The sequence below is a fragment of the Leptinotarsa decemlineata genome, unplaced genomic scaffold (assembly GCF_025532065.1).
Source record: "Leptinotarsa decemlineata unplaced genomic scaffold, Ldec_3_MD MMD2_tig00000026_RagTag_RagTag, whole genome shotgun sequence".
NCBI classification, from domain to species: domain Eukaryota; kingdom Metazoa; phylum Arthropoda; class Insecta; order Coleoptera; family Chrysomelidae; genus Leptinotarsa; species Leptinotarsa decemlineata.
Window position 1 is genome coordinate 9,457,452 of NW_027412539.1, and position 508,466 is coordinate 9,965,917.

Genomic DNA, 508,466 nt, shown 5'->3' on the forward strand with positions numbered 1-508,466 from the left:
GTGAGTGCTAGAGCTGCTGCCCGTATGTTCAATGGACATCATCCAGGAAGAAATGCACGACACAAATTTGTTTCGAAATTATTGAACAAATTTATGGTAACTGGATAAGTTAACAATAAAAAGCATAACTGTACAGGAGGTGTCAACGATGAAGCTATTTGTACTGCAGTTTTAGGGCACGTTGAACTAATGGAAAATTCGCAATATCTTACTAAGTTATCTCGAAAATCAGGAATCAGTCGTACAAATGTTTTCAGGATCCTTCATAAGGTGCGAATTAAAAAAAAATAATTAGAAAAGAAGAGAGGATTTATTATAAAAAAATCGAAGATGGTATACATACTGAAGTGAATGAATTTTGGAGTTTTGTAAATAAAAAAAAGTCAAATAATACAAATCTAGGAAGTTTTGTCTATAATAATGAGTTTGTGGGCGAAGATAAAACTGCCGACGTATTTGCAAAACTCTTTTTGTCAGTCTTTTGCTCCGAACCTGCAACTTATAACATGCATTTCAAAGATACACATGGTATAGGAATTTGTAATGAATCATTTAACATAGACTCTATTTGCGTGACTGACTTTAATGCAGCTATGAAAAAACTGAAGCCCAAGACAGAAGGTACAGATGGTATTCCTCCTTATATTTTGAAAGGCTGAAGTGAATGACTGAAAGTTCAATTTACAACTTGATCATTAAAACTGGTTCATTCCCAACTGCTTGGAAATCTTCTATAACAATACCAATACACAAGTCGGGAATCAAATGGATGTGGAAAATTATAGGGCAATTTCCATAATGTGTGCTCCAGCGAAACTATTTGAGCAAATCATTTTTATCAAACTCAGCAATTACACTCATAAATATATAGTACCACAACAACACGGATTCATGATACAAAAAACAATCAGCACTAATCTATTGATATTAAGCAATAAGGTTTTTGACACGTTAGAGAATAAATCAAGGTTGGATATTGTTTTCATGGACTTCAGAAAGGCATTCGATCAGGTGCATCATGACTTACTCCTAGAAAAGCTTAGTGGCTATGGATTGTCCAGAAATTTGCTTGAATTGATGAAGAATTATCTTCAAAAACGATATTTCACGGTCAAACATAATGAAAATACTTCAGGAAAATTTCTGGCTAATTCTGGAGTTCCACAAGGCTCGAACCTAGGACCTCTTCCGTTTTTACTTTTTATTAATGATTTGTCTTCAACTCTTGAATTTTCGGAGTGCTTACTTTTTGCAGATGACTTAAAACTCTATAAACATATTCAAACTGTTCGAGACTGTATAGGACTGTATAGGTCTGCAGAGAGATATTGATAAAACCATGGATTGGAGTCTAAGAAATAAATTATATTTCAATTTGAAAAAATGTTCTGTACTCTCAATCACCCGTATTAAAGAGCCAATTCTGTTTGAATACAAAATGAAGGGAGAGATCCTATAGAGAAAAACTGAAATAAAGGATCTTGGTGTTACCTATAATTCACAATTCAATTTTTCCACTCACATTAATAACTTGATTAGGTCCGCTAATCGTATTTTAGGTTTTGTTATCAGACAAACATCGAATTTTGCCAATATTAACACCATTATAACATTATATTATTCCCTGGTCAGGCCTAAACTAGAATTTGCCTCAATTATTCGGTCCGGGGAATATCAAACATACCTAAATAATTTGGAAAAAGTACAAAACAAACTGTTGAGATATTTGTATTTTAAAAAGTACCAAGTGTGGTCTAATTATAATACCGTCAGGACATATCAATTAAGATCGGAATTCAAGATACTATCCTTAGACCAGAGACGAACTTCAACATCAGTGATATTCCTGTATAAATCAATAAACAATTCAACAAATTCCCCAGAAATCCTCAATATGCTTCCATTTAATGTACCTCCACGATGTATACGTTCCGCACCAATGTTTAATATCTCTGCAATATGTACATCATCGAGAGCACCTCTTTTAGCTATGATTAAATTAGAAAACAATTTCAATCTACTTATGGATTTAAATTGGACCTTACCTCTATCAGTTTTTTGTAAAACAATTGTAGAACAAATATTGAATTCAACTCTGTCAAACTGAAAATTTATTTGACGAATCCACTCAGTGCAGTTATGGACGAGTCCCTACAAATCTGGTATCAGTAAGTAATAGTTTAGTAATCTAGATCTATATTTAATAGCTATCATTGTAAGGTATTTGCCAACAGTTTATCCATGTAATTAGTATATAATGGACTGTATGGGTAATAAATACAGATAAATAAATAAATAAATAAGTACTCTCCGCTTCTCAACCATGTGAGGGCGGCAATAGAAGCTCGTTTGTACCATTGTATGGAATTGGTGGAAACGTTTTTGAACATTTACTATAGAAAATTTTTTTCTTCTCATCGTCCAGTCATCAGATTTCGATTCATGAATTAATAAAAAATCTCTTTTTCTGATTTATTGCTAACATATTTGTCTCTAGAACGAAAATTTCAAAATGTGGCCTCCTGTATAATTGTTGACCTTTTCTTTTATTTCTCCTGCAAATCATTGTTTCAAAAGTTATTCAGGGTGGCTCGTCTTCAACTCAAATAATTTGTAACTTCCGAACCATAAGCGTCAGACCATATGTTTTGCTGAAATCTGCTCATCATGGAGCATCTGATAATGCGAAACAATATAGGGTGATCCATTTAAAAAAAATTGGTGACATGCTCTGGGGGTGCGATATAGGAAGTAACATCAAATGTGAATATGTCAAAATGTGTCGCCCTCTATACTATTGTTGACGTGTTTTTTATTTTTCCCGAAAATCATTGCACCATTAGTTCAGGGTGGCTCGTTTTAAATAGAATGCACTGTATATAGATGTACTACTGTAGTCTCTCTCATTTCTGGACAGACTATAGCAAATATCAAATTGATATGATTAATGTTCAATTCTATCAACATAACCTTCGGCACGTTGATAACTCAGGACCGAACTAATATTGTATTCCCAGGCCGCCCCAACAGGCTTGACTTCTTTTCTCGAAATAAACTCACCCTCAACTCTTCTCCATAAATAATCTTCGAGTCCCAATAATCTCGAATACGGCTCGACAGAGGATATCGGAAATATTTCCACAAAAAACTCTTTACGACGTTATCAATGTCATCCTTCAGTGTATGAATAACATTCGAGAGCATCATGTTTTCAATAACGAGGCTAAATATTCAATGGGCCACTCGGAGAGCGCTACTTGCGAGAAGATGGCCCATTCACTGCGGTATTGCCCATTCCGGTCTCTGTAGGGCCCATTTTCGCCGTTACATTGCTCGTTGTGTTCGACTCGATGGGGCTCCATGAGCGTCGGAACAAGGCCGGGGACGGAATTATGCCGATTTCATTCAAATTCGATTTCTTTTCTGGAAAGCGTTCGGCGACTGTCGACTGTTTTTCCGGTACTTCGACTTTCTTATTCTTGGGCTACGAATCATTACACATACGTCATCAAATATCTACCGCGATAAAATACATGCTTTCATTTAGCATCATTTTCTTCTAGGTGAAAAACGAAGACGAAAGTTAACGTTTGCAACTGATAAGGGAGAGTAAGGTAATTGATATTTCGTTGTGTGAAGTTCTACGCATTGAAATTTCTCTGTACAAATAAACTACTCAACATGAATATAGAGAATATTTCATGATAAAAACTTCTGGTGTGTACTCCATACTGATTTTTATCATGTTCCTTTCGGTTGTTATTTACTTTTTTTACTTCTTTTTATACTTTTAGCTACATAACCATTAATATGAAACATTCTGTATTTAGTGTCACTCTACTTTAGCTCGTATTAGGTATTAAATTTTAAAATTTAAACAATGAATGTTGATGTATTGGGTAAAAACAAAATACTTAGGGTGTACCTTAATGAATTTCAAGTTGCTAGAGCAATGGCATTGATCGAAGTAAGGTATTCAAGGCGTCGTGGAGCCCAAATGCTTAATGTGAGTCATTCTGCGGTTTCCAGAGCTTGGAATCGCTACCAAATTCACGCCATAGTAAAAAGAGCCCCTTTTCCCAACGACAAAGGCAACAACCCGTCGCTTAATTGCCCAAAGTCGTTTGTTACGACTTTGGGCAGTTAGGGGTCGCACCGGTTCTGCTAGAACACTGCAAAATCGTCTTATAGAAGCTACGGAACGCGAATTTCGAACCAAACGATATGAAACCGACTTCACGAAGTACAACTCCATGCAAGACAACCTACTGAAGCCCCTAGATTAACTCTAGCTCATCGATGAAATCGTAGAAACTTTTGTCAAGAGCATCGTGATTGGAATTCAGAGCAGTGGGCCAATGTAAATTTACAGATGAAAAAAATTCATGTTATTCAACAGTGACGGACGTGTTCGGGTATGGAGATGTTCCTGTGAACGCTATTTGGATGATTGTGTGCAAGAAATTGTTCCATTAATGGTATGGGCTGGTATAACTTTGACAGGACACATGTACCTTGTGGTATTTCGGAAAGGGACTTTAACGGCTGTCCGTTACAAAGAGGAGATATTGGAACCTCCTGTCGTCCCATTTGCCCAAAAATATGGGCGCTGGGTTCATTTTACAATAAGATAATGCCAGGCCACACGTAGCCAGGGTCGTGAGAAATTTCCTACAGGAGCACAATATTGATGTCATGAGATGGCCAGCTAATAATCCGGATTTAAATCCTATTGAGCAGCTCTGGGATGAACTGGAAAGACGTTTGAAGGATCATCAACCCTTCCAAAATCTGAACCAAGTTGCAAATGCTCTTTTGACGATTTACGAGCAGTTACCACAACAAATAATTGGAAATTTGGTGAAAAGCATGCCTAGTCGTTGTGCCGAACTTCTTTGAGCCAGGGGTGGACGTACTGACTATTAATGTACATTTTTCTTAATTTTTTCTGAAATAAATTTAATTTGCTTTTGACACTCATTTGTATTTCTTTTTATTCGTATTACCAAACAAACAAAATGTTTGACACGTCTCAATATTCATTTTGAGTAGTTTAGTTGTTGCCATAACTAATGAATTGCCAAGTGAATTTCATATCACAACCTCAAATTGGAAATAAATCAATCTAATTTTTTTAAAGGAAATTTTTGTGAAAGAGTAAATGCTTCTTTTGATCTTTTGGGTGTGCAACTTTCAGCAATCTGAAAAATGAAGAAATCTAACTCAATAGAGAATCTACGGAGGTGCAACAAAGGGCAACCTGAAAAGTTCATTCCGATAACTAACTGGGTAATATCGTTAATTCAGTTCGGTTTTGTTTCTCATTAGAGAGTAGCACGCCACTGGAAGTTGCATGATTACATTATGAGCGGCTCATAAAAGCTTGATGACTGCGTGATAGTGTTTGACGTAATTACGTCAGATTTTTATTTCTTGGCTTGTTGCTTCCGAAATTATTTCATAAATTATCTTGAAATTGGTTCAATATAGTTAAAGTAATTTTATTACCGAATGGAGAAAGACTGCGATAATTAGCGCATACTTCAATGTTGTACCAACACCAATAGTATTTTCAGAAATGATATTAATTTCAGATCTACGGTTGAATGTTTTTATGTAGCATCCGTGACAAAAGTCATAATATCATGAAATTATTGTTTCGTCTTGAAATATTCTCCAGAACAGTAAAAAGACAAGGAGTTCATTCCGAAACTTCGAAGTACGTTATTGAGGATGATAGGTCAAAGTGAAATTTAAGTTTAAGTAACTTTTTCATGTATAATTTCGTGTAGCTCTAGTGCTTTCGATTCAAATAGTTATTTGAGGAATGAAGTGTAAAAATTTCAATAAAAAATCGTTTAATTTTTATGATTTACTTTGGAGTCTTTCAACCAACTATGCTAATATTTCGTAAGTTTGTCTGCAGCCAAATTCGTTTCTTTTTTCTCAGTTGGATTACAATAAAACGAATTACTGGAATTAATGTCGCCACTCACGATACACATTGTATATGGACCCTAAGTACAACCAAGTTTTCTTCTTTGAAATTAGTCTCAACCAAACGTATTATTAAACTAAATTACTGGGAAAAGTGTATAGAGCTGCAAGGAGATTATGTTAAAAAATAAATAAATTTTTTTTCGTGTTTTCTTTGTTTGGCTGAGTAGTTCTGAGACCATCCTCGTATAGCAATTTTCATATACTACATATCACGATTTCTGAATTCGTTGAGGCGTTCTTCTGAAAATATTTTTTTTTTTAAGGAAAGTATACAAAATGTCTTCAGATTTCTTGAATAAGCATATCATATAAAATATCTATCTATGATATAAGTGTTGAAAATATGGTTTTATTTTGTGAGTGAACTTTTAACACAAATATACAAATGTCCTGTTCTCATAATGAAATAGATAAGTTTAATAATTCTATAAACACACATTTCGACATCTCTTGTCAGTTTACTGTTTTCATGTATTTGGTACCACCTGGTACCAACAAACACTATTGTTTACAGCTCACGCGTTTTATTTGAAATCACATTTGAAGTTCTTGCTGGTCTTTAATGTCTTGCATAATGAAAAACAATAGTAAGGAATTTTGTGTTCCTGACGATATTGAAGAGGTTGCAAAAAGAGCTTTAATAGAATTGTTACCAAAAAAATCGGCTCAGCAGTACGACATCACATATTCTAATTTTCTTATCTGGTGTAGACTTAAAAACGTCGAAGGAAATTTCAGCGAAACCATTTTCTTAGCCTATCTAGAAGAGAAATCAAAAATATGGAACTCGTCAACTTTGTGGAGCAAGTTTTCAATGATAAAGTCGAGTGCGCTCGTTGAAAGTGATGTTGATACAAGCAAATATTTTAAGGTACTAGCATTCTAGTACCTTAAAATATGAAAATATGAAAGTTGCTACTATTTTCGGAATATATAGAGCCTATCGGCGTGAAGAGCTGTGCCATTCATTAATAGAATTAATTAAATTAATGGATAAATCATTGATTGTTCAAATTTCAAATACAATAATGAAAATAGGTCGTTCTGTTTGCATAGTTGGAAAAACATTGACTATTTTAATAAATACGTTGCATTACGACCTTCTGTTATCAATCATCAACGTTTTTTTTCTGAAATACTGAAATTGTAAATGCAATGCCAACCCAGTTGGTATAAACAGGTTTGGAAAAATGCCCTCTTCCATTGCTGAGTTTCTGAACCTCCCGGAACCAAAGGAATATACAGGTCACTATTTCAGAAAGTCTTCTGCTTCTTTGCTAGCAGAATCAGGAGCAAATATAACGGATATTAAGAAGCACGGAGGATGGAAGTCTACAGCAGTAACTGAGGGTTACATCGATCAATCTATTTCTTATGAAAAGGCTATTTCTGAAAGAATAATCCTAACAGCTAGCACCAGCATTACAGCATGGTCCTCTTCACTTCAAGAAATAAATGTTAATGCCTATGAAATTGTCAACTCAGATAGTTCAAATATATTACAAGGCTCTGCAATATCGCAAGGTATTGATATCAGCAATTGTTCCAATTGTACTTTTCATATTTTCATAAATAATAATAATGTTATTAATGTATATGATACATTTGTAACATAATTTAATTGTCTCTACAGCTACTGTTCATATTAAAACTTCTTTGAAAATTGAATTGTTTTGTTTATTGCTATTTGGTCGAAAAAAATCGAGTTGAAAGTACTTTCAACACTAGTTTTGAAATTATTCTCAACACGCTACTTTGTAAACATTATCTTACAATACCCTTGACATCCATAAATAATGTCACTTTCAATGACAGTTGTACAAAAGAGGCGTTTTGACTTGTTCATTCCCACTCATATTTTATTGGAAACAAACTTAGATGTTTGTGCTCGCTAACACAGTTGGCAAAAAAATAATTCAAATGTTTTCAGTACAACCTTGATAGCATCCAGTGATGAATATTTCAGATATCACCCCACAGAGAAGTAAACAAGTTATAAGTCACGTTCATTTTAACAAATATTAATTTCCAGAATATTGCAGCCAAATATATGCACGGAATAATTTGCTCTAAATTAATAAACACATTAATATTAAAACTAATAAACACTCAGTGTATCATTATTATTTATTTTGTAATAATTCAATGAAGAAAAGAAATACACAGAAAGTGCACTGATTTTACCAATGGCAAACGCTAATACATAAAGATTTCTTTTTCTTCTACAGAAATTGTTTATTCTGTGTAATTGAAAAATAAAACCATTGCAATTTGTTCTCCATGAAATACTTTTCATAGGCAGTTCTTATTTTATAGCTCCTTTTCCTTTAGCATTCATTTTTCAACAATAATAGTTTGAGTAACACTCTACTCACAAATTAAGAAAACATAGTCTTATATACTTTCAGAATACATCAAATTTACAGATGACAAGCTGATCGAACGAAAATAGACGTAAACATCTCACTGAATTATTTAATATAATCTCTAAAAGTCCGATATTTTTATTCACTTTATTAATGAACCTTGCAAAATTCTACTCTGGATATTTAGATTTCATTGTTCGTGATATATTTTTTGAAATAGTATATGAACGGTAGTAATTTTATTATCTGTCCTTCTCTGCCTGAGTATTCGATTTTCCATTCCGGGTGACCTAAATACCTCACAAAGAAAGCTCAGGTGATATTTCAGAGAAATGTTATATGCCATTAGCAAAAAATCCGTATCCCCTTCGTGAGAGCTTCATGAGAACCTCTAGAAATGTCTTACAAGATCATCAATCAGGCCGGTCCCTCCCTTAACATCTCAATGTGCTCTTTCTTACAATATACCGCAGCCATTAGCCATTAATCTTGGGGAGTCTTTGTAGAAGTTCCGTGAACCGTGAGCTGTTCCCGAGGAACTTTTAAATTGTAATTATGGCTGTGCTTTTGGAAATGTTACCCTCGAGTTTGAGTTTCATTAATTTTTGGTTTCGCATCTTCGGGATATTTGATACATTATATATTTGGAAGATTCCCTCATCCTTTTTTTGTATCAAGGTGGAGTAGTAGAAAGCCAAAAACTTTCTTTCCCATTATATATCAATTTTGCAAAACAAACAATGGTTGTATTAAGCTACCATTTTTTGAAAAAAATCCCTCAAGATATAAAAAATGATGCATTTATATTTGATGAATTGATAAATAATTGATTTTGAATAAATAATGTGGTCCAATGGTCCAATAATATGACTTAATCAATAAAATAGAGAATCTATTTCCTAGCATACCTCCTGATGAAACTATTACTTTAGTAATAAAATTATTACATTAAAATAGAGTGAACCCAGTTATAAAACGAGAAATCATTGACCTTCTGCCGTTATGTCTCGAACAAAATTATTTTCAATTTAACAACAATATTTATTCCTCCTCAAAAGGTTTAATTATGGGAAATCCTTACTTGCAGAAATTTTCATGGATAATCTAGAGAAGTCGATCTTCAAACATCCTTTGATTAAGAATTTCTTGTATTGGCATGGATATGTGGATGACGTTTTGGTATGTTTTACAGGTACTAAGAGGCAATTAGATACTTTTCATAGAGATATTAACAAAATTCATGAAAACTTTAAATTCACTATTGAAATAGAAGCAGATAACTCAATCAATTTCTTGGACTTAACAATTAGTAGAATGAACAACAAATATGATTTTTCAATGTATCACAAACCGTCCTATATACGGACATTACAATACATTACGATTCTACCCATCCTTATCAACACAAAGTAGCAGCTTATAATAGCATGATTCACAGATTAGTCAATTTCCTCTAATTTCCTCTTTCAATAGATATTTTCAATTAAGAACTCAATATCATCAAACAAATTGCGGTGAACAATGGGTTTAAACCCGAATTAGTAAACAAAATACTTGCCAAGAAAGTCTACGCAAAAGCGATTCGAGACGATTTTTCTATTGATAAGGTAGATTATAGAGCTTTAACGTATTTTGGACAACCAACGGAAAAAGTGGCTTCATTTTTGAGGAAACGAGATAATAAAATTGCATATAGAACAAGTAATACGTTGGGAAAGTTAGTTTGAAATAATAAAGACAAAACATCCAAATTCGAGAAATAAGGAGTATATAAATTAAAGTTTGGAATGTGTCCTAAAGTATATATTGGTCTAACTGGCGGAACATTTAGGAATCGAATCCAGGAACATCATACGAGCTATGTAAATAAGAAAACAAACTCAACATTTGAATTGAAGGGGTTATATTTTTAGGAGTGATTAATTTTTGGGAAAAAAAGTTTGTGACTTTCTACTACTCCATCTTGATACAAAAAAGGGGTGAGGGAATCTTCCAAAGAAAGGAAGGATATAATCAATTTGAAAATAAGTAACTCTTTACATGGATGTAAAGGAGGACTTTCTTTCAGTTTGTGTCTGAAAGTTACTTCTTTGCATGATCTACACATCCATGTAAAGAGTTACTTGTTTTCGAATTGATTATATCTTTCCTTTCTTTGGAAGATTTCCTCACCCCCTTTTTTGTATCAAGATGGAGTAGTAGAAAGCCAAAAACTTTTTTTCCCAAACTCAACATATTCAAATCATCTTCTAGAAGAAAATCATTTTTTAACGAAGAGTTTGAAATTCCACAAAGAAAATAAAGGTTTGAAACTGAATCATTTGGTAGCAATGGAAATTAATAAACTTAAAAATTCAAACATACTAATGAATGACCAACTGGATTTGAAAAGATCACCATTATTGAACTTGTTTTCTTGAAAACCGAGAATGAATTATTAATGATGTAGATGTGAAGTAATATGCTTCAGGTGATCATAACTGAATAGGTACCTTAGCTAGACGTTTAGGTAATTTTTCGGAGGTAGTCTCAATTATTGTTACTTGTAGTATATAAATATTAGTGTAAGAAATAACTTGAAGTATTAAAATCACTTGATAAAGCTACTGTGCTAGCGAAACATGTTGTGATTATATTTTTCAAATAAAGTTTGTGGAGATCAAATCGTGAGGTGTAGTTTTTGAAATTACTATGGATCTTCATCAAGTAACGGACAAATCAATCAGAAAAAAGGTCCAATAATATTTATTGAACATAGAGATGAACTGCATAGAGTTTTCTCAAAAAATAGCGATGTCATACAAAATTATAATAACAGCAAGTCACTGAATGAAATAATGAAAGTACCGAAAGAAATATTTTATGAAACTGAAGTAAATGATACTAATGGTGACAGGAAAAAGTTGTGATGTAATAAGTTCTAGGTGCTAGTTATTATACCTACCCAATGTTAGTGGTTCCAGACGATTTTCTAGAAAAGTACAGACCATTACGAAGTGTGGTATAAGCTCATATTTAATTTTTTGGAGAACCAAGACTTTTTGATCGTAAAATTAAAAGTTTGAACGAAAGTACATTTTTTGTGGAGGAAAATCAGTTTTTATCGACTCAAATTCAACAACATCCAACTCAACAATTACCGACTCTATATACATCCACCGACACCTTTTACAACTGATATTATATTTTACATTCCAGGACAGTCTGAAAAGGTAAGACGAATTGGAAATTGTTTTGACGAAGCTCTAACATCATATCTATCACACTTAGATACTTATACATACAAAACCCAACAACACAGAAGAAATTAAAAAAAATGGCACTTATAAGATAACTTGTTCTTGTGGTAAAAGTTATATTGGTGAAATTTAGAGACCTTTGAAAGGTTGTGAGAAAGAACATCGAGATGACATCAGAAATAGACAAATAACATAAAGAAAATTATCGTAAGGCATTTGAAAATCAGACGGTGAACATCGAGTTGAATGGAACAAGATGAGAAAGACTGCCAATGAACCTCACTCTAAGTGACATAAACTGAAAAAATCAGCGTATATTCTCATAGAATGGAAAAAGTGGCAAAATAACAACAGACTGATATTGAGGAACACTTTGTACTACATCGAATGTTTTAGGAGTCAATCAACAACATTGACATAATACACATTTCAAAACTACTTTGACATATGTCGAAAAAATTGAGAAATAAAAATCAGCAATCAGCAAAGGAATAACTGCATATATTTTTTAATTGTTCATTTCTGAAGACGAAGGCAAATTTTGTCCTCCGAAACATTAACATAAGTATTGTATTAGTTCTTAGCTATTTTTTTGATAGGCAAAATTATTGAATACGACATATTACTGATAAATAAAACATTTATCTTTGCCGGTGGCTGTTAAATTGAAATCAATTTGGGAATGATCAGAAAGTACTTATTTATTTATTTTTTGATTGTTTTGATTTTCATTGAATTTATTTCCAGCAGCTCGACTGCTGATTAGTTGGAAACAAAACCTAGGAACTTTCTTTGGGTGATCAGCAGAACGGCAGTGTACTCTTTTATAACACAAGTTATTCCAATCTGTTTAAAAATCTGTTTAAAATCTGTTTTTCCGTTAATCAGCTGTTGCCCCCATACGAACGACAACTCTCAGAAGTTGAGCAATTTGTGCGAGCTAAGGACTAACGAGGTCTTACCTTTTAACGTGTGATTCCTAACACGGAATCACGGAGTATTTCCACAAAGTTCATTATCATAATCAAGGAAGGGATACAAAAAGTGATACAATAATATAAATTTGTTACAAAAAGGCTCAACTGTTAGTGAGGATGGCCATATCGAAAAGAATGTTACATTTTCAAGTTAAGTTTATTGACATGTTTCAACTATTTAAATGTAACATTCTTTTCGACACGGCCATCCTCACTAATAGTAAGTTGAGCCTTTTTGTAACAAATTTATATTATTGTATCACTTTTTGTGGCTCTTCCTTGATAATGACAATAAACTTATCGAAATTTTGGAATAACTTGTAAGATTATATATATAATGTATTTTGAACCAATATGAATGACAAAATGAAATAGAAACGAGGAAAAACTGAAAGAAAGAAAAAGATAAAAAACCAAAGTATGTAAAGAAGTTGTGAGACCATCTATGATATTGAATCATGGACACTAAGAATAGAGTAGAGCGCCAAGAAAGAGATAGTTTGTAATCCGGTGAACAGCTAATAAAAAAGCGCAGAATGGAAGGAAACCAGGAAAGCAGTACAGGACAGAAAACTGTGGAAAGGACACTAAGAGCAGGAGCAAGTCTGAATTATATATTCATATTCACATTGTAACCCTGCTACTTTATTTCTATTGATGTGTCGTATCATAATGTATGTATCGTTGTGGAATTGGCCGCGGTGGTGTGCGCCCGATTCACGATCGGACCGTGGGTTCGATTCCTGCCTCGACCAGATACTTTTCTAGAGAGAAGTCATCTGGTTGAAGCTGGGATGATTCTGCAACCGTGTTAGGAATCACACGTTAAAAGGTAAGACCTCTTTAGTCCTTAGCTCGCACAAGTTTCTCAACTTCTGAGAGTTGTCGTTCGTATGGGGGTGACAGCTGATTAACGGAAAAACAGATTTTAAACAGATTTAAACAGATAACGCTGTACCCTTCGACGCCCTAACAGGTAAAAGGACGAAAGAATAGAAGACGGGGAAATTAAAGGAAAATTTCAATGTTTCCCTGCAAACATTCTACTTTTCTTTCCTTAAAAATGTGTCAAACTCAATACAAATGTATATTGAACTCAATGTTTTATTCCCAGTCAAGAGATCGAAATGCAAATCGAACACCTCCCAAATTGAGACACAAAAAGGTCCCCGCCGATCCGACCTAATAGAAATACATCTCATCAAGCAATCCACGACGCGTTACCGTCGTGCCACCTGAGCCCCCAATCAATTCTGCCTCGACTAAATCTTGTCTCGCCCCCATTGGCTGGCGCTGTTCTTCTTCTTCTTCGGTAATTTAGTTAATGGTTCCCTGCAGCGCGTTCCACGGCCATAAGTCTTCTCTTACAAGAAATAATGGCCGACTGTCACGCTCTCCACCCCTTCGTCGGATGCCTGCTGTTGCACCCCCCGCGGGGTTGGAGCGACTCCCTCCGCTTTCTGTTTGCGTTCCTTTCGTCCGACCGTCGGATGTTTCTGAAGGAAACCCGTTTCGTCGTCGTTGGCTTTTGTTTTTTCGACCGAAGAGTATTGAGATGTTGCGGGGTAACGAGAAAATTAGAGGGCTTTGACCGACTGCATGTTGTTTTATAGATGACGTTTCGGAATTTGTCGCCTCGTTTGGATCAAGGAATCGTCGGTTAGGTTGAAAGGCAATGCTCGTTTCGTGAAATAATAATTCACTGTAGTTGTAATTTATAACTTGAACCTTTCATTAACTGTGATTTTTTAAATAGTTTAGGTACATATTCTGCCAACTACTTCAGGTGAAATATCTTTTTCCATCAGCTTTGATGTTTTGAAAATTACACCTATCAAGTAAAGGATATAGTGCAACCTACCTTTCAACAGTTTCTCTTTAATAATACTTATAGTAAGGTAGCTAACTAATTTCGTAATTCAATAATAATTTCTGAATATGTGAATATATAAGAATCACAATAACTATATATAATAAAAATATAATGATAATATAAATAAATATATATATATATATATATATATATATATATATATATATATATATATATATATATATATATTATTATATGATGAAGATGTTGATAAATGATTTTTAATTGATTTGGGTTTTGTAAAATATAATTTTTTTTTCCTTAGGAAATATAGAACAGTTTTAATTGTAAAAGTAAAAATATGTTTGATTCAGAAATATATAAATTTTTCAATTGCCAAAAGAGAAAATTCCTTAATTCTAAGAAAGTCCGAAATCTACACCGAACAACGAACTATTCAATATAGAAACACCGAACAAATGTGGTAATTGTCAGTTTATGAATTGCAGGTCACTGTAATTCGGCAGAGTCCAATTTCTGGTTCGGATTTCAAGTACTTTTTATTGTCTTATTCAGTTCGTAGGTCTTTTCATTAATATATGCATATATTGTTTATAAATGGTTTAAGTAAATACCTTACTTTCCTCCAACGCTGGTGTGTGTGTGTGGTGTGATATCTCTGTCAAGCTGGAACTCATGGATTTCTTACTCGATTTGGCTGGACAGATAGGTTTTTTCACTGAATTTATTATTACTAATCAGTATTCACTACTATTCTGTCTAATTCTTAATTCATATACTATATAATTCAAATTTTACGGAGAGAAAAATTTAGCGTGACATCTCTTTCGTTGCCTCAAGAATAATCCCGTTGTTGATAAAAAATTTGAAGATCTATCTCGTTCCTCTAGTTACCATCTATCAATTTTCACATATACAAATTTTCAAATTCTTTTTCAGGAAAATTTTCTATTCTAATAATTTAACATTGGCTCTTAAATTTAGACACATTTTCTTTTTATAGTTTCGTACAACAATAGTTGTACGTAAATATAAATATTTTTCGAAAGCATCACTTCATGTCAGTTTCTAAGGAAGTGATTCACAATAATAAATTTTGAATTTTACATCATTCCTAAATAATAACAATTAGTTTATCATGCCTTTTTCGTTTTTTCATCACAGATGTTAATTTAATTTTATCTGACATTTCTTTCTAACCTATATCGGTTATCAGTTTTTCGTATTTCGATGCGTATCAATGTAAGAAGGTTAATATTTGAATTTCCCACTCTTATTTGCTTGTTTCCGGCCAAAGCTGTGGGTTTCAATATATGTACAGGGTGTCCATGCTGTATTTTTGGATCTGAATTCCTTCGTGATGTATTCTTAAAATTCCCATACATTGTTGTATTTCGAGTCTTTTCATAACAATATATAGATATATAAAAAAATTATGAACTTGAGTATCAATGAATAATATAAAATACTAAAAAATCTACATGTTTTAATTCAAAGTCAAAAAAGTATACAAATTTCAAAGGTAATGAACTTAGGTTAATTATCACAAAAAGAATCCATGAAGAAACGAAAACTAGAAAAAAAACTTTTCAAACACATATCTAGAAGTTTCAGCGAATGCCAAACTTATTGATTATTTGTGCAACTCTTACATTTTGGCTTGGAACACTGTATAATAGACATACTGGCTTTCTACAGTCCATATTTTGTCATTCGATGGGTAGTTTTGTGACATAAAAAACAAACTTTTCGCTTCTCCAAAGCAAAATTTTCATTTCCCTCAAGTAAATTTTCAACAGGTCTTCCGAGGATACGGCACACAACAAAACGTAACTCACGAGATGAACGGGGATGTTGCAGACGCCTTTCCATATTTTCCTGAACAAGCTTTGCAGCCAATGTTTGGCACGAACAGACTTTTTTTATTTGTTCGTTTTGATTAAAACACTGGTGTGAGATATAAGTATTCACCACAGAAATATCCAGTATAGGAAAGAAAATAGTTAATGGCCACCTCCGTGTACGCCGACTACAAGAACTCTTAGCATCGAGAGAATCAACTCATCCTTTATTAGCATTGTAATATTTTATTATTTCAGGTATTTTTGTTTCTGAATCGGTAAATATTCTATCATGTATTGTGGATAAAAGTATGGTTGCCTTGTTTTTTCGTCCAACATGTCAAATAATTATAGATTCTTCACGAAATCCGTACAAATTTGATCTAACTTCTCAGAATACAAGGTAGAACTTCTCTTTTAAATTTTTCTCAATGTACTCATCTAGGTAAGCTTATTTTTCAACAACATGCTTGCTAATTCTACAGACGAAAATCAGTTGTCTGCATTAATGTTGCGGCCATGCCGCCATGCCTGCACTTGTTGAAAAATTGTCACATTAACCGTACCGAGCCGTCTGAGAGACTGATTGAAAAGAACTATCGTTGATAGCTCATTTGTACGTTGCCGTCAGGGGGGGCAAATAACACAATACATACAATTTTACTAGCTCAAGGATTAGATAAATTCATTGGTTCTAGAAATTTACCATTTTGCAATAAGCCTAAAAATAAATTTGAGCGCAGTCCCACAGACGGCACGTTACCAGTTAAGGGTTAAACATATAAAATTGTTAAGTAATTATAACTGCACCAATATTGAGTTTCAACACTCAAATTGCGATCAGTTCCTGAACTGAACACGACGGCGATAACCATCCCCGCATTCCCCGATTCACATTCGTTACCGTAACATGACTTCAAATTTAATTTCATGACTCTTCAGCCAATCATAAAACTCGGTTAGTAAAAATTATCCAATACGAACCGCCAATTCTACAGTATTGTATTTCTCAGCCGGTTCATTTCTATGTATTGGTTTTTTTACCTTTGAGAGTGCCGCCAATTTTGAGAGTGCACAATATCGTTTACTTCGACTATATCACCCAATCTGATGTACGAAAAGAGATATATGATCTCTGAATTTTAAACCAAAAAACAATTATGTACATACATTCTGAACTTTATGTATTATTGATGACGTGATTGGATCAAGATAAGGGTCATAGACATATCGCGGTAGTTGAATATGGATGAAATTAAAGTATCGCATAAAATGACTTTCATGTTTCGACTGACAGAATATCTGTTCGAATAAAGTTTTTTAACAATCCAGAAGCTTTACGTATTTGTGAGTTGACACGTGATTGGAAGCGTAATTTGTAGTCAACATTGAGTCAACATTTAATTTCATCGTTATATTCAATCTCATGATTATCGATTCTGATTTTGATACTATCTATCTGTCTGTCGTTAGAATTTCTGAATATAATACAAGATTATTTATTGGGATTTATGTTCAAACAGTGATTTCTAGAAATTTTCACCACATTTTTCATATCGTTATTCAAAGAATGCTCTTGTGCCTACACATTTTCTAATTTACCTAAGATATATGAACTTGGCAACACCGTAAAACTCATTCATATTGCATAATTTATTTTTTCATTTCTATATTCTGACTCTGTGTGACTTTATATTTGAAATTTTCAATAATAATAGAAATAATTAATCGACTTTATTCATCTAAAAAAAATGTGGATACCAGTGATAAAAGTAAATTAGATGAACAGGCCGATTATCAGCATAAGCTGTTTTTTAAATCAACTTCACGAAAATATACACACGAATAGACGCACACACTTTGGACCTAACAAATAGAACTAAAGAATAACATCGATTTTGTCAATTTTTTTTCGAAGTGTCCATTTTCCATACCAGGAGTTAGAAAATTCTGAAATTGGCAATAAACATTTCCGCACAGAACAACATTAGGCCTTTGGAATTTCGTAATAATTGGATAGCGGGACGAAAGAGAGAATGGGTCCCACAGCCCGGCTATATTGCCATTCCACTCACGGCTTCTACACATTCCTGAAGGAGTTATGACGCAATAATGAAGAACACAGGTCTTTCTACAGATCGGGGGTGAGATATTTACTATGTTTACGGTTTATTCTCGACCACCTACCTTGTTTCACGACATAAAACAGTCGACAGTCGCGTTCCTAAGAACTTATTATAACGTGAAAATCGTGAGAGCGAGGAAGGATTTTTCTATCACATTTATTTCTGGATTCCGGCGTCTGGATGAGGCCGGAAATTTTTGTTGTTTCTCCTTTCGGATGCAGAAGTAAAAATATTGTTTTTCAGCACAATGAATGTGGAAGTGTAACTCTTTTATTGATGCTGATAGACTTTTTCCGTTGGAGGTGAAAGAAGCAGGAATTATCAAACATGCTGAGTAAAGAATGAAAGGAAAAAAGAAAATAACTACATTTGTTGTTCTGAGTGTTTTCATTCGATGTATAATGATTACATTAGTTATATTTGGAATTTTTCTTTCTGATAAAATTATTGGTAATAGTCACCACTTCTACCAAATCAAACAAATGTTTTTCTCTTCTAAAGACAATATATTAGGTATATATTGACAAATGATCACTGGTTTCTTGGCAGATTAAAGTTTTGTTCTTCAACTAATCATTGATTGGAGAACAAGGACACTGAGGCACCAGTCAATCTAATAATAACACTGATGATCTTCAAACAAGACTCAACCTCTGACGGAAGCAAGAAACTCTTTCGAAGGTTCGAAATAGATCAACATTTCAATCTAGCAGAAACTATTATAATATTCATGCAGTTATTGTTCACTGTGGTTCTGACGTTGAATTTGGTCATTATTACGCCTTGGTCAAAGACGAAACGGACTGGTTTAAGTTTGACGATAGTCGTGTCACGAAGTGTTCTGGCGATGTATTGAAGCTATTGGAGCCTCTGGAGACACCCTACATTTTTTTTTCATGAGAGAGAGAACATTGGCAGATCAAGATCTTCAGATGATGTGGTGCTGCAGGTTTTTCCGGGTTTTCCTGCAGCTGAAAAAGTAAATGCGCCACTGGAATCAGGAAAGTCACCCCGGAGCGCCAATTAATTTTTATTGTTGTTTTCATTTTTATCTTCGAAGGTAAAGTTCACATATTGTAAAGGAAACTGTTAAAAGTTTTATAATTATATCACTATTTCATTATATGATACTGAATGTGTTTAGATACATGTATATGCTTATACAGAAAAATTTATTTTTTATGAGTACGTATGTTACATAACTCGCTTATTACGGATTAATAAATGAAAATTTTCATTCCAGACAATGTCATTCCAAAATGTATTTTCGACACACAGAAATTTTTTCGGCTTGTACTATTTATAAATTAAATAACATAGTTATTGTCGAAATATATGTATATTTATCATTCTCAGCAAATATACATTATACATTTTCAAATGTCAAAAACTGTCAAAGGGATCATGATGAACTTTAAACGGATCTGTAAATATACAGGTAGTTTCGAAGTACCCCAATAATTTTAATTTGGATATTTTGTAGCTGAAATTTTAGATGAACAAAAAAAAATAATTCGATTATCTGAATATTTGCAACGAATTGTAAAATTCAACTAACAATTGATAAACGTAAATATCCCTCGAAAATCAATTAAGTAACAATTTTGCATATTTTTCATTGGAAAGTATTACATTGGAATATTATTTGAGAATCACTGAAATAAAAAATTACTGTTCTGTTATACACTTTTCTACAAGGTGATTTAATCACCTAGTGTCAGTCATGAGAAAAAATATTTGAATCAAGTATATTGATAAAAAAGATAAGTGGAAAAGTATTGGTGTGTGGGGAGTTGAATATTATGAAAAATAACACCGTGTTTATGTTGATACACTAATAGTAGAAACTGTCTTCTTTATTTTTATTGAAAGTATATATTAACTCCAAGATTCGACAGAATTACCATAAAAATTGTTAAAAAGTTAAATCAGAATTAGCACCTCTGATAAGTAAATTGATGAACCTTTTTTTATCAACAGGATTGGTACCTAATAATGCTAAAACTGACAAAGTAAAACTATTATTTAAAGCAGATAGGAAATATCAAATGATGAATTATAGACCAATTTCAGTTTTACCAGCTTTATCTAAAATTATTGAGCACATTCTAGATTGTTTGAATATTTTGAAGAGACAAAATTATTGTATGACGGGCAATACGGATTTTTAAAAAATAATGACAGATTTGGCAGTATTAGATGTCAATACTCAAATACAGCTAGGTTTAGTTTCGAACAGAAAATGTGGAGTTCTTTCATTAGATCTGAAGAAAGCATACCTTGAAATTCTTCTGAAAATAATGCAGAATTCAGGTATCCTATGTTTAGTTTATAATTGGTTTCAAAATTATTTATTGTACCTATAGGAAGCAATATTTCTATGTGGGCGACATAATTGGTTCCAGAAAAAAATAATATGCGGATCAATACTTGGACTTTTTGTTTTTTATATGTTTCAATTCTTTGATCACTGTGAATTTATTTAATAAATTACAAATATTTGCTGCTTTAATTTACAATGGAAATGGTGTTCAAAAAATTAAAATCAATATTTCAAAAGGCATTGATCCTTGATATAAAAAGGTCTATATCAATTGATTCAAAAGAGTAAATGAAATTCCGTATTTGGATTTTTATCCAAAATAAGAAATGTTTCACTACCAAAATAACTTAAATTTATTCATTTTCCATTAGTATAATCCAAAATTCATTATCAATATCAGTATGGGGAATGGCAATAAATCCCTTATTGAAACCAATTAAAAAACTTTAGAACAAAATTATAAGGTATATATTCAAGTTAAACTACAAGGAGCCTATAGTCAACTTGTATAAACCAAAAATCTATTAGATTTGCCATCCTTACATAAATTCAAATTATGTACCTTCATTCATTTCGTCAAAAATAAGTTCAAACATTCAAATCTGACATTCAAAATCAATGGCGACCAACACAATCATTCGACAAGATATTCAAACAATCTAATATGAATTAAAATGAAAACAAATAATGGGCAAAATTAGATTTATTAAAAAGGTATCAAATTTTATGATGGGCTACGGAATGCTTTAAAAAATGTTAATAAACAAAAACTCCGAATTATTAAAACAAAAATTGTTTGTATAAATTTATTCACTGAAGAGTACATTTAGCATTTATGTGTATGTTGATGATTATAATATTCAATTGTATATAATTTTTGGTAAGTTTCAGTTCCGATTCATCTTTTTTTTTGGTGGTCTGTGCCTACTTAGAAATGTTATAGAGAGTTTTTATATTATTGTTTTTTTCCTCCCTTCTATAAACATTGCATGTTTCTTGAAAAAACAAATCGTTATTATCCAAATATCGTTGGAAAGTTACTATTCAGAAAAACGGGTCAAAATTAAAATATTGTTTCTGTGCAATACAAAAAGTTGTGCGGGAATTACAAAATTCATAAAATTTCAATTTAAGTATACATGTATACAATATTACTAACATTGTAAGAAATCACTGAAAATCACAATCAGAAAAGAAGTTGTTTCACACATTTTCCGCACGAAATTAAGAATGGTACTGAATATCTGGGTACCCACATTTATTGTGTACATTGATTCTTTCAATTGTCCATTTAATTATGCGAAAGTTGACTGAATAACCATGGTGATTAGATTTAAATGATTGAAGAATATTTTACTACAATCACATATTTGCGTCTTGATATAAAAAAAAAAATCATTTCTTTGAGGCTTTTATTGTAATTCCAACCACTGTAAGGTAACCCGTGATTTACAACCTACCGGAAGTTTTGGAATGATAGACAATATTATAAATAAAACATATCCTATGGTTGACCAAAATTCCTTAAAAAGATCACGGGTCTGTGAGTATACCCGAATGGAATAACAATAGACTTACGTATTGAAAGATTGATGTGTAAAATGATATTCTCATAATGAATTATTTATCGTATTTATTAAAAATTATATTTTGAAGGGTGCACATGACAAGAGGTTGAAAAACAACATTACTTTTGTCGAGCTGGGGAAAATTGTGTTTTATCAACTCCTAACCCACAGCGAAGGGAAAGGAGGCGTCCAAGGAACAATTTCATCGTCTAGTTCTGATAAAAGTATTTCCTATGAAAACAACAACAATATTTTTATATATGAAATCACTTTGATGAGTCTCAAAACACTGAAACTATCTCTAATGAGTTAGCAAAATCGCTATGTCTAGTCGGGCGGTATTCTTTACAATATTATGAATCTGATTATCAACATTATGGGAATGATGATGAATTTTATTCACTTGTAATAGTTGATAAACCTCTTAAATATACGATATATCGATAAAATATTCAATTTGAATTATTTTTGACCAAGTTGTTGTTTGAATGTGACATTTTTATTTGTTGAATAATGAAATGAAGTTGATTAATTGCAAGAATCATTTCGAGAAACAAACTAAATTGAACAATATTATATTACATTAAACATTTGCAGGTTCCGTTAAGTTCTGTGAAATAAAAAGCATTTCAAACTCTTTATGATTTCGTTTTGCAGCTCTTGTCGGAATTAGCTGAAAACTTTGGTCAAACTGAAACCCATATTTTGAATTCCTCTACAAAGAATTCAACATAGCCGTTCGAAAAAATCCAAGGTTTTAAAACGGAAAGAGGTTGCCTTCTAAAACGTCAGTCATTGTAAAAAATACCGAATATATAAATGAGTTTTTCCATTAATTATCTCATTTGTAAAGAAACAACTGCAACAAGTTACTAACTGATCAGACTTACAGGCGTTCATATAACCCATATAATTTTCATGGTGAAGTTTTCATTTTGCTTTCGTCATTGCGCAGATCTAGATCTATTCATTTTTCAGATTTTGGAAATTGAAAACCCAAAGAATATGAAGAAACATGTAAGGTATTATCTTTGGTACAGCTTTGGAACCGACTTATTTATAACAAAACAACCCAATATATTTGAAACGGCTCGTCAACATTATTGTTTTTGTATTTTGAAAGATACCAAACCATTATACAACAGTGAGAAACACAAGCATTGTTGGGAGAAAAAGAGTTTTTAAATTTGAAATTTCAAAACTGTTTGTGATACACTCACATGAATACATAGTTTTGGAAAATACTTTTTGTAACAATTGTTAATATATAGAGAAATGTATGATATGTCTTCAAAAAACATCAACTTACCACTTCAGCTTTCTACACCGTGTATTTCTACTAGAACTTATCACTGCTGGAGAAACCTCGTTCTTCTATCTGTCTCATATTGTATATCTCTCACATTATATATCTTTTCACCTTCAAACAAATTTTATTTATATCAAATGTTTTCAATTTTTCTTTATTCCATAAATTTGCAATAAAGCTTTTTAGAATATTTATATCTAAGATTTTTATTAATCATGATACTCCTAATGGAAAAAAATTCAAAAAATACATAATGACAAATTAATTGATATGTTTTTCATTAACTGGTTTCGAAATATAAGGAACATATTACCGAAGATCTAAGCAGGAAATATCTAAATATGAAACACAAAAAGTTTGCATCAAAAGTTTTGTATTCAAAAATTTCAAGAAATGGGATCTATTTTGCACCAACATTCTCCTTTCTCCGAGGTACGAAATTTTTAATCTAATTTAACCCTTTGTATTTTCTATTAGTGGAGATCTCAATACTATTTCTTTAAAATAGAGCTTTAGGCTACATTTTCAATCGTATATGATTGATTAGCATAAAGTTAAAATACTCAAAAGGTTTGGGAAAACAAATAATATTAATAACTTCGGGTTATACAGTGTCATCCCTAAAGTATGCATCGTAGGGGACACTTATTTATTAAGGGTTTTTCGACAAAAAGTTTTTCCTGATAAAAGTTTGTGCATTCCCTAAAACTGAACATGCACCATCAAAATACAGTAAAACACACATAATATACGAGGAGCCTTCAAATATTTGATATTGAGGCAAGAGTAAAATACCCTTATTTTGGAACATCTTGGAAAATGGTATTCAGTAAAGTTGTTCAGCATTAACAGAAACATCAAGATTTGAAGTCATGACCATCTAAGTGACGCTTTGTTTTTTTACCAAATATTTTAAATGGGGACTACAAAAAAATTGCTAAAACAATAAATAGACAGCATCTTGTATACGACGTTTTATTTCAAAAGCCTGTAATATTACGAATTACACAACTATGGTATTAACCACGGTCAATTTTGTTGAAGAGTAAAATAATTTTCAAAGTTTTTGGTGCAAAGTTATTTTTATTTTTTGTAAACACCGAACATTACTCAAAATTACACAGTATTGTAACAAGAACTCAATATTCAATGATATCTAATCACAAAACAACAAAATAAAATAGGTATTTTGGACAAAACTCATTGACTTTCTGTAGATTTTTTGTAAAATTATTTAAGGGGCTGTATCTTAACAGGGGATGCTTCAAGAAATTTCTTTATATAAAAGATCCTATCTTTTTTTCGATGAGGAATGAATGTTTTATACTTATTTAGTTACCTGTAGAGTATTGTAACGAGAACTTGATATTCAATAATATCAAATCACAAAACATCATAATAAAATAGGTATTTCGGAACAAAGTCATTGATTTTCTGGAGATTTTTTTGTCCAAAATAATTTTCCAAAAAATCTACAGAAAGTCAATGAGTTTTTTCCAAAATACCTATTTTATTTTGTTGTTTTGTGATTACATATCATTGAATATTGAGTTCTTGTTACAATACTGTGTAATTTTGAATAATTTTCGGTGTTAACAAAAAATAAAAATAACTTTGCACCAAAAACTTTGAAAATTATTTCACTCTTCAAAAAAATTGACCGTGGTTAACACCATAGTTGTGTAATTCATAATATTACATGCATTTAAAATAAACCGTCGTATAGAGGATGCTATCTATTTATCGTTTTAGCATTTTTTTTTTCGTAGTTCCCATTAAAAAGAATGGGTAAAGAATAAAACTTTACTATGATGGCTGTAGCTTCAAATCTAGATGTAGTTTTCAATGCTGTACAATTTTTCCAAATAACATTTTCACAGATTTTTCAAAATCAGAATACTTTACTATTGTCTCAAAATGAAATATTCGAAGGCTCCCCGGATATTACAGGTGTTTTACTATATTTTGTTGGTGCATGTTTAGTTTTAGGGGATGCACAAATTTTTATTGGGAATAACTTTTTGTCGAAAAACCCTTAATAAATAAGTTTCCCATATGGTGTATACATTAAAGATGACACTGTATATTTTGTTTTTGTTCTCGTTAAAATATATCTTGAAGAAACTCAAATTCAACTTTCAATTCATAATTGTGAGTTAGTAGTCCAGATTATGGGAAATATTTTATAAATTGAAAGGGGTATACTTTTAGGACAGATTAATTTTTGAGAAAGAAACGTTTTGGCTTTCTACTTCTCGATCTTGATACAAAAAAATATGGGAATCTTCCAAAGAAAGTAAGGAAGCAACGAATTTCAAATTGAAGATCCCACATTTTTTTGTAGGAAGCCAATTCCTCTAACCTCATGTGCATGGGAAAAGTTTGTGAACTCATGGTAGATTATTTTTGTTCCTTCTGTATTTCTTACCTTCAACTTTAATTTCAAATTTCACCTGTTTGAAGCACCCAAAACTGAGAACTGTATGCAACATTTGAACTCTAGCACTTCACAAATCAGTGTTGAATAAAAGAGAATAAACATTCTCAGGTCACTTTTGTTGTCACACAAATCATCAAACAGATTCTTGTTTTGATTTTTCGAAACTTGTACACTGCATCACATGTTTACTCTAAGGATATGAACCAACAACTTAAAACGTGCATTTTTCTGAAAAAATCTGAACCACACTGACAATTCATGTTTTTAAAAATTTTACTGGAATATAAAGTGTAATAAACCCTTTGTGAAAGAGTAAGGACAAATTGTAGGTAGGTAGGGTTGTAAAAAACAGCAATACAATAAAATTCGTCCTAACCTAAAAAACGACTAAGGTCAGGGAATGCTGTACCCATTAAAAGAGTAATAAATAATAGTCACCCCAAATATTCAACCTTTCCTATGTTTATCCTTTAATAATTTTCCGGAACAACCGCACAAGGATAGAGTAACAATACTAAAAAATATTGCGGATGGATTTGGGTTGGGGTAATAAAAGTACCAGAAACTATGTGAGGAACAACAGTTATTTGATTCGAGTGTTGATGGATTCGAAAGACGACCGTAGCAATTTACCTTGAATTTATCAGAGTACAATTTTCAGTTTATGGTGGGTATTTATGATTTATTTCTTTAGAATTTGGAAGAACTGTTTTATGACTATCATTTGTATATTCAACTAAGGGCCATGCAGTGTCAGAGTCGGCAGCATATACTTATCTGGCTCACTTGAAATTGCTTATGAAATTTATATTTGTTTCGGAAAAAAACAGAAATAACGCTTCTTGACCGGATTTCGAAAATACTGATTCACGTAACATGTCCCGAAAATACTGTTTTTTGGACGTGTAACATACACTAATTTTCAGCAAAGAAGGTAACTGTCTGGAACAATACAATGGTCGAAGAAAGTTCACGGGGACTCTCGCCCTTCTCGAGTTATACGGGGAAAACAAAAAATGCTGTTTTTCGTTTTTTTCGAATGGAATTGTTTTTTCGGAGAAAATCAGAAAATGGAAAAGGAAAATGTTATTATTCAAAGTGTATTATGACGATGTAATAATGAATGTTTGATAAAACGTTTCGTGTCAACTTGGCCACCATCAACTTTTTTTAAATACGGACCTGTCTTATTTATTACATATATTGATAAAGCTATAAATTCACAATCCAAGGGTATAATATAATATAATAATAATAATACGTCTTTATTATTTTCCACATACAGTAGGTACATCTATAATAAAGAATGTTTTTCAAAGAAAGTTGAAAAATAAAGAGCGAAGTTCATTTTCTCCAATGAAGCAATCACTTACTTCATCAGGAATATGTTCTTCCACTTAACTCTATATAGAATATTTTTCCTCAATAATAATGAGGTAGTGAGTATAGACAATATAGAATACATAAATTACATTAATAGCTATAGTAAGGTTGCAGGAGAACACAGGGGAGCAAGTTATGATAAAACTGACTTTTATTTTTTAAATAGGAAATTTTTATAATTTGACCTAAAACTTGTAATACTGAGATTTTGCATGGATTTAAGAACGGAGTTGCAAAGGAACGTCTGAATGTTTCCGTTTTAAATGCCGGTGGAGATAACAAACCTCCGAATCTCGAATTCAATTTGTGCACATCCGTTCTAAATGTTATTTTTCAATAGAGATATATAGGAATTTTTGTTAGGATAATTTGATGATATAATGAATTTGCATGGTGAATTCTTCTAAGTCCCATATCCAACCATTCGATTTCAAGCAATTTGTCTGATATTCTTTGAAACTTTATGCCATATATCATTATTAAACAAGGGTTTTGTATATTCTGGATTTTTTTACTGAAAACAGTAGTCAGATTTGAACCATATATAACGAATCCGCATAATTAAAGTTTGACAAAACTAATGTTTCACATAATTTTATTTTAACACTTCTTGGAAAAAATTGCTGATTCCCATAAATCAATTTTAATGAGCTATATGCACGTTGAATTAACTTATTGATACGTTTTTCGAATCTGAGATCTGAGTCTAATATGACTCCTAAATTTTTGGCTTCATTTACTACAGTTAACAAATTATCTTTGATTTTAACGTTTATTTGCTGTGTTTTAGCACGATTATATGCAGATCCAAACAACAATAATTTTGATTTAGTAGAGTTGAATAATAAGCAGTGATCAGAAGCTGAATCAATGAAGGTCGCTAATTTCTGATTTATAATTTCACAAGCATTATCTACTAGTGGGTGAAGAAAACTGTAATAGATTTGGGTGTCATCTGCATAGACGTGAATATTGCATAACTTCAGAGATTTGATCAAATTGATAGTGTATATGGGAAAAAGCAACGGGCCCAGGATAGAGTTCTGAGGTACCTCTGATTTCAGTGTCTAATATTCAGATTGGACCACTTCAATTTCTACACACTGCTCCCTCTTACTTTAATAATTTTGTTATAGAAAAGTTGCCATATCAGAAAAACCTATATAGCCCAAAATGTTAAGTAGCAAGTCTGTATTTACATCACATTTGATATTTCTATAGCGTTTCATTTGAAATAACCACCACTATCAGTGACAACGATCAAACAGAAAAACAATTGATTTTATCATGAACCAATACGAAAACCAAAGCTACATGGCAATCTACATTAAATGTTCGAATTGACGACCTCTTTGTTGAATGCGCATAAGTTGTCGGTCCAGACAATTCCTGTGGCAATTTTCTAGCATAATAGGTGTAATACTAATACATGCATCTGTTATTTTGGTTTGAGATGGTCGATATCTGTACTTGGTACTGAAAAAAACTTCATCCTTTATGTATCCCCAGAGAAAAATTCTAAAAGAGTAAGATCTGGGGATCGAGCTGGCCAGTGAATTGGTCCATTGTTGTTGTGGAATTGGCCGCGGTAGTAGTGCGTCCGACTCACGATCGGAAGGTCGTGTGTTCGATTCCCGCCTCGACCAGATATTTTTCTCGAGAGAATTTATCTGGTTGAAGCTGGAATGATTCTGCAACCGTGTTAAGAATCACACGTTAAAAGGTAAGACCTCGTTAGTCCTTAGCTTGCACAAGTTTCTCAACTTCTGAGAGTTGTCGTTCGTATGGGGGCGGCAGCTGATTAACGGAAAAATAGAACAGACAGATTGTTTCCCATCCATTTTCTTGGGAATATTGCATCTGAATGTTCCCTTACTATTGCTGCATTATGAGAAGGAGTGCCGTCCTGTTGAAAATATTGTATTTCATGGCGTATATTCAGTGGCAGATATTAGGTGAATCTAAGTAACCATGGAATTTATTGAACAGAAAAAGAAGAAACATTCCAATATTCAAATGATCATCGTAAAAGAAAGAGCCAAGGATGTTTGTTCCCACAATTCCCAACCAAACATTTATTCCGAACCTTTCTTGGAAATTAGTTTTCCTATGTAGATGTTCATTTGTAATATTCCATCTATGATAGATATTTCTGGTAAACCAACCATTATTGGTGAATTTTGATTCGTCCGTCCTTATTATTTTTTTACAAATATTTCCAACTTTCCTATTTCTAACGTCTTGACCACTTCGCAAATCGTACTCTCCTTCCGTAATTCCTTTCATTGAGGTGATAAATTTTGTGTATCCTGTAGCATTTATATTTGTTCTTTTGCAAACTAGTTTTCGTAAAGAACAATCTTGATAAGCATAATTTATAAACTAGCCAATCCCAAATAAAAAAAAAAAATATTTTTACTATGTAAATTTTAATGTGGTAATATTTGCTTACACCTAACATTCATTTGATTCCTCACACTTCCAGTAACCACACATTTTCTTGTTTTTTTTCTGACAAATGCACCATAGTCCCTCAAATTTCTTTTTAATCGTCTAAGCAAAAGCTTACGCGTTTGAGATGGTACATGAATTGAGATGCTATATGATCATTCCAAATTATACAACAATCGAATTTTGACCAAAAACTGATATTTTCGGTACTTTCAGAATTGAGAATTATAAAAATATTACGAATCATAATTGATTAGGGAGAAATAAGACTTGAAAGAAGGATTACGGCAATACAAAATTTCCAAAACGAAAAAGTGCGAATTTTCATTGTGTTAGGATACCTATCTGTCGAATTTATTGGGTTTTCTGAATCATATTTTGAAGAAACCGAAACAATTTACAAAAGAATTGACGACAGAACCGTAATTCAAAGTTGTTGTCACTGGTGATGGTAGTTATTTCAAATGAAACGCTATACAAATATCAAATGTATTATCATCAATATCTGTAATAAAAAAGACAGGTTCGTATTTAAAAAAGAAGTTGATGGTGGTCATGTTGACACGAAACGTTTTATCGAATATTTATTATTACATCGTCATATTACACTTCAAATACATTTTTGTTCCATTTTTGATATTCTCCTAAATAACAATTCCATTCGACAAAAAACGTGAAACAGCATTTTCGGTTTTCCCCAATATTATCAATTATTCTCAGTTTCTTGTATTTGTTTGAGAATGTTCTTATAGGACGAAACTACAGTAAAAACATAGAAACTTTTTCAAAACATTATGATTTTTGAGTATCACTTTTTCTTCCTCTACCTAATTCATGAGAAAAATGTTGATACTTATATTACTTGCTTGTGCAGAAATAATGAAAAACTCATTTCCAAGTTTCACTGTCCACCTTTGAGGATTTTTTTTGTTATAAAACCTTCCATAATCTGTTCAATCTTTAGGTATCAATGAATAATCTTCAAGTACAACCCCTAACTTTTAAATTTTGAAGTTGACTTCTCACTTCCTTCAATTCAGTTTACGAACCCCCATAAATGCATTAATGCAACGGAACCGGGAATCCTCGCTAGGCCTTCTATCGTGACAGTTCTATCAAAACAGTACATAAAAGCCCCATAAAGCTTGTAAATGATTCACCGCAAACGGCTCAGAACTATTCGCTTAATGAAGTGTTAATAGCAAAACGACATTAACAAACGATAATGGCGCAAAACGGCACTAGACGTCTGAAAATCCAAACGAATAGTCAAAAATCTTTGAAATAGTAAACGCAGACGAGTTATATTAATGCTTGTGAATGGGATTTATTTTATGTGATCGTAAAAGAAAATGTCTTGCCAACCAGCAGCAACTGAGATAACAAGTAATGATGCCGAATGACGGATACTGAGTGCTGTTTTATCCCTGTTGTGCATTTAGTATTATTGTTTCCATTGCAGAAAATCCACTGCAATTTTCGTCTTGCGGTTATTGCTAGAAGGTACGGAGGGATTACGATGAATTATGACTTATCCTATAGGAAGAAGTGAAATCGGTCAGGCACTTGCAGAGACTTCTAAACTTCGCGAAGATTTATTTTTATAGAAAGTGGCTTCCTCGAAATTGAAAAGTTGACCTGATAAACATTTTTGAAGCTAACGACGTGCATAATTACCGTCCAATTTCTATTCTTAGCGCAATCCTTAACGTTTTTTAGAGCATCATTTTTGATTATCTTACTTATGACTGCTCCACAATTATAGGGACCCAACAATTCGGATTTACATTCAAAAAGTCAGCCGAACTGGCTCTGATTACCTACGTTGATTTTCTGTCTTATGCTCTGTCTAAGGGTTTGCAAGTAGTACTCTGTTGACTCTTGCAGTGGCTCAAGAGCTATCCTACGAAAAGAACACAAATTGTTAGAGTTAATCATTACTATTCTCATACCATCGCAGTTACATCGGGTGTTCCACCAGGTTCAAATTTGGGCCACTGTTGTGTAACCTTTTTATCAACGATCTATTCAGCTGTTTCCATGAAAGCGAAGCTTTGCTATTTGCCGATGATTTGAAATGTTTTAAAATAATTAAAAGTGAAGCTGATACATTGTGTCTACATAACGATATAGATTGCCTATCTAACTAGTGTTCGCAAAATGGTATATGTTTGAATGCATCCAAATGCCAAATTCTTCGCTTTCATCAAACACATCTCCCAATCATTTTCGAATATGGTATAAATAATCGGAACATACATTCTGCTACTGAAAACAGATATCTAGGTGTGATCTTAGACTCCACAGTTAGCTATAAATCACAAATTTCCGCTGTAATTCAAAAATCTATGAAGATGCTTGGCTTTATAAAGAGAACCACTCGTGATTTCACCAACATCACTGCTTTTAAATCTATTTATTTTTCCCTGGTTAGATCTCATCTCGATTATTGTTCCACAGTTTGATCCCCTCATTACGATACACATAAAGTGAAACTCGAGGCCGTACAGCACAATTTCCTGCGATATATTGCTTTCAAAATGCGTGTATACTATGACTATACTGCATTGGCATGCATTTTGAACATACCTTCTCTTGAGGCTCGCAGAAAACATAGAGATTTAATACTTCTATTCAAAATTATCAATGGACTGAGTATCAGTCCCCAGTCGTCTTGCCACCATACTCCCCCCCACCATACTCCCAAGACCTCTCGCCAACCGACTACCATCTTTTCGATCACTTCGATATATACAGTTTGATATATTACAGTTTGAAAATACACATAAAAACGAACTAAACTTTTGAAACAACCTAATATTTCTTGACAAAGATATGGGAGTAAATTTTGTCTCATTAAAAATATCAGTTCGATTTGAACATATATTTGAAACAATATTTTTCATGAAAACCGTGCCTTTCATATACAAGTGCCACAAAAGTCATGAATTTTTTTGTCGAAATCATTTAATGCTCGACCACTTTAATCTTGTAGTGTTTCCCACTTGCTATAAAACGTGTTCAACTCCCACTTTCCCTACCATTTCAATGCGCTAATAATAAAAAGAAGGGAAGTCGCTTCAAACGTCATATAGAGATTTTTAGAGGCATGTTGGGGAAGAAATAACCATCATCTGTATTACCTAAGAGCAGATTCTCCCTCTCATCATAGAAATATATGTTGTTCGTGTCTTTTGGAAGGATCCGTTTCTACAGAAACACCTATTACCATTACTGTAGATATATCGGTAATAATTTTATGAAAGTGAGTCGATTTGTTCGAATAGAATGGCAATAGTGTGAGGCAGATTTTTTATGGAAACATTTTAAAAAGATGGTTGTGAATTCTAATTTTTTCATTTATTGACGAGCACATTGACAATTCATATTATTTATCTATAAAATTCTCACAATTTATTTATTTAACTTAGCCCATCCGATTCAACTTATTGAAACGGAATAAAGCATGATTGATTGATTGATTGACTTGTGTCTGACTCTCAAGTGCGACAGCTGGTTAACGGAAAAACAATTTTTTCAACAGGACCGCCATACTTGTGATACCTTATTTAGAAGGGAATTCAGTGTTTGAAGTTCAATAAAAAATAAGTGTGAGTCAAAATACATTTTTTTATTATCACCTGGATTGTGATCACATGAGAGGTTCGAAATGTGATCCACTATGTTTCGTACAACAGTGATTTTTAAAATAACTTCGCATATTTTCCAACATACACATCTGCAACATTTCAGACTTTTTTTATTTTTTTCGATTATTTGAGAAACCCACATTTGGATTTTTTTTTTGTAGATCGAAGCAGGAGTTTTTGCCAAATTCATAAATTTTCAATGGAGCTATTAATAAAAAAATACCATACAATGAGGACTATACTTGTCACACCAGTATATGGGCAAAAGAGATAAACAAGGTATCTGACAAACTGAACATACTAAACAACTGAAATTGTGTGAACATATACCCCATATTTAAATCCAAGTATGGGATTTTCGATTTTCGGATTGTCGACATTGAAAGGCGAGACCTCATTAAATCTCTGAGGGTTGTCGTTCGTAACAAATGTTAACATATTTTAATCAAATTGAAATCAAATGTATGTTATGGGCATTTGAAATGTATAATTATATTATCCTCAAGATATTTATGATGCATTATTTTGCAAATTTTCATTCCTCTACAAAGAGGACCAGTTTTTGTTCATTTGTGGGACAATGTCGAGCTACATCGTCAACTGCAATTAAACTGTTATCCTCGAAAACAACGGAAAGTGACCGGGGGACCGAAAGGGTATATTTTCATTAGTCCCATTAGAATTACACGTAAATGTGCTCAGCTAGGGCTTTCACATTGCAATGCTTTCAAATGGATTAACCATGACTTATGAATCCTGGAAAACAAAAGTTGCTTTCATGATGCACTACCTACCGTATCAGGAGAGCATATAAAAAATGGCGGTACAAAAATGTGAACATTTTGCTGAGTTCAGAAAATACAACTGGAATTTTGGTTTTTTGAAAAAAAAATCATTCATTCGTCTACATTAATGTTGTCACCTTCAAAATAGTCCCCATTAGATATTATGTAGGTACTTGGGCCACTGTTGCGCTTACAGTATCAATTTTTTTTAAACAACCGCCTTTAACGGTTCTCCTTTCTTGAAAATAGAAGAAAGTCACACGAAGGCATGTCGGCAAATATGGCGGTTGAGGCATCGTTAAGGCATTGTTTTTGGCCAAAAAATCGCGAACAAGCAAGGAAGTGTGAGCAGGCGTTTCTTTCGGATTGCTTCACGCAAACGGCGTTAACCGTTTGAACTTCTACCAAGAATATATCATGCACCAAGCTATTGAAATCGAAGAACGTATTGAACATAACCTTCACATTTGATCGCACTTCTAGAGCCTTTTTGGCGAGTCAGAATTCCCCCACTGGGTCGGTTGAGACCTATTTTAAAGTAAAATCGGTAAACGCATGTTTCGTCACGTGTTATAACACGTTTCGGTATTCTTTAAATTACTTTTTTTTTGAGGAATCACTATGTCATTGAGATATCTTTTGACACAAACTTAACCCGATAATACGGTTGAAAGAACGAAATATTGTATATACAATATAAATTGATGGATGTAGCCGTTACTACGTGGTAGGAAATCGTAACGAAAAAAAGAGAATTAAAACTTTGTATGTTTTTTACCACTTTTATTTGTAACTAACGTTACTGCAGTTTCTTCTTATACGGACATTTTCAAACTTATACATTAAACTGTTTGAAAATATCCTTATAGAACGAAACTGCAGTAACGTTAGTTACTGGAAAGTTTCAATTCTCTTTTCTTCATATTCAATATACCTTGTTTCTGTGGAAAAAGTTATATAGGTGAAACCTCCAGACTCATAGATGTGAGAAAAAATGAACATCGTGAATATATAAGGAGAAGACAGATGGCAGGATCGGGGTTAGCGGAACATATTCTAAAATCGTCTGGTGATCATGCTACAGAATGGAGTGGAACACAAACCATCACCAAAGAAACTCATGGAGAAATTCGAAAACTCAAAGAATCCGCATATAATTTTTTAGCAGGAAACAAGTGTATTTCGAATAGTTCTGTAGAAATGGATCGTACCTGGTTGCCATTACTAAGAAGAGCGGTTGAAAACGGAAATATGAACCTAAATTGAATTGAATTCTCAAAAAACTGTGTTCATGTAGACTGCGAGATTTTTATAGTGAATTTTAGGTTTCGAAAACGGAAAAGGTTTGTTTTCCGAAACGTTAACTACTCAAGAAAGCTAAGTATCAATATTTAATGTTCCGAATTGATTTTTTCAATTTGTAGGCAAAAAATACAATACAAAATTAAACGTTTCAGTAATTCTGCATAGTCATTCACTCTATTTAATGACCCTTGAGCATTCCATTCGCCGCTGTTTTTTTTTCAAAACCTAACAGTTCTGGAACAAGTTTTGTTGCCCCACGTTTCATACCCAAATTATTCGAAAAACTCTATGGTATGAGTATGATGGTATGACTTCTGTGATTTTGATTCGGCGCACAAAAAAAATTATCAAACACAATAAATATACAATTTTAGTGTCGGATAGGTCGGATGTATTTAAATTCACCACCTTAGAATTTAGATGAAAAATTGCTTTTCTATTATTTTTCTATGGGATATTGCATAATAAAGTAGATAATAATTGATCTACAAAAATTTAACTGAACTGCAGTACATACTTACTTCAATATAATAGAAGGAAAATATATTTGTTTTGCCTAAAGGTTTAAATTCCCCACTATAAAATATGTGTTCTTTTGCAAATTGTTTGAGGAATATAGACTTGATCCTTAGAAATTAATACTAATTGTAACTGAGAGTCAATTTAAATGAAAAAGGTCCATTTGTCATTTTCAGCCAAATGTGTCTTTGAATTCGATTCAGGTGATTTGGAGTAATTTTAGTTTTAGTCATTGTATTATAGTGAGAATGGTTATTTAATTAGTTTTTGATATTGTAATCGATTATTGGAGTTGCTTGTTACTCAATGAATAAAGTAAAAGTATAAAAGTTAACTTGTGGTTCTTGTCCCAAACTTTATATTGGTCAAACGGGAAGAATTTTTTCGCAAAAAATAAAAGAGGATATAAGAAGTTTTTGAATGTGTTGAGCAGTTCCAGTTTTGCATTCTATTTTTCTGCAGGAGAGCATTTATTCAACTGCAACCATGATGTGTTACATTTGTTAGAGAAAGGTTTTGAACTCAATCTTATGGTATGCTTGAAAATAAATTGAATAATTCGCAACATTTAATCAATGACCAAATAGAACTGGATAATTCTCTTGAAGATCATTTCAAGAGGAAGATCAAACTGTTTGATCTTCCTTTCGATCACTTGGTGATCGAAACAAGTGTCAAGGTGTTAAAATTACGGTTTGGTGTTGGGAAAAAACTCCAGTAATATTCATTTGGTAACTAGTTGAATATTGCAGTATCGATACATTCGTAAACTCAAACAATTTTATATCATTACATCTTCAAATTAATGAGTTAAAATTAGGTGAGTATCTCGGACTTGCCCATTACACTGGCCACAAGCTTAAGAGCACTGCATCCACATCGCGATCGACAACCACTCTTGCAGTTGCAGAATATTGTGTTGAGATATTCCTCTGGAGCAGGTGCTAAAATTGTCATAATAGGTTTCAGGAATTCGTTAAACATTGTCCACCCGCATTCCTGAGGTTCCAAATCATACCCTAACCAAGTTTGAACTTGATAATAAACACGATTAAAATGTTGGTGGGCTGCTGCACCTGTTGGCGTAGTATTTGATAACTGCACAGTTTTATTCAGTTTTGTAGACTTAACGTATTGTGCATAACGAAGATGATCGATACTGTCCACAGATTTCGGAGCACATAGACTGCCAATAGATTTGAGTTTCATTCTCAAATAATCTTTGAACCGGACAGTTTTTGTCTTCAAATGCTGCTGCAAGTCTTATCATAAGTATACTTATCAAAGCTTTTGGAAGAGTATATTTTTGTTTTTACATTTTCTTTGACGACTTTTTTGAAGAAAATATTTTGTAGATGATGTGAATAGTTGATGAGAAATGAAAATTAATAATAATTACATATTTATTAATAATTACTATAGTTGAATCGAAAACTATTCAACGTAAAACAAAATGAGTTAGAAGTTGTAAGGAATCAAATCTTCTACAATATCGATAATAAATACAGATAACGAAAACCCCACAGGAAAAAAAAATTTGGAAAAAATTTGCAAAACCTCGATTTTTGTGACTTTAGACCTTAGATCTTAATATTCGCGTATACCCTACCATAGGTAGGTTTTGAAACAATTTCAGGATATCAGAATACAAGTTTATACGAGTTTACAACTGAGTACCTCAAATTCCGACGTGAATTTACTGAGATGACTGGACTATTAAAATGTATATCAGTAATGAGGAGCACAAAGTAGTTAGAATTTGTATTCAACACGACTGAAAAAGCTAGTATACAGTGAAACATATCTTGGGGGTATGGAAATCGTTTATTATTTACAAATATATAAATAAGTATATATTGATGGATGTAGGTAGCCGTTACTACGTGGTAGGAGATGATCATGAATAATGAGAAATATATTTTACCACTTTTATTTGCAACTACCGTTACTGTATTTTTGACTTATAAAGACATTTTCAAACTAATGCAATAAAATGTCCTTATAAGACGAAACTGCAGTAACGTTAGTTACACATATAAGTGGGAAAAAAACATAGAAAGTTTCATTTCTCATATTTCAAAATAAGATTTTCTTTTAGTTATGCTAATAGTTATGCTGATCATAGAAATATGAAACATCAACAAAAACAATTGGCGTTCCGAAGCGACTTCATTGATTCCAGTGGCGCATTTGCTTTTTCAGCTGCTGAAAAACATGCAGCACCACATCATCTGAAGATCTTGATCTGCCAATGTCCTCTCTTTTCATGAAACAAAATGTAAGGTGTCTTCAGAGGCTCAAATAAACTCAAAACATACCCAGAACACTTAGTAACACGACCATCGTCAAACTTAAATTAGTCCGTTTTGTCTTTGACCAATGGGTAATAATGACCAGGTTTAACGTCAGAACCACAGTGAACAATGACTGCATCAAGATTATAACAGTGGTCTGCTAGGAAATGTTCATCTATTTCGAACCTTCGTAAGAGTTTTGTCACAGTATACTTATATACCGTATCCTCACTTAGCGTCGGTCCCTTTGATGTTGGTGTCCAGGAGTTTCAGTTTTTACAGTGCTGACGTATTTGACACTTATGACATTTCTCCCAAAAACAATCTCAACCAAAGCGTCTAAACACTGCTCAACATAACAACTATTCATATAAACTGCTCAAAAAAACACAGTCGATGAAAACCATGTTGGGCACCTGAGAAAATTGTACAAATGATAATTTTGAATTTGTGTAATATTCAAGTAACCCAGATCATTTGGACAACGATGAACTATGTTTCAAGTGGATATTGAAAATTCATGGGATTGGTAGATGTTCATATTCAGATGTGACAAAACATATTTTCATTTCAGCAAGGAAAAAGACAAGATAGAGAACGAGTTTTGTTATTCACGAACCATGGTACGAATCCATGCGAAATTTCTTTGTAGTGATTTTTGGGGCCAAATATAGCATATTAATTTATTGATTTCAGAATTCAAGATGGCGGACGAGTTTACCGATTCGATTATATCAAGGGCCAATTATTAAAAATATTCCTAATCGAATTCATCACTCAAGATTTAAGAATCTGTAGAGCCTATTCTTTTTGAATTATGTAGTACTATTTAGGGCTTGAAAAATTAATAAAGTAATTGTTTAGTGTTCAATCATACAAAAATAATTTTTTTGCATGTATGTTCTAACTATAAATGTATGTGAGAGTTTTTGGAGTCGGAAGATATGAATTATTTACACCGTATGATGATTAATAGATTATTTTGCTGTTTTCAGCTTTTACCCAAGTGAAAATTAACAATAAAATCACTGACAAGCCTAAATGCATTTTGACTATACCTTTATATATGTTCTCTGACAGATAACAACTACTTTTTTATATAATAACTCGAAATATATTGAAAATTGTACAATTATTATTGGAATCTATACAAGTGTAGATGTCTAATCAACCCCGAAATTTTGCTGCGTTGATTAAAAATAGTTATTCTAAATGAAACAAGTCCTACATGTCCTATTAGTCAGCAACTTCTTATATAGTGTAAATTTAACTATCAAAAATACCTTACGACTGTTAACGTTCCTAAATCCAAGTCTCCTCAGACATAAGTGCAAAGATTCTCACTTTGGAGAAACAACTTGGCAAGAGCTCTCTAGGACAAATAGTGGGACTTCGCCTGATTCGAACAAGGAATCACAAGAACAAAAAATCACCTCAGGCTTTGAATACACTTTATTCAAAAAACAAACAAATTTTTCAGTAGGTTGGGTGAAACCCATGAAATTCGACAACTATGGAAGGTTTATGCGCCTGTCTTGAACTCGTCGTTCGCGCAGACCTGAGACTGCTACTCCTGGGTCTGCGTGTAGAAAATTCAAACCAAAAATCACCCGAAGTGAGATTACTGTATAAGTATACTGCGGTTTGGTGCTTCCGTTAGAGGTTGAGTCATGTTTGAAGATCATCAGTGTTATTATTAGATTGACTGGTGCCTTAGCTATACTTGTTTTCTTATAATAGTCAGTTAGTTTGGCGCATGTTTGGCAATGCAGTTGATTGTCACCCGTTGAAAGTTCCATTTTCAGATGATTTAACAATAATCTGTATATTAACATATATTTGAAAAATTTTGATTTGCTGTTCAATAATCCATATTGAACAAAAAAAAATAACGAAATATGATTTCAAAATATTACACTTCAAGATCTTTTCTAAATTTAAATTTTGACACCTTAAAACCGAGGTAATCGATCAAATATAGTTGTGAAATGAAACAATTCAAACATATGTGGAACGGTCGAAAATGAAGCTGTGTCAAAAAACATCTAAAATCAAATGATAATAATTCTTTTCATAATTTTTATGGGTGAGAAAGTCATCCTCTGCCTCCACACGAAACACGATAGGAGTAATTTCTGCCACGTAAAATCCTCATAACAAAGTTATCCTTTTTTGTACATGGAAATAAACACAGTTTTCATGTTATCTTCAAGACAAGTATAATTCAGTTTACGACCCTTCAGAGCGCCATATACGAAACTGTCTGGGGAAACTCCGAATCCACATCGGAATATAGAATGTGACCTATCGTATCTCGTTTTTTGGGGCTGAACACATTCTGGTATAGTTTCAGTCTGAGGGGTTGGAGGCTTCAACTATGAATGGGTTCAACTTTATTGGACGAGTTCATATGAACGCACAGTCTAAGCGTAGCGCCAAGTAGATCGAGAAATGAACCGTATCAGTTTACTATGCTGGTTTGTTTCGAGTTATAAAGAAATTTCAATGATTGATGTCATAATCGTGTTTGTATAGTCTATTTTCGGGATTTGCGGGTTGTGTCAAACATGAGAAGAACATGTTTATTTTTATGTATGGTTGAAATATTTTTCATTGGGCATGGTCTTCAATATACTATTCTAGATTTTACTATAAAAATATGAACTTAAATCAAGGTAAAGTATGTGGTCTTTTAATAATAATGAACATCGAAGAATGAAACTTTGACTTCCCCAAAACTTCCAACATTGAACTAAGAAAAATCAAAACTTTTAACAAAAACCTATCATAACAATATATACATACATATATATATATATATATATATATATATATATATATATATTATTTTATTATTAAAACAACGATAAAAATAAAATAAAAACAACAATAAAAATTAATTGGCGCTCCGGGGCGACTTCATTGATTCCAGTGGCGCATGATCTAACAATGTCCTCTCTCTTATAAAACAAAATGTAGGGTGTCTCCAGAGGCTCCAATAAATTCAATGCATATATATTATATAATGTTATTGTTATTCTTATATAATCAGAAATAATTATTGAATAACGATATTAGTTAGCTCCCTAACTATATTATTAAAGGGGAGCTGTTGGAAGGTAGGTTGCACTATATCGTTTACTTGAACTATACTTTCCAGTACTTTTCAGAAATTGACAGATCTTCCTCCAGGTTTAGAACTGATTCGGCGGAAGATTTATATTGTATTTCTAATTGTAATTAATTATACATATCATTGTACTATAGAGTTCCTGAAGGAGACCCAATTGAAAGTTTTCACAGAAAAGAGTTCTGCAGTATGTACTGTTTAGGGTATAATAGTTATTGCTTGTATTTAACTGGACTATCGAAACGAATCCAATAAAAACAAAAACCAATTCCACTCGCGGTTCCCGCGAGCTCGTCTAGATGGCCTTAGACTTTTGAAAACGGAATTAAAAGTGAGATACCTGCTCAATCGAAGCCGCGGTTGATTGGCGCCCCCGCCAATAGAGAGTGCGACGATGATCTTGCTTCGTTCATTTGTTTTGAGAAGGAACGGAAAAATTCCATTAGATATAAAGGCCTGTTTTCGGCGTTTTGTTGATCTCCCGAAATTCGGCGTACTTCTTACTCAGCAAATATTTGTTTGTTTTCGTGTGGTTTCTCGAGAGGGATACTTGGAGTTGACAAACAAAAAGTTTAAGGAAAACAGAAGAATTGGTGAGGAAATATTGTAATTGTTGGAGGCTTCAACTTGCTGAGATATTGAGGTTGGAGACGCCTTAGACAGTTCCTATCGCTCAAATATAAATAACAGAAATGTTTGGAAGGAAAACATGTTATTCTACTCCATCTATTTAAACAATAACAATTAAGATGATGACAAAAAGACTTTCATGTTAAATTCAAACAATCCTTGAAATCATTGCGTTTCGTGTCTTGAGCAAAAGAACGAAAATTATTTATTAAAACTTTCATTGAGATATTCATCGATATTGGTTGTGTGAAGTTTCCAACCAAAATAATTTGAGAAACTGTAACAAGAATTCACATACACATAAATTCAAATTGGTTATGTTATGGTAGCAACGAAATTGCTTGAAGAATGATCGTATATTTTTTATTGGAATCCTGCAAAAGAAACATTTTCTTAGACAACAACTGAAGAAACAAAACAAGTGAACAGTTCAACAATTAAACTTCCAGATGTTATATATACCGAACAATTTTTCACAGAAACATCACCTCTCAAAACAATTAAAGGATCAGTACTTTATGATGATCGTGTACAAGAATGAGTTTTTTGATAAGTACAATAATGTAACTTCTGGAATTCAGTCTTTTTGGTAATGGGGGTGGGCCAGAGTTTACAGAAGAAGAAATGAACGTTTTATTTCCTGCTGCTCATCTTCAAAGGCCCCATTTGGTGGAGGATCAATAACGGTGTGGGGTGGAATAAACTCATTGATCGTACAGACCTTGTAGTCATCCGCAACGGAGCCCTGACCGCCCAAAGATACGTTAATGAGCTTTGGATGTCCAGATACGTCACAGAGCAGAAGCAGAAAGGCACTTTTTCATTTTTATGCACAAGACCGTCCTTATGCTGCATGGATCGTACTTCAGTACCTACAAGTACAACAATATCACCACTTTGGGGCGGCCCGCTTGCAGCTCAGACCTGGATCCCATTGACCATGTATGAGATCAATTGGGAAGAAGCATCCGTAGCCGTCAAAACGAACCCACAACTTTGGATGAGCTGGAAATCACTCTTCGAGGGGTTTTGGAGCGTTTGTCTCAAGAAAATCTCAGAAAGCTCATAAGAACCATGCCATGGCAAATCCGTGCTGTGATTTCTGTTCGAGGAGGAAACTCAAGATACTGAGTCGTAAATTGTAACACATTTTGATATTGGTAATATTTTACTTTTCTCACGTAAACCCAATGCACAATAATCAAGCATGGATTTGGTAGCCATTTAAATTGCTTTTGAAAATAATATAACATATTATAAGTTTTTTTACTGTTAAAAAAATCACAAACTCATAAAGAAGTGATCCTTAAATTATTTTGAAGTGTTTATTTGAACAGATCATTCATTGAAATATTTTCATCACCATAAAATGACTAAAGAAACTACCTGAAGAATCATCAATCATTTTGTATTATATACGAGAAACATGTTCACATATCAACTTACGAAACAAAAGAAGTGAAGAGTGCAGAGAGTAACCGTCTTCTACAGGAAATAATTTATACTTAGAATTCTAAATGGCCGAACAATTTGTCATAGAAAAATTTTAATAATTCTTCTAGAGAAATATTTTCATCTTTTGATATAGCATTTTCATCACCAAATAATATTGTCTTAATGTTATTCAGGGGCGTACACGAATCATTTCTGGTATTTTACTTCTCTTTAATAAAAAAAATTAAAAAAAAAATTTGAAAACTTTGTCTGGAAATGGAAACAGTTTCATGAAGAATACTTTTAATTTCACTGAAAAATTTAATGAATTAAAAATCCAAAACGGATACCCCTTGGTGAGTGTTGATGTTGTGAGTATGTTCATCAATGTTCTGGTTGATGAAGCCTCAAGAATTGTATAAACTAAATAAGAAACTGATAGTATCTTAAAATGGAGCAAAACTAAATGAAATTAGGTACCGATTGAACTTTCCCCAGTTCAAAGATGACTTTTATCAATATTACCACCAAGAGGAAAATTAATCTTCCTCATGAAGATGATCACTTGGTGATCGAAACACGTGTCGGGTGTTAAAATAATGGTTTGATGTTGAGAAAAAACTCCAGTAATATTCATTACCACACCAAAGGTTCCAAACAGTGCATTACAAGTATATGATTTTTATCAACAAGAATTTGAAATGGCGATGGGCTTTTTCTTGTCACCGATTCAGAGTAACAACATTTTCATGGAGCATTTTGAGGAAACATACTTCGAAACTCACCAGAATGGCTATCTGGGTCCATAACCCAGATGATATCAACGTTTTCTTGAGAATTCTGTTATTATTTTTCATTTACCTCGTCTATACACGCCACTGTATCCAGTATGAAGGAAGTATAAAGTAAAAATATAAATCATATTCTAAATGCCAAATTGGTGTGGAGAATTGTATTAGCAGGTCATTGCCACAGATCTATATCAATCGTGCGTTCACATTTTTGTGGAGAATAAAAAGTATACCTGCTTCAAGAGGCAGTGATTTCGTGACGGACGTCATTATTTTTTGTATTAAACCAGTTTCTTTATTTATCACGAATAATTCGCTATAATTACTATCACAATATATTAACTTTTGGATGTTTTTCCGAATTGTAGAGTGCCAACGAGCAACAAATAGTTTCAAATCACGAAGGTGAAAGTACACCTTCCAACTTGTGCTGTGACTTGATTTTTTGAAGCCCGACAGAGGACCATCATCAATCCAATACCATGAAAATATGTGGGAGAGAACGTATTATCCTGTGTTTAACTGACTCGTTTCATATCGAAATATTACTTTCTGGCTTGGTTTTTCCCAGTAAGTCACAAGCCCAGTGGTATACAATAAAGAGAGGGTTGGAGACAATGAAAGGTTTTTTGCCTTTTTTGGAAAAGGCTGAACGCGAGCAATCTTCCAACAAGAAGGAAAACCCCTTTCATGTAAGACAGGTTCAAAAGACTGCAAAATACGGGTGCGAGTTCATTTGCGCACTTTTTTCAAGTACGATGACGGCCACTTCATCAGGGCCAGACGCCTTGTTAATATTGAGCTGTTTCAAAATTCGACTGACTAGACTTTCTCGAAAAGTAATTTCTAGTGTGGGAATAGTGGGTGGTGCCTTTCCCAGAAATTCGTCTGTGGAGTATGACTCAAATTGATCAGCAAGTAGATTTGCTTTTTTTATTGCTGTTGTTGCAGTTGAACTATCCGCTTGTGTTAATGGTGGAATTGTGGATTTTGTAAAGTTCTGATTAACAGCTTTAGTTACCGACCAAAAGGATCTAGACCCGTTGGAATTGGCAATCAGTTCATCCCTAACTCTCTGATTGTGAAGTTCTTTGCTTTCATTTATCCTAAATTTACTGCTGTTGCGAGCATTAATACCTAGTTTGGTTTTCGGCACTGGGAATTTTGCGCTACTGCCGGTAGGCGAGATTTTTGGAGACAACAGTTTGCTCGCAATTTTTATTGAACCAAGGTTTGCCGTTAGAAAGTCGTTTCATTGAGAAAGGAATATATGCATCCATGGATGATAGAATAACTTCGTGACTTCTGAAGCACAAGTTGATATATCTTTAGAGCTGAAACAAGTATCTAGCCAGGGGAAATTTCGGAAATGGTCTTGAAGATCCTCTTATTCAGTTCATCTGTAATGCCGACATTGCAGACTTCTTTACTTTATAACTGACATTCTTCCTATTGAAAAATGCGATAACCTTTAGAAAAGTGGCTATGTTTTCATGTTTCTTCACTGAAATGGTACTTTTCAACATAGAGTACATGCTCTACAAGGTAGAGGATTTTACAGTTTCAGATTTTTGCGCCAAAAAAGCCCTAAATTCCATCCATTATAATAGTTTTCCATTTCTTTATATCAATCCATTTCGAAAAAAAACATAAACGTTTTAGAACACGGACTGATTTTTCAGGTAATAATTATGCAGTAGCAGCAGCTGTCAGAGGTGTACAAACAGTTCAACACAAGTGAATTAGTATTCAAACTAGTTTGTTTCATGTCGTTTTGTGTTGGTGTTGTCTCGGAAATTTTGGTTGTTTGAAATGTTTTTTATGTTTTCCAAATATGTATCTAATATGTCTGATGATTTTTAAAATAGTAATATTATCAACACGAAAAAACTTCTTTTCGAAACCTGAAGAAGAATTTAATTAAATTCGAAACGTCGGCAAGAAAACAATTTTTTTTTAAAGAAAAAATTGATTCTGTTACCCAACCAACCTTTTACCAGATAAATTAGTATTGTTGGATTCGATGAAAAAGCAGTTAGTTATCTCTACGTCTTCATAGCTTTTGTTTCCATGTAGGCGAATTTGGCAAACAGCAGTTAGTAACAAACTCAACACTGGTTGTGTAACGTATAAAAAGTATGAAAAACTTGTGCGAACTATCACCGGTAACTTTTCATAGTTTAATTTCGAATTTACATCAGGAGTATAATAACGAAGATATCCATCGTAATTTTCACCTTCCATCAACTAAGCGGAAGAAGCATGAAATTTTTAGTAAGTAGCGATAAAATCGACTGTTGGGGAGAACAATGGTCGGATCAAATCCTGATATTCTGATTTCATGAGCCTTTCACGTTAGATCATCAAATGGGAGACGACTAATGCTGTTTCTTTCTCAAGAATAATTGGTATGTTACGTAAAAATTTGTTTGATTTTTTTTTCAGTTTTATCTAGTATTCAAAAAGCATACTTCGATGTGAGATTTCCACTTGGAAATTTACAAAACCGCGACACGTGTTTCGCTATATAATTGCCTAAAGATTGTCTAAAAATTACTGAAGTCATCCCATTGTTGAAAGGAGGCGATTTCAACATACCCGCGAACTTCAGGCCTATTTCTTTACTGCCAAGAACTATCCAAAATCTTGAAAAAATCAATGAGAAAACGAATACTTGATTTTCTTGACAAAAATCATATTCTTCACTTCAATCAATATGGCTTTTAAGCCTCTGAGAGCACAAATGATGCAATGTTTGCTTTTCTAGAAGATCTTTACCTTCGACTGAATGTTGGTAAGGCTGCAGTAGCAGTATTTTCTGATTTGACAAAACATTCGACTGTGCCGGAATCTGGAATCTACGGGTTCAGAGGTAACAACTTGTTATGTGATTCATATCTGTCAGATCGTGTTCAAGAAGTGAATTGTAAAAGTTTATCTTTAGATATAATGAGCATTAAATGCGGAGTACCTCAGGGAGCTGTCCTTGGCTCTTTGATATTTTTATTATAGATATATAAATGGTCTGGCAAGGTGTTTTTTAAACATGCGGTAAAAATTCAAGGGACTATTCCTTGGACTATTCTAAGTATATTTTGTCCTTGGATGAATTTTGATAGGACGCTTTGTTTCGAAGATGCGAAGCAAAAAATAATTTCGATAATAACAATTCATTACCAAAAATTACATGTAATGTTTCTTAATCTACAAGAACTGTTGAAAATGACTACCCGCCCGCTCTGATGCAAAAATCCAATCTTCTCCTCATCGACTCCCGAACTCTTTCAAAAACACCAGGATCGTTTCTGATTGCGTTACTCCCTGCAAATTAAATGTTTGCAGCCGTTTGTAGTAATCGGAAGTTGTTGATAGGTACCATCGGAATTGTTAGATTTTGGAAGTTTTCCTTGAAAAATGATATTTGAACAGGAAAATGTCATTTTCTTACATCACGAGAAGTCCTAACATAAGTTATCGTCCGATTATGGGCACCTAAAACAATATAAAACATACTTTGAAAAGTGAAAAACATCACTTTCGGATTCAAAATTGTCTCAGAAATCCAAATGTGTTGAGATATACAGGGTGTCAGTACCAAATCTAATCCGGAAACTGCTTATCCTCTGTGGGTTTTCAATTTTATTCAAATAATTTGTTCTGTCCCTAATCATTTTCCGTGTATGTATATTTCTTTATATTTATGATTGTTGGTGTTTTAGTAGGTGTAAGATGCTTTGTAAAAGGCTTGCACAGTCTTTCATGTTTCTGGGACTCTAATGCGACATGCATTAAATAATCACTCGTCAGATAGTATCGCCCCCGCGCCGTCCCCTAAAGATGATAAACCAACACCGATTCGATAACGGCGCATCGGCGGGTAGTAATAACAATGGCGGGGTCCCCATCATCAGCATCAGATGCGGGTACCGGCTTCCAGACGATAAATATGGATTTGCCAGGAGCGAAATCCCGTGCGCTCGGTAGTAACCATACGCGTAATTAGAAGATAGTGAGATTACGTGTTCATTAGGATAGTGGATATTTATGGGAATTTCAACGGGATTAGGGTGTCGACATGTGTGCGTTAGCCCCCGAATATATGTCTAAGATAATTGCGTTAGCGATGAGACGAAATCGGTAGATTGGATGTGCATATTACACGTTCAATGTCATTGTTTGTATGACCAGATTACATGTCTAGGGTCTTTCAATAAGCGCTTCCTATCTTTAAATTCAAATAAAACAGAGTGATGTGTGTTAGATATCGTAAAAAATTTTTATTCATTTGGAAGACCTATTAATGCCGTATAAATATCCACCACGGTTTCTCTGGGTAGAGCGCAGCCGGAACGTCCAATTTTCCATGAATCTGAGACATAAATCAGGCTGAATTTGACGGATTACATGAGTTATGTTGGCTTTAAGGGACCGCTGTGGTTTGTGGCTCATTCGCATACACCTGTGTTTCAAAAAAACCCCAGAAGAGAAAGTTCAACGGGGTCAAATCGTACGATCCCTATGGCCGGTTCACATCACCTCCACGGGGGATGACCATGCCCTCAAATTGCTCTTGCAGCATATCCAATGTGGCATGAGGTGTGTGGCACGTAGCACTGTCCTGTTAAAACCACATGTCGTTAGTGTTCAGATCATCTACTTCCGGCGAAATGAAACTGGTAATCATCTATCTATAGTGCTCTGCGTTGACATTGATGGCCTGACCAACGTCGTTCTCAAAGAAATATGGACCGATGACGCCGCCAGCCCAAAATCCACACCAAACGTCAAAGTATACGTCGAATGAGTCGTGTGAACATGTACTCCATTTCAACTACATATTTCCATGTCTTTTACAACACGGACTGGAAATAATTTTACCTATTCTCACAAAATTATAGAGGATAGAGCTAGTCACTTTTATTCACTTTTTTGGGTTAGTAGTTTACAATTTGTTTGAATATTTGTTAAGACCCTGCTATAGGCTCGTGCCTCTTCAGGGTGTTGGCAGCAATATACCTAAAGTGGGCCGGAGAGATCCACACCCCAAATCGGTACGACCAATCAGCCTTACATCCTTTCTGCTGAAAGGACTTGAGAGGATACTGGATATCAGGAGGGTAGCATTATACGCATCCCCCCTGAATAACCACCAGTATTCTTATCAAACCGGCAAATCGACAAATTCAGCATTGAACAACTTCGTTGAGAAAATCTCCCAATCCCTTGACAAGGAGATTGCGGTTGCTGTATTTCTTGATATTGGAGGGGCATTTGACAATGCACTACCTAAATCTATAGGATTGCCTCTGCCTAGGAAAGGTATAGAATCGATCAAAACTGGCTGGATCTATGCCATGGTAGTAAACAGAACTGCAACTACGACTCTTCAAGGCGAGGCTATCAGGTCCCCTTCTGTGGTCGCTCCTGGTGGATAGTCTGCTTGATGCCCTCGACAGAAGAAAAGTTGATCCGCAAACTTATGCAGATTACTTTGTCATCCTGGCAAGGTCCACGTCGGGAAGGGTAGCTTGTAATATCCTCCAAAGCGCGTTGAACGTTGTTCACAGTTGGTGCCTGAAGGAGCAGATGTCTGTCAATCCCAGCCAGACTGTGTTAATCCCCTTCACCAAGAGAAGAAAATTGGACGATCTAACGCCACTTTTCCTCAATGGTGTGGTCATTACATTCAGAACGGAGGTGAAATATCTTGGCATTGTCCTTGATAAAATACTCACCTGGAAGGCTCACTTGGAAAAAGTTTTACACAAAGCCAGACTGTCTCTATGGACATGTCGAAGGATTTGTGGTAAAACTTAGGGTTTAGGTCCCAAACGAATCCATTTGATTTATGTGATGATTGTCCGACCAATGATCACTTATGGTGCAATTGCTTGGTGGCCGAAGGCTTTACAGAAAACGACCCAAGCGAAGCTCTCTGGTTTACAGAGACAGGCTTGTCTGGCTATCAGTGGTGCCATCAGTTCCACACCGTCAGCGGCCATGGAGATTCCTCTAGAGATCTAACTCCTCTCCACATTTTTCTTGACTGCATACAGGCTTGTGAACATTGCCAATTGTACAAATCAATTCAATGCAGAGTGCAACAGACTGTTGGTTGACATTGGAAGTCACAGAATTCTGGAAATGACCTCTGACTTTATGCCTCCAACTGTCAACTACGAACTGCCTTATAAAGTTCTATTCCTGAGTAGAGAGAACTGGATCCTCCCGGAGAGGGAAATATTAAGAGCAGATAGTTGTTGGATCGAAAACACCTTCCAACCTCACTCACAAGTCAATAAAAATATTCTCGGATAGTCAAGCGGCGTTGGAAGTTCTTGGCTCCTGCCGAGCAACGTTTAAATTGGTAGCAAATTGCCAAAAACGACTCTCTTCGATAGGAAGACTTAACAGATTGTTTCTGGTCTGGATTCCCGGCAATACTGGCCTGGAAGGCAATGAAGCTGCGGACTTTCTTGCAAAAGAGGGTGCTGCAAACGGCTTCATTGGACCCGAACCTGTCATTGGCATCGCTTTAGGCTTTGCCAAACAAACACTGAACACCTGGATGGCAAGAAGATTTATGGACTTTTGGCAGAATCTTCCAGGATTGGCTCACTCCAAGGCGTTTATTCACCCTTCGAAGCTTGATTCCAAACAGTTGTTGAACTACAGTAGGGATGAACTACGATGTCTAACAGGCCTTCTTACATGTCACTGTCATTTGAATCATCATATGCAGAGACTTGGACTGTCGGAAAACAGTGTGTGTCGCCTCTGTCTGGAAAATGATGAAACAGCAGAGCATATACATTGTGCCTGCCCCGCTGGGGACCAAATCAGGTTCTTTGAGTTCAGCAGATCCGTACTCTCACCATCTGACCTGAAAGACTACTCACCATACAAACTAATCGCCTTCGTTAAGAAACTGGTTTATTTAGCCGAATGTGAATAGACGTGAGCCATAATAAAACCTTGCGGGTTACGGTGGAGGGTAGAATAGACCCACTCACTTTAGCCCTACCTATACTTGCTACATATTTCAAGTGGTATAGAGTGCAGCAAAATTTTGAATTTCACTTACAGTTGAAATTGTTTCTATGCTTCCGAATTTCGCCTCCCTATATGGTCTTGGTTAGTAGCTATGAGTTTCCATCGAGTACTACGGTCTCTTCAAACGTAATTATGAAGGTGCCGTAGCCCGCTAAATTTGAACACTCTCCTCAGTTTTGGCCTCTTATATGTTCAATACATACTATTTTTTTAGGTGCAAGTAAATACAGAAAGATACGGCCTAAACATCTATCGCGAAGTAGCTGTGTTTAAATTATACTAAAAGTTATACTCGTTAATAATGAATATATGAAGTTAAATTTGAGAATGGTATTTGGTTTGTAACCTAGACTGGACTAGTTTTTGAGATTGAGATTATAATATTTGACATGTTTAGTTGAATGTTTCCAAATCATTTAGTCGTTGGTAATGAATTTATATTATTTAGACTATATCAAAACCAGGTATTTGTTGAATAATAATGAGATTTCTTGAATGGAAATGAAATGTTTCACCATTTCAGTTTGAATTTGTTCAGGATCAATTGAGGTAATCCGTTGACACGTGGTATATGTAAAAAGATGTGAATCTCAAACTATTTAAACTGAAATTTTCTTCGAAGTTTTTTATATTGTCATGTTTCTCATGACTGCACTTCATTTGTCTGTAATATCTCATTTTTCCTATTCATAACCGTTGAAATAAAATTTTATCATTATAGCCGATGTACTAAAATATCTATTTCAATTGTCAATCAATCCAAGTTCGAATCACTGTGTCGTCATAAATAAACCATCTCATCATTGTCATCTCCTATTTGAGACGAGCCGAAACGAGCCGACTTCCACTTTTTCTATGTAAACCAGTTCGGGTTTTTATGCAATACATCCTTCGACCGATCTTCTGAATAAATATTTGTTTATGTTTTATTTAAGTTGGGAAAGACATCATTAGAAAGTCAAATGCCAACGAGATGGTCAGACTAATACGGTAGTATTTGCCGGATGAAACATGTTGATGTAAATCCTTGGTACGTTTTGTTTTTTATTAATAATAATAACAATAATAATAATATACGAAGCATTCAAGCAAGGGTTGAGCAAGAGTCCAAACAGGGTGTGTCACTTTCAGAAGGGGTGTATTTCAGGGTGATTCCGTCAGTCCCCTGCTCTTCTGCATCTCACTATTGCCATTATCCGTTGCGCTCAGAAATACTCGAGGGTATAACTGTGGCACCCCGGAAACCGGAAACACAAGGTCACCCATTTGTTTTATATGGATGATCTTAAACGTTATGCCTCTGGAGAGAAGGATCTCCATCAGTCCTTGAGGGTGGTGGAATAGTACACACATGCTATCGGTATGAAATTCGGGATAGACAAATGTACAATGGTCCATCTCGAAAGAGGACGATGCGGGGACTACGGAAAGGATGTGCAGCTCGTAGATGGAAGCATCCTACACCATCTTGATGCCGGAGAGGCGTATACTTACCTCGGGGTGGAACAACGCCACTCACAAGAGGTAACTGCAGTAAAGAACTCTCTCCGCGGCAAGTATCAGCACAAACTTCGACAGATCTGGTCATCGGAACTGTCGAGGAAGAACAAAGTTGCTGCAACAAATATGCTTGCCGTTCCAATCTTACTGTACTCGTTTGGAGTAGTGAAGTGGACTGGGGAGCAGCTGTATCAACTAGACGTAAAAATCCGAAAAATGATGCATCTGTTCCACGGTTGTACTTCCCCCGACAACAGGGAGGCCGTGGACTTTTGAGTTTGGAGTGTCTACATGACAGAATGGTACTAGATACAGCCTGTAAAGTCATCAGGAGTTCGAATCCTCTTCTCTGCATGGTCCGTGACCGTGAGAGAGCAGGAATTGGAGCATTTCTCCTTAGGGCAGCTGCTCGAGCAGCTGATGAACTCGGTATAGTTTTCGACACTGAACGAGGTGACCACAACTCTGTCACCGAGTTGGAACCTGTTCAGCAAAAAGCTCAGATAAAAACCGCAGAGATCACCTTACTTCTGCGGAAACAAAAGGATAAGCCAATGCGTGGGGTCTTCTTCAATAACATTGGAGACCTTGGCTTATCAAAGCGCCTGACGTTAGCTTTTCTCAGGTCGAGGGGGCTGAACTCGGAAACTGAGGGGTTCATCATGGCTTGCCAGGATGGTGTCTTCAACACCTTAGTCTACCGCAGTCGCGTGATAGGTATAGAGGTTCCTGACACAAGGTGCAGGGCCTGCCGCGAGGCGCCCGAGACCCTAATGCACTTGCTATCAGCATGTCCAGCATATGCGGTCTCGCCTATATCCATCGACATAACACGGCCCTAAGTGTGCTATATTTATATCTAGCCATCTACGGCACTCTTACGCTATTGACGAGACACCGGTGTTACCCTACGCTCCGGGGGATATTGAATCCGCTGTGGGGAACGAGAAGTGCAGAATTTATTGGAACTATTCTTTCCCCACCCACAGACTCATACAAGCTTATAAGCCTGATGTAGTCCTTCTCGACCACCAGAGCAAAACGATATTTGTCGTGGAGTTTTCAGCTCCTGGCGAGACGAATATCGTCAGAAAAGAGGAGGAAAAACGGATGAAATATCGAGATTTTTCTCTTTGAACTCCGCAGACTCTATCCAGATCACTCTGTCAAGATGGTTGTTCTGATTATTGGAGTTCTTGGTGGAATGATGTCCTTTCTACTCTCGAAACTTAAAATCATACCGGCTTGCCGCACTAAGGCAGAAATCTTAGCCGCACAGATGCAGAAGGCTGTCATTCTTGGCTCACTGCGCTTACTCAGGGCACATGATTCTCGGACCCAAAGATAACTTACCCCACGGTGTGGGGAGTGGTCATTGGTTGATAATACTGGCGCGCCCTCCCGAATGTATCGGGGCTTCGGGGCCTGACCAGCGCACACTACGGTGAAATAATAATAATAATAATATACGTCTTCATTGACCATAACGAACCTAAATAAATACATCAAACAGACATCCGGGTGTATAGGTGAAAAGACGGGGTATATCAGCCAAGGCAGTTTTTCAACTCAAACTAAATTGAATCGTATTGAATTGTTTGTTTTGTATCTGAGAACCCAGAAAGACTTAGGAAGGGTTTTATTAAAAATACTTTTCCAACACCAGAACAAAATTTCTGATTAAATGTTAATGCCCATGAAATTTTCAACTCAGCTGGTACAAATATATTACAAGGTTCTTCAACATGACAAGGCATTAATATCAGCAGTTGTTTTACTGTTCATAGTAATGTTCATAAATAATAATAATAATGTAATTAATATATGTAATACATTTGTAACAGAATTTGATTGTATCTATATCTATTTTTCATAATTAAACTTTCTTGAAAATTGAATAATTATGTTTGTTTATTGCTATTTGGTCGAAAAAAATCGCTACTCTGTAAACGTCATCTTTTAATACTTATGACTATATTCACTCGTGAATATAGTCATAAGTTAGGCAGCAATGAAGAAACATTCTGAAAGAAAATCGGTCGTATCGAACTACTTTCTCTGAGTTGAATAAATAGCTTAATTTCATAAACTATACCATACAATTTGTAGATAACATACTACGTACGTTGTTGGCTACGAAAAAGCTATTATGTTAGCGAAACATGTGATTTTTTTTCAAATTAAGTTTGTGGAGATCAAATAATAAGGTGTAGTTTATGACATTCCAATGGTTCTTCATCAAATAACGGTCGAATCAATCAGAAAAAATTAGCTTCACGAAAAAGTAGATAAATTTTCTGGTGGTCACCTTGTTACAGCGTTTGTCCACTTGATCTCTTTTCATTGAGTTATCATTATAGACATTCTCTGCCATGTATTATTTCTAACGGTACCAAGCGGAGCAATCAAATGTTCATCAACCATTTTATCTTGGTGAAAATCTTAGAATGGGGAATCTAGGACCAAAATCTAGAAAGTATCAGTCACGTCATCCAAAAATGGGCCTCTTCGCTGAAGAGATGGCCCTTATCAATTGTCAAAGTTCAGAAGTTCCTGTTGGAAGACTTGATAGATTTATACTGTATGTGCCAGGTTTACAAGAAATGAAAGAGCTAGTGATCGTTTTTCATTTAAGATACAGTTGACATGTAGAATAGTAGGAAAATGTATCTGTGAATATACCAAAGAAAAATCTTCATAAAGCAACCTTCTGACATAAGAAACAGAAAACTGCTTGATCAGAGCAAGAATTGGTTGAGAATTTTAACCGGGCTACTGAGTGGATACTGTCCACTAAGAAGGCGCTTCAACAACTCTCCACTTCCAAATATCATTGCTAAATTTATTTCACTCCGCCGATTCTGATGACCTGTGAGACCTGTTAAAGAAGTATATGTACTCAAACAGATTTTCCACTCTATAGAAAGTAGAGCAACTTCTCTCATCGGTGACTTCAATGATCAACTTGCCCTCTGGCGTGGAGATCTGCGAAACATATGTAAAAGGTTGTTGTGCATTCGATTTATGAAACTTATTGACAAGAGGTTTTTTCTCACGCCATACAACTGAAATATAAGCTCATTCAGTTCTCCCGATGTTCAATAAACAATATAGGCTATGATGTCTCTCGGGTACTAGCCAGTAATAAAATTAAGAGGTTAACTTGTAGGGGCCTCTGATTTCTATATCTCAGTCAATGCGGATCAAAATTATTTTTTTTGCTTTATAAAAAAATATATTTTGATCTTTGTTAATATTGTTTTTCTTGGGGAACGTTTCAATCTTCTCATACGTAATGAAAGGGAAAAAACAAATCGTTACAGATAGCCAACATTTTTAGTACATTCTCTCCACTGAGAATATTCACCAAAAAAATTCTGACCGTATCCAACTCGATTACATCATCTAGATTCTTGATAAAAGCACATCGATCGTGGTCCGTAAGATTCCGCATCGAGTTTGTTGCCATTCGACGTTTCCTGGGGCTTTATTCAAATCCATATAGAAGATTTACGCGGGCATTATGACAATGGACTTTCACAAAGATAGAGCAATATGGCTGATGCTTCGGTGACAATACAGTGTGGTTGGTCTCTCCGTCTCTCGTTATCGTTAATCTCTTTCACAGCAGGACTACAGGCTATATAGGGGAGCAGTGCCAGGGCCGTACTGGCCGGTACTCTGTTGTGAATAATATAGTGCGTCCGCAAAGTAACGCATAAATTCTTCATGAGCTGAATGAATTATATTACTAAAGATTTCCGAAATAATCCAAAGACTGTCTGTATTTCGCCACCTAAGACACTCTTCAACTTTTTAGAAAAATATAAACTGCTGACACCTTGCCAACATGGAACAATTTATATACGATAACATTGAACGGAATAATTATGTGATAATAATATTTTTCGACTTACAGACCAATTTCCTTAATAAGCCATGTCGGAAAAGTTTTTGAAAATATTCTAAAAATAAGAAAAGAGACATATATAAAAAAATATCAAATAATTAGTTATGCTCCACGAATAAACCCGGTACTGCATCCAGCATGAGGTACAATGTATCTTGGCTAGTTTATTTTGTTTTCATTTTATGGTTGTATTTACCTTGCACCACCAACCTTAGTCTTTTTGACACTTTTTACGTTGAAATCTTGCCAGGATCGCTCAAATGGTACCATCTTTGAATACCCAAGATTCATCCAAGAATACAAACTGGCGTAAACCCTCTGTTTTAAGTTTCATATAATCATGTAAAAAGTGTATACGTTTCATTGCAATACTAGGCAGTTCCATAAAACTACGACGTGGATCATCTTTTTTGTATGTAAAACCAATTTTCTTCTGAATTTTCCATAAAGATGTCTTACAACATTTGAAAAGATCAAGTTTTTCCAGTTCATTTTTTAAATTAATATGTTTTTCTGAAATTATTTTTGTCGTCAAATATTGTCTATTGAATAAATTAATACAAAACACTTATGGGTTTTGTACATCAAAGATCTCATTTCGAATGGCAGTTTGTTCGAAATCAATATCTACCACCGGTTTCACCCGTTTTCTCTGTTTAGATGGATTTCTGAATACTTCACCTCTATCAGATTTAGTCGCAATACGGTTACACTATAGTAATACTCAACTTCAAGGCATCTGCAACTCTCTGAAATCAACAATCGACAAATATTTAATCTTCAAACAAGACTTAACCTCTGACGGAGGCACCAAACTCTTTCGAAGGTTAGAAATAGATAGCACTTCAATCTAACAGACCACTATTATAATATTCATGCAGTCATTGTTCACTGTGGTTCTGGCGTTGAATTTGGTCATTATTACGCCTTGGTCAAAGACGAAACGGACTGGTTTAAGTTTGACGATAGTCGTGTCGACGAAGTGTTCTGGCGATGTATCTAATTTATTGGAGCCTCTGGAGTGCTGCAGGTTTTTCAGGATTTTCCTGCAGCTGAAAAAGCAAATGCACCACCGGAATCAATGAAGTTGCCCCGGAGCGCCAATTAATTTTTATTGTTGTTTTATAATTTCACAAATAAAAATAATAACGATATTAAAAATCTAACCCAACATTTATATATTCACTGTATTATTTTTGTTTCGTTCTTATAGATGTAGGATAGGTAATTAATACAATTAATACATATATCTTACGTCTCTAACAGTAGTTAGTGGAAGTAAAGGTCCTCCATTCTCACATTCTCACGTCTTTAAAGACGCTACTATTTGTTGATACTGTTTCGACAATGCTTTAGGCATATTAAATATACGCAGTTATTATCAAAAGAAATGATTAGTTTTGAAAAGAAAACAAAGACAGACAGGTTTGGAATTTTTTTTTGGATTCGGCAACGTCTGAAATTTTACTATCAGTTGAGCAACTTACAAAATGACATTTTACTAGTTTCATTGCTATTGAACGAATTTCATTGGGAATTTTAACGTTGTTATGTCAGATATACAAATTACCAAAAATGACGTCATTCTCTTCCTATAGGTATATTAAAATTGGGACATACATTTTCAAGGGCAAAAAATGATTTAGGAACCCCACAAGGAAGTTTACTCGAACAACTTTTTTTCTGTTGTACATGAATGACTTGCCTAAACTTATTGAAGTGGTTATTTTTGAAATATTCGGCAAAAACTAGAATTATCGAACGTTTTTTGGTTCTACCGCCTCCAACGTGATATAAAACATAGCTGAATTTGTTATTACAGTGGCTACAAGATCGATGAAAAAAACCGAAGGTCTGTATTTGAAAAAACAAAGTTGATGATGAAATCTGAAGAACGAAATGTCGCATTGCTAAATGGCTCATATCATATAATAACAAATAACACACCAAAACTTAATTATCAAATTGAGAGAATTTTGTTCTCTGGTAGTTTTGTTGAGGTTAGAAAAACGGTCAATCAGATTTATTGAAACTTATAGGTATAGTTTTTTGAATATTACTGGAGTTTTTTTCCAAACACCAAACCGTTACTTTAACACCTCGACATGTGTTTCGATAACCAAGTGATCATCTTCAAGAGGAAGTTAAAAAAAGTGTACTGAGGTAGACACGAATTGTGGCAAGATTACCGTTCAACTGGCACATTGTTAGATATATCATATTGAACCGGTCCTGGAACGAATCGGCCCCTAAAATCTTGCTTTTCTCTGAATAAACAACCCGTCGGAAGCGGAAAGAAGAACCATAGCCAATGAAAAGACAACCGGATGTCAAAGAGGTCATTCCACTGGAAGATATTTATATGTTTTCGCCGGTTCCGTTCTCTTAGAAAGGGTGATTTTTTCCCAGATATAGTGGGGGTGGCAAAGTTTACTTATTCATACGCGGCGATCTTTTCTAAATTTGACGTGATTACTGGTCCAGAAAGGAAAAATGGATCTGCGTCCGGAGAAACGGTCGTGATTTGCCACTCCCATAACAATAATTTGTAGATGAGCGCCGCTTTGAACAGAAATAGAAATTGTCAACGGTAATAAATTTCTTGGGGAATTATTATAGCGGGGTGAGCCTCGCGTGTCCTTTATTGGGTTCGATATGCATTTATTGGACAAACCCACGACTCAAAAATCAATGAAGCAGTTCCTAATTTGGCGACAAATGAAACATTTACCGACATTCAGCTCGTAAGAGCTTTTATAAATTTTTAACAGCAAAAAATTATTTAACAAATATCATTTTTTGTGGAAAAATTCAGTGTTTTCAGTGTTTTTTTTGAGAATTTCCACGTATCACAGTTAGAAAAAAAGATGTAATGGAGAACTTTATATGGATATATGATATATAAATATATATATATAAGATATAAAAAATGGGCAAATTACTATTCCACCATGATAAGCATATATATACTGCGTTGAATCGATATATTTTTCTTGAAACTAATAAAATGGTAAAAAAATAGAAGGCTGGGTCACTAAAACTGAGTTTTACAGCCAATAAACATTGTTACGGTTTTATTTTACCTTTTTAGATATTAGGAGTTTTTTATTTAAAAAGGAAGGGAACAAAGAGAAAATAAATAGAGGAATCGAATTGTCAAAAAATCTATATTATATGTGGTCATGCCCTTACAAATAATCAATATTATTAAATTTTTTTTTCATTTCAATTTTTCTCAAACTTTCCTATTCTCACTATCTCTGGCAGTAGACTTTGTCTCTTCAGTCACTTGGATCATTAGAAATATAGCATTTATTACTAAATAAATAAATTTTCAAAATATACTGCACTGATTGTGCATGAATTACTACACATATTGTTTTGTTTTCTTTCTTCATAGTTGTACAGTCATCTAGTTGTACCATTAGTTCAGTCACATCCTCATTTCCTAAAAAGAAAAATCACATAAATAACAACTTTCAACAAACCTAAAAATTGGTATTAATCCAGCTCCGGTTCCACAACACTGTCACCCTGTCAATTGTCATCGACAAGCAATTAAGATTTCTTTGATTTTATTGAAGATTATAAAACTTCAAAGGGTAACTTAATGATATAGTTGGTATGACGATTCGGGTTTTATTTATTTATTTTTGTTCAATAAAGATCCCCACCCGTCTCCAATGAGCAAGGGTATGTTCAGAAAGGATTAATTAGTTTGTTGCTAACGGACAACCAAGTATTACAAAGCGTTGTATTCCTTGTATTGGTTCCGAAGCTCGGGAGTTGCAACACTTCTTTCCAACTGCGATGAAACTGACAGCCAAGGAATTTACGTCAAGGTGTCAAGGCGGTTTGAGAAGTTTCCGACCTGAGAAAGATACAAGACAGTTTTTCAGAATTGTTTTTCAACATAGTCTGCTTTTAACCCTACACACACCTTTCCCAGCGATGTTCCCATCTCTGTAACCCGTACAAATATTACTTGGCGTTTTTCTGTGCAAAATAATTGTTGACGAAAATATCTGTTTTCCGAACGAAATTTTTGAATAAGGTAACAGAAAGAAGAGCTGTTGCGCTCGATATTTCTAAGGCCTTTGATCATGTGTGCGGCATGAGGGTTTGCTGGCCAAACTTCTATGATATAGCTTGTCGGATCATTTCTGTGTATGGCCCTTCAGCTTCCTGAAAGAATGTACCCTGCAAGTGGCCGTCGATGGATATCTCCCGAATACTTTCACCATCAACACTGGTATTCCCCAGGGATCCATATTATCTCCAACTTTTTTTTAATTGTATATCAACGACTTATTGGAAAAAAACAAGAATCCAATATATTGCTTTGCTGACGATAGCACAATTGTCTCGTCTTTCCATTTGGATTCCAAGACATCGGCTTCGGAGGCACATCTTCATCGGCAGCAGGAGGTTGCATATCTTAATGAGGATCTAGAAGTGATTTCGAATTGGGGTGAAAGTAACCAGGTTCAATTCAATACCACAAAAACCCAAGCGTTGGTTTTCTCCAAGAAAATAAATGTCTCCTAACCGGATATAACAATGTCAGGCCAGACAATTCCACTTTCTGCTTCGATAAGTTTGTTGGAAGTTAAAATGGATATCAATATGTCTTGGCACAATAATGTCGCTTGGAACACTGTTCCGAACCAGAAAACTGTACACACCTCAGCAACTTTTGATGCTTTATAAAGTTCACATCAGACCTTCTTTGGAGTATTGTTCTCATGCATGGAGCTCTGTCCCCAAACATACCCTGAAGTTGCTAAGTTGCTGGATTCCATCCAGAAAAGAGCCATCCGCCTGATTGGAGACGCGAACTTCACGTGCAATCTTGATAGCCCGGAACATCGAAGAAAAGTTGGAGATTTGTCTCTCTTCTATAAATACTTATAATAGTAATAATTTATTTCCCAAGAGACAAAATATTGAATTGGAATAGTCAAGTAAAAAGTAAAAAGAAACATATAATATCACATTCAGAGCTTTGGAATACAAAGACTCGCCGTTAAAAATATATAAAAACATATAAAAAAGTAAAATATAACAGAAACATTTATGACAATATTCTTATGAGACATCTTCTGAAAATAATTCATCTGTTGAATAAAAACATCTTGTAACAACTCATTTTTTGAGTTGTTTCTTGAAAGTCAATGAAGAAGAACAGTTCTTCAATTCATTTGGTAATTTATTAAATGCACGTAAGCCATAATCAGCAGGAGAGCAGAAAGGTACTCTATTTTTACAAACTGGTATATGGAAGTGATTTTGAGAACGAGTATTTACTTGATGTATATCAGAATTCTTCACAAAACTATCTCTATTCTTGAAAATATAGAGACATAATTCAAAAATATATAACGATGGAAGTGTAAAGATTTCATACTTGCTGAAAAAACTTTTATAGCTCTCGGTACTAGGCACATTCATGATGCACCTGATGATTGTTTTTGTGCAATGAAAACTTCTTGCGACGTAGTTGACCATCCCCATAAACAAACACCATAGCGCATACGACTCTCCACTAGCCCGTAATATACCATCAGCAATTGAGAATGTGTGAGCACCGTTCTCAAATTTTTCAGAAGATAGCACTGTGAATGAAGCGCTGATATCAGACTCGAAGATTGTAGTTTCCAATCGAGATGTTCATCAATGCACATTCGTAAAAACTTGACATGGGTGGCAGATTTGGAAACTGGGAGGTGAGGCACATTTGATTCCACCAAGAGCAGTACATATCAGAAATACGCGACAGACTGTGGCTGCTCGTCGTTTTCAGGTTCAACTCAGTACACCTCGAACTTCATTGTTTAGGAATTTTTACAATTGGAGAACTGCGTTTATGTGGAATAAACTTCCTGCGCCGCTCTGAGAGTGCCTTAAGGATTTTTCTGTGGTGCTTTAGTTTTTTCCTAAAAAAATGACTTGATGTAAGTAATGACTTTCAATAAGTCTGAAATCAGAATGAATCTATTTAGAAAAAATTTAATTTTGTTGTAAAAAAGCGTGAGGTGCTGAATATCCATTGTTATAAATACTTGGTTAGGAGCTTTGCCAGATTAGAGCCATAATAAAAATATAATTTAAAGCATCCCACGCTTTTTCACAACAAAATCAATTTTTTTGTAAATGAGTTATTCTGATGTCAGACTTATTAAAAGTCATTAGTTACATCAAACCATAGGACGAAATAATTTTTTTTGTAGTTTGTATTGCTATTAAAGCGTGTTTTTTTAGTTTTTTTAACCTATTATTTTTTTCAAATAATGTTTTCTTCATTTTGTCCGAAAGTTTGTTGGTAGAAAACAGGATAAAGAGTCTGCACACAATGGAGCTAACTGTGCAGATTGATTATTGCAAAAGCACACATCAGGTATGACACAAAACTTGAAAAATTGTGGCACAAATTCGAATCAAAAACACATCTTCTCAAGTTTTAATGTTCTATAAATCGATATTACTGTAGACCAAAACTTTTGTTTTATAAAAGAAAAAGAATTATAATTTTTTGTTTATAAAAACAAAAGTATTCAGGTTAGTCATTACCAAACCAGGTCATCAAGAAAAACAAAGATTTGACTACCTCATAACACAACACAATCAAAAAAGTTGTAGCAGATTAAATGGATGCAAACGTGATAATTATTTCATTCATACTTATAATTGATAGACATTCCTTGGAAGATTTGGTCTAGGTCTAATTTTAAGTCATTACAACCCAAATCTCTCGACTACCAATTAAAAGAAAAGGTCGGGAAAGCATAGTATTATTTTAATCGCTACCCAAGAAAATAAGTTTTCTGCCACTCACTATCGACGACTTCTTCAATTCACAAACTTGCATGAAATTTGATTGTGGCATTGGTTTTTGTTTTCGATTCGACCAATTATGAGATGAAAACTTCCTTTACAAAAAAAGAAATTCCATTTTTGACCGAATTTCGAAAAAGGTTATTCGAAAAATGTTTTCTATGTTGATTATATATTTTTTTTACTATACGTCAAATTTTATCGAACTAGGATTCAGTTGATTTTTTGCTATTGCTATTTTTATTGAAAAAAATATTCAATAAAATTTTACTGTACCTAAGTAAAAATTGCTATTTTTGATATTTTTATAAAAAATTACTCAATGATGAACATTGCCTTTTCAGGAGTAATATGTTATGCTGTTTAGTTTTTATGTTATTATTCATTATTTTAAAAGTCATCTGGATACAAATTTAAATTGACGTAAATTGAAAACTCAAACATGAGTGCTGTAAAATTTAAATAGTTTCAAGATATTTCAAAAAAAAATTATGAAAGCTTGCATTGATGAATGAACATCATAACTATAATCTGCGTATCATAGACATTTTTTGCGTTATTTTGGAAAAAAATGTGATTTTTTGCAAAATTCCAAAAATGCTCTTTCCACTTCAAAAATAAGCACTTGAAATTGGTATATCACAAGTAAATGAATATAGTGAAATGTAAAGTGGTAACGACTATTTTCAATTGGGTTAATAATTACGGAGCGTTTTTCACATTTTTTGTCGCCGGAAAACATAATGACCAACATTATTTTCGACATACCTCGCTCAGGAACTTGCAAAATTAAAAATTAAAATGTTATCATTATATTCTGAGGCAAGAAGTGAATACATAGACCACAATTATATAGGAAACAATCAAAAAAATGCCTTGAATTACCGATTTCAATTAGGTCAGAGTATAACAGAAAATTGAATTTTCTTGGTTGAAAGTTCAAAACTTTCCATTTTCTTATTGTAAAATATTATATATAATGTAGAAAGTTCTCTAATATCACGTAACCTTTTTTTTCAGAATTTTCGGATTCCTTTTAATTTACCTAAAGGCAATAAAATATCTTGAAACTATATACCTGTATCTGCTTTACAGATACAGGTATTTCTAAGAAAATATAGATTACCGGTAAATTGAGATTTAATTTTGATGCAAATCTGCCTTTCATACATCCCATACTTTACTTCCACATCCCAGGTAAATTATTCAAATACCGGAGTGCAAGTATAGTATTAATCAGTATTTCAAGTTCAGTGTTCATCAGTAGTACAGTAGACGATGAGTTCTAGAAGAGAAAAAGCGAAAGCTCTTTTGAAAGACATTAAATTCCGCATGAAAAAAAGGTTTCTCAAACACGAGGACGGGGAAAAGTCTTTAAAAACTCCACCACCTACCGAGATGATTTTTGTTGATGGCGATGTCTTTACACCAGGTAACACTTCAACAATAAACACTAGTCGTAGTTCAAGAGCTACTTCATCTAAGAAGTCTGATATCATTTTATTATACGAAGATGTTGAAATCAAATTGGATATGAACCCTAAGAAGATGTGTGGCAGTGTTTTGTTTAGATTGTCACGGTTTCCTTTCCGTAATAAAGGCAGATATAGTAACTGTGCGCGTGGATATAAAAATTGCATGTGTAATAAAAAGTGTATTGTAACAACCACAATGTAACCTATTTAATTATTGGATGAAATGGAAACGACAGCTTTATTGTTCGGAATGTAAAATTTTCCATATTTATTATAATTAATTTTTTAGATACCTACTCATTTCCTTTTCAAATCCTCATGTTCGTGGTTTAAAATGTGATCGTTGTAATATTATATAAAAATTATCTCTCTATGTGTAAAAGTTTCTGTGATTCTGTATTTACAATTTCAATCATTTTAATATAATTAGCATGAAGATTTTTTATTACCTTGGTATAAATTGCTTTTTCTGATTATCAATGTGATTGCTATGTTCAATTTTGTTTCAGTACCTGAATTATTGAATGAAAGGCTTGTAGAAATTTAAAATAAAAACTGGAGTACTATGAGGTTTTTGTGATGCTGTATTTATTATTTGTAAAAAAATTATGTAATAAGTTGGAATGTATTGAATAAATTATCAAAATGCTAGATGTTTCCTTCACTGATGCAAAGAAAAAATACGCATCAAGTTGATCCCATGGAATGTACTTCAGTCAATTATAACTTTTTGATCTCCGTTTGTTTGAACTATCGTGAAAGGAAGTTGATAATTTTTTGGACTAGCCGTGTTCAGGCTGAGTTAACAAGATTCCCTCGGTCCATTGCTATCAGGGAAAACAAATTTTCGAATTGCTAAATTTTTTTTCGCATTCATATCGATAAATACTACATTTCAAAATTATTTTCTCGCGTACTGGGTGCACCCTATATATTGTTTCCGAAAGTTGAGGTTCCAGAAATTATCATAGTGATGTTGACTAACTATTCCTAAAAAATATCCACTTAATTGCTGTAGACATGCGGATGGTGAATTAAAAAAATATTGTCTGCAAAATAGATGTTTCTAGGTGGTGTTCTATTAAAAAAAAATTTTGGTTGGTCACACTCGGCTGAATCACTCAGTATGCGAGAAAATAATTTTTAAAGATAGTTGTTATCGATATGACTTCCAAAAAAATGAGCAGTTCGAAAAATTGTTTCCTCTAATAGCAATGGACCGAGGGAATATTGTTGACTCACCCTGTATTCATAAATACAAGTTATTGATTAGTTGGACAGACACTTCAATAATCAGTAACTTTTCGGGATGTACTTTTCAGGTTGTCTTTACTACGATTATTAAATAAAAAAACTGAATTACGTCAACAAAGTATGCATGAAGACGTTCAATTTTTTCTATTGAATTACTGAGTAACAAAATTATGTACGAAAGTTTCATGTCATTGTGCTACTCTGTGATTGAGAAAAATAAATAAAAACCAAGTCACAAAATTTTAATATCTTAATGTTGTGGATTGGGCCTATTAAGGATAACTTCACCAAAGGAAAAAAATGCCAGGGTTTTAGTTTAATAATTAAAGGAATTTTTATATTAACTTTCAATTCAGAAAAAGTTATTAATTAACTTGGGATGAAAATTTTTGACTGCAGATTATTGTTTATTGATGTATCCCAACATTACATACATTTTTTTATTGCTTAACATTTACATTTAATATGTTTTAATATTTTTTTTTGTTTTTATGTCAGAGTAACGATAGGCGCGCAGAAGCCAGACTACCCGCTTTTGGCTCTATTTTCAGGGCTCTGTAAAAATTATAAATAATCGGGACACAGTTTCGGGACTCGAAACTTTTTTTACGCAAATTCATTGATCTTTTCAAATCTTTTTTCAAATTTCCAAAATTTTGAAAATTTTCCGAGATATTAAGAAAAAACTAAAGCCCCATTTTTTTTTCACTTAATTGTTTATAACTTTTGTAATTTTTATCGGCGCGTTTTCGGACCTTTCCTCAAACTTTCTAGGCAAAAATACGAATCGAATGACACCTTGGTCGTAATTTTTGGACAGGGCTGAAAAATGTAACCAAAAAGAGCTAAATCGAGTAGGTACATGTGAACCAGACTACTATAGAAGCAACCATTGTTATGAAAGATATATCAGGAATTAAAAGCCTGCCGTTTTGAAAGATACGCAAAAATTCAAGATACATTATTCAGAAAATTTCAAATATTCAGGCACATGCGAACTGGTTCATTGGTATTCGCAACATTATCGATATTTTTCAATTGATTTATTTTTTAGTCACTAAAAGTTAGTAACAAACTTGAAACTTCTTCAATACAGAATTGAATTTAAAAATAACTGACCATTTGAAACTTTGACGGTCAAGTCTATAATGTATGTAATATTTGAAGGGTAGATGATATTTTCCAAGTTTGTCCTAATCAGACATAATTTCAAAAATTTATTGGGTATTATCCTCATGTCAAGGAGTAAAATCATCTATATTTTCCGATTACAGAGAATCATACCTAAATATTTAGGTATCCCTCAGGTATAATCAACAGGTAAAACCAGTAAAATCATTTAAATATTCAGTGTTTGGCAATCAGTCATAATCAAGTCGTGATAAGTCTCGAGAGATGGATGTTAGACGAGAAAGAAAAGAAAAAATGCTCTGCAGAGCAATGAAATCTTTCGTTGGTGAATTATTTTCGAAACCTAAACCACCTCCAGAACCGACCATACCGAATGACTTCATTTTTGCATATGGCGATGCTTTCACTTCGGATAAAGCGACAACGGAAAGTGTTGATGATTCAGAGGTTCCTCCTGCCAAAACCGAAACCAACGTGGCGTTAGAAGGCGTTCAGTTCAAACTTACCCGAGGTTCCGAGAAGATTTGTGGCAGTTTTCTGTATAGAGTTTTTCGGCTTCCCTTTCGAAATAAAAGAAAATATAGAAATTGCGCTCGTGGGTTTCCGAAATGTACTTGTGATGAGGGCAATTCCGATTATGAGAATTTCCAGGAAGATATTTATCCATCTGGTCTATTCAGTTAGTGTCAACGGTAGAATCGACCTTTCGAGAATTCGAAGTTGGTTTACATAAACCATGTTTAATGCGTAAAACGTCGCATTTTGGATCGGGATGTCTCTTCTCGTCGAGGCTTGTAACATAAATGTTATTACATAAACAAATTATTACATTGTATTTGGAGTTATTGTTGTAGATGAAATTGGGGTGTGTGTCGTTGAATAAATTGTGATAGTACTTATCTGTGGTGAGTTTGATTGATAAATTAATGACCTCTTAAGATTCTACACTCATTCGTTTTTTAAAATTATCTCCGTTTACTAGTCAAAAAGTTTAAGGGTATTTAGTTTTCATCAACTACCTTGGTGGAAGCGGTCTAATAGGCATACATATTGTGACAAATATCTTAGAAGTCATTCTCATCTTTTAAATATTAGTTATAATTTAGTATTAACTAGACTATTCATTATTTCAAACTACACAAACAATATTTTCTGAATTACGAGACGGGGTTGTCTTTTGAAAAGTGACCAATTTTTGAGACAGAACGGTTTCGGCTTTCTGTTTCTCAAAAAACTAATAAATACAGTTTATTCGGCCAGTTTTCAATTTCTATGGAACGCCGTTTTACTTTTTATTGTCACAAATATTCATTCCTCAATTCATTCAACTAACAATTTATTTGTTTGAATTTAATTGATTCATGCATTTGTTCGACACATTAAAAACGATTGTTCGCAAAATTTGTTCTATTTTGAATGACACTTGATTTAAAATGTTACATGAATTAATTTGTTTGATGAAAAGTTGCGAACAGTTATAATATAGATTCATTGCTTGAAATTTTTGGAAGTAAATGTTTGTCTTATATACTTTTTTTGTAACTATCGAATAATTTACTACAATTTCTGTGAAACATGAATAAAATCGTTTGTTGATAATTATAGTTACATGAATTAAAACCATTGTTGGTCATTTTAATTCGGCGCTAGCGTCGAGCAGATTCTTGCAGAAGCTGAATTTTTAAATCTGACAACATGATAGTCTAGTGATAGTAACACAATATTCCGTCCGACCGCAACGCCGAATAAAAATTATCAACAATCAATTTAATTCATGTATTACATAAAACGGCGTGCCACGCGGTTTTACTTTTTATTATTATTCCTTTGAAAAGAATTGAATTATTTTGTTTGTTGAATTTCAGTGATACATGAATTAAATTGATTGTTGATAATTTTTATTCGGCGCTGCGGTCGCACGGATTATTACCGTACTATGACCAATGACATACATATTATATGCAGTTATGTAGTTCCGCAAAAATACGCCCGACGTCAGCACCGAATAAAAATTATCAACAAACAATTTAATTCATGTATCACTGAAATTCAACAAACAAACTAATTCAAAGATGTGGCACGCCGTTTTACTTTCTATTAGTGTTTTGTAAAAATGAATTGTTTTGATTGTTGCATTTAGGTGATACATGAATCAAATTGATTGTTGATAATTTTTATTCGGCGCCACGGTTGAACGGCGTTTTGTGGTTCTATGAATGAACTAGCATGTTGCCATATGTAACACTTGAAGTTCTTGATAAATCCGCTCGATACCAGCGCCGAATTAGAATTTTCAACAATCGTTTTAAATGTATCTTTCAAATACAACAAACTTTTTAAATCATCAAAAAATTCAATTCTTTGTCAGAAATTAGCTTTTTACAGTGATTGATGAAATAAAATGATACTTGCTTGAGAATGTTTTGCACAAAAGATGTAACCAAATTCTAAATTGAATGCATTAAAGTGAGTGTTGGAAATATTCAACACTTTCAATAAAATTGAAATATAACAATGTTTATTATTCATAGAAAAATATTCAGTATGGAAAGTTAATTTGCTATATTTTCAGACAAACGAAAGTCTATTTTTATTATCAACAATGTTTCAAGGTAAAACTTTGACAGTCATTCAAATATATTCATTGAAATTTTATTCCCAAACTTATTTTTAGAAAGTGAATTTAAAGTTTCATTATATATCAACAGTCATATAAATAACTAACATTTTATTCAAAGGTCAAAATTATATGCGGAATTGAAACGTTTGTTGTATTTACTCGAATAATGCATTCCATTGACTGTTGAATAAAAATGTTTGTTCATTGCTGAGTTGAACTATACATATGTATATTGATTATTTTTCAGCATAATATATAATAAATTGGCATTCCATTTTCCAATACTCTGAATCAATATTTTTCTTCGGAATCAATAAAAGCTTCAAGTTATTTCATTTATCTTTTTTATTCAAATAACAATTTCATTCATGTAACATTTTAAATCAAGTGTCATTTAAAATAGAACAGATTTTCCAAACGATCGTTTTTAATGTATCCAACAAATGCACGAATCAATTAAATTCAAACAAATAAATTGTTAGGTGAATAAATTGAGGAATGAATATTTGTGACAATAAAAAGTGAAACGGCGTTCCATAAATTTCTGTTTCTTCATCTTTATACACAAAAAATGTGAGAATCTTACAAAGACAGGAAAAAAACAATTAATTTCGACATCAACATCTTCAGATTGTGCAAAGAAGTAATTTTCGGGCACAAACTGGAAAAAAAAGCCCTTTTGAAACTACTACTTCCATATAAACATTGAATTACACTAAAGAAAAGATACTTACGTGTGATTCAGGTTGAATCTGTTTAAAAAAAAAATCTGTTTTTCCGTTAATCATCTGTCGCCCCCATACGAACGACAACTCTCAGAAGTTGAGAGACTTGTGCGAGCTATGGACTAACGAGGTCTTACCTTTTAACGTGTGATTCCTAACACGGTTACAGAATTATCCCAGCTTCAACCAGATCAATTCTCAAAAAAAAATATCTGGTCGAGGCGGGAATCGAACCCACGACCTTCCGATCGTGAGTCGGGTGCACTACCACCGCGGCCAATTCCACAATAGATTTACTTAATAGTAATATACGGTCGTGATTCAAAATGAACAACTTGAACTTGAACCAACCTAGCTCTTTACACAAACTACTGAACTGAAAATCTTGAGAGAGGCTACAAGTGGGCCATATGGACCCACTGCTGTTCAACTTGTTTGTATCGGACATAGAGTTTGTTTTCAAATATTCAGAATTTCTTATGTTTGCTGATGATCTCAGCAAACATAAGATGCTAAATTAGTTCAGAAAGATCTCGAAGCCTTTTCCATGTGGTGTGGAAATAGTTTAGAAGTAAACATTGATAAGTGTCAAATCACTACGTTCGCTAAAATTAGAAGTCCAATATTCTTTGAATATACATTTATTTAAATTTCATAGCGAAATTAATTTTAATCTTCAGGTATCAGAAATTGTGGCAAAAAGTCTAAAAGGCTGGGTTTTGTGTTGATAATTTCTTCTGATTTTTCAATTAAAACAAAAAAGATTTTATATTGTGCTTCCGTAAGATACATCCTTAAATATTGTTTGGTTATATGGGACCCATACTATACTGTAAATATCGATTTGATTGAGAATGTTCAACAGAAATTCTTAGGGCATTGTGCTTTTCACTTTAGTATTCAGCAAAATGAATATGAGTACAGTCAACCAAGTTAAATATAAAATCATTGGAAGATAGGAGAATTTCTATGAACTTGAGTTTTCTCTCCAAATTAATAAATAGTGAGATAGATAAACTGCCCAGAACTGCTTCAACTAATAACTTTTCATATTGAACAAAAAGATACGACAAGTCCTGACATTTTTCATATACATTTTTTCCATATCAATTATGTTTTGAACAGTCCTATGCCTCGTATTTTGAAGCTCAAAAATCAATATCATAATAACTTAGATCTGTTAAATGTATCACTAATGTAGTCACTAGACATAAGGATTTATTAATATTTTGTATTTCAAACTTTGCTGAATGTTCGAATATTGTGAATACAAACTGAATGGGAAATAGTGTTTTCTGTCTTATTAAATGTTACCTACTTGTTTCGAAAATATTTTTCGTTGGTGTAATTTATATAAAAGTACTTATTACGGGAGGGCTTTTTCTTCCAGTTCGTGAAGAGCTAATTTTGTAACTAATTGCTTTCTCCCTTTCTTTGGAAGTATTTCAAATTTTCCATCTGAAGATTGAGAAGTAGAAAGTCAAGACCCTTCTTTCGCAAATAAAACCGTATCATAACTTTTGTGTGAGCGTCATCACTATGGAAATACTTTCAACAAATTAAGATTATTGTAACAGGTATTCTGTTGATTATTTTGAAATAGTTTTCGAAAGACAGACCTGGATATTTCAACGCCTTGTACGAACGATATCACTATTTTGGCCGAGATAATCTATTCATTCCAAAGAATGAAGGTCACTTTCTAAATTATAATTGAAATTGGAAGGGTTTCGAACGGATTATTCAGGTAAATTTTCAAATTACAGGCCAAACAAGCTTCAATTTTATTGAAAATAAGTATTGTCAACATATTGCTGGTCAACCAGATGGAAGAAAATAAATTGATTCACATTTGAATAGAATTTTAAATGTAATAATGTCATTTTAGGTCGATTTAGGCCTCTATTTCGGAAAGTTGACATTCCCAGCTATAAATTCGTATTAACTTTGTATTTTGGCATCATAAAAGTATTCTCAGAATTCATATATGATCCGACGGCCGCAACTTCAAAAATTGGGGTCAAAAGTGAAAAAAACCGACTTGTTGCAGGTTTTTTGCCAATATCTCGTTTCCAATGGGTTTTATGCTAATTGTATTTATTATCAATATTGTAGAGAATTAAATTCTATACAACTTTTGTTTCGAACATTTTTTAATACGTTGAATCGTTTTTGAGATAGAGGGCAGCGCGAGCGCAGATTAAATATTATTTGAAATCAACTGGTTGTCCCGATCGAAAACAGCTCATGTAAGGCTTATAAATCATTACTTAATGAATAATTATAAATAATTTTCATTTTTTATTAACAAATTTAAATATTTTTTTCATTATTGAATCCATCTATGAATTCAATAATGCAATTTATTCCTGTATTTCAAAAAGTCATTAAGGGATATACTTTAATTACATTTTAATTGTATTATGTTTTACGGTAATTGCATTTTAAGTGGAAAATAATTTAGTAAATCTTGTTTGAAATTTCTAAACTCTGAATTTCTTTTGTAACCTTAAAATTTTTACCTGGCAGCCTCTTCTCTTGAACAAGGAATTTTCTTTAAAAAAGTTGGCAAAGCAAATGTGAAAACGGAAATATACTCCTCTAAGAATTTCGACAAATATTCAAGTTCTAAAAAAACACATTTTGTTCCTTCACGCTTTAAGCGGCTGTGATACGACTTCTTCGCTCTTTAAAAAAGAAGAAAAGAACCTTATTAAGAATATTCGAGAAACTATCTAATTTGGATGAACTTGCCGCAGCATTTGAAAAAGAAAACTGCCCGGTTTGAAGATTATTTGGTAGTGGATTGTAAACTTTATTAGCTGTTTATAATGCTCCAAACTCTATAGATACTATCGCTCATCTTCGTTATGCACAATATGTTAAGCTAACAAACCTCAATAAACCTGTGCGGTTATCAAATATCCCACCAACAAGTGGAGCAGCTCACCAACATTTTAATTGTGTTTATTACCAAGTTCAAACTTGGTTAGGACATGATTTGGAACCCCAGGAATGGGGTTAGACAATGCGTAACGGAATGCTAGAACCTATCATGACCATTTTACCACCTTCTCCAGATGAGTTTCTCAATACGATATTCTGTAACTGCAAAAGTGGTTGTGGTTTAAGATGTGGATGCAGGAAAGCGGGGTTACAATGCTCTTTAGCTTGTGACCAGTGTAATGGGCAAGCTTGTCTCAATGCTGTACCATATGAGACCGATGTTAACGAAGATAGGTCCTTTGATCCAGAAATCATGGAAGAATTGGAAACGAATCTGGGTGAAGATGATAATGAATATGATAACGCCTTTGAATTTTTACAGCTGCGATAAGACGACGACGACGACGAAGTAGAACAAAGTAGAAATCAAAACTCATTATTCTTTCAATTATTTTATCTGTTTTTTCAATTTTGACATTAACAAATATATCAAATGAGAATTTTTAATGAGAATACTATTTAAAATTTCTTTTCTTTTCTATTAATTTTTATTAATTAAAGAATAATTACAATAGATTAGATTTAAATTATAATGTAATATATATTTTTTCTTCTACAAATTCATAACTACATGGGCAGGTAATTGATACTTAATTGAAAATAAATAATTAATGAAAGAAATATGTAAATATAATGTATTTGTTAATAAAAAATGAAAAATATTTATGATTAATTAAGTATATTCATTAAGTAATAATTTATAAACCTTAAATGTGCTGATTTCGATCGGGACAACCAGTTGATTTCAAATAATATTCAATCTGAGCTCGCGCTGCCCTCTATCTCAAAAATGATTCAACGTATGAAAAAATGTTTGAAATAAAAGTTGTAGAGAATTTAATTCTCCCAATTTTTGAAGTTGCGGCCGTCGAATCATGTGTGAATTTTGAGAATACTTTTATGATGTCAAAATACAAAGTTTATACAAATTTACAGCTAGGTATGTCCACTTTCCCAGGCAAACCCCCTAAAATTACTGGCCTAATGCTTGTTTATAGTGAATGACTTGTGCTTTCCATATTGTTTTCAATATTGCGAAAGTTCTTGAATAGTTTTCAATATTGGATATCGCAAATGTGCTTCAACAATTTATTATTTTTTCACGTTATTTATTATGGTTTTCAGAAGATAAAAAAATTGTTTTCCGCAGTTTTCTTCATCTTCTAGAGACGCCGGCTAGAGACGCGGCTATTTATCATTTCTATAATTTATTTATCATTTGTGATATAGTTACCAAATCAAACAGTGTGATGAGCGAAGCACCATACGAAAAGGAACGTCATTATAAAGTCAAGATGGCGGCCTACACGAAATGGAGATTTATGATATCCATAGTAACTATACTACGTAACATGTCCAGCAATAACTAAAAACTATTCTGAGTTAGTTATTGACATGTTCTAAAAATGAAAAAATAAATTCAAAATCCATTCAAACCCATCAATTACACAATTCATATGATTTTCATGTGTGAAACAAAAGTACAATATTTTTAGTAGTACTAAGCAAATTTATTTTTAACATAATTTACTTCAGTTCACATACAGTTTTACTACTTTTAGTATATTCAGTTATAAATGTTCAAAACTATGTTTTTTAGAAAAACAGCTGTCGCACCCTTACGAACGACAACCGTCAGAAGTCGAAACTTGCGCAAGTTAAGGACTAACGAGGCCTTTTGACGTGTGATTCCTATTAATTGATTCCTATTAATTAATCTATATACATACAAACCCAACTCGAAACATGCATTGGATACAGGAAAAATAATGTTATACCAACTCATATCACATGGTATATGAAATGAATTTTCGTTTTTTAATAACAGTAATATAATAAAGAATAAAAATAAATAGGTGCATGACCCTACATTCCTTTCAAAATTTTCTGCTTTTCAAACAAAAGTATAATTAAGTAAAATTTGTTTTCGATTTTATCAAATCAATTATTTTCTTCAAATATTACAGATGGGTTCAATAAAAAGAAGGTAAATGTTGAAAATCATTTAAAATTATATTTTCTCTTTGATAGTGAATGAGATAAATTTCATCTGCTCATAAGGCTTGCCTCTGAGTTTACAAATGTCTAGAAAAATGTCGAGATTGTTGGAAACGGTACATAAGATGAAAGGATATTTCCGTTCCCCGAAATTCCAATCACTTTTCATAACAATAGCAGTCACCAGCAAAGAGTTCACTACACCAAAATGTCCGATTCAGACAAAATAAATTAATTTATTCTGGGCAATTAGACTTCAATCAATTTGCTTGGCTGAGCATAAAAACGTCTCAGCCACTTGTCTGCGATAAATTGGATGGAGCTGTTTCCTTTTGTACTTTTTGCGATCGATCCATCTATTTTCGTGCGATGTTCTGCCATTGCGTTTGTTAAGATGCCCGGTCCTTCCACCTCTCATCAACGCAGTTGAAATCTGTTTATTTTTTTATTTACTATCAGCCGCATAAACCAGATGGTTATTAGCAGCGGAGTATGTCTATTACAAATCACTAGGCAGTAGTTACAATTTCATAATAAGATTCAAGGCGGTTAAAAAGCAAATCATATTCTTCACTTGATGTCGTCCTAGAGCTTCTTTCAAATCTTGAGGTATATTGTAGTAGTTTCTTTTTATTTGCAACACCTAACATTCCATTATGATGTGTTTTAATGTAAGTGGTATTTCACAAATTTAACACTGTGGTTCCTCTCCTAGAGACATTAGGTGTTCATGAGTGAGCCTGGTTATCCCATTCTGAGCCGCGAGTCTCTTCTCGTCAGAGTTCCATAATCCCACGGTCCTACCACTGTTTTGACTGCTTTGAGTTTGGTTCGCCATTATTTATTCCAGATATCCCTCAGCAAACTTTTTATATATGGTTTCAAATCTGTGAGGCTTCCTGGTTCGGGTTTATTATCGCCTCACATATCCTTCGGTCAGCTGTTTCGTTGCCTCCTATTCCTATATGGAAGGGGACCCAAAGTAAGACAACTTGCTTATTCAAAATTTGAAAATTATAAAGTTCTCTTTTGATAATTTTACCGATTAGGTGCCTCACATAAATTTTTTCTCAAGTGTTTGTAGACTACTGAGTGAGTCTGAGGTTATTATAAATTTGTCTGCTTCATCTGATTTTGCATGGAGAAGTGCTTGGGGAAAGGCAAAAAGTTCCCCTGTGAGAATTGTCACTGTTTTTGAAAGTGTGCAAGTAAGCTTTATTTGGTCAATTACTACTTCAGCGCCCACTTCTTCAACAGTTTTTGAGGAGACTGTGTATAGTTCTTTGTATCCCTTATACTTAATGAGCAGTTGACTGAAGTTCTGGATAACGACGTTGGTATTTGTGGCATATTTATTAAACTGACATAGTTGGTAGTTGAATCTGGGTAAGTTTATGAGCCGTGCTGGTGGAGTACTAATATTTGTGGGATATAAAGGAGAAAATTTCTGGATTTGAACTGAGTCAAGATATCGTCTGATTCTTTCGTAGTAGAGGAATCTATTCTTGGTCGGTCGTATGAGGTTAGAAACCCATTTGTGATTCTGTTCTTGTAAGTTGGACGGTTATCATGTGATTCAACTGCTGATGCATACGATAAGCTCAACTGCATTCTGCTATTACCTAATGATGGTTCCCCAATTTCGCGATATAAACTTTCTATGGGACTAGTTCTGTATGCTCCTAAAATGATACGTAGGGCAGAATTATGTATTGTATTCAGGGGCTTCAACGTAGTTTCCTTGGCTGAGATGTAAGCAATATTTCCATAATCTATTTTTGAACGTATCAGTGATCTGTACAGTAGAAGTAAAGTTGAGCCTTCCGCCCCCACTGTCTACCAGCTAAATGTTTAAGTGAGTTTAAACCATTTTGGCAAAATAAAGCTAGTTGTTTAGTATGTTGCTTCCAATTCAGTGTTTATTGATAATTCGAATTCTTATTTTTATCTGCGTTTCAATTTTCAAGTTTGGTCAAAGTATGAGGGTGATGTAAAAAGTTTCCGACCTCAAGATAGCAGCACACGTAAATAAAAGCTCACCAAAGTTTCAACCATTTTGGAAACGAATTTGTTATGTAACAGTCGTTTGAGTGAGTTGATGTGAGTGTTTTTATGAAAATGGACAAAACTGAGTATCGAGCTGTCATTAAATATTTGTTTATGAAAGGCACTACGCCTACACAAATCGAATATGAGTTGGATTCTGTGTATGGGGACTTTGCCCCATCATTTAATACAGTGCAATTTTGGACAGCTAAATTTAAGGCCGTAAGAGCTTGGGAGACGATGAACGTTCGGGACGTCCTAAAACTGCAACTACCGACGAAAACATCGCCATTGTTCACCAAATGGTGCTAGGCGACTGCCAAATTGAAGTGAGAGAGATATCAGAGGTTATGAACATGTCAAAAAATGTGTTTGTCACATATTAAATCAATATTTAGGGGTGAGAAAGCTATCCGCGCGTTGGGTGCAGCGCTTCCTCAAGTTAGCCCAAAAACGGTCTCTTGGTGCAGTTTTGGCGCAATAAATCCGAGTTTTGACGCCGAATAATCACTGTACATGAAACTTTGCTTCAAAAAAGCAAAAACTGTTTTTTTGGCTTTGAAAGTGATGGCGATTGTTTTTTGGGATAGTCATGGAGTTACTTTAATCGATTATCCTCTAATAGGGAAAACCATTACAGGAACGTAATACGCCTCATTATTTGACAAGTTGAAGGCGGAACTTGCAAAAAAATAACTGCATGTGCAGAAAAAATCCTGTTTCACCAGGACAGCGCACCGTCCCACACCTCAGCGGTTGCAAGGCGAAAGTCCACGAAGTACGGTTCGAACTGCTTGACCATCCGCCTTATTCACAAGATCTAGCCCCAAGCGACTTCTTTTTGATCCCTCATCTGAAAATTGCGCTCAAATTCGTTAACAATTATTTTGCAGAGAAACGCCGAATACTATTTGGATTGGTTAAAGAGATGAAAGCATTACTGAAAGAAGTGTGTAGAGTTGAAAGGAAATTGTTGAAATAAATAACTGAAAAAATGTTTTGTATCTTTGTTAGGACGAAAACTCTTCAGACTACTCTCGTATCTCAAAAAAGTATAACAGCAACATACAGCAAACTGCGTACGTCCAAAATATACGATTTTCTAAGAAACGTTTCAAAAATCAAGTTATTGTATAACTTAGTGTTAATTGTTATTTTATTACTGCTGTTTGTAGATATTTGTTTATTATCAGAATTTTGGCATAATTTGCACAGTAACATTCAAATTTGCGCAGTAACATTCAAATTTGCGCGGTTTCCTTCCGAGCATGTGTTCCTTTGCAATAGTGAAATTTGACAAGATGTAGATACCACGCGAAATAAATTTAATTTTTAGATTCTGCGTTGATCATTCTGTAGTATAGATTTTTCTCTACCAGAGACAGATAACCAATAACAACCTTCGGCTTTGATTTGTAGAGCTTGTCAAATTTTGGAAGAAACTTGAGAACTCTTTCTCCCTCTCTCTCTTTCTCTCTCACTCTCACTGTCTTCTAACGAACGCAGATCTAGTGGGCGGGACCATAACAGAATTCAGAAAGCTCTTCCTACAATTGACAAAACTGTAGTCGTATCATTTATTTTCCTTTTCGACAAATTTAAATTTTTATAAGAATAATTACATTTAACCTAATACTTGAAGTAAAACTATACGTAATTACATGAATAATTCAAATATTTCTCATACAATTCGGACAGGCCGTAAATACTATTCTCTAATAAAACAATTTGTATATTTTTTCTGAATGTCTTTATTTTTTTCGCTGTGCTTTATATAACGTAGCAATTCATTAAATAAACTCAAGCCTAAGTACCTACCTACAAAGGAGCATTTACTAAAATATTGTATTTACAAAATGTCATAAAACAATCTTTATTCTGTCTCGTGGCTCTTTCACTTGTATCAATTCATTTTCAAATATATGTGAACATATTTCTAAAATTGAAAGAGATGGCAGAGATAAAACAACCCGTTCATTGAATGTTCTTTTGGTCAGTTGGTAGCCGGTCGGTTCGACGTGGGTACTTTGTTCACTCACTCAAATTGACTGCCGTGTTGGTCGGTGGTTCAAGCCCTAGTTTGCTATCGTCCAACTCGTTTTGGGAATCATACGTTAAAAGATAAAACCTCGTTAATCCTCAGCTCGCACAAGTTTCGACTTCTGATGGTTGTCGTTCGTAGGGGTGCGACAGCTGATTAACGGAAAAACATATTTTACACAGATTTTTTAAACAGATTATCCGAATCAACTTCTGCTGAGCTATAAAAATATCAGAATAATCTGTCAATGCATCTTCCAATCAAGGTTTTCATCTGTAGTAATTCCAAGAAATTTCGTTGCGTCTACATTTTTTAAAATCGAACTATAGCAAACGCCAAACGTGATGGCGAGCGATCAAGCAGGTATAGACTCTCCCAACTGAATTTCTATTGGATTACGATAAGCCCCTTGTCGGCCAGTGTCGTACTTATAATTAGTTTTAATTAAGGTACCTAGCAAATGGAACATGACAGCTCATTAAAATGTTATATAATGATACGCTCTTGATGAATGGTTTTTTGTTATGCGATGACAGTTTTTCAGAAACAACACAAATTATTCAGCCAATGCCAAACGTCAACAGTATTCGAGAACAATATATGTCCTCTGTACAGATCATTTGTATATCTTACAAGAGCTGTGGTGGGGGTTATATTGAAAATGAATTTTGTGGGCATGGGGGCGGGCTCGCCATCACGTTTGGCGCTTGCCGTAATTGTTTGAATTTTGATTTGAGGACAAGTTTTCTGTTGAGGAAGAAAACAAATTGAATTCGTTTCATCTGAATTGAAGAATAAATTATTAAGTCCACACCAGCTGGATAAATTCTTCAGAGCAATGCTACAGTTTGATTTCAGGATGTCATAATTTTTTCTGATATTAGTTAAGATGTATGATCTGCATGCATAACGAAGAATGCTTGATCGGTCTGTTTGTCTATTCCAACCACCAATAACAAAAATAAAATTGGACCGGATTCGATTTAATTTGATATCTTTTATGTTTATGTTCTATCAAGGTTTAGCAAAAACCAACTCGTGATTGGTTGAAAATGGAGCTAGCTCATTCCAGCATCAAACAACGACTACTCCTCACACAGTTAGCGAAGTGATCATTGGGACTGAGAATCATGTACCCTAAATAGACTTGATGAGCTGAGCCGGATAAGATTTCTAACTCATTGCATAAAGCCAGCACTATCTTTAGATTCAAAAGCAGTAAGGGCATAATTCCATCAGAACAGCCGTCTAAACAGACCCTATGCGTAGTTTGAATTGTTATTTTTTCCACCGTAGTTTCCACCGTCTGGTCAGGCCCTATCCCCCAAATCCCTGATACATTCGAGAGGGCGCGCCAACATTATCAACCAATGGCCACTCCCTACACCGTGAGGTAAGTAATCATTGGGTCCGAGAATCATGTGCCCTGAGCTAGCGCAGTGAGCCAAGAATGACAGGCTTCTGCATCTGTGCGGCTAAGATTTCTGCCTTAGTACGGCAAGCCGGTATTATTATCAATATTATTATCAATAATATTACAAATTATAAAACAATTATACTTCTGAATAAACCTTGATGAGACCTTGCATTATCTTATGAAGTACCACATCCGGAGTGGAGTTGAAAAACAGCTTTAGCTGACACTTCGCCCATTAAGGTCACCTTAAAATATTATAAATACAAATTAGATTTCGTTTACCTGTGGTGATTGATAAAGTCGATAATTATTATTATTATTTACTCCTTGTTCAAAATTTTTGTGAAGATTTAACGGACAGTAGAACGGGATTGAACGTACGGGTGGAATTTTCATGTTACAGGTATCGAGAATTGATATGTTTATTGACTTTTTCATGAATCTGAGCAATTATCAAGACCAATTTCATTACATTTGACTATATTGCACTGGAAATTCCTAATCAGAAGTTTAGAATGATTCTTCCATGAAGACTAATTGCACAGATATTCGAATAATGTGAAATTACAAATTATTACATTGAAATCTGTGTGATTTCACATAAAACTATTCCCGGTTTATATTTCTGTGTTCCAATCAGTGTAACTTTACAACCTCTACTTTTTCACTATTATAGATTTCAATTAACAGTGGGTTGACTTCCACATTTTATTTGATATAATGATTTTTGGTTGGTTTAATTTTAAAAATGAACTTTTTATTCTTATCTCGTGAAGTAATTCATCCATTGTAATATACTCTATTGCAGTTTTGAATAGGGAACGAACTAACGGCGTTTCTGAGAATAAAATTGCCTCAGGTCGCTAGATAAAACTTCAAAAGGGGAGGCGCAATCTTTTATAATCCCATAACATAAAGCGCCATTTGCTAAATTGCGATAATGAACCATCCAAATTTGATAACGTCAAAGAGATATCATATTTATGGATTATATAATGTTAATGTCTAAGTTCACCCTTGTCGCATTCATGCCTCACGGGGATCAACTTAATTGGAAGGAGAATTTATTCAACCTTCGGGCAAGCTACCGAATTTCTCCCCAGAATGGGAACCTACACCGAAACGTGCTACATAGACAATAGACAACAATTTTTCAATTGGTTGGAGGTACAGGAAAAACTCAATAAATTTTTGTCTGTCAATTGGAGGAGCAAAATATAAAATCAAATTAATTATTCCATCAACACGACCACGATTTTGAAATAAGAAGTCTTTTCTTGGGAAAGAAAGTTTTTGGTTTTCTACTACTCCATCTTGATTCAAAAAACAAGGATGAGGAAATCTTCCAAGGAAAGGAAGGAAGTAATCAATTTTAAAATAAGTAACTCTATACATGGATGTGTAGATCATGCAAAGAAGTAACTTTCAGACACAAACTGAAAGAAAGTCCTCCTGAAACAGCTACTTCCATATAAACATTGAATTACACATGATCTACAAATCCATGTATAGAGTTACTTATTTTAAAATTCCTTCCTTTCCTTGGAAGATTCCCTCATCCTTATTTTTTGTATCAAGATGGAGTAGTAGAAAGCCAAAAACTTTCTTTCCCAAAAATTAATCACTCCTAAAATATAACCCCTTCAATTCAAAGTCTTTTCTCTCTTGGAAAATATTTGATAGGTTTGCATTTCTATTTATTTCAATATTTCCTGCCTTTCTTAAAGTGATAACTCCTTATGGAGTTACGTTACCGTTTGGTAACGTAACGCATAACAGCGCCAGTATGTCTTGCTTCCCTTCCTCCTCACTCTAGCACACAGCGCTAGCCGTATCTCGGACAAACGATTCTCTCGCCTGTCTTCACATGACTCAGTGTTCAGTGTGAGATCGACATATACTGTTGACAGTGAGCATATAACGTAAAAATATCTCCGCTTTTGAAAGTGATTATGAAAAATTTGATGAAACAAGCAGAAGATGATCCTCGGAACATTACAGAATCTCCTAACGAAAGGGTAGTTTAATAAAATAATATAATACGATTTATTAATAACAAGCATTCATCCTTTGTGTTGGAGTTTGTCTCAGAGGATATTACCTCATTTAACCCAAATTTAAAGAGACATCTGGAAGACAGGAGAGAACAATTAATTGCACTGAGGCGTTCTAACCGTATAAAAGAACAAACAAGAAGATAAAACGTTCAGTTTGAAAAAAGTTATGAAGATCCTGCTCTATATATATATATATATATATATATATATATATATATATATATATATATATATATATATATATATATATATATATATATATATATATATATATAAAAATTCCGTTTATGAATACTTGATATTTTGTATTCACTTTAATACTGAATTATTGTAAACAATATATATTCAAAATAGCAATAAATCTTTAAATTTACTTTCAAAAAAAGGAGACGCAACGGCTCTATGGATGCGCGTATACAGAGTAAAACATAAGTACGTTCAAATATTCAAGTGACGTATTCCTGAGACAATTTTAAGAAAATAGTCTATTATATAAACTTGAGTATTGAAATTGAATTTTTTGTTCGTTTATAAAAAATAACTTTAGCAAAAAATCTGTCATTTGCACAAAATTTGCTACCCGGGGTTTTTTGACATGTGAAATCATAATTTGGTATTGATTTCCATGTAACATCTAGAGGGCGCTGCGTACGCTGTCATTATTTATTTCAAATTTCCCTAACTTTTGTTGACAGTGAACTTTTGGTATTTTTTTACGTGAAATATTGAAGTTTAAGAATTTGCACAATATGGTCTTTGGCTTGTTCCTGAAATGAAGGGAAATGGTTGAAATTAATAAAGTAAAACAAGTATTTACTAATTTAATGAAGAAACGCCCGAAGAAGCCATTGTATGGCGAAACACGTGTTGTATTTTTGTAAAACTGTGTAAATCTCACAAAAAAGTATTTTTTTGAATACGTTTATTACTAGAATTGTTTTGACCTGACTAAGTAGCGTTAGCTAATTTGCGTAAATTTGTTTTTTAATTATTTCAACCAAGCTTTGTTAATAGGACGTGAATCTTCAGGCAACAGAGCATATTTTGATTTTGACTTCGAGCCACGTATGTCCAATTCGCAGACGAGTTATTATTACATTCTTCTCCCTTCAAGAAAAGTTATGCAATTACTCTCATGGTTTCACAGATTTCGTAAATTTTCTTATGAAGAAGTATAAATGAAATGTTATAATAATTCAGTACAATTTTTTATTTGAATCTGTTCCGCCTACACATTCTAAATTTAATATATGGCCTTCTGCAAAATTGAGTTTGACCCCTCTGGTATATACGAAGTCAATCCGAACAGCTAAATAAGAAACTAATGTACCGGGTCTGATGAATTTACTAGTTAATACCATATAAGACCTCCCGCATATAAATACTGTTAAGATTATAAAAAATATATCACGCCGCCCATGCCATACAAAGAAACTGACGCCGTAAGCTAATTATTTAGTTTTTATGCCATTCGAATTGACTTCGTATATACTATATTAATTTATTCTGATACTTATATATGCGTCGTTTATAATCATAGTCAAGTTCTTTTTTCGACTGATTCTTATTAAATCTCTGAAAATCCTAGAATTCATTCGTTTACTCTGTGAAACGAATATATTTGACGCCACAGTCACAAATATTCGGTCTTAGTGTACAATTAAAATAACCCCCCTTTGAACCTTTCCCAAAAATGCATAATTCACCTGGAGTAGAAAAAGGAAAGAAACAAGATGGTCGACTAGCTTCTGTACATGACAAAAGACGTGAAAGGAGCAAACTGCTTTGACGATTAGGCCCAAGAACTTAGGGTCGATTTTCGTCAGCCACAAAGTTGTGAACTCAACATTTTCTTGGCACTTCAACTGAAATCCCTTCTGGATTGTTCGAGTCTAGCTCGCTGGAAAGTTCTAAGATCCACGACGATTGAGGCACGTGAACTGCATTTTCAAATAGACGCTATTAAAAATAACACGACTGTGGACTGAGTTATATTTATCCTTCTGCAGTTACTTTGTATTAATGAATAAAACGCGTGAATTACTACGAAACAGTTGAATGCATTGATCAACGAGAAGGAATCAGTGTAAAATATTGAATGGATTTGAAATTGTCTATATTTCTCATCGAAAGTGAAAATGAATTTCATTAGTTTCGACTTCTATTGTCTAATATGATATGATTTGAAATCTCTGAAATAACAAATGAACATTGAAAAGAATAACTGAAAAGAAAGAAAGGGGTTATTCCTTCTTTCCAAGAAAAATCTTCCAAATCACTATAGACCAGTCGCTTTGCTTTCAGTGACACCAAAAATCATGGAGAAAGCCGTAAACCATCATATCTTCAACAGCTTGGAAGGCTTCAACATCTTGAGCGAACAACAATATGGGTTTCGGAAACAAAGATCAACAGGAGACCTTCTGTCGTATGTTACCCATCTGTATCTGTAAAGTAGGGAGGGCGAGTGTAAGCCCATATCACTAAGGCCACATGTGACCCTTTGTACATCCTCCCGAAGAGTTGTGTTCCTAGGTCATCGTCTATACTGTCCTTTCCAGGAAGGTGGACAGGTCACTGGGAGACATCTCCTTTATATCGGCAGGTGTAGGCCAAAACTCGCCGAACACACACTGTCTTATTGAGGATAACTCCTGGCACTCGCACAGGACATGCCTGACAGTCACGTCTTCCTGTTCACACATCCTGCATAGAGGTGTGTCCACTAGCCCTATATTATGGAGGTTGTTTCCTTAGTTGACAGTGACCAGTTAGAAATCCTACTGTTAGGCGTAGATTTTTCCTGGTCATCGCCAGATATTTCTTCGGCGCCAGCTTCCCAGGGTCGCTCAAGGTGATCCTGGCAAGGATGTATGTTACCCATATTTGGAATAACTCAATCGAGAAACATGGAGAGTCAAGAGCTGTTGCGCTTTGTATTTCTAAGACCTTTGACCGTGTGTGGCATGAGGGTTTGCTGGCCAAACTTTGATGCTATGGCTTGTTGGATCATTTTTGTGTGTGACTCTTCAGCTTTGTGAAATAACGTTCGCTGCAAGTGGCTGTCGATGGATATATATCTCTCGAATACTCTTACCATCAACGCTGGTGTTCCCCAGGGATCTATATTGTCTCCAACCCTCTATTGTATATCAACGAGTTATTGGAAGAAACCAAGAATCCAATATATTGCATCGCTGACTACAGCACACTTGTTTCATTCTATTTAGATTCCAGAATATCGGCGGCGGATGCACATCTTCACAGCAGGAGGTTCCATATCTTAATGAGGATCTAGAAAAAATTTCGAATTGTGGTGAAAGTAACCAGGTTCAATTCAATGTCACAGAAACCCAGGCATCGGTTTTCTTCAGAGAGATACATGTGTCCGAGCCTGATATACTTTTATATTCACTTGCTCATTTGGTGGCAAACATTTAGTGTTTCACAGACTTTAATCTATCAATTAGTGAAGTTTGATTGAACTATACCATAACTAGCGGCTCCGCTCTGGTGCAATGCTGATACTAAATATATTTTCGAAAATTTTCATTTAATTTACATTCTGTATAGACATATAGAGCAACATCGTTCTATTTCAAATGCACACTGCCGTTCAAGAAACATTGTGATATCAAAACACGAAATTGTTTTTGGTCCATTGTTTCGAAAATAATAAAAATAGTGTCACTATTAGCACAGTAACTCACAAACTTATGAGTAGAATATCATGAAATTTTAACAGCTTCCTATTGAATGTTACTACCAACGTGAGTGGGTCTATTCGATCCTCCACCGCAACCCGCAAGGGTATATTGTGGCTCACACTTATTCACACTCGACCAAATAAACCCAGCTTCTTAACGAAGCCTATTAGTTTGTATGGTGAGTGGTATTTCAGGTCAGATGGTAAGAGTACGGCTCTGTCGAACTCTAACAACCTGATTTGGTTCCCAGCGGGGCAGACACAAAGTATGTGCTCTGCTGTTTCATCATTCTCCAAACAGAATCGAGACACACTGTCTTCCGACAGTCCGAGTTTCTGCATATGACAATGACCTGTAAGAAGGCCTGTTAGACATCGTAGTTCATTCCTATTGTAGTCCAACAACTGAAGGGTGAATGAATAAACGCCTTGGAGTGACCCAATCCTGAAAGATTCTGCCAGAAGTCCATAAATCTTCTTGCCATCCAGGTGTTCAATCTTTGTTTGGCAAAGCTTAAAGCGATGCCAATGACAGGTTCCGGTCCGATGAAGCTGCTTGCAGCATCTTCCTTTGCAAGGGAGTCAGCAGCCTCATTGCCTGGCCAATATGGCCAGGAATCCAGACAATAGACAATCTGCTGAGCCTTTCTATCGAGGAGAGTCATTTTTGGCAATTTTCTAGCAATTTAGACCTAGCTCGGTAGGAGCCAAAAGCTTCCAACGCCGCTTGACTGTCTGAGAATATTTTTATTGACTTATGTATGAGGTTGGATTTATTCAATCCCTCCGCACACAATTCAGTAGCGTGAATTTCTCTGTCCTGGGCCTGCCACTGAAAACATCTGAACCGGAAGGTGTTTTCGATCCATCTGTGAACCAACAACTATCTACTCTTAATATTTTATTTTCACGGAGGATCCAGTCCTCTCTACTCGGAAACAGTACTTTATAATGCAGTTTCTAGTTGACAGTTGGAGGCATGAAGACAGAGGTCATTTCCAGAATGCTGTTACTTCCAGTGTCAACCCATAGTCTGTTGCACTCTGCATTGAATTGATTTGTGCAATTGGTAATGTGCACAACAAGTCTATATGCAGTCCATCTAGCCTCTCTCCAGATGTCCATGATTAGTACTAACTGAAAAAATGGTCAATGCAATAAGACTAGCGTCATCTTTGCGTTAGGTCCTAGTCCTTTCAGCCAAGGTAGTATAATGTGGTAGCTGTGTATGCCCCATCCATGAAGAAGGCACCCGTTCCTACTTGAAAGGCGTGCTTTTGAAGATATAGGAACTGGAAATTTTTTTCTCAAGAGAGTTCCAAAATAATCCTGAATATTCGATATAGTTTGACACTATTTCACAACATTTCGAAATATTCTGGGATATTTCGGGATAATCTGAAATACTCTGGGACATTGGAGAAAACTCCGGAACAACCCAGATCATTGTACAAATATCACGGGATTTATACGTTGTGGTAGCTCTCTAGATCCTCTACCCTCAATGAAAAAGATCCTGTTTTTACTTGAAAGACGAGATCATTTGAGAGCATTCCACAACACATTCCAAAATGCTTCAGACTACACCAGAATGCTCTGTAATGGAAACTTCAACCTCTCCATCAGTTACAACTTATTGATATTATGTACTGAAAATTCGACCAAAGAATGCATAATTTAAATAATTTGAAATATTTATTTCATGGCTGGAAAAACAATAATTGTCATCAGATAAAACATTGATTCATACAAAACTTTCCTTTATTTCGAGTACTAGCGTTTATTTTGATTCTAGCGAGACGGATAAAATTGGGTTTAGTCAAATTGATGACCCCATAAACGTGCCAAAACGAGAAAAAGATTTAATTTACAGTTTGATTTTGCTCGTAAAGTTCGTTGCGTGTTGATATTTGGAAAGTAAATATTTCGCACCATTCCCTGCGGTATACCATAAATTTATGTGCCAAGACAAATGCGGATCGTTAACGAATTTGCATGCGCTCATGATGCAGTCGACGATTCAGTTTGTTTGTGTACTAATGTTTGACGTTGCAATTGTTGAGGTCGTTCTATATTTTTCGCATCTCATCAATTCGATGAAGTTACAGTGAAACAGGAATTAAATGGTGTCATATTTGATGTAATATTATTACACTGTCTGTTTATTTGCCTCTCGAAAATATACTTTCAGTTATATTTATGTTTTAGATATCATTGTGTAACTCTATCAAAACCATACAAGTCCAGTTTATATCAATAGACGAGTACCGACTTTTTTTGCTATCTGGAAGTTTCGTTTTTCTTCCTTCCTTGCATGTCACACATTCAAATAATTTTCCTGTGCTAGTTTGTACTTGTCCTTTGTTAACGGATTATCTCATTCTTCTGAATTTAGTATTGGTTGCCTATAAACTGCTTGCCTACTGTGATTCAATGCCTCACTTTCATTAGGGACAAGATGAGCTGCCGTTGTTCATTTGTTGCAGGATACGCAGCTAAAGTCTGCGTTATTATAATAACCCTACCAGTTGCGTGTCACCTATGAAAGTATGAGTCCTCCTAAGGTGCGTGTATCATTGCCGAGAAGATGTATGACTTTGAGCCCACTTGGTGTAACTAGTGGAACCTTCAAGATACCGGGAGCTCTCTCGTCATAGAAAACCTTAACACGGTAATGCCGTGAAGGACCTCCTTTTCCCAGTTACTCATGGGACCCTTTATGAACCCTGAGTCCACAGAGGCAGAATCTTTATCAGAAGCAGAACCAAACTCTTCCTGAGCGTATCAGCAACCGGCTATTCTCAAACGATAATGATTCACCTGATATTAGGTTAGCTGACTTACAGATGCGCTCATATGGTGAAATTGCTGTAGTCAGCATAGTGGAATTTTGCAGCCTGAACATCTAACAACCTCAATATCGACCAATCAAGTGACAGTTCTTCAGTATACAATAATAGCCCCCGATGAGGATATTCCAAGAGATGGTTCACATATACGATTACACCTGGCTTCAGAATAGTTGAGGGGATCAGGAGAGCCTCTCCTGGGTGATGGGTGCAGTTATTACCCAGCAGCTATGGGAGGGCGTCTTTCTCCAGTGACATATGTAGTCGCAGACTGACTGCCGAACGGGCAGGTTTTCAATATTTTGAGAAAAATGTACCCTGATCTGTCAGTCTTGGTGGATTTTTCATTACAAGGAAATTCAGACCCTGGTAGCAGAATACACTTCGTGCCTACCTTGCCGTATTAGTTTATCAGCTTTTGACAGAGTTACCACTGTTGTCAGTTGACCTGAAATATCATTCACAAATTGGAGCTGGACTTATTTGGTCGAGTTTGTGGTGTGAACTTTAAAAAACCTTGGTTTCCTTTCGAACGAATCCTTTGTAATGGCTTCCCCGTGTATGTGTCCAGGTATGTTTTTCGAGTACTTTTTATGTTTTTTGTAGAACTCATGTCTGATTTGGTGCCGTACTAAGCATTTTGCCAGTTTTGAACTGGCTGAGGGGTAGGATAGATCACTCGTATCTGACAAACTCTATTGGGTTCATCAATACTTTGGGTGGCTGCCTGTAAGAATATTTCCCCGTATTTTGCACATTGCAACACTGCTTACTCTTCCACTTCAAAGAGGAGTGCATCTTGTTGAACGGATAATTGTATACGAACCAGGTATTTCTGCCAAACATATTATCGGCGGTTTGTCATTTACTTTTCACAATTTTCATATGTATATGTTGTAATTGAACATATCTGATGTTCGATTCCTTATATACCTCAAATGCCTGTTATACTTTGTCTAATCTTTTGTATATCAATGATTTTGTCCCTCTTTTCTCCTCCATAATATTGGAAAGAAGGGCAGATTCAAAATGATTTTCACTATTCCTTTTGTTGTGGTACTCATTCCTGAAACGAACAAAACTTTGTACCTTGCCTATCAACCGCTGTCGATTGATTTATCCTTGGGAAGTTCTTTTATCTTCTTTTCAACATTCTGAAGGTCCGTTTGATACTATGTTTTTAGAGTCAATCATCGAGATTCATTCATCATCATTCACTCATCAAGATGAATCAACGATACACGCTGCAAGTGGATAGACTGCATGCTTAGAGAAAGAATGGTTTACACGACCATCGTAGGAGAAATAGTAGTATCACAGGTAGCAAGGGGTTGGTTCCCAAGGGAGGTTTCGTCTCCACTGTTATAGAACCTTGATATCGACGAGATACTATATCTTATGGACCATAATGGAAGTAGAGTACTGGATTATGCAAACGACTTAGTCATTCTAGTTCAGATCGAATATAAATGATATGGTGATGGAACACGGGAAAAGATGAGTGGAAATGAAACCACTGACGTGAAATTGATCTATTGAAATACTTTTCCCACACCAGAACAAATATTCTGTATTTTCGACAAGTTTTGATAATCAAGGTAGCTTAATCAGATCCTACAACAAAATTAGAGCTTTTGTATACAACTGGGGGAACCATTAACTTCAATAATGAGGTTCATCAATAATCGAATGAGTATTGTTAATCAATTGTTGGTGTTGGTTATTGCTTTGTTTTGTTATTGCCATTCACTTTCGATTTACATATCTGTTAAGATATTCAATATATAACTGGTTTCTACCTGTAATTAATTATTACATAAAAGAGTAACCAAGAGCTGTTTGGAATGAGAATTATGTCGCTTTCGGGGGCATCTAAAAACTTGTACCGGTCTCAACAATTTCAAGCGTTTTACACTCATTCTGTGGAAGTTTTCTAAGCCGTTCTCTCAAAGATCTCTCTAGTCAATGAAACCAAATATGATAAACATGTTCCTTGTTCCCAGTTATTAGAGAATGTCCACTCATTCTATAAGACCCCTCTAGTCTATGAAATCAAATATGTGTAACATGTTTTTTGTTCTCAGTTATCAGAGTCCATTTAGTTTGACCAGTATACTTTTCATCCCATTCCTCACAGTTTATTTCGTGAATTCCAGACTTTTCCTTGTCCATCTTCTAGTCTTTCGGGTTATAGCCAATACTTGTTGAAGTATATAAACACTTTAGACAGGCAGTATTTGTTTGAAACAATCAGTTGGTGGGTTTTGGTTCAAATGGAAGAACTATGAATTTTAAGTCTATGTCTTCCATTTGGATGATTTTAAATTTTGTCCAATAAGATATTGTCCAACTCAGCGGTATGCACTATGCCCCACTGCATTTCTTCATGTATACTTTTGGGTAGATTCTTAGGACTTTTTGTTAAATAATTCTTGAAGTAACGTTCAATGTTGAACAAATGAAATATATACTCAGTAGTTTCAAAATGCATATTTTTTAGTTTTACTTTCACATGAACATTTATGATTGTCATTTTGTTAATCGAATATAGAGGGGCGTCTATCTTCAAATTTGAATGGAAAAAGGTATGTGAGAGATTTTTCATTCTTTTGAAAGACCTATTGATGCCATGTGTGGAATGTAACATTTTTCAAATGTCCGCCACGGCTTCTCTGGGTAGAGCGCATCTGAATCGTCCAATTTTCTATGAGTCTGGCACATAAATTAGGCTAAATTTGACCGATGGCATGGGTTATGTTGGATTTGAGGACCACTGGGTTTTTTGGCTTATTCGAGAAAACCCCACAAAAAAGTCTAACGGGTCAAATCACATGATCTCGGTGGCCAGTTCAAATCACCTCCAAGTGAGATGACCATGCCCTCAAATCGCTCGTACAGAATATCCAATGTGGCGTGAGCTTTGACACAGCTAGCGCCGTCCTGTTCAATTTAGGCTCAATCATTCAATTCAGGCTAAAAGAAGTTGGCATCGACCTATAGTGCCCACCGTTGAAGGTAATGCCTTGGCCAACGTCGTTCTCAAAGAAATATGGACCGATGATGTCGCCAGTCTAAAATCCACATCACGGGTGGAGGTTCAAGTCACGACGCGAAATTCGCCAAGGGGTCTGCGAAAGACCGAGTTCTTGTGAGCGAAGTAAAATCGACTCCTTCGGATTCTCCTGCACACTCTCACAGACGATCACACCGATCTGAAAATATCAGTGGACCAAACCAGCGAACTAGGAATCCTACCAGATGAACAGTTCGCTTTCAGATCAGAACACTCGACAGAGTTGCAAGTCCTGAGGGCAGTAGACTTTGCGACGGAAGGCTTCAACCTCAGCAATTTTCAGCGATTTTCTTAGACGTCTCCAAGGCGTTCGACAGAGTTTTGCATGGTGGACTTCTGGCCAAAATGAGCAACTTTGGCTACACGAAACAAATAGTAAGACTAATCGAGTCTTTTCTACCTGACAGGCGATGCCGCTAAAGAGTAGGACAAGAACTCTCAACCCCTGGAAGCAGGGGTGCCACAAGGTGCAGTCCTTTCGCCACACCTCTTCTCGGTATTCACAGCAGACGTGCTCGAGCCGGAGAATAACTTTAACAAGTTGGCGCTCTACGTGGACGACATAGCTCTGCTGGCGAGATCAACAAGCCAAGCGCAAGTCACTAGATATTTGCAGCAACAAATAGATAGATTAGAGGAATGGGCCAACCTGTGGAAGACCAATATAAACCCTGACAAGAGTCAGGCGATACTGTTCACCTGGGAGCGGGCACACCTGGAAGGAAACGTCACTTCCAACGGACAAGAGATTCTGTGGACCAACGAAGCTAGATACCTGGAAGTCACCCTAGACAAAAGAGTAACGATCAGGTCTCACGTACGGCAGAGAATAGGATTGGCGAGATCTGCCCGACAAAATCTATCACCAATAATAAGTCGAAGAAGCAACATGGGATTGAAAGTGAAGCTGCTGATATTGAAGACCGTACTATTACCAATAATCCTGTATTCCTGCACTGCCTGGGGCCAGTGCGCAGTGACATACAGAAGACAGATCCAGTCGTTCATGAACGCGTGCGTAAGGGCCGCCGTAAACGCTCCAAGATATGTAGCGAATAGGTACATATTCCGGTATCTAGACCTGAACATGCACTACGCATATATGAGACAACACGCAGAAGACGCGTTTGACAGAATTCGAACGCACGACAATCCAGCGCTAAGCGACCTACACAATGCACTAAACAAGGATGACCCCAGATTTCGAAAGAGAGACAAGTATAGAAGGCCAACCAAACAGAACCAACGATTACTTACGAGAGTCGCTGTTAGACGGCTCCGGTAAGTATACAAATTTTTAACAGATAAGAACCACTTCCTTTTCTGGTTCATCGAGAAACACTCGACTGTTATCTCTTTTTTAAAACAATAGTCTCCGGTTAGTTTTTGGGGACCCCATGCAAAAGATAAAACAATACATTAGATCAGAAAGTAGAAACACCTAGAGACTGACTTCCAGGTCAGATGTCAATCTTGCTGAAGTGCCCATCAGTGAGTTGAGAACAGCTTCGGAGAAGCGGGGGTGGATGGACGAGATGGGATGTTCTGCACACGGTAACCATGTGGGAAAGATTTCAACTCAGGGCACTCAACCCATGAGGGGGCATGGGGGGATCTTCCGTTTCGTTGAAGTACGGGTGTTGGTTGATCGTTTACTGAACCAATGGATTCAAATGTATCCACCACATTACGAATAGTTCTCTCGGTAGGACGATTATGAGTGAAACGCGCGGTGCGTTTCTCGTACAGAACACCTATTTCGATAAAACAATTTTATTATTTGCACGTGTTATTGAATGCTATAGCCGTCCATGGTGATTTGGCAAAACAGACTGAATGAATGATAACTAATTTGACAGATGTAGCTTCAACAAGATGGCCGTTATGAAATGTCAAAGTTGTGAAGTTCCTGTTATAAGACCCGTTAGATAGTGATGTTCCTCAAAGTTGTATCTTCCAATCTCAGTCATCTCCGGAGGATGCTAACTTGGTTCGCGAAACGAGAGACACCGAAGAATCGGTGTTTTCAATTGATTGTATCAACCAGATCCCTCTATGAAAATCAAACATATTTTTATTCACTGGGACACGAAACTGGGCTAAAACAACCAGAGCACAAATGTATAATGTATACGTGAAGGCAAATCTCCTGGTTTCGTTTCGGGAATATATTCAAAATTCAAATATTCCGACATCCTTTTACTACAGTCACACATCTCTGTTGTATTATCTTCCAGACCGTTTCCACCTGCGATGACCCCATCACCGGTGTTCTGCGACATTTTATCATGACCATTCAAAACATATCGTCCGTGCGGATAGATACTGAAGGAACATTTGTATCCTTTCGGATGGTGGTAGTGCCCCGGTTGCCATTTTATTCGGGGATGGAATTCCGGATGACACAATACGAAGGATGTTCAGGAAGGTTTACAGTGAATGATGAACTGATTTAGTGATGTGATGAGCGAAGGGATTACGTGGGATGTTTTTCGTTGAATATCATTCTTGTGAACTGAGAAATATTGCCTCTCTGAAAGCGACGAAGTTGGTAGATTTACTGAATTTACTTTCATCAACTACATTCTACAGATGAATGTGTACATGGACAATCAATTTCGTGACAGTGACAAATTGTACTGATAATGATATGAGGTGATAAGACGAGTGTTTTGTTTCGAAACTTCGAAGTACACTACTAAGGATGATAGTGCTCCACGTTAGTGAAATTTTACGTAGACGCCCTTCTACATTTACTGGGCATATTCTATAGCGTTCCTGTGAATAGCTATTTCAATTCCGTAACGATTATTATGAGTATAATATGAATAGTAACACGTGTAATGCAATAGCTCTATAAAAGTAGTTATGTAGAAAGGACACTTTTCGTTAATTTATTTCGATGTTAATGTAAAAAACTTGTTTTAAATGGGTTTTTTCTTCGAATGTGTAAGTGAAATATCCTTTTTTGCAAAGAGTATCTGTATCATGTGATCTATTGTGCATCCTCCCAAGGTTGTCCTCTTAGGTCATCGTCCATTCTTTCCTTTCCAGGAAGGTGGACAGGTCTCTGGGATACATCTCCTTCATATCGGCAGGTGTAGGCCAAGACTCGTCGAACACACACTCTCTTATTGACGATAACTCCGGACACTCGCATAAGACATGCCTGACAGTTTCATCTTCCTGTTCACACATTCTGCGTAGAGTTGTGTCCACTAGCCATATGATGGAGGTGTTTCTTTAGTTGACAGTGGTTAGTCAGAAATCCTACTGTTGAGCGTAGTTTTTTTCTGATTATCGTCAGATATTTCTTCGGCATCCTTTGATTCCATACCATCTTTTTAGGGATTGAGCAAGAGTGTGACGTTTGGCTAGTTCCGCAATTGTCGAAGTCATCAAGCCGTAGGTGTCACTGGGTCCTAAAATTCTTAGTCCAGCCGCTTCTTTGGCTGAAGAGTCGGCAATGCGATTATCTTTACTCCTGGCTTCCCTGTAACCCATCTCAGGATAATGTTATTATCTACCGAGGCTTTGACTAAATCTTGGTGGCACTCTAGTACTAGCCCTGAACTAACACGTTAACTGTTCAAGGCTAATAGTGCAGATTGTTATGTTTTTGCCAGACATTCTTTTTCTGGTTATTTCTTTTGTAGCGATTGAGATACCAGTCTATTCTGTTTGAACCACGCTGGTATTTTTCCCATTCCCTACTTAATCCTTAGGCTCAGTGATCTGGAGTAAACTCCACATCCTAAGTCTTATTTGGTGTTTGAGCCGTCTATATATAAATATGCGTATTCATTTGTAGCATCTGACTCTGTGTTTTGTTTTATTTGTATTTAGTAGGGTTTATTAAACCCAAACCTGGGTTCAATTGCATCACTGGCTGCCTGCAGCAGAGGTTGCGCAGTAAGCGCTTCTCGCCACAGGCTTAGCCTCAATTGACCCATCCCTACTTCGAGGTTTACACCCAGCCATGCGCAATCGTAACATGATCATTAACGCAACCTCCTTTACGTACAGGTCTAGAGGGGTCAGACTAGTAATAATTAATTCTATTGCCGTGGTTGGTGTTGTTCTCATGGCCCTGTGATGTTTAAGCAATCCAATCGCTGTATTTGATATAATTTTTTGATGGTCGTTACTTGCAGAACTTTTTTCCTGTTGAAAAGGACCATCTCAGTCTTCTTGGGATTGATCGATAGTGAGTGTTCCTTACACCATGTTTCTATTAATTTGAGCCCGTCCTACGCTCTATCGTATAGTGTGTTCACAAATCTGCTGGTCTGCAAGATAACTGTCATCTACATACGCAATTGTGTAGAATCCATTATTATTGAGGTGATTATTGCAAAGAGTATGGAGATGGAGAAGTGGAAAGCCAAAACGCTCTTTTTTCAAAAGTTCGCCCTTCACGTGAAAACGGACACCATCCTGAATGGGGGATTAAAACCAGTTCCAAAAATGTTCTGGGATATTCCAGGATTTTCCTGAGCTTTCCAGACAATTTTAGAATGTTCTGAGAAATTCTGGAAATGTTGTAGACTGGTTTCGAATACTCTCGAATGTTCTGGACTGTTCTAGAAATTTCTAGAAAACGAAAATTCTTGCACGCCTTTCAGGATTGCAAATAGAGGTTAGTTCATATTTTCACAATGATCTAGTATGTTCCGGGATGTTACCAAACCTCCAATATTCTCAAATATTCCACCACGTTTCGGAATGTCCCGAAATGTTCTGGAATGTTCCGAAATGTTCTGGAATGCTATGGAATGCTTTCGAATACTCTCGATGTTATGGAGTATTCCAAAACTATTTTCCAGATAATGAAACTTCCAGCCCTCACATCTTCAAGAGTATGTATTTCAGGTGAAAAGCAGTAACCTTCCTCATGAACAAGCTGATGTGAACTCAAAGATCGAGTTACTGCACATCTGGATAATGCCATCTGAAATGTTGGCAGAACGTCGACACTCGAAAACTCTGACCAGATGAACATCCCGCAAAATAAAGATAACGAAAGTATGGTAAATTTGTTGTGTCTGTTGAAACAAGGGTTTTTTCTGAATGTGCGTGTAAAGCTATGATAACTTGAAAACGGTTTCGCTTGAAACAAATATCGGGGAAAACCAAGAAAATAATATCCCAGTAAATCTTATGGGTTCATTTGTATCATATACGAGTACTTATATAATGCGTGAATTACTCAACTTGTGTAGCACAATTATTTTGAGATTTATGATCCAAAGTAAACTTCTCTGAAGAGGTGAAAATTCGTGGTACTACCTCGACACGAAGCTGACATGGAACTCTCACCTACGGAGTAGAGCAAACAAAGCACATGTGGCTTATGAGCAATGTCGGAGGACTGTGGAACGCGCATGGGGTCTTCCACCCCTTGTGGCCACCTGGATCTATACTGCAATAATGAGACCTATGTTAACGTATGGAGCCAATGCTATGGGACCGAAAATTCTACAAGCAATGGCCACCCAAAAATTAATCAAATACAGCGACTGGCTTGTTTGAGCATCACAGGAGCCATTAGACCAACACCAACCGCGCCAAGGGAATCAATTACTTGTCTGATCCCTCTGGACCTGTACGTTAATAAGGTTGCATTATTGGCCATGTTACGATTGCGCATGGCTGGTGTAAACCTCGAAGTAGTAATAGGTCAATTGAGGCTAAGCCTGTGGCGAGAAGCGCTTACTGCGTAACCTCTGCTGCAGGCAATCAATGATATAATTGAACACAGGGTTGTGTTCAATTAACCCTACAAAATACAAATGAAACAGAACACTGTGTCAGATACTACAAATGCAATACGCATATATAGAGACGGCTCAAAAACCAAACAAGGCTTAGGATGTGAAGTGTACTTCAGATTACTAAGCCTGAGGAGTGATTGGAGAATGGGAACAAATACCAGCGTGGTCCAGCGTGGCTGTTATCTCAATCGTTACAAAAGAAATAACCAGAAAAGGAATTTCTGGCAAAAATATAACAATCTGCACTGATAGCAGACAAGCACTATTAGCCTTGAACAGACAACGTGTTACCTCAGGGCTAGTACTAGAGTGCCACCAAGTTTTAGCCAAAGCCTCGGTAGATGATAGATAACATTACCCTGAGGTGGGTTGAAGGGCACGACAGGAGTAAAAGTAATCGCATTGCCGACTCTTTAGCCAAGGAAGCGGCTGCACTAAGAATTTTAGGACCATGGCACCCACGACCTGATGACTTCTACAATTGTGGAACTAGCCAAACGTCACACCCATGCTCAATCCCTAAAGAGATGGGATGAAATCAAAGGATGCAATCTTGCCAGGACCACCCTAGACGACCCTGGGAAGCTGGCGCCGAAGAAATATCTGGCGATGGCCAGGAAAAACCTACGCTTAACAGTAGGATTTCTGACTGGCCTCTGTCAACTAAGGAAACACCTCTACAATATGGAGGTGTTTCCTTAGTTGGCAGAGGCAGGATGTGTGAACAGGAAGATGAAACTGCCAGGGGTGTCCTATGCGAATGTCCGCAGTTATCGTCAATAACAGAGTGTGTGTTCGGCGAGTCTTGGCCTACACCTGCCGATATAAAGAAGATGTCTCCCAGAAACCTCTCCACCTTCCTGAAACGGACAGGATGGACGATGACCTAGGAGGACAACTCCTTGGGAGAATTTACAATGGATTACATGTGGCCCAAGTGGTGTGGGCCTACACCCACCATTCCTCCGCTACAGATACAAAGATACATGGTTCAAATAGAAATGTTTCTGCAATTTATGAAGCACTCGTAGAGATAACACTGCCAAACAAAAATGCCAAGATGCTTTATGCAATAAATCTGAAAATATGAATATTGCATTTTGTTATTTACTAGCACATGCGGTACATCTTTCACCGCATTGTATATTTTCTCATATACAAATTTTGTTTTGTTATTTCATCAGTGTTCAATTGAAATGATTTATCGAGGCTGCCCATGATGCGGATGCCTTATACAATCGGTTAAATATGAATAATAAGAAAAAAATGTGTTAGGAGAAATAATGTTCAATAGACTACACCTCATGTTCTGTTCAACTGAAAATTTTTTTCAATACTTCCATAGTACATTTCAAAACAACTCCAACCGCGTAAGATAGTGACAACTAAAACAAAATTTATTGTGGTCATGTTTATTTTTCCATAAAATTTATTGCTGTGGTTTGATCTATGATGCCTACATAAATGAACCCACATTATTCAAAATATCATACAAGAGTTATATAAATTTTGTAGGATTATTTTCGTTCCGAAATGAAGCCACTTAAATAAACATTCGAGGTAATGAAAGATACTCCCTAAATGAATGATTTTGTTTATTGAAATAGTTAATTTCCTTCTTCCTGTAAACTTTTTACAGCAAGCATAGACGTATCTATAGTTGATTTTAGAGGGTGCACCTCTAGACCGAATAATCATTCATTTGTTTAAAACATACTCTCATACAGTTTTCAATTATTTTTTTCAGTATTCAAAAGATTTGAACTTTCATAAAAATGGAAAAAAATGACAGATGTCAAAGAAAACTCAAAAGTCAGTTATGTGTATTGAATAACCTCATGAGGAAAAATTATTTTTTTAGGTTAAATCTAATGCACATTTTATTCAAGAATTTTCATTAATATTTGTTTTACACTGGAAAGTTTGGAATTTGTTATATACTGAAGAAGAAATGGGCAAAAAAGAATAATTACCATGATGTGGTCAAAATAAAGGAAACTAGTTTCAAATTCAGAAAGATATTCAGAATGATATGAATGATATTTTCGAAATTTCATTTTAACACAACAGTGTGTGTAAACACGTAATTTGAATAAATCAAGTCTCAACTGCCACTGGTGATAAACATAGTGTTTTTCTGAAACCTTGCGTCTAGTTGCGGAGTTGAAGTGATATTCGTAATTACAATTCCAACTCAATACTTACTCTTCTATTTATTACGATGCGTTACATTTTCTATGAATAAAATCTGTTTCAGTGAAAAGTTAAATCTAGGTATACTAATATTTGTAAATAAATGTAGTTATTTATTCTATTTTCTATAGGTATTGTAAATTGTCACTCTTCCTTTTTCGATTTTTAAAATTTTTCATTTCATGTACTGAAGATAATAATTCCTCTTCAAATTATTTCATAATATATATGTTATAATTTTAGGGCGAAAGCGTTATATTATACATAGTTTCTTCTCAAATACCAAATGATTCACAGGGTGTCAGTTTGAGAACTTCCCACTTTTAATATCTTCGTTCATAAATGAAATCAGGATATAAACACAATTTCATTTTCAATTGGGCTAACTTCGAGATATAAATGTTACATACTAATGTAAGAAATGTATCATTTTGTGACCAGCTTCTTCCAAAATGTTGCTGTCTGAACCATGTTCTGTATCTGTAGGAGTTAGGAATCACACGTTAAATGGTTAGACCTCATTAGTCCTTAGCTCGCACAAGTTTCTCAACTTCTGAGATTTATCGTTCGTAGAGGTGCGACAGCTGGTTAACAGAAAAACAGATATTTTCACATTCTACCTCTTGAGAGAAAAACAATTTCTCGAGTAACTCCTTTTCTTTAGTTTCCTCATTAAATTGACCTCTTTGAAGAAAATAATCTTAAACAAGAAAAGCAGTTTAGAGAATACCTTCTTCCACTTGAACCAAAATACACCAACGGATTTCACTAAATTTTCGAAAAATTTAATACGATAATGGATTTCAAATCTACTCGAACATTTCAATAAGTGTTGGGCAATTCCAAAGACAAGAGAACGGAAGAGAAAAAGTTTGGGATTTATCAAATAAGCTGTAAATAATGCGATAAAAACAATGTTGGCCAAACTTATCAAACTATGAGAGCTCATTACAAGGAACATGTTTTACATATCCGGTTTCATAGACCAGAGAAGGCAAATGTTATACAGAACGGCAGAATAAGTAAGGTAAGTTTGAAATTGTTGAGACCGTTACATTTCAAAAGGATTTTAGACCCCTTCAAAATATCCCATTCCAAACAACCCGGTGTTTACTTTCATATGTAATAAATACAGGTGGAAAAACAGATAAATATTGGGTATCAAATCGGATAGTGATGAACATTAGGAATAAAAACAATATAACACAATGAATAGTACTAGGTATTAATTCAATGTAAGGAAATGGTTCATTCAGATGCATACAAGAACATTAACTTTCTGTAAGATTTAGTTTCAATCGTCTCCTGATGATGTTTATTTGGTTAGCGAAACGGTATTTTTGTTTCGGTGTGGGAGAAGTGTTATCAATAGATTTTCATAGGAATAAAGCTATATGGAAGTTTTCCGCTCTATTCACGAACGTTGCTAAGCATTTTCAAGGTGTCTGATTTTCACTTGAGTTAAAAACTGCTTACTCTTTGATATCGCCATTCGTTCCGAAATAACCTATAACTCACTATATTGTACATTACAAAAGAGGTTTTCTATTTTATGTTATGTTAATGCATTTGTGTTCATTTGTGGCTATTTAAAAATTTCAATTGATTATATGTCATATAATTCCTTATAGGGAAAAATGTTTCTTTTATAATTCAGAAAGTATTTGTTTCGAAAGTATGATTCATGTAATTCACTGCTTATATGAAACTGGTTGTTTTGAGAGGGATTTTTCTTCCAGTTTGTGTCTGAAACTTACTTCTCTGCATGATTTACACATCTTTGTATGGAGTTAAAATTTTTGAAATTATTTGCTTTCTTCCTTTCTTTGGAAGATTATCCAATTTGTTTGTATAAAGATGAAGAAGTAGAAAGCCAAAACTTTTTTTACCTGAGGTTAATCTCTCTCAAAAATATATAATTTGAACTTGTGTTTTATTCCATTAGTCCAGAATTACCTTTCTTCATTTGTTGGTTCGAGATAAATTGTTGATCTGACAGATTTTGTAGCATGAAGACAGTTTCAGAAAATATATTAAAGACGAAAGTAATACAAATCATGAAATTATGAAACAACGAAAATTAGTTGGCGCTCCGGGGCGACTTCATTGATTCCATTGGCGCATTGGCTTTTTCAGCTGCAGAAAAATCCGGAAAAACCTGCAGCACCACATCATGTGAAGATCTTGATCTGCCAATGTTCTCTCTTTCATAAAACAAAATGCTGTCAGTTGTCAGTAATATTAGGAAGCACTAGATGATGTTCCAGGAAATCACATACGTTTTTGCTACCTCTTGAACATTTGCTACAAAGTAAACTAGCGAGGATTTTTTCAGCAAAAGATCTACGAACGCAAGACGAGATAGACTGTACGGAATCATAAAATCCAGACCGGTCAGGAGTATTGATTCTGCTATTTTTTGCTCACGAAGAGTATTCAACATGAACCCCAAGAATTCGGAGCAATCCTTTTGTTGTCCTAACGAGTATCTAGTGGACTTCAAAGACTCCAGGAAATCGCATGATGCATGAACAATTGTTTGAGTTTGTTGAATAAGTAGGAAACATTCTCGTTCTTATTCATCGTTAATGTTATTCACGTAGAAAATTATTCAATTTGATATGTTTTGCGCGGTTTCCATTATTTTCCTATCAATGAATTTGAGAATTAATTGTGAATACTCTACAGTTCAATATGATAACTGCAATACCATGTGAATTATCTGATAGGCCATGCCCTTTTTCGACACACCCAGTCGATTCTGAACTAGAACCCCAGAACTATAAACAATTTCTCCCAAACCCTGATTTATTATTATTGTTTGTTGACTAATATCTCTTTCAAGTCGCTCTTCTCGACTCACGTACGTCATCGAGAACACTTCACTTAAAATTGTAACAAAGTATGTGGGTATATCTTTTAACGAAATAAAAACATGTATACTACTAACGCACTCACAGAGGTCCATAACGAGGCGCAATGTGACAACCCCGGTCAATAAATCAAAACCACTTAGTTTTATCTGAAAAATACCACTTGAACGGTCACACAAATCTACTTTAAATTCTGACACTACATTGTACGGCTGGCATGTAGGAGAAAATGTGAAATTGATTTGAATATCTCAACGACATTCTCTGTGCCTTTTTGAACTTTATTTATTCTTCATTGCGTCAGAGGAACGTATATCAAATTAGTTCTTGCGATCTCAGCTATCCTGAACTGATGAGCCTTGATGAATGAAGAGTGTTGCATCACAAAGTAGCGGTAATATCAATAAAAAAGTTTTTCTTAATACTTCGAAAGATTTTTTCTTTTTTAAGGTACTTCAATGAGCTTTTCCGAATGTTAACATACTTTTTTTATTGATGAAAAAGATAAAAATATGATTCTTTCTGAACACAGGTTTCTATTCAAAGTGTCAATAATGTTTCGAGTGTTTATAATAAATAATAATAATAATATATACTTTAATGTCGAAAGATCAACATCTCGTAGACAAAACAATCATAAATAGTTACAGAGACCAAAAGAAAACAGTCGGTTGTAAACAACACATAATAAGTTTTTTAGATATAGGTTGAAATAATTTTCTTACATATATGAATATATAAAATTATTGATATAACATATACATACATATTCATATACATCCTAGATGAACGAATAGTCAGACACATTAACAGATAAATAAGGAAGTAGAATAAATAGAAATTTTTTTTCATTAGTTCGGACTTCCATTGTCTAATATGATATGAATTGATTTGAAATATCTGAAAGAATCTGTAAAAAATTGAAAAAGATTAGCTGAAAAATAACAGTTATATCAAGCAAAAAACCTGAAATTACAATGAAATAAAATACAAGCAACAACCAAAAAATCAAAAAGAAAATTAAACTGTTAACACAGCAAGAGCTCCACAAGGAAGGGAAGCCGCCACAACCAGTACTTGTACTTCCCTACATCAGAGTTTTGTCGGAAAGAATAAGAAGGATTGGTTCGGAGTATAATATCAGGACCTGATTCAGATCTGGGAACACTATCCGTAGCACCCTCACAAAAACCAGGCCACCAAACGTGGACTGTGATTCCAAGAATTGCATTTACCGGATATCCTGCGAGTGCGGATAATCATACATCGGTGAAACTAAGAGGCCTTCGAAAGTTCGCATTGCCGAGCCCAAGAAACACACACAACGAGGAGAAACCAGCAAATCAGGAATAGCATAGCACGTTTGGACTCATCAACATAACATCAAGTGGACTCAAGCTGAAATTATCCACAAGGAAGAACACTGGTTCAGGAGAAAATCACAGAAGCCGGATATATGTTGTCCAACAACGCATTTAGCCAAGCTAGCCTAGAGATACGCAACACATGGAAACCACTAATCAAGTGGAACACGACCAACTCCCGCCAAACGGTCATTTTCCGCTAAAACCAATGAAGCGGTGAGAGGGAAGAAGGGATAGGTGAAAGCACTCGAATGACCCATAAATAGTCAGATCTCGGAGGAAAGTCCAGCAGCCTCGATTATCGGTATATTGAAATCCTGGAGAGCAATCCAGAATAGCCAACCTGTACTATATTTATGTATATGAAATGCATTTAGAAATCATATGTATGTGTGTTTTATTAGCGCAATCACACATATCACTGTATATATCGTATTTAAATTATAAGGTCCATTTAATGCAATGATCCATTAACATCTGAAACTCTCTGTACAATTATGATTCATTAAAAATGAAAATATAATTTGATGATTCCAGCTTATGAATGAATAACGTCGAGAAGGGAGACCTCGTGTTCATTCTCTAATCAAAATTCATATGATGTTGTTCACTCCCCCTTTTTCTCAAATCTCAGTAGGCGAAGAGTCATGAATTACATCATTGCCAATGGTGAACGTTATAATCATATTTAGAATTATCCAGTCTAGCGAACTAATATATTTACAGTATGGATAATGCAATGTGTCGCCATGAAATTGTGAAGCTTTTTTATTTGATATCAAAAGGTATCGATAAAAAAATCAATTATTTCAAAGAACCCATGAGAAAAACCGAAACGATAACTTACTTTTTGATTTCAAACAAGTTATTTTTTTGTGGAGAAAATCGGATTTTATGGAACTCTCTAGGGATTCTCTCCTTCCACAATCTTTATTCAAAGGGCAAACTTCTATTAGGTTTTTTTAATATAACCGCATCAACTACAAATGTTATTAGCGGTGTAGTACATTTGAATCACATTACAATCGTATTAGATGTAGGTACTATAGTTATAGATATCAGATACTTTACTAAAATCTCAAATTTATCTGGATTCAAGGCATCACTGAGTTCTTCAGGTAGTCTTGACAATCTCTCCTCTCTGTAGTCAGGACACACTTTGATATGTTTCACATCTAACTAATTCTTCATCACAGGAAATACATCTTTTGGGGTTTTCTTTTTTCAGTAGATGCTGGTGGGAATACCTTGTGTGGCCAATCCTGAGACGGGTTAGAATTGTCTGATGTTTTCGAGAGAGTGATAGGTAATTAGTATTAGTTTTTTCCAGAGTTTTGTTTCAATGTCATGTGTCTGCCCAAAAAATTAACCAGGCATTTGCCAATGAGAGTGTTGATGAATGCACTGTTATCTAAACTTCTTTTTGGAGATTTAAGCCTCGAGGATGAGCCCCGAAGAGGTCCATCTACAGTAATCTAGGACGAGGATTTACGGAGAAGGACCCATCACAAACGGTTAGTGAGACTTCGGAAGAACTGGGCATCAGTTCCCAGCATGAAGTTTTGTATAGTTTGAAACATGTTGGAAAGGTCAAAAATCACAAAAAGTGGGTGCCTCACGATTTGAACGATTCCACCCACCTACCAAAAACAGACCATGGGTACTGCATGGTGGTCAGCGGCTGGTGCAACTCCCTATAAGTTTCTGCAACCGGACCAAACCATCCTTCCATCGCCATCCTTTCATCTATATTTTCGAACACTTCGATAACTTTCTCACCAATAGAAAAGTCGCCTATCAGGACCAGGAAAAAACGGCCTTCGTCGATTTTATCGAATCTCGAGCACACGAGACTAAATAAATCGACGTTGACTGATGCGCATTGATTTAAATAGCACTTATATTGATTGAATTGAATGAGTATTCACTGAGATATCACAGTTTGAAGTAGACTCATAAAAATGGAAAAAGTTTTTGAAACAACCTAATAGTCCACCTGTAAATTAAATGTATTTCTTACAAAAAGCTCCTATTCATCAGTAATTTGTCGTATTTTATAATTTTGCACTTTGAAAAGTACTGAGAATTGCATAAATATTTAGTTTAGCAACCAAAACGTTAAGATAAGTATCTGTGCAATTCTTAATTTTTTTTTAACTAAAATTATTGAAAACTACAAATTACTGATACATTGACATTACGCATTAACTTATCAGGAAGTTTGCATTTCCTACATCTGTATAAAGTTCTCCCCTACAATTTTTTTGAGATTATTATTAATGTATTAACTTACACACAACGAAATGTGTGTAAGTTAATACATTAACCAATGTAATAACTTATACACAATGAAATGTGTGTAAGTTGATACATTAACCCAACGAGGATACCAGTTTCACTATTTTCCGGGTTTAAAGGCCGCAGATTTTTGGATTTTTTTCCTGACGTTTCGCTGCCGCGAGTGGCTAGATTCTTCAGAGGTTTATGCATCCTGAGTTATCTCCGATGGGCCACACTGGCCTGGAAGGCAATGAGGCTGCTGACTCCCCTGTAAAGAGGGGTGCTGCGAATAGCTTTATCGGACCAGAACCTGTCATTGGCATTGCTTTAAGTTTTGCTGGATGACAAGAAGATTTACAGATATCTAGCAAAGTCTTCCAGGATTGAACTTTAAATGTTCAAACCAGTCTCGGATATACCTACACAGTAGGTTGAATGGACTGACGCCTATCAGAAAACAACTACTCCACTGGCTAATACCATGAAGGGCGTTGGATTATATCGGACAGGCGTCAATGTAGGAATCTTCACAGAAAATTTCCTGCATCCATTCAACCTACTGTGTAAGTATATCCGAGACTGGCTTTAACATTTAAAGTTCATTTCTTTAGATTTGTTTACTGCCTGTCTCCAAGCATAGTCCACTGATGAATAAGAAATTTTTTCTTTCTTTTCCAGAGGAATCGGGCAAATTTCGGATATGCAGTTGGTTGTACTTCGTCCACTAGATGGAGTGACATTTTTGTTGTTCGCTCCAACTTCGGTCTAGGAATGAAGTACTCTGAAAGAATTTCGATTTTCAATTATGGAATTTCATTGACTTTAGGTCGATAATACCACAGAAATTTTCTGTGGTATTAGCCAGTAGAGTTGTTGTTTTCTGATAGGTGTCAGTCCACTCAACCTACTGTGTAGGTATATCCGAGACTGGCTTGAACATTTAAAGTTAATTTCTTTAGAGTTTGTTTATTGCCTGTCTTTGAGCATAACCCACTGTCTAATAAGAAAGTTATTTGGTCGAGTTTGAATAGAAGAGAGCCACAATAAACCCTTGCGGGCCGCGGTGGAAGGTCGAATAAACCCACTCACTTTTGATCCAACCTAACCTTATATATCTCCGATGACTGGATATTACGGCCGCGTAATATAAATACGTTTCAGGCAGCCGGAATAACCAGTCATCGGAGATAACTTGGGATTTATAATCCTCTGAAGAAGCTGAGAATGTTTTATGTTGTTTGAGGATACAACATGAATATGAATTTAAAAAATAATAAATCGCATTGGTCGATATCTCATGAAGAACCATAGTTCTAAAATTCGACCTGAAGTAATAATATAAATGTCAATTAGAATTGTTTAGGAAGTCGTATGTAGATTTAACAGCATTGATGAACTAATGTCACAAAGGGAGATAGCAAGCGCGGTAGTTGTTACAAAAAAGGTAATTTCCAAACATATTGAATGCATTCAGGAACGAAAACTCTCAAGAACAGACCAAGACGAAGTCGGAAAAAAGTAGTTACTAATTGTTAGTACTGTTTTATGTGCCAAGTGGCTAGGATAATTCAGTTGACTGTTCTAAATTGAAACAATTACTTCCGTGAGCCACAAGTGTAAGCGTCTCAATCAAAACAATCGGGAAGTGACTTCATTCAAATCATTTATATAGCAGAAGACTGCCAGAGCAATCATGACAAAACAAAACTGACCACTCTTACGAAGGCAGAAAACTCAAATCTATAGCATTTTCAACATAATAAACAAGGGTGATTTAGGTTGGTTTCCGGTTTTTCTGTGGTCTCTTTTGGTTACAATCTCTAAACGTTTTAACTGTAACTGCGGCAGTTATCTTGAGTGGCGTGGTCGAGATACTTTTCTTGACGTACTAATGAGAGTTGATATGTCAAGACAATTAATTGTAACCAAAGAGACCACGGCAAAACCAGGAAACCAACCAAAACATTGACGCCAGCCGTGAAACCCTACATTTCTATATAAACAAGGGTTTCTACGACGCGACGATCCATTGCAAAGCTAAGCTTCTATATCGACTCCCCGACTCTCCCTGTAACTATCACTGCATGGCAACTAGAGTAACCAGAATGAAAAAAAAACAAAACATTCGTGATTCAATACCATACAAGGCTATTTCGACCTGTCTCAGGTCTCATTAGTGATGCTAGGTTGGACCACGAATGCACTGTTCAACTGTCCTTAAGATGGACAGGAACTAGTGAGAATTCAATTTCTCTGCAACGTTCATTGAAAATTAAATGGAATTGGCAACATTTCGTGTTTTCAGATGAAACTAAAAATAGCTTTACATCAGATGACGAATTCGGGTTTTTTTTAACTCCAGGGAAGCAAAATCTATATTCATAAATGGGAAAGTCACTCACTCAACACTCACTAATTCATCTCTGTTTATCTATACTGGTGAGTCCTAGGAAACTAAAATTTGGTATATAGGTGGTTCTTAGGTCTTAGATGCGCATTAGGAAGGGATTTTCAAATATTCCAACTGGGGTGAAGTTTGTTTCTCCGTACCGCTATATTTTCGGTGCCAGAATTTTGGATGTACATTTTTTATGTTGTAGATGTGCAATAAGAGAAGATTTCAAATATCACATCTGGGAAGCCCCCTGTGGTGATAAAAGGGGCGCGTTTACATATGAAAATTACCTTTTCATCACTATTTCTTCGATACGCTATATTTTCGGAGACTGAAATTTTGTATGTAGGTTTGTTTTATATTGTAGATGTGCAATAAAGAAAGATTTTCAAATATTACACCTGGGGCGCCCCCTGTAGGGGTAAATAGGGCGCGTTTACATATGAAAATTACCTTTTCATCACTATTTTTTCGATACGCTATACTTTTGGAGACTAAAATTTTGTATGTAGGTTCGTTTCATGTTGTAGATGTGCAATAAGTATGGATTTTCAAATATTACAACTGGGAAGCCCCTCGGGAAGGCGAAGGGGGAGCGCTAACATATGAAAATTACCTTTTCATCACTATTTCTCCGTACCTCTATATTTTCGGAGACTGAAATTTTGTATGTAGGTTCGTTTTATGTTGTAGATCTGTATAGAGAAAGGATTTTTGAATATTCCTACTGGGGCTCTAGCTGCGGCTTAGAAAGGTGCGTTCGTAAAACAAAATTTTCATTTTATCACTATTTATCTATGCCCTTAAATTTGTTTCAGCATTGCACCCGTGCGGAGCCGGGGCGGCTCGCTAGTAGAAATGATAATATTATGGGGACATCATTATGTTGGGAGCAAATATTCTTTTGGTTTTTTCTGTCGCTAATGCTGAAGTATTTTCAGAGATTTACCAAATTGACATTTTGGCTACAGATTGTAAACGTAGTAGTGTTCGAATCCTTTTGGGTAGTAACGGCATGTACTAGATAAGTCTGTATTCGAAATATTCATTTTGGATTTTAGGTTTATAGGTATTTAAAAAAATATTTCGTAAAATCATTTTTCATTTCTCATTTGTATTAGTTGTTTAGTTCGTTCTGAACAATGTTAAAATTTCAATAAAAATTCCACACCTGTAATTTGGAATCAATCAAAATACGTCATCTTGACAAATCACCATGGCAAAGGAGGTATTGTAGTGGACACTTTTTTCTAGTGGAATACCCAACAGCGAATTAAACTGGAAATATATAATAATTTATAATAACAGACAATTTTGACAGATTGGTTTCTTTTTGTTCACATGATATTTAGTTTTGATACATTTTAATTACAAAGCTAAGATGTTTCTATATTCTTCAGACACCTCCTCTCTTCTTAATGGCAAAAATGCAGGACTTTAAATGTTTTCAATTAAGTGTATATGTCTAATAAAAGGTTTGTTCTGGTTCTAACATCCCAAAACGTTTGGAAACTGCGCAAGACATGGTGCGTACAAACACAAAATCTCAAACAGTCCGAAATAGTCTCGGACATTTGTTTAAACCAGAACGCTTCTCAGGAGACCACTGTGCCACCTATCGTATATATAAAGAGATGAAGACGAGAAAATACTATTAATCATGTCCACTTTGTTATGTTGCGTATACCTCAGTACAAATGTTATCTACCCTCAATCATCAATTTTTCAAATCAAATAAATAAAAAAACATCCTAGCAAATAGCCCAAACAAATTTCCACATGAATACGCATGAGCAACGGGAACAGTTCTCAACAGTTCAGCCTCGAGAGCAAGAACGATTCGGGACGGTTCAAAACAGTTCAGGATCATTTCGCAGTCAAAACCAGGACAGAGGATTCATCAGTCTGAAATCATCCTCAATAAACCAGAACGATCTATATCAACTGCGCATGATCCTGACGTCCTAGAACCTGAATTTCGCAGAACCAGGACAAACCTAAAAATATATATAATATTTAGACACTAATTCATTCACCTTTTTCCCATTCAGTACTTTCAATTCTGCGTAGTTCAGATGCAAATATTCTCGATCAATTCGGAACAAATTTTTTTCTTCAAGTTGGAGCCACAATCCTCTATTAATGCGAGTAAATAAGTCATGGTACGATGATTGATCATTACATCAGAAAATTTCATGCATATTTTGCATGAAATCGATTCATTTTTTAAACAAAGAATTTTGTTAGTTTTACTGTCTGTGCAATATTCTTTATTACAACAAAACATGAGTTTATTGATGTTTTCAACTGTCAAAATACAATAATCACAGCCTCCTAAGATTGATGCTTGCTGACGCTGGTTATGAATTCCATACCATTAAAGCGCGCAAAAAAGAACAATTTTCTACTACTTGTAGTTGCTCAAAAGTTATGTAAAATTGAAGAATATACTATTTTCTATCTTGAAATGGTATTCCCATGCAACTACAATGAGTAGAAATTACTTAGTTACCATGGCAACTCAACAATCAAGTCTACCACACATTTTATGTTTCGCTGGTGACTTGATGAAGAAAATAATTGGCATTTTTGAGGATGGGAAAATGAATTTTAAAAATATTTGATTTTCCACCACAGTTAGGTGTAGAATTTTCTTACTCAGTACCACGCGAGGCCAAATTACTATCCGGAAATGTTTTGACCTCTAGTGGTATTACTAGCGAAAATTTCATTGAATGGTCATTCATTTTCATTTGGTATGATCACTGAAAACTAAAACCATAGAATAACGATGAGATTGAAACCTTTGGTGTGAAAGTTGAATAACTTTTTTCGAGATCAATTGCCCTAACACCAAACTGATATTTTTGCACTCGACGCGCGTTTCGCCAACAAAGTTAGCATCCTCAGGAGAAGAAAATTGATACCTAGTCTAGTCTGGTTAGTCCTTATATACTAAAATTTGTTACCTGAGGTTGTATATCTGAAGTCCAATATGGAATTTCTCGGTAATTAACTACCTGCAAGTTCTTAGTAATTATTCTCTTCCTAACAGAAGATTAAAAAGTTAATCCAGAATTGGTGAAAACAATCTGAAACTGATTAAGCATGTGCATGACACCAGGCTACTCGATGCATGTGAGAGTCTGGAAATAGCAAAATGTAAAAACAGCATGAATGGCGATAAGGGACCCATCCCGTTTAGCACGCTTTTTAATCTTCTGTTAGGAAGATAATAATTACTAAGAACTTGCAGGTAGTTAATTACCGAGAAATTCCATGTTGGACTTCAGGTGTACAACCTCAGGTAACAAATTTTAGTATATAAGGATTAACCAGACTAGACTAGGTATCAATTTTCTTCTCCTGAGGATGCTAACTTTGTTGGCGAAACGCGCGTCGAGTGCAAAAATATCAGTTTGGTGTTAGGACAATTGATCTCGAAAAAAGTTATTAAAACCATAGAGAACAAATTGTAAAAATAGCGAATACCTACCTGTGTCTACATTTGCAAATGATCTGACATAATCAACTTCAACCTCTATGAAGTACCTACATGAAGATTCTATCAATAACTTTTGAAATGTCAATTCGATACATCCCCCTAATTGTATACCGGGTGTCCCACATTTTATGTGACAGGCAATATCTGGTTTGTTGAAGGAGATAAACAAAAATGTTTCATACAAAAGTTTTAGGAGTTCATGAGAGCTATATTTTGATATAATTTTTAAATATACAGGGTGTTTGGTGTAGGTGCTACATACCAAAATTCCATTTTTTTAAATAGAACGCCCTGTATATCATTACATATTCAGATGCTACGTTAAATTCTGATATCATTTCATGTTTGGTTTTTGAAATTCGGTTACGGCGTTGTTGAGTAAAGTCTTGAGAAGAACGACTATTATTTTTAAAAATATCTCATACAATTATTCTCTCTGCATCAGATCACATGAAAATTAGTCAAAATTTTGGGTGTTCGAAGTAATGGTTTCAATTTTGAGTTGTGGAATTCAGTCAGGAATCATTTTGAATATAAAACAATTGCGAAATTGAAAGAGGTGTATTCGAAAACAAATCTTTAATTAATAACAATGTAAATAATATAACTTGATAAATCATTTCATAAGAATGGTAGGTACCTAGAAATAAGTCATAAAAATTGTTCAAAGTGATGCCCATTAGATATTATACAGGCTTCGAAACGTCGAATCACTTCTCTCGTACAAGTCGCTCTTATAATATCAGGCGTAATATCACTGCACGCTAGTCGGATTTTCATTTTCAGATCATCCACATTCAAAGGGGGAGTAGTGAAAACAATATCTTTTAAATAACCCTATAGGAAAAAATCAAGCGGTGATAAATCTGGGGAACGAGCCGGCCACCGAATTGGACCCTTATTACCAATCCATCTATTTGGGTACGTTCTATCCAGATATTCAGTAACAACCTGTGAATTGTGAGGAGGAGCACCATCTTGTTGCCACCAAATTCCTTGTCGTTCTGCTATGGGAATATCTTCCATCAACTGGATCAAATCATTTTCTAGAAAATGTAAATATCGCAATCCATTGAGATTTTCATTGAAAAAGTAAGGTCCTATGATGCGGCCATTGAACAATCCACACCATACATTAATACCCCAAGTAGTTTGAAAATTACTTTCGCGGACCCAGTGGGAATTTTCTTGAGACCAATAGTGACTGTTATGTCGATTCACAACTCCATTATTGTGGAATCGCGATTCATCGCTCCACAAAATTTGACTGAATATGTTAGGACTTTCATGTAATATTACCTGAATACAAGCAATGAATTCAAGTCGTCGTTCAAAGTCCGTGGGTTTCAAACCTTGTACCAACTGAATTTTGAATGGGTGGTATTTATTTTCTTTCAGAATTCTCTGTATATTAGATTTACTCACACCGACTTCTTCTGCAAGAGTACGGATAGAAACATGTGGATGAATAATAATATAAGCCAACACATTGATCTCTAAATCTTCAGTTCTAACAGATCTCGTATGATGACGATGCTTTATAGTAGAAGGAAATGACCCAGTTCGCAATTTTTCTACAACTCTCGAAAAAGTCATTCGTGACGGAATGGGTCTGTCTGGAAAACGTTCTTGGTATAGACGTTGTGCTTGACGGCAGTTTTTCTGACATTCCCCAAAAATTAATAACATATCAATGCAATCACTTGGATTAAACGCGAAAGGCATACTGGAGTTTTCGCACAAAGAACACATTCAACTGATATCGATATCGTATCGTAGAGGTGAGAATAATGGTTTGTATTCAGTAGTAGTCTAGTTCAATTTAATAAAAGATATAGACTGGATTCGTGTACGAGTAAATAAGTTTTTTTAAAACTTTATATTTAAGGAAAAGTGCAATAAGTCAACAATGCCGTAACCGAATTTCAAAAACCAAACATGAAATGATATCAGAATTTAACGTAGCATCTGAATATGTAATGATATACAGGGCATTCTATTTTAAAAAATGGAATTTTGGTCTGTAGCACCTACACCAAACACCCTGTATATTTAAAAATTATATCAAAATATAGCTCTCATGAACTCCTAAAACTTTTGTATGAAACATTTTTGTTTATCTCCTTCAACAAACCAGATATTGCCTGTCACATAAAATGTGGGACACCCGGTATATTGGTGAAATTTCGACTAATGATTTTTTCAATAATCCGGTAGCTTTTTCACTGTGTTGTAACTCACGTATTGAATAACTCTTATGTTACCATTCATATTCAAGAAATTCCCATAAACATCACCATTTGGTGCCCTCATACCGTACAGCTGAATATGAAATAAACGACAAAAATAATTCAACAAACCCGACACCACAAATTTATTCTGTTGTCGTTTTACGCCGGACACGCAACGTCTTCGTGTCGCGCACGCCACTGTATATCACAGAGGGCGCTGCACTCGGACGGGTTGTGCCTATGTTTTATGTAAAGGAGTCCCATAAATAAGGTCCACTTTAAATCATGCTCGGCTCTGGGCAACAGAGCTACATCTTTAAACACGGCACCTCTCTCAGGTGGTCGGAGGATGGGCACACGGAGTCCATGATGGAGATCGGGAACAGTGTTGCCAACTATTTTGACACCGTTCTATGCCAGGCTCGTAGAGATGTAATTGTTCGTAGATTGAGAGGAAATAATAATGGCCCTCGGGGTAATTGATAGTGGGAGGCACTAAAAAAAGAAATGTTCATTTAATTGAAATAGACTTTGTTCAATACGGAACCACATATATTTTTTAAGACTTTTATACACATAAAAGTGGTAAAAAGTTTCAATTCTCTTTTCTTTATTATGATCTTCTATCAAGTAGGACGGCTACATCCATCAATTTACATATTTTTTCATTTGTTTCCTATGAACTCCGAATTAAAAACTCGAAATTTCGATTTTGATCTCAAAATTTTGACTTTGGAACCAAAAATTTCGAAATTACGAGTAAAAATTTCGACATAATTCTCAAAGTTTCGAGATTAAAGACGAAACTTTTGAGTTCAAAGTCAAAATTTCGAGATTGAAGCCAAAGTTTCGAGTGTAAAGTTAAAATTTTGAGATTAAAATCGTAATTTCGGATTTGAAACAAATTTAAAAATACTCATTTCATTAAACTCTCTAAATATGCGATTTATCCACTGAAAAAAATTAAAGGCAACAGAGAAAAATCTGACAAACCATGGATAAACAGAGAAATAAAGGAATTACATCAAATAGTATGTGATCTTTCTAAGTTAGCCAGGAATACTACAAATGAAATTATAAAAAGTACATATAAAAAACTCAAATATATTTATGAAGCACTAATTAAAAAAACTAAAGCAGAATAAAACAACAAAAGAATTTTGAATTCAAACAATATAAATAAGGAAAGCTAGAAAATCGTTAATGAAATCAGGAATAACTCAAAAAAATTTAATAATAAACAACAAACTTGAGCTTATGTACTTATTACAGGTAAGTCTAGAATTGTTAATCACTTCAATGAATTTTTCCTGGGAATTGAAAAAGTCAACCCCAATATTGATGAACTTAAGTTATCCCCCCTTTCCAATATTTCATTATTTCTCTATCCTACAACCTATATTGAAGTGCAAGATATAATTATGAAAACGACAAACACACCAACACCTGGAATAGATGAAATTCATAGTAAAGCTTTAAGAACTGTGACATAATTTGCTATCCTATATCGCACATAATAGATATATCATTCATAGAAAGAATATATCCGGAAGCAGCACTTAAAATGTCGAAGTCGACATTTTATATGAAAATAAAGGCCCTAAAACTAAAGTGGCTAACTACCGAAATGTTTGCTTACACAAGTTGCAAAAATCATCAATTATAGTTATTATCTGAGATTGGTGAATTTCATCGAGTTCCACAAACTTATTCCAAATTGCCAACATGGCTTTAGGCAGCAAAGATCAACTTCAACAGCAATAAATGAACTTTGCAGTAGCATTTATTCAAGTCTCAATAACTAGCAAACTCCAGTTGGCTTATTTTTTCATTAAACTAGAGCATTCGATACGGTGAACCAGAGCTTACTCCTGGAAAAACTGCTCAGAATTGGAATCAGGGGTGTTGCCAATGACAGGGTTGCCTCATATATAAAAAATAGATAATAGTGTTAATGATTGATTCGATCTGCTTTTGTTACAATGGGAGTTCTGCAGGGTTCAACTCTGGCTCCAATTCTTTTTATACTCTTCATGAGTGATATAGAAAATTCAAATATGTCACAACAAAAAACAATAATCTATGCAAAAGACACAACTCAAATGGTGGCAAATGCGGTATAACATGAATTTTCCAAGTGGTGTAAAAATAATGGGTTGACAGTCAATGTCATTTTTGAATACTGTTTTAAAAATCTATCTTGAATCACCTCTATTGTTACACTGGCTAAATTTCTTATTTATTTTTTCCTTACACCATTTCCATGTATCTTTTGAAATTCCGCAGCTGATGTTTGCATTTTAGACATAAATTGGAGTCACTGATACCATGCCTTACAGTTTTTACACCCACCGCATATATTTCGTTTATCGCTTTGTATACAACGGATCTCCATTTTGATGAATTATTACGGTTTCCAAGGACTTTCCATACCCTACTCCAATTTATATTTGTAATTTTCCTTTATATTAAAGGTTTGATTATAACTTTTTTGGAATAATTTTGATTACAATATTTTTGTCCCATACCCAGTTAGCTTCTTGAATAAATTCATGATATTTCTTAAGAGAATTTTGTATTTGTGTATTTCAATGATATCTCACACACTCTTTGTTTCAATCAAATTTGAAGATAGGAAGCACTTAATTGTAGACCTCATAGTTGTTATCGATGCCAAAGACGCCAAAAAACAAAGAACTAATCAATTCGTCTTATTTTTCCATGCATTGAATGTAACAAACTGTAAGTGGTTGTTATACGTACTTCATAGTTATATTAAGTGGTTATAAAACTATCGTAATTTGTTCGAATGAAATTAAATTAGATTTGTCTAATTTATTCCATACGGTTCAACTCAACGCACGCCTCTGCGTGTGCCGAAATTCCTTCACGGTTGGCAACACTGATCGAGACTATCCTTTGGATACCTTTACATTATGCTTATTGCGCCGAGACCATTGTTTTAATGTCTTTATTCCGATTTTTATTTATTGGACCTATTACACAGATCATTTCCTTTCAAACCACACCTATTATTCTTTGGATTAGTAGTTCGACTGCGGTAAATTATGAAAATGAAGGGGCTTTCTCGTTTGAGATGATGAATAGCTAGTTAAATCAAAAAATAACAATGATTTGAGATATTCACTAGATTCTGGACTCATTGAGATTTGTAGAAAAGATGTACAATGTTTATTGACCTTACGATGTTGAACGAGGGATTGAATTTTCGGTGTACCAACATAATGACTGAATTGAAAAAAATGTGACCCGACCGGGATTCGAACTCGACTTTCCTATTCTATAGACAGGCAGATTACCAACTACACTATCGGAGCCACCAAGCACAATGAAGCATCTCGTTGTGAACTGAAGGGGTTATATTTTTAGGAGTGATTAATTTTTGGGAAAGAGAGCCCTCCTGAAGCAGCTACTTTCATATAAACATTGAATTACACGAAAAATGTCTACCAGTGAGGATGACAGTGTTCCATGTAAGTGCAATTTGTTACCATTCATTTAAAGTAGAACTCCTGTGAATGATATCTGAATTTTATTCCATAAAGAATGTTTGGAATACAAACTGAGTAGAGAAAAGTATCTTATAATTCAGTGTTCATGTAAAAGTAGGTATTTGTTTCGAAAGATTTTTTTTCTTTCGTGTAATTCAATGTTTATATGAAAGTAGTTGTTTCAGGAGGGCTCTCTTCCAGTTTGTGTCTGAAAGTTGCTTCTTTGCATGATCTACACATCCATGTATACTTATTTTCAAATTGATTACTTCCTTCCTTTCTTTGGAAGATTCCCACATTTTTTGTATCATCTCGTTGTGTTACTGGATGGGAAATTAAATTTGTTAATGTGACGAACTCAAACACTAAACTCCGTGCATCCGTGCATTATAATTTTGTATTTGACGTTGCTGATGTTTCATAGGAAACCCATGGCAATAAATATATTATAATTTTCTTTTCACCGTAGTGTGCGCTGGTCAGGCCCTATTTCCCGAAGCCCCGATACATTCGGGAGAAGGCGCCAGCATTATCAACCAATGACCACTCCCCACACCGTGGGGTAAGTGATCATTGGGTACGAGAATCATGTGCCCTGAGCAAGCGCAGTGAGCCAAGAATGACAGACTTCTGCATCTGTGCGACTAAGATTTCTGCCTTAGTGCGGCAAGCTGGTATGATTTTAAGATTCGAGAGTAGAGAGGACAACATTCCACCAAGGACTCCAATAATCAGAACAACCATCTTGACAGAGTGATCTGGATAGCGTCTGCGGAGTTTGAAGAGAAAATCTCAATATTTTATCCGTTTTTCCTCCTCTTTTCTGACGATATTCGTCTCGCCAGGAGCTGAAAACTCCACGACAAATATCGTTTTGCTCTGGTGGTCGAGAAGGACTACATCAGGCTCATTAGCTTGTGTAAGCCTGAGGATGGGGAACGAATAGTTCCAATAAATTCGGCACTTCTCTTTTCCCACAACGGATTCAATATCCCCCGGAGCGTAGGGCAACACCGGTGTCTCGTCAATACCGTAAGAGTGCGGTAGATGGTAATATAGCATTCTTAGGGCCGCGTTATGTCGATGGATATAGGCCAGGATGGTATTGAAGACACCATCCTGGCAAGCCATGATGAACCCCTCAGTTTCCGACTCCACAGCCCACTCGACATGAGAAAAGCGAACGTCAGGCGCTTTGATAAGCCAAGGTCTCCAATGTTATTGAAGAAGACCCCATGCATTATTATTATTATTATAATTGGTTCTGAACTTTCTAAGTGTTAATAATGAAAAAGACTTTCAGATGTGTTTTTATATATATAAAAGTGTGAACATGTAAAATGTTGAATAATAAATATCCAGATAAAAAATATAAACTTTCAGGATTTCAAAATACTCGAATAAACCGATATACAGGTACTAAGTGCACTCAGGATAACATTATGAATATTTAAAATTACTTTCAATTTTCAATTATTGACCGTATATAATGACGAGGCGATTGTTTTACAAATAGTTTTGAATCTTTTTTGAATCTGAATACTGACGTTTCGTTTTGCAGGAAGGAGATTAAATACTTCTGGTGCTAAATATTGGCGTATTAACTTCGAAGCGAAAGGTACTAAATAATCATTTTTTTGTCGCGTAGTATAGGTATGAGAAGGTTTAATAAGTTTGGTCTTATTGAAGAGCTAAGTTGTATCGATGTGGTAAAAGAATATTTGTCTGATATCAAAAATCTCAGACTTTTCATAGAGAGCATCACTCGCCTATTTGTTGTTTTTGAATAGCTATACAATTCTGAGTCGTCGGCAATTTGTTAAACTTTGAGTCCAACTGATAACGTATTACCTAATTACATTACTTAATTATATTAATTATCTCATGTCGCTATCTAACCAGGGACCTAAGTTTTTGCATCCCACGGCAATAGACAGTGATTCACCCAGTAGATTAATATCGGCTCCTCTTTTTGCAAGTTCCCGTTAAGTTTTTAGACCAACCAACATTAACTTGGACTTGGAAGCGTTCAAAGAGGAGGATTCACGGCAGAAAATAGTTGTGAATATTAAAAATTTGATAATATTTTCTTTTGATTTATGAAGTAAATGTAACGACAAAGAGACGATATAAAAATTAACGAAAAAACAGGGCTTTATTAGGTCCACTTATAAGCACATTATTAATTTTCAGCCTAGTCAAAACCATAATATAATTGTAATATTTCACATTATCCTCTATAAATGCTTTTTTCACAGAACCGAAAATTTATGTGTTCAGGGTTACATATCCAAAATGGCACCTGCTTTTATAGGTTATTTTATCATTCTCGTCGGTTACTTCGGTTCGAATACAGATTATCAACATTTTTTACCTGAGCGCTGTCCTTGTGAATAACCACCATCATAGTAGTAATCAAGAAGGAATGTACAAAAAAACTCGTTTTTTGAGTTGGGGAACTAAGCATATGCATCGTTGTAATAACTTGGATACACGGCCAGTGCTTTTGTAAATGAAAATTTAACAAGAAATTTAGGAAACCATGGGTTTGTGTTGATCTGCAGTGTGGTTAAAAAAATTTAGTTTTTTTTATCTAATTAACGATAAAAATTCCAATATCGTCAAATTAGACAAGCTTCAAACAGCAGAAAGCAAGAAAAATATCAAGTTTGTTAAAGAAATTGTATTCAGAAAAGTTGTTTAGAATCAAGGAGAGGATCCAATAGAAACATTTTTGCAAAATTTTAATACCCCCGTGATAATTTTTTTAGTATTCTGATTCAGTCATATTCCAAGTAAAATACTCAAATCAAAGAGTCGAACAAAACTAATTATAATAACGATATTTGAAGAATCAATAAAACAAAGTACATAACGACAACAAAAGACTGAAAATATGAAGGTTTATATTACAGTAGCCCTTAATTCTTTCATCATTTCGTATTACTCAGTATATATAGTGAAAATATTGAAACTAAACATTTATGGTACGTAAATGAAATGAAATATTAATTTTACATAGTTCTAATAATAATGATCATTCCGAAGCATAAAAAGAATTATAGTAATTGTGAGAATGAATAAATAACTATAATAGATATAATTATTTATTGATAATATGCTCCAAGTTGGTGAATTCATAATGAAGATATAATATACCAAGGTATATATCAATTTATGATATATACATATTTTATGATAAAATGTTATATAATCTTTTTTGTTCACCAATAAATTATCCACAAAATGAGTTTGGTGCTTTTTGTTGTAGATGTAACTCTAAATTTGTAATCAAGTAATGAGATAATAAGTAATATACTAAAACGGTTTCAAGTCCAGTGGGCTCAATCTACAATAGTACACTGGAATAATACTTTTCAGTTTGTTTTTATTTACATGCATTACAGAACGACTTAATGTTTTGTCCTCTCCTACAATTGAACATGAATTTGAAAAATAACTTTTCAGTAATCTCAATTTTAGTATAACCATTGTCACTAAGCCCGTGTTAGTCGACTTCTGAGATTTGTCGTTCATAGGGGAGTGACAACTGTTTACGGATAAACAGATTTCAAAAGATATTAAATCATGACAGTATTCCCAAACTGCTGAACATGTCAGTTAGTCGTCCTGTTATCCAGAATGGACAAAAACCATCTTCAAGGAAATGTTTCCCAGCCAAATGATGTAGAGAAACGACCTGAAGAAAACGTCTTTAATACTTTACATCCATAATGACTTCAAACGATACATTGTTATGGAATATAACTGTATGAAATTATGAACTGACAGCTGAAATTTTTGAAAGCTGTGACTTCTAGAGATTTCCATAGAGAACTTTATGGTGAATGATAAAAGTTATATTTCATGACTTCATAGTTTTCCTATATTTCAGTTGCGGTATCATATACCTATTTTATAAATATAATTCATATTTAAAGAAGAAGATGATAATTTACGTAACAAGTCCGGACAATACCGTGTTTTGAACAAGTAGATAAAACTCTGGAAGTTTGCGAGTCCAAAACCGTGTAAAATAACAGAATAAGGAGACAAATTTCTTTATTATATTTCTTTGCAGAACAAAATTTCAAATATTTTAAGGCTTATTTGTATTGTTCTTGAATGTGCTGTAGCAGCAGCAGCTGCTTTCTATAGAGTATTGCGATAGTTGCAAAACAAAAACCATGCTTTCAAAAATAAAATATCAATTAATTTCATGTCAAATAGCTATCAGTTGATATTTCCCTGCTTTGGTAATCATCTATTGCATTCATCAAAATCATACCTACCAAGATTTTCATATTTACAGTGACAATGTGAATTTTCCTGGCCTAATCTTGGAAGAGGGCTTTTCCCGGACTAGGCCGGAAACGGAAAAATGCTAGTTTCCCAAAAAAAAACGTCCGGTAAGTGGGTTGTCAAGAAAAATATTGCAAACACAGGTTATAAAGTTTGTTGAGATTTCAGTGAAAATTTCACAATAAAATATTGTTGAAATAGTATAGAACAAAGAATTTTTACCGACTTTTGGATAGTACACTAGCGCATTCAGTTGATTTGCAAAGAAATTGAGGTTATTCCATCAGAACACTAATTCTTATTCCAGCTTTCATCTTTTACTAGCAAATACCAACAATTGATGCTAATCTGAAACCAATTAGCGATCCCTCACTCGTTATCAAAAATACTGATGGAAGGAACAACCAATGTAGCATTCAACTAAGCTGTTCATCATTTCATGACATTTGCTTCGAGTCTTTATGAAAGTGAAAAATGTAGCATCAATTATTTACAATACACAGCGTGGTATTAGCCGGGAAAGTAGTTGTTTTCTGGTAAACATTCACCAGGTGGCTAGTGAGTCGATTCAAAGTTTTTAATAAAACACATTTGACGACCTAAAAGGATGGACCAAGATTATCCGAATTTGAAACATGGTTCATAGAAGAGGATGACAAAGTAGACGCATATACCATACAAGTCAATAAAAACAGTGGCTCGAAACTAATGGATTATTAAAATAGTTTTTTGTAATCTGTTTCATTACATCGCGCATAGTATTATCGAATTTTTTCACAGCATTCGACTTGACTTTCAATAAAATAGGATATGTACTGAAATCGTAGATTGCTGAGGATAGTGGTATGATGACTGCTACCTAGGACCTTCCAAATTATTTTCAGTTTCTAAGTGTATTTTTCAATAAAACAATTTAACAGAAACATGGATAATCAAGAGCTGTTGCGCTTGATATTTCTAAGACCTTTGACCGTGAGTAGCATGAGGGTTTGCTGGCCAAACTTTGATGTTTTGGCTTTTCGGATCATTTTTGTGTATGGGTACTTCAGCTTTCTGAAGAACGTTTCCTGCAAGTGGTCGTCGATTACTTTCACCATCAACGCTGGTGTTCCCCAGGGATCCATATTGTCTCCAACTTCCTTTTTATTGTATATCAACGACTTATTGGAAAAAATCAAGAATCCAATATATTGCTTTGCTGACGCCAGCACCCTTCTCTTCATTCCATTTGGATTCCAAAACATCGACTACGGAGGCACATCTTTACCGGCAGTAGGAGGTATAGCAAGAGAAAATAGTCAATGTACATTTATCTAAAACTACAATAGCCATTTGAACTGTTCTGTTTTATTGTTTTGCATTTATTAACAAAGAACAAGCTCTTGTAGTCCGGTCAATTTAGACATTCAAAGCTACCTAAATTCCCACCAAGCTGAAAATCAGTGAGATTGTTTAAAATATGATTAAAAATATTTGTGAGTTCCTCATATTTTCCCTGTATGGAAAAATTGTTATTCAAGGTCAAAGGTCAAAAAAATGAGTTTTTTGCGATTTTCAGCAAAATGCTAAGTTTTATTATAAAGATATGTCACACAAAAATTGTAGATCATAAAATTATCTATAAAAAATGTATAACTTTCTGAATCGTTTTATCTAAAATAAACCGGTGGCTCTTAAAAAAAAGTATTGATACATTTTTTGTAGATAGTTTTCTGATCTACAATTTTTGTCTGGATTATTTTTATGATAAAACTCACCGTTTTGCTTTAAATCGCGAAATATCAATTTTTTGACCTTTGACTTTGCGTAAAATTTTTTCCACACAGGGGAACTTACAAATTTTATTTTTAATCATATTTTAAACAATCTCACAGATTTTCAGCATGGTGGAGATTTAGGTAGCTTTACTATTATTTTTTGTTCAAATTTGACCGGACTATTGCTTTTGAACAACTTTCAGCTAGAGTTTGCTCCGTTTCATTCTCCCTGTAGATGCCGCCGACTCAGTTCTGGGTCAAAAATGAACTGGCTTTCTTTATGTCCTTCATAAATTCCGAACAATCCAGACGTAGATTCAGAGATTTCAAGTAGGTAGATAAAGAGCAAGTAATGTTCTACCGCAATAAATATCCATTATAATGCAATAAATATTGCACTTATGACATGTACTTGAAACTCGATTCCGATTTACAACGCTATCTGCCTCATATATTCACAATTAATAAAGTCAAGATTAATATTTTACCGGTCTGTAAAAATCAATGTTATGCCGCGTAAATAATCCGAGATCAAGTCTGCTACTTGCTGGTTGAATTTAAAACGGCAAATTAATGTTTATCGATGATTCAGGTATGAAAGCTCATGGCCGGCGTTAATCAAGCCTTTTGGCACCTTTATACGGAGCATTTCACAATATGCTATTACATTGCTAAATTTTCAATAACTTTTTATTTCTTTATGATATTCGTTACGATGTTCTGGGACATAATTAACAGGTGGTGTAATGATTACACCCAGTAATATTTATTAATACGAGAGTGGTTCCAGAAGTACCCAGCCTGAGCTAGAGAAATGTACAGAAAAATGTACACAATTTATAAAGCATCTGTTTCAAGTTTGAAGACGCTGCTTTGTTTAGTATTTGTTTGGCAGCCATCAATAGCGAACGTTTTCGGTGAATTTGTGAAAATGGAGAAATTTGGTCATGGTTATGTGGTACGATACTTTTATTTGAAGGGCCTCAGCCCAACCGATATGAAAGCTGAACTGTATTCTACTCTGGGTGGGTCTGCTCCTTCGTTAACAACAGTAAAATACTGGGTATAGCAGTGTTCAAACGAGGCGTACGCAAGGCCGTCTTTCACCTATTGTAGTAGGCCCTGGGCATAAATGGATAATGGGGCCCCTATGACTTTGAATGTTGGTTATGCATTCCGATGATAGTTGAGTCTAATAATAATTTTTCCACCAATGGTGTAAATTATTTTCATAAATGGAAAAAAAATCTCCTCTGGTAGGACATAAAAGCGGACATTACTTTCGAAACAACCCAATAAATAGAATCAACTGTAAACGAATTATCAAAAACGCCTTCAAGAATAATTTTGTCCGTCATGTGACGTTATCTGACCCAGACGACGATGTACATATTCGCTTAGTTGTCTCAGTACCTACTTCAAGTTTTGCAGTTACTTGATCCGTTCGAGTCATATGGATGACAGTAAAACATAGATTACAATATTTTACTATGATCTTCACATTTAAAATACTCACTGGAAAACCAACACATTAACTACTTCAATGAATTCATTACATATAACCATCAGATTCACATATACGATTCAAGAAGAGATGACTTGGTTGTTCCAAGAACAAACCTTGCAGGAACAATGATTTTTATAATTCACAGAGGAGTGTTGGACTATAGCAAGCTTTCTAATGAAGTAAAGAAAGTAACACCTTCCAACTCTTCAAACGCTGTATACCTCAATATCTACGAGCATACTATTATTCCAACTGAATTGTACATCGTTCTTCTCTCTATTAATCCCATTATCATTTACTACTGCTAATTTTCACACACTATATTCTACTGTGTAGGTCTCATTTATTTTAGTTAAAATGATTTTATTTTGTTTATTAAATTATATATTTGTATAATCTTTATGTGTATTAGAACATATGTTTCTGATGAATCCATCTATCTAACGCACACTAAACACTGATCGTCTGTTCGACGAGAGAGGAGGACCTTGCCTTCTGCTGATGTATGCGTGAGAGAAGAGGAAGCCAGACAAACTGGCGCCATTACAGGTAACGAAGCGGACCCTCCCATAAGAAGTTATTACTTCAGAATTTAAGAAAATAGTGTAACGCCCTGTTATATCATAACGGAGCTTTCAACATATTGAAGTTTCCTTCTCACAATCTTCGATTTAATTACCCCCTCAATTATTTACATGACATTCACTAACAGCCTGCATTGTGCTAGTTTCTTTTATATAAACATCCGTCCACTGTATGGTCGAAGTAAACGATTTTGTGCACAAATGGGCGGCACTCTCAAAGGCCAAAAAACCAATACATAGAAATGAACCGGCTGCGAACTAGTCCACGTGGACTGTAGAATTGGCGATTCGTATTGGATAATTTTTACTAACCGAGTTTTATAAATGGCTGAAGAGTCATAAAAATAAATTTGAAGTCATGTTGCGGTGACGAATAGAAATCGGGAAATGCGGGGATGGTTATCGACGTCGTGCTATCAATGTTCAGTTCAGGAATTGATCGCGATTTGAGTGTTAAAATTCGATATTGGTGCAGTTATAGTTACTTAAAATGTTTGTAATCTGTTTAAAATGTGGCGTCCTTGGACAAATACTAATAGTAATAGCGAGTGTGATAACAACGCAGACTTTTTCCAGTGTAGTGATTCCAATAGCGATGGTGAACAATGCGAAAAAGAAATACCAGTGAATAAGATTCGGATGCATTTGAATATTGAAACACAGAGAGTATGTTTCGATGTGTATAAGAATCTACGTCTCAAGTTTGGTTTCAAGGAAAACAAACTATCACAAGCAAGTTTTGACCGAAATTTCTTTCTCAACTGTACGTAAAATAGTCAAAAACAAACCTAATGAACGCAAGACGCGATGTGATACAGGATTACCAAAACCTTTAGATATTCATCTAATGAAATTATTTAAAAAAACAATATACGACTGTTACAAAAGCAATGAGAGTACTACAACTAAAATCATAAGGAAGAAATTGAATACTTCCGGCAATAACGTAAGCTGCTGTGGCAAAACTCTTTAGAAATGGATAAAGAAACTAGGATTCAGATTTAAAATAATGAACAAACGTCAAGCAGTATGGAAAGCAGAACAATAGTGGAATCGCGTAGCAAATACTTAGAACAAATAACTACATATAGATAAGAACAACGGCAAATTTTCTATTTGGATGAAACTTGGTATGACTCTAACGACACAGTTATGAAGAGTTGGACTGATGGTTCGAGAATGTGTACGCCTAACATGCCTGCAAACAAAATTTGATAACAAGATAATAGAGCTTAATAAAGAAGAAGTATCCAATATTACCGAAGAAGCCTGGCAAAAAAGGATTAAAAAATTATTTTAATTGAAAAAGACTATATGAAGATTGAACACCTCCATATATTCATTATTATTGAAAGGTAGCTGTTTTGAGGTAAGTTGCACTATGTCATTTACTTGAACTATACCATGACTTGACAGTATAGATTAGTAATCATGAGATTAACACTCATGAGATTGTGACAATCATATTGTGGCATTTACTGCAATGATATTTGTTTTCTTTCAGTCATAGAGTTTATTTAAAAAAAAAATGAATATTCAAACAAATGTAAATAATCTGATGAAGGTAACCAACTCTACTCCGAAGCATCATCTACACATTTAAAACGTATAATTAAATTACATGTCACCCCATTAACTAGATTATTAATACCCATAACGCACACTCTTGATAGCGACTTAAAATGCGCCTGTATAATGGCACTGCTTTGCATTTTCTCGCATAAAATATTTAAAATAGTTGGCTTTCCTGTTCACCTAACTCTTTTGTGTTCCGACGACCCGCGGTGAGTTGCTGCTCGGTCACGAGATAATTTTTATTCCTGCCGGTTGCTGCTGGCAAATACGCGAACTATTCCTGCTTGCGCTTCCATGATTTGTATTGTTTGAACCTATTTTACATAATGTCCACAATGAATCTTGAGCATGTACGACGGGGTCACTTTACTTGCGCTAGTATTCATATCAATGCCGTGTTTCTAACTGTTCCGAGATATGTTGGAGTTCCTTTTGATATCATGTTAGGCTTGGTAACAACGACTGATGATACCTTCAGAATGCCAGATGTTCTGGGGTCATTTGTAGTATATAACCTGGTAATGCATTCTTCCGATGGGGTTGAAAGGTGATATACTTGACCAGATGATTATTCGATACATCAATAAAGTGTTAATTGAAAGGGGGATATTTATTAGGGGTAACATTAGCTATTATCTCCAATCATTTTACATTAAAAAGTAGTCCAATAGTTAAACGTAGATGGTTGTAAAGTTGTGTTTAGCAGATGCTTCAAGACATAATTCATTGAGAAGATGGAAAGTCACCAGTATGTGCTTGATAAGTTTTACGAAACTGGTTCAGTGACAGATAAAGAAAAGAAATAATCCCAGAGTACTATATGAAGCAACTCAAATTGAAGGTTTGGGAACATCGGCTGCAGTATCACAACAGACGGGAATGTGAAAGAAAAGCTCTGAAAATGAATACATTTCATTCTTATGAAATGCAGTTTCTTCAAAAGCTCCACGAGGATGATTATGATGGAAGAATAAGGTTTTGTGAAATCATGTCTTATCGAGTCAATACCATCCCTAATGGCAATGTTAATAGACAAAATTGTCGTTAGTGGAGTGACGAAAACCTACATATTAGTTATTGTTTGGGCTGGTATTCTTGGAAATGCTATTATTGATCCATTATTTCTGGAAGCAAAGTTGACTGGCAATCTGTACTTCGAAATGCTTGGAGAGACTTTCGATCCTCATATAACTCACGAGCTAGAAACTCAACTGGATGCAGAAGTTAATGAACTTTTGCAGAAGGATATGTTACATTTCCAGCAGGACGGTGCTCCATCTCATTATTTTCTTCCCGTCCAACAGTGGTTAAACGAAAGATTTCCGGATAGATGAATTGGCAGAAGGGGATCAGTGAATTTAACACTCTTAAATTTTTTCTTCGGGGGCATCGTTGGTTATAAAACTCAACCTTCTGATATTGAAGAACTTAACAGACGAATTACAGCAGCATGCCAGTCAATTCCTAACGAAGTTTTCCGTAATGTTGAAGGGGAGTTCAAAATCATACTTTATCACTATTTAGAGCAAAATGGACGACAGTTTATAAGATAAGCGTGAGTAGATGTTATATTTGAAATGTCTTTCTAGCAAATTAAATTTTATTTTGTAAAAGGACAATCACCAATAAATAAAAAATTCCACCCGTAATACATTCCTGTCACTCTATGGTTATAACGGTGCCACCTACTCTTCTAACCATTTTTGTAAAAAGGATTCAATACAATAATGCATCTTAGGACAGGCCAATTCTAATTACATGTGTGAGTTTAGAACGTAATTTTTCGGGTACCATTGGAAGCAGGATTGAACGCCAATCGAAATGATATGCCACTTGACCACGAGGGCTACAAATAATCCCTGAAAGTGTCCCCCTTGACAATAAAATTGACCTGTTTTTTTTTTGATTCCTCGTATCATTCACTGGAAGGAACTATTAAGGGCGTTTAAAATTGTATGGCCTTCAAACCCAAATATAAATACGTATTGTTTAAAAATGTGTAATGGTTAAAAAATAATATATAAACATCGGATGTTTCGGAATTACCTTATTGCCCCTTCAGCATCAGTGTGGATAATATCACAAGATGATACATTCAATTTATTCATAAAATTGGGACCTTGCGTCACGAATGAGTTGAATCTACTCATGTCATCGATGACATTATGTAATGGCATTCATTCTCTTATTTGAACAAATCCCAGACATAGGAATCTTGTTTAAATTGAAAAGGGGATATTTTTAGGAGATATTACTTTTTGTGTAAGAAAGGTTTAGGCTTCCAATCTTCCAAAGACAGGAAGATTGTTTTTTTTTGTACCTTGGGAGCTGTCTGACTTATCCATTTAGTACATGCTTCCATAATACACTGCAGCCTCTTGAGCTTATTGCGTTTATTCTCCCATCTTCTCATCTCACCCATTCCATCAGTCTCGTTCCCTGTACTAGTTTGTACAGGTTCCATGTTGGATGTTCGTCATATTCTTCTGGGCGTAATTTTGTACGTCCATATATTGCCTGCCTCCTGATATTCAGTGCCTAACATTCGCATAAGATGTGTAGAGCTGTTTCTATTCCTTCGTTGCATGATCTACAGCTGTGGTCTCCGTTGTACAGCTCCATTTTATTCAGGTATCCTCTAAGCGGACAATGACCGGTTAGTAACCCTGTAATTATTCCGAGCCGATCCCTACTATATTGAAGTAGTTCTTCGCTTCTTTTTTCGGGCGGTTCCCTAATGGTTCTACTGTGTTTGTTGCCAGATACTTTTGTCCAGTACTCTGTGTGCTTCTTATTGGTCCATGTCCTAATCTGGTTTCGTACCAATGATTTTGATACCTCCAGAGCTGGTTCAGGACCTATATATGAAGTTGATGATCCGCGTCTAGAGAATTCATCAGCTTTATCATTACCTGTGATTCCTGAATGCCCTGGCACCCAGTACCAAGTTAATTTGTTCCTGTTTGCAAGTTCATTTAGTTCTTCATGGCATTTTTTAGAATCTAGGATTACTTCCAAATATTTAACCTCCCCCGCCTCGAAGTTTTAGAGGTCCGAGACCCTCCGTTTTAGTCCTCTTGGTGAATGCTACTAAGGTCGATTTGGATGGGCTTATGTTAAGCCCTTCTTCTTCGGTCCATCTTGTTATAATGTTCAGGGCCTGATGCATGCATCCCTTCACTACATTATTGTATTTACCCAGGACTGAGATGACTCGTCGAAGCACTGACTGATGACTCGTATGAATTACTGGGATATCCAGTCGTCTGGATAGCCCAGTGCTTCATACCCATTATGGTCCAAGAGACATAGTAGTTCGTCCATTACAAGGTTCCATAACAGGAGGATAGAACCTCCCCCTGAGGACAGCCCCTTGCTACCCGTGCCACGACTCTTTCTCCCATCATGGTTGTACAGAACAAATTCCCCCTAAGCATGAAGTCTATCCACCTACAGCTTGTCTTGTCGATCCCTCTTCTCCTTCTCATAAGGAAGATTGTTAGATTCCCACATTGTTTTTTGATAAAAATGGAGAATTATAAAAAGAACCAAAACTTTTCTTTTCCAAAAAGCAATAAAGTATTGTATAGTATATGGTATAGAATGGTATAGACAAGTATAAAGCTTGTCGCTCACTTGTCCGGCACAGCACAGAACGGCGCTCTCCGTCGCCTGATGGCAACGGATAGTAGCATCTCCCACTTGTCCAGCTACAACCAGCATACTGAAGGTGCTGTTTGTTCGATTTCAAGAGAATTTCACTTGAAATTTTTCCTCGTTCATTTTCTTTGGTACCGTCTGACACTGTGCTGTCAACTGATGGAATAGCAAAAAAAAAATAAAGACTGAAACTTCCCATGCACTTTTGGACAAGATGATACAGGCCGGCGCCGGCCGGCGACGGACGCTCTTGGCTGTGCCGGGCTAGTGGGCGGTTGTTCATTCATTTTCATTGTTCCAATCCTATCCGTATCTTGACGGGACGGGCCGTGCCGTGCTGTGCCGGACAAGTGGGCGATAAACTTAACAACCGAAATGAAGTCTGAAATAATCTGCTTTGACTGAAAAATGCTCGAACCAGTTTTGTCCACAGAATTTCCTTAAAATAGCATATGATAGAACTGACAGATACTTGATGAAAATCAACTATTACGTATTCAAAAAAACGCCCTTTTTGTGAGATTTCCACTCGGAAATTTACAAAACCTCGACACGTGTTTCGCTCTACAATAACATCTTCGGGCGGTTTGATAAACTTTCAAGTGGAAAGCTTTCATTGAAGTGTGCTTCTTGAATACGTTTTTCTCTCTTGAAACAGCAGATTTTCCCAACCATGAAAATCCCTATATCTTCTGCTGAATGATTGAAAAACTAGTACTTCATCACAGAAGACTATTCGATTCTTTCCGTTACCTTCTGGAAGAATTCGCTGTAATATTATATTATATTTTCTCTTTCAGATTGGCCCCTCTCTGAAAATTCGATAGAAGGAATGTGCGACAATGAGGGGTGAGTAAAATTCATAACTATCTAAAATGTGGTTCGATTATTTGAATATTTACCGGTCAAGAGACTGAAGTCAAAACTGTTGTTCAAATTTAACACCAAACCATTATTTTAACTTCTCGACAGGTGTTTCGATCACCAAGTGATCACCTTCAAAGGATCATTGAACTAAATGTACACACAATGTTATCCTTATTTATACCATAGATACCTCTGCTAGGTACCTTCGTCTCAATTGTCTTGGAATAATTTTACAACGTTGTCTTATCTACTAGTCTTCAATTATTTTACAATATGACCCTATGCAACAGTCAGGTAAATCTGATATTCAAACATTTTTTTCTATATAATATACTATCAGGTATTGGTCCACTCTCGTTATTCATAATATTATTGACGATGAGATTGGAACCTTTGGTGTAAAAGTTGAATAACTTTTTTCGAGATCAATTGCCCTAACACCAAACTGATATTTTTGCACTCGACGCGCGTTTCGCCAACAAAGTTAGCATCCTCAGGAGAAGAAAATTGATACCTAACCTAGTCTGTTTAGTCCTTATATACTAAAATTTGTTACCTGAGGTTGTATACCTGAAGTCCAATATGGAATTTCTCGGTAATTAACTACCTGCAAGTTCTTAGTAATTATTCTCTTCCTAACAGAATATTAAAAAGCGGGCTAAACGGGATGGGTCCCTTATCGCTATTCATGCTGTTTTTACATTTTGCTATTTCTAGACATTCACATGCATCGAGTAGCCTGGTGTCATGCACATGCCTAATCAGTTTCGGATTGTTTTCACCAATTCTGTGGTCCTTGTCTAGATCATATTGGGCGACACTGGTTTTTTCTATCCTTCCGTATTTCATGTGTGCACAATGCTCCTTGAAGCGGGTTTTAATCGCTCGTCGGCTCTAGCCGAGGATAGAAAAATCCAGTGTCGCCCAACATGCTCTAGACAAGGACCACAGAATTGGTGAAAACAATCTGAAACTGATTAGGCATTTGCATGACACCAGGCTACTCGATGCATGTTAGAGTCTAGAAATAGCAAAATGTAAAAACAGCATGAATGGCGATAAGAGACCCATCCCGTTTAGCCGGTTTTTAAACTTCTGTTAGGAAGAGAATAATTACTAAGAACTTGCAGGTAGTTAATTACCGAGAAATTCCATATTGGACTTCAGGTATACAACCTCAGGTAACAAATTTTAGTATATAAGGACTAACCAGACTAGACTAGGTATCAATTATCTTTTCCTGAGGATGCTAACTTTGCTGGCGAAACGCGCGTCGAGTGCAAAAATATTTTGTTATTAGGGCAATTGATCCCGAAAAAAGTTATTCATAATATTATTATTTACTCATTTCTACACTCTCGTAGGCATCTAGATGCTTGTTTCTGTTGACTTGTCTAACTAATCTTATTGACAAGACAAGTTATACAGTGCATTTAATGTTCCTCTCCTTTTATTTTTTGAACGGGTCAACTCAAAAAATTGAAATTTGGGATAATGAAATTAATGCATGAATACTTTATTTTGACAGATGAAACTGTCAAGATAGCGACTGGGCGCCATCTGGAAAAAAAATTGAATGGAAAGGGGGGTCTTGTGACACATCTTTTTGAATCTCCTGAAAAATGGTTCACAACCCTAGAATATAATGTCAATATCTTCAACTACTACAAAATAGCGGAACTTTTAATTGTCTGAATACATTAACATTTAACTACAAAATATTGTGAGGTAATAAACTTGAGGTCAGTTCACAAGATGCTTGAAATGGTTGCCTTGAACTTCTTGACATATGCTTGAAATGGTTGCCTTGAACTTCTTGACATATGAACAGCCTATCCGATATTTCACGCTGAACATTTCCGAACACAGTAACGTCAATATGTCTACAAATATTTATTATTCTCTGCCGTATATCCAATATTGAAGCAGGGTTAGTTTCGTACACCTTTTGCTTCAAATAGCCCCATAAAATAAGTCCAGAAGTGTCAGATCTGGCGAGCAGGCTGGCCATTCTGTAGAACCTGACAGCCAATCCAACGACCGGGAAAAGTAGTATCCAAATAGTTTCTTACTCGTCTGGAGTAATGTGGTGGTGATCCATCTTGTTATAATACAATATCCATATTGAATTCATTAGGATTCGCTTCGACGATTTCAGTGATGAGAGGGTCAACAGTAGTTTCCAGCATATCCAAATACAGTTCCTCTGTTGAATTTTGATCAATAAATAGAGGTACTACAATATGGTTTCCCAATATTCCTGCCCAAACGTCACTTTTTTCTGGATATTGGGTGTGTGTTTCCCGGAAAACGTGAGGCTTGGTGTCGCTCCAATAACGGCAATTTTGTCTGTTAACATTGCTGTTTAAGAAAATGTACATTTGTTACTGAAACAAATATTGTGGAGATAGGTAGGATGCCATGCAGTGGTTTCCGTCATGATTTCGCCGAATTCTGTTCTTCGATCAGGGTCATTTTCAAATAATTGGTGTACCATTTTAATTTTGTATGGATGATACCTATTCCTCTTCAAAAGTCTCCACACAGTAGGAGACACCTTACAAATATTCTCGACGGAATAAGTAGACTATTCAGGACTTACTACCATCTCACCAATAATTTGCATTTGCTGTTCTTCCGGAATGGACGGATGACCTGGGAGCTTTTTTTTATGTACACTACCGGTAGTAGTAAATTTGGATACAAGTTCCCTCAAATATTTTCTACAGATAGGACGATTCGGAAAACGTTCATTGAAAATCCTTTCGGTCTCGTGAAAGTTACGCGTCGCACCGTAAATAAAAATCCCTTCAATTTTTTCTTTCAATGGACGAGAGTTGACCATTTTAGAGATTGTTGACGTGGTACCTTTCTACTAGTAAAACTGAAAACTAAATGAGAATATTCTAACAGAACAATGATGTTCATTGTCGTACAGACATTTTTTGACGTTTTTACAAACAAAAAATAACTCAACAAACCTTATCGGCTTGTTGGAATTGGCATATGGCAGATAAAAAAGAATATTTCTAGAAATATCGATATTAATGTGTTTGTCTTCAGGAAATTATTAAATGTTCCGCCATTTTGTTCTAGGTGAAGATATCGACTTCATATTCTAGGGTTGTGAAGTATTCGTCAGGATCTTCAAAATGGCGCCCAGTCGCCATCTTGAAAGTTTCATCTGTCAATTTCACTTCAAAATAAAGTATTCTTGCAATAATTTCATCATTCCAAATTTCAATTTTATGAGTTGACTCGTTCAAAAAATGAAAGGGGGGGACATTAAAGAAATGCACTGTATAAAACTCGATAAGAAATCATGTGCATTTGCACAACACTCTATAGAAACCATTGACCAAATGACTCTAATGTAGAAGTTATACGCATAGAAAGATTATTTACAAACAAACGCTTTTTTCTTGAAATTGTCGAAATGTCTTCTCATTGGACGAATAAAAAACTGACATTGATAATCTCAGCAACATATACACATAATAACTTTCTGGAACTATACCAAAAACATAATAATAATAACGAATCTCGTATCTCAATCTTCAGAGTTAACGATTATTTATCAAATCATCATACTCATTGAAAAATTATATATACGAGTATGTGAAGGTATGACGTTTGTTAAACAAAAAATCATATACATGTTTCACTTCTTGTTATTGAGTCATATGTTTGATTCATTGTTTTGTACTCATTCTTACTGTGAGTATAATTTTGTAGTGTTATTCTCCTTATTTGAAAGCGTTGACGTTTGGGAGTTGGCAAATGGCTTGAAAATGGCTTCAAAGTTGAAACTATAACGTCAGATTATCATATCATATATGAGTATATCAATTGGTATTTTAACCATTGCGTTTCAAAGTTCAAAAACTCAGTTCGAAAGTAATTTGTGTAGGACAAGAACTGTTTTAAAGCCGGCGCCGCTCTAATGAATGATATCCATTCAATCTTCTTGAACAACGTTATCAGGTAATTGGCGTTTACCCTATATAGAATGATGTTAGTGAAAGTGGTCCTAATTCCAGGGTTTCCGAAATTAATCCGAAATCGAGATCGAATCTTGTGTATATAACGAATCTGATCACCGATGGTGGAAAAAATCTACATTAGGTTCGTTTTTTTTCCGACAGGAGCCGGCAAGACTGGTTTATGTCGGTGCTTCGGGCTCTTTGGTTGGCCGGTTCAGCGTCCGCAGTAAATATATCAGAGTTCGGTGTTCAATGAAACGCCACACATGGATTTCTCATTACAGTTTCCTTATCTTTTTTCTTGGGTTACTTATTGCCTGTCGTAACTCAAGTCGCTGGCTGCGTACCTTCGTGGAATATCTGAAATCTGTAATGGAAACCGATCAATAATGCATGGAAGTCGAGTAGTTTTTCTGTTGAGGTAGGTTTCGATTCTGCTGTATCATCACGTGTTCGACAAGTGATCGTACCACAAAATTATCTTTCGAAGAATTGCATTTATACGGAGGTGTAGAAGAGTTACATTCACATTTTATTGGAAATCTCGCGTTTTTTTACCGAGATATGGTGTTTTTTCTCGAGTTCTCTACCTTTTTCTCAAGGTCTCGACTTTTTTCTCATGGTTTCGACTTTTTTTCACGAGATCTCGACTTTTTTCACGGGTTTTCGACTTTTTTCACGAGATCTCGATTTTTATCACGAATTCCAAAGCGAGAATATTTGTAATAAAAGGCTTTTATATATATATATATATATATATATATATATATATATATATATATATATATATATATATATATATATATATATATATATATATATATATATAGTGCATTCCATTTAAAATGAGCCACCCTGCATTACTTTTGGTACAATGATTTGCAGGAAAAATGAAAAACACGTCAACCATAGTATACAGGAAAACATATTTTGACATATTCACATTCAATGTTACTTCCCCTATCACACCCACAGAGCATGTCACCAATTTTTTTAAATGGATCACCCTATATTGTTTCCCAATATCAGATGCTTCATGATGAGCAGATTTCAACAAAGTATAAAACATATGGTCTGAAGCTCATGGTTCGGGAGCTACAAATCATTTGAGTTTTTTTTTTAATACCTATATTCATAAAATATTAGTATGTACAAAAATATACCTACAATCTATCTTATAAACTATTTGTATACATAGTATTAATAATTCAGGCATTTATAATTAAAACTAAAAATAAAATATTTTATTTGAAAAATTATCTATTTTCCCTGATTTAGTTTTACGCCACCTATCCGCTCTAAACATCTAAATTGTTATAAACAATTCCACAGATTGAAGTGTTTATCTATTTTGAACCTTCGTAAGAGTTTGATGCTTCCGTCAAAAGTTGAGTCATCATTGTTATTATTAGATTGACTAGTGCCTCAGCTATACTCGTTTTCTTATAATAGTTAGTTAGTTTGGCGCATGTTTGGCAATACAGTTGATCATCACCAGTTAAAAGTTCTATTTTCAGATGATTCAATAATAAGTTTTGCACGGACTGGTTATCAATCATATTATGAAACGCTAGTTGAAGTTCCACAAAGTCACATACGTTTTTGCTACGTCTTAAACATGTACTACAAAGTAAGCTAGTGAGGATTTTTCCAGCAAAAGATTTACAAACATAAGACGAAATAGACTGTACGGAATCATAACTTTCTAGGTATTTCAGTATAAAAGACTGAAACTGCTATTCGTAGTGAATAAATCAGTTTCATTCCGCAAAAATTAGGCCAAACAAAACTGTTTTATGGTTTTGAGTGTTTTCAAGTCTGTATCCTCATTTTTCTTCAAACCTTAATCAGAATTCTTAATTGATATTTTGGGTCTTGCTCTGATTATACAATGTTTTGAATGTCTTATTTCATTAATGATTTGAATTCTTCTTCATTTTATAGAGGAGAATATGAATTCAAGTTGTTTATTCAAATTTTATTTAATATATGCCAGGTGTTGGAAAGATACCACTTCGTAAATGCAAATGTAAATAATTCATGAACATCAAATAGACGCCACAGAAATGAATACAAATTAATATTTTCCCACTCCATTTATTCAAAACAGTTTTGAAATAGTTGTTTACAGTTCTTCAATTTTTTTTTGCATGTTGTTCCCCATTTTATTTTGCGTCAATCACTATGTTAACGATATGCAAGATTATCCAACATGTTTTGATATTCAGAGTTGAATTAACTAAATCCAGACTCTTCCCAATCACCAGAACTGCAATACTTTTCTCGATGCGTGTTTCATGAAGAATACTGACTTTTCTTTTTCTGCTGAAGACGCCAACTTGATTGATGAAACGCGCTTCTAAAAGAGTATTGCAGTTCTGATGATTGATAGAAGGGCTTGTTTTTGGATCCATTCCTACGCCAGAGGTTACACTTTTTTTCAGTTTCAATTAGTGACATTGCAGTATCATAAATACGCGACGGATTGTGGCTGCTCATCGTTTTGAGGTTCAACTCAGCACACCTCGAACTTCACTGCTTGAGAATTCCTTCATTTGGAGAAGTGTGTGTATGTGGAATAAATTTCTTGACAACGTTTTTCCAAATGAATTCAATCTACAGCGATTCAAATCCAATGCACTGGGCGAAATTTCTACGGCGCCCTTTAACTGCAAGTCAAACCCATACGGAAAAAAAACAAGGGATGTACGTCATGAAATAATCACTATATCACAACAACAACAACAACAAGAACTAAGAAATTTTACTTTTCTGGCTTTCTTATAACTCTTTTATTGAGTAATCTATGAGACGATGGTATCAGTAATTTCATTTTCGACTTAATCAGCTTAAGCCTAGAAAAACTCCTTTACCCACTAGCAGGATAAAACACAAACATTACTGGAAAATCTAAGGCGATCTAAGAGCGGTGCCTGTGCAAAAGTGATTCCCATTGTATTTGAATGGCTGGAGATTAAATCCATTTGGAAAAACGTTCTTAGGAAGTTTTTCCACATAACGGCAGTCCTTCAAATGAAAGAGTTCTCAAACAGTGAAGTTCTAGGTGTACTGAGTTAAACCTCAAAACGATGAGCAGCTACAGTTCGTCGCGTATTTCTCATATGTACCGCTCTTGGTGGAATCAAATATGCCAAGTCACTTGAACACTTTCCGTGAAAGTATCTACAGGAGAGGAGAGAGACAAATCTCTCACACTTCTTCGATATTCCAGACTATCAAGGTTCCAAGTGATGTTCGCGTCTCCAATCAGGCGAATGGCTCTTTTCTGGATGGAATCCAGCAGCTTCAGGGTATGCTTAGAGGCGGAGCTCTATACATGAGAACATTACTCCAAAGAAGGTCTGATCTGAACTCAATAAAGCTTCAACAGTTGCTAGAGTTTGTTCAGTTTTCTAGTTGGAAACAGTGTTCCAAACTTTTGAGAAGCAGCCTTTGCGATTCCAGCGATATGATGCTTGAGATCTAGCAAAGCCACGCGCAGGACCTTCTGGTACTAAATCATCTGAACTTGGCAAGTAATGACGATGTTTTAACGTCGTATGAATCAGACAGAACGAAATGAAGTCATTCAATTATAAGCTTCATTTCTTCGAAAGATTTTGCAGGTCTACTCTACTTGGCTCTCAGAGAAATCTAGGGCAAGTATCATTCTAACAGGCAAACCAAAGTTGAAAGAGATGTCGTATAAAACAGGGTCAAAAAAACTCAAAATACAAATCCTTCAGAAAGCTAAACGAAACCTATATGAATTATCAGAAGAATAGGGGAAGCAAAAACAAATGAATATAAAATCACATAAAAATATAGGTGTCATTCTGGACACTGAATCGGATTCAATGGAAATAGAATCACAAGATTTTTCAGAGACGAGGGCTGAACTGCTATGTGGTGATGAAAAACAGAGATGAAGACCAAATGTTGTCAAATGAGCCAAACCAAATTCGAAAAAGACTCATTTATGTTGATAACGTTCATTATTATGCGAAAATTTTGAAGACGTTTGAAATTATTGACGATTGTAGGGCAGCAAGATGACAGATAGCTTCCATTTTCCATATACCCCGAACATTTCTTTGGCAATTATGATTCTGTCTGGACCAATTTGTTCCTATTCAGCTTGTTATACAAGTATTCATCATGGAATTGAAACAGAAATCATCCATAGAAATGAATATAATATCGATATAAAATTTGATTTTTTTGTGTGAAAATAGAAAATTAGAAAGCCAAAAAGGTTTTTCCCATTTAACATTGCCTCTATTCATTCACCATTTTCAATCCTAAAAATCATTACCATCAATAATTTACCACGATATCATGCATACCAACAAATCTCAGCGAATAAATAAGCCCAACTAATTACCCGCCGGGATAGCCTATCAATTTTTCGCTTTGCTCAAAGCGAGTTTAGATTGCGTGCAAAGTCGTAAATGATTGCCGCGAATCGGTTATATATTCGCTGTCATATTTTACATGTCTCGCAAACATACATTAGCTGGTAGCCAACTACGAGTTTCATATGCGTTTTTGATATTTATTTTATTATTTGCGGCCTTCCATTCACCGTGACGTTGTTTAGGGCCTCGCCGTCTTAGAAAGAGACTCAAAGGCTCGCGTTTTAATAAATTTTTCAGTTTGCTGGAATGTGTTCGTTCTTGGGGAACGCCTCTGGTGATCGTCAGTATGTTGGCCAAACTGAGCTAATTGCACAAACTTGTTTTGAAGAACACTTCGTACAGTCATTTAAATATTTCAAAGACGGAACTATTCATCGATCTTTATTGGGAACTTTATACTTATAAGTTTTTTATATATATATATATATATATATATAAATATATATATATATATATATATATATATATATATATATATATATATATATATATATAATAAATATTTCGTTTATATTGGTGAGTGGGAAAGTAGGGTGATAATTGAAAATACTTCTGAATACTACTCACATAAAAATACAATCGATCGCTTCAAAAATACTTGACTAACTTTCTTCGAAAGCTTCTGATGATCCCTCTTTCATATTCTCTGTTTCACTATCACTGTCGTCATTTAAATCAATAATGAATTCATTTCCACCATTAATATGGAAGTGCGCACTATGCATAAAGTCTTTTTCAACTAAAATTACTTTTTTATTCCTTTTCTGCCAGTTCTCTTCGGTAATATTAGATTTTTTTTTTGAATAGCTCTATTACCTTCTTATCAAATTTTAAAAAATTATTTTTACGCCTGATGCTTTGTTTCAATTTTCTTCAAATTAACTCGATGGGATTGAAAACACAAATATAGGAGGGAAGTCTCAGTATGATATGTCCATAGTTTTCAGTCAGCAATACTCTCACGAGTTTACACTTTTTCAAATGTTTCTGTCTGTAAAACTTCAAGTAGTTGGTTTTTAGTATAATATTGTTCAAAACACAAATTGTTATTCATTAAAAAACTTCGAATTTCACCTTTCTTCGAATTTTTATTTGGTACTTCGATGAACTGTCGCGGATGATAGGAAGCGTTGCCAAGAACTATCACACTATTCGCATCCAAATTTGGGATCAATGTGTTTTTAAACCATTCCTCAAAAATATAAGTTTCCATGTTTTTATGTATGCCAACATTGCAGTCCACAAGTTTTTTACCACATAATTTCAAAGAATACGGAACTCATCTTTTATTTCCTCCGCAATGCACAATGATTAGTCGCTATCCTTTGTTTGCAGGCATGTTAGGCTTACACATTCTCGAACCATCTGTCCACCTTTCGTAACTGTGTCGTGAGTGTCATACCAAGCTTCAACCAAATAGAAAATTTGCCGTGGTTCTTGTCTATATTTAGTTATTTGTTCTAAGTATTTTTTATGCAATTCCCCTCTTCTTCTGCTCTCCATGACTGCTTAACGTTTGTTTATTATTTTAAATCTAAATCCAAGTTATCCAATTCTGAGGAGTTTTGTCACAGCAGCTCACGTTAAGGCCGGAAGTATTCAATTTCTTCCTTATGATTTCAGTTGTAGGAATCTCATTGCTTTCGTAACAGTCGTATATTGTTTTTTTCAATGATTCCATTAGATGAACATCTAAAGGTTTTGGTAATCCTGTATCACATCGCGTCTTGCGTTCATTAGGTTTGTTTTTGACTATTTTACGTACAGTTGAGAAAGAAATTTCGGTCAAAACTGATGTTGCTTGTGATAGTTTGTTTCCCTCGAAACCAAACTTGAGACGTAGATTCTTATATACATTGAAACATACTTTCTGTGTTTCAATATTCAAATACATCCGAACCTTATTCACTGGTATCTCTTTTTCGAATTGTTCACCATCGCTATTGGAATCACTACACTGGAAAAAGTTTGCGTTATTGTCACACTCATTATAACTAGTAGTACTTGTCCAAGGACGCCACATACTGAACAGAAAACAAAAATTTCAAGTTATTATAATTGCATCAATATCAAATTTCAGCCGATCAGCCACGACGGCGATAACATTTCCCGAATATCCCGATTTCTATTCGTCACCATAACATGACTTCAAATTTAATTTTATGACTCTTCAGCCAATCATAAAACTCGGTTAAAAAAATTGTCCCACAAGTCTACAGTCCTCGGGACTAGTTCTGCTTTCTATGTATAGGCTCTTTTGATCTGTGAGAGTGCCGCCAACTTGATTGAATATATATTTTCATATTTGTGTGGTAGCTCATGGTTTAGTCGAAGTTATTATTCATTTTTAATTCTAGAATTTTAGTACATTCATTACTGCATTTTTACAGTGCACTTTTCATTAACTTGGTATATTTTCATTGAAATTTCTTCGGATTTATTTCACACTAAATATTCTAGAATGTCGTGGATTGCTCGAAAGTAATCTGAATCATTCGGGGACATCCCGGAGCAGCCCAGGTCATAGTAGAACATTCCAGAACATTATCAGATGTCATGGAATGATCTGGGATATATTATGGATCATTCGAAACCTTTTTTGTATGGAAACGGCTTTCCATCGGTAAGGGTGTATAAAGCAAGATCTGTCGTCCTATTATAGGTTTTTCATTTTTTTACCTATCACACAATTTCATATCAATTCCCTGAACGAAGCCGGGTAATCTAGCTAATAGTTTCTGATAATAATGACCGTTGATAAAAATTAACTCGAACAGAGGTAAGTTCATAACTATCAATTTTGATTTTGTAATAGTTGGGTACCTATCTAAGTGAAGAGGAAAAAATTTGATGAATTTTTTAACATCTTTGGTTGTTCATAACAATACTCCTAGTCATTTATTGAAACTTTATAGAGTACCACAAGGCTCGATTCTTGGTCCACCCTCTTTTCAATATACATATTTTATTTAGAGGGTTTTATTGGGAATAGTTTATGGCTTTATGCAGTACCTAATACCCAGTTGTATGAAAGCATTCCCGCTGAAGTTACATTCCAAAAAATTGTCATTATTAACGATGATGTGAGAAATCTATTTTGTTTTTCTTCCTCACAGAATCTTAAGTTTAACGCATCCAAATCCAAATCGATCTTAAAAGTAACCACAAACTTGAAATAAAATGAACCACTGCATATTGTCAGGGAATGCAAAAACCGATTTTTTTCAAACAGATAGCGATATGAGATTCACAAAACATTCAGTTAGTTAAAAAGTACTTTACTCAATATTCTCGGGGATCTGTACTTTAACAGAAGTATTGAGAATGAAGATTTGAAAATTACAATTTTTGAATCCCTGATACTTTCAAAATTATGATGACTACATTTATTTCTCAGCCAAACCCTCCAATGATCAAATGTGCCTCCAGTGAGTACAATATGCTTGAATGAGGTTCCCTCTAGGAGTTCGTGAATTGAATCAATAACTACGAGGAATATGAGAGAGTTTTCTCATATAATGCTGCCAAGCTTCCGCAATTTATGGATTCTGAAACTTCAAGAAAAAAACTTGAATTTCTTCTTCTCAAATGTAAGAAATTGTTGTCATTGATGATCTGACATTTTCCATTGTTCATGTTAACTAGTATTCTTATTATTCAACTTCGGAAAAATTGTTGAAAAACAAAAGCATGACTGATAAGAAAATGCGATGAAATGTTTTTGCAGGTTATTATTGTTTACTCACCTATCCACCAAACAACTGATTTTTCTTATATCCTAATTTTCCTATTCAAATAGGTTAAAATATATTTTTGTGCAAGCGACCACATTTCCACCTCTCAATTCGAACACAAAAAATTTGAGTTATAGTTGAAAAATTGTCTGCTCTTTAAGGATTCTATTCCAAATTAGAAATATCTGCGAAAGTTTTTGATATATTTGCAAAAATATACCACTTCTTTGTTTAACCAAATTGTTTATAACGCTTGAACTATTTATTAGAGAAACTTGGCTTATATCGAAATCACTGGAGGTGAAACTACATTCATAAAGACGAACTAAAATTATATTAAATGTCATTTATAACAACAGTACCAGTGACACTCGAAAAATCTAGTCAGTTCATTATACTGTTATTTGCGAATCATAAACACAATCACCCTATTACAGTAAATTCATAGCCTAACTCATTAAAAAGCAAAACCGCCATTTTTCTTTGGATGAAATAATATGGCAGCATCAGTTAGAAAGTGATTTTAACGAAAGATTCGTTTATATTTTTATAAACACGGTCTACATAGCTCTTATACATACACCGATACACCATGCATTGATTCATGGATATTATCCATTAATAGTCCATCAATTACCGGTGCGAAGTGAGAATTATGAACTGCAGATAACAGCATACATGTAATCTTAGGGTCATGCAGTTCACGACTCCGTCAAGATTCTGAGAAGTATACATGAAAAGAATGTTCAAGAAAGTCGTCGCTATCACAATGATAAATCACATGATCGAACATTCAGAACGTATTTTCAAAGTTATGTTAAAGCAAACAATATTTCTGGGTTTTATTTCTATATGATAATAATAATAATAATAATGTGTCTGTATTCTGGTCAATTAAGGATACATATAGATTTTTACATTTGGAAAATTAATTGTAATCCTAGGGCTGGTTAGGTCCAAAGTGAGTGGGTCTATTCTATCCTCCACCGCAACCCGCAAGGGTTTATGGTGGCTGACACCTATTCACACTCGACAAACTACAACCAGCTTCTTAACGATTAGTTTGTATGGTGAGTAGTATTTCAGATCAGATGGGAAATTCAAAATTCAAAATTTGTGTACCACACTTTATTAATTTTCATAAAACAGACAACCGCCAAAGGTTGTGAATTAATGTCAAATGAAAACAAAATGATATCTATTGAAAAAAATTCAAAGAGGCATCATAAACTTGTTGTAAATATTTAGAAATGATGAAAAGTTTGAATTTTATTGTTGTAAACCATTTCCCTAGTAATATACATTGAAGGATGCTCATGAAAAATGTTTATATTTAGACATAAGTGAGGTTAATCATCTATTAATATGAATGTTAAGGAAAGAAGTATCTGAATTTAGAAGTAAGTAGTAAACTTGTAGATAGAAGTAAATAGTAAAGTTGTAGAGCAGATAGTTTTCGAGATATAAAAGTTGAAAATTTGAAGTTATGAAAATTTAATGTGGGTAACTAAGGAAGGCAGAAGATTTTAAACTTTTTTATCAACAAAAAGGACTCTTCTGAAGGCGACGAAAGTGGATGCCACGTAAAATTATTGTCTCCGAAAATTAAATTAAATTTGAAAGAAAGTTAGTCAATATTAGATAATTATATCGAATAACGGTAATTGCATGGAGATATAATGAAAATTAACCTGAATAAGATAAATCCTATCACAAATTCAGCACTTGGAGGATTTCAATCACAGAAAAGGAAGGTCCAGTGGATGAGAAATTTTCACTACACATAACTCACTGGAGGAAAACCAGGTATTTAGCTTTTCCATATCCAGTATCAAAATATATACATATATAAAGAAATAATTTGTCCAAAAACAAAAACTGGACAATTGAATAGTGTTAGTGCGTTCCGTTATTCACGTTAATCAGTTCGGTGTAGCCATAGAACATTTTTCGAGTTATTTGCTGTTCTCTTTAGGTAATTTATATTTAGAATTTTACATTTGATTAAACTGTTCTACATTTTCTTATATTCAGTTGTGTCTTTTCCAAATTTATTTACAGGAACACCTGCTATTCTGATCATTTTGGGTATGTAATAATTGTATTTGACCCTGAATCAACCTGAGGTGTTGAAAAAATCTCTATACATTGAGTTATAACGATTTCAACTTAACATAAGAGTCTAGCCGAGTCAAAATTATTATTTCATCAAATAACAAACAACTATAAAACTAATAATAATAACAATAAATTATAATAAAACCCACTTTACATTTCACAATATATATAAATATCTATATATATATATATATATATATATATATATATATATATATATATATATATATATATATATATATATATATAGATAAGTACTTTTTGATCATTCCCATATTGATTTCAATTTAAGAGCCACCGGTAGACAGCTGTTTCAGCCTATTGGGCATCGTCAGTACCGGGCAGGCGGTCCTCGATTGAAGACAAGAAAGTACTTGATAAAAATACCTGCGTAAACGCAAGAGAAACATAAGTGGAACCATCTATTGGTGTGACACCCAAGTCAACTTGCCAAGTTTTTATGTCAGTGTTGGTGGTTTGACCAATCAACCGACAACTGCGGTAAGAGAAATTTGGGAAGCTAACCTGAAATGTCATCGGAAAACGAATCCACATGTTTCTAGAAATGATATGAAATCTATGAAATCTAGAAAGATTAATGTAGTCAATCTGCTGAAAAATAATTCCATGGTTGATTGGTCAAACCACCAACACTGACATAAAAACTTGGCTCCTAAATTGAAATCAATATGGGAATGATCAAAAAGTACTTATCTATTCACTCTTTGATTTTCATGGAATTATTTTCCAGCAGATTGACTGCATTAACCTTTAATATATATATATATATATATATATATATATATATATATATATATATATATATATATATATATATATATATATATATATATATACACATATATATATATATAAAGTGGATAATCCTAGCGACTGGAGAAATGTACAGCAAATGCATTAATGAAAATTGTATCAATCAATAACTCTTTCCTAAAGTCAAAGAAAAATTACATTTATGTGAAGGTATTCTACCTTCTCCGTCAGTTTATTTGTTCAATTTATTGTTTTTAACTCATTTTTACTGTAAGTATGAATTGTAATGTTTTTCGATGGCAAAAAAACCAACAACTCAATAAATTATAGGCCCTGAAGAAGCTTCCCATTAGAAGCGAAAGCTTGGCAAAGTAGAAAAGAGATTTGATTTTTTGACTGAGAGACCCCGTTAATCCATTTTGATGTATATATATATATATATATATATATATATATATATATATATATATATATATATATATATATATATATAAAGATGGAATTTGTTGCGGTTTCATTAGCCTGTATTTCTACACTTTTTGGAAATCGTTTATCAATGGTAAACAGTTATAAAATCCTATTTCAATCTCTCTAACACCCTATTTCTCGAAGCTGTTGAGAATCAACACTAAAGAACAAGCCAAAGTAGGCGTCTAGAAAACAGCAACAACGTTCAAGTTGTTTGATATTATGTATTTTTTGTTGTGTACATAAAATGTCCTTGTGCACGAGATACGGTCTGTGCCTAGTACCTACTTGACAGACGGAGTTATGGCTTCAGATATGCTGTACCAAGATGTAACGTAAAGATGCATGGTATCTAACCCACACGTTCTTTTCCATCAAGTATGCCCTGCGACATGCAGCTCGTTACCGCCGCCATATGCGAAGGAAGAGATTGCCGTTTCGTAAATGGAGGTTTGCACGATTGCGAGGATTTATTAACTTTCACATGGGTGTTGATTGAGCGTTTTTCAGTAATATCTCAGTTAGAAATGAGTTGTGACTGATAATAATTTTCTAGAATAGAAAACGAAATATACTTTCATTTTGCACGAGTGTCATTTTTTGTGGAGGATATAGAGTTTTTATCAACCTCTTTTGGACAATTTTACCTACCACAAACTGAAAATAATTGAAAATTGTGATAGAGAATTTTAAACAGATGTAGGAAGGCAAACATGTTTGAATTTCACTAGTTCGGACTTCCATTGTCTAATATATAAAATGATGAAATCCCTGAAACAACTGACTATTGTAGATACTAACAATCGAAACGTCGTGAACTAACGTGGCTTGGAATCTCTTAATTTTTTATTTCTATTTTCATTTTATTTCTTTATAATTTTTTTTTATTTATTTTTTGTTCAATCGTTTTATTGTTACTCGTATTTTATTCCACTATTCATTTCAGGTTATTTTTGCTTAATATAATTGTCATTTTCAGCTATTCATTTTTCTTTCTCCTTTTTCAGTTGTTTCAGGGATTTCAAATCATTTTATATATTAGACAATAGAAGTCCGAACTAGTGAAATTCATCATGAAACATTGTCAATCACCTTCAAACAAAAGCAAAGTACTTTTCACAAAAAAAATGCAATTTATTAGTAACTTTGTATGCAATAATTCTGCATATAAAAAAAGAGTTGAATAATATAACTAATTCTTATCGAAATTCAGAATTGAATAAAACATAACGAATTTTTCAATTTTCTCTTTGATTCGATTTATTTTCAAAACTTTCACGATAAACAGGGTGTTACAAATTAGATCGTCACCATTGGGATCTCGGAAACTATGAGAGATACGAAGCTGGTTAAATTGGGGCAAAGTTGCGCATTTACTTCACTAACAATATGCCGTTGAAGAAGTTCTGAAATTCTGAGTATATCCGGAGACATCCGGAAAAAACAGAAATTTTAGAAAATGGTTTTAATTTTTTTTTTTTTGCTTTATTTTCCGAAGAATTCGAAAATCTCTTTTTTCTTCATTCCTGAAAGCCATTTCAATGACTTGTACAATAACAAAATATCATTGAGTATAACGAATTGAAAGTCAAATTTAGAAACGTCAAAGTCAAAGCTTATCATGATAAGAATTAATATTTTTCAATATCTCCAACTTTTCGACAAAGACTGATAACTTATGATACATCATTGAAAAGGTAAAATATGGTTCTATATTCAAAACAGAAAGAATCCAATGTAGCGCCTATAAAAAAAAGTTGATGAATGTGGCCGGAAGACGAAACGTCGGATAGCAAATTTGAAAACACCATTATGTAGCAGGCAAAAAGTAGCAATGAGGAAGTTTAATTTATTTTCGAATCCTTCGAAAAAAAAACAGAAAAAAGAAAAACCATTTTCCGAAATTTCCGTTTTTTCCGGATATCTCCGGATGCACTCGGAATTTAAGAACTTTCTCAACGGCATATTGTTAGTCAGGTAAATGGGCAACATTCCCCCAATTTAACCATCTTCGTATCTCTCATAGTTTCCGAGATCCCAATGGTGAGGATTGAATTTGTATATTAAAATTTTTCGAGTTTCCACAGTAACTTATCAAAATAAAATAAAAAGTTCACCCTTTTTCAAATTGTGGAGGGAGAAAAAATCCAAGAAACGCCTATAATTTTTTTTTCAGGCAGAAGTTCTCCGCCTAACATTAATTGTAACATGATGTAAGGTATATGAAACATTATTATATTATGGCTGTGTAATATTATGCTATCGTTGAATTGTAACAGTAACATTACAAAGCCATTCCCACGAATAACATTGTAATAATTTGTGTAAGAATAATGAGATGTATATGAAACATTGTTTCAATAATAGAGGTAATATTGATTCTCGTTATGAATGGACTGACCCGTTACCTGACGAAAGTCATGATGATGATTGAACTCCAATAATTCTTATACGTGATAACATAACAAATCGAGTTTATATTGAAAATGTTATCATGCCCACTGTTCAGTCAGTACGAAACGAATTAGATGAGAATTTTATTTTCATCGGGCGAAAATTAGCCGTCTAGACTGGCCAGCTAACTCACCGGATCTGTATCCTATTGGGAACATGTGGGATTTTGTTTTTAGAGAGCAGTTCGTAACATGCAGAAGAGTAAATTGAAGCAGCAGAAGAGAAATGAAACAATATTACTCAAAAAAAAAAAATCGAACGCTTGATTTTTTTCCATAGCGAATGTTTGGAGTATACAAACTGAATAGTGAAATATGTTTTTTCGTATAATTCAATGCTCATATAAATTCAGTTGTTTCGAAAGTATTGTTTTTTTTTGTTTAATTCAATGTTTATATGAAAGTAGTTGTTTCGGAAGGGCTTTTTCTTCCAGTTTTGTGTTTGACGGTTACTTTTTCGCATGATTTACATATCTTTGTGAAGAATGTATATAGAAATTAATTGCTTTCTTCTCTACCCACTTTCAAAGATTCACAAATTTTTTGTATAGAGATGGAAAAGTACAAAACCAAAATCTTTTTTCTAAGTTACTGTTCTAAATTAATTTACCTATTAATTATAATTTTTTTGCTTTTGTGTTGATTTTGCTATTGTATTTTACGAGAAACTAAATTGAGAAATACTCATACTTCAATAATAATTTGATATTTCATTTCAGATTGAAATAAATCTCGAATCAACCTTTAATGTTGTGTGTGTAATTTTTTTCATTTCATGAGATTTCAGTCTGACGTGTTATTTGAATATTAATAACACTACCCATGATGGTAATTAAAAAATATTCTCCATATTTTCGGGGGATTTTGTGATGATTTTATCAGATTTCAGATGAATTAGAAAAAACATACCTAACAAAACTCTTTTTACTGTTGCTATTTCTCCTAGAAATTTTGAGTAGTGCAACAGTTCAACACACATAAATTTATTCCTGGATGTTATAAATTAGGACCGTAAATCAAGGATTCCTATCAATAGTAAATGCATTGATTGGAATTGAATTCGCAACACAACTTGATTAATTACTTCGATCGTTACCATGGAGATGCTCTATATTGCTCATGTTGATTTGTTTCACTAATGAAACTAGCGATAAAAAATCCAATACACAGTTTCATTTAAAAAATTACCGGTGCCGGTGGTTTATTCGAATTCATTTCAGCTTGAACATAAAAAAAATGCAATCACAAATCTAGTGAATATTATAGACTGTTAATATTGGGTTGTTTCAAAAGTTTTGTCCATTTCAATGTCATATGTTTCTGTTACTCCATATCTCAATGAATATTTATTATACTGCTGTGTCCTGGAATATACTGATCGATAGATAATTTTATGCACTTTACATCGATACTGTTTTTTCCCATTTTTTAGTAAAGCGTCATTGAACGATTTTAGGTCAATTTTCCTTAACGAATTGAAATTGAACCAAAGCGCTGCCGAAACAGCACAAGAAATTAACCATGCATTTGACCATAATAGTGTTCATAAAAGGCACTGTCCTAGACTAGTTTGCGAAATTTCTCTCTGAAGATTTTAGCCTCAAATATGAACCCCGAAATGGTCGACCTACGGTAATCCAGAACAAGGATTTGAGACTGACCCATCACAAACGGTGCGTGGGAAAGATAAAAAAACTCAAAAAATGGTTGCCACACGATTTGAACGATCGATTGAGATTGTCACGTTTCGAAGTCTGCTCGCGCAACCAAAACGATCCGTTTTTGGATAGGATCCTCATGTGTGATGAAAAGTTGATCATCTACGACAACAGAAGCCGTTCAGGATAATATTTGTTCATCGGTGAGTCACCCAGGAACCTCCTAAAGGCGAGAACCCACCAAAAAAAGACCATGGTTACTGTGTGGTGGACAACGGTTGGTGTGATTAACTATAATTTTCTGCAACCGGGTCAAACCATCACAGCAGAGTCCAATTGTGGGAAAGTTAACGAAATGTACCGAACTCATGCTGAATTGAAATGGCTCCATAGTTTTCAATGATGTAACATCGCTCTTTTCATGAATTGGACATACTCGACTTTTTTCCAAAATTCTGGGAACTCCTGAGTTTCCAAAGACATATTGAATATATGAAGGGGGCGATGGGTTAGGTCCAAAGTGAGTTAGGTCTATTTAACCCTCCACCGTATCCTGCAAGGGTTTATTGTGGCTCACACCTATTCTCATTCGACTAAATAAACCCAGCTTCTTAACGAAGCCGATAAGTTCGTATGGTGAGTGGTCTTTCAGGTCAGATGGTAAGAGTACGGCTCTACCGAACTCTAAAAACCTGATTCGGTTCCATGCTGGGCAGGCACAAAGTATGTGATCTGCTGTTTCATCATTTTCCAAGAAGAGGCGACACACTGTTTTCCGATAGCACGAGTCTCTGCATATGATGATCCAAATGGCAGTGACCTATAAGAAGGCCTGTTAGACGTCGTAGTTCATACCTACTGCAGTTCAACAACTGTTTGGTATCGAGCTTCGAAGGGTGAATAAACGCCTTGGAGTGAACCAATACTGAGATTCTGCGAGAAGTCCATGCATCTTCTTGCCATCCAGGTGTTGAATCTTTGTTTGGCAAAGCCTAAAACAATGCGAATGACAGGTTCTGGTCCGATGAAGCTGCTTGCAGCACCCTCCTCTGCAAGGGAGTCAGCAGCCTCATTGCCTTCCAGGCCAATATGGCCAGGAATCCAGAACAGACAATCTGTTAAGTGTTCCTATCGGGGAGAGTTATTTTTGGCAATTTGCTACCAATATAGACGCTGCTCGGTAGGAGCCAAGAGCTTCCAACGCCACTTGACTGCCTGAGAATATTTTCATTGAGTTCTGTATGAGGTTGGATTCTTCCAATCTCTCCGCACACAATTTAATAGCGTAAATTTCCACTTAAAATACAGTCGCATAGGTTCCTAGCAGGTTGATATCTGTGTTCTGTTCCTGCGACTGAAAACACCTGCAAAAAATCTCACAATGGAGTGTTGCTCAAATAAGATATTCAACTAATAACAAACAGTGTAGAATGATGTATACAACACAAAAGACGAAATAAAGTGAAACTGATCAATGATAATAATATTTTCAGAGCAGCCTTTACACTTTTTTCCTTGGGTTTCGCTTCTTGTTCTATGTATTATACCCTCATAAGGTTTATTCTCACAACCTTTTTGCAAAGTCTCTTTTGCCATCTAGATGGCTAAGATCAAGATCAGTGTAGATTTACTCCTTGTTCTGTGGATTTTACCTCATGAGGATTATTCTCACAACGTTTCGGCAAAGATTTTTGCCATCTAGATGGCAAAGATCAAGATCAGTGTAGATTTACTCCTCGTTCTGTGGATCTTACCCTCATGAAGATTATTCTCACAACGTTTCGGCAAAGTCTCTTTTGCCATCTAGATGGCAAAGATCGAGATCAGTGTAGGTTTACTCCTTGTTCTGGTAAAGATCAAGATCAGTGTAGGTTTACTCCTTGTTCTGTGGATTTTACCTCATAAGGATTATTCTCACAACATTTCGGCAAAGTCTCATTTGATATCTAGATAGCAAAGAACAAGATCAGTGTAGATTTACTCCTTGTTCTCTGGATTTTATCCTCATAAGGATTATTCTCCCAACGTTTCGGCAAAATCTTTTTTTCCATCTAAAAGATAAGATCAGTGTAGATTTACTGCCTGTTCCTTGGATTTTATCCTAATAAGGATTATTATCACAACATTTCAGCAAAGTCTCTTTTGCCATCTAGATGGCAAAGATCAAGATCAGTGTAGGTTTACTCCTTGTTGTGTGGATTTTACCTCATAAAGATCATTCTCACAACGTTTCGGCAAAGTCTCATTTGCCATCTAGATGGCAAAGTCAAGATCAGTGTAGATTTACTCTATTTGAAGATCACTTTCAATTGCCACAGGTATGTCTTTTTGATAGACAAAACAGAATTGTTGATATTCCATTGATGAAACCATACTATTGATTTACAGGGTGTTTCATAATTGAATGCTGATACTGGAGGGCGATAATTCATGCATGCTTATAAAAAAACATCTTCATATGAACTTAGGTCAACAACCGCTTCATTTCTGAGATTCAGGATGTAGTAATTCTACAAAAAAATCATTTCTCCCCCAATATCTCTGAAGTATCATCCATAGAAAATATGCCATAGAACACCTCTCCAAGTTGAAATTTGGATATGTTTACGTTATCAGAGATTCCATTGAGCTCATTGTCAAAATTTGAGTGATTTTTCAAAAGCGATTCGTAATTCTAACAGTTTTCGTTAACACATATAAAGATTAAGATTCTCTGGGGGGAAACATATTTTTGCTAACCTGTGAGCAGTTCCACATCTGCGCTTGCTGCCACTTTGTTGCTCAGAAGATTGCCTTGAAGTACTTACGAGTAGACTTCATTCAGTGACCGATCAAACTATAAGAAATCAATTTACTTTCATCGCTTTTGAACTGAAATTTCCTTGGCACTTAAACTATTTCCATAATTGCGTTCGACGACGGATTTAAAGCAAAATAATTATGAAAGCCTCTGCTATTAAGGTGACGGAGCAGCTATAATTTATATAATGGCAGGATCGTGCATCGACGCATACCAATATAAAGCCTGGAAATTGCCGACAATATTTCAGAGATTCAAAGTAATAGCACCTGCTAAATACCAGTTAACCCCAGCATTGACATCGCTTATCATTAAATATTAACCTGGTTTCCGACCAATATGTGTACGCTTTAATTAACTACGGTTGTTTACTTTAATTGAAGCATATTTCAATTGGATAATTTGAGCCAACAATTTGGATTAACTCTTTGCATATGCGCCTGGCTACTGGTAAACGCAACATATTGGAGAGTGCACGAGAATAAATTTCAATCTGATGTTATTTGCAGTCGATGCAAAATTGTTGTTTATTTTTCGGACAGTTTGCCGCATCATTATTGAATGAATTGCATTTTTAGTTGTTCACATACGATGTAATACAGAATGAACAAAATTTTTGTTTATTGTCGCTTAGTGGGGTATTCCTTATACCATATTTTTATTCATACATAATATTTTCAGGAAGGTATTAACCTGCTTTTTCGGCATGATATCACTCAATAAATACTTTTATTAACTTTTGTTAGTTGACTATTTTCCTATATCGTATCACAAACATGGTTCCTATATCGAATACAGTATAATTATGTGTTTTTGTACAACTGTCATTAAAAGTGACATTTTTATTGGTTATCAAGAGTATTAAAAGGTGATGTTTACAAAGTAGCGTCTTAAAAATATTTTTAAGAGTTAAGTTATTTCAATATTCCGATAGAGTTTATTATCATTATCAAGGAAAAGCTACAAAAAAAATGTGATGCAATAATATTAACTTTGTTACAAAAAAGCTCAACTTACTGTTGGTGAGGATGGCCGTGTCGAAAAGAATGTTACATTTAAACAGTTGAAACATGTCAATAAAATAAAACAAGTTACCACATTAAAAGAAAGTTTTGACTCCTCACTGATTGATACAATGAATATTATTTAAATTTACATAATACAATCGTTATGTGGTTTGAAATTATAATTTACTGGTAAAAGCTATGAGCCTGCAGATCACAGAGAGAAATAAAAAACAATTGACATTGACAGTTGTCCTGTGATTCAATTTGAAAATCGTTCGATTGTAAGTTTATGTTTAAGTGTGGAACAAAAGACAACAGTTATGGTGCAAGTGTGATCAGAGTCAACTGCTGTTTTGTGAGATTATTAATGAGAAAACCCAATGTCAAAAACATGAAAGTTTATTATTAAAATTAAGTAAAGCCCTGCCTTAGGAAAGTTGAGACGATTATTGAGACAATTATTTGATTGTAAGATCACACATTGATCACCTCATTGATATTTATGCCTTCTCACTCAATATTGATAGAAATTTACATGATTTTCAAATCAGTAACAATGCTGAATTCTCAGTAACTCAACTCATAATAAAAAATTTTAAAAGAATTTAATTGGATACTTTATTACCGTCGGAGTATTTTGATCCTATAGGGTCAAAGAGGATCTCCTTGAGGCATCATACAATTATTTTTTATTCCCACTTGAAAGCATTTTCATGATGTCAAAGCGACATCAAGTTGTTCCAGCGTCTACCATTGAATATTGATTGAATTCGAAATTAGAACATTCACCAGTATAAGCCAGATATAATTGTCAAATTCAACCCTTATTATTAAATTATTTGCTGATATACTACAACAGTTGAACGAAATAGCTGGAATAAAATATTTTCGAGCGTATATTTGTGGAACTCGCGATAATTCAATATTATTTATTAACGTTGGATTAAAGTTTGGGTAATAAACAATTCCGTTGCAGAAATGCACCGCTGCAAATGTGAGGTCGATGTATTAATAAACAAGCCAAAACCAGCAAATTATATTTGGAGACGAGCTAGGTCAAATAATATCTGCATTGAAATTTATTCACGTTTATTTATTATGATTGCTACATAGTTCGTTAATCATTAAATTGAAGTAAATTGTATGTGAGTACATTGTTGCACTTTATATTGCTCAATACCTATATGGAAAATCTTATTTTATATAATACTCTTAACGAAACTTACTGTATAATCAAAAGGTATTCGGTACTAATTATATCTTATGAAACTTTGATTACATAAACGTGATTCAAAAGTTTTTCTACTGACATGTTTATTTTTTCCTAGTCTCTGGAAAACACTGCAGCCTTATTACGATTTTATTTCATCTCTTCCATGACGATCATTCCAACAATCAGAACCTGTACTAGTTTTTACAGATTCTTTGCTGGATGTAGATTAGATTGTTGGAAAGCTAGCCCATGGCCTGATTCAGTGCGACCTTTTACGTCTATTGTGATGCTGCTTAGTTGTTAGAGCTCATTGTCTAGCTTGGTCTCTTTGATGAGACTCCATATCCTTGACACTGACCCCTTCATATAGCTGGCAGTCTCTGGTTTCTCTTCTTGACAGAACCTGCATTGGGTTTCTTCTGTCAGACCCATGTTGCTCATATGTTTCCTGAGTCGGCTATGCCCTGTTAGTAGACCGTGCACTACCCTTACAACCTTACGGTTGTGGTTTAGCAGGTCTTCCGTGAATCTGGGCGATGGTTGCTATATGAATTCTTTCGCCTGCCTCATTCCTGGGAGTTTATTCCACCAGTCTATAGATTCGGGTTGCATCCGGCTTGCTGGATGTATGTCATATTCTCCCGGACATAATTGGGGAAGTCCCAAATTTGTTTGCCTCAAGTAATCCGGTGCCTCACATTGGCATTAAATACAACGAGATGTTTCTGTTCCTTTGTTGCCTTGCTTGCAGCTGATGACTCCGTTGTGTCTAGGGAATCGCCCTGTAATTGCCCCTTGCTTTGTTGAAGCGGTTCTTCGGTTTTCTACTTAGACTGTCCTTTATAAAGGATTTCCTGTGTGTGTTCCCAGATATTTCTGGTTCTGTTTCAAAAATGTTGGTACCCCTCAGCTCGTTCAGAGCATATATATGATGTTGTTGATGATCTACGCTACACGTAGCGTCAGGTTTAACAAACAAGCGGATAAGGGACTAAAAGCATCAGAAGCTGACTTCCTTCTGAAAGAGGTCAGATTTCAATTTTGCTGTAATGCCAAGGAGTAGGTTGAGAACCACTCAGGGTACTCAATACCCTGAGAACCTCAAGGTACTCAACCCCGGCTGGACATGGTGTTGGCTGATAAGCTTTGTCTGGCACACTCATTAGCTTTCTTTTTGCCTGTTTCTCTCAAATGTCCTGGATTGGTGGTGGTTGATGATCTGGTTTTGGGTCTGGCACAATCATCAACCTTTATCTTTGCCTGTGATACCTGAAGGTCCTGGCATCCACTATAGAGTCGATCTATTTCCGTCCCCAGTTTCCGCAGTTCCCCATTGCATTTCCAGACCGATCTCTTTGTCACTTTTGGGTCATTAGTGCTACAAGTGGAAGTGTATTTTTTAATTTTTTTATTTTCATTAATTTTTTTTCTATTTATTTATTTTTTACATATTTTTTTACACATTTTTTATTTTATAACTTTGTACCATTATCTATTTCGTATAGTTTTATTTCTTTTCAATATTGTACATTGACGTTTTCCTCTTTTTCATTTGTACTTTTGCTCTTGTGGTTATACAAATCAATCTGAGTAAATAAAGAGATTATTATTATTATTAATGATGTGCACTGAGTGGGATGGTAACTGAAATGAAGATATCTATCCGTACTGTATGTTCCAATCCATTGTAAGTCTTCACGCAGTTTGAGACTTCAGTCGCAAAGTCCGGTATCACGTTTTCGGAAAACATGTTTGATGTTATTTTTTTTACATATTCCCGAATTTCTGTTTCGCCCGATCCTATGAATCTCGTTGTTTTCCACTGTGAATTTGCTCGCCCTTACCTCTTCAATTAAAAGATGTAAATGACGAAGATTCTAGAGCGTCTTCAATACAGTTGTTGATGTTGTCTTCATTGGTTGTTTATTCTCAAATAAGCAAGTCTCTACACCATCTCAGTTTTTTAATAGCAATATTTTGTTACATCTTTGGCTACCATACCATAGATGCATATGTTATCATTAGTTTAACCAGCATGGTGTGAAAACAATAAATCATGTACATTTATTGCATATTAGTAGGAAAACAATAACGAAAATTTTTCACTCTTTCTAGATAATAGTTTCAGGTCAACCTAGGATCTAGTTTCACTCCCAGATGCATCTCTCCACCTCAAAGTTTTAGAGGTCCTCTTGGTTAATGTCACTATTTTCATTTCAACCAGTTAAATAGTCAGGGCCTTCTACATGCGTCCCTGAACAATAATAATTTAATTTCTTTTAGATCAGTATGGCTAAATAGTCTGCTAAATAGTCCCGTTTGAAAACGACACACCCATCTCACTTCATCACACCTATTACGGGGCGATAGACGGAAAGTGTGCAACATTTGCAATAGAATAGAAAAGGTCCATCACATCTTGAGGGAATGTCAAGTTCACGAACAACTTAGACAGACACTGAATATTCCTAAGACACTACAAGTATGCTTATTGAATGATGTGGCCCGATTCAAAAATACGTTGAATTTTATAAAACAAAGTAACCTATACCAAAAAATATAACTGAAAATTCACGTTTCCAGCTGAAAAGAAGCATCTAATGACCTAGAAGTCGCGGCAGCAACAATCGGAAGTACATAAATATAGTATTAGAAAAAACAATATGCTCACAACTCGAAAACACCTCTATACAAAATATGAAAAGTCTTCTGTGTTCGTTGGAACGAGTATTTATAAGATAATATATTATAAATATATAAGGTGAGTAGAACAAAAATCAAAACTTTCATGAAAATCGGTGCTGGCTGGCAAAATTATGTGGAATACGGTCACTGACTGAACTAATCCATTGATCGTCCTAATCCACTGAACATGTTTTTGTAAGAACTTTGAAACTTTTCTAGTAAACCCAAATGGATTATATGATTACACTATTCGAAAAAAATCCACTTGCACTTTTTCCTGCGACCACTCTTACGTTTTATAACACAACTGTTTTGTCGCATTTTCCTTTAGAGTATGTTATAAAAACGTACTCATGGAACTGTTAATAGCTTTACAAACACTTCATGAATGTTAACAAGTACACCAGACTATGTAACATACTCCTAAACTGAATGCGATGGCTCCAATTCGCATTTGAATAAATTTCGTTTTTGTTTTCGTTGTAGTTGGTATTCGTCGTGAAACGTCTCTTTGAATTATTCTCGTCTAGCCTGCTCTGGTATTTTGATTGCGGAGATAACACCAGAAATAAAAATAAACAGGGTTTATGACCTGTTGGCAGTTCACGAAATTTTGATTTAAAGTTGAATGAAGGACTTCTATGAATACGAAGAATGATTCATTATTTGAATGACAGCAAAATGTTCAAGTTATTTATTTTGTTTACAAGTGACATTGATTCACTACATACTTAATATACCCTGAGAATTTGCGAAATGTAATGATCATATTTTACGTAGATTATTTCCTTCGAACCCATAAAATGATGGAAAAATTGAAGGATAGACCGTTAAAACAGTGTTTTACAGCTTTTTTCCAACAGCGATAAAAGTAACAGCGCTAAAAATGAAAACTATGTACTAACCATCTAGGTGTCATTGTTCATAAATCGTACTTGACTATCAAGGTTCTAGTTATGTACCATTCTCACAATTCAAACCATTGTCACTGTCCTTATCAAATTGAATCATTGAAATCAAATATTCAAATATGATTGGGACTGAATAATATAACTTTGGATAAATGCTTCTACAGAAATCCACAGGTTCAATTTGATATTATGATTATGACAGTGACTACCCAACCAGCAAAGTTGTTTTATAATTCCATGGTGTTGCAACAATTTTACTTAATTAGTATTTTATAATTACTTCCAAAATGCTAATTGATTATATTAGATGATTGGTGAACACAATACACAATAAAAGTGTTCCATAAAATAGTCAGGAAATTATCACAGAAACGTTTTTGCAACTAACTTATAAAACTTACTTTCATATAAAAGTAAATTGTTATGTATCAGTTTTATAACACTTTTCTGCGAGATTTTTATGATAGTTATAAAACTATTTCAAGCTTATGTTATAACCGTTTCCTAAAGTTTCAATGAAATTATTTTATTAGAATGCTTTCAGATACTATTACCATATTGTCACTTCAATGATAATTTCCCAACTATTTTATAGTATGGTATATTAACTACAATTCAAAAACACTAATATAACTGTTATAAAATCAAATTGCTTTTGCTAATATATATTTGCTGCCACCAAGAATAAAATGCAGCATTTAAGAACAACCAGCTGACATCGATTCCTAATTACAGCTTTGAAAAATTCTTCAAAATTTCAGTTATGTTTAGTAAGAATATTTTTGTTAAGTTATTCAAGGGACACCGTCGATATCGTGGTGGAAATTAGTTCTTCAGCAACTTCTATATATTCAATTTTTATTGAGTATAGGTACCGCATAAGTAAATTCAATATTTGTAATTCATCCTTAATTTTAGACACTATGATATGCCTATTTATGTATACGTATATGTTATACTTTCAATTTGATAATAAATCCATTGTGTGGATACTGTAGTGGATTTTTCTGTTTGTATCCCGAATATATAAATATAAATATATAATAACTCAATGGCGGCCATTTTGAACATTTATTGGGTGGTATATAATAGTTTTAGATTCAGTTCGAGATGCTACAAATAGACGAAGAAATGACTTGGTGTTCCATAAAAAACATTCTGGAAGCTTTGAGTCGCCCTGTATATTGGAAATACTAAAAAAACACTTTAACCTATCCCATCTAACCTAGTGCTTCAATTTTTTTTGCGAAAAACAGGAAAAGGTTATTATAATGGTTTAAACCCGTCGTTTAGCGTTTATAATCGATGAAAGAAACTTTTTGGCCAAAACATCCCGACAGATAATATTTATCCAAACTGTATGTGAGAAATCCTTTATTCATACAAGCACTTTTGTAGAAACCTACAGCTTTAAAAGTAGTCCGACTCTGCCGCAATACCATCACTCCCAGAACTAAGTGTTTCTTAACACTTTCATAGGGGTAACATAGTAGCTAAAATACGTTGAAATGCTTGCTACTGATACCAATTTATTTTATAGAACGACGCCATTTTAAATGATAGCGATGCGGGATACTGAAATTAGATGAGTTGAAAATATGAAATACCGCACATAAAGTGATATTTACAGCTAAAAAGTACATACATATTATAACATTATATTATTTAGAATAAAGTGAGTTAAGTTTTGTGACTAGAAAATTAATACGTCGACAGAGTGAATTTTTGTATAATTAATAATTTTACCGAAAACATTTATAAATGGGTGGCACGCTTAAATTTTGCTAATAATTAGCTATATATTTGTCAATAAAATTTCATTTGCAGTAAAAATATCAATCTTCGAAACATAACAGTTTTATAAGTGCCAAAGTGAAATTTTAAAATGGCTTCAACCTTTCTATTTCTTAGTTTTCAGTTGGTGACATATCTATTATATTTTTCTAGTGTGCAATACAAAATTACTTATTGCGTCTCCAAGAAAACTTTTTTAACACTTTTTTATTTTATTGTTATCGTTTTCGGCTGTATTTTATTTTATAACGCCCACTTGAAACTACTAAAAAACCCTTATAAAACTGTCTTCTGATTATTTTATAAGTATCGCTTAAATATGTTGCAAAAGTGAGTAAGGGAAGTCTTTACAAAACTACTTTTTAAGAGTGTTAGACAAATTTTATAGTAACTGCCAAAATCTTTATAAAACTGTTTTGTAGTGTTTGTAAAAGGCCATACAAAATATTGATAATAACTATAATGTTTTATAAAACGGTGCCAATTTCCTATTTATAGCAGTTTTATAAACGTATTGAAAACATTTCTGGGAGAAATGTAGTTTTATAATTTGTTTCTCCGAAACGTTTCCGCAACTATTATAAAACACGAAATTGTTAGTTGGGTAGACTCTAACTCTACAAAGACAACTAGAATGAATAGGTAAATCAACTAAAATAAACCAATACAATGAACAGATACAGGAGACCGAAATGAAAACAAATTGCCACACTTCAATAATTTACATTACCCCACGAAATTCAAACTCCTTCACTTCAAACTCCACCTTGAATACCAACTATTTATATACGATATCCAGAAATCTCAAGCACATAATCGAAACTTATACTTTTAATGAGATATTCTCAATTGTTAAGATAATGAAGACGTAATTCCGAATGTCAATGAATGTTGAAAGAATACACGACGTCGGATGCCGGATCTGCGGTCTCACTTCAAGGCCCGATAGATTTTAACAATGAAAACCTATTAATACAAGTATACTATCACTGCCAAATGACTGGTTGATTTTTCGGGCTCTTTTGGCAACGCTTTGATTAAATTTGAATTCGTAGAGAAAAATTTGCCATAAATCGCTAAATACCAGTACTAAGTTGAAATGGGACAAAAAATTAAAATTTGGAAAAAAAATGGACAGCAGCAACGCGACACATTAGCATGAATATTTATTGATATATGGAGCAATAAATGATTTTTTGCTAAAACTGTATGTTGCTGCTTCCGTACCATATTTGATTATCGAATCGCCTATATTGTCTTTATAAAAGGTATACAGGGTGGACCATCGAAAACTTGACATGGAGGTTTTGGGTACTAATCTTGCAAATTCGAAAAAACGCTCAGACAGGTCGATTTTTATTGAGAAGTGGACAGTGTTCCTCATTTACTGCGTCGTCATTTCAACCCCAGAGCAGAGGGGCGAACAATCCTTGGAATTTAAATAGGGAATAGGGGGCGAGTGGCACATCGTTTGAAAGATCTTGGAATTATCTAAACAATGGTGTACATTAACTTTTTCAATATTGTTAATAGCAACAAATTGTGTACGTCTCTGCTCAGTTGGAATGTTTTTGGAACTCTTTCATTTGTTTGTTACGCTACTTTTTTGGTAATTTTTTAGTTCTTCTCTAATAAGAGGACTATTGAAATTGAGAAATGGTTAAAATGTTGTTTCTATTTCTCATTTCTATGTTGAAAGTGATATCTACATTATTACTAGTAGTGAGTGCCGTAAAGTGTTGCTAAAGAAACAAAGGTTTACAGAACTGCAGAGAAGGTTGAGTTGATTGAACTGTACTATGGAAATAGATGTTGTGCTGCGAGAGCCGCTGAACTATTCAATCAACAACATGGGAAGAATGTGTCGCGACAGTATGTTTTCGATTTAATTGCAAAATTTCGCGCAACTGGATCTGTAGCAAATAAAAAACGGCGAATCGAACCACCAGTAACAAATGAGGCGACACAAGTGCCAATTCTGGGCCATGTGGAGCTTGACCATACTTTGGGCACAAGAAAATTAGCATTTGTTTCCGGGGTGTCACGAACTAGCATTCGGCGTATTTTAAAAACCCACAAAATGCATCCTTACAAGATTAAATTAACGCAAGAACTAAATGAAGATGATTTCGATCGACGCTTGCAATTTTGCGAGTTGGTTAATGAACGAGCGGTGGAAAATCCACACTTTGAACTATTTTAGTTCTCTTTCAGAAGACCTGTACTTTATAGAAGGTATGAGGTCCATATTTTCGAAGAAGATTTTAAATTGTTAAAACTAATTGACTGTTATTTAGAAAGGTAACTGTCTATATGTAATGGATGTACCTACTATGCCAATCTGTTTTAGCGGTTTTTCGAACTTTTTTGGATGTCATCAGCATCGACTGGATTGGTCAATAACCTCGTGTCCTGGGTAGGCAATGGTAATGACTTCCCGAGCCACCTAGGATTCATCATGGCTGTTCGCAGTCCGTCTGCCCTGTAACGTTGTAGAATCATCCCAGCCTCAACCAGATGATTTCGAACAACTTTTGTAACTGCATTTTTGAGAATATTGAGTGATTTTCGACTAAATAAAGTTCTATCTTTACTCCTGTTAATAAAATATGAAAAATATAAAAGATATTTTGGTTCCTCATGTTTTTATCAGCGTGAGAACTGATGCACCAATTAGCAATGTTTAACAATGGTTGTATTGCAAGTAAAACCTCTCATTCCGCAGTATCACCATCAAGAAAATTATAATTCTTTGAAATAACCCTGATGCAGTTGCTATTTCGAATTTTCGAAATCTCGGAAGAAACCACATTACATACTCGTACTTGCTTTCAGTTTAACCCGAAACAAATTTCTCGTTTGGACAATCCCGGGGTCAAAAATCTCTTCACCGAGATTAAAACATTCCAACGGTCTTACTAACTTTGTATAGATAAGTGCACGCTTGTGTAAAGAACACTCCAACAAGCCACAAGGACATTCTCATTAGTTACCTTCTCTGAGTGAAACCTAATCTTTGACTCGGGTCCGCTATGGAGAATTATGTTTGAACATCTCCATACTTAATCTATTTTTTTTAAACGTACCGGGACAACGAGAATATATTACCATTTACATGTTGGTTTATAATAGACACGCTGCTAGCTGAGATTGTGGAACGAGATAAAGGTTATGAATTTAGTGTGTTGTCGTATAATTTTTTCCAGGAGAAAGTATGAAAATTGAGCAATTAAAGAAACTGGGAAGCTCTAAAAATATCTTCGTATCAGGTTTCAGGTTACTGGCATGGCGGAAGTAATTAATGGTACTTTGTTCATATATTTTTCAAACTTCACTTGACTTGACTGAAAATCATATAAATTGTATTGGAAAAAAAGATTTTTGTCTTTCTACTTCTTCGTCATTGAACAAAAATGCGGGAAACCTTCAAAGAGATGGGAAAACAAACATTTACAATTCCAATTTATTCATTCAGTTAACATATTTTTAAATTCAAATAGGTGAAATATAAGTCAAATAAGTTTCGGTAAAACTAATAAATCAAAATACCCATTATTTTCAATATTTATTAGTTTCTTTTAGAGTTTTATACTTGTTTAGTGTAACTCTAAGTATTTCTCAGAGTATATTACATTTCCTGATGTATTATTGAATTGAATGGGGTATGGCAGCACAAATTCAATGCGTTTTTAATATAACAAAATTGAAAATGAAACTAATAACAAACCTTCATACATTTTGTGCATTCAGAATATACCTGTAAAAGTAACAGATTTCAGCTACAACAAAGCAAAAGTATGATTTTTTAACGGTGATTATAATTTTTCCGATTCCTACACCTTTGTGATTGTTGGGAAAAAAATATCAATTTCAACTACCTAAAACAATCAAAATCTAACTTTTCCATAATAATAACTATACAATTTTCATAATAAATATTTCAACAACCTAATATAGTTTTGTAGTTACCAACTTTTTATAAAATATACGGGGTGTTTCCTAATTACGGTACGAAACTTCAAGGTTGTTATTTATTTTTTTAGATTAAGTAATTAAGTATTGTTTGTGTTTTCTTCATATTGAGCTTTGTTTTCGAGAAAAAAATCAGTTTTAAAAAATATCCATGAACAGTATAAAATAAAAACCAATTTCGACCTGAAAGTAAATGAGCAAAATGTCCACCTTCTGATAAAATACACGACTGCAATCGATTTTTTATCGATTGTCTGGCACGTTCAAAAATATCTGAGGTATTCCTTATGATATTGCAAATGTTAGTTATTGGATTTTTCATTCATACCTAGTACAGGAGTTTTATAAAACTTCCTGTTTCACATAATCTTGCATGTAGTTCTAAATGTTTTAGCACATGGAATTACTCTATTAAGATATATGTTCTGGTAAATTATCCGTGCTTCTTCCGCATTTCGAATTGCTAATTCATAAATGAAGTCTATATCAGCCATTTCAGCGTTAGTAAAATTATTACTGATGGAATCACTACTAATTGACAACTCTGACTTTCACTGATATGACGACACTATCACTGTCAGTTGATATCCAAAGCAGGTGTTCATGATATGCAAAGTAGCTTCAACTTTTTTTCTCGAAAACAAAGCTAGATATGAAAAAAACACAAGCGACGAGAAAGTTGTATTTTTAATTGATTATTCTAAAAAATAAAAAGCTACAACAACAAGTCAGTGGCTTATTTTTTTCCCAATATTGTTGGCTGTGATACCAACTGAGGCTCCATCACTGGACCTAATAATTGCAATCTAGATAGGGCTAAATAAACCCCTCATTACTTCAAATTACTGTAGCATATTGCAACCATGTCGGTGTAAGGATATCTATGATATTTTATAAATCATACTCTGAAATTTCGTATCGTAGTTGGAAAACACCGTGTATTGTAGAATAGTTTGATATACCAACTCACGAGACTACCATGTAGCAACACCAGTAGTGGCGTTAGGGTAGGGCGCGGTTGGGCGACCGCCCAGGACGCCGGCTATAAAGGGGCTCCGCAAGCACTCTTATTTCCTCTCGCTCATTGAGCGAGGCCTACTTACTCGTAAATTCCCTAAATTTAGCGAAAAATTCGTTATGTTGGCAAAACTAGAATGGAACTTCAGCTATTAAGACTCAGAAAACTGATATTCAAGTCTCTAGCCGAACTGCTAAAAGATTTTAGCTTCATAGTGTCATTGGTCGTTTGGTATGACATACCTTTTCAAATGAATATCGTTAGTAAATCTCTGCAATCAACAGATACAGATCTCGGTAAATGCACAGAACTGTTGAAAAAATGCTGCACTTTCTTGGAAGAATATAGAAATACGGGCTTCAAAAGCGCCATTTTAACGGCTAAGGAATTGGCTGAAGAACTGGAAATTGAACCTATGTTTAGAGCCACGACAAGAATTCGATATGTCAAGCGTCAAGCTCGTGGAACTGCCCGCGATGAACCAATAGCTACTCCGGAAAAACAATTTGATATTGAATTTTTCAACTGTCTTTTGGACACTACATTCATTTCTGTAAAAGAAAAATTTGAACAGTTAAATGAGTACTCGGAATATCGGTCTTTTTTGTACAATATAAAACAGATTCCGGAGAAACTTGACCTTGTCAAACTCTGTGATCTCCAATTGAAATTAACTCTAGACTCTAAATCAGATATAGATGGGTGTATGTTGTGTGATGAGTCTGAAATCTTTTTTGCCTGATTTTTGTTTTGTTTTTGTTTTGTTTTTGTTTTGTTTTTGTTTTGTTTTTGTTTTGTTTTTGTTTTGTTTTTGTTTTGTTTTTGTTTTGTTTTTGTTTTGTTTTTGTTTTGTTTTTGTTTTGTTTTTGTTTTGTTTTTGTTTTGTTTTTGTTTTTGTTTTGTTTTTGTTTTGTTTTTGTTTTGTTTTTGTTTTGTTTTTGTTTTGTTTTTGTTTTTGTTTTTGTTTTTGTTTTTGTTTTTGTTTTTGTTTTTGTTTTTGTTTTGTTTTTGTTTTGTTTTTGTTTTGTTTTTGTTTTGTTTTTGTTTTTGTTTTGTTTTTGTTTTGTTTTTGTTTTGTTTTTGTTTTTGTTTTTGTTTTGTTTTTGTTTTGTTTTTGTTTTTGTTTTGTTTTTGTTTTGTTTTTGTTTTGTTTTTGTTTTGTTTTTGTTTTGTTTTGTTTTTGTTTTAAATTTTATCAAAGATCGCAACTGACAAGAACTGTATCCAAATGTATGGATAGCAATGCGCATATTATTAATTATACCTGTAACGGTTGCTGATAGGGAGAGGAGTTTTTCTAATCTTGAGCTGATAAAAATCTATCTGCCATCGATAATATCGCAATCCCGCTTGACAAACTTGGCAACTTTGTCAATCAAAAATGAAATTGCTGAAAACCTTGATTATGATAAAATAATAAAAGAGTTCGCTGACAAAAAGGCTAGAAAAGTCAAATTTTAGTATTTTTTTATAATAAATGGTTATTTCTTTTAATAATGGCAATTTCATTATATCTTTTTCCTTTTTCATATGGGTTTGAATTGCAGGGGGCGACGTATAAACCTCGCCCAGGGTGCTGGTAGTGCTAAAACCGTCACTGCACAAAACTTATCTTGAATAATTTATTGTGAAACTTGCATAATTATTATTATCATGTATAGTGTTATTAATTTTCATTGAGTAACTGGCCAGTTAATTCATAATTTAAAATCTAACTTGTTTTTAAAAATGTCTCTACTCTTTTTTACCTCCCGGTTTGAAGTTCAGCTTCTACGCTACGTTGAGTAAAATTATTATCAAGTGACATGTAAATATTGCTGAATAACTGATTCGTAAGAAAATATAGAACCACGAATATGGGTTCCCGCATGAATTAAATTCAAGGAAACAAGATATGTAGTTTATGACAAATGGTATTGATATTATTTAAAAATGTTTTTCGAATGAATTGTAGGCTTGTTGACTGGTTTTCAGATAAAAATAACTGACTGATAAAGTATTCGGAATTGGTAAAAAGTGGGTATAGTCGAATGTATAGAAAATATTCAAATGTTTTGTGATGATAATTCCGGTAAGGGTTCCGTGTGTGTTACCCAATGAATGAGGAGTTCCAAAATATTTGGTATTGTTTTGGATCCACTTCAATTTCGATTGCCGGTCTTGGAGGATTTACGATGATAGGAAGGGCATCCGGTATAATAAGCGAAGGCCATTATCAGACAAAGTTGAAAAATCGTCATTTACTTTGATAGGAAATAGTATTTTGATGCATTATAAACTTAAATGGACCTGGTTAATTTTCCTTTATAAGGTTATTCATCTTCTTCGATACTCCTTAATAATTCTTTTGAGCAAAACTGAAGTAGCAGAAGTTGTAACCGAGAAAATAAAAAAAGAAGTCCTTCAACCTGAATGTTCAGCAATAAACCTGTCCAATGAACAATTTCAGTTTATGCAGATCAAGCTACCAGATGAATGTGTTTTGACACCAAAACAAAACTCCCAGCTTAAGGAAACCATAAGGTTCCTGAAATATTTCAATTTTGAATTATTCATTTGGGTTGATGAACGACTTTGCATAAAAGTCATTATGATCTATCAATCATATCCAACGAATATATATAAAGATTCGAAACACTGCGCTGGACAGACTAAATCACTTCAAATTATGTGTTCATCAAGAATCTCGCAAATTCAGCTAATTGAATTTTGGAGAGTTGATGAAGGGAATGAACGTCATGATAATAGCACATAAGTTGAAGTTCAAATGAAAAAATGAAATAGACCGGTTGAAGTTATTCGAATAAATAATAAATTTGTCGCGAAGCGATAGTTGACATAATAGAAATTATACTCAGCTGTACTTTTGGGAAACTCAATTTTCATTCAACAATCAGAATGTAATTAAATCACTGTCAAGTCCTGCGACAACAGAACACCATTTCATAGCAATTTTCATGCAATTTCTTTGAATTCATACAAACTCTAAAAACGATTTCAAGAAATAATCATGGAATTATTTAGGAAATAGTTGTAATTTGTTATACGGTGGCTAATTCCTTCAAACCAATCAGTAACTTCTATTTGGTTTGATTTAGAAATGTGAATTTCTTCAGCTATACTAACTGAAACACTAACGAAAATGAAACAAATCTAAAGAAATGAAATATAAACGTTCAAGCCAGTCTCAGATATACCTACACAGTAGGTTGAATGGACTGACGCCAACAGAAAACTACTCCCCTGGCTAATACCACGAAGGGCGTTGGATTATATCCGACAGGGGTCAGTGCAGGAATCTTCACAGAAAATTCCCTGCACATGCAATTGGCAATACAACTGAAAGAGTCAATCTTCAATTTTGGAACGGGCACACTTGCAGATCGGTTTCGGTCTCATTAACCACTCATCAGTGCAAGATAGTGGCCATCATCGACCTAAAGTCAATGATATTCCATAATTGAAAATCTGAATTCTTTCAGAGTATTTCATTCCTCTTCCTAAGTTGGAGCGAACAACAAAATGTCACTTCATCTAGTGGATGAAATTTGTATATCCGAAATTTGCCCGATTCCTCTGAAAAACGAAGAAAAACTTTCTTATTAGTCAATGGGCTATGTTCGAAGACTGGCAGTAAAAAAAACTAAAGAAATGAACTTTAAACGTTCAAACCAGTCTCGAATGTACCTACACAGTAGGCTGAATGGACTGACGCCTATCAGAAAACAACTACTCCACTGGCTAATACCACAAACGGCGTTGGATTATATCCAACAGGCGTCAGTGCAGGAAAGTAAAAACCGTTCTTCACTCACTCTCCTTCAAAATTTAAATTTCGTTGTTGATAATTCGGAAAATAACAACTTGACAAATATTATAAAACTTACATAAAAGTGATCTTCACAGAAATGCATTTTAAATTATGTATCCAAAAATGCCAGATCCCTGCAATCTACCTGTATCCACTTTCTCTTATCATACATGGAACAAGAAAAAAAACTTTATTTTTCAATTCAGTTGTAATTCATAGTTTGTATTGGATAAATACTTTGAATATTTTGGTTTTGTGTATAACACGACCGATCACCTTACAATTATCATCTTGTACGAAGATGTAGTCAATTAAAGAAAAGAAAACATAAGTTCTACAGGATGTTCGAGGAATCTGTATACATACTGAAAAAAAGTACTTCCAAACGGTGAAGCATGATTTGAAAGGTGTGAAAACCGTCAATTGATTCATAAAAATTAAAAGAAATAGTATTTAGGCTCAGTAGCTTATTGAAAATAAAATACTGTGGGGAAGAAATGCGTGAGCAAATGTGAAAAAAAATACATGGAAAATGGAATACAGAATTACTAGCGATATACTAAGAATATATTGGAAAAGAGACGAAAAACCTGTGGAAACTACAGATCAATCCAGCTTCTAAATTGGGTAAATATATTCAATATTGAAGAATATAATAAACAAAAGAAAAAGCTATATACATCTACTGCACTGATAGCAGACAAGTCCTGTTAGCCTTGAACAGACAATATGTTACCTCAGGGCTGGTATTAGAGTGCCACCAAGATTTAGCCAAAGCCTCGGTAGATAATAACATTATCCTAAGGTGGGTTGAAGGGTACGACAGGAGTAAAGGTAATCGCATGGCCGACTCTTTAGCCAAGAAAGCGGCTGGACTAAGAATTTTAGGACCCAGTGGCATCTACGGCCTGATGACTTCGACAATTGCGGAACTAGCCAAACGTCACACCCATGCTCAATCCCTAAAGACATGGGATGAAATCAAAGGATGCAATCTTGCCAGGATCACCCTAGGCGACCCTGGGAAGCTGGCGCCGAAGAAATATCTAGTGATGACCAGGAAAAATCTACGCTTAACAGTAGGTTTTCTGACTGGCCACTGTCAACTAAGGGAACACCTCCACAATATGGGGCTAGTGGACACACCTCTATGCAGGATGTGTGAATAGGAAGATGAAACTGTGAGGCATGTCCTATGCGAATGTCCGGAGTTATCGTCAATAAGAGAGTGGTGTTCGGCGAGTCTTGGCCTACACCTGCCGATATAAAGGACATGTCTCCCACAGACCTGTCCACCTTCCTGGAAAGGACAGGTGGACGATGACCTAGGAGGACAACTCCTTGAGAGGATGTACAATGGGTCACAATTTCAATGAAACATTTGGGGGTAGTATAGTAATTAGTATTTATTTATTCCAGAAGTGCTTCTGGCAGCATATATAGAAACAGAATGACGAAGGCATTAAAAAACATGTAAATACTGAAGTTTTAATCTTTTAATTGAAATGATTTCATATGCAAACGAAATGTAATCAAAGCAATTAACGAGCTAGCAACTGTAGAAAGAAATAAGGACATCAAATGAATGAGAAGAAGAAGAAAATATATGGAATTTATTAAAAATCAAGAAACCAGAGAGTGGCATCCAAAATGACTTATTCAAATTTGAAGAGTTCAAGACTGACCGTGCAGTGATTATGGGAAAAACTGGAAAAGGAAGAATTCAAGAATTATTTATCAGAGGAAACCAAATCTTCGGGAGAAATAGGAAGATATTAAAACAACGGTGCTAAGGTTCAAAAATAAAGATGAACAAAACATTAGTACGATATGCGATGGAAACAACAAAAGAGGAAAATAATTTGAGAAAACTAGAGAGGAAAATAAAGAGAGACCAAGTAGGAAAATGAAGATTAAATAGAAATGAAGAAATAGAAAAAGATATACATATGTGATGAATGACTAAGAACACATAATGAAAAAGCCTTCTACGGGGATGTAGTAGTAACCAGATGGACCAATCCTACGAAGAAAGTGGGATGACACAGCACTAAGCACTAAGCACACATGAAAGCACTAAGAATACAACACTAGAAATAAAAATTTTTATATAGAAAAAAAATTGAATCAGATAACTAAACCAAGTAGGATACTTAATAAATGGTATCCAAAATATAGAATAGGGCAAACGGCGATTATGATCATGATAATGAGTTCATCAAAAAAGTCAACACTGTCACTACCAAAAAATCAATATACCTAATAAAATGAAATTAAAGAAAGAATGAGCACTGTGGTATGCACTGTTACTTCTCCTCCACTCATTTCAAACAAATATTTCTTTGTCTCTCCATACACGTTGAACATTCCGCAATAACAATCCGAGTGTTTGTTATTACCCCGTGTCAGTGTTCGACATAAAATTCAATCGATATATATTTCTCATGCGTATCTAAATTAGGTAGAAAAGTTGTTCGCAAATGAAGCCATTTTGAATTTAGTTTATAGAGTGGCCAAATTTGGTGTCGTTGTTTGTAAAATATCCCGTGGGTTGATGCAAACAATAGCTCGTATTTCAAGAAAATGGCCGGCATAAATCTCGACCGGTCGGGCGTTTTGCCTGGTAATCAGTGTTGCCAATACAAAAGTGGTTTTGCGAAAGGTTCGTGTCAAAAATCCGATGGAAAATCGCGAGACATGAAATCATGGGAAAATAAATGCATACATAAATCAAACCACTAGAGATAATCCAAAACAGATTCCTGAAGTTGATTTTAGAAAAACGCCACCGATATTCTACAGATCTTTTTAATAGGGAATGCGGGATACTGGACCTGAGGCAACTATATTGTTTGAATGTTATTTTGAAATATAAAAAAGTTAAAATTTACAGTTTAACTACGCATTATTATGGTACCCGACAAAGACACCATTATGTTGTTCCACAGATGAACAGATCTGTTTGTCAGCGATCATTTTCTTATATAGCACCCAAGGCATTCAATTTTATTCCTGACCATATTGAAGAAATAACGCACTTTGACTTGTTTAAAAATAAGATAAAACGATTCATATACGAAACACCAAGAGCCAAATGTAATGATATCGTCGAACCAAATTTTTTCATGCACGGGTTTGATTTTTATTTTCATGTACTGTTGAAATGTTCTTAAATATGTTTACTTTTTTTAAGTACTCCCTTAATCCCATATATATTTTTTAAGCGTATTACTTTTTTGTGGTGATCTTGTATTGGACTGAATATTCATTAGGTAGTTAAGTAATGTACTTTTTATCTCGAAACAGTCGAAATAGGTATTTGCCCACTTATCGAGTATGTATCATCTATGCAAAAGAAAATATTCACTGTATAAATGTTCTAATTATTGTGTTTGCTTTTTGTATTACACTGTTATTTCCATATATAATTTTTTTATGTATGATGCTTTTTTTCGTAATGTTCTTGTATTGGATTGAATATATATTTCTTTTTATGTAGTTAAGTAAGATAATATTATCCCGAAACAAGTGTTTGCTCACTTATCGAGTAGGTATCATTTATGAAAAAAAATTGTATATGATGTTAACTCTCTTTTTTCACCGTAGTGTGCGCTGGTCAGGCCCTATCCCCCGAAGCCACGATACATTCGGGAAGGCGCGCCAGCATTATCAACCAACGACCACTCCCCACTCCTGAGATAGCGCAGTGAACCAAGAATGACAGCCTTCTGCATCTGTACGGCTAAGATTTCTGCCTTAGTGTGGCAAGCCGGTATGATTTTAAGATTCGAGATTAGAGAGGACATCATTCCACCAAGGACTAAAATAATGAGAACAATCATCTTGACAGAGTGATCTGGATAGAGTCTGCGAAGTTCGTTGAGAACATCTCGATATTTTATCCGCTTTTCCTCATCTTTTCTGATGATATTCGTCTCGCCAGGAGCTGAAAACTCCACGATAAATATCTTTTTGCTCTGGTAGCTTGTATGAGCCTGAGGGTGGGAAACGAATAGTTCCCATAAATTCGGCACTTCTCGTTCCCCACAACGGATTCAATATCCTCTGAAGCGTACGGCAACACCGTTGTCTCGTCAATTACATAAGAGTGCCGTAGATGGTGATATAGAACTCTTAGGGCCGCGTTATGTCGATGGATATAAACGGAAACATGCTGATGGCAAGTGCATTAGGGTCTTGGGCGCCTCGCGGCAGTGCCTGCACCTCGTGTCAGGAACCTCTATAACCATCACGCGAGTGCGGTAGACTAAGGTGTTGAAGACACCATCCTGGCAAGTCATGATGAACCCCTCTGTTTCCGACTCCAGCCCACTCGACCTGAGAAAAGCGAACGTCAGGCGCTTTGATGGGCCACGGTCTCCAATGTTATTGAAGAAGACCCCATGCATTGGCTGATTCTTGTGTCTCCGCAGAAGTAAGGTGATCTCTGCGACTTTCATCTGAGCTTTTTGCTGAACGTGTTCCAATTCGGTGACAGAGTTGTGGTCACCTCGTTCAGAGTCGAAAACTATACCAAGTTCATCAGCTGCTCGGGTAGCTGCCCTAAAGAGAAATGCTCCAATTCCTGCTCTCTCATGGTCAAGGACCATGCAGAGAAGGGGATCCGAACTCCTGACGACTTTACAGTACAGGCTGTATCCAATACCATTCTGTCATGTAGGCACTCCAAACTCAATAGTCCGCGGCCTCCCTGTTGTGAGGGGAAGTACAACCGTTGAACGGACGATTTGGGATGCAAACTCCTATAGACATGCCTCATTTCTCGGTTCTTTACGTCGAGTTGATACAGCTCCTCCCCAGTCCACTTCACTACTCCAAACGAGTAGAGTAAGATTGGAACGGCAAGCATATTTGTTGCAGCAACTTTGTTCTTCTCCGACAGTTCCGATGACCAGATCTGTCGAAGTTTGTGCTGATACTTGCCGCGGAAATAGTTTTTCACTGCTGTTACCTCTTGTGAGTGGCGTTGTTTCACCCCGAGGTAAGTATACATCTCTCCGGCATCCAAATGGTCTAGGATGCTTCCATCTATGAGCTGCACATCCTCTCCGTAGTCCCCGCATCGTTATTATTATTATGATTATTATTATAACCTTGAAAAAGCCGCGACGTGATTAGGTATGTCTGCCGCAGCTGGAGACGAAACAATAGACTTAAAAACTTTCATATCTTGACTATCGAACTCAAAAACTGCAAATTTATTTATTTCACTGTGCACTTTTATCTTCTGTTTTAGACATTTTTCAACAATTCGTTAAAATGCTATTTTTATCGATGTAGATCGATCGGTAACTGATACACAGAACATGAACATGAAAGAAGAATATGACTGATTGATAATGGGTCTGAGGCACTCTAAGGTTAAAATGATCTTTTTAGACTAAGTGCACTAAAACACTAAAAATACGTAGATTTTGCGTATTTTGCAGCCTGTTGGCAACACTGGTCGGCCGTTTTGGTTGCTAATGTACCGGCTACACTCCGCGAGGATATATATGCATTCTTTCGGGCATCCTACGGAACAGTCACATGGGGTTTCATTTTAGCGTGATCGCCGTTCTGTATTTTCTCTAAACATGCAACGGAATAGGCCACTTCAGACGAAATATCCTGGGAAAATGCCCAAAGAAAATATTTTTATCGACCTTTTTTGGGTATTTTCACCTTCCACAATCTGTAGTGGTGAACTTCAAACTTCTGTCGAATAAGTTGAGAAATAAAAATAATCAGCAAAGAAAAAACTGCATATAAACAAGAAGTTTGTTCATTTCCTTTTTTTTAGGATAAAACGCAAGCACTACAGGAAAATCTTTAAGGCGCTCTCAGAGCGGTGCCTGTGCGAAAGTAACGATTCACATTGGATTCCATTTCAGTTTTCATATTTGGAATGGAAACAGATAACATTCAAAGAAACGCCACACAAAAGTATTGATATCAATTTTCGCTATTTTGTTACTTTGGGAATAACGCTATAATGAAAACCACATCAACAATAGTACTGAAAACACTCTTGGATCTTTCCCCTTTTCATATTGTAATATCGGGAGTGGAGGAGAAAAGTGATCAACTCAAATGACGCAGAAGAAGTACTTTTCTCACATAAATTATGTTGTTTCAACGAAATAAGCCGAACAATGATCGTACCGACACATAGATTGCTAGACACTCCAAGTCGAATAACAAGGCTGGTTTTTGAATGCTACGAAAAACTGAAACTGCTAGCGGACAAATATAGATTGACTCTATTGGTTTCCTGGATAATCTGGTATCAGAGGTTATGAAAAACCTGATGACAATGCCAGATACAGAATATCTATGAATTTCACTAGTTCGGACTTCCATTGTCTAATATATAAAATGATTTGAAATCCCTGAGACACCTAAAAGAGAAGAAATAAAAAATGAATAGCTGAAAATAAAACTTATATCGAGCAAAAACCTGAAATGAAATAACAGTGAAATAAAATACAAGTAAAAATAGAGCAATTGAACAAAAATTAAATGAAAATAAAGAAATGAAAAAAGAAAATAAAAATACAAAGTTAAGAGATTCCAAGCCACGTTAGTTCACGACGTTTCGACTCTATTAGACTCTATTAGACCGTGCTTTCGGGCTCTGTAATACGAAGGAAGGTCTTGAGAACAAACTTGACATCATCAAAAATGATCTTCAACGGAATGGGAGTAGACATTCCGGTGGTAGAAAAGACTTTGGCTAAAAGACAGCAGGAGCCTCGCAAGGAAGAGAACCCGTCACAAACAGTGCTTGTACTTCCCTACATCAGAGGATTATCGGAGAGGATAAGAAGAATTGGTTCCAAGTACAACATTAGAACCTGCTTGAGATCCGGTAACACTATCCGTAGCAGCCTCACGAAAACCAGGCCACCAAACGCGAACTGTGATTCCATTTACCGGATACTCTGTAAGTGCGGAAAATCCTATATTGGTGAAACTAAGAAGCCATTGAATGTTCGCATTGCCGAGCACAAAAAACACACACCGAGGGGAAACCAGCAAATCAGGAATAGCAGACCATGTTTGGACCCATCAATACAACATTGAGTGGTCCCAAGATGAAATCATAGACAGAGAGGAACATTGGTTTAGGAGAAAATTCGAGGAAGCCGCATACATGTTGTCCAACAACGTATTCAGCTAAGCTAGCGTAGAGATACACAACGTATGGAAACCCATCATCAAGCGAAAAATGGCCAACTCCCGCCAAACTGTCATCTCCTACTAAACCAGTGAATAGGAAAATGGAAAGCAGGGATAAGTGAAAGTACTCGAACGACCCATAAACAGTCATCTCTCGGAGGAATCAGTCCAGTCATCACCCGAAGACGATTGTAGATCGAAACGTCGTGAACTAACGTGGCCTGGAATCTCTTAACTTTGTATTTTCATTTCTTTATTTTTATTTAATTTTCGTTCAATTGTTCTATTTTTACTTATATTTTATTTCAGTGTTATTTCATTTCAGGTTTTTGCTTAATATAATTTTCATTTTCAGCTACTCATTTTTTAATTCTTCTCTTTTAGGTGTCTCAGGGATTTCAAATCCTTTTATGTATTAGAAATGGAAGTCCGAACTAGTGAAATTCATCATGAAACATTGTCAATCACCTTCAAACAAACAGAATATCTATTCTGTGTAAGGGCCATATTAGGAAATGGGTCGATGGTCATCGTCGTTTATGTCAGGCTGGAGCCTTGCTCCCTCGCCCTTTGGGCTGATTTTCGTGAGAGGGACGAATGGATCATGACTGATTTGTGATGGTGGCATGAAAGTCCTCAGACATCCATGCCGCCCTTCGCGGTGTACCCCTACCTGGCTGGGGTGAGATGGATGAGAGGGGTCGTCTACAGCGTAATCTATAGCTTCCCTGACTAACGGATTGTCGTGAGTTTCAGCGTAATCTAAAACTCGCCGATTCCTCGACTGGATGGACTGCTGAAAGGAAGGCAGCTTCAAATCTCTGCGGATGGCTTCATTCCGCACGAACCACGGAGCATTCACAATCATCCGTAGAATTTTATTTTGTAAGGTATCCAGGATGGAGATGTTAGTCAGAGTGGTTTGTCCCCAAACGCCTGAAGCGTACGTGATGACAGATTTGAACATCGTGTTATAGATCTTTAGGCTTAACTTGAACTTTCTGTTAATCAAAGGGTACAGGCTTGCCACCCGACCCTGGATCTTTGCCTTCACGCTTAACAGGTGCGGGTTCCAGGTGAGCCTACGGTCTATTAGAAGACCGAGGTACTTGACCCGAGTCTGCCAGTCAATCTCCCTTCCAGAGATTCTCACTTTCATAGCCGGAGAAGATGTCGTCTTTCAGGAAAGACCCAATCCACCGGATCAGGCCCCGAGACAGGGCGAACGCGATTAGTTTGTGTAGGCCTTCATGCCAAACCCGGTCGAAGGCCTTCGAAATGTCTAATAAGACTAGATGGACTTTTTTATTCCTATTTAGCTCTGCCATGGTATTTTCGACCAGTCTCAGAGCCTGCAACTCAGTGGAATGCTCTCTCCTGAAGCCGAATTGCTCGTCAGTCAGAACATTTCGATCCTCAACTTCTTCGTTGAGCCTTTGAAGTACGACTCTTTCAGCCAGCTTAGCCGCCGATGAGAGCAGACTAATCGGGCGATAATTCTGCGGGAAGAGCCGGTTCTGCCCCTGTTTTGGGAGCATGACGACGATCGTATGTTACCACCTTCTGGGGATCTTAGAGCCAGTGAGCTGTTCATGACAGACAGTAGGCTCTCAACGCAGTTTTAGGAAATGGGTGAACAAGAGACATAAAGGATATTCCTTTGTGAAGGAATCGTCTGGAAGAATAACTGAGAAATTTCACCAATGAACGGCTTGGTAAACTGATGTGATAGTCGCGATAAAAAAGGTTGCAATTGTGTTAGTTAGATTTGGTACGTAGTGAATCACGTTTACGGTCAAGGTCGTAATTTTTGATAGGTGTTGTTCTACTTATTTCAAAATGTGTTTATATAAGATTGTTTGGTAGCCAGAATAAAAGTATTGAATTTTGTTAAGTGGTCGACTGATTTTACTTCATATACCACTACTAAAAGGTAACTCTCAAGCCATTGGTAAACTTCGAACGGTTCACAATAGTCCAGAATATTCCACAGTTTTCGAGACTGTTCTGGAAAGATCCACAATGACCTGAGATGTTCTTGAATGCCCTCAAATTTATCAGAATATTTCCAAACATTCCACAACACCTCCGAATGTTCCAGTGTGTCCTGGAACGGTTTGGAATGCTCTGCTTTACTCTATAGCAAGAAACTTTCAGTCCTCATATCTTCAAAATCACGCCGTATCTACAAGTGTATCTGCTGGAACGGTATGGCATGCTGTCAAACTCTCTCGAATGTTTTGGACTGCTCTAGAAACTTCTAGGTGAGAATTCCAACTATTGTATCTTCAAACCACTCCCTTTAAGTGAAAAGGAAACCTAATTCTAGGATATAGTTTGAGGGCTAACACAATGGTTTGGAGTGTTCCAAACTATTTCCGGTGTGCTCTGAAATGTTGTGGAATGCCATTGGAATGCCCTGGATTGTTCTAGAAATTTCTATAAGGCGAACCTTTAGCCAGAATATCTTCAAAACTACTCCATATGGATAGCGGATTGAGGGTTACCACAACATATAACTTCCTGCCTCGTTTCATATTGATCTGACATGCCGCGTTATTTTCCAGAATATTTCTGATCGAGATATTCTTGAATGTAATGGAATACTTTCGGATACTCCTGAATGTTCTAGACTGTTCTAGAACTCTGTAGAAAACGAAAATTTCAGCAACCCAAATGAAAACGAGCACCTTATTGGTAGACTAACTAAAGTGACACTATTACAAAAAATCATACAGTCTGTTAGCCGTGCTAAGCCGAGTCGATCGCCAGTATTTATATATTTCTCAGAACATTTTGAATAGCCACAAAACTAATCTGATCCCTCCTCAAGTTTTTGCCACTTCGTTGTCGTTAATGCGACACAGTAACATATCGCGTCGTTCCAAACGAGAAGTTCATTGAGTTCAACCACAGCTTACCAACTTATTAAAGCCCCAATCAACGGATTTCGGTACACGCTTCGGCATCTCCTTTCATCCGAACCCAATTCCACAGGTACACAATTAAAGACCCAAAGACAAATAACATTCATTGTACGAAACGATCAAAAGTTTAATTAACTTCGGGCCAGACAAAGAACCCTCTCGACCTCGTCTTTCATACGGTTGAGAAAAAGAGATAAGCGTATCGGTATGAATTGTGGGCAGAGTCAACGGGGAGACGTTACTTTAATTTATGGGCGCAATTTGATGGCGCTGCCCGGCGAAATAAGGAGCCTAGTGGGATACGCGAACACTGTTGGAGTAAGACATTTTAGAGATGAATCGCTCGAGAAATGGTAAACACTAGGAAATTACCGGAATGGTGAGGTATGGGTCGCACAAAATTGCCTTTCATGTATTATGAACTGGAAATTGAGACGTAACTCACTACTCGGGGAAATCTCTTACTTTTATTGACTTACTATTTCAAATTCTCAGTGAAATTGTTCTTCATGTTAATAAGTGACTGCGAAATCAGTGCGCAAGACTTTTACATATTGATCTCAGCAACCATTAATGGTTACCAATCACCGAACCTCTCAATTGTTATACAGTTTGGCTGACACACATGGGATAAAGACACCACTGTATTTTGGTACCATGGGCCGCACTTTTCGCAATAGTTAGCCCATAAACTTTGCCTACTGCGATCTCGCGAAAAGATCAAATTCTTGATATTTTGCTTCGCGTTGTTGATACAAAAGTAATTTGAAAACATTGCTTAAAAATCGATTTTCACTCTAAATACCGAAATTTGATTTTTTTGTAATTTTCATGTTCGAGTCCTATTCTCAACCCTCATTATGGAATTTACTTCAAAAGGAAAGTAGAACCTGTGAAACCAGACCCGAGTAAGAATTTTTTGGTACCAAGTTGATCTGAGCTTCTTGATGTAATGGCCGATTCGGCATTCTTGAGGAAACTACAAGAGTATACCAAGGACACAATATATGCCGAAACTGTCGATCTGCTCGTTCCTTATTTCAACTATCCTCAGTACACTTTTGAGGCAGCAGGTAGGAAATGTTGCTGGTCTAATATCTTGGATAATAGCCATAGCGGCATTTTTCGACGTCAACACAGAGGTTTTGCATATTTGGCGGTTCATCAAGCAAAATTGAGCAAAGCTGAAGAGGAATTGAGAGCTGCAATGGAACTTCTGAAAACTAAGGAAGAAGAAGTTAAAGAATGTCAAGAGCAATACGAACAGGTAATGCAGGGCAAACAAAAAATTTTAAGAAGCTATGATAGTGAAAAAAAAATGGACGTAGCCACAGCTTTAATTAATGGTTTGTCGGGCGAACGAATTCGATGGACAGACCAACTTGCTCAGTTCAAAGCGGAAACTGAGCGACTCATTGGGGATGTGGTTCTACTAGCTGGGTTTTTAGGATATACCGAGCCTTTCAACCAAGAATTCAGAAGTACAATGGAAAAGACATAGTTGGACAGTTTGATTAAGAAGAAAATTTCAGTCACATTGAGTCTGAATATTATCGATAGCCCATCCGAATCTGCAACTATTGGAGAATGGAACTTGTAGGGATTGCCAACTGTTGACTTGTTCATCGAGAATGGTATTATAGTCACTACAGCTTCCAGATAACCTTCAGGCTGTGGATCACCACCGATATTACACATCAATAAGTTTACTGCAAATCCGCATCATATTCACCAATGAAGTTCCATCTGGCATCAGTGCAGGATTACGGACAACGTACAGGTTTATGAATCAGGACTTATTTGATTATTCCAATGCGTGGCAGTAATTACGCTGGTGTATGCCATTTCCTTCTTGCACACGGCAGTGCAAGAAAGGAGTAAATTCGGGCTACTCGGCTGGAATATCCTGTACGAATTCAACTCTGCAGATTGGCTTTCCAGTGTTTTGTTCCTTCAGAACCATCTGGATGACATCGATCCTAAACGAGATATCAGTTGGCAGACTCTCAGGTACATGCTAGAAGTCCATTATGGCGGAAGAGTCATATAGATGACATCGATAAAATTCTGCTGAACACCTTTTGTAGAGGCTGGTTCAGTGACAACGTTTTTCACGATGATTTCATTTTCTACAAAGGTTTCAAAATCTTCAAGTTCAAGAATACTTCAGAATATATTTCTCAAATAGACGGTTTTTGCAACAACTGATCCTCCTCAAGCCTACGGTCTCCATTTTAATGAGGATATAACATACCAGAAAAAATACCACTTTGGCCATGTTCGGCTAAATGTTGGCCATCCAGGCTAAGGAATCTGGGGGTCGCGGGGGAATCTAGAGAAAGCGTTGTCAGTTCACAAGCTAAAGACATGTTGTTCAAATGGTCAAATAATTATGATCCGTTCGAAGTGAAAGAAAGGTTACGATCCATGAATCATTGAATCAATCCTCTATAAAAAATGTTGAGACAAGAATGAAACAGAATGCAGAAAGTAATAACCTTGGTAAGGGCTACACTCAGGGACCTACTTTTGGCTATCGAAGGGGCAATCATCATGAGTGAGGCATTATGTGATGCTTTAGACATTTACGATACTAAAGTGCCCGGTATGTGGCTGTGTGGATCATGGGCAGCAAGCTCGCTTGGCTCTGGTTTACTGAGCTGGTGGGACGAGATACCCAATTCCAAACATTGTGTTTTCCTGGTTGACCTGCGAGTTTCTGGATGGTAGGATTCTTCAATCCTCAAGGATTCCTAACCGCCATGAAACAAGAAGTAGCGAGAGTACACAAAGGCTGAGCCCTGGATCAAGAGACGTTATTCAACGAAGTTACGAAAAATTCTAGGGAGGAAGTAACAAATGCGCCACCGGAAGGAGTTTTAGTAAATGGACGGACTTTTCTTCCGTCTAGCCCGTCTAGCCCGTTTGCCAGAATCGATTAATAAAATACTTTACACACTGATGAATGTCATCCACATGTGAATTTAATTGGTTTGGACTTTCATTGTCTAATATGATATAAAATGATTTGAAATCCCTGAAAGAGTCAGTGAAATTAAAATGAAATAGCTGGAACGTGAAAGCCGAGCTCTGATGAAGCATTGCTAAGGAAGAGGTTACCTCTGATGCAGGATGCCACAGAACGATTTGAAGAAGAAAGAATAGAACGCTTGAAAGAGGATCATGGACCAATATTTGCTAAGATTGAAAGGGCGTGCTTGAAGATCCGCCAAGACATGGAGAATACCTACAACTGAAAGTGGGAAAAGTTGGTGTGGAAACAATTCCCAAATGCAGACCAAAAACAGGACTATTTCGAAGCTGTCAACTTCATCAACATGATTTCCCGCCTGCTCACGCACATAGAGGAATCATTGTTGTGGAAAGGTGTAAACTTCGCAATTGCGTCAACATCTGTGCCTATTTTTGAAATAATTATTGCATTGGAAACCACCAGTTCCCTTATTGATCAGATCAAGGCAGATAAGGGAAACGCTAATGTTATGATGGATACTGATCTCTACAAACAGAAGATCGAAGAGATTCTTCAGAAGAGATAATACTCGAAGATCGTACGGGTCCCTACTGTACCAATTGAAAAGAAGTTGTACCAGACTTTGAAAAAACACCAAGTCTATTTTTCGGAAAAGGGGAAATCATCGCTAACATCGCACCACAGTTAGCCTCCTCACTTGTATGGACTACCCAAAATTTACAAGAAGGGTGTTCCGCTCACCCAGTCATCACCCGAAGACGATTGTGGATACCAACAAACGAAACGTCGTGAAGTAACTTGGCTTTGAATCTTTCAATTTTTATTGTTCAATTTTCAATTGTTGCTTGTATTTTATTTTATTGTAATTTAATTTCAGGGTTTTTTTTGCTTAATGTAATTGTTATTTTCAGCTATTCATTTCAAATTTCTTTGATTCTTCAAACGATTTCAAATCATTCTACTTATAAGAGTATCATATTCCACAATGGAAGTCCGAACTGATAAAATTCATCATTGGTTACTGACCTCCATAGATCGGAGATTTGGAAAATGGGCTCGATTGGTGCAATAATAATAATAATATATTTGTTGCCATGGGTTTCCTAGGAAACATCAGCAACGTCAAATACAAAATTACAATTCACAAACACACATATAAATAAATGAGTAAATACTTAAAATGACATAAAAATTACAAGTAAAATGTAAAAATATATATCATAACTTCGAGTACGTTCATTTGTGGCTGTTACAAAAATAGAAGAAAGTATGCATATACAACTCACATGTTACACTTTACAGACATTGTAAAATTCGTCAAGTGAATATAAGGGATTTTCAGTCAGATAGTCCTTCAAAGTTCGTTTGAAGATACTCATGGTATTGATTTCTTTGAAATGTGGAGACAGTGCATTTTATATTTTTATACAGTTATAGTGCGGAACTTTCTGGAATAGAGTTAGTTGTTCTATGTAGTGGAATGCGTAGATGCTTACTTCCTCTTGTTACCATATTGCAAATGTATTGATTATTTGCAGGAAATTTGTGCAGGTATTTTTTAGTGAATATTGCAATATTATATATGTAGGCACAATAAACAGTCATAATTCCTAAATTAGAAAATAATTGTCTGCAAGAGGTATACTTTTTCAGGTAAAGCATAGTTCTTATGATTTTTTTCTGATAGATGAATATATCCTTGGATGTTGGTGCATGATACCAAAATATTACGCTATAATCAATCACCGAATGAACATAAGCGAAATAAAACATATTGATATTATTAATACTTATGTGTGATCCCTGAGGTATCTTATGACACAACAAGCTGACGTTAATTTACCCATTACTGCTTTTACCTGATCAGTCCAACGCAATTCTTTATCTATCATAATCCCTAACAATTTGGAGGAAAATGTTTCATCAATTTCGGAATTGTCTATATTGATATGTAGTACCGTTTCTGAAATGTATATAATTGGTTTCATTTTTATTGATTAGGAGATAGTTCTTTTCACACCATTCAACAACTTGAGACACTGTTACATTAGATGTTTCATTCAGAGAATTAATATCCCTTTCTGACACAACAACTGAGATGTCGTCAGCGAACAGAAAAACTGAGCTGATGTCTATTTGTGGACTTATGTCGTTGATAAATACCAAGAAAAGAATTGGACCGAGTATGGAGCCCTGAGGCACTCCTATGACAGTTTGTACTTTCTCTGAGTAGGATACCGAGAAACCGAATCAATGTGTTCGGTTGCTGAGGTAAGATTTTATTAGATCATTGGCTTTTCCTCTAACACCATAGCGCTCTAGTTTTAGCATTAGTAATGATGTCAAAAGCTTTCGATAGGTCAAAATAAATACCAGTTACTTTATTGCCTTTATTGAGTTGATCAATTATATGGTTGAGTGAATCATAAATTGCAGATTTGGTGGATCTATTAGGGAGGAAATCGTACTGATTCATCAGAAATATATCATTCTCAATAAAATACGACAATAGCCTATTGTAAACTGGAACAATTTTGGCAATTTTCAATGCATCAGGAAATATTCCAGTAGAGAAGCATTTATTTATTATATCTTTTCGATAAAGAAATAATAACAATAGAAAACCTTTGCAATGTTAAAAAAATATCTGAGATGTGAACCAATCAGTTTTCTCAATAGATATTCGTGTTCAGTACTTTGAATTCATACACATGATTTATCATTTTCACTCAGGAAATAAATCGAATAAAATCTTGTTTTAACAATAAAGTGAAGATAGATACTAAACTAACATTTTTTCAACAAGAGTAATATTTGATTGAAACCCACACAACTCAAATATTTTTCTCTCGTAACGGATTTAAAAGATATATGAGAGTAATAGTGGACTCAAGAAGAACACCTTCACGAGTACATCTTATAGTTTTCTGTCCTTTCGAGATTTTTGGTGCTGCGTAGGAGAACATGTCATAAATGTCAGAAAACTATCTGTTGCAATTAATTGTCCAGAATTTTTGGTGACACTGAAAATGTAAAACAGTTGCTTGACCTTTTCCAGTTTTTGTGATTATCGCGTATATTTTGATAAGTTATAGGTTATAATTACCATAAGTTGGACGACATGATAATATGTATGTATATTTGGACACCAACAAGATGTTTGACAGTGTCAATATTAATCAGGCAAAGTGTCACATTGTCAAATATTTTCAGTGTTCGTAAATTTCTATCCAACCTCTAACTAATATTATGAAACTACTATGTTTTTTCCACAACATATTTATAGATTCGATTTAAATTAATTTTCGAATACCTATATTTAGACTCATTTAAATTTTATTTGTTCATCTCAAATAAAAAAAAATCGTAACCATTTGTTATATCGCCCCTTCTTTCCAACTGACAATGATTACAATGTCTTCTCTGAAAATATTCGTTTCAATTGAGATCGAATTCAAATACAGCCTCACTCTTGTGAATGATATTTTGGAATAGTAGCCGAGTCAAATATAAAATTTATTGTTCACTCAATAACTTTGACCTCAAGTTTACAGTGCTATGGCAATGAAACGTCAGTCATAAAAGGGATGGATTACCCTTAACCATAAAAATGTGCTTGATTTTTTGCACGGTTATTGTACTCTACCTGGAAAAGAGGTTTTATAGTGGTTCAAAAAACTAGGTAGTTGAACTCTTTGTTGAATCCATTTGAAGTTTTTGCGAAAAATCTATAGGGTTGTTACCCTTCTATCCTTGAAATATTTCACAGTCATCTCAGGTATCTTTAGGGAGATGACTAAAAAGTACTGTTTTCAATTGCAAACAATTACAATTTGAGTTCACCGCTGTTAAGGTAACGGATTGGAACCTCAGAATAGTGCATTGTGAATGTACCGTTTTAGGTTAATTTTCTGTGACTTGTTGGTCATCCAGATAATTTTTCGAACTAGCTGTAGCTGTTTTAGCCTAATCAAATTTTTATAGTGGAAATTCACTTAATAGCTATTTATGATATGAGTGTTGAAAGTAAAGTTGCATTTTGTGAATGAAAACGTTGCGAGTGTAGCGAGTTGAGCAATTTCACGTACAAAATAAAACTTACTTTTAACACAAATATCATATAAAGTTTTTTGTACAACTGTCCTGTTTTCATAATAAAATAGATAAATTTAATATTTCTATAAAAACACATTTTGACATCTCTTGTCAGTTAACTATTTTCATGTTATCGCATTTGCTGTGAAGTGGCCGTATTAACAACAAACAGTATTGTTCACAGCTCACGCATTTTATTCAAAGTCACATTTGAGGTTAATGCTGGTGTTTAATGTATATAATACAGAATTTAATTGTATCTATATCTCTGTTCATAGTAAAACTTCCTTGAAAATTGAATAATTATGTTTGGTTTATTGCTATTTGGTCGAAAAAAACCGTGTTGAAAATACTTTCAACACTAGTATTAAAAATATTTCTTGTAATACTCTTGACAACCATTAAAAGTGTCACTTTCAATGACAGTTGTACAAAAAAGATTTTTTCACTGTAAAAGGTTTACAAAATACCGACACGTATTCCGCTATTCTATAGCTTTCTCATGCCGGATTTGATAAAACTATATTTAGATTGAAATATTTTATATTCTTGAACCATGAGTATGATCTGTATCTGTATCTGTAGAGTAGGGAGGGTGAGTGTAAGCCCACGCACTTAGGCCACATGTGACCCATTGTATATTCTTCCGAGGAGTTGTCCTCCTAGGTCATCGTCCATCCCGTCCTTTCCAGGAAGGTGGACAGGTCGCTCGGAGACATCTCCTTTATATCGGCAGGTGTAGGCCAAGACTCGCCGAACACACACTCTCTTGTTGACGATAACTCCGCACAGTCTCATCTTCCTGTTCACACATCCTGCATAGAGGTGTGTCCACTAGCCCCATATTATGGAGGTGTTTCCTTAGCTGACAGTGGCCAGTCAGAAATCCTACTGTAAGGCGTAGATTTTTCTTGGTCATCGCTAGATATTTCTTCGGCGCCAGCTTCCCAGGGTCGCCCAAGGTGATCCTGGTAAGATTACATCCTTTGATTTCATCCCATCTCTTTAACGATTGAGCATGGGTGTAACATTTGACTAGTTCCGCAATTGTCGAAGTCATCAGGCCGTGGGTGCCACTGGGTCCTAAAATTCTTAGTCCAGCCGCTTCCTTGACTAAAGAGTCGGCAATGCGATTACCTCTGCTCCTGTTGTGCCCTTTAACCCACCTCAGGATAATGTTATTATCTACCGAGGCTTTGGCTAAATCTTGGTAGCACTCTAGTGCTAGCCCTGAAGTAACACGCTGTCTGTTCAAGGCTAATAGTGCTTGTCTGCTATCAGTGCAGATTGTTATGTTTTTGCCAGAAATTCTTTTCTCGGTTATTTCTTTCGTGGCGATTGAGATACCAGCCAGTTCTGTTTGGACCACGCTGGTATTTCTTCCCATTCCCCACTTAATCCTTAGGCTTAGTGATCTGAAGTACACTCCACATCCTGAGCCTTCTTTGGTTTCTGAGCCGTCTGTATAAATCCGTATTGCATTTATAGCATCTGACTCTGTGTTCTGCCTAATTTGTATTTTGTAAGGTTTATTAAACACAAACCTGAGTTCAATTGCATCACTTGTTGCCTGCAGCAGAGGTTGCGCAGTAAGCGCTTCTCACCATAGGCTCAGCCTCAATTGACCCATTCCTACTTCGAGGTTTACACCAGCCGTGCGCAATCGTACCATGGCCATTAACGCAACCTCCTTAACGTACAAATCCAGAGGGGTCAGACCCATGAGTATGATCTACATTCGTATCAGATAATTGATTTTAATCAAGTTTAAACTACCAGAAAAGAGCGAAAATACATGCTCAAATTATGATTATTGGTTTTGAACGGTATAAGATGAATGTGCAAATTTCGTGAGCTACGTACCTACATTAGATTAGCGATTTTTTTAAAAATTATGTTGGTACATACACTCGTCTCGAACATATGATAATAATAATGTTGATTCAGATTCAAATCACAAAAAGAAATAACTAAAGTAATACATACAGTTGAATAAACATCGTAGAAACCACAGAAGCATCAGATGTTGCTTGTATGTGGTGAAAAAGATATCCAAAGGATAAAAATTAATATATAATAAATATTAACGTATGAGAATGAATTATAAAAAAGGGATTTGTATATGAGAATAAACTACTTAATATATGAAATTAAAAACACAGAAGATAATATAAAATCACAAATATAAGTATAAATATAAAAAGTTTTCAGTTTTGAAATATAATGTTATTTAAATATAAAAGCATACAAACATAAAACTAAATTGACAATTAAGTATAAAATCATAATTGTAAAATACGCGTACTAGTAATAATATATAAAAACATGTTGAAATCGATATGGATGTTGTTGAAAATGGATGTGATATATATTAACAAAACGATAGTGTCCATATATACACATATATACATACATATATGAATATTACAGAATTGTAAGTGGACAATATAGCAAAGATATGTATGATTTCTTCCCATCTACTCAAATAGACGTAGAAATTCAAGTCTCTGACTTTGAAGAATATGCTCTTTCAACTTTTTTTTGAAACGATTGATATTTGAGATAGATTTTATATTTTCAGGAATTCGGTTGTAGAGTTTAGGCGCAAAGTAAGTAAATGATCTTTGAGTAGTATACTGATCTCTTTGGAGGGTGTGGTACTGATGTGAAGGAAGCGATGCCGTATGTCTATTTGTATGAGCGTAAAAAATACAACTGTCGTATATCTAACAGACGAGTTTCGATGTATAATCTATCAGAGGGATACTTACAATTTTTAAAGAATATTAATTTAAGAAGACGCCTTTGCATAATTTCAATTTTTAAATTAGGTAAACTCTGTGATAATTCTGTAACAGGTTGTTGAAAATCAATTCTTAGCCTAGAATATTTGTACTTTTTCTACTGAAAATGATGACGTAAAGAGCCATTCATTCATTATTTGATCAACTTTCCCCAATGGCAATTCAACCTAAAAACTGAATTTTTATCGCTATTAACGACGCGGGCCATTAACAGACGTCAACCAGCCAGTAAGTATTTTTGTATGACGTAAAATTTAAAGCGCAAGCTTGAATTTCAAGTAACACTTTTACGGTGTAACAATTGTTATTTGTATTAAACAAGTGAACCTCACGTGTGATGATGATTATACCGGTTTTATTATTCATTTATACATATTGCTACAACAAGATAAATCATTAAGTAAATCTATAATTTCAAATTGCTAAATGACCGACAGTACCGGGGATTTGTCAAACATTAATTCACTTAATCCGTCAAGATAAAAGCTTCCATTACTCCCATATCAAACATTCGATATATCATTTGACGGATATCAGAACGAGTTATTAAAAGTTACTGTTACTTGAAGACCTTGCTAGAGCTTAAGATAATAATCTTTGTCTTTTTATGGGCTACTAATATATAGGAAAGTTATATAATGGAAGAGTCTGCCCAAACGTTCCGTAATAAATACAAGTTTCAATGTGAAATATATACAGGGTGGAGGCACACCACACACACATATAGTTTGTTGTCGTTTATGATGAAGGTATATATTCAATGAGATGTTTTATTATTTGGAATCAGAAATAAGTACGTCGGGAAAAGAACTCTATATATTATTAATATTAATTTTCAAAATATACAGACATATCAATGATAAATTTTCTCCAGGAAAATTGACTTAGAAACAATTTTCAATAATTTGGTATAACAATTGAGTTCATTTCGTTTACCTAGTAAAGTTCACATAACTTAATGCATTAGGACTAATTCATTCAAAATAAGCAATAACTTTTGATTTAAATAGACTATATAAAATTTATAACATAATAGAATCTTTTGTAGACTTTATCATATGATTGATCATTGTTGATTATTGACTGAGTTATTCCGTCATCTTTTTGACATACGTGTATTAAGTAATTGTCTGCGAGAAACACAATATAAACAAAACATATACAACAAAATGCAAACAATTATCCATATGAGCTCTCATATCTTTTGTTTCTCTATTAATAATTTTCAGCCACAATACATTAGGCGAATTTGAGTAAATGTACTTTTCATCGATAATTCTGAGCGAGTTATAAACCAAACTAGATATATGATATGTTTGAAGTTGATTGACAATGTTTCATGATGAATTTCATTAGTTCGGACTTCCATTGTCTAAAATTATTTGAAATACCTAAAAGAACCAATACAAATTAAAAAGTATAGCTGAAGGTAACAATTATATTAAGCAAAAAAACCTTGAAATGAAATTACAGTGAAATAAACTACAAGTGTAAAATAGAACATTTAATCAAAAAAATTAAACTTAAGAGAATCCAAACCAAGTTACTTCACGACGTTAGTATCCACAATCGTCTTCGGGTGATGACTGTACTAATTTCTCCAAGAGATGACTATTTATTGAGTACTTTCACTACTCTTTCCGCTTCACCTGTTTAGCAGGAGATGACAGATTGGAGGCAGTTGGCCATTTTTCGCTTGATTATTGGTTTCCATACGCTAGCTTGGTTGAATACATTGTGGACAACATGTAAGCAGCTTCTTTGAATTTCCTCATAAACCAGTGTTCCTCCCTGTGTATGATCTCCGGTTGGGACCATTCGATGTTATGTTGATGGGTCCAAACATGCTCTGCTAGCCCTGATTTGCTGGTTTCCCCTCGCTGTGTGTATTTCTTGTGCTCGGCAAGGCGAACGTTCAATGGCCACACGGTATCCGATAAATGCAATTCTCGAAATTGCAGTTCACGTTAGGTGGCCTGTTGTTCGTTTGGTTGCTACGGATCCTTTCTGATGTAGGGAAGTGCAAGCACTGGTTGTGACGGCTTCTCTTCCTTGCGAGGCTCCTGCTGTCTTTTAGCCAAAGTCTTTTCTACCATCGCTTTGGAGTATCCATTCTGTTGACGATCATTTTTGATGATGTCTAGTTCTTTCTAGGGACCTTCCTTCGAATTACAGAGCCCGAAAGCACGGTCAAATAGAGTCTTGATGATTCCTGTTTTAGTCGTTTGATGGTGGTTGGATTCGTAATTCAGATACTGTTCTGGTTTTCGGTAAACAGACGTTTCCTACTTAGTGTCGGCCTCTTCATCAATACGTCTATGAATGGTAATTCCTTGTGGACTTCCTTCCCCATTATGAAAGTGATGAAAGGTCTCACAATGTTGATGTGTTTCAGGAAGGCGTCTGGTTCAGTATTCCCGTAGTTTCATATTACGGAGGTGTCGTCAACGCAACTCAACCAGACTCGGGGTTTCTTTTGGGCTTCTTCAATGGCCAGAGATACAAACCACTCTTGGCTATAACTGGTGGAAGTGGTGATCCCATTGGCAATCCCTCATAAGTTGAAAATAACAATTTCGTACACAGAATCTTAGTAATTCCATAATTACTTCTATAGATAAGTTTGTTCTGTCTTCCAGGTCATGGACACTTCAAGAGATTTCAAATCATTTTATATATTATTGGACAACGGAAGTCCGAACTAATGAAATTCTAGATATATGATGTCATCTCATTGAATGTTTGCATCGGAAAGAAGATAGGTATCAAGGGGCGTGTTTAGGAAATTACTAATAACATTATTGATAATGGGTGAATCATAAATATCTATCTGATCATTCAGAACAATGTTATTTTTATCAGCAAGATATTTTTTGATTTCAATATATTTAATTTACCATATTTACTAATATATTTAATATACAAAAGGTCTGGAATATAAAATATTGAAATCTATTCCGTTTTAGTTCAACAAGAACAATCTGCAAAGAATATTTCTGTAAGGTATCTTGAATTTATGTGTATTGAATGCATTCCAATATCCGTAGTGATATTATCTACGAAAGAAGTCTCGCCAATGTAATACGTAAGAGAGCCGGATATTTCCAATTTCATTTATTTATTTACCATATGAAAATCTGTTGGACAGGTTCTATAGAAAGTATATAGAAGTATTCACCAAAAAGTCTAAGATAATGAGAAAAACCTCGAATTGAAGGTATGCATTTGTCGAAAGCGTTAAATATCTGGAAGTCTTATTAGATTTCAGACTGACCCACAACCAACATTTAGATAGTATGAAAGTGATGAAGGTAGTACTAATGCTAACTAGACCCATGTTTGGAAAGATATGAGGAGCTAATATTCGAATTGATTTAGTATCTAAACAGAGTGTTGCTTGAACCTGTGATAACAAAAATAGCTATGCTTCTTTGGCGTGGTGACCGAATATTAAAGAAAGACCGCTATTAACAAAGTACATAGGACACGAAAACTTGCCCGCCTGAGCATAAAGGAAGCAATGAAAATCACACTAGTATACATTGACAATACTCCTGAATTTACCTCATCCACATCTTGTAATAACGTGGCTAGTTCAGCCTGGATGAATTACCGAACTACAAGAAAACGAGCAACATTGGGAAAGAATGAACATAAACCTTGGACCACATGACATCGAAGTACACCTTTGACACGAAGTTCACGATCGAAGTGTCATACCGTCAACACTAGATGATGTATGCTGATCGAAATTCTTTCAGACAGCCAAGCTACACTTAGGACACTGTTGACCCAAAACACAACACAATCCAGCTGTTGGTTACCAAAATCTTTTGTATGGGAGATGGAACAGTATGAAACAGAAAGACATCACAGTGAGAGGACTGGCCATGAGGGGATGTCCACAGAGACGGGTCTCATCAGCCCTTCTTTGGAATATAGTTATCATGCAGGCAGGCAAATTTGTGAACACGCTGTGCAATAGAGCGCAGAATGGGCTCAAATTAATAGAAACATGGTGAGATGGTCCTTTTCACTAGGAAAAGAAGTTTATCGGGCTTAAAATCTCCCGAAATCTTCAAAAGCAAACTAAACTTCTCTGAAGAGGTGAAATACTTTGGTATTATCTTCGACAGGAAGCTAACATGAAACTCGCACTTACAGAGTGGGCAAAAAAGCATATGTGGCTTATGAGCAATATCGGAGAACACTGGGACGCACATGGGGTCTTTCACCCCCTGTGGTTACCTTGATCTACACTGCAATAATGAGACCTATGTTAACGTACGGATCCATTGCATAGAGACCGAAAGTTCTACAAGCAACGACCATCCAAAAATTATATCAAATTCAGCGATTGGCTTGTTTAAACATCTCAGGAGCCATGAGAACAATACCAATGGCGGCAATGGAATTAATTACTGGTCTGACCCCTCTAGGCCTGTACGTTAAGGAGGTTGTGTTAATGACCATGTTATGATTGCACACGGCTGGTGTAAACCTCGAAGTAGGAATGGGTCAACTGAGGCTGAGTCTATGGCGAGAAGCGCTTACTTCGCAACCTCTGCTGCAGGCAACCAGGGATGCAACTGAACCCAGGTTTGTATTTGATAAACCCTACCAAATACAAATAAAACAGAACACAGAGTCCGATGCTACAAATGCAATACGCATATATACATACGGCTTAAAAACCAAAGAACGCTCAGGATGTGGAGTGTACTCCAGATCATTAGGCCTAAGGATTGAGTGTGGAATGGGAAAAATACCAGCGTGGTCCAAACAGAACTGGCTGGTATATCAATCGCCACAAAAGAAATAACCAAGAAAGGAATTTTTGGCAAAGACATGACAATCTGCACTGATAGCAGACAAGCCCTATTAGCCTTGAACAGACAACGTGTTACCTCAGGGCTAGTACTAGAGTGCCACCAAGATTTAGCCAAAGCCTCGGTATATAATAACATCATCCTGAGGTGGATTAGAGGGCACGACAGGGGTAAAGGTAATCGCATTGCCGACTCTTTAGCCAAGGAAGCGGCTGGAATAAGAATTTTAGGACCCAGTGGCACCTACGGCCTGATGACTTCGACAATTGTAGAACTAGCCAAACGTCATATCCCTAAAGAGATGGGATGAAATCAAAGGATGCAGTCTTGCCAGGATCACCCTAAGCGACCCTGGGAAGCTGGTGCCGAAGAAATATCTGACGATGACCAGGAAAAATCTACGCTTAACAGCATTGGTCCTTGTCAACTAAAAAAATACCTTCACCATATGAGGCTAGTGGACACACCTCTATGGAGGATGTGTGAACAGAAAGATGAAACTGTCAGGCATGTCCCTTGCGAATGTCCGATATAGAGGAGATATCTCCCAGAGACCTGTCCACCTACCTTGAAAGGACAGGATGGACGATGACCTAGAAGGGCAACTCTTTGTGAGGATGTACAATGGGTCACATGTGGCCTAAGTGCTGTGCTCACCCTCCCTATTCTATAGATATAGAAGAAAATGAAAGAGTATCTACCTGGGATACACACGCACACACTGGAAAACATATAAATATATAAAATAATCATCTGAGAAAAGAACTACTCCAAAAGATTAGGGAATAGCTCAGAATACACGTAATTGTAGAGCTACTCGCTGGACATATCCATTTAGAGAACACCTGATGAAAATAGGGCGGAAAACTGCAGACAATACAAGAAGGACACCTGACAGAAATATAATAGGCCCATAAGATCGCAATATTTCCCAGAATTCTCCTTAGAGTACGTTACTCTAAATTTTGAAATTCAATTGATTGAAATCATAGGTTTAGTAATTTATAATTAATTCGTCCCTTTTCAGGATATTTTTTGCAGTAATTCCAGACAAAAGAAATTAGTTTTTCAATTCAATAATCCTCATTTTTAATTAGTCAACTTTCATAAATCATTGATTTTATCACATTGACTTTTTAAAAACGATAAAAATAAAAACAACAATAAAAGTTAATTGGAGCTCCGGGGCGACTACATTGATTCTAGCGGCGCATTTGCTTTTTCAGCTGCAGGAAAACTCGGAAAAACCTGCAGCACATCAACTGAAGATCTTGATCTGCCAATGTCGTCTCTCTCTCTCTCTCTCTCTCTCTCTCTCTCTCTCTCTCTCTCTCTCTCTCTCTCTCATAAAACAAAATGTAGGGTGTCTCCAGAGGGTCCAATAGATTCAATACATCGCCAGAACACTTCGTGATACGACTATCGTCAAACTTAAACCAGTCCCTTTCGTCTTTCACCAAAGCGTAATAATGCCCAAAGTCAACGCCAGAACCACAGTAAACAATGACTACATGAATATTATAATAGTGGTCTGCTAGATTGAAATGTTCTTTCATTTCGAACCTTCGAAAGAGTTTCTTGCTTCCCTCAGAGATTGAATTTTGTTTGAAGATCATCAGTGTTATTATTAGATTGACTGATGCCTCACCTGTACTTGTTTCCTTATAACTGTCAGTTTGGCGCATGTTTGGCAATACAGTCGATCATTTACCTATTAAAATTCCATTTTCAGATGATTTAACAATAAGCTTTGCACGGACTGGTTATTAGTCATATTAGGAAACGCTAGATGAAGTTCCAGAAATTCACATAAATTTTCGCTACCTTTTGAACATTTACTACAAAGTTAACAAGTGAGGATTCCAGAGCGGTCAGGAGTATTGATTTTTCTATTGTTTTGCTCACGAAGAGTATTCAACTAGAACCCCAAGAATTCGGAACAATCCTCTTGTGATCCTAACGAGTATCTAGTGGAGTTCAAAGACTCCAGAAAATCGGTTGAAGGGAAAATAATTCACCAATAAAAAAGAGTTTTAAACTAATGTGGTAATCTGAAAAATGAATATTGAAGTATTTAAAAAAAATATTTATGAAAGATTTCACGCATCATTATATATTTTTTCGAAAGTTATGCAAGTATAAATTTGGAAAACCCATTTATGACTTTTTTCCAGATGGAATTAAGCTCACATGGAATTTCAGTAGTTTCCTCCTAATCATTATAAGTATATATGAGTGTGTTTTACCTGATAATCAACAACTATAACAGCAGTTGATTTTTCAGATCGTTTTTCTATAAATAATATATACCGATGTTCAATTCGTAATATTTTTAATCTAACCAGTAATATATTGATTATTATTTCCAAGTATTAGTTTCATAAAACATATGATTCAAAACCAAACATAAAACAGAGCAAAGCTTTCGAAATTGAAGTAAATGATTATAATTTTAAAGACATCAAAGACATAAAATGCTGAAATGAATATTCCACTCAGTAGTATAATCTCTTAACTGTGTTAAATAACTTCAATATCCTCAGTAACTTCACTTCTAATCCCCAGTACACATCAGCTGACCTAAATCCACGAAATTCTCTCGAAAATATGACCAGTCTGATATCTACCACTCCGAATCGAATGCCGCATCCAAAAATAAACCAAAGACCTTCGAATCAATTCGTAAGCATTTTGTCTATTGTAAAAAAAGCAGCCTGTGAAGATTTGGCGACATTTCACCGGAATCTCAACCCATCTCATTTCTTTTATTGCCTTTCCCTTCGACAGTTTTTGAGTAAGCAGTTCCTAAAAAATCCTTTGACCTTGCATGAAATAGCTGTTTTCAATGCGGTCGACCTCAAACGGCCGTAAGAAAGTTTGGAAGGCCAAATTAGGGTTGTGTGTAATGTTTTCCACCGTTGGGGGTGGGGTAGTTGGTTTCATCATCTCGGCTTTGGTCAGTTCCGAAATGTTCAGTTTCAAAATGCGGTCAAATTGTGTATCTATTCGGTATTATCTCGGCCGATTTAATATGTGTATGAGTGAAATTTGTGATTTATTTTAAATTATGTGCGTGCGTGTGTGTTTTATTGAGTTTACCAGCTAGAGGGTCACTATATTTGGAATTTTTCAACGTGTGGGTAATTTTTACTTGGTAACTATACAAATATTTCCTAACCTCGCTTTTTTACACCTATCTGATACATGCAGTGTTATTTAATTTTGTAGAGAAAAATTTACACAGCAATCAATTGTCTCAGATTTTGAGGTTAATCTACCTGTGAGATCAACACATGGCGTCATTTGAAAATGCAATTAATGCGCAAGCGCGTAGCCACCATTTCGTTCAGTTTTAATGTGGATGACTTTGAGGTTATGGAATATAATATTCTGCTATAGTTTTATTTATTCAACTTTTGTAAATATAATTGAAGCAAAATATTCTAAAATATTCTTCATATTCGTATTTGAATGATTTTTGTATCGTTCAAGGTTGGTAGAATTTTTTTTCTGCATCGAAAAGACAATTATTTGAACCGTGTTTTTTGAAGGGTTTTCTACGTTTTTTTGTCATTATATTAATTTATTTGAAAGTATTTGAATCAATGGTGATTCCTTAAAAGTTCGTCTGTTCTGTCTTTCTTATTTTAAAATTTATTGGGCAAACAATGTGTTTGGATTTTGAGTTGAATTCAGTCAGTGCCGTTTTATTTTCAAAATTCGCCACAACTATCTGACTGTTTGAGAAGTTTCTCGAAATTCTGTTGAGTAACTTTGTCTAATTTACAGTGCAAGAAATTCTACGTATTGCTTAAAAAAGCGTGTTTTGATACCGGAAAAACAATAAGTTGAACTTTTGCATCGGCATTTTCAACCTTAGTTTTCGAAGTGGTTTATGTTTGATATTTCTAAAGGACTATGTGATATCATTAACATGATATTCAGATAGAGAATAAGAGGATACATTGATAAAGTCAGTAAGTAAAGTAAGTATTCATGAATATCGTTAGATATTAATGAATACTAATGAATATTAGGTGATAATCATTTTACAAATTTGTATTATTTGTCCTAGTTGAAAAATATGATATAAGGCTGGAGAAATATACATTTTTCAATTTATTCACTACAGGTTATATTGCAGACATTTCAATATGGAGTACTTTCCAAAAAAACGTGAAATTATTACCAAATGTATACTTTTTGATTGTTAATACATTTTAACTTTTTGATACTATTGTAATTTTGGGTCCTGTAATCAATAGAGATCATGACAACACGAACAAAATAAAGTCATTCCATATCCTGAAATCAAACACTTTACTTCAATATTTTCTCTCAAACTATTGAAAAGCTCTTTTTAATATGTGTTTTCGTTCGGAAAACAATATTCTTGATTATTTTATGCAATGCATAAAAAACTTGACAGTTTTTATAGAGTTTCAACCCGTGATTGAGTCACAAGGCCTATTTTACCGATCAAAATCAATATAAATCAGTGCTAATGATGAGGGCACTTAACATTAACATTTTTTTTATAGAAATTTGTATTCTGAAACTAAGTTCTGGAATACATATGATCATTAATCCCCTATTATACTCGGATTACAAAAACAAAAATCACTTTATGAATATAAAATATCAAAAGAAACACTATAAAAACTTAAGAAACCATTGTAATACGGTGGTAAAAATGAGGAAAAAGCTCCAACAGCAAATAAAATGAATTCCATAAAAACGATAAGAGAACCCAGGTTGATAGATTCAATATTTCACATTTTCAACTGATATGCATGCATATTATTTTCCTAATGCTTTGAAAATAATACACATTTTGCATACGCTGGAATCTGTGGCCAATGAGCATTTTATCCGTATTATCGAAACTAATGGAAATACTCCTTAAAATTAAAGTAAAAGCACATTTAGAAAAATTCAACATCCTTCTTTGTTCCCAGTCTGGTTTCCGTCAAAGTATGGCGTACAACAGCTTTGCTGAAGTTGACATACTATATATACTAAGCTGACACAAATAAAGTATATCAACGTAATGTAATGACAGAATTACTTACATACAAACAAGGCATATTCTGAAATTCTATCTTTCAAAACATTTTCAAAACTCAATTCGAAACATCGTCCATCTTCAATAAATTTCATAATAGATCACTCCTTGTAATGAAACAGTTGAACCAATTTTTTTTTTAAATTCAAAAAGTTCAATTTTAAATCATCTTCCCTTGAGAAAGAGAACAAGAAATTATTACCTACATTTTTAGTTATTATAAATGTCTGAGGATTGTGAAAAGTATCTTTATTTTTTTATATTCTAATTGTCTTACCTCAATTTCTTTTTATGAAATATGCCTTGATATTTACTTTGATTTTTATTTAATTTTTTGACTGTGACTTTATGCTAGAGCTCATGGCTGAACATTGCCTCTTTATGTCATATAAAATTACTGATAGTTATGTAAATTTACAGAAATATCTGGTAAATAAAGTTATTTGTTACCATTTATTTTTTTCTGGAAACAATCTCGACCTGTGTTATAGAAATTTTATCACATTTCGAAAATTTCGAATATTATGGGTTTGCACACTTGAAACTTGGTGCATTGGGGATATAATCCTTATCTGTTATCATTTACACACAAAAGTGTGTGTGAAGGATATTCACTGTTTTTAATTCCTGCTCCTGATAGCTTAATTAAGCTATGGCGCAATCTTCAAAACAATTCTAACGTCATTTTATAATAACTGTAATGAATCAACTTTTCATTTCCTTCTGATGTTTCACAGATATTTTCACAGCCACTGCTGCTACAAATTGTATCCAAGTAATTGGTTTTAAAGGATATTCTCGCTTTCCCTCGATCCATAAAATATGTAATAATTCATTATTCAAAAACAGTCACTGTTTTAACAGATACGAAATATGCATTATTTCTTCTTATCTACGACCTTCGTCGAGTATAACCGTATGTTGTATGATTGTTATTTCCAAATATCAGCATAAAACAACATTTCAACTCAAAATATATTCCATCAGACAGACGTCCGTTTCAACCTGTTGAATGAACTCTGTTATCTCAGAGAAACTGGCATATTTTACTCACAAACTCATTTGAATTTTCTCTTTCGTATCTATTCAAATGCTTGATTTCTATCAATCTTGAACTTGAATATAAATACCTACCGTATGCCAAGGCCATCTAGCTGTCCGAACGAGAAAAATTCCTTCAAAGTGAATTAATCCAATCGTTGAATATATCCGCGTTCAAAAGTTTTAACGAAACAAGAAGATTCAATTGTGATAAGTTTTTCACGCCTAGTCGTTAACATGCTTTTGGGAGGTAAAACAGCCCAATTACTTGGTATAACTTTGGATGACTCCCTAAATTGGACATGTCATATTGATGAATTAAATACGAAATTATCCAAATATCTGTTTTTGTTGATGCAATTGGGAGAATTTGTTTCTATTGACACTCTTCTTGCTGTCTACTATGCCTTTTTCCATTCGCTTATTAGCTACGTGACACTTCTTTGGGGTAATTCTACTTCTGCTAGAAAGATATTTGTAAGCAGTAAGGATAATTTCTAATGCGGAATATCGAGACACATGTCGTCCATTTTTCATAAAATTGGGTATCATGACTCTTCCATCGATTTTCATTTTTCAGTCACTGCTGGAGGTACATCAAATTAAGGGCATTCTTTTAACTAACCCCCACTTTCATAACTATGAAACACGTGCACCGGGAAAAATGATTGAAATTTACCTCGGAATTTTCATTTCGAACGAAGAAAATTACTCCAGTTTTATTGAAAATATACTCTCTCTATTGAATAATTCACATCCCCGAGAGTAATTTCAGTAGGCAATGTACTTTTCATTGAGAATTAATTATTCATCTAATATATGTGTGAAATCATAACGTATTATTTCATGTGAAGAGAATTACTAACTGGACGATGGGTATTTCCCCTTAGTGAAATGTAAATTTTCGCCATCTCTTTATCGAATGTAAAATTACGCTTGTATTTGTGAGTATTTATTGTATTGTTCATTCTTGTCTACAGAAGCGCTTCGGTTTGTCTGACGTGTGCATTAGAATATTTTTGTTGTTGGCGAAAATAAATAAAGAAGGTGAGTACATTTCTTGTAAAATTTCAATAACTAGTCCAATAAACAGATGAATTCATTGAGTTTTCTCGTTATGCATTATAGAGTGTTTTTTTTTATTACAAGTATATCCTAACCTCACATCGCGAATTATTTCATACTGTATGGAATAGTACAACATATTTTAACTGATTTTCAAATAATTACAGAACATATATTTGAAAATGTTTCTGATAATTACTGAATAGTATTGAGAAAAAGAGAAAAAAAGATATACTCGATAGCAGTGGCGTGACTCATCAGCATCAGTGACGCCGTATGCACGATCCATTTTAAAAATGAATTTTGATGAGGAATAAAGTTTCGTATTGGTGGTTGCAAATATCGGACAATGTTAAATAGTAATTTCATTCACTTAAAAAATATCTGAATGTTTTATTCGTATCTCTCATAATTTTGGATAAATTTGAGGATTTGTGATTCTTATTATTGAACTTGAAAACATTTTTGTGATGGTAGGCAACTTGGAACTCAAAAATTGAAGGAATCGAGAAACACTTTAGGACTTTTTTGTTTCTGTTGAAGAGGTGAACAAAACACTTCATCACCACTTTATACCATATCATTATAGCTATATTTGCTATATTTCAGAAAATGTTGGAAAACATTTGTAAAAAATCTAATTTTTTATTTGAACGGTTGAATATGTATCAAAAATGTTTGACAAATATTAATATTGAATTCAAACTAGTAGTAGTTTCTCTCTAGGAATGTGTGTTCGTCAACTTACTGTGTTTTTAGATTTCTAAACCTATTCATTTGATGATATTTCATTTCTCTTTTAGGATAATAACAGCAATTGAGGAAAAAAGAAAAAGAAATATTACTTTCATTTCTCTTTTCGAATAATACCACCATGAGCAAGAAAGAAAATGTGTTAATTTGAAGAATGGTTTTTTTATTTTCTACTGTTATTTGACTTTTTTGAAAATGAAAAAAAAATGTTTTGTAGAATTTCATTTCAAGAATGTATATGAACTTATTTTGTATATACACATTTTTTTAATATATCAATGTGTAATATGTCTTGTGCATTCAATTATCTAAATTATGAGGAAAAATGGCCACTTAAGAGTCAAGAGTCAACATCCGATTGAGGTATCATTATCTTCAAAACTACTCTGAATACGGACCTTCTTACAACGGAATATCCCAAGGTAATATAACCCGTAAATGAATAATTACAATGTAAAATTTTATCAGAGTATAGAATTCCACTGTGAAATTATATAAGAGTGTAAAATTCTATTGTAAAATTCTGTCAAGAGTGTAATATTTCGATATAAATTTATATCGCAAATTTACCCTATAAAGTTTCATTTCAACACAAAATTACACTCAAAATGAAAAATTACACTGAAAAATTCCACACTTGTCTTCGGGGTAGAATTACAAAATAATATTCCGCATGGAATGTGAGATCACACGCGAAAGTAATTTCTCGCTAATATGGGCGGTAATTAAATTGCCACCGGTACCGGTGGAAACATTTTTACCAGTGTGGTGCTAATCTTATACGACATGCTGAATTCAATCTACAGAAATCTTCCAAGAATTCCTTAGATGTTAGTCTATACAATATCTTGCCAACTACAGTCAAGAACATATCACAGACCCGTTTTAAAAGGGGCATAAAAAATTTCTCATTAATGAAGGCAGTTATAGTATAGATGAATATATGGCTGCCCTGATTTATCTTTTAAGCGAAAGTGCGTGTAATAATATCTTTCAAAATTTATTGTATTTTGTTATACAGTGCTGCTTGTAATAATGTATTTAAAAAAATTATGGTCCTCCTTTTGGGTGCCTTGTGTTTTGTTATACTGTATAATGTTTTTCATTTTATTTAGGTAATATTCAATTTTAAATGTTTGACTTATCACCTGACAAATGTTTATTACATATACGTAGTCAAATAAACTAGCTATCTATATATATTCCCTATATCAGATCAATCTCATTCAATACTACTGCAATGCATACAAATAAACAATATTTTTTCTGATATCACAGTCGCATTGATTCAGGGCTTTCTTTATTTTTATATATAAATATATGCATTCTCATAAATCAATTCTGATAATTACCGAGGTTAATTGCCATTGAATCGTTCAATTGAACTGAATAAATTGATTAATTGTGTGGTCGTTTACGAAGAAATTTATTGTACTGTTCAATAATATCTCATTAATGTGAGACAATTAAAACCATAATGAGATATTGATGTGATACATTGTGTCTGTCGGGGAACGTTAGAAACTATTTGTTTTATTTAATCTTTCGAACATTACCATAGGCGTAAATTCATTATTTGAATTGGGATGACTAAATTTAATAGGGGTAGTAAAGACTACCGAGGCGGGTTATTTGATATATATAATCCAGATTATTAAAACTTTTCCTCAATCTGTAATTGATTCCTGATAATTATATCAATATTAACAATGAAAGCGTTAATTCTCATTTGTATTTTTCACATTGTCTTTAACGTATCAACGTATACAGGCTAGATATTCATAAGATCTTTTGCCTATTGTTTTTCAACCAGATTTGTTTGTACTATATCTTCAGTTCAACTACTTGTTTTAAATAAAAACTACTACAATCAGTTATTTCTACCATAAACATAGTATGCGAGATAAATATGTAATAAATTTATTACAAATTTTCATGAATCACACACCAACTTATACTTGTACATTAAATTTTAAATTCACTAGTTTCAAAACTATAAATGCCACTATTCACTAATATATTTCAATAATCTTGAGAGAGTTATGAAATCACAATTGAACAATGGGATCTTTTCAAATGGCAATAAATCAATATTTCCCTGTTAACGAAACTAGAAGAACTAGAAGAACTTTTACACTTCTGGATGCTACTCTAATTGAAAATAACAAGTGTAACTGTTCTTCATGGAAACTTAATGATTGTTTTTTTTTATTTTTCTCAATACTCAGTTACTGTTGTATTAAATTAAAGTATGTATACATTAAACTATGTTTGCTTTTTGACATGACTGGAGGAATTAATAATAAATAGAGGAGTTGGAGAAATTGCCTTTGAAATGAAGAAGGTATTTTGAATATGAAGCAAAACGTGAACAGCTTGATATAGGTGAAACTGCTACTTCAAATACTATGGGGTCTATGTTTTTTACAACTTTTATTTGTAACTAATGTTACTACAGTTGCGTCCTATAAGGACATTTTCAAACTTATACATTAAATACATGCAGTCAATGTATAAATTTGAAAATGTCCTTATAGGACGAAACTGCAGTAACGTTAATTACAAATAAAAGTGGTAAAAACATATAAAGTTTCAATTCTCTTTTCTTCAGTATAAAATTTCGTAGAATAACATAATATAAACATAGATTGAGGAAACTATTGCTCGAAGAAGCTATTGCAAAACACGTGTCATGGTTTTGTAAACCTTTTTCAGTATAGATCTCAAAGGTAATTCGTAAATTTTTATAATAGTTGTGCAAAAATTGTACAAATAAAATTGTTTCTATAAAAATTCTATTCTATGAAAATTATTTGAATTTATTCAATTTATTCTGTACTATTATGATAACCTGGAATTTTTTTTATAGAAGTCGATGGTGTTTACAATATTGCTTACACCATCTTATATTAATTTTCGGAAAAAACAACTTCCAGATTTTTCTATTCGACTCATTTTCTCGTTTCCTTAGGGAGTGTTTTGTGAGTTGTTTTGTGAATGGAGGTGCCTCAAATATTAGGTATTGTTTTTGATACTTTCAAAATATTTGGAAATTTTCACTTTCCTACGGAAAGATTTATTATTTTGGCAAGAAAAGGAGATAAGAATTCTTTGTAATTCCTTATGAGTTCCATCGGATTGTCAATTTCTTATTTTTGAATCAACATATACCTGAAATTTTCCACTTCAAAATCAAAAACTGGAATTGAAGAAAACGTATGGTAATTATTGTTATCTATGGAACTGGAATTATCATCACTGAATACAAATCTATTGTTCACTTTTTGTTTTATAGAATTAAAGTGTTCGGCAAAAATGTCCGCTACCTTTTTCAGATCATTAATAAGTATGTTTATTCATAGTTATAGGCATTGGTTTCACTCCTGCAGATTTTCTATTCAATTTCACATCAAATATTTCCCATATTTTTTTCTATGACAGTCAGAAGTTTTCATGATAGAGCAATAATATTCGGTCTTATCTTTGTTCAATTTTGTATTTAAGTTGTTCTTCTCGATTCTATAATTCTATATGTCAATTTCAGAGTGAGATAATATTTTTCTGTACCAAATTATATAACCGTGGATGTTTCTCTCTAAAGAATTTTTGAGACAAGGCGCAAAGCACGTATCTTTCTAATTGAACATGAATTTGAATTATGACAGGTATTTTCATAACTGAATATGGTGATTGAAATCTTAGTTGTACATTTTGTACATATTTTATGGAAATTTCTAATTATTAGTAAGTTGATTCAATGACCACATTGAAATAAATTTTATTATTTTCCTCATTCGAAAACAAGGGCCTTCCAGAAATAGCCTCAATGATATAATCGATTGTTCTCGATCTCGCATTGAAAGATGACCAGATTTTCCATACACGGCTCCATATACAGAAATTTATTCACGGAACGCAAAGTACGATGGCATGTCATCGTAAAGTAAATTTCTTCGACCTACGGTGTCAAAGGTCGCGAACAAATGAACCTAATCTTCAATCAAATCGTGATAACTGAATCAGATTCCTTTCGGTCACGAATAAAGGCGGAACTCGACAAATTGGTCCTTATTAACCGAGGACGTAAAGAAACGAACCGACGGCAGTTGAGAAAACATTTGCACCCATTGATTTTACGATTATTTTACTGGCAGTAAAAATCAGAGTTATAGCTTGTTTATGTTTACTACTGTTTAGTGGTAATAAATGCTGGATTTTGTTACAATGCTTTTAGACCTATGCCAAGCTTTAGTGAGTTGCTTGCAAGCGGCTCCGTTCGCCATCAACGTCACTTTTATTGAAAGCTTTCACGGCCTGTTTATTATTCCACCTTATAAACCCGAATTAAATTATTATTTTACGGCTATTTTATTATTGTATATGGCGATGGGAATTTGGCGCTAAATTCATCTTATCTTTTCGCAAGCATGTACATCATTGACGTGTGTTGGTTCGAAACGAAAAAATGAAGAGTAAACATACGATAAATATGATTTCCTTATACTATATAGCTCATAAAAAGGGAATGAAGTTTATTTTTCACATTTTTTTGCCTCTTTCCAATAACGTTCTTCATTGTACTAGTTGGTACAGATCGTATTTTAGATGTTCCTCATGCTCATTTGGTCTGAATTTCAACAGATTTCAACAGTTATTTTTTAGTTGTCTCTGTGTCCAGATTATAAAATCTTATTTGACGGAACGGTAGCTGGTTGTGTTGTTGTAAGTGGTTTGTTCCACTTATCAGTCAACTGCTAGGTGAAACGGTGGTTCGAGCCCAGCAGCCTGAAAATAATTTTTAATACCTATCCAACCCGTACTAGGTATTCCACCCTGAAAATGTAAGACCTTGTTAATCCTTAGCTCGCATAAGTTTCGACTTTAGAGAGTCGTCGTTCGTAGAGGAGCTACAGCTGGTTAACGGTTCGACAGTCCAAACTGTCGAGTAGCTGTAATCGACAGTTTGAACTGTTGAACTGTTAACCAACTATCTATAATCGACAGTTTGAACTGTGGATGATAACTAATAACTAATCTGTCGATTATACATAATCGATTATACATACTCGACAGAACTGTCGTTTATAGATAATCAACAATTCAAACTATGATGACTAATCGACAGTTAAATAAGTATTACTGGCTATATTCATTACACCACTCGTTCATTATGACCTAGAACAGAAAAGTCGTCATAACGGATTTCATTGATTTTAATAACGTCAACAGTTAATCTTTTTCTGCATTTATTTCTCAGCAAAAAAAAACGGTTGAAGCATTGCTTGGTGAGTTTTTTCCCGAGCAAAAAAAAATAAAAATTGCAGAAAAATAATTTATACGATTACTATAACCGATTACTGTTGAACCGCTAACCAATTTAAAGTGTCGATCATACATAATCGACAGTTTATAATCGACGATTATCGGTAATCAACAGTTTGAACCGTGGATGCTAGCTGATCGACAGTTTCAACTGTCGATAATTTTAGCAAAAAACTGTTGGAACAGTTATGATGAGTTATGGATGATAACTAATTGACAGTTTAATCTGTCGATTATACATAATCGACAATTTGAACTGTCAATTATAGATAATAATCAACAATTTGTACTGTAGATCATAGCTAAACTGTTGAATAGTTATAATCAACAGTTTGAACTGTCGATTATTAGATATTGAACAGTTTGAACTGTGGATGATAACTAATAACTAATCTGTCGATTATACATAATCGTTTATGCATACTCGACAGAACTGTCGTTTATAGATAATCAACAATTCAAACTATGATGACTAATCGACAGTTAAATAAGTAATACTGGCTATATTCATTACACCACTCGTTCATTATGACCTAGAACAGAAAAGTCGTCATAACGGATTTCACTGATTTTAATAACGTCAACAGGTAATCTTTTTCTGCATTTATTTCTCAGCAATAAAAAAACAGTTGAAGCATTGCTTGGTGAGTTTTTTCCCGAGCAGAAAAAATAAAAATTGCAGAAAAATAATTTATACGATTACTATAGCCGATTACTGTTGAACCGCTAACCAATTTAAAGTGTCGATCATACATAATCAACAGTTTATAATCGACGATTATAGGCAATCAACAGTTTGAACCGTGGATGCTAGCTGATCGACAGTTTCAACTGTCGATAATTTTAGCAAAAAACTGTTGGAACAGTTATGATGAGTTATGGATGATAACTAATCGACAGTTTAATCTGTCGATTATACATAATCGACAATTTGAACTGTCAATTATAGATAATAATCAACAATTTTTACTGTAGATCATAGCTAAACTGTTGAATAGTTATAATCAACAGTTTGAACTGTCGATTATTAGATAATAAACAGTTTAAACTGTGGATGATAATTAATCGACAGTTTAATTTGTCGACTATGCACACTTTGAACTGCCGATTATACATAATCGACAGTTTGAACTGTCAAATATACATAATCGACAGTTTGAACTGTCAAATATACATAATTAACAATAAGAACTGTCGATTACAGATAATCAACAATTTGAACTGTAGATAATAGCTAAACTGTTGAATAGTTATAATCAACAGTTTGAACTGTCGATTATAGATAATCAACAGTGTGAACTGTGGATGATAACTAATCGACAGATCAATCTGTCGACTATACATAATTTGAACTATCGATTATACATAATTGACAATTAGAACTGTCGATTATAGATAATCAACAATTTGAACTGTGGATGATAATTATTCGACAGATTAATCTGTCGATTATACATAATTTGAACTGTCGATTATACATAATTAATAATTAGAATTGTCGATTATAGATAATCAACAATTTGAACTGTGGATGATAATTAATCGCCAGTTTAATCTGTCGATTATATATAATTTGAACATTAATTGAATATATATTGTAAAATAAAAGATAAGGCAAAATTGTAAAAATTAATTTAGGTTGGTATACCTGTATGGTTGGTACGCCTGGATGGTTTACCTGAATGGGTTACCTTTATAGCATAAATAGGATTAAAAATGCTTCTTCAAGCATGCTTGAAGAAGCCATTGTATAGCGAAACACGTGTCGCGGTTTTTGTAAAACCCTTATAGTGAAAATCATAGAATAAACTCTGTTGATTAGTTTTTTAAATATGGATTTTCATCAAGTATCGGCCAGTTCTATTCAATTGAATAGGATTAGCTCGCACTAGTTCTTACTTTTACTCTTCCTCTTTGAAGATGTTCACTTAGTGATCGAAACACGTGATCGAAACACTCCAGTAATATTCATTAACTACACCAAAGGTTCCAAACAGTGCTTCATAAGTATATAATTTGAACTGAAGATTATAGGTAATCAACAATTTGAACTGTAGATAATAGCTAAACTGTTGAACTGTCGATTATAGATAATCAACAGTTTGAACTGTATATCATAGCTAAACGTTGAGTAGTTATAATCAACAGTTTGAACTGTAGATGTAACAAATCGACAGTTTAATCTGTCGATTATACATAATCGACAATTTGAACTGTCGATTATGGATAATCAACAATTTGGCTATAGAGCATAGCTAAACTGTTGAGTGGTTATAATCAACAGTTTGAACTGTCGATTATAGATAGTCAACAGTTTGGACTGTAGGTGATAACTAATCGACAATTTAATCTGTCGATTATAGATAATCGGATCTGTGGGTTATACATAATTGACAATTGACAATCAGATTTAATCTTACTCTTTGAAGATGATCACTTGGTGATCGAAACACGTGTCGAGGTGTTAAAAATAACGATTTGGTGTTGGGAAAAAACTCCAGTAATATTAATTTCAGCTGTCGATTATAGATAATCAACAATTGGAACTGTCGATCATAGATAATCAACAATTTTTACTTGTAATGCATTGTTTGTAACCTTTGTTGTAGTATTGAATATTTTGAATATTACTAGAGTTTCATCCAACCACCAATCCGTTATTTTTAACACCTCGACACGTGTTTCGATCACCAAGTGATCATCTTCAAGAGGAAGATTGAACTGTACTGTACTGTGGATGATAGATAATGGGCCGTTCAAACTGTCGATAATAGATAATCTACAGTTTAAACTAGTTCTAAGCGAATATTTTCCAGAAATTATTTGAAATAATACTAATGAATATCACTGAGCGTAATGACTCTTGACCACCCGTTCATTATTCCGTAGGACATAAAAGTGGTCAAAACAAATTTCATCAATTATAATAACGTCAACAGTAAATATTTTTCTGAATTTATGTTTGAGCAAAAAACCTGGTGAAACATGTCTTGGTGAGGGTTTTACCGAGCACTGAAAATAAATATTTACCGAGCAGTGAAAATAAATATAGCAACCAATTTCCCGAAAATGCGGCAATCCACCTTCAATACCGATAAAAATAATTTATACGATTACTCTAGCCGGCGTGGATGTAGGTAAGAATAAAGTGCGATATAAGTTCATTTTGGAGCCGTATACGAAATCGAAAGGATGTCTAAACCGCAAGGGAGCTCTTCGGCGCCATTTTAGTGCGCGGCGCTCCATGTTATGTTTCGTTTATAGACCAGAATAGCGCGTTTATAAACCTGTGCTGAAGCGCAAAGGGTGTCGTTTTCATTTCCAGTATTATTATTATCTATTTATAACGTTAACAAACATACCAGATTGTACGAAAGGGAGTCGAGATCATTGCTGCTGTGTTTGGTCGTGTTCGAATTTTGTGGTTATGAAATGAAACTAGAAGTTCAGAACTTGAAGTCATCAGCCAAGGGGTGTTGTTGAATTTCGGAAATATATTAAAAAAAATGTTGAATATTTCAACAGTTGAAAAACAAATTAATGTAAAGTGGTTGTTAGAAGACTAACAGCATTTGGTAGGGGAGACCGGATATGGTTGTACCACGGGTTGGTTGTCACAGCGGCCGTTTTGGAAAATTGAACGATCGAAGGATCGCGATAGCAATTCCTCCCCTTCAACGTCACTTGGTCACTTCAGTTCACGCTCATACTGTGTGACGGAAATACGTACATTTGTTTTTTCGGACGACGAAAGTAGATTTTTCTACATTTATGTTGAGTCTCATAAGTAATAATGATAATAATATCGTTTATTATGCATTAAAATACATTTAAACATAAGAGGAAAAAGTTTAGCCAAAGGCTAACTTCCAACCCTCCCAGAAATTATACAGTGAGTGTAAGAAAATAATTATAAAAATACTTATTTACTATCATAACAATGATAGAGAAGAGAAAAAAATAATAGATCATTTAGTTGTTAATAACTCTTAATATTCTTAACATTATTTTGGTAAATTTAACAATTTCATTACACTAACATACACTGAATTTTAAATTAGTACTGAGCAGTAAGCATCTGCGATTTTATTTTTTTCTTGAATTGATGAATATCATGATTTAAAAGGGGTAAATTTTCATTCAGATAAGAAGGGCGATATAAGAGAAATATCCTTGAAATTTGGAAGTAATGTGTCTTGGTATGTTGAATGAGTTATTTCTCAAATTGACCATATATATGTCAGAACGCCTGCTTAATAAACTATATAAATTATAAAGTGTTTTAGTTTGAAGCAACTTAAACGAAAAAATTTTCATCAAATATTGTACTCTGTACCTCACATTCAGCTCCTTCATTTTTAACAAAATGGTGTGACATGTGACCATTATACAGCATACGAATCGCACGCAAGCATTTTTTATACGTTGTAACTTTTGCTTGTTATATTGCGGCATAAAATTGTAATACACCGAACAACAGTACTCGATATGGGGGTAAATAAGAGTTTTAACTGACCTGACTTTTATTTGAGTTCGAAGAATGATACTCTGAAAATGTTTGTCAAATGTTCATGGAAAGACAAAGAGCTATCTATGGTTTGTGCAGCATTTTTGTTGGGTTTTTGAGCTTCTGCTACAAACAATTTTGTTTGATTTAGAGGAATTCATAGAAATGTCATGGCATCAAATGAGAAAATATGATCGACTAGTATTTCACGCAGTGATACTGCGTGCTGCAAGATAAGTGATTCTGGTATCAATTATTATCGCAGTCTGACACTGTTTTGTAAAAAATACACTGTCGAAGAGATAAACAACTTGGTGTTATCAATACCATCAACATCAAAGGAATAGGAAATTCTTCACCGACAAATAAAAGAAAGAATTAGAAAAATACATACTTACCTATATGGCTCCAAGTATTTATTTCGGTTCGTCTCCCAAGAATATTCAAAAATTTTCCATAATTGCAAATTCGAATATTCACTGAATTTTAGACTGACTAGATATAAATTCGATGGGATGGGTATTTTTAGTTTACAAGCATTGCGGCCTGATGGACCTATATTTTTGGTATGTTTTTTCCAATGAATGAGACACTGTTTTCTCTTCTTGAAACTAATTAATTGCCTATATTATTCCACTTTCAATAAAAATATCAATTTGAATGTTTTTATATCCCCCAATTACCTATATAACTACCTGCCTCAGATACTGTGACAACCATCCCCGGTCGGGGGTTAAAAGTCACACTTTTTCTTTTTCGTAGGAATTGTTATATTTCCTTTATGCATGATGTTGAAGGAAAAAAGAAAGTTTTTATTTGAAAGAGTATAAAAACACTATCTATTGATATAAAAATATCATTGATAATTTATAAAAAAGGACACTAAAAATGCAAAAGACAAAAACTGTGACTTCCAAACCCGGTCTCCCCTAACGACAACAAAACAACAACAATAAAGATGTCAATTTCTTCAGAAGTATAACAAAATGAACAGTCGATGTTTCCATTTCTCACATTCAAAATGATATTAGAAAAAATTAAAATTATATAGAAACGAACTTGGATAGTCATACCTATTCACAATTTGAAAAGAAACACTTGGAAATATTCGGTAGAAAGAAATATGCAAGCACACAAAAATGGTTTTCACTCATTCTCCAGTAGAATCTCAAAAATGAAATCAGAAATCAGGACTTTTAGAATTGATACGTTGGAATTTTTTCTAGTTATTGAATAAATAAATAATTGAAACAATTTTGGAGGTACCCATATCTTGAAACCTAGCGATCGTCCCTGTATAATATAATAATAATAATAATATGCTAATATGGTTATATATATATATATATATATATATATATATATATATATATATATATATATATATATATATATATATATCTATGTATATATAATCTAGAAAGGTTAATGCAGTCAAGCTGCTGGAAAATAATTCCATGAAAATCAAAAAATAAATAAATAAGTAAGTACTCTTTGATCATTCCCATATTGATTTCAATCTAAGAGCCACCTGTATACAGCTGTTTCAGCCTATTGGACATCGTCAGTACCGGGCAGGCGGTCCTCGATTGAAGACAAAATGAGAAAAAACCAAGAAAGTACTTGATAAAAATAGCTGCGTAAACGCAAGCGAAACATAAGTGGAACCACCTATTGGTGTGACACCCAAGTCAACTTGCCAAGTTTTTATGTGAGTGTTGGTGGTTTGACCAATCAACCGACATATATATATACATATATATACATATACATATCTATACACACATATACATATATAGGGTACAAATTATGTTAAAATACTGAAACGCATATAAAATTGATTAAAGATATCATACAATAAAAAACACCAAAAAAGTTTAAAATGTTCAAATGCAGTATACCATACTTTGTTTAATAAAAAATACAGTTGATAAAAGAAATTAGAGAAAGCGGTCCTCATAGAACTCTTCTAAACTATAATAGGTTAAAATTGGAACAGAAATTTCCAACGGCGAAATTGATTTAGAGACCCCACAAGGGAGTATACTCGGACCTCTTTTTTTTCTTTGAATACATTATAACTCGCCTAATTTCATCAAAGGGATAGCCTCTTCATGTATGCATGTATACTTCAATATTAGTTTAGACGGGATACTTCCCAAGAAGTTTCCATAAAAACTGACAGTGTTAATAAAGATTTTGTACTTTGGTGTAATATCACACAATCAATTGTTAATTCAGAGAAAACAATTTTCATTGAATCAATTGACCACTGAAAAAATAACTGTAGAAATAGAAGATTTTAAAGTACCTATAACCCTGAAGTATAAATTTCTTGGCACGATGATTGATGAAAAATTCACTTGGTCTACACAAACAAATTAACAATGAGTACCTATGTGCGTAAAAAATCAAAGCAAGCATTTTTTGCTATTTACAGCATGAAGGCAAGCAACGGAATGTAGACGGATATTCATTAAAAAAAATATACGACTGATTTTCAATTTAGAATGTCGAGAATCGTGTAGATCAGTCTTTAAATACTTACTGTAGTGGGAATTTATTTATTGAAAATTTTACTGTATGTCCATAATAACATTAAAAATATGGAAAAAAAACTCGGGTATTCACAGTTTTCAAAATCTTATAAGCAGTCGCCAGAATGGTCTGGAAGTTTCTTCTAGAGCTAGCTGCCGAGGAATATAAAAGAAACTCCTATCAAAAAATGTAAATGAAGTGTGAAAATGTTTTTGATCAATAATCCTATATGCAATCGATTAATTTTTACATTTAGTTAAAACTTGATGTATATTTGTGTATGTACATATGTGTAAAAATGTATATATGTACCTTTATTGTAATTTTACATTTGTAAGTTTTGTTTTCTTGCATAATTTGTATGTATGAACTATTTTTATCTATTTGTGTATTGACGGACCTAACATATTTTTATGACAAAAACGGTGATAAATGAATTGAATTGAGTTGATAAGGTTGCATTTAGACTTTCTGTCTCAACATTCAAATTCATTTTAGTAGGAATTTGACGTAAGAATCATTCGACGTAGTGAGAATTCGACGTAATGAAACACACCTGATGAATTTAAACCAGTTACTTCGATTAGAAAATACTGTAGACCAGATTTCAATTCTTGCACATTAACAGAACATAAGGAGGACTCCATGCAGAGTGGGTTTTGAAAATAAATGAAGTTGAAATAGATGAATCCGTGAAGAGCAAATGGACCTCGATAACCTCAGCTGACTTTAAATAATTTTATGAAAGAAAAATATTATGTTGTCATCAACATAATATTTTCTAAAACCTTTTCTTCTGTAAGCTATATCAGTACATTGTTTCAAAAAATATTAATATGATGAAACCAACAAAAAGGTATACTAGTTTTCTTCAAAAAATATTAGATTATTCGAAACTATCAGTACAATTCATAAGAACGTATGCATTTCAATATCTAATGAACTTGTTAATAATACCTAACATCACGAACAAAAGATCAACTGCTTTCATGGTCAAATTAAAAATTATTTATTTCATAATTAATAGGTAGGTACTGTGTTAAAAATTATTTTCTGGTACCTACATTTATAACAACTTGATTCAATGTTGTTCAGAGGCTTTGGCACTTGATTTTCAATTGGATTCCTCTGAATTTTATTTCATTTCTGTCACCAAAATTCAAATATTTTCCAAAATCGCAAAACCTTTTTTTTATGTAAGATATCAATGCTGTGTTTCATGAAATGTGCATGTGATGAAACCAATGAATATCAGTTGGCTTCAAAGTCTTCAAATTTTTGGAATAATTGAGTATACATTATCAAGATGTATCATTTGACTATCTAATAAACTCGTAATAAAACTCAATATCAGAATGAAAACTTAGTTGTTGGAATTTGTAATTTACTGCGCTGAAAATGATTTTCTATCATTTGAAAAGCTCAATTTAAATATTATTCAGAGATTTTTCAGTAAAGAAAACTGATATTCAAAGGAATAATTTGAGACGCAAAAAACAACACTTATTGACTCTGACGTGAGAGTCAGAGGCAATAAGTATTCAATGAAAATTTGAGAGAGGAAGAGATAATATATAAGATATATAACAATTGTCACAATGTTATTATACCTACTTTAGTTTTATAGAAGCTAGATGTATATATAGGTATTATTTCTTATGAGATATATTTGGAAATATAGATCGGAAAAGTGCATAATACAGTGGAATAGGCATGTTTTATCTCCGATCTGACTCTGATATGACTTTCGAATATCAAATCAGTGTCGTTGAAACTATAACCTTGACTTCAATCCACATTATTATTTTTCCATTTTCGAGAAAATAAAGCAAATCAGATGATAACAATTCATCATCGCACGGAATAGTATTTTTTTGCATAAAATAAACTTTTCCAACGCTTAATCACCACTCCTCGAATATTTATTTTCCTACGCAGTCTGGATTTTCAAACACCTATAATTCAAGTAGAATGTTATTCACAATAATTAAATACCTATACATATTTTTTGTTCCTCATCTACTTGGGAAATTCGTAAAGCTTTTACTTTATATGTTTTATAGGTTTATAGATAGGTATACATACCTATACATCAATTAACTTACACGATTAGAATATCAAAATTCCTGCCGATTTATAACAGCAAGGAGCAGGATCAGCGGAAAAATCCTCCAAGTCGATATCTAGTAGTAGATACATTTTAGACCGCATGCACGTCGGCATAAGGCTCTTTCTTTCTACATAAATCGAAATACATCTACGTCACACTCCACCTACGATTTTCTACTCAAAACGAACGAACTTACCATTAAAAATAAGGAATTATTTGGGAATTTTAACCAAACAAAACTGCAAAAATGCCGGAATTTCTAAATAAATCTAGCCATCACCGCAGGCAGATGCTCTGCTGTTTGTCAACAGAGAGGGGCAAACGTTCAAGATGGCTGACGACGTTCCGACTTGTGAATATCCGTTGCACGGTGGTAGTTACGTGAGTTTCGCGGATTTCCTGAGAAATTAATTTCCAAATCGAAAACTTAACATGAACCAGTGATGTTGGCGCTGCAGAGTATCCAGTAAGTCTTGAAATTTTAGATAAATTCTCGATCGGTAACCGAACCTGGTGAGAGGCTAGGCCAATGCCACGCCTACTTGACATGTTATCATCCTGACAAAAGACAAGCGGCGGCCATTAAACTTGGTGTATGCGACAAAGGATGGGAAGTGAGAGAAAGAGCGCCTTCAGATAAAAACTGTTGGAATTAAGATTCAGTGGTTTAATGAACTACATTTTCTTATTTCAAGGAAAGCGATTCGGTATTTTGATTGTTTTTTCATAAGAAATTGTTTTATATACATAATCGTAATGAAATTTGATGAAGGTCCTTAATATAGTCGTCTAATAAATGGTTTGAAGATTCATTCCAAATTGTTTTTAACAGTTTGACACCCCCTGTGCAGTTTTTTAAATTTGAGGTTTCTGTACTTCAATAGTACACTTGTTTTTTTATTCTATAATAGATACATTTACAATTTTTACATGAATTAAATCAATTACTATTTTTTTTTCTAGTATTAATTTACATTCCCTGTCTTATTTTAACAAGAACCGAAAATTCAAAAAGTTTCGCTGTAGAAATAATCCAATTTCCCAACAAATTTCATTTAAGAATGAAGTAGGTATTTTTTTGGAGATTGATTTTTGGGAAAAATAGTTCTTTATTTTTCCTCTTCTGTATTGATACAGATATAACAAATACAAAAGGAGACAAATGAGGCTTCTCTTCCAAATACGATTTACAAAAAACTCAAACTACTCCACTTTCCAGGAATATGCCAAAAATGTTTTGAATTACGAATTCAAATTTATTCAATTCAGATTTGTTGGAGGTGTCTTAAAGAGAATATTAAAACGTAATCGAAACCCATTAACAATTTATTTTATAGATAGGTTTCTGACGTTAGAAACGGAAAGAGTATATGTACGTATATTTACATAACATATTTTACATTTAAATACATTTTGAAATGTTTTTGTAGGAATCCAGAATTTTAAAATGATCTGAGACAAAATATGTTTTCTGAAATGACAATACAAATGATTTTTGTGAAACTGGTTTATGTTTCAATATTATAGTTTTAGGTATTATCAACTCCAGTATAGTAGTACAGTACAGTACAGTACAGTACAGTACAGTACAGTACAGTACAGTAGTAGTATAGTCGGTAGGAGACCTTCATATTGAAACAGAAATAATAGCATTTGTACAAATGAAAAATTCACTCTGAAAAGCAATATAGGTTCATATAATCAGAATAATGAAAATTATAATGTTTGTAATGATTATTTCACGTCATACTCATGTCATAGATTGGAAATAGATATTGGTCCATAGTATATTCGTAAAAAAACCTTTTCTTTTCGCCTAATGAATGAAATTCATAAATTTCTAGAATTTCTTGACGGATGAAGAATTGTATCCTCACCCTATAAGCCATTTTTCAAGTATTCTTTGTGAATCTTCAAACTGTTTAATTTTATATATTTGCAATAACGCCATTGATATGGAATGAATGAGTCAATTCAGTGGTGATGAGAATTGATAATCAATAGTTTATTTTCGAAATAAATAAATATTTGACCATGCCGCAAAGAAGTCTTTGTATATTTCAAATTTTTTAGCTAGAATACATATACAATGACTTTGTTAATGATATTTTTTTGGCTATATTCCCCAATGTATACATACGATGAAACAGTTGAAGGCTAGGTAGCATTTGTAGAGTTTTACGGCGATTTCAAAATTGACTAGACCTGTTTGACCGACTGAAATGAACGTAAACAGGTGATCATATTTCATTATACTTAATCGTTTATTTTGTATCATTGGAATGTTTTGTAATCGAAATGTAAGTTTTTGTAATATTCCTCCTAGTAGGTATTGTTCTTGTTTCATTTATACTGTAATAGTGATATCTGGCATTGACAAGATTTATTCTTTTCAGACGTGCTTTTCAAAAAAATATTTGCACAACATTTACTATTAGGAGAAGTCGATTGAATGAATCTAACATTGATGATTGCAATACATGAATTCAAAAATGTATTTTGATGGTTGCGTTTTATATTATTGTTTCTTTCAAAAAAACATATAACGATTTTACAGTGACTGAAGTGAACTTCATGTAAATAATGTGCTTGATGTTATGTTTGGTTGATTTTAAAGTTTTGATCTTTTTTATGAGACTAAAAATGGGTTGTATGGGAGTCGATAGAGTCGACGAAGGCCGTTTCGCATGGTTCTGATTGGCGAAAGTTCTACCGGTGAGAAAGTTATCGAAGTGCTTCAAAATATGGTAGTCGGTTGGCGAGGGGTCTGGGCAATATGTGGGCGAGACAGAGAATAATAGTTCAAAAAACTAAAATAACACGCTTTAATAGCAGTATAAACTTGAAAATGAAAAATAATCAACTAATCTAAAATTGTGTTCGACATGGATAGTAAGTCCTATGGCTTGATGCAACTAATGACTTTCAATTTGTCTGAAATCAGAATAAATCTATTCATAAAAAAATACTTTTTCAGTTGAACATTGTGAGATTCTTCAGATTATATTTTTATTATGGCTCCAATCTGGGAAACAGCTCCTAACCAAGTATTTACAACAATAGATATTTGGCACATAAGCCAGTTTTTTCAGTATTTTAAACTATTATACATTTTTCCAATTTTTAGATTGGATTGTAATTTTAAGCCCATTTGTTTCATTATAAAATATAAACGCATGCGCAGGCAGTGTGGTTCTCTCACTTGCTCTCACACACAGACTGTGTGACGAAATTATTTAATCTTGGCGTCACTGATCAGGATAATGAGATGAACTTATGAAACTTTGAAGTTAGTCAAAATCGAGTCCAAAGAAGTCGGTTAACAACAAATATACAACATACAAGTGAAGCATGTTGAAAATATATAAATTAACTTTCATAATTGGAAAGCAGGAAATTTCTGGTGTGTTTACAGTAGGATTCAAAATCCACTATATCAAAAATCAATATCAAATTTGGATAATTATTAAGGACATATTGAAGAAAGTTGATTTATTTTCAGTGCGAGTAAATTCCTATCAGTTAAATCATTTGTCTTTACAAGAATAAAAAACCAGAAGCATTTTATAGTCAAGGCCATTTAGGAAGGTAGGTTTTTCTTATGGATCCTATTAATAACTACAACAATTATACGGTGAATGCATGCATGTGTAATTTGATTAATATCAATCGCATGCCTAAGAGTGTTTATTGATATTTATAATTGTAATAACATACATTAACCATTGCAGAGCACATTCATTAAATATTAATATTTAATAATGTATGAGAAATAATAAAGCCATTAGCTATTCTCTCGTTGAGGGCTTCTTATTTTCAAATTTAAATAAAACAAAGGGTATGAGATATCATTGAATTTTTTATTAATAATAATAATGTTTATTTTTTCAAAAATAGAAAAATACAGAAAGAAAAAAGCTATCCAACTTTGAAAACAGACGTATGAGACACTGAAGCTTTAAAGCTTGTGTGTGATGGTAATATATACAAGATGTAACTAAATAAGTGTAAAACATTTAAGGAGGTGATTCCTCATCGAAAAACAGATAGGATCTTTCATATAAAGAAATTTCATTGGAGACCCTTGTTAAGATACAGCCCCTTAAAGGGGGTACATAAAATTGGTATAACAATTTTTTTCACAAGCACTTAAAAAGTAACAATATTGAAATTAATCTGACGTTTTGTACTACCAAAAAGACACTTAGTCAGAACTTAATTTGGTTCACCCCATGGTTGTAAGGGGTGGAAAACGCAACCCCTAAAATTTATTTCCAATGTAACATTTTGTCTTATTATTTGTTTACCATTTAAAAATTTATTTCCGATAGCCTGTTTCATTCTAAACAAAAAATTTCTCTTGGGTTTTTTGCACAAAATAAACCAGTTCGCAGCAAAAAATTATTTTACGAACAACTACAGAGATTCATCGTCATAAATGCGAAAATACGAAACTAATCTACCTATCTAGTAGGTCGCTATTAGCGATAGTGACAATTAAATTGGTATGACGCTGATAGTTTGTGAATTTTCGAAATTGAATTAATACCAATTGTGTGTTGTTGTTCTGTTCTTAATTTGTTGCTTTAATAATTCACTTTTTATTAAAATGTCATACACAAATGAGGCTGATATGAATTACGTTTACGGTCTGACGCTGGGGTATGGGTTAGAAGCTTCTAGAAGATATGTTGAAATGTATCCTCAACGCCATCGAGAAGTACGAACACCACAGCTTGAGGAAGCAGTACTTAATTTGATTGAAGAACAACCTACTACCAGTACTAAAAAGATTGCTTTCCCGCTAAATGTTGATCATATGACGGTATTTCGAATTTTAAAGGAACAACTCTTATACCCTTAGCATCTGCAACGAGTACAGGCACTGTTACCGCGAGACTTTCCGAACCGACTTGAATTTTGGAATTGGAAGTTGGAAATGATTAGAAGAAATTGTGACTTTTTGAAGACGATAGAATTCCTAGGCGAATGAAGTTTTTCTCTGGACAAGATTATTCATTTTCATAATTACCACATATGGCCTGATGAAAACCCTCACGCTATTGTCGAAAATAACCATCAAGAAAAGTTTTCTCTTAACGTGTGGCTCGGAGTTATTGGGGATGATTTAATTGGGCTTCATTTTCTACCTTCTTGATTAAATGGTGAGGCAAAAGTTCAATTTTTAAGAGAAGTGCATCCAGTACTGCTGGAGGAAGTTACTTTGGGCGTCAGAAGGGATATGTTTTTTATGCATGATGGGGCTCCCGCCCATTTTAGTCAAGTAGCACGTCAGCATTTAACCAAAATATATGCAAATCAGTGAATAGGTCGAGGAGGAGCACAGAACTGGCCCGCTCGATCCCCGGATCTCAATCCTCTCGATTTCTCTATTTGGGGCCATTTACAGCATTTGGTTTATCGTACTCCTGTTCGCGATGTAGAGGACTCGAGAAACCGCATCATCGATGCGTGCAGGGTAATCAGAGATACTCGAGGAATATTTGAGCGAACACGTGGCTCAATGCGCCGACGTCTAGACGCATGCGTAATGTCTGAAGGTAGACATATTTGAACATTTACTATGATTTCTACATGTTGTGTGTTATTAATAAATTAGTTTTGTTTATTACCCTTTGATCGTTTAATGCAGGTACTAACTACAAAAGAACAATAAATCCAGTTCGCATTTATGACGATGTATCTCTGTAGTTGTTCGTAAAATAATTTTTTGCTGCGAACTGTTTTATTTTGGGCAAAAAACCCAAGAGACATTTTTTGTTTAGAATGAAACAGGCTATCGGAAATACATTTTCAAATTGAGACACAGAGTTCGAATTAATCAGTCTAGTTGAAAAAACCAGACATCACCAGAGGATGGCAAATGAGACTTTGCCGAAACGTTGTGAAAATAATCCTTATGGGGAGAAAATACACAGAACACGGAGCGAAACCCGAGAAAACAGCTCATCATGTATATATATATATATATATATATATATATATATATATATATATATATATATATATATATATATATATATCTATATATATATATATAAATTAAATTCTACAAAAAGGATTTGAAGCTTTATATCTTCTATTAATTATATGCGAGCGCTTTCGACAGTTGGTAGTACTGTCATCTTCTGGTACTCCTCAAACTGAACTGGTCATCCTGTTGTCTGTCTCTTTATACGGTCAGAGCGTCTTAACTCAGGTATTTCAGGTTCTTTACGTAAATTTGCCTGTATTTGTTCTGCATCAGGTACTCTTCTTCGTGTTAGATCTTCTCTAGGAATGTTTATGGTTTTGTTTAATATATTGAATGTGAGATCTTGTTGTGTTTTGATTTGTACTTGTTCCTCGATAAGTGATTTATGACTGTTGAATTTATGGATGTTCAAGTTTTCCCAAATGTCCATGCGGTTTTCCTTGTTGATTTGTTTTATTAGTTTTATGTTCTCTGGGGGGGGGGGGGAAATTATGTTTGTTTTGTATGGCGTGTGTTGCAAGGTTTGATTTATATACTGTTGGATTTATGTATGCCTTTTTGTGCTCATTGTACCTTTGGATCAGTTTTTTCTTGGTTTGGCCGATATAGAATTTGTTGCAGTTCGAGCATTGTATACTGTATATCCCGTTTTGGTCTTTGTCTTCTTCTTTTTCATAGTTGTTTATTTTTTGTGTCATCTTCGTGTTCGGCTTGTATGTGATGTTGATGTTCAGTGGTTTGAAGATGTTTGTTAGTTTTTTGATTTGGTGTTCTACGTACGTAAATGCTGTCCATCGTTGTGTTGTAGAATTTAATATTGAAATACTCAAAATAAAGGAAAATTAGTTGCATCAATCAATATATATATATATATATATATATATATATATATATATATATATATATATATATATATATATATATATATATATATATATATATATATATATATATATATATAATTTTTAATTTTTATTATTATTATTAGTGATGAAAATATTACTCGGCTCGACTCTTATGTTGAGTTTAAATCCTATTCCTCAGTGCATAGAAATTTATCTCAACCTCTCAGGTGGATTCAGGCACAAACACAACAATCACTTACCCAAAGTTGACTTTTCTTGTAGATTTTCTTGTGTATAAATTTGGAAAAAGACACAATTGATATTAGAAAATGTAGAACAGTTTTAATTATCAGAGTAAAAATATGTTGAGTTCAAAAATTATATATATATATATATATATATATATATATATATATATATATATATATATATATATATATCAATTGCCAAAATAGAAAATCAATTAAATCTAAGAATGTCCTAAATCTACTACGAACTATTCAATGTGAAAACACCGTTTATGAATTGCAGGTCACTGTAATTCGGCAGAGTCCAATTTCTGGTTCTGATTTCAAGTACTATTTTTTGTCTTGTTCGTAGGTCTTTTCATTAATATATGCATATATTGTTGATAAATGGTTTAAGTAAATACCTTACTTTCCTCCAACGCTGGTGTGTGTGTGTGGTGTGATATTGCTGTGAAGCTGGAACTCATGATTTCTTACTCGACTTGGCTGGACAGGTTGGTTTTTTCACTGAATTTATTATTACTAATCAGTATTCACTACTATTCTGTTCAATTCCTAATTCATATACTATATAATTCAAATTTTACGGAGAGAAAAATTTAGCGTGGCGTCTCTTTCGTTGCCTCAAGAAGAATTCCGTTGTTGATAAAAAATTTGAAAATTTATCTCGTTCCCCTAGTTACCATCTATCAGTTTTCACATATACAAAATTTCAAATTCTTTTTCAGGAAAATTTTCTATTTCTTTTTATAGTTTCGTACAACAATAGTTAACCTCCCTTTTATGTAAATATAAATATTTTTCAAAAGCATCACTTCATGTCAGTTTCTAAGGAAGTGATTCACAATAATAAATTTTGAATTTTACATCATTCCTAAATAATAACAATTAGTTTATCATGCTTTTTTCGTTTTTTCATAAGAGATGTTAATTTAATTATATCTGACATTTCTTTCTAACCTATATCGGCTATCAGTTTTTCGTATTTCGATGCGTATCAATGTAGGAATGTTAATATTTGAATTTCCCACTCTTATTTGCTTGTTTCCGGTCAAAGCTGTGGGTTTCAATATATGTAGGGTGTCCTTGCTATATTTTTGTATCTGAATTTATTCGTGATGTTTTTTGAAATTCCCATACACTGTTGTATTTCGAGTCTTTTCATAACAATATATATATATATATATATATATATATATATATATATATATATATATATATATATATATATATATATAGTATAGGATACAACAGTAATACATATACTGTTGTATATATACTGCTGATAAGGTGGAATTCTTTTGAAAACGCATTTATTGATCTAGACACTCCAGCCCTAGCACAGTTTGAAGCACTCTGTTGATCTGTTATGGAGAATGGAAATAATCGTTGTGGGAAAATTAGGGCTTTCAAAAACTTCAGTGTAATTATTTCGTCCAGTGTTCTGTGAGGCACTGAATATTATTAGTATTATATTACTAATAATCCGTTGAATTGGATATAATTCATATTCTGTTTCACTTCCCTTATCAAACTGTCGCATGCAATAATTTTACAACTAATCATTCACCAGTTATAGTCAACAAAAATTAGCAATAACACGATCAGTTAATCGTTAACAATTGGAGAATAATTTTGTATGTTCGGAGCGGCGCTATGCATTTAAATGGTGTTATTATCGGCTTTGGTTATAATAAATATAGGTTTATCAGTAATTATCATTATAGGAAATTATGAATGAGTGCGGTCATTGAAACAAATCACTACCTCGACGGAGTTGATTGATCCTAATAATTCAATACTAAATGAATTACTCGAGATTTGTTTAACATCTGTTAATGGCGACATTATACTAGTTGATAGTTGTCACAGTATTGATATTGGCTGTAATAGTGAAAGTTTTTTATTATTACAAATTATAAGAGGTTCATGAGTATTTAATTCGATTTTGGCATGTGTAGATTATAAAGGGTTTCTCTTCAATGACCTTTTATTTTTGAATGAAAAAGAGTATGTGAATATCATCGAAAATGTTCATTCGTTTGTATCCTTCGCAAACATGATGATGATGATGAGGGAGAGAGGGGGTTATTAGATTGTTTTCTATATGCCACAGAAATTTGAAATAGGCATCCACTGCCATATATTTTTAATTTACATTTCTTCGTTAATTTAATTATAGCGTCATGAATTTCCTTTTTTTTCTTCTAGTGATAGTAGACTAACGATATCAATGGGAAATTATATGTTTAGATGTATTTCTTCAAATATTTGCACATTCGAAAAAAATGTGACTCAAATTTCCATTACATGAACATTTATCAGGAAGAGGAAGGAAAGCAACCATGATTTAATTTCAATCTACTGATGGTAGAAGAATAAGATTTAGGTACCCTGAATTTTAAAATGTAAGGAATATCCTCTGGTAGTGGATGATGTAGGAGTGTATCCTGGTTGTTGCTCGAACGAACAAAAGTCAGCCATCTTTTTTTACACTGTTCTTTTTGTGTATTTTTCACATAACTGATTTTATTTTTTTTTTTGGTCTCTTGGGAGCTGTCTGACTTGTCCATTTAGTCCAAGTCTCCAGAAAATACTGCAGCCTCTTGGGCTTATCGCGTTTATTCCCCCATCTTCTCAGGACACCCATTCCATCAGTATCGTTCCCTGTATTGTTTGTTCAGGTACCGTGTTGGATGTTCGTCATATTCTTCTGGACGTAATTTCGTACGTCCATATATTGCCTGCCTCCTGTGGTTCAGTGCCTCACATTCACATAAAATGTGTAGAGCTGTTTCTATTCCTTCGCTGCATAATCTGCAGCTGAGGTCTCCGTTGTACAGACCCATTTCATTCAGGTGTCCTCTAAGCGGACAATGACCGGTTAGAAACACTGTAATTATTCTGAGTCGATCCCTACTATATTGAAGAAGTTCTTCGCTTCTTTTCTCGGGCGGTTCCCTAATGAAGGTTCTTTTGTGTTTGTTGCCAGGTACTTTTGTCCAGTACTCTGTGTGCTTCTTATTGGTCCACGTCCTAATCTGGTTTCGTACCAATGATGTTGGTACCCCCAGAGCTGGTTCAGGACCTATATATTAAGTTGATGATCCGTATCTAGCGCATTCATCAGCTCTATCATTACCTGTAATGTCTGAATGCCCTGACACCCAGTACAAAGTTAATTTGTTCCTGTTTGCAAGTTTATTCAGTTCTTCATGGCATTCCCAGACCAGTTTTGATGTCTCCTTCGGGTTTGTCAGAGCCCCTAGTACGCTCTTGCTGTCTGTTAAAATATTGATCCGGTCATTTCTTTGAGGTCTCAATTTAATAAGCCTTGAACACTGTAAGATAGAATACACTTCCGCCTGAAAGACGGATGTGTACAGTCCTAGCGGATAACTGTAGTTTAAATTTCTATCCGCTCGGTATATTCCAGCTCCCGCTCGATTTTTGGTCTTCGATCCATCTGTATACCAAGTGGTTTTTTCAAACATGTTTTCGGGATGACTAATGATCTTCCACTCTCCACGGCTTATGATTGTGGCCCTGAAGTTTGTGTTGAAGGTGTACTTCGGTGTCATGTGGTCCGTGCACATATTCGATATATGCTCCTCCACATGTTCCAAAATTTTTGTTCGGTCCGATCTTTTGTAATTCGATGAGTTTTCCAGTCCGAATTGGCCCATCCTGGCCTTCCTCATTATCACAAACCGTAAAGGAGGCAGATTCAGGAGTGTCTCCAATGCAGCTGTTGGGGTAGATCTCAAGTCATTCCCAAACATGCAAGTCTTTGCACCTTGCCTAGTTTGTTGATAGCGGTCGCCTGCTTCATATTTGACCACCAGACCAGAGATGCGTATGTTATCAAGGGTTTAACCACCATTATGTATAGCCAATGTATCATGTCGGGTTTTAGCCCCCACGTTTTTCCAAAGGTGCGTCTGGCGAGCGTCAGTGCTATCTCCGCTTTCCTTTTTATCCTGTCCAAGTGTTGGTTCCAGGTATTTAACCACCCCGACACTTGTATTTCTTCACCTCAAAGTTTTAGAGGTCCGACACCCTCCGTTTCAGTCCTCTTGGTGAAAGCTACTATGGTCGATTTGGAAGGGCTCATGTTGAGCCCTTCTTCTTTGGTCCATCTTGTTATAATATTCAGGGCCTGTTTCATCCCATCATCATTGTATTTACCATGGACTATGATGACTAATTCGTCTGCATAGCTCCATTGTGGTCCAGGATATATAATAGCTCGTCCGTTACAAGGTTCCATAACAGAAGGGATAAACCCCCCTCCCTTGAGGACAACCCCTTGCTACCCGTGCCACGACCATAATGGTTGTATATACCAATCTTCCCCTAAGCATGCAGTCTATCCACCTGTCGATCCCTCTTCTCCTCGACGCCTGGATGATTGATTCTGACGACGTATTGTCAAATGCGCCCTCAATGTCCAAGAAAGCAGCTAAAAGTACTTCCTTGTTTTTGTAAGTTCTGTCCGATTTTCACAGGTTTCGGAAAGAAGGTGGCCCTGATCAGTCTCCAAAGTTTTGGTATGTGTCCTAGTGCTAAACTTGCCCTTTGTTATTCATTTGCGAAGACATGGTTGACACCATTGAGAGAAGTTGAATCTTTAGCTGCTTTATCAGCAATTTCATTACCCCTTATACCTGCATATACGGCACTTTTGATATTTTGCTTAGCGATCCTCAGCAAAGCTCTCTCCATAGTTACACTTTCTGCTGTATTGATAGAACAATTGTTCTGAATCCGAATTTTGTGCGTTCTTTTGGTGTTTGAGATGTAGAATGCACAGCCTGTACCCAGTACTTATTTTAGAACTATCTTTATAGATAATTGTATCATTTGTGTAATTGCTCAGTATTGAATTCGAAAGCATTTTATTGTTGATTGGATTATACCTGTAAATAGGGGATATGACTGTCGCTCTGAATATAAAAGTATCAAAAGCACAATCAAAATTTGGCCATTTTTTAAATAGGTGAATGTCTAGTGTACTTGTTACAATGAATGCATTTGCTAAAGGAGGTTCTTGTTTTTTGTATTTGAAATACCTGTCGATGGCATTTTATGTGGAATTTAACATCGCCGCCACGGCTTCTCTAGATATATCGCATCCGAAACGTCCAAATTTCTATTACTCTGGCGTATAAATTGCTCGTGCAGAATATCCAATGTGACATGAGCTATGTGGCACGTAGCGCCGTCCTGTTGAAACTACATGCCATTGGTGTCCAGATCATTCAATTCAGGCCAAAAGAAGTTGATAATCATCGGCCTTTTGTGCTCGCCGTTGACACTAATGGCTTGGCCAACGTCCTCCTCAAAGAAATACGAATCGATGACTCCCCCAGTCCAAAATCAACACCAAACAGGGAAGCATTGGATGCTTTGTTCACGTAACCATTCATGCAGAAATGGACCTCATCGCTGAAGTTGATTTTTGGATGAAAGTTAGGGTCAGTTACGACTGCTCCAGAGCCTATGCAGCGTACACACGTCGTTGTCTATGGTCGTTTACCTTCAGTTCCTGGGTCATGAATAATGCCATTGCCTTTGATGTCCTAGACCGTAGACCTTACATCAGACATCTTCCCTCTATCTAGCGACACCACTGCCAAGGGAATCCCTCCTCCTCCAGCGGGGTAGAAGACCCAATTTCTTATTTCCCATTAATATAATATATCAAGTGAACCTTGGAACTAACAATTCTAGCTCCGTCAGAATAGAAACAGACATAAAACAGAAAAACAAAAATTTTCATTTCTGCATGACGTACTCTCCCTCTACATTTAATATGCCCAACCCATGTATCCCAATTGAACATCATCATTATCGCAGATATATACAAGAACGCAGTTCCATTTCCTGTCATGACTGGGGAGAACATAACCCCTCCCCATAGTTATCGTGCAGTTTCTACGCCTGAAAGTCAGCAGCTAATCAGCTATCTTTCCCTTTCTTACCTCACCACCAATCATTCACGAATCGTATCCATCCTTTTTCCCCATTTACATCCCTCAACGTAATTTCACCATTCATCCTTTCCGTTCTTTCCTTCCACTGCCGCCAACCAATCTAGCAATGACGTGCTCTGCCGTTTCAGGCTCCCTATAGTCACATGGGCAGGGACCCTTCGGATACAGATTGAATCTTGCCAGGTATCCCGGAATGTTCCCATGTCATGTGAGCAGTTGGATGGCCTTCCGCGACATATTCAATCATTCATATCCAACTGTTATTCAAGATCTGTAGAACAGCCGCCCAGTTGTACCTCTCTCCCATTTCTTCTGCTATTCTCTCCTGATATTATCTTTCATCATTTTTCTCTTTTCTATCTTACTATGCGCTTTTCTCACGTTCAATTTGACTTCTGCCTAGTCCATACGCTTGGTAGGTTCCTTGTGAGCCTTCGCGTTTCCTACGTTACTATCATCGTGGCCCCTCTTCTATAATATCTGGATACGTACTCCCCTAGCACTCCTCTCCTCGATCATCCGCTGAATCATTGCTACCCTTTTGCTCTAATCCATGCTTCACATACTGATCACTCGCTCGATCGCAATCAACTCTGCCTCGTTCACGCTGCTTTGCTTGGTGATCCTTTGATTTCCTGCGGCCCATTCATTCTCTCCTCTTTTATATGCCCAGCCTATTTCCATTCTTTCATCCACCCTTGCTTCGGCATCTAAATATACTTCAATCATTCCTCCATCCTCCATCTCCTCCAGCAACGCCCCTTGCATCCACGGGAATATCCTATCTACTCTTTTCACTTTGTCGTTAATCTTTCTTGTCCCATTCAGTTTCCATTCTTGGTATCTGGCCCATCCTTCTATGTGTAATGGCGCCATTACAGTGATGACACTAAGCGCAGCCGTTAGCGTCGTCCTGTATGCCCCACACGAGGCCAACAGGAAGGGCCTCTGTGCTGAACTCAACTGTCTCTTCACCCTATTAGCATGCACCTTATTCCTCCACACCTGTACTCAATACAAAGCCGCAGGTTTGGCTACCCTTTCATATATTACTCTTACACATTTTCTCTTCAGTCCAATGTTCCTCCCGGTCCACCTCCTCATTTTTTCTGCCAGTTCACTCAGCTTTTTCCTCACTTCCTTGTGGTGGTCTATGAACAATAGTCCCGAGTCCACCACAAGTCCGAGGTACCTAACGCTTGTTCTCATTTCGATACTTCTCCCATTCATACCTAGGACCGGGAGTCTTTCATCCTTCCTAGTTGGTATGTACACGCACTCCGTCTTCCTTTCGTTGTAACTCAGCCACATCTCTTTCTCCCATGCTTTACATTCATTCCATTCCAACTTCCATCTGTCCTCTATGCTTTCGACAGAGTTACCCTCGATGATGACAATATGTTCAGCCGCGTAGGCCTGCACTTGTACTACAGTTGCCCCAATGCTACACCATTTTAATTCTATTGGATTATTCAAAAGCATTTGACACCATAAATCATAAAATACTTTATACAACAGGAGTGCCCCAAGGCAGCATTGTAGGCCCACTCTTCTATACCTTCTATACTTCCACATTTATCAAGAAGTTGAAGTCTTGTAAATATCACCTTTATGAAGATTACTCTCAAATGTATTTATCTTTCAAATCTGCAGATATAGGTCAAGCAGTAACCGATATAAATTTTGATCTAAATACAATTTTAAAAGTGTCCACTGACCATATGTTGAAAATCAATCCAAACATATCAGTAGCTATTATCTTTGGAAGTGATAGCATCAAGGAAGAAGTAAAAAACTACAGCTTGAAAATGGGAGACTCTGAGATACAATATAGACGGTATTCGAAAATTTGAGATTGATTTTAGATCATAAACTAAGATTTCATGGACATGTAACCTACAAACTTAAAATTGCTTATTCATTGCTCATACATATATCCCCATAGACAATATTTGGATGTAGATGTCAACAGAATGTTATGTGATTCATTAGTTTCATCTCATTTCAACCACTGTGATGCTGCGCTGTTTATTATTTATGTTTAGACAAGAACGATAGGTATCACATACAAAAAGTTAGAAACGCTTGCATGAGTTTAATTTTTAGTATCAGAAGAAGGTCCAGAATTTCACACAAATCTTTTTCCTGAGGTATCACTTCCATAAATAGGAAAACAATTGTTTTTATATGTCAGAAACTGTTTTTAAAAGTTTAAACAGCATCTGTTGAGCATTCAGAATAACTAGGTCCGCGACGAGAATCCTTAAAAAGGGTTATAGCTATCCACATATCTGAATTTATATATTACCTTCTCGTTTCTTCTTTTCTTTTTTTTTTCTTTTCTTGTCTTCAAGCCCTAATAGATAATTTTATTTTTATACATGTTCAGCATTGGTGGAAGAGCAGATGCGAATGCAAATTCGTCGTCTGAACTAAAAGCCATTTGCACGTCGAATGCAAAGTATTTTTATTCTTCTCTCTCTTGTATTTTTTTGTTGTTGTTATCTTGTTATTTTGATGGGCAATACATTTATTATTATTATCATTAGTAGGCGTGGCTTGGGTTTCCTTATCTGGGTTAGCTGGGTTTTTTGTGTACTTTTAAGGACAGGTAGCCAGATTTTATTAATGTTTAACGTTAAAAAAATCCTGAAAATAGCTCTCACACAGTTATTTCCCACCGTGAAAGTTTACATTCTTTGAAACAAATGTCTGTTTTGTAGATACCAAATTGCCATATACTCAAAGTACGAGCGAAGCGGATTCGAATTCAATTGCTGAAAGAATTGATGATTAACCAAAAAAAAAAAACGTTTGGACACCACTGTCATAATTTAAATTTCCATTTATGTGTGAAAGATGAACATATAGAATTGAGCAATATGGATGAATAGAAAGAATCATTGTTTCACAAATTTTTCAAAATTCTTTCTTGGTCTACATGCTACACTCACCTTATAAAGTTCTGCATATTCAGTAGTAGCTGTGTTGAAGTTTAATTGCTAGTCATTCTTATCAAATTAATTATACCGAATGCGGTACCGTTCCTTTGTTTTCAGCTTTTTTGATTCATGAATACTGTTTTTCGTGGATGATAATACTGATTGTTTGCGAAAGTAACCTTCATGGAAATGGTTAACTTGGGCTTGAATTCCTTGAGGGAATAATTGGACGATTATCTAGCAGACACCGAATTACGTTGGTCGCTATCATATTTTATGAAGTGCGAATTTTCTAATTTATGTCTACGAATGATAAATACGTTACTTTCCTGTTTCATTTGTAGTACCTAATGGTGCTAAAGGAATATTGTTTTCGAGTATCATAAAATATCCTAATAGTTGGACTATCGTTGTTCATAAGTATAACCGAATATACAGGGTGTCCCTGGACTTCCTCTTTTCCTCTCGGGAATGTATAGATGGGGTCAAAATATCACCAGTACTTCATATAACTTTTTTTCCTAAAAGTCTTCGTAACCAAGTAACGGGCACTCGAAGTAACAAAATGAAAAATGTTTTTCTTTGATAACTTTTCAAGTGAATATTCAAAATCATCCAAATTTTGGTAATTGACTAAACAAATGAATTCCGTCGATGAGCTTTCATGCAGGAGTCAGTTGTTTTGCTACAAAGTCAGGAACGGACTACCCCCGATGGTCCACACCCCAAAACTTTGAAATGACAGATATTTTTCAATATTTTTCAACAAAATAAGGTTACTTGGACAAGTTTATGAATAAAAGTACTCGTGTGGAATGTAGTTCTACTCGACGACATCAAACCCGCTCGTCCACCATTATTTGAAATGAATAATTATCAAAGCAGAAATAATAATGATAACGTTAATTCAACAACATTTATAACAGGAATAATACAAAGTATGCTAAAATGAAGTCGTAAACAAAAAGTACAGTACCTATATGGAAGTTTAAGTCACAATTGTGATAGCACATATTTTTTCAAAAGAAATATCAAGTTCTGTAGATTCGTGGTGTTTTTAAACTAACAAGCTACTCTACTATGAAATATCGAATTCATTCCATATTTTGTATGTACATAATACGTGTGGAATAATCACGTTTCGTGTTGATCAGTTATCTGAATCTCATGAAACTCAACATTCGAATGTTTCAAATTCTTCTTCACAGCTAAACTGTTGAGGAGTTTCACTGATAATTTTAATTTTATGGGAGAAATTCTTTAACACGAATCTAAATTTAGCTGAAAAAACGCACATCGGAAAAAATATTTACTATACTAATAAAAAGCAAACGAATGAACTACAAAAACGGCTGCACATGATCAGGTGAAAAATATCCAGGGAATAATTATGTTCCATTTCTTTCACAGATGTTGACAAAAAAACCTTTTAGAAAGTTTTGATAAAAAATGAGAAACTGGAATGCGATTTTGTTTTGTTGAGTGGTGCGTTGTCATATGACTATCATTGTATTGTCAATATTCTATAGGATATTTTGAATTTTTTTGATATGGCCGAACAGTTTACATTCAATGAATATGCAGATATGCATGTATTTTATGGACGAGCATTTTGTAATGCTGCAGAAACTCGTCGTCTGTATTCCGAGCATTTTCCCAATCGAACGGTACCGTCAAGAGAAACATTCGAGCGTGTCGATCGCAGCTTGAGGGAGACAGGTATGTAATAATTGATAATTAATTTGAGCACGTTGTTTTATTTCGATATTATTGTAGGTACAGTTTTGCCAAAACGAGGTGGTGAGGGCGCTCCTAGGACTGTACGTACCGTTGTATTGGAGGAAAATATTTTGGAAACCGTCGCTGATGATCCTTCAATGAGCATCAGAAATCTATCAGAACAGTTTCATACATCCAAGTCCACTATTCATAGAATAATTAGGGAACAACTGCTCCACCCATTTCACATCCAGAAGGTACATGCCATGACACCTCAAGATTTTCCAGCACGACTGGAATATGCCAATTGGTTCATGGATAGGCAAAGAGAGGATATGACTTTTATTAATCGAATTTTATTCACTGATGAAGCAGGTTTCCGTAGAGATGGAGTTATCAACTCTCATAATCTCCATATATGGGCCGAAGAAAATCCCCATGGGATATTGCAAACCAAACACCAACGGAAATTCAACGTGAATGTTTGGGCTGGTATCATAGGAAACCATCTTATAGGACCATTCGTTCTACAGGACCGATTGAATGGAGAACGTTATTTGGAGTTCATTCAGAACGATTTGAATGGACTTTTGGAACATGTTCCATTGCAAACCCGAAGAGATATGTAGTTTATGCATGATGGCGCTCCTCCTCATTTTAGTTTGATTGTGCGTGACCATCTGAACCATATTTTCCACAATAGATGGATTGGTAGAGGTGGGCCATATTCATGGCCATCTCGGTCTCCGGATTTAAATCCATTGGATTTCTTTCTGTGGGGGCATCTAAAAAGCCATGTTTACGCTACACCTATTCACACAAGAGATGCATTGTTGAATAGAATAACATTACATTGTGAAGCCATACGAAACGACCCTGGAATGCTATTTCAAGTACAGAGAGGGTGTCTTCGCAGACTAAGAAAATGTATAGAGAGAGAAGGTGGTCATATCGAGCAGTTTCTGTAGCGGATTTTTCATTTCTGTTTGCTCTTGAGGCTCTTGAGTTTCGTTAGTTAAACGTGTTTGCATTATAAAAATTCGTTATGAACATTTTACCTATCATTTCCATTTTCCTTAAAAACTAATATTTTCGAATAATGGTAGACATCTCAGGATAAATGTTGTTGAATTAACGTTATCATTATTATTTCTGCTTTGATAATTATTCATTTCAAATAATGGTGGACGAGCGGGTTTGATGTCGTCGAGTGAAACTACATTTTTATCAAGACTCGTTGCTCCGATCGACTTTCCACACGAGTACTTTTATTCATAAAATTATCCAAGTAACCTTAATTTGTTGAAAAATATTGAAAAATATCTGTCATTTCAAAGTTTTGGGGTGTGGACCATCGGGGGTAGTCCGTTCCTGACTTTGTAGCAAAACAACTGACTCCTGCATGAAAGCTCATCGAAGGAATTCATTTGTTTAGTCAATTACCAAAATTTGGATGATTTTGAATATTCACTTGAAAAGTTATCAAAGAAAAACATTTTTCATTTTGTAACTTCGAGGGCCCGTTACTTGGTAACGAAGGATTTTAGGAAAAAAAGTTATATGAAGTACTGGTGATATTTTGACCCCATCTATACATTCCCGAGAGGAAAAGAGGAAGTCCAGGGACACCTTGTATAGTTGGGGAATAAACGAATTGAAACATATTTATCAAATGACTACGTTGATGAAGAGGGTTTCAGTGATTTTAAAATACTAACTCTTCAAGAATTGAAAGTAATTGTATCCATTTTAGCAAATAATGGATCACAAGTAGATGCAGTATATATCGAGCAAAATTATGAAGTGTAGTTTTGAAGTAATTGGGCATGTGTGGTGTCATTTTGTGAACACCTCGTTACAAAATGGTAGTTTTCCATACTGAAAACCAGTACAGTTACGCCTATTGAAAATGTTCGAAACACAAAAAAATTTGATGAATATCGGCCAATTAACACTTTACTTTGCGCTGAAAACCTGTTGGAATCAATAGTATATCAACAACTGTTGGAATATTTCAATAAAAAAAAACATACTATTCACAATCAATCTGGTTTTAGATCCAGACATTCATGCGAATTTGCACTTCAGCTTACAGTTATTGAATAGAAAGATAAAATGAGTAAAGGCATGTACACTGTAGCACTATTTTTAGATCTTGAACGTGCGTTTGAAACGGTTGATCGTAAAATATTTTTTTTTTTTTAAATATGGCATTAAAATGAAAATACTTCATTGGATCAGTGATTACCTCACAAGAAAGAAACAGGTTACCAAAATTAATGAGTTTGTCTCAACAGCAATACGCGTAGACCACGGGGTTCCGCAGGGAAGTATTTTTGGGCCATTGCTCTTGTTAATTTACAATAATGATATCAGCATATTTATTGAATGTGATTGAGAACATTATTTTGCTGATGATGCCCTAGTATCGGTTAGTGATAAAGATATAGATAAAGCTATTAAAAAAATGAATGAAGCATTGAATAATATTGCTACATATTTAAAATCTAATAAATTGAAGTTAGCATTTTATGTACAGAGAATTAAATTTAAATCAAATTGAAATAAAAATAGAAAATGACAAAATTGAGCTCATTACCGAATTTAAATATCTAGTATTCATGTTGGACAAGCATCTATCAATGAATAACCATTTCACTTACATACAGAAAAAACTTCTGAAGAAATTATATTTCTTCACAAGAATGTCCCAACACTTAACTATGCAATTACGGATAACTGTATATAAGACCATTATATAACCACATTTCAAATATTGTCCCACTCTTCTATACACAGGTGATTCAAATAAAATTAGAACACTAGAAAAACTACAGAATCGCACAATGAGGATTATTTTGAGATGTGACAGGAGTACCCATATATCTTTAATGTTAAATACTCTAGAATGGTTATATCTATAGAAAGTAGGCTTACATATTAAGAAAATGTTGCATAACCTTCTACCTTCATACTTTGGAAAATTTGTAATTTTTATAATCAACTCTATCAGTATAATACTAGAATAAGAAATAATTTGTATGTAAATAGTCAAACACTAACGTTCAACGTTCAACGTTCAACACTAAAACATTAATTTTTAAAGGATTTATTAAGTATAACAGTCTACCTGAAAATGTAAAGTCTTCTAACAGTATTATTATGTTCAAAATAAATCTATTAGACCATTTAAGGTGATACCAAATTATTATGTATTATTTTTTTTTGGATTTTCAATTATCGTAGGTAAGACTACTTATTAACGAATATCAGTAAATCTTTTTCTATTATTGTGTTTATATGTATATTAAGGTTAACACTATTATCATTGTAGGATATAGGATGTATCCTATTTGAAGAGAGCATTTCATTTCATTTGAAAAAATATTCCAGGTCTGTTCAAAAAAATGAGGGAATATTTAAATTTTGCGCGAAACATGAATAAAAAAATTGAGGATTTGCATCAAATTTTGTTTAAAAATAAAATTAAGTGCCCAAAGAAATAGTGGCATACAATGATTGTACTATGAGTCAGATAGTTGTTGGTTCACAGATGGATCAAAAACACCTTCCGAGGTGCAGGTGTTTTCAGTCGCAGACCCAGGACAGAGTTATCTACCTGCCTAGGAACTTATGCGACTGTATTTCAAGCGGAAATTTACGCTATTGAATTGTGTGCGGAGCGATTGGATAAATCCAACCTCACTCACAAGCCTATAAAAATATTCTCGGACAGTCAAGCGGCGTTGGAAGCTCTTGGCTCCCACCGAACAACGTCCAAATTGGTAGCAAACTGCCAAAAACGACTCTCCTCGATAGGAAGACTAAATAGATTGTCTCTGGTCTGGTTTCCAGGCCATACTGGCCTGGAAGGCAATGAAGCTGCTGACTCTCTTGCAGGAAGGTGCTGCAAGCAGCTTCATCGGACCAGAACCTGTCATTAGCATCGCTTTGGGCTTTGCCAAACAAACACTTAACACCTGGATGGCAAGGAGAGTTATGGACTTCTGGCAGAATCTTCCAGGATTGGCTCACTCCAAGGCGTTTATTCACCCTTCGAAGCTTGATACCAAATAGTTGTTGGACTACAGTAGGGATGAACTACGATGTCTACTAGGCCTTCTTACAGGTCACTGTCATTTGAATCATCACATGCAGAGACTTGGACTGTCGGAAGACAGTGTGTCGCCTCTGTCTGGAAAATAATGAAACTGCAGAGCATTTACTTTGTGCCTGCCCTACTGGGGACCGAATCAGGTTCTTTGAATTCGGCAGATCCGTACTCTCACCATCTGACCTGAAAAACCACTCGCCATACAAACTAACCGGCTTCATTAAGAAGCTGGGTTTATTTGGGCGAGTGTGAATATGTGTGAGCCACAATAAACCCTTATGGGTTGCGGTGGAGGGTCGAATAGGCCCACTCACTTTAGACCTACCTACCTACCTACTATGACTCAGTAAAATTTTTACAAGGGGTACAAGCGTTTCACAAAAGGTCGAGAAGATGTGAATAACAACGCTTCAGCAGATCAACATCCGATGAAATGTGAATGAAATTGTTATGGAGAATCGTCGAGTCACTATCAAAGGAGTTGCTGAGGATGTCAGCATATCAGTTGGCTCATTCCATCCAATATTTTTGGAAATTTTGGACATGACTCATGTGGTAGCGAAGTTCGTTCCAAAATTGCTGATAAAAAAAACCGCCGCCTTAGCATCGCTCAGTAATAGTTGAATGACGTCCAGACTTACTGGAAAAGGTCATACATTATGACGTATTATGGGTATATGGCTATGACACCGAAACCAAAGTCCAACCGTCCCAATGGAAGAGCCAAGACCAAGTTCGATCAAACGTGAAGGTTTTGTTCACTGCTTGTTCGTAATTTTTTGACTAAAATCAACACTATAATAATGCCTAAGCCACCATATTCACCAGATCTAGCTCCCTGTAACTTTTTTCTGTTTCCAAAATTGAAGAGACCTAAGAAAGGACGGCTTTTTGAGACGATTCTGTAATTGGGTTCATCCTGTAGAATAGTGTATGAAATAAATAAATAAAATCCCAATCTCCAAGAGGGAGCTCAAGGACCTACCAAAAAGTGCATATCAGAACTTCTCCGAGGATTGAAGAAAACGCTGGCGCAAGCGTATTTTACCTGAGGGATACTACTATTTTTTTTAGGAAAACGAAAATTATCCTCATTTTTTGAACAGACAGCGTATATCGATCGGAACGGAAAATCTCAGATTCATTACGAAAAATTCTGAATTTTATCAGAGTTGTCAGAGTTGATTGACAAAAAATAAAAAAAAAATTGTACTTTTGAAACGTATTTACATGTTATAATTAAAATGTTTGAAACCAAGTAATATTGTTGTGGAATTGGCCGCGGTGGTAGTGCGCCCGACTCACGATCGGAAGACTGTGGGTTCGATTCCTGCCTAGACCAGATATTTTTCTCGAGAGAATTTACCTGGTTAAAGCTAAAAGGTAAGACCTCGTTAGTTCTTAGCTCGCACAAGTTCTCAACTTCTGAGAGTTGTCGTTAGTATGGGGGCGACAGCTGATTAACGGAAAAACAGATTTTAGACAGATTTTTTCAAACAGATTGTTGATTTATAAGAAATAACTACTGTAGAAACTTTTTTTCACTTTTGATGGGTTTAGTTATGAAACCAAAATTTTTTCACAATTTTTTAGATAGCTACATTCATAAATAATTTTCAAACAATAACATATGCATATGATGCAATATTCACATTTTCCAATTTGTTCATTTGAACTGCGTAATTCTGCTGTAGATGTTTGAACAAATTATGATTGTGATACGTTGTTAGATATGATATAAATGTTCTGTTCTTGAGTTTCATGTTATCGAATAGCTATTGATAGATTTATCAAAGAATTTGAATTAAAGTGGAAAATATTTCACTTACCTATACCGTAACTCACAGCGTTGTCATTCACCAAAATGATTTACGTTAAATTACATACTGATATTTATCTCCAACAGTATTCCATAACCAACTGGAGTGTTTATAATAAAAACATGTAGTATTTTAGTGACATGAAAATTTCCCAATGTGTAAGAAAGTCAAATTTGAATCAAACTGTTTTCTTTTCAAAGGGGATACGATAAGACATCTCTGCCAGCTTGAGTTAATGAGTAAAAGGAGTGGATAAATCCATAGAAGCAGGCTTCCAGAATCAGCTAAAGACAGCAGCCGTCTATATAGATCTGATGGCTGCGTACAATACTGTATGGAGATCAGGCATCGTTTTCAAGCTCATGTGTGCAAGAAGACAGTAGACGTGATAGATGCTATGCTCGCCAATAGATACTTCCAAGTACTCCTGGGTAACAACATGAGTGCTCAGAAGAAACTTAACAGCGGTTTACCACAGGGATCAGTACTTGCCTCCCTACTGTTCAGCTTTATATACTTTTGATATGCCTAAAACGTGTTCGAGAAGTTCGTATACGCTGACGACTGGACACTAACTGCTAGACACAAAGATATTGAAGTCGCCAAGGATATCCTTACAAACGACGTGCTGGCTATCGGGCAGTACTTTCGCAAGTGAAGACAGAGGTCTCTAGTGTCCACCTGAACAACAAATTATCCAATAGAGAACTGCAAATCTACTTTGATGTCATGGTACTTAAACACAATAAACAACCTGCATACCTAGGGGTTACCCTAGACAGTACGTTGAGTTTTAAAGAACATCTGTTGAAAACAGCAACTAAGATCAGAACGCGTAATAACATCCTCCAGAAACTATGCGGCACCACTTGGGGAGCATCAGCCTCCACACTGAGATCTTCAGCCCAGGGCTTGGTATATTCAGCAGCTGAATACTGCGCCCCTTTGTGGCTTAATAGCGCTCATTCTGGCTTGGTTGATGTCCAGCTTAACCACACAAAGCGACTTATCAACACCTACTTTCTGGCTCCTCACGCTTAGTCACATAACCCCTCCTCATCCCCTCTCAGAACTAAAAAGTCCTTGCATGATGCCGGTTTTGACATAACTGCCCGCTGGCGAGAAAAATGGGAGGTCAATGCTCCACTACCACAACATGCCTTGCATATCCAGCAAACCACCTGGATTCGTCCTACCCCGCAAAACATGGTCAACCCTAAATAGAATTAGAACCAAATGCTGGAAATGCGCTGACATACTTTTCAAATGGAGTATAAAACCTTTACCCCAGGTGCGACTGTGGGGATGGTGAGCAAACAATCAGTCACATCGTTGTAGACTTCCGGATAGCGACTAAGGCTTATATTATATACGTGACTTAATTTCTTGTGTCTTTTTATGCTTTCATACAATTATGTTTGTTTTGTTAGCTTTTGTGATGTGAATATGCCATATGCTAAATAAATGAATGAAATAAGTGGATATATTAGTCAGGAAAAGGTTTAGGTTGTTCAAATATTTTTCTCTTCAGCAGAAGCTAGCTAGAAAAGGCTGCCAAAGATATGCAAACGCTTTTGGGAAGGTTGAAATGTGAGTTTATGATCGATATAGAAATTATTGGTTTCATTTAAGAGAAATTGAGATAGGAATTTCTAGGGCAACTGCAATTTAGGTTGTGTTGGTGGACATATTTCTGCAGATGGTCCTTTTCCTGCCAGAAATTTTAATTATGTAATATCTCCATATTCAATTATTTCAGGAGTGAAAATATTTCGCAGTTATTGAATAAAAACGGCCGATACTTGCTATATGGTACGATACAGGTATGAATTTATTAAATATATGAATACATTTTTCTAAAGTATCATAAATATACTTGACTATTTTTAACTGAAAATTAACAGATTCAATAATGGCAAATTATCCAATTCAGTTTGATTGTTTATAGGATATTGAGAGTTTTTGAATTTGTTCATTTCCATGCTCTCCAACAGGTTAAGTTTCAAATCTTTCTTCTGGAAATGGAGAGACTTGATTTCATGGTTGAACTCATGTACCTCTGTGATTAAATGAGTGGCATATGTGGAATTTATTTTTCCATTCTGAAAACTATTTTTGTGTTCCTTCATGCGGACTTTGAACGTTCCTTCAGTTTGACTTATATAAAGCATCGGACATGACCGACGTGCTAATTTATTAACTCCCGATTTTTCTGAAACTGCCCAGTTTCAAAACCAATTTTCATGATTGGATTCTTCATTTCCTTCCCCCAAAAGAATGAACACTGCAAATTTTCATTTTTGTTTGTTTCAGCATGAGTTCGTTCGAAACGCAGTTAATCATTATTGCTTTCCTGTCCAGAAAACGGTATTTTCAAATAAACCAAACACTAATTTATTGCTCCATAAATCATCCGCAGTTGTTACTACACTCTTTAAATAATCCAAACACTCGCCTGGTTACTGTGAAAGAATGTTTATTTGTATGGAAATAAACGACGAAGTGTCGATTCGTGATCGGTCTGAAAGTGAACCTTTCGTCTTGTAAAATGCGGAGTAGCAAGTTTTTCACCTCTAACGTCTCTAACCTTCAGACTTGGTTCTTGTAGAGCAGTGTTGGGAGGGCCGTTCTTTGGTCGATGCCGCTGTATGGATCGTTGAATTATTTATGACGTAGTAAGAAAGCGCCAGTTTCCCGAAATGGTGGTCGCTTGAGATTGATTCATTTCAACTAAGTTTAATGCGTAGGGGCTCATAATCCCATGCTACTCCAGGAAAGTTGAAACAATAATATTCCGGTTCAGATTCTTCATGCTTAAATATGACGAATATTTATATTTCGTACAGGAATTATCAAAAAAACACATACTCATTGGAAATAATAGTACGCTCGTATTATTCGAAGGGAAATACAAAACACAGACTGAATGAACACGATGAAAGATTTGTGTTACGAAGCAAAAATACTGAAATATTAATCCAATTTATAAAAATAATAATCGAACAGAAACGACTACAGAAACGATTATTCGTGGTTCCCTTTGTACTTGAATAAGTGATTGTAAATTTTGGGTCCGATAAGTTTTGGAGAATTTCCAGTGATTTTGTATACTCGTATATTGGTTTTGTTCTATCACTATTCAAAGTTCAGTCGGTTTTGTTTGAAAAAAACATAGACTTTCAGGTAAATAAATCACCTGCACCCTGCACCACCCTGCACCATCCTGCACCCTTTCTAAACACATAATTGATTCAGATCATGGCTTTTCTTTCGATAATGGTCAAATTTTAGATTCAGAAAATTATAGTCAAAAACGAACTTTCTTAGAAATGTGTCATATATTTAGAAATTCGAATATCTACTTTTAGTTCCAGGACAGACATTGAAAGTCTAAGCCTGATGTATACTCATCTCTTTTGTTTAAATAGAAATAATTAATTTGACAACAATTAATAATTCCGTAAAAGAAACTCTTTACCTTCACTCTCTGTTATATATTTTTATAGTTCTGTGAGATTTCATTGGAACCACTGCAATGGTTAGAACAAGAAATTCTGTCGAACACTTTCTGTCAAACTCAATGTGTTTTGTCAATCATGGCCGGCAACCTGTTGAGTTCATTTTCTAATACTCAATTTCATATTATCTTAGCAATCATCTCATTTTATCATAAAGAGAATTCGTAATGTTATATGTTTTTGAACAATTTTAATCTTGACAAATATGAGGATCCTCCCTATTACTTCTTTGCAAACTTCATTTTAACCTCACTTCAGGAAGTATGAACACGTTGTCCATACCTTTGTTTATTCAATCATTATTGTTGAGTTCCTGATGAAGAGACAATAAACGCCTAGAAAGCTTGAACAGAAAAAAGAGTTTTACAATCTTTCTGCATCTGACTGCTACACCCGATTTTCACTATCTGCGTTATTCCTTAACTTAGCCAGTAGAGCTAATCCTGCCTTCAAAATATACATATACGTATATATATATATATATATATATATATATATATATATATATATATATATATATATATATATATATATACAGGGTGTCCCTGGACTTCCTCTTTTCCTCTCGGGAATGTATAGATGGGGTCAAAATATCACCAGTACTTCATATAACTTTTTTTCCTAAAAGTCTTCGTAACCAAGTTACGGGCCCTCGAAGTTACAAAATGAAAAATGTTTTTCTTTGATAACTTTTCAAGTGAATATTCAAAATCATCCAAATTTTGGTAATTGACTAAACAAATGAATTCCGTCGATGAGCTTTCATGCAGGAGTCAGTTGTTTTGCTACAAAGTCAGGAACGGACTACCCCCGATGGTCCACACCCCAAAACTTTGAAACGACAGATATTTTTCAATATTTTTCAACAAAATAAGGTTACTTGGACAATTTTATGAATAAAAGTACTCGTGTGGAAAGTCGATCGGAGCAACGAGTCTTGATAAAAATGTAGTTCTACTCGACGACATCAAACCCGCTCGTCCACCATTATTTGAAATGAATAATTTATCAAAGCAGAAATAATAATGATAACGTTAATTCAACAACATTTATAACAGGAATAATATAAAGTATGCTAAAATGAAGTCGTAAACAAAAAGTACAGTACCTATATGGAAGTTTAAGTCACAATTGTGATAGCAGATATTTTTTCAAAAGAAATATCAAGTTCTGTAGATTCGTGGTGTTTTTAAACTAACAAGCTACTCTACTATGAAATATCGAATTCATTCCATATTTTGTATGTACATAATACGTGTGGAATAATCACGTTTCGTGTTGATCAGTTATCTGAATCTTATGAAACTCAACATTCGAATGTTTCAAATTCTTCTTCACAGCTAAACTGTTGAGGAGTTTCACTGATAATTATAATTTTATGGGAGAAATTCTTTAACACGAATCTAAATTTAGCTGAAAAAACGCACATCGGAAAAAATATTTACTATACTAATAAAACGCAAACGAATGAACTACAAAAACGGCTGCACATGATCAGGTGAAAAATATCCAGGAAATAATTATGTTCCATTTCTTTCACAGATGTTGACAAAAAAACCTTTTAGAAAGTTTTGATAAAAAATGAGAAACTGGAATGCGATTTTGTTTTGTTGAGTGGTGCGTTGTCATATGACTATCATTGTATTGTCAATATTCTATAGGATATTTTGAATTTTTTTGATATGGCCGAACAGTTTACATTCAATGAATATGCAGATATGCATGTATTTTATGGACGAGCATTTTGTAATGCTGCAGAAGCTCGTCGTCTGTATTCCGAGCATTTTCCCAATCGAACGGTACCGTCAAGAGAAACATTCGAGCGTGTCAATCGCAGCTTGAGGGAGACAGGTATGTAATAATTGATAATTAATTTGAGCACGTTGTTTTATTTCGATATTATTGTAGGTACAGTTTTGCCAAAACGAGGTGGTGAGGGCGCTCCTAGGACTGTACGTACCGTTGTATTGGAGGAAAATATTTTGGAAGCCGTCGCTGATCATCCTTCAATGAGCATCAGAAATCTATCAGAACAGTTCCATACATCCAAGTCCACTATTCATAGAATAATTAGGGAACAACTGCTCCACCCATTTCACATCCAGAAGGTACATGCCATGGCACCTCAAGATTTTCCAGCACGACTGGAATATGCCAATTGGTTCATGGATAGGCAAAGAGAGGATATGACTTTTATTAATCGAGTTTTATTCACTGATGAAGCAGGTTTCAGTAGAGATGGAGTTATCAACTCTCATAATCTCCATATATGGGCCGAAGAAAATCCCCATGGGATATTGCAAAGCAAACACCAACGGAAATTCAACGTGAATGTTTGGGCTGGTATCATAGGAAACCATCTTATAGGACCATTCGTTCTACAGGACCGATTGAATGGAGAACGTTATTTGGAGTTCATTCAGAACGATTTGAATGGACTTTTGGAACATGTTCCATTGCAAACCCGAAGAGATATGTGGTTTATGCATGATGGCGCTCCTCCTCATTTTAGTTTGATTGTGCGTGACCATCTGAACCATATTTTCCACAATAGATGGATTGGTAGAGGTGGGCCATATTCATGGCCATCGCGGTCTCCGGATTCAAATCCATTGGATTTCTTTCTGTGGGGGCATCTAAAAAGCCTTGTTTACGCTACACCTATTCACACAAGAGATGCATTGTTGAATAGAATAACATTACATTGTGAAGCCATACGAAACGACCCTGGAATGCTATTTCAAGTACAGAGAGGGTGTCTTCGCAGACTAAGAAAATGTATAGAGAGAGAAGGTGGTCATATCGAGCAGTTTCTGTAGCGTATTTTTCATTTCTGTTTGCTCTTGAGGCTCTTGAGTTTCGTTAGTTAAACGTGTTTGCATTATAGAAATTCGTTATGAACATTTTACCTATCATTTCCATTTTCCTTAAAAACTAATATTTTCGAATAATGGTAGACATCTCAGGATAAATGTTGTTGAATTAACGTTATCATTATTATTTCTGCTTTGATAATTATTCATTTCAAATAATGGTGGACGAGCGGGTTTGATGTCGTCGAGTGAAACTACATTTTTATCAAGACTCGTTGCTCCGATCGACTTTCCACACGAGTACTTTTATTCATAAAATTGTCCAAGTAACCTTAATTTGTTGAAAAATATTGAAAAATATCTGTCATTTCAAAGTTTTGGGGTGTGGACCATCGGGGGTAGTCCGTTCCTGACTTTGTAGCAAAACAACTGACTCCTGCATGAAAGCTCATCGAAGGAATTCATTTGTTTAGTCAATTACCAAAATTTGGATGATTTTGAATATTCACTTGAAAAGTTATCAAAGAAAAACATTTTTCATTTTGTAACTTCGAGGGCCCGTTACTTGGTAACGAAGGATTTTAGGAAAAAAAGTTATATGAAGTACTGATGATATTTTGACCTCATCTATACATTCCCGAGAGGAAAAGAGGAAGTCCAGGGACACCCTGTATATATATATATATATATATATATATATATATATATATATATATAATTGATATGCTGAATGGAATTTATAATTTTACAAATGATACACAAGTAGATGCGATTTTAGAACATGGATACATTTTAATTTGCATTTTTGAGGTCTATCAAACATTGTATCTCATTTCTTGGTTTCATATTGATCCATTTCTTGGCTTCCCGCTTAAATAGGGAAAGTGAATTGAGAGTCTTAATTTCAGTTGGAATTTTGTTGAATAGTTTGGGAGCAAGAAAAACATAACATCTCTGTCCAATAGTTTTAGCCATCTTAGGTACTTTCAAGGCTTCTTTCTTATATCGAGTGTTATATATATGATGTACGTGTTTGCTTGATGAAATATATTTTCTTTGGTATACTAAGAGTGTGAGTGAAAAAGTTTGGCGTATATCAAGAAACCCTGATTCCCTATAAAGATCATTACTAGAATAGTCACGTTTTTTATGAGCCATTTCTGTAGTGTTTCGAGATTTTTCAGGTAGTTGTTAGTTATTCCACCCCAAGCAATAATTCCATAATTGATGAGTTTGAACAAGTGTATAATACATGATGCGTAGGTGATGTATATAAAAATTTTTTTTTAAATATTTGAATTTACTCAAAAAGAATCGGAGTTTATTTATTATATTACAGATGTGAGCATCCCATCTCGAATGGCTATCTATTGTGATACCGGGGGGATTATATTGAAAAATAGCCGACTAAACTAGATGATTTCAGTATATTGCAAACATTTTTACTAATATCCATTCAGGACTTATATTCTTTCATTCCGTGGACGTTTCAATCTATGAAACGATTGAATGCGAATGTTACTCACTTAACCCTCACTCATTCATCTCTGCTGCTCTGTATTGGTGGTTCTAGATCTACCTCCTCTCCACAATTTTTTCTGGAGCGGCTAGATGGACTGCATATATACTTGAGCATATTGCCAATTGCACAAATTAGCAATATGCAATATGCACATGGATCAAAAACACCTTCTGGTTCTGGTGCAGGTGTTTTCAATCGCAGACCCAGGACAGAGATGTCAACCTACCTAGGAACCTTTGCGACTGTATTTCAACCTCGGATAGTCAACCGGCGGAAGCTCTTGGCTCCTACCGAGCAACGTCTTAATGGGTAGCAAATTGCCAAAAACTACTTTCCTAGATAGGAATACGTAACAGATTGTCTCTGGTCTGGATTCCTGGCCATACTGGCCTGGAAGACAATGAGGCTGCTGACTTTTTTGCAAAGAAGGGTACTGCAAGCAGCTTCATCGGACCAGAACCTGTCACTTGCATCGCTTTAGGCTTTGCCAAACAAAGATTGAACACCTGAATGGCAAGACGATTTATTGACTTCTGGCAGAATCTTCCAGGATTGGCTCACTCCAAGGCGTTTATCCACCCTTCGAAACTTGATACCAAACAGTTGTTGGACTACACTACGGATGTCCAACAGGCCTTCTTACAGGTCACTGTCATTTGAATCATCATATACAGAGACTCGGACTGTCGGAAGAGAGTGTGTGTCGCCTCTGTTTGGAAAATGATGGAACAGCAGAGCACATATTTTGTGCCTGTCCCGCTGGGGACAGAATCAGGTTCTTTGAGTTCAGCAGATCCGTACTCTCACCATCTGACCTGAAAGACCACTCACCATACAAACTGATCGGCTTCGTTGAGAAGCTGGGCTTATTTGGTCGACTGTAAATAGGTGTGAGACTCTTGCGGATTGCGGTGGAGGGTTTAATAGACCCACTCACTTTGGACCTGACTAAACCTAACTGGTGAGTCCTAGGGAGCTAAAATTTGGTATTTTGGTGCTTCTTAGGTCTTAAATACGCACTAAGAAAGGATTTTCAAATATTCCAACTAGGGCGCCCCCGTGTGGGTAAAAGGGGCACGTATTCATAAGAAAATTACATTTTCATCAGTGTTTCTCCGTACCGCCATATTTTCGGAGGCTGAAATTTTGTATGTAGGTTCGTTTTATGTTGTAGATTTGCAATAAGGAAGGATTTTTGAATATTCTACCTGGCACGTTAGCCGCGGGGAAAAAGGTGCGGTCATAAAATAAAGTTATTTTTTCATTACTATTTCTCCACACCGGTGTATTTTCGGAAGCTGAAATTTTTTATGTAGGTTAGTTTTATGTTCCAGATATGCAATGAAAAGGGATTTTTAAATATTTCAAAATTATCTTTAATATAACCTTTATTATATCTGTCCATACTGTGATCAATATGGCCCATTGCAGAATGTAATATTTCCGATGATATTACAGATATGAAATGCAGGTCAATTATATATCGCTCTTTCAACATTAACCTCTGAAGAAAACATGTTTGTATTGTCTACTGACAAAAAGCTGTGAACGTTGTACATAAAGACATTCTGTAGTATATTCAGTATCAGAATTGTACACGTGCGGAGCCGGAGTGGCTCGCTAGTAAAAAATAAACTAGAAATAGAGAAGTGAAATAATTATCATTTCCTATTCACTACTTTTTTTTCCATTACTTTTCATACAATCCATATTTTCAACAGAATCTTTACAGAAAAGATGATGTCGGGGTATCAATACCTCAAATAGTAGTTATTTATTACACTTTCAAAAAACTAATTAGTCCAAAATTCCAATCAAATACCGCTTTTCAGTGTTCCTTTGAAATATCTAACGTATGACAGACTAACGATCCAGGAACGGCCCTGTATGTTTGCGCTTTGGAGGAATCACAGAAATAACTTTGTACTCTATATTTAGTTATGCCCGCCATGTTTATTTACTTTACTAATCGTATCGCATCGGTTATATTTCAAGTGCCTTCTTAATGGCCATGGAAATCGTAGACTTTATGTTTATTTAATTGAAATTATACAGTGTAGCAATTTTTGATATACTGCGCATATGAATGTGCTTAAATGAAGACAATGAATAGTCAATGGACATTTAATTGGTCTTGGTACATGTCTGTTTTTTACAGAAATCCAAAATTTTACATAAAAATCACATGAAGATTAGGAAACCGTAGGTGTGAACACAACGATCAAAAGAGATTGTTGATTTTGAATGGCCCAAGTTGAATCTTGGGAAAAAGGAAAAATTATGGCTAGGTTTTTACATTCCCATTTCGTTTTATTTTTATCTGACTGAATTAGTTTGCATTTTGAGCACTACAAATGATAAAATACTTCAACTACATATCTCTCTCTATTTTTCCTGTAACACTACTAGGTGGTTATGCGTTTCCTGTTATTTTCATATCTCTTCTATTCCTGATTGGAACTTCAGAACATTATTTTCCTGTAATATTATGAGGAAAGCTGCAAAATATCAAAACACAAATATGCATTTTTAGTATCCACAATAGTGTATACGTAACAAAATGTTTGCAAGGATTTAATCCAAATCCTTCAAATTCATGAAACCTTTCAACGAAATAATTATAAAAAAAATATGTTGAAAAGATTCCACATGAAATAAAATGTCCTCACAGCTAGGACTAGCTGTAACGTATATTCAATGAAATTAATTCAATAACCAGGAAAGGAATTTCTGGCAAAAACATAACAATCTGCACTGATAACGACAGGCCGGCGGCTTTGCCGACTCTTTAGCCAAGGAAGCGGCTGGACTAAGAATTTTAGGACCCAGTGGCATCTACGGCCTGATGACTTCGACAATTGCGGAACTAGCCAAACGTCACACCCATTCTCAATCCCTAAAGAGATGGGATGGAATCAAAGGATGCAGTCTTGCCAGGATCACCCTTTCGGTGATTTTAGAGCTCAATCCTCAAAAGGATGGGATGGAATCAAAGGATGCAATCTTCCAAGATCACCTTGGGCGACCCTGGGAAGCTGGCGCCGAAGAAATATCTGGCGATGACCAAGAAAAACCTACGCTTAACAGTAGGATTTCTGACTGGCCACTCTCAACTAAGGAAACACCCCCATAATATGAGGTTAGTGGTCACACCTCTATGCAGGATGTGTGAACAGGAAGATGAAACTGTCAGGCATGTCTTATGCGAGTGTCCGGAGTTATCGTCAAAAAGAGAGTGTGTGTTCGTCGAGTCTTGGCCTACACCTGCCGATATAAACGAGATATCTGCTAGTGACCTGTCCACCTTCTTGGAAAGGACAAGATGTACGATGATCTAGGAGGACAACTCTTCGGGAGGATTTACAATGGGTCACATGTGGCCCAAGGCTGTGAGTCTACACTCACCCTCCCTACCCGACAGACACAGAGAAAAATAGTATTTACAATGTGGGAGATCAAAAAAACCATGATACTTGTTTTAAATCAAACAGAAAAAACCAAATTGAATGGAATTTTCCAAGTAATGGGAAAAGGATATTGCGGAAATATCTAAGCAGTGCCAGGGAAACTCCAAGAAACACGGCCTACATAAAGGGAAATAAACTTTTCGTGAACAATATTGGATATACCATCGAAGAATTGGAACTGCAAGTAGAAGAAGAAGAGGAGCCTGATAAAAGAGCAAACAGTGCACCACAAACACCGGTAGTGGACCGTAGCAACATATATGAAGTAGTACCAAAAGAACAAACAAAAACAATCCCTTCGCTCGGTACTGAGAAGCTTACATCGAAACAAGACACCTTCAAAACAAAAAAAAAACATAGACAAGAAAACATCAACGTGAAACCATCCTCAGCCAAAGAAAAATTAAGGAATCATTCAACGGAAGAAACAGGAAAATGAACAAATAAACGACTGTTTTAGTGCAATACGTAAGAAACAAAATACCAAATTTTCAAACTATCTTCCGCGCTAAACGAATTCTAAAATAAGTTGTTGTTTTTTTTTATATCTCAACTGAAAATTATCATACGTTTTTGAGGAAATTTTTTTTGGATCACTTCTTTTCTGTTCTTCTGCTATGTTTAAATTGGGATAAATATAAGTACAGTCATGGACAAATATCTCAGAGTCTTTCAAATTGATAAAATTGATACCGTTACAGCCGAAAATATACAACAAATAAACAAACTCTTCAAATGTGAAACTCACCAAAATTTCAAATTATTTCATATGAACATTCGAAGCTTGAACAAAAATTTAGATGAATTGAAGTTGCTTTTATATCAGAGTGATCAGGATTTTGATCTTATCATTCTCTCAGAAACATGGCAAATTGAAGATGTTACCCTCTATAATATAGACAACTATCATATTATATACAACGAAGCCCAATATACCTAACCAAAATGATGGAGTTGTTTTATATGTTCGAAAAAACATTGATTTTATATCCAGAACGATTGAATTGGGGGAAATAACGGGAATTGAAATAATATCGAAATCAAACAACAAACAATTATCAATTCTAGCTCTATACAGACCACCTTCAACAAATATACAGTCTTTCATTGAAAAACTGGGAGAGTACCTCAAAAATTGTCCAAAAGCTGATACACAAATCTTAACTGGGGACATGAATCTAAATATCTTGGGTGATGATAATGAAGATGATAAGAATGATTATCTCAATATTTTGAGTGAGTACGATTATGCTTCCGTAATAAATGTAGCCACAAGAGTACATGGAGATTCAAAGACCTGCATAGATCATATGTTCATTAAGTATGACAGAAACGTCATTGATATAATACCAATCGTTCTACAAACCAGTATAACGGACCACTTTGCTCAAGTTGTTAGACTCAAATCATCTGAATTCGTCCTTCAGTTCCAATTGAAGGACGAATTCTTTACACAAGATGAGGGACTGCCAATGGGTTCGCCACTTTCACCAGTCATAGCCAACATATATATGGAGTGGTTTGAAACTCTAGCCATTGAAGAAGCCCACAAGAAACCGCGAGTCTGGTTGAGATATGTTGACGACACCTTCATAATATGGAACCATGGGAATACTGAACTAGACGCCTTCCTGAAACACATCAACAGTGTGAGACCTTCCATCAATTTCACAATGGATAAGGAAATCCACAACGAATTGCCATTCTTAGACGTATTGGTGAAGAGGACCGACACTAAGTGGGAAACATCTGTAACCGAAAACCCACTCACACGGGACAGTATCTGAACCACGAATCCAACCACCATCAATCGACTAAAAGAGGAATCATCAAGACTCTATTAGACCGTGCTTTTGGGCTCTGTAATACGAAGAAAAGTGTGCAGCCGTTTGGCACCCGTATCATTTTATATATAAAAATAATTTGGAAAAAATTCAAAATAGATTACTGCGGCATTTACATTCTAAGAAATATAGAGTCTACCCAGATAATAATTCTGTGAGAACTAATGATCTCAGGAAAGAATTTGAAATCTCGAGTTTAGAGAATAGAAGGTTATACATAATAATCGCAATATGTTACAAAATTTATAATAATTATCTCAACTGTCTCAAGTTACGTAGTTTGATGAACCGAAGAAACCCTATCAAAATTATAAGATCAACCCCTTTTTTCGAAATACCACGACTCAAGGTACCCCAATCGTAACGATGCTGAAAGTCACAAATAATACACTATTAATGTCCGAACTCAGCTTTGTCCATCCCCCTAGAGAATTTTTTACTGGATTGAAAAATTATATATCAAGTGTCAATCAATAGCTTCTCTGTCTTATTTTTGGATTAGTTACTTTTTTCTTATTATGTATGGCTTCAGTTTCTTTTATTGTATACTGGCTATGAATTCACGATAAATCTATAACGATTTTCTCATATAATTAGGTTACACCTGTATGAGAATAAATAAATGAATACAAGTTATTCAGGGTGGCTAATTTTAAATGAAATGCACTGTATAATAAATACAAAACAAATAGTGCAGAGGTAAAATGAAACTTTGCAAATAGTACGTATCATTTTGAGAGATGTTAACTGAAAACTGTTGCCATTTTTAGTTTATGGGCATGCACTATTAGTCATCTTCGAAAGAGCGGATTGGTATCACTTCAAAGGGCGCCTGCTGAATCCTGAGATAAATCCCTTGTCTAAAGGGTGGGTATAACATTCACCACGTAAAACACCCGTCTCAGTATCGTAATGAGGCTTGTTAGTAGTTAGCAAGAGTGGTTACGGCGCGTTAAATTGTCGTAAGACGGCTTTTTATTAGCAGTAAAGTTCCTCAGAGGTCGAGAGGTTCTTATATATTGTATATCAGACTCGAATCGAGCAGATGCCTGATTTGGTGCTATGGCACGTAAACAATTATCACTTTTTGTCGAGTTTTATGTAGACTTTATGGGTGGTTTAATTTGCCTTAACTATCTGCTTGTGAGATATATTGTGTGGTTCTGACACCCTGTCTAATAATAAAAAATGTTTATCGACTTGTTTACTATAGGTACTATAATTGTGTTCCACAACAATAAATAAGTCGTTCATAACGAAAATGTATTATTATGAAGGTAATTGAAAAATAAATACTGAATAATAATTAATTGAATTTCAGTTTGAGTTCTTATGAGATGTATTGGAAATATTATTGATTTGGGACCAATTCTGTTCAATATCTGTGTCAATGGAATTTTTTCGCTGGACAGTAAAGGTGAAATCTTGGGCTTTGCAGATAACACAGCCATTTTTTATGAAGCCAATAACTGGTCAGAACTAAAGAATATGGTAGAGAAAGATATTCAATCAATAAAAAACTGGCTACAGGCTATTGACAATCAACCTGGAAAAAACCCATTATTCGCCATTTACTTGCAACAGTTCAATAAGACCATCATTCTCGTACTTGGATGTGGGCCAACATACAATCAAACCTGAAACTAAAATAAAATACTTAGGTGTCGTTATAGACTCACACCTCAGATGGAATTTTCATATTACCGGAGAAACAGATTTTAAACAGTTTTTTTTAAACAGATTATGTATGCAATAAGCTGCGTTTCATCCTTTATGAATTCAAATTTCTCAAAAATATTTTGAAAACAACTCAACTCAAAACTCTCTATCATGCCCTGGTTGAAAGTCACATACACTATGGAATTGTTTGTTGGGGAGGAGCCTTTCACACCCTTATTCGTCCGCTGGAAGTGTTGCAAAATAGATTCTTGAAATTGGTTTTATTTAAGCTTACGCGCTTCTCTACCCAAGCTTTATTCTCTGAGAATCATATTTTCGATATTCGACAGCTCTTCTATTAAGGCACTATAACTACATATCATAAAAACTTATGCTTCTGACTACCAACTCATTCCTACGATACCCGTAAAAAAAACAACCATATTGTTCCACGGACGCATTAGTCGATTGTCCAGCGCTCTTATAATCATTTAGCGCCTAAATTATTCAATACAGTTCCGGAGTTAATTCGTAAAATAAATGTGATTCTCTTATTCAAAAAGTCCTTGAAACGTTTCATTTTTGTTCAAACAAGGCAAACAATTTCTCATTTCATTGAAAATTAGGAAATTTAGAACTTTTGTGATTTAACTGTGGAATGCCCAATATTTATTCCTTTTTTAAATTGAAAGAATTTTATTATAATGGTAGTGTACTGACCAAAGATTTTCAAATTTTTTACTTTCATTTTGATTTGTTACTCAAAACAAGTGTTTCACTTATTGAGTGTCAACGGTATTTGTTTGCAATTCTGTGTTATCATTATATCTGTAATATTTTGTGCAAATGCAAATAAATATTATTATTATTATTATTTATCATGAGTCAGCTGAAACCATCATAATTATATAAATTGAAAAGGGTATATGTTTAGACGATATTAATTTTTGGAAAATGTGGGAATCTTCTGAAGAAAGGAAGAAATCAATAATATTAAAATGACTGAATATGTAGATCATGCAAAAAAGTTACTTTCAAACACAAACTGTGTTTCAATAAGTTTCAATGATGCTAATAATGAATATAACTATTTATTTTGGAAATGTAGGGACCTTCCCTTCTACCATCTTTTGAATACACATGAATTTGGTATAAAATCCATCTTATGGAACTCTTTTTTTTCAGGCAAACCCATTTTCTTAATTTTAAAATAATTTTACAGGTTTTTTATTGTTTTATAACAGGTATTATATTCGGTTTTGTATGAGAAGCAAGCATTCCTTTGATCCCAACAAAAAAATTGTACAAAAGCAATGGACCTCTGTTACCGTTTGAAAACAAGCATATTTTTACCCTTTCAGTATATTTGATCGTATTTCATGATAAAATATCAATAATACCAACATCTACAGAATGGACTACAAAATTAAACTGTCAAAATTATTTTGCAAAGCATTGTACAAAAATCATCAGAATATACTGTTTATAGATACATACTGCATATATGTAATTTCCGTATAATTGAAAGTAAAATGAGTCATCAGTAGATTTTTACTCTCAAATAGTAGAACAATAGCTCAAAACAGGGAATCTACTGCAAAAACAGTAGACTGAACACGGCGCTCCTCTCAAGAGATTTCTTCATCTGCAGTAGATTGATTTGTAATTTCCGCAATCTAATTGCATTATGGCTTGGTTGTGAAAAATTCGATTTTTTCATTCGGGACATTATAATAACAGTGTGATGAATATTGCTGACTTTGCTTCTATTATGACAATAATTATTCGTGCTCGCACAATTACATAACCTCAATTGTCTTGGCACTCATCATGTCAACTGTCGTTACCTAACAAATCGAACGTCGTTGATTTGTTCTGTCTTCATTTTCTTTCTTGATTTTTCAAGCGTTTCAATTGTTATTCTGCTATTCCGGTTCAGTCGTTTTTGATTTTTATGATTTTATCGAATCACCATGGATGGATATAGCATTCAACACGTACAAATAATAAAATTGTTTTACTGAAACGGTTGTCTTGTTCGAGCAACGTACCGTGCGCTTCGCCTATTTTACGGTCGCCATAATCGTCTTACCGAGAGGACTATTCACAATACGGTGGATAAATTCGGGTCCACTGGTTCAGTAAACGATCGACCAACACTCGTACTTCAACGAAACGCAAGATCTACCTAAAACATCCCCCCGGTCGGTGAGAGCGTGTAGAAGAATCCAAGGCAGTCGATTTAGTGTCGCTCGCAAGAACTCGGCCTTTCGCAGACCACATTTTGGCGAATTTTGCGTTATGACTTGGGCCTACACCCGTACAAAATTCAACTGACCCAGGAATGCAACGTAAACGATCCCGTCAGTATAGGTAGACAGTGACGTCATCACACCAGCCAGGTTGCTTCTCAGAAAGGTATACAGACCAGCCGGGTTGCTTCTCAGAAAGGTATACAGACCATCCAGTCAACCAAATTGTCACGTGGTGTCCCACCCATCGGCGAACCAATCAGAGTGTACCAAATTGTCACGTAGCGTCCTCAAACTGTCACGCATAATAAGAGCGCACGCTTCTGCATCATTGTGGCGGGATATTTAAATTTTCTGTGAACGTAAATAATTCAGGCAGACAGACACGTCGTCACGGCAGACTAGATATAGTAGTTAACATAATGAAAAAAGTTAATAGTTATGAGAATCGAACCCAGGATGTCCGCGTGGTAGACATTGTCCTTAGCCTCTACATCAACGTACCACTGGAAGCATATATTCAACTTCAACAGACCACAACTTGGCGAATTTAGCGTCGTAACTTGGGCCTACACCCGTACAAAATTCAACTGATCTAGGAATTCAACATAAACGACCATAGACAACGACGTGTGCTTGCTGAATGGGCTCTGAAGCAGTAGCAATTGGCCCTAATTTTCATTGAAAAATTGTCTTCAGCGATGAGGCCCATATCTGGATGAATGGGCAAACAAACAAAATTGTCGAATTTGGGGCGATACCAATCCACATGAGATCCAATAGCGTCCAATGGATCCCGAAAAAGTCACTGTTTGGTGGCGATTTTGAGCTGGCGGCGTCACTGGTCCATATTTCTTTGTAGTCTAATCAACAAGTTCAAAAACATGAAAAATAGAGATGAAGGTCCTAAAAATATGAGCGGTAGCTCATTCGATTCGGAATCACCTCTAGAAAAATGTTTTTGAAGGATTTTGGTGCAGGTAAAAAATTGCAATTGTTATTAACAATCGGTAATAACTCAAAAAATATTAATATCAAAGCAATTTTGAAAAGAGCTCGTTAAAGAGGAGGAAATTTCCGATAAAAAAGTAACGACTCCCGAAACTCTATCTCCATTATTTATAATTTTAATTTGACGTTGAAAATAGGGTTCCGCGCGGCTCTTAGGGCATGCGCGCGTTGCCGCTGAAGAGAGTTTATAAAAACAAATATTTTTTTTATAACACAAAATGTCATTTTAAAAATAAAAAAAAATCTAGTATCTTCTCAACACTTGAATGAATCGATTCCCGTAGAAAAAAAAGTTTTATCACAATTTTTCAAAAAGTTATTCGATTGTTAACTAACAAATTTTTTCCCAATCTCCGTTGGCATAAATAATGGGATAAAAGGAATAAATAATTGGCCTATAAATTTTAAACTTCGTGGAGCCCTTTTGATATATATACTTCATACGATCCTGTGATGAAAGTTCATAAAAATGTATAAATTGGTTAATTATGATTTTTTATAACTATTGCAAAATAAACTATCTAAAAATTGTTGATAAATTTTTTTTGCGATTGTTATTTAGCTATGTCTATTTTCACATTGAACAATGGCAGTTATTTACATAGGATATGAATTTTTCACGTAATATTTTTATCAAATTGTTTTAAACAAATAGAGAAATTCAATATTTTTGAAAATTTTTTTGCTACTTTGTTGTTTAGAGATAATTATGATTTAAAAAAATCTTTCCTAATTTTAATTTTCAATTGTTTAAAATCGATTTTTTTATATTTCGATTGTTTAAATAATTAGATAAGGAAAAAATTGGCTTTTGAAAATCATATTTTACACTCTTGAATGTTTTGGCAAAAAAAATTGTTCAATTTATTATTTAATTGTTTATTAGTTTAACGATTTGTTATAAACAAATATTGACCAAGGTTTTTTTTTCTGAAGAAAAAATATAAAAAAGTGCCCAAATAGAAAGTATTATAATGAATAAAAAAAATTTATGGCAGTTTTTTATATATAGCTGTTTTTATAATTTTTTTCTGCTTTCGAAAAAAATATAACGTGGTCAATATTTGTTTATAACAAATTGTTAAGCTAATAAACAATCAAATAATGAATGATTTTTTTGTCAAACTATTTGAAAGTGTAAATTATGATTTTCAAAAGCAAATTTATCCCTTATCTAATTAGTTAAACAATCGAAATTAAAAAAATCGATTTCAAACAATTAAAAATTAAAATTAAGAAAAAAAAATGTTTGAAAAGCATAATTATCTAATTTTTATTAATTATTGAATTTCTCTATTTGTTTAAAACAATTCAATAAACAAATAACGTAAAAAATCCATATCCTATGTTAATAACTGCCATTGTTTGCCATTGCGAAAACAGACATAGCTAAATATCAATTGAAAAAAAAATTATCAACAATTTTTAGATATTTCATTTTGCAATGCTATAAAAAATCATAATTAACGAATTAATAAATTTTTATGAACTTTTATCGCAGGATCGTATGAAGTATATATATCAAAAGGGCTCCACGAAGTTTAAAAATTTATAGGCCAATTATTTATACCTTTTATCCCATTATTATTTATGCCAACGGAGAATGGGAAAAAATTGTTACTTAACAATCGAATAACTTTTTTAAAAATGGTGATAAAACAATTTTTTCTACGGGACTCGATTCATTCAAGTGTCAAGTAGATACTAGATTTTTTCAAATTTTTAAAATGACATTCTATGTTATAAAAAATAATTTCTTTTGATGAACTCTCTTTAACGGCAGCGCGCTTATGCCGTAACAGCCGCGCGGAACCCTATTTTCAACGTCAAATTAAAATTATAAATAATGGAGATAAAGTTTCGGGAGTCGAAACTTTTTTATCGGAAATTTTCTCCTCTTTAACGAGCTTTTTTCAAAATTGCTTAAATATTAATATTTTTTGAGTTATTAACGAAAAACTAAATACAATTTTCTTTATCTTATTTTGTTAATAACAATTGCAATTTCCAAAATCCTTCAAAATCATTTTTCTAGAGGTGATTCCGAATCGAATGAGCTATTGCTCATATTTTCAGGACCTTTATCTCTATTTTTCATGTTTTTGAACTTGTTGATTAGACTATTGAGAATGACGTTTACCAAGCCATCACTGCCAACGGCGAGCAATATAGGGCGATGATTACCAACTTCTTATGGCCTGAATCAGATGATCTGAACACCAACGATTAAAACAGATCAGTTCAATCTTCCTTCTTCCTTGGGTTTGGGATAGAACAGTAATATTCATTACTACATCACAGGTTCCAAAGAGTGCATCACAAGTACACTTTATGTAAATGAATGAGAATTGAAAATATGTCACATGAATAGAACATCATCAAACAATGCAAATCAAATAACAGTGAACATGACTCTTCCAGTGTCATCTTGAAATCATAATTTTAAAGATTCTTGTTATGTTGATTTGGCATTGAATATTTGGCCCAAAAAGACAATGTAGGATATAAAGAAAACTTTGAACGGTGTCCTAATAATAACGTTTCTCAGTGAGAAAACAGTTTTCAACTAGGATTTCTGAAAATATTCATAAATTCAATTGAATAAGCAGAATTTCATATGTATCTCTCTCTCACATTCTTATCATATTCTTTATAACTTCATCTAATTTCCATAAATCTAGCGATGAATATTTCATGATAACACTTAATTAACTGATCACATTCGAATGAATAAATCTACATAAAAATAATATTATTTATCATTAGAGACGTTTAAGAAACATTGCTAGCAGCAACTCGGATACTCTGTAATATCACAAATTATTCCGAGAAATGCAAGCCATGAAGCCATAATTCAAGCATTAATCTGGATAAACAAACAAAGAGTCACGACCCCAATTCATCGGACGCGTTCATAGCAATAAGTCAAAACTGACTTCAATTAAATATTTCACATAGTGGAGTGGGGAGAAATGGACGACTTGATTGTTTGTTAATGACGAGAGAATGGGTTTAAATATTTACTTATACGGTAAAGGAAAGATGCATAAGAACCCCCGTGTTTTTAACCGATTGGCTTTCGTTTTGTCAAAAACTGTGGAAACGAGAAACAAGATTCACCCAACCTTATACACATGTTTATAGTATGTGCAAGAATCAAAATCTGTCGCCTGTAAACGATATACACACATCGGAAAAATCTAGGGATATTTTTAAAAATGGCAATAATTTTTTTTTTTAAATCGCTTTAGGAAAAAAAAGTTGACGGGTGATTATTAAACGAATGTAACTTACAACAAAATTTATTAAATGGTCAAAAATACTGAGTGCGCATATAAGCAAAACTAAAAAAAAAATTCGGCTCTTCTTTGGCACCCCGAAAAAAAATCATAATACAAAAAAAATGCAATCAGTACAAAGTATGGCCTCCACGCTAGTTTATTACGGCCCTAAATCTATCGTGCATCGACAAAATGAGATTGTCAATGTCTTGTTGAGGTACATTTGCCCATTCAGCGATTAAAAGCTTTCTCAATTGAAACGTTGTGTGAATGTTCCCCATATGCGGAGTAATTCTTCGTTGAAGCATGTCCCACACATGCTCGATGGGCTTCAGGTCCGGTGATTGTGCTGGCCATGGCAATACATCAACTCCTTCGTTGGTGAGCCAGTCAGTCACTAGACGCGCGACATGTGGACGAACATTATCGTGCATTAGGTGGAAGTTTTCCCCAACAGCACTAGCAAACGGACGGACGATAGGTAGAAGAATGGTGTCGAGGTACTGTCGAGCTGTGAGGGAGCGATTTGGAAAAACGAGATCGGTTCTGCCGCCGATCATGATTCCGCCCCATAGCATTAATGTACCACCCCTGTATGTGTGGACTTCCTGGACGTGTCTCAAACGTTCATTATTTCCAGGTCGTCTCCACAGTCTTACTCGGCGAGAATCTGGATGAAATCCAAATCTGGATTCGTCTGTAAACAAAACTGTGACCCAATCATTTGCACCCCAGTTTTGATGTTCTTGACACCACTCTAATCTTCTACCACGATTGCCTCTCGACAAAGGTGGACATCTAAGTGGCCTGTTGTGGAGATCTGCTTCATGCAGTCGATTTCTGACAGTATCACGACCAATGGTTACCTGGTGCGTCTGCTTCAACACGTTAACCAACTCAGGTGCTGTGATTGTCGGTTGTCTTCTTGCGGTCAAGACCAAAAATCGGTCTTGAACTGCAGTTGTAGCGCGTCCTTGCCCTGGATGTTGTTCGGCTGGACTGCCAGTTTCACGGAAACGCCGCCACAATCGACTGATAACACTTTGGGAGACCCCCAAACGAAGAGCTACATCATTTTGTCGAATGCCACCTTGAAGAAGCCCTACATCTCTATTCATCTCAGCCAATGGTAAGTGTTGGCGTTCCATGTTAAAGCACAATATTTCCAGTTTAATTGCTGAGCAAGAACTGCATAGAATGTACAAACTCGACACTTTCAGATTAATCATTTTAGCCAAAAACCTACAGTTTATAAAAAAAACTTGATAAAAGATGAGTTACCGTTTTTGCAGGCTTTGTTCAACCCATAGAAATCTACAGGGTGGTCGAGTGTACCAATTTAATCGAAATTAAACGACCTCATGCATTTATTTTTATGATATTTAGTATGTTATAAAAATATCCCTAGACTTTTCCGATGTGTGTATATTTCATGGACCATAATGCAAAAAAACTTCCACTTAGTACCTATGTATTCCTCGAAAATTGAAGCGGCAACTTGGCATTGTCAAGCTGAGTCACTCGAGTGGTACTCATCACCTCTGTGAACGAGATTCTGAAATTTATTGGAATCATTTATCATTTCTTTATTAAGAGTGGCGTAGGTGGAGGGTCTGTAACGAAATATTTCACATGGGGAAGGTGATCACATCAGGGATTTTCTAGGAAGGAGGAAGATTAAACTGATCTGTGGTATCTTCCTCTGTGTGTATCACTTCTGTGAACGAGATTCTGAAATTTATTGGAATCCTTTATCATTTCTTTATCAAGAGTGGCGTAGGTGGAGAGTTTGTAACGAAATATTTTACATGGGGAAGGTGATCACATCAGGGATTTTCTAGGAAGGAGGAAGATTAAACTGATCTGTGGTATCTTTCTCTAAAAATGATCACATGGTGATTGAAAAACCGTAAAACATCTAATATACAGGGCGTTCCACCGAACACTTGACCTCCCTGTAAGTCGGAAACGGACGTTTAATCGACACGTCAATTTTTATTTTCAGTGGGACTAATTCTGATAAGGAAATCATACCCGAAACTTCACCCCCTACGGTCACCAACTACCCCCCCCCCCCCATTTTGTTCAATGGCATAGGGGTCGAGTGACATGATTATTGAGAAATCAAATGTTGAACGTTTTATTTAAGAAAAAACAGGAAATTGCTGTCGCTGATTTTATTGAGGAAATCAACAAAAGTAATATCAATGGCAACTCAATCAACGGATAAAGTGTTCAAAATGACCTCCATCTTATTCCATACAATACAGTCTACTTTCGAAAGCGTTCCTTACATTAATGAAGATGTCCGGAGTCAGAAATTGGAATTCCCGAACGATTCTCTGTCGCAGGTCTTCTAGATTTGTAGAATTTATTCAATTAGTAGTAAACATTCTGAAATGGACGACACTGTTAGTTTATTCTGCACTGGTAGTTTCTGTTGAATCTAGTTGTCGAGAAAAAAAAGTAGACAGATAGCTACTGTCACTTTCTTCACGAATTACTAGTCAGTCATCCTTGTTCACTGTGTTCCGAAATGGTTCATTCTACTGAAGAAAGAATAGAAATTGTTGCAACCTATTATCCAAATAATGAACGTGCTAAAGCTGCTTCAAGAATTTATAATACGAATCATCCAGACCACAACCTGAGCCATCAATACGTTAAACAGTTAATGGATAAGATTTCTTATTAGTCAGTGGGCTATGCTTAAAGACAGGCCGTTAACAAGTCTGAAGAAATGAACTTTCAATGTTCAAGCCTGTCTTGGATATACCTACACAGTGGGTTGAATAGACTGACGCTTATCACAAAACAACTACTCCACTGACTAATACCACGAACGCCGTTGGATTATATCAGACAGGCTTCAGTGTAGGAATCTTCACAGAAAATTTTCCTGCATATGCAATTGGCCATACAACTGAAAGAGTCGACCATCAATTTTGAAACAGGCACACTTGCAGACCGGTTTCAGGCTCCTTAGTTACTCGTCAGTGCAAGATAGTGACCATTATCGACCTTATGATATTCCATAATTGAAAATCTAAATTTTTTCGGAGTATTTAATTCCTCGTCTTAAGTTGGAGCGAACATCAAAAATGTCACTCCATCTAGTGGACGTCCACTACGGCAGAAGGGATCCAGTGGAGTGGCCAGCTAGATCACCTGATCTCACAGAGATGGCCTACAAATCTAGAAATTGTTCGGGAATGCCGATTGCTGACTCCGAACATTTCGAATAATGTACGGAACGCTTTCGAGAGTAGACTGTATTTATTGTATGGAACTAGGTGGAGGTCATTTTGAAGAATTTACTCGTTGATTTTGTTTCCACTGATATTATTTGTTGTTGATTTCCTGATTAAAATGAACGACACCGAATTATCTGTTTTTTTTTCTTAAATAAAACGTTCAACATTCAATTTCTCAATAACGAATGGACTAATTTAAAAAAAAATTACAGGAGTAATAGAGTGACAAAATACCTTTCAAATGATGTATCACTCCGATCCCCATGCCATTGAAAAAAATAGGGGGCTAGTTGCTGACCACAGTTCCCCTAGGAACATTTTCGTTTACACGTCCGGTGCTGACTTACAGAGGGCGTCAAGTTTTCGTTATAATGTCCTGTATGTGTATATACAAAACAATCGCAAAATATAACTTAAGAACGACTGCATAAATTTTCACGATTTTTGATATGTTATGTTTGTCTTTGCCTGGAATTCCAGAGTTGGGTTGTTGTTAGGTTATCATGGTGTAACGCAAATACTATTGATATTGTGGGATGACCTGTGGAATCCCATCTGTGGGATAAACAGGATACCCAATCTACGAATTTCAAAGATATACAAGTTCCTCAAGGCGGTCCGTTGCAAACGAAATTATTTCACTACAAAGGTACTGATTGAAAACACAGCACAAACAAAGCGCTGTTTCAATCTGCGTAGGTATCATCAGTGGTGCTAGTTGAACCACAAACGCAGTGCGGGACTAACTGTCTTTCCTTACAGTATGCCTCATCAATTTTTCAAGCGTTTCCAAATGCGTTCACATTTGTTCACAAATGTCATAATATCAATTGTATTTGCATTACACCATGACAACCTAAACGTGTGAACGCATTTGGGAACGCACGAAAAATTGTTAAGCCATAATGTAAGGAAAGACAGTTAGTCCAGCACTGCGTTAATGGTTCAACTAGCACCACTGATGAGACCTACGCAGATTGAAACAGCGCTTTGTTTGTGCTGTGTTTTCAATCAGTACCTTTGTAGTGAAAGAATTTCGTTTGCAACAGACCGCCTTGAGGAACTTCGTATATCTTTGAAATTCGTAGATTGGGTTTCTTGTTTATCCCACAGATGGCGTCGTCGTGAGAAAATATGTCATCGACTCCTCCCTCCTCCAAAGTTTTTATTGGTTCTTCATCTGAAATATTAGTTGACATATTAGTCGATAACAGTTCTATCAGGAAAGTTGCTGGCCGAAAATTTTGTACATTCTGTTTCTGTTTAAAATCTGTTTCAAATCTGTTTCTCTGTTAACCAGCTGTCGCACCCCTACGAACGACAACCCTCAGAAGTCGAAACTTGTGCGAGCTAAGGATTAACGAGGTCTTACCTTTTAACGTGTGATTCCTAACACGGGATTCCTAACATTGTTGGCAATACATTTATCATAAAATATTTGATGTATTATAGGTAAAATTCCTGCTTTTCAGCAATTATAATGCTTTTTCACGATTCGGTAAGCATGTATTTCCAGATCATTATCCTTCTAAGGATATACCTATCATGAATTTAAAAAAAATCCATTCCTATATCCTAAACGAGACATTTCTGTTTGGAATTCACTAAATCTACGTGTATCTACTATTGACAACCTAAATAAATCAATAACTCATTTCATTAGTTTTCACCACGTTTCTATAATAAAAGTGAAAATGTGGAAATCTTCCAAAGAAAGGCAGAGAGAAATCAATTTCAAAATTATCTCTATGCAATGTGTAGATCATGCCAAGAAGTAACTTTCAGACACAAATTGGGAAAAAACCCTTTGAAAACAACTTTTATATGAAAATAGAATCATACAAAAAACATTTTTTACAGTTAGTTTGTACTCCAAACTCGTTATGGAATTTATGAGGAGGCTTTTTCTTCCAGTTCATTTCTGAAAGTTACTTTATTTCATGAACTAGACGTCTTTGTATAGAGTGAATTTTGAAATTTATTGCTTTCTTCGAAAGATGTCCACGTTTTCTTTGTGTAAAGATGGAAAAGTAGAAAGCCAAATCCTTCCAAAAATGAATTTCTCCTAAAATTATACCCCCTTCAATTTAAAGAAACTAATTAGATCGTTATAACAAAAAAGCCATTCGAACATGAAAAATTGAGAATTTCATTAACTAATTAATCTATTTCTGAATGTGATCAACATCACTTGTTTTCATATCATTTTCAAGTTGTTACATATATTGGCAATTATTTTCAAAATCCAAAACTCTTCAAATTTGTTCACTGGCTGAGGTGAACTGCTTGATGAGTGAATTTTTTCAAAAGTTCGTTGAATAATATTCTATGAGAGTTGAAACGTTTTCTCGATAAAAATGATGTCTTCGAAGGAAAAAAAATAACGAAAACCTTTTGCATTATTTTGAAATATTCGAAAAAAAATTATCAGGATGAAATTAGGTCGTTTATTATTGTTTTCCATTGTTTTTTTTTAATTATTTTACAGCCGAATTGACTTGTACAATAACAAACTGTCATTGAGGGTAACAAATTGAAAGTAAAATTTAGAAACATCAAAGTCAAATCCTATTATGATAAGAATTAATTAACTTATGATACATCATTGAAAAGGTAAAATCTGGTTCTATTCAAAACACAAAGATTCCAATATAGCGCCCATAAGAGAAAATGAAGTGGATGATTGTGGCCGGAAGACGAAACGTCGGATAGCAAATCTGAAAACACCTCTATGTAGCAGGGAAAAGGTGGCAATATGGAAGTGGAATTTATTTTCGAATCCTTCGAAAAATAAAGCCAGAAAAAATAAGAACAATTTTCAGAAATTTCTGTTTTTTCGGAATTTCAGAACTTCCTCAACGGCATATTGTTAGTCAGGTAAATGCGCAAATTTGCACAAATTTATGGTGATGATCGAATATAAAACACCCTGTATAACATCATAGAAAGCCAAAACCTTCTTTTCCCAAAAAGTAATCTCTCCTGAAAATATACTACCCCTTTCAATTTAAGTCGATTTTTATTTGACAGACCAAAAACGTTATTACTCTCCTGATATTATTTTACTGTCGTCGGCTGGTGGGGAATGTTTTCATCATTGTTATTATTTCCCAATATAAATAAAGCTAATTGAAAACATTACGAATGGTGGTAGCATAAGATAGCATATATGCCGATCTAAAATGAATTATACCTAATCATATTCGAATCTTGAAGCCTAAATAGATTATCACTTCAGAACATCAAGTGTAAAATATTAATATTTATTTATATTCCTTTGATGTCTGTCGAATACCTACCTGTTAAACTTGAACTTCTGAGGATTATGTCAATACGCTGGAAAGGTGTTTACCAAGTTTTGGTATAATCATAATAAAGTATTAATTTTCTTAAAATCCTATTATCTACAGCTACATATTTATTGGCTTCTTTACTTTTCCATTAACAGTAACAATAAAATGGTTCACATTATTCCACACTATTCCACACTATTTCAGTAAATTTTACCACTCCAATCAAATTTATTGAGTGAAAAGTACGTTGTAATCCCTCATAAAAACTTATGAAACAACTTCTACCCGTAAAACAACAATATAAATACTTAATAGGAAATAAAAAACGTAACCGCAGCTTATTCGATAATCTCGTAGTGAGAAGAAACATTTGTGTCTCATTTTACAAGCAATCCTCAGTACAAATGGCTCTTTATTGACCATAAAACTCCCATTGTATTGATTGTTAATGTTCTGTAATGCGGATAACTGCAGTCACTTTCACCCCATTTCGGCTGCAGTTGTTAGTGTGACTACTGCCTGATAGGTGGCGCTGGAGACGTTAATTTTGATTTCTGAAGGGAATGAAGATTGTTCCTTGAAATGAAGGAATATAACAAGCCACCAGATCCTGAAAAATTGAAAATCATCAATTAGTAAAAATAAAATTACAATTTTCTAGTTGCACAAAATTTTCCGATTTTTACTGTTTATTTCGACGTTATTCAGGAGTCTCTCTATAACCCTTTGATGCTTATAGAAAAGAAGAAACAATTACTACGTGGTGGGAGGTCATCATGAAAAATGAGAAATAAAACTTTTTATGCTTTTTACCACTTGGAATCGTAACTAACGTTACGGCAGTTTCGTCCTAGAAGGACCTTTTCAAACGAATACTCGTTAGTTGCAAATAAAAGTGATAAAAAAGATAGAAAGTTTCATTTCTCATTTTTCATGAAACTTACAATGTATTTTCAACTTTGTTATTCAACCCTCATTTATAGACGGACTATGTTCACCCCCTTGGGGGTGGTGATTAACTCTAAACTGGAGGTTCTGGAGGTTTGAATCGAAAAATACAATTATTTCAATGAAAAAGGATTATTATATTTTTGGGAAAGGAATGTTTTGCCTTTTTACTTCTCTATCGTTATACAAAAAAATTGTGGAAATCAACCACAGAAAGAAAGAAAGTAGAAGTAGGAAGCCAAAACTTTTGTACCCTAAAATTCTCTCCTAAATAATTTAATATATCCTAACATACCTTTTTCAATTGAACCGGATCATTATTGTTCTTATATCCAACTCGTCATAGAAAATTTCGTTTGAAAATAGGATATCCCTACATAAAAGATGTTGAAGCGTGATTCATCTTTTCAAATAAATATATCCTGCTTGAATTGAAACAAGAACGTTGAATTTTCACAAAAATGGTACAGGAATTCCTCAGGGGTCTGCGATGAGGCCACCATCAACAGAATTTGGGATGATACACGTAGACCAGTCTTTGTTTCATGACATTTTGGTCATTGAAATCTGAAATATAAAAAATTTTACTCTTGTTTTTTGATTTTTGACTAACAAAGGGGTTTTGTACAATCAATGTCGATAGTTTTTTGATATTCCACACCGAATTATTTTTGTAACTTTTGAACATTTTCATTTTCGATTTCATTTAGTTAACGGATGTTACATTAACAATTAGACTCTGTAATTTTTCTTTGCGACTCGAGTAAAAAATCCACATTTGGCAAAAATTGCCTATGCATTTCAATTGCCTTCTTATCAGCACAATTGCATTACATTTCCACATTGAGAGTATGATTGATTGATTCACAATATTCATTTGAAACGCGCTTTGAGATATTATAAAACTATCAACGAAATTTACAAATTTAGTCAATGCAAAGTGAATAGCTGACTTTTTTCACGAACACATTTACCTAACTTAAGATTTATTTATCGTATTGGGAAAAATTCATTTTACAGCTAGTGACAATGTCTCGGTAAAATCCTTACACTTATTAATGGACCCCGTCAGCAATTGACTTCGTGTATTATAAGGTCATTCTTGTAATTAGACCTATGAGGTCTGTTAAAGTCAATAAATGAATGAATAAATAAATAAGTTACTAATAACATCCTTTCTGGTATATAGAATCTTGTTTCGAACTAGGGAAAACTTGTTTGTAGGGGGTAAAAACATGTCCATAATACACTCAATTCAATTCTGTGTATAATCTAATTATATGTTATATGAAACTGTATTAGTATATCGCCCCCCCCTTTAAAAATATTCATATCACTTCCACTAAACGTGAACTTTATTAATATAAATTGGAAAAGAAAGATTTTGGCTTTCTACTTCTGCATGTAGGAATTTTCTAAAGAAAGGAACAAAGCAATTAGTTTAAAAAAAAATATGAAGAAGTTTACATCACTCATAAAAGTGAGAAATATTTCGTTTTTTTCATAAACCTTTTTCAAATACATTCACTGTTATTTGTACTTTTCAACCAGTTGGAGTGATTTGGATTTAAAAAATGAATTCGATGAAAATTATATATTTGTTTGAAGGTGATTGACAAAGTTTCATGATGAATTTCACTAGTTCGGACTTCCATTGTCTAATATATAAAATGATTTGAAATCCCTGAAACAACTAAAAAAGGAAGAATTAAAAATGAATAGCTGAAAATAACAATTATATTAAGAAATAATCTGAAATGAAATGATAGTGGAATTATATACAAGTACAAAATAGAACAATCTCTCAACTTTTTTATTTTTATTTCTTTATTTTTATTTTTTGTTCAATTGTTCTATTTTTTACTTGTATTTTAGTTCACTATTATTTCATTTCACGTTATTGCTTAATATAGTTCACTTCACTAACTTGGCTTGAAATCTCTGAACTTTTTTATTTTTATTTTCATTTTCATTTCTTTATTTTGATATTTTGTTCAATTGTTCTATTTTCTTCTTATATTTTAGTTCATTACTATTTCATTTCAGATTATTGCTTAATATAATTGTTATTTTCAGCTATTCATTTTTAATTCTTCCTTTTTTTACTTGTTTCAGGGATTTCAAATAATTTTATACATTAGACAATGGCAGTCCGAACTAGTGAAAATTATATACCTACAACCAGAACATGATTTTCATTTATTCAACGAGTACTAGGAGATGAAGAAAATAATTATATTGTTTTTCATAGGAGTTAATTCCCAATGAGTAAGCAAAATTAACGTGCTTTTACCAAAATGAATAATATGCTGCTAATATGGGAACAATGTTTTTAAATAGTTTTTCAGTTACTAATTTATTTTTTCCGTTGAACTCGTGTCACAACTCTCCCTCCCGCCTCAATTCCATCTCTGCAGCTCTCAGAAACAATATTTCAAATAGAATGTGTTCGACTTGAGCAATCACGAGTCACCTGGAACGTATTCAAAAACCATTCACAAATTTCATTGTCCGATGAAGAAACACATCAGGAACAATTGAAGTCACCCTCTTATAAACAGCTTTCCTGCCATTTCTTGGGAAATACATCTGTTTACGGTAACATCTCGATTTCATGTTTTGTCAACATTGAATTCAATTAAATAAATGTGTATACCTGGCCACTTATATTAGAGAATTTGTCAGTTTATGGCAAATATTTTACACGAATCCTCTCGTTCACTGCGATCTTTGTATGTTGTTATTATAAAATACTCTTCAGAAAATAATTATTTTGATTTTAGACGTCTCTAATAGATATTCTCAAAGAAAAGAAAAGTGCACATTGTACTCAAAATACTAATATATACTTGTAGAAACTTTAAGTGTGTCTGTCTTTTCTTCAATTAACACAATAAATTATTATTTGAATACGTTATCATGAATTACCATTCATCACATTTCGGTAATGTATTCTACAAGGAATATATACTGGGTATACAGGGTGGGTTATCGAAAACTTGACATGGGGGTTTTGGGTACTAATCTTGTAAATCCGAAAAAACGCTCAGATAGGTTGATTTTCATTGGGAGGGGGACAGTTTTTTTCCCCATTTACAGCGTCGTCACTTCAACCCCGGAGCAGAGGGGTGGAATTTTAATAATAGGGAATAGGGGCAAGTCGCACATCGTGTACATATTTAAAAGAGTTCTTTCCGATAATTAACTTTTTAATATTGCTAATGGCAACACATTGTTGTACGCCACTTCTCAGTTGGAATGTATTTGGAACTCTTTCATTTGTTTTTTACGCTACTTTTTTGTTAATTTTTTAGTTTTTCTCTGGTAAAACAACTATTACAATTGAGAAATTGAAAATGCTGTTTCTATGTCTCATTTTTATGTTGAAAGTGATATCTACATTATTACTAGTAGTAAGTGCCGTAAAGTGTTTCTAAAGAAACAATGGTTTACACAACTGCAGAGAGGGTTGAGTTGATTGAACTGTACTATGAAAATAGACGTTGTGCTGCGAGAGCCGCTGAACTGTTCAATCAACAACATGGGAAGAATGTGTCGCGACAGTATGTTTTCGATTTAATTGCAAAATTTCAAGCAACTGGATTTGAAGCAAATAAAAAACGGCAAATCGAACCACCAGTAACAAATGAGGCGACACAAGTGGCAATTCTGGGCCATGTTGAGCTTGACCATACTTTGAGCAAAAGAAAGTTAGCTTTTGTTTCTGGGGTGTCATGAACTAGCATTCGGCGTATTTTAAAAACCCACAAAATGCATCCTTACAAGGTTAAATTAACGCAAGAACTGAATGAAGAGCGGTGAAAAATCCACATTTTGTTGTCAACATTTGCTTCAGTGATGAATGTTCTGTTTTTCTAAATGGCACAGTTAATAGCCATAATTGTCGCCATTGGGCTGATTCAAATCCTCACATTATTCATGAAGTGCATACTCAACGTCCACAAAAATTAAATGTTGGGCTGGAATTTTTGGTGATGGAATTGTTGGCCCATTGTTTTTAGAGGGCAGTTTAACCGGACAAATGTATCTGGAGCTTCTGGAAGATACTATTAATCCCCTTCTCACTGATATTATTGAAAATGACCACAATTATCGGGAGGATCTGTTGATATTTCAACAAGATGGGGCTCCTCCGCACTATGCTCTGCCTGTTTGGCAGTATTTAGATCAGACTTTTTCGGATCACTGGATTGGGAGGCGGGACACTATCGAATGGCCACCACGATCACCAGACCTTTCGCTATTAGATTTCTGTCGGGGTCATTTGAAAAGCAGAATTTACTGTGCTGTACGAAGATTTGCGGCAACGAATCACAAATGAATGTCGCCAAATCACTCCAGAAATTCTCCCCAATGTTCGAGAACGTTTCCAGCAGAATCTCTATTATTGCATGGAAGCTGGAGGTGCCCATTTTGAGCATATGCCAAAATGAGAATAAAGTAAGTAACTTCAACTCTAAATATAATATGGTTCGTCCAGATTAAAAAAAAAGGACACCGTTATTTAAAGAACTCCAAGATCTTTCAAACGATGTGCGACTCGCCCCCAGTTCCTTATTAAAGATCCAGGTTGTTCACCCCTCTGCTCTGGGGTTGAAGTGACGACGCTGTAAATGGGGAAAAATGTCCCCTCCCAATAAAAATCGACATGTCTGAGCGTTTTTTAGGATTTGCAAGATTAGTACCCAAAACATCCATGTCAAGTTTTCGATGGCCCACCCTGTATTTTGAAAAAAAGATTTGAAACAACTACTTTGATATAAACATTGAATTACACAAAAAAAAATTAATTTCGAAACAACTGCAAATATCTGCTATAGAATTGAATATCAGAATTATTAACGAAATAAAGAAAATTTGCATGATTTGGCATTGAACTCACTTTTGTTACCAAATTGTTAGAACTGTTCATATTTTGATCATAATATAGTAAAAATATAACCCAAAATCGAGCTTTCAAAGTGGGTTTTGCCAGGGAAATGTATGTATAAATAAATAGAGAAATTATTATACGCAATCTCTGTCTCAGAATTTTTAGTTTTGTCATTTCTACTATATTATAAGTATATTGTAAGTATCAATTGTTATATCCATGTGGGTGAAATTATGAAAGGGTAGTTGTTTTTATACAGTGTGTGACATCAACTTTCCATCAGAAATTTGAGATGAAGAAGTAAATTTATCAAAATATATTTCTCATAAAAGTTCCATATATCAGTGCTTTTGGCTTTTTTGAAATATTTTGCAATATACAGAGTGTCCAGTAAAGGCGTGGCGTATCAACGTTTGTTTTTAGAAATGTAGTGTGTTACTTTCAGTTTTTGGATTCCATAAGAAAAGTAGGTAGGTACTCTAGAGTATTTTCTGGGTTCAAAAGTTATGCCAAAAATAACGTAAAAAGTTGATTATTGTTCAATGAAAACTCATTTGAAGAATTTGTTTTGTTTGAAAATTATTTTAAAATCAGTTTTTCTTCATCGAATTAATGATTTATTTTCAATATTTTTTCCAATGTCTACAGGTAAATCGAAACGTGAACCAAATTGTTCTTCATTTTTTCCAAAGAAACTCTGAATTTTTTACTCAAGATGTGATTTCTCATTGAAAAATCAATTTAGAAAATTCAGCTTCAAATAGGCAAATATCTGACGATTCAAAAATTACAATAAAAATAATCTCAAAAACACATTATTTTCAACATTGAATTTCTTTGGCAGAGAATACGAAAACGAAATTTAAGAGTGAAATAAATTGATAGATCTTCAGAATACTAACCCTTCGGGGATGAAAAACAGAGTTTTTTATAACAATTTTTTCAGAATACTCGAACTTGATAATAAAAAGATTTCATTAAATATAAAAACATTATAACCTCTCATAGGGAAATTATCTACAGGATCATGATCGAAGGTTACAACTTTTCAGGAACCACTGGCCAAAAGTCATGCGACCTTCAAAATCTCCTGGTTTGAGTTAATGAACTCTTCTGTTTCGGTATTGCTTGAATTTGTGTTTTTTGAAAATCCTCCTTTGATATAATTTTCGCCTTCGTTTCCAAATTAACCACCATCAATTGAGGCTGTGTCGCAATCTTGCGAAAATGTATCTGAAAAGTTGTGTTCTCTCGGGATACCTCTCGTGATACAAATTGCTTGCTACTTCTGCATTTTCATAGGTTTGAACTTATAAAACAGACTATCATATCCCATTTTTCATAATTCTTATACTTCATTACGAATGTGTTTGAAAATTGAACAAAAGCCATTAATTGAAGAGCGGCTTCACTGCTTAAATCAAAAGTTGACAGCTACCAGTTGAGATCTGCATTCTGTTTTATTTCCACATCATCCAAAGTCTACTTGATCAAAGTGTCTTTCTAAGTCTACATGAAAATAAACTAAAAGCTCTGTATTTCAAAGATGACTTCAGCAAAACATCAAGTATGCTACAGTACCGGGGGTCTCAATAAAAAATAGTTTTCCATCAATAACATTGATGTCTCATTTGATGTTTCACACCATTAATTTTGACCATCAGACACAGCCTCAGTTTTCATCTATCAATTTGAAAACAGGAGTTTTTCTTAGAAAATGTCCAATTGGGCTCACTCTGTACACTCATAAGATGCAGTTTATTATCGAAAATAATAGAGGAATACTTTCAAATTTCATAGATGTTTACATTTATCTAAGGAGTAATCATTCCATATGCTAAACCAGCAATGAAATAAAAAAAAATATAAAATTTCGTCAAGCATATCACAAGAGAGTGATAAACTGTCTGGAATGACTTCATAGCAAATCACCATTATCATAATTGGAATAATAGTAAATAAACTGCCTATAAAAACCACATAAAAGTTTTATAATCATTGTTGACATTAACAAATCATTTAGTTTGGTATTATTTCGGTCGTTAAATTTTTATTGCGTTTGGCACGCTTCTAAAGTGACATGTCAAGTTTAACAGTTTGCGGTGAGGATTCTTCGGGCTTCTTTTTTCTCCTCTGTGACATTTACGATCACTCTAAAGGCAGTAAATGTTCCTTTACAACTATCATACCTCCTTGCATATTGAAATTTCCGAAATCCTACATTTGAAAGAGGAATGCTTTGTTTACCCCTGCAATAAGGATTAGATTGGCTAACAAAAATTTTATTGTGCTTTTACGACCATGTTATGGAAGCTATTGACATTTAAGTAGTCGGTAGCTTTAGTGGAATTATGTTTATGACTGCGATAGATCATTATTCGTAAACAAATCGTAATGTGTTAATTTTGTGGTTGATTTTATCAAATGGCGCAATAACCGTAAAATTATTATGGATGGCCAGAGAATTTGAATTTAATTTTTTTCACTCATGAATGTGTGAATATTTTTAGGATACTTCAGAATATTATTGTTTGTAAATAGTGTTTTCGCTTTCTCTACTTAGCGGTATATACAGAGTGACTTACCTAATTATTGTGTTTCAAATAATATATAATCATCTGGAATTCATCCCTACACACACATTTGTAACTAGCTTGGATAAGGTAATATGGATCTAGTAAGATGAGTTTTAATTCAATTAGAGTTTTTTTTTTTGTGGGAGGGGTTGACTTCAATAAACTATCATGGAAAATCAACTTATGCGAATCGAAGTGTTGATGCAATTTGAAGAAATATGTACAATTTGGTTTTAAATGTTTTCAAACACAAACACAAAGGTTCTACAGTTATGAAGAAAAAAACATTTGAAATTTTGAAATGTTGACTAATTACTAAATAAATATCACTGGAGGTCTATGCCAACACCAAAACGTGTTTCGACCACTAAATCATCATCTTCAAAAGGTTTATTCTTCCTCTTGAAGATGATAACGTGTCGAGGTGTTAGGAATAACGGTTTGGCTTTGGGACAGAACTCCTGTAGGTAATATCCATTACTACATCAAAGGTTTCACACACTACACAATTACTACTAAACAGTAAATATAGTTTTTGAAAGACAATATTTTTTTAGTAGGTAATTGAACTATTTTCCCTTCATTGGCGAAAATCATGTTTGAATGAAAATTATTAAGGGGCGTCCACACTATGCCGATCGACAATGTCGAACGACATTGTCCACATATAATATTGCTGTGTGGAACTATTTCATCAGTCGACAGTGAGTAGTTGAGAGAGAAGAGAGTGAGTGAGAAACATTCTAAATAAACTATATTTAGTGAAAAAAGCAAAACAAAAACGAAATGAGTGATGAAGATGTTCTTGTTGCTGCTGCTACTGCCGTATTTATGTCCGTGCTTGTAAACCAGCATGTGCATCGTTCCAGGAGGTTTTGGATTCGACCTAGTCTTGTTAATGGGAGAAAAAAATACAGTACAACTGAATTTATGAAGGATTCATTGTGAGATGAACAATTATTTTCATTCGACTGTCGGCAAAATCCATTTCATTCGGGTTACATTTAACTCGACATTCATCGATCGACACGTCCACACTACGTCGACTGTGTCGATAGGCATATTCGACCTAGTGTGGACGCGCCTTTGGAATTATCTATTATAATTGGTTATTTCTTATTTGCAGTCTTTTTGTTGATTTATATAAAAGTTTAACTTTTTCTGTTGTATAGAACTTTATACCTAAGGTTATATTTTCAGGGATTTTGTTTAGCTCTGAAGAAGAATTAGCTTATTGTTTTCAAAACATTATTTTTATTGCCGTGGTGGAATACTGTAATTTGCTACTAATGAAGTTCAACAGTTGAATTTTGAGTACTTTTTACACTTCAATGTAAGTTTTCCACTTGACAGTTCACAAAATCGCGGCACGTGTTTCGCTATACGATATCATCTTCAGGCGTCACAATACTTACTAAACAAATTCTGTGTCTTGCTTTTATAGTAATCTGAACTCTCAAATCTATCGATTTCTAAGCATTCCAACCTCTTGGAGTTTTGAACCGTTTTCTTCCGAATACATTATGTCATAATCAATATTGAACTCGTGTACCTCTGTCGAAAGATGATTTGCAAATGTTTTCTCATTCAAAAAACTATCTAAATGCTCTTTTATTCTTCTGTAGAACTTCCCGTTTGGCCAATATAAACTTTTGTACAAGAACCACAAGTCATCCTATATACTCCTACGGTTTTGTAAACTGTCAAGTGAAAAGCTCACTTTGAAGTGCTTTTTTGAATACGTTATTGGTTTCATAATCGTTATTTTGAAGTAATTAGTAAAGATAAGGTAGTCAATACATTTTTTTAGTTATTTGTATCAAAGTAAAGCTTATTAAATCTGTATCCAATATTCGTGCTGGAAATGTTTTTTAAAAACACTTCCAGCAAATATTCAATGCATGATTTTTAAATACCATTATTGTTTTTTTAACTAACGTAATTTTGAACATTTATCAATGATAGTGATTGAATTTAATCTTTGTTTTGTTGTATCAATGTATACTATTTCATTTTTTTATATTTCATTATACATTGTCCATATCAACTGTTTCTACATTTTTCTTTATCGTTTATTTAATAAAAACATTGTTCTATAATAATGAAGACTTATCGACAAAAAATTATTTTCGATTAAAGTTTGTGTCATTTTAGTCATTGATTTTCTGGAGATTCAAGTTAAAACACTTATTTTGATTTGATATTATTGATTATTAAATTTTTGAATAATTTGTATAATTTTAAGTAATTTTCGGTGATAACAAAAAATGAAAATAACTTTGCACCAAAAACTTTTCAAAAGAACTGACCGTGGTTAACAAGACAGTTGTGTAATTTATAATATTACAGGCTTTTAAAATGAACCGTCGTTTACAAGATGCTGTCTATTTATCGTTTTAGCAAAAATTTGTTTTTCGCAGTTCTCATTTAAAAAATGGCTAAAAAAATAAAACTCCACTTAGATCTCTTAGAGCTCAACTTGAAACTATTACTATTACTAGAAAATGGATCTCTGCTGCTCTGCAGATGTTTTTCAGTAGGTATAAGATTCAAGAGACTTCTGTCTAGTTTAGGTGGGTGTTGATTTCATAGAATATGCAATCGTTTTACATACCTACACAGTTGTTTTTAAGTCAAACCAAAATTACATATAAAAACGGTTATACACTCAAAACATTTGCTTGAAATGAAAAAAATATTCGTGATATAAAAAGTTCACTTTGATGTCACAATCTCTCAGCTCCTATGATATTTTAAAATATTTTTTTTCGAAGCATACCTGTTAACATTTGCTAGCTGTTCAAAACAGCAAAATCATGCATTACTATAAAATGGGAATAAAATATTATCTAATATTATAGAACTCTCAATCATAGCAAGAGAAATCTGGAAATGCAAAAACATTTTCACAATGTTGGTCGTTTCACATTTTTACAGTTGTGAGTTCATAATTTCAGACTCTTGAGTGATTTTATTTTCTTTTCCAATTCATGTCTTGAATTTTTATTGCACTGTATCAAGTACTGTTTTGCTGATGGATAAATTACTTCAAATTAACTATTTATAACATTATCAAGTGTGATAAAAATATTTATACAAATGTAAGACTGTTTTAAATTTGTAGAGCCGCTGTCTTATTTCATGTCATGAACACAAACGACACACGACATGAAGTCAATAGTGATAAAAAGATTTTCAGACACTTCCACAAACAAAACAGAAATCAATCATTAATAATATTCTGTTGAAAAATCCTGTCATGTAATTATTAAACAAACACATCCCGCAAACTCACTTTCGCGTCAACGACCAATTTCCTCAATTCTCAGTCAAGAACTCTCTCATTGGGACCATATCATCCTCGTCAAAAAACTTTACGACCAATGAGACTCGGTGTAAGTATTTATTTCAAATGAATTTTATCTTTTACGAGTGCCTCAAGTAGCAATATACTTTGATGTTACTCGTTTGAACGTCGAAAAGTATCTGGTTTTTAAGTTCAGCGCTTGGCCGGAAGAGGACGCCACCGCCCCAGCATGGCCAACGCAGCGAGAGCGACAGAGAACGCACCAGTCGAGTGGGGGGAATGGTTTGTGAACTCGAGGTCGTTAGGGGATATATTTTCCTTGCGCAACTCTCTCTGTGGGCGCCAGCATTGTAACGAATGCCATCGCTATTGGTCCATTTACACTCCCTTCCATTATTTACTTATTCATCCTTATTACTTGCAAATATTTCAAATGTAGTTCTTGTTGACAACAAAAGTGCGGCTTATAAACATTTAAGGATTGGTTAAAACAAAGTTTTCCTAATCGACAAGTTCTAAACCCTTCGAAGACAGGCTCTCCCCGGGAAGTCTATTAGATCACAATGAAAAGTCCTCGAGAAGGGTTAACGTTCCGTAACCCTGTCGAATTCGGTCCTCGGGGCTGACAATACAGGTAGCGATAGTGGCAGGTAATAATGAGCTGTCTATTACCGCCGCGTGCTGATTTAGGAGGGGATGTCGCGGGAGGGAGCGAGAGGCGGTGATGTCAGAGCGAGACGGCGAATGGGCCGGGATGTGTGGGCCGGATTCTGCTCCGGAGATCCAGTGGGCTACGATCCGCGATCTAACTAGTTAGTGTGTGCACTCCGGGCTTGACTCTCGCGCGAAACGTTTGCCTCGTGCTTGAATTCGTATTTTATCACCCACTATTACTACAATCACATCGTAACAATTATCGTTAGTACGTTTCCGGTTAATGATGACGATGTCATGCAAGTTTTTAAGTGACACTAGTGCTTGATTTTGACGCTTGTGTATGTGGACTGTGTGAATTTTCTTAGTTGCAAGGACATCCCTCAGCTTTGAGGGATTTTTATTGGGTTGCCAAAATTAACGCTACAATAATGAACTCTTACTTCGAGCAGAGCGGGTTCTACGGGCCCCATCATCACCAAAGCTCCGGCTCCGTGGCCGGGGCGCATCACCACGACCATCAGAGTGCTGCCGCAGCTGCAGCCTACAGATCATTCCCGCTCAGCTTGGGTATGCCTCCTTACACGTCCAGCCAGCACCACCACGCGCACTCCTTGCACCAAGCTAGGCCGCCCCAGGACTCCCCGTACGACGCTTCGGTAGCAGCAGCTTGCAAATTGTACTCTTCTTCTACAGAATCCCAACAGAACTCGGTGAACTACAGCACGTCGAAATCGGATTGCTCCAAAGGTAACGCTGATCAAAATGGATACGCTGCCGTTGTAGCCGCGGCAGCGGTAAAGGACGTTTGGCAAAGTGCTACTACAGGCGGGGGGGCTAGTCTTTCGAATACCTTGGGGGGTCCTGTGAGGCCTGCCGCGTGTACCCCTGACTCTAGAGTGGGATACGGTACTTCCGTGGGGCTCGTTGGAGGAGACCCTTCCTCAAGTCCTGGAGCGGCAACCGCAAGAACCGGAAATTCCTTGTCATCCTGGAACAACCCCTGTTCGTTGAACACCAGCTCGTCCCAACCAGTTGGTACCCAGATTCATCAGCAGACGAACCACACATTCTATCCCTGGATGGCAATAGCAGGTTAGTCAGACTTTTTTCCGAGAGAATTACAATTTTTTTCAACTACAAAAATGTATAACAAAAAATTCTCAAATATCCTCCCAAACTGAGAAGTACAAATATCTAAAGCGTACATATTCATCAAATAGATCATATTCCGAGCTTGTCCCGATATGTTAATCTAGTGACCTGGAGTCAAGTGCGTGTAAAATCGGGGTTGTAAGCCCGCTGACGGTCTCTTTTTCTCTTGAAATATCGGTGGTAAATCGCACTCTCTTGCTCTCGCGAGAATTTCGGTTGTGGTCCTTTTACGGAACACGAGGAGTGATCAGCTGTGTGGCAGGCCTATTTCAGTAACGTGGTGTCTAGACTGGCAGAAAATAATGTTTCACAAAGTTAGCAGTTGAGATTCATAATTGACGTAAACTATAATTTACGTATCACAAAATAGAAGGCTACTGCTGGATGAGGATACATCAGGAGTGCATAATCCAACGGCACGTTGAAACTCAGTCAAATGAAAACCACAAATTACAGCAGTTTCACTGAAGAAATTATCCGTACTTGTCAAATACTTGATCCGTACCTAAGTATTTGAGATTTTTGTTCTTTGAAAATTTTAATATTGTCAAACGTTTACTAGAAAAAACTAGAGTTGAAAATTCTACATGTTCAAGCATTACAAATTGTTTTTGAAAAACGACATTCAGCAGATGTATTGATAAATATGCTGTTTCCCAGAGGAAAATATATTTGATATAACTTCAAGTGGATAATGATGTATTTCAAAGAAACTTGTGAAACTCAATACTTCTTGACGTACATTCAAATGAATTATAACTAGACCCGAATTTATTGTTGTCAGGATTCTATATTTATGAAAATTTTGTAACAAATGACCAGTTTACATTCTTCCTGAATGTCATTGTTATCTAACTCATGAATCATTCGATTCGAATATAATCATAAAACGCGAAAACTTTATTCAACTATCAAGCAATAGTTATTTCTAGTTTAAACAATGTCCTCGGGAGTTGTGGATATGCCAAAATGCTGCAATTTCAGATGTGGAGTAATTTTAAAACGACCTTAACCAAATTGCAATTCATTGACCCAACTAACTCACTGTTTGCGGGTTTCAATGTGCTAAATTAGTTTCATTTTGCTCGTTCACAACCAAACACACTTAACAATTTCAAAACAAGGATTATTTTCGTTCACACTGAAAAATATTTTATACAAAATTTATTTTAGTGCCACGAGTTGAGTGGGCGTATGTCCGAGCGTACAATAATTTGTATTGACTGAAATGTCATAAAATTGTCACAAGTTTTGTAGGTACTAAATAATTCTATTTCTGAAAAAACATTTCTTCAAAATTTATTGGTTACCTGTTAATGACCATAATCTGTTCTTCTGTCGGCATGGCTCCACCCTTAAAAACCATTACATGCCCATGACAAATTGTTAATGGGCTTCGCAAATCTAACAATAGAAGGGGTGTTGAAGAATGGTATCCACCCCACGATTTGAAGTGTTGTTAGTGGCGCCATCAAGTACCCTCGTGTCAACAAGTGAGAACTAAATAGGGGTGTGTAGTTCTTTGGTCTGTCACTGTGTGGCGCTACGGTGGATGTCTGCTGGTTTCCCGTTTCTGGTACTCGGCCACCGACGGTACGGTATAAGTACCTTTTGTCGGGGTATACACAGTACTGCATAATATAACTATTAAAAAAATATATTATTTTCAAAAATGTTTTTTGTGAATATGAAAAGACATTTATTTTTCCAAAATTTATCAAAACTACGCAACAATCACACAGCCGGGTCACGTTTGAGTAATAATTTGACAAACCACAAATACTTTTCAGACTCTAAATCTGTGTTATATTTTCCGCCGGTATTATTTAATTTGATAAATTATTCAGAAATAATTTTCATAATTTCAAAGTTGAACTGATAAAATGTCATAATGCTGTATGTATATATTTTGTATTTGATAATGCAAAAACCGCATTGCCAGAAAAATTCAATAAAGATTAGGAATATCTGACATATCAAATTTAATGAAACGATTGAAGCAATTTTTGAAGTAGTCTTTTTACAGTTTTTCATTTTGAATTTTCGAGTTAACCTTTAACGATAGTACCTTCATGACATGCGCACTCAAAAAATTGTATTATAATAACCTTTATAATAAATTGTTTTTCTGTTGCTTGCATCATTTCAGGGATCATTGAAATTGAAGTTTTCCATAAATATGTGACAAATAACAGAAAAAAACTCGTTTTTCATTAAAAAACATGGGGAATAATTAAAAAATAAATTAGGCAATTTTTTCATAGTTTAACTTATCAGTTATTATCTCTTTTTCGAGTTTAAAACATTGGTGTAGGTATAAATCAAATATATTGTAAATGCAGCATTCTTAACCTCCCTGTATTGTATATCATTCTGATTTATGCATCAGAGTAACAAACAACGTTCAATTGGTTTGAGATTACACGAAACTTATAAGTATAGAATTTTTTTCTGTTTAAAGGCAAGAAAATATATTGAGTTTTCTGCCTCACTGGTCTTCATTAGGGGGGTTTCCCGAAGTATTTTCTTTGTCTAGAGTTAAATGTCGACTGGAATTTCTTAAATACTATTTTCTTTTGGTAAAAGTCTAAATATTTGAAGTCCTATAATGAATATCAAAGCAAGATTGAAAATTATTACCAACTTTTCTTTAAAATAAGTACACAATAAGAATAAAAATGTATCGAAAGCTGCCTTTTCTATAAGAAAAATTGTTCCTCAACACCAAAATGCCAAAAATTTCAGTTTGTTTCAACAAAAACCTTGTGCCTTTTGCGATTTTATTTGAAAACAAGATATGTTTTCATGTTTCGAATGTATATCATGATATTGTAATTGTTTCATTTATATCATAGGTTTATAATTGGAGCTTTACATTTCATGCATTTCTTCTAGCCATATTGACAAAGACTTCATCTTCTAATTATTTTGGCAATTATTGATACGTTTTTTCTTTATCTCCTGATGACGCCAACTTGGTTGGTGAAACGCACATGGAGAATAGAATTGCATTTCTGATGATTAGGATGATTCTGATGATTATTAATGATTGAAAATGTTACCAGCAATTTTGGTCTCGTCCTGAATTGTAACTTCATTCTGATATTTTTTAAAGTTCTTGACATGTCACTTTACACCCACAATTTTAGCTACCGACTTCAGTTTGTTGTAAGTCTTATGGTGAATGAGTCACAATTCTGTATTTATTAAAGTAGTTTTATATTACCTTCTTTTGTTGTTATTAACAAATACCTGTAAAAATTTTGAAGTAAAAAAACTGCTCCTACGAATAAAAGAAAGACTGTAACTTGACTAAGAATTAATTTAATGAACAAAAAACGTACCTAAATTTTTTTCTAAATGCTGTTTTGCCCAATAAGAGCAAGAATTATACGACCATTACGCATTTGACTCGAAAGAATCTTTTTTATGAAACCTATTTTCATATTAAGGTTTTTCTTATTTCCAGTCAAATGACAGTTTTTCAATCATTTCCTTCTTGATCTACATCATTTACATTTTCTTTTTTTATTCAAAATTTTTGAGTGCATGAGTACATGATATTATAATATTTTTTATTCTTTGTTCTTCTATTTCTGGTTATATTTTAATATTTCATCATATTCACCTTTAGGAACTGAATTTTTTTCTATATCATCCCTCTCGATACGACAGCAAATAAAAAAAATCATAAAACACTACCTTTCTGAACACGACATCCATCATGCTTTTTTTTTGAATTTATAATAGTATCGACCCACCCCTCTATCAGCAAAATCAACTCGGTAATTTAGGCAATACGGTGTAACATACATTCATAGATACCTACCCACCTTCATAATATTATCTATATAGCCTACTAAAATCATTAATTTCCTTTTAGGTTCTCTCTAATCGATACATTTTTTCTCTAGGGACTGGAGTCTGCTTCATCTTTTGACTCTAGAGTCTAAAATTTGGTTAGTCGAAAAGACTGTTGCAGTTCTAGTGCTTGGTTAGAAAATATTATTTTTTGCCTTTCTGTGTCTCTATATAATTTTTTATCCACCCAATGAATGTTTTTGAAACGTCAGATTTCATTTCAAAGTAACTTTAATTTCCAATTTCTTTTTCCCTATGACAAAAAATCTGTTATATATTTTTTCGTTAACGAGAAGTCGCCCTCTTATCAATGACAACCCTCAGAAGTCAAAACTTGGGCGAGCTAGACATCAACGGAGTATTGCTGTTTGACGTGCGATTTCTAGCACGGATTGAACAGTACACAGTGAGAATTCAAAGTCTCACAGTTGGACTCGGACCATATTCATAGAGGTTCATTAAACGAGTGGAATGAACCACTCACGTTATCCAACCGGCTACCGACCGACCTATGTACTTGATTATGAAATTCCAGTATCATTTTTTATTCTTCGTATTCTCAAGACAACCCTGTAGATATTATTCTTCGTATTTCCGAGACCATCCTGTAGATAAAATGCACCTGACGAAAACAACCCGCAAATTTCAATGGGCGCATAAGACGATGGGCAGGCATTCAGATGATAATTTTCCGTATACAATGGAGTACGACTGGTTGTAGTCAGCTCCTAAGTTTTCATCCAGAATCCAGACTTGTGCCGGACCCAGTCCGGATGAGCGATGACGTATTACTTTGCCCCAGTCAAGTCGCACACTCCCTTTGTAATTTACACTTGCTGAAAATGTAGGGACCGACCGCTCTGAAAACATTTGCCCGGATTGAAATCAATGTTGTGTGGTAGGTCAGGTTGAAGCGTGTGCAATTGGGATGTTTTTCAATAACTATGATTTCGACGTTTCGAGTTGGTCGTTTTCATCAGAGTCAATCACCATCTTGAAATTTCCAGTGTGTGTAAAGAACACGTTTTTTGTCGCCTTCTCTCAAAATGAACTCTCCATTGTCTCCACCAAGGTGTCAAAACTTTTGGTTATATTTGTCATGAGTAAAGTACAATAGTATCTATAATATGAGTTTCTGACAATCTCATAGAGTTATACCTACTATGTAGAACTACAAAATTATGCTTAGAACAAACAGGTATACCGCAAGGATCAGTATTGGACCTATTTCTTTATTGTTTAGACCAAAGACTTGCCTCCTTTTATTTGTTTGAAACTCATAAAGTTCATCAATATATGATACAAATTTATGAGTTTTGAGGAATTATATAGTTGTTCTAGTCCTTTTCACGTCATATACAATATACGACTGTAGTAACAATAATATTCTACCAAATCATATAGGTACCTACTCTTTAACGTTTCAAAACCTTGATGATTTTTGAAAATGGAGCGAAACCATATGCCCTGTATTAGAAATATAGACTTCTATAGGCTCGAAAGTACAGCATCTTCATTTTATGAATTGGGATACAGTTTTCATAAAATGGAGTTGATTGTAGCGGAAATTAGATGTTTGTAGTTACCATTGAACACATAAAAAATGAATGAAATAAAATCGAGTATTTTTCAACTAAACTAACCTAACATAACCTATCCTAACCAACATATTTATGTAACCTGAAATCTGAAGTGCAAACTGACGTATTTTAGAATGCTTCATTTGGGAAAAAGCATCTTCCCTCAACATCAAACCTAACTTCTGAATTAAAAAACGAACTCATGTTATTATGTTGGAAATGATTCTTAATCCTGAACATCTAACATGAGTTCGTTTTTGAATTCAGAAGTCAGGTTAGATGTTGAATTTTTCCAAATAAAGCATTCTAAAATCCGTTAGTTTTTACTTCAGATTTCAGGTTGCATATATTGGTAAAGATAGGTTATGTTAGGTTTGTTCAGTTGGAAAATACTCGATTTTATTTCACTCATTTTTGATGTGTTTAATGGTAACTACAAACATCTAATATCAGCTACAATCAACTCCATCGTTTGTAGTTTGAGGACAAAATTGTTATTTAATGATTTGTTGTTACTACAATAAACTACAATCCATTTAGAACCTATTTCAAAACTTTTCAGCGTATTATTACTCGTCCTTCGTAGTTAGAATAATATCAATAGTGCTTTTCCAGTAACCGATAAGACTACAAAAAAATTAACACTACTACATTTATTAGTATCGTTTGTAGGTAAAGTAGGCTGAAAAAAAGGTAGATTTTTTTTAAAGCGGGTTCCAGCGTGACGGAGCTCCGAAACAGTGGTTTGAAATAATGCTGAACCATATTATATTTTACTTTCTTTACCGACAAATCATAAATGAGATAACAGCCTAGCTGCAATTGTTAGTAGAAGTACCTATGTTAGCCTAAAGGTTGAGCTAGAACTTTTGGTAGTCTCGACTAACCTATCGAACAGTAACTTGTCCGCGAATGTTTTTTTTTACAATATTCTGTTTAAAATTACATCAAAATAGGATGATTAGTATGTAAACTACAGTAAAAGCTGTTTCCACGGGGTAACAAGTCCCACTAAGTAAAAAGTCAGCTGAAAGTCGCAGCTATTTTTGTATTTATGAGACCAACAGACGTCATATGAATGGAAATTAAATTGTCGACACAAATCGATGCATAATGCTATATGCCTGTCAATAAACAGCTATGGAGTATTTATAATCTCTATCTCTATTTATATCTGGTAACAATGACCAATTTAAAAAATGATTGCTTCCCTGGTCAATTGTTAAATAGCTAGTTGAATACACACTAACACTTTACGCAGATGATCTGTCGATCCTAGTAGCAGAAGACTCCATAGAAGCCATCCAACAAAACTGTAACGATTTAATGACAAGAATTATACTTTGGTTCTCAACAAATAAAGTATATGTCAATTCTGGTAAAACAAATTTATCAATATTTTACTCTAGACAATAGAGGATTGAAAACATAGAAATTAAGATGGGAGAAAGTAAAACTAAAACAATGCGAAAACATCAAATTTTTAGGTATAATTATTAGTAACACATTAGATTGGGAATTCCATATCAGAGAAACAATGTCCAAACTCAACAGCAAAATATACCAACTGAAATGCCTACGAAGAGTTCTCAACTTGTCTGCACTAAAAGATTGTTATTACGCTGAAATTCAGTCACGACTCACATATGGAATCTTATTATGGGGTTCATCATCAGCAGCTCAAAAATCATTTGTACTGCAGAAAAAATGCCTTACAACTTCATTGAATGAAAGTCAGAGAGAATCATGCAGACCATTATTTGCCAATTCGAAAATACTTCCCCTCTCTTGCTTGTATATTCTAGAAATATCTCGCTACATTTTTGAAAATAAAAAGAGCATTAGCACTCATAGTAATGATCACAGTTATTCAACTAGATTTAACCACCATCTAAAAACACCTCGAAATAATTAGAATGTAACTCTCAGGTGACCTATCTCCAAAGGGGTAGGAATTTACAATAAGCTCTCGGAATCAATTAAAAAGGAAACTACTGACTTCAAATTCAGAAAGCATCTCAAAACTTTTCTGTTGTCGAAAATGTTTTATAATACTGAAGAGTTTTATTTCAGCTAGTTGGATACTTTCATTCAATAATATATTTCAATTAACTTACTATATTTTTAAAATTGTCAGTTTCAAATGTGAAATGTCTACCTATATATGTAATTTGTGACGTGTTTTATATTACTTTTACTGTAATCTGTAAAACCAATGAATAAATTGAATTGAATTGAATAAATTGAATTATCTTGACTCAATATACAAACAAATCGTTCTCTCCCTCTTCAAATCGGGTGGCCTTGCATAGTTCTTCTTAAGGCAAATGGCTCCACGTCTTCTTGAAAGAATCGATGAGTTCCTTTGCAGGTTGTTGAGCACGCTGTAGAGGGACTTCTTCCTCGTTTCTAGCAATTTCCACGATCGGTTCGCAGGTGCCTATGACTTGCCTTTTCTTGAGAGTCACTCTGTTATTAGGAAGTCCAATGCAATTCAACAATTGTTTCAGTTTTGCCAACTAGATGGACTATAAAGCCGCTACACAAAAAGCAAAAGTCCGTTACGCTTGTATATCTGTCGTAAATCAGTTCGCGCATGCGCCCTACCCAAAATTAAATACCACAGAAGTTACAGTTTGTGTATCGTTCATATACACAAAACTGGACCTGCCAGGAATCAGGATCATGCTCATGCTCATGTTCAACCGCGCAACTCAGTAGATTGTACCTAATTTTTAAATTTACAGCAGTTAATTTTTGAAAGCGGTCGTCTGAACTAAACTATTTTTTAGCTCGAAATAATGATTTTGAAATTGAATTTATTGTAGAAGAGCATTGCCTCAAAGACAATAAAAACTGAATTAGAGATCAAAAGTATATATATGACGTCACGACGAGACTATTAGTCTCTCAGTTTCAAAATATTGAATGTTATATAAAAAACAATTCAAATATCTTCTTCTTCTTTTTCGTCATGTAAAGGCCTCAGCTACTAAGACTATATCGTATTGACTGTGCAGCCAATTGTCAGCTGTCAGCTTCGAGTACTGTCCACTACCTCTTCTTCTCCCTTTTTTTTTCAATATTGATTATTTTTAGAAACTTTCTCTCTTTTAGAAAATTTCGCTACGGTTGAGAATACTGAATTGTTTGTCGAGAAGGAATTTCAAGAAAAAAATCAGACTAGTCCGTGAGCTATTTAATAGAATTTCGTGAAGACAACAATCTTAACATCCTCTTTGTTACGCATAAAAATGTATGTTCACAGTTACTTCGTTCATATCTGTTGTTGGTCCTGTTCAAGCTTCTAATAATGGAGACTGATTACAATTTTTGATGACCTAAGATAAAAAAGAAATGAAACCTGTTGCTCCTTCACGTTGGAAAGACCACCCGGTATGCGCAAATGTGAGCCATCATTGACAAGAAACTGGATGCCACTGCAAATCCTCCTCTCGATAGTTACATAATAACTGTTGCTGCTAGTAGCATGGCTCGAAATCGCATACAATCTTCATTCAGGTCCTCTGCATTATGCTATAAAGGCGGGGTAATGGCTTTGTTATGATACCTGTTCCATTACGGGCTGTTATTTTATTATTCAACTCCGACTGCAGTACGTCAATGGTTAATTTTATTAAGTGCTATATGCCCACTGGTCTTTATTCATGGAATCATTCAATGAAAGAGCAATTTTCTGTAATTATCCGTCATACAAAACGAAAGCGTCCCGCCTCCGACACATCATACATCAAACATTGATGGTGCTGCCGTTGAATTTATAGATCTTTTGCATGATTTTGTGCGCTTTATATCTGGACGAGTTGTTCAGGATCAGGGTTGCTGAAGTGGTTCTTGTTTGTGGTAATGAAACAGCTCTTATGGAGCATTTTTATGAAAATATACGCTGCGCCCTGAATTGGTCCTTATTGGACTAATTCAATTTTTTGGTTTGAAATTAATGCGCATGGATGAACCGCGTACGAATATTTTTATGGAATAATAGAACATATCGGGTGTATCATAAATGATGGCTTCAACTTCAGGAGTCGATTTTGTATAAAATTTCATGAGGAAATATTATGTCCATTTTTGGAAAATGTTTCTTATTGAAAATACGAAACCTCCTTTGGATGATTTTGATGAAAGTCGATTTGTTTGACAGATATAACAAAAAGCTTGTTTTGATGTTCTTACATTTGACACAGGGATTACAGTAGCTTTGCAATGGGTTTTCCGGTTGATAAAAATCTTTGTTTGATACATTCTCAAGATTATTAAATGCTAGCTAGCTTTTACAGCCATCAAAAGCATTATAATAAGTAATAGTAGATAATAGTAGATTTTCAAAACCTAAACAGTTCTTTGAATTTTTAACTTCTTTTTCTCTTTCGAAATAATTTTATCATATGTATATTCTTACATTGTACAAGCTTAAAATATAAAAAAATGCACTTCAATAATTCAAAGTACATTGTAGTAAGTGCCAGCAAAAATCACCAATGCCAACTTTTTTCTCATGTATGTTTTCACTAATTTCTTCATTCAATTTCATTATTTCATTACATTCAACATCAGTCCTACTAGATTCATATAGTTCATCAATTATCAATTAATTTCAACACAAACTGTCCATTATACAAAAAATTTACTCAATATTCACTTTTCAAACTCAATTCAAAATCATTTTTGAATTCACAATATTTGATTAGAAAAAAAAAAGAGTGAAATTAATCAAAATATGTTCTGATTATTTCTTGTTTACAAAATTATTGGAACAAAAATCTTTCAAATCGGTAGTGGGCAGGTTTAAACCAACATGCTTCAAACCATGGTTTAAACCAACTGATTTTTTATGAAAAAAAACTGTTTTTTTTATTGGATTTTTCTCTCTTTGTTGTTGATATTATTCTGATAATGAAAACTACAGCTCAATAAACTACAAAAAATTGATATTCAAATTTAAAAATTAATATATTTTAAATTATTCTCATAATTAAAAGAACTGTAATTTTACACTAGTAATATTTAAGTTTTCCTTCATTTTTTAATAATCTGCCGCAAATGAAGAGAAATTAATTCTATTTTTGTATTTTTGAACTTTGTTATTCTGAAGATGTTTTTTTGTTGAATTAATGTTTTGTGTGTGTAAATAAAAATGAAAGTTGTGTTAATTATTTTTTTCATTGTTTATTACTATCATTTTATAAAATAATTTATTAATTTTTAAAGTATTTAGACTTGTTACCTGTTAGGAATCACACGTTAAAAGGTAAGACCTCGTTAGTCCTTAGCTCGCACAAGTTTTTCAACTTCTGAGAGTTGTCGTTCGTATGGGGGCGACAGCTGATTAACGGAAAAACAGATTTTGATCAGATTTTTTTAAACAGATTTATAATACTTTCTATCAAATAAACCTGGTGTAAACCAAATAAACCTAGTTTAAACAAAAAACCTGTTTTTTTTGGTTTTCTGGAAAAAACCTTGGTTTTTGTCAACCCCAGTAGTGAGATCAATGCACAGTTTGTCAGTTTCGGTAGCAAATATTATTTTCAATCAACAGATAACAAAAAAGTATAATTTTCATATAAAAAACCAATCAAGCTTCTTTACAGTAATTATTGCAAAAGTACAACATTCCACCAACATCCTTCTGTCGTCTTATAACAAAGATTTTGATAATTGGATTTCTCAGAAATTTATTGATTTTAAAAGGTATTATATTCAGGTCTTCATCCAAGTATACAAAGAAAGTTATCAATTTATCTAGTTGATCATTTTCCTCAATGATGAAAACATGACGATTGGAGTTTTACAGCGATTAAATGCAGTATACCTTTTTTAACCGATTAAATATTTTTGACAGGTTATTTCATATTATACATAATCGTTTCTTTTTTCTGGAAATAGTCCCAGCATACCTATATTCTTCGTACAACAAGGAGAATGCATCAACAAAAAATTTTGCTTTCGAAGGATTGCCACATATTTCAACGATTTAACTTGGTGCACTAGAGACATAACCCTTGAATATCATACAGTATGAAAGAAATGGATCTGAGGCTAATTGCGATTTCAGTATTCCGAAATCACTTCGTTATTCTTTTATTACATTTCTTATGAACAATATTGGTTCAAAATATTCTCAAGATCAATGTTCAAGCTTTTGTATTCTCGTAATAAGGTTAAATGTCACTTTTATTATGTTCAGGATATCATCTACTACATCAGTTAATTTTACAACCTCATTTAATGATGAAATCAACACACCCCCATCCGAGTAGATATTATGAACTATTTTATTATTATAATACCTATTTCTTCTGTACTCTACTTCACTGTTTTTTTACCATGACTTAGTGTACTATTGTGAATATTACAGAATGGGACACAACCGACGCAGACTGGAAAAATTAATATTTTATCAGATAATTATTGTTGGCCTTCAGACCATAATGAAGCCGTCAAAGATCTTGATCTTCTAACGGTGCCGTTACTACGGGTGTCATAAATTTTCGGTTCTCCGAATACCTGAACCACGGTTCAGTTTATTGACTTCCCGGTCACTAATATAGCAATAACTTCTCGTCTGTATTGAAACTCTGATATGCAACATGGCATTACGTTTCTTGGTAGCAATTTACTCGCGAACTTCATCAATTTCCGAATATCAAACCTCTCATGACGGACCTTATGCCATCGGCCTTAAACGCCAGAAATACGTTATAAGGTCAGGCCTTGCCGTAATAATAGGTCTCCGCTGTCGATGGACCCTGATATTACAAAAGCCAAGAGCCAGTTTTTTTAATGGCTTCTCTCACAAAAAGCCTACATTACACCAGGGGAGAATTTGTGAATTGTCAGTTAGAGGGATCGGTTAGTGTAGTTTTGTTGGTTGCAATGTTCACACTGCAGTTGTTTTTTTTTTTGTTTGTGAAGTTTGTGTGGAATTTGCTGCGAGAAAATTGTGATTAAGTTCAACCAAGATGACGTGCGGTCAGTGTATTTGTGCAGAATGAAAATTTCAATCAATTTACTCCGTACGATAATGACAGCATCGATTACCTTGCCTGTGGATGTGGAAGCCAGGGTCGCATTGAATAATGATACAGACAGCAATTTGATGACACAAATAGTAGTTTCTTTGCGATTATTATAGGTTATGCAATAATATATCAATAATTTTCAGCTATAATATCCCAAGGACATTGATAACTAACGAAATAATTTTATCACAGTTTTCGAAAGCACGTTATTTGGTAACATCCCGACGCCGAAGGCGGAGGGATGTTACCTAAAATAACGTGCTTGAGGAAGTTGTGATAAAATTATGAGTTATTTATCAATGTTCGAGGGATATTCGGTGAGAAAATTTTTTGCAATTCGAACAAAGTTATTTATTGAACACACAGTTATTAAAAGAACAATTCGTATAATGATATTCCGTTGATCTTGCTTTCGATATGAAAATAATCAACTAAGCAAGCAGCACCTTCACCACCTCTCCAAGCCAATTCCACCGCTGCTTTGTGATAAAATTTGCGTAGGAGTCCTATAGGGGTATTTTCATCCCAAAAGTTTATAATTTTACTCATTTCATTTGAAGTTAATGGTACTGAGCTTGTTTTGCGTTTAGTGGGATCTGTTTGTAAATTTCTTCGTGCTGCGTCGCGTGCATTCCGCGCTTGTTTGAATGCAACACTTTTAAAGGGGTCTAGCATGATATTATACTCCTTGTAATACTTTTCTTGTAATAATTTGCTTGTTATATTCCATACGGTTTTAACAGTAGCCTCCTTAAACTCTGTGCTATCCTTTTTTCTCATATTAATCGCCCAATCCTTGAGTATTAATGCAAGCTCTTCGAGAGTACGATTTCCATCCAATTCATATTTTCTGGCGTCACAAAACTCCATAAATATTTTCCAAGTGTATTTTTTACTATTGACAGTATTTTTTGGTGTATTTTCTTCAATGATTTTGTCAATTGCCGCATCATTTTGAACACCAAAGCGAGGAAGTGACATTTTCGAAATAAATTGAATTACTGAAATGTCAAACAACTTTATTGTGTTGGTTGCTTAGCAATGTCATGACATAAGTGATAACTACCCGTGAAATGGGTAGTTATCAGTGTAATGATGGTTTCATTGGTTATTTCGACACACATGACTAGAAATAGACAAATTTGATAGGATAATTTTTTTGGCAAAAAATTTTCACTTGAAATTGTTCGTTAAGATCGGAAAACTATTGCCAGTTCAGAGTCTTTGAATGCCTAGTAGAAGAGACCATTCTGTAGATTTCTCCCTCATATTTTTTTGGTATCTGTTTGGAAGTTCATCTAGAAGAAAGTTTTTTTAAACTTTATTTATAACACTAGCAAGTCACACTAATATTGTTTCGCCGTCTAGTCTGAGTTTATCGCTAGTGACAATGTGACGGATAAGTGCCATAAAATAGTAAAGCAAATTTTTTTTCGCTGAACTTGTTTTGCTCTTGTAAGAGCATACCTTTGGTATTTCGAAGGTGAAATATTTTGGGCTGAATTAATCATTCAAATGCATGCTAGTCGTCCATAAAATAGCATAGCATTTACTCATTTACTTATACAATGCGTTGTGAGCCAGTTTCATGATTTACTTCGTAATATACTATTTTCAAATTTAAATTTTACTCAGATACGTCCCTCAGTGAATCCTAATAAGTCGCTGTAGTTTGTTTTTGGACAAGTGGATATATTTCTGTGAAGTTTTGATTTTTTGGAGCTTCACAACTTCATCTTCACTTTGATTTGATGTCAGCTTGGTCACTCTCGAAGAGGAGATTTCAGAAGATAACAATATACGTTTTCTTGTCGTTCTATAACCGTAAGGCCTTGCATGACGTCATGAGGCAGTCTATATATTTATGTATTCCATAATTACATCAAGGCCTTCTACAAACGAGTTTCGATAATTATGTTTGATGATACTAAACGAAAAGAGATATCCTTCATGTTTCAACAAAATTAATGATCAAATTCATCGAATGTTTGTCTATACGTTTTGTAGATAATATTCAATTAGAGCGCCCGGTTAATTTTGAAATAATAATGACTTCGGTGAAGATAATGGCTTAAGGAAGTGTGGAAAATTCAAATTACTTCTATGTTAGGAAAGATAATTATTCAAAGTATAATAACGATTGTAATGTGAAAGATTTTGGAAAATGGAAAGACTCCGTCGACTTTATTGTTTTGTCATCAAGATTAATTGCCGAAAATCATCCCCTGCATTGTTAACATTTCAGGGGATGACGTGCATTTGGATTTATTATACCTACCAATTTTATAAATGATATTAACTTGTAGTTTCGAGGTAGTTCCTTAAGTGTTATCAATGCTCTCTTTTTAAGAAACTCGGTGAATATAATCTAGTCAGTGATTCTTTTGAATTCATTTTACACAATAAATATTTCAATTCAACCATTTTCAGATGATAAACAATACAGATTCTGTAAATGCGTAAATTATTCGCTTCCATTTTTGAAAACACACTATTCCGTAAAATTACGTTTAGCTCTATTAATATGTACAATTATGCCAAGTGAAGCAAATACAAATCCTGCATATCAATATCGAGCATTAAATCGTTTATTCTAGAAGCGTTCTCTACCATATTTGTACACCAGCGCCATAATTCAAATTCTAGTACGAGCAACCGACATAACTAATTCTTTGTTGACGTTCTTATGGTTTCGATACAAAAACAACTGTGAGAACACAACATGCTATTTCTTTAGAAGCGAGTAACTTTCTTCAATTCAAACTTAGAAGATATACAGTTTCATGCGTATTAGATAAAATCAATAAAATGTAGATCAACAAACGTATTATTACTGTTATATATCACTACAAAACCACAATCACATGGAAATCTAGAACGAGTTTTTCGTATTTTTTCATTTCTGCGGGAAGGATGAACGTCCTTTTGGTGGATGTTTACAGCAGTATTAACCAAAATAAGTTATCATTTTCGCGCTGACAACTACACAGTATAAATCATAGTAGAATTAAAGGAAATGTCATCTCTACAAGATGTATTACATTTTCTCTTCGACCTCTTTTAACTGCAACTTCGTTAAAACCCTTAGTTTTAGTTCAGCGGCTAACACTACTGACGAACATAAAATATTTCTATTATATTTGAGAACAACAATAAATATAGATACTTTGAAATCTAACCTTGGAATGAAAAAATAGGAGATAAATATGTCTAGGATAATTGCCTTGGATGAAAAGCTATAATAATTAAAATTAGTCAGTCCCCTCAGATATATCAAAAGCCAGTTTTTGGACTTTATCCAGGTATTTGCAAAATTCATAACAAATTATTTTACTGATAAACTATTTCTGAATCACCATGAGAATGAAAAGGAACTCCTAAATAAACATTTCAGTCGCATGCTCCTTTTCAATAGTACATATAAATATTTTCAACTCGCTACTTTTTTGGCTCGTATCCAAAATATATTTTGATCTGAAACTCATTCCAGAACTAAATATTTATTTATCCAGAAATGTTCACTTCATGAAAGTTCTGTAAGCAACTATTATATTATATTATTATAAAATTATATTATTATAAAAAATTGTTTGTAAATTATTTGTAAAGCAAACCGGCTTATTTATTTGCACCTCTCATCATCTGATTATGCATAAAACATTTACTTTCTGATTTTAAACAATTCAAATGAATCATCAATGTGAATAGATATTATTAAAAATATCTGGCATAAAATGATGCAAATCGTACAGTAGGTTGATAATTTGATTTTATCACTTGCAAGCTTCTGTTTTAGATATCAAACTGTATAAGAACCCACAAACTTATATTTGAAATATAAAATGTATTCACAAACTTTTTTTAAAATTCCTAAATAAATAAAGTGTGTACTGCGAATATTAAAGTTGATATCTTTATATAAATCTGAGAGAACATCTTATCGTATATTAGCACTCAAAAAAAGCTCTCATAGGTACATGTCCAATCTTAATAATTACTTGTGATGCACTGTTTGGAACTTTTGGTGTAGTAATGAATATTAATGCAAAACCGTTATTTTAGTTCAACACCTTGACACGTGTTTCGATCACCAAGTGATCATTTTCAGTTTAATCTTCCTCTTGAAGATGATCACTTGGTGATCGAAACACGTGTCGAGGTGTTTGATGTTGGGATAAAACTCCAGTAATATTCAGTAATTGATACCCATTTTTGATCATTGGTCATCTATAAAACATCTAGGATCATCTAGCTTATGCCAGTAATTCAAGCGCAATGTTTTCAAAGCATCATGAAGAAAACCTATATTTCTATATTGCAGCGCAGCTATTTTTATTCACAATGAGTTTCCCCTGGAATTTACCTATTTTTTCTGAAGTGAATTATGGAAAGAAGCAAATTTATAATAACTATTTTAGTTAATCAATCAATCAATCATATATTTCATTCAGAGACACTATTGGGTATAGAACAAGTCAATCACAATGAACAATAAAGAAGTTTTTATTCTATAAAATAAACCTATAGTTTTACAATCAATATGCACAATCACAAATATATAAAAACATACACTAACTCACTATTGTTTCATATCAAAATACTCAGTGAGGTTGTAAAACAAATTAATTTGTAAATATTTTTTTATGGAGCTTCGGAATCTGAATAGTGTGTATCATTTCTAATATTTACTGGCAACTTATTGTAAGTCTTTATACCCATGGAAATTGGTCCCTTTGACACTAGATCAAGATTGTCAAGTCTGGGATAGATATTACTGCTAGCTCTAGTTTGATATGGGTGTACATGATACCTCGGAAGTGTATTTCTGGTTCTGTAGATATAACATACCACCTCCAGTAGATACAAGCAGACTAATGGCGGGATATTCAACTCTGCAAATAGAGGTCTGCAGGAGAGTCTGTTTGACGTTTTCATTATAGCTCGTATTGCTCGTTTTTGTAATAAAAAAAGATCTTGTGCTGGCGGCATTGCTCCCCATAGCATTATGCCATACATCAAATTTGACTGAATTTCTGCAAAATAGAAATCTCTCAGGCAGTTCCTATCGACATAGTTACGAATACACCGAATTTGATATGCCAGCTGAGTGTTTCTTCTAAAGTCAATCCTAGGAATTTCACAGAAATGTTTCGGTTTATGCGTACATCGTCAAGTTTCACAGATATTTGTTTGTTTGTAGTCCTTGGTTTAGTATGAAAGATTACGTATTCTGTGTTTTCGGTATTGGGATACAGTTGGTTGGTCGGATAACAATTCCCCAAGTTTCCCTAGTAACAGGTTGCGGTCGTCCTCGTTAGTCAGAATGCCTTCGCGGTCTACTAAAAAAGCTGAATAATCTGCATACAACGTTATATTGTATTCCGGTAGATATTCCACTAAGTCAGCAATAAATAGTGTAAACCGTACTGGATCTAGTACACTACCTTGAGGAACGCCTACTTCCAGCTTTACGGTTTCTGAACGATGCCTACTCACTGATCCATCTGGCTCCTTTTGAGATATTTGAACAAACTGACTTCTGTCCAATAAGTAGGATGAAATCAGTTTTGCAGCTGTGGCCCTTATTCCACCCAGCCAGAGGTTCTTGAGCAGTGCTTCATGAGGAACACAATCAAAAGCTCTACTTAAATCGCTAAAGAGCCCTATGGGTGATCGGCCATTGTCAATTCCTTCAAGGATATTATTGTAAAAATCAAGTGAAGCTGTTGTAGTATTTTCCTTTTCTGAAACCGTGTTGTTCTTTTGGTATTAGATTATATTTCTCTATGAATGATGTGAGTCTGTCTGAAATGCAGTACTCAAATACTTTTGCAATCTTCACTCTCTATAATTATATTGAAAAAACAATTTATGGAATAAAAGTTACCTCTATACGAAAATAGTAATATTTTGGAAATTCATCTTTGGTTCCAGCATCTTCAATGACGAATTGTTTATTTTAGTTTTTGGAGGCCTGGAAGACTGATTTCTGCTACTAACTCTTTCGAAATACCAGAATCATTAATAGATTATTTTTGTTCTGATTCTTCAGCAGAGTCACTTGATGCTTTTTATGAATTATCGCCTCCTGAAATTATTACTTTTTCAATCAATAAGTCATTTCGCTGTGTTATTTTCCAATGACACAAAAAAGTCATCCGCAGCAAATTTTTCAGTTCGCTATCTCCAGTAGCGTAACTCTAGCTGACATAAACTTAAATACAAGCAAAATAATAAACATAACTCAGAACATGGAATTTATCAACGAATTTTAACAAGTACGTGCCTAAGTTGAATTCAGGGACGCTGTTAATAGTCGTTATAAGTGAGGTATGGCGCCATTTCATTTATATAAACACGGTGCGCTTAGATATGGGCTATCTTGTCTGTTGATTCTTCCTTGGGAAAATTTAAAAATGCACGTCGGAACGTGGGGAAATTTCGTTACGTCTCGGGAAATGCGTACTGTAATTACTTTCTCATCGAAAAGTGGGTGTACTAATGAGGGTCGTTGAGATGTATTTTTCGGAATCGTGAGGTTGATATTTCAATTCAGGATGGAGAACATTTCGACTGTTATTATACAAGTTGTTTACAATGAGTAAGGTTTTTCGTACACCTGAAATTGGATATATATTTTTCAATCATACAATTGAAGCTGAATCATTTTAATGAATAATTTTCAAACTGTAGATCAATTCATAACAATTTCTATCTTAGAGCCTTATTAGATAGTTCCAATGTTCTATATTTTTTTTGTTGCTAATCTTAAGCAATGAGTTACTTGTATGTCTCGCTATCACCTCAATCACCTCAAATTTGATAGATTTCGGTATTTGAAAGAAAATTCGTGGTGCATTATTTATATGACGTCTCTGTCACTTTCATGTATACAGTCACAACATGGTGTGAACAAACTGAAGTTTTGCATTCTTTCTCAAATGCTTTCATCGTTTAATACCTGATATCAGACTAGTTTTATTTCTCTCACTGAATAGAAATATCACCAACGTAATATTTCAGAATCTTAAATATTTGAGAATTTGACGTAGAGTTCTGATTTAGTAGGACTATATAATCATAAGACAACACTCCTTCGATTTTGAAAAACCTTGGCCGTTGATGGCCGTTGATGGATATCTCTCGAATACCTGTCCTTGCAGCATACCTGAAAATTCTGTAAAATCGATGTTTCAAAATTCAAATTTCAGTTTTATACTTGATAATGGGATCAAACACGAAACCAGTCGTATAAATAAAATTTTCCAGTGGTATTTAGACAAAAGTGTTTTTATTCATTTCATTTAAGTACTTGTGTTTAGTTCTTAAAAAAAATTGGAATTTCCTGGATGAGCTAGATGAATTTTGTTCTCTCGAATTTATATAGATCGACATCCAAAAAAACATCATTTAAAAGATTGTAGAGTGCCGTAGCTATGGTGTAAATAGATGAGTTGCGAAATATTATATTTTCAAATATGAGAATGTTTTCTATAATTCAAATTGTAATCGCAAAATGTGTTTTACTATACAGTAACTTCCTCAGGCGTATTTATACTGGAAATATGAAGATGCACGTGTTGCGAATTTAGAACATGGTGTGCATTTTGGAAAATCTGAAAAAGCTTTTACTTTGAAACGTTGGTTATGCGATATTTTCCATGTATACCTGAAATTGAAAGAAGTTGACTTAGTTGATGCCCAATCCGAATCAGTAATGAAATCTTACACTTTATAATCTGTCGCTAACATCAGTCTATAAGAATCCTATTCTGAAAGCAAGTGACGTTATTTGATTGGTGAACTTTGTAACCACTTGATATTTGAAGTCTGGAATCCTCTTACTTTGTGCAATTCCATGTATTTCTTCGAAAGTAGAGAACAACAAAGTAATAACAGTTATTATTTATAATCAGGTCAGATGCATCAGAAACAAGAAAACATGCACGTGGATACATTTCATGGAAGGTCGTGTTAAAACGGTACCTACTACTTTCTTGAAAAAAATACCTTTAGCCACAGTAGCGCGATAAAACACACTTTGAGTTAGCAAAACGTGCGTTTCGACAATTAACAAGTATAAAGGTGTTAGAGATTAACAAAGTGGAGGTGAAAATGTGTCGCAGACCAAGTTTCAGAATCATCACGAAACTCAACACTCATTATAGTAATCGATTTTATGGCTGACGCTGATTAAAAAGCGCCGGAACATAATCAGTGTCGTGGAGTAAATGTAAACAACCCAGTTCCACATCGAATTTCAAGTATACTTAGCAGTTTAAAATGTCAACAAGATTTGCAAAATGATAAAAGTTGAACGATATGGGTTTCTCGAATAAAAATGGCTGCGTTGCTGAACCAAACGTTTTTAAGTATAAAAACGTACCAAAATTATTCGTTTCGACAATTAAATGAATCAAACTATTTATGCAATTGAAGGACATGTACAAAATATCGAGGTTTTATATATCAGAAACAACTAGCTTTTTCGGTAATCTTTCGAGCAGAACGAGATATCGAAATTAGTAAAATTTTTATTGTGTAAAATGAGACAGAGGCGTATTTTCTACAAACATTTACGTTACAGAACTTATTAGAAAAAACTAAAGTTTTTGACAATACAATCAATAGTTTTTTTTGTCAAAGTCAGAACTGAATTACTGAAACTATCAAAACTAGGTATTTCATTCGATTAATCGGTTTTGCAATCTGTATCGTACTAATTTTTTTGATTTCGATAATTGATATATAGAAAGTCAAGGAAACGCACAAAAAATATTTGAAGAAGTTTCTTTCACATAAATCAGGAAGAAAATGCCTATCTAAAATGCAGACGTTATCTCTTCCAATTACAATAAAAAATATCAAATGTCCAATTATTATTTTCCATAAACTTTTTCATAACTTCTATAATTCGGAAAATAACTGACAAAGGAAGTCATCAAAAAATTTTTTTGTATTTACCTTTAACCTGTTTATCGAAAAATATGAAAAATCGAAAAAATTATTTATTTTACTCGTACGTCAAATGTTTTTCCTCGAAAAACTGGGTAATTTCTTCACAATCAATTCAAGTCAAATGAAGGAAATATATAAATTTTTTATGATTCGTTCTAAAAAAAAAATAGAATTATGCTGAAATTGATTTTCAAGAACATTTTTAATTTTTTTCACAATTCCAGATAACAAGATTCAAATTGGACTAGCTATTTGAAATTTGATTGACTTGATTATTGTGAATTATATATTTTTTTAATTTGGACTTGAACATGGGAACTTATAGGTTCGCATCTTTTCCAAAGCAGGAAAAAAGTAACAGGATAATTTGGATGTAACCTCTCAACTTGTCGATAATTTCAATAATTACAACCACATAATAGATGACATTTATTTCATTTCAAAATTGACTTGAAAAATTTAAAGAATACGAAATATTGAGGAGGGCATTTAATCCATGAATCCATGAATCCATGTGATTAAAAAAGAATAATTCAATGAAAATCTTACAAAAAATTACATTTGTTGATCTGTTTCAATAGGCATTTTTATTTTATTTATTTTTTCTGTGTGCATGAGTCAGCAACGGTCATGTTTTGCATACAATCGTGTTAAAATACCCGAAGGAAAATAATTGACAATGGAAATTATTGAGTGAATCTCATCCACTGCAATTGTTTTTGAACCTTCCACTGTGAAAATTACCAGTAAACTGTATTTGTGAGTTTCAATATAGATTTTCATCAAGTATCGGTCAGTTCCCTTCAATTTTTCAAAAATATGTGGCATAAGGGACACATCAATTGATCGATTTCTCAAGAAAAAAATTAGATAAACCAATCAATGAGGTAGTTTGAAATCATTAATACAATAACAATATTTTCTACATGATCGTGAATAATTTTTTATAATGATTATTGCACAAAACCATTATTGCAGCCAATATTGCACAAAACCATTATTGCAGCCAATATTGCACAAAACCATTATTGCAGCCAATATTGCACAAAACCATTATTGCAGCCAATATTGCACAAAACCATTATTGCAGCCAATATTGCACAAAACTATTATTGCAGCCAATATTGCACAAAACCATTATTGCAGCCAATATTGCACAAAACCATTATTGCAGCCAATATTGCACAAAACCATTATTGCACAAAACAGTAGGAATCTTTCAAACTACTGCTTTTTTAACATGGCCATGCACATGATGAAAAGACCTATTTCATCAGTTCTTTTTCACCCTTTGTGGTTCATATTTCGATTACGATATCTCTAGTCACTGGTGCTTCTTTTCTTACATTGTTTTCTTTTCAACTGTTGCACCGTTCCTCATTTCCAGTGTTAACTAGATAGAAACAGAAGGGATGCATGAAGACGAGCTTGCGTTACTTGATTCATTGCCTGTCTTCATTTAATGTAATGGAAACTTCTTTTCCGAGTTGTCCTTCTCGTGATTGCTTTCAATGGTCATCCAAACGAGATATCCGTTTTCCAGATTAAATTTCCCGCAAGGTCTCATTTGAGCAGCTTCCTCAAATGATGTAAAAATAGTACTGAAGTCTCAGGTTTGTTTATATATCTAGTCATGCAGGTAAATTATAACAATGAACAGTCACTTGATTTAGATGTGAAGCTAAAACAACGGAACTTCATATGATCTACGTTCTATTGTTTATTGAATTGCCAATCGAGCTGCATCGGTTTCAATTCGAATATTCTCGAATATTTCTTCTAAGTAATCAGTTAACTATGATCCATTTGAGGACATGACAACAGCAATGCTTCTACTGGAGCACAAATAAACAATTTTTTTTCATGAGATTCCATATTTGATGAACCTGATTTTCTCTTATTGTAAATTATTTTCGTTGTTAAAATTTAATGGGATCGAAAGAATTTTTCACTATTCAAATTATGGAATGAACGAGTGAACGGGACGTTTTTATGATTAATAGAAAGTGCTGTTGGTATTTGAGCAAAAATAGAGAGACATGCAAGTTTAAATGTCATGGTTCATGAAATCAAATATTATTTTCTCTGCATGAATGGACAACAAAAAACCGTTTATCGAAATTGTAAACAACGATAGAAATTATGCCGCCCATGTCCATCAAATAGATCACGAATAACGTATCTCAGAGCAATTGAATACAAAGTAATGGCATGCTTCTATTCATCTTGCAAAACACCGCTTATTTTCTAGATAGTTGCGGGACTAAATCATGCAAACTGACCATAAACACCTTGTTCACTAAGAACGGTCATTGAATCACCGCGAAAAACTATCTTTCGAATACAAGCTAAATCGTCCCCCTGAATAACAGTGGTTGAAGCTACGGTCGCTTCAATAGTTGATTCACGATAGAGGCAGTGTTGCCAGATGGTATTTGCGAAATTCTCTGTCGACAGTTTGATAAGAAAGTTTTTAGATATTTCATTCAATTCAACTACTAGGTGCACTCAAGTTGAACTTTCTTTTCAGAACTTGTACGTGTGGCACCATTGAGGTGGAGTTTTTATAGAGGATGGTTACGAATTAACATTTATCACCATTAATGCCATTTGAGTAGTAACGTTCGACTTGAAATTACAGCAATAATAAATTCATATTATCTTTAAGTCCTCAAGTAGACATTTTTTGATAAACAAGCTTCATTATTTTCATCATTTTTTTTGCAAAAATGAGAAATTCGTGCACATTCAGTTTCAAGCACACTTGTCAAAAACAAGGAGCCATGTGATGGCGATATTGCCATCTGCCCATTTGTACAAAAAGTGTAATACCTAATATGACCTAATGGTTTGTTTTCAGTCAATAATAGCTGTTTTGTTATTACGTGTCGTCGAAATCAATTTAAATAATAATCAGAGTAAACCAGTCAGTCCAAAGTAGCACCTCTGATTGTAACCCATGATGTCGGCATTATGCCTTGTTTCAAATATTTTGAATATTCATTTCAAAAAAATGTGTATCGTGAAGAAGTTTCATAATGTTGCTAAACCCTTTCATATTGAAATAGTTTCAAATTTTAAAAGAACAGGAGGAATTGAATATGAAATTGAAATGTAGGTAGCTAAGAGAGCAATTTTTGATGCCGAGAAAATGAAGAATCGTAGGACTACTCAACCTATTGATGAATTAGGAACAAGAAAATTACAACTTTTTCACTTCTCAGTTGTCTTTTTCTTCTGTTCGTTTTTTCCGGATGTCATAAGTTGACACTTTGGCTCTTGGCTTCGGGAATTTTATATTTGGAGCCTGGAGAAATTTCTTTGCATCCGGCAACGCTGGATGGAGAAGCTGAAGAGGAAAGACTGAGCAGCGATGAACAATGCAGAACGGGACAAAAAACAGTGTTCATATTTTGACTCGGGGTCGTGTACAGAATAGATTGTATCGCGAATCAGAGATTGAGCTTTGCAGAATAGCCAGTCTCAACGTTGGTGGTCGATGTATGCCTATTATATTAATAACACTTTGCCTTATTAAAAATGCATTAGTTCGCTTATTTATTGATTAAAACGGTAGGTGGAGTATCATTACCATGTTGTGGTGCACACGAAGTGGTGTTATCTTAGAGCGAGTATCGCATTGCAACTTTTTCGGAATTTAATTGAAATTGTAGCACCTTATAAAGGATTGGTATCTCGGTGATTATCGTCCGATTATAATTATCCGGTACAGGAGACGTTTCATTATTTTTGTTAGTATTGTTCGTGGATAATTATATAGACGAGGAAGGATCGAAGCATGTTTACCATTGTTGGAACGGTTCGGGTATTATTAAATACTTTTTGTGTAATTGTTTTTCTACGATTTGTTTCGGTCGGTCCTCTGTTATTTCGATAGTAGCTGAACGGGGAGATTTCTATAAGGTCAAAGCCGAATTTAATTTGACATTCAGAGAATCTGTTTAAACATGAAACGACGACAACATTCAGAGATTATGTTTAAACATGAAACGACAGCATTCAGATATTCTGTTTGAACATGAAACGACAACATTCAGAGATTCTGTTTGAACATGAAACGACGACAACAATCAGAGATTCTGTTTAAACATGAAACGACGACATCATTCAGAGATTGTGTTTAAACATGAAACGACGACAACATTCAGAGATTCTGTTTAAACATGCAACGACCATAGTAAACACGAAATCAGAAAGTGGTATGTTGTGAAACAGTTTATAGTACAAGAGATTATCGTATGAGTGATTTTTGAAGTACAAACGAATGCCATAATCTCTCATTATGAACATTTGCTATTTCATCGACGACTAGAATGCGTTTGAGTAAATAATTGAGCCTAAAGGTATTTCAATCTTGCTTCATCAATAATGTTCTGGTTATATTTTATATTTCGAACATGATTCATGTCGTTTTTTGCCAACTGAAATGTTTACTATACTTTTGTCGATAAAATATGCGCCAAAAAATTCCAAAAATATCGGAGGTATTGTACAAGAAAAAAATTAATAAACTTACCGAATAAATTCTGGAATGAATAAAGGTTTTTCTCGCCTATGTATTATGCAACGGATCCGCCGTTTTATAGCACAGATCTGTTATTTTAGTAAAGAATTATTAATGATTTCAACATTCATAATCGTACCATTCATATTGTAGTCGGCTGTAAAATTGTTTTAATTAGTTTGTTTCCCATATTCTTGGTAATTTTCCTAAGAATTGTTTTGTTGAAGTAAATGCAAAATGTTCAAAAACCGTACTTCATATCGACGAAAAGATTCAGTCTAGATCAGACGTAATCAGAAGATAATTTACACCAGAGGTTCCAACTTAAGATCTTCCAGCACTTGTATCTTTTCAAATATGTAACTTTTTCTCCATTGTCAGCAAATAAAACTGCCAAAGTATAACTTGCCAACGTAATTTTTCAGATCCGATTCATTGGAAAATTTTGCAACCGAAATTTATAGATTTACAATTCTGTAATCATATACGATTGCGTGTACTTAACAATTCTCAAGATTGAATCCTTTTCAACTGTAGTCCAGGAAGTGAAATTTTTCTTGGCTGATTCAGGAAAAAACTACCACTCCAGAGTTTTAAATTCGAATTAACAAAAGTCTGAAGGAATTATATTACACGACAATTCATTTTCATACACTGCGAATTCAGACGAAAATTTATTGTCATTCTTTTTGACCATTTTTGAAGAAGGATAATGATAGTACAGATTGTCAAATGTAGGAAGAGCTTTCTGAATTCCGTTATGGTCCCGCCCACTAGATGTGCGTTCGTTAGAAGACTATGAGAGCGAGAGGAAAGGAGAGAGAACGAGGGAGAGAGAGAATTATCAAGGCTCTTCCTAGATTTGACAAGTTGTACGCCTTTCTTGCGGGTGGATAATAGTAATAGTAGATAGTAAACAGAATTTCGATTTCTTAGGGAGAATTCTCAAGTTTCTTCCTATAGTTGACGAGCTGTATATAATATTCAGTAAAAAAACAAATAAGTTTGATTTCAAACCATGTGTGCCTATTACATATTTTTTAACCATCAGTAATAGATTTCTTTCAACTTTGAATATGACAATAGAGAAAGCTATAATCATTATACTATCACTGATGAAGCTACGGTGTTAGCGAAACACGTCTAGAATTTAAAGAATGTTTTTGAAATTAGTATCACGGATAGTAATAAAATGACGTTACAACAAATAAGTTGAATAAAGCTTTTTATAATTAAAAATGAATATATATTTTATCTTGAATTTATTTTCAGATTCCAATTTTTTAAATTGAAGTAAAAAAACTGGTGGAGTAAAACATTTCTCATTGACTTTGATCTGATAAAAGTTAACTGTGTGTCTTACCATGAATAAATTTCAACGTCAGTAGTATTTTTTTATTTTGAATATATATAATAACAAAAACATTTCAATTATTTTTTGTGATTCACTTGAATTTTTTCTGAATCTCAATCAAAAGATTTCTGAGGTTAGAAACAGTTTTTCAAGTAGTATTAATAATAATTGAAATCAATCATTGTATAATATGATGTAAGAATGTAGTCCAATATGAATTTTTCAATTCCCCTGTATACCTTTATAAAAAGCATTCATCATGAATTATCAAGTATTGTTTACAGACCTGAAGTTGTTATTGTCTACGAATGATCGATGATATCTGCTGAATATTCTAAACAAAGAATTGTCATGTGTACAATATATGCATTCTGATAGGAAAAATAAAATAAACATTTTTTTCTAGATATCCTACTATACTTTCACAATGACAGCGCTTATATTTCATAAACGAATTTCTACAGGAGATAAAATATATGGTGGTCATTTTTTATGAACTCCTATGTGTAGCAAATATTTTTGAGGTTATTTTACTGCAGAACCTAATATTTTGTTGTCTTCCGAAAGTTCATGAAACTGGAACACAAAGTTATTTCAATAAGTAAAGTCATTAAGCTCATTCAATCATATAATAAATAAAAGTGTTTCAATTTGAAATAAGCAATTGTATTTCAGATATTCATAATCATATAGAAACTTATTAAGTAATAAACTTTTGAGCATCTGTTCCCGATAATTTTCATAAAATAAATATAAAGAAAATCGCCTGATTCAAAAAGTAACTGGGATTAATTTCATCCGTGTCAAGGGGCAATGATAGATTTTAAACACTCCTACATTTTGCAGAAAGTTTCCACACAGAGCTCATTTTTTTCTCAGGTAATCAGCACATATCTTACCGAAACTACAGAACTGGCATGGCTCATAATTTCACGATTGCATTTCATGATTTCCTGAGGTAAATTAAAACAGTGATTACTACGATGCGGAGAGGTAGAAGGGAATGAACCCCTAATGGCCGCTTATGCCGACATTCGTTACGTTTCAACCCTAAATATGTCCGTCCATCATTCGCATGGTGTGGCTCTCAGGCCCAATTTAGTCTGCTGACAGTGTTGCCGTTTCTCGATATACGCCACGTAGGGTCGTGTGGACGTTTTCCATAGTCGCGATTTGTCTGCGTAGATCATATCTGAGTTATAACACATGCACCGTTAAATGGGACAAAAAAAAATCAATAATTTTTGAGTATTTTACCTACTTATTTCAGTAGGTACTGCACTTGAATAAAACAATTATAACACTGAAACTGTCAGTTTCATTGAAACAATGCCTCCTTATCAATATTTTTATTAGTGTTGCCGGTAGTCTGCTAAAAACTGGCAAAATATCATTCACATAAAATTATACAAGCAAAAAAACTGACAGTAAAATTGCCGTATTTATTTTTCAATTTGTTCTCGTTGTTTCATCATTTTAATTTTTTGTAACTATAAAAATAATAAAATGTTTCGATAGATAAACAATTATTTTAGGGCGGTTTTTGTCACAAGTCTGAATTAGCTAGAGGAAACATCCTTTTTGATCTATAATTCTCTATTTGTATATTAATTCCATTTTATACTTCAATTATCTCTGAACATTTTTTGATTAATATACTTAACCCCAAACAATATGAAGAAATACAGAAAATAAAAAATCGGGGTTTCCTATATACTTTTTATATTGTTTATTTTCGTCATCTGATCGCATTATTAAAAACTGAAATAAAAAAAATTGTTTAAATTATACCATAATTGTATTTTGAAATTAATATAAGCCTATTATTTGCGTTCTGAACGATGTGTTGTTGAATGCGTATCTAATTTTAGCTTTTTAAACTAGTTTGATTGAAAGTTTATTTCCTATAAAGTTGAATACGACTGATATAACTAATACTGTTCATTTTATGCGACCTATGACCACCACAACAACTTCAAAATGACTCTAAATCTAAAATTAATTAATCCGATACGAAAGATTTAAATTGCTTTTCGAAAACTCAAAATTATACTGAAATTTAAGAAGTTTTCTTCATAAAAACTATCTGGAGAGAAAGCATTTGATAATAGTCATATTCCAATGTGTGGTGCTAGCATAAGTGTTCTTTTTTTTCCAGTATTGTATAAATCCTGAGGATCTTCAGTATTTCCATGCATATAAACTTTTTCAGCTGTATTAAACTTGATTCAATTTTTTTTTATTCGAATTCTCATGTATAAATTTATTAATTCCGTTCTTAACTATTTCAATCACATCGATCATACTTTCAAACTATTCGTTTTCTTAGAATGCCAGAAAGAAATTTGTTGTTGAAAGTTATTGAATTTGTTGAATATTTTTTGTGAATCATAATAATTGATACTTTAGCCTGAATTTATTGAAACTGTAATGCAATTCGAATATATTATCATTTTAACTTAAACTGAGTTTAATAAATCTAGTAGTATAAAAACAAACACACTGTTTTTTCGTATTTTCTTAAAATCATGGTAATTATCTATTTTTCAAGAAAATGTGACGATTCATTAATTATATCTACATTTCACTTTAACATAAATAATTTATATCTATGATAAAACCATATGATAACCCACAAAGTATATACTAATCTTTGTTCATGCATTTTTTTTTACAATGATCGAATGGTTTTCAACATTCTGTGTCCAAAATAACATTGCTTCCACATACTGTACCTAAAACACTTACCTCGAACGCACGTTTCACTAACCAAGTTGGCATCATCAGGAGAAAAAGTTCGGAAAAATGTCTTTTGTGTCATTCCTGTGCGCATGAGTCGGAAATTTGAAGAAAATCAACTGAATTTTTGAAGATATATTTGAAACCCACTCTCAAATAATATAGGTATAATTATAATTATTTACAGTTTGACAATTATACTTATTTAGGTCGGGTGATATTTTTGTAATCAAATTTTCGATATAGAAAGGATATAGATATTATATATCCTTTCTTAATGAGTTCATCTTGACGGTTTTATCCGGAACTACAAAAGTACAATTTATATTTACATTTCTCTTCTAGTTGTTTACTTTCGTTATAATTCCGCCCTAAAATTTACATTTCGTTATTCGTCTCAATTTAGAATTTGCCTTTGATCAACATAGGATCTCTGTGTCGTATACAATGACAATGCATCAGGTTTTATTGTCTTACACCCATTCTCTGCTGAAGAAACCTGAGAAAGTGCCGATTGAACGAGCAATAAAACTTCGCGACGATTGTTTCCACGGCTATATATTAACACCAGAGGGCTTACTTTAATTCTGGAACCATCATTTCTTAGAGGCCACCAATCCTTTAATTGATTTCCTTAATTAATTAGATTTATATTTGCGGGTGCAGGTGCACAACCAAATTTTCTCCGGAGCGGTTTCAGAGGATTGAATTTGTTTGCAAAAATATTTAAAGCAGTCGAGGAATATGTTGAAGTCTATACAGGGTATAGAAATGATATATCCTCAATATATTAGCTAGTTTATGATAGCAATACCTATCAATTATAGTGGTATTGGAACAGAAAATTATTGAATTATACACATAAACTTCCATATAAAAATCCGTTCTGTAGTAATAATAATAAACGTCTTTATTACTACAACCACAGTTTTTTTACATTACCAAGTTTCAACTACATATATAATGTTGTAGCAAAAGGCGAAGTTGAATTATCGCAGCTCTGCAAATAACTATATATAACAATAACCATTGAAATCAAAAGAAAATAATACATATAACATACAAAATGTGAACAAATTTACATCAGAAAATCCCAGTTCATCACTCACGAATATTAGATGCTGATCTCTGAAATATACTTCTTAATATTTTTATCAAAGCTCAGTATTTTTAATGAAATCAATACGGTTTCAATTTCATAAAATACTCTACTCTGCTCTACGTACATTCTATTGACTGACGAGAACATTTTGTTCAAATGTAGTACAAAGGTAAACCCAGATATTTGACTTCTTTATTCAATGAGTCGAAAATGAATAAAGAGTTAAGTCATTTTTTAGGGATATTCCGAATGTATTGTTTAGCTACCTAACACTTTATCTCATTTATAAAAAAATATTAAGAACTGTAATCACGTATGCGAAAAAAAATATTTAATTTTATATAATGTTCAAAACTGTATCTCTGTTTCCTAACATTCTCAAAAATTTCATTCTGGATTTCTGTGCAAGCAGCAGTTATTTTTATCCTGTATTATCCCGAATCTTAAAGCTATTTTTCATATACCTGATTCCATCTAGAGGTGTTATATCAGATAATCGTGGCGGTATTAATGCCTCCTCTTTGAGCAATCGATCTAACATAAAATTTATCATTCAATCAATGTCATACCGGAAAAAATGGTGGGATGGAATTTCATTTTTATCAGAAAGGGAAACATTCTTGTAAAATATTTTTCCAATCGCTTCCAATTGATTCAATAAATTAGCTGACACGCTTATTAGTTACTTGTTTGGGTTAGTTTTCCAAGAAAACTAACCCAAACATCAACTGTATGGAATTTGTATTCGAACTTTCCAAAGAGTAGAAGATTTTCATCGCCTCAGCAACAATAATTCTCTTTGGTAATATGGATGCATTTGTCCATCAATGAAAAACATGTTCTTATCACAAAAGCTTGTATTTTGGTGAAATATTTCAATGGTGATTTATAAAATTCGCCATACTTTCGCAAAATTTAATGCTTCGTTGTTATCATTATTGTCGAAATCATCATTGAAATGTTGATGAAGAATTTGTATCTCACATGGGTAGAATTTATTTTATTTGTTCCTTCATTCTGCCGAAAAACGCTAAACAGTTTTCCTCGCCATTTCTCAAATGGCCATATTTAACAAATAAGTAGATATATAAAGAGGATATATAGAATTTACCTGTGTGAATTGAACTACGTATTATATTGTTATAATTTGATTATTTCTAAGAATCAATCAGTAAATTTGGATTGTTCTGGTCCTAGTAGACATTTGATAAAGTATAAAAATGAAATTCCCAAATCATTTCGTATGCTGATTCGAATAGCTGAATATTTTTATGAGTCTCTGTTTTTTTCTTTCTACTATTAGAGTTTGTTGTAGATCATAACACAATTTTTGGCTCATCTGCGTACAACATAATGTTCTTGATAATTTGTTACTGTAAGGAGCTATAAATCAATTCGTTCTATAGTCAAGGTCCGTCTTCTCCGTTTCTTCAAAACATCTGATTTACAGATAATTGCACAAATTAGAAATAATTGAGATATTACTTCAAGGACCATTCTTAATTGATGAGATTATTTGTTTCAGCAGGCTCCTTGAAGTGCTATGATGAATCATTTCACAGAGAATATACCTGCAAATTTAGCACTCGACTCGATTTTAAAGCGTTTATTATTATGTGAACTAGCTTACAGCAGTCATCTTCAACTTTGTAGGCTAGGTTTTATGATGAGTTACTTTTCAATAATAAAATTTTGGAAATTTCGCAGCTTGAATTCTGAGAAAAATACAATCCGTCAAAAGTGTACGCAATCAAGAATCGAAGTCTACATGTATGCATTTAAGATCAGACATTGATTTGATTCCAAAACAATTAAACATTGTCCAAAAACCTTTTGATTGAACAGAACTTTTCAATGTTCAAATTTTCCCATTGGAGGTATTCAAAGCTCAAGGAAACTCATTTTCAAATCCATATTTTATTTGGTTCGGGTAATAAAGTATGGGTTCAATATAGTAATTATATGGGGGGATACCTTGAGTTACTACTGTGTGAATAACACTTCAAGAAAGCTTACAAACTCGTGGAGAGGTTAACCAACACTGTTGAGGTGTTTCTTTCTAATAAACAAGTGTATGGCCGACAATTAAATCGAATCTATGGAATTTTTCCTCATCAACAAACTTTTGTTTTCCGAACGAATTTCCGATCATTATCCTTCGAGTTTTTCGTTCCCATTTCGACCAACACACAACTTATCGTATAGAAACCGATGCGCTAACTTGGGGACGATAAGAGGTTTATGGAATTTGAACAATTTAATTTTCGCGTAAATCTCCTTTTAGTAGAATTTCAACACGCGGTCGATATAACATTAATCCTCGGGTAATTAATACTATCCTTGAATGTGAGAGAACTAACCGCTCGCTAAATCGAGTATTCTCTATTGAAAATTATCTGGTATAATTGGATTTTTGATTCGAACGCCTCCGTAGTTGGAATGCAGCTCTCGATAAATTATTGCGGTACTACTCGGTTTACTCTGTTTCCGCTTCATGTCTATCTTGTTAGTGTTTTCGTTTCAAAATGTTGGATGTTTTTTCTTGGGGCATTTCCGTCATTATATCTTCGAAGACGATATAAAAGTATAGCATTTGTTTAGATCATTTCCTGATATAAATGTAGTTATTTGCGTCAAGAACAGTTCAGTCAAACCAAACAATCGTTTGTTTCGATCAAACTGCCCACGACTTGTGACAAATACATTTTTTGTTTATTTCAAGTAACGACTGTTTTGATTGAAAATGGAATATTTTTAGGAGGGATTACTTTTTAGGAAAAAAATTGACTTCTCCGTCATTGAACCAAAAATATGGAAAACTTTTGAAAAAAAGAATGAAAACCTTCACATAGATGTGTAGTTTTTGCAAAGAAATTCCTTTCAGATACAAACTGGAAGGAAAACCCATTTGAAACAACTACGTTCACAAGAACATTGAATTACAAGGGAATAACGTTTATACTCCAAACATTCCTTATGGATTTGAATCAGATATCATCCATTAGAACTCTACACAACGTATTATATGAAACGGCATTGATACAATGGTGTACTTCGAAGTTTTGAAGGTTTTTTTAAATATCGATTAATTTCGTCATGAAAGCGATTACTGGAACATCATTTCCATTTTATTTTTATTCTGTTGAAAAAAACATAGGTTCCAATATGATTTTGAATTTGAATTTTATACTAGATGTTATCTGGAAGTTCATGTTTCAGGAGTGGCACATAGTAAATCTTTACCATCATGATTTTGAATTTTCATTTTCCATAAAAAGTGACTGTCATTGTGAGGTCTGTAATTGTGATTGGCAAATAGTTAGTATTCTGAGTATCAAAAATAATTATCAAGATACTTAGTCACTGAATATCTGCAATTTTAAACAATACATTTATTTGATCTGAAAATTAGCCATACCAACTCGAATACCTATTTTTTCATTTCAAAATTTTAAAGGATTGAAATAAAAAGTGTAATTCACTGTATCAAAAAATGTTCAGTCAATTTAAACAACAATTTTTATTTAAACAAATGGATCGTATCTGTTGCAGATAGAAATTCACCGAACCAATCACAAGATTTATTTTTTTGAATTCAAACAAATACATTTATTTGAATATAGTAAAATTTTGTGTATACATTTGAAGAGACAATGGAACATTTCTAGGAACAGACAGACTTCCACATAGAATATATGACGTATCTCTTTGTGATACAAATCAACTTAGAAGGTGATGATCGACTGTATTGTCAAACATGCGACAAACTAACTGACTGTTATAAGGAAACAAATATAGCTGAGGCATCAGTCAATCTAATAATAACACTGATGATTTTCAAACAAGACTCAACCTCTAACGGAAGCAAGAAACTCTTTGGAAGGTTCGAAATAGATGAACATTTCAACCTAGCAGACCACTATTATAATATTCATGCAGTCATTGTTCACTGTGGTTCTGGCGTTGAATTTGGTCATTATTACGCCTTGGTCAAAGAAGAAACGGACTGGTTTAAGTTTGACGATAGTCGTGTCACGAAGTGTTCTGGCGATGCATTGAACTTATTGGAGCCTCTGGAGACACCCTACATTTTGTTTTATAAGAGACATTGTTAGATCAAGATCTTCAGATGATGAGGTGCTGCAGGTTTTTCCGGGTTTTCCTGCAGCTGAAAAAGCAAATGCGCCACTGGAATCAATGAAGTCGCCCCGGAGCGCCAATTAATTTTTATTGTTGTTTTTATTTTATTTTTATCTTCGTTTTAATAACTTAGAAGTATTGACGTTTTAGAAGTTCATACTATGTATATGTAGTGACTTTTGTTCTGTTTCAGATATTCATATTTTTTATATATTCTACATCAGATTAATTTTGAGAATTGGAAGTGACAGAGAAAAAAACATTTCATGTTTATTGTAGGTTTTAGACACTTTCTTCTCATCCGTATATGAAATAAATAGTAGGAATGTATGATTTATAATTAACTCATTTCAAATTAATGAAAATTGTTTTTATCACCTTACCAACTTCTCAAGACAAGTAATAGGTGAATTTATTCATTATTCATTTTTAAGAATATTCTCGGTTTCATTTCTAATATTATAAATATTATTTTGGTCACATATTTAGCGAAAACCACAGCAATGTCTTCATCTGAAAACAGGCATATATTGACAGCGATCAAAAAATAGTCACCGTATACCTACTACACCTATTTCCAAAGCTGTGAAGATTTGACAAGAATTGCCAACTGGTTAGAGTAAAAAACCTCGGTGAAAATAACGACCAAAGTTGAATTTTTACTGTCTGTTTTCAATGAATGTGCATAACAAATCGTAAAACATCAAGGCCGTTGGGGCAGTTATCGTGAAAGAACCAACTACTGTTGAATACAATGAAATCGTAAACTTCACTTTTTTGGCGGTCACTGACTTTCCAGGTAAAAAGAAAATGAACTCATAAAAACCGCTCATAAATGCAGGGTCCCAGAAAGTCAGTTTGCAAAAATTGATTATTGAGTTGCTCAAGGTAATTGTACGGTTCAATAGAGATGTGTAAGAAAGGCCGCGTTTGGTACGATACTTTGTGTATACTTGGCTTACAGGGTGAAATGCTTTTGACAGGGATTATTCAGTTTTTCAATCACTTGAATTTTTTCAGAAATTGTCTAAGAATACGTTTGTGATGATCAGTTATTTGATGGAAAACAGATCTTACGTTAATTGTATTGATAGCAGTTAGATATTTTGTTATACCTGGTGGAAACTAAAACATTGTACACGACGTCATTCATTTGTTTCTGGGGTGAGAAATTCGAAAGGAAGTATAGTTTATTAGAGCCGATGTTTCTAATGGAAAAACAATTTCGGTTTGAACGAAAAGAATCCCAAGTCAAGAATTTTAAATAGAACCCTGTATATTTTCAGATCATTCGATAGAATATAATTTTTTTTCTACGATATATCTGACACAAATGTATATTTTTTTGAAAATGGCTGCACTATGACGTCATCCATGGAAATATTGTCAAATATCTTGAGAAACAGAAGGAGGAAGTTGCTCAGTATTTGGGTAAAAAATTCAAGAATTGCAATTTTGAACAACTTACAAATTTTTTGTAATTTCCTTTCAAATCCATCTCTTACTTCATTTATCTCGAAAATTTCAATACCATTTAAGAACCCCTTACACTACAAAAAAATTTTGAAAATAATATGTTCAAGTTTATAATATGTTCCATTGAAAAAGTACATTATTTATTTTTATTCATTTAATTAAAAAGCTTTGAAACTTCCACATTTTCACTGGCACTGAAAAATGTACTGCAGAAGGTTTTTCTATTGAGATTTTCGAGATAAATGAAAAAAAATTGCACTTGAAAACATTTATGAAAAGTACGTGAATTAGTGAAAATTTGCCATTCTTGAATTTGCATTAAGAAACGAAGCAAACTTATTATTTCCTTACAGATTGAGTCATAGTGACGCCAAATTGAATTTAAAGAAAATTCCCAAGCTGCCATTTTGAAAGGAAATAGTCACTTGTGTTGAATAAAGAATTTCATATATAACAAACGTTCTTATAAAAGTTATAGAGTTTTACATATAATTAGTGAATTAGGCTTTATTCCAGTTAAACTGAAATAGAAACTTCAATAGAAATATAGGCTCCAATCTATATCTCCGTTTCGAATTACAAATTTCCTACGTCAGAAACAATGATGGAGAAATAGAAAGCCAAAAAGTTCGTTTTTTCAAAAATACATACATAGTTACTGAAATAATCAAGGCTCAATATAGTCATTGAACAAAAAATCGTCGCACTCTTGTATAAGTTGTTCTTCAAGTTTGTTTATAAAGTATCGGACCTTGTTGAAAATTATTAAGACATAATATTATCGTATCGGAATTTTCAGGTGTAGTTAGCCAGCTGTTGAGGTTTGACATATTCAATAATAAATCATTTTTATAATATATGCAAGTTTCTTAATTTGAACATAAAACTAATCATCTGTATAATATTATTGATTATGGACAATGAAATTGGCCGTTATGACGATATTTTAGACATTGAAAAATCTGTTCGCATTGAGTGGTATTTGTATTTGTTCCGATGAAGAAGATAATTTAATTAAGGTACTAACTGAAAGACGGTAGAGATAGTTCCAATTCACGTTTCAAGAAAATCGAAATTAACGATGAGATTGGAACCTTTGGTGTGAAAGTTGAATAACTTTTTTCGAGATCAATTGCCCTAACACCAAACTGATATTTTTTCTCGAATCGCGTTTCGCCAACAAAGTTAGCATCCTCAGGAGAAGAAAATTAATCATTAGTTATTATTTTCTTTGAAAATAATAATAACTACCGCCCCCCAACTTCACGTCATTAAATACACTGAGTGGAATATTTGGAAGATAAAATTATTATATCATAATCGCTTTGAGAAGATGAAGTTGATTTCATCTCTTATTTCTAATATTATCTGTGAAACTTATTGAAATTCAACCGTCATAAAAGGTGCAGCAATTTTTCGGAGAAATTTATTATTTCACAACTGTTTGCAGGGTTTAATATTGAGTTTCATTTTTTTAGGCTGGTAGTGACTTAAAAATATAATAGCACAGAAAAAATCATTTGATTCATTGATACCATGAAAAATAAGAAAGTTTGTCACGATTGGAATTATTTAAAAATATTAATAACTCAGAACAGAACAATCATACTCATACTGTGAAAATATAAACTATAAATTTCAGATACAATAAAAAATACATAACGAAATGGGACCAGTATGGGAAATATAACGAAATAAGTGAAATTTTCATCATATAAACTTTCAAACATTTGAGCTAAAATTTGTTTTAGATGAAAAAGTGATGTATTTAAGGATTCCAGAAAAAAATATTTGACATTCATAGCCTGCTCTAGAAGGTAACAAAAATGTAGAAAAAAAAAGAATTGAAGAAATAACGTTTGACTGCACACTTTTTTCTAAATTATAGAAATATGCTTTGGAAAAGTTGAAATATTCAGGATTGAACAAAGCAAAGGATAATTGAATTGAGATAAGGAATCAACAGATTAATGAATGAAATATATAGTTTATAAACACTAACAATCCTCGAATATCTTTTGTAAGCAAATGTCTAAAAACTGCTGAATTTAAAATTCAAACAGGTTCAGCTGTGAAAGTAATGAAATGAATTATTGAGTGGTATGCTAATTTTTCTAGTTTGTTTCAAATACATTCGTCAACAAAAATATTCAGAGCAATATTTCCCAAGCAGTTGCTTATGGAAGACTTTTGACGAAATCATATTCCGAGTCTGGAAGGAACTATTTTCCGCTAAAAAAATTTCAGAATCAGTAAAATAAGAAAAAATAATTTCTCACTCAGCTCTCTATTTATAAGAAAGGAACTTCAAAAATTTCTCAACTATACAAGACTCTTCAGTTGTTAGAGCCACTTCGAAAAGCTCAATTTTTGTTACTTAAGAAATAATTGATATAACTAAAGTTGAAGGTGTATCCTGTTAGATATAAATAAGTTTAATGTAGGTCATTTCCTTGGTTGGTTAAACGGTTTTTCACTTTTCCAGAAGAAGGAATTTCCAGCCTTCTCTTTCAATTGACTACTTATACAGGTGTTACTGTGTTGGGGGAGAAAAACAAAAAATAAACTGCCATTGATGATTCCATAAACATTATACCCTATAAGTAATTATTTGCCAATATACTAGTCACATTGATTGAAAAGAATCAGAACACGTGCTTCAACATATTCAATTCCTTTTTAATTGTTTGCAAATATTCCAAATCATCATAAAACTAAGAAAAAATGTTTTTTCATAAATTCTATGGAGATAAACACATCAAAACATGACATAATAGCCTCGAGACACGCCCACCAACAAACAAATTAAACCTCTGTACAAGTCTAAAAGCCAAACAATTATATCACCCGCAGAATCTACATCGACGCATAATTATGTAATTAACTGAGTAAATAATGTAGTTCCCCATATAAAACACCACCTCACCTTAATTGGATGTGGACTTTTCATTCAGACCAACGGACGACGAGGCTGTTTTCCAAATGAAATCAGCGAGCCACAATCCAAATCCAGGAAATCCAGGAATGGAAACCTGAAGGCGGTGTATTTGTCTCCAACTGTGAATAGAGACGGCTCTGATTTCGCAGAGCAACGGACAGAGGAATCAATCAGGCTTTGGCCATATGGGTCTTGTTTGGCAATACTGTTTGACCATTTACAATAGTCCATCATCATTGATCTGAAAAGGAGAAGCTGATTAGATTTGAAAATTTCACCGGTTACGATTTTCATAAGTACACGAGAATAGTTTATTGCATCAAGTACATTTAGGTTCATTTTGATTCACTTCATGTATTCACTTGGAAATTGAACTGAATAGACCCAGTCATATGAATAAATAAAATGCATACAAATTTACAGATCTGAAATATTTTGGGTCAAAATAACTGCTCATAATTTTTGATTTGATTTCACATTTTGGAATGGGACGACGCAGAAAAATATTTTTACCGATTTATCTAAAATTTCCTCCTTATTTTGCATTTCTAAAATGTTTCCAAAATTAGAAACTCCAAGGCGAAATATTTCTACGTTGTAATTGATACTTATGGTACTTTGGTGTAGTAATGTATATTACTGGAGTTTTTTCCCAACACCAAATTGTTATTTTTAACACCTCGACACGCGTTTCGATCACCAAGTGATCATTTTCAGAGAGGAAGATTAAAACTCTGAAAAATTAATCTTTGGTGTTGGGAAAAAACTCCAGTAATATTCGTTGAAATTGATGTAGATCTTGACTTGAGAATGAATTAAGTCTTAGGTTTACGAATGGTTAGGACCGAATTCAAAAGAATATTCAGAGATTCACAAAAAAAAATATATTGAAAATAGGGAGGGTAGTATCGAAAATGATCCGAAGTGGTTCTAAAACTGTTTTGAGAATATGAAAGAAAGCTTTGTTTCTCAGTTTTAATTGAAGGAAAGTATCTGTTGAATTTTGCTGCCGATACGGTCCTGTGTTCCGACTTTTCATGGAATCAACTGTAGAAACCCATGTAAAAAAGATTTCATTAGGATTGAAACATGGTTTTGTCACAATAAACTTATGATTAGTTCAGAAAGAAAACACATTTGCTCCTTAATATTCTTATACATTTCCCAATATGGAACACCTGAATACAGGAAACAGTTATCAAATAACTGATTGCATTAGATATGATGTAATACATCTGTAGTATGAATGGTCTGTGTTCAACTCACTAGGACATGAAAATGTGTTTGCTAGTTGAATAGAATAAGCAAACTTTGATTGGGTCACTTAAAACATGAATGGATCCAAATTTGAGTCCTGCCATTTTGTTAGGTTAGGTTGTTGAGTTGTTCGTTTTTTTATACTTTATCGAAGCATGTGTTGCTTTGAATGAAGATTCACACTGCGTTGGAACCATATTTAGATTTTTAAAACTCATCAGAAAAAATCCCGTAAAATCCTACGGCCCACCACAATTAATTTTGTGTTGCTTATTTTCATTGTTCATGAATTTCGACACAACGATAATGTCCAAAATAATTCTCCAAAATAATCTCCAGAAAATCAATGAGTTTGTTGCAAAATATCTATTTTATTTTGATGTTTTGTGATTTGATATCATTGAATATTAACTTCTTGTTACAATAATGTATGATTTTGAGTAAATTTCGGTGTTAACAAAAAATAAAAATAACTTTGCACCAAAAACTTTGGAAATTATTTTACTCTTCAAAAAAATTGACCGTGGTTAACACCATAGTTGTGTAATTTGTAATATTACAGGCTTTGAAAATGAACCGTTGTATACAGAATTTTGTTTTTCGTACCTGGTCCCCATTAAAAAAATTGGTAAAAAAATAAAACTTCACTTAGATAGCCATGACTTCAAATCTGAATGTATTTTTTAATGCTGAACAACTTTTCTGAATAACATTTCCTGGGATTTTTCAAAATAAGAGTACTTTACTCTTGTCTCAAAATGAAATATTTGAAGGCTCCTCGTATATTACGTGTGTTTTACTGTATTTTGTTGGTGCATGTTTAGGTTTAGAGGATGCACAAACTTTTATCAGATATAACTTTTTGTCGAAAAACCCTTAATAAGTGCATACTTTGGGGATGACACTGTATATATATATATATATATATATATATATATATATATATATATATATATATATATATATATATATATATATATATATATTGAGTTATGGAGCTATAAAAACACATGACATTAAAACCGACAAAACTTTTTAAAGGATCTAATATGTTCTGTTTGGGCATTAAAAATCTTAAAGGATATTTGATACAAAATAAATCGTTGCGATTCTAGAGAATTGAATATATGAAATTTGCAAAGAAATAGTTCATAAACTGAAGCCTGAATCAGGTTTTGAAGTTTGTAAAATTGAAATTCCAGTTCTTAGTTTTTCACCACGATTAATTCTATGCACAATTATCGAAATTGAATCTAAAGTTGAATTGCAACTTGATTAAAATTCACATGGAGCGTAAACAGACAATTGGACAGCTGTTGCGGTATCAGCTGACTTTAATACTATGTTTCTGACTAACACACCACACGCATGTTACAGCATTTTGTTTTTTATTCATTTCTGCGAAATGCACATATAGAAGTGGAAACGAGGAAATATCTGATTGATTAAAAGTTATTCATTTGAGGGGCAAATCTCGTTAACCTGAACCTCACGAGGTCATTTGTTTTCTTTGCTTGTGCTCAAGTTTTTCACTGGTGCAAAAAAGTCAGTTTTCTTATGTAGTTACTATTTATCAATTAGTACCTTATGTATAATAATTTTAATGTTTAAATTTTTGTCTTATTATCGATCTGTAACTGAATAATTATGATTTTGAGACAGCAGGTAGGTATATCGTCTTTCAGTTATCGAGGAACAAACAATTATACATTCTTTACTTATTTCATCAAGCTCAATATATATACTTTTTTTAATACTTTCTTCAGTTACGACAAATCCCATTTTTTCAGAAACACTGTATTTAAAACCAGTTTATAGTGATTACCATTATCACCTATCGAGAAAAAATTAAAATGAAGTTTGCATATTTGTTTTCACCACAATGGATCAAAGTTGAAATATGAACATCAAAGGCACCACTCAGGCACTACGGTTTTCCTATATCAGAACATGGTCTGGTCGGGATTACATGGAGACATTTTGTAGTTATGAAGGCCGTTGACTCCGTCTAATTATCATGCTATATCACAACTAATAATATATCTGATTATACATCAAGCGACACAGGAATTCCACAAGGTTATATTTTGGGGCCAACACCTTCTTATTTGTATTAATGAATATCGTCTGTTGCTTTTTCTCAGTCATAGTCAGTTTGCAGATAATACATCTAAAATTATATGTACTGAAAATGTTTAATCTGTAATATATTTTTTCAAGTACAAAACGCAAGCAGTAGAGGAAAATTATTAAGGTGCTTTAAGAGCGGTGCCTGTGCGGCGGAATTACTAATTCCGCAATATAGTCAAAAAAAAGCAGAAATATGGTTTACAAGAAATAACTTGATGCTAAACGCAAGTAAAATGCAAAATTTACTCTTCTCATCTCAAAGGTTCCTAACAAAGGGTGACAGTGTTAAATTGCTGGGAATTATAATTGATGACTCACTGAACTGGTCAGATCACATAGAGCAGCTATGTGCCAAAATCTCAAAATACATATTTCTACTCCAGAAACTAAAAAATATAGTTAATCAGCATGCTCTGTTATCTACCTATTATGCTTTTTTCCACTCCAATATTTCATATGGTGTATATTTCATAACTGCTATCCGACTGATTCTTGAATTCTTCACAAGTCATAGTATACTGTTTCTACTGTACGAAAATAATAACATTTTTCTAGCTTCAGATGAAGATCTGTAAAATTCTTCATGCTGATCGAAATTTGAACTGTTGAATCCACATAGAATACCCTGATTCTGAATTGAATTTCATCATTTATGTAATCCGTACGATTGAACAAAATATTAAGATTGCAGATGCAAGCACCGTTTTTTTTTTAATTCAGTAATTTGCTACTATGTGGAATAGCATTTCGGAGTATATCAACTAAATATCAGTCCACATTCATAATACAGAAAAAAACAATACGTATCTATCTATTTATCTGTCTACTCATGAAACGTACTTTGAATTTACGCATTAACTTATCGGAATGATCTAAAAAGTTTGTCTATTACAATTTTTATTCTTTTCTGATTTATTACACAATTGTTCAATACTACACAATTTCTACACAATCTTGTTTTTGATAATATCAAAGAATACCTAGAAGTAAAATTTGAAACAAATTGTATTCAATAATTCACTTTGTACGAATCTTTCCACACGCCAATAGGCTCAATTCCAGAAAAAAATAAGTATGTTTTCACGACTTATTAACTACTGTAATAATGTATGTATGGTATGTATGTATGTATGGAAATGAAATTATTTATCTGTCCGTATGTCGATTTATTTGATCTATTTTTCACATATGGTATTAGAATGAACTTTTTCATCACCCATATTTTTATAGTATTTGTACTGAGTCATATTTGTTCTGGTTTCGAGTTATAGATGAAGAAAAATATTTTTCCGACTATCGTTGAGCAAGTGGCCAAAATGACTCATAAATCACAGCCTAGAGAACTCACTACCAAACGAATCTCGTTTTAAAATAGTTCTATCATGAGCCATAGAAAAAGTATACTACTCGAATGATTGACTACAAGCTGCATTCTCACGAGAAATGGGCATACTTCTCGTTGAAGTGGCACTTCAGCAGAATCTACCTTACATTATGCGTTTCGTTGCTTGCTTTTTTCTACAAAATCTTCCCAATTACGAAGCATTTAGTAAAAATCAGGCAACTGTTCAGATGACCCGTGGTCCACTAGATCACATTTCACGATATATCACTTTTCCACGCCCTTCTCCAATAAAAACAGAGCAATCAATTGAATGAAACACATTCACCGCGATCTAAAAATATCCGAAAACAAAATCACTTGCAAATGGGTTAACTGAAAAACTGAGTACGTAAAAGCAAAAGGGACGCAGAAGCATTACCGTGGTCCATACATCACTGGCTGGAAGTTTTGCTTTTGGTTGCCAGCGACCTTATTCCAGGGACGGGGGATGTTTCTTAACAAAAGGGTTTTGCTGGTGATGAATCGGGTGAATATTTAAATTGCTATTTTTCAGTAAACTGACATCTTTTTACAACGTCAATATCTACACATCATGTTTTTAGCAGATCTTAAATTTGTGGAGTTTTACTAGTTAAATGTCTAACCTCGAAGATCCATGTAATTTCAAAAGGTCAGTTTTGGTTACGATTATCCTTATCAATTACGATTATCCTTGAATATTACTGTAATTTTATCCCAACACCAAACCTTTATTTTTAACACCTTGACACGTGTTTTGATCACCAAGTGATCACACAGAGGAAGAAGGAAGAAGACCAAGTCATCACTTGTCGAGCTTTTAAAATAACGGTTTGGTGTTGGGAAAAAATCTGCAGTAATATTCATTACTACACCAAAGGTTCCCAACAGTGCATCACAAGTACTGTTATCTATATTTGTTTCACTAAATTCAAATCAGAAACAGTATACTCAGAATTTTTCTTCATTTTGCAATGAATGATCTGGGACTGGAACTGAAACCTTCCTTTCCTGTTTCTTTATTACGGAATGTTAAAAAAATACAAGGAGCTCGGTCCAGTTGAAGTCTTTCTTATTCCTCAGTCGGAGATACTGATAATTGAAAATATCAATATCAAATGAACGAAAAATAGAACTCGCCTTGCGAATTTCTGATTGCAGTGTTTTGTATCATTGTGCTCTTTTTCAATTGTAATTTTGAATAGTTTCAATGTCATTGTTTTACTGATTCAATGCTTCACTTTCATCTTTTCCATGTTCTTTCAAATGGGATTGAATTAGTACATTCTTCAGTGAATCAGGGGTTGGATTTGTCTTCAAGGTAACATTGCATGTGTCCACTGTTGATGCTGTCTTAGTCACTCACTGAAAAAATGCCAGTTTGGCATTCTCATTCACTAATAAGAAACCATGGAAGTTCGAAAGATGTTTGTATTTCCACTGATTTTTAATATTTATATAATTGCTATACTTGTGTTTGTTGTTAAGAGAACCAGTACATTTCTGGATGCTTACAAGAAATACCTTCTATATATATTGTCTCTTGTTGAACTCCATATAACAATATTTTCTAGGAATGTGTCTCTGGTTGTGGTTGTGTCGTTCACGTCGCGTCTTAGATTTTTTTCTGCTAAACTCGTATGGTTTTATTCACATTGCTGTTATTAAGAAGTTCGAGACACTCTTCAATATTCTTTGTTACATCCGTCAATCGTTTATTCATCCCGTTCAGTAGTTTGCTACATTTTCTTTTGATATTCGCAAATAGTGGTTGACGTTTTCGTAAACCCATCCCTAATTTAATTCCACTTTCATAACCCCTGTAATCGCTAGGGCAGCCATTTTTTCCCTAAAGAACTATCTTTTGATTTGAATCGCATCATTGCCTTGTTAGCTAAAATTCTATCAGTTTCATGACCATGATTTAAATCTTTAGTTTGTGAATAATTTATGTCATGAGTTTCACATGCTTCATCTAAACCATTTTTTAAAGAAAACTGTAGTTAAGTATTTACAATTTCATTTTGGAAAGAGACATATGTCTCTGTGTCTTCGTTTTGGAATGACCACTGCACAATTTTCAGGAATCCCAAGTTGTTTTTCAAACAACGGAACATTATAATTGAAATTGAAAAGATATAAATTGAAAGTAAGTATATTCAGGAATTTCATTAATGTCTGGAGTTTACGTTTTCCTGATTCACGATCAAATGGAGTGAATAACATAAATTTCTGCTTCTTCAAAATACTATACTACTCTATACTACGCATTCAGTTTTTATTTAAATTAACAGAGTTTTGAACGGTGACAAATTTTTTTTTTCTTTTACCCTAGTAACTAACCCTCAATATCTGCCCTTGGTTCACCCCTGGCTGGCTTATAGGAAACCATTTCATCGTGTATATATCATTAGGCAATACCCAATTTGAAAAATTTCATATAACCGGTTATCTAATGGGTTTGGTATTTAATCAGGCTTCCAAAACATTTCTTGAACCGGCTTCACAAAGAGTTTTGAATAATTTAGAAACAGAACGAGGAAACTGGATAAAACAATATTAATTAAAATACTGCATCGACCACGAGACCTTGTTGGACTTACTGACGTTTTATTCCTGTTTATAGATGCGATGAAAGATACTGTATGATTAGAATTCTTTTGTGTTTACGAAAAATGTTTTATGGGATGATTTATAGTGCATCTCCCTTTGAATCCGACCAGCCCTGTATCTTTTTTGTTTGAAGAAGTACTCAATAATTGTTTTTTATATACCGCTTCTAAATAAACCATTGCTTCCTGGGACCAAAATTGAACAAGATCACTGAGGAAGGATCACTTCAAATTCGAAACGGGTAATAAGTTTCCCTGTGGAGGGAAGTCTTCAAAAAGTTTGTATTTTTATTATAGATGAAAATTATAATGGAATATTACCAGAATTCCATGATAATCTACGATGTCGAAGAATGTAAACTTTCACCGAATAAAATAACAGTGATACGGTTTTTTTTTCGAATTCGTTGGACTTGGTCTGAAGATTTTTCTTTCTGACGTTTCGTCTATAACTGCGGTGAACATTATCAGTGGCGATGAGATAACAAACGAAGCTTCTGACAGTCCTCAAGAAAATATCGGTTCTGTTCTTCGTTGCCCAGTATATAAGAAATATCCACAACTTCTTAGTGTGCAAACAATAATTGATTATTGCACTGAAAATGTTTTTTATTTGCTTCCTTTGTCTTATGAAACTACACTAATTGATACACATATAGTCTTTTTTTATAAATAAAAAGTAATGTTTTTTTTTGGTTGTTAACGTAAAATGTTTGATATATTTGGGAATATTCGAAACAAATATTTTGAATCAGTTTTTGTCATGAAAAATATATTTTACAAAATCTCATACATTTTTTATCCAGTAAGCTATGATTTGGGTATTGGAAACAGAATAATTTCTTCCAGTGACAAGTACGTATACTTTTCTGAAACATGAATAAAAATATTTTCAGATTAGAGTTCGAACGAATCATCTTAATGGGTGGTTCTAGTTCAAGTAAACTATTCTATATATAATTACAGATTTGGATAATATTCAAAATGTAGGTGTTTAAGAAGATTGTGAATGACTTTTTCAAATGAAGTAAATGTATTGAAGGTTGAAAAATATCACCTCGATTCAAAGAAACAACAGAGCGATGAAGTATCCTGGTTCATTAATTATTCCAGTAATGAAATTAATTGAATTGGGAAATGGTGGTCAACTTTAATTGGCTGGATTCCTCCATTTGCATATTAGTAACCAATAGAATCGAGCCACAGATTGATTATTTGACACTAATCTCCAATAAAATTAAAATATTTATCTAAGGCTTAACGACATCAGTCAACCAGTTTTGAGTAATTCAAATGTAGGTCTGGTAACAATATGCTTTTTCGTAAAAACTGAATATTCACTGACAATTTATCAAAATACTTTTCGAATTGCAGCAGTGACCTTGGTGATATTTTTTCCTTGCATTCTATTTCAATTAGAAAATCTGAATAATTTCGCTTCCAGTATATCTCATTTAAAAATGAATATTAATGGAACTGATAATTAACAGTTTTATCATCAGGAATTATATTCATTTTGTGTATTCGATTAAAATGTGAGCAAATAATTTTCGAAATTAAGAATTCGTACTGAATTATATCGATAGCGTTCAGTTTTAAAGCGAAATTTTGAAAATAATGGGATTGCACAAATTTTAATCCATTGAGCTTGGTGTACCAGAAATATATGTTGAGATTATGTCCAGAGATAAAATAGAAAATATGAACTCAAAAAACTCCAGTTTCCAATTTTGAGGTTATGGCAAATATATCGAAGTCACTAGGTTTCGAAAATTATTATTAAAATATTGTTGTTGACAACGCTTGTCATGAGCATCGATATATGTTCATTCCAATCGGTTAGAAGTTATCTAGCTTTAAACTTTCTCATTATTCTAACTTTGAAGGAAGTGATTGGATGAAAATCAACTTTTTTGGTATATAACAAATTAGTTAAATTGAAAAGTAAAATCTATTTTTTTTAAGCAAAATTACATCAAACGTAATTCTTGGTTCGTTATCTCTTCGAAAAAATACTTTTCATTGAAAAGAAAGCACCCACTTGTTCCCCACAATCCACTCAATGCTATCAAATTACAAAAAAATGCTTAAATCTGCCAGAACCCTCTTTTGTTCAGATCACACACTGTGGCATATCTCTCCGAAACACGCAGAGCATGTTTTATGTTCTCCTTTGACGTTTATGTTCTTTTTATTAGCTGTTAAGTCGGACAGTTTTGAATGGTTTCTATAAACTAATTTTATTTTATGATCGTATTCTGCTATCTGATTCATTCTTACAAGTATCAGCATGTGTAACACACAAAATCCTCATTTTTTTCACGAATGGGAAAAGCTGTCGCATTAAATGATGGATATTCTTTCTACAGCAAAGATTTTATTATCAATGAGTCAGAATTATTAATTGCTGTTTATTTGGTTTATCTCGAATTTACCAATAACATAAAATGATTATTTTAAGGATATGTTCGATAGTTGTCATTAATATTATCAGAAATGATGTATTTTTTCAATATATGTGACTGATAAATCAATATATGTATATACTACATGACTGTTATTTTGCTGTCATACATAGAAATCAGTAAAATTTTCGGCTGCTTCATAATATGCTTTGTATATATTTTTATCACGCCTTAAATTTTGTATGTTCGTGTGAACCAAAAATTCTTTAATTTTCATATACGAGGGGAAAACGCTTTTCACATTTTATTTGAAATATTTGGAGCTTCACAATATGCTAAACAAATCATTGTACAGGCTTCTCAACATTTTTAAATGCGAATGTTTGCCCATCAAGATACATGATTGGACTTTCTTATATAAACTGTATTGAAAAATTAAGGGATCTAGTTCTTTTGCTTCATCATAGTTTATTATAAAACATAGCTATAGCGAAACATGTGTTGGCGTTTTGCCCAGTGGAAAATCTTACAATGAAGTGTTGCTTGAATAGAAATCCCGATTTGACGCATGAATGTGTATTCTGAAACCTGTTCGAGAGATCAACAATGCTTATTCAAAGGTTAAAGGAAAAACCTTGATTGGGGTAGTGAAAAAAAAATTCAAAATATGCAAAGAAAAATATCCTGGAAGAGTTAAAATATCAATTATTGACATCATTGGTCGGTCGGTAGCCGGGCGGTTCGACGTGGGTGCTTTGCTCACTCAGTCAATCGACCGATCTGTGAGTCGATGCTTTAAGCCCCAGGATGAACGCTCGATTTGCACTTGCTATCGTCCAACCCGTGTTAGGAATCACACGTTAAAAGGTAAGACCTCGTTAGTCCTTAGCTTGCACAAGTTTCGACTTCTGAGGGTTGTCGTTCGTAGGGGTGCGATAGTTTGTTAACGGAAAAAAACATATTTTAAACATAACACACATTAAATATGGTCCTGTGATTTTTATAAATTGTAAGTAGAAAATAAATGTTCATATTCGACTCTTATAAAGTTGTGTGTAAGTTTGGGAGTAAAACACCTCCTATATATCACTTTTTTCCACAAAAGGTACCAAACAAAATGAATTGATAGAAAGTGCAAATTGTTTTCGGTTAACTGTTAAAAATGAAACATATACAAGTTAAAAGAAAGTGCTCGTTCGCAATTTTTGAGCCATGAAAACAATGAAAACAGTTTCAGTAATAACAATTCATTTTATTTTCATTTCCAGGTAATATGTGGAACTGTAATGATACTTGTTAATAAACAGTTTTGTATGATTTGCAGTATTTTTGTCACTACGATTAGCTACATCAGAATCCTTCAAAAAAATCGAATACTAATGCCTAGAAAAATATGACAAACATCTAAGAAAATAGTACTAAGAAAAATGTCATGTGGCATGAAAAGTATTTTCATTGAATAGAAAATGGAAAACTACTCTTTTTTAACTAATATCAGATTGATCTCCTGCTTTGAAAACACATCCCTGGGGCAGCAAACTGCCACACCTTGGTTGCCTTCGTTCAAAATATTTCGTGAACCAGTCCCCTCTCCAGTATATTGTTGTGATCATTAAGTTGCAGAATATTACTGGAGTTTTTTCCCAACACCAAATCGTTATTTTTAACACCTCGACACGTGTTTCGATCACCAAGTGATCATCTTCAGTTGAATCTTCCTCTTGAAGATTTGCTGTTGGGAAAAAACTCCAGTAATATTCATTACTACACCAAAGGTTCCAAACAGTGCATCATAATTAATTTGCAGACTGATTCTTTCAATGTCTGATCCCAGCATTAGCTAGGTAAGTAATGTCCAGTGAGAGAAATATTTTCCAACAAACACTTACATTGATGCTCATTATTCAAGCAGTAAAAATCGCTAAAGAAAATGTATATCAAAATGAATTTGTTCCATAGCGGCGAGTTTTTCTCTTGCCGTTGAAAGCTACAGTGGCATAAAAAGGGCCTGGATTAGCCCTGTGCTGCGAGCACTGGGTAATGACATGAGTTATGGCCATCAGAAACATTTACTGGAGGTGGGTTTCGGCTCTGTTCCAGAACGGACATACGTATTTTCAACGAATACCTATATAGCGATATGCATTATTCGACAATGTCACCTGTCGTGATGTTATTAATTACTGAATTATTCCCGGCGAGTCGTTGATATTTCGGAGCTGATTTTGTCACTGGGTAGACGTTGAGTGATCTATTTCGTTTCTCTAGGGAGTCTAGAGGGTTTTTCAGTGTGGAAAATTCAGAGAGGGAGCGAGATGATTATTGGACTCTCGAATCACTTATACAAGATGTCATAAAAACCAGCTTTAAGGGTTGAAAAGTCATATGATTCGTCAGCTCCCGAAAAAACAAAATATTAAATACCTATTGCAAGTAGGTACTACAAGTTCTGTTTCCATTATTTGAAGTTGGTACTGTTTGTTATTGAACTTTTGATAAAGCGTTGTTGGAGAAAGGTGAATGCAAACCTAATAAATGATATCAGCGAATTGAGATAACACATTGAAGAAATCGCGCGAAATGTGAAGGTAAAAACTCATCAAATAATCATTTGAGGTCTTCAATTCACAAATATAGTTCATGAAGTGTGTCAATTTTAAAACTTACAATGGGCTTATATCTCATGACCGAAAGCTGATATCAAAAAATGCTTCAAACCGTTTCTAGGATAGTAAGGGGGAACTAAAGTGACATGAAAGTGAACTCACTCTCCTATCAACCCCCTAGACCTCCTCCCCCCTCAAAACTCAAAAAGTTTAAATTGCAAACCCCTACTTGTGATACATCATTGAAAAGACTATAAAAAATACTATACAATGGTTTAAATAATAATTGTACAGGGTGAAGCAATAATTGTGAAACTTTGGCTTAAATGGAATATTTAATGAGGTTTTTGTTGGACTACAAATTTATTAAAAATGTCAATTAAGTAAATGTTCAAAGTGGGTTTCGCTGTTCTGTAAACAATAATACAGCCTATTGTCAAAATCTGCACGAACTTTAATATCAGCCGGCTTACTATGTATTTGTAATGCTACCTCCCGGACTATTATTTTAAATGATAAGTGTCCGCCGATACTTTTTTTTGTAAAATAAAAGTTATGTGCCTCCCAGAACGAGTGTTATTTAAAAACAGCTCAAATATTTCATGAAAGGCATCCAGACAAAAATGTAAGGCTAATTGCACACACACCGATTTTGGACGGCCGATTTTATACCGGTCGTCCAAATTCCAATAGTGAACCACATGTAGTGAAGCACTCTGTATATTTGAAGTTGGAATAATATCACTGTTCAGTTTTAATGATTCCAATGGGCTCAACAAAGCACATTTATTATTTATTTAAATTGAAAGGTGTATATGTTTAAGAGAGATCAATTTTTAGGAAGGAATAGTTTTGGATTGCTACTTTTGCATATTCACACAAAAAAAATGTCGGATTCTTTCAAAGAAAGGAAAGAAGCAATCAATTCAAAAAAATCAACTTTATACAAACATGTGTTAGGAATCACACGTTGAAAGGTAGGACCTTAGCTCGCACAAATTTAGACTTCTGATGGTTGTCGTTCGTAGGGGTGCGACAGCTGGTTAACGGAAAAAAAGATTTCAAACAGACTGATTTTTTTTAAAAGAGATGTGTAGATCAGGCAAAGCAGTAACTTTGATATAAACATTGAATTATTATACAAAAGAAAAAGTACTTTTGAAACAAGTATTTCAACATGAACATACATGAATTATACAAAAACACATTTTGTTATTCAAATAATCATTATGGAATTGAATCAGATATCATTCACAGGATTGCTACACAATACGGTATATGAAAAAGGTAAAATTTCACTTACATGGAACACTGTCATCCTCAATGTCGGACATCAGATGGTTCGGAATAAGACACTGGCCTTGTGCCCCTTCAGCACCAATTTGGATAACATTATGAAATAGATCACCCAACTCATTCATAAAATTACGATTTTATGTTACGAAAGAGTTAAATCTACTCATTACATCGAGGACATGAGTGGATTTAAAGATGAGAATTACACCACAAAAGAGTCATTCGACTTCACTTATTTTTTTCATCTTTTTTAATGTAATAACTTCTTTTTTGACTTAGTATTATTCCACAATAATGACCCACTTGAAATTATTATTGCTATAATTCAATAATCTCGCTAAATTAATATCAAATTAGATTTACTTATTATTGAATATCCTTTGCCAAACCAATGAATCATTTTTAATCTCAACAAGGTAAACAGTGATCTTGTTTCCAAAGGTTTATTAGACGTGACTTTCAGTAAATCAAGCGTAGAAAGTATTATATATTATTATTGATATATATTATATTATTATAAACTAGTACTATGTTGCTGTATTGCTGATGTTTCAATGTTTTGACAGATTCAGAATCAACAAACAGTGCTTTCAAAAAATTGTTCTACAGCGCCATCTAGTGGCGAGTTACAGAAAAATTGATAGTCTAAAAACTTTCTCTGTGAAAAATTACTTATACATGTCAAGTTTCATCACGATCGGTTGAGCGATGTAGAAGTTTATCACTTACCAACCAACCAACAAACATCCATTTTTATATATAAGATTATATGATATTAAGAATAATTATTTCTAGATTAATTTTCCTTCGTCATCAAAGTTCGTACAATCGCCTGCGCTCAAATATCTCGCCAGTGATCAACTCAGTAAGCCACATCTCCATGTAGCTAATTAATTATAGTATCACTAGGGGTCCCGTAAGTCATCAAAGTTAAAGGATACGACCACCCAGTTTTCAGTATTCGACAGACATCCCATCTATCTTGTTTACACACACACACATAAGCATTATTATTATTTCCAATCGATGCACAAGTTAACAGCGATCGAAATTATCTGTTTTCCAGTGTTGGAGTTTTGCGATAAAATTACAATGAAGGCTGTAGACCTGCGAAATCTAGCACTGATGATAAGTTATCTTGAACATGTTTTTTTGCAGGTTACGCATATTTAGTGCAAGGTTGCAGAATGTTATTATTCTATCAGTAGTAACGGTTTATCATTTATTTCGAGTCTCCAGGTGGAACTTGTATTTGATCCCGATGAAAGGTTGATACAAAAATCTATGAGGTTCGTGATAATCGCCTCATTGCTAGGAATTGCACGTTAAGGGGTTAGACCTCGTTAATCCCTACCTTGCACAAATTTAAAATTTTGGGGTTTTGGTTGATGGGGAACGACTACTCATACATTTAGATACTGAAAAATACCATATAACGAATTTTGAATTTTCTGCTGAAGTCTACTAAAGCTTATAGTTCATCTCTTGATGATGCTGCGAGTGTTGCAGATGATGGGAATGACGGAAGATCAATATATTTTTTCTTTTTTTCATGAAATCAATAGTTCAGGCATTATTCGCGAAAAACGGTAGAATTGATAAATATTTTCTCAACTTAGCAGCTTGAAGTTTTCACATTAAGATTTCAACAATATATTCATCTAAAATCAAGTAAAAAGTACTATTCGCTCAATGTTTGATTAAACTATTCAAGTAATTGGTAACCAACGATACCTTCAAAGCGGGTGCAAAATTGAAATGTCTACCATAGACTTCTTGTTTGGTCCTCGTATATATTTATCAAAACACCTTACAAAGGAACTTGAAGGTCCATACGTTCTCTAGAAACGAGCTTGCTGATGTAAACCAAGATTATCTGGTACCTTATGATGCATAGAAGGTATTTCCACACATAACAAAAAGTTCAATTCATTACGAATGTAAAAGCGATTAAAACGTTATTTACTGCGGTATTTTCAGCTAAAGCAATGCAACAGGAAGGGAGATAACACAGCAAGAAATAAATTTATTCATTTCAGAAAACTTTAAACCTCACTTCTTGCACACAATGTCCCGATTAAAAAATTCTTCGAAATAATGTTCCGGGGCAATAAGAATTTACGATTTCTAGGACTGTTTACAAGATGGGAAAACACAAGAATGCGGAATATTTTATTTATATGTGATGTGAAAAGACATTTGAGGTTAAAACATAGACGTAGAAATATTTTGCATTGGTTGAACAAGTACACAGTAATCAAAATCTGGTTGGGAACTTATCTGGCTTCATATTTCCAATTGCTGAAAATTAAAGAACTCGTTTTTGTTTGTTTCGTTATTTTGATTTATAGTGAATTTCTTGATTTCCTTTTATGGGGCACAATTTTTAACAAATAATGGTTGCAATAATGCAATGTTTCACTAGACAAAACTTTTAAAAGAGTGAATAAGAAATGCAGTTTGCCCCATTATATTTTTGTCTAGTGTCCCATATTTGACATTCTTCAATGTACGACGTGGAAACAGCCTTGCTCTCTAGAACTTGCTGTGGTTAATGATCTGTATGTAAAATTGAATAGTGGATCTGCATTTTACTGCCTCAGTTAATTTCTACTACCCCCATTATCTGTGGGTCAATGATTCTGAAAAATTGTTGCACAAATTTATTTTCAATATCTTTTTCAGTTGAACTTCAATACAAAATGTATAGTTGTTTTTTGCTTAAACACCAAAGAGAGGAATATTGAACAGTTTTAGTGCAGAATATTGTTCAAATATTTTGAATATTCACAAAAGGGTTAGTGTTTTTTGACGGTGATTGAAAATGTTTCGTGATGAATTTCATTAGTTCTGAACCACGAATCCAACCACCATGAATCGAGGAATCATCAAGAGTCTATTAGACCGTGCTTTCGTGCTCTGTAATACGAAGAAAGGTCTCGAGAAGGAATTAGACAACATCAAAAATGATCTTCAACATCAGAAGTTCAACATCAGAACCGGAAACACTATCCTTAGTAGCCTCATGAAAACCAGGCCACCAAACGCGTACTGCGTTGCATTCACCGGATACCCTGTGAGTGCGGATAATCCGTGAAACTAAGAGGCCATTGAAAGTTCGCATTGCCCAGCACAAGAAACATACACAGCGAGGGAAAACTAGCAAATTAGGAATAGCAGAGCATGTTTGGACTCATCAACTTAACATCGAGTGTTCTCAAGCTGAGATCATACACAGTGAGGAACAATGGTTTAGAAGGAAATTCAAAGAAGCCACATACATGTTGTCCAACAATGTGTTCAGCCAAGCTAGCGTAGAGATCAACTCGTCAAGAAAATTGTTAATACAGTTCGCTAGGCAAGGTGTTGGACAGAGCCAACCCCTTGCAATGATCATCGGTGGCATAGAAATGAGTACGTCTCAATAAGTTCCTCACTTGGGCTTGGAGCTTGACTATAAACTCTACTTTAGTAATCACATGGATGTTGAACAAGTTATATTATGTGTTCCACATAGTAAACTGAAATTTTCGTAGACCTGACCTAATAGTAGCACCATCAGCTGCAACAAAACTGGATTTAAACAGAAATGTAAAACAGTTCATCAGATTAATATTTGTTTTGGACTACAAAAAATCGTGCAGAAGCACATTTACTGATAATGATTCTCGCAATAAATATTTTAAAAATTTGCCCTAAAGGTCGTGGGTTATAGTATAATGATACGTGTATTATTCAATATTTTTCAAATAGTTTCTTATTAATCAGTGGGCTGTGTTTGAGGACTGGCAGTAAACAAATCTAAAGAAATGAACTCTAAACGTTCAATCCAGTCTCGAATATACCTACACAGTAGATTGAATGGACTGACGCCTGGCGAAAAAAAAACTACTCCCCTGGCTAATACCATGAAGGGCTAATACCATGAAGGGCAGAAAATTTCCTGAATATGCAATTGGCAATACAACTGAAAGAGTCGACCTTCAATATTGGAACGAGCACACTTGCAGACCGGTTTCGGGCTCATTAGCCACTCATCAGTGCAAGATAGTGACCATCATCGACCTAAAGTCAATGATATTCCAGAATTGAAAATCGGAATTCTTTCAGAGTGTTTCATTCCTCGTCTTAAGTTGAAGCGAACATAAAAAATTTCACTCCATCTAGTGGACGAGGTACTAACCAACTGCATATCCGAAATTTGCCCGATTCCTTTGAATAAGGAAGAAACACTTTCTTATTAGTCAGTGGGCTGTGCTTGAAGACTGGCAGTAAACAAATCTAAAGAAATGAACTTTAAACGTTCAAGCCAGTCTCGAATATAACTACACAGTAGGTTGGTCGGATATAATTCAACGCTCTTCGTGGTATTAGCCAGGGGAGTAGTTGTTTTCTGATAGGCGTCAGTCCATTCAAGTTACTGTGTAGGTATATTCGAGACTGGCTTGAACGTTTAAAGTTCATTTCTTTAGATTTTTTTTAAATGGTGTAACCATTTATTATGAATATTTTCTCTTAAAATTAAAGACATTAAGAAGTATTCAAATCACTTGATGAAGCGCTACTGTGTTAGCAAAACCTGTTGACATATATTTTTCAAATAAAGTTTGTAGAGATCAAATCGTGAGGTGTAGTTTATGAAAAAAGTTTATGACATTAATTTTGTTTTTTACATGTACATCCATATTTTTCAGGTACATACATATATAACCATTTTGTAACGGACTACACAGTTGTTTCAGGACGCTTCATAAAAGTGAAATACATTCGACGAATTCCTGCGCTCGCTCCGGTGAAGTGTGGCCAGTAATCAAATGAAAGAGCCCGTTGAAATCCCGGCCAAATAAAAACTCTATTTAATTAAAGCCCACAGTTTTGATCGATATAAAAAGACATTTAAAAACATACGAGCTTTCCCTACGAAGTGTCTAGCGAACGGCTATCTAGCGTGCCATGCTCACGGCGCACTAGACCCGAACAATAAAAATAGATCATTCGCCAAACACACCTGACAAATGAAACACTGCATCTTTGATTTATTCGGCTATAAATCGGCGATATTTACTATTAGAGAGTAGAAATATCATAAATGCATTTGAAGTTACGTGACAACAGCGCATATATCCATGTCGCAGGTTCGTTGGGAGACGATTCAGAAAATTTCGGTTATTCAAAGTTGCAGTAAATAGAAATGATTGGAAATGTCGACGATATTTATTTGGCAAGTGGACAGAAAATAACTCGAATTCGTTTTATGGAGCATAGAATATGCGGACAGGTGTGGAGATGGATGGTCGTTTTTAAAATTAAATCGGTTAAAGCACTACGGAAAAACCACAGCTCTGTTACGCCAGCAACGCAAAGTACGAAAATCGCATTTGGAAAATGCCAAAATTAGATAGTTTTTAGGTGCTTTTTAGGTACCGAAGTTAAAAATTAGGTACTCTGTCACGTATGCCCCATATGAGTTATTGAATCTAGATTTACTATAAATATCTAATGAGCACCTAATCAGCACTTTATTTTCATACCCTTACTTATTGAGGAACATACTGTAAGAACTCAGTCCATCAGTCATAGTGGTTTTCCATAATGCCTCATAGGCATGGTGGTTTTCAGGTCCATGAGCCCCATAGGCATTAAAGACTCTAGTTTTACAAGTACAAATATCTAGTGAGCACTTAATTAGTACTTTATTTTGATTGTCTATGTATTAGTTTACGAGTATCTCAAGACTTTGTGGCATATTGTTAATTTTTTTTCTCAAATCAGATATCTCGAATATTTTTTGCTTATTCGCGGTCGTGAGCACCTAATTGGCACTTTATAACCACGCTTAGTTTATACCTGATAGAGCATTCGTCCTCGTTTTCGAGAGACCATCACATAATGCTAGCAACGCAACTTTGAGTATTGAGTTGCGGTGTAAGTTACAGAGCACCCAATTTTTGAATTCGGTACCTAAAAAGTAATTAATTTTTGCATTTTTTAAATGCTATTTCCGTACTTTGCGATGCGGGCGTAACAGAGCTGAAAACCACCCAGTTGAAAGTAAACATCCAGATTCTGAAATCGATAAAATTCTTAAGGCGATTGTCCTTAATCGTGGAGCCTTCTAATAATCCGATAGATGGCGCTCTTCATAAAGGTAGTTGTCATTGAGTTTTCCGTTGATCCCATAGATGGCGTTTTTGTAAGGGGAAATATCATAACCTTTACTCCAAGGTATTTTGTTTGATCCCAACCATGATGCTCAATGAGGCAGTTTTTCACTTTCAATTTGATTAATCAATTTTTCAATCGAGAATTGGTGAAAATTTTTGTGAAATGTTTTCGAGGAATGTTATCTTGCCTCAGATCTTGGTCTGTATTTTCATGTTGCTGATTCTTCACTGTTCAAAATTACGCCCTTAGTCATCATTTCGTTCTCTTGCCAACCTCATTTCGTTTTCTACTACTGAACAGGGGTAGAATTAACAAATCGAAATGTAACGAGTGTTCATCCATATACATTGGTCAAAAGACAAGTCGAAACGTGGATTTTAGAACATTTGAAATATTGGAAACAGAAAATCAAATGTTGCAAATTATTCGATAGATTATAGACATATTATTAAATTTCTACAGTACAAATGACACACAGACCATTTATATGTATGTGGAAAGAAAGGTGAGTATTGTTGAACGAAAAGGAAAAAGCCAAAGTGACATAATAAACTAGATATTTAGCACAGTGTCTCAATCTCATTGGTGTTAACATTGATATTATTATTCATTATTTGAAACAAAAAGCATTTATTTTCATTTGTGAACCATCATTTGATTCAAAATATTGAGCAACACGCCTCGTGTCAAAAAGTGGCTTTTTCAGTGGGGTCAGCGGGTCAAATATTATCCAAATTCCGAAGTTGATGTACCTATGTATTATGTAGGAACTTACAACTACTTTCATTCTGTGTACAACGAGTTTTTCAAGAAGTGCTTAGTTTTTGAAATGTGATCAAATAACTGAAAGCACTGTCATAATTGGAAGTTTTCTTGCCATTTCAGCATCCCAAAAAGCATTTGGATCCGATGTGAAACCTACTTCTGTAGTTTTTTCATGAAAATGTTGGATGATTCTAATTGCAGACTTTTGATATAAATAAGAACTCTTACCAGATAAGTTTTGAAAAAAAGAATTTTTAGAATTCTGTAAAAACTTTGAGAATATCTTTCAATTTGAGAAAACCTGAACCTATATGTTTTGCCGAGAACATACACCATACGACTAAAAATTAAATTTGAATGTGGTGCAATAACATTTGTATTTGAGCAAATTTATCAATAATAAAAAACTATTTTAAACAATTCTTTGTTGTATTTTTTGACCAAATCTATCTGCTATTTGATTTGAAACCATTCTAAGTACATCTAATATGATCACAGAACATATTCTAATCTTTGTAGGAATTCAAATTCCGATGGGGCCACCAATAAAAACCGTCCATGTGTTGCACATTCAGTGGACAATACTATATATATTTTTTTCTAATTGCTTACATAGATCATTTTCTAGGCAATTGTATAGAACTGGGTGATCAGTTATTATTTTCGGCTCAAGAAATTATTTTATCTGAATAGAAAATACTTTGTCTTCAACACTCGCATGCTTTCGAATCACAAGACCGTAAAAATTTAAACAACTGGTGTACTTTTCTGTTACATTTCAACCCTTTGTTCATATTTCGTTGTAATAACTACTATTTGTTGGTCAGTATTATGTTACGTCTTATCAACAAACGTGTTCATAATTGCCCTTTAATAATTTATAATCTGTAATCGTTTCCTCAAATACCTCCTGAGGAGGTCTACAGGAACTCACATTTATACCCACTAAAGAAAATTATTATAATTGTGTGCAAAGTAGGAAATTATTTAAATTTAATGGTTATGATACAGATAACGATACATTTAATATCAAATTGTAAAGGTTTACATTCTCTGTGAGCACATTATCTTTTTAATTTAGATTGTGGATGTAATGTGAGGCAATAATTATTGTGATTAATGTTTAGAAGTCGTGCAATAAAATTATACTAACAGTGTTTGTGTTATTAATCCACTGAACTGTTCCTTATATTCTCATGAATTGAAGTAGATGTAGTTGATGCAGTTTAAATTTTGGCAACATATCGAATGTAACTTGCCAAATTCTTGAAACCATTCGATTTTGAAAAGCACAATGTATGTGGGTTATGAAATAAGTTTCAATGTCTTCGAATTAGAGTTAGTCTGTATTCACTGATTTGCAAAATGTTATGATAGTGATTATTGAAATAACTTGAAAATATGAAATTAGAAAAATTCCTAATGCAATAAAAGCAACAGATTTCGAAGAAGAAAACTTTTCTGGCTTTTCACTTTTATGTTAATTAATAGAGTGGAAAACCTAAAAACAATAAGCAATATATAAAAAAATCTTCACAAAAATTCGTAGGTCAGGTACAGATTGAAGAAGAAAATATATATCTGAAACAATGAAGAACGTTTGTGAAGAATTTTCTTATCATTTCATTTTTTCCCTTCTTTGAGACTACAAACAACAAAAGTGTGATTTTCCTGTCATCCATTGTTCATATGAAAATAGTTGTTTTGAAGGGACATTTTCTTTTATTGAGTCAATGTTCATGTGGAAGTAGTCAAAAAATCTTACAAACGTCATTCAACATTCAGGAGTGCTTTTTCCAGTAACTTGCATTCAATTTAATTTCCTTCATCTCTACTACTTTCTTTTCATCTTCGATGTTCCCATTTTTTCCTTTTCTTTTGCATTTCTCTACAGTTGAAAAATCAAAGTAACTTTTACTATGCCGTTAGTAAAAAACAAACATTATTTTTCTATATTCATGTGAGCTCTGGTGGAAGAACTAAAAATGACTTCATTTTACTTCTGAACCAGCGTTATCATTATTATATTATAGTAATTTCAATGGGAGTTCTTTTTTGATTCAATATTTTGTCATATTTTCACTAAACCCATATTTAAAAGCCAACATTTAATGTTGAAATACATATAATCTACTACATCGTTTGTAAACAATTTCACACATAAATTTTAGAATCACCCTGTAGATGAACTATGCAACAGCTCTCACAATCCCACTGTATGGAATAAATATGGCCGACACTGTTTCGACTTTTCATTCAACATTTCTGTCGAATCGAGCAGACAGCGACTCCAGTGCTAATTTCTTGAAACAAGTTGTGGCACGTGCGGAGAACGCCAGCGCCATCTACTAACGAAATGCCGAACCACTTCTTGTGTCTTGTAACGTTTTTGGGGGTGTGTCCATGTGTACTCATGTTTTGGTGGGGTGACTGGTCAGGGGAATAACGAAAAGAGACAGCACTATGCGAGGAGATAGTAGAGAGAGTGGTTCTCGATTTGAAAAGTTATTTGGCGGGACAATGAACTTTTTTAAATTGTCATTTCATTGATGATTTGAAAATGACTATGTTACGAAGAGTTTTTTCAAAGGCATGAAGCTGTTTTGATTTCGTAATCGGGAACTGATTTTCCTTATTTGAGGGAAGTCAAAATAATTGAAAGCTCAAGTGGATCAACGAGGTTTTATCTTTTATCATATGATTCTTACCACAGAGGACCAATAGACTTAATCACCAGTCACTAATGAATAGTAATAGGTATAAATTTGCAATTTTTCAAATTATGAATTTTTAAGTAAGTTAACAGAAGATTATGAAAAAAAAAATTAACTCTTGAAATGGTTTCAATAAAAATGCCTTCACATAATTACATTATGATATATGTAGTTTAATTTATTAACTGTTCAAAAATTATAGATTTTTTTTTCACATTCTAAAGCAATATTTTCAAAAAGTAAATCAGGGCTATTCAGTAATTATTTTGTTAATTTCTTACATGTTTTGCTTTTCAATATTTTTGCTATTGAAATCAGTTCTTTGGAAAGTGGGAGTTAATGACATAATGACTAAAGCCGATTTGAAAAGGATATGATTTTCCTGGGAAAATGTTTTGAGATCATTTTTGTATGTTTTGATCAACTTTATTTTTACAATTTTGATAAATTGATATTATTACTGAATGATGATTTCTTCCAACTCAACAACAAAACGTCACTTGTCTACAAATATCATGGATGTCATCATAAACATATTGTATTATGACAAGAATTTCAAATTTCCCGAAAATTTACTTTGGCCAAGTTTTTCTTAACAAACAGTATTTTTACCCCCGCTAAATTTAATACCTAAAGTTGAGACCTTTATGTAACTAGTAGATATAAATTCAGCTACAAATAATTAAAATGCCATCAATACTAACTGAAAAAAATTGCACGAATCATTGTTAACGTAAAACATGTTTTTTATTACTTTCAAATTCCTATTTTCATCTTTGAAAACTTGAAAAACAATGAAGTTTAATAAGAAAGACGAAGGGCCACACAAAAATATTTTTTTCGATTTGTATAATTCTGACTTTCAAGTCAGAATTCTGAGATACAAGTCAGAATTCTGACTCGCAAGTCAGAATTCTGAGATACAAGTCAGAATTCTGACTTACAAGTCAGAATTCTGACAGAGATGTTGACAATTTTTTCACAACTTATCTTGGTATAAGTGCCATGGCCAAAATTATTTGGAATACAAGAAGGGCTACACAAAAATATTTTTTTTGATTTGTATAATTCTGACTTTTATCTCAGAATTCTGACTTGTAAGTCAGAATTCTGACTTGTATCCCAAAATTCTGACTTGCGAGTCAGAATTCTGACTTGTATCTCAGAATTCTGACTTGCAAGACAGAATTCTGAGATGAAAGTCAGAATTATGCAAATCGAAAAAAATATTTTTGTATGGCCCTTCAACGCTTTCGAAATTTTCCGTATACGAGCTACACATCGAACGTAAATCAATAATTTTGAGAGGGTTTTAATTGTAGTTGTAATTGAATCTGATTTTTCTTAACAAAAATTAGGAAAAAATTTCGTATCTCCTTATCAGTGTGAACCAGTGTGACGTCACCCTGGTTTACATGACAAATTGGTGTTTTGAAAGGAAATTTGAAATTTTAAAATCATTTCTAAAATATTAATCCTTTAAAAATAAAATTTCAAATAATTTTGGCCATGGCACTTATACCTATTTAAGTTTCAAAAAAATAGTCAACATCTCTGTCTTCTCATTGTTCAGTGACGAACAGAATTTATTCAAATGTATTGGCCATCATAAAATCCATGTCCATTTTGATATATACAAAAATAATTTTGATTACAAGTTTCTAGATTAACATTGAATGAAAGATGGATAAGTAGAAAGCCAAAATTTTTCATTCCCAGCAATAAAAGAAGTAATGACCAAAAATGTCTAGTACATATTTTTATGTTTGACCTTCTTTAAATTCTCCTTTTTCTCCTACTAAACTACGGTGAGTAGTTCAATACGATATAATAAAATAATAATTATAACTAAAGAAAAAAACCAACAGAAGAATTCCTCCCACACCTGTACCCGACAAATTATAAGTGTATAATGGCTTTTTCATTATGTCGACAATCGCCAATACCAGCGATTATCATCGGCCATATTACCTACCACCCACTTCGTATGACCCCGGGTGTCTACCACTGACATATTGCACAGAGGGTTGCCCATCGTCGTTATTTATCGTACAATGGCTCCAGAGGGTGTCGGATTCTGCCGTGAAAAAGAGAAAAGGAAGGGAACGACTGAAGAGACCATCTTTATTCTTCCAAGCTATAAGGATTCTTTTGGGTCTTCGAGAAAGCTTTCGAGTTGCGAAACAACACCTACCTTGCTGGCCCGTGTTAGATATGACAAATGATTTATAAAGGGAGATTGGATCTCGCGATTAATTTTAGGAAAATATATACGCCTCGGCATTTTTCGCTGCGCAGTTGTTTATTTAGCTGATCGCTCATTGCGGGGGATGATATACCCGTGTGAGTCTTGGCAGTGGAATTTTTCAGATGGGGAATTTTTTCTGAGGTGACAAAAAGCTTCTCGAGCTGAACTGTATCAGAGATATTTTAAATGAAAGTTTTTCATATTATTCCAAGAACATCAAATGCCATAGAGATCTGCCCATCCGCTGAATAAAATGCAACAGGCTGAAGTTTCACTAGATTAGACCTTTTCCTAAATATATACGTGACTGCCAATGGTTGTCTATCACGAAATCCTCAGTTATGTACGCCTATAGAACAGTGACTCAAAAATGATTTATTACTCAGCAACTTAAAAAAAGACTATAGAGGAGTTACTGTAGAATTGAACCTATCGCTCGAGAAAATAAATTCAAGGGGTCTCACAAACCAATGTGACACGCGTGATGATGAAAGGTTGCAATTGCATCGGTTATGTTTTTTGTAGTAAATCACTTTAGAGGTTAAGGTCGCATTTTTGTTTTGTCTTCAGGTAGATCGATAATTTACCTATTTGTCGTAAAGCATTATTATTACTATGACAAATAAATATAACAATGTTTTCAAAGGCAATGCTTCAAAAAACTTGTCTCTCTGTTGATAAAATTGATATGCAGGTGGTTTACCAAATAAGACAACAATTGAAGAATTTATTTCCTGAGCCATTATTTTTTTAAACCGTTTTGTTTTGAACATACGGTTCAAGAAATATTTTTGACAGAACCAATATTGATGTAATTAAATGAAGAGAAAATTGTATTTTTTCATCCAAGCTGGAGGTATTAATTTTCGAATGTTCTTATAGATCAACAGTCATCTTTTCAGAAATCACCAAAGGACGAAATATTTTTAGAATGTCGTACGTTGAATCCAGGCGGTTTCTTGTAGATAACAAAGGTGGACCATTGTCATCATCACCTTCCACAATTGTCGTAAACTCAAAAAATTATAAGCACCCAAGTTATCATTAATATTGATTTCTGTAACCTATTTATTGTAAATTGAAATATTTACACAAATTTGAAATTGACCATGAAAATTAACGAAAGAAGTCGAAGCACCATGTTATCTATTAGAATAGGTGAAAGCCAAATCAAAAACCTTTCTTTTCGTTTAATATCTGTAGTGACGTTGAAAAATACATTATTGAGGAATATATTCTAGTCTAGACTGTATTGAGAGGCAACATTTTTCAAAACGGCGACATATAAAAAAGAACAAGAAACATTTTTGTAGAGATGAATTTCAAACTTTGATATTGATTGGAAAGTTCAGCTATTTTCGAGATGATGTTATTAGAGATTTTTAAACCGAAACCAGAGCATGTAGAGATACAACATGCAACATGCATAGCTGTAGTAAATATCTGAAAAAGAGTCGTCGAAATAATCTTGTTTGATGGGCTAATGCGTCATATAATAGAATGTATGATTCAAGTGTTGCGTCTAGTTTTATCTACTCGAAACAACAACAGCAAAAACCAGTAACATTATTCAAATCTTTCTGTAACCCAAAATATCAAATTATAAGTTTCAATATTTTAATTAACACATAAATATTCATAGCAGCATATTAATTTATAACTCTATTACAGGGTAGAGACAACTACCTAACCGCATATAAAAACAAATAAAACAAAAATGTTATTAGCTCATTTGCATATTGATTAATGAGAAAATGAATTACGAGCTGGTGTTAAAGTTTTATGATAGCCATTTTTCACACTCAGTATATTTTGCTTTTCACACAAACACTGTGTACACATTCAATTAGCTGTTTCTTACTATAATTACTTTAATGATTATATGTATTATGTTTCAATTATACTGAACATAACATGAATATCAAATTGACTGAGGTACGTCAATCGAAATAATCTGAAATTATTAGTTTATTATGCAGTGTGTATCAACCAAATGCAATAAATTGATCATTGAATTTTTAAATGAAATAATGAATATTCATACAAAATTCTGAACTGTTCAAACTTCAAATCTGAAGTCTTAGACTTCATAATTACAATGTTCATCCTTAAATTGAATACCTTTAGAGTAAGAGTTGCAACCCCTAAACATTTAAAAGAAAAGTAGGGGTTTTCGATAAACTACTTGAATTCTCTTCATTGTTTATTAGAATAATATTTATTGATGAATTCTGTGATAATCAACCAAAATAGTGAAACAACTCTTTTATCGTATAAGAAGATTTTCATTCTTCCAAAAAGTAGGTGTTGAAATGATAGTTGCAATAATTATAGTCCTGAAGTTGTTTTTTCTTTTGAAAGCTTTTTTTGTGTGGTTGTATTTTGGATATAATTTTTCTCGGTGTACACAGTGAAAGAAAGTGTGAAATTACATAAAAAACGTTGGTAATTAGTTGCCAACGTTATATTATGTACTTTTACATTCAATTCAGTGTAATACAAACTTAATGTAAATTTCGTTACATGATAATTTATATGAATATACTCTTCAAATTCGTAATATTTGTCATGAAATTACATTGAGTTTTTATGGAATTATAGTATTGAAATTTCAATGATGTGTGAAATTCACTGTATGGAATTACACAAAAAATTTACTAATAAAATTCCATTGCAGAAAGTCCAATATTGTAAAACTATATTGTAAATGTTTTAATTTCAAAAGTAAGTTTCAGTTTGATATGTAATTTCACATTCCCCTGCATGAAGGTCTACTTTTACACAAAGAGAATTGAACTTGTGCAACAACAACAGGACAAGTCTTCATCTACCGTTACTTGCAGAATGGCGCCTATTCAGACAGCCGTCCAGTGAAACACATAAATTCACACAAAAAAAACAAAAAATGAAAATTTACATAATTACACTAATATTCAATGGTGTTAGGAATCACACGTTAAAAGGTAAGCCATCGTTAGTCCTTAGCTCACACAAGTTTCTCAACTTCTGAGAGTTGTCGTTTGTATGGGGGGTGACAGCTGATTAACGGAAAAACATATCAGAACAGATGTTAAACAGATTCTTTCTTTTTCTCTGTTAACATCAAAATAACACCGGAAATTTCTGGTAATTTCATAGATACACTTCATTTTTAATGTTCGATAATAAAGTACATAAAATGATGGTGAATATAATATGTGATTGTGAATAAAATATGTAATGTTTGTGTAATTCCGAACCAATTTTTTTCAGTGCAGAATATACCATTCTATTTCGTAAAAATGTTGGAATACGCCGATCATGAGAGTCTAAATTCGGCTTCACTTTTTCCTTGTCTTCAGTTGCTTCATATTGAGGCACTTTCTATAAATCTCGCGGTACAGTTTTCGCATGAAAAATAGCCTCGTCTCTAAGCATTTTCATAGAAATTGCAGATTTATGTGACACAGTGATGAATGACCATTTCTGTGGACTACAAGCCGATTCGTAAATCCAACAATCTGAGCACTGGAAAAGTGAAACGTAATAATTTAATGATTTCTCCCATCGTCTAGGTCACGTTCAGTACTGCAGTACTTCAGTACTTGTAATAATAAATAAGCGATATGGTTCGAAGCGCGTGCAACTCTCTGTGTGGGTATAAACATGTCTGTCTGACTCTGGAAGAGTTCATTAATGCAGTTGGTTTGGTAAAACGCCATTTTCCTCCAGGCAACTTTAAATGATGACTTTAAAATTACATTTGCATACCATCAGCGTATTAGGTTCATCCGTGAAAATATGAGATGCGTCATACACATGAATTATTCGTCGGAGTCCTTTCAACAGGATGATAATGAGTAGTTTTTGCAAGAGCAATTTTTGGCGAACAGAGATATTCACACAGATTTAGACTAACTACGTAATAACGATATCACAACAATACTACTTGGGTAATACTATTGAGGTTATTTCTTTTTAAAAATAACTCGATGACTATCAATTTTATTCTCGATTGGTCAGTTACCTTCAACTGGCAAAGACAAAAATGGGGCATGGCCAAATCCTGAATTACAAGTAGCAGTGAATCAGAACAACCAACAGAAGAAACACCAAGGATACATCCAAACATAAACTAAGATCAATTCATGAAAAGGGAGGAACAATACCCCAGAAAATTTTGCCTAGACCACCTTCAAAGTTGGCGAAATTGTTTTGGACAAAAGACCAATTCAAGAACGATTCGAAGATCAAGCGTTTGGATCAAAAAGAAAAGACAAATGAGTGGATTTAGATTGATTGAGAAGAAAAGTGAGAGGAAATGCTCTATTGATTTTGATTGCTGAAAGTTTGAAAGAGCATGGAAGAAATACGAATATAAGGAAAAGCGATTCAGAATTGGAAGTGTTTTCGATAGATAGAGAAAATTAATAAAACAGAGAACGGTTTTGAAGGAGCAGACAACAGATTAATGAGTAAAAGTTTGTGACAAAATAATTTACAATAAAACGACTGAAATGAAATCTAGACGAAAAGAATGGAGATGAAGTAACGTCTTGAGTACTTGGAAAGTATGGTGACTACGGAAAGTGGTTGCAGTGCCATCAAACTACGGAAATAAGGGTACATACATTGAAGAAAGTGATAGGTATTATAATAAAAAGATACAGATAAAAGTCGAAAACATGATCATATTGTTACAACCTACTAACAATAAGCTCTTCTGGCCAAAAATACAATCAATATAAATGGAACAAAGATAAAAGAAAGAATTAAACACATTTGAAGATAGTAGAGAGAACTTAGTATATAGAAGAGATGGAATGATAGGGAAGCAGAAACTAATATTGATATTAAAATAGAGGGAATATTATTGATCTGGATTGGGCAGCTAGGTTGAAAGGATAATCGTTTTCTGACAGAAACCGTGTTGGGTGTGAAATTCAAGAAAATAGAAGGATAAGGTCTAGAGAAAGTGGATAGTCCAAACTGGGGAAGACGCGAAGAAGAAGAGATAAAAATGTGACTCTTGAGAGAAACAGAATCTCAGCACTTTGATTCCAATGCATGCATTAGAAAGAAGAGAGAGAATTGTGACCCAGAATCCCACAACGATCATAAACAAGAAGAGGAAGAAGAAGATACCAAATAAGTTGAATTTCCATAAACCAAAACAGTAGGAAAGTACCAAATCAGTAAAAATTGCAATTTGAAACATATATAACGATGTAAGATTCTGAAGGATATACTGTTTCTTATAAAGGCATAACAAATACCTTTACAATATTTTGGAAGTCATTATTTTTGTGGAAGAGTCAAGGTTCCTCGATGTTTTCTGGGTTTTTAAACTGCCATAAACTGGCTTCCGTCAAAAAATATATATATTTCCAAAAAAGGGCATTTTCAACCGTAAGTATATCATATTTTGAGCCTTTTTGAAGAGCTGAGTGACAAATTTTTATTTTTTTTTAACTATCGTTGAACTTTTCAGGTCATTATATTTGCGAGCAGATTCTCTGTTTATCTTAATTTATTCACGTTCCAGATTGTGAAAGGTTAAAAACATAGAAAACATGAAAGAACATTATTATTTTTCAGCTCTTCTTGGATGTTCAATTTCGTATGGTTCATTCGTATGCGTCTAAGGCCAAAATTTGATGAGATCAATCGCCTGTGGTTTCACATAATCATAATCAGACTATCACAGATTTCATCAAATGCCCTCCTGCAACTAGCCTATAATTATAGTCCGAACCGGGCTATAACGGTACCCCAAAATCCACCCAGAAACCCCACATTTCATCGTTCCCAATCCTTTGGCTCCTTTCCAGCGTAACTCATTAAACTGAGGACTTTATGACTTAATTTTGACTAGAAGGCTGCGTAGGCAGTCCTCGATATGCGTAAAAACCAATTAAAGGGTACAAACTAACAGAAAATTAACCGTGTGACGAGCTTAAATGAAGTCGACATGGAGCATGAAATACAGGTTGTGCAAGTCTGACGCCATTACTCATTCTTCTTCTTCTTTTATTTCGATTTTCAGATCGAGACTTGTTTTTGTTCCGCTGCATGCGAAGAGAATTCCATTCTACGTTGCGTTTCTCTTAATTTTTACCAATCGCAGTTGAATCTGTCTCACTTCTTTTCATTAGCGAAGCATACGGTGCGTGGACGACATAAATATGAGGTTATGTTATGCCGATGCCGTATAGAGAACTCCTATATCTATATTTAATATAAACAGTCGTTGAGACGGGATTCTATAGTTTATGTGGTGAAGAGATACTGCGATTCGAAGGCTTTCTTTCCAGAGGCGGGTCGACGAGTTGAGAGGGGGTTACAAATCAATAAAAATGATAACGACAATAATATATATAGATAATAATAACAATTTTTTCAGACTCAGTATCTGGTAGTTTAATTCTTCTCGACTTCACTACTGAATAATCCTCAGTATCTGGTAGTTTAATTATTCACTACAGTCCTGGATTCAATATTTAAATAAATTATGTATGAGCTGTATACATTTCAGTGAATTTGGAGAAATATATTGTATTTCATTCAAGATCCTTATCATGCTCGTGTGAAGACTACACAAGTTGTTTGTGATATTAGCAAACTCAGATATGTGTAATGTCAACGTCTATTTCTTTTTTCTGTTTATATACTTCTAGTAAGTATACGGTATAAAAAATTTCAACAATAGTTTCGCTAGACCATATTCGTATATAGTTAGCATTTTTATGGGCGTTTGGGCTCAATAACAAAACCTACTACATGTGAATTTAAATTTTCACCAGATACTTGACAATCTCTACTTGTTTCGCGTTAGTCTCTTCAAGAGTAGTCAATGAAGAGTTGATGTAATGGACTAAAATACATTCCTGACATTTGACGTCATAGTCCTGGCGATGAACCATAGACAGTTTTCGGAAAAGTCTCTGGTACCATTGGTAGTGCTAGTATTTTGATTGAGTTAGACTTCAATAGGTGATATAAGCTAGAAAAACTATTGAAGGCAATGTTTGATTTTACTGGTGGCATGAATGAAACAGCAGGAAAAATTGATGAAACCGTATTTTTTTTAAATGGCAGGAATGGTGAAATTTGTTAATATAATGGATAGACATAATTCAGAATATATATTTGAGGCTATTGAATATAATTTTGATTCACAGCAAAATATGTCGTCGACATATGGAGTCCAAACTTTACACCTCTGAACCACTTGCTATACACCCATCTTTGTCTGTAGAGTAGGGAGGGTGAGTGTAGGCCAACAGCACTTGTACATCCTCCCGAGGAGTTGTCCTCCTTGGACATCGTCCATCCTGTCCTTTCCAGGAAGATGGAGAGGTCACTAGGAGACATCTTCTTTATATCGGCAGGTGTAGGCCAAGACTCGCCGAAAACACACTCTCTTTTTGACGATAACTCCGGACACTCGCATAAGACATGCCTGACAGTTTCATCTTCCTGTTCACACGTCCTGTATCCTTTGATTCCATCCCGTCTCTTCAGGTATTGAGCATGGGTGTGACGTTTGGCTAGTCCCGTAATTGTCGAAATCATCAGGCTGTAGGTGTCACTGGGTCCTAAAATTCTTAGTCCAGCCGCTTTATTGGCTAAAGAGTCGGCAATACGATTACTTTTACTCCTGTCGTGCTCTTCAACCCACCTCAGGAAAATGATATTATCTACCGAGGGTTTAGCGGAATATTGGTGACACTCTAGTACTACTAGCTCTGGGATAACACGTTGTCTGTTCAAAGCTAATAGGGCTTGTCTCCTATCGGTGCAGATTGTTATGTTTTTGCCAGAAATTCCTTTACTGGTTATTTATTTTGTGGCGATTGGGATACCAGCCAGTTGTGTTTGAACCACGCTGGTATTTTTCCCATTCCCCACTTAATCCTTAGACTCTGGAGTAAACTCCACATCCTGAGCTTTCTTTGGTTTTTGAACCTTCTGTATAAATGCGTATTGCATTTGTAGTGTCTGACATACATACACCCCTTAAATGTTATATTTTCCAAAATATTTTTTCATGATATTGAAATATGTTAAGTAATACATCAAATTTCCCATGGAATGGTTATATCTTAGAGAATAACTTTCTCTAGAGGAACCTTGCAAAAAAATCAGAGTCTACACTAGTGTTTATAAAAAAACTGTTTCTTGCTCAATATTACTGGTGAATGTATATTTCACCACTTTTGAGGGTCATCATTACTTTTATTATATATGTTTACACTCAGAATAAAATTTGAATTGTCGAAGCACCAGGAATAAATGAAGATTCTATTCTATTGTCTTTTCTATTCTAATAACTTTTATTATTCCATGTATAGATACTTTAACTCATTTTCCTTTCTCTATTAATAGTTATAGAAAATTTTATTAAAACAACAATAAAAATAAAAACAACAATAAAAATTAATTGGCGGTCCGGGGCGACTCCATTGATTCCAGTGGCGCATTTGCTTTTTCAGCTGCAGGAAAACCTGGAAAAACCTGCAGCACCACATCATCTGAAGATCTTGATCTACCAATGTACTCTCTCTTATAAAACAAAATGTAGGGTGTCTCCAGAGGCTCCAATAGATTCAGTGCATCGCCAGAACACTTCGTGACACGACTATCGTCAAACTTAAACCAGTCCGTTTCGTCTTTGCCCAAGGCGTAATAATGACCAAATTAAACGCCAAAACCACAGTGAACAATGACTGCATGAACATTATAATAGTGGTCTGCTAGATTGGAATGTTCATCTATTTCGAACCTTCCAAAGAGTTTCTTGCTTCCGTCAGAGGTTGAGTCTTGTTTGAAGATCATCAGTGTTATTATTAGATTGACTGGTGCCTCAGGTATACTTGTTTTTTTATAAAAGTCAGTTAGTTTGGCGCATGTTTGACAATAAGTTTTGCACGGACTGGTTATTAGTCATATTAGGAGAAGCTAGATGAAGTTCCAGAAATTCACATAAGTTTTCGCTACCTCTTGAACATTTACTACAAAGTAAACAAGTGAGGATTTTTCTAGCAAAAGATTTACAAACACAAAACGAGATGGACTGTATGGAATCATTCAATCCAGAGCGGTAAGGAGTATTGGTTTTGCTATTGTTTTGCTCACGAAGAACCCCAAGAATTCGTGACAATCTTCTTGTTGTCCTAACGAGTATCTAGTGGACTTCAAAGACTCCAAGAAATCGGTTAGAGGGAAAGATGATACATTCTTACGAAACTGCAGCTGCATGAACAGGTGTTTGAGTTTGATGAATAGATAGGAAACATTCCCGTTCTCGTTCATCATTGAAACCTCGTTCCTGAAATTCTTCGTCATGATCAACACTTGTAAAATGCTATTCATGTAGCAAGTGTTTCCTAAATTTTCCAATCCAATTTTCTTCTCTAGATTTTCAGGACAACTCTCTACTGATTCGTAAGGAAGAACACGTTTCACAGAATCTCCATAAGAACCATTTCTCATGCTGCAATCGATCCTTCCAAGTGAAGGAGGGTTTCGTAGAGGGATGGATTTGTCACTTGCTTCATGAAGCTCTTCCACTGAAAGGGAACCAGAACTACGAGGACTGGAACTCATATTTTCATTTCCTCTAATAATATTATATATAATATTTATATTTATATTTTGAATTATTGATAGTTTATTACCAAAACTACTATAAAAGTGAACTTTTAGTAAATTAGTTTCTAATTATTCACTACAATTTTGATTGGTTTCAGTTTGTAGTATCAGGTTTTTCGAAGTATAAAAACCGATGTAGAAAACTAACATAATTTCATCGAATCATTACGACAGTTCTTTTGTTTTCAGTACCTTCTAAGCGAATTGAAACAAGGTATTCACAAATTTTTTGTTCTCTTTTGTATTATCTAGCAGATAAACCCTTGCAAATAGTTATCCGACCGTCACTGCCACTTCGCCTCTGACGACGTGGGAATAAGTCTTCGGAAGCTGAAGAATCCTAGTTAATTAAAGGACATTTTCAATTATCGACCACATCGTTAGCTGCATTTATCAATACATTACATGTTTTTTTTGTTGAGTACTGCTCGAGCGTAATTTTCAGATTTTCCTCCAGATAAATGCCGGTTAATTACCGAACAAAAAGTGTTTCCATAAATTATTGTTTGAACAGAATTTATTTGTTGATTTTACTTTACCGTTAACCAAAAATGAAGGAGTTAATGTTTTCAGAAACATTTAGATAACCGAAATTGTGAGATAGTGCTCTGGCTGGTAGTTGAATAACGGTAGGAAGATACGTAATAACGTTAAGTGAAGGATTATTTCAAGTTCTTTGGTCTGATTGGGAATGATTTATGTTTCTGGACTTTCTAGTGGGATAATTGTTCTTGTTCGAAATCAAGAATGGTTGAGTAGAACGTTGAATTTTCTGTTTGTGAGGTCCGGGAAACTAAATAAACACATCACTTCTGGTATCAATTTTACAGAATCTGAAAATTGTGGAATGATTTTAGAATTTTTTATTCCTAAAGTTCGATTTATGATTTGATAAATGCAACATGAAAATTTCATATTCATTTTCCTTTGAAGAAAATTCACCTTCATCCCTTGAAGAAACGAAACTTGCAAAATTCACTCCTGATTTTCTCGCTCATAGTAACATATTCTTATTTCCATTCTAGATTTATTTTTATTTCATTAGAATCTGTCATCAAGATTTTAATGATGTCCCAAGTCATCAAACATCCCTCGGTATAATATGTTCTGGCAAATTAGATTTTTCTCATTAGTGTTATCGTATTTTCTTATTCTGAAAGGTCTTCTAGATTCAATATATTTGCAAATATATTTTTTTGATTTTTGTTGTTCATTTTGCTAATTTTGTTTCAATCAAATTATAAAGACCTTGTGAACATTGAATTCAGAACAGATTTCCATAATTTCTTAGAAAAATTGCTGTATAATATACTAAGAAAGTGGTTGATAAGTTTCTGGTTGTTGGTATTTGAATTACTTTATAAAATCTTCAGGTTGATCATTATACGATATGGTTTGTTTGTTTAACTATTTGGAAACATTTATTGAGTTGAAACAAAGACAGACAGATCAGTTGTGGAGCCAACTTTTTGAAAAAGATCATCATTTGAAAAAATGTAATACGTCAAAAACACAGTTTAGCAAAATCTCCATACTTTTAGTCCCTTAAGTCGTTAATTTTTCAGGTAAGGAAGATATCTCATTTCTCAAAAATGTCAAAATATAGATCGACTAATGGCTGAATTTTTCAGAAAGTTTTGACTTCTATGAATCATACAATAAGATATAATTCATCATTCAATATTGAAGCAACATGGTGCTTGTGCTTGTGCGTGACTATTTAATTTATGATATATCCTTTCAGAACTAGAATAATAATTTGGGAAAGCTACCAAAACTGCTTCCAGATTGTGCGTGACTGTGAAAAATTTAGGCGCGGTAATGTTTTTGTCAATTCAAATTTTTATCAAAGAGTGATGTATGAACACATTTTGGAACAATATGAACACGTACAATGTGGTGTTCAATATTTATGACTAATATTAACATCATGCAATTCAAATATATGAAATTTAAAGAACAGTTAACTCTAACAGCAAATATCAATATAAAAAACTGAAACAATAGTATTTAAAGAAAGTGGTTGTTTTTGTAGGAAATCAGAGTTTTCATCAGCTTTTTTGTGGTATTTTCACTTTACAAAATCTGCAAAAAAACTGTAATGGAGAAAGAGAAAAGTATATGGTTCATCCCGATAACTTGCTGCGTGAATCCTAATTACTTTTCACAAGAAAAAATGTTTTATTCATCAGTAACTTGTCGTATTTAACAAATTTGCCTTTCCATTGAAAAAAAAAAGAAATTATACAACTTATTTAACGTTCTCGGCATATGATAGGTTGAACATTTTTATTTGTGAAAAATACTTTGAAATTGCGCCATAAACTATCGAAGGGAAATGGAAAGGTTGTCCTTTTTACACCTGTATAAAGTTCTCCATTTTTATATTTTTCCAGATTGTGAAAGGTGAAAAAAAATACACAAAAAAAGATTGATAAAAATTTAATTAATATTTTTATCTTCCGATACCCTTTTTCTTTCAATAAGGCGAGAAATTATTCAAAGAGCCGTACTTGGATGATAAAGGTTTTTACTCCTTCCAGAGGAATATATATATATATACTAATTATTTTTAACATTTTTTTGTACATATATCATGAATTATTTTCAAAAATTGTGTTGAAGCCAAAGCAAACGAATGTTTGTAGATACAGAAGTTCAATAAATTGATGGATGTAGTCGTTTCTACGTGGTACGAAATTATTATCAAGAAAAGAGAATTAAAACTTTCTATGTTTTTTCTCTATTATTTGTAAGTAACGTTACTGCAGTTTCGTCTTATAAGGACAATTCGAAACTTTTACATTAAACATAAGTTTGAAAATGCATTTATAGGATGAAACCACAGTAACGTTACTTATAAATAAAAGTGGTCAAAAACATAGAAAATTTCAATTCTCTTTTGTTCATATGGAAGTTCATTTATTAAAATCTACAGCTACTTTCTGGGAATTTTTGAGTGAGTTCTGGGGAAAATGTAGGAAATTCTACTAAAACGCCGAAGGCTACTCATGATTATTTAAAAGTCGATGAGTTCGAAAGTAAAAAACCTCTAAGTGCGTAGTTGAACTTCTTAATGTGGCTTTAAAAGTAATTTGCCTGCGTCAAGGAATTATCTCCCGCTTGGAGCCGAATGATTTGCTGCACTAATCCGTATTTATTAGCTAACCAAGAGGTGAACGTAAATAATTCTTACCAGAAGGGTTATGAATATGATGATAAGGGAAGGATTAATTTATAACAAATGCCTACTTGTATATCGTGTAAAATGTAAAATAATGAAATTTATGGCCGTTTCAACCAGCAAATTCAATGTTCGAGTATACGGCTTTATTAATGCAGATTTATGGTCTGCTGTCATTTTGTTAATCAAATAGGAAACCTGCTTCACTACACGAAGTATGTTGCTATGCATACAATACATTCCTTGAGATTTTGCTTCGATATACCTATTTATACTGCTCAAAATGAAGAAGGATGCCCAGCACATTTGTGTTTATTGATCGGTTGATAGTTGCAACGTTGAAACAATTAACAAGATTTGAGAGCCGATTACGACTTTGGCACGTAATGCTTTAATGAGATTTTAAAGATCTCAACGAAAGATAATGTAATAAGATATATCATTTCTGTGTGAAACAAATATTTGTTTCAATGCAAGTAAACGTTGATATCGAATTTGAAACAATAATTGAATCAAGTATTTATTACTTCCATTCCAACTAATTGTTAATAATAGCTTGTTTCCAGAACTTTTATATGGAAAATTAACTTATATCCATTGTTTATTTCCATTCATTCCCTAATATATTTTTTTCTTCAACTAACTCATTCGAAAATTGGTATTAACATTATTTCAAACACTTTTGCCATAGATTTCGAATCTGTTGATGATAAAATCATCACTTCAACTCTTTTTTTGTAATTCAAAATATTGCGATCCATCTTTTTCCAATATTTTTCTTTGTTTCCACTGTTTCATACAGTATAATTGAATTCACTTCATGTTTTCTACAATATCCAACTTGAACTGTTTTTTTGTTTGTAATGTTTTAAAAAAAAATCTTTTATGTATACCTTAGTATGTTTTTGTCATATATTATTTCAGTTGTGTGATATTCGGACAATTAATAACAATTCATTTGAACCAAATTAATCTTTTGTTCCTTTAAAATGGGTCTCCGTAGAAAATGAGTCTGTTGAACGAATTTAGTAGCGACTTCTGTAACGCCATATATCTTCTAATTAAATTTGATTAAACAAAGGGGTAAGATAAGTAATTCACAGCCCAGCTGTTACATTCGTGCAACAATAAATGACTGTCAAAAGATGTATAATATAACGCCGGCAAACTTATAAAAGTAACTTCATGAATCTTTTATACGTTACGAAGTTTCGGCAGCAAAAAGTGAATCAATATCCAGCTATATAACTCAAAGTTACCAACTTCCAGCGATGAACATAAATTCATGGAAGCTCACCGAAATTCATACAGACTAATTTATGGCTAGTTTAAATTTCAAATTAGTGTCAGGGCGACCCTAAAGCACTTCTAACTTCTAATTCTCTGTTTCCACTTCTTATTTTACACTTACGCGTTGGGGTATGGAGATTGCGGTATTTTGCACTTAGAGGGGACGATTCCCAATTATCATTCATTTGGATTTGATCTGTCAAAATAATATTATCAATGAGTATTTACGATATGAAAGGCTTAACTGGAGTTGATTTCCTTTCTGAAGTGGCTAACGATTGCCGTTCGGTTGGTATGTCTATCGGTGCAGAAAATTTAACTATCAGAAAAATTTTGTGAAGAAAAATCAAACTTGTATAAACCCTGGATTCCGTGAAATAGCTTTATGTATTTTTACGTTGTAAATAAAATGACTCAGCATAAACGTTCACAAATTGGATTACCAAATAATTATCAAAATTTTTCATCAATATAACGGGTTCAATATTGTTTCTCTTATTGATGTTCTTTCTTTTCATTGTAATTGTTTAACCACTTCTTCTGTTCTGAAGAGTAAAATGTTTCAATCATTAATAATACTGTAATATAGGTTTTTCGAATCTCTATTCTGTTGGGACCAAAAAGTAGATATATTGAATTCAGTTGGATTCATATTGAGGTTTAAGCTTGTTAAGATTTTGATTTAGGAGTACGCAGGAATTTTGTACTTCTTCGAGGGGAAATGCAATTGAAGACAACTTTATTGTTCACAAGAAAGTACAAAGTTTATAATGGGGGAATAAATAAAAATATACTAATTAAAACATATTATTTTCTCTATTGTTTTCTATATGGTGTAATGAAGATGGATTGTTCGTGTAATAGTGAAAATGGGAAAGGTTTTTGATTGTTTTAAAATCAGTTTCAAGAAAGTATAAAGTTTATAATAGGGAAATAAATAACAATACACTAATTGAAAGAATTTATTATTTTTCATATAGTATAATGAAAATGGATTTTTCGTATAATAGTGTAATTGGTTTCTGTTTGTTTTAAAATCAGTTAAAATTAAGTACAAAGTTCATAATAGGGAAATAAATAGCAATATACTAATTAAAAAATGTATTATTTTCTATATAGTATAATGAAAATGGATTTTTCTTGTAATAGTGGAAGTGGAAAAGGTTTCTGTTTGTTTTGAAATCAGTTTCAAGAAAGTAAACATTTATAATAGGGAAATAAATAACAATATACTAATCAACAAATATATTATTTTCTATATAGTATAATGAAAATGGATTTTTCATATAATAGTGGAAATGGAAAAGGTTTTTGTTTGTTTTAATATCAGTTGAAATGAAGTATAAAGCTTATAATATTGAAATAAATAGCAATATACTAATTAAAAAATGTATTATTTTCTATATAGTATAATGAAAATGGATTTTTCGTGTGATACTGGAAGTGGAAAAGGTTTTTGTTTGTTTTAAAATCAGTTTCAAGAAAGTACAAAGTGCATAATAGGGAAATAAATAACAATATACTAATTAAAAAAATATATTATTTTCTATGAAGTATAATGAAAATGGATTTTTCGTATAATATTGGAAATGGAAGAGGTTTTTGTTTGTTTCAAAATCAGTTTCAAGGAAGTGAAAAGTTCATAATACAGAAATAAATAACAATATACTAATTGAAAAAATATATTATTTTCCATGATTTTTTTTTCATGTAATAGCGGAAATGAAAAAGGTTTTTGTTTGTTTTAAAATCAGTGTCAAGGAAGTGAAAAGTGAAAATGGATTTTTCGTGTATTAGTGGAAACGATAAAGGTTTTTGTTTGTTTTAAAATCAGTTTCAATTTCGTAACGAACTTGCACCCTTCTGTGTCTATCTATGATACCTACGTGTAGACAAATACCTGCGGAAGAAGCAAAAAAGGACGAGACTTAATATTTGAATTTGGATAAGTTTGATATTCCTTTCATTTTGTTTGTCAAAGAATTGTACATGTTAACACAATCATATGCAATGGAAATCTTTCTAAAAAACTTCCATATTGTTTTCTGCTTTATAATCATGGATTTTTTCTTGACTTAAAAATTCTATAACGGAATATTTTCTCTAATTCCCGGAGATATTGGACATCTGTTTGAATTTCGCCTTACAAATTTTCAATGGGCTATCAAAAATTATTTGTAAATCTTTGATGCAAAGAGTCGTCTGACTTGGGCCATATTCATCTTTCAAATATCAACCTGTATATTTTTAATTAAGCAAAAATGTGCTTTTACACTTAATCTCACTGAGAAAAGAATGTAGAATGTACTATTATTAGGATAGTTAACCAGAATGAGAGATACTACAGTGAATACCTAATTTTATTGCATCAATATTTTCGAAACGAAAAACTGGAATATGCATTTTTTTTCGATCAGAAACTTTGTATATGCGTCAAATTATAAGGAATGAATTCAACAAAATATCACATCAAAGTTCAAATTTCTCTCAAGATTTTGAATATTGTACAATGTTAGAAACACTCATTGAAGTAAAAAAGGGTTTGGATTTCTACACAAAAATATTTCGGAATATTTCAATTTAATTTTATTAGAGTTTTCAAAAGTGTTTTCAAATGAACATAGATGAGCGATTATAATTAAATTATCGAAACTCTCAAAAATATCGGGGAAAATGAAGTTCTCGATAATGAATGTTACAAAAATTCAGGTCTTCAAATTAAAAGTTCAAAGTTAATGGAAACCCATTTCAAACGACATCCTTTTTTGGAGGTGCGATCATAATATTATTTTTGTATTAGGTGCGTGATATTATTATTATTCCAATGAATGAAATCATTTTATGATGAATAATCAATTGATTATTGACTCTGTTGAAAATAAATCCTTTAAAAAGTAATATTTCATGTTTTTTTTTGTGAATTATTTTGGCAGTGAAAAAATTAAACATTCACGCAGCATTTGGTATGCAGGAACGTTTTTTTGACAGTTGTACAAAAATACATTTTTGTATTCAATGATATTCTGAAACGAGCAACTTTGCCATAATTTAGTGGCTCTTCTATTCTCTTATCGTTCTTGAGACTCCATACAGAGTCCCAAATTTGAATTTGACTAGCTCTGTATAATTCCAACACTGTTTATTTTCCTCGTTATCTTCTATTCTATTTGTATATATTGCAGATAAATTTTCCTAGGCAATTATATAAAGTAGATTGCACAAAAGAAATGAAGCAATTCCAGTAACAATTTACGATGGCTAAAGCTCGACCGTGGAGCAGTACTTTCAAGTCTTCGGGGAGAAATCTTAATATGCAGCAATCCAATTATTACGAACTAGACAAAGTATTTTGTTTTTTTCGCCCAACATGGTCATATATTTCAGTCCGGAGTGATTGTTGCTCCTCTAACTTGAGCAGAGCGTGTTTTTTCCTCCGCTAAAAATAGTAAACCATTAGCTCGTGCTAATGGCCGAGGTGTTGTACCAAGACTGATTTCTCTGGTCTCGACTCCGGGATAAAACTATCCTCCTGGGTGGTCACTAATTAAGATTCAGGTTGATTACGATTGTTGCTAACGGTAAGGCTCTCGATCCGATCGCTAACAAAGAAACTATTCGTACCTAGAATTACGAAAAAGGCAGCGTTGACATTGTTTGCACGTCGTTATTATGAGCAATGCCCCTTCAGCTGAAATCTGAACCATTTCAGATATGTCTTTTAATTGTTCTTATTAATGCCCGGATTCCTGTGCCGGATTTTTACGCCCGATATGGACGAGGGGCCTCGCAGACCACTTTTACTAATCAGTCTGTTTTTTTTTTCTAAACGTTCAGAGCGGTATGCTACTCGATCTAGCAAGAAATTCATTTCGTTACGAACTATTCGATTGGCAGCATTCTCTATTTGGAGTTTCGCCATTTTCAGTGCTGATACTAATTATTAAATTAGTCGCTGTCGTTTCAAATACCACAAAAATCCAATTGAATGAAAAACTGTTGATGAAACAGAGTGATAAAAACGGGCGTTATGACCGTACACGGACTCGTTCAAAGGAAAGTGAAATATTTTTGACACATTATCGCTAATAGCAAGTGTAATTGTACCATTAGAGGATTCCGAGTAATGCTTTGGGGGCATAATTAAATGTTCAATTGAAATTACGCCGGAATGTAAAAAATAATTAATGGGATTTCGATCTACGAGTTCTAATGGAATTTAAAACTCGAATTGCCATGGAAACGCTTCAATAAAGTTGTACAATCGTTTCGCTCTCTATATGTAATATAGAACAAAGCAGTTGGTGATTCAGGGTATCAGACAATTTGCTGAAATCGATCAATATAATATCGGTAGATATGTAACCTCATCTTTATCAGAAGCACAGAAACTATGGTGGAATAATTTGCCCAATGTCAAAGTAAATGTTACACGAAAAGTCAGAGGCGTACATTTCTTGGTCAACAATTCAATAATATATATTTAATTTCACCAAAATCGTATAAGAGATGTTTACACTAATAATTAAAAAAGGGATTCTAAAAGGAAATTTAAGTCAGTTACTGCATTCTCCCATTTTTCATCGCAATGAAATAGACAAAATGTTACAGAAAATACAAACGCCGCATCACAAAGTAGTTTTTTTTGTTACTCTCGAAAGTAGCTACTTACTACCAGGGTGGTCCCAGAAGTATCCGGGCTGACCTAGAGGTGGCGGTTGTTGTTCAAAAAATATCACTGTATTAGGAAGTACACAATCTATAAAGCATATGTTTCAAGTTTGAAGACGCTGCGTTGTTTGGCATTTGTTTGGCAGCCATCAGTAGCGACTGTTTTCGGTGTATTTGTGAAAATGGAGGAAATTGGTCATCGTTATGTGGTACAAACAAAAACAATGCCGTAAAGATGTTTCAATTGAGTGTTCAGCGAATTTTCACAGCTAAAAGAACAATCAAAACAGTGGACTCAAAAAGATTGATGTGATTGAAACATTTTATCTTTCAACTTAAGTAAAACAAATTTAGTATCATTTAGATGCTCAACCAACGAATTCTTTTTTGAAGACAGATCACTGGAATCTAAAAATTAAACTAAATTTCTAGGAGTGTTCAGTGACCAGAATTTAAAATTAGTGGATCATGTTAAACAACTCACTAGAAAAGTCTCCTCTGGCTGTTATGCGGTTAGAGTGATTTGTAAAGAATTCGGGTTCAGCACTTCAAAGATGGCGTACTATGCACTCATAGATTCTCACTTACGGAATACCCTTTTGGGGAGCATGCAGTCTAACTTTATACAAAAGTCTACTAATTTTACGGAACAGAGCATTTAGGTATATAGGAAACCTTAAACCAAGAGACTCCTGTAGAACCTTCTTCAAAAAACATAATATTCTAACGGTAACTGCATTATTTATACTGGAATCTGTGAGTTTAATAAAAAAGCAAATATTAAATTTTGCTGCATCCTCTTCCCATTATAACACCCGAAACAGCAGACACACTCTGAAACTCACTTGGCCAACTAAAAACATCACCAGAGACTCCATATTTTACAACGGTGGAAAAATGTACAATCATTTACCTATAGACATAAGATCTGCCAATATAAATGACTTCCAATTCAGGAAGTTAGTCAAACAATTTCTATCTGATAGACTCTATTATACTTTGGATGAATATTTCAACGATAACTTTTAACTGACTTACTCATATTTTTTATCTTTATTTATCAAGGAGCTCCTAAGTTGTTACTTTTCATGTCTACTCTTTCATAAACTTGACTTTTACTCTTTTATATATACATATCTTTTATATTCTCAATTTTAACATAGTCAAGGCAGTCAAGCAAAAACAACTGCATTTGGCTAAAAAAAATGTGCTTTTTCATGCACCAGTTCACAAAGCCACTATCACTATGACCAAAATCAACGAACTGAAATTTAAATTGCTACCTAATGCACCCTATTCGCCATATTTAGCACCCTCGGATTTTCTTCTATTTCTCAACTTGAGAAAATGGCTCAGTGGTTAAAGATTTTCCAAAGATGAAGAAGTGATGTCAGCAGTTAATTGCTATTTTGAGGAGCTAGCTAGACAGTTATTATAAAAGCTGCAAGGAGATTATGTCGAGAAATAAATAATTTTTTTTCAGAAATTCTTAGTTTTCTTTGTTGGGTGGGTTTCTTCCGGAACCATTCTCGTAGCAGAGCCGAATTCAACAACTGACGGATTTGGTTAACCAACTATTAAACTGAAGTGCTTACCAGAATTCAATGCAGATGTAGGTACTCAGAGGATGTAGAAAGTGGATCGACAAAATTGATCAGCTTGAACAAATGAATCACTGGAACGATGAATAATTAAAAAAATATATGCAAACAAGTCTACGGGGAATAGTAAAGGAGTTGAGAACTTGATAATTACAAGTTTACCTGGATAGAATGGAAACAAATGACTTTTTCTGCAATTCTGGACCACTAAGATTTTCCTACTGCCCCTTAAAATGATTACGCGCAAAAAGTAGCCGGACGAATCATGGATATGATATTATTTTGGCAAACAACAACTTCTTCTTCGGTGAAAATGCCGTATTATTATAACCCGATGGAATCTGGAGCAAAAGTGGGTTGGTATGTTCCACCATTGAATCTATTCCGTGTGTCTCTTTCAGATCTATCTTCTGTACCAGACACATAGACCATAGAAAGCCAGAAAAACGCTACGAGAGTGTACAAAAGACCGATATGAGGAAACAGACATATGTTCAAAAAATGGACAGAACCTAGAAGAGAATAATATAACCTGTGAAGTGAATGGACCGAGTTTGTATGATTTTGTCGATTCTTGATGTGGAATTGTACTGATCAGAGAGACTAATGCTAAAAATGTAGGCCTACACTAATCACATTGTGGCGTTAACCTAAATACGTACGGAGGTGCTATTTCCAACGAATCTGAAAGTATATTTGGTCGAAGGAAAATAAGAGTAGATTCTTGGAAAGACTTGAAAATATATGTTTGGTCAAGTGATCAGAATAGTCCAAATACCTTAACAGTAAATTTACTTCCAATCCACCAGCACACCCGCAAATAATAGCGGAACGCAACCGCGATTTAAAGCCTCTCCATATTGTATTTCCTGGTGGGATTGAGCTTTTGGCAAATTTATGCCCAGATTTGCGAACAGAGGGCGATTCATCGCACTGCTGCCGGCCGGTAAAAAAGTTGTTAAATTGCACGGGATAACCGTTCAAAGAGCAAATGAAAAACAACCATCAACGGCGCTAGGATGCAACGCCGCATCTATTTAACATGGATTTAGTTGGCCGATTTAATTCCCCGCCGAGCTTTAGATCAGACAGTTCGGTTTGCACTTGCCTAAAGCGATAGAACATGCATACCCTTAAATTATCGAAAGTCCCCTGCAATTTGCGGTGGGAGTGAATAGAGACACGCCCGACGGAAAGCGAAGTTCAAACGAAGTTTCTACTTTCCTGATTGGTGCCATGCGGCGCATGTTCCCATTTTCTCATCTGTTAAGCCTCTTCAACAAAGACTAGGTTAGGTAAGGTTAGGTCTAAAGAGTGGGTCTATTCGACCCTCCATCGCAACCCGTAAGGGTTTATTGTGGCTCACATCTATTGTGGCTCACACACGGCTCGGCCGAACTCTAAGAACCTGATTCTGTCCCCAGCGGGACAGGCACAAAGTATATGCTTTGCTGTCTCATCATTTTCCAAACATAGGCGACATACACTGTCTTCCGACAGTCCAAGTATCTGCATATGATGATTCAAATGACAGTGACTTGTAAGAAGGCCTGTTAGACATCGTAGTTCATCCCTACTGTAGTCCAACAACTGTTTGGTATCAAGCTTCGAAGGGTTATTAAACGCCTTGGAGTGAGCCAATCCTGGAAGATTCTGCCAGAAGTCTATAAATCTTCTTAGGCAAAGCCTAACGCGATGCCAATGACAGGTTCTGGTGCGATGAAGCTGCTTGCAGCATCCTCCTTTGCAAGGGAGTCAGTAGCTTGATTGGATTCCAGGCCAGTATGGCCAGGAATCCAGACCAGAGACAATCTGTTGAATCTTCCTACCGAGGAGAGTCGTTTTTGGCAATTTGCTACCAATTTAGATGTTGCTCGGTAGGAGCAAAGAGCTACCAACGCCGCTTGACTGTCCGAGAATATTTTTATTGACTAAGTTACTGTTGACAGTTATGTTCATAGATAGTTCTCCAAATTGGTTTCATAAAGTAGATTGGCAACCTAAGAAATCGAAAGTCTGTTTACTATCTACTATTACTATTATCCACCCGCAAGAAAGGCGTACAACTTGTCAAATCTAGGAAGAGCCTTTATAATTCTCTCTCTCCCTCGTTCTCTCTCCTTTCCTCTCGCTGTCATAGTCTTCTAACCAACGCACATTTAGTGAACGAGACCATAACGGACTTCAGAAAGCTCTTCCTACATTTGACAAGCTGTAAATAGTTGTAGTTTATACCAATGAAAAAAATATAAATCTATCACAGGCATAATATGGCAATCTACCTTCCCAAACATTTCATAACTCTTACATTAGTATCTTCTGTCGAGTTTGGAGGCCATCAAATTGCGGAATTCATTAATGACATTTCGCCAGCACGCATGGCTAGCTTCTTCAGATCTTCAAGCTTTGTCTCCCTGAGAATTTTTCTATTCGAAAGCATCATAACGCACTGATCAAATTGTTGGCCAAACATGTCTTTTCATACTATCATTATCAATCATTTGCTTCTAATAATTCGTGAATTCAAGGAAACTTAGTCTGAATCAAAAATAGAAAATAAAAATGGATTGTACTATTTTTATTTGTTACTCATAGATAACTGCTAGCCAACCAGAATACTTTACTACTATAGATAATGAGTGAGAATATATTTCAAATTCATTAATTTTTTTTCATATCGGTTATATAATTCAGTTAATTCATGTTTTTCGCCTGACAATTCTCCGCACCGAAATGATTCTTCAGTTTTCAAAAAGTTGAAGTTTTTGAGAGAAATCGGCAGTGGAACTTGAACAATTCTTTGGTGCTAAAGGCGTACCATACCATATACCATGTGGTAAGCGACCAATAGTTATATAATGATCCAAAACAAATCATTAGTACTTACCTTTTTTCCATCTGCGATCAGCAGGACATTTCTTTCCTCGAAACATAAAAACGATATAATGAAACCGTTCAGTCCGTGTTGCAGCCACTCCCCGATGCGGAGTTCCTAGCAATTTCGAAAACGACGTATTATAGCATCTCGTTCTGGTTCACAATGGCAGCCATCCTGTGGAAGGAAGATGATACAACACGAGTTGGAAATTGGTGTTAGTTAGCTTACACTGCGCCACGTTGGCTGCGGGGAAGAAAGGGGATGAGGGAGAGATTAAACACCAGCATAAATGAACAGCCAATAAATTTTCCGGTAACCCGAACATATTGCATATGGTTTCATATAAAGGTGGAGGTTTTCCTGTATCACATTAAATAATACATTTGTTTATCAAAATAATGGAACATGTTCAAATGAGTGCAGAAAAAACAAATGAACAAACTCAAATTGAAAGGGTTATATTTTTAGGAGTGACTAATTTTATTTTTTTAATGATTTTTCCAAGCTAAGATACATTAATATTTCCTTTGTCATTTCAGAGGGAGCGTGATCCTTGGACACCCCCCTAATATATGCCATTACGCACAGTTGCCGAAAAGATGCAGATTATAATAATAATAAATGAATTTATTGATACCAGAAATAATGAGAAATCGGTTGTCTTTTCTCGATACCGTACTAAAATATCAAACAAGAGTTATGAAGTCTTTGAATTCGTTGCTGCTCATTTTTGTTCAGAAAATAATGAAACACTACGTTACAATGGTTGAAGTAAGATATTATCAACAAATCGCAAATGAAAAATTTGGTTTTTGGCTCAAGACATGCCTATGAGGGTATAATACTTTCATTTTCCCCAGTGCTTTTAGAATCAATGACTTTTAATCTTATTCACGACAAGTAAAACAGTGTCATCAATTTTTATGATCAGGTCGCTGAGTTTCGACCTTGTGATTTTCCTTCCAAATACAATTACAAAGTATTTGGAATTATTAACTTCCAGGGTATTTTTCTTCGATACGTTAACAAATTGATTCAAATCCTCATTAATGGTATTTTCGTTATTCAGTACAGGGTTAGGGGTAAAAGAATACCTAATGCAACTGTGTGTCATCAGCATAAGTATGAAATTTGAGTTTTTTCAAACTGGTTGTCAAATGGGAGGTGTGAATTATGTAGGGGATAGGTCCAAGGATTCAACCCTGTGGAACACCTGAAAAAAAATTCTTGATATCTGATTTGTGGTTCTCCACAAAGGACAACAATTTGTTGTCTATGTGAAAGATATGAATCGAAAAATCCTAAAGTGTTTCGAGAAAGTCCATCATAATGTAATAATAATAATAATAATAATATTTATTTGACTACGTTACATAATACAATATGTTTGTAGAAAGTCATGTTTGGCTTTACATTTAAAATTTACAAGTTAAAATTTACAAGCAAATAACAACAATCACATATGTAAAAACTTTGAAAATCAAAAAGCAGTAGTGACTTGTGTGTCACCACAAAAATGTGTTCCGAAGTCATCGACAGAATAGAACCAATGCTTCAACAAGTAATTTTTCAATTTTCTCTCGTAAGTATTCAGACTGAGTTCTTTGAAATCTTGGGGCAAAATATTGTACAGAGAGTAATCTATAGAATTTTTTTGCGATTATTGAAGACGAAATCGATTCATTTTAATGTGGTGAGCGTTTCGGGTATTATATTCGTGGATATGGCATTGTTTCGCCAAGGATGGTTTCTTCTTAAGGATTTCAATCAAAACGTAATAAAGAAATGAAGTTGGAATGGCATAATTCTGACTTTTTTGAAATACTCTTGACAGTGATCCCTGTATCCAATATTAGCCAGCACTCTCAATGCCTTCTTTTGCATGCAAGATATTTGAAAGGAATGAATTTCCCCAAAGTTGTACACCATAACTGATATGAGAGTGAGACAGTGAAAAATATGAAGTTTTCAATATATTTGCAACTAGTGATGTACTTCAATTGGCGAAGAACAAATAAAGAGCCCAAGAGTTTTCTCTTCAGCTGAGAAATATGTGCTGACCAGTTGAATCTATTATCTTATTGTAATGCCTAGTAATTTAACTTTATCAGTTTCACAATTAGAGATAATTTGATTATTAGCAGAAATCTTATCAGATAGAAACCACTGATAAGCACTATTAGATACATCGTCGAGATGAGACTGTAACATATCATTATTTTTATTGTGTTTTTTGACCATTTAGTTTCAAGCTTATGACATAGAAACCACTGATGAGCACTATTAGATACCTCGTCGAGATGAAACTGTAACATATCATTATTTTTATCCGACAGAATGAAAGTGGTGTTGTCCGTAAAGACAACCGATTTGAACGGCATCATATATTTGCACAAGTCATTCACATAAATGACAAATAAGAGCGGACCCAAAACAGACCCTTGCGGAACGCCATGCTTAATAGTTTGAAAGTTTGATAAGGTACCGTTGAACATCACTGCTTGTTGACGATTAGTAGGATAGGTTAAATTCAAAGTATCAAAAGCTTTACTGAAGTTACATACTTGTTCTAGTCGTCGATAAAAACATGCGTTGACAAGTTTTAACTGCGATTTGGTAACTATTCACCCAACGCTGAGATGAAATTTCATCTGAGAGTTCCCAGACAAGTATTATTAAACTTAAGTTAGTCGACCCCTGTTTTCCATTCGGCCAACCCTTCAAGAAAATTCGGAGAATGCGATGCTTCTAATTCTCACAGCTGAAACTGTACTATTAAATCCCCTGAATTTGGGCTTTACATAAATTCAAACTCGAGACAATTAGTGGTGTGTTTAAGACTGTAAAGTAGAATTTAATTTAAAAATACTTGACTTTCCAGGCCATAGTTCTTGGCTACCGTACAAACATGCAACCTTTACTTGCGATATAATTACATTATGTATAATTTAATTAGAAACAATTCATGATATGTGGATATGGATTTATGGAATGGAATTAATTATGCAAATGATAAATAGTTTTAGTTGTTTTGTTCATTAGCCGTGAGTCCATTGTTTCAGATAACTATCATTAGTTTGGTCGGATCAAAACTTGGCAATTATTGACAGTGAAATAGTGATATTAGCAATAACAATAATTTTCTGATTTATTGTGTGTGAGAAATAACGCGTGGTTCAAAGAAAACAATCTTTCACAAGTAAGAGTTTTTTTTGACCTAATAACGTAGAGATATTTTTCTTCGACGAAAAATAAATATTTGGGCTTCATTATCGTCAAATATTTTCCGACAATGTTAGAAAATAATAAAATGGGTAATAAGAAACGATAAAAACTCAATCCTACCGACTGCGCCGAAATCGCAAAAACCATATGTGGTTTCGTTTTCCGTATCTTGTCATGAAATGGAATTTTCGTGACCAAACTAGTAACAGCAATTTTGAAAATTATCAAATCAGCAATATTTGGAAATGGAACTTCGTTCTGAGAGATAGGTTCACTTGTTTCTGCTGATGAAAAAGTATTAACGAGAAAAAGGAATAAAACCCCTCTTCTTTGCAAAAATCTTTTCTTTTTCACAAACATCCCACTTGAAAAGAAAACAGTCCGAATCGAGAAGCAATCAAAGAATCGAGTTAATTGCACGAGCGAACACACAGAACAGGATTTTTCGGATGAATTTATGCCTGAATAAATCTTTAGATTAGAGTCGGGTTCACACACGTGACTTATATACGACCTTCCATTGGGTAACATCACAGGGGAGGATTCCTTGAAAAAGATAAGACTGCCGGAAAATTGGATAGATTGGCCGGATCGAGATTGAATTCAATGAGCTTATTTAATCAAGTCGATAGTAGCGAGTTTCCATCTCTTTTTTCCGATTCTGTCTACCTCCAGGCCTAAGGGGATAGTACATGAGAATTAGGATTTCTTGTGAAAAAATATAATAATGATAGTAATTAGTTTCCAAGTTAGCGTACCTTCTAATTACACGATTGATAAAAATGATATTTTAATAAAAAAATCACAATTTTTGTTCATTAATTTCAGTTAATTTTGGCTATTTCAAAAAAGTATCAGATATTGAAATCATGATGTTGGCTGAAGTTTTTTCTACCGCTTTTTAAAAATTCTTTATAGCATAGCATATGGCACCTGACGCAAAACAACAATGTTCAACTTGTGCATTTCAAATGTGAAATCCAGATGGTAACAGTTTATAAAGTAAATTAAATAGTCTCAGTCATTCTTGACAGCAAATGTCAATTTAATTTTATGAAAATAAACTATGTTGATATAAACTTCTTGGCAGCTCAACTTTTAATGAGTAATTACATATTCCCGTGTTTTTGCCTAATTTTGCCGTATTAAAATGATACCCAACTAATATTGTTAAACTGTGGTGGTACGATGTGCTGACGCTTAGAAAATATGCTTTGTTTGCTTCGGAATTTATCGGAATATTTGTTTATCTTCCATACAGTTTCGCTTTTATACTTTTTGCCGGGATGAATGTTATTTGTCGCGAAGCCAGACCGATGACTATATTTCGCGATTGTATTTGTAGAAGTGATTTATATGCCGGGAAACTCCTCTATTGGAATGAGTATACAAGGCGCGGATTTTACACAGAGCTGTTACTTTATTTACGAGTGTGTATTTTGATACGAGTACTTTTGGCATGCTTGGTTTGACCTACATACATTTTAAGAAAATTCATGCGAATATTATGTTACACTGTTAGTTCTTCTTCTAGTAATTTACGTGAAAGAATATAAAGCCCGTTAAGCGAAAATGCGAACAAAATATAATTTCACTCTACGTTCAGTTTAATTAATTGATGAAAACTTACTTCAACATGTGCTATAGAAAAAATATTTAAAAAAAAATAATAATCAGATCAGATGAAAAAATATTGATTTGTCTGCTGCAGTGGCGTACGGAAATTATAATAAACAGAAGAGGAAAAATGATATCACAATCTTGACAACATTGTTTTCGTTTTGATGCAATAATATTTATGAGAATTTAGTGCTTTCTATTATTGAATTGTTCTATAGTGAAAAAAAATCGAATATTAAAAATAATATAAAATTTTAGTATAATGTGGGAAATGAAAATTTTTAAATAAAATACAACTTCGGTGGTAGTTATTTCTATACACAATGGGAAATTTTTCTAGAACTCATTTTCCATTGGAATTTTTCCCGCAAAAATTATTTATTTCTCAAAAAATGTACCTGTTTGTTTCCGTAAAAACCTACGGTTTTTTCACAATATTCTGATTTAACATTTTATTCTAATGAACAACAAAAATACCTCATACATTTTGATGTGAACTCTTTTCTAAATTAGCAGTGAACTTCTATTATTTAAACAACTTTTAGATGGTGTAGAAAAAACATTATCAGAAATTGTGAATTGGGAAAAACGGAAAATATTTTCTATAATTAAGTGATTGCCTGTTCCATAGTTATTTCACTTTTTTTGTACAGTTTGAAAATAGATACTTTGACAAAACATGGCCAGTGTTAATTTTGAAAAAACACAATGATATTTCAAGTTGAAGGTGAGATAGTTTTCAGGTTTAACATAGAAGTTTCAGATCATTAAATTGTCATTATATTTTGAACACAAATGTTATCTGTATGAGAAAATATCAACTAAAAAAAAAATTTGTGACTTCTTCTAAAAATGCTTTGTACACAAGTTGTGCACTCCAAAATTCACTGCACTTTCATCTTCCTTACCTCAATTTTCTGTTCATAAACACAATATTTTTTATCTTTTCTAACAATTTTCATGATGTCAATATTTTTTTCCATTAAAAGGCATAGACAGACTATGATTACTATACATAATTTCATTTTAATTACTTGACGATAATGAAAAAACAGAAGATGAATCACCATAAGAAAATTGCCCCCCAATAGCTTTAAAACCCACTTGTTCACTTCGTTTTTCTGTCAACCAAAATCTAGGATGCCATTTCCGCATTACAAGCGAGGCGAATTAAACGAAACAAAAGTGCATACATTGCAGTTCTCATATTCATAATCACGTTACCCGAGGCAATAATAAGCACGGTTGTAGGTACAAATGAGAAATAGCGCTCAGCCGCAGACATAACTCCGGTGCAGGCGGCAAGTATATCACAACCCCGCCCCCCGACCGCCCGCCAGTGAATTATGGTTAATGAACATTGTGTTTATTTAATCTGAAATACAACATTGTCCGTGAAATAGATTACCGCTTCTATGGTGAAAAATTGCTAGTTTTGGCCGAATGATGTGCCGTAATTTGGAATTTTTGTCGTTCGGTAGCGATCATAGGCCGTGGCTCAATTTGGACTATTTATGAATGATACATTTAGTATCTTGACAATTTCCATTGGAATGTCTGGGTGTCATTGACGTGATTTACGGAAAAATTTTATATGGTGTCAGGAATGGGATAGAGTTATTCAGCAGTGGGATAAATAGGAAGCCTCGAAATTCTCACATTATGAATTTTATGAACTTCAAATGCAGCTTTCAATATTTCTGATAGTGAGAGTTCATCACATTTCGTGAATTTCATTTAAAATGTATTCGTTTCATTGCTTAATCTCACAAAACTGAATTTTTAATACCGATATTGTAGTATTCAACCAGTGAAACGTTTCTGAACTCCCTGATGTATCAACTGATACAGTTGAAGAGTGTTTCAGTTTCAACAATTTTCAACTTTTTTATCAAAGAAGAAACAGTTTTGTGCTGTAGAATTGCATAAATCCGTCTGAATACGAACTTCTCAATATTTTATTGTTGAAAAAAAACGACACATGTACTATATAATTACACTTTATTGTATTTACTCAAAGCCTTTTTAAAATATAATAATTGAATGAATTCACTAGTTTTCTAAGTATTTTCTGATTTGACTAAGTTTCGTATTCCATTAGAAAGTCACGAGGCCTTGCAAATCAAATAAGGACTTGCTTTGCTTCTTCGACAATCACCAACTAATTACGGTCGACTCAACGTTCTGTAGTAAATTTGCATTAATTTTGAGCTGAAATAAACCAGTTCCTTTGTTTCAATTTCACAATACTACAAATTCCATCGATTGCCATTTTTTTATCGATGTTATTTCATTTGTTTTATTTGTTTCAGGTGAGTGTAACTAGCAGCAACAAAGCGGCGAGGGCGTATCTTATACATAGACACTTAAATAGGTAAGCGTTTCTTTTAAAGGGACCAAAATAGTGGAGTGGTTGCACACAGAAATTTATTCGTGATCGGTTAAAATTTGAATTACGCCAAAATTCAGGACCAAACGTTGTAAATATTGCAAAATAATAATAAGGAAACATACGCCAAACTGACTATTATAAGAAAACAAGTATAGCTGAGGCACCAGTCAACCTAATAATAACACTAATAATCTTCAAACATGACTCGACCTCTGACGCAAGCACCAAACTCTCTGTGGATCTGGCGTTGATTCTGGTCATTATTACGCATTGGTCAAAGACGAAACAGACTGGTTTGAGTTTGACGATAGTCGTGTCACTAAGTGTTCTGGCGATGTCTTGAATTTATTGGAGCTTCACGAACGAGAGGACATTGGCAAATCAAGATCTTCAGATGATGTGGTGCTGCAGGTTTTTCCGGGTTTCTGAAAAAGCGAATACACCACTGGAATCAATGAAGTCGCCCCGGAGCGCCAATTAATTTTAGTCGTTTCATAATTTCATGATTTTTATTACTTTCTTCTTTATTACATTAGTTTTCAAAAAGAGATGTAAACTCAAAATAGAGGATTTCCAATCTGTTAGAAGGATCGATTTCTACGTTTAGCCAAAATGTTTTTTCGGGACCGAATAAATTTCAACGTTTTAACGTAAGGTCTCGAATACTCACACATTGGACATTGGAAGATTGCATTTCTCTTATGTCTTCAATATTATTCACTGAATATAATTTAGGAATAGAGACTGAATTTAACCAGAAATAGAACTAATAATTCATCCGTCTAGTCACCAATTCAGCCACAATTCCAATTTTTCCAATGAACATGCACAAACAAAGTAGGAAAATCGTTTAAGCGCTCTGCGAGCGATGTCTGTACGAAAGTAGCAATCTACTTTAGATTCACATCGCTGTAGATTATAGTTATTCGGCCGAACCATCTTAGAAAGTTCATTCTATCAAATGACAAAGTTTTTCAAAAATGTAGTTAAAGTTGCGTGCCAATAAACCTTGAAGGGTAAGGCAGCTGTATTTTGCCAAGTACTTCTGGCATACATGCCAAGTACAGCCAAAGGGCTTTCTTAGGAAGGCTATATAAAGTAATAGGTAATACCAATATTGATATACATGTATTTTTCAGAATTTTCAACACACTTGAATGGTGTTACTTTTCCTAAATTAAACCAATAACTCCTAATGGCAACAAAGAAACGCGATTTGCAGATTTTATTGCAGTTTTGGAGACTATTGCTATGTACAGTGTGATACACTCCATGGTTTTCGATTATAAAATATCGAGTTATTAATGAAAATTTTTTGCCAAAAAAATTATCCTATCAAATTTGTCTATTTCTAGTCATGTGTGTCGAAATAACCAATGAAACCATCATTACACTGATAACTACCCATGGATAGTTTTCACGGGTAGTTATCACTTATGTCATGACATTGCTAAGCAACCAACACAATAAAGTTGTTTGACATTTCAGTAATTCAATTTATTTCGAAAATGTCACTTCCTCGCTTTGGTGTTCAAAATGATGCGCAATTGACAAAATCATTGAAGAAAATACACCAAAAAATACTGTCAATAGTAAAAAATACACTTGGAAAATATTTATGGAGTTATATCATTATACGAATTGTTATTTTAATAACTGTGTGTTCAATAAATAATTTTGTTCGAATTGCAAAAAATTTTCTCACCGAATATCCCTCGAACATTGATAAATAACTCATAACTTTATCACAACTTCCTCAAGCACGTTATTTTAGGTAACATCCCTCCGCCTTCGGCGTCGGGATGTTACCAAATAACGTGCTTTCGAAAACTGTGATAAAATTATTTCGTTAGTCATCAATGTCCTTGGGATATTATAGCTGATAACATACTTGTTATCATTAATAACTTTTAATAAGAACATTCATCAAAATTCTACCAGGAACAACAGTAGTTGTTCTTGTCCGATTCAATGATTTACCTGGTTCAATCAAATCTACTTCATCGTCGAATATTTTCAAGATCGAACTTACTTGAAACATATTCATGATGGAAATTGAATATTTCTCCAGTTTGTTCAGTTTAATTAATATATGTATGTGTATATAGTTGTATTATTTGTATAAATTTACTAAATTATACTATATTTAGTTACCTAACCTGTATATTAGGGAATCCTAGTTCACTAAATTCCTCTTCTGAAAACTAAAATATTTTGATGCATAATATAACCATGATACACCTTCCATGTGTATCATGGAAATTCACTTTCTTTTTGGGGTGAACAAAATGATGTTTGTTTGGTAAATTTTCATAGCTATACGCGGTGTCTAGTACCAGTACCAGAAAAGTCGAAGAAATCAGTTACTATTTTCATTTATGTACTGTGACACCTTCTGTTACTTTGGCATAACTTTGGTGTCATGAATAAACAAATATTTTTGTGAAGGGACGACAAATTGTAAAGCTTTATTTAGAAATCGATTCAGTTTCCAAGCTTTTCTGTTGAGGATTTCTGGCTAAAACAAGTATCACGGATTATATTTTCGATGAATTATTTGGAAATACTCTCGAAGACTTTTGCATTTTTTTGCTGTCTTGTAACCTTGGCGCACCCTGTATAACGAATACACTTCGTCTGCAGCCGCTGCTCCACTAACTCCGCAGCCTATTCCATAATAGAATTCAGAGCACATTCTCGATTTTCTTGAATTGCTGGCATTCATTCGCGGCATTTATTCTCATGTGACATGCAGAAAAAGGTATGTGCATTTTGATTTTCTTCTATGCCGGCCATTCGTCATTTTAATGGGTACTTGTTTTCTTACTCGGAATTATTATTGCGAAAGAATTTTTTCTTTCAAAAATAACATTGCTAGCGTGATTCTGTAATGATCGTGTTTAAAACTATTACGGAAGGCATGTCTGACAGGGGCGAGAAGGGAACCAGTTGCGAGTGTGTACAGTGTACATGCACGTCCCTGTTATGAAAATTCCGAGTCCGCAATAATAATAGTAAGGAACTTATTGAATTTTTACGTGGATGCTTTCATGTTCGCCGTTATGCTAGCGACATAACAAATGCCGAAGATATTAATGTCACAAACAATTTTTTTGATACCGGTCTTTACTTTTTTAAATACTCACCTGTTACCAAAGGCTACAATCTAGTCTGATGCAAAGTTCATCGATATGACCTGATTGAAGTGATAACAGTTCGTAGAATTATTCTGATTCACGATCGGAAGGCCGTGGGTTCGATTCCCGCCTCGACCAGATATTTCTCTCGAGAGAATTTATCTGGTTGAAGCTGGAATGATTCTGCAACCGCGTAAGGAATTACACGTTAAAAGGTAAGACCTCGTTAGTCCTTAGCTCGCACAAGTTTCTCAACTTCTGAGAGTTGTCGTTCGTATGGGGGCGACAGCTGATTAACGGAAAGACAGATTTTAAACAGATTTAATACTTTTTCTGGTCTTGAGTTTTCTTTCCCTTTTTTTACACGCTGTATATTAGCGTGTATATTAGTATGTATGTTTGTTTGTAACTCTCAAGCTCGGGATCTGTATTGACAGAATTATCGGCATTATTGCTTGATCTATTCGCGGGCAGATGGCGCTGTACGAAACCTCTTTGATAGGTTGTTCAAGAAAATCAAAATAAAAAACATATTTTAAGAATTATAAGTGTTAGCGAAATTTTGTACTACAGATGAAATATTTAAATACTTTACTCGTGATTTAGTACAGAAAAAAGTTTTGAACGAAACGGAAGATACATTTTAAAATCTAATTCGATTATTTAAAAGCAAACCAGAATATGGATTTCAACAATGAAAACTTTATCGTAAATTCGTCATGGAGTTGAAATAGATATTACTGATAGGAACGCTACACAACATAATAGATGAAAGAGTTGCGATATAAAATTTCTCATGGAAACCTAACCTCAGTGACGTACTTCGGAGTTTCGAAAAAGGACACTTGTTTTACCACCTCGTCAGCACCTTCTCACATAACATTACAAGACGAAATACTTATTTCATTCCTCATAACATCACTACGATGACAGAACATAAAGATATTCTGTTTGAAAATCAGTTCAAAATCTGTTTTTTCGTTAACCAGCTGTCGCACCCCTACAAACGACAACCCTCAGAAGTCGAAACTTGTGCGAGCTAGGGACTAACGAAGTCTCACCTTTTATCGTGTGATTCCTAACACGGGTTGGACGATAGCAAGTGAAAATCGATCGATCAGCCTGGGGCTTGAACCACCGACCAACACGGCGGTCGATTTGAGTGAGTGAACAAAGCACCCACGTCGAACCGACCGGCTACCGACCAACATACACGTATATGATGACGCGAATTCTATGACGAATGTTTGGAATACAAACCGAATACGTGAAAATGATTAACGTATAATTCAATGTTTATGTGAAAGTAGTTGTTTTTGGAGGGTTTTCTCTTTCAGTTTGTATCTGAAAGTAACCTCTATGCATGATTTACACAACAAAACGTTTTTTTTTTCAGAAACCTCACTGACGTTCTTGATATGTTTCTTTTTTGTTTATTTTTCAATTTCGATTCCTCTATTATTTCTCCCGAAGGCTTAGTTTCCATTTATAATTAAGATGGCCAGAGTATTTGATGTTTTTGTGAAACAACCAGTCAAAAATTTGGGTTATATATATCTTGAAACGGTTTTATTACATTTTGAATTATGTATTATTACTATCAAACTACATAGGAACTAGAAAGAGCTACAGGAGCCCATTTCTGTGAAGAAAGATTTTCAAATTTTTTATTCACATCACTTTCATTCTAGGCAGCTCAGTTCTTTCTGGAATTCGTTTTTTACACAATTACTCAAAAAAAATTTAAACTATAATTTTTAAATTTGAAGTCACTTCTGTTTCTTGTAATTTATTTATATATTTTATTTCATTTATCTACACTTATTCTTGTTCGAAGTTCATAATTCTTTGCTTCAATTTCTCTATCGTTGTTTTTCTGCAAGAAATATAATTGCTGAAGAAATTAAGCTTCATGACTGGTTCGAATTTTTTTGTAAGAACCAAATACAAAATGGTGATCCACAATAGTTTGCTCTAAAAATAAAGAAAAGAAAATTTTGTACCAGGCAAAATCAGAATTGGTCATGGTAGTTTTTGTTTTAATGATACAAGATTGTTTTCTTGTAATGAATCAAGCAAGCATTTATTGAAGAAAATATAAACACAGACAAGAAAATGAAAATGTTTTTTTCAGTTGCGTTTTTGTCACTCATAACAATAACTAGGTAGTACTTTAATTTTTATAGAGAATCTTTCGTTCTTCTACTTCTTCAATAATATTGAAATATCCAAGAGAACCAAGGAAAAGAAACACATTTTTTTCTTAAAAAACGATACTAAATCTCAATTGAAAGAACTACCTCCTTCGATGTTCCTTCAGAATAATAGTTCCAGTTTTTCTTCTGAAATTTTCCATTCTTTAACCGAATTCATAGAGATGAAACTTGTTCCACTCGGTCAAAGCAACTTCATATATTTTTTTTCTCGCATTGAAGTATTTTCAAAAAAATGTGTACGGAAATTAGGCATTAGAAACATTAGAAATTGTTCTACTTTTCAATTATTCCGACCATTTAGTTAATTTAAAAGATTCCTAGTTACCTACCGATGATGTATATATTCCTCAAAATCAAATATCCTTCTCAACCGCTCGTTTTAATTATACACCGAATTACTTTTTATATTTTTTCCCGTTTTTTCATCCCGCGGCGAACCATCGCCTCATGCAGATAAGAAAAAAAAACAAGAGGGATTAAGCCTCCAGACGGCATAAATTATGAAGTATATTTGTCGAGCCGGCATAATGAACGATCAAATAATAAATCTGAACTTGGTAAATTATTCAGCGTTCGTCTTGGCTTTAGTTTCGAATGAAGTGAAAGATTTAAACCACGCACTTCGCAGGTATAGCATTGGTCAAGCCTCGACATGGCAAACGTCTTTATTCTCCGCAGCGACTCAATGCAAAAAGCGTTTTGCAAAGCCAAAAGTATCCAGACATAAACCCGTTCTTTCGCATACAGGGCAGTGCCAGGGAGGGCTATCATCACGTTCTGGATGTCATCATAGCCAATAGGTAAAGAATTTTTTTCTGTGACGGGAAAACAGTTTGACATTTTATCACTGAGACCAGTTAACAAAATGTCACTTTTTATGAAATTGCTTTTTTCCCCGAGAAAAAGTGAGTACTGTCGTGTGTGCTACCGATTCATCAACATACCCTTCAGCGACCGTTGATGACTTCCAACCGCCATGTTTCTTTAGTGTCATCAAGTCTCCCCCGGATTCAACTAAAAGTGTAGCAGACGATCTTCGAAATGAATGATCTGTATATGAATTGGCATCTTCAAGTTGAAGAAAATTAGCCACTGCTTCAGGTACCTTATAAAACTGATTGCTACCCACAACCTGATTGATATATTTTCCATGGCGATATGCATAAAACAGTAAACGGTAAAATTTAATATTTTCTTCAGATACTACAAATCTCCTGTTTACATCTTTCTTCGTTTGCTTGAGTTTCACAATTAATAGCGTTCCCGAATCTTCAATATCATCTAATGTTACCTGGCTGATTTCACAAATTCGACAAGCTCATGCAATTCCAAATACAACAACAACCTTGGCAATTAAATAAACTTCATCGGGAGCATTATTTAAAAAGTTATGTGTACTCGTAAATATCGCAGCTTTCTTGGGCGTGTAACCTTTCCCATTTTGTTTCAAAAATGTAATTAGTTTGACATATTTTGAAATTTCTACATTATAATTAGATTGTAACATACTTCTAATCATTGAATAATTCGACCACACTGTTGATGGCTTCTGTTGTTGTGCCAGTTCCGAAAAATAAGCGATCAACAACGTCTCCGAGAAAGAACTGCATGTCTTTTTCATCTTCCATTCCGTGAATATTGAATACGCGGTTTCATAAATTTTCCGCGATTTAGCTGGCAATAATTTTTGTGACGCTACTTTCGCTGCTTCTACTAACTCCGGCGGAGTCAGAGAAAACTCGGAGATAGATATTTTTCAAAATAACCATTGACCACTAAGTTCGCAATTTTTAAATCAAATCACACCATTAAATTGACAGATATTTGATTTTCTATTGATTAGTTTCCTAGCAACGCTATGTACGGCAGCCTACCTGCTGTTTTCGTTACAGAACAAAATTGTGTATTATACACGGAAAAATATTAGATTTTAGCTCTCGGTTTTTTGTCTCAACACAACCTCGAGCTAAAATCTGATACTTTTTTTCCCTTGTATAATAAATAACTATTTTTCTATGATTGTGCAAATAAATTTATGTATTTTTTCCAAGATACACTATTCCAGAAATTTTAACTTTTTCACTAGTTCAAAAAGTAAATTGATGCTATGCTACTGTCCGTTTGTATACAGTGGAACTTATTAAATTCAATGTATTTCTGGCACTGCTCTGCCTATAATTCAAAAATAAACAGTCCTAAAATCATCCAGCCTTTTATTGTAAAGGAATGGAATGCCCCAAAAGCTCATTTTGGAGCCCTAAACTTTTTGTAACATTCAAAATTGTACCATTATTTGTAGTCGGTTGTTGTTCAATTGGTCTGGAAAATATGTCCCACAACTAATTCATTGTTTTGAAGGAAGCAATTCCTTGCTAACATTATTCAAAAAATGTTCATGTATTATGTAGGGGGCATAAAACCACATCGATATGATTGCTGCTTCTAAAAAAATGGATTTCATACCCTTCAAAAAAGTGTTTCTATGGAAAATAAAATATATTTTTGAAACGAACAAAATACTCTTAATTGTGGATAGGGTATCCAAAGTAAGGAAACCTATTTCTCTCAACATCACTTGGTCGTATCCATTGTCCAAGCATAACTTCAGAATTAAAACCCTCACAGTACATTATACTCTGTGACATTACTTTTTTCATCCACATCCATATTCGTTACAAGTTGAAGTAAATTTCCTTCCGTCCTTAGTGTTGTCTTTCTGGTCCATATGGAGCCCTGCCTAGAATTACTCAAGTTTTGTTTTTCTTCCCTTCCAGCTTTTTGCCTTTCTCTTCCATATCGATCCCTATCTAGATTTACTCGTGTTTTGTTCTTCCCTCCTTGCGTATTGTTTTGTCTTTCTGGTCCATTTGAACCCTGTCAAAAATTACTGAAGTTTTGTTTTTTCTTTCTTCCAGTGTTTGGTCTTTCTGGTCCATTAGAGCCCTGTCTAGATTTACTCAAGTGTTGTTCTTCCTTTCTTCCACAGGGTTCTGTCTTTCTGGTCCATTTGATTCATGAAAAAAATTACTCAAGTTTTGTTTTTCATTCCTTCCATAGTGGTTTGCTTTTCTGATCCATACAGAGTTCATTTGAGGGGAAGTACAAGAATGTATCGGTTCTATATTTCGATCGTGTATAACTTTCTTTTGTAATTTTTTTCAACACTCCAAGAAGAAAAAGTTCTCATAATGTATGTTAGTTTTATTGAATCTCTTGGTGGTATACCTCCTTCATTTTCCATTATTTTGGGGTGATGCCCTTCCTATCGATCTTCATTGTGAGCTAAGGTGTTTCGGTTGGAAGGTTGTATGTCAGATTTATAAAAACCAGTGTAGGAAATTATAGGATATTATATAATAATACTTCATTTTGATGAAAATATTTTTTATTGATTTATCTGTTTGAATCTTCAAAAATCTGTTTTCCGTTGATCAGCTGTCGCCCCTATACGAACGACAAGTTGAGAAACTTGTGCGAGCTAATGATTAACGAGATCTCACCTTTTAACGTGTGATTCCTATTATCTTTCAATAATATAAAAAATAATGATTATTGATGTTTCCATCATCACCCCATGGAATTTCAGTGAAACTTATTGTTTTTTTTTGGTGGCAAATCTAGCTGAATCGTCGTTCTGGCACCGCCCTGTACATTAGGCGACCTAACGAATGATCAATGCATTTATGCAGCACTTCTTATCCGCGACTGAATTCTGCGGCAGCTGAGATACTCCGCTCTAAGAAAAGACGTACTTTTTACTATCCCACCTGATTCGGACACCACATATTTATTTATAAATCCTTTGCTGGCTTGCCGCTTCTTCATACTACCTCTGTCTTGGTATTCTCAAAACATTCAAAGGTATATCTTAATGCCGAGGCAATTATAATGGAGTTTTTCGATCTTGAATTCTTTACTGCTTTCCCAAATTAACTTTTCAATTCACGTGTGATGGAAGCGGGGGTTAATTTCTTGAAAATAGCCAACTTGTATCAGATAAACAGATAACAATAATAATAAATATCTTTATTGTTTACAACTCATAAGGTTCAACAGTTAATGAGCAGTATGGACAAAAATATGAATAAGTTGGAAACAAAAGGCGAAGTTCAATTTTTTTAACGATAAATCGTTATTAATTGCTCTTTCACTTAACCTCAAAAAGTCGCTGCGGTGTTATAAGAGCATTATTATAAAATAATTCGTTCTACTGTAATCAAGGCATGGTATGATAAGAATAATAATAAAATAGATCGCTGAGTTTCAGATAAATATTTCCTAAATCTAATTTGAAGACGCTGAAGCCCACTCTTTTTGATTATTTCAGGAATATTATTATAGATTGCGCAAACTTGGTAACTGAAACTGCGTCTGAAAAGTTCAAGTCGAAAACTAGGAGGTGTTAATGTTGGATTAAGCTAGGAAAGATATTTTACTGAAAATGCGGTAGGTCCAGTGATTTTCATCTTCATATTTCAAAAACAGATAGGAGTAATGAAGAGTAGATGAAATGCAAGCCTATTTCCTTATTGAAATTTATCCGAAAATAAAAATGAAAATACATTTTTTCTCGCAGAAACGTTTCAATATTGTTTTTCTTTATACAACAGTTCAGGGGGACATATTTATACGTAAGAATCTAACGATTTGCAGCTATCCTCTTTCCATAACAACCCACATGCCGAAAATTTCTGAAACAGAAACGAGTGACACCTTATTTGGAAAGTATTCACAAAGTTTTGACGTTACAAAAATAAGCAATGGCAAAAAAACTTTCAAATTTAAACCAAACTGAGCACCATTGAATGATACTAATGAAAATAATAGAACATAAGAACTCACGGTGGAAAATTTCTTCTTTTGTTACTTTTTCTTTAGGTGTTAGAAATTAATATGTTTCCAAAGATTTCAAAAGGAGAGATAACATTGTTGAAATTCGAATTGTAGATCTTTTTTATTTGAGACAGAATTTCAATTAATGTAATTGAAAAAATACAATTACATTCTCTTTTTGAAAATTGGCAGACAATGGCAAACTAAGAAAGTTGTTTTTTCTCATAATGTCAGATGTTTTATAATTAACTCTTCTTAATAATTCGTCTGGTTTCTTGTGTTTTGTGATACATGACACAATAACCTTCTTTGTCACTTGTCCACTTGTATCGGCCATTTCAGAAAGAAGTTTTTTAAAATGAGTGTGAATAGTTAACATTTTGAATTTCTTTTTGTTTCATCGTTTTGACGTTTTTTTGACTTAATGTTTTTTGTAGCATGAGTGTTAAGTGGCTATCAATAAATTACGTCACAAGTTAATGGTTAAAGTTAAAGCTTTGTGACGTCACATGTTGAAATTTAAAATAACAAAACATGAAATTTATACTTATGTGAATAAAAAATTTAAGAAATTGTCGAACTTGATCTATATTTATCATTGTGTTCTTGATGTTCAAATTCAGAACGAAAATGAAGGGCTTAATTTACCAGTAATAGCTGATATAAAGCAGTGGTACCGAAGCCAGTGGACACAAGATGATTAAGTTTTTTATCGTCAATTAACATAATTAGCCGCTTATTGTTTCCTAACAAATCGTTAGTCTTTTTCTGTCATCAGAAATATTTGATTTTGTGTTGATTTTATTGAAGATTATTCAATAATAATGAGAAAAAAATTACTGTTTTCTTTTGATTATTTTTTAAAATCATGTATACTTTTGAAAAATGTGTGACGTCACATCAGAGAGGGTTCTAAAAATGTGACAACGGTGACAAGGACGGGGTGGTCTAAAAGTTCTAAAATTTGTGTGACGTAATATGGATGACACTAAACATGTTTTTATCACAAACATTGGTTTTATCTCCATAATTCATTGTGGTTATGAACTCTATACAACAACACTGTAAATAATATTTACATTCCTCATTCTTATTGTTTTCTGATCTTAATAGTATTTGTACTTTTATCCTGAAGATGACATTATCCACTGTCGAAATCCGGTAATATAGTATACAAGTTTCTTGCTTGCTGCTTTCCCCAACATTCTCTGAACATTGATCCCCTTATTTTACTTTTACTTAGCCAAATAGGTGACTTTTCGTAAATAAAGATTTTGACTTTCAGCTTCTCCATCTTCATGCAAAAAATGTGGGAATCTTTCAAAGAAAGGAAGGAAGAAAGTAATTTTAAATGATAAACTGTTTGTGTCTAAAAATTACTTCTTTGTAATTGCTTTCTTTCTTTCACAATTTTTATGTATCACGATGGAGGAGTGAAAATCCAAAACCTTTCCCAAAATTCGATATCTCCTAGAAATATACCCCTTTCAAGGTTACTTTCATCATTAGGGCCCGTTTTTACATCACTTTGATCATTATGCCTGTCATCCCGTTATAGAATGTCATCAGTTGTTCATCCTGGAATATCAAAATATCAGAATTTCGAACAGTTCTAGGCCCAGAATGAGAAACCTTGATCTATTAGTTCCCGAGACACCTCTGTATCTAAAGATGAAATCAAAAGTCTCGGGCTTTGCTGCAGAGGAACTCATAAATAAACCTCCTCGCATAGTATGGGTCACTAGTGGTCAGATTGATTCTTATTCAAGAAATGAAGTATCATCCAAGGTGAGTGCAACTTTAATTTATGCCGAGCCGTTAGTTACCATGGAAACGAATTTGCATGCGTCTGTATCGTGTAGATGCGTGTGGGGCTCCCGTAGATTTATTTTAAAGACGTTCCGCATTTTTAGACTCTTTATCTCCGCCATCGCATTTACCCTCTTTCGATGTTTTATGCGCATTTACAAATTGCTTCAGTAGTTTCATCAGTCTGAAATCCACGTCATAGTACAGCGGTGCATCCCTAAAGAGTTTAAAAAAAACGAGCCAACCTACCACGGAAAACATCTAGAAACTTTTTGAGGAATTTTTTAATTTGTTTCAAATTTCTTGCAAAAAAAAATATAAATTTGTAAACGTCCAAAATATGAAAAAAGAATTGTACCTCCATCACTAAGTTTGATTTATTGGTTAAAATAGGGCCAAAAATGGATAGTGACATTATCTTTTCCAAAAGATATATGTTTAAGAACAATTGATTTAGGAAAAAAAGGTTTTGACTTTCTATTTTTTCATCTCTATACAAAGAAAGAAAGCCATAAACATACCCTTTTCAATTCAAATTTAAGGAAAACCATCATTTCTCAAGAAACCAAATTCAGTGCTAGGAGACGTTATTATTAAACAATTCATAGTGCTTACATATTGATATCGATTTTTTTTCAATTTTTTTACATTCTTAAAAAAATCGTGCATTCTTTAATTTTCCATTTGATGAATAGTTGTTATAAACATATGAATTTTCGGGCAAAAAAGTGATAAAAAAATCAAAAACCTAATACGTCTTTATTGTGAACTTACCGTCAACCTTTCTTTCTCTACTGTTGGAATTGGAATAAATTGAAAAATTTCCAAGATACGACAAAAGCACTTCATTACTGTCTCATTAATTAAATTGAGACTGATGAATATAAGATTTTTTTCAGTGCAAAAGTGAAAATTATCCCACACTATTTTCAATTAGCAATCTGATATTTGAGAAAAAAGTTTTATAGAGTTACGGGATCTTAATCATATAGATAATGTCACTAGTAGGTACTCTGAGAACTTTTTTAGGGAGATTCCGATACGTGAGAGACCCTGTCTCTTCGAAAAATACTTTATTTTGCATTAATTGAATCTTGATGATCGTATGAGATTTTGAGTTGGGGTGCTGCATCGGATACACTTCTTCAAAAATTGCAAGTTATGCAAAAACTTTTCTTTAAAATTATGCTCCATAAAAGAACCTATTCGTCTGATCTCCTATTTAAAGAAATTGAAATGCTTGATTTGAGACAATTAATTTTTTTCAAGACAGTCATCTATTTGTTCAAACACGTAAAAACTAATGAGGTTGATTATATGTCGATCGCATAGATATCTCACGAGGGCAATGGACTCCAACAAACAAAAAATTCCAATTGCAAGGAAAACGATAAGTCAAATATGCCAAGCACCACGATTTTTCAATTACCTACCAAGAGAAATTGTCGAATCATACAGCATTTTATACTTTCCATAGAAAGAAACGCTATTCTACGATTGTTAGAATAATCAATATGTTCCGATGGGGATGAAGTTAGCATTTAGTAACTTGGAAACTACCAGTTTTCCAACATTTATGTTCACCTCTTGGAATAATGTTTAAAGATCAGAAATATAGTTTTTTATCGACCTTTTTTTTGGGTAATTGTTACCTTACACAATCTGAAAAAATATAAGAATTATAATGGAGAACTTTATACAAGTGTAGAAGGGCAAACTTTTTAGTTTACCCCGATAAGTTACTGCGTAAAAATCAAAGTATTTTTCACAAAGAAAAATCTTCTATTTATCAGTAACTTGTCGTATTCAACAATTTTGCCTATCAAAAAAATTATAAAGAAATAATACTTATCTTTTACGTTTCGGAGGCCAAAATCTGCCTCCGTCTTCAGAAATGGATAAAAATTCGAATATATACGCAGTTATTCCTTTTTTGAGAGCTTATTTCTTTACTTCTTCGACAGATGTCAAAGAAGTTTTGAAATATGAAATTATGTCAATGTTGTTGATTGACAACTGAAATATTCGATGTAATACAAGGTACTCTCCGATTACAGTTTGTTGCCATTTCGCCACTATCTAAAGTTTTCTTCAAGATGGGTAGCCAAGTACGGTCTATTTCTAAGAAGCTATTCGAGATACAGTTCTCTCCAGATATGAGAATATACGCTGATTCTTTTAGCTTACGTCTCTTAGAATGAGGCTCATTGGTAATCTTTCTTGTCCTATTCCATTCCACCCGATGTTCACCGTCTGATTTTAAAATGTGTTCTGATAATTTTGATCCTGTCAATTGTCTATTTTTTATATAATCTCGATGTTCATTCTCACGCACTTTCAATGGTCTTGAGGTTTCACCAATGTAACTTTTACCACAAGAACAAGGTATTTTATAAATACAATTTTTTGTTTTTTCTTCAGTGTTGTTGGGTTTTGTATATGTGAGTATAGATCTCAGTGTATTTTTTGTTTTGAAAGTAGAAATACATAAACTCATTACCACGCACAGCTTCGGCTTTTTGGAATTGTTGTTTACTGTAGTTTAAAGAAATTGCTCTATTTTTGTACATTGTTTATATAGTCACCAAGAGACTGCCGATAAACTTATTTTTATTGTATTATAAATTAACAAGGACCTATGAAAAGTGTTGAATCTGGAGATATTTTCAGTTTTTCATCGCAAATTCCGTTTAGAAGTGTTTTTCGAAATAATTACAAGAGTAACAAACATAAAACTGTGTTTTGGTATCGATTTTTCAATTTTTGTAATTTTTCATTTGTAAATTTTTGCAAATTACCGACTACGTAAGATGGCTCATGCTGGCTTCACACAGATCGAAGCGTTTTGCATTGCGTTTTGCATTACAGAAGTTTGGTGTATTTTAATGAGCGTTGAACGAGAAATCAGAGCTTGCCCTTCTGTGAGGGTGTTGTTGAATTGTCAGAGATACCAACAGAAACCAAAATGTATCGACCTGTGAACGGCCAGGGGTGCACCACTGTACTATCATAGAAGCAGCTGCCGCGGTTCAAGCCTCCTTCTCACACGCCGCAAGAAAATTCACTTAAACTTTTCCTGGAATGGATAGGATCGTGCGAATGTTTTGTTAATGAAATGCCGTTTTCGCAACGCCTACTTCTCTTTTCAGTTGCATGTACCTACAACTACTTTATATTCGAAACGACTCTTTACTTCAATCTCCTCAATCAACAGTTGATGAAATAGTAACTTGTGACTTAGAGTAAGTATTTTCTCGGAGTGTTTGCTTCGGCTGAAAGATCAAATTATTCCTGATTTATTGGTTGCTATGTGTACCTACGAGACTTGTTTAGTTTGTTGTTTAGTTTTTTCTGAAATAGAAATAGAAATATAATCAAACTAGGCCATCTGATTGATGGCAAAACAAAAATACGAGACTACAAAAATTATGATTCCATAGACTGTTTTCACACCATTACGTTGCCATTAATGAATGCGGGTTAAATTTGGTTTTGACGTTTTAAATATAAACGGCAAAGTTACAGCTTATAATTAACAAGAGATAAGTAATAAGTGAAGTTTAAATGGTCCAACCCGGAACACAAGAACAAGTGATGGAAATAAATTAATAAGAGTCGGAAAAAAAATAATTTTCCTGCTTGTTGCTTGTAGCTATCGAATAGAATTTGAAATATGAATCTTGCGAAATGGTATTACTCAAGTCGATGATATATTATGTAGAGAACACACTGAAAATACCAAAAGACTTGTGATTGAACTGTAAAAAACATATTCGAAAAAAAAGAACTTTTGGACTGGGCGAAAATCTTGAAGAATATAACTTTGGAATCGTCAGAAGAAGGAACTCCTTTGATTGACCAATTTTTTATAACTAGTGTCTGTATTCGTGGTCATGTATAATCTAAAAATAATGGCTTGTTGCTTATTACTTGTAACTTTTGCATACCGTCACGGCATTCTCAAAATGTTGGTGTAAGTTATCAGAATCACAAACGTATTTCAGTAGTTTTTTTGAAACCTTTATTCACATAATGTTGACAAGTACAAAACCATTCGAATTGTCAACTGAATAAACTCTCTTTTTGTGATAGAAATTACATAAATAAATGAAGTGACGATTACATAGTGAAAGATGACTCATCATTGACGGTTAGAATTTGGAAGAAAATATGATAAAGAGTTTGAAAAAGTCGAGACTATGTGGAACCTAAAACTTGACCTATGAAAATTCATATACTTTATTTATACTATATATACTTCACAGTAAGTTCTGCAGCATTGACTTCAGTAGAAGTAACCAAAATGATATATTTGTAGAACAAAAATTAATAATTGGTAGAGGAAATCAAAGTCTTTTTGGTATTTTCAACCTCTTACAATCATAAAATATTTAAATTTCAATGGTTAACTCAATACAATTGTAGCAAAGGACAAAATTCAGAATGGATATGTGTTTCTTATCAATAACTTGTCATTTTTTATAGACCAAATTTGTCCATGAAAAAAAATCACTGTCATTTATCTAAATCTGTGGAATGAAAATATTCCTAAAAATATGAAATAAAAATTCTATCACATAACTACAAAAATAAAGTACCTACTGAATCAAATGTAGTTGAACATAACCATGTATTTAGCAAAAAATTGGTGAAATTGTTTCGACAATAAGTATTGAAAGATCATTTTTAGTGAAAAACAATGACATCAACGTTTGTGCCGTTCTATTATATAACAAATTAGCGTCAGAAAGAAGCGTTAGAAAAACAGTGTACTACAAGAACGAATTGTTAATGGAAAGAAATAAATGATCTCTGATACCTAAATTACCAAAAACTTTATGTCGCCTGGAGTGGGTTGAATAAAACACACTTACATAATCTTCTAGTGATATAAAACACATTGCTTAAAATAGTATTGAAGAAAGATAGAAGACATCCAACTGATAGCTTATATAAGGACGCTAGTTTATTCAATATCAGAACACCCTCAATAAAAAAATTCAATCCATTTTTTTTGGAAATGTGAAAAAATATACAGCATATTTCATTAATACCTACTAACATAGTTAGTAGGTATTTACTTAGTAGGTATTTACTTATAATGCACTGTTTGGAACTTTTGGTGTAGTAATGAATATTACAGTTTTTTCCCAACACCAAATCGTTAATTTTAACACCTCGACACGTGTTTCGATCACCAGGTGATCATCTTCAAGAGGATGATCGAAACACGCGTCGAGGTGTTAAAAATAGTAATTTGGTGTTGGGAAAAAACTCCAGTAATGTTCTTTAAATATTTATTTGTTTATATTGTACACATCCCTTACAAAAACGACATCTATGAAAAGTTGGCTTTACAACACTTTGCAACAGACCATTTTGGAGATCCTGAAAAACTTTTTCTTAACTTCCTTCAAATTGCTTATTTCAAATTCACATTTGAAATAAGCAATATAGTTGTCTTTGAGCGGACTGTACATCCCTCAAATGAATGCCCTTCCACCCCATTCCTTTAGGAAGTCAGACTCATTTGTAATTATGTGATTCTAAATACAAACGGGGCGGGACTCTGTAACGAAGTTTCTTTCTTCGGATGACAATTTAAACCGGTGGACGATGCGACAGCAAGTAGTGTCTCATTCTTGGGGACGATCGCCTTGGGACGGGGTGGCACTCCCACACCCCCGTCCTCCATTCGTAGCCTCAGGTTCCTTCCTATATAATACCGCGTCTACTGTGTCTAGCACGTCCCGCCAAAGATTTATCGCTCCCAATGCCTCGTACATAATTTCTCGAGTTCTCCCTCTCCCACCCTCTTGTTCCTTCGTTCCCTTATATTCGCACTGAATACGACGGTTCGGAATTTGACCCTCAAACGGCAATATCCGGGAATACGTCGATAGATCTCTTTTCCTATTTCTACTTGTAATATGTGATGTCGGTATTCGTTATAGAGATCTTTGGGACACAAGACAATTCGTCCATTAGATATAGTAACTTTCTAATAGCAGGGGAGCCCACGATGCAAAATGGGGATTTACTCGAGCGTCATAGATACCTATTAGGTTGCAAAGCTTAGATGATAAGAAAAAAAAAGGTTATATAATATATACCTTTTCATCGGTGGGAAAAGCTGCTATAGATTATTAAATATGTAAAAAAAACTGTTGCATGAACATACTAGAGCGCGTCAGATAATGTTGGTATGTTAATCTGATCGTTTGCATGATGTGGGTGGTTGTACGTAAGGGTTAAAAATGAAAAAAAAAATAATCGAACGCGTCAGATTTTCTAAAGGGGTTCATCTTTATGTTTTAGACGTGCTGTCTCATAATCTGACGAATATCTAGAGGGATTCGCCTAATCTGACAAAAATACATTTTTAAAATTTGTTTTCAATCATTGAACTTAATTAATTGAAAAGCTCAGGAAATAGCATGCAGATAAATAAGTGTATGTTTTTTAAGTAGAATACTTGTATTTATGAAAAAATAATTAAAAAAAAATGCTCTCTCTGAATTCTGTTGCCATGACGCCATCACAGCTGATCACAGAGATTCGTTCGTGATGAAGATGAAGATGATGATTAATAAATCAATTAATTAATCGATGTAGCGTTACTACGTGGTAGGAAATCATAGTGAAGAAAAGAGAAATGAAACTTTCCATTTTTTTACCACTTTTATTTGTAACTAACGTTACTGCAGTTACTTATACAATATATAAGTTTGAAAATGTCCTTATAGGACGAAACTGCAGTAACGTCAGTTACAAATAAAAGTGGTAAAAAACATAGAAAGTTTCATTTCTCTTTTCTTCATTATGATTTCCTACCACGTAGTAACGACTACATCGATCAATTAATTGATTTATTAATCATCATCTTCATCTTCATCACGAACGAATCTCTGTGATCAGTTGTGATGGCGTCATGGCAACATAATTCAGAGTGAGAGAGTAATAGATAGTGAAAAAGGAATAGAAACGCGGAGAGGGAAATATAGGCATCACGCAGCTGCACGCATTAAACTTTCTCGACGAATTTTTGCTATTTCGGCTTGCGGAAATCGTCAGATTATATATTTTTGGATATCCTTGAATTATTTTCTTCAAAATAAAAAAAAAATTGCTACGCTCGAGAATGTCGAAGTGACGTTATTTTTTACAACTTTGCTGCCCTCCCCTTTCTTTACGTCACTTTCAAATTGTCAGATTACTGGAATATACACTTTTTTAGCATGTAATTAACTCACCCTACCTTAATCTGACGCGCTCGAGAATTTCTGATGATCATTTTTTTTTATTAATCTGATCCTTTATCCTTCACGGGCGGCCTTATATATGCGGCTCATATTTAGTGGAGGTACTTAACCGGGTACAAGGTATCCCTCTGTATATTAATCTGCAGCGCTTTAGTAAATCCCGAAATCCCCGCTTGGGCTCCCCTATTATAAATTATTTGTCTGATTAATTACCTTTTAGGGAGGATTAAAACTATTTATCTCGGTACAGGTGAACTCCTCACCTCACTGAGCTAAGCACGCCAACTCATCTGCAATTAGCTTTTCAAATCAATTTAGTCGAATTCGTTTTTTGAAAGAGTTGTTACGAATTGTGTGAGATTTTTTGTTTACTTATTCTCAAGTTTCACTTCACATACAATTATCTTTGGAAAAATAAAACTTAAAAATAAATGCATCAAGTGGTAGGCCTGATTATAAATTGGCCTGTCCCTGGTAACGAGTCTACCAGTTGTTCATTGGGTATTGGTGATCAATTGACCTATCATTAGCAGTATAAAATTTAGTGAGAATTATTTGTTGATCAGTTGTGTATCACGAGCAGCAAGAAATTTACAGAGGATTATATGGTAATGAGGTTTCAAGGACTTTATCAAGTTAACGAGACTTTTTGAAACATCTATCAGAATTTTGCAACAAAAAAGCTGTCTGGATGTTTTCAACTGATTTCTATGTATTTAGGTGTTTTGTAACTCAAAAAATACTCAAAAAAAAATTCAGAACAACAGGTTATTTTGCCAAACGCGAAGTTGTAGTAGAAAAAATAATTTTTTTTTTACCGAAGAGGATGAGTTGGTTTATTGTACCAATATAGTGGCGTATTTTGATAGATGAATGAAGTTATCTATGCCTCCATTCTTGTCGGTCATTCTGTACACCTCAAGGAAACCCACAAAAACCTAGAATTGATTCTTTGGAAATTAAAATATAAATACCACGGTTGGAAAGTGTGGTGTGATTTTAAAATCTTGGTCATGATGCTCGAACAACAATCTGGGTTCACCAAATTCCCTTGCTTTTTGTGTCTGTGGGACAGTAGAGACCGAGCAAGTCACTGGACCAAAAAGTGTTGGCCTCCGCGGGAGCTTAACGTTGGCTAAAAAAAAAGTCCTGCATTAAACTTTGGGGGCACCTCATAAAGTTCTACCACCGCTTCACATAAAGCTGATATTGATGAAGCAATCACTTCCAAGAGATGGGAATTGCGTCAAATACTAGATATCATAGTTTCCAGGCCTCTCAGTAGCAGAGTTGAAGGAAGATGTTATCCTTGAATCAGATATTAGACGGCTTATGGCTGATCCACAATTCATCACAACAATAAAAGATGGATTGCAATCAAAAAGGCCATAGAGAAATTTTCATCACTGAAAACATTACTGAAAATGAATCCTTAATAACAATCTTCTCTCAATCTATGAATTTTCATCGACTATTTTTTGTTTAGAGAGTTGAATTTACCGATTGAACTCGCTACAGATGACTAAGTAATAGTTATTATTTATATTATTGAAGCTCGTCTGATCTAGGACAGTTGCGTTTAACACAGTTTTATGGAGTGCAAAGATGAATTGGCGATTTGGGAATTATCGAACTTCAACATTATCAGATAATCAGATTTTTATTCGTTTAAAAAATACAGGCTGTTACTAAAGCCGTTATAAATTGTCTGGATAAGCGGCTCCACAATACTACTTATTAATTTCTATTAGGTATATTCATATATTAATATTATTTGTAGGTATTTTAATTGTAGATTTCAATTTGCTAATGAAACACGTGAATAAATCTCCAGTGAGAGTGTCATAATTTTGTTATTTGTTGTATTGTTACCCTCAGAAATTATAAGCAAATAAAATGTCTGAACTTGGCCAATACTTGACGTATTCGAGTAACACGTGTTAGTATGAAAACGCAACACGTGTTGGTATGAACATGTGTTCAACTGTTAGTAATAGGTTTATCATTAACTTCACATACGTACATACCGAATTTCTTCTTAAAGTGTTTGGGAAAAGTTTGGAAATATTTCATTCTTGGAACTTAGCTCCATATTGTACTTGATGAACATGACACCGATTTGAAGAACATATAAAACAATTGAAATTTCAGGTCATCTAAGTTGGGCTCTCTCGAATGGTAAGTTATTATATTTTTTCAATTTACTCGTTCTAAAAGCAAAGTAAAACGAAGGTTATCTCAGCAAGGCATTGAATAATCCTGAAAAATGTTTGATGCATTAAGTTAGTTTTAATATGGAAGATGTTATATTGAAATGAAGAAGAAAATCCGAATTTTTTCTGAAATTAAGAAAAATATGAGTCCCCCTTTATAGAATGCAAAACTCTATTAATTTACATATACATATTTTAAACATATTTTAAACATATTTTAAATATATTTTTAAACATATTCCAATATACTTATAGTTTGTTGTTAAAAAAAAGTTGATTGGAAAGTGAAAATATTTCTCTTCTTACTTTATGTTCCACTTAACGTCACTCTGTATACATCGATGATGAAGACCTTCTCTTGACGGTGCTGAAAACTGTCGAGACGCATTCAGTAAAACCTTTTTGCAAATTCATATCGAACTGAATTATTTTGTTGGCACATCGCAGGAGACAGTGACGAGAATCGAGACAGCGTCGCCCATTTATCTTAAGGCTGTCATTTGTTGAATTAAACAGCGACTTGAAATTCCGAAAGTTACCGCCAAGGATAAAATGCATATTAGTCCGGAAAAACTATCAGAAAATCATACCCAGGAAAGATTTTTAACGAGCTGTCGAGAATATTCGTTCACATATTAATTTTTTTACTGGTGGCAAATCAGATATTGATCGGAAAACAGTAGAATCATTGATTTTTTTCACACTCTTGACCGATAATTCATGAATATTTACAGCGAATCTATTCAACAACAATTTCATTGTCAAATTTTCATATTAACAAAACGTACAATTGCTACATAACATTTATTTTCAGGAAAACTATGAAATTATGAAACAACAACAACAAATATTAATTGGCGCTCCAGTGGCGCATTTGCTTTTTCAGCTGCAGGAAACTTCGGAAAAACCTGCAGCACAATATGAATATTAGTAATATTAGGCTTGCCTAATATGCCTGTAAAAGCTATTGTGTATTGAAACGTGATTAGATTTCTCTACCTATCCGACGTGAGGGTCAGGAAGCCAAAACTAATAACAAACGGAAAAGATAATAGGAATATCAGTAGGTATACATACATATACTTTCATTATTATCATTCTTTCCAGACACTCAATAATAATCATAGATGAAATTGCAATCAATCACCAATCTCTGTACAAGAAATTTCATGAAAGTTTATCCTGTAAATGGAAAAATGGGCATTTTTCTCCACCTTCAAATAAAAAATTTAGGAAGCTTCTGAAAAATGGAAAAAAAATCAACATGAATATTGAATTAGGTACATGAAATTCACTTTCAGTTGAGTGGTTTCTGTTTGCCTTTGAATGCTTTATTATCAATATTTTTATCATAACCATTATTATTATAACTATTATCATTATTATCTAAATGAAAAAAATTACTTGTAAGTACTGAGGAGACAGTTTAGTGTAGTTATTTCGAATTTGGATCTATATTTTTTGAGAAGAAAAAAAGCGGTATTTAATGAATATATTATAAAAAAATTGAGTTGAAAAAAATGAATCCTAAGAGGACATCTACTACACCCGAATAAATGATATCTCAAAACTGAAATTGTGGAGCCTTCACTGTTAGTAATAATAATTTATTTATCCGCTGAATGAAAAAAGAAAATAGTACATATGCACAATTTAAAAACCAATGTGTATATTTTGATTCTCAGTGGCTACATCAATCTTTTTCTTGCAGAATGTACTGGGACGTAAACGACGATTGTAAAAATATACTTGTCAATGAGAAGTGATATAAAAAAAATATCAGATATTTTTTCAATTATAAAAAAAAACATACCAAAATATTCAATTTGCTGGAAACAGTTTTTTTAAGAAAATAATTACAAAGTATTGAATCAAAGGTTCTTGCAGTTGTGGAAAATGAATGTTAACAGTAAAACAAAAAATCAGCTTTTCATAAGGGTCTGAGGGGTAAATAAGATGACTCAGGAAGGAATGAAAAAATTTCGGAAACAGTTCGATAGGTGCTAAATATGGAAAGTATCCTACATAAGAGATTATCGAAAAAAAAATCATTGTGACTGAGAATAGAGTCACTAAAAATATATAAAAAATATATATGAAGTATAAGGAAGCACTAAATGAATCAAGTACATCAAAAACCATGAATTATAAATCTAATAAATGGGAAAAATAAAGAATAGCAAAGATTAACTTTGTTGACAAATCAATGTTTATATAATGAATATTATATGTATATTTTAACTTCAATGCTTTTTAAAACCAAAATATAATTCAAAATCGTAATTTAAATTTCAATAAGAAAAATGAACAAAAGTAAAACACAAGGAAATAAAGACTTTATTGGTTAAAAAAGTAAGTCCCAATCAAAAAAATCTTTGAACATCTTCTTCAGCTTTCTGTTTGAGTCTGGGAGATTATTTTTGAACAGAACAGCAATATAAGAACATGTGTTGGCAAGCCGTGATCTAATGTTTCGTTTGCTGCTGCGACAGACATCATCATTGGTATGTGCGTTGACTGCGAGAAATAAGCTTACATCTCGAAGTCTCAGCAATGACTGACCACGGCTTCTGTTTTTCTAATAGTACATACATTTTTTGAACTTCTATTATATTAATCCAGCACGCAGAAACAGAGCCACTTCAAATGGTTTCTGTAAGTTCTTGAGGTTATATAGAACTGCTAGTTATAGAGTTCACAATTTCGTTTTCGTTCAAGATTAATCTTTATTTTGTGTTCTTATTGGATCTGTTTCTAGCTCGGCAAACGATCAGTAGCATTTTGAATGAGCTATGAGTGGGAAATGTGTGTATTTACAGAAAAATATTCTTCTAAAACATTTTTCGAATCTCCTTTTCATAAGTTTTCGATCCCTATTGTGCCTGTCAACAAGGATTCGAGGAATTCAAGTGGGTCTCGAATTAATCTAGCGGAGTAGTTGTCCCACTGTTGGGAGGGAATTCTTTAACATCGTCGACAAGAGGATTTTGTGAAGAATTTGTCTGGCCTATAACTCGGTAAGGGTCACGCAAACATAAATCCTTAAATATTGGAGAATTCCTTAGATTTACGTCATGTTATAACAGAAACAAGTGACATGCGATCACAATCGTATATCAGCATTAAACCGAAAAGCCAAAGGAAGAGACAAAGGAACTTAGGAATGGAATATTTTTCTTGTTCAAGCACGTCGTCTGTCCTCATTCATCTTCGGTTATCTCTAGTTGGCACTGCGACGTATCGCCGCGGGTACAAAAACTCCAACGCAAAGAAAAGACAAAAGGATGTGACACTCCAATTTCCATTTAAAATCGAAATTCCTCAGCCCTTGCGACTTTATCAAAGCCTCGGAGCGGTAGTCGCGGATTTATGGCGGAATTAACGGCGGTGGTGTACGAGGAAATATAAAAAACAGATTAATTCTCGTAATGAAGTAGGTTCTTATACATACCCTCGAAAGTAATTGAAGCATCCTGACCAACCTTCAGAAAATATTTGGTTTAGAAAACGTTGGTATAACGATCTCCGATATCGATATCAAAGTCGAGTTTACCTCAGGGTTGTCTTCTGAGGCCGGTGTTGCTTCGCAAGTAACCCAACTCAAAGAAGAAAATTCGAAAATATTTGGAATTTCTGCAGGTACACTTTTTTATACATTTTCATTACCACCATTCACAACAGACATTCAATTAGACAAAACTGAAGTTTCACATGATGATTAGGTCAGCAATGTACGTAATGCACAAGAACTCCAAAAATGCATCTGTCCTTGCAACTCAGGTTAGGTCAAAAGTGAGTGGGTCTATTGGACTCTCCACCGCAACCCGCAAGGATTTATTGTGACTCACACCTATCCTCACTCGACCAAATAAATACAGCTTCTTAACGAAGCTGATTAGTTTATAGGGTGAGTGATGTTTCAGGTCAGATGGTAAGAGTCTGTTTCTACCAAACTCCAAACAGAGGCTACACACACTGTCTTCAGACAGTCTGAGTCTCTGCATATGATGCTTCAAATAACAGTGACCTTGTAAGAAGGCCTGTTAGGCATCGTAATTGATCCCTACCGTAGTCAAACAACTGTTTGGTATCAAGCTTCGAAGGGTGAATGAAAGGCTTGGAGTGGGCAAATCATGGAAGATTTTGCCAGAAATCCATACATTTTCAGGCCATCCAGGTGTTCAATCTTTGTTTGGCAAAGCCTAAAGCGATGCCAAAGACAGGTTCTGGTCTGATGAAGCTGCTTGCAGCACCCTCCTTTGAAGGAATCCAGAACAGAGACAATCTGTTAAGTCTTCCTATCGAGGAGAGTCGTTTTTAGCAATTTGCTACCAATTTAGACATTACTCGGTAGGAGCCAAGAGCTTCCAATGCCGCTTGACTGCCCGAGACAATCTTTATTGACTTGTGGTTGGATTGTATCAACTTTATCAAAGCCTTGGAATGGTTAAATAAGTAGCGTTGCATGGTGTATGAAAAAATATGAAAATTAAATTAATTGTTGCAACAATTTTCTACATTGAAATCAAGTTTACCTCAGGGTTCCCTTGTTTGGCCACTTTTACCCCTATAATTAGTTGAATAAACTTTTAAAGGAATAACATATCAGTGAATTAATATGATACCGTTCAGATGGATATTAGTGACGCCCTTTCTATTTTTCTTTGACACTAGTATATGTTATTTTTACGCTTCTAGTTTGTTTTTAGCCTAACATATCTACGATGTTGGAACACATTTTTTTATACTCAAAATGAAAGTGAACAAATTTATTCGCATAATGAAGTAGGGTCTTATTTACACCTTCGAAATTAACGAAAACAACTTGCGTCTGCTGCAGAAAATATTTGGTTTAGAAAACATTATATCAGTGTTTTACATTGAAATTGATATTAACTATCATTCATAGTCCAGTCATCTCAGTAAGTTGTCGAACAAATTTCAAAAGTAATAAAAAATATTACCAAATGAGTAGGATATCGTTCGAATATATTTCAGTGTTTTTGTAAAATATACAGATTTTATTTCTTGCCCCTGAGAGACATTTTCCGTTAATCGATTCTCAAAAATAGTAGTATCTACATACAGGTCGATACATCATGAAGGAATATAATGGTTTAATGGATAATCAATTGTTGATATCAAATTTTATATTTCATAAATTATAGTTATTGGAAATTCCTTCCAACACCTAAATCTTCAATTCCGTTATAATTAAATTTTTTTATCACCCTTACGATGTCCACATGGTCGTCCATTTCGTCATTGGTCCTTTTAATTTTTGTTTGACCTTGTTCCAGTCATCTGTATTATTTGTTTCATTTATTTATCTGTTGTTCTATGCTATTTATTTTCCTTATATCCAACACGACACTTAACATTTTTTTCGACAACTGTTTTTTCTTTCATTAATGTATGTCACTTTGTTTTTTTATTTCCAAAAAAATTAATTTTTATCAAGTAGCTACAATAGAATTTTGTTTCAGGTACAATCCTTGCAATCTATATTTATTAATGTTATTTTGTTTACTACTGGTGAATAGTAACAGAGGTTTCGCATATTTTGGTTCGATCTTTATTTGTTTTCCCTCAATTCCAATGAGGTTATTTTCTGTCACATCCTATATCTGCACGTAACAATTACTTTTTTCTCTATATTTGCCGATGCAGAATTCTAGTATCTACATCAAGACATTCTATGATTTGATTCATCAGAATGTTGTTTGGCGGATCACCTTCGGTATAATTACGACACCATATCGGACATGGCCTAGCCACCATGATTCATTAATAGAAAAAATGTTCAATACGTGATGTATCATACATACATCTTAATTATCACACGATAAAAAAATTTTAATTAGCTTGAATCGAGGATATTGTTACTGTTATTTCGTAATAGCCTGTTGAAAAATGTAATTTATTCATTTTGAGAAATTGAATGTATGTTTTTCGAGATTTCTCAAGTATATGAATTTTGATCAAGGTTTTCACAAATTCATGAAATTCTGTATCTCATTGTCTAATGTTAAAGGAGTTCAGACATGCGGCAAGATTCTAAACTGTAATTTATCATTTTTCACGACAGCCGTATTCCCAATGCCGTGCCCAAATTTTTGTTTCGGAGGGGGTCTCAATAAAAAAAGACCTGCTAATTCAAATTTAATTGATTACCATTACATTGGTACTAGAAAAGCCCTCCACTGAAAAAACTGTAATAACATATTCGTTTTTGAAACTAAAACCCTCAAATTCCCAGTTCAGTGAATTCACAATAGAAAATCAAGCCTTCTAGACTTTTCATGGGCAAATTTTGTTATAACATCATCAGCTGGGATGATGACATCTTTGTGAATTGCCATTAGGGCCAACTCGGTTAGCCTCTCTTGCCCACAATAATTTCGGTAGGTTCTTAGGCGTCTAAGTGTAGAAAATGACCTTTCCGGGGTGCACGTGGTTATCGGTAGAGTCGACAAGATGTTCAACAACATACAAATGTTGGAATAAAATTGCTTTTGCACTCTCCGACAGCCTCAATGCCGCAAGAAGGCCGGTCCGAAGGCTTTTGCCCTGCCATAACAATGTCCATAGTTGAAAGTCGCCTTGTGCTTTGTTTAGTTCCACCAGGTCCTCGTACATCACTAGGTCCTCTCTTGGTAATGGCGTTTTCTTCTCGGAACAGACTGTTGGTCTGAATTCGAAAATTCATTTTCAGTATTGGATCGAATATCTACAAAGCGCGATATTACGTTCTCAATATGGTCGGCAGCTGTTATTGAGTCACATAAAGGTGGCTGCAGAGAAGGATCCGGACCCCCAGGACCCCCCCCCCCCTGGGCACGGCCTTGCCGTAATCCTGGTGAACATGTTGAATGTTACATCACCAGTAGAACATCATCACCATCATCTTCACCTCACACTGTAGTAAATAATTCATATGCATTCGTCAGTCCAGTTCATTTGATAACTTTAAATACTATTAACATTACTCAATGGTGTAAAAAAGATATTATTCCGAGTGCACCAAGTTTGATAAGTTAAAGATTTTGCTAAGCAAATTATTTGGGAGTATATAATCTCGATAGAGAGAGAGAGAGAGAGACTATGTCAAGGGATTTTATGTTGAATGATTATACAGGATAGTACGAGCTGGGTGTACAAGGAATATATGTTGAAAAAAAGAAAACTCATGAATGAAGCCAAAAATCCTTTTTTTCGAAATGAAAATATCAGAAATAATGCCGAATTTTTCATCGTTGTTATACATTGAGGGAAATAATGAGTACTGATTTCTGAGGATTTTCCTCGAGAAAGAACACAATTTTGTGAGCTTCTTTGCCTACGGTGCAGCTTCTTGTAAAGATCTAATATGTAAACAACAGAAGAAGTACCGTATTTTTGCGAAACGATGCCAATTTCCCACAGTCGATAAGTACGGAGACTGCATTTATCTCCTGAGCTATCGGATTACTGGAACCAATTACGAGAACCACATAAGGTGAATGAAATCATGAAATGCCTTCCAGATGCAGATCCAAGATAGGCGTGTGCGACGCTTTGGCATGTTTTGTTCACTGAAAATGTTTCGTCCCAAAAAATATTCAATCAACAATATAATAAATTATCCGTGATATTAAATAAACAATTTTCACAAGTTTCTTTATTCTAGAGCGGTCCGCTAACACCGTATGTAGCTTCATTTCCCCCTCAAATTCCGTTCGCTTCGCTCGATCACATTTTTTGTAACGCTTTCATCACGCATTCACCAGCTTCTCCCTCAAGTCAAGCGCGCGTAAAGAACTTTCACTTCAAAAATTGTGAAACCTGTTTACCCATTACCATGGAAAGTATTATTATTTTATATCAATAAACGGGTCAATCCGTTCATAATATAATATGTTGTCTGAAAAATTTAGAAGACTCTATTAATGTCCGTTGATAACGATTTTTTTTTGGTATTCATCCATGACGAACGTATACCTTCTTAGCCCTCTTCATGTCCGTACTTATTGGTTATTGGTATGTTATTCTCCCGTTTACTGAATATTGGTCCACCCTTGCTGAAGGGTGAATGTATATAATGAAGAAATAATGTGTCAGTGTTAATATCGCGAAATTCATAGCAGTGTTTAGGATCCTGCTAATCTGACAGAATTACACGCGCCGAGGTAATTTGAACGGGACCAACTAAGCTCACTTTAACTCAAGCTTTTGTACAGAAAATACGTTCACTGTTATTATCACTGGACGACCCTTTCATTATTTCATTAATTGACCTTTTCTCAATAAATATATGTATCAAAATACATAATTTGAGAAATCATTATGTGTACAATCGACCAAATGCTGGCTACCCTGTGTATTTTTATTTGTGTCAGTTGTAAAATATAGTTTATGTTGATGTTGCCCATTTTTGAGTTTTATTTGTTCTTTGGAAGTCTTTTTCGTTGTATACAATTTTTTTTCTCAGTTTTCTTAATATTTAGTTGAAGAAACGCTGGAACAATTTACATGACAACTGACACTAATGACAAATGCACAGAGTAGCCAACTCAGAAATACAAGCGTTCCAACTGAAATTCATGTCTTAATCTTTCCATTGTTCGTTGGAATCAAAGCATCAAGATAAGCAACAACCTATTCGATGTTTATAACCAATAAACTTTGTTGTTCAAATTTCGAATTTTGTTGAATAAGTAATTGACTTCGAATTCAAATTTAATTACCCACATACAAAATTTTGGCTATCATTAAAAATCATTCATTATTAAACTCGTGCAAATTTTGACAGATAAAGATTTCGCTGGAGCAGTTGGTTCCCTTCAGTGTAGCCAATGCAGAAAAAATACAGTGCATCCAAAGTAATCTTTATGATGTGGTCAAATTGCTTTAAATAAAAATAATGAAACCACAAAAAAGAATAATTTTCATTCTCATCATCACAATGCATTATTCAGGCAGCTGTGGAAAAATACTGAAAGAAACAATTGCGACATTGCTAGATGGAAAGTTTCTCCTTTTTTTTGTCGTAAGGAAATTCGTGAGTAACGTGTTCAGTATATTCTGGAAAGCCGGCAAGTTTCTCTAAACTCGCGTACTCTTCCCATAAATAAAATGGAACGGTTGCATTTTCTTATGCAGTTGAGTGGAAAAGCTGGCTATCAAGTAGGCTACAGGGTAGACCGTTTGAAATGGGCTTTGCTTTATCTCTGCCCAATAGAACTTGTTTCAAATAAGTTGTGGAAATTGTTATAGCTTTGGTGATTGGAATGCTTTCAAATAACTGGTTTTTCAGAAATAGCTCATGTAATCATTCCACAGAAATAATAGAAGTAGATCCAAATTATCAGTAGTACTCACAACGACAATAGATTTTCAAAATTCGAATTGTGTTAGTTTGGTTTCAGGTTCCATATGAATAGAAAAATGGTGTAACTGCGTGACAAACTGTTAAGAGACAACGTATTTTTAGTTCCCTGCGGCAATATCAGAACTCCCGCCAACTGAAAAAGCATATTTACTTTTCTTATTGAGAACTATGGTGCTACAGAACTCTCTTGGTGGTTTCCTAACTATTCATATTTGTTAATTTGAAAGTGATCATTGAAAATATTTGGCAGTGACATTGGACATATATAAATTTACAAGATATTTTTGGACCCTTGTACAAAAGCTAGGATTATTATTTGTGAAATTATAAAACAACGATAAAAATAAAAAAAATCAATAAAAATTAATTGGCGTTCCGGGGCGACTTCATTGATTCCAGTGGCGCATTTGCTTTTTCAGCTGCAGGAAAACCCGGAAAAACCTGCAGCACTACATCGTCTGAAGATCTTGATCTACCAATGTCCTCTCTCTCACAAAACAAAATGTAGGGTGTCTCCAGAGGCTCCAATAGATTCAATATATCTCCAGAACACTTCGTGACACTACTATCGTCAAACTTAAACCAGTCCGTTTCGTCTTTGATCAAGGCGTAATAATGACCAAATTCAACGCCAGAACCACAATGAACAATGACTGCATGAATATTATAATAGTGGTCTGCTAGATTGAAATGTTCATCTATTTCGAACCTTCGAAAGATTTTCTTGCTTCCGTCAGAGGTTGAGACTTGAGTTTTTAATTATAGAATTGAGTACATGCAGTACATCGAAAACCCCTCAATTTTTAACGAACAAGATTGAATAAAGTTTTTGCCTTTCTACTTCTCCATCTTGATACAAAAAAAGGGATGACGGAATCTTCCAAAGAAAGGAAGGAGGTAATCAATTTGAAAATAAGTAACTCTATACATGGATGTGTAGATCATGCAAAGAAGTAACTTTCAGACACAAACTGAAAGAAAGTCCTCCTGAAACAGCTACTTCCATATAAACATTGAATTACACGAAAGAAAAAATTCTTTCGAAACAAATACTTCTATATGAACACTGAATTATACAGAAAATACTTTTCTCTACTCAGTTTGTATTTCAAACATTCGTTGTGGAATAAAAATCAGATATCATTCACGTGAGTTCTACTTTGAATGAATGGTAATAAATTGCACTTACATGGAACACTGTCACCCTCACTGGTATACACCGATGTTTCCCCTTAAGACACTTGCTTCAAGGCTCTTCAGTACCAAATTGGATAACATTATAGAAAATACACACAATTCATTCATGAATTGCGATTTTTTAATGTCACTGAATAAGCTTGATCTGCTTATGTAATCGATGACATCATAATGACATTCATTCACCTATTTGATTTAATCCCAGCCAATAGGAATCTTATTTGAATTGAAGGGGTTATATATTTAGGTGTGATTAATTTCTGGGAAAGAAAGTTTTTGGCTTTCTACTACTCCTTTTTTTTGTATCAAGATGGAGTAGTAGAAAGCCAAAAACTTTCTTTCCCAAAAATTAATTACTCCTAAAAATATAACCCCTTCAATTCAAGATTAAATAATTCGAAACATTTATTTTCAATCGATTCGGAATATTTTTAATAGAATATCTTCTCATGTCATGATAGTGAATAGATATACAACAAAAATGTTCTTCTCTATCTACTAAATACAAATTCGAATTTATGGATATTTAGTAATGCCTTCTGAAAAATAATCAATTGGGTATCTAGAAAATTTCATATCATCATACATTGATTTGATCGAATATAGTTCACATAAGTTGTGAAGTTGAGATGTAAGAATGTATTGTACGACATAACTTTACATCTTTTGAAACCATTTGGAATTTTTGTTCGTGTAAAAATTAGAATACACTAACTTGTTGACCAAATTAGATTTTATTTCAATAGTATTTTTAAAATATTTAAACCCCCCGAAAGACATACCGTGTGCTCCGATTCCATTTTTATTGTGTGGATTAATGAATACTGATTACCAATAGAATGGGAAGACAAAATAAAAATAGTGATGGTGGTTCAGTTGGCCATGGCTAAAATCCGACGTCATCGTCGAATCTCTAAAGTGTTTCTCCCTGTACGTTGCGAAGGGACAAAGCGTCGAAGGAAGTCGAAACTCTCAGAAGTTTTTACCGGAGTGAAGTTACCTTTCTGTTTTTACCCGTAGATCTAGATTAGAATAGCTACTGATTCGGCATTTGCATACCTCTATAGACTTCCTCGCGTATCGTTTCTTCAATTTATTCACGACTACAGTTGCGCATAAATTTCGCGCACTTTGAATATTGTTCAACAACAAAATAAATGAAGGGAATCGAATGCAAATTAATTGAAATTGTCTTCGACAACTGCATGCTTCTGCGAGCACCTTTACTTCTGTAATTAACGTAGTCACCATTGAGTTAGTGTTTTTTAATTATTACACTGAGAAAAGGTCCAAATCTGTTTCTAAAAAATATCCGTACTTGTAATGCATTGTTTAGAACCTTTGTTACAGTAATAAATATTACTGGAGTGTTATCCCAAGACCAAACCGATATTTTTAACACCTCGACACGTGTTTCCATCGCCAAGTGATCATCTTCAAGAGGACACGTGTCGAGGTGTTAAAAATAACGGTTTTTTTGTTGGGACAAAACTCCAGTAATATTCAAAAACATCCGTGTATTAATCCGGTATTTTTCTATTGTTTCAATTCTCGGTATATTTGCATCGGGGGTTATCAGTTTACGATTCACAACCTCTATCATCATTTATATGTTTTCTTTCATATCTTTCTGCATATTTTTGGTTTCATGGTTTCCAAACTTTATAAAAACCTCAAGAGGACTAATTCTCATTGTTACTCACCCTTCAATAGCTTTGAGAATGAATTCCACCGTTTTGATGTTACGATTCGAAGAGATTGAATATCTTGGAATTGTTTTAGATTTCCACTTTAAGTTGGACCAATATGTAATATTTTTAACTCAGAAGTTACGATGTATTCTAAATAAATTTAAAAAAACTGATGAATTTCACCAATATCCAACATAAAATAATGGCATTCAAAAGCTCAGTAGAATCGCATTTGAGTTACGGTATCATTCATTTTTTTAAAGCTACTAAAGTATACTAGAAACCTCCTCAAAACCTCTTTTCAACAAAAATAGAAGATTTGACCTGCTGTATGGTGGTGCCAATTATACATAGCTCTGAGCTGACACCATGAGTTCCCAATTAGGCAGAAATATAAATACTAATAACCTTCGTGTATTTATAAATCTATCGACCTTGGACCTATAATGTTCAATACATTGCCAGATCTAATCCTTTTTTTAAATATTTGTAAACCTCACATGTTCTTGTCTGTTATATCCTTGACTGCTACTAGAAATTCACAATGGGTTATGATTATCAGTAATTTTTCAATTCCAGTGGTCCATTTTGGGCCCGTGCTCTTCTTAAATCAATAAAAATTATATGAGGCATCTTGCTGAGTTCTAAATATTTTTTAATTATTTGATAGCTTCCTATTATTTTGCGACTTTTTCTAATTATTCAATTTTTTGATCATAGATACTAGAAAAACAAATTAAGCTTCAATGCAAGACCTCAAGTGAAAAATTCAGATAAATTGAATAGTTTATTTGAAAATAAACAAAATTGAGTCTATTGAAATTACCAAATATGTAGCTTGCGCTAGCATTCACTTTTCTCCGTGTACATACATATTTTAAACTTGTCTGTGTTCTATTTGTTTTATTATAAACATAAATCGATGCTTTGTTCTTTTTGAAACTAGTGCATCTGCGTTGGCTGGGTTTGAAAAATAAACCTTATTTCTATATTTAAATGATAGTACGCGCTTATCAGAACCAGACTGAATCGTTTACATGGCAGCGTGGAAAAAGATATTTCTCAAATCCAGATGCAAATGCATTCTAGAAAGGGCTCATTAGTCTGTGTGATATATTTATAAACCATGAATTGGTTTCAGAAATATTGAAGGATGGTACATGTAAATACTTATTTTTTTTAACAGAAATAACGTTCACACTTATGCAAATGTTGTACTTTTTAAAAAAATTGTATGATCTTTACAGGGCCATCAGAAATATACTAGTCGATATAATATATCGTCGATTTTCAATAATTTTTTTATGGCCATATTAAAGTGAGCAGGAAATGTTTGATGTTTAACATAATTTCAATATAATTAGCTATTATTATATTCCATAACAGTATATGTCGATAATCAAAATATTTTCAAACAGGTCTGTTTAAAAAAAATCTGTTTCAAAGAATCTGTTTTTCCGTCAATCAGCTGTCGCCCCCATACGAACGACAACTCTCAGAAGTTGAGAAACTTGTGCGAGCTAAGGACTAACGAGGTCTTACCTTTAAACGTATGATTCCTAACATCCTGTTGATAATAATTGGAATACCGCAGGGCTACATCTTGAGACCAGTTTTATTAATGTAAACTAATATAAATATGAAATTTTGTGGGGATATATGTATGTATGTATGTTTGTGGTTCTTTCACGGCCTAGCGACTGAACGGATTCAGATGTAACTTTACATGAATACAACTCAATACATCAGAATAACATATAGGCTACAATTTAAGAAGGTTTTGTGTTATTTTGGTCATAATATTACGAAAAGTATAAAATAAGTTCTAGCATACATCTACCTCTTATGTGGTAGCCACTATATGCAAAATACTGAGCCATAAATACAATTAAATTTGATACTTTTTTTACAATGCACATTTTAGAATATCTGTCAAATTCTTATAAAAATTGATACAGTTGTCGTTTTGAGTATTCAATATTGATTAACTTTGTATTTCACACACTGAATAATTAGGACGAATCGTTCAAAAATTATCACGATAAGATTACCTTGACTCAGCGCAGCAAGCAATTACGCGTCGCGTCTACTGTAAGACGAAGGGGGCCGATGCGCAAGGGTAAAGGGTCGTCTAAGCAATGAAGCGCCGTCACCGAGAACGCGACCCGGACGCGGGCAGACGCATGAGGGCAGACGTCGTTGACGTAGCTATTCATTACTGTCGGCATATGTTTTCAGTTACTGCATCTTTGAACCAAAAATATAAATTACTAGCTATTGCCCGCTCTTGTATTAACGTTTAGCCGAAGCTACTGAACCTAGAATCTTGAAATATGCAGGTAGGTTCTACGCGGGGAAGCCGCGGACAACAACTAGTTGCCTTGGTTCATATATTGATAACACCGATGTCATTTACGCTGACGACTTTTTCTGCTTGTATCTGACACATATCAAAAAGTTGTCATATTTTCCTGAAGTTCATAATATCTTCTGTTACTACTAGAACATAAACAATTAGATTAGGTTTCAAAACTTATAAAGAATGAGTCAGATTGTTATTTTATGTAAACAATGTTCAATTACGAACAAATTAATACCCCAGTAAAATTTTAGAAAGACCTACTGTTGAAGGTTTCAAAATTGTAGAGTTTAGGAGGTATTCTCAAAAACATGAAAACGCTCTTCATGGTAAGCATAATTATTGTTTAAACTATCGCATGGAATAATAAGTTTCAATTGCAGCTGATTCGGATTTCATTACACCAAAGCATATTTCTTGAATTACGGCAAATCTGCCTGGTATGTAATCATGTCCATAGCGTTTAAATCAATGAAAAATAACAATACTTTTTCATATAACATATGCGCCAGGTATAAAATCCCTGTCAACCGCTTGGGGCTTTGTTCACGAGATGGTGCTGTCGAATATAATCCAATATCCAGCGTGGTATCAGTCGGGAAAGTAGTTGTTTCCCGGCAGGCATTTACCAGAGCCTTCTAGGCAGTTGGAAGAGATGAATATTTTTAAATTTTATTTCGCAATATTTATTCTCTAGTTCATATAGGATTGAAAATTCATAATTGATAATCTTTATATTTTTAGGAAATAATTGATTAACATAAGTTCGATTGTTGCTTCAGAAAAACAATGTTTATACTTGGAGTGGGTTTTTCTGTCATCCCGAATAAAATCCGACTGAAAATTATTGCTATTATGTTCAGTCTTTTACTTATTTTTGAAACTCCACAGAATATTAATGTCTCCAGAGACATGTTATTGAGCAGATCAATTTATGTCTGAGTAATCTTGGAAGGTCTTCAGATCAACTACGTCACAGTAGGCATTAGTATAGTTTATGACTTTCCTCGTAACTCGAGATCCAACGAGCCGTTCCTGTATCGTTTATGTTTTGTCTACGAAACCGTTGAGGCATATCCACCGGTCGATATATCTGTGAGAATCCATAGATGGCTGCGTGTTTGGAAATTAAATATATTTTGAGTTTTCGGCATGCAACGTGCTGCCTAACCACAATATCCACCGTATTTATTTGTGAGAAATGTGCATCGAACTTAATTTATAAATTACCAACTTCAACATGTCAAATAAATTTTGTTTGCCGCACGCTTGCTCGTTGAAAGTTTCGTATTTCTTGAGTTGTAACAATTATTGACTTTGTGAGCATTTTCAGATTTCGGCACGGAATCAAAGTTTTAAACGAGAAATTACTGCGATTTTCAAAACTTACATGTATTTTTATATTTTTTTCGTGACTTTTCAGCAGATACAGTTTAGTGTTTTTTTGATTTAGTTGAAAGAAAAAGAGAATGAATGATGCCACTTTTAAAAAAAAGTGAAAACAATATTTTGAGGTTAGTTTTTGGATAGAACTGTTATTTTGGTTGGTTCCTTTTGAATTAAGGACTTGGTTGTTCGAACTAGGTGGATATTTGAACAAAATAAGTAAAAATTACAATGAAAATATTGAAATCAGTTTTCCATTTGATTTTACTCCTTTTAGTTTCACTTTTTTCGAAAATAGAAAATCTTGTCTTCTTTTGTCGTGAATATTTAGTTGTGAATTTTGAATACGCTAATCAATACTAGCGTTTTTTATGGAATATAAGATGAAACTAATTTTTAATCAGTGTATATTCATTGTATATTACTACACCAAAGGTTCCAAACAGTGCATCATAAGTGTAATTCTCTAGAATTTCGAATTTATTTGCAATTTCCAGAACAATCCACGATATCCACGTTAAATGAGCAAAACATTGCGAATATAGTAGAACTTCATTTCAAAATTGAAAGGAATTTCCAAGTTCTTCCACCATCTTCAAATGGTGAAAAAACATACTAAATGAATACCTAATTAGTAACACTGTTGATAATCGAAGATTTTTGCAGAAATGCACTGACATCAGTTGAATATCACAAAACAAAACATAAAATATAACAAAACAATGTGTAACACATGCAAAAGGACAAATAAATAGAAAAATTACAGACTGCTTGTACGTGATATAATGACACATCCGGGTAAAGTCATATTTGGGTTTTTTGTCACATGCAGAGTAAATTTGACACTTTGGTAAATGACATAATCAGAAGGTCTCCTTTTTTTCTTTCAAATAATCATTTGGAATTTATAATATTACTAAAAATATTACATCTCGTCTTGAGAATTCACTCGATTAAGGAATTTTTGAATTTTCAAAATTTTTCAATATTCTGAATCTCATGAGGTATTTGCTTATATATTCTAGGTGCCAGGTAATTGGCGCTTCGTTGTCCGATCGTTTTGCCACATCGAAGTAAAAATATAGAATCAGTTTTTCGTGTATTCTGAGCATGTTCATTAACTTGTAATTTTTTTCAATGAACAATAATATTTTCATACAGAAAAGTGTTCTGATGTTCATGATTCGAGCTTCTGTATATAAGAGATCACTACTACAATCACGAGTCTTGGCAAATATTACTTAACGTTTTCTGTAAAACAATGCCTAACACTTCCTCCCCTTTATCCTAAAATTCCGTATATAAGTTGTGACTGTACTAGCAAGAAATGAATTATTATTGTCTGTTATCCATAAATTTTTCAAAATAGGTATCTATCGATCTATCGTTACACCAAGGTCATCTTCAACGGTTTGTTTCATATTTTTCCAAGTTGAAGAAGTGTACAAAAAGGCAGTATCATCGGCGAAACTTATAGTTTGACGAGTAGTATTCAAAGAAAACAGACTATTAATATAGATAGTGAAAAGAAGTGGCCCCAGCACAGTGCCTTGAGGAACACCATAGGTCACAGTTATGGGAAAACTCAGGACACTATCAATTTCAACACTCTGTCCACGATCTGACAAATAACTGGACAAAAGGTCTTATGTATTCCCACGGATACCAGAGTCATTAAGCTTTCGTAAAAGGTTTTTGGGACATACAGTTCCAAAAGCCCTGGAGATGTCTATAGATATTCCAAGCATGGGTATTTTTTTATCTAGAGCATTATGAACAATTGTAGTAAGTTTATAAATGGCATCCTCGGTTGATTTCTCTAAAACCGTCCTGAAGTTCCGACAATATGTTGAATTTCTTGAATTTCAAAAACTTAGTGAGTCTAATTTTCATTTATCGTTCCAAAATCTTAGAAATATTAGACAGTGAAGAAATTGGTCTATAGTTACTGATTTTCAATTTCCATTTTCATATGAAGGTTTTATCAATCCATATGCTGAAACCTCTGCTTTTGAGTTATGTTTTAAACATTCTTTGAATCTACTGAATTTACTATATAAGTAATTATTTTGTACAAAACTTCTTATAGTGTAACGGACACAAAAACGCGCAAACACACATAATTTGAAAATATGCAATTTCAACTATTCTCATTTCACTCCTCGAAGTGATTCGCCAAATGGTTTTTCCGTCTGAATATCGTGAACAATTCTTTTCTGATTTGTAGCAAGGAAATCGTAATTCTCTTCAAGAAACGGCATATCTGAGTTGTGAGTTGGAGAACAATTTAATTCAAATTTTGCATTGAAATACGAGGCAGACATCAGCAGGAAATTCGTCCGAATGTACGTCGTCAGACAAGTAAAACGCCACACTTGCCCCAAACGACTTTTCAAAGTAGCCATATTGCAAGAAATCTATCTCCGATGTTTTATTTTTGCACGAACTTCTAGAAGTATTTCAGTGGTATTCCGTAGGTTATGAAGGAATCAAAGCAGAGGGTGAAATTGGTATTATAATAGTAATAATAATAATAATAATAATTCTCTATTTTCTGGAGCCTAAATAAAAGTATGGAAATGGTCACTAGTTGAGAAGAAAAAGGTGAAATTATTGTAATGGATTATACATACACATATGAAATTGAATATATCAAACTAATGAGTGTGAAATGGGTAGGAGAGGTAATATAAAATAAATAGATAAATAGATTCCCAATTTGGTTGTTATATAAAATACATTTTTCACATTGTTGTTACGAATATTTGGGATCTGATATTTTCTCGATAGATACTGGTAAATTATTACATAATTTAGTAGACATGACTATGTTCCTTTTGACATAATTGTTATTTTATGGTTTGGAACCAAAATATTTAAATTTTTTTGACAAATGGAATGGTTTTTCGGTTTCTATCTTGAAATTTATCACTATATAATTCAACGTAGTTAAGTCAATTCATAATGTATGTAGATATAATTGTTAATATTTCTAAGTCAGCAAGTAGCAATCTGCAAAAGTCACAAGAATTTTTGAAACATATAGTTCTTACTCTTACAATTTTTTTCTGATACACCAAAAACTTATTTATTCTTTGTCATAGCTCATAAGACAGGTAAATATGTCGTGTACATAAGCCAAATAATAATTCAATTCCTCAAAAATAAGTCTATTTGATTATTCCACTATAGACTTTTTGCTATAGACTTTTCATCAGCTTTGACTGAAATACTGTGAAAAGTTTAAGAACTATGCAATACAAGACCATTTCTGGGCCCCTTCACAGTGATATGAATTTAGGGAGAAAGACGTATCATCGGCAAATTGCACAGATAAGAAATAGGGAAGGCCCTGGTATACTGCCCTGAGGAACACCAGCCCCGATACAACGAGTATCGGGGTTAGTGTTCCTCAGGGAACACGTTCCTCAGGGAACACGTAAAAGTTAACATGTATACGATTTTTTTGTGGGTTTGAAAAATGTCATACCTTCATATTTGTCAAACCCACAAAAAAATCGTATACTTTCACGTCAATTTATATCTTCAATTTATTGTTTTTCACTCATTTTTACTGCCCTGAATATATATATATATATATATATATATATATATATATATATATATATATATATATATATATTTCTGTTTTCTCTTCTTCAGTAGTATTAACATTGCTGTGAGATTGATGCTGTGATAATTTTCTTTATCTTCTTTTCAAATTTTATATATCTAGAGAAAATATTCTATTTTTTAATTTGAGTAGAATAGAATAGAGTAGAATAGAAAATTTTCAACTATCAAAATGCAGATGATGAGAACAGTAGTTTTCTTAAGATGGAAGTGCTGCTTGAGAAAGTAGCGGTTTTTTGAATTTTTATAGTGAAAATCAAAAAAAAAATCTGCTAGTAAATTTTGATGAAGATTTTCATCAAATATCTTCCAGTTTGATTCAGTTTCAAAAAACAATAAAACCTATGTTAGTTTTACGATCAGCTATGAAATAGTTTAGGATATATTTTTATAAGATGTATAATTTCAAGATTCAAAAGAAATCAATTGATCTTAATCTCCTACGTCCATAACCACAATTCACCTACTATTTTTGGCTTCCAATTGAATAAGAGCATCATTATGAGAATGACACATACCAAAAGGGATGACACCATTCGATAGTAAAGCTAGAGGATCTATTCTAGAGTGGAGAAAAAACCTGATGGTGGTTTAGATAATCTGAAACGTTTTCACCAGTACTTGTTCGTGAATATTTTTCCAATTACTTTACAGAGCGTGCAGTACCTCATCTCTGTAGAATATGAAGTGATGAAAAGAATTTCTGTTATCATAAGATGGAATATACTTATGCATTAAAAGTACTATTCCAAATTAACATGCAACGCGAAACCATGCTTTCTGCCTACATGCATGCAACATGTCAGATCGGCGGGGCCATAAATAACGTCGCTGCAAATATAAATCAACAAACGAGTTAATCACTTGCTGCAAAAGAAAATAATTACAAGGCCAACGGCCATTTCTGAATGCATAATATTGTATCCTATCTCAAGTTCTCGCCACCCCCAATTAGATTTTCAGATGCAATCGGAATAAGTCGACAGTTGATGAGTTTCTAATTTCTTGGCAAAGGGTGTTGATTGAGAGACATTCCACCTTTTAAGAATTAATATGAGAAATCGGAAGGAGTAAAGGTTCAAGAAATATTTGTGGTTCAAATCCCTTCGTTGGATAAATGTAAAATTTATAAAGTGAATTGAGAAGAAGAAGAAGACCGAATTTCATACTAATTCAAAAGGATCTCAATTCTTTTTCCAATTGTGCCACAATGTATTGCTTTGACTAGCATCAGACGAATATACTGGCTGATTAATTTCAAAATTATTCAGTCTTCAAAGCGGCTACTTCAAAATACTTTTGAAAAAGTAGTGGAATAAGATATCTGCCAAATGAAGTGAATATTGAGTATTTAATAAAATCAAATGATCCACCATTTTTTGAGGTAATTTTTTCGCTCTAACATATTTACTTAAAGAAGACTCAATTCAAAAAATTTTGGATTATGAGTTGGATGTCTTTCAAAATGATTTGCCACGTATATGCCTTCATGTTTGAGATTCTAATGGTAAAATATTCCCACCCCCTTCCTGGGGTGTTGAACTGAAAATATTCAATTTTCCAAATTATCATTGTCTTCGAGTACAGTGGTTTTAACTCTCATACATAAACAGAAACTTGTATTTGTAAATAAACTCAGTGCCCTCTCTTTTTTTGTGACATCGGAATTCTTAATAAACACGATAAACTTTATAATTGGTTGTTTTCAATTTCAATTATTCAATCGGATAGAAAACACATCATTAATCAATTTACTCATCGATCAAAATAAACTCTGATTCCAAAAGTTCAATGATTCTATGACTTATAGGAGTGGAGGCAAGATTTATTGTGATCAACTGTCAAACATTATTTTCATTCACCAGCTGGTTTTATTTTTAGTTTTATCCAAGCTCGAGCAGTTGAGAACTTCATAAAATGTTCGTGAAAAAGTACTTTTCTGTTCAGTATTGAATCCTGTGAAGCACATATGTAAGTGAATTTAAAATGCAAAGAATGTTTTACGAGTAAATACAAAAATATTTTGTGGCCAAATTCTGATCCACCCAGAAAGAAGAAACATTTTTTGGTGCTTGAAATAAGAATTATCAAACATTCTTGGCTGATTTGTTAAATTATGTAAAGCTATCAAGTAGTAACACCCAAGATTCTTAGAATAATTCTAGTAAAGGCGGGTTCACATAGTGCGACAAAACGTAACGACTTGTATGCAACGACAAAACGTTGCGTTGCATATCGTTGCGATCTACACGCCAGTTGTGTTGTAGAGTTTACATTCAAGTTTTTTCACACTTCTAGATCAATAAATAACGTACGTACATAGACAACTTTTTCATCGCGGAAAATAAATTAAAATACAAAAATACGATATCGACCAAATCATCAATGAGACTCGTCAATCATATTCAATTAACGCAATTTGCAACTTCAACTTAAATGGGAGTATAGTTGGAGGAAAAGAAGAAACTTGTAGACAGTTTCTACATCCAACCGCCGGCACAATGTAACGTCAAAACGTAACAAGTCGTTACGTTTTATCGCACCGTGTAAACTCGCCTTGATATAAATTGGCTTTGAAATTAATATTTTATGACTCTCAACTTGACTGTTAAAATGTGAAAATGTAGGTGGAGTGTGAACATAAGAAAGTAATAATGTGAGCATATCTGAGTAACTATTTCCTTCTCAAGAAAATGAATAATAATCAGTTTGTCGTTATATTTCTATACCTAACAAATAATATAAGCAGGAAAAGAAAATAGATTAGTGGTCGGCGATTTTTAAATTTTTGAAAGGCAAAGTAACCTGCTTAAGGTGATTAAGATTCTCAAAGTCAACAGAAAAGTGGTACTGAAGTTTCTAGCGTAGAATAAATCTAAATAATCAAAGGTGGAAATTATATAAAACAATTGAACTTTGCCGTAGTATAGTAATTTTTCCAAAAACCTTTGATGTTTTAGATGGAATATCGGGACTAATACCTACGAAATTTTTTTATGGGATGCGAACTTCTATGTGATATAACTTTATTACATTCGTAAGTGTAATTGGAGAATGTTCTGAAATATAGAATGGCGCTGAGGATGGATTTATTAAACTCCGAAACGTCAGCAAATGAATCATTGATCCTATCCCAACCCAATTCCTAACTGAATTTATGAATATTATTGCGTGTGACATTATTGAAATGTTTACGGCTCATAACACTACCGATCTAACCCAATCTCATCGAAAAAATCCTTGCAGGAACCGGCCAAAATCATCGACGACTGCAACCGCCTTAAATCCTGGAAATGAAACCGCAAACATACATTGATTAAATAAAACGTCGAAGGTGTTTTTACGTGCGGCAAATAGGGTATGAAATAGCGAATAAAAATCCAATGAAATGAAGTGTAAATGGTGCGGCATCGTAAACCAGTGATGGCCGACGGTAAACGCGCAAAAGCCAAGCTGGGACCGGTTACTACGGCAGTTATGAGTCCTTCGAGGAGCGCTTTGAATGGGCGCATGTCTACGGTGTATGGAAACACGAGGAAACGTGTGGGAAATGCTTTTTCCGACAGTTCCAATGTTTTGTTCATTATTTGAATAATAATAAGCTTTATTGGACAATTCTTACAGAGGTACAAGATATGATTCAGTTATAATAAAACACAATTGAGAAAGCGATAAGTGATATATCACTTGTTTCGCTTTCAGAAACAAAAACAGATAAGCTAAGTGTGAAAATTCAAGATAGATGTGAATTTTAGTACAGGCAAAAGGAAATAAAATGCAGGTATCGCTACTCCATCATTCTGATTATAATATATCATTTGAAATCACACGTTAAAAGGTAAGACCACGTCAGTCCTTAGCTCGTACAGCTTTCGACTTATGAGGGTTGTCGTTCGTAGGGGTTAACAAAAAAAACAGATTTTTTTCAAACAGATATTTCATACAAATTTATATCTCCGTCAATGTTATGTAGGAGAATTTTGATATTGTCAAAAACGAAGGTACTTTATTTACTATTGCACAAAATTATTTTTTGTTAACACGAAAAAAACTAACCAGAGAATCACAATTTCATAACTATTACGCAAAATAACAATGCAATTTATAAAACTGTTCTTGTGATACACTGTTTGGAACTTTTGGTGTAGTAATGAATATTATCAGACCAAACCGTTATTTTGACACCTCGGCACGTGTTTCGATCACCAAGTGATCATCTTCAAGAGGGAGATCAAACTGGGGAAAAAAACTCTGGTAATATTCATAAAATTGTTGTTGTATATGTTAAAATTGTGATATCATCACGAATATGCCAAAAACTATCCCATTCGACCAAAAGCACAAGAATAATGAAAAACCCTACTGATTCTCCATGATACAAAAGTCTCCACAAATAATTATTTTTGTATTAAGTGAGTGAAATTAGTGTTTTTTTTTAATGGCACATGAATGTACCATGAAAATACGAATTTCATACACGAAATACAAACATTTTTTGTACAACTGTGTATGTGAATTTACATCGTCTGAAATAAATTGAAAATAAATACTTGCAATACATCTTGACGTGGTTTTTTGCCTCGACAAGTTACACGACTTTTGTCTTGAAAATATTATTCAATGTTTTCAGTAAAATCGTATTCATAAATTTTTCATTTTTCAAAGAAAATAAATCCAAAATAACTAAATAATACTTTTCATTTCCAAACATTTTATTCTTAATGCTATCAATACTCCAATATAATCAACTCTTCAAGAATTATCCAACGTTTCTGATTAGCAGCAACATGAAACATCTTCGGGAATTTATGTTGGAAATAATTGTTCGAACTTTACTATCAATTATTACTCCAATAAATGAAATTGTTTTATGATGAATAGTCGATCAATAATTTACTATGTTGAAAATAAATCCTTCAGAAAGTATCTAATATTTTATGTTTATTTTGGCAGTGAAAAAAAGTAAACATTTACGCATCAATGAAGATGGAGAAATGTCAAATTATTTTGACAGTTGTACAAATAAATATATGAGTGATTCATAAAGATAATTGTTTTATATACAATTTTGTGTTTCAATTTCCATGAAATTACAACACAAAAACGAATACATAGTAAAAATATTTTATTTTACTTCGACTGAATATTCTAAGGAACCAAATAGAAAATAGTCAGGAATAAATCAGTAAATCTTTAAGCTGATGATTTCCAAAATAATAAGTGAATAACTGCTTTTCAAAAATATTTCGTTTGCTTTTCTCTAACGAGACTTAGGAAGACATTTTCAATTTTCTTCATTCTCCCACAAAATTTTTGGATAATCATTATTGACGTTTTTTTTTTTACCGTCGAAATGAAGACATAAAAAAATGTTAAAAAGTTAATATCGAAATCATTAATTAACCAATTTCTTTCAGTAATTCACACCGTTCACAAAACAATGGCAGGATAATCAACTGCTGCAGATGAATTTCTTCCTTTTCCTGAAGTATTCATCCATCTTCTGAGGTTAGGGCTCTCAAACAACCTGTGCATCCCGCATGAAACTAGTTAATATTCCAGGTGTGGAGATCAGAAATTATGATGAGCAAACTTCTACATAATTATCCATTTTGAAACTGTATAAACATTAAGTAGCTGAAGACCATCAAATCGATGGAACGTGACGATATTGCGGAATTTGTACTATTAAATGAAATTGGCAACACCGACTTCGACTCGCCGTTCCAACTTTAATTGAAATCCTTTATTACTGTTATTATGAGCCGAACCACTTGGTTAAATGTTTTATAAATTATGCCTAATTTGCTTATTCCTCGATCGCCTAGGTGATCAAAATATTAAATTATTTCGCCATTCGATCTGCTTTAATAGAAGCTAATGACACCGGTTATGGAATGGGACACTTCATTAGTGTGAAGAATAATTGTTTTGAATATGATATGAGTATTAAATTAGCTTGTTTATACACCTACCGCATTGATATGAATATATTTAGTGTTTGAATATTCATTTCTGAATTTGTGTTTGGGGAAATGCCTGTTTTTTTTATCAGGTGACAAAGGACTCTGCTGAAATAAATTACATCTAATGATTTTGTGGTCTCACGAATCTCAAAGAATTATATCGATGAAAAAAAATTGTTTTGAATACACTTCGATGGCTATACCGCCTTTTTTGCTCAAACAACTAAAATGTTGAGGATCAGACCTCTAAAATAACAAGTCAGATCAAGAATATCAGTTTTCGCACTATTGGTACGACAAAACAAAAACCTCCGCACTATATCATTCATAGGGAAATTATGCGAGAATAATCAATTGAAAATTCACAAAAAAACAGTTTGGGAATTTCGGAAAACATCAGAAGGGCAATACGACCTCTACCTTTCCGTACATATCACACATGCTAGAAGACTCACCATGAATACAGCTACAAAATGCGTTCAATCTCCGAATTACTCAAAAAACTATTTTAGATTGGCATCATTATTCAAGAAATATTTGACAACACACGCATTAAAGAGACTTGCAGCTCTACTTAATTAGATTAAATAAGAGTACCGCAAGGAATCAATTTAGGTCCAACTTGTTTCCCATTTGTATGAATTATCTCGTAGCAGAATGCAAAAAACTATCAAGTAATGCTGTATTCAGACAACACATTGTTTCTCAAATGGCTTTATTATCAAATCTTGGCGAGATAATATTCTCCTGAAATTAAACGTAAAAGGTCCAAATATGACTTCGATTTTTTCTTCAACAAAAAGTACACATCACTCTGTTAAAACTACAGAAAGAGTACCGAAACTTATCATTGGTCCAATTCTTGAATTGACATGCCATTATGAGTAAGAGAGTACAAAAGCAGAAAATTATTTACAAATTCTGAATCCGAACAATATTATATAAAAAATTCATTTCTGAAAGTGACCAATAAAAAACAATGAAAAATAGCAACACTACTCAGTAACAATGATATTTTGATATAAAAGGATTATATAATCCTTATAAATGATATTTCGTTGATTTTTCGTAAATCATAATGTAGGTACTACTCAAAAATATGACTGAAATGTTTTTTTTTTTTCATAATCCCCCAATTATTTGTAATGCGTAGGTACAAGACTTTCGTCAGGTTATTCAAAATAAAACGTGTATGTGGTATACAATGCATTAATCAATCGAACTATCTGCCTCACCATAATTTTTTTAGAATCATATAGACTTGTGAAACCGCTGTGACTGAAAACTATAAACTAATTTGTTTACTTGTATGTAACTGTTAGTAAAAAATATTCAAATTAAGAAATTTAATCATAGTGCTAACATCATTTTTAATTTGGATTAATTAAGCACTAACAGTTATCATTACTGAAGTAAAAATTGTTTATTTCGTCTCAAATGTTATCAAATTTAAGTAAACGAGTTTTTTAAAACGAATAAATCATACCTTGCATTTCTCAAAACTAACTTCACACACCCTACTACGACAAGACACTTGCAATTCTCACAAACATCAACTAGAGAATACCCACCCTTAGATTGATAAAAAACATCATGCAAAGAAACTGCAGACTTTCTACTTTTACAACCCCTCATTACAAACTTTCTATTCCGACCTAAAAAACACCGACAATAACACCAATAAAAAGGTAAATTTTTACAGCCACCAACACAACTTTCTCCTCTGTAAGAGTCCTAAAAAAACTCAATAATTGTGCTTTCCAAGAATTCACATTTCACCGCTATTTTTATGAAAGTTCTTCTTTTGGAATTTTGACAATGAGACAAATGAACACTCTCAGATTTTTATGATATAAATAAACACTTGTGGTGGCTCAAATGGATTTGTTTATTTGAAAAGAACTTTCTTATCGGTCCAGAAACTTGAAGTAAATAAGAACCTTGAAGTCCGATTGGAACTAGCCTAAGAACTTTCCGCACGCAAGTGGGTTATCACATTGCAACATAACTTGTTAGTTAGGTGCATAACCATAAAAGTGCATATTTCTTCCATAAGTTATTTGTTAGATTTGTAGGTTGATGTTTCAATACCATTCTTGATTATTGATGAAGTTGCAACAGGTGAATTTCCTTTCAGCCAAGCTGAATCGTCTTTAAATTATGTTTATGTTAGTCACTTGTGTATCAATCATAACAAAGTTACTGCTATAATTGTCAATTCTTCCAATATAACATAATTCATTGATTTAGTTGTCGATACCGACATATTAGAAATGTTCTGTGACATTCAATAGATTTCATTTCTGAAAGTTAACAGAATTATGCCTTGAATTTATGCAAACTATCGTTCATATTTTTTTAATGAACATTCAACAAACTCAATATATTGGCAATGATCGTGATTTTAATTCATAGTTTTTGTTCAAAATGAGGTATTCACTTTGTATATACTCAAATGTAACAATGTTACAAATATTCAAAGATTTTATTGCTAACAATAAACAAAATTATGTCTGGAGTTTTATCAAATATTCGGGTTATCACCCACACTCTTTTCAATAATAAACAAACTTAAGCGCAATCTTCCGACTCCATTTGAAGCGACAAGGAAAAATAAATTTGAGTGAGATCTGGAAACCTAGAAGGCCACAGTGCCTCGAGTAATAAAGTCTCTCGAAATGTTAAAAACTGTATCGTCTTCTTGTGTTTTATCGAAAAAAAGTGAATCTGCGCAAAAATAGGTATAGCTATTATTTTTAGATGTCACTTAGTGACTAGATTCACGTACACGAATATCTGACGGTGAATTTCCAAAAATCACTCAATAAAAGTGCTCTCCATACTTACAGAGTATTTTTTATGGTAAACTTGAATAGTTTTAAACATTTATCATATTGCGTTAGGTTTTATTGAGTGGATAAATCAATTAACAAAATTGTACAGGAGGGTGCGATAGAAAATTTCAAAAAACGAAGGGATATCTTCGTTTTTTGAAATCAAAAGCCCAAGCGCCAAGCTGCCTGTCAAAAAACCACAATAGTTCTAGGATTTCCATTAAAAAAATTTGTAAAAAATTATTTTAAACTGTTCCAATTTTTTGTGGCACCCTACTATATTGTGTAGAAATCCTGTGAATGATATCTGATTCAACTCCATGAAAAATGTTTGGAGTACAAACTGAATAGGAAAAAGTTTTCATAGGAAATTAGTTACTTCGAAAATATTTGTCTTTCGTGTTCATATGGAAGTAGTTGTTTTCTAATTGCTTTCTTCTTTTCTTTGGGAGATTCCCACATTTTTTTGTGTGAGGATTGAAAAGTAGAAAGCCAAAACCTTTTTTTTTCCAAATAAAAAAAGATGTCTCATAAAAAGCCATGTGGTAAAAACAAGGCGATATGAAAGTTAATATTATTGATTTCAAACTTAATGTACGAATCAAAAAATACACAAAAGGAAACCAAAACAACCCAATATTGCTTTCATATTATTCCTGGCAGCTGTCTTCTAGATTCGAAATATACATGTTTATTTATGTCAAGATTTACTCTGGCATCTACAAAGAGCGCACGCTGACAGATTTACTATCGCGAGAGATTTAAAAGCACCACAGTTGTAATTCAATCGTTATTTTTAATGCATATAGTTGGACGTTCTTAAGTGCTTAGCAACATAAATGAAAAAAAATCATAATAACGCTTTCACGGCTACACTTGCCGCGGAAATGTTTATGGCCAAAAAATATTTTGGTTAATTCTTTGATCGTACAATTCGCTAACAAGATTCTAGACGTATTATCACTTGCATTTCAATTACTGTTGTCGTTAATCATTTAGGGAGTTGCACAAATTCAGTTTAATTTCATTGTTGTATCTAAGTCGTTAACGTTTATTTTGTTACACACGTCTATCGGAAGCTTTCAAACTGACACGGGATCACAACAAATATTTACTCTCCGATGTCACCGCATTCGCTTGTTTCAAGGAGTGAATACCACGCACCCGCTCTTTACGAAATGCCAGTAGGCCATGTTTTCATCGGAAGCCATTACGCAATTCAACGCTGTGCGAGATTGGGACGCTGTAACGACGGAAAAACGTGCTAAAGACGGTAAACTCTCACTAGAACACTCCGTAGATCAATTGGTAAACATAAATCACTTGTTTATATTCGACTTTGAGGATATGTTGGAGACTTATCGTTCGAAAACACTTGAGCGGAGGCAGCACTATCGTGGAATTCAACATGGCTGACACACATCGCCGGAGCGACCGTGGCTTTGGGTAAGTGGTAGGGGCAACCTTTGAATTGCGCGTTTTGGGTGACTAGAACTGTTTGTATATGATGTTGGAAGATGCACTTGTCGGCGAATATGAGGCTTATAGACAAGGCTGTAAGGGCGACTGTGAGTAGTTTCGGGTATCGTAATGTCATGTTTCTTCCTGGAGAAAAAATGTTTAGGTACTTTCTGTTTTTGTAGTAGTGTAATGTTATCATTAAGTTTCATTTCTCTATTTAATTAAGTTTTTTTGAATGAAAGTTGTAACAAACGCGATTAGTTTTCTTATCAGTTGGGAATTTTTTTATATCTATTAGCATTCCATCAACATTGTCAATTTCTGTCTGCCTGAAGTTGAATCGATAAAGTTCAGTTGCTATAACTTATTTGAGCTGAAAAGTATTGTCTTCCGTCAGGAAAAGATAACTGGTTGTTGATTAAAATGTTGGAATATGCCAAAAGATTTGTTGTTCTAGTGTGAAATATTTTGTCTCACTCTTTGTTCTTTCAGTTTTGATCATAAATTTCCTTTATTTATTGTTTTCATATTATCGACGTTTTACTCATTGCTTGAGTCATTCATTGATTTATTTTGATTTCTAGACACAATAATTTTAAAAATGATTGTTCTCATTCTTATAAATTTCATATATAAGTCAATGAATCCAGCAACAAAAGTAAAACACTTTGGAATATTACTAAACAGCCCTCTGAAATTAATGACACTGAAAGTATTTCTATAAATCATAATAATTCAATTACTGATGAATTAAAAGTCGCAGAAACATTCAGAAAATATTTCTCGAATATTATAGATAAAAAATTATCCATTTCAAAGGAGGCCATCTAAGTATGGGAACTACAATGCCAATGCCAATCGCAGTATTGATTCCGATATTGAAAAGTGGCGATTGCACTAACATAGGGAATTATCGCCCCAGATCGATTATCAGCGTCTTCTCTAAAATCTTTGAAAATATTATATTGCGCAGAATAAATGACTACATGGAAAGATTCGACTTGATGACCAAGTGCCAACATAGCTTTCGAAAAAATCATTCAACAGAAACAGCAACACTCAAATTGGTTCGACAAATCCATGATTCAATCAATGAGAACAAAGTCGTTGTGGGGCTTTTTTTCGACTTGAGTAGAGCTTTCGATACTCTGAGTATTGAAATAATTACTAAAAAAGTCTTCAATATTGGTATCAGAGGCAATATCAATAGGCTCATCGTGTCCTTCTTAACTAATCGATATTTCAAAGTGGAACAGAATAATATATTATCTGACGAGTATTCTGTTACAACAGGAACACCACAGGGTAGTATTCTTGGTTCACTGATATTTTTACTGTATGTCAATGATCTTCCTGATAACATAAGTTATGGTAATGTGTACCTTTATGCAGATGATACGTCTATCATCTTATCGAGCAAAACACCGGATGAAATGAATACCCAAGTCATCACTGTACTGCAAAAATTCAGTGAGTGGTGTTTTGAAAACAAATTGATTTTTATTGTCAATAAGACTGTTTGTATTGAATTTGCATATTCTCCTTTGAGTCTACATAACTTCACCTTCAATTTTCTGAACTAATCTCTGAGATCAACAACTTGTTCAAAGTTTTTAGGAACAATGATGGATTCCCTTTTCACATCTAAGAAACTGAACCAATCGTATTACCAAATAAAATCACTGAAAAGTAAACTAGATACCAAATCTCTACTAACGGTTTATTACGCAAAATTTCACTCCATGGTATGTTGTCTGGGGATTAGCCACTGAAATTGACAGAATATTCGTAAAACAAAAGGCACTGCTACGATTCATTTTTAACCTTGATTACAGAATGTCGTGTAGAGGAATATTTCAAGAGAATAAAATATTAACTGTGGCAAGCATATTTATTTTAAAACTCATGACATATATCCATGGAAATAAAAGGCACTTCGATCTACGATCGGAAGTACATAAATATAGTACTAGAAAAAACTATATGCTCATAACTCGAAAACACCTCTATACAAAATATGAAAAGTCTCCTGTGTTTGTTGGAACGATTATTTATAATAAATTGACAAACAGTGTAAAAACACTGCTACCAATTGCCTTCAAACAAAAACCATTTTTATCTACTTAATGCTTAATCGTCATGAACAAGCTTTTTTTCTGCAACAATTTTGTCGTCCTATGTTTTGAATAATAGATAGTAGATTTACGAGCATTATTAAAAACTTTTTATAATTTATTCAGTTTTTTCAAATCAATGTTCCTTCAAGGCAAATTCAACTGTAAAATATCTATCAATTACCTTCACAATTGGTTATTTTTAGTTATATCAGGATTGAAGATCTCAGAAAAAACCCCAAATGTATGGGAATTTGAAAAAAATTTCATGAAAACATAATGGAGGTTAGAGAACTGAAACATTAGTTTTTCAACTTCATTTCTACCTAACTTTATTTGCCAGTCTGTTTTCAAAAATTCAACACTTTCTGTTTATCTATGATATAATTTGTTGTTGCTTCATAAATTTTCATTTATTTAGGAATAATTCATTCGAGATATATAGCAATTTCAACCATGCCCTATAATTTAAACTTATTGAATAATTTTTGATCGTGCATGTCTTAAAACTTGCCCTCGATTTAAATCATAAAGAAACGGCCAGTGGCAATGCGTATTACCAAATCACTGTCTACAAACTAATTATACCAATTGCTGTAATTTATCGATCTTATTACCGGATATCTTGGCTCTTGGCTGCGGACTGTTGAAGCAGTCATGTACTGTCAGTTTATGAATAAAATGTGGCGACACGCACGAATGGTTTTACAGTTTTAATAATATCATTTTAATGGAACCTCGGAGAAAAACAACGACAAAATCATTTGCATGTATGTTATAATTAACTTCTACCAAAGTGATATATGTTCCACGATTATTACTGAACATGACTAGTTTTTCATTCATGAAATTCTGTCGACTATGCCGGGGAAAGGTATAATCGGGAGGCTAATGATGTACAATGAACGAAATAATCGGTTTTTATTTACGACTTCAGCAACATGGTTATTGAAACAAAAATCCTATGCATTAGCATTCATTGTAATTTGTCTAACAAGAAACCCTTTCAAATTGTAGTTTGTAGAATGTAAGACGTGATATGTCCTCATGAACAACTGAATTTATTTTCCTCATGTTTGAGGCACCTTAAACAACTATCATTCCTCAATTTTTTTCGAAAGGTAACTTTTTCAGAATGAATAATAATTCTAACCCAGATACCGAACGCTGCGGTCCCATTAAAAGAAGGGTCCACATAATAATCCTACCTCAATCCGAAAGAGAAACTATATGCCCCTATGAATAGCGAACTCAGAACTCAGTATTCTTTTTTCTCCGGTGAAACGAAGGTGATTTTGTTCAACAACCGCCGAGCCACGACCAGAATTTGCTCAATTTTCAGTAAGTAATAGTCCCAATTACAGTTTCGATGTTTCGCTTTCTGTTTTTTGTTGTGCACAAAGGTTACAATAGGCACGTATTGATTTAGTCGGAAAAAATAAGTCCATGCGCGCCATAAACCTTGCGAGCGGGTGTGAATCCGAGACTGCATAAAACAACGATTTCCCGGTTATAGTGGCCAAGCATTTCTATCTATTTTTATTGCTTTCGACATTTTTCGACAAAACTTTGTAAGTGGTATGTGTGAAAGCAGCAAACAAGCATTATAATTGCCACTGTTTTATGACATATTAGAAAGATTTTGCATATTTGAGGTTAGGAATTTAGTCGACTTCATTAGAGCTCTCAAATAAGAAATAAACTAGTCTGGCTTATCAATACGGGATGTAAAATACTTGAATCAGATGTTTAGAGGGAATTGTATATACCTGTCGGTAGCAGTAATTTTTATAACCCGCATTCTTCTACAAACTGTAATCAAATATAAATTTAATACATTGTGTAGAACAGATGCACACATAGAAGGTAATTCAATAAATACATATATCTATTTTACCGATGTGAAGAGAATATACAACCATTTCTCAAGCTGAAGCTTATTATTTGATGTTTATGTTTTTTTTCAGACATTGTTTTTCAAAAGATGTATTGAAAGTTTTTTGTGATAGAAAATGCATTTGACATAAAATGACAAATGGATATTTTCCATTTGGAGTTTGTACTGATTGAAACACAATAAAAATCAATATACTGGTGGAAGTGGCAAGAGAACTTCTTTCTGAAAATTTTGCAAATTGATTTCGCAAGAAATGATGTTTATAATTTCGGTTTGAATTACTTGGGATGTAAGTTATAGTAAAACGACAAGATATGAAGCTGACAAAATTAATGTTTTAGCACTATTTTAGGTTATTTATTTTGCTCATCGTCATGTACTATAGCTTGGTAACAAGATTTCAGGATACAAAAGAAGTTTGTTGGATAATACTGTGAAATATTCTCCACAGGTCATCTCGCGAGTACAACATGGCGCGCTAACCAAACCTTGATGTGAAAGCAAGTCACTTTCAAAATAATAAAGACCAATTACTTAAAGTTTGCCAATCGTTTTGTTCTAAACATATGTAAATCAACAATCTTGTGAGTTTTTGCTAGATGAGCCAGGCGATATTAGGCGTAATTTTAGTCCAAAATCAAAAATTTGCAATACAGGAAAAACAAAAATTGAAGAGAAAATTGATATTTTCGCTCCAGTGAGGTTTATGTGTATGCAAATAAAATTTATTTTTCTCTAGAAGAAGAAGAATGCCTTAATGATGTGAACGAAGTAGAATTGAAATTTCATGTATCCATTTTTCAAGATTTAATCACGTAGATAACGAAACCATTAATAGTTTCATCAACGTCCATATTTCATCGTAGCTCAAGCCGATTTTTCCTATTATTTTGTCCTAAACTATATAATTTCAAGATAGTTACTGAAGAACTTTCTTTTTAATGACCCCGTGTGCGGTTTGTGCATAATAACTAGTATTACTAACACACTAACGGATAATTTCCATCAATATCGGCATCAGTAATCAAGGACTGTTTGAAGTAGCTATTTTATTATCGTGTTTCAAGGTTAGGAAGTGAAAATGAAAGAATGTACATATCAATATTCTATGTTGTTATTGTTTGAAAATGTACACCACTTATGACTATAACCCAACAATATTCAAATCATACCGTGCTGAAGTAAAATATGTTATCAATAATAACACAGATAGTCACACTCTTTTAATCACAACCTGTCAGCAATAAACTCTTCAAAATAAAGAAAAAGCAACTCCCGAACAGAAAAATATGCAATCTAGGTAAAGTTAAAAAGGTATGCTAGAATATAAAACGAAAGTATTTATAGAGAAAATTTACATTTGTAGCTTGTTGATTGTTTATTTCCTATAGATAATAAGCTTTGAAGTGAATTATAATCAGCAGGTAGTTTCTTCGACAAACAATTATATTAATTCAGCATTTGTTATTAATGTCATATGGCTGTGATAATGATGCTGGAAATAAAAGTTAGGAAGGAAATGCAAATTGCAAAAACAAGAAGATGAAGTTCAAAATATCGAAATTCTTGACGTTGACTTTGTTGAAGAAAGAAAAACTTTTCCTCAGAACCAAATGTTGTTTTTTCAGTTCAGATAGATATATAAATAGATAGATAGATGTTTATTGACTACGTTATATAAAAAAATTACCTTTGTAGCAGGTCATGAGGTGTGGACAATTTGTACGTATAAAATAGTAGAACACAGTATGCACTCAAAGACAAAAAATCACATGGGCATAAAACATTATGAGTATAGATAAAAGTTGCCAAGCAGGCAATCAGACAGGTACATTATTAGCGGTGTATATTAGCGAGATATGTGAATATGTTTAATAAGTGTGTGACAGAAAATAGGACAAAACTTTATACTTTATATATTGCAAGCCAGAAATTCGTCAACTGTCTAGAAACAGTGGTGGGAGCATATTTTTTTAATTTCGTCAGGTGATTTGTTATATATCCTAGTATCAACAGAGTTTCTGACTGACTTGCTTAGACGATGTCTTGGATCTCTTAGCAGATTTTCATTTCTGGTATTATAATTTTGTTATTCAAACTATCTTCTATATATGCTACGGAGGCAGATGACGTTTTCTGGATGTAATGTTGCTCCCTGCATTGGCCAAAAAAGTTACAGAGCTTTTCCTGAAACAGTGGCCTGTGTAGCTCTTATACATATATTTTCCAAGCCATTTTGCAATCAAGCTGGAAATTTATCCTAATTTATTCATTCCTTTATGTTGGTTAATACATATTCCTCTCGAATATTTCAAAAATTATCTGTTACTTTTTTTATGGGTCGGCCGTAGTGCTCTATACTTGCGGTATATCTCAATATAAACATAATTTTTAAACAGTAAACGTTCTTGCGCAATAGATCTTCGTATCAGGTATTTAACAAGCAATATAGATCCAGCATATTCAATGGCATCAATAGTTATATGTAATATTTCTTCACGGCGACAAGCACCTCTGATAGACAAAATTAGGACGATCTACAGTAAAAAAATATTGAAATCACCACTAATCTTACATATCTGTACCTTATAAAGTTAATATGTTTCGTTATCAGCACCTTGAATAAATTTATTGATATCATTCATTGATGAAACTTTAGATTTATTTCTTCGGTATCTGACGCTTTTGTTCTCAATGAGCTCGACCAATTATGAAAACTTCCTTACATCAATATTTTTCTTAACATTCAATGTACTTTTCAACATTGAATAAACACTCCATAACGTAGGAGGTTTTATAATTTTTTATTTTTCCTCAAAATGGCATATAAGTCCATTTGCAGAAACTTTTTTTGCATGTTTTTTGTCGCACCATTCACGAAATTCGTCATATGTTTTATTATTCACTAACTTGGATTTACCCAGTAACATATTAGATACTGTTGCAACATCCATTTTCTTGAAAATAACTTGAAATTGAAGCAACTACAAGCAAACACATTCAAACACGAATCGTTTCTATAGTAACCACGTCAAGATATATTGAAATTATTTTAATAAATTTCAGACGATGTAAAATCACATTTACCTGCGGTCTCGTCCAAAAATTAACAGGCTCATGTGTCATTAAAAACACTCATTTTAGGCACTCAATACATAAATAACTATTTGTGATAATTTCACAAAGAATGTAATAAAAATGTTTATCAAGTATCAGCCAATTTCATCACATGAATATAACCTCATTCGGTGACCCCTCAAAACATATCGGTTGCTAGTCACTGTTTAATAACCTGTCAGATGAACAGTATTCTCCAAGAACTTAATCCATCACGTACTTGGTCCAGATAGGTTTCCTTTTACAAACTCGCTGCATAAAAAAGCGTATCAGTTATATCATGTCTTTTTCATTCCATCTACATGATAGTCGAAGATCCTTCTGCAGCATATGTTGCAGGAATTTGCGATAGCAATGTCTTTATGCCAAACCGGCAGGCAGATGCTTATGGCGATATCGTAGTGCCTGAACGAATGACAACTGCTGTGTTCTCTAAATCAAATGTGCAAGCTGTTCTGTCAGCTTTTTGCTCGAAAAGTGCCAGTCACTGTTAGACGGTGGCGCAGGCATTCACTTGTTTTTTTTATATGAGACTGTTGCTATTTGAAAGTTGGGACGCATATGGGTTCCTGCTAGAATCAAGGTGATAAAGGGATGTCACAAATATTGTATTTCAATCTTGTAAACAACTCCTTATAGACTAAAATTGTTGTATACTCCCAGTTCAATCAATACCCTCTAAATTTTACGTCAAATCAGAATGCTCTGATCAGTTTACGTTAAAAGTTGGCATACAGCGCAGACTTTCATTAATAAATTTAAGTCAGAGGTGGTTATACTTTTACAGGCATTGTGAATCATTATTTCAACAATATATTATTCAACATAAATGACAAAATTACAAAGCTTAAGTTTTGTTTAATACACACTAAGTAGTTATAAATAATAATAATAATTACCCAACAGTTAAAAACCATTTACAGGATTAATCAAGTATGTTCAGAAAGTAATATAGCTCCTTATAATTATAAAGTCACAATATGAGAAAATGAATAACAAAATTATAATATAATAAAATAAAATATATGAAAGTAGCTGTTTCAGGAGGACTTTCTTTCAGTTTGTGTCTGAAAGTTACTTCTTTGCATGATCTACACAATCATGTATAGAGTCTAGGGAATCGAAATTGATATCACACAAATTTGAAATCAAATTGAAATTATTGCAAATGCCCAAAATAGGTGACTTGATGTACAAATTGGTTCTGGCCAGTCGGCTGTGAAAAGTTTTTGTATTTCTTGTTCTAAAATGAGGCACACAGAAATTCATAAGAGAAAACTCCTCCACAGCATCCACATTGTTGTGCAGTACTGTGTACAGAAAAATTATTCCAGCAAGTTTTCTGCGTAATTCAAGACTTTCACAATCGAATGTTATGGTAAGAGATTCATATGGAATACCTCTGTCAGGATAGATATCACAAGATTTGAAGTAAATAAACCACAGTAAACCACGTTGAACGTTTTCAATTAATTCTACAATTACAGCAATTGTAGAATGGACAATTGGATAATTCAGGCAAAATAGGTAGATTTAAAAAAAGACTCACGAGTAGCAAATTTTGGCATAAAATGCCAATAATTGACATATTTATAGCTGTTTTCCTAAAATTAATACTTAACTGTAATGGTCTTTTTCAGAGTGTACCTGTTTTTCCAGAACTTATTATTTACCTAATTATGTTTTGGAATTCCTTTCTGTTACCAATTTTCATCAAGTCAGTCTTCTCAGTTCATTTATAACAACAGTATAAGTCGTACAACACCAAAAAGAAACGAATATGTTCAAAGTATATCATTGTCAGACTTTGAAATTATGTTATTCAACGTTCCTATGTATTGACGGGATGAAAACAGTTTACTGAAATTTTTAAGGACTATTTTGAACTTTGACATTCAAAATTTGCTGGAAAATGATTCTTGAAATGTTCTCACCTTGAGTGTAAGGATTATACAGTATTCTAAGAACTGCAATTGAAATAGTAATACACAATTTGACTATTTTGTAGATCTTTTTTTTTGAAAACCCTATTTCGATTTTTTAGCAATTCTTTTAGATACTTGAGAAAGTTTCTACCTACTTTTATCCCCGACCAAAAACAGACCCTTGAGGAACACCAATTTTGAAACATCTGAATCTTGAAAGTGCAATTGTGTTACTTGAAAGAAGTTACTCTATAGTCACTTTTCCTCAATACTCTATTCATTGCGTGATCTACTGATTGTTCTGTCATATTATTCCTTCGTCGTTTAATTTTGATCTAGTCATATTCAGTTGGTATTGATGTGAAATTATGGTGAGCTTGTATGTAAAATTTACTTCTGTTTCCGAAAATGTATGAATATAAGAACTGGGTGTTCCATTTGCAATTCCAAAGTCGGGGTAATTGAGTACGGCGTACCTCAGGGAACTGTTTTGGGTCCGCTACTTTTTAACATCTACCTGAACGATATTTTCTCACGGAATGTGGGAGGTGATATAATCAGTTTCGCTGACGACACTGCAATTATTTCAATCGCAATCATGGAATTCTCTGAAACAAAAAGCAGAAAAAAATTTCAAAACGATAATTAAATGGTTCGAAAGTAAACTATTGAGTATAAGTATATCCAAAACATTTTACATTACCTTCACTTTGTATGCCAAGGATCTACCAGATTTCGAATCTCTTTCAATAAAATACGATGACGTAGAACTTTCCGTTTCATCAGTAGATAAATTAAAATACCTTGGTATATATACATATATATTGACGCTCATTTAAAATGGGATGCACATATTGATTACGTAGTCAAAAAACTACGATTCTTTACATATAGATGAAAATACGTGAGACCATACCTACAAACAGCCCAGATGCGAATGCTATACTATACATTGTTCGAAACCCACCTCAAATACGGAATCATTGCTTGGGAAGCACCAAACACAACTTTTCTGAAACACCTAGAACAAGCACAAAAAATAGTATTGAAAATTATCTACCTCAAAGAAATAACTTATCCGACCGACTCATTATATGAAGAAACATCAACTCCAGACATCAGGCACTCTACCTTCTCAAAACTATAATAAAAAAATATATTAGTAGACATGAATTAGGGAAAATAGAACACCAATATGAAACTCGACACAAAAATAATTCATATGTCCCGAATTCAAGGAAAAACATTCTTCAAAGGTCTTACTCATACCAAGCTTCTGGATTATTCAATCCCCTCCCACATCATATAAAAAATATCAGTAGTAACAATTCATTAAAAAATGAACTCAAAACCTGGGATGTTTACTATCACAGTGACATGCACAGAAACTGATTCACATCTTCATACAGAAAGTTTGAAGATATACTTAAAATAATATGTCTAATATTTCTAAAACGTCTTAACTTTTATTCATTTACTTATACTATTTTATATTTTAATTATTGAACTTTTATTCATTAGTATTCCAATTTCTGCAGAACCCACGCACAGGTATATCTTTTTGTGGGATTTCTATATTTATTCGGAAATTGCCTCGTACAACTTGTGACATTGAAATATGTATATTTACCAAAAATATTATTGTTATTATTATAATAAATAATCATATCAAACAATCTACCAAGGATTCCCAAAAGTACAGCCTATACCGTTACCTTTTATCGAAACTATTTATAAAAACAATTTTTGAAGATCATAAATATTTTTTTCTAACACTGTGAAACAGTGTGATCAAAAATAAATCCGATTTGCCATTGAAGAATTTCGATAGCATTTTTTTCGACAATTTTAAGTCCAACAACCCTGTAGAACACTCGATATATAATCTCGAGAGTGAACGCAGCATATCTCCGAATGTATAGTTTTCAAATAATTTAATGTTATCATGTTGGCATCATTCCATGGTATGTATGCTTTATGTCCTGACCAGACATGGATTGCGAGAACCCCGCCTTATGAAAAACTGGCATATCGCAGTCTTGAACTCGTTACAATTTCAAAATGGCTTCAATAGAGAAATGGATTTTATTTGAAACGTAAAACGCAATATATCTTTAATGTCGCTTTACTGAATCAGACTAATATAATGCTTACATTACCGAACCCTATCGGAAATATATGGTAGTCGAAAACGCCCTTTCTCTTCCAAGAGTTTATACATTATTTATTTCGAGGATCGATTGCTGACGTTTATCTTCTTGATCCGATACACAGGGTAATCGATATGGGAAAACCCATAACATTATTCGAAATAGCGTAAATAGTTTTAGAGAATTTGCATTGATCAAGCAGAGTGAAACCCTCGAGGATTAGGTGAAGAAAAAACTTTGTATATTGACTTAGTCAGCTCAACTAGCTGAGAAATTTTGGTACTTTCAGCGCACTTATAATTAGTTGATTACTGAAAATTGTCCTTTGTGTTTCTAGTGTTTTTCTGCTAATACTTTTTTTATCGGTGTTGGAAGTCATGTTTTTATTATACATATCTGTATCTGACGAGCAGGGAGGGTGAGTGTGAGCCCACAGCACTTAGGCCACATGTGACCCATTGTACATCCTCCCGAGGAGTTGTCCTCCTAGGTCATCGTCCATCCTGTCCTTTCCAGGCTAGAGTACAGGTCTCTGGCAGACATCTCATTTATATCGGCAGGTGTAGGCCAAGACTCGCCGAACACACACTCTCTTATTGACGATAACTCCGGGCACTCGCATAGGACATGCCTGACAGTCTCATCTTCCTGTTCACACATCCTGCATAGAGGTGTGTCCACTAGCCCCATATTATGGAGATGTTTCCTTAGTTGACAGTGGCTAGTCAGAAATCCTACTGTTGAGCGTAGATTTTTCCTAGTTATCACCAGATATTTCTTCGGCGCCAGCTTCCCAGGGTCGCCCAAGGTGATCGTGGCAGATTGCATCCTTTGATTCTATCCATCTCGTTAAGGACTGAGCATAGATGTAACATTTGGCTAGTTCCGCAATTGTCGAAGTCTTCAGGCCGTAGGTGCCACTGGATCCCAAAATTCTTAGTCCAGCCGCTTCCTTGGTTGAGTCGGCAATGCGATTACCTTTATTCCTGTCGTGCCCTTTAACTCACTTCAGAATAATGTTATAATGTTGGCTAAATCTTGGTGACACTCTAGAACTAGGTTATACGTTGTTTGTTCAAGGTTAATACGGCTTGTCTGCTATCTGTGCAGAGTCTTATGTTTTTGGTAGAAATTTCTTTCCTGGTTATTTCTTTTGTGGCGGTTGAGATACCAGCCAGTCCTGTTTGAACCACGCTGGTATTTTTTTCCATTCCTCACTCAATCCTTAGGCTTAGTGATCTGGAGTACACTCCACATGCTGAGTCTTCTTTGGTTTTTGAGCCGTCTGTATATATGCGTATTGCACTTGTAGCATCTGACTCTGCGTTCTGTTTTATTTGTATTTTGTAGTGTTTATTCAACACAAACCTGGGTTCAATTGCATCACTGGTTGCCTGCAGCAGATGTTGTGCAGTAAGCGCTTCCCAGCCTCAACTGACCCATTCCTACTTCAAGGTTTACACCAGCCGTGCGTATAGGTTCAGAGGGTGTTAAACATGTTTAAAACAATTCCTTTTGAAATTTTTGAGACCAAATAATCCCATAGTTGAATAATCTATCCTCTCTATTCATTTAGATTTGAATGTTCTGTGCATTGAGTTAATCTCATAAACAATATTGGGTATTGGAAGATTTAGACCTACTGTTGAACCTTCCAATGTAAATGTGCCGCGGTTTAGATTTGTTACAATAAGTTTACCTATAAACGATACCGTCTTTTAGAATGTGAAAATATATGGAATATGAAAACTCATTTGGGATATGATGTTTCAACTTCACCATGGTAACCAACTATTGAGTGAATAGTCTGAAAACTATTGAGTGAATGTCTGAAAAGCAGTGAAACGAGTCTTTTTTAAGATGTTTGATTTTCATTTTGGCAATGCTTGCGCCAGTGTAGTAGTGTCCGACCGAAACTGGTTTTTGCGACGAAACCGAAAACGAATTTCGGCAACGGTCTCAGTTTCGGCCGAAACCGAAACAGAAACTTCCTTACAAGGATTATGTTTTAAAGTAAAAATAAAGAAAAGTTATTATAATCAGTCAGTCTTTATTTTTTCATCTTTAAATCACAACATAAAAAACCCTTATTCAAGAAAAAATATTAATGGCACCTTAAAAATACTTGAAATAGGGGAGGTGTTCATTTAAGTAGGTGTAGATTCTTCTTTTGAATATTATTTATGGGTTTTCAAAAATATTAAACATATAATTACTTATTTGAGTTGATACCTAATATCAACGCTTTACGCTCATAAGAAAAGAAATATGATGGTCTTTGATATCTAGCCCGCTTGACTAGTAATCCTTATAACTGGGGGAATGCTTTAGACTCTGGCGCATAAGTCAGGCTGAATTTAGTTTGTGGCTCATTCTCAAACATCCGCATACATTCTCATACTCCACAAGAAAAAGTCTAACGAGATCAAATCGCACGATCTCGGTGGCACGATCTCGCTCGTATAGAATATCCATTGTGGCATGAGCTCTGTGACAAGTAGAGCCGTCCTGTTGAAGCCACATGTCGTTGGTGTCCAGATTATCAAATTAAGACCAAAAGAAGTTGGTAATTATCAACCTATAGTGCTCGCCGTTGACAAAGATGGCCTGGCTTCAAAGACATATGGACCGCTGATGCCCAAAATCCACACCAAATAGTCCATTTTTCGGAATGCATTTGACGTTCTTGGATCTCATGTGGTTTGGTATCGTCCCAAATTAGACAATTTTGTTTGTTCACGTACCCATTCATTCAGAAATGGAACTCATCGCTGAAGATGATTAGAGTCAGTTGCCAACTGCTCCAGAGCCTGTTCAGCGAACAGACGTCGATATCTATGGTCGTTTACCTTCGGTTTCTGGGTCACGAAGCAAAATTTGTCAAGCTGTGATTTGCGAAACGCCTTGGTTGAAAGACCCTATATATACTAGTGGTATGTTAATTACTGTAATTACTGTTGAGGTGACTACTGAATCATGAGGAACACTGTGTATGCTCAGTTTGCCACACCATGACCACACACACTCCAAATAGGAAACTGTGAATCGATAGTTTCGGTTTTTTAGTCTTCAGCAAAGTGATCGTGAATCGTTCTCTTCCAAATGAGCGCCTCGAAAAGGATGTTGTTTTTCTGTTTCATCGACCAAACGCGCCTTGAAAGGGAGCAAACGCCCAACTATCGTTGCCCGAACTCCAATCAAGTCACTTCTTAATTGTTTGACATCCTTCCATGTACTCTGGTGTAATTAGATTTAATTCAAGAACTAACGTTCTCCTTGTATAACCAACACACAATTGTAACCTTTCAAGAGAATGTTGGCTTTTTTGTTGTATCGCCGCACGATCGTGCATCTACTTGTCAATTCCGTTGCACAAGTAGATGTTAACCACGGAAGATAACAATAAGGAGTTAGTTGGTACCGAGGTTGGGAAGTGAGCTAGTTGGAAGGTGAACCAGATCACTTAGTCTAGTCTCATGAAATTAATGAATCTATTGTCGAGGATGACGGTAGGAATGTTCAGTTTTTTGAATCGCGCCCTTTATTTTCAACATTGATCAATAAGTCGCTGATTGTTTTTTTTTCACTGAAATATAATAATTCTAGTTTTATTTTTTTTTTCAAATGAACCAAGTTATGTTTGCATTTTTTTTTCTTTGAAAGACATTTTTTGTGGAGGACTCAATATTTCCCACTGGTTATTTTGGGTCTATAAGCTTCCACAATCTGATGAATGAACAAAGCTAAATTAAGTAATGGAGAATCTGCTGAAGTGCAATGAAGAGCAAACTCAAAGTTACTGTGTAATATAAATCACTGAAGAGTCCAATTAGTCAGAAACTTGCCGTATTCGTAAATTTTGCCTACAAGTTGAAAGAATAAATTGAAACAAATTAAATATTTATACTTTTTTTGGTTACATTACTTGATAATCACTATAAAACTTTCGCCTCAAATTGGAATAGGTCTGGTTTTTTCAAGTCAGAAGAACGAAATGTCCAGATATCCTATGCGATTGTCTACAACTACATGAATACATATACTGAATGTTTATTGAGAATTCAGTTGAGGTTCATATTTCCATTTCAACCTCTCTTCTTAGTAATGGCAACTAGGTACGATCAATTTTCACAGAGGTATTCCAAATACACTTGTTACCTGCTAAAAGTATGTATGTGGTGATAATTTTTGTTTCACTCAATTATATATCGTTATCACATTATGATTTCAGAAAATGATCCGCTATTTCCGATACGCCTTCTCCTTATATATACATGATGATAATTTTTTTTACATCGAGAGGTCTTGACTTTTTCCACAGGAGGTCTTAACTTTTTCCACAGGAACAAAGTATATTGTAAATCCAATATTTCGTTCTTTCAACCGTGTTTTCATGTTTACTTTGTGTCAAAAGAGATCGCAATGTGTTGGTAGTTCTAAATTATGTTTACATTATACATATAACCAATGCGCCTCAATTTTTCAGACAAACATTGAGAGCTCTTCCCACAAACTGCTCCGGATATGCTTCATTTATTTTTCAGATTGTGGAAGGTCTTGAACCTAAGAAACTGTTTATTTTTCGGAAGTGAAATGTCTTTCAGAAGCTCCAGAACTATTTCTCGGTCTACTTTCTATGCCTATACCCAAACTTCCGAAAAAGAAACAATAACGTTATTCATTTCTTTGTTGATATAACAACAACAAAACAGTTCAAATTGCAAAGATCAGGTTAAACACTTACAAGCTAAGTGATTATAGTTTATGAGGTCCGGGATTGACACTAATTTTATCACAGTTTATTTCATATTCTATTGGTTGATCTGGATTCAAATACATTAGCAAAAACATAGCTCCGTGACCATTTCAGAAATATTTTAAATCAAATATACTTGATAATACTTTGGAAAGTCACTTTGTAATTGTATTCTTATAATGAAAGTATATATTGAGTATATACCATAAACATTTTTAAGCACTGAAATTACTAATTAAATGAATAAATTAAAATACATTTTTCGATTATATTTGTGCCTGCAGTTATTTCTTATCAGGTGTTCCTACATGAATACTGTCTTTGTTTTTTAATTTTTTTTCATTTTATTTCGTTTTGGAAGTTATTAACATTTTTTCCCTATTTATGACTATATTTGTTTATATAGGTAACATAAAAAATAATTTTCTGTTTTTTCTATGAAATGATTTCTGTTTTATTTTCATGATATTTTTGTGCTCCTGGACTATGTCAGTTATTCTTTTGTTGGTTTTGCCTATATATGGTAGTCACGGCATATAGTCCTATAGATTATCTGGTTCCGGGGTTGGTTGAAATGTATGAATATTGAATTCATTTGTATGCTGTATGAATAAAAAGTTATGAGCTGTTCGTCAACAGAGGGTAAAATTTCAATACTATCAATGCTCCATCATACTCATGATCTCACATCTTTTTTCTGGTAAGTATTGTTAAGATACACTAGATTTTTTGGTCTGCGAAATCTGTTAAGACATTCATACCCTTTTGCGAGTTCAAATAGTACGTATGGTTTGACCAATATACTTTTGTCGCAGTCCTCATAGTTTATGTAATATTACAGATTTCTAACTATCCGGTACCTTAATTTTTTGAAGCGTAGCCAAGCAATTTTGAAAGCCACTGTCGACAATGCTAAATTTTCAGCTGAGAATAATTTTTGAAAAAAAACTATACAAAAAAACTACACGAAATCCATTCACATTGTACATCAAACGTTCGTTACAGAATTCAAGAAGATATCATTTACAGGAACGCTACACAACGCAATATATGAAAGAGCATTGATATGAAATTTCACATACATGGAACTGATCACATTTGAGAATACTTCGCTGAAGTTCAAGCTTGAAAACACGTGTTTCCAACACCTTGTCAGCACCTAGTTGATCTCAACATAATGAAAATGATGTCACCGAAAGAGACCAATTCGCTCACGTTAAAGAAACTCTGTACTACTACCTTTTTTTCTGAAAATCGCTTATTTAGGAAGAGGCCTGAAACCACAAAAAAAATTGTTTTTGCTCAGTTCTCATGGAGACGCCTTTCCAAGACCAATTTTTTACGCTCAATCTGGAAGACGGATAATATTCGAAATTGAGCTCGACGTGGTTTATGGACGATATGAAAACATATAAAAGTAGTTTGTCACTGTTTGAGGGAGTGATATTGCCGAGATAGCCATAAAGCTTTGTCTATAAAGGCAATATCTCTGAAAATCCCATACTTTAGAAAGTCATAAAGAAACCGAAAAAGGGCTCCGTACTTATTCGTTTGGCGTGTTTTATGGGGCAGGGCTTCAGTATCGATATTTGAAATTCAAATCGATTTTATTAGATTGAAAGTTGGACGGAATTTTAAAGAACATTCGTCTTTGTTTAGGCATATGGATGAGTGTACTTTATAGTGGATGGGGTGATTGAGAAACAGAACTCTCAACCTCATTATGTAATGAAAGGGAATTTGAAATTTAGTTGGGAACCCATGCTCTGAGATGCCGTTCAATTCTTGGTGATTTATTATTACTACTTGTACTTGTAATTTTTCCAAAGAGCTGTTGCGATCTATAACCTGAGGGTTTTCAAGTTCTTATCAGTTGAATAATGATTTTTCTTCGTCACTTTGCACATTGATTCATTTGATATTTCAAACAATAACAATACAATCATTTTTGCTTTCAATAAAACAAGAAATTCATTGAAGAACCAGGATATAAATGTATTTATCACTACCTCACATCTGCTGAATATCCAGTTTCGCGCAACAGTTGAATAGAGGCAAAATTGTGCTGAAACTCCTATCAAAAATCAAGGCTTTCGTGGATCCTGCTTGAGTTTGAATGGTACTTTTACTTTGGAACGGCTGAACATGTTTGTGTGTTTCTCTCCATCATACATGAATCTCGTAGATTGGTCCACAAAACAGTTCAATAAACGAATACAATGGAGAACTTTTAGGCAGTGCCTTTTTACATAAAGGATAATGAAACGTAGGCTATCCATAGAAAGTTGAAAATGAGAAATGCCACTGTTATTCAAAAAATGAGGAAGCAAATAATAAAACTTTAGATGTTGAATCTAGATTCCATCCTAAAGCTGCCATTGCCACCTTTGAACTTACCTTCGGAGCAATAATTGATGCCAGATGAAAACTTTCAGGTGTACTATCAGGTGTACAAGTATTTTGACCATGAAATTTTGGGTTGAACCATAGGACTGGATAGTTAAACATCATTAGGAGTTTGGTTGGAGATCGGTTGGAAATATTGAAAAGCCAACTGATCTCTTGTCCTGGTGAATACATATTTTCTTCATTCAAATATAGGTGGTCATTTTTCCTACAGTTTTTCATAGTTGGTTTATTGCTTAGTTTATTACGTACTTTCCAGCATCTAATGCTCAATTCAAGCATAGACTGTCTTGCTCATTACTGAATGAAAAGAATCTGCTTCGATACAAACAATGATTGAAAGTAGTCTCGAGACATCAATTTCTCTTACCTTCCTAGTCGAAAAATTGATCGCAGAAGCATTAAACTCACTTCTAAACAACACCTTGTACTTTTGCAAAATGTGTTTTGAAAGTTTGGCTTCTTTTATGTTCATTCATCAGGCCATATCGGGAATTGTTGATGTTTTGATAACTAGCAGGTGCTTGGAGGTGAGTAGATGCCTTCCTTACAAGCTGTGACTAATCTAATAATTGGTAAGTCTTTCTGAATTCTTTTCCTTTCATCTATTCAACTCACCCATTCAAAAAAAAAATCCTTGTACTGATTTTTACAGGGCACCTGTGTTGCTCTGTCTTGAGGTCTTCGTTGTACAGCTATTTTGTTCAGGTTTTTTCTGAATAGATAATGCCCAATGAGTGATCCTGTGATAATTCTGAACCAATTGCTGCTTTGCTTGTTGAAGCAGTTGTATATGTTTGACCCATTTGACCTCATTTGGTGACCTCAGTACCTACACAGCTGCTTGGAGGTCTGGCACAATTTTTATCTCTTTCGTTTGGCATGGTTCCAGATTATCCAGTGAAGAACCAGTCTACTCCTGTCTGCCATACAGTTTTTTCAGTTCTTCACTGCATTCAGTGTCTACGAGGTGTCCCTCTTAGGTTCATGAAAGATCCGTTTGCGGTCTGATAATGTTATATGCGAGAGAGATATTATATTGAAATAATATATCGATACAAATTTTTATGGACGAATCAACTCAACAATTATCCATTTTAACTCTCACGTAGAGTCGCCAAATGAAAGTCTTCTTTTGATCAGAATACTTGTAAGGAAATTACGTTGAAAGTCGTTGCTCGTGAGAGCTCTAGAAAGGTACTTAATCCGACTAACGAAAGCATATTTATAATATTCACCTAGAAGATGTCAGTTTGTTTCAGCCAATCAGCCAGTTTTCCAACGACTGGTTCAAATTAAGTTAAATCATCTCCCACAGTGTGGGAAAGCGGTGATTCTCTTTGGAGGCTCATCTGGTGGATGAGCTGAATAAAATCGAGTGTAACCATCGAAGCACATCCAGGGCTCATTATAAACCAATCACGGTTTAACAAGCGACGTGGCGCGTCGAGATCTGAGCAGACTATCGGATAACCACATTGTCACCCGCGGACGGGAGCTGAATAGGCGGTAATAACTCATGAATAAATAAATAAAATCAAAGTCGCGTTGCGGGAAATGCGCTTGCTGGTAGTCTTGGCAATTTATGGAAGTTTGTTAGCTCGTAAACTTCGACAACCATCCCATGTTGGGCTTAAACATTGCACCCCGTAACTAAGCGACTGGCCGAAGTTGCGTTCGAATATTCGCTCTGGTAGTAAGTTGGAGATGAAGTCAAAGTTCAGTTCATGTATTTACAAGCTTTACAAATTTCATGTTCGGTTTTTGCTTGCTGAAATTTGTTTATTATATAGGATTACAAGCAGAATCATTCTACACTTATATCCAGTTGTTATTGAGGTTAAATTTGATATTTGTATTGAGTGCATAGTTTTTTCTATCGGTAATTAAAAAAAGTAATTGAGTCTAATTTTTTCCAATTCAATAATATCCAATGAAATCTTGTACAACTTTCCAGACTCGAAATTTTCTTTGAAAAGACATAACAATGGCAATCGAATGTGAAGATAATTTTTCGCTTTCAACGGAACTGTTTTTAAAAATGTGATTCAGTAGTGAATATACTAATTTCAATTTTGATAAAACAACTTCTCTGTCTATTCTGTGACAGTTTTTTTGTTCATTATATATACCAAACTATGAACTACGTTGAGTTACAGGATTGTTGAATAATTCATTTTTAAAACTCAATCCAAATAAAGCTTGCTATCTTGAAGAGTTGACGAATACCAGAAGAAATAAATTTTCAAATCCACTTTAATATATCATTTGGAGCTCAACAATTCATATGATTCATCTACCAGTTCGTTATTTCTTTAATTATATAAAGAACCTGATACGTTGGATAAATCGTACTTTTTTATGAGTTCAATAAAGTTATAATCAATATTCATTTGGCAATAATAGTCTAGCTACCTAATGTATCTATAAGTATCACATCTCTGTTATTCAGTGAAAAACTGGTATTTGATGTGTTTTTTGTTGTCTAATGTTAATGAAGTGAAATCTACACCATTATTTTTAAACTAATGAACTTGATCTATGAATTAACATTCTTTTTTGTAGTATTTCAGTAACAGACTTCAGAACTTAACAGTATCTTTGTTGAAATAATTGGTCCTTAATAATAAGGTAATAAACAAATGAGTCGAAAATAAAGCAAATTCCCGGATTTTTTATAGAGAGAGGAGTGTGTCTCAATAAAATGAGAACCAGTTTCCATGTTCCAATGGTTAGTCTTTTATGTAGATGCAAATCGTTCTAATTTCTCAATTTCTTCATTGAGGATATCATTGTCTTCTTTGTAAACCTAGTTTGTGGACATGCAATAAAATTGATAAAAAATTATGATGAATATGCTATTTCGAATAATGTTAAATTGTCCAATCATATAAAGATACAAACTGAATTGGAAAAAGTGTTTTTGTATAAATCAGTATCAAATTATTTGTCTGAAAAGTATTTTTCTTTCGTTTAATTCGATGTTTGTATGAAAGTAGCTGTTTCGAGAGAGTTTTTTTCCCAGTTTGTGTCTGTGAGTTACCTCTTTGCATGATCTAGATATCTTTGCATAGAGTTACTTTTTTGAAACTCATTGCTTACTTCCTGTTTTTTTTAAGAGTCCAATATTATTTGTATCGAAATAGAAAAGTAGAAAGCCGAGTTCTATTTCAATATCAAACCGTTATTTTAAACACCTCGACACGTGTTTCAAATCACCAAGTGGTCATCTTCAAGAGGAATATTAACCTTTCCCATATGAAAAATATTCTTAAAAGTTGTTGCTAGAATCGTTAACTAAATTGGAACCTCAGTGTTTCATTATTTTCCTTCATTTCTATCATTACTATACCATTGGCCTGTAAGAAAAATATGTTTATATAACTTTATACATACTTAAATTTTTGAAAATTTTCTAGGTATAGATGATTGTTTTTTTTTTGTAACTGGTCTTATTAAACTTTTATCAATAGTGTAGTAGATGGATCTGTTCAATATGAATAAGTTCGAATTCGTTAATTATAAATCATATAATTGTCGATACAATTGTTTTATGTAAAAGGAACCTTTGAGATGATATATAATTTTTTCATCTATATGTACAATTCTTAATTGTCCTATTATTATTTTCTTTTATATTTCATTTTAAATTCATGCAACTCCTACTACAGGCTCACAGCTAGTAGTAGCTGATATCATAAAACCCCTAAATTCCAGTCCTTTGAGAAAATACCCAGAGTTCATATTCGAACACAGATGAAACGATTTGTAACACAATGGCCAACGGTCTCAATTAGACGCCTTGGTTCGTAGCTCATAAGAGGTTTTTCAGTATATTTCAGGGGTTCATTCTTTCGTTTCTGATAAATTGCTTTCCGGAAGTAGAAGAGTTGCAGGAAAGTTGTGAAATAGGATACACAATGAGCGAACTTTGCACTCCGAGGCATTTGGGCTGTTCATTAGAGCCAGTTTTATCTGACAGAGGTGAAGAAAAAATCCAGGACTACTCTGGTGTTTCATTTTTCATATTTTATTGAACTCCAAGCATGGTTTCGTGACATGATTTGTAGGATGATTGGAACCTTTAACGTAAAACAAATCTGATGAAGATACTTTCACAGCATATTCGAATCAGAACACTTTTCTGCATTTCGCTAACCGAGCTAACATCATTAGTAGACTTCTAAAACTGGTTCAGTTTTAGTCATGAGGAGTTCAGTGAAAATAATCTGGTAGGTATTTCTGGAGTAAAATAAATCTACCAAAAACACCTTTTACACACTTCAGTGGAATCAGAAGTTCGTAAAAGTTTTTTCCTTTAGCATAATCAAGAGATTATCAGTTTTTCATCTCCCGATCACACTCTCTAAAATAAATCAGTTTTCATCATCTGCTGATGATGCTCTAGTTCTGGTGTGTTATTTTCATTATATGACTTTATGAGAAGAAAGTTTGATAGTTGAGAGTGACTATTGTTTATGAATACCCTTCTTTGGCTTTCTACTTCCCCATTTTCTATTTATTGATTGAGAAATAAAAAATTCATGAAGAATTTTTGACAGACATTGCCGGTACAACTTTTAAGTCGTTCAGACTCATTACTATTCAACTTGAATATAATAATTTTAAAATCTTTAATATTCAAAGACTCATAGTAACTACGATTAGAACACTGACATTTAAATTTTCGTCTTCAAAATCTAAGTCAAGCAAACAAAACACTAACACCCTTATAATAATGTCTCCGGAATTGATAAAATATACAAATTTCCTCTCCAGTTTCCGCTTGCAAAATCATGATGGTAGTTATGGTAGTAATGAAAAGTTTTTTTGGTACAAATATTTTAAAAATTGATTCTACATATTTACTTCACTGAGTCCAACAACTTTGCACCACAATGATTTTGTTCGATACAAAATGTTAACAGTAACATAACAAGCAATAAGTAAGAATTCAATAATGAAACGAGTGAAGATAAAGATAAAACAATTATGAATATACCTTTCAACCAAGAGGAACTGGCTTTTATTTCATGAATGTTACGTAAACCAACAGTTTGATTTTGAAAAACTGATGATTTGGGAAACAGACAGTTTTGGTTGTGAATTATGAAATTAAAAAAATCCTCCGTATTTTTCACCGAAGTTTTCGAACTTTATTAGGTTCATCTTCAAGGGTCGAACTGTATTTTTCCATATTAAAAAAATAAACTTTATACATAATTAACGCAGACTTAATTTCGATGAAAGTTTATATTGTTTACTGTTTTAAATTAGAAAAAACACAAGAAATATTTATAACATCGGTGACAAACACATAGGTTTTATCACGATTTTCATGATTCTTTGCCTACTAACCAGTCATTATTTTTTTGATTACTAATACGTCAGTGCAAATTAATTTATTCGTTTTTTCGTATCATTTTTTACTTCTGACAACAGGCAACTGATATCTTTCCTCGCTAAAAAGCCCCATAAGCGGTAATTTCGTACTCAAACAGTAGTTGACTGCGTATTGTAGATTTTCTATCTCAATCATCCCAATAGAAGAAAATCCAGTGTCATGAAATCGTGGAATCCTGGTGGCTATTGTGTAGGCCTTCTGCAGCTTTCACTAGAAGACAGCTAGTTGAAACCAGGGCCCCAAAAACAAAGAATTCGTAATCCAATATCTGTACCAAATTATAACCATCTCAGTTTTGTAGGTATTCTTTTTTCGAGTTCTCCATCAACTTTTTGATAATCTTTGAAAATAACATGACTCAAATTTCTGTACATAACTTCAGTTTTGGATGCAAATATTTCACTAACCATTATAACTAACGCTTAATTGAAGTGGTGATTTGTTCAGTTAGACACCTACACAAAATTCGTTAATTGAATATCCGGTGGTTTTTTGAAAATCGTGTCGATTATAACGCTCGCATGTTAACAAGTCCAGCGGGAAGCCCAATGAAATTATAAAATATATCATCGTTAGCTTGATTCATGACCCACTATAAATTACCTCACACTTGCAGTTTCTCTTCGAAAAGAGAAGAAAAAGGTGCCGTATCGGTCCAAGGTTTAAAAAACACATTGAAAAACATTATACACTATCAAGGCTTCGATACGTTTCTTATTATAAAAATATAAGTGATGAAAATGGTAGCGATAAATACATCAGCATGTGAAAATTAGGTGCAGCCATATTAATAAAAATAATGTTGCCTTGGCTTATGTCAAAAATAAAATCATGCATTGGAATTTTTGGAAAATGTAGAGTATACTAGGACGAGGTTTTGAGTATCACTATTTTTATTCGGGGCGTCAATTTTTGGAATATCTTCCGAAAACTTCCACTGAATTTAAATCGGGGAATCTGGATGGCCACTCATCCAATCCATCGACTCGGAATGGCACCCTATTTTGTTGAAAAACTACTCCATTTTGTGAAAGAGGATCTAACTGAATAACTTTGCAAATTGCAGTATTCCTCACCATTTTAGTTTGCTTTGAAAAATGAATCTATGGTATGGTTACCCAAAAATCATTTTCAAACATTGAGTTTTTGGGGATATTGGTTGTGAATTTTGCTTGCCATATTGGGATTTGAATCGCTCCAGTTTCGAAAATTTGAACAATTCACTTGCCCATTCATAAGTTACATTCCCCCAAGAAACATGTGCACACAGCAAAGTAGACAAACAAAAAATTAAAAATGAAGTAAAGAATCGACTATTTCCTTTGTTTTGTTGTACGTATTGATCAAGAAAAGAATAAAGAAACAGACAAGCAAAATCCAGACATTTTTCCGCAACCAATTGCAGTTTAAGAACTACAGATCATTAATTATTTTAGAAATACTGATTGATTTTTGATTTTATGACGTAAGGTTAAAACAACAACATATTCTTTATTCGTCTCAGATTTTATTTTTTCACAAAAGGATATTTTGAAAAGTAATTTCAGCTAGCGAAATCCTACTAAATTATTGTGTGAGTGATAAATATTGTTATAAGAAGTTTATGAAAGGTTTGAAATAAGAATTTCTTCATCACTCAAACTTTTTTTGCACCCAAATAATACCAACTCAATGATCAATAGTATAAATTATTCTTTCTTTTATTTATTTATCTTTTTCATTTGCTCTCTGACCTGTCTCTTAACTTCTATCGAGTCATATATACAGAAATATTTTTTCATCAATTGGTAACATATTTCTGAAATCTTAACAAAATTGGGACAAACAGAGGCAAACATTATTATTTTGCGAAACTTCAGTAGTTTATACTCCAATGATAAATGCCGTATTAGCAGAGAAATGTTTACCTGACCGAACATAAATGTAAACGAGCCCTCGACAAACATGCTTTCATTTCAGAAACTTGTATCTGTTGTTGCAGAGTTTTCAAATATGCCTGTTTTGATATGATATGGACGTGTGAATGAAAATGAGAAAATGTAACGGCATCATGTGGTTTGGCAGTATGAGTCTTTAATCTCTGAACTCCCACGTTAATTAAAATGTTGAAAAGTATTATTATTTTATCTTGAAATAACTTAACATGGTGTCACATATGAAAGGGAACAAAAGTATCGATAAAACAAAATCGCTATGATTGGGTGTTCTACAAGGTACTGTCTTAGGTCCATTACACAAAGTACCCGTGTAAGAATTTAGTTGAAATACAGTTTCAAGTTCGACATAATAACTTCGATCATTGAATCATATATTTTTAGCCTACGTTTCATATCTTCAACTTTATTGAAGAAAAAGGTGTGTTGGGCATCAATATTACCTATATTCTTGGGGAACGTGAAATTCTTATTTCATTAGGCGGATAAGTACTTGATTCAAAATCCATAATGTGTGAATGGAATACTTTAGTGTGAGTTTTTCACTATTACGCTTCTGCCATTTTCAATACTGAAATTAAACACATTAAATAATAATAATAATAATGTTCATGTCACAGTTTGTACATGAAATAAAAATGCATGTGAAACAGTAAACTTGTGCGTTATGTCACCTGAAATGAAAAAATAACAAGAAACTATCATGAGCCAGTGAACAAACAACATAACAATCTGAAATATCGGTCATGAAAACTAGCACCTATTTATTCTATTCTCAATTTGGTCATTAATGTCTGCACATTTGTAGAGTTGCTGTCTATTCTCAAAGGTAGGTCCTTGTTCAGAAAGATTGTAACACAACAGAGTGCCCCACATGTTGAAAAATAATAACAAATGTTAATTGAAACATATGAATGAAAGTAGCAATATACATATGAATTGTGAATTTATTTGCATTTATAGTACTTGTGCATTTCTTGCTTTTACTTTTTGTATGACTACTTCATTTTTTCTAATATCTCATTTATCTTACCTATTCTTTTAATCAGCCGCAATTTTAGTTCTTCTTTGAATCTGTCATTACTTATAATGTTAACAAGATTCCAATGGATACACTGTATGATCGAAAGGTAGTATTTTTGAAAATATTCAATGTGTATTAACATTCATCGGATCCATTTTCATTTTGAAAGGTTAATAGGCACAATGAGAATAAAATAAATTTAACAAAATTTCTCTGGTGTTCCATGTTATTGCTAAGGTCCATTGAAAAAACTAATTTCAACAATTAACATCGAGACTCGATGAGGTCACCGATAAGAAATCGGCATCCCAGTAGCTAATGACCACAGTTTCAAGAAGTGATGAACGGATATATGTGTTTTTGCTAATTGTGGCATTATATTATTCAATAACGGTTGTTAGAGGCATTGGGCCGGCACCTAAAGAGCAGAGATAACCTTATCGAATAGCTGCGAAGACCTGTAGGATTGGTCGAGTAATAAGAGCCAGAACTGTGGAGAAACCGGTTCTATATAAGGCCCCTACACGACATGTCTTGCATGGTCGCTGTCACAGGCATTTCCTCCGCTAATGAGATGGAATTGGACGGACAAGCTTTTGCAGTTCGCCACTTTTCTGCGATACACAAGTAAAAAACTGAATAACATTAGTTCTAATAATATTCGAGGCACACCGGAGTACCAGTCTCAGGAGCGTACCGAAATGTTTTAGTTTAGGAGTACTTCTTACTCACACATATATACAATAGATCGCTTCAAAAACACTTCACTAACTTCCTTCGGAAGCTTCTGATAATTCCTCTTCCATATTCTCTATTTCACTATCTCTGTCGTCATTTTAATCAATAATGAATTTATTTCCACCATTAATATGGAAGTGTTCAATCTCCATATAGTCTTTTTCAACTAAAATTACTTTTTTTATCCCTTTCTGCCGGTTTTTTTCGGTAATATTAGATACTTCTTCTTCAACTAGCTCTATTACCTTCTTTAAATTTTGGAAAATTATTTTTACGCCTGATGATTTGTTTCAATTTTCTCCAAATCAACTAGATGGGATTGAAAACACAAAAATAGGGGGGAAGTCTCAGTATGGTGTGTCTATACTTTTCAGCAATATTTCCAAGAGCATACACTTTTTCAAATGCTTTTGTATGTAAAACTTCAAGTAGTTGGTTTTTGGTATAGTAATGTTCAAAATCCAAATTGTTTTTCATCTTTCTTCGTATTATTATTTGCTTCTTTGAAGAGCTGTCGCGAACGATAGGAAGCGTTGTCAAGAACTATTACACTATTCACATAATTTGGGGTCAATGTGTTTCCAAACCATTACTCGAAAATGTTAGCTTCCATGTTCTTATGATAGTCAACATTGCAGTCATCAAGGTGTTTCCACATAATTTCAAAGAATTCGGAATCCATCCTTTACTTCCTCCACGATGCACAATGATTAGTCGCTATCCTTTGTTTGCAGGCATGTTAAGCGTACACATTCTCGAACCACCAGTCCACCCTTTCGTAACTTATTCGTTAGTGTCACATAAAGTTTCGTCGAAATAGAAAATTTGCCGTTGTTCTTGTCTATATTTAGGTATTTGTTTCGCAATTCCACTATTCTTCTACTTTCCATAACTGCTTGATGTTTGTTCATTATTTTGAATCTGAATCCTAGTTTCTTAATCCAATTCTGAAGAGTTTTGTCACAGCAGCTCACGTTATGACTGGAAGTATTCAATTTCTTCCTTATGATTTGTAGGAACCTCATTGCTTTTGTAATAGTCCTATATTGTTTTTTCATTGATTTCAATGAATTTCGGTCAGATCTGGCTGTTGCTTATAATACTTTGTTTCCCTCGAAACCAAACTTTCTGTATCTTTGTTTCAATATTCAAATGCATCCGAATCTTATGATAAATTCTTCTCATTTCTCATGCTGAAGTTGAAGAATCTAAAGTGGGACATTTTAACATGAAACAGGTCATGATTTTATTCGTGCTAAACTATGGTGATGTCTCATTGAATCTAAAAACAGCTTGAAGACAAAGATTGTTTGTTATGTATATAGTTGATTTGGCTTTTTCAAAAATCAGGTTTTAAGATCCCATATGCCTTATCGTGAAAACCTTATAAAAAGAATGTATGAGTCGTTTATACAGTACTTTGCTCAGATTGATTCAGATACACCTAGGTTGTATCTATAATTTCTCTCAAGAGATATCACAGTTATCAGATGGATATAAAAAAGGAAAAAACAATGATTCACTTTTTCTTTGTGTACACTTAGGACTTGTTTGTACTGAAATGACCTATTCATATTGTATGAAACTAAAAATATTGTCAACTCTTATAATGATGGCTATTTTGGCACGAAAGTATAATACGAAAAAGTAGGTATTCGGGTTTTACATTGTCAACTCCTTTGAAACACAAAACAAAAATGTATGTGCTCTGTTTTTCTTTCATTATTACACAATACTTTGTCTCAACCCACGTTGAAATAACTCAAATGTAGATATTTTGGAGTTACATGAACAAGCATCTATAGGGTGCCACGACTTCATTGAAAAGAGAGTGAGCTCAACAGTATTAAAAAAGTGTTTGAATAACGTTCTTCAATATTGATAAAAACTTTCATAAGATAGTACTGAAAAATCTATGTTCAGATTAAAATGTAACTAGGCAAAATCAGATAAATAATTGGTGAATCATGCATATGTAAGAGATACATTATTATTTTTTTAGTTATTTATATTTAGTTATCAATTCGTTAATGATTCCAAGATGCTTCAATTGATTTTCTTATCGAATCGTCGCCGTATGGTAGCTAATAAATACGAATTAGACATCACTAAACATGCTTTTGTGGTTATTAATATTGAAAGGCTCAAGATGTTTGAACAGCTTGATTTTCTTAGTTCTTTTCGACTCACCGAAGATATTGCCGTCATCCAGTAATAATGGATGAAAAGTATCACCTAATAACTGAAAACTGCTTCTCAGTGACTGAAATAGCTCCTTTGCGAGTGAAACCTTGAAAAAATGTCTTAGAACAACTCCAGGCTATTTCGTGGCGATACCATTTGGACTCGCAAACGATCCTCTAACACTTCAACAATTGATGGACTCAAAAATATCATGTATAAGAGAGATCAGTGAAATTGCTGCCACTTATGATCTTCATTCATTTTTCAATGGGATATCATCATTTTACTCTTCAACAATTAAGTACCACCCTTTGCCAGTGATCATACTTGCTGTTGGTCCTGCGCGCCTCTGGATCGACATCAGCTTCTAATGGCGATTTTGAACTAAACGAGTTCGAGTGGTATAAAACACAAAGATGCCTCTGGAATCTTGACAAGATCGCGATATGAAAAATGTATCACCGGTCGCAACTGATTGGCTTCGAATCCTCGTCGTTTTCTTTTTGTCCGGTTTGGCTTTCTGTCGGTCTACTTTCATTATCCGGGACATACAGACGTCTTTTTGTTGACGAAATTCTCGGCATCGCAGACGGGACCTTTCAGAAATTAATTAAAATAGCTAAATGGCTAATTTGACAGAGTTGTCAGTTCATAGATTATTTTCGGAATTGTTGAATGAAATACACAGTAGAGTTTGATGATTCATATAAAATAAATAATGCGTCATACGAATTTTGCTCGGTCCATAGACCCTGCCTGTGATGAGAGTTTATTAATTAGTCATAGATATCAGTTTTCTTAAAGATCGCACCTAACAGTGTTATCAATGGTTTTTTCTGGTGTTCTCCAGGAATCCATTTTGGATCCAACCCTTTTATTATACGTTTATGATATACTGGAAACGCCCAAAAATTTTATATTTTGCTTTACTGATGAATATTACGGGGGAAATTCGACATGAGGTGCTAGTAAGTGAGAATAATTTACTGCTACGGAAATTCAGGTTCCAGCAAAACAACCTGGAGTAATATTGTCAGTGTACATAATTCCGCTAGCTCGGTCTATATATTTGTTGAGCTTGATTTGGATACCAATATACCTAAACTTGGAATGCTTTTTTGAACTGAAGGAATCAACTAATTTCCTTTTTACTATAAAGGATTGAATTTAATTAAATTATTCTTTTGGACTCTACAAAGAGCTTTTCCTTGAAAACTATGCCTGAATGTAACGTGTCGGATACATCACAACACAACACAATGTCACAAAACAAATGAATTGTTTCATTATGGAAACCTATGCATTCACAGAGAAACAAAAAAAAAAACAATTAATTCAAACTCAAAGTTGTGTAGAGGAATCGGTGCCAAATAAATCTGACACTACGGAGAGTACGGTCACTACGGAGTCAACATTTTTTGATGTTCCATCTACATCAACCGATATAGTAAGAACTAAATTTGAGTTTTCATTAGGTTTTGCTGATTTGACATTAACGGAATTAGATTATAATTCGGATTTGGATAGTGCAAGTAGTCAAGAACAAGACGATTCTGATTAGATGTCTGCTGAGAATAAAGATGAGAAAAAATTTTGTTTTTACATGGATCATTTTATAATTGATATTTCAATTTTGTAAGTATTCACCTTTCTGTCGATGAAGATGCTTATCCCGCCGACCCATTTCTGTTCAAAAATACTATTTTGGTCCCTGAAATAGTGCGTCAACTAATTCTAAAAGGACCTTGCCAACCTGGGTTATCAGATGTCTTCCAAGACTTTCCAGTTTCCAATTACAGAAAATTTAACGTTTCTTGGTACAAACTTATAAATAACGACTTTTGGACATCGCAGCGTACGTGAATGGTTCGTTTACTCTCCAAGAGGTAATAAAGTGTTTTGTTTTGTATGCTGGCTTTGATAGTGCGCATTGTTTATTATCGATTTTTTTTATTATAGTTTTGTGATATTATTTCTTTTCTTAATGGGAAATACATTATTACTTCAAATACCTGTGCTATTTTACCGACTCTTAGTGCCTAGTTATGGCGTGCTCCTGCCCTTAATTATTGGAATCGCCACTGATCCATTACTCCATGGTATTTAAATATGTGAAAATCTTGTCTTGAAAAATATTTGACTTTTGGAAATTGCTCAAAAATATGGAGTTCCGCCCCTTGGTATTATTTTTACCAATTCAAATTCATTCTAGTAGGTATAAGGCCGTCTAGTCTCTAAAACAAATTCCTAAGACAGCAACGTAAAGTGTCCCCCCATACATCGACGCCCCTATTCCATTACCCGAGATAAGAGGACAATAGCACGAACGGGGTTGATGGAAAGTATACTGAAGAGAATTTGGAGGTTCCCTCGCACGAAGGTTGTATTCAGGAATAATGTAGCCAGCACTGTAGACATTATTAAGCTTGCAGTTACTCACATTGCGGTTTTCGGGCATGATTTATGCCGGCACTGCAGACTAATGATGCACCGCAGTCTCCCGTTCAACGCCAACTACAACTAACTGTGTTGTTTAATACAGCAAGCCTTGTTGATAATTTAGTGAACCCGCTTTTCCACCAATAGAGCACCGGATGTACGTGTGGTGGTGGTATTGAGCTGTTCAGAAACAAACAAAAGTTAGAAAATATTAGTAAATTGGAAGTGTTCCATGAATGTTTACTCATTGGAACATTATTAACATTATGGTGTGACAGTATTTTTGAAAATAATAATCTTCAGAACAATAATGAACAACTAGTAAGTATCATTTACAATTTCTTGGTGATAATAAAAATAGAAACTCCAATTCGTCTTCAAATAAAGTTAGGAAAAGATTTATGAAAGATGACCAACTTATCAATTCCTGCATCCACATCGCTAACCAACCCGTCTTGCAGTTGCAGAATGCTGTGTTGAGCAATTCCTCCGGAGCAGGAGCTAAAATTGTCGTGATAGGTGCCAGGAATACGTTACGCATTGTCCAAACCCATTCCTGGGGTTTTAAATCATGCCCTAACCAAGTTTGAACTTGATAATGAAGACGATTGAAATGTTGGTGAGCTGCTAAACTTGTTGGTGGAATATTTGACAACTGCACAGGTTTATTTAGTTTTGAAGACTTGACGTATTTTGCATAACGAAGATGATCTATATACTGTCCACAAATTTTGGAGCATCGTAGACTACCAAAATGATTTAAATTCCATTCTCAAATAATCTTTGAACCAGACAATTTTCAAGTGCTGCTGCAATTTGATCCAAATTCGGCCAGTTTCCCAAATCCTCTTAACAACATTTTTCCCCTTTTGAGATTATTATATAATTTAATGAAAGTTTGTCCTTTTATTATTTTTTAATTTTAGGAATCGATGATTGTTTTATTCAAGTACTTGAATAGATAGATCACTTTAATGAAATGAATAAAAACACTTTTGTCTTGTTTTGTTTTGTTTGTGTTGATGGAACATTAGGTCAACATTTCTACCGGTTTGGCCTGCATATACTGCAGACCATTCGCCTTACTTATCATTTAATAATCTAAATTCGTATAAAAGTATCAATAATTTTCATCTGGAAGTGAAACATACAATCAAACATACAATCCATATATTTTCTAAAAACATCACCTAGGTGAATATTCAACAGAAAGCACACTTTTCTGTTGCTATTATGATAAAATAAGTTCAATTCTCACAGTTGAAACTGAATCCAGTTATCAACTCTTTCTTCTTAGTGCTTCAGGTATCAATTAATCCTGATTCAGTTTAGGTAAATATCCCTTGATATCCCTAGAGAGAATTAGGATTTTGTTCTTAAGGATCACCTTCATTTCCATTATTTTCTTTGGCCTCAGTATGAATATTTTCATTTCAAACATCTCACGTAATGGTGACACCAGACTATTTCATTAAGTGTCAATGAAGTTAGCAAATTTGGTTTCAATGTTATATATATGAGAGTATCACTTATACCCTCCAAAACATTCGAAACACGTTCACAAGATTTCATCAACAATAATAATCCAATATGAAATCAAGTTATAGTAATTGACTGTTAGATCGAACAATTTCCTATCTGAATCCCTTTGAAATTTCTGTTCTGTTAGCTGACAGCAAGCAATAAAGATTATTGCAATAGCCACATATGACACATATGGACTCTTGAGAACACGTTATCAAAACGAATCCAGTCTAGGGGTGTGGCAAAATCCCACAAAATTGTGGTTCGGCTGCGTAGCTGTAGGAAAGATGCGGTTTCCATTTGAGAACGTGACTGAAAAGATAAATACCGAAATGTGCGGAATTCGACTTGGCGGGTATACAGAGTGTTATTGAAGGGATATATATAGTAGCTCGATGTTTGGAGGGATAAACTATTTTCTTTCTATGAATTAGTGGATAATGAGTTTGCATTTTGGACTGTATCTTTCAGAACACTAATGAGCAATATGGAAGAGAAGCTACCAATATCCTCTGATAGGGGTGACAGAATCTACCCCAATTATTACTTTAAAATTTATTATTATCCTCAATTTTGTCATCTGACCTGAAAGATCACACCAAATGAAAACCAATCAACCTTCATTAAGAAACTGGATTTATTTGGTTTAGGTGTCGATGCAGATAATATCAGCTGCCAAATTTAATATTCGTGCGGATCGTTCAGAGGTTAATGGTTGATTTTTATATCATAAATATTCATATTATTTATGGGTTGTTTGAAAATATTTCCAGAGTTTTCAACTGGGTAGATATAATACATTATATAGAATCAGTACTCGTAATACCTATTCATCTACAGATTCTTCAGTCCTTTCTAGAATAACTACTTGATACGAAAACACTTCAAATGAAAAAAACAAACAAAACTTCAACAAAATCATATTGTATTCCTCCAACAATACGTTTTCACCTAGTAATTATTTGGTATTGACCGACAGACTGATTCCATCAGTAGATACTGTAAAAATATTACCTGAATTTCTGAAAATGTATGTACGCTCAGATGTTTTTTGAAAAAAAAGGCTTATAGGCTTTCTACTTCTGAATCGTTGATCAATAAACAAAAAATGTGGGGAACTTTCGAAACTAGTCCCGAAACTTCGAAGTATACTAGGAATTTGATAGACTTCCATTTGTTTCGATATTTTCACATATATCATGGTGTGAAGAATGAATGTATTTATATACATATATTTTTTATGATCTTGACACAAAATAATTCTCTTTTCATTCAAAATATTTGATATGGTCTCCAAGGGCGTATACTTTCTCATATGAATGAATATGGGATTCAGATATTTCCACAAATTCAATGTATTTAAATGTGAATCCATGAGTATTCTGTTTATTTTTTCGTTCGGGTGATGAAGAAGTAGAGTGACAAAAACCTTTTTTTGCCAAAAACTAATATCTCGTAAAAATATTCCATTTTCAACTCAGCCTGATTTTTTTTATTTTATTTGTATTAGATACATTATAAAATACTTTTGATACATTTTATTAGTTTCAGAAATTCAAGCAGTTGAAAATATGTTTGGGAAAGAAAGGAAAGAACTCAATTCATTCATAAAATTACGACTAAGTTAAATCTACTCATGTCATCGATGATACTACGTAATGAAATTATTTGGCATATTTGAAGTGAAATTTGCATATACTATATTTTGTAGTAATCCTGGGAATAAATCTCTGATTCAATTCCACAATGATTGTTTGGAGTACAAACTGAATGGAAAAAAGTGTTTTTTGTGTGTATTTGACTTTTCTTTTCTTGGAAAGATCCCAACATTTTTTAGTATAAAGATGGAGTGGTAGAAAGCCAAAACCTTCATTTCTTAACACTGAATCTCTTCTGAAAGCATGCTCCTTTCAATTCAAAAATATATTTCTAACAAACAAACCCAACTTTTCTAAAAGCAAATTACTTGATTTCCAGTAAAAACCAAAATCAGTTTGTAATGATTATGATGATTCACCAAAACGCCATCCGGAAGCCTACACCTGAAATTTATTGCACAATTAAACTCATAGATCATACATCAATTTCTATTGACATATTACATTTACCCGCCTGCATAAACATAATGTAAATTTATGTCGTTTCATATTTCCCGCATTAATATGATTATCATGTGGTGGTGATAAATCTCGACAGTGATTATATCTCACTAAGGTAATGCTGCTTGAAGAATAGTCAATAATTTAATGAAATAGGTAAATCAACGGAATTATATGACTATTTATGATCGGTATGTTTTTATTATTGCTTCATCATCTCGCTTTTATGGACGCGACGGCAATAAATATCTGCTAATATTTAATTATTTATTATTACCTTACCATTATGCTATGGTTACTGGTATTGTAAATAATGGAGGTTGGAATTCGTACTGATTATTGAGTAAGGTATGATTTTGCTGCCAAGATATCATTCTCGGTGAATACAGCATCATTATGTTCATCATCGAATACACTTTATTGTAAACCATTCGGAATATACTGTTTTGCAATACTGTTCGATGGTGACTGATTAATGTATTTGTCAATGAATTAATGTGGACCTGATTTACAGCGAGCTTTTGGTTGTGTGCCAAATTTCTTGCACAATGACATAAGTCATTCACATAAAGCCAAGGAATATATAAATCTGTTTTGTTTCCAATTTTATAAAAAAACTGCTAGTTTTTACCTACCGCCCCAGATTCTTCAGGTGCATTGAGTATTTCTGTAAACCCGATTTTATGGTGTTATAAATTTGGGTACAGTTATAGTTTTCGATTCCAAAAAAGCCACAATTTCTGGAAGAGAAAGTCGAAGGTAACGGTACAAACAAAGGGTGCATATCTTTTTTCGAATAGCGAAACGAGAAACCTTACCGTTATACCTACAGAAATCCGTTTTTTGAAGAGAAAGTTCAACTGGACCCTTTTTAGATGGTTGGTAATAAATTTTATGATTTGAAAGAAATATTTTTTAGAAAGTTTTTTGAAGTGTCTTGTGTGAAGAATGAAAGATTTCTTTGGTTCAGTATTCTGTTAACACTTTAATGTGCGCTATGCTTAGTTGGGGTAACGGGTGATTTCACGAGAATTGTGTTCATGACTGTTTGAGGGGTTTACAGGTAAAGCTATAAAGTGTCATTTTATTTCTTCAGAATTTCTTAGTTAAAATGATGCATACCATTTATATATTGCTGTGAAATTTAAAAATTCCGTAAGGAATAACAGTAATGTTACAAAGGTTTTTAAGAATAGGTACCCTAAAAAAATTTTTTCACTGTCCTTAGTACATATAGTTCAATAAAACGTAGCCCTCATATTAGTTCATTATGATATCTACTATTACCATATCCAGTAAGTTTTATTTTTTCATTCATTAGTTATGAGAGAATGTTTTCAAATTTTCAAGATAAGGAAAATCTTTGCCTTAGATATTGTTCAATAGTAGACTCAGTATTATACTACCATGGATTTTTTCGACCTTTTGTAAGGATCGACAGACTAAGTAACATTGTAACTAAGTGATGAATTGATAGTAAAAGTAATTTTCCAATACTAATTATGGTCTACAGAAGAAGAGAGTAAACATCAAATTTAGAAATTTATACGCTTGAAGCGCGATTAACTTGTATAAGTGAACAAGCGTTCAATATGTTACTTGATCTTGGCGTAACTAATTCCATAAAAACAATTATATTTTTCATAAAACACTTATATCTTCGAAATCGAAAAGTTTTCAAATCATATAAATTATGAGTTTGGTTCAATTTGAAGTATGTTTTCTAATTTTTAGAGAACATAAATACAAGTTTGTTTTTGGAAATGTTATTTTTACTATACATTCATCATAATAAATGACTTGTATATAATAATTTTGTCTATCAGAAAAAAGTCTACAGTTTCATAAGTTCTCTTCTCAAATGTTATCGTTTCTCAAATTGGAATGTTTCCATATAAATCATTATTTTTCCATTTCCCTCAATGTTGGTATGGACTATCAATTATTAAAAAGCGAAGAATATTCAAAAACAACTTTGTTTCAACTATCAACTGTATGCAAATTGAAAATAAAATTATTCTATCCGTCAGTTTTGAATTTATTTCATTGAATTCAGTAATGTAGACCAATAAAACTGGCCAGCAAAATGGATATCACGAGATTACTTGAAAAATATGATGAAGTTTATATATCTCTTTTTAAACTTTCAATAGATCTCTGTATAAATGTTACCTAGAACCAGAATAAACTCCTGACATATTTTGTCATATTTATAACGCCGCCTTTGCTGATCCTGCTGATCTCACATGAATATATCTTTCATCGTGAATTAGTCGGATGCGCGGTAGTATTTTAAATGTGAAAATAAATCTCTCATGCGACTTGCTACCCGAAATTAATTGCTAAATATATTATCACCTCTCCGTTCTTACATCCTGTATACTGGGGGCTTGTATTTCCATTCAGAAAAAAGGCATTAAAGGAAATCCTACGTAGTATTTATCGTTGCTGTTTTAAAAGAAAAAATAAGAACGACTGTCCGTAATTTAAAGTGTTTTGAAATAATATTGGCTTATGAACTAATTGACATGGCAGATGTGGGGAGGATGCAACTGTGGAAAGGAAGGAAACGAAAAAAGAAATGATAGAAATTCGATCGATTTCAAAGAGGAATCTGATTCCAAATTATAGAATATTTTTATAATTTCCCCAAAATGATCAACAAAACAAAATATTGTATGTAACAAAATATTATATGGAGAAGTACCTGCAGTTCGTCTCCTTTCTTGATAGAAAATATACAATAAATAATTATAGTAATCTTATTACTTTACTTGTTCGAATGGTTGTATTGATTTGAATTATTCATTATTCATATTTTCCCTTTTATTGAGTGCTTCGACAAGAGTACGTTGAAAATTTGCGATAACAAAATTATGCATTTACGGTAAATAAATTATATAAACACGAGCTTGCAAAAAATAATTATATTGCTGAATGCTGTTATATTATTATGCAATGGATCTTTTTAAGGACAAAACGTAAGCACTAAACTAAAATCCTTGAGGCGCTCTCACATATTATGTTTGAGAAAATTTTTATATTATGTCGTGTATTGAAATTATGAATAATCGGATTGGATTCAAATATTATTGAGCGAGCTCTATTTCATCATGGAATGTTCGTGAATATTCATTACAAGCATTGCCACTAATAAATTGAAATCCATCCCCATGCACAATTACTTTAAAAGCTCTGCCGATATCAATAAATTCCTTCTCTTCTTCGAGCTTCTTCAATAAAACAAATTCATCGAAATCGCTATCCTAGTTAAAGCCGGCTTCAACGGGAATTATTGAGATTTTTACTTTGAGGGAGTATTGAATCTGATTTGATAATACAAGACGTATTGTTGACATATTTTTCAAATTAATTTTCGTAAAACAAAACTTGATTTCTAAAAGTTGAACTGGTGAAAACACCGTGTAGAATTTAAATCAATTCCATTCGATAGTCGTTGCAATGATGCAAAAGTAGAACAGTCGTTAGTTTGGAAATAAAACTCTCAATATTAATATTTACTGAAAAAACACCAACGATTTACACTGTTATAATCCGACATTGTAAAATTGGAAGCTTTTGTTATCAATTAATAACCTAATAGTGCATACATCAATATTCAATGGATATATACGTTTTCACAGTTGTTTTAATCTGTAACTGTTTAGCAAAAAAATCATTTGTTTTTTTTTCGTTATAGAAAGAAGAAAAGGTATCTATTCTAAAGTCAATATATTGACTTTAGATCAGTGGTAAATAAGTAAAAAAAAATATCAAATTCATCACATATTGTCAATATAAATAAGGAATAATACATACTCAAATAAATACAAAATATTGAAGTAATTTATGAAATGACGATAAAAATAAAAACAACAATAAAAATTAATTTGCGCTCCGGGGCGACTTCATTGATTCCAGTGTCGCTTTTTCAGCTGCAGCAAAACCCGGAAAAACCAGCAGCACCACATCGTCTGAAAATCTTGATCTGCCAATGTCCTCTCTCTCATGAAACAAAATGTAGGGTGTCTCCAGAGGCTTCAATATATCGCCAGAACACTTCGTGACACGACTATCGTCAAACTTAAACCAGTCCGTTTCGTCTTTGACCAAGGAGTAATAATGAACAAATTCAACGCCAGAACCACAGTGAACAATGACTGCATGAATATTTTAATAGAGGTCTGCTAGATTGAAATGTTCATCTATTTCGAACCTTCGAAAGAGTTTCATGCTTCCGTCAGAGGTTGAGTCTTCTTTGAAGATCATCAGTGTTATTATTAGATTGACTGGTGCCTCAGCTATACTTGTTTCCTTATAATAGTCAGTCAGTTTGGTGCATGTTTGGCAATACAGTCGATCATCACCTGTTAAAAATTCCATTTTCAGATGATTTAACAATAAACTTTGCACTTGAAGTAATATATTTTCGTCGCTATGTATATTGTTTTCCATTCCAATTAAAAGACTTTTTTCTAATCATGATTGAAGCACTGTCTCGATGCGCGTTTCAATAGCATCGTCAGCATGAAGAAGACTGACACTGAATCTTGCAACCAAGTTTGAGCCTTGAAACTAGATTTCTTCCTCTCTAACTTGGTAGTAAGATCAAGTTTTAATCATCTCCTGATGATGTTAATAAGTTAGCAAAACGGGTATCGAGAGATTTTACGCCAAAAGTTCCAATTCCAAGATTCACTTTCGCCTATGATAAATATAATTGTATTCTAAGATACCTGAACCTTCCTAACTCTTCAAATCAACTTCAATATACTAATGCTTTTGTTTTGTTTCAGGTGAGGACTGTTGTACGTTAAGAAATTTATCACCATCCACCCCTCCGTCTTCTAATTAACTGCAACAATAGCAACCGTGAGTACATATCACATGATCTATCTCTCCGCCTTTGGATACCAGGTGATTCATTCGAGAATGTGCTTTAGTCTGCCACTTGTAAAATTGAAGAGTCATTGTTCATTTTTTTGAATTGTTTAATATTAGCATGAATATAGATACGAGTAACGTTGATAACATCTTAAAATATATGAATCACAAGTCATTCATTTATGTTTATTAAAATTTGTTCACAATCACTCGTGTTGGAGAAGGTTTGTATATGTTTTGTTCGTTTTGGTTGCATAAATATTTATATCTTTTTCGTAAAAAGTCGTCTAGTTTGAATTCAGGTTAAATTTGCTATTCCAAAGAAGCTCTTTTGAATCATTATTGTAACTGACTTCATTATGGTGATCCTTATATGAGATGGATGGCAATAACAGATGTATCTTTGAAATCTCATATATTCTCGTTTTCTTTGTCTCTTACGTTGTGTTGGTTTGTATTTTTCCTTTTTTAAGGTGTTCCTGTCTCCAAACCCTTCTAAAGCTGGGTATTAGTCGTTTGTCTTTTCTTTTAAGGTTACTTTCGATTCGTAGTTCCAAGTTCTTCTTTTACTTGATCTATAGTTTTCCATCTTTCATGTTAGCCACACTTTTATCATTTTATTGGACATATCAATGTCCAAAACAAAACAATTTTTTATTTCTTCAGATACTGACACTTCGTTCAACTCTTTCTTGATTTAGTAGTTTATCCTTTTGACAATATATATTATTCTTGTGAGGAATTATCATATGTGTCATCTGTAGTATCCTTCATTGACTTTCAGTTAGGAATTAATTATCTCATTTGTACAGTAGTACTAGTATATGCGTTGTATAAATGCAATTTTGGTCATTCTATATTGTAAAAATATATAGTTTGCCAGTTTTAGTCTTCAGAAAGTTTCTTTTCTATTTCATAAGTTTCCGTTATCGGTCCATTGCTAATTATTGTCATTAGTATGAGCAGTTATGCAGCAGACAATGTGGCTCCTTGTCATTATAATCTATATGCACTTTCAAATCACAGTGGGACTACTTACAACGGACACCCATATAGTGGCACATGGCATGAATACAACGATTCACAGGTGTTCCCAATTTCGTCAAAATCAATTGTGAGCAATGAGGCATATGTCCTCTTTTATGAACAGGAGGGAATGAAGCAGCACCTTTGATGTGTTTTTTTTATTCTTTCCTTTTTTTTTAAATAATCTTAGTTCTTTGAATTGATTTGTATTTCTAGTTGTGTCACAATATGTTTCCTTTCATTTGGTTTCAAAATCTAATTTGATTTAACTGTAAACGTATATGTACTTCCTAGTCAATTTCTGAATAATTTTCCCAGGCATGTTTTCAGGCACATACTCTTCCAGAATATTATCTAAAATTCCACCTTAAAATTTGTAGCAGTTCAAAGTTCTCTTGTTTTCTGTTTGTCATATTTTTAATGATAGTTTTTCTGTTATTGGCTCAGATATTCGTATTTTTTTCTAGATGATTGCTCACTGCTATTTCAGAGCACTGTTAAAAACTATGCTGCAAGCTGTTCTCAATAGTTAATCGTTAGAATAAAAAACAAACAAACAAGTCTCAGCAAAATTTTATTCCATATGGTTTCTATACTTAGGTATTTGTTTTACCAAAGGATCTTTTTTTACCGACCTGAAATGACTGTGGATTGTAGACCATCTTCTGGAATATCCTCTACGGCAGCTACAATTGCTTACTGAAGTCATTCCACTTGAATAATACTCCTGTTTGAAGCGTCGATAATTATGATTAACTGGTAGTTTAAAACACCAGCTAATTAGGAGGTACACATTCGGATAAAAAATACAAAAAATAAAATTTGAATCACATAAAATTCACTAAGGGATTATGGGCCACCCTGTATTCGTCTCTCTCGGGTGGCGTGCGCTTCCTTCTCGTGCCCTTTGACACTCCACCAGCGAGTCTCAACCTGTAGTGAGCGTGGAATATAATCCCATCCGTTGGCGAGATTATATTCATCCAGACTATTGGTTCGTTTAATTGCCGTGTTAGGTTAGGTTGGAGCGTTCAGAAATTGCGAATGTAGGAGAATTATACGTAAAAAAACTTGATTTGAAACAAAATTCAGAAAGCTGAATATCGGTGGTATATTTTGTTGTGATTTAATTTATATGTTTTGGATTTTAGGGACCACAAGTAACGCTCAACAGTTTACAAAACCCAACACGCTATACAGTAGCTTCCTCAGGCGTATTCATACTGGATGAACACGCCTAAGAAATCTATTGCGTAGTGAAACACGTGTTGCGGCGTGTTCATACTGTATGAACACGCTATAAGAAGGCTGTTGCATAGTGAAATACGTGTTACGGCGTGTTGATACTGTATGAACACGCTAAACGAAGCTATTGCATATGAAACACGTGTTGCGGCATGTTGATACTATATGAACACGCTATAAGAAGCTGTTGCATAGTGAAACTGTGTTACGGCGTGTTCATACTGTATGAATATGCCTAAGTAAGCTATTGCTTAGTGAAACACGTATTGTGGCGTGTTGCTACTGTATGAACACTCTATAAGAAGCTATTGAATGAGGAAACATGTGTTGTGGTTTTGTAAACTGTTATACTTCAATATACCCAACATGTGTTTCACTTCACAATAGCTTCCTCAGACGTGTTCATATAGTATGAACACGACTGGGGAAGCTAGTGAAACACGTGTTGCGGCATGTTCATACTGTATGAACATGCCTAAGGAAGCTATTGCTTGGTGGAACACATGTTGCGGGATGTTGATACTGTATGAACACGCTATAAGAAGCTGTTGCATAGTGAAAAATGTGTTACGGCGCTCAGTGAAATACGTGTTACGGCGTGTTCGTACTGTATGAACACGCCTGAGGAAGCTATTGCTTAGTGAAACACATGATGCGGCGTGTTGATACTGCTTGAACACGCTATAAGAATCTGTTGCATAGTGAAACACGTGTTACAGCATGTTCATACTGTATGAACACGCTTCAGGAAACTATATCCTAGTGAAACACGTATTACGATGTGTTCATATTGTATGAACACGCCTAAGGAATATATTGCGTAGTGAAACATGTGTTGCGGTGTGTTCATACTGTATGAACACGCTATAAGAAGCTGTTGCATAGTGAAATACGTGTTACGGCGTGTTCGTACTGTATGAACACGCCTAAGGAAGCTATTGCTTAGTGAAACACATGTTGCGGCGTGTTGATACTGTATGAACACGCCAAAAGAAGCTATTGCTTGGTGAAAGACGAGTTGCGTTTTTTTAAACTGTTATACCTGAATGTGTTGTTTCACTTTACAATAGCTTCCTCAGACGTGTTCATATAGTATGAACATGTCTGAGGAAGATAGTGAAACACGTGTTGCGAAGTGTTCACACTGTATGAACATGTTTCAGGAAGCTACTGCGTAGTGTTGCGGTTTTGTAAACTGTTCAGAGAAAATCTCACCTTGAGTTTATACTTGAATACGCTCCTCAACACGTGTTTCACTATACAATAGCTTCCTCAGACGTGTTGCGGTTTTGCGAAGGAAGTATCTCACAACAAAGTGCCAAAGTGCCAATACATCAGATTTCGGTCAATTTCATCGCATATCAGAAAATGTCTGTAAAGTTGACTCCGAAGTGAACACAAATTAATATTTAAAATGTGGCATCAAACTTCATTTGTTCTAAGTTCCGTAGAGAAATCTATAAGATTTAAAGCTGATGACTTTGCTGGCCATTCGGTCTGCGAAAAGATGTACAGATATATCTTGAGCACACAAAATAAATGAATCTAATTGTCAGTCATGACATTTTGGCTTCACTTACTGTTTGAAAAGAGGCTTGAGATGATCCAGATTGTAGAGGGTTATAAACCCAAATAAAACAGTGAGGACTTTGTGAGGAGGCACCAAAGTATCATGCAGGACGTTATTTTGGCCAACATTAAGCTCCCTTGGAGGCCAACGGCGTTTTTTATTCAGAAAGGAATCAAAAACAGTAATAAAAATAAAATTGTACCTATTTATTCATGACTTCAAGTTAGTCTTCCTTTTCTATAATACAATTTTGCGTTTTGCAAAATAATCTGACGTTCTGAAACTTTTTAAGTATTTTTATAGTTTTCACAACACGTAAATACAGATGAATCTGTTGAAATCATTTGTTGCAGACTTGTGTTTTTATTATAATTCATTAGTTGTGCTTCAAAGGCAATTATTTAGTCTTTCCGTGTTGGAGAAATCAGTACATAACAACTCCCCTGAAGAATTTAGCACTTCCATTCACACGAATGCAAAATATGTGCCTTCTCTACCTGAGCAGCTAGGAAACGTCTCTGTCTCCGAGCCGAGCAAGATATTTCGTCTCGAAATTCGCAATATCTCGGAGCCGTTACACAGAAACTATTGTTGCACGATCTTATCGAAATGTATGCAGTATGCTTTGAGATGCAGATCCGGACGTTATCTTCTTTAGTACGTGGTTCAAACGGCGTCTCGGTTGGCACCACTGAAATCCCGGAAGGATTGCGAGTTCTCTCATTTCGGAATCCTTGCCAGCTTAAAACTTCTGAGTCGGTTCTAACATTGTACGTAACTTAGAGCGCTCCCAGAGTTGGGTTTCAACTTTTATAAGCTCGTCGAGTTCGGATTGACACTTTATATATGGACGTAATGGACATTTCAAGGAATATATTGGCTAAAGTCTTCGAAATGGACTTTGTTGAAAAGGTAGTAAAATTATGCAGAGAATTCAGTTTGCAGGATTTCCAATGCTAGAGTTCCACATTATCATGGAAAAATCGAAAAGATTTATTCTCTGGAATTTGGATTCATTCATTTTTATTTGTTTTCTAGTTTCTGCTGACGCGTAGATTTGCCATTCTGCCATATCAAATACCTAATCATTTGAACGCAAAACTGGTGCTGTTTTAATCAATTGCAATGTTTTCATCTTCACAAAACACAAAATTTTATCGCTCATCAACTTGTTTACATTTGTATGGTGTCACTTTTGATCTATGGGAAACGAGGCATCCAGCAAATATACATACTTACACAACCCAAGATCAGATTAAGTTGGAAATGGGAAAAAATACCAGCGTGGTCCAAACAGAACTGGCTGGTATCTCAATCGCCACAAAAGAAATAACCAAGAAAAGAATGTTTGGCAAAAACATTACAATCTGCACTGATGGCAGACAATCCCTATTAGCCTTGAATAGACAACGTGTTACCTCAGGGCTAGTACTAGAGTGCCACCAAGATTCAGCAGAAGCCTCGGTAGATAATAACATTGTCCTAGGGTGGATTAAAGGGCACGACAGGAGTGAAGGTAATCGCATTGCCGCTGGACTAAGAATTTTAGGACCCAGTGGCAGTTACGGCCTGATGACTTCGACAATTGCCCAAATGTTACACCCATGCTCAATCCCTGAAGAGATGGGATGGAATCAAAGGATGCAAACTTGCCAGGATCACCCTGGGCGACCCTGGGAAGCTGGCGCCGAAGAAATATCTGGCTCTATGACCAGGAAAAATCTACGCTCCTTAATATGAGGCTAGTGGACATACCTCTATGCAGGATGTGTGAATAGGCATGTCCTATGCGAGTACCCGGAGTTATCGTCGATAAGAGAGTGTGTGTTCGGCGAGTCTTGGCCTAAACCTGCCGATATAAAGGAGATGTATTTCAGTGACCTGTCCACCGTCCTGAAAAGGACAGGATGGACGATGACCTAGAAGGACAACTGCTCGGGAGGATGTACAATGGGTCACATGTGGCCTGAGTGCTGTGGGCCTACACTCACCCTCCCTGCTCTACAGATAGAGAACCCGAGATCAGTGTGTCATCCTACAAGTATAACAAAAAACGTAGGAAACCTCTATGTACTGAAATTGAAATCTATAACTATATTTACGCGTCACTAAAATCATATAGTACAAAAAATTATTGCACCAACAGGTTTTCTATACGCTCGATTAATTTTTTAAACGTAATCTCCGTGTCGATAACTAATCAATATTCTCCCTATTTCTTATATGAATTAACGACCAACACCGTTCAGTCTAAAATATTTCCATTATATGACATGAGACGTGAATTATTGGAATTTTGTATTTATCTACACCTCTTTTTTTTTCTCCGGATCCATACCTCAATTTCACACGAACGAAGTAAACAGGACAACAGGTAAATAACAAGAAAAATAATATCAAACGAATATATAAACGAACATAATAAAAAAAGAGGGAATGCGTACTTGACGTGAAGTTGGGGAAAAAGAGTAAGAACGCACATGACAGAAAGACCTATCTGTATATGTAGAGTAGGGAGGGTTTGTGTAGGCCGCCCACACCACTTAGGCCCCTACTGTTAAGCCTAGGTTTTTCTTGGTCATCGCCAGATATTTCTTCGGGTCCAGCTTCTCAGGGTCGTCCAGGGTGATCCTGGCAAAACTGCTTCCTTTGATTCCATCTCATCTCGTAAGAGATAGAGCATGGGTGTGATGTTTGGCTAGTTCCTAATAGCATAAGGTTGAAGAATTGATAAAATGGTTTAAGGCTTTCGCTGCAAAGGTTTTCAGTGTCCCTGTTTTTATTCGGAATTGAAGGTCGTGGAGTTTTTGAATTTCTTCCAGACGTTTCACTGACGCGAGTGGCTAGCTTCTTCAGTGATTCATATATTTTGAGTGGCTCAAGGTGTATGAATCTCTGAAGCAGCTAGCTATCCACGCCAGGAACGTCAGGAAGAAATTAAAAAAATCGACTTCTTTTAAACCCGAATAAAAATAGTGACATGAAGAACAGATATTTTCTTGTTACGAAAAATTCTAAAAATGATACGTTGCTTCTTACTTTTCTGGATAGAAGGCAAATTGTTGAATACTGAAAATTACAACTTGCTATGGTGGTGAAATTCTTCTTTGTTGTGACTTCAAACTGGAGATCGGGTCCGAGGGCGCAGTTGACTTTTGAATCTTCAGTAATCGGAACAACTGAAGTTTATGGTTATTCAAGATTCGATTCTGAATTTTTCTTGTTCTAAAGAAGAATTCTATGGATTCTCCGTGAGGAAACTCTGCGATGCTAACGCATAAAAATATTTTAGTAAATGTAGTCATCATTTCATGTTGAAAAATTGATAATACTGTTTCTCAAGAAGCGTTCATCAGTATTTCATTCCATATCTTCGATCAAAAAAATAAATATTCAGTAAAATATCCGGCATCATATATACTCATGCTTCCAGACATTTTCCTTCGAGACGCAAACTGTGGAAAAACAAAATTTATCTCCGTTTCATTGCACATTATAGGGAGATATAATTCCAGAGATAAGTTATACTGCAATTGTAAAAGTCATTTGGCCAGCAATGGCGGCTATGGCATGATGAATGGCTCTTTTTCAGTCTTTATAAACACACAGGGAATTCGTGCGTATTTATCAACAATGCATCGTCTGTCGTCGCGACGCTTCTAGTAAAAAGTATAGTAGAGCTAGTGATATCGCGATGAAAATCGCACTTATGAATGTATAATTAATGCTGGGATGTATTACAGTAAAGGCTAATAACACCATGTTTGGTGGGACAGTTGAGGATAGAAAAAATTATGAATATTGTATATAGAACGAGTCAATATGTCTCAAGTTATTTGTCCAACAGATTTTGAACCAAACGTATCAAATACTGACGATGGGTGGCAAGGCATATGTACCTACATGTTTTTCTATCATGTAGTATCGCATCAGCTCGTAACTACTAATGATAACCTGTGATAAAACTCATTCAAACAAAAGTGTTTTCACAATTGAAACAGGTACCTGCTATCTAAATAAAAATAACACACAACAAACCTGCGACCAAAACTTCCAAAGTGATTCACTATGTACAATATAACAAACGCGATAGCAACCTTTCTTCATCACGCGTGCCACATCATTCAATTTTGCGATAACTTCTGAAGCTTAGGAATCACAAGTTAAAAGGTAAGACCTCGTTAGTCCTTAGCTCGCACAAGTTTCTTAACTTCTGAGAGTTGTCGTTCGTATGGGGGCGACAGCTGATTAACGGAAAAACAGATTTTAAACAGATTTTTAAATACCAATTTAAAATTGTGTGAAAGGTAATAATGTGCATACAGTACTTCGTCAAAAATAACTCATTTCCCAACTAAAAAATATGTTTTTTCAGAACAACATCTACGTTACTTATTATAATATTTGATCCAGTGTTCAAACAAATGAATATTATTTGCCAATTTTTGTCACAGGAACATTTGTAAATAAATCTAACTAACGGAGCTTAAATAAGCTAATAATTGTTGTTCAGATTCAATTAACTCCACAGATTTATCCTTCATTTAACGTTCGGAAGGTATTTATGAACGTAATATCAGTATATTTTTTCTAGTCCACCATTTTCAACATACTTTATCTGCGAACCCCTTTTGAAATAGAAAATATAGCCTAATGATGAAGTATATTTGAAGTGAGATCTCACGTAGTAGCGAAAACGGTCCATTAAGAGCACTTTTGAAATATTATTGGGGTGCATTTTTATTCCCGACACTTTCCGAAATTTAAAACTGATCTACTCCATATTATTGCGTCGTTCCCCATGATGTCGTTTTGGAGCATTAAAATGCTTTTAAATTGATGTGGCAATGAACTTTATTACGCATAATGAGTGTTTATATGGATCTTTTGATACAACTTTATGGGTTGGATTTTTGAATCTCGCAGAAAGGCAAAATCGATTTATATTTTCCTCTATGGAGATGTTAATAATGAAAAATTATGATTTCTAGGTAATCAACAAGAATGTTTTTGTGTCAGGCACTTTATTCTATAAGACACAAATCTATGGAAAACTGCTTTTTGATGAATAAATGTTTGTGCAATTAATGAGAAATTGAACATAATGAAACTTTAAATTCAGAAGAAAAAACAGTTCCCATCAGTTTCCAGCCTCCTCCCATTCAATTTTCACCAAATCGTGAATGATAACGAATTGTAACAGAATATGAAAGAAAAGAAGAAATAAAAATGATCAAAAATTTCTTATTGAATTTTCTGGAAATTTTACCTTCCACAATATGAAAAAATAACAAATATAGAACTTTATGCAGTCACGAAAATGTACCTAGGTCACTGAGATCCCGTACACTAAATTTAACAAACCTTATTTTATTTTACAAATAAAACAATTTTTCACAAGCTAAACTCTGCAGTAATGAACTGCATTGCTAAATAACCAAATATCTTAGGATAAATTGATGGCTGTAGCCGTTACCATGTGGTAGAAGATCATCATGAAAAATGAGAAGTACTATACTGCAGTTTCGTCCTATAAGCACATTTTTAAACGAATTCAATAAACTGAAATACTTAACAATTTACATCCTTATAAACCTTCATAAGCACAGCACGTAATGGCAGACGGTGCTTAATGATTTTATTACCTGAATTTTGTTTACCTGTGACAATGTCAGTACGCTTATCTGAAAACCGGAGAGTTGACAAGGTCAATATGGTCATTTACTAGGTTACAACGCCTATGTTTATGATTTGGAATCCTTGGAAATTCATAAACAACCATTGCGGATGTAACCTTCTAACCAAATTGATATTATCTTCTCGCCGGTTTGCAAATTAGCGTACATACATTGTCACAGGTAAAAAAATCAGGTAATGAAGTCACTGTGGACCGCCTGTCATTACCTGCTGTGGTTGTGAAGGATGAAGTTGTTAATTTCACTTAACTGCAGTAGGTTAGGTTTTTGACCCTCCACCGCAACCCGCAAGGGTTTATTGTGGCTCACACCTATTCACATTCGACCAAATAAACCCAGCTTCTTAACAAAGCCAATTAGTTTGTATGGTGAGTGGTCTTTTAGGTCAGATGGTGAGAGTACGGCTCTGTCGAACTCTAAAAACCTGATTTGGTGCCTAGCGGGGCAGGCATAAAGTATGTGCTCTGCTGTTCCATTATTTTCCAAACAGAGGCGACATACTGATGAAAACATTTTAATACTGATGAAAACATTTTCATACTGATGAAAACTGACGAATCCGATGAAAACTGATATAAATGAATCTCATAATGAAGTTTTACTGGCTTCGACAACATTTTGGCTTCGTTCAATGAATTCAGCATGTTTACCAGTTTATTCATAGTGCACCTCGTTGAATAATCCATCTTGCCCTTACGGAAATTTATGCGATATTGCAGTTCAACCCCATTTCCATAATACACTCGTAGATTCAAGTTCACGCAAAGCCGTACATCACGGTATCAACATTGGCTGATGAAGTGACTCATCCGTGAGGGTAACATAACCTAGACATATTGCACCGCAAGTCACGTATGGACATTTATTACTTATTGATGGCAAACCGGGTTGGACGCGATTCCTTTATATTGGGTGTCCTAGAGGGCAGATGCCATTTTTATATTTCAATAATTTTAAATTGGCAATAAGGCGTGTTATTGGTTTGGAGAACACTAAATCATGCAGGACGTTTTCAAGTATTGTGTTTCCTTCATGGCGGCTTTTGTGATTTTCTGAAAGCATCCCGATCGGGCTGTCAATCCAAGAGCAGATGCGTGATTTATTGAGAGGAAGCGCTTTTGTGTCGGGGAATTGATTCGTAGGCAGAATTAATTTCTCAATGGAGTTCGTTGTCTGTTTCTTGTTGCTGATTTCATGCCATTTGATTGCAATAATGGGTTTTTGAGTTCTTTACCTTGATTACTGTGGATCTTCGAAATGTTCCTTTGATGCACACCGCTTTCGAGGATTTATGTTGAATTAGAAATATCTGTTGCGGTTCCAATAACTCGTATACTTTACGATCCATGCTATGATAGATTTACCCAAAAGGAATAAAAAATAAGTTAAAAAATATTATTAAATGGTTTATTTTCATGTTGAAAACTTGTTTCAATTCGTATTTTCAAAAATCATATATCAATTGTTGTTCTTCTCCTAGAAAGTAATATAAATCATGCAATTATGAAACAACATGAATCAATTAGCGCTCCGAGGCGACTTCATTGATTCCAGTGGCGCATTTGCTTTTTCAGCTGCAGCGAAACCCGGAAAAACCTGCAGCACCACATCATCTGAAGATCTTGATCTGCCAATGTCCTCTCTTTCATAAAACAAAATGTAGGTTGTCTTCAGAGGCTCCAATAAATTCAAGACATCGCCAGACCACTTAGTGATCCGACTATCGTCAAATTTAAACCAGTCTTTGACCAAGGTGTAATAATGACCAGATTCAATGCCAGAACCACAGTGAGCAACGACTGCATGAAGATAATAATAGTGGTCTGCTAGATTGAAGTGTTCATCTATGTAGAACCTTCGTAAGAGTTTGGTGCTTCTGTAAGAGGTTGAATATTGTTTTCTTTTGATAGTCAGTTAGTTTGGCGTATATTCGGCAATACAGTTTATCATCACCCGTTAAAAGTTCCAATTTTAAATGATTCAACAATAAGCTTTGCACGGACTGGTTATCAGTCATATTAGGAAACGCTAGTTGAAGTTTCAGGCAATCACATATCTCTTGAACATTTACTACAAAGTAAACAAGGGAGGATTTTTCCAGCAAAAAATCTACAAAGACAAGACGAGATAGACTGTACGGAATTATTCAATTCAGAGCGGTCAGGAGTATTGACTCTGCTATTTTTTTTTTCTCATGAAGAGTATTCAGTAAGAACCCCAAGAATTCGGAGCAGTCGTCTTGTTGTGTTAACCAGTATCTAGTGGATTTCGAAGACTCCAGGAAATCGGTTGGTGGGAGAGATGATGAGTGTTGCCATTTCTCTAATGTTATCATGTAACCCTGCAACGGAAACTTCTGATGAAGTTGATAATAACAAATCTAACTGAACATTGTTTCGTTCCTGTTGAATATAATGGCATAGTGGATATTTGAACACATGAAAAACAACCTGTATTCAGAGAGAAAAAAAATGTGTTTCAATTTCTCAAAAATTTCGGTATTCAACGAAGCTGTTATACATTATGCTACTATTATATTGCTATTATCACAATACCTCCTACTATAATTACATATTGTGACGAAAATTACAGATTTTTCATGAAAAATTTTGAATGGGACAACTTTCATAAGTTGATTTTTTTATTTAATAACAAAATATATATTGTAATAACACCTTATTGTGACATTCTCTGCACTTGTTTCGATATACGACACCTTTTTCGAGCAAGTCTCAAGCATACTAATTACTACCGATCTATGTAGTTGGTGAAAATTATCATTCGGTTGACTGATACATTTTTGGCGCATCATTTGTAGCTTGAAAAATGTAACCTTATATATGGCTACCAACTGAGGATTTGTTTATATTAATTATTGTATTTCAGGTGAAATTTTCAATGAATTAATTCCACCTATTTCAAGTTTGGTTGAAAATAGGTAAAACTGATACCTTGGACATAGAATTAATTCAAAACAAAGCACTTTTCTCAGTCAACAGAACTTTGATACTCTTCAGGGATGACGAGAACTACTCTGTCCATAGAAGCAACAGAGTGCTCCAAAACATTATCATTCATAGTGCACGTGAGCTCCCTGACAAGGCTGCTTGTACAGAGTGACACTAAGGAACGATCGAAAATAAAATTTTCAATAATATGCGGCAGGGTAACGGAAAATTTTTCAGGTGGGGTGTAGGGACACACATTGGAAGTTTGTTCAGCCGTATCAGTACTTGACATTTTGAAGATTTCAAACTTTAAAATACCGTATATGTACCTACTACAGTGTGAAACGAATTCCGTCAGCCGATTGCACTTAAATCTGATTTGCTTTCGTGAGGCTTGTTTATTTTACCCAATAGATGCAAATGTACGGGGTGATCGTGCTTTGATCACTCATCTATCTTTGTTTGGGTTACTTTGTTCATTGGATGGATATAGTTTAGTTCATCTCCTAAAAACACCCACTTGTCGTTTGGTGAAGTTCTGGTGATTGGAGAAACAGTGCTTGTTTATGTATACATATTTGTTTGAAGAACTGTGAAAAAATTAATGAAGTGAAAAAATTAATGAAAAGGAAAAAATGAAAAAATTACCGAATCAGTTGTTTTCGAAAGGAAGTGAAGTTTTTTTATGAACGTACAAATTTACCTACGTATATCGTTCTTCAGACCTACGGATGGGGTTTGTAACCAAAACAGTTGTCAGTGAGTTATTGTGGGCAGGGTAGCAATTATTTATATTTTCAAAATATTACACAAATCTTGTTTAGTATAACATCTCATTTGTAATTTGTGAACCCATGAAAAAGTTGGAATGGCGATTTTATTATTATTATCACTTGATGAAAAATAGTAAATCACAGACAAAAACTGAATTTAAGACTGGATACTTCCTTTCATATTCAAATATGAAGGTGCTCTTCAAGTCAAAGTGAAATTAAATCAATTTGACACTCAACAATTTTTTGAATTTCACTACATTTTATATATTCAATGTGATCTTTGTTATTGAATGCTTCTTCAGTATAGTTTGTCCAAAAATGAGAGAAACTGCAGCAGTATATCTATATATTAGTGTTATAGGCGTACTGCATTGAAATCATTCACTCTCAACGAATTGTATAAATGAATATACAAAATTTATTCTTGAAAAATCTCATTCATAACAAACAAAATAACAAATCAACTACGACAAATATGAAAATATGTTCAGTAATTATAATGTTATGATTTAAATAAGTTTGATAAAGAAAATGATAGTCTTCAAATCGTCACCAGATGATACATATTTATTTTTTTATATGCAAAATTTTATAAATTGAAGTTATTGACAAGTTATATTCCGTTTTCAAAAAGCTAATTTATCAAATGCAGTCAGTAACTTTTTCTACATTTGTATTTATTTTTAAATTTAATATTCTGATTATTTTATAGATATGTAGAAGGTAACAATCCTAAATAAAAAACTCTTTCAAATATAAATTATCTTTCTCAAAATAAAATATTTAAACAAAATTAGTTTTCACGATATTTCAATTATCTTCGCATCATACAGAATATATCATTGTGAAATCTATATTAATACCCCAATCCGAAGCCTATCGACATTTAACGCAATATGACAAACAGCGTCGGCCGCCTCTTTTGAAGTTCTTTGCCTCAAGTTAATATTTTAATGGCGTCCTCAAGGGGCATCGCGAGTAGAAATATCTCAATGAGTTTATGTATGAATTGCAGTGCCACTTGCTTGAGATGACTATGTTCCTTTCTTCGAAACTCTTTAACTGTCAGACAATACCGAATGTAGGTACTATAGTAGTTTTCTAATATGTATTTGTGTTTTGAACAAAACAATAGATAAAATGGTCTCAATGATTCCAAAGTGGTTGAATTCAAGAACAGTTAGTGTTTTTATCTTAATAAATGATTGTTAACAACAAACAAATCTTCCTTCAACTGCCAGATTTCAGTTAAAAACGTTATTGTACACTTTCCATTGAGTCCGTTGTGGTCTACATTTTTTTTTGTAAACAAAGTTGGTTGTGAAGACACTTGTGACGTGATCCGTTAACAGACGATTGCCAGGTAATTAATTCAGTGAAATAGGTTTTTTAATTTCTCGATCTGAAAGCATACGATCCATTAATGGTATCTAGAACGAAACTGCGGTACTACCATCACGTGGGAAAATTAGAGAAACTTGTAAACGAATTGCAACATATTTCCTATCTCCAGCTCTCTGTAAAAGGTCTCCCCGCATAATTCAATCTGGATCGGCGAGATTGTTAATGCGTGCATTAAAAAATTGCGGCTAATTAAATAATGCAGCCGTCGCACAAATGTTGCAGTCTTGAAGGCACCGGCCCCGAAGAGAAGAACTTGCACACCTGCCTTGCAACTGGTGTTCCGGTTGCAGTTGACTTTTTGCGCCCGCAAATATTTTAATAATATTAAACAATTCCTCGGCCACGAACCATTTCTCGATGATAAATCGATGCAGGTTCTAAATAGTACAGTCTTTACAGGTTTCATTCGTTGCAATGAGAAAAACACCACGAACGCAATATATTAGTTCTTGGATACCGGTCAAATTGTCTGAAAGTTGAGGAAAATTAGTGTTTGATGAGTTGAACTAATCGTGTAGAGAGTGCGAAGCTCAAAAAAAGCTGTTTTGGAATGCAGCAGCTCAAAATTGTAGCTTTCACACTTGCAAAAGTGCGAAGAGTCTAATATTCAATTCCTTATACAAGTTACAACGGTCACCGATGTCTATAATTTGACCTTGAATCACATGCTCTTTGCTCTAGAAAGATACAAAGATTTTCAGGACACCATCAAGGGCTGAAATCCATCGACCAATAATATATACTCTGACGTGAAAAACAGATCATTCTCTTTTAAAAGTTAATCTGTTCGATGTGCAGAAGCAGACTGGTTCGTCCAGCGAACGCGTGTCTACAATGTTAATGGCCAGATTTACATCACGATATCATAAAAACTGTATAATCGAGGGTGGAAATCCATTGATCAATAATAGTGGACTTGTGAAAAATGCATTTTGAAATAACCAAAATATGAATGATCAAACATACCCGAATATTTCGAGTTAGATATTGGGGGTCAGCTGGTAATTTATCATCACAGGAAAAAAGTGAAAGTTTGAGACCATATAAAGACGTCAAGAAAGTACAATTGCTCTTCACCGAAATGTGTTTGATCTAAGTTTTACCTAACAAAACCTCGTCGAATGGAGTTGTTTGAAATATGTTTCAAATGTCACATCTACAAACTGTATAACTGTATAATGCTTTACCATTATGCTACAAAAGTACAGCTTACTCAAATTCAAACATACTATAAGCTCATATTTTAAAAATTAATAATATAGAAACGAGGGAGAATGTGGGAAGAACATAATTTATGAAATTATATTCTAAATAAGCCTTATATTTCAGCTTTGCTGTTGAATGTATTCTTAAATCATAACTTCTGAAATTGAAATGAATTACATATTGAAATACACGTTTATGGTTTGTGTTTAAAAAAAATGTAAAAGTAGAGCTACTAAAGCGGACGCGATAAATTTTTACAATTATCTCCTCCACATACACATATTTTACAGTTTAACATTTGAAATGTTATATTTTTACATATTAACAATATATATTTATACATTTTAAAATTTATATTTATGTGTCTGATATTACTATTTTAAATTTATACATTTTAAACATTTATACATTTTATTCAAATTTATATCTCCAAATTCACAACGTTCATTGATAGATTAATTAATTTATTGATGCCCAAGGTTATACCTTTTATGAGCAACAAACCGATCTATTTGCTGAATTAGACTGAATAATTGTTATTTTGATTTTATATATTTTCGATAGCAAAATTAAAAACAAAGTCGTTGACAATTCCACGTTTGTTTAAACGCCTGTTTTTTTTTAACTTCAGTTCAAGACATACCAAGTAAATACATATCACAACTATACAACTACTATATATGAAAAATAGAAAAACAGAGTTTACACAATTCTGCGTTCAATTATTTAATATCTATATCTAATATCTATTATGATTCGAAATCTGTAAAAGAACAAATGAAATTATAAAGAAGAGCTCAAATATCACTCATTTTGAGTAATAAAACGTGAAATGAAAATACAATAAAACGAATAACATAATCAAGTTAGAGAGTGAATAAGAAATAAAAAGAATGAAACTGAAAAAAAGCAAAAATTAAGAAATACATTTAAAAATCAAAAAGATTTCAAACCAAGTTACTTCACTAATTAAATTGATGAAATTCATCATGGAACATTGTCAACTACTTTTAAACAAACACAGAATGAACAAATTGAAGTTTCTATATGTGAAAGGCGTTCAAAATGGAAGAAATATGAAGTGATTTTGTTGATAGACCAATTAATACTGAAAAAATTAAATTATTCTCTTTACTTTTGACGGGTGAAAATAGATATTTATAATTATACCAAAATTTTCTTCCTAAAATGTTCATAATTCTTTAGAAAATTAACATCTTTTTCATTTTAGTTACTTTGTCTATTGCTAAATGTATATTGCTGTATTAATGAATTTTATTTTAGATTTCATATTTGACACGTGAATTTAAGTGGTTTCAACGAGTTTTCAGACAGCAATTTTTTAAACAAAAATGACAACTGCGGCAATCAAAAAAATGAATAGAACACTATGTTCAAAGGAACCGCAAAAAAAGTTGTGATACGTTTTCTGGTATGCAATGAATGATTCATTTTGAAATTTTCGTGGTTGACAGATCCATCCAAATTTCGACGCATATGACTGTGCTAAAATACGAGCCGCGAAGAGCTTCAAGTTTTGTGGTGCGGGCAACCTTGGCGACAGACCGGCCAAAAAAGGACGGAGATACGCGGCCAATTAAAATTTTCTAAGTGCGGCTTTCGTTATAAAGAATAAAACCAGCCTTTATCGCCATGCTGAATGCGTCGGAAATGAGAGTCCAATTACAAGTGAAACCGGGCAAGCGTCAGGCATGTCCCTGCTTCGTGCCTCTGTAACGACAGACCGACAGACTTTCCGCGCAAATAAAATTCCTGCTTGGGACGAAGAATTAAAATTCTTGACAGTTGTAATACGAGACACCATCTCGGAAGAGGCCTCCACCATTTGTATGCAAACTTTCGAAGCAATTACCAGATGATTCCTCGTTCTTAATTGGAGAGAATTTTTCTGATAGTTTATACTGGAACGACGATAGTTCACTCTGAGGCATTGCAATTGTAGTTCGGAGAGTAATGCTATTCCCTTTATTTTAACTAGGCCTTTGCTGCTCGTTCTGAATACTATTGAAAAACTATCAGAAGTATGGGAATTCACTGCAATATCTTCATCAGTGTCTGGGAACGTCGCGTCGTGGGAGATTGAGAATTACTGTTGTATTGAGCTACCATCTAAAAATGTGATGTTATTTGGTTTTTTCTTTCCGTGGGGATTTCCAAAGCTTTGTTGCCCTAGCTCGTTGTAATATGTATCAAATAGCTACAGCTATTTGATACATATTACAGTTCCTATACGGAGGAGGAGAAGATAACAAAAAAAAAAACATAAATCATTAGTTTTCCATTATTCATTGCATCTTGTTGATTACAAAGTCTCCCAAAAAGCCTATACATTTGAGGTCCACAACGCCGTACAGTGTGCCTTGGTATGATCTGTCCAGATTTGGAAGATTGGGAGGGCGAGCTGGCAGCTTGTCTCTCATCCGTCCCGTTCATCCCTCAGCACGCTCTCTGCCCATTCGTTTGCAACTCGTATCCATTTCCATTCGTGTCTCCCAGTTGCATTAGTCCTTTTTCTCATTCCAGCCGTTCTTTACATTCTCGCCACCCAACTTTATCTCCGTCCATACATCTCTCAATCACATGTTCTGCCGTTTCAGGCAGGTTCACCAGGTGCTCTCCACTCAGATGACGATCGATTCGATTCCTGAGTGTGGACCCATGTTGCATCCATTGTCACATATCGACGGTTGTTTATGTTTAAACATTTCCGAACGTTACCCAGAATCATCAAGACGTTCTTAGCTCTCTTTATCCGTTATTCTTTAATGTTTTCATCAGATCATGACTACTTAGATGATTATCCAGGAATAAATATGCTCTGTAGAAACAGCAACTACATCTGATACTTCCATCTTAAACTTCCAAACTATTGGGAACTTGAGTGAAAATTTGTATCTAAACTGAATCTGGTTACTTTGTTAGTACCATATAGTAGTTAAATTTACAGTTTGTGTAGCCAAAGTAGTTGTTTACAGCTGATTCTCGGCCTCCCCCCACCACTATGACGTATTAATTGCTTTTTTTATTGGTTGTTGTTTGGTGAAGTTTTTTTTGTTGTGCAGTGAAGTCAAGGCGTTGTGACCTTGAAGTGTCTGGTGCATGGATCGTTCAGATTTTTTTTTCATATGAGATTTTGTGTGTTTATGTGTGTGTGTAGGAGAATGCACGGTACAGGGTTTCATCATGTGCTTGTTTGTCTATGTACAAACATACGTCTGCATACTTCGAAGATCCTCCAAGTAATAAATGCTCCATCGGTGTTAGGGCACCAAGTTAGTAGTGGAGTGACGTCACAGCAATAACCGTTCAACGGCTAGAGAGCGACATGTTCACTCCACGACGTGTGGCAGAGTAATGCGTATTCATCGGTCTGCCCTCACCTCTCCTGAAGCGATGAAGGTTCGCTCTAGCCCCGCTATCGATGGTGACACAACGGCAGCCGAGGACTGTTTGCCTAGCGTCTACCCTCTCCGAGACCGCAACGACCACTGCTTGCTCGTATATCGACATCTGTTATCGCATTCAGTTGGGAGGTAATCTTGGCGCATGTAGTTGAGAAGTGGGGTTGGCTATGACGTCTTGACGGGTCCTATCAGAGTGTATTTAAGAAGCGTACGAGTGTTGGCTATGTCAGTTTACATCAAGTGAGTTAGTGAGAACTATTATATAAAATGTATTCCTGTGACTGTGGTAAATCTTTCACTCGTAGTGATAATCTTCGTCGGCATCAGCTCCAGAGTTGCCAAGGAGGGCCTGCAGTGAAACGGGTGAGAGTGGATAATGCAACACCTATGTATACGTGCAATTGTTGTAATGTGACAATTCCTATGAGCCAAGTGAATTCTCACCGAAGAACCATGAGTCATAAAAATAATGCATGTGTTCAATTGTCTGACGGTGTTCAAATTATAACGAATGCATTCAATTGCCGCATTGCTACATACAGGGTGGAGAGTTCGATTGTAACCAGTGACTACATTTCATTTTTCAATAAGATTAGGCAGAAGGTCATTGAATTACTGGAATCAGCCATCAGGATCCATAAAAGCATCAAGGTGAATATGGAAGTTTTTGGGAATTATATTCTTCAGACTGATGATTCGAGGGACACGAAGTCATTTAATTCCCAAAATAAAATAGTGGACCAATCTTCAGATTTGAATGCTGTTTTTGATGGATTCCGTGATGTAATTGTGGCACAAACGACTGAGTTCCAGGATCGTGACTCAGGTATTTATTTTTTAAAAATTTCAATAAGATTGAATAGTAATATTTTTTTTTTTATAATTCAGGTTGGACTTGTGAAAAAATATTGTTTCTCGAGGTCAACATTAATAAATACAGTCCACTGGAAGGACGTTCATATGTGAAGCTGCCTCAATGTATTCAATGGAAGAAAGCTGTTGTGAATGTTCGTAATGAAGATCAATATTGTTTTGCTTGGGCTATAACATCAGCATTATATCCTGCAGATAGTCGAGTGTCCGAACTTACGTCATATCCACATTTTTCCACTGTTTTAGATGTCACAGGTATGGATTTTCCGGTTAAAGTTAATAATAAGAGTATCGAAATATTCGAAGATAGGAATGATATTTCAATTAATGTTTACGGTTTAGAGAGTACATTTGAGAAGGGTAAAATGAAGTATGAAGTGATTGGTCCATTGCGATACTCACAGAGAAGACTCCGGAGACATGTCAATTTGTTGTTTATAACTGATGACTCCGGTAATGGTCACTATTGTTGGATCAAAGATCTTTCAAGATTAGTTTCTAATCAACTATCAGCTCATAGACAGAAAAAATATTTTTGTGACGGATGTTTGATATATTTTTCTGATGAGAGATTGCTTTTACGTCATAATATGTATGATTGTAATCACATTAGTACCACAACACCAACTACTAATTTAAAGATCAATAAATATGGTAGAATGGTTGCGGAAAATAAACTAATGTTTGAAAACTTTGAGAGGCAAATGAGGGTGCCATTTGTAGTGTATGCTGATTTTGAATCAGTGCTTAAACCGATTCATGTGAATGAGCCAAATCCTGGAAGTTCATACACGATTAAAACATTCAAACATGCCCCATATTCATTTGCTTATTTGATAAAGTGTTCATATAATGATGATTTGACAAAATTTGTTACATATAGGGGTGTAGATGCAGCTCAGAAATTTGTGAGTAGCATTGAAGATGATTTGAAAGAGATACATGAAAATCATCTCAGAAACCCTAAACCAATGGATACACAAACTGTCGAAGAAGAAGAACAGTTTGTTGCAGCCAGAACTTGTGGTATATGTAATAAAGCATTTACTGATGGTGACGTCAAAGTAAGAGATCATTGTCATGTCACAGGAAAGAAAAGATCACATGCCGCTCACTCGAAATGTAATTTAAATTTCAAAATACCAAACTTCATACCTATCATTTTTCATAATTTAAGTGGTTATGATTGTCATTTATTCATAAAAGAATTGTATAGGAATAAAGAGAAAGTTGATGTTATCCCGCAAACTAAAGAGAAATATATATCTTTCACGAAGCATCTCTTTACACACAGCTATACCGATAAAGATGGTGTGGTTAGGAAGAATTATCTCAAAATGAGATTTATCGATAGTTATAAATTTATGACTAATTCGTTGGAGAAGTTGGGTGCAAACTTGACCTCCGATCAATGTTTGGAGATGCACAAACATTTCCCACAAATTGAGAAATTCAATTTGATGAGACAGAAAGGTGTATTTCCATATAGTTTTGTTGATGACATTGACAAATTGAATTATCCATTACTTCCGACAAAAAATCAGTTTTATGACACACTCAATTGTGAACATATATCGGAAACTGATTATGATAGGGCTAGAAAAGTTTGGAATTTATTCGAGTGTCAGAATTTGGGGGAATACTCTGATTTGTATTTGAAGTCGGATGTATTGCTACTATGTGATATTTTTGAAAACTTCCGCACCACAAGTTTAGAGATATATAACTTAGATCCGGCACAATATTACACTGCACCTGGATTATCATGGGATGCCATGTTGAAGTTCACTAATGTTGAATTGGAATTACTAACTGACATTGATATGATTCACTTTTTTCAAAAAGGTATACGAGGTGGAATTAGTCAATGTAGCGAGAGGAAACATATAGCAAATAATAGATTTTTACCCAATTATAATCCCAACGAACCTTCCACATTCATTACATATTTAGATGCAACAAATCTATACGGTCACAGTATGTCACAACCTCTACCAACAAGTGAATTTACATGGTTGACACCAAATGAAATTCTTAATCTCGATGTGATGGATGTGAGTACTGATAGTCCGTATGGGTATGTATTTGAAGTGGACATTCATTATCCACAAGAGTTGCATGATAAACATTCTGACCTTCCATTTTTAGTCGAAAAAATAATACCACCTCGTACACAATCGAAAATTCCCAAATTAATTCCAAATTTGAATGATAAAAGAAAATATATTGTTCATTATAGGAATCTACAGCAAGCTGTCAAAAATGGATTGATTGTAATGAATACACATAGAGTATTGAAATTCAAACAATCATGCTGGATGAAACCCTATATAGATCTTAATACTGAAATGCGTAATAGGTCTAACAACAAATCTGTTAAAGATTTCTATAAACTAATGAATAATGCGGTGTATGGAAAGACAATGGAGAATGTAGATAATCGAATTGATGTTAGACTCGTTACACATTGGGAAAATATAAAGAAAAATATAGGTGCCAGCACTCTCATAGCCAAACCAAATTTCAAAAATTGTTCAATTTTCACTGATAATTTCGTTGCCATTCAATTGGGTAGAGTGAAGGTTCATTACGATAAACCATTATATTTGGGATTTTCCATATTAGAATTATCTAAAACAGTCATGTATGACTTTTTCTATGGATGCATCAAACAACACTTTGATGAAAATGTCTCTTTACTTTACACAGATACCGACTCGCTCATTCTTAAAGTAAACACAGAAAATTTTTATGAATTCATAAAAACTAACATAAGTAGATTTGATACATCCAATTACAGTATAGTTAACCAATTCAATATTCCAGTAACAAGTTCAGTCTTGGGTAACTTCAAAGATGAATTTCCAAATGATCCAATCATGAGTTTTTATGGTACAGGTGCTAAAGCATATTATGTGAAATCTGTTGATGGTGAATTTAAGAAAGCCAAAGGGGTTAAACGATCTGTAATAAAGAATGAATTGACATGCGAAGATTATCAAAAAATCGTCGAACAAGGTGGTATGATATTCAGAAAGATGAATTCATTTAGAAGCGTGTTACATGATATGTATACTGAATTAAAAAATAAAGTTGCATTATCATATCACGATGATAAACGATTTATCATTCCGAATACTACCCACACTCTTCCTTGGGGTCATAATGATATTGAATTTTATGAAAACGATCCAAATGAGAACATTCGTTGGATAAGTAATATTATTCAACAATCACAATCTCAGGAGACTCCATTGGATCAATTGATTAATTTATTATCTGCCGAGATCAATGATTGAAATATCATTCAATATCTTCAAAACCGGAAAATTCAATATTGATATTTATGTAGCCATTTATAATTAATAATATATGATAGAAGTAATGTGATATTAATGTATTATGTATGTATGTATATGTATTACTGTAATGAATATAAAATGATTAAAATTTTATTTGTATTATTTCTATTTCCCTAATCAATTACTGCAATATATAGTATAATGTAAATGACAGAAATATCAGTTTGAAGAGAATCATCGTAGAGTGCACAATGTCTAAAACAATCGATAAGTTTGGTAGAAAAAGAAAATGGGGTGGTAATGTCATTCGAGGTCCTCCTGGGAATGGTTTTAAATTAACAAAAGATGGTCATTATGACATGCAAAGGAAAATATTGAAAAATACAAGTGAACCAATTGACAAGAGTGATTGTGTAACTGTATCATATCTTGAGGGGGAAATTAATGGAGCAAAGGAAGTTATACTTCTAGCCCTACAAGCTGCAATACAATCCACAATAGGCAATATTGCTCGGGACGCCCGGCAAGCATTTAACGATAAAATTGCAGAGGCTCGGATAACTTTCACTCGTAAATTTGACAAACTTACAAGTGATGTAGACATAAAAATGTCTGACATAACAGCGTCTACAAATAAAAAATTTGATGCTATGTCAAACATAACAGGGACTACAATGAAAAAGTATGATGTACTGGAACAGAGAGTTGAAGTATTGGAGAAAAACCATAAAGAAGTTTTGGAGAGAAACTATAAAGTCAGGCCATCATCATCAGGTGGACTGGGATATCCAGGACTGAACATTAATCCAAATCATAGAATAATACAACCAAAACCAAAACCAACTGATGATGTATTAATGGAACCAACATGGTGAATGTATTCCCTCGTTAGGTTAGGTTAATAGCTACGTTAGGTTAGCTGCATACTTACGTTAGGTTAGGTGTTAGGTTAGTATTCCCTCGTTAGGTTAGGTTAATAGTTACTGTAGGTTAGGTTAGGTTAGGTTAGGTTAGGTTAGGTTAGGTTAGGTGTTCGGTTGCATAGCGGTAGGTTAGCGTACTAGGTTAGGTTACGTTAATACATACGATAGGTTAGGTGTTCGGTTGCATAGCGGTAGGTTAGCGTACTAGGTTAGGTTACGTTAATACGTTAATACGTTAGGTTAGGTGTTCGGTTGCATATTATGTTACGAACGCGCGCGCGAAGAGGGCGTAGATGTCTCTCCAGATGTCCCGCCTACCTGGGGCCGGAGGCCCCACCCACCTGGGCGGAGCCCAGGCAGTGGGCGGGGCCCGTTAGGGCCACGCCCCCCCCCCCCCCCCCCCCCCCCGTCGCCACCAACTTTTCGGATACCCCGCCCCTTTCCGAAGCCCCGCCCCCTTTCCGAAGCCCCGCCCCTCCCCTCCCCGAAGCCCCGCCCCCCCGACTCCCAACATTTGCGCATGTACACCCCTACCCTCATCGCGCATGTGCGCTCCCACCATTTTCCCACCGCTCACGCATCGAAGTCGATACCCTCCGGAGAGCACTCCACAACATTCAGTTCGAGAAGTCATCTCATCGAGAGCAGTCCACTCCACAACAAGGCAGTACGTTCCAACGACCAACTTGATATTTGAGTAAGTAAATTAGGAATGTTATTTTTTATATCAACTAACTTTGTATTATTTCTTCTTTTTCAGAATGGCAACCAATACACAGGAGGTGAATAATGCTGTGGCGTCTATTCTGCCGGTGTCCGCTGACCAGGAGGAGGCAGCATCTTCGAGAGCGGTGACGGTTGACCAGCCAACCACTTCGCGTTCGCGAGTTAGGTGCAGATCTTCTAGCCCTGACTTATTCGAGGAGGAGGAGGAAGTCAGGGCTGTGAAGAAGGTTTGCCAACGACCTGCAGCAAAGGTTGGTCCTATTTCAAAGTACCGAGCTACTTGCAATAGGACTAATCCTTATGCAGGTAGTTTTTTCGACCTCTCGTAAGAGGGCCTCCACACCAGCAGCAGCACCAGCAGCAGTGGAAATTCCGAGGAGTCCTTCTCCGGAGTTGGTGATATTGTCGCCGTTGGTGACGCGACTACCACCGCTGCCAGCGACACCGGCGGATCCTGAGGTGTTGGTGCCACAGCCTATCGGAGAGGTTAGTGAAAAGATGAGTGTTTTTCTGCAGAGATGCAAGAAAGCAGAACGAGCTGCCCGATCTAGCGAGGCGAGTTGGTTACCATGAAGCGACAAATGGCTGAAATGGATAACCGACGGAGGGAACTCCAAAAGGAAATGGCCGAAATAGATCGGAATTATGCATCTCTGCAGGAAAGGTGTAAAGCAAAGACCTCTTCGATAGAGCTTACAAAAAAGTAGTGACAGTTATGGACACTCTTTTTGTAGATGAAGTGTAAATGTAAGATTAGTTTTAGGTTAGTTAGGAGTATTTAATTATGGTAGTTTTAAGTTTATATTTGTTAAGTTTATATTGAATAAAGGAAAAGGAAGTGAAATAAAGGGTGTACACTGTTTTTTGGTTTGGTACACATTGAACAATGCGATGGTTGGAGCATTTTTCTTCACTTCCTCTTATTATCATTATTATTTTTTTATTTCAATTCCAAGTTCTTCTAGACAAATACCTCACATCAATTTTTGTGTTCTCTAATCACTTGTAAATAATTTCATGTGAAGAAAATTTAAAAAATAAAAAATAGACATGTTTCATAGTGAAATCGACAAGTATATTTCATTTGTATTTTATCCATTCAAGTATCTCTTTCATTGAATATGTCTTATGTCACTTTGCAATTTACCCTACTCATTGAATATGTCTTATGTCACACTACAATTTACCCCTACTCAATGTTCCACTCCTCTCCCACTCCCTCTCGAAAGTATAAAAGTAGAAATCATCTGATGAAACATTCAGTTGATCAGCTAGCATCGAGATGGAACCCGATTCAACCTCCGAACCCTATAGCTGCCCGGATCAGGGGTACAACTTCAATTACTGGGATAACAGCCAGGTACAGGTTGTCTCTTCCACCACGGAACCCCACAGTCCGCCATACGAATACCGGGATCACGACATCAGGATGCAAGTTCAGCATGTCACTGGCAGTGACGAAGGACACTTGGATGACTCGGAATATCCAGATCCTGACGGATGGTGGGACCCTGCTTATGATGACATTGTCCCAATGAGTAGCGACGACGACGATGATGACGACGACGACTCTGGTGATGATGCTGATGACGAGCTTGACGTTAGACGTCCTCCACCATCCCCTATCCTCATCGAGGATAGTCCTCCGCCATCCCCAATCCTAATCGATGATGATGTCCTCAATTCCGATGATGACATATAATCATCTACTCGTCCATCATTTCCTTTCCTTTCCTTCCACGGAGTACACACTTTTTGGTTGGTGTACACGAGGCACTGCGAGGCTGGGGCAGTGTCTTCCTCCCTTCCTCTCCCTCTTATTAGTTTTTTTTCCATAATAATCACTAGAATTTCTCCTAATAATCGCTCAGAGTTTCATTCTTGATGTTTTCGAATCTCAAACACTGTTCTACATTTCACCCCCTCCATTTCATTTCTTCCAATATAAATATAGCAACAATCCCAGTTCTATATCATTCTTCCACAATGTCGAGTACAGGACCCATCCAAGTACATGAAATAGATTCAACGTCTGATCATTTGAGTACAACCTTCGCTCAATTTCTGCAGCGAATCTATGATCTTCCTGATGATTTCGCAGAACGAGTGGAACAAGGTATTCAGGACGACATAGATGCTGTTGACGATAATAATGCGGATGATGTGATTAGTATATCATCTGATTCAGCTGATTATGACGACGACGACATCATGAGTATATCATCTGATTCAGATGACTACTATGAGGATGATATCATTAGTATATCATCTGATTCAGATGACGATACCATAATTATTGTTTCTGATGATGAGGAGCGTTAGTCCATATCATTGCATGGATTAATAAAAAAATAACAGCCCTTTTCAGGGCTACAATTAAAGACTGAAACAATAAAAAAAATAGCTCTTTTCAGAGCTACCATTATACTTTCAAACAGAAACAGATTCATACCATTGTTAACATTATGTTAACATTATAATCTCAAACGAAATATATGTATGTGAAAGTATTCATCATTATATGCATATGAATGATTGACAAATGCCAACTTCAACTTTCATTTAAAGTAGTACTCATCATATGCATAGATATTCAATGACTATCAAATTCCAAATTTCGACTTTTCAGTCAAAGTAGTAATTTATTTGTCATATAATGTATAGATATTCAAAGACTAACAAATTTCCAACTTAGACTTTTATTAATCAAAGTATTCATTTGTCACATAATCTATGAATACTAATACAACTAACTACTGTTTGTGTGAATAATGTAGCCCTGAAAAGGGCTGTTGTTTTTTTTTTGACCAGTAGGTCCACGGTTATTGTGCCACAGGTTGGACATTATTACATATAATACATGTAGATACTCGGGTGAAGTTTGTTAGTGGCCTCTCGCAAGCTTCACACCAATTCTGTCCCATTTCCATAATTGAGACAGTGTTGTGGGTGTTGACATGGGCATACCACCCTCCATTATTGTTTCTATGCGAATAAAACCGAAAGCAGCACCAACATAGTTTTTTGTTCTCTCCATCTATTGTGCTGATCAATACGTATGCATCCAATGCACAATACAAATCCAAGGGATCTTCCAGTGTCTCACTGACATTGAGTGTTCGCATACCGATCCTCATAGCACCATCACCTTCAGTTGTGTCAGCTTCTATCCCTTCATCATCTCCTTCTTCATCCATGACCCTCTCAAACTCCATCACGTCATCATCTTCGTCGCTTTGGTTGGCCTCGTTTTCAACTTCGTCTATCTCATCTTCATCGACTCCAACATCTTCTGCTTCAACTATTACTTCCTCTAGCGGAACATTGACATCCTCATCATCTGATTCGTCTATCCAATTGTTTTCATCAACAGCAGCTATTCTATTTAATGCAGCATTTATTTTTGCAGAATTCATCTTGTTGTTGTTTGCTCACAGTTGTAGAGAGTGAATGAATGAACTCTAGGTTTGCAAGTCAACTTATATAGGAGGTGATGCGACTCCCACTTGACTCGTTTAGAGTGGAATAGTAGGAGAAGTTATCCCACTATACTTCCACATGATGTTGATTTGTATAAATAGAGATCGTAGGTATAGGAGAGAGCATTCAGAGTTTCTGTAAGTCATCTCTTTATATTTCTAATCGAATTAGTAAAATGCCGTTTCCAAAAGAGTGGAATGAAAAAACCAAAAGTGTGTGTCTACCCAATGATGATTGCAGGGGCTATTGTGTGCTACTTTTGTCAAATAAGTAGACCTAAGGATTCAATCAATCCATGTACTGGTATGTGTAGTGATTGCGTGTTGCGGATTCAACTATCGCCTCCTTCTCATCCACCGAAGCGAACAAAATCGGATTATCGTCAACAACAGTTACAGTGTCTGAAGTGTTCCGAACCTATAATATTTAACAATATAGGTATCTGTAGAAATATTTGTGGTATCTGTGCTGCCGTTCCAACTCCACTGCAACGTTGTTTGCGTTGTGATACATATTCCATGAATTGTTGGAATCATGTATGCAATGCATGTAGAAGTACTTGGGATCTGTGTGAGAAGGTTGGTCAACTCTACCCCAATAGGAGAATCCATTTTTTTCAATGTTGGTGTTTGACGCACGAGCAACAACTATTGAGGAATAGAGTCAAAGAACGTTCCACATCCACAGAGACATATTAACATTTTTCATTTTTTATTATCGTTATTGTCCTCTATTATTAATAAATATATATATTTTGAATTTATTTGTATTATTTTCTAACATTTAAAAATACATGCATGCAACACAAAGTTTTCCTCTTAAATGACAAAGATTGTTACATGCGTGAATAGTTTAGTGAGAGAGCGCATGTGCCAGTTGATGAAAGAGCGCATGCGCTAGTTTATTTTCTTCTATAAATGGTGAGGTCTCAGTAACATCATCACCTTTCCTATCCACATTCTATTGCTATCACATATCATTCCTCAGACCTTAATAATCATGAGCTCTATGCCGCTATTGATTGCTGAAGATGGTTCACCACTTGTTGATATCGATCAGACTGATTTTGAAAATATTCCAGTATTACATTTATCGAGTCAAGATTCGATAAATGATTTTGATATTAACGACTTCGTTAACTTTGCAGATGTGCCAGATGCCAGAACCAAATGAGCAAATTATTATTGAAAATCCGATCGTTTCGCAATTATCATCACTCAAACACTCTTCATCTACCCTTCCTCTTGGTGTTGATAAGAAATCTAGAACAATCAAGAGGAAGGTTACTAAGGCATCTTCATCGATTGTCACTGACTTTAAAGAAAAGAAAGAATCCAAAAGTGTTGTGCGACAGAAAAAACCCGCAACGAAAAGTGACAGATCGAAGAGGAAGCCAAAAGGTACTCCTAAAGAAATGAAGAGTGATTTGAAAGCTGAACCGCTATCTTCTTTCAGCCCCCTCCATCGGTTTGGGGAAATGAAAAGGAAAGCAAAATGCCGTCTTGTAAAGGCACAGATGACTATTGCTGAACTTGAAAAGAGTGAGCGAGCTATTAATGCTAATAATGAAACTCTTGAAGCATTAGATGCCAAGATTGCATTAGCGAAGGTTGAATTGGCTAGAATGTCTAAAGATGCTGATGAACTCCGTTCAAAAATTGGTAAAGATAAGCAATTCCATCAACGTTCGAGAATGCAAGCTCAGGCTGAGCTTGAGGAGTCGACTAAGCTTTATGAGACAGCATTATCAGTGAGAGATAATTGGCAAAAAGAGTTGGATACTGCATTTCAAAGTGACGGCGATTAGTTTTGGGAATGATAATGTGTTTTCAATATCGTGAGTTGAAAAATATAAGCGGGAATGGAGTATACAATTAATTTGGTTTGGTATAAAACACAGAACATTGCGAATGGCTGGGGCAATGTTTACCGCTGCAATATTTTTCAGTTCACATACTTATAATTGAAATGAAAACAATAATGAACTTTAATATTACTTTATTCATAAAAGTCACTATTATATACATTTAAACCATATTTGATTCATCAATCCAAGAATTTTGTTCGCTAGGAAGGCCTAACCACTTTACATATACTTTATTTTTTCTTCTCTTCAACACCTTCTCAATCAGATATACGTCAGGATTCTCGGTTCGTAATAACTCTTCTTCGTAAAAACATCCTCTAATCGGCTGTTCATTCATATCTTCAAGATTATAAGTCGTTGGGATGGTTTTATTAATTTTAACAATCTTGAATAGCTCCGTGGTAAAATTCGCAGTGTAAGACTTTTCAAAAATATGTTTTGTATTTACTTATACGTACAATATCATTTAATTGGAATTTGGGTTTACTTTGTCTTCCTCCAATTCCATTGATACCCTTGAATTTTAATTTTGTTGTTGAATCAACATTGATGGGTGCCATACCTATTGTACGATGAACTTTATATTATATCTACTAGTTATAATTGGAAGAATATCAAGCCATTTGTGGTGACCTCTCATCGAAAATTCCTTGTAGAGCCATGCCTTTATTGTACGAATCACTCTTTCTGCTATAGCTGCCTTCTTTGTGCTAAATGTTGAATAATGATTGATATTATATTCTCGCATGAGAGATGAGAAGCTTTTATTGAAAAATTCTTTCCCTTGATCGCTTTGTATGTGTTTGGGGGAGTATTTGGCTTCTTTCAGTACATGTTTCATTGCATTAGTTACTGTACTACCTGTTTTATCTTTAACTGCTACAGTCCACAGATATTTGGAGTAACAATCTATCACTACAAGTATATATCGGTATCCTTCATTACTTTTTGCATAAGGTTGCAGTTCAGCTAAATCTATTTGCCATAGATCTGCAAAACCTTTGATGGTGGTTATTCTTCTACGAAAATTACGTCTTGCAGGTTTATGTAATTCATTAACAACTTGTCGTTTGACATCACTTATTTCATTAGTCATTCTATTTCAATATGATTAAAGAGAAAAGGTGATAATGTTACTGCATTGAATGATGATGTGACAGTGATCATTACATGTGAATATGTTAATATATTATACCTTCTTCACGTAATTCTTCAATTATTGAAATTATTTCATTATCATGTCCGTATGTCCGGCTGACTTTGAAGCTACCAATAGTCGTAGGCGAGCAACTAACTCTTTCGGTGAATTCCAGTACACATAATTCACAGGTTTAGAATTATATATTTCTCTCCATTTTCACTCGTTTGAGTGCTCCACCAATTTTACTTCTACTTCTTATTGGATATTGTCGTGAGTCTAATAGAGGTTTGATAACTTCACGAAATTTTTTAGAATTTGTATTTTAAAACCATTCTTCAGATGATATTGTTTATATGGAGCATTCGTTATTTTCAATATTTTGGAATATACTTGACGAGTTTCTTCATTATCAACATCTTGTGGATTCTTCAAAAAAATCATATCATACAATTCTGGACTACCTGCGCATTCATATTTTTTCACTTTATTAGCATCCCAAAATGAAATGTTTCCATCTTTGAAATTTACCACTAGACTTCCCATTTTCAGCTTTTGTGTAATTGGATCCATACGTACGCCAAATGTTCCATCATATGCTGGATTTCTAGATTTTATATTATTCAAATGTTTCATCAAAACATCTTCACCACTTTCATTCATAACAGGTGAGATGTCAGGATCCGAGGAATCGATGTGGGACGATGATGGTGTTTCGAATAGAGTTGTTCTCATATCGTCTTGAAGTGTGCTCGTGTCACTATTCACAGATGATACACTACCAAAAGATTGTTTTCTTCCTATTGGAGTACTCATGGGATAATTTGAAGTAGATTGAACAGTTCCATGATTTGGTGATAACACTGGTGATTTAGAAGTAGCGTTTGATGATAAAACATTCAATGGTTTCATTATGGGCTCATACAATCTTTCAAGTGTCGTACGATTTTCAATATTATCATTCTTGATAGAGTTGAATTTCTGCCTGACAGCTTCTGTTGTCTCTACTAGTTGACGTTTCAAATTTATTTCATTGTTTTTATTTTCAGGATCTTTTTTTGTATTCATAATGCCCTTTTTTTTGAATTAAAGCTTAATTCGTTGGTGAAGTGACCACTACAATATTCAGTGATCGAATAAGTTCCAAAAACAAGATCATGGGTATATAAAACTATCGAATCCTTTGCGATATCTACCTTCATCTATTTTTCTATCCTTATCAATGACTAGAAATCCATATTGGTCCTCCCAGCATTTAACACACATCAATTGGAATTGTTTGAATGTTACATCGGGTGAAACATGATCTGAATAAATGTGATGTAAATTCGTCTCATCTTGTTTGAACATTATAATGAAATTGGTATTGTCACGCACTAACTGTTTGGGTACCCGTGAATATGTCTGTGCTAGATAAAAACAATCAACATCCTTATGACGTCCCATACAGAAATATGATCTAATAATATCTTGCTTTTCACATATTACATCATCGAAAATGAAAACAGAATTAGGCTTAGCGTCGGAGGGTTCCACTATTTCTGCATTATTGCTGAATGTATAAAAACCTAATCCTTTTATAGGTTCCAAAACACTTCGCAAGTACTGATATTTAGGTTGATTGAGTGATTTCGAATAGAGATACACATTTCTAAATCTCAGTCCTTGTGGATGTGTTAATAGTGATATCATTGCATTCGTCTTTCCACAATTTGAAGGTCCTATAATGAGTCCTCGAACTGATGATGGAAGTAGTGGACCATGTCTGAATACCCTTTGTCCATTCAATCCACAACCAAATTTCTCATCTAGATTATCTACAGCAAACTTTTCTTTCTGTTTTACAATGCGCATCGTGCCGTGGTTGGAGACTATATAAATGTTATTAGCTTATTCATTTCAATGTGTACCATCAAACGATACGGACGTATTGAAAGTGATCGTAAAATTAAAAGAGGTTGTGGTTTTGTTAATGATTTAATAAACAAACTTCCTTTCGAATTACATCTACCGGAGGTTATCAATACTGTGGACCGGGTACAAATTGAAACAACGTTTAGCTCGTAACGACCCTGGAATCAATAAATTAGATATTGAATGCAAAAAACACGATATTCAATATTCTAAGCTCCATCCGATCTTGCAGCAAGACATTTAGCCGACAAAGAACTTGAATACAGCGCTTGGGATAGGGTTAAATCGAAGGACGCGAGTATTGGGGAAAGAGCAGCTGCATTACTTGTCACCAACATTATGAAAGCGAAAAGACATATGGGCATGGGTTGTAGTACCAATAAGAAAAAATGTAAGAGGAAACAAACGAAGAAAAATAAAATTAAAAAAGTTGCATTTGGTGCTGGGATAGTCCATAAAGTGCGAAATGTATTGAAGAAAGCTGGTGGGAATCAATTTGTGACGAATAATAGCAAAAAGCTATCACTGTGGCATTGCAGGCGGCACGTAAATACCTTAAAGCTGCCGGTGGAAAGAAGAAAATCCGCACACCACGCATAATTCCTGTTCCCAAGATCGGTGGACTTTTACATTGATACCAATTTTTGCTGGACTATCCGCACTAGGAAGTTTGGCGGGAGCTGCTGCTGGTATTACCAAGGCCGTGAATTCGGCAAAAGCCAGCAGAGCGGCTTTAATGGAAGCCAATCGTCACAATAAAACCATGGAGGCTGTAGCATTAGGCAAACGCGGAAGTGGAATATATCTCAAACCATACCGTAAAGGTTTAGGACTATATTTAAAACCATACAAAGCCACAAACAAAACAAAAAACTAATTGAACCCCTACCTCAGAGGCCTCTTACTGATCTCGATCTCAGTTATTATGCACAAAAAATGAAAATTCCACATTTTCGTGGTGTTTTTTATGCGTGATAGATTACCATCTTCAGGTCCAAAACAAAACGAGACAGCTATTGTTAATTTAGATGGAATAAGTGGACCAGGAACACATTGGGTGGCATATAAAAAATGTGGGAAAGAAGTCACATATTTCGATAGTTTTGGAGATCTACCCCCACCATTGGAATTGACTCGATTCTTTCGAAAATGTTCGAATGTAAAAATCAAATATAACTATGATCGACAACAGAAATTTAATACAGTTCTCTGTGGTCACTTGTGCTTGCAGTTTCTCTCTAAATAATTTTCCAAATAAAAATGGATTCAACACCAAAACTGGATCGGGAGGCTATCAAGGGAATGGGGTTTTCACTTAGAATGTTTTCAAAATATGGTACCTTGAAAAAAATGGATAAAGTGATGCTTGCAAATATGCCTAAGGAAGTGATACTTGCATGTGTTGCACATGAGATTGCATATGTTTGGGAAAAGTTGCCTAAGCATCTGCAAGATGACATCGATATAATGAAACATAGATATTGTTATGAGCACCACCACCACGATCAAAATTCAGAATCGGATGTTAATGACGGTCCTATACCTCGGAAATCTATGTGTTGTATTTGTAATATAGAGGATGTGAATATTGGTATCAATAAAAATGATACTTATTACAATACAACACCTTCCAAAAAGTGTAAATTGTCTCAAATGTGCTGTTGCTGTGTACAATAATAAATTGAAATGTGTTTCAAAATATTCATCAGTCATGTCACGAAAGTTCGAGCTACAAGCTGTCGGGACAAGTGTCTTGAGTGCGGATTTTTTTCCACCAATTGAATTGGATAGAACAGTCGTTATGGATTAGGACTTTTGGGATTCTATGGATGCAATACAATCAATAATATAACTGAAGCTAATAACTTAGTTAGTTTTAGAATCAGTAATGACAACTCATCGATACCCCAAAAGTTGACAATTGAAATTCCATGTGGTGCTTATGAAATAGAAGAGATCAATGCCGTCATACAGAAACATATCATGTTCAGATTGTTTCATGATAAAAAACCAAATGATGTCGTTGCAGATGATATTTTCTATCTACACGCAATAATAATACATTCAAATGTGAATGCGATCCAAATATGAAATTGATCTGACACATCCAAATTCATAGCAGAAATGATGGGGTTCGCTCATGAAATATTTTCCACCAAATCAGATACATGAATCATCATTACCAATAAACATTACAACTGTGAGACTTATCCGCTTAGATTGCAATATAATATCTGGTTCATATATAAATGGTGAAGAAATCCCACATTCTTTTCTCATTCGATATTGATGTTGAACCTGGCTACAATCTTACTAAAGAACCACACAGTATTAATATATATGCCTGTCATCCAGAAGGTCGTCAATTGATTCACAACATTACAGTGCGTATTTTGGATGAAAAAAATAACCTTATCGATTTTGGAAGTGAAGAAGAGATTTTCATTATTTTGGAATTGAAGAAAATCGAATAACTGTTGTTATGGGTTTCATTATAATAGACAAATCGCATTGAACAATCCCAAACGAGTTGCACTATCAAAAAGAAAGGTGTGCATAAACAGAAGC

General features: G+C 34.1%; 2 protein-coding genes across 8 annotated transcripts; both read left to right on the plus strand.

Annotated features, from left to right (window-relative positions):
* The first annotated feature begins 219,221 nt into the window (after positions 1 to 219,221).
* Ubx (ultrabithorax) lies at positions 219,222 to 473,420 on the plus strand. 6 transcript variants are annotated; one of them, XR_012464644.1, is made up of 2 exons: positions 219,222 to 219,985; positions 380,338 to 380,895. XR_012464644.1 is itself a non-coding variant. In XM_074171681.1 (2 exons), exons 1-2 carry the CDS (start codon positions 283,923 to 283,925, stop codon positions 472,348 to 472,350), a joined length of 723 nt encoding a protein of 240 aa, XP_074027782.1. In that variant the 5' UTR covers positions 283,281 to 283,922; the 3' UTR covers positions 472,351 to 472,543. The 6 variants fall into 6 exon arrangements, 2 of the variants coding, with proteins under 2 accessions (XP_074027782.1, XP_074027783.1); XM_074171681.1 differs by lacking the exons at positions 219,222 to 219,985; positions 380,338 to 380,895 and adding exons at positions 283,281 to 284,586; positions 472,292 to 472,543; XM_074171682.1 differs by lacking the exon at positions 219,222 to 219,985 and adding an exon at positions 283,285 to 284,586 and having other exon boundaries at positions 380,338 to 380,496.
* A 17,818-nt stretch (positions 473,421 to 491,238) lies between these two features.
* Positions 491,239 to 498,597, plus strand: LOC141480934 (uncharacterized). 2 transcript variants are annotated; one of them, XR_012464647.1, is made up of 2 exons: positions 491,239 to 497,470; positions 497,534 to 498,597. XR_012464647.1 is itself a non-coding variant. In XM_074171683.1 (2 exons), the coding sequence occupies exons 1-2, from the start codon at positions 497,319 to 497,321 to the stop codon at positions 497,826 to 497,828; spliced, it is 447 nt and encodes a 148-aa protein (XP_074027784.1). In that variant the 5' UTR covers positions 495,859 to 497,318; the 3' UTR covers positions 497,829 to 498,597. The 2 variants fall into 2 exon arrangements, 1 of the variants encoding a protein (XP_074027784.1); XM_074171683.1 differs by having other exon boundaries at positions 495,859 to 497,470.
* The last annotated feature ends 9,869 nt before the right edge of the window (positions 498,598 to 508,466 follow it).

Bases quoted from the DNA above. Each gene is read 5' to 3' on its own strand.
- Ubx (XM_074171681.1), top strand. From the start codon at position 283,923: ATGAACTCTTACTTCGAGCAGAGCGGGTTCTACGGGCCCCATCATCAC. The intron at 284,587-472,291 runs GTTAGTCAGACT...GTTTTGTTTCAG, and splicing joins TCCCTGGATGGCAATAGCAG to GTGAGGACTGTTGTACGTTA.
- LOC141480934 (XM_074171683.1), top strand. From the start codon at position 497,319: ATGTGCGCTCCCACCATTTTCCCACCGCTCACGCATCGAAGTCGATAC. The intron at 497,471-497,533 runs GTAAGTAAATTA...CTTCTTTTTCAG, and splicing joins ACGACCAACTTGATATTTGA to AATGGCAACCAATACACAGG.